This window comes from Podarcis bocagei, assembly GCF_964188305.1.
Source record: "Podarcis bocagei genome assembly, chromosome: 4".
Lineage (NCBI taxonomy): Eukaryota > Metazoa > Chordata > Lepidosauria > Squamata > Lacertidae > Podarcis > Podarcis bocagei.
The window spans coordinates 20,700,925-21,250,609 of record NC_138128.1 but is presented as its reverse complement, the minus strand read 5'-3'; the positions used below and the strand labels follow the sequence as shown (position 1 = coordinate 21,250,609).

General features: G+C 42.8%; 8 protein-coding genes and 4 long non-coding RNA genes across 28 annotated transcripts in view; 6 read left to right on the top strand and 6 right to left on the bottom strand.

The window, feature by feature from the left end:
- Positions 1–55,228: 55,228 nt before the first annotated feature.
- LOC308585105 (putative membrane protein C3orf80 homolog) lies at positions 55,229–108,057 on the top strand. 3 transcript variants are annotated; one of them, XM_081190682.1, is made up of 3 exons: positions 55,229–56,632; positions 70,512–70,548; positions 107,671–108,057. In XM_081190682.1, the coding sequence occupies exons 1-2, from the start codon at positions 56,102–56,104 to the stop codon at positions 70,542–70,544; spliced, it is 564 nt and encodes a 187-aa protein (XP_081046808.1). In that variant the 5' UTR covers positions 55,229–56,101; the 3' UTR covers positions 70,545–70,548; positions 107,671–108,057. The 3 variants fall into 3 exon arrangements, with proteins under 3 accessions (XP_081046808.1, XP_081046809.1, XP_081046807.1); XM_081190683.1 differs by lacking the exon at positions 70,512–70,548; XM_081190681.1 differs by lacking the exons at positions 70,512–70,548; positions 107,671–108,057 and having other exon boundaries at positions 55,229–58,576.
- On the bottom strand, positions 70,738–143,565 carry IFT80 (intraflagellar transport 80). 2 transcript variants are annotated; one of them, XM_081190174.1, is made up of 20 exons: positions 143,310–143,565; positions 141,670–141,772; positions 137,824–138,050; positions 127,406–127,516; positions 124,987–125,055; positions 116,027–116,136; positions 113,741–113,830; positions 112,724–112,861; positions 91,223–91,402; positions 88,792–88,910; positions 87,810–87,884; positions 86,546–86,709; positions 82,599–82,663; positions 80,309–80,444; positions 79,272–79,419; positions 77,937–78,108; positions 75,799–75,888; positions 75,522–75,694; positions 74,173–74,296; positions 70,738–72,126 (listed from the first exon to the last, which is right to left on the bottom strand). In XM_081190174.1, the coding sequence occupies exons 2-20, from the start codon at positions 141,699–141,701 to the stop codon at positions 72,013–72,015; spliced, it is 2,337 nt and encodes a 778-aa protein (XP_081046300.1). In that variant the 5' UTR covers positions 141,702–141,772; positions 143,310–143,565; the 3' UTR covers positions 70,738–72,012. The 2 variants fall into 2 exon arrangements, with proteins under 2 accessions (XP_081046300.1, XP_081046301.1); XM_081190175.1 differs by having other exon boundaries at positions 143,353–143,565.
- A 440-nt stretch (positions 143,566–144,005) lies between these two features.
- SMC4 (structural maintenance of chromosomes 4) lies at positions 144,006–185,835 on the top strand. 3 transcript variants are annotated; one of them, XM_081189978.1, is made up of 24 exons: positions 144,006–144,297; positions 146,111–146,323; positions 147,308–147,483; positions 148,040–148,231; positions 150,136–150,312; positions 161,213–161,377; positions 162,481–162,608; positions 164,309–164,449; positions 165,626–165,776; positions 167,915–168,079; positions 169,239–169,472; positions 170,218–170,403; positions 173,147–173,308; positions 175,231–175,456; positions 175,544–175,623; positions 176,139–176,291; positions 177,012–177,138; positions 177,693–177,882; positions 178,977–179,121; positions 179,850–180,023; positions 180,745–180,927; positions 182,080–182,312; positions 182,734–182,917; positions 185,376–185,835. In XM_081189978.1, the coding sequence occupies exons 2-24, from the start codon at positions 146,194–146,196 to the stop codon at positions 185,550–185,552; spliced, it is 3,879 nt and encodes a 1,292-aa protein (XP_081046104.1). In that variant the 5' UTR covers positions 144,006–144,297; positions 146,111–146,193; the 3' UTR covers positions 185,553–185,835. The 3 variants fall into 3 exon arrangements, with proteins under 3 accessions (XP_081046104.1, XP_081046103.1, XP_081046102.1); XM_081189977.1 differs by having other exon boundaries at positions 144,009–144,297; positions 146,144–146,323; positions 147,305–147,483; XM_081189976.1 differs by having other exon boundaries at positions 144,009–144,297; positions 147,305–147,483.
- A 3,915-nt stretch (positions 185,836–189,750) lies between these two features.
- On the bottom strand, positions 189,751–201,783 carry TRIM59 (tripartite motif containing 59). Of its 11 annotated transcripts, XM_081190508.1 has the most exons (6): positions 199,343–199,526; positions 199,009–199,166; positions 196,501–196,574; positions 194,062–194,500; positions 192,328–192,500; positions 189,751–191,234 (listed from the first exon to the last, which is right to left on the bottom strand). In XM_081190508.1, the coding sequence occupies exon 6, from the start codon at positions 191,229–191,231 to the stop codon at positions 190,008–190,010; it is 1,224 nt and encodes a 407-aa protein (XP_081046634.1). In that variant the 5' UTR covers positions 191,232–191,234; positions 192,328–192,500; positions 194,062–194,500; positions 196,501–196,574; positions 199,009–199,166; positions 199,343–199,526; the 3' UTR covers positions 189,751–190,007. The 11 variants fall into 11 exon arrangements, with proteins under 11 accessions (XP_081046634.1, XP_081046635.1, XP_081046633.1 ...); XM_081190509.1 differs by lacking the exon at positions 192,328–192,500; XM_081190507.1 differs by lacking the exon at positions 194,062–194,500.
- Positions 199,574–204,077, top strand: LOC308585159. Its single transcript, XR_014007093.1, has 2 exons — positions 199,574–199,926; positions 202,339–204,077. It is a non-coding gene; the product is annotated as an uncharacterized lncRNA (long non-coding RNA).
- Positions 204,078–208,967: 4,890 nt separating this feature from the next.
- KPNA4 (karyopherin subunit alpha 4) lies at positions 208,968–238,283 on the bottom strand. The gene is made up of 17 exons (XM_081190355.1): positions 237,867–238,283; positions 229,216–229,260; positions 226,655–226,744; positions 226,546–226,575; positions 226,413–226,465; positions 223,950–224,045; positions 223,770–223,855; positions 222,134–222,220; positions 220,060–220,229; positions 219,934–219,978; positions 218,836–218,967; positions 217,651–217,779; positions 215,362–215,466; positions 214,530–214,601; positions 213,022–213,184; positions 212,694–212,788; positions 208,968–210,901 (listed from the first exon to the last, which is right to left on the bottom strand). Exons 1-17 carry the CDS (start codon positions 237,933–237,935, stop codon positions 210,803–210,805), a joined length of 1,566 nt encoding a protein of 521 aa, XP_081046481.1. The 5' UTR covers positions 237,936–238,283; the 3' UTR covers positions 208,968–210,802.
- Positions 238,284–254,245: 15,962 nt separating this feature from the next.
- Positions 254,246–255,028, bottom strand: ARL14 (ARF like GTPase 14; the record flags this gene model as incomplete). The annotated part of the gene is made up of 1 exon (XM_081190698.1): positions 254,246–255,028. One exon carries the CDS (start codon positions 255,026–255,028, stop codon positions 254,456–254,458), a length of 573 nt encoding a protein of 190 aa, XP_081046824.1. The 3' UTR covers positions 254,246–254,455.
- An 892-nt stretch (positions 255,029–255,920) lies between these two features.
- LOC308585186 lies at positions 255,921–298,869 on the top strand. The gene is made up of 2 exons (XR_014007129.1): positions 255,921–256,959; positions 298,625–298,869. It is a non-coding gene; the product is annotated as an uncharacterized lncRNA (long non-coding RNA).
- On the top strand, positions 268,652–282,546 carry B3GALNT1 (beta-1,3-N-acetylgalactosaminyltransferase 1 (Globoside blood group); the record flags this gene model as incomplete). The annotated part of the gene is made up of 2 exons (XM_081190530.1): positions 268,652–268,815; positions 279,379–282,546. The coding sequence occupies 2 exons, from the start codon at positions 268,652–268,654 to the stop codon at positions 280,403–280,405; spliced, it is 1,191 nt and encodes a 396-aa protein (XP_081046656.1). The 3' UTR covers positions 280,406–282,546.
- PPM1L (protein phosphatase, Mg2+/Mn2+ dependent 1L) lies at positions 293,727–474,339 on the bottom strand. Of its 2 annotated transcripts, none has more exons than XM_081190575.1 (5): positions 474,256–474,339; positions 472,055–472,809; positions 337,499–337,669; positions 299,092–299,253; positions 293,727–294,088 (listed from the first exon to the last, which is right to left on the bottom strand). In XM_081190575.1, the coding sequence occupies exons 2-5, from the start codon at positions 472,455–472,457 to the stop codon at positions 293,742–293,744; spliced, it is 1,083 nt and encodes a 360-aa protein (XP_081046701.1). In that variant the 5' UTR covers positions 472,458–472,809; positions 474,256–474,339; the 3' UTR covers positions 293,727–293,741. The 2 variants fall into 2 exon arrangements, with proteins under 2 accessions (XP_081046701.1, XP_081046702.1); XM_081190576.1 differs by lacking the exon at positions 474,256–474,339 and adding an exon at positions 473,449–473,620.
- A 45,363-nt stretch (positions 474,340–519,702) lies between these two features.
- On the top strand, positions 519,703–533,477 carry LOC308585156. The gene is made up of 3 exons (XR_014007088.1): positions 519,703–519,907; positions 523,923–524,039; positions 532,789–533,477. It is a non-coding gene; the product is annotated as an uncharacterized lncRNA (long non-coding RNA).
- A 4,093-nt stretch (positions 533,478–537,570) lies between these two features.
- The window catches only part of LOC308585162, a 13,387-nt gene continuing 1,272 nt past the window's right edge, over positions 537,571–549,685 (bottom strand). Inside the window, exon 2 of the long non-coding RNA XR_014007096.1 lies at positions 537,571–537,877. This is a non-coding gene — a long non-coding RNA (uncharacterized lncRNA). The remainder of the gene's footprint in view (positions 537,878–549,685) is intronic.

Below are 549,685 nucleotides of genomic sequence, written 5' to 3'. Positions count from 1 at the left end.
AGGCCCTCTTGTGCACATCACCATAAAACCTGAGTTGGCCAGCAGCAGCAGCAGCAGCAGCCTGGACTTGGAAGTTTCTCCTTAAGCACCCAGGTGTTGGGGCAAAGGGATAAGCCTTTGCGGAAATCAGGAAGCCAACCTTCCAAAGTCATTGTGCTATCTTGTCTGAAGGAAGCTTTGAATGCTATGAGGAATCATTGGCCACAGTGAGAGCCACATGGCAAAATGGGCTTTGAAGCATTTACAATTACAGTGGTACCTCGGGCTAAGTACTTAATTTGTTCCGGAGGTCCGTTCTTAACCTGAAACTGTTCTTAACCTGAAGCACCACTTTAGCTAATGGGGCCTCCTGCTGCTGCCGCGCCACCAGAACACCATTTCTGTTCTCATCCTGAAGCAAAGTTCTTAACCCAAGGTACTATTTCTGGGTTAGCGGAGTCTGTAACCTGAAGCGTATGTAACCTGAAGCGTATGTAACCCGAGGTACCCCTGTAGAGGGGACTCACTGACATCATGAGTTGCCACTGCTATGCAGGTCACATGCTTTTAACTCTCCCAAGGGCCACAAAGAGAGGCTTGGAGGGCCACAGTCCACCATCACCCTCACCTGAAGTTCTTTAACCTGACTCATTACAGCAGCCAGCTTTTCAAAACTGGATTTAAAATTACGTCCTTTCTTATATAATTTTTTAAAGGTAGCAGATTTGGGAATATCGTATTTATTCATTATTTTTCATATCATCCAGAGAGCTTCCTGGGGCTTTAAGCTTTAGAGTAAAAGCCTAACTTAATAACTCTGCACTCTGCTTTTTTATTTTACTACTTATTTCAGACTTTTTTTAAAAAAAAAACCTCTTCTTTCATTCTGTCTTGGCTTTCATCCTTTCTGTCCTTCCCTCTCTTCAAAGTTTCTTGATCTTTTATTTATTTATTTTTTATTTTTCTGCCGTACAATGCAAATTCTCAGGAAAGCTCTAATCTCCTCTCCCTTTGAGAATATCACAGAACGGCAGAAACTGCTGAGTGTGTTATATAGAGTAAAGTGTTGCAGACAATGGAAAGGTCACAGAGAGAGCTGAGCTAATGAGACTGCTAGGTTACCATTTGCTTATACATATAACAAGGGTGTGAGCTGAAATACTGCTGTAGCAGAGGACAGGTTGTCTGCAGAGGGGCATTCTGTAGCAGGATGGCACCCAAATTCAACCCACCTGTACTTCAAGCATGAATGCTGGGGGCGAAACACTCCTGATACAGAAAAATTAACTGAACTTTCTTTTTCTCCTGTTTTCTTTCTAGTTTTCCATTCTATAGTGTCCTGAACTAGGTGGACAGTAAGTTCCCCTGAAACCACCGCTTTGGGTGGAACTATACACCTGCATGAAAGCTATACATTTAAGGTATTATCATACCAACAGTCATGGCTTCCCCCAGTCCTAGGGACCGTAGTCTCTTAAGGGTGCTGAGAGTTGTTAGAAGACCAGTTTGATTTCCCTCCCAGAGCTACAGTTCCCAGAGTGGTTTAGCAATCAAGTCCTCCTCACAAGGGAATTCTGGGAATTGTAGCTCTGTGAGGGGAACAGGGCCTCTGAACAAGTCTCAACACCCTTAACAAACTACACTTCCCAGAATTCTTTGGGGGAAGCCATGACTGTTTAAAGCGGTACAACACCAAATAAATAAATAAAAATCCAGAGTATTTTCCACAAAATACACACTTCAGCCTTTAGAGCATTCTTTCTCACCCTTGGATTTCCCAAAGTTGCTAGACTACAGTTCCCATCATCCCTAGCTAGCAGTGATCAGGTATGATGGGAGTTGTAGTCCAACCACATCTGGTGACCCAAGGTGGAGAAAGGATGTTTCAGAGTGCAAATATTTCTAGTTGAAGGGTGGCGAACTGGTGGCCTGCAAGCCTAAACTAGCCCTCCAAGCCTTCCCCAATACCCTGCCACTGCCTGCTCCCCACAAACTGAGGTGTGTGTGAAAAATGTGCAGAGCACCTGCAGAGATGGAGCAATGTTCATCCTCACTGTTGTCATTCTCATCATCTGCACTGCCCAGCCTGGTGATAGGAATGGCCATTATTCCTCGCTCCCACTCATTGGATGATTGATCTAAATTAATCGAGACAAACACATTCTTTTATTAAATATTTTTATTTTGCTTCATGAGAAAAAAGTGGTGGCAATGTACAATGCAAAACATATTGCATCAATTAATCACAACAGTTTTATTGTCGTTTTGCGGCTGTGTTACATCATCAAAGTCATTAAAACCAAAGAAGTACAGCTCCCAACTTTGGAGATATCTTCACCCTTGTAATAATCACTATTCCCACATAATAGTGGCAGGCATTCATATAAATGAGGGGCAGTTATCATGAAATCCATATATTAGTGCAAACCCCAGGGACGGGCCTTCGACTTTCTAGAGTATTTGTAAAGGAAATAAAGTTCCACCACTCTCCAGCAAAATGCCCTTGGGTTTTGCTGCTCTCGCCAGGCGTAATTGGTGTGTTAGCTTTCCAGTAAGGGCTACGCGCCACACTATTCTATAAAAAGATTTTAAAGTGGCCCCTTGAAGGCCTCTCCAGAAGTGGGCAATGACCACATGTGCTGTCACCAGAAGGAATCCAATGAAAGGTTTGTCAGTCAAGCTCTGATTTTCATTTGTAAGTAAGTTTAACAGTGCCAGCTCTGGGGTTTTCATAACTTGCTGACACGTGATTTTGCCAATTTCCTAATTTTTCCAATCCCAGAATGTTGATGCTTTCGCTACATATGGCTATAACTACCCCTATCATTACAGTCTTGCTGGCATAATAATGCCAAAATGTTTTTGTGAATGTACGGAAGTTTTTGCCTTATCTCTTTAATGTCAGCTGACATGAGAATTTCTCCAAATCCAAATCCATTCTCTCCTCACCCAGCCCCCAATTTCAATTCCCCAGTCTATTTCCTGCAGGTGTTTTAGGCCCTTGGCTTTACTCATATCCTGTTGTATTAGCAGCTTATACACTTTTTAAAACAATACTTTTCTTCCCTACACTTTGTTTCCAGTATCATAACTCCGAAGCAAGTAAGCCCTCTACTGTATTAGTTTGTTGTTTAATGTGTGGTAATCTTAAGAAGTTACCTTCTTTTTATCTTTAAACTGTGATCGCCACAGACTCCTCTGCAGGGACTGACCATCTTTTTTAAAAACAAAAACAAAAAACACATTTTAACCTAAAAAGGTGAAGTTGTTCATAAGGTATACAATCAGACTGTCTATCTGGATTATAATATTCTGCATAGGAATTAATAACAACATTAGCAGGATCAGGGCGAAGCAGTGCTATTTTTCCTAGAAAAAGAGGTGCCAGAAATGACCATGAACGCCTCCCTTGTTCCCTTATAATGGCAATGGCACCCACCTGAGAGGTATTGGAACTGAGTTCTGGCTGGGGGAAAAGCCCTGGGTAACAAGGGGCATCTATTTTCCTCCACACCCAAGGTTCTGTGGTGGTGTTTATCATATGTCAAGGCTTCAGGGAATCCTATCCCTCTCACGGTGGGATGCCTAGAAGCAAAAAAGCCAAAAAGAGTTCTTACCAAGTAGTTTATTCAATATGCACAGAGAGAAGAAGGCACGTGGTCTCTCTTAGATAATGGTGCTGCTCCAAGTAAAGTCCCACCCCCTTAACCCCTACTATTCTATGTCACCCCTGTGCCAGCTGATCTGTGCTTTCTGCCTTTGAGTTTTCTGATCTACTACTCTCAAGGCAACCTAGACAGCATCTTAAAAAGCAGAGACACCACCTTGCCGACAAAGGTCCATATAGTTAAAGCTATGGTTTTCCCAGTAGTGATGTATGGAAGTGAGAGCTGGAACATAAAGAAGGCTGATCGCCGAAGAATGGGTGCTTTTGAATTATGGTGCTGAAGGAGACTCTTGAGAGTCCCATGGACTGCAAGAAGATCAAACCTATCCATTCTGAAGGAAATCAACCCTGAGTGCTCACTGGAAGGACAGATCCTGAAGCTGAGGCTCCAATACTTTGGCCACCTCATGAGAAGAGAAGACTCCCTGGAAAAGATCCTGATGTTGGGAAAGATGGAGGGCACAAGGAGAAGGGGACGACAGAGGATGAAATGGTTGGACAGTGTTCTCAAAGCTACCAGCATGAGTTTGACCAAACTGTGGGAGGCAGTAGAAGACAGGAGTGCCTGGCATGCTCTGGTCCATGGGGTCAGAAAGAGTCGGACACAACTAAATGACTAAACAACAACAACAACACTCTCAAGGCACGCCTGGTTCTGGGAGGGGGGGATCAGGAATGCTTTCAAGAGACACTGAGTCTGTTAGCTGTCTCTCCACTGGTGCTTCTTCTCCCTCCTGCTCCTCTCCTAATATTTTCCAGCTTCTCCCCTCTGCAGCCTCTGAACTATGACCTTCTGCAAACCACTGTTCTAAATCTATACTGTCCTCCTCTTCTCGGGAAGGTGCAGGAAAGGCGGGTGGGTTCCCACCATTCCTCCTCAGTCCAGCCCCTAACATCATATTAGCTTAGTCATAAGTCCAGGGTTCCAAATAGGTGAGGAGGGGTTCAAGTGTGGTTCTTTAATGTTCACTAGAGTAAGCTTGTCCAGGATGGATGGACTGTGGCCTTTCAGATACTGCTGGATTCCAGCTCTCACAAGTCCCAGCCAGCATGGCCAACGGTCAGGAAGGGTGTCCAACAACATCTGGAGGAACCCAGGTTCATCACCCCTGACTTTGGCCCCATGCATTAAGTAACTTTTGGTTGCCTGGAAGCGCCATTAGTCTTCAGGGCAAGATGTTCTGGAAGCTCCAACAAAACAAAACACGGGGGAAACTGAGACTTTATCACTCCCAGCCTTTTGGGAAAAGAGAGTGCAGTGTGGCCATGCTCTAGTCATCCTGACTGGCAGGCTCGCTTAATCACTTCTCTCCCATGGAGGTGGCAGTAGTTTATTGGCTGTCTGGTCAACAGACACACAGAACAAGAGAGGCTGCAAAGTTCAACTGAGTCACCATGTGAAGATCAAGGGACTGCAAATGAAGCCTTATGAGGAACAGTTGAAGGAGCTGGGTATGTTTAGAGCAGAGTGAGAGGAGATATGATAGCCATCTTCAAATATAAGGGCTGTCACAAGGAAGAAGGAACAAGCTTGTTTTTCCTGCTCTGGAGGGTAGCACTCGAACCAATGCCTTCAAGTTACAAGAAAGAAGATTCCTACTAACCATCAGGAAGAAGTTTCTGACAGTGAGAGCTGTTCGACAGTGGAACGGTCTCCCACGAGAGGTGGTGGACTCTCCTTCCTTGGAGGTTTGTCAAAGCAGAGGTTGGATGGCCATCTGTCATGGATGCTTTAGCTGAGATTCCTGCATTGCAGGGGCTTGGACTAGATGACACTTGGGGTCACTTCCAACGGTACGATTCTGTGACTCTATGAAGCACCACCCAAGTAAGCAATGAGCTTTCTGCGAGCAAACATAATAATTCCTGTACCAGTTGGCAAGTAGACAGAGAGCCATGTTGGCAAGACCCACTCCTGGGAGAGGAAGAAAGAAACAGTAGTAGAGAAGAAGAAGAGCCCGCCCATCTAGTCCAGCATCCTGTTCTTACAGTGGCCGACCAGATGCTGGTGGGAAACTAGCAAGCAAGGCTCAATCACAAGAGCAAATCTCCCCTCCTGTGGCTCCCAGCCACCATGTCTGCTTCCAGTGGTGTAGGCAGACCATAGCCATCAGAAGGTCATCATTGTTGGGATATAGTTCCATTTCACCTTTAGAACAGACGTGTGGATAGTTGTATGTCACATAGAATCATAGAATCCTAGAGTTGGAAGAGACCACAAGGGCCATCGAGTCCAACCCCCTGCCAAGCAGGAAACACCATCAGAGCACTCCTGACATATGGTTGTCAAGCCTCTGCTTAAAGACCTCCAAAGAAGGAGACTCCACCACACTCCTTGGCAGCAAATTCCACTGTCGAACAGCTCTTACTGTCAGGAAGTTCTTCCTAATGTTTAGGTGGAATTTTCTTTCTTGTAGTTTGGATCCATTGCTCCGTGTCCGCTTCTCTGGAGCAGCAGAAAACAACCTTTCTCCCTCCTCTATATGACATCCTTTTATATATTTGAACATGGCTATCATATCACCCCTTAACCTCCTCTTCTCCAGGCTAAACATGCCCAGCTCCCTTAGCCGTTCCTCATAAGGCATCGTTTCCAGGCCTTTGACCATTTTGGTTGCCCTCCTCTGGACACGTTCCAGTTTGTCAGTGTCCTTCTTGAATTGTGGTGCCCAGAACTGGACACAGTACTCCAGGTGTGGTCTGACCAGAGCAGAATACAGTGGCACTATTACTTCCCTTGATCTAGATGCTATACTCCTATTGATGCAATCCAGAATTGCATTGGCTTTTTTAGCTGCCGCGTCACACACATGCCTGTTTACATTCCAGCACAGCTTGCTGGGAACTTCCCTTTGTATATTGCTTTTGCTATACTGCTGTTCTACTTGGACACGAAGGGAAGCAGACATGTTTTTCCTTTGTTTCCTGATGCTGTAAATAACGCTTACGCATGTTTCTGTCTGCCACTTCCATTGTGAGAATTTATTCACTCTGCTGATTAGAGCGTGCCAGGTCTCGAAAGGTCTCTGAGGCTTGTGTCGCTGATTGATCCTGTTCCGAGAACCGGAGTTCGCCCGGCTGCCGGCCGGTGGCTGGAGCCAGCTGGGGGCCTGCCAAATGCCCCCATCCCCCTGGACACATCCCAACAATCATGTCATTGAGTAAGCTGGCAGCTGGTAGAGCCTTGCCACTGGACAAGTAGGGAGGGTGGATAAGATGCTCCTCCTCCTTCACAGGGTTGCCTTGCTGGTCAATGCACCAACAGGCAAATGTGTAGGGCATTACTTTAAAATTGAGCAGGGACAGAATCAGCATCTGGCACCACTGAGCAGAGGCCAGGAGCTCAGTTCCCAGGCTGGGACTGCTGCTGCTGCTGCTTGGCCTATGAGTAGTGCCAAACCACTGGATCCAACCACCCTCTTAAACTTCTCATGATGCTCCTGATTCTGCATCATCCTGGGACATTGTGGGAAGTTACACAGTGTGGCTTGACCCAGAACTGCTTGGATTGCTGCCACCACAGCTACAGAAGCCCACTATGGCTGACTGTCACACCAGAGAACGCCTAAGCCCAGAGCAGGACCTGAAAAGTGCAAGGTTCTAGTGCAACCACAGAATAATCATAGCTTTTGTGTGATGAAGAACTCTCCCAAGTTGTGCCTTGGGGATTGAGAACCTCTGGCCTATATACTTGTAAACTGCGACCTGCTTGGTTTGATGCTACATAAATATTTCTCTTTTTTTTTTAGGGGAGTGAACAGTATCATTTGAAAGCCCCAGTGCGAAGATAATACTTTAGGCAGCATATATCTTATCTTGAAGTTTGAACTAAATAAATCCAATAGGTTCCTTCCAGTTCCAAATGTTGAGATTCGTTGCTAGCATAAGTTAAATAAATGCAAAGGACTTCTGTTGCAGACGGCCTGAGATACAATTTCTAACTATGTCCAGCAGATGGAGCTCTCTCATAGCTACTTGAAATGTTGGTTGATAAAACTCTTGCAATTAAGTTATGGTATCTGTTCAGTAAAGTGAAAGAGTTCAACCAAAAGGGGGGAAAGGATGTTGGGTTTTATGCTAATCCATCATTTCTGGATCCTCTCCAAGCCACCCAATTACTCATAGACATCATAGGTAGCCTGAAACACACACAGCTGCGAAACGTCCAGGTGTGCAATGCTTACTTGGGAGAGTATTTTGCTGACAGACAGGTTGTGCAGGGATGGAGGTACAACTTAAGCACCCCAACAGACTGCCAAAGTCCACTTCCCCATCAGATCTTCAGGGAGAGACAGCAGTGGTGTAGCGTGGGTTGTCAGCACCCGGGGCAAGGCAAGTAATTTGCGCCCCCTAACCCGTGGATTTGCGCCCCCTAACCCGTGGATTTGTGCCCCCTAACCCGTGGATTTGCTCCCCCTAACCCTAACCCCCAGATGTTGCGGCCGGTGCGGCCGGCCCCCCCTGCACCCCCCCACGCTACGCCACTGAGAGACAGTCACCCCCCTAAGATGCTTATGAAGCCTAATCTGAGCTCTCTGTCTCAAACTGCTCAGACACCATGGCTCTGCCCCCTGGTTAGAAGGGTCTGAGTATATGGATGAATCTCTTGTGACCATCACTGAGCCTTCTGAACTGCCATGGGAACACTGAAGACTATCAACACTCCTTTGTCAAGTCCAGATATTGCATGGGGGCAATCCACGCTGTTAGCTCTGCTCATAGAAATCTAACAGGAAACCCATATGTCAGGGGTTCAGGAGCAGAGGCAAGGGCAAGGGAGGAAACAGAGAGCGAGGGGGAGGAGGCAGAAGAAAAGATGAGTGATGACGACGGCCCGAGATCTCCGAGCCTTTCCAGTGAATCAGAAGATTCACAGAAAGGGGCACCAGTGGTCAGGGCAAGGGGGGAGCCTAGGGGGACACCCCAGGAAGATAGAGCCAGAGGGGACTCCGAGGGGAGCAGTTGGAAATCGGGACCAGCGTCACAGCCAGAGAGCAGGGAAGAGGAAGAGCGCCAGAGATCAAGCGCTGGCAGCTCGCAACAGGGGGGAGGGCACGAGTCAGGAGTGGCCACACCTCCATCGGGGAGCGAAGAAACGGTCAGACGGAAAGTGGAAGGTTGGGCGCGCGCGCCAAGTTCAAATGCACAGGAAAGTGACGCAGTAGGCAGCCAGGAGAGGGAGCCAGGTCCTAAAGCCCGGCGCAAGGAGACAGGGAGTTCCGGGGGGTCGGCGTCAGAGGAATCCCGGAGGGAGGAGACCCCGGGGGGCAGAGGGACCCAGAGGAGAGCAGTCAGGCGGAAAAGGTGGAGCAGGGCTAGGATATTAAGTTGGTGCACAAGGGGCGGAGACTCAGACGGAGCTTCGCCGATCTAGCCATTAGACGTAGAGTTGCACGTAGCAGCTTGAGAATGGAAACTGTAACTCAATAAAGACTTTTACTTAATGACCGCTGGCTAGCGTGATCCTCTGTGAGCTAGGATCTTGAAGCAGCTTTGACAGTAAGCTCCGTCTCCAAAAATTGTGGGCATCTACAGCCTCAAGGAGAGGAGAGAAGCAGGTGCCTACTAGCTAGCTCACAAACGGCAGACAACATGACGGCTGAGCAGCAGATAGAGGAACTCAGAAAAGCAGTGTCACAACTGACTGCCGAGGCTCTTGCATCCAGGAAGAGAGAGGAGGAGGCAGCTGCCGCCTGCAGGGATCTCCAGGTCAGGTTGGACATGCTTACGAAGCACGGGCAACTGACACCCAAACAGGAGGGAATTGGGTTGGCGAGACGAACAGGCGGGCTGGTCTCTCACTTCGATGGGAATTTGCAACAGTACCCCAATTTTAGAGCAGATGTAATGTGTGCACTGCAACTGCTGGACAAAGACTTTAGAGATGAGCAAGAGAAAGTGGGGTTCATCATGTCCCATTTGCATGGGGAAGCTAAAGCATGGCTACGCAATTTGTGGAGGGATAAGGATCCGGCGCTCCAAAATGCGGATGCCTTTATTAAAGCGATGGATGGGTGTTTCTTATCAAGCATTGACGTGGATCTTGCTCGGCAGCGGATACATGGACTTAAACAAGGAAGGGCCAGTGTAAGGCAGTATCATGCCCGCTTTTTCGCTTTGGTCAGTGCTCTGGAATGGGACAGGGATTCGGCTCCTGTAAGAGACCTGTTTTGGGAGGGATTGCACGGCTCTGTGAAAGATGAAATTGCGAGGGGGGAGAGACCCCGGACCACGCAGGAGATCGTTCAGAGGGCGCTAGCCGTGGGGGTGCGGCTGGAAGAACGTCCGTGGAGCAGGGACGAAGGGCGTGGAGGGCGCGAACCAGCCAGGGGCTCCTCCTTCCTTCCCAGAGAAGCAGCGCGTGCGCAATCCACGCCTCCACAAGGAGGAGGTGGGGAACCTATGGAGGTTGGAAGTGCAAGGGCTCAATCAGCAGCCAGAGCCCTAGCACCGACAACAGTGAAAGCGAAGCCTCCTAGAGGGAACAGGAAGTGTTACATCTGCGAGGAGCCAGGGCATATGGCGAAAGAGTGTCCCCAGAGGCTCCACAAGCACACTGCAGCCTCAGCAATGGTAACTGCAGCAACGCAACAAGGAGGACCACAGCAGGGAAACGACGATGTCTGGCTGGAGGAAGAGGCAATGGGGCCCAGCCAGACGTGTCACTAAAGAAGTCCCCGGAGATTTCACAGCCCATGGACCCCCTCCCGCCCAAACCGGTAGTGCGGCTCACCGCATCGATCCAGCTGCCCAATGGAATCACCATGGACGTGCCGCTCACCATTGACTCCGGAAGCAATGCGGACTTTATAGGGCAGGACTTTGTAGACCGGCACGCTATACAGTTGCTGCCGGCCACGCTGCCCCTGCAGGTGGTCACGGTGGATGGCAGGGAGCTGCTAGGGGGGCAAGTGGTGAAGCAGACGCCACCAATGGTGATGCGCCTTGGGAATCACAAGGAAATCATCAGCTTCAACGTCACTCGACTGTCGGACACGCCCATTGTATTGGGCATGAGTTGGCTGGACAAGCACAGCCCAACGCTGGCTTGGTACCAGAGGCAGCTGACCTTCGGCTCTTCCTTTTGTGCTGAACACTGCATCGTCCCCCGGCAGGACGGGGAGGAAGAGGAGTCACAGCTGCTGCTAGGCACGCTGCAAGCGATTCCCCACAAGTACGCAGAATTTTTGGAGGTTTTCTGCGAGAAGGAGGCGGACAGGCTACCCCCCCACAGACCATATGACTGCAAAATTGACCTGCTGCCGGGGGCGGCGCTACCTAAAGGGAAGCTGTATTCCATGTCTGAGGACGAACTACAGGAACTCAAAGAGTTCATAGATCATAATTTGGAGCGCGGTTTCATCAGGGAGTCCAAGGCAGCGGGGGGCAGTCCGGTATTCTTTGTTAAGAAGCGGGACACGCCCCAAAAAAGACTGGTGGTGGACTATCGCATCTTAAACAGTGTGACCAAGCCATCGGACTTCCCCATGCCCCGGATCGACGACCTCCTCGCAAAGGTACGGAAGGGCAGCGTGTTCACCAAGTTAGACCTGCGAGGGGCGTACAACCTCATTCGCATGCGGGAAGGAGATGAGTGGAAGACGGCCATGTTCACGCCTCTGGGCACCTACGAATATAGAGTTATGCCTTTTGGATTGCAAAATGGCTCCCACGTTTTTCAAGCGTTCATGCATCACGTGTTGGCGGGGCTCCTCTACAAGACGTGCGTCTGTTTCTTAGATGACATCCTGATCTTTTCGGAATCGCAGCAGGAGCATGACAGACACGTCAGAGAAGTGCTAAGCAGGCTACAGCAGCATAGGCTCTACGCCAAGCTGGAGAAGTGCCAATTCGACGTGACGGAGGTGGATTTTCTGGGCTACAAGTTGTCTGACAAGGGGCTCGCCATGGACAGCGCCAAGGTTCGAGCGGTGTTGGACTGGAAGAGCCCACGCAACCGGAAGGAGGTCCAACGGTTTGTCGGCTTCGCGAACTTCTATCGCAAGTTTATCAAAGGCTTCGCTATGCAGACAGCGGCCATCACGGACACGCTTAGCTCCAAGAAAAAGAAATTCATCTGGACAGAGCAGGCGGAGCAGTCCTTTCAGGCACTCAAGCGTCTCTTCGCGTCGGAAGAGCAGCTGCTGCATGTCGACCCCAGCAGGCCGATGAGGGTGGAGACAGATGCCTCGGACAGAGCCGTGGGAGCAGTCCTGCTGCAGAAAGACCCGCAGGGGGTTTGGCGACCGGGAGCGTTTTACTCCAGGAAGCTCAGCAAGTCCGAACAGAATTACACCATCTGGGACAGGGAGTTGCTGGCCATTCATGCAGCATTCAAAGCATGGAGGCACTTCCTGATCGGCGCCAAGCACGCAGTGCAGGTCTGCACGGACCACAAGAATCTGGAGCACTGGCGCACGGCACAGTTCCTGAACCAAAGGCAGATACGTTGGGCTGAGTTCTTTGCGAACTTTAACTTCCGAATAGAGTATGTCCCGGGGGACACCAACATCATGGCGGACGCTCTCTCTCGTAAGCCACAATATCTGGAGGACGCCAAGCCAGCGGCCGCCATGCACATCTTCGCACCAACAGTGTGGGCGTGCGCTGCGGCAACAGTGGACCTGGAGGCGGTGCGGCGAGCGTTGCAGGATGACTCCTTCGCGCAAGCGAAGATGGCAGAGGTGCACAGGGGCACGGCAGCGACCAACGAGTTCCAGCTGAGAGATGGATTGCTCATTCGTAAAGGGGCCATCTACGTGCCGGGAGACGAACTTCGCGCCAAGGTACTGCAGCAGCTGCACGACGCGCCCACTGCCGGGCACTTTGGCAAGGAGAAGACGGTGGAATTAGTCGCCAGGGACTTCTGGTGGCCCGGAATGAGAGGGGAGGTCGCGGACTACGTGGCGCGGTGTGACACCTGCCAGAGGGCCAAACCGGTGCACAAACCGCCGGCCGGACTGTTGGAACCGCTGCAAACTCCGGTCGAACCATGGGAGAGAGTGGCCCTGGACTTTGTCACGGATCTGCCCAGCTCGAGGGGCAAGACGGCCGTGCTGGTGGTGGTGGACTTGTTCTCCAAGATGGCACATTTCATTCCGTGTGCCAAGGTGGCCACGGCGGAGCAAACCGCCAAACTGTTCATAGACCACGTGTTCAAGGTTCACGGTCTGCCACGGTCTATTCTGTCCGACCGGGGGCGGCAGTTCATCTCGAGTTTCTGGCAGAAGCTAATGGGCTTCCTGAACGTCAAGATCAACCTGGCGTCGGCGAGACACCCGCAGACCAACGGGCAAGCGGAGCGGGTCAATGCCATCATGCAGCAGTACCTGAGATGTTATGCGAATCAACAGCCTGCGACGTGGGTGGATTACCTGCCGCTCGCCGAGTTCGCCTACAACAACACGAAGCACGTGTCCACGGGGGTCACGCCGTTCTTCGCCAACAACGGGAGGCACCCCAGAACCTTCCCGGGACTGGAAAGAGTGGGGGAGGGGGAGCCGCAGACAGCAGATGCGTTCGCGTCGGAGTTGCAGGAAGTCCACGATCAGCTGCGGCGACACCTGGAGCTGGCCAAACATGCATACAAGGTGCAAGCGGACAAACACAGAAGGGTTGGCGAAGAGATCCATGTGGGAGACTGGGTCTGGTTAGCAGCCCACGCAGTGCCGGCCAGGTCGTTGGCCAAGAAGAAGCTGGGGCATAAGCAACTGGGGCCCTACCAAGTCGAAGAGCAGGTCAACCCGGTAGCTTTCAGGCTGGCGCTTCCGGAGGGTTCCAGAATGCATCCGGTGTTCCACAGATCGGTGCTCACTCCCTACAAGGCACCGCACAGGTTTCAGGAACCCGGAACGGCACCGAGTCCGCTCAGAGAAGGAACCGGGCACGCGGGAGTGGCACAGAAGGAACGCATCAACGAAGTCACGGAGATTTTGGACTCCAGATGGGGGGAAGAAGGGGTAGAATACCTTCTCGCCAAGGAGGGCACCCCGGCCAGTGCGAACAGCTGGGTGCCGGGCTACGCCTTGGACGAACCTCTGCTCAAAGACGAGTTTCATGCCCTCTTCCCACATAGACCAATGCCAGCAGACTTTTTCGACGACTGGCTTTTCACGCCAACGCTTTCTGCCAGCACGTTCCGGGGGTTCGACTCGGACGAAGACCCGATACGAGACGCCCGTTCCACGGAGGGATCACCCTCGGGATCTGCCTCAGAACCCTCGTATTGGTGGGACGATAGACCAGAGGAGCAGTGGCGCAGGAAGTGGCAGGAAGGTCCAGGACGAGCAACGCCGCCAGGAGGAAGTGAGGGAGAGACGGACATGGACGTTTTCGGGGACGACCCTGGTTTCGAGCACGGCGGCACAGAGATGGAAGCGGAGGTGACCGTCGTCGACGAGAGCAGGGAGGCAGAACCGGGAGACTTCAGATGGAGGCCCGCCACGGGAAGCGAACTGTATCCGACATTCGTCCCTCTGACACAGCAGCACCCAGTTCCCGCACCGGAAGGAGGGGAGGGGGGAACGGGGGGCTTCGAGGGGGGGATGGATGTCAGGGGTTCAGGAGCAGAGGCAAGGGCAAGGGAGGAAACAGAGAGCGAGGGGGAGGAGGCAGAAGAAAAGATGAGTGATGACGACGGCCCGAGATCTCCGAGCCTTTCCAGTGAATCAGAAGATTCACAGAAAGGGGCACCAGTGGTCAGGGCAAGGGGGGAGCCTAGGGGGACACCCCAGGAAGATAGAGCCAGAGGGGACTCCGAGGGGAGCAGTTGGAAATCGGGACCAGCGTCACAGCCAGAGAGCAGGGAAGAGGAAGAGCGCCAGAGATCAAGCGCTGGCAGCTCGCAACAGGGGGGAGGGCACGAGTCAGGAGTGGCCACACCTCCATCGGGGAGCGAAGAAACGGTCAGACGGAAAGTGGAAGGTTGGGCGCGCGCGCCAAGTTCAAATGCACAGGAAAGTGACGCAGTAGGCAGCCAGGAGAGGGAGCCAGGTCCTAAAGCCCGGCGCAAGGAGACAGGGAGTTCCGGGGGGTCGGCGTCAGAGGAATCCCGGAGGGAGGAGACCCCGGGGGGCAGAGGGACCCAGAGGAGAGCAGTCAGGCGGAAAAGGTGGAGCAGGGCTAGGATATTAAGTTGGTGCACAAGGGGCGGAGACTCAGACGGAGCTTCGCCGATCTAGCCATTAGACGTAGAGTTGCACGTAGCAGCTTGAGAATGGAAACTGTAACTCAATAAAGACTTTTACTTAATGACCGCTGGCTAGCGTGATCCTCTGTGAGCTAGGATCTTGAAGCAGCTTTGACACCATAACATACATCCAAATGTATGGACAACAGAGTCGCAGGGGGAAACATGCAGGCAGATATTCCTTTCCCCTCCTCTATTAAAGGATGTTCTCACAAGCCATCCTAGGAATTGCATTTGAATTTACAGGTTTGCCAGATGAAAGGGCCCCATATTAAGCAGGAGGTACACTTGTTTTAAAGATGGTTCTTTTAAAGATGGTTCTTTACACATAAACAAACCGGCTTGACTGCTATGGTCTCTCCATGGTTAACCCTACACCCACTTACATCCATGCAAAGCATTCCGTCCACAGGGTTCTTCTGATGGTATTCTACTTAGTATCTCCCAACTCTGTGAGAGGGATGCCACTTGCATGTGTGTTAGGAGCTGGGTTCGAATTACTGTACTTTTCCATGTATAAGACTAGGGTGTTTTTTTTTACTAAAAAATAATGTTAAAAAGGGGGGTAGTCTTATACACGGGGGCAATCTCCCCCCACTTTCTTAATTTTAAGTCCCCCAAAATAGGGGGTGTCTTATACATGGGGGCATCTTATACATGGAAAAATATGGTACGCTTGCATTTAAAGGTAAACATACCAAATTGATCACACTTAAGAACATAGGAAGAGGTTGTGGGGAAACCATCAAGTGGAATACTTCCAAAAACAGTTCACAAACTGAAACATAGCCCTCCTTCAAAATTTGCACTTTTCCAAATGTCGCAAAGAAGTCCTCCGGCCCAGTAATGTGTACAAAAATGCCTTATATCAGGGGGAATTGCTTTTCAGCAATGTGTATATTAGGCAGAAAGTCATGCGGAAATGTGCATTTTAGAAGTTGCACTAAAATGGTGGTGAATATATAAACTTCTAAAATGCACATTTTCACATGCGTTTCTGACACACACACACACACACACACACACACATAGTATCTCCAGGGCTACATTTGCTTTTTTTTTAAAAAAAAAAAGAAGAAGTTCTGCACCAGGCTAGAAAAACAGAACTATATACATTATGCAGGTTTGCTTGATTTTTTAAAAATCTGAATAATTCTGCTAGACCTGAAAATCATAATCAGCAGCTCTTCTAGCTTTTGATAGCTGAATGTGAAATTTCATTACAGATGCTTTTGATTGCATATCCTTGTAATAAAAAAAATTCAAAAGGCTGACTTCACCAAGTGCAACATCCTGTCTCAATGTGAACAGGCAACGCTGAGCAGGGTAGAAACAATGAAGAGGTGTGGGGACTGGGGCTGGGATGCTTTATAGGGACAAAGCTAAGACATACTTCTGAGTTTCAGTCTTGGTGTGGCAAAAGATATCTCTATCACAACCTGATCTGGAAATATGGAGACCTGAACTTAATGTTGGAGAAATGAGAAAGGGAGAGAACCCAAAACTCACAAATTCTCCCATCCCTACTTGCATGGGAAGCTAAACATGCCATCTGACGAACTATGTAGATGCAAGCCTTTCCACGGTCCCAGGCTGGCATGAGATTAATCAGAACACCACAGCAACCACACTGTTCAAGTGGGGCTTTAGAAAGGAAGCTGTCTTGTGCTGAGTCAACACTGACTTGCAGTCTCTTCCCAGGGGTTCAGCCTGGTCTTTCCCAGTCCTACCTAAAGATGCCAAGAACTGAAACTTTCATCTTCTGAATTCGAAGCAGATGCTCTACCGTCTGAGCTATAGCCATCTTTCTTTTTTAAGAAAAGAGACATGCAGGCTTCCATCTACCTCCAGCAGGCTTTAAACCCAGAGCCTTGGCCATATTAGCACTTTTGTTGTGTAACTAGCCAACAGTTATATAGTTTCCTACATGACTTCTCTTCCGGATTTTGGATGATGTTACTGTGCAAATATTATTCCCACTGTTCATGGAGAAGATGCAATCTAAGGGCTGATTTACACAACATGTCTCCTCGTTAAGCGGTTGATTTTCAATCAGTTTAATTTAAATATGCAATCATCAAACAACTCAGTACGGGTGCATTTTTAGGTGCTATAATTTCATCACTGGATGGATTCTGCTTATTAAATTCTAAGTTACAATTCATTGCTCGGGGCGAGGGTAAGGACATCCTGTGAGCAATTGCTATCAATGGTGAGCTAATAATTGATTTCACTTCCATCAGAACGGGCAACAAGGTCAACGCTGTTATTATGCACCACTTTTCTCTCCATCAGGAGATCAGAACGGGCTGCAGCTCCACTAAAGTGACTCTCAAAAACATTTAGTGAGCTTCACTTTCATATTTGTATGATCTGGCTGAAACGGAACCACATTTAGACGGGAGGGAAATAGAGAAGAGAAACACCCCATTTTGTTGGCACATCATAAATTATTAACATGTTCTGTTTATTTGTGAGGAAATAGAGATTTTACTTTAAGCAGGGTGGCATTTAAACTTACCTTTTAACAAGGAACACAGTGGAGTGTTGCTTTGGTGCGTTTTGATGTCAAAATCAATGTTCTGGTTTTTTGTTACAAACCAAAGTTCTATTAAAACTAGTTTTGTTTAGTCGTTTAGTCGTGTCCAACTCTTCGTGACCCCATGGACCAGAGCACACCAGGCACTTCTGTCTTCCACTGCCTCCCGCAGTTTGGTCAAACTCATGCCGGTAGCTTCGAGAACACTGTCCAACCATCTTGTCCTCTGTCGTCCCCTTCTCCTTGTGCCTTCCATCTTTCCCAACATCAGGGTCTTTTCCAGGGAGTCTTCTCTTCTCATGAGGTGGCCAAAGTATTGGAGCCTCAACTTCAGGATCTGTCCTTCCAGTGAGCACTCAGGGCTGATTTCCTTCAGAATGGATACGTTTGATCTTCTTGCAGTCCATGGGACTCTCAAGAGTCTCCTCCAGCACCATAATTCAAAAGCATCAATTCTTTGGCGATTAGCCTTCTTTATGGTCCAGCTCTCACTTCCATACATCACTACTGGGAAAACCATAGCTTTAACTATACGGACCTTTGTTGGCAAGGTGATGTCTCTGCTTTTTAAGATGCTGTCCATACTTGACTGTAAACTAGACTCTATCTTATCTCTTAGTTGATGATGCTGCCGACATTTAATTCCCCATTTTTACGTAGTGAAAATATTGGCCACAATCCCACACACTGTTACAAAGGCACACGAGTCCCATATAAACCAACAGGGATTTAAAACACACATATGTGCTAGTTTGTGGCAATTACATTAAAAGAAATAATGTGTAGGCACATGATTTCTCAACGAGCTACTGGGAAAACCAACACATGCTGACCCAGAGATGTCATAAAATACAGACAGCCCCCACAGTAAGTGAGTAGCATTTAAATGCCATGTTCAGTTGCTTAAAACTCTTACATTTGTTTGTTTTTAAAATAAAAAATGGACAGATAATCCCTGGATCTATCTGCTATGAAAACAAAGAGGCACCCAATAACATTCTGAAAATAGAAATTGAAGTGGGGGAGTTATACGGGGAAAAGTCAAGAAGAAAACTGACAGTGGTTAGTAGATACAGAGGGAAAGAAACAGACCAAAAAAATTAGTTTGACCTGTAGGAATGGCAGCTTTAAGCAACCACAAACAGGAAGTGTTGCTTTCAGGAACCAGGAAATGGCAAGAATGATAGCAAAGGCCAAATTCACCTGACCTGAAAATAAAATGCAGAGGAGAGGGAGTGCGTCAAATTCAGAAGAGATTGTATTACTGTAAATAAAATGTTCCCTGCTGGTCAGAGAAGTTGTTGTTGTTGTTATTTTAAAACTGATTGTCTAGTATTAGTTATATCAAACAATTAAGTGAGATCTACTGCTTTAAAAAATATTCTGACAGCACTCGCCATTTTCTTTACATGGGTCAAAAAACTCTGAAGACCGGGAACACTGCTGCAGTTCAGTCTTACTTCTTTCTGCCCCAGTTCCTACTTGTGGGACTGCACAGCATCATAGATTTGAATTAGATGCAGCCCCTTCTTCATATCAGCACATCTGTCTGGAGTGTTTGAATGAATGGAATTAGGCACCTCAAACATTTACCACGAACACCGATGACTGTACAATCTGCAATCTCTAGTCAGAACATACTTTTTACATAAAGCACTCTCACTTTTAATGATCGCACTGGCATAGATTCAAAGCATAAACAGCAGAATAATTATGCTTTCCCCTATGAGTTGTCGGTACTTGTTTGTAGCAACGATCAAGTACGATTGCTGTACAATGATTAATCAATGCGCCCACTCTCATTTGCTGGAGAATGATAGTAGAATTCTTAGAATGGGTTGGCTCCAAACTATTCACAATGAAAAAAGGGGGACAACTTAGTAGCCATGATTCACTTCTCATTTATTTCAATGGAACCAAAGTATGACTAAGGGTGCAATCTAAGCTCTGGCTTGTTGCTTTAGCCCTGCTGCTGGTCATCCAGTGAAGGCGAATGTTTGGAGACCCAGGACTGATAAAAGAAGGTATGTGTTTATGCAATGCATAGTTCAAAGTATGGAACCCGCTCCCACAATGATGGCTTCCTACATGGATGGCTTTAAAAGAGGACTCATGGAGGGCAAGGCACTACCACAAGCCATAATCAGGACGCGGGTGGCACTGTGGGTTAAACCACAGAGCCTAGGACTTGCTGATCAGAAGGTTGGCGGTTCGAATCCCCACAACGGGGTGAGCTCCCGTTGCTCGGTCCCTGCTCCTGCCAACCTAGCAGTTCAAAAGCACGTCAAAGTGCAAGTAGATAAATAGGTACCGCTCTGGTGGGAAGGTAAACGGCATTTCCGTGCACTGCTCTGGTTTGCCAGAAGCGGCTTAGTCATGACTTCCGGAGGCGGCGCGTTCAGCAATGGCGGTCCTCTTCAGTTGCTGAAGAGGGGCTCCGCGGAAAAGGGTCGTGCGCTGCGGCACAGCGACGACCCACTTAGAGAAACCACGGGTAGAGTGAGCCCGTGGCCGTGGGGTTCGGCGGGCACCAGAAGCGACCTCGGAAACGCAGAAGAGACCCCGTAAGGGGTATCGGAACGTGGAGGGGGTAGCGGTGCTGTGAATCCATCGCTCTTTCCGCGGAAGCGAAGCCGCGCGGCTGCTGCTGATCAGCGCTGACCTTTCTTCCTTGAACAACTGAACTGAAACAACTTACTCGTGAGTAAGAAACCTGAGGCTTTATTTGAACCTAATCTGGCGAAATTTGGCTGAAAGCGGGAGGCGCTAAAAAGGAAGTCAGTCTTCCGGCTCTGTTTAAAGTATCGAGCAAAGACTCTTTTAAAGCGGAAGCTTTGAAAGGAGGTTAAAAGAAGTTGGAGTTTACTTCGCAAATTCGGTTTGGATTGTCTAAAACCTAAAGAAAAGTGATAACAGTTTTACAAGTGGACAAAGACTGTGGTCCCTCTTTCTATTTTCCTGTGGATTATAAAGTTATGAAACCTGGCTCCCGGTCTGCCTGGATACAAGTAACATCGGACTGCGGTAATTGTATACAAAATATAAAGTTATATTGGGCTACTTTGTAGTTGCAAAAAAAAGGAACTGTTGCATGCACCTTTGCTAAGAACTTTTATTCTCTGCAGTTAAAATTGAATGTGGAGGGTTCCCCCCCCTGTTCTGGACTTTATTTGACTCTTTCTTTGGGAACTTAATGGTAGAAGTTTTTCATCCTCCCTTCCTAACTTTTTGGGAGCTCCCCCTACTGGATTGCAGAATTATTAGTCTCTGAGAACTGCTGGTTGACTTGGAATTTTTTATATCTGGATGTTTACTTTTTTGTGGATTGTTTCCCATGGGATTTACAATTTGACCTTGACTCAGGGACAGCTGTGGAATGAGTGGCGCAGCAAAAACAAGGGCTGGAAAGAAAGCAAAACAAACTGAACTTTTACAAACAACTTTGCCTGTGCAGCTACGTAGATCGTCTGTTCCAATTGTGACAGGTCTGCAAGAAGGACAATCTATACAGCCACCTCTTGGGGAGATGGCTGCTGGAGGGTTAGATCCTGTCTCCAAAGAAATATTGGACCAACTGGCAGCATTGAATAAGAAAGCTGATGAACAAGCAGCTAGATTTGATGAACAATCTGCTAAATTTGACCAGGTGACAGCTTCAATTAATAAATTGACAGACCAAGTCACGAAGAATACACAGGCAATAGACAACATTGAAAAGACTACAACAGAAAATCGAAAATTAGTCGAGGAAGTTAATACAAAAACAGACGAAAATAAAAAGAGGATAGAGGAATTAAGAGGGGAGGTAAGACCACTGAGTAGACAGGTTACTGAACAGCAAGCGTACCTGTCCCTGGCAGAACTGAAAAACAGGGAAAGCAATCTGAGGCTTAGAAATATCCCAGAATCAGAAAAAGAGGACTTGATTAGCTTTTTGACAACAGAAATATCCAAGTTCTGGGGATTGGCAGAAGAGAAGGATTTTAAAATTGTCACCGCTTTCAGATTAGGAAGAGTGGCCAAGAAGGATAAACCAAGAGATTGCCTGATCATTTTGAGATCCAAGCAAGAAAAGGATAACATACTCGGCCTGCATTTTAAAAATTCATTGGTGATACAGGGAAAGACGGCAGAAATCTTCAGAGACATACCAAAACAGCTACTAGATTTAAGAGCTACATATAAAGACCTAGCAAGCTTATTGAGAAACAATACAATCCCTTATAGGTGGGAATTCCCTCAAGGACTATCCTTTACCTTGAAAGGAAGGAAGGTAAGAATTAGAACAGCAGAAGAGCAAGAAAAGTTCCTAAACGACCACGGGGAGGACCTTCGAAAAGGAGTAGCAGGAGCCTGGCCGCCTCCTTCGTTTGGCCTCAATCCGGTTCCACCTCCAGATAAAGAAGACAAAGGAGACACCCCTACTGACAAATAAATTGATCCAGGATGTCTCTGCAGCTTCTTAGTTGGAATATTCATGGCGCAAACTCTCCCGAGAAAAGGAAAAAAATCTTTCATATATTGAGAAAAGAACAATTGGACGTTATTTGCCTTCAAGAAACACATGTGACTAGGCTCCACAGGAGAGTGCTAATTAATAAGAGACTAGGCCAAGAATTTATTTCATCAGACAAGGTAAAAAAAAGAGGAGTAGTGATCTATGCAAAGGAGAGCCTAGCACCAAAATTGGCGTTTAAGGATGAACAAGGAAGAATTTTGGCGATTGAAATACAATCGCAAGGAGAAAAATTTTTGATAGTTGGAATATACGCACCAAACGATGGGAAATCGGAATTCTATAAGAGGCTGCATGAGATAATGCTGGATCACATTGACTATACCAACATCATCTTGATGGGAGATATGAATGGGGTAGTCTCCACTTATATGGATAAGTCACAAAACCAAAATTTGAACAAGGACGGCAGACTTCCAAAGACTTTTTTTGAACTGACAGACAATATGGATTTGATTGATATTTGGAGGACAAAAAACCCTCTAGGTAAGGAGGGAACATTCTTTTCTGAGGCCCATCTATCTTGGACAAGAATCGACCAAATCTGGACATCTAGAGGACTGGCTCCTAAGACAAAAAAAGTAGAGATCTGCCCTAAAACTTGCTCCGACCATAACGCTTTGAAAATGGACTTGAGACTCACACCAGCTGGATCCTTCAGATGGAGAATGAATGACCACTTGTTTAGAGATCAGGAGATTGTGAAGAAGGCCCAAAAAACGCTGAAAGACTATTTTGAAATAAATTTGAATACTTCGGTGGAAAAGAAAATAATCTGGGACGCGAGCAAAGCTGTTATGAGAGGGTTCCTGATACAACAGAACACTATTAAGAAGAAACTCTGGAATGGTAAAAAGGACAAGATTTTGGACAAAATAAGAGATGGAGAGAAAAAGCTGAGACTAAATCCAAAATCAAAAGAAGTTTTAAGAGAAATAAAATTCTATCAAGCACAATATACGAAATTGATAAACCAAGAAATTGAATGGAAAATTAAACAGATGAAACAAAGATCATTTGAATCGGCAAATAAATGTGGAAAGCTGCTGGCATGGCAGCTGAAAAAGAGACAAAAATTGAACTTTGTTACCAATCTGGAGGTCAAAGGAGAATGTATTCAGAAACCAGAAGAAATTAGAAAGTGTTTCCAGAGATATTTTAAAAAACTTTATACCCAAGGACCCCAAGCAGAGACTGAAATAAATAATTTCTTAAAAAGTCACGGCCTGCAAAAGTTAACACAAGACAAACAAACAGCCCTGAACTACAAAATAACACAACAGGAAATTGAAAGTGCCATTCAGAACATGCAAACAGGCAAATCCCCAGGCCCAGACGGACTTACCTCCAAATATTATAAGACACTGAAGGAATATCTGATACAGCCACTAATGGAGGTATGCAATCAGATTTTGGAAGGGAAGGGGGCACCAGAATCGTGGAAAGAGGCATTCATTACTTTGATACCAAAATTGGAATCTGAAAAGACTCAACTTAAGAATTATCGTCCCATCTCACTCCTAAATGTGGATTACAAAATTTTTGCTGATATTTTAGCAAACAGACTGAAAAAAGTTTTGAATGAAGTAATTCATAAGGACCAAGCAGGCTTTCTCCCTGGTAGGCATTTGTCTGATAACACTAGGAATATTATTGACGTTTTGGAGCTACTACAGACAAATATGAATACGAAAGCAGCCTTGATTTTTATAGACGCGGAGAAGGCCTTTGACAATATATCTTGGAAATTTATGAAGAAAAACTTGGAAGGGATGGGAGTGGGAAGGGCGTTTCAAAATGGTATCGAAGCAATTTATTCAGAACAAAAGGCAAAATTGATAGTAAACAGTGTGGTGACAGAGGAGTTCAAAATTGAAAAAGGGACACGACAGGGGTGCCCCCTATCACCCTTGTTATTTATTTCTGTCCTGGAGGTGTTGCTGAACTTGATCAGGAAGGATCAGCTGGTGGAAGGAATACAGGTCGGAGAAAAACAATACAAACTGAAGGCCTTTGCAGATGATTTGGTTTTGACATTACAGGAGCCAGTAACCAGTACAAAAAGAGCTTTAGAACTAATTTCTGAGTTTGGTCGGGTGGCGGGATTCAAGTTGAACAAACAAAAAACTAAGGTTTTGGCAAAAAACTTGACACCTTCAGAAATAGATGGGTTCCAGAAGGAAACAGAATTAAATGTGGCTACAAAAGTGAAATACCTGGGGGTTAACTTGACTGGGAGAAATTTGAATTTATTTAAGGATAATTATGAAAAATGCTGGTCGGAAATTAAAAAGGACTTAGAAACTTGGTCAAGATTGAAACTTTCCTTGTCGGGAAGAATTGCAGCAGTTAAAATGAATGTACTGCCAAGAATGCTGTTTTTGTTTCAAACCCTCCAGATCGTGGACAGAGTGGAATGTTTTGGAAAGTGGCAGAGGGATATCACGAAGTTTGTCTGGCAGGGCAAAAAGCCCTGAATAAAATTTAAGATACTAACAGATGCAAAGGAAAGAGGGGGGTTTGCCCTGCCGGACTTAAGATTGTATTATGAAGCTGCATCCTTCTGCTGGATGAAGGATTGGTTTCTGTTAGAAAACACTGATGTCCTAGATCTGGAAGGGCATAGTAATGCTTTTGGGTGGCATGCATATTTGTGGTATGACAAGGTAAAGTTTCATAGACTGTTTAAAAACCATATTGTCAGGAAAGCTCTATTCATTGTCTGGACTAAATATAAGGACTTACTTGAAAGTAAGACTCCGAGGTGGTTATCACCGATGGAGGCTAAGGCCATAAAACTACGGAATATGGAGAGTGGCTGGGTAAAATATTGTGAGATAATAGAAAGAGATGGTGATACTTGGAGGTTGCAGAGTTTTGAAAAATTGAAAGGAAAGGTGCGAGACTGGTTTCATTATGCCCAAATTTTAGAGATTTTTTAAAAGGACAAAAAAATTGGTTTCCAGGTGGAAAAATCAAAATTAGAGACAGAACTACTTGAACCTAAGACGAAAGTGCTTTCAAGAATGTATAACTTGCTGCTTAAATGGAACACTCAAGAGGAGACAGTTAAATCAGCTATGATAAAATGGGCACAAGACATTGGGTACAACATCATGTCTGAAGACTGGGAAAGGTTGTGGACCACCGGTATGAAATTCACGGCATGTAGTGCCTTAAAAGAAAACATTATGAAAATGGTATACAGGTGGTACATGACCCCAGTCAAACTTGCAAAGATATATCATTTGTCTGATAATAAATGTTGGAAATGTAAGGAGGCTGAAGGAACATTTTTTCACCTCTGGTGGACATGCCCGAGGGTGAAGGCTTTTTGGGAAATGATTTACAATGAGTTGAAAAAGGTGTTTAAGTATACCTTTTATAAGAAACCAGAGGCCTTCCTCCTGGGCATTGTGGGCCAGAGAGTGTCAAAGAAAGATAGAACTTTCTTCTTATATGCAACTACAGCAGCAAGAATTCTTATAGCCAAATATTGGAAGGCACAGGAGTTACCCACGCTGGAAGAATGGCATTCGCAGCTGATGGACTACATGGAACTAGCCGAAATGACAGGCAGAATCCGAGATCTGGGAGAAGAGGCAGTGGAAGAGGACTGGAAAAAATTCAAGGACTATTTACAAAAACACTATAAGTTATATGAATGTTGAGAATTTGCTAAGGCTTTTGGGAAAAACATGCTTCAGTATTGAAATTGGTAAATGATGGAAACTAAGTTATGATTTAGAAAAGTATAAACTGCAGACTATATAACTAAATGAAAACACAAAAACATATGAAATAAGGTATTAATTTGCTGTTTATTTTTATTGTAAAGAAAGCAGGGGATGGAGGACGTGGGGAAGTCCGGTTGATCATGAAAATTGATTTGAAAAAGTGAATTTTTTTTCTATAATTTCTTCTTTTTTCTGTAAAACCGCTTTTGTTGTGTTATTGACGATGTATTCTGACCTTGGAAAAAAAGCAATAAAAAATTATTATAAAAAAAAAAGAAGCGGCTTAGTCATGCTGGCCACATGACCCAGAAGCTGTATGCCGGCTCCCTCGGCCAGTAAAGCAAGATGAGCGCCGCATCCCCAGAGTCGGCCACGACTGGGCCTAATGGTCATTATGGCTTTTTGCAAGTCATAATGGCAACATTCTACCTCCACTGCCTCGCGGCACCAGCTGCTAAAATCATAGGTGCGCAGCGTGACAAACCTAGACAGTATATTAAAAAGCAGAGACATCACCTTGCCAACAGAGTTCTGTATAGTAAAAGCTATGGTTTTCCCAGTAGTGATGTAGAAGGTTGGGGAGTAGGCCTGCAAATTTCTGCGCCAGCCTGTAAATATACTGTACACCGGTGAAAGCATCACAACAGTAGCCACAGCATTATTAAGTTAAAAACTAGCAAGCTTAATGCAGGTGTTGGCAGGATGTGAAAGAAGGCCTTTCCAGGAGATTAACATTCATGTAGATTTCAGTATCCCTATCCTAAGCTGTGTTTGCTATGATAGTAAAGTCATTTTAATAGTATATGGGAGAGAAAAGCCATTTAAAAAAAAATCTTATAAAAATGTTTTAAAATGTCTAAGATTTTTCTCACAGACAAAATATTTATTAGAGGGTGGTCAGTTCATTACTTTTGTCATAATTGCTTCCAGAAAACTCCCACATACTTAAATGTGAGCCAAATATTTCCAAGAGGTCTAGATATGTCCAACATTACTCACCCTCCTTACAGAATCTATTGGTTTGTGTTACTTTCACACACATACACACCACATTGAAGCATCTGAGCATTGGAATAGCTAAAAATACTCCAAACATCCCATTTCTCTTCAAATAGGATTCCATATGCCAAAGTCTTACTAGTGTAGGAAACTGAAATCATTAACAATAATTTTTCAAGAACCTTGTCATGTCTTGAGCAACCATAGCCTGGCTCAACCCTTTGATAGGTACAGATGTCCCAGTTCTTCACAGGTATTTAGCCTAGAGGTCAGGTTATGGTGTCGCTGCTGCCACCCAAATAGTTCTTTATGCAAAGCTTGAGGCCAAAAACTGTGTAGTAAAGACAACTTTTATGATATTGTAAATATAGACAAAGTGATAGCTTTGCGTACCCCCCAGAGAAGATAGGCTGCAAACATTATTGCAGATTTGTGCTTGAGAAGTACAACTGTTTGTGAACATTCAGTGATAGCATACCAACTCGGCCAATCAAATTCAGCTGTTCATCACCATTTTGGAGTTTAGAAGGCAACCCAGACGCCTAAAAACCGCAGGCAGTAGTTTTCTATCTTCTGACAAGCCACAACAATTGCCCATTGTCTCAAGCATCACTAACTGGAAATCCAGGACCGTCCCTGGAAAATAGGGACACTTGGAAGGTCTGGGATACCAGGAAATTCAAGTTGCACAATTAAAGCAGATTCAGTGCTCTTCTGCAACAAACACACCCCCAGAAAACCTGGGCTTTTGCTGTAAGGAAAGTGACAGGAAAATGCATTAGAAAGTGTGGGATAATAATTGTTTGAAATGGCATTGTATGCCAGAATCAGAATTAATGCTCAATAAGTAGATTGTGAGAGCTACATGTTACAGTACAATTCTAAACGTAAAGGTATCTATTCTGCCTTGGTCAGACCACACCTGGTATACTGTGTCCAATTTTGGGCACCACACTTTAGGAAGGATGTTGACAACCTGGAATGTGTGCAAAGGAGGGAAACGAAGATGATCAAGCTTCTAGAAGCCAAGCCTTATGCGGAATGGTTGAAGGAGTTGGGTATGTTTAGCTTGGAAAAGAGGAGACAGAGAGGATATGATATGATAGCTATCTTCAAATATCTCAAGGGCTGTCACACGGAAGATGGAGCAAGCTTGTTCTCTCCTGCTCTGGAAGCAAGGATCTGAACCAATGGCTTCAAGTTACAAGAAAGGAGATTTCAGCTAAACATCAGGAAGAACTTTCTGACAGTAAGAGCTGTTCGACAGTGGAACTGTCTCCTTTGGGAAGTTGCGGACTCTCCATATTGTCCCCTCTCAAAACTGCTTTTCAGTACAAGAAGCAGTACTATAAAGTTCCACACTGGGCTACATTTTGTTGCTCATCACCCTGCATTATTCAGTTTGCTATGTATATAGACCCACTTCTGAATACCAGATTCATTTCAGCCCTCTTATAATATCACTTTATTCTTCGTGCTGTTGCTAAATTCCCCCCCCCCCCCGGACTTTCTCTGAACTCATCAGCGATCTATTTATATATTCACAATGTGTAATAAATTAGATCCTGAAGTGAGTTAAGGAGTCATTTTTCCCAGGAAAATTGACCATTCAAACCACAGTTATCCTAGATAACTGACTGACTATGTAAACACGTTGCAACCTGAGAGAGAGAGAGAGAGAGAGAGAGAGAGAGAGAGACCCATTAGAAATCAGATATTTGCCCACCTTCACTTATGTTGCTGAATATATTCTGACACTGAGATTCAAATTCTCTTACAATTTGTATTTTGCTTTCTTAAAGTAAATTGGACCGCCAAGGCTACAATCCTACATGACTGATCATTGCTGCTAGAGTGACTACTTCTTCTTTGGCGATCACTCGTAGCCGGGAAAGATTGTCATCCATAAACACAGTTTTAGCAATGAGTCTGTAAGTGACTGTGGAGGCCAATTCTGGATCCACAAATCCTTCCACAGTGGGGACATTGGTTTCCGAGTGGGAGTCGAACTCAATAGAGTGACTTAGGATGTAGAGCGCATGCTTATCCACTGGCCTCCACCACCACAGATCAAATACTACTACATGGTCATAGGACCATGACATGGGATATTACAGAGGTGTGAACAGAACGAAAGCAGCCATGGGCGCCCTGGATCCTAAGCCAGTCCATTCCGCAGAGATCCTGGAGCAGGTGCAGCAAAAAGTGATGGAGAAACTGCCCACCCCTGTTCTCCCACAGTGGACAAAAGCCAGGAGGATTACAGACACTGTAACCAAAATCCTGCTCTGCCCCTGACCAGGTTTTAGGATTCCTCAGCCCAGCTGCATTCCTAGACTCACTTACCACAGAGTATGCATCATTGAACTTAATGAGGGTTAAAGCTAAAGGTAAAGGGACCCCTGACCATTAGGTCCAGTCGTGACCGACTCTGCGGTTGCAGCGCTCATCTCACTTTATTGGCCAAGGGAGCCGGCGTACAGCTTCCAGGTCATGTGGCCATCATGACTAAGCCGCTTCTGGCGAACCAGAGCAGCACACGGAAACGCCGTTTACCATCCCGCCAGAGCGGTACCTATTTATCTACTTGCACTTTGACATGCTTTCAAACTGCTAGGTTGGCAGGAGCAGGGACCGAGCAACGGGAGCTCACCCCGTCGCGGGGATTCGAACCGCCAACCTTCTGATCGGCAAGTCCTAGGCTCTGTGGTTTAAACTTGCATAAAATAGTGCAAGTAAAGATCATGGAGAACCAAGAATGAACTGTGTCAGTTGTGTGAGTGCCTGTTTTGGTGTGGCAACCCTTATTGGGAAGCCACAATGTACCAAAACAGACCTTAATTGAATATGAAAGCATGATTCTTTACATGCACTCTTTTCCCACCTCCAACATTAAGTTATTACAGCTCAGCCCTAAAAATTTACAGACCAATTCATTCAGACGCAAGTCCACTGAGTTCAGTGGAGCTCATACCCAGGTTAGCGTACCTAAATATGCAGCTTCCGAATGTGAGTCTGTACTCATCATCAGAATTAAGCTCTCTACTATATAGCTATGTGTATATAGAGTAGCACTTAGAACACTGGATTATAGTTTCTAAATCCCAGAAACCCTTCACAGACATCTGAGTAGCTTTGTGCTTTTGTTTCTATGTAGGTGATTGGTGGAAATTCAGCTGCAGTGCCTTGCATTAGATGCTACTAAAGCGACCTTGTGTATTGCAATTAAGCACAGCACAGTGTACCTATGAGTAGCGGAAAAGCTCACAGGAAAATAGATCCTGACCTGAAGTATGTTTGCAGATCAATTTTAAAGCAATTAAATCATAGGTTTAAAATGCAATGAGTTAATTATGAAATGAATGGAATAGCAGGATGAGCATGATGCATAATCCATTAAAATGCTATTCCATTTGAAAAAATATTGCTTATATTGATGACTGTCAAGTCTTGTAATAGCTATCATATCGTAGATGATACAAACCCATTGCTTCTCCAATCCTCTACTATAAATGTGCAGCTAGCAAAACATTCGCAGGGTGTATATAATCGACACTTGAATAGCCTGCTGAAACTCAGAGTGCTTAATTGAACATCAATTAACAAAGAATAAGGTGAATGTTAAAAACAAATCTGTCGGTTCATAAAGACAGACAGCAATTTTCTTAGCATGTACCAAAGTACACAGGGGGATTTTCTCTCACTCCACACATCTTTCATTATGCACTTAAGACCGATAGATTGATCTGTGTTTCCTCATGTAGTATCACACCAGCGCAGGAAGTCTATTTACATGAACTGTTAAATGTGTCCATGTGTCTGTATTTTATAAATCTGGTTAGCCACATTGCGCATCATCATCATTACCTACGGGACCGCCTCTCCCGGTATGCCCCACGGAGAGCCTCAAGGTCCATAAATAGCAACACCCTAGTGGTCCCAGGCCCTAAGGAAGTTAGATTAGCCTCAATCAGAGCCAGGGCCTTTTCAACACTGGCTCCGGCCTGGTGGAACACTCTGTCTTATGAGACCAGGGCCCTGCAGGATCTGATTTCCTTCCGCAGGGCCTGTAAGACAGAGTTGTTCCACCTGGCCTTTGGCTTGGAGCCAATTTGATTCCCTTCCCCTCCTTCTTTTTTCTTTTCCTTTCTCCTCCTGCGATGAGGCTACATTTTAATATTTTAATGTTTCAGTATTTTAATGTTGTATTTTAATTTTGTTTTTAAGTTGTATTCATTCAACTTATTTTTATTATTGCTTGTTAGCCGCCCTGAACCCGGCCTTGGCTGGGGAGAGCGGGGTATAAATAAAAATTATTATTATTATTATTATTATTATTATTATTATTATTATTATTATTATTATTATTTTAGTGGAATGGCAGGGTGATGCTACGACATATTCATACATCAGGAGTGAAACAGAAGGTATTCCGGATGAGAGACTTCAGGCTTGGCAACCCTTCTTCTGAAAGTTAAGCAATGTCTTCCCCAAATGAACCGCTCAGGCAGCTTCTCATGAGGGTCCTGTGCAAAGATGTCAGCCGCCGCCAAACCACAACAATGTTTTCCTCTTGCAAGCATTGGCACTGGACTGAGGAAAGGAAGGCGGCTGCTGTGCACGTCACACGTGTTTGGCCTAGGTGCACGTATTTGCACAGGTGTGACTAATCCTGGGAATACTTAATGAAACCCAGACAATGTTGAGCAATTTGTTTTGACCGGCTGAGGTGATAAAGCATTGAGACAAAGCAAGAAGCTTGTTATTGCGAGCATAACTGGAGAGCGCTTCCTGTTTACGAGGTTACAACCATGTCAGGGGCTGAATAAACTCCAAGGCCGGGGGCTTGGGTCTATTTTGAGCAAATAGACGCTGAGACGAAAATAGAACTTTTGAAACCTTCTCTCCCTTCCGGTCCTCTCAATTTTCTTCATGCCCTAGAATTCTCTCACCCTTAATTTTCCCCCAATGTGTTTTTTTACAGGGCGTTTGACTCCTACACCAACATGTGGTTATTGGGACCTGCTTTGAAAATGGCCTGATAAGGTGTAATTGCTTCCACAGGCTCCCCTTTTTATTTTATTCTGTTCTAAACTTAGCTGTCCGCTTTAAGCGGGTTTACTCAGACACAATCCCCTAGTGACTTCAATAGGATTTATGCTTGAGAAAGTTCACACAGGGTTAAGTTCACGTAGGGTTACAGTATTAGTTGCTTTTATAAGAAAGAAATTTTTACACCTTAAGGGCAGACAAGATGCAGATAGAATGAACATTTATTCTTTATTTCCAGTTACTTTTAACCTTCCTTTTTCCAGTTTGGGGTGGGGAGCTGCTCACAGTAGAGAGAAGATTTTATGAAATGCAAAGAAAAGATAAAAAAGATCATTACAGCAAGAAACATGCACAGAACAACTCAAAGGGTAAAATGCAATACAATCGGCCGAAATGTATTGCGAAAACACACTTGAAAAACAGGGCAATCCTAGCCCTGCCTGGGGAGCAGCAGAGAAGAACAGAAGATTGAGCAGGACATTCTTAAGTCCTGCCAGACCACACAGGCCAAGGCAGAAGGTAGTGACCAGGGATGTTAGGATCTGTCAGTTTTGGTTCTCTCGTTTTCCAGTCTTAAATTCCATCCTCCACGCTGCTGCTGCTGCAATTTGCAATCTATCTATCTATCTATCTATCTATCTATCTATCTATCTAAATACTCAGCAAACTTCATCAGTGTTCTAGCGCAAATTTCATTTTGCAAGCAAATGTGTAAAAATGTTGCAAGCAATTCCCCCCCCCCCCAATTTTTGTGGATATTGTTTGACTAGATAACTGTGTTGCAGGATTTGGATACGTATGGATCCTGTAGTGTGACTGTGTTTTGGTTCTCATTCTGTTTCGGAAAGTGCAACTGGTCTAAATCCAGACACACGGTCTAGGTTTTTCAGACCACAACTGTGCTGCATCCCAGATTTTGCTGACTCTTGTACTTTGATAGAAAGACATATGGTGAGGCCTATAATTCACAGAGTCACAGGGACTCCTTCGAGGGGAAGGGGCATGGCTCAGTGGTAGAGCAGTTGCTTCGCCTGTAGAATATTTAGAACGCTGCTGGGTTTTTAGTCTATTGTTGTTTTTTAAAATCTTTTAAATTTTTTAATTGTTTTTGCTGCGATTGCCTTGTTCGTTACCCTCATTCTTGAAAGTGTGCATGCTATAGCTTTGAGTCATGACTGATTAATTTTACTTTTTATTGTTTTATATCCAGGTGAATGAAGTTGAAAGAAAGACGGCGTAGAAAATTATATATCTCTTTCATTTCTCCAAACTTGCCTAAAATGGTTTTCTTTCAAACCTCTCTCTTTTTGAGTTCCAGGGCTAAAGTTTACCTATGAATAAATTGAAGCCAATGGTCCTGTAAGCCAGCCTTGACTTGCCAAATGATTTTTTTCCCAAACGTTTACCCAGACTGCATTTCCACTGTGGGCTCATGAGTAAATATCCAATTTCCTCTCCTTTCATTTCTCAGCACTTTTATGGTTCACACACAGAATTCCCAATGAAATCAATCAGATTTTCATATCTGACAGGTGAAACCTGTGTCTCTTGGCTAAAGCAAAGGATCGGTGAAAAGGGGTGTGTGTGTAAATAAATTAGACTGGGAAGGGGCAGCAAAATAGCCCTTGTAAAGTCAATGTACAATCCAGGCAAAGTTAAGAATTTTTCAACCCTGCTTATTTCAGTGGCAAAGGCTTCCGACAGTACACAGCTTTGAAATGAATGGCAGTGCTAGGATTTCAGTACACCCCCCTCCTTCTCAGCTGCTCAAAAATATTGGTAGAATAAGAATTTTTATTGATTGATTTATTAAATTTTTATACTGCCCTTCATCCAAAGATCACAGGGTGGTGTGCAATATAGAAACACAAAATACATGCCATAACAACAAACTAAAACAATACCCACACCACACACACATACACAAATTATAAAGCCGTAGATTGTTTAATTAGCTGAAGGACTGGGAGAAGAGGAATGTTTTTACCTGGTGCCATTTATTATTACTATTATTACTATTGCTATTACTATTAATAATAATAATAATAATAATAATAATAATAATAATAATAATAATAATAATAATAATATCCCACCCATCTGGCTGAGTTTCCCCAGCCACTCTGGGCGGCTTCCAACAAAATATTAAAACACGTAGTCCATCAAGAAGAAGGCTGATCGCTGAAGAATTGATGCTTTTGAATTATGGTGCTGGAGGAGACTCTTAAGAGTCCCATGGACTGCGAGAAGATCAAACCTATCCATTCTGAAGGAAATCAGCCCTGAGTGCTCACTGGAAGGACAGATCCTGAAGCTGAGGCTCCAATACTTTGGCCACCTCACGAGAAGAGAAGACTCCCTGGAAAAGACCCTGATGTTGGGAAAGATGGAGGGCACAAGGAGAAGGGGATGACAGAGGACGAGATGGTTGGACAGTGTTCTCAAAGCTACCAGCATGAGTTTGACCAAACTGCAGGAGGCAGTGGAAGACAGAAGTGCCTGGCGTGCTCTGGTCCATGGGGTCACCAAGAGTCGGACACAACTAAACGACTAAACAACAAGTCCATCAAACATTAAAAGCTTCCCTAAACAGGGCTGCCTTCAGATGTCTTCTAAAAGTCTGGTAGTTGTTTTTCTCTTTGACATCTGGGGGGAGGGCATTCTACAGGGTGGGTGCCACTACCGAGAAGGCCATCTCCCTGGTTCCCTGTAACTTGGTTTCTCGCAGTGAGGGAACCGCCAGAAGGCCCTCGGAGCTGGACCTCAGTGTCCGGGCAGAACGATGGGGGTGGAGATGCTAATGAAGGCTAATGTAATGAAGGCGCAAGCAAACCTCCCTGGGCAGAGCACTCCACAAGTGAGAAGCCACCACAGAAAAGGCCTGTTCCTGCGTTGCTGCCCTCTGGGCCTCTCAGGGAGGAGTCACATAAAGAAAAGCCTCAGTTGATGATCTTGGGCAGCTCATAGCGGCTGCTGGAGAGCGGGCAAGGCTGCCGCTGCCAAGGCCCTGCCCCACATGATGTGCCAGCTTTGAGGGTCAGGCAGGGAGCAGGGCCACCCTGGTCAGGAAGAAAGGCAGAGCGGAGGGCAAGGAGTCTTGATTATTTATTTTTTAGGCAAGCTTTGTGTGTCCGTTTTTAATCTTGCCGCTTTCTATAATTTATTTATCCGTGTGTGTTTTTCTTTTCATAAATCTACCAAAGACAGGGTTGCCATATTGCCAAAAGTGAAAATCCAGACAAAGTTATTGGGGGAGGGGGGCAAAGTTGTTGAGCTTTGGGAACATCTCCTCCCCCCTCAAAAAAACCAAAAACAAGTCTTTGGGCTTTTTTTGGATTTTTTACAGCATTTTTCTTAAAATACCACCGTAGTTGCCATATGTCTGGGTTTCCCCGGGCATTTTGCTGATTCGGCGAAAATCCGCCCAGACGCTATTTTGACAGTCCAATTCCTGGATGTGCCTGGGGAAACCCAGACGTATGGCAGCCCTACCAAAGAAGAAAATAAATATGGGATTAAGGGGTTTTCTCAGAATAGTGGGGGAGTGAGAAATGTCCCTGTTTTCATCTGAGGAATGTTGGAGGGTATGCCAGGTTCAATCTTCAGTATCCCCTAAATAGCTCAGAAACGACTCCTAGCTGCAACCGTATTGTCGGAGTAAATGATACTGAGCTAGATGTTTTCTAATATTAGTTAAAGCAGCTACCGATGTTCCCATTTAAACAAGGCAGTTAGCAGCCCTGTGCATTTCCATGCGCTATCATCTGGGGGCTATCGGACATAACACTTGAGCCTAACATGTAATGCTTGCTCACGGGTATCTAATCTTCAGATAAATCTCAGGAACGCTGACCTCACCTGCGATCAGATCCAACTGCTGATATAAATTGCTGGCACACATGCATTTGACCATGAACAACTCCATCATTCAGTGACTCATAATCTACACAATCTGAATACAGATTAGGAAGAGCGGGCTGGTGCTGAAACATTGTGTCTGAATCAGTTCTGAGCAAAATGAATGAATGTGAGGTTTGAAAGAAAAGTCATGTGGGGTTGGGGGAAAATACCGTATTTTTCGCTCTATAAGATGCACCAGACCACAAGACGCACCTAGTTTTTGGAGGAGGAAAACAAGAAAAAGAATATTCTGAATCTCAGAAGCCAGAACAGCAAGAGGGATCGCTGCGCAGTGAAAGCAGCAATCCCTCTTGCTATTCTGGCTTCTGGGATAGCTGCGCAGCCTGCATTCGCTGCATAAGATGCACACACATCTCCCCTTACTTTTTAGGAGGGGAAAAGTGAGTCTTATAGAGCAAAAAATACGGTACTTGTCGACATGTGCCCAGCATTGCCTTCTTGTCTTATGTGCGTGGAGAAGGACACACATATATATCACTAAAACTGAGATTCTGGCACAAAACTGATTTTTTCCCCCCAGACAGACATTATTTCACCTCCTTATGTTTGAGGTGACCTTGAGGAGTGTGAATACAATCAGCAAAGTCAACAGAGCTGCCAGGGAACAGCTCTGGCCAGATGGGAGCCACTCATTCTTACAGCTTCTGACTCATGTGTGTTGCGTGGGTGTGCGGCGGGGGGGGGGGAGAGAGAAGTAGAGAAAAGGGAATGGGAAAGAATCTCTTGCTATATTTAACCACGGATAATAGGAAGAGGTTCGGCTATTGAGTTAAGTTGTAAATAACAGTAAAATGAAATCACTTTTTAGACATTCATGACTCTATCATTATAGCCTGCTGAGAAAATGCATGAGTAATGAAGATTGTGGCTTGGAAAAAGTCTGACCCCCCCCCCCACACACACATATGCAGCACAGCTTCTACATTACGCAAGACCATGGCAATGGCCTTTATAAATGGAAGTGTATGTTCTTTTTCTGCTCGATGTAGTTCTGCAACGGTACTTCAAGTCTTCTGGCTTGCTAAACCACATTTAAGCCCACTGCATTCTCTTCCCTCGTACTTTCGCCGTTGCAGTGAAAGTGGCTTCCAGGCTGTCGCTATTTTGGGATGGGCTTAAATCACAAACCGGTACGTTCAGGTTGTGTAATTATAGCTGATTTGGCTCTCTTTGGCAACAGACCCACTCCTCCCCCCCCCCACCAAAAAAGAAACGGACCTTTTGTGATAAGGGAAGTGTCAGGAAAATCAGCTTGAAAGAGTTGGCCAACAAGCACTTGACACAACATCATATAACCTCCCTGCAGATAAATCAGATGCCCAAATAGTCCGTGTTGTCCAAGCTCTCTGCAGACTTCGCGCAAACAAATCCGGATGAATGCTCAGCAAACAGGTCCTTTGGAAGCGACCCTAAATGGCTTTTAAAAATCAAAATCCAACTCTTTCTGCCCTGTGATGCTGCAAGACTATGCCCACTGACTGAAAGAATAAAAAAATTCTTTCCAGTAGCACCTTAAAGACCAGCTAAGTTAGTTCTTGGTATGAGCTTTCGTGTGCATGCACACTTCTTCAGATACACTGAAAGAATCCAATGTCTTTGTTCAGACCAGGTCTCTCCATGGTTTTAAGTTTGGTAATGAGATCTCAAAGTAGCTGTTTTACTACAAAGGAATTTCAGAAATAGACTGGAAAGAGAAGCTGCTGAATTGCAACTCATTACCAAACTTAAAACCATGGAGAGACCTGGTCTGAACAAAGACATTGGATTCTTATCTCATTATACATGACTAAGCCATTTTTCACCTTCTCACCCCTTGCCTTTTCCTGTAAGACCTATTGCAGTCGTTAAGAGTTGTCAACAGGCTCATCTCAGCTATCTGCCAATCTCCCATTCCCACCACCCTTCTGAGTAATACTCCTCCCCACCTTCTCACTATATAGAAGGATCTGGCAACTTCTGTTTCAGTGTATCTGAAGAAGTGTGCATGCACACGAAAGCTCATACCAAGAACTAACTTAGTTGGTCTTTAAGGTGCTACTGGAAGGAATTTTTTTATTTTGACTATGGCAGACCAACACGGCTACCTATCTGTGACTGAAAGAATGAATGCATAGTAGTGGTGGCTGGTTCCCATTGAACTGGAAGGCAGGCAGATGAACAGTAAGTGGAGCCAGAACCAATGGCTGGCAGAACCAACTCATTCTAATTTTGCCCCCATCCTCCTCCCTGTTCCATTCTACAGACTGAGGCTGGTTGGGCAGTGTCCCATTTACCCTAATGAACCAGCCTCCACTGATGCACCCTCTTAGTGGTGGAGCAATAGAACTACAAGCGTATTTGCAAAGCTAAGCAAGGTCCAATATAGTTTCAGATTGGATGGGGGGGGACCTTGTGCTGTGATACCTGAATTGCAGGGGGTTGGACTAGCTGACCCTCAGAGTCCCTCCCAACTCAACAATTCTGTGATTTGATTATTTAGGTCATGGGTAGGCAAACTAAGGCCCGGGGGCCGGATCCGGCCCAATCGCCTTCTAATTCTGCCTTCTAAATCAGCGTGTTTTTACATGAGTAGAATGTGTCCTTTTATTTAAAATGCATCTCTGGGTTATTTGTGGGTCATAGGAATTCATTCATTATTTTTTTCTTCAAAATATAGTCCGGCCCCCCACAAGGTCTGAGGGACAGTGGACCGGCCCCCTGCTGAAAAAGTTTGCTAACCCCTGATTTAGGCTGTGATTCTGGAAATTTAGGCTGGACTCTAAGCCCTTTCAGCTCATTCACATGACCTGCCTACACACTGAACGTTTATCTTAAAGGCTTGCTTTCCCCTTTGCCAAACTTAGGCAGAGTAACAGCAGCAGGGTTTGGATCTGATTATTGGCTTAATTTGCACTGGTTTGTTTTACAACAGCTTCTTAGGCATGGGGTTGCTCCCTGAGCCTAACACTTTTTGCCTTCCTTCCAAATGAAAGCAAAGAAGATCTGTGCTCAATTTTTCTAGGGAAAGAGTTCTGTTATCAGGGTGTCACAAAGAGAAGCCCCAACACTGAACTCCAGTCTGATTTCACAAGCCAATGAAGTCTAGAGCAGGTCCCCTTCTGAGGATATTAGAAAGTGTGTGTGAGTAACAGCTGTGGGGTTTGTGAGGGTTCTGCCCCAAGTGAATTGCTAATTGTCCGATTATTTGGGTTCACCTGAAAGATCATCATGACTAAAGGAAAACTGATTCAAGTTTTTCAGATTATTATAAATGAGCAAGAGCAGAGGGGGGCAAGGGCGTCTGGCTTGCTGGAATGCTGAAAACTCTAACAATGTGCTCAGCAGCCTTGACAAATATTTGTAAAATTATTTCCACTTTTACTTTATTTGACTAAAAAAAGCATTATGTTTCTGGAGAGCGCCCAAATATGTTAAGCAAAAGGAATGACCTACTGTGGAAAGGAATCACAGTCACAGAGGAACATTTTCGAGTCCTCCTTATTTTTATAGGCTTCATGAATGTAGTTATTGGAACTGGAGATTTTTGCACGATGAGCAAATTGACTTTTTGCATGTGCAGAGTCGTTGTCTTGTTTCCTCATTCGTTTTCCAGTTACAGATGACTCTGGAGGTGTACTTGAAAAAGTGTTGAGGAAACAACTAGTTCCTTAGCAATTTCAAACACTAGGAATGATTCCTTAAATGGAACAGCATCCTGTTGGCAACCCAGGGACAATTTGTGGGCTGTTTTAGGTATTTCCATATAACCAGTCAACACATGACTGCAAATGCTTTTTAGTTATTGTGTAATACAGTGGTACCTCAGTTTAAGAACAGCCCTGTTTACGAACTATTTGGTTTATGAACTCCGCAAAACCGGAAGTAGTGTCCCGGTTTGTGAACTTTACTTTGGTCTAAGAACGGAATTCCATTGTACTCCAAATCCCATTTTGGGGGGACAAGAAATTCTCTCTGCATATAATCGACATACGAGTAGGGAGCGTAACCTTACTGAAGAGACAACTTTGCGAAGAGTGTCAGCCATGCCGTTGCTTGCTCCGCTTTTTAAAAAAGTATCATTATTATTTATTAAATTTGTATGCCTCCCTTCATCCAGAAGCCCCAGGGTGGTTCACCAGCACAGGAAAAGGGGAACAGCTATTGGAGCAGAGCCCCAGCTTTATAGCCAAGCAAATGCTCTGCATATAGAAAATCTCAGGTTCAATTCCTGGTATCTCTCAGGTAGGGATGGGGAAAACGTCTGTCTGAGATCATGAAGAACTACAGCCAGCTATCATAACACTGGGCTAGATGGGCAGGCTTCTTTTTCTTCTTCTCAGACTGAAATATTGTAATTGGTTGTAATTGTAATGCACCGTAATGCGCACTCAGCACATGGGAAATGGCATTATGTTTTACCAATAGAATTGGGAAGCAAAAGCCCTCACAAAATCTGCATATGATCATTAAGTAGATTCTCCATGAATCTAGCAAGGCAGTATTATTGTTTATAGGACTTGTAGCAAGTCAAAATGCTGACTTATAAAGTTAAGTGCCTTTACACTGCTTCTGAAACAGATTTTGGTTGATAAACTATTTCCCCTACTAGCATGAAAAAGTACAAATCTCTTATAATAGCAACAAAAATCACAAAGTGCCCCCATCTGCTTTAGAAGGATTATGATTAAAGGGCCCAAAGTTTTTAACCATATTTTTAGCAGCATCTTTCTGAGTGTTGTAGCATTTAATGCTTCACTGCAAAATTCGGAGCAATATAAAACAAACAGAAAGTTTTCTGCCAAATGAAACCATGGTAAAAAGTCTGAAAGTCAAGTATCTAACGATTTTGTGCTTCAGAAGAATCAATGTATTTCTTTAGTGTTTGCTTTCAGTATTGATTATTGCACATCACCTATAGAAGTCTGGACTACTAAAAATACATTCCCGTAAAGCACTCATCAAGGCCTCAGAGTTTATAAATGAAAGTTTTTTAGTGGTCACAAAAATGACTTCTTTTTAAAAAAAACACACAATAATCTCTAAACAGGAGATTTTGTGGTGAAAGATGTTAAGGTGGAGTGACTAATATTAATTCATTTATGCTGATGCACTGTCTGAGAATTTTTGGCACAGTCATTTACTACAGTTGCTCTCTGGAATGGACATCCTTGCTGCTGCTGCTGCTGCTGCTGTTTTTTGTGTGTGTACTTATAATGGCACACAGAGTGGTTTGTCTGTACCAACATAGCTTCAGCAACGTTCTGTGCGTAGCATATGGGGGCTCAGTTGTCCCTGTTGTAGTGCCTGCCAGTTTTGCAGTGCAATGCAAAAGTCTAATAAGGAAAGCAAAAGACTGTATCGTTAGCACTGTGGAAGCCAAAATAGCTTGTAGGTAGAATTTAGGAAGCTGCCTTATAGTGGTTCATGTATCCCACAATTGTCAACACTAGCTGGCCGTGGCTCCCCAAGGATTCAGGAAGAGGTCTCTCCCCTACCTGGAGATGCTGAGGACTGAACCTGGAACCTGATGCACACAATGCATGTGCCTTACCCCAGTGAGATTGCTGTAGTCCCATCTTCACTTTCTATCACATTAAGGGATAGAGAACCCGTGGCCCAACAGTTGCTGGATTCCACCTCCTATTCGCCATAGTCAACATGGTCAATAGTAAGGGGTGATTTGAAGTGCATTGTGTGGGTGTGCATATGTGTATGCATGTGTGTTACTTCAAACCACAGATTTGCACTGCAATACATTACATGTCTATACAGAAGCCCCTTTGAGTTCAATAGGATCTTTTTACAGTAAGTGTTTATACGATTATTGCAGCCCAAGCGGAATGGCTTGAGCACTCCAGTTGAGTCAAATGATAGCAAATTTTGGGGAGGGGGGGAAATAATGAGCCCTAATAATTTGTTCCTTTCCCATGCCATTTTTTGTTTCGTACATCCAAATCCAGACACAGAAGAAGAAGAAGAAGAAGAAGAAGAAGAAGAAGAAGAAGAAGAAGAAGAAGAAGAAGAAGAAGAAGAAGGGAAAAAAGAAGAGTTTGGATTTGATATCCTGCTTTATCACTACCCTAAGGAGTCTCAAAGCGGCTAACAATCTCCTTTCCCTTCCTTCCCCACAACAAACACTCTGGGAGGTGAGTGAGGCTGAGAGACTTCAGAGAAGTGTGACTGGCCCAAGGTCACCCAGCAGCTGCATGTGGAGGAGCAGGGAAGCGAACCTGGTTCACCAGATTACGAGTGTACCGCTCTTAACCACTACACCACACTGGTTATAGATCTTCAACACGCATGCTGTTGCAGACTAAAAACATGTGGTTGTTATCACTCATTTTATTTTGTAAGCACATTTTTTTTGAACAAATATTTTTTTCTTTAATAATGGATAGATAGTAATGTTTATTGTGGCTTTGCAGGTTCTTGATAACTGCCCTTTTAAAAAAACTTTACAGTTCCAGGCAGGCAGTGCAGGTATCAACACCCTAATGAACTGACATGGCTGATGGGCAAGTCATACAGACCTGGTCTAACCTTTACAATGCCGTCCAGTCTTATCTTTATCAAACATTACCAAAGCAGAATGTTTTTGCAGCCAGCAAAAAAGAAGGTTGCTACAAATAACTGTTTCCTTCACCGTCTTATTAGCGCACCTGTCAAAAGTACCTGAAGGAGTTATCTGAGTGCAAATGCTTATGACATCCTGTTTAAAAAAGAAATTGAAGTAGATTGGAGGGGGTGGGGTTGTTCTTAAGAACACAATGTAACTGGAGCCTTCATAGAGCATACTATGGATATTACTGTATGTCAGACCTAGTTAGCCTCTTCAATCAATTTGCAAAAAGCTTTCAGTTTTATTGATGCTCATTTATGTAGGCAGAAATGGCTGGATTCAATTTGGACTTTGATGTACTTGTAATTAATGAGTGTTAATCAGGGTCAATTGCATGTTGTTATGCAGAAGATACACAACTGGATCTTCCATGTCTCTCTCTGTGTGTGTACTGCAGGGCCCATGGGCACATTTGAAAACTAGAGAAACTGTTGTGGGCATCCAGCCCACACCATGACATATTCTATAGGCTACAACAGAATGCTTATTTAAAGCCTATTTTCAGTGTGGGAAGGGAACCCAGTGCTGGCTTGTGCTCATTGGGACTGGTAGGTACAGAGTGGGCAGGCAAACAAAGCCAAGTGCCATCAGATTCAAGCACAATCTGTAGACATATCAAAGAACCCTATAGCACACAAAGAAAAATGAATCCAAATGATAACTTTTTTGAAGCCATGGGTAAAGGTAAAGGTAAAGGGACCCCTGATCATTAGGTCCAGTCGTGGCCGACTCTGGGGTTGCGGCGCTCATCTCACTTTATTGGCCAAAGGAGCCGGCATACAGCTTCCAGGTCATGTGGCCAGCATGACTAAGCCGCTTCTGGCGAACCAGAGCAGCGCACAGAAACGCCGTTTACCTTCCCGCCGGAGCGGTACCTATTTATCTACTTGCACTTTGAGGTGCTTTCGAACTGCTAGGTTGGCAGGAGCAGGGACTGAGCAATGGGAACTCACCCCGTCGCAGGGATTTGAACCGCCAACCTTCTGATCAGCAAGTCCTAGGCTCTGTGGTTTAACCCACAACGCCACCCGCGTCCCTTGAAGCCATGGGTAGTGGTTCCCAAATGCCATAATCCCTTGAAAGCACAGGCGCTTCAATACACACAGGCATAACTTCTTGTGATATTGAAGTGTTGAAGCCAGTTACTTGTGTATAGAGGTGGGTGGAGCTGTCAATTTTGGTGCCTTCATTGTCTCATTTTCCAATCTTAAATTCAGTTCACCACACATCTGCACCAATTTGTGAGTTAAAAAATAATAATTTGTGAACATCCAGTAATGTTTTAGTGCATATTTTCCCCTAATAAACAAATTTTTATGTACGCAATTTCCCCTAATGTACACATTTTTGCAAATCAATTCCCCCTAATATAATGCATCTCTGTATGTCGTTTTTACTAATAAATGCACTTCTGTGCACACTTTACCTCAGTAGCTGTGCTTTTGTACACAGTAATTGGCTGGAGAACTGTTTTGCAAAATTCAGAGAAGTGTGACTTTCAAAGGGAGGCTGTGCTTCAGTTTACATACTGTTTCAGAAAGTGTAGATTTGGTAGGTTCATCCTTAAATATGAGTTTCATAGAATTTCTCCCTCATCCTTATTTGCGGATGTATTTCCATGGGTGGAAATTGCACTGTTTTGGAATATCTATGAGACAAGTTGATTCAATAGGCATCCCCCCCCCACAGTTGCCTCAATCTGCCCAATGGTGCAGCTGGTTCTGGAAGCAGTTCATGGAATCCCGGAGAATGGGAAATCTGCAAGGTACCAGGGATTTCTAACAGAGAACTGTTAGCGCACACCATCACAGACCACAATTGCTAGGATTCTTTGGAGTGGAAGGACAACTGGTATAAAACCAAAACAAATTTGTAATGTGGATAAGGTACCTTGAGTCATCTTTGGAGAGAGGAGAGATCAGTAGGAGACGGACAAAACACATTCTCTTGGCTTCCTTAGCTTATTCATTAGGCAACAGATTGCAACGTATATATTTTCAAAAAGAGTTAGCTGCTCGGTTGTTAAAATACATTCTGCCGTCACAAACTTTTGCAATTGGAAACCTTCTTCTTGTTTCTAGAATATGTTAACTGGCATTTCTACACAATATCAGTGTGCTTGTGTGTCACCAGTTTCATTCAGCCTCAGACTCCATACTCTGTGTCCCTCTAAGAGACCTGCTGGGACCTCCAGTAAATACAAATGGAGTAATATGATACTTGCTACACTGACTCAGTAAAAATCACAACATTGTGTATTCTGTTTCCTGAGGAAATGCCTAAGAACATTGCTCCCGGAGGACTCAGAAAGTATCAATTCTTCTCATTATAAGAGATAATTCTACGCACCCCCCTACTGTAGGAGTCAAGCTGACTGCCATACACACTTCAAGCTGCAAACATAGCATCCGGACAGCAATTTAATATACGGCTGGCTCAGGCAGGCATATGACCCGTGAAATCAAAAGCTGCGCACCAGCTTTGCTTTGCGGCTCTTGCAGGTGTTATGACAACCCCAACCATCTTTGCAGTCCTGCAGGTGGCAATAATAGAAAGCTTACTAAGCCTCTAGCAGGCCTCTGAACATGGCTGCGCTCAACTTGGTGAGTCATGAGTTGTTCAAGCCTGTGCTACTCTATTCGTTTTAACAGGCAGCAAACCAACAAGACATTTTGCTGACTGAGGTAGACTAGCAAATGGACCCCATCTCCCCATGTAAAGGCATGTAATAGCAACTTGACTAGCCGGTTTATTTTGGCGCCCAAGACAGAAAATCACACAAGGATATTTTTTTGTTTGCACAACAATAATAAACGAACAACTAACAATTTACTGCCCTTTCATGATTGCCTAAAATCAGCCACCTGAGGCAGCTGCCTCTGTCTGCCTAATGGTAGGGCTGGCTCTGGTCAGCAAACCACTCTGCCTTGGTCAGACACAAGAATAGAACAATTATAAGAAAATTGGACTCCACTCAGCAAACATCTTAAATCAGGCCAGTGTCACCCACTGAAGTAAACAATATGCAAAGATTGTTCACAATGCACTTATTGTTTCTCTGCTAGCATTGTTGATTTGTAGTACAGTCATACCTCGGGTTGAAGTAGCTTCGGGTTAAGCATTTTCGGCTTGCGCTCTGCGGCGACCCGGAAGTAACGGAGCACGTTACTTCCGGGTTTCACTGCTTGCACATGCGCAGACACTCAAAATGATGTCACGCGCATGCGCGAAAGTGGCGAATTGCAACTAGCGCATGCACAGATGCGCAGGCGCGGGTTGCGTTCGCTTCAGGATGCGAAGGGGGCTCCGGAACGGATCCTGTTCGCATCCAGAGGTACCACTGTATCTCTGTGTAATGGGAAACCTGTAGTACTCCAGATGTTGTTGGACAACTCCAGTCATCTCTGACCATTGGCAATGCTGGTTGGGGCTGATGGGAGTTGGAGTCCAGCAACATCTGAAGGCCCACAGGTTCCCACTCCTGCTTTAGAGAACAATGGTACATATTGCAACACGGCGCCCACTCAAAAGATTCGTAATGAGCTCATTTAAATGACAATAATGAATGCTTATGATGGATACGCTGATGTCTTGACAGAACAGTTTATTGCTTGCATGTGTGTTGAATTTAAGACTCCAAAGATGCCGACATGACTTATCAATTATTTTCTACTTAAAATGCAGAAAGAATGACTTTTTAAAAATATACTTACAAACACATCTTACAATTTGATTTGTGATTAAAACTCCATGTTCCCCTGGACTGACACTGTATAATGAATAACATACTGGTACTCTCTTGTGTGCTACACTCAGTAAGAATAATCAGCTACTACGATGCATTTTGGAAAATGACCCTCCTTGCAAGGCATGCTCACCATGAGGTATGAGTAACTTCCGATCACCCATTAGCTTTCTAACATTCCCAACATGTCAAGTGACATGGATTAACTACTTTTGCTAAATTATGAGCCCAATCTATGCATGCATTTTCAGAAGGAAACCCACTGAACTCAGTAACTGTGCATAAAATTGCTTTGCAATTGGTGGGTCATATGAGGCCATTAAACGAGTTGAGCGCCGCAACCCCAGAGTCGTTCGTGACTGGACTTAACTGTCAGGGATCCTTTACCTTTACCTTTATGAGGAGGGTTGCAACTCAGTGGTAGCAGACATTCTCTGCATGCAAATAGTTCACTCCCTGACGTTTCCAGGGCTGAGAAAGACTCCTTCGTTTGTTTCTAACAAGTAGTCAATATTCTGGAAAAAATCATTCTTGATATAATTCATTTTAACACCACAATTAACACTTTGGCCCAAACCCATTTAAAAGTCAGTTGTGACACACTTTCTTGAGAGTAAATCCCTTGCTTTGGACCTTACCTCTGGATAAATCTCCATAGAATCGGGCTCTGCTGCAGCTGAGAACTCTAATGCATTATTTGGATTTACTGGCACATTTTGCAAACACTTAGGCACTTGGTTCCGATACATTTGCCTGTGATTAACTTTGCCACACTAAAGAGGTTTCTTCCACATCTTCAACTGTATGAATTATTAACATTGGCTAATAGGTCAATGATACTAACAGATTGCCAAGCCTGCCAAATGTGGCTTTCTTTACAGAAAAAATGGCGGCACCAGAGTTTCCTTGCTTTTTCAAGGAGGGTCCAGGGCAGGTATCTGTTTTGGGTTTCAAGGCACTGGCAGCTGCTGGAGGAAATTGGGTGCTGGCGCTGGCTCGGGGTGGCATGTGGGAGTCTGATCAGCAATGAACTATAAATCCAGCAAAGGAGTGATATGAGTGAGAAACATTTTTCTTTGCTCTTCACTGTATGCCCCATAAAACTATAATGTGTGTGTGTCACAGAGACACACAAATACACACACACAGAGAGAGAGAGAGAGAGAGAGAGAGAGAGAGAGAGAGAGAGAGGTTTTAGCCATTCTAAATAAGCACTGCTGATAAAAATGATTATTTATGTTGCCAGTAATGGAGCATAAACAGCGCCCTTATTAGTAGGCAATTTCACGGTATCTGCTCAGTACTTCTGCAATTCCTGATTTTAAATGGACACGTCCATTAATCGCCTCTCCACCCCCTCAATGTGAAAGCCTGATTTAGTTCAAAAACAGTCAGGATGAAAACACAGTCCTAGCTTAGGGATGGCATTTACATGCAGGTCTTTTTGCCGTTGTGCCACAGGTCCATTACATGCTGTGTGAGTCATCACAATGTGCATTGTAGCAATTGGCTGAAAATGAGAATGTATTCAATGTGTGAAAGTTAATCCAAATATGGAAATTGCCCTGTTTTGTATTAACTACTGATGAAACAGCATAATCCCCGGGGGCGGGGGTTATTTTCTAGATGCTTATTCCTTGAAACTTGTGTGTGTGTGTGTGTGTGTGTGTGTGTGTGTGTGTGTCAAACTGGCCATATATTTCCCCACAATGAAGAAAGCTTTTTAATTCCCTTGGCATATTAAGAAACCAGTCTCTGATGTGGCGTACAGCAAACGTATAGAATGTAAGCACATTATTCAAGGTATCCAGATCAGGTGAGAGTCTGACATGACATCAGAACACAGCATCCTCCAGCAGCTCAGGGTCACAGGACACAGGGAACTACTATTGATCCATCAAGTTCAGTACTGTCTGCACTGACTGGCAGCAGCCTTGTCTCTCAGTCCTCCCTAGAGGTTCAAGGGATTGAACCTGGGACACTGTGCATGCAAAGCAGGTGCTTGGCCACTGAGCTATGGACCTTCCCTGCTGTTGGAGGCCCAGTGTCAGAGACCAGGCTGAGGAGAGCTACTCTGATGAGGAATTGGGGGGGGGCTCCCCCTGACCAGGATCCTGAAGCTGCCCAGGAGCAGTGGAGTATAGCCTTGGAGCAGTGGTTTGCAGAGGGACATAGTTCGGAAAACAACAGCTGGGAAGAACTGAGTGGGGAACAGCTAGGAGAAGAACAGGGAGTGGGGGAGAGAGAATTAACAGACTCCCTTTCGCTGGAAAGTGTCCAACTGATCAGTCCAAGGTCAAGGAGAGCAGATAAGGTAGAAGGCCAAATGGTTTCGAGATCAGGTTGCCAGACGAGGAAGTGACAGGGTGGCTCGGGGGGAAGTGGGTGGAAACCTTAATTGGAAGCGCCTTTCCTCTGAGAATGGAGTCTTTGTTCTTTCGCTGTGAACATTAAAAATTTCTTTAACTGGTAGGAGACTATTTTTGCTTTGTTCTGTTTATCCACAGCCAAAGGAAGGGAGGAAGGACCCAAGATGCAGATATGGCAATCTGTTTGCTCATTTGGAAGTTCCATGATACACCTGGCCGCCACTATTTTGTCTCCATCCTTTTAGGAAGCCATCTAAATTAGTGGCCACCCCTCCTTCTCCTTCGTTATAGTGAACTTCATGAGTTTAGTTACGTGCTGTGTGAAGGCATACTTTCTTCTGTCTGTCTTGGCCTGAACTTACTAACTAGATCAGTGTGCACATGAACAAAACATACATGCATACATATATATGTGGCGCTTCGCAACATGGCTTCAAATTTAATTTTGGTCTCCGAGATTCAAAGAAAGCAAAATGAAGAAATGTCATACGCTGGTTCTCCTAACAACAGGAATATCGGTTACAGAAAATTTACATTCAAGTTTTCAGTGCAGGCCAAGCAAGCAGAATGCAAATGACAGTAACAAATGCAGTTTAGTTGCTTGGTATCAGATTTGGCACGTTCAGAACAATGAAACCAGACATGGAGATATTCCTTATTTTGCCATCTTTCATGAATAACCTTTTCCATGATCCACACAGTCCAGATTTTAATAAAACCTTTATTGATTTGCCTACAGAGGTTCTTCTTTTCTTGCAGGATGTTCTGTGGCCAATTTAGTCATGCAATAAACAAGGGTAATCTGTTCCACACTCACACAGTTCAAGGTTATGAATATGGTGTGATACACAAAGAAGGAAACATAAATAGACATCCTTTCCCATAGCCTGAGACCCCTAACTAAGAAGGAAGAGTGATGTTTCTAAAGGTTTGCTCTCAAGACATCCTTCCAGAAAACAAATCATCCCAATTTTACTCAGAATCACAGACGATCTGTAACAATATTTATGAAACTGCCTTATCCTGATTGAGAGCATTGGTCTATCTAGCCTGATGCTGCCTGCTCTGACTCATAGAAGCATTCCAAGGTCTTTCCCAACCCTGGAACTCTTTTAACTTGAGGAGTCAAACCTGAATCTTGAAGGGTAGCTCTACCATTGAGGTACTGCAGGTAACAGTTAGCACTTTACAGTTAGTACTTTACATTAGAGAACATTTTCCATCCCAGGGACCACGTCCCCTCAAGGAGAACCTTCATACCATTATGCTTCCTGGAAATTCACTTCCTCCCAGAAGCCTTAGGCACAACCCATTTGCCCTACGGAAGTAATGGGAAACCTTTGGCCCTCCAGATTTTGCTGAACTACAACTCCTAGCAAGCATGGACAATGGTAAAGGATGATGGGAGCTGTAGTTCAGCAACATCTGGAGAGCCAAATGTTCCCCACCCCTGTTCTACCGTAACAAAACCTAAGTATGTGCAACAGAAATGAACATTTTTGCATTGGTTAACTGCTTCCATTCCCTTCACTTTGTTTCCAGTGTCGAATTTTAGGTGGTAAGCTCACTGGGGCAGGGACCACACACACAGGGATAGAAGACAGTCACATCCATTGCCCCCATCCATATTTGCCTCTTCACCCATCTCAGGCAGGAGGTCCCTGGCCAGTTGTCCAAAGGGGAATGTAAAAGTTCGAATTAAGCAAGCTTTGATCAAACTGCGGCAAACAGAAATTCCTGGGCTCAGTTTATGCAAATGAACCTGGTTGGCTTGGCAGGGCCACCTGAGTGCAAGCCATGAAGGAATAAAACAGAGTAAATGGCTCATCAATGGAAACTGTCACCAAGGGCAGAAGACTTGACAGCAGAGGGAGGTTTCCAATGCAGCAGAGGGGTCCTTCTTTGCTGGGCCCTAGTGGGCAGAGACAAAGGCACAGTTTAGGGTTTCAACTTTGAATGACGTAGGCTCGGGGGAGTTCCTTGGAGTCAGTTAGCAGCCAGGAGGAGGAGGAAGGGGAAAACCTCCATGTAAGCTGAGAATGGCAAGCTGAAACGAAGAGACACAGAGGATGACTTTCTGCTGAGACTGGGTACCTCATGGGTAGTCAATGCTCTGCAATCCCTCCATCTAGGTGCAGGTTGTATGTACGTGTCAATAAAACCATATATCATAAAGACATCACAGTCTCTGCTGTGCCCAATTTCTGGAGGAAATTCTTTGAGTAAGTGCCTGGAACCTCAGGCCGCTCAGAGATGGGGTGGCATGTAGCAATATATAAAGGGGCCAGCTTTGTGCTTAACTTCATATTTATTCCATATAAGAGGCAACTTGCCTAGCTTTGTTTGAAAGTAGCAACTGCCATGTTATATAAGCAATGGCACAAGCAATTCCAAATAATCAACAAGACCCAAGATAAGATCAGGAGAGTATATAATACTGGATACAGTTGCGCCAAAAGCAACCTCTTTGGCATAGTGAGCGATTTCTACAGTTAAGAGTGAATTTGGCCCTGTAGGTCTGGTATAAATTTCAACACCAGATAATAATTTTGGCGCGACTTCAAGCCTATTGAAGGAGGACTTGTAAGATGATCTCCCACCCACCCTTTTTTTTTTACTTTCCTTTTCTTTTCAAATCAGACTAGCTAGAGTATGCATAACAAAATGTATATATTAAATTCAACTATCCTGAATGTATTCCGCCAGGGAAATCGTTATTGGCATAGTAATACGAGCTAGATATAATCCTGGAAGCTCTTCAGGTTTTGTGCATAAGTAAAGTCCTCCTTTCCTGGAGCAAGAAGTCAAGTATTCCCTTGGGTCTGGGAAAAGAGCAATTCCATCAAGGATAACAAAAGCCAAGAAAGCTTGATTATCTGTAACATCTGCATAGCTGAGATTGACGGCTGGTTACTGTGAAAGGAATATGAGCAGGTTTGGGTTTTTATCTGCTGCCTCTACCATTTTATGATCTGCTCTTGAACTGTTACGTGTTTTTAATGAGGTGGGTTTATTGACAACAGCAACATTATTTTGATATTTTTGTTCTCTTAGGCACCTTGGCCAGGGACCAAAACTAATACAGGCATACCTAAACCCATGGAAATCATTGGGCATAAGCAGATTAAGCTGCATGTTGGATTTTGACCTTTGACTTGAGTGTAAGAAAGGCAAGATGTAAAAATAAATAAATGCACCATGTATTAATGCTGTAAATGTGTTGGACACAATCCAGCAAAAGCTTATTGTGCTTCATGCCACTTTCTTATGTTGCTGTACATATCATCATCATCATCGTCATTTTTTTCAGCTACAGGTGAAACTCGGAAAATTAGAATATCATGAAAAAGTTCATTTATTTCAGTAATTCAACTTAAAAGGTGAAACTAATATATGAGATAGACTCGTGACATGCAAAGCGAGATATGTCAAGCCTTTATTTGTTATAATTGTGAGGATCATGGCGTACAGCTGATGAAAACCCCAAATTAACAATCTCAGAAAATTAGAATATTAAATGAAATCAGCAAAACAAGGGCTGCAAATAGAGCAATATTGGACCTTTGAGAAGCAGAAGCATGCATATGTACTCATTACTTGGATTGGGCCTTTTGCATCAATTACTGCCTCAGCCTGTGGCACTGCTGAGGTATTATGGAAGACCAGGAAACTTCAATAGCAACCTTCAGCTCTTCTGCATTGCTCGTACTCATGTCTCTCATGTTTCTCTTGGCAATGCCCCCTAGATTCTCTATGGGGTTCAGGTCAGGCAAGTTTGCTGGCCAATCAAGCACAGTAATCCCACAGGCATTGAACCAGGTTTTGGTACTTTTGGCAGTGTGGGCAGGTGCCAAAGTCCTGCTGGAAAATGAGGTCAGCATCTCCATAAAGCTCGTCTGCGGAAGGAAGCATGAAGTGCTCCAAAAATCTCCTGGTAGACGGCTGCGTTGACCCTGGACTTAATGAAGAACAGTGGACCAACACCAGCTGATGACATGGCTCCCCAAATCAACAAAGACTGTAGAAACTTCACACTGGACTTCAAGCATCTGGCATTGTGTGCCTCCCCATTCTTCCTCCAGACTCTGGGTCCTTGGTTTCCAAATGAGATACAAAAGCTGCTCTCATCAAAAAAGAGATTTGCATGTCATGAGTCTATGTCATATATTAGTTTCACCTTTTAAGTTGAATTACTGAAATAAATGTACTTTTTCACGATATTCTAATTTTCCGAGTTTCACCTGTAAACTGCAGCTTGTTTTCAAATTGGATGGAAGCTGGTTTGAGGGGAAACCGCATTATCTCAAGAAACTACAGGATACAGATGGATTGTGGCTAACATCATGCATACTCAGCTTCAAACACCAGCAGTGGAAGCAAGCTAGAGCCTGAGTAACCTGTAATGTGAACATATCCGAAGCCCTGATGTTTTAACATCTTGGTCCTGTACATGTTTGTTCAGAAGAAAGTCCCACAGATTTCAGCCTGTCTTAAATCATAGAAAGCGTGTGCTACTCCTACTTGCAGTGGCAGCACGAGCGATTATGCTAACTGCATTCCTCCCATTGTAATTTTATCTTCACACCCGGGGACATCTTCAAAGTGTAAGCTTTTTGTTGTTAGTCAGGCACTTCAAAAGAATCACTCCTTCTTCAAAGGGTTTTCTTCCCCGTTAATGGAGGAGTTCGGACTGATTGGGGTTGGGCTTAGTCATCAACAAGCTTGCTATTCACTCACCACTTAGAGGCACACAGCCTAGTGACAGTCTCTGCCAAATTTTAATCGGAACAGACTATGGTCTGGGACACCCAAACACACAGTATGTTTTAGAGGTTCAGGACATGCTTAGTCCTATTGATTCCAATTTTGGGGTGGGGGACGTGGAATCAGGTAGAGCATTGGTTTCTAAGATTCTATGAGCAGAAGACCATGATCGTTAAACAGATCTGCAATCCAATGCACAGTCAGTTGGGAATAAGCTGAACTAAACACATCTATTTCTGGGCAGATATGTATAGGATGGCACTGTAAGAAACTCAGCACCCTGGTTTCAGGGACAGGGCAGAATGTTTCAGTGCTTCTGAATTCTTCTGTCCTAATGTCAAAGCTGTGCTGGCCAAGAACCAGATTTGGTCTAATAAGAAATCATTGCCATACGGTGCAGGGTGGAATCCAAACACAGCAGTGGGATATTATCTTTATAAGGACCAAACAAAATGCCACAAAGCCATGAGAAGTTTTTTTGCATTCTCCAAAACTCTCCTTTAAGCTAGATGCTAGCGAAAACAAGCAAGGAAAACAGTAGGATATTATATTAAAGCCCCAAAATCTTCAGTTTGTGGCTATCTTAAGGTGTCAGGTGCATGTAATTATAGTGTCAGACTAGAAGTGGAAAGAACTGGGTTTAAATGTTTTCTCCACCATGCAGCTCACTGTTGTCAATCACCTGGCCTACCTCATAGTGTTGTTGTTAGGAGATAAAATGGGCAGGGGGACGCTATACACCACCCTGGGCTTAAAAAAAATGCTACTTGCCTGTCTTATTTCCCAAAGAAATTCAAGGAAGCGAACAGATTAATAAGTAGCATTATTCCAAACTAAACCCAATACAATGAAAAACAGATTAACAAATCTGGTCACCATGAAAATAAACACAACTTAAGCAAGTAGAAAAGTTATTTAATGAGCCAAAGGCTTTATTAAAAAACCAAGTCTTCATGAGGTGCATGAAATAATACATTGAATGAGCCTGTGCTCCTTCGATAATGAATAATAACGATAAAAGGTAATGAATAAAATGGGCCCGGGGTGTGACTAGAGATTTGTGCAGATTCTTTTCTCCTGTGAACACAGGTCAGTTCTTCTAAAATTTGTCTTACAAAGAGTACAGGAAGCTTGGATGCTGTAACCATCTGAATGTTCATCAGCATTTTCCAAGACAAAATGCATCACGGAAGTAAATAAAATCCAAATCACCTCTGCTGCTAATAACTGGGAGGTGATTTCTACATTGGTTAATTTTTGTTCAGTCTTTTGTAGCTGCCATAAATTTGTGCTTATCTCAGTTTGCTATTGTGATTGTGATACAACAAGCGATTGGCAAAGTGCATTGATTTTTTCTTACAAATATCCCCTTACATTCAAGGTTATTACTGTTTTGGGTTTTTTTTGCCTGAAATGCCATTTAACTCACCCTGGGGATCTTGTGAGGACTGGTGCAGAATGCAAACATTTTAAGGGCTTGTGCACTCATTAAAGTTTGCCCATTGGTTCTTTTGCTACTAAGAGACAACTATAAGGCCTAATAAGTTGAAAGTAAGCAAGAATCTGTTATGGAAAGGGAGGAAATTTCCTCCTCTCTGAATTCATCCATCCCCATTCTACCCCTGCCTGTGATTGCTTGGGCTGTGTTTAATGGTGTTACTTATGTTTCTGTTTTGTAAGCCTGTGTTTGATTTTATTGTAGAAAGATGGGGGTTAAATGTATGAAAAAATGCAATAAAATAAACTTCTCCAACTGCAAGGTGCCTCTACAAGACTTCTTCTTGTTTTTTCCTGCAACAGATGGACATGGCTACCCTTTTGGAAATAAATTCTGATTGTACACTTCTCCAGGCAGGGACCTGTCCTGTGGTTATCTGTTTCTGTCTTCTTCTTTTTTAAAGTTCCTTTTCCACAATTAAAGCGTTCAGCAAGGCATTACTTCTTTTTGTGAATATCACGGCCACTGTATGTGACCAAAAGGAAACATCAGGAAGAACTTTCTGACAGCAAAAGCTGTTTTGACAGTGGAATGGACTCTCTCAGGAGGTTGCGGACTCTGCTTCCTTGGAGGTTTTTAAGCAGAGGTTGAAAGGCCATCAGTCAGAGTTGAGCTTCTTGCATGGCCCTGGGGGGGGGGGTCCCTCCCAACTATGGAAAGGTAATTCTGCCCACATGTCTCAAGACGTTTAACACCCTCCTTGCTAGACAGCCTTCTGGGTCCTCCTCCACCTTCTCCAGGGAAAGGAAGACACCGACCTTTCTCCCTGGCTGGGAAGCGTAAGGGAGGCACCCGGCCAGGAAAATCGCAGCCTCCCCACTCCCTAATGGAAGAGGAGCTGCATTAAGCCCATTAACATCCGCCAAATGGTTATCATCAATTTTTAATCAGAAATAAGACCAGAAATATGGTAAGCAGCAGCTCCCAGCAGCAAGTAAATTTAAATAACGCCAATAGGGGAATCCAATCACTTAAGCGCAGGAACTCGAGCAGCAATGGGGGAGCAGAGGGGTGTGCGCCGCTACTCCAAAGGAGAAGGCGGCAGGCAGCTATGTTAATGTAGATCGAAGCGCTGCAAAAAAGAAAAAAAGCCAGCCGATCCCTCGGACCCATTAACCCCTTCCCGGCTCGCCCTCTCTCTTTGGCGCCCCGAGCGCGCAACCAAACACACACACACCAGCACACAGCCGGTGCCAGATTTTCCCGCCTCTCGCCTGCAGGACCCAGCCGCGCGGGCAGCTTTTGCAAAAAGCAAGATCTTGCACGGCATCTCCGCACTCCGCAGCTGGTCCAATGGGCTAAAGGGAGATCCATCCCGCGGCTCTGCGGGGCCGCCTTCCAGCAGCCTTGGAGAGAGGCTCCTTCGGCGGCAGCTCCCTGGCCCCGTCGCCAGAGTTTGCAGAGCGCATGCTGGACGGGGCGAGGGTGGAGGGGCCAGCGAGGTCCCCGTCCCCTCTGCCTCCTCCTCCTCCCCTCGAGTGATCCGGTGCCCGACGGTGGAAGGAGGGCGAGAGGGGGTCAGGAGGAGGATGGGGGCCGGCCTCCCCCCGGGGCTGCTGGCGCTGGGGGCGGCTTTGCTGTGCCCGCCGCCCTGCCAGGGCAGCTGCGCGGAGCTGAAGTGCGGCGAGCAGGAGAGCTGCTGCAGCTACGGCAACGCCACCTACCCGGAGGTCAAGTGCTGCCGGCTGCCCTTTCACACGTTCCTGGACAACGTGGGCTGGTTCGTGAGGAAGCTCTCGGGGCTGCTCATCTTGCTGGTGCTCTTCGCCATCGGCTACTTCCTGCAGCGCGTCATCTGCCCGAGTCCGCGCAGGAACAGCCGTCGGCGCCCGGGACGCCGCCGCCGCGACGAGGACGACGACGACGGCGATTGCGACGGCGACGAGGGCGACGGGGACTCGCTGGCCCGGGGAGGCACCCCGCTCAACGCCACGGCCGCCACGTCGCAGGACTCGCTGCTCGACAGCGGCCGGAGCAGCCAGGCGCCGCCGCCGCCGCCGCCGCCCCCCCTCCTGCCCGTCGTGTCGCCCGTCTTCTTGCAGCTGCCCAGCTACGAGGAGGTGAAGTATTTGCCCACGTACGAGGAGTCCATGCGCCTCCAGCAGCAGCCCCTCGTCCTCCCCGTCACCAGCCTGGCCACGGGCGCGGGGAGAGGCCTCGCGAGGGCGGGCAGCTGAGGACCCGCTTTCCCATAGGGCCCCCCTCCCCACCACAAGGAGCTGCAGCTCCCCGAGGGGGCGGCGGCGCGCGTGGCCCGACGGAGCTGCCCCTTTCCGCGGAGACGCCGTGGCGGGTGGAGGGGGCGGGCGGGGAGGCAGGCAGGCAGGGGGTCGCCCCGAGGGGGGTCCCGCGCTCCAGGAGCGAAAACGGTGTTGGCAACGGAGGGCAACCGACCCGCCGTGAGGGACACAAAACGCCTTTGCCTCCTTCTGCCCGCCCGACGGCCCTGACGGCCTTCCACGTCTGGGATTTCGGAGATACATCGATTACATTTTTTTCGTTAAGATGTTCATTAAGTGCCTGTGACATGCATTCGAGTTGGACACGTTCGGAACTAGGAGAAAGCAAGATTTTATTATTATTATTTTCCTCCTCTCTTTTTCTTCTTGCCTCGCGGAGATGCCTTCCATTGTGTTAGCGAACCCCTCTTCTCGCCGCAGATTAAAATCCTGGAAGGGGTCGATGGATGTGATTTTTGTTTTTTTGTTTTAATATGCGGCAAATGCAGCTCAAGTTGTTTTGGATTTTTATTTCTGTCTCCCTACGGGAATTTTCCTCCGGCTGCAACCCTGAGCCCAGTTACCGTACCTAGAATTAAACGCCCTGAAAGGCAGTGCTGTTTACTTCCGAGTAGACACGCATAGGATTGCAGTCTTAAAAAAGCAAAAGGGGGACGACGACGACCTCCAGCTGATTTAGAGTCAGTGTCTTGCAAAGCTTCCTTTGAAGTCTGGGGGGGGTGTCAAAAGACATAGTCACCGTTTTGGGACTTTCATTCATTGCTTCTTTGGTTTCCCTGAATTTAAGGAGTTTGCCACAATTCACTTCCGAAAGATTGGGGGGGTCTTTATTTTTGCAGGCGCAAAACTAGGCTTTATTTCACCCAGATCAAAGACCCAGTTTGGCACACACACACACACACATTTGCGTATACATACACACACACAGGGTGGTGGGGGCCTCAATGACACCCCTTTGGAGGCTTCACTGGGCAAAAACCCCCAGCTAGCCTTCTCCCCCCCCCCCCAGCTACGGATCTGATTTTTTGATGGTGGTTGGGAAACTCACCGAAAAACTTTCTTCGAGGCAGAGTATAAACTGCTGTTGATCCTTCCACTGATTGCTACAGGGATGGAAGTGATAAATAGTCACAGTTTTACGGCTTTTCTGATAATTTGGATTTTATCATTAGTGTTGGCACTGACTGAGTACTGGTGGCGTGCAATCTCATCCCCATACAATGTAGACATGGGTGGGAGTGCAGGTGCAGGCAGACTTGCTGCAAGAGCAGAGAAAGCACCCCACTTCTTTAGGGGGGAGTCTCTGTTGGGGAGATGTGTGCTCCAGTGATGCAGCTCCCACTTCTGGCTAGGGCTTGCTAAAGATTCGTGCCCGCCCGTTGTACCTGCACACTTCCCCCCCCCTTTTATAACAGATGGGTTACAGATTAGTATACCGTATGTTAAGATTACATATAGCCTAACCTCTGCCTTAATATTTTAAGACTGCAATCCTGTACATTCTTAACCTGAGAGTGAACTCCATTTAAAATTAAGAGGGCATTTCTGAGTATTATTATCATCCTAATCATTTATGAATCACTTCCCGTGGGGCATCCAAAAGCTGTTTACAACATAGACACGCATAAGAGGATTGCACTGCCAGACAATTGCAAACTTCTCCACCTTGCAACATCTTTATCTCTTATCTCCACCCACTTCTTGTTTGGTTTGTGGTTTTTGTCATTGGGCAGGGCTGATAAAAGATTTTTTATGAACTCAGAAGCTTTGTTCACTTCTGTTAGTTGGGACCCTCAACTGTTCCGTATGCAGTTAATGTAGCACAGTTAAGGAGAGACACCAGTTCAAACAATGCCCAGGAGGCCTTGCTGGACCCCCACCCCAACCAAGCTTCAACGTAAGGATGATACAGTGGTACCTCAGGTTACAGACGCTTCAGGTTACAGACTCCGCTAACCCAGAAATAGTACCTCGGGTTAAGAACTTTGCTTCAGGATGAGAACAGAAATCGTGCTCCGGCAGCGCGGCAGCAGCGGGAGACCCCATTAGCTAAAGTGGTGCTTCAGGTTAAGAACAGTTTCAGGTAAAGAACAGACCTCCGGAACGAATTAAGTACTTAACCCAAGGTACCACTGTATTTCCTTGGAAGGCTGTTAGCAACATGGCTGAAATAATGTTTGCGAAGCATGTACCACACCTGAAACACTCAGCATAAGTGCAAAGTATGAAGATTAGGTAAATGACCTTAGATTAATAAACCATTTGCTCTTTCCCCCACTACTTCATATTTTGCTCTGATCAACACAAACATTTAAGATCATTGCACATGCTGGGTCCCCACCTGGGGCCTGGGAGTCATGCAATGTTGCAGGCAATAAAATTCCATTTTGTATCATTGATGGTGCCATGGAACATATATAAACCTTGGTTTTGATGGCTATCTGTGACCAGTTGGTTGGAGGCAAGAAGTGAGCGTTCGGCAACCTTTGTAATCCCATTGGTTGCCAGAACTGCACAGTCCCATTTACATCAGTTGAACTAACTTTTGATTCACTACACTTAAGTGTTGCGTTTACTACCCTGCGGCTGAAACACCTACATAAGAGTAAGTCCCAGAGAGCTATATGTGGCTTATTTCCAAGTAAACATGCATAGGGCTGGGCAGGCTTGGTGCTACTGCACAGTAAGATCAGGTAAATGCTGTGGCACGTGTAGCTGATAATGCCTGCCAGGAATCCATCATTGCCTGAGCCACCCAGGCAGCTTTTTAAAACAAACAAACACATTAGATTCTTAGAGGAAGTGTATTGGATAGTTTAATCATTTATTATTGTATGTCACCATGAGGTTCTGGCATAATGGTGATAAACAATCAAACAAATAAAATAATAAAGGTAAAATCAAATTTGCAGCCAGCCACAGAGTTTCCTTGTAAGTTGGGACACTATTCAACTAACTGTGGAAATGTAGAGAACTGAACTTACGCATGGAAAAAAGAGAAACTGGGGGAAACAAAAATTGACAGATTCACCCATCCCACCTGCATCTGCAGAGGTCTTCCCTGGAGTCCACAGGGTTCCATTTCCCTGACAAAATTAGGCTCAAAAGCATTCTATGGTAGCCAGTAGATTAGGTTGTGGTTTGTTCTTGGTTGCTGTGTGTGTTGCACACAACGGTTTCTCCAGTTGGCAAATGTACCCACAAGCCCTCAAAGGCTGGCAACACTTTTAATAGATTAACAGGCTCACATGGAAATAGATGGTCCATTAGGTGTCATGCTGGTCCTAAGGCAGGGAAGGATTTTCAGGTACAAAGCAGCAATGGAAACATAGCCAAAAGTGAACAAAAACCAGATAAGGTGATGTAAGATGGGTACCACTGGCTCCCAAGCATCAGCACCAGTCACAACCCTAGCGGCTGTATTGTGGACCAGCCGCAGTAAAACTTAAAAGTCACTTCTAAGCACTTGTGGAGCTAAGTTTGCCTTGTCAGTTAAAGTGCAAAGGGTTCAGGCACCAATTCAGTTACTGGTTTTACATAGTCTGTACAAGTCTGTTGCTCCTGCAAGCTCTGGGTAGTTTATTAATGTACAGTACACTTTTTACCTCTATGTATGCATCCCATGTTCCTCAACAGTCCAACTGCAGCTTAGAACATTAGGTGAGTGTAAAGAAGTGCGCTTAACACCAAGACTATAGAAAGTGTTTCGTGTGTGCATGTGTTTACTGACCCTTAGCATGTGCACCGTATGTAAACAGGGAATTCAGTCAGTCAGATGTGCATTATAGGTGCCTCAAATCAGCATGGACCCACTTTTCTGAAAAGAAGAAGCTAATACTGGCAATGCCCAAGTCGTTAAAACTAAGGCCTCTGTGCCAGGAACTCACCTTGAGACTCCCTATCCCTCTTGAAGACAGATATATTACATGAGGAGGTGAGGACAACAGCTTTTACTCAGTGCCTAAAGATTTCCTTTGTCCTGTCTAAAGATGAAGACAATCACAGCCTTTTTTAAGTGGCAAAAGTGGTTGAAAGTGCTGTCAGTGCCTTTTAAACAAATGTGCATGTTTCTGTCCAAAAGGATGTGTGGTTATTGGGAGGGGGCAGAATTTGCAGGTTTTCAGCTTACTTCAGTTTGAAGCTAGACACTGATGGGCACCTATTGACCAGTACCTATGTCGTCACCAATATATAGACACACAGCCTCTAGAACAGTCTTGCAACTGCTTTTAAAATATTTGTAAACTTTATTTTTGTAAGGTGAAGAATAAATTTATATTTTTGAAGTGCAGGCCCTCAAGGAGAGTTCAGAAATGCAGGCAGCTGCATGATGTATACAGTGGTACCTCGGGTTAAGTACTTAATTCGTTCCGGAGGTCCGTACTTAACCTGAAACTGTTCTTAACCTGAAGCACCACTTTAGCTAATGGGGCCTCCTGCTGCTGCTGCGCTGCCAGAGCACGATTTCCGTTCTCATCCTGAAGCAAAGTTCTTAACCTGAAGCACTATTTCTGGGTTAGCGGAGTGTGTAACCTGAAGCGTATGTAACCTGAAGCATATGTAACCCGAGGTACCACTGTATACAGACTGACAGGCATGAACACAGATGAAAGAGCAACACTAGATAACAAATACCTAATTCATTAGGATCAGGATGATTGCAAGCCTTGGCTTAGTTACCTAGGAGTAAGCTGCAGGTGAATAACCTGTAGTTTGACTGCACTTTAAAAGCTACATGGTCCCTCTAGCTCAGTCTCTTAGGGTTTCAAGCCCCACGTTGAGCAAAAGATTCCTGTATTGCAGGAGGCTGAAGTTGATGGCCCTTGTGGTCCCTTCCAATCCCACAATTCTATTATGTGTAGTAATCCTCATACACCCTTCCCCAACCTAGTGCCCTTTAGGAGCCATTATTCCCAGCTGGGTGGTGGAGGGCACCAGATTGGGGAAGGTTTGTCCTATTTCTGTAGCGTGAATATGATCAATATTTTATGGGCTTTTTTTTTAGATTACGGTTGACCTTTAGCTTCCATTCCATCTGCTGCAGTACTGTTGTTTCGGATGTAAGCGTTGCAGGTGTCTCCTACAGCTTGTGGTTAAGAGGCAGCGATACATTTGATACATTTTCGTATCTTAAGCAGCAGCAGCAGCAGCATATTTTGTGTGCTAATTGTTGTGTTTATTAGATGGAAGTGTTTTAGGAGAGCTATGCACTTTGAAAATGAAAATCTGTGGCATCCGAAACAAACTAATGTACGGCTGTGGGGGGGGGGGGAGAGAGCACAACAAATAAACCTTAAATGGCCTCCATTATTAGTCACTTTCCTGCACCAGAGGTGGAGCCAATGACTTGATCTTTGCAAAAGGAATATTCTTCTGATCATCTATGAAAATATGGGGATGCGAACCAGGAAAAGAAACCTTGCCACCCTGCCCCTTTTCACCCAGTTCTTCCCCAAGATGCAGATTAAGTAACACCAAACCAGTGAAACAGCGGTACTGTTTCTCCAACTTAATTTTTGCCTCATAATGCTAGTGTGAGATTTAAGGAAGCATTCACAGGAAAGTCAGCAGGCAGGAGGAAAGGTGAATGTCTACAGAGCACAGTCCTCTATTTGAAAGCAATCTCTATTTGTTCAGTTGTCCAGTCAAAGCCCAGTTTAAAGTAAAAGAACCATATGAGTGGAACGCAGAGTCATGGAAGTTGCCCATCAAATGTTCACACCTGCACGGCAGGCATACAGGTCACCTGGTTGCAACCATCCACTCTGGTGAGCTGCATTGCATTTCTGTTTAAAGTATAGCAAAAATTTCCAAATTTGCACCAATCAGCATATGCAAATTGGCCCTCTTTTTTTGGCAACGGGTAACTGCCCACCTTAGCAGAAGGCAGTGGTGGCTGGTACCTTTGGGATTGGTAAGGCAGAAGGGAAAGAGGACAACAGCTGGTGGGTGGGTGGTCAGAGACAATGACAGGTTAGCACCAACCTCTTCTAGTTTCATCCCCATCCTCCTTCCTACAAATTCTAAAATTTAATCCAAGACTAAGCCTAGTGGGACTAAGGAGGAGGCAGCTGACAGCCAGTGGCACTGAAAGAAGGCAAGCAATTGAGGGCTGGCTGGAGGCAGGTGCCTCTACTGGTAGGCAGGGGTTCTTAACCATTAATGCAGCTGCCAGTTCTCCCCAGGTAGTTCTCTTCCCCCCAGGAGGGTTTATAAAATTGAAAGTGAGCTTGGGTGGAGGGAAAGCAGTGTGGTGGTTGTGTTATGTGTGCATGAGATTATTAGGTGTAGGAGGAGCTCCTGCTACTCAGTCTTCTGTCAAGCTCCCCCTCCCCATATTTCAGTTTTCAAATTCCTCCTGAAAGTTAGTAATGATGGGGACAGATCCAGCTTACGAGAAAGGGCATTATATGAGTGGGGAACCAATACTGGAAACATCCTTGAATGGATGCAACGCCAGCCCCTTTTGGTAGCACCACCAACAATGCATCACCTGCAGATTGTAGGGTCCAAGATGGTTAATACTAGGGAAGCCTTTTCCCTCCTTTTTTTTAGCTACTTGGGTCGCAAGCTATTTAGCACTTTATATTATGGTGTATATAGGGCCTGGTAGCTCACTGGCAGCCAGTGCAGTGAAAGGACCGGTTCCACCAGGCTGTCCTACTTACCCATCTAGCAGCTGTGTTCTGCAGCCTCCATACCAACTTCAAGGGCAGCTCCACATAAAGTGCATTACAGTAGTCCAAGTGGGAGGTCCCTGAAGCATGGTCAGCTAAGGTCATGCTAACCTGATCAAGGGATGGCTGCAGCTGGCAGAGCAGCCTAAGCTGGGCATAAGCGCTCTTAACCACAGAAGCAACTTGAGACGTCATCATAGCTGTCAACCTTTCCTTTTTTTTGAGGGAAATTCCCTTATTCCAGTGCCGCTTCCCGCTGCTTCCCACTGCTATCCCGGATTGTTAGATATCCTGTAGATGGTCCCCGGGACAGGTGAGGCTGCTGATCCCTTATTTTCAAGGCTGCTGATCCCTTATTTTCAAATCTGAAAGTTGACAGCTATGGACTTCATTGACAAGTTGAAATCCAGGAATATGAACCTGTTCCTTCAGGAGGGGTACATGTCCCCTCCCAGAACAGGTCATCTATCTAATTCCTGGACACAGGAACTAGCCACTTACAGCTTCAGATTATTGGTCCCCATCAAGTCCATCACTGCCTGTAGTCCATGACCTTCATAGTGTCCCCTGGTTCTAATGGAATGGAGAGATAGCACTGTGCACAAACTGATGACACAATGCTCCAAATCCCCAGATGATCGCTTGTAACAGATTTCATATAGCATATAGGTAACAGGACAGATGCTTGTGGGATCCCACACAGCCCCAAAGCCATGAAGCTGAGCAACAGTCTCTTGGTTCTACTTTTTGGCAGCAACCCTGCAAGTTAGGAGCAGAGCCACTGCAATAACATAAGAGCCCTGCTGGATCAGGCCAACGGTTCATCTAGTAGTCTAGCATCCTGTTCTCACAGCATCCAACCAGATGCCTACGGAAAGCAAAAAAAATAAGGATCTGAGTGCAACAGCAGTCTCCCTGCACTTCTACTGTGGAGGTTGATGCACAAAAATCATCCAGCTATTCTGTAATCACTTTTTCCTCCTTTAGCACACCTTTGACATCCTTGTCATCCAAAAGTCAAACACTCTCCTTAGCTAGTTTCCTGCTTCTAATGACAGTGGTACCTCGGGTTACAAACACTTCGGGTTACAGACCCTGCTAACCCGGAAGTAGTACCTCAGGTTAAGAACTTTATCTCAGGATGAGAACAGAAATTGTGTGCTGGCGGCACAGCGGCAGCGGAAGGCCCCATTGGCTAAAGTGGTACCTCAGGTTAAGAACGGTTTCAGGTTAAGAACGGACCTCCAGAACGAATTAAGTTCATAACCAGAGGAACCACTCTATTTCTTTGGTGATTGTAGTCTTTGCTGTTAGCAATGTGCTACTTTAGTTCTTTTTCTGCATTCCTTGCATTTCTTTCCCCCAAAGTTTGTGTTGCTTTATGTTCTCATTTAGACAAGACTTTCATTTTCCGAAAGAAGGCTCCTTGTCTCTGATAGCTTCCTTCATTCTGTTAAGCATGCTGGTATTGTCTGTTGGTACCTTTTGATTGATAGTATACATTGCAGGTGAGCTTCTATTATAGCAGTTTTACACAACCTCCAAGCATTCATTTTACCTTTCATTCTCCTCCTTTTTGATAAGTTTCTTCTTTTGAAGCCACATGTGATCGTTGGACTTACTTGGAAATTCTCAACTTACATACACACTCAATTTGATAGTACTATGGTCCCTGTTACCAGCTGGTTTAACAAAGTTAAAATCATGCTTTGTAGTTGGTGCTGTGACCAACCTACCTATTTAGATCACCATCACAGGTTATTTAGAGACTGTGCCACATTGTTTGACTGGAACACAAATGTATTCAAGTCTATGTGAGGCCACCTGAAGTCATGAATCAGTGCAACAGTTCCTCCTGTGGATGTCTCCTTGATTTCATTCTGCATCTGCATCTTTGGCATTTTTCTTTGGTCTCCCTCCTTCCTTTCAGAGTGGTAGCATTGGCTGTAATGCTAAACACGGTTTGACAACCTCAAACGGAGCACATTGTGTAATTAACTTGAGTGCCTGCAGCACAATGGCTCCATCTGAGCTTCTGCCAATATTTCAAAAGCTGTTTTGGTTTTGAGGCTTGAACTGATATTCATTTTGCCATTGGTATGCTGCATGCACATGAAATCTACATTAAGGCAGGGATGGGGGACAAAATGTGGCCCTCCAGGCAGTGCAGATTTATGGTCTGTGAGGCCCTGTGTGCAGCCTTTTGGGGAAGTGGGGGGCAGCATTTGTTCACCTAGAGCCAGTGTGGTGTAGTGGTTAAGAGCAGTGGACTCGTAATCTGGTGAACTGGGTTTGATTCCCTGCTCCTCCACATGCAGCTGCTGGGTGACCTTGGGCTAGTCACGCTTCTCTGAAGTCTCTCAGCCTCACTCACCTCACAGAGTGTTTGTTGTGGGGGAGGAAGGGAAAAGGAGATTGTTAGCTGCTTTGAGACTCCTTAGGGTAGTGATAAAGTGGGATATCAAATCCAATCTTCTCTTCTAATGTGACTATGTCAAAATTAGGCGTGTATGAGGAGATAATAATAATGTTTCTTCCTTTGCACTGCACTCATCTTTCTCAACAGAACTTGGGAAGAATCACTGCTGTGGGTCAGGCAGGAAGAAAAGGTGATAATGATGCCTCTGAAATGCCCCTCTCCAAAACAAAACAAAACCCTTGGGAACAATCAGGAAAGATGTGACAATAATGATGATAATGAGTGTGTGCCAGCATTGCCCCTCCCCCAAAACAAATTGGGAACAATCTGGGGGAAGCTGACCTAAAAGTTTCTGACCAAAAGGTCCCAGCCCTTACGATGAAAATATGGCCAAACCAAGTTGTGGCTGAGATCATTTTTCAAATTATGGGATTTTGCTTTTAGTAGGGAATTTGATTGCTTCTACAGAATGCTCTATTTTGATGTGTTTAGCTTATGAGGGCAAGGGGAACTGAATATGGACTAAAAAGAAGCTGGGGAGTGGGTGGATTGCAGGTTTCGCTGAGAAGCAAATCAGGTTTTGTGAGGGATGGGTAAAATTCACGCGGCACAATATGAAAGCTTCCTTTTCCACTATATTCAGAATTAAACTGCAAAAATAAAAAATGAATGCCTTTTATGAGTCTTTGTTGCAGTTATTTTCACATCTCATAATAAGCAGAAATAATTGGGAAATCTTCATACATCGTTCAAAATACAAACATGGACGAAGGCTGGGGGTACCAGCAAGGTTTTAAGGGACCCAGTATACTGAATGTAGATTAAGCCTCTGCTGCATTTTCCAAAGATGACAAATTTGCATCAAATTTGCATATACCTTAATTCACATGCACATTTGTATCCTCTTTTGCAGATGGAGGTGGGGCTTAAAAATGAACCGCAAGTCCTGGGAAAACTGCAGTCCTTTCCAAATCAACCTGTCTTCTGCTTCATCTTGTAGCACACACTCTTAAGAAAAACCCACCATCCTTATCACTTTCTGATTTGTAGAGAGGGTTTACATTTAATGGTAGGAACTGAATGTGTGGGACTTCCAACCCTTTTCAAGTTTCTGTGATCCTCGCTTCAACTTCCAATAGTCCAGCCACAGGTTCTCCACCTCTGCCATGCGCTATGTTAGCCATTCAGAGCTACAAATGCACATTAATAGGTTTTCAGCTTCTCAATTCTTCAGTTATGCAGGGGAAATAGGACCACCAAACCATCAGGTTGTTGTTGTCTAACCAGTTAAATGGAGTTTGGGCAAATCATGATACAGATGTAACTATGCTTTTAATTAAACAACTGGATAGAGCCACTGTGCCAACAGGGTATGATCCAACTAAGTCATACTCAGAGGATATGCTCTGAAATTAATGGACATGACTAACTATCCATGCAGAACTTTAATCACAGGCAAGTGTATGTCAGGCTGCGAGACATTCCTTGCCTGAAACCATGGAGAGCTTCTGCCAGTTATTGTAGATGGCACTGAGCTAGATAGACTAGCGATCTGATTCAGTACAAGGCAGCTTGCTACATTCATATGCTATGTTCATTGGGTCTACTCAGAGTATAGCCTAGTTGGATCGTACCCTGTGGGGTTCTTACACAGCACGTAATAAATTTACAGTCCAATCCTATGCATGTTTAAATACTTAGTGTACATAGGACTACTGCCCTAATCACTGGTACCACATAGGATGATTCCCACTGCCATGGGAGGGGGGCTTTAAATGTATCAAGACAAATTTATCCATCTATCCACCAGTGGCTAAAAGGGGAGCCTGTATATCCAGAAGCATTATCTTTGGCTACCAGATGCAGTGAATGAACAACAGGGAATGGTTTTCAGCTTCATGCCCTACTCAGGAGCTTCTCGGGAGCATGTGGCTGGTTGCTCTCAGAGCGCAGGACTGGATGTGCCTTTGGTGTGACCCAGCAGGGCACTCCTTGTGTTCTTCCCCTTGGAGCATTTGAAGATGAAGATCCAAGTGCTTTTAATTTGCCCACAAAATCCTCACAGGAGAGAAAGGGAGGTGCATTGTTCCAGCCTATCTCAAATTTTGATAAAAATGGTACATTTCTCATTTATATTTAATACAAGCCCAAATTACTCCAGTACTGCAAATTATATTATGGGAATCATTTAACATTTCTGTGAGGCAAGCCAAAGCAAATATGCCAGGATCCTATTACTTTTCAGATTTGTCTTATGCTTTGAAAAAGCATTTTAACTTGGCATGAGTCCCATTTGAAACCGGGCCTGGAGTGTTTTAGTACTTTAAAAACCTTACTGGGGTGTGTAATAGCTTGGCATATCCTTGAGGCTCTTGTCAGTGGGACGTACATTTTTGGTTCAGATTTTGCTTCTTCTGGATTTATAAAAAAATGCAAGCAGTGCAATTTTTATTGCTTATGTTTAATCACAGAATTGCTTCTCTCTATCAGTTACGAACATGCTACAATTACTTTTTTCCAGGAGTATCACAGAATAAAAACAACAGAAGAAATTAAAGAAAAGTTGTATTGCAAAGTTATGCATTTCCGCTGTGGCTAAAAAGTATGCCATAGCAGCAACTGCTAGCTAGTGCAACCAGAGCATTTATAAATGTATTAAGTGCACAAGTACAAGCCCTGCATGTCCACAACCTGGGGACGTGTGTCCACTGGGAGACGTTCATTCCCTTGTGGAATGTTTCTTAAATGTGTTGGAATGTTAACTAGGGGTTCTGTCATCAACTCAACATACCGAACTTGAGCTCTATAATAACTAATTGGATGAAATAAAGTATGAAGTTAAAACAGCATTTGAGAGGGTCTGTTTTGAGAAATTCACTCTTGCTCACATCATTTGCTAGCACAGCTACAGTGAGAATTCTCATGATGCCAGTGCAGATATAACACTACTGAATGATTAGACATGGCCATCAACTGGTTTGCTCAAATCGTGCCACCTCTTTTTTGGAGTGCAGATGTCTCTTGCTGAGACTAATCACAGACAATTTTAATATTGGCATTTATGTTAACCATTTTTGGAGGTTCTCAGGGTTCCTGTTTGATTCAGTATCTGAAACAACGGTTTAAAGCTGGCTGTTGATGTTGGAAGCAGGAACCCTTAATACTCCTAACTGTAGTTAACATCAGTGCTGACATGGTTAGGGCCTGCTCAATGGATTTGCACTCCAAAAGAGGGTTGCTATCTCCCTCCCAAAATTGTGAGAGATGACCGCTGCAATGCGGATGTGTGACACACACACAGGCCTGTTGTGGTGGCCAGTGGTGGCAGCTCCTCTTCCTTCTCCTTTCCGCAGCTAGCGAGGCACCCTTTTCCGCAGGGAGGGGCTTGGACGCAGAGCTGGAGCTCAGGCCACACTGAAAAGAAAAAATTGGTCACCTGAAATTATAGCCACTAGGTGGGCCTAGCCATCCGGTAAAATGGCCCACCGAGGGTGGGGGACCTCAAGATCTGGCAGAAAATGTTCCCCACTATTTTCAAACCTGCAGTTTCCAATCTAAATGATTCTGTATTTCAATTACTAACTTATTAAGTGGACTGATATCAGGCTTCTGTGAATTTTAAGTAAAGATATACAAATGTCTAACAAAACACCAGGGATTAATTTTGCTCTCCCCCCCACCCACTTACTGTATATTAAAGCCTACAGCTTAGAAAATGATGGACCCTAATAAATTGTAAGTCTAATAAACCATTATAACTGCCTGATCCATAATAAATCAATATTTTCAGTAACCTCTTTCACTATAGGTTGCTCTTTCATCATTGGCAAAGACAGATTTTCCTGAAAGTCATTCGGAAGATAAACCAGTTAAGCTAAGGTTGCCAGGAATGCAAAAAAAAAAAAAAAAGCATCCTAGTACTTTTTTCCACATTGCTAGAACTCTCTGTTTCAAAGAAACCCATAAAACATTTTCAATAGATGACGCAAATGACATCATTTCTGATTATTGCCATCTATCCTGGCAAAAACATTAGATTTATTTTCATTGTTCCGTTGACCTGACCACGTAAAGGTGACTTCTCTGCAATTAAGAGGGGTAGATATTGTTGCTCAGTGAATAAATACAGCAGCTTCCTTGATCAATTTGGAATAATGTTCAGAAATGACACATGTTCCAGACCAAAAGGCATTGTATTGCATAAACACCCTTCATTCTGACAATGCTTCAAGATTAGGGTTCATTTGTCTGAACAGTCACCTTAAAACCCCATAGCCCTCTGGGAATCATGTGAGTATAGCTCCCTCCTCAGCAACAGAAACCCTGGCCTGAAGAGGGCTTTCTTGTTAATATGTTTTAAATGAATTTTAAAGTTTTATAAATGAACGTGAAATCTACATTTTCTCTCTCTTCAGCTTCATATTCGTATTATATTTATATAGTTGTTATGGATAATATTGTTTACAATGGATAACGGCTTCTACGTAATATAATTTATTAGAGATCAATTGACTCCAGTTAGGCCATAATGACAAACAAGACAAAGACTTGTGCTTCAAAAATCCTCAGAGATTCAAGGTAAAACTCTCACATTTCATTGAAGGGCTCAGTGATCCAACTTCGGACATTATGGTAAAAATGTGAGTCCCTTGCCATTTGGCTGCCCATGCTTCTTATGTACGTTTGACACGGCACTAAGTGATACGTAAGGCTGCTTTCCTGGCTAACAGGAACAAAGCCTGTGGTGGATTTGTAATATTTCAAAGTATTGCAAATGCTTAAGGAGAGAATGGTTTCATTTAGCACGTTCATTAACAAACCGAAACACGTAATAATTTATGCATTTATTATGAAAGGCACAGCATTTCCATTAACACCGGTTACAAAATGATTTATGATTCCAAGTAATGATTTATTGTACAAAAATATTTTACTACTGATATCACCATAAAATACTGTGTTTTGCCTATTAAACAATCGGGACATTAGTGCTGTATTCTTGAAATCATTGGCAATGGGGATACTTTGGACAAGTAATGAGGCTACACCAATAAAGTGGCTTGAGGTTTTTCTAAATCCCCAGTGCACTGGTGAAATACCATATATAAATAGGGGACATGGGACAGCTTACCATCACAAAATGCTTTTAAAGGACGGGGATATCTGAACCTTTTCAAAAATAGAAAGGCCTTATCACCTAGCATTAACTATTTCTAGAAAAAATAAGTGTCATTTTAAACAAATACATTTTACAACATATGCACAGTGTTAGATGGATTACTTGCTATGTTGAACTTGGGAGAAAATAAGTTTTTAAAAAGTATCTCCAGTTTGGTGCTTGCATATGCTGGTATTCATTGTACAGAGTTTATGTTTTGTATACTTCAGTGTCAACAGAAGTTAGTTCAATTAAGGACTACCCATTACATCAACCATCTTGTATGCCACTGTCTAGATCAACAAAATTTGTTTCATGCTAGCAGGGTTCATTATGCTGCTTCTGCTAAAGTTAACCCTGCAATCTCAAAATCATTTACAAAAGAAAAACAAATTAGAAACTTTATTAAATTCCTTGGAAATATTCATTATCCAGCAGTTTCAGGACTTCAGTCTGTGCTCATGGTATAATGCTTCCTCAGTTTTCAGGCAGATTATACCTCTGACCCATAAACTTGTATACAAAAAGAGCTTCCTTAGGCATAAATATGTTTAGGTAAGCGGTCTGCTTTGAAAATAAATTCCAAGCTTGTCTATTGGTAATCTTAATAGCTGGCCATTTATTTATGTGATAGTTTCCACTGCCTCAGCTCTGCTACCAAGACCAACATTTTTCTTTTGAGAAACCAAGTCAGAGAACCTGATTCTGGTAACATATGCCATACTCACTCCAAACTTTTCATATTACCATAACCAGAATAGGATTGTCGTTCGTAGCATAAGATGACATACATACAAATTCATTTGCATTAACAATAAAGCAATAGGTATAGAAAGTCCAGGATATGGGAGTCAGGCACTACTGTCCATCCCAAAATACCAAGGCTTACCAGTATGCTGAAGTAGCGGAGTGATAAAACCACTACTTAATATAATCAACATGCCACTTAGCGCTGTATGGTTACGCTTGCTCTGACTGCTGGTGTAGCTGCAGCTCGTTCTCTCTCTTTAGCAATTTCCAATTCTATTTTGGCTTTGATTTTATCCCAGTTGACTTCAAGCTGCAGAAGCCAGGGGGCGAGGGGGAGAGAAAGTATCCATTAATCATAATTATAGTAGATGCATATAAATTAACCTGACAAGTCTTTACTTTATACGTTACATCTGCTACAGATTTCTTCATAACTTTCTGCTTGTTGGCCTTTTGTGGCTGGGCAGCTTTCTGCAATGTGTTAGCAAGATTAAGAAACTAAATCTTGGTACTATGGCAGCGATCCAGACAAGCCCATGTGGGTGCAGCAAATGCTTCTGCATGCAAACGGATTGCCAATTTTTCCTTCTGTTGGCAGCCCCTTGCAGCTCATGGGTTGTCACTCTGGAAAGGCCTCTGACTTTAGAGGCAAACTTGATTGCAGGGTGGGGTTTGCTGCTGCTGGAGGGGAACTGAAAAGGCCCTTGTATGCTCAAAAGTTGTACTTCAGATCCTCACCCAAAATATTAAAATACAGCACCCAAACATCTAGAGGCATTGTGCATCTCAGTTATGACTTTAACCTTTTCACTGATTTTGATATCTCTTTTAATGGATCTAGCATTGCTTGTTTTCTCTAAACCTGTTGACTGGCTGCTGAATGTGTGAACTGACCACTTAAAAGTACTGTTTGAGGTGATGCGGGTATATATAAAAGCCCTAGCTAAGGTTTTGTATCTGTAATGGCACATTCATAGAGGCAAATCAACACTTAATGTTGCAGCTGCGAAATCAACATGTATGTGTACTGTAATCCTACATATAAGAAATGGAATTTGTGCGTATTTCAGAACCTTTAGAAAGCAATGACTCCTAAATATTTTCAAGGAAAACTCTCTCCCTCTCTGTGTATGTATGTGTGCAAGAGAATGATATCCATCTTTTGCCATATTCACTGCAGTTTGTACCACAGCTTCACAGCAAATACAAAAAACAAAAAAACCTGTTAATTTTATTAGAATTAATAAATGTCTAGGATCTAAAGAAGTAAGAAATATGTTCTCTAGACCCCAAGAGTTATGCTTGCTTTTATCAAACATGACCCCATGTCACATAGAAACAGATTTTGAAATTGATGGGAGTTTCAAAAGCAGCTTGTGATCTGTTAAAGAACTCAGCTGTTAAAATTAAAAAGGCAACTGGCCCCTTGCAGAAGCCCCTTGCATTAGCTGTTTGGATTTCAGCCTGTATTCCCCCTTATTGTATATTATGTCTCCACTTCCATCAAAGATGGCACAAATAACAGTGGTGACTTAAGAGCCAAATGAGGCCTCCCTTTACCACAACTATTTTATGTTGTTTCAGAAGGCTGCTACTGAGATCTGTTATAGTTCAATCAAAACTTGCCAAATATTGCTGGCCAAGTTAAGTCCCACATGCTGCTTCGCTAAATCTCTATCCCTCTCTTACACAGGAGGAGCATGAAGGCTATGATGCAGATTGCCAAAAGCTGCATATGATTTTCAGATAATATTTATTATACATTACTAAAAGCTATGCTAAGCAAAACAGCACTGGGGCTTTTGCTGTAGTGGCCCCACAGGATGTCAACCCAAGAATAGGTTATGACCGCATCTGTTACTGAACCAGCTTGCACTGGTGAAACCTCAAAACTGAAAGCTTCAGAAACAGAATCAGCCCCTCCAACCTTAATGTTTCTAAGGTAAAGGTAAAGGGACCCCTGACCATTAGGTCCAGTTGTGGCCGACTGGGGTTGTGGCGCTCATCTCGCTTTATTGGCCGAGGGAGCCGGCGTACAGCTTCCGGGTCATGTGGCCAGCATGACTAAGTTCCACCTATATTACACAGCTGTGTAATATTTACACAGCGTGACTGTCAAAATTGTCATAGGACATCCCCTAACATACTTTGGGCCCAGCTCTGTAGACATTAAAAATTAAGCCACAAAATGCAGATCCTGAAAACTAAAGATAATAAACAGTTAGTTTTATCTGCTACTGTAAAAACACGAGCACAAAGTATTACTAATCTCATATTAAACTATGATTTCAAATTGTTTCACAGCTATAATGCTGACTTTCTGACAATGTATAGCACAGCTTCCACAAATACTTGCCCCTTCTGCATACTGCAAAAACCTCTGATTTGTTTCTTTTTTACCAAAGTCATCCAAGAACTTTTGTCGGTAAGCCAGAACCGTGTCAACGTGTGTCTTGTGTTTCACTGCAAGTTCTAGTGCCCTAGAAGAAAACAATAATGAGCTCATCAGGCTGAACTCAGAAACTGGCCTAATTACAAATGCTTTGGTTTTTATAAAAAATACATGCTGTACAGTGACTACACTGGTGGAAAGTTTTCTTGACATAAAGCAAGAAGAAACCTAGCATTAGTGCTGGCAATGATGTCTAGGAACTGGACGAATTTTATGAAGTATGTTATGAGAAGCAGTCATATTTCTATTGTCCTTACAGTGCTATTAGGAAATTGAAACGTATCTTCCCCATATAATATACTTTACTCAAAAAGTTTATGATGTTTTAAAAGCAACATTGCTGCTTTCAAGCGTAAACAATGATTCATATAACTATTGGAGAGACTCTAAACACAAATAATGCCACTCTGTGGTCCCTGTATTGCTGGAGTTAAAAAGCTGTGACTCCAGGGATTTCCACAAGAGACTTTTGGGGTTTATCAACGGGAGAAGCCCCTGGCTCACCTAAAATAGGCTTCACGGATCCCAGCTACTATACTTAAAGAAAATCATAAATATTATACGTAAGTAAGGAGCAAAGAGACCCAGTTTGGTCTTTCATAGAATCGAAGAACTTTAGATTTGGAAGGGACCCCAAGGGTCATCTAGTCCAACCCCCTGCAAGGCTGGAATCTCAACTAAACAATCCATGACTAGAAATATCTCAACTAAAGCATGTTTAAAGTAGAATGGAAGAGCAAGCACACAAGTTCTACATTGGTGACTCAATTCTACAATTAAAAAGAACCACCACCAACAAAAGCAGGTTCTCTTAAATATTATGGGTTCTCTTAAATATTATGGGAGATTGCTCTGTCAGCGCTTGCCTGATGGAACAATCTTCCCACACATGATGATTTTTTTTTGGGGGGGAGTCTCCTGCCCCCCCTCCAAACCAATTTGAGGGCAAATAGGGTGAGGGGAGGAAGAAAGCCCCATTGTGCTACTACACATATTCATGCAGGCTTCAGCTAGTGGGACCTGTTAGCTGAATCCGGTCCTTCTTTTACATTCATAAGAAAATATATTGCCTTTGGGGCAGAATAATGGGATTAAGTATTCTTTTTTCTCCCAAATATTTAGTGTTCAAAACAATTTTAGTTAAATGTCAGAGAACAATGACTAATAAAATAATGGAATTGACTTACAAGTATCTCACAATAGTATTAGTTGAATCTGTAATGCATATGCTACATCCATAAGAAACATATTACCTTTCCCAGTTGTAAAGGTTAATGTTGACTTGAATAGCTTGATAAATAAGGCCAGCTTGAAGAAGTAGTGTTTCAGCATCCTGTACATTTCCACTGAAAAGCAGGATATGAGCCAATCTTGATTCTTTTGATGGAAGATCTTTAATAGAACTGATATACTGAACTTTGTCAATCTGTTTTTTTATTTAAAAAATGCAACAGTTATAATAAAATTAGCGCATTTAAAGTTACATTGCAAGAAACTAAGAAGCCAAACTATTAAGGCGAATCTACTTACTTCACCTATTGATGCATAGGCTACTTCTGCTGTATTCATATCTTTACTGGCTACTGCCATAGCAGCTAAACATGCCCACAATGTTTGATCCTTAAAGTGAAAGAGAAGAAGCTTAAGACAATCATTTGTTTTCAACCAAAGAAAAATGAGCAGAAGTCAAAGTCTATATCAAGCTGTTAAAGCGTCACTGTGGTCCTTCATCACTCAACCCCACATTTATTCATTTCTACTATTAGATGTCAAGGAAATAAACAACTATCTGACTTTCAGAAGACATCTGAAGGCAGCCCTGTTTAGGGAAGTTTTTAATGTTTGAAGTGTTATTCTGTTTTTAGTGTTCTGTTGGAAGCAGCCCAGAGTGGCTGGGGAAACCCAGCCAGATAGGCGGGGTACAAATAATAAAATTTATTATTATTATTATTATTATTATTATTAGTAGTAGTAGTAGTAGTAGTATTAAATATGGGCTGCAAACAGATTTGCCAGTAGATATTCTTTCTCCATGAAGGGGGATACTCTACAATTAAATTTTCTATTTGAATAAGAACATTTGTTCACTACTGACACTGAAATGTAAGCAGAAGCCAGAGGTAACAGAAAAGAACCAAAATGATGGACAATAAAAATGTCAGATTCTGCTTTTAAACTATGCTACAAGAGACAACTGATATATTTATTTTATCATGACAATTTCAAATGCATGTGAATAAATCAGAAAGTTACAAATTCCATACATATTATAGGAAAATTACTTGATGAAACTTCATTGTTAATTATAGAAAATATATTCCGATCTAGGTAAAACTGTTTGTAACCATATTGTTAAAGCTACCAGATATGAATGACACAGTGTACCTCGGGTTACATACACTTCAGGTTACATACACTTCAGGTTACAGACTCCGCTAACCCAGAAATAGTACCTTGGGTTAAGAACTTTGCTTCAGGATGAGAACAGAAATCGCGCAGCGGCGGTGCGGCGGCAGTGGGAGGCCCCATTAGCTAAAGTGGTGCTTCAGGTTAAGAACAGTTTCAGGTTAAGAACGGACTTCCGGAATGAATTAAGTTCTTAACCCGAGGTACCACTGAATTTCTATTTGCAGGCTCTTAAGAGGGGCAAATGCATTATATAAAAATTAGTGTAGAAACCAAAGCTATCTGATAGTGCAATCTTAACCAAGTCTACTCAGAAGTAACTACTACCGTATTCAATGAGGCATTTCCCCAGGTAAATGGGGTTAGGGTTTTTGTAAATGACTGCATAACCCTGCCATGTAAACAAATAGAAGTGAGTTAGCAGCTTATGTATCTGCTTGCCTTGCTGCCATATGCTTCCATTCCCACCTGCGGCAAGGGTATCTGTTGCCAGGAGAGACAGCCACCATAGCAGTGAACTATACTAATGAGCCTGTTCTTGTTTCAGAAGACAGAAAAGATGTCAGAACACAGTGTTGCATGTTCCCTTTTCTCTTCTGCCCTTAAAAGGCTACTAACCCTTACGCGTATGTGCAAAAAACATAGAATGTAAACACTGTAATGGTGGCTGCCAATGCCTACATTTAAACAGCCTGGACAGGCACATGTGACAGCACTCTGGAAGCAGGTGTGAGCAGAAAGGCAGCCAGTCAGAAGGAAGGATGAGCAGTTTGCTACTCAGCTCAAGCAAATGACCAGCTGCATCAATGAGAATCAACTGCGTTTTAAAAAGCATTTTTGGATTTTGGGGGGAATTCAATCCTACAAACCTGCATGCTCTATTTCAATTTTTATGGCAGATAAAATGCCACAGTTATAACTTATGATAATTTGAATTAAAAAGAGAGATAAGAACATGTCTACAACTTCATAATAAAGAAAAGAAATATGGCTTTACCAGAATGTAAATAATTTTAGAATTCTCACTGGCTCTGAAGCAGAGCAGTGTGGAACTATTTAGTGCATCATAAGCTAGTTTTTAAAAACTAGGGGAGTTTCAAAAACACTTTATGATGGGACATAGAGAGAACTCTTTGCATGGCTGAGGGCAGACCCAAAAACCTGACAAAGTTCATATTTCAAAGTCCATTTTTCAAAAGTTGAAGTAGTAATGGGTACAAAAGCTACAAAAAACTTACTCTGCTGCAGAATTTTATATTTACCTTAACAAAGCGACATAATCTGACAGCATCTTCCCATTTTGAATTGTTGACATATTCATGGAGTATGGCTGGATAAGGTGAAATACTTATGTGAATAAGTGAGCCATCGGCTCTCCTGACCGTTACTTGACTTCCAGCAAAACTCACAATCTGGGGATTTTTACTAAATTCGCTGTTGAGAAAAAAAATATCATAAACTTATTTGAATGTTGAATAGTTTTGTCTAAAGCAGGGATTTCAAACTTTCTGGGCCGGTGGGCACATCAGAAATTTTGAGAAGCTGATGTGGGTGTCACTCACAAAATGGCTGCCACGAAGGTGTGAAATAACACAAAATGGCTGCCACATCTAAAAAATCCAAGAAAAGATATAAGACTATATAGTAGTGTAAGCAAGCATCAATTGCTCCCATCAATGGTGGAAAGGCACTTACATAAACCACTTAGAGAGAAGCTCTTTGCACCTCTCCATAATGAAAAGGACTATGGCTGTGCAATCCTGCCATCCAATTAAATGTGGGCATGTTTAAGGGTCTGTGCTCAATGTAGGAGAGACTTAGGAAGCACTCAGAATAGCATTCTCTTAGTATTCATTGCCTATCAATGGAAATATAACAATATTCTTCACATCTATATACCCCAATTTCTCTTCTGGGCTTTTGTGTCATCACATTATTTTTCTTTTTTGTATCAGTGACACCTCATAAAATAATTTATCTAGGCGATACACAGAAAACAGAGTAAAAAAACAAGTTAAAAGAAAAACACATTAAAATGAATTAAACACTGAATTCAAACAGCATCAAAGCAAAATGTCAACCATAGAAAACAAGAGATTGAACTCAGCCAAAGAGGTAAACACACCTCATAGGAGCTAAAAATCAATCATCAAGTGGCAATAACTACGGTTAAATATATACAAAATGATGTTTAAAAAGCACGAGAGAATAAACAGTACATTAATGTCAGTGCCAGATGAGCCTCTCTAGGGAGAGTGCTCAATAGCTGGGGGCCCACAATCAATGGCAGTGTGCCACCATTAACTATACAGGGGAGCTTACAGATTAGCACATAGCAGCTAAAATGAAAGTAAATAACCAGAACAGATAGATTCTTCAGGTGGAGAGATGGAAACTGATAATTTGAAACTGCAAACTTAGTAGCTCAAATTTAGCCCCTGATCCAAATTAAACAATGGCAACTCACACTTGTTTTCGCCTGTAATTGCACCCATGTTTTTCACACTGTGGAATCTTACTCCCAATGGTTCTAATGGAAAGTATTTTATTGATGGGGGTACTATTAATTAAACACTAGACATAAAAGTATATAATACCTTGCATCCCTTTCATAAAGGGTTTTTGGTAAGAGATCTTTGTCTACGTATACCACATTGGGATAGTACCAGACTGTGAAGCGTGTATCTTGAAGTCCACAGAGTATGTTGCATGTGTCATTCCACGCCAAAGTATGCACCATTGTTCCTTAACAGAAAGTAAGCAGAATCAAGTATCTGCTCAAGCACATGACACTACAGTATAAACATCAGTATCTTCAACTCTTCTCTGCCAGTAAATATGACTCTAAGTAACAGTTTTGTCTTCTGTGTAAAATAATGTTTATGTTTTACTTCCCATAAATTAGAATTTGTACCCTGAAAGATTAAAGCAGAACAAACAAGCACAAGCCTGCGAGAATTCATGGGTAGTTTTTTTTAACCCCTTTTCTTGGTGTTCCTTGTGTGTGCTCTGAAACTTCCTCTCACTGTAGAATAGCAGGCATGGGTGTCTTGTTTTTCCCCTTGCAGCACACAGGGTTATGGCTCAGTCCTCCTACTGGGGTTTTATGCCTCAGTGTCTGCAATATGCCCTCTCCAACATCAGCTAGGCTTCCCCCACCCCTCAAAAAGGAAGTGAACACGTGTTGGTCTACTTAGGTGCAGAACCTGTATGTATGACTGCACTGAGAACACAAAGAAGTAGAATCATAGAATCATAGAATCATAGAGTACTGAGCATATAATTTTTAATATCACAAAATACTGTTGATTGCTTCATGTACAGTATTTTAGCTTACTTACTGGACATCGTAAAATTATGTGCAGATATCAGAAACTGAAAATACATACCATTGGCTTGACTTAATCCATGGTTGCAAGCCAATTATGGGAATTAACTCCTGGAATATTGTCCACCCACCCCTAAGGGATGCTTCTATTTAGAAATATCATTTCCATAAATTTTGATTCCATGGGAAAGAACCATTTGGGTGGGGTGGGGTGGAGGGCTTCAGGAAAAAGGAGGGCTTTCAAGAAAAAAGAAGAAGGGCTAGAAAGAAGGGGATAAAAATCTGTTGCATAAAGTTAATTCTTACCTATTTTGATAACTTTCTGTTCTTTACCAAATCTCTTCACTGATGTTATATAAAGGTCTCTATTTTTGTCAATAAAAGCAATTTTCCTTTCATTTGTATGTCCTTTCTGGTCTAAGGCAATTTCCATGATTTCTGTCTATATTATAAATCAGTAATATATCATGGAGTTAGGAATTAAATGCTTTATTTAAAAAACAAATATGAATGAATAATTATAGGAATAAACATTTTGCACATTGATCTTGTACACTGAAGGACAGTGAGTTGGTCCAAGAAGAAAACAGGAACGTGAGTGTTCCACTTTCAGATCCTGCTCTTTTATCTACTATACCGCACAAGCTTACACTATGCAAAGTCAAAGGTATAACTTATACCAGGTCTTGAATCCTCTTGTAATAAATAGGTTGAATAATTTTTTAATCAGAGTAGTGTGAAGTCTAAAGGTGGGCAATATTACATTAATATCTTAAGTCCCAGCCATGTTTAGGCTGGGACACATCAGTAGGCCATGGGTCACTTTCAGGTGATCCCTTTAAATTGCCTGCTGCAGTCCCTAGCCATGCCAAAGCCTTTTGGTTGGACCAATCCCAGCACTAAGAACTGTGAGTAAAATTGGCCAGGAGACAAAGAGTTGGGAGGGGAGGTCTCCCTCATTTGAGGGGAAAGGGCCAAAGGAAGTGTTGAAGGAGACTGAGAGATAAAAAATTAGTATTTCTTATTATTAGATTCAGGTAGGTAGCTGTGTTGGTCTGGCGCAGTCGAAATAAAAATTAAAAAAATGTCCAGTAGCACCTTAGAGACCAACTAAGTTTGTTCTGGGTATAAGCTTTTGTGTGCATTTCGTGGTATCTAAAGAGGTCAGCGGTTTGAATCCCCATGACGGGGTGAGCTCCCATTGCTCGGTCCCAGCTCCTGCCAACCTAGCAGTTCAAAAGCACTTCAAAGTGCAACTAGATAAATAGGTACTGCTCCGGTGGGAAGGTAAATGGCATTTCCGGGCACTGCTCTGGTTTCGCCAGAAGCGGCTTAGTCATGCTGGCCACATGACCCGGAAGCTGTACGCCGGCACCCTTGGCCAATAAAGCGAGATGAGCGCCATAACCCCAGAGTCGTTCGCAACTGGACTTAACTGTCAGGGGTCCTTTACCTTTTTTAAGGTGCTATGGTCATGTATGTATGTATGTATGTATGTATGTTATTATTATTAACAACAACAAAGAAACAGTGAATACAAGAGGAAAGCTGTTTTAGGAGGAAGAAGTTAAGTGAATGTAAAAGAACCAGGAAGTAGGGATGAAAGAAATGAGCAGCTGGGGGTAGTGCTAAGGTAGAGGTTGAATATGAAAGGAGAATGAAACAATAAATGAAAGGAGACAGGTCAAAAAGCATGTGGGAATGGGAATAAGAAAATGTAGGAAAAAGACATTTGCTATTTAGTGCAGAGGTCATGGACCCAGTGCCCATGAAGACGTTCACTGGCACCCTGAGGCCCAGACTTTGAGTTTCATTCATTAAAAAAAGTAAGTCTCTAGCTCTCCAATAAGGAAAGTTATGAACAAAATGTGTATGGCCTATTAAATCTGGGGGTGCGGAGGGGAATGTTAATATGATTATTTTATCATTGTGCTGTCTATTATTGTGTTCTGTATGATGTTTCGTTATTATGCTCTGTGAATTATGTTCTTAATGTTGTACACCAACCTCAGATCTTTGGATACAGGGTGGTATATAAACAACAAAACAACAATAAATGTTCATTTATAATTCATTCAATTATAATTCAATTCTACAAATGAATTATCTTACTCTGACATATATCTTATTGCTTCAAAAAACAAAGCCAAGCACAGTTCTTTAAAAAACACCCAAATATATCAAACATCTGGCCAAACTGGCAAAATATTTTTTCTGACTTTAAAAATTGAAACCTGTATTTCATTAATTAAATGTGCGTAACTTCTAAACTCCCATTAGCTAACTGCTGAAACAGCTATATTAATCTCAATGATCACAGAATTAAGATTTCTCTCAGTTTCAATCAACACTGGCTGATTTCTAACTGATAACATGCTGGGATACTTGGAACTCGAAACTGGGAACATAGCCAAGCTACAAAGCAGAAAGTTATTCATGCAACGTCTCTTTCAACAATCTGAGCTCACCGAGGTTTTCAGCAACATTACACCTGCCTCTCCAACCTAAATTACAGAGGATGATTTCCAGTGTTGGTCTGCTCTGATAATGACTATTAATATTACCCCAAAATATTAAATGATACTATGTACATTACCTTATGAGTAAGGGGCTTCCCATCTCCTAAGGGCTTTCCAGCTAAAGGCTCAAACAGGTAAATAACTTGAGAGAGAGAGAGAGAGAGAGAGAGAAAGATTATCAATAAATAATTTGACTGTTATACTCTATTTTTGTAATGAGGGTAGAAGGATGGCATGGGAACACTGGTGTATTTTATTCTTCATTTACTATAGTTCAAATTTTGTGCCATGCATCTATTAGCTGGTCCTTTGTTTTTCAGGGTACAAAGTAGTTCACAACCTTTACTTCATTTACCTTTTCCATAAGCTTGATAACATAAGACTGAAAAAATTCATGGTAGAGCTGGGGTTTGAACCAGGGTTTCACATGTCTAGATGTAACACACTGCAAAGGCCACTCTGAATCTCAGTTCTTGTTATTTCTGACCATTTTAACAATATAACCACAAAGCAAATAATAGCTGCTTGATTACTGCAAATGTAAAATCTATACTTTACACTCTTGTCATATGACTGTAAGGAGGAAAAACCCCAGGAACTTTTCATCGTAATGCTTTGAACTGTTATTATTGTTAGTGATTTGCTTGAGAGCTTGATTTGTGCTAGAAACCTGAAAGACTTATAACTGAAATTTAACAACTGGACAAAGTTGTGTCCTTTTGCAAGTTGCTGACTTTTTGGGCCAAAATAGTAAGTTTTGTAAACAAAAACCTATACATGACAGAAAAATTAAAATGTGGTTATTTTTATCCCTGCTCACTACCTTTTGTCATAAAATGATTAAATCTTTCAATTAGACTTACAGGAATATAACATGAAATATTGAAAAATAAAGGATATTAGCAATACAATGCAGGATCTACTATGTTTTTTATAGTTGATATGGTAAAGTGCTACTGTTAAAAAAAAGATGAAAAGGTTAAGTAGGTGCACATAGCTAGCTTCATAAAACAGAGTTTTATCCTATATACACCATTACAGGGGAGTAAATCCCATTGAACTCAGTGGCACTTACTTCTGAGTAGACAAGCTTGAGATTTGTGAGTTAATATATTAATCTACTTTATACAAAGTCACATTTTATACAGGGATTAACCCCATGTTCACTGTTCTCAAGATAGGAAGGTTAGAAAAACTAGCACATGTACAGTCTGAAATAAATGTTGCATAATTCAGCAAATACATGGAAGGGAGTGATTAATTCCAAACAGATTTTAAGCATTGACATCACATGCCAAATCCAGCTGATAATATGTCATCTATATTCCATGTGGCATGCACGTTTAACTTTAAAAGACTCTTCCATTTGCATTTTAGCATAGTGTCATGAGTTTCTTTTAGAAGGATACAGGATATTGGTTTGCGGTCACTGGTTATATTGGCAGGAAAAAACGATGTTATGAGAACAGGTGCTGTTCTGATGTTGTTGGTTGCATATGAAAAGGAAAAAGAAGGGTTACATCCAGTGCTGGTTTGAGCCAGCTGTGTAAACACAGGAAAATAACTTGTGACTTGAGACAGTGCTGTGCTCTTTTTGATGTAAGGTTTCCCTTGTCATAGACACTGTTTGTGTTTTTATCAAAACCAAAAGTTTTACTAACTATCACGATGTTCTTTTTTATATATGAAGTGTATATATTACAAACCCCATAATTTCTCAAAAAAGGAAGAGGAAGACCAGAAAATAGGTGGAAAACACAAAATATTGCCATCTTTTGGATTCAATAATTACTGAAGTGGATAAAGGTGGGAAAGGGATAGTTAAGAAAAGGCAAAGGACATGACCTATCAACTCCCATGTCACACTCACAATAGCCGATTCCCAGCAGAGTATATAAATATTGTTTAGTGCTTTTTTTAAAAAGTGAAATTAAACCCATCTGTTAGGTTTTAGAAATTGTCTATGTCACCGGCAATTGGGAAACACTGGCCTGCAAGCGCTCCAGTTGGAGAACAGCCTTTACCAAAGCTGTCATGGACTTTGAAGGCACTCGAACTCGGGACGAAAGGGATAAACAAGCTAAGAGGAAGGCACATTTGGCAAACCCTCACCATGATCAACTACTGCCCAGAAACCTATGTCCCCACTGTGAAACAACGTGTGGATCCAGAATTGGCCTCCAGAGTCACCTATGGACACACCACTAAGACCGTGTTTATGGAAGACAATCTTACTCGGCTATAAGTGATCACCAAAGAAGAAGAATGTCAACTACATGCTATTTTGTACAGAGGTTACAGATGGAAACAAGCCCTAAGACATCCAGTTTTCCTGGATAAACTTCTTTAGATATAGTACAAGGAAATGCCTCTTGTTCATTGAAAAAGTATTTCACCCTTCAACATCAGTGGGCAACTAGAGGCCCTTAGAAAACAAGAAGCAATGAAATACGCAACCTCTTGCAAGGGAAATTATGTATTCTGATGTCTTAGTTTTGGAAGGAAAGTGGAATACAGTGGTACCTCGGGTTACATACGATTCAGGTCACATACGCTTCAGGTTACAGACTCCGCTAACTCAGAAATAGTGCTTCAGGTTAAGAACTTTGCTCCAGGATAAGAACAGAAATCATGCTCCGGTGGCAGGAGGCCCCATTAGCTAAAGTGATGCTTCAGGTTAAGAACAGTTTCAGGTTAAGTACAGATCTCCGGAACGAATTAATTACTTAACCCGAGGTACCACTGTACACCTCATATTTTACTGAGATGATTTAATAACTTCTGGGATTTTGATTAAATCTATGTGTGCTAACAAATAGCAAATTATTTCCCACCAATTATGGGATTTTCTTGACTAGTTACTGAAACATATTCCCCCTCTGGTGTCATTTATTCCTGCTATCTCTCCTGGAGAACTATTGACTGTTTACTTGACAAACCTCAACAAGCCAAAGATAAGCATAAATCCAGAACTATTAATAAGCCTGCAAAAAAGAAATGCACCCAAAAAGAAACTCTTGTTGCTGCACACATAACAGAAATACATTGGCTATAACCAAATTTATGTTAGTAAAAGTTTGCTTATACAATGGGGTTCCCCCTTATCCCCACTTTAGCCCATCAAAAACCTCTACTAAAAGTCAGGAGATCCTCAGGAAAGGCCTTGGATATAGCACAGGGGGATAAGGAAGAAGATGAAATCTCCATGTGATTTTCAGTTATGCTTCCTTCAATGGAGGGCTGGCTAAAGACATTTTAGCACCTGAGGCGAACCCCCAAACAACACCCCCCTCCCCACCAAGGAATAAAGGGTGAGGGAAGCAGGAATAAGGCATGAAGAAAGATCAGCAGTGGGATCCACTGCCCCTGTGGATCCTGCAGCCTGAGGTGGTCACTTCACCTTTCCTCATGGGTGGGTCAGCACTGATTCATTAAGAATAAATGAGGAAAAGTTACTCTAATTTCAAATACATGTTTGTTTGTTTGTTTATCTAAGAAATTTATATACTGCTTTCCAAGAAGACCTCACTATTGTAACAATAAACATCATTTTCAAAAAGGAGACATTGACATGGAGCAAGGACAATTTTGAACTGCAACCAAGGAAAGAAGGGTTAACCCTTCCATCTGTGATATGCCCACAAAAAATGCCACTCCCTATTGAAATTAGGCTTGAAAAATGACTTATTTTGGCTACAGCAGAGGAATTCTTTCAAATCTAATTGCGGTGGGGGGGCATTTGGGAGGTGGATTAATTAGTTTGGGGAGGGAAGAGCTAAGCTGTGACCTATTGAACCCTCACTCCATTTCACATTTAGGTTTGAAAGAAACCTTCTATGTGCTGCAATAGATTATTTGAAGCCTGATTTAAGTAGGAGAGAGAGGATGCTGAAGACATCAAGAAAAGGCTTGGTAGGTGCAAGTGCACCCATAAGTGATACATTGACAACCCCATATTTACTTCTATTTGCTCAGAAGAAACGTTTTATGCAAAAATAACAATTTTAATGTCTGTACAACATACCTTTTTCATCAGATTTATCTCTTAATGCTAGGGTATCATTACTCAAAGAAATGGTCTGAACATTTAGTATATCTGTTCTCATTCCTGGAACCTTCGGAGAGGAAATTAAACGTCCTTCATAAGAATATAAATATAGCCCTCCACCATCTACAAGAAGAAAATGCCTATAAATAAGAAGCAGAGGAGAAAACACTGATTAACTATTTTCACACAATACTATTAACGTAATTGTCTATATACTGTATTATTATTTCTTGCATAATTTAAAAATGCATTGATTCAAGTAAGTATTTTCAAATAATATATCAATGCACAGGAATTTGTAATCAAATGTCTTTCCTTTAAAGTTCTCTAATTTCTCCTCTGCTTAGGACATCTAATATTACATCAATCTGATACTAAAATGACTTGGCACACATTCATGGTAATATTTGCATAATGGTACATACACTTTATTTGGAAAGTGAGGTTTTTTTGGCTAACTGGTTTAAAAGGCAAGTGTTAAAGATAGAAATTCAAAACCTACAAACACTTACTTGGAGGGGAAATTATTATCAAGTCCAAAGCAAGTTTAACCACACAGAGGTACTACTGTACACAGATTTACTCACAGAGTCAAGATTGCTGGGTGTCACATTCATGAGCATATAACAAGGCAAGCAGAGCATATAGCTCTAGATTATTCAAACAAGGTCAAGAGTCAGATCTAGCTGGGAAACTGCTTCCCAAACAGTATCATCGAAGTCAACACATATATTTCTTCCAAATATGATCCCACTAGTAAAGGTAAAGGGACCCCTGACCATTAGGTCCAGTCATGACCAACTCTGGGGTTGTGGCGCTCATCTTGCTTTATTGGCCGAGGGAGCCAGCGTACAGCTTCCGAGTCATGTGGCCAGCATGACTAAGCCGCTTCTGGCGAACCAGAGCAGCGCACGGAAACGCCGTTTACCTTCCCACCAGAGCGGTACCTATTTATCTACTTGCACTTTTGATGTGCTTTCGAACTGCTAGGTTGGCAGGAGCAGGGACCGAGCAACAGGAGCTCACCCCGTTGCGGGGATTCAAACTGTCGACCTTCTGGTCGGCATGTCCTAGGCTCTGTGGTTTAACCCACAGCACCACCTGTGTCCCGATTATTGCTTGTGGTAGTGTTTATAGCCTTGCCCTCCATGAGTCCACAGTGCTACCCGCGTCCCTATGATCCCACCATCTCACCCTATTTAAGTAAACATGGTTTTAAGTCATGCAATCAGAAAGTTACCTTTCTGCCTGTAAAATTAAACTGACAGTTCCTTCTTTAAGGTCAAAGATTAATGGTGTATTCCAGTTTTTAGTCCTAAAGCAAAGAGCAAGACAATATACATTAAGAAACAACAAAAAAAGAGATAGTGTACATACTTTAGTTATATAGTAGGATTTTCACAGATATATCAGCTTGAAAACATTGTGGTAAGATTTCAAAAGAATCAGAGGACACATAAGTATTTATCATTCCGTTTATATAACAAGAACCTATTTCACATTTTTCCAATATCATTTTAAACTAGGGCCAGACTAAGACATTTTGGCAACTGAGGAGAACCACAAAATGGAGCCTCCCTCCCCACCAGGGAATAATGATAATAATAATTTTAATAATAACTTTATTATTTATACCCTGCCCATCTGGCTGGGTTTCGCAGGAGGGGTGAGTGAAGATCTACGCCAGGAGCAAGGGAGATAAAAAGATCTATATTGGGGTTTGCTGCCTGAGGCAGTCGTCTCACCTTGCCCTATGGGTGGGCCAGCTTTGTTTTAAACATTAGTTACAGCTTTTATGCACCAGTAGAATGTACATGGACATCAGCTAAATGCCCACTAGAGCTTTGCCATATTCCCTTGAAACAGAACTTCCAACTGTACCCCTAAACTTTGTTAGAGGTCTTCAAACTTTAAAAAGTAATTTAGAAAGTTGGCATGAGTAGTGATTAAAAGGTTACAGACCAAAATAGTGCACAGTTTGCACTGGGAAACAGGATGCCAATAAGCAGTAACATGTGGCTTCACTGGGAAGGTCCCACTCATGGGAAAATGAACATAGCTAATTCCATTCACAGATATGAGAAGTTTATGTCATTTAGCTTAGGTTTATGGGAGATCTCCATAAAACAATGGATGCTTCCCAAATCAAATCATGTAGCTGTGAAAAATTCAAGGTTTTTAATTGATCAGATGGCTGTGTCTCATTAATTCAGGCTGCTTACGAGAATATGTAACACTGAAGAGATGTTGAAACTACTAAATGCCCATAGTTCAAAGAGGCTTTAATGACTCTGTCTCGAAATTCCAGTAAATCCACTGCGTCATTAAGTACATTACGAACCTAGTGGGAACAGAAGCCAATGGTTAAATAAAATTTAAATAATTTTGAAAGCAAAAGCAAAGAAGTAGCCTTATTCTTAGCTCTAAGGACAGTACAGAATGTCAGGAAATGAAGATGAATAATGAATATTCAAGTATTTATATTCCTCAAATTCAAGCTTTAAAACTCCCATTTTTGTATTTATTTTAAAGAATCTAGGGCCCATAATTTAGAAACTATTGAGCTGAAGATTGTTAATGTATTGAGTGAGACCTAGCAATATGCAGTGTGCTCCTATGTATCTTTATTCAGATCAGTAGTGTAGGGCTGCAGCCTTCTTTGAGGTCAAAGACTGAACACATGACTCCTAATAAATAAGACTCATTTTCCTTGTCCATGGGGTAGTACTAATAGTGCTTTCCCAGATTATTGCAGCAACAGACTTGGGACATAAAGAGAAGGGCACCCTGTGCCTAAGTTGTTCAGGGCTTTGTTCATAACATACTGGTATCATTAGATACTGGTATCTGAGAAGGCCTCACAGAAAGTTGACATTTGGAAAGTGAAAGTTATTAAAAGGGAATAGCTCCTCCCATCCTGAACATGGAAATGCAATGATAATTCACAATTAATGTCACTTAACTATTTATAAGCAGTAAACCAGGGCAGGACCAGTGGAGATCTAGTCAGTTCTGGTTTCCAGAATCTTATAACAAAAGTGAACTAAAGCTTTTATATAAGATTGAGAATGATATGTTAATTGTGCATTTATTCTTATTTCTAAACAACATGGTAGAAGCTGGGCTGGAAACTTTTCTTGAGACAACCCCAAAACAAGAATTTAAATTATGTGCAAGTCATTTGCATACACTGGTAGCGAAGACTCCTTTGTATACCTTTCCCACGAAGCTGTACAAGCTAAATATAACTAAAGCTTCAGGGATTACTAGACAGAGTCATTCATTACGATTCGCTGTCTAGGAATGAATACCAAAAATATGATTTTTACCTGCCAATTTGTCTTCAATATTCCCAGACACTGACTCATAACATCCCACCCAGTGGACAGATGGGTAATATAGAATTTCTGTTGTTGCAAGTTTTCCCAATTATATATTCAGCATCAAAGACAACTTCACTTCAGGCCAAAAGATATTTAGGTGCCTAATTATAGATTTGGGAGCCTAACACTGGGCACCCAGGGCTGAAAAGCTTGGCCTGAACTCTAATACCGAATGTGTAATTGAGAAAACTTGTAACAACAGAAATTGTATATTATCTCCCTGTCCTCTGGGTGGGATGTTATGAGTCAGTGTCTGGTCACCGAGGACAGAACATTTAGCAGGTAAAAAATTAATACATTTGCTTTCAGATACTCAGACTCACATTTTAAATTTAGGACCATGTGTTTTTAAAAGAACCTACATTCATAATTCTTTTAGGCTTCAGTTATAATAAGGTAACCATAAAATAGAAAGTTGCCTGAAAATCTTTAATTGGGTCTAATAAAAGGCTCTTTAAAGTATTCTGTAAGCAATCAGATTTTAGGTATGAAAAGCTTATGGTTTCTCTAGGCTGGACAACTAGTAGTAAAAATAAGTCATAGTAGATGTTTTACCTAGCTGAAAACTATTTTAACCTGGGGCTGAAATATTCTGGGCAAAGTTTCATCAAGAAGCACTATTAGGTTGGGGGGGTAGTGCTTGGCTAATGTACTGATGTTGTGATCAAAGAAAACAGACACATTTAGTGCTATCCCTGCTCTTAGCAGAAAAACCTGCACTATAGTAAAAAAAAGAAAAAACCAACAATGCTGCAGCTGCTATAATGGTAAACCACAGCTGTGTACATGTACAGGTTTTTTTTTCCAAAGCCAGTAAACCAAGGCTACCTGTGCATGGACCATTATGCTATTGCTTCTGCAGCTGTGACTTTGTTGCCAGCTGCAAAATAATTTCTAGCATAAATGTGGGTTTTTTAATTCTGAATTTCCAGCCACTGCAGTAACCAGAGGTATACTCCACAGTCAATTTACTCCAGAGTAGCCTTCCTAACATCAAGATAATTGGGTTGTGAGAATTGACCTCAGTTCGTAAACATATTGGTCAACATGCTATTATCACCAGGAGTATCCTGAAAGCTGCTCAATCCAGCAGACTGATGAACAGATCTCCTGGGGATAGTTAGCTGGCCATAGAGACGGATGTCACTCATTCACTCAGTTCATCTACAACTGAAAAGGATATTCAAAAAGTACCTGTCATTTTCTGCCAACATTTTGTGCTCACCACATTTGTGAGCCACTCACAAAGCTTGAAACATCCAACACATACCTCCATCGTTCTTCTTTTAGTTAGTGTTATTCCAAAGTTTTTCCACACCCAGTGCTGTTCCACAACATGAGCAAAAATCACATGTCCATTTCCACAAGCCCCCGCTATTTGCGTGCCATCAGTAGACCAAGCAATATTAAATATGCTGCCGGTGTTTGGTTTCTCTAAGGCATAGGACCACTGCAAATTTTAAAAAAAAGAAAAGTGCATACTTCCACTTGTAATTACTTCTACAGTACACAACGCATATATTACAACAATGCAGTAATAATGCTCTGTGTATGTGTACGCATACAACATCTTTGTCTATCACTCTTAAATTATTTGTCTTTGGGACAGTGATAGGATTACTTAGTTTTCTGTTCAGCATCCAGGACAGTGAGGACACTAAATAAATGTTAAATGGTTTCTGAAGCAAATGCATGAACCTAATTAGCTAACAGTAAGGCAATGCTATTCCAGCTTTTTATTAGATGAACTGAGTGCAAAATAAAAGGAAAAAAGTTGGTATCTCTGGGATAATTTCACATAAAAGTCTAAATCGCTAAACAACAGTGAACACTTGTTATGTGGAGCAGACGATTTTTGTGAAACAGTTTTAATAGGTATCTGTGGGTGGGGAAGTATAGAGGGGAAGAGCTCTCTTTGTGGTTCCCTTGCAGGTGCCTCCATCTAGAGAATGCTACAAAACAACTAAAACAGCACATATACAGACTCAAAATGGGACAGGTTGATTCAAACTTCATAAATCTTATTTGAACAAAGGGCAAAGAAAGTAGCACTTTATCTACTGTAGATGCTGCTTTGTTGTTGTTGTTGAAAGCTCCTCCTTCCAACATCAAAGGAGCAGCTGTATTAAGTCTTGCAGCAAAGAGATATAACATGATGAGACATTTTAGGGACCAATCGATTTACTGTGGCATGAGCTTCCATGCAACCTACACAATTGCCCCTCAAGTCATATTCTGGCTACATTAGAAGACAAATGCAGAATAGTATGCAAAGTGTTGGACTTGAGTCAGGGAGATTCAGGTTTAAAACCTTGCTCAGCCATTAAGCTTACTAGGGTTTGGGGTGATTACTACCTTTTACTCTAATATATTACGCAGCAGTGTTATGAACAGAAAAGAATGATACAGTAAACTTTTGGTTTGTCCTGTTGCTACTATGCCTTATCAAGGCCCATTGTGTTTGCTAAACAGTTCCATATCATGGTGTACTTTGCAATCAGTTGTGTCCATTATTATTACAACAAGGCCAATCTACCCTAATGTCCAACGGTAGCATCCTCACTGCTTTGTGGTTAACTGGTTCCATTGTTAAACTTTCTTTTAATGTTAACAAGTTTTTCCTAATGTTCAATCCAAATCTACTATCCTGTACCTAAAGACCATTAGATGTAGTCCTGCCTTCCAAGGCAGCAGATATAAAGTATCTGCTTCTTCTACTGTAATATCCCTTCAAGTATTTGAATAATGCTATTATGGCCATCCCGACCCTGCCACGGCTTCTTTTCTCCAGGCTAAATGTACTTCAACCTTTTGTCATAGAACTTGTCTTCTATACTCTTGACCATCTTCACTGACCTCATCTGAACCCATTCCAGTTTGTCTACATCCTTTTGAAAGCACAGCACCCAGAGCTATGACGAAGAGCTCCAACAAAAGTCTGACTAATGCAGAAAGAGCACTTCTCATGACTTGAAACCTATTCATCCACCAAAAGTTAACACTGCAATATACATTATTTAAATAAGCTGTGGTCTGTCAAAAGCAGAGAAGAAGAGAAGAAAAGTTTGGATTTGATATCCTGCTTTATCACTACTCTAGGGAGTCTCAAAGTGGCTAACATTCTCCTTTCCCTTCCTCCCCCACAACAAACACTCTGTGAGGTGAGTGAGGCTGAGAGACTTCAGAGAAGTGTGACTACCCCAAGGTCACCCAGCAGCTGCATGTGGAGGAGCGGGGACGCGAACACAGTTCATCAGATTACAAGTCTACCGCTCTTAACCACTACACCATATTGGCTCTTGTAAATTGCTACAAAAGCACTTGTAAATTGTTATACAGTAGAAATTAAATCAGAAAAATGACACTGTTTTTGAGGATATGCTTTCCTCACAGTGGTTTCTTCAGATGAGAATGACTTTGTGGTTGCTTTCCAGAGCAATGAATTAGTATGGTAAATGATGGAAAAATCTTCAACGATATTATGATGGTGGCATATTTTCTTGCATCTCATTTTGTGTCTATTTCAGGCTTAATAATCAGTTTTTGTAATATGGGCCTGAACAATCAGGGGAAAGCAGGAAGCTCTTAACATTCTTTTCTAATGAAAATGATCTAAGGTATGCAATACAATGCATGAAAATAATAAAGGTAAAGGTAAAGGTACCCCTGCCCGAACGGGCCAGTCTTGACAGACTCTGGGGTTTGTGCGCCCATCTCACATCTATTGGCCGGGGGCCAGCGCTGTCCGGAGACACTTCCGGGTCACGTGGCCAGCGTGACAAAGCTGCATCTGGCGAGCCAGCGCAGCACACGGAACGCCGTTTACCTTCCTGCTGGTAAGCGGTCCCTATTTATCTACTTGCACCCGAAGATGCTTTCGAACTGCTAGGTTGGCAGGCGCTGGGACCGAGCAGCGGGAGCGCACCCCGCCGCGGGGATTCGAACCGCCGACCTTTCGATCGGCAAGCCCTAGGCGCTGAGGCTTTAACCCACAGCGCCACCCGCGTCCCTTATAAGAAAATAATACTGAGGGCCAAATGCTCATTAAAGTGTCCTACCAAAGAATCTGATATAAATACTAAGCAGATGTACTTCCAGGCCATAGTGCAAAAAGTAATAACATTTGAAATAAGTTACAACTTCACAAAATCTATTTCACCTAAAAGATGACAGAGCAATGCAGATACCTTAGTAGTACAAGGTGACCTGAATATTCTCCACGTATGCCTTCATGTATTTGTGATTTTCTCAGTCTGCATATGATGCAGAAGGTGACACACCTGAGGGAGGGGAGTCACGTATGAGTTCCTGATCTAATAATTAAGCAACTGTGAGGCCACAGAACCTTGGCAGGTCTACCTGTGGAAACAATTGTATTTCCAGTAACGTTAACTGTGGCTATAACTATCAATGGCTCCTGTATATCCATGCCTAAAAATGACTTCAATTTATGGTTTTAGTATGGGTGAAGTGGGAACCCTGGATAGCACTAATTGTAATTAATGGTCCAGTATGGACCATCTCAGGAATTAGTGTTGGGTTGGGATCTCCTCCCTAGTCCCTCCCTCCCCTGATGTACTACTTTGGAGCTTTGTTGTTGTTGCTTGTATTAAGCCAGAGTTCCGTTTTACATCTGAACCAGGTTAACTAGTTGTCAAGTCATGAAAATAAGCATTCTCCTGAATGTTTAACCATAGTTTAGAAATTGGGAATGTCGCATCTGCATTCATTGTATACCGTACAATGCATATTATTAACATAAATAAGCTTTTAGGACTTATTGTAGCATAATAAGGCAGCAAGTTCCAAGACCTGTGTTTTGAAGACTATAAGACAGCTCTGCTCAAACTGAAGATTTTGAAGACACCAAGGCAACCTTTCCTATTTAGAAATTTGGTTTTCACTACAAAAGAAAAATAAATTCAAGTTTCTGAAACTCAGAACAGTCAAACCTAAACAGAAGAACAATACAGAGTAAAAGTTTTAAAAGTAAAAATAGCACATATTGAGAGATCTGGATACATGTGTCAAATGGAAAAGTTTAACATGATATTAAGCCTGGCACAAGGTTACTCTTACTTCTCTTGAAGAAAGATTGTTTCATCCTAGACTGTTTAAAAAGCCCCACTTCATTTTCAAGGGAAAGGAAGCCAAAAATCAGATCTTATTACAAGAGTTCTAAATCAGTATATATGAATTCACCAACCTAAGTTTGGTTTTGGGATATGTGCAAAACATTAAAGTGTACACTTGATTTCTCAGGAGCATATAAAAACACCAACGATAAAATTACGACTGTGTTAAAATTAAGTATAAACACACTTCTACAAAAATCTGTGTTTGGGTCTTTGGGTTTCTCTCTAGAGATTCAAAAGTTTTGTGAGAACCAAAAGCAGCAGCATACATATTTCTTGTAATTAGAAGATGCTGTCAGCGCCTCTGTAACTGATGGGAAACAATGCTCTATAATAGGTTATTTAAAAGATATGGGGGGAAATAAATACATTTTAAAATGGGTAACCTGTAGAATATTATTACAGCCAAACGTCAGTGACATTTGAGAAGCTTTGCACATTTTTTTCTGTGTGTTCCACCTTATGGCTGCAAAAAAGGATCCATAAAAAGGTATTCCATAAACACATAAAATGTAGAATATATTTTATTCCCACAAACAAATACAGTGGAAATTGCATCACTAACGAGAGGCTCACTGGATGATGGGAACATGTATGTATACATGGCTAGAAATGTAACCTGTAGTCAAGTGGACAGGCAAGTACCAGACCCAGTATCCTTTGTGTTCCTAGCTGGCTTTGCTCCATACTGGTATTGCTTTTTCCTCCAGTGGTTTTTGCTTAGATTATTTGTTTCCGCCAAATGGCTATAACTTGAACTTCTTTCTTTATCCACTGTTGCCTTTCTTTGCTGCTATCCCCTTTTCAATCCCATGTTTTGAGCTGCTTTCCTTCGTTAGCCCAGCCACAGCTTCCCTTCGCTTGGCCCATCTTTCTCTGTTAGATTGTCTGGTTTGACCACTCACATTTGGTTGTACAAGGTTGTACTTTTACATCAGGGGTGAAGAACTGGATCAGGCTGGTGGGCCAGATCCTTATCTACCCTAACTCTTGCCAGCCAAATTTGACAGGTGAGCATGGCTGCCTATCTGTCAATCACCTGATACCATAAAGACATAATGTGATGCAGTGCTTTGAAGCCCTGACAATCAGCTGACTGTTGTAATTTCAAAGTGCCATGCAGGACTCTTTAAAGCACCAATGATATGCTGATAATTGGGAATTGAAAGCTCTTTGAAACCCTGACAGTCACTCATCTTTAGCCAAATAGATGGGGAAGGTGCAGAAATACCTGGAATGTAGGAAACAACCCAGTCAATGAATTGCTAAGCCACCTATTTGCCCCCTACAAAAGCATATGCAGCAGCTTTTGCTCTCTCCAAGCCATTTGAATACCTCAGACTGGCATCCCAAAGTGGTGGTCCAGTTTGCTTCTTCAGTTGGGCCAGCCCTATTTGTTTGATGTGTAAACTCTCCAAAGTTGCTTGCTCGTGTATATAATTAACAAACCAGAAGCACAGTGCCATAAGCATTACTTGCATGTGCATCTGCACAAAATTAACATTAAATCAACTTTAGTATTTGCTTCTGGGCAGAAACAGCTGTAATACAAAGGTTTTGTATTACCCATGAAACCACGGTTTATAGTCACTGTTGTATACAAAGCTAATAGACTAATAGGGAACTAATGTACAGTGGTACCTCGGGTTAAGAACTTAATTCATTCTGGAGGTCCGTTCTTAACCTGAAACTGTTCTTAACCTGAGGTACCACATTAGCTAATGGGGCCTCCCGCTGCCACCGTGCCGCCACCATGCAATTTCTGTTCTCATCCTGAAGCAAAGTTCTTAACCTGAGGTACTATTTCTGAGTTAGCATAGTCTGTAACCTGAAGCGTCTGTAACCCGAGGTACCACTGTACTACAACGGTGATTAAGAACTGAAACCACTGCTACCTTTTAAAATAATTTCAGTCCTCCTCTCATTCTTAATCTTGGAATTTAGTCAATGATTTGGCTCTTTACTAATCTAAGATATGGATTAAATGAATAACCTACTTTCAAATATTTGGATCATTATCTCATCTAGTGAATTGTATCATATCAAAATGTGCTGTTCTGGAAAAGAATTGCTGCCAAAAACCTATTTTTAAATTCTGGTTACAGTGCACTGTCAAATTTTAGTAGAATTCTACTCAATCATTTCCAGTATATTCCAAGGAAATCAATGGGAGGCCACAAGGGAAACCATGACATTCCAGTGTAATTTATTTAAAGAACTGAATTTGGTAAAAAAAATTTTTTTTTAATAAAATTTTTTATTGCGTTTCTTTCCATAGGTTAACAGATTAATTTACATAGCAACATACAAGAAACATTTTTTTTTTTATATATGAAGAAAAGTAGAAAAAAGAAGACAAAAGTTAAATATCATCAAATTCACTTTCTTTTGGACCTCCTCACATCCTCTCAACATTGCTTTCATTATTCTAACCAGTTCAGCAATTTATTATCTTGTTTCACATCTTATAATACTTTTGAATTTATTATGTTACCAATTTCGAAAATTTATAATTTGTTTTCAAGATTTTTAATAAACATAATATTTTGTTTCTAATTTGTCTCGTTATTTCATCATTACTTACTTTACCATTTACTTAGATAAATTGCAGAAGCGTGACGTTTCTTAATCGTGCACAGTCTTAACATTCAAACAACTTATAGTATTTTTGCAAATAGTCCTTAAATTTTTTCCAGTCTTCCTCCATTGTTTCTTCGCTCAGATCTCGGATTCTGCCAGTCATTTCTGCCAACTCCATGTAGTCCATCAGCTGCGTCTGCCAGTCCTCCAGTGTGGGTAAATCTGGTGTCTTCCAGAACTTTGCAATAAGGATCCTTGCTGCTGTGGTTGCATACATAAACAAGGTTCTATCCTTCTTTGGCACCTTCCGGTCCACCATGCCCAGTAGAAAGGCCTCTGGTTTCTTAGAAAAGGTATATTTAAATACCTTTTTCAACTCATTATGTATCATTTCCCAAAAGGCCTTTACTTTCGGGCAGGTCCACCAGAGGTGAAAGAATGTCCCTTCTGCCTCTTTGCATTTCCAACACTTATTATCAGAAAGATGATATACTTTAGCCAACTTGACTGGGGTCATGTACCACCGGTATACCATTTTCATAATGTTCTCTTTCAAGGCACTACATGCCGTGAATTTCATACCGGTGTTCCATAACCTTTCCCAGTCCTCAGACATAATGTTGTGTCCTACATCCTGTGCCCATTTTATCATAGCAGATTTGACTGTCTCATCCTGTGTATTCCATTTAAGCAGCAAGTCATACATCCTCGAAAGTACCTTAGTCTTTGGTTCTAGTAACTCCGTCTCCAGTTTCGATTTCTCCAACTGAAAACCCACTTTTTTATCCATTTTAAATACCTCTTGAATTTGAGCATAATGTAACCAATCTCGCACCTTACTTTTTAGTTTGTCCTGGCTTTGGAGCTTCCAATTATCTCCAACTCTTTCAATCAATTCCCAATATTTTGGCCAGTAGGCCTCCATATTGGGCCTTTTTTTAGAAACCTTGGCTTCCACTGGTGATAACCACCTCGGGGTCTTACTTTCTAATAAGTCCTTGTACTTCATCCAGACGGCAAAAATTGATTTTCTGACAATATGGTTTTTAAACAGTTTGTGAACCTTCGCCTTGTCATACCACAGGTATGCATGCCAACCATACACATTATCAAACCCTTCCAGATCTAGGACATCGGTGTTTTCCAACAGAAACCAATCCTTCAACCAGCAGAAGGCTGCAGCTTCGTAGTACAACCTTAAGTCCGGCAGGGCAAACCCCCCTCTTTCTTTTGAGTCAGTTAATATTTTAAATTTTATTCGGGGCTTTTTGCCCTGCCAGACAAACTTAGAGATATCCTTCTGCCATTTTCCAAAACATTCCATTCTGTCCACGACCTGAAGGGTTTGAAACAAGAATAACATTTTTGGCAAAACACACATCTTTATAGCTGCAATTCGGCCTGACAAGGTAAGTTTCAATCTTGACCAAATATCCAAGTCTTTTTTAATTTCCAACCAACATTTTTCATAATTATCTTTGAAAAGGTTTAAATTTTTAGTGGACAAGGATACCCCCAGGTATTTCACTTTTTTAACCACACTTAGCTCTGTCTCTTTCTGGTACCCCTCTATCTCTGTAGGTGTCAGATTTTTGACCAAAACCTTTGTTTTTTGTTTGTTTAGCTTAAATCCCGCCACCCGACCAAACTCCAAGATAAGTTCCAGAACTCTTTTTGTACTAGATTCTGGCTCCTGTACTGTCAAGACTAAGTCATCTGCGAAAGCTTTCAGTTTGTATTGTTTCGCTCCGACCACTATACCCTGCACCAACTGGTCCTCCCTGATCATATTCAGCAATACCTCCAGAACAGAAATAAATAACAGAGGGGATAGAGGGCACCCCTGTCGTGTCCCTTTTTCAATTTGGAGTTCCTCCGATACCACATTGTTCACTATCAGCTTGGCTTTTTGCTCTGAATAAATTGCTTCTAGTCCATTTTCAAACCCCCGTCCCACTCCCATCCCTTTCAAGTTTTTCTTCATAAACATCCAAGAAATGTTGTCAAATGCTTTCTCCGCATCAATGAAGATTAAGGCTGCCCTTGTGTTTCTAATTCGCAACAGCTCCAATATATCAATAATGTTCCTAGTGTTGTCAGACATGTGTCTACCAGGGAGAAAGCCTGCTTGGTCCTTATGGATTACTTCATTTAACACATTTTTAAGTCTATTCGCTAAAATGTCTGCAAATATTTTGTAATCCACATTCAGGAGTGAGATGGGACGGTAATTCTTAAGCTGAGTCTTTTCCCTTTCTGATTTGGGTATCAATGTGATAAATGCTTCTTTCCACGTTTCCGGTGCCCTCCTCCCCTCCATAATCTGGTTACAGACCTCCAACAACGGTTGTATCAAGAAGTCCCTCAAAGTCTTATAATATTTGGAGGTGAGTCCATCCGGGCCTGGAGATTTGCCAAGTTGCATATTTTGAATGGCACCTTCAATTTCCTGTTGAGTTATTTTGCTGTTGAGAATTGATCTTTTGTCTTGACTTATTTTAGATAGTCCATTTGTCCTCAAAAATTGGTCTATTTCCGATTCTTTCTGAGGCCCCTGTGCATAAAGCTCTTTGAAGTATCTGTGGAAGCACTTTCTTATTTCTTCTGGTTTCTGAACTATTTTTCCTTGGATCTCCAAATTTGTAACCGTGTTTAACTTTTGTCTTTTTTTCAACTGCCAAGCTAGCAACTTTCCACATTTGTTTGCTGATTCAAACGATCTCTGCTTCATTTGTTTAATTTTCCATTCAATCTCTTGATTGATCAATTTCGAATATTGTGCTTGATGGAATTTGATCTCTCTTAGCACCTCTTTTGACTTTGGTTTGGTTCTCAGCTTTTTCTCTCCTTCACTTATTTTCTCTAGAATTTTTTCCTTTTTTCCATTCCAAAATTTTCTCTTTATTGTATTCTGTTGTATCAGAAACCCTCTCATTACAGCTTTACTTGCGTCCCAGATTATTCTTTTCTCCACCGTAGTGTTCAAATTTATTTCAAAATAGTCCTTTAGGGTTTTTTGGGCCTTCTTAACAATCTCTTGATCTCTCAACAAGGTGTCATTCATTCTCCATCTGAAGGATCCGGTTGGGATAAGTCTCAATTCCATTTTCAAGGCGTTATGGTCGGAGCAGGTTTTTGGGCAGATTTCCACTTTTCTTGTTTTCGGTGCCATCCCTCTAGATATCCAAATTTGGTCGATTCGTGTCCATGACAGGTGGGCCTCAGAAAAGAAGGTTCCTTCTTTACCCAAGGGGTTCCTTGTCCTCCAAATGTCAATCAAGTCCATATTGTCTGTCATTTCAAAAAAGGTTTTAGGAAGTCTGCCGTCTGTTGTTAAGTTTTGATTTTGGGATTTGTCCATATTTGTTGACACCACCCCATTCATATCTCCCATCACAATAATGTTAGAATAATCCAGATAGTCCATCATTGTCTCATGCAGCTTCTTATAGAATTCTGATTTTCCATCATTTGGCGCATAAATTCCTAATATCAAAATCTTCTCTCCTTGTGTTTGAATTTCAATTGCGAGAATTCTTCCATGATCATCTTTAAATAGAAATTTTGGTGACAGGTTCTCCTTTGCATAAATTACAACGCCTCTTTTTTTAACTTTGTCAGATGAGATAAATTCTTGGCCAAGTCTTTTATTGATTAATACTTTCCTGTGGAGCCTAGTCACATGTGTTTCTTGGAGGCATATTACATCCAATTGTTCTTTTTTTAGGATATGAAATATCCTCCTTCTTTTTTCCGGAGAATTCCCGCCATTTATATTCCAACTAAGTAGCTGCAGAGACATCCTGTTCTAATTAAAATGTTCTTAGGGTGAGGTGCCTTCCTTTTGCTCAGATCCCGAGGGTGCAGGCGTTGGCCCGCCTCCAGGCAGTATTGGTGTTGGTAGGGTTGGAAGCCAATCTGTTCCTTTTTGGAGATCTTCTCCGTGGTCGTGAAGGAACTTTTGGTTATCTTCAGGTGTTCTAATTTTGACCTTCCTTTCTTTGTAGGTGAAGGATAATCCTTGTGGAAACTCCCACCTATAGGGAATTGCGTTGTGTCTCAGCAATTTTGCTAGTTCTGTATAGGTGGCTCTGAGGTCCAACAACTGTCTCGGAATATCTCTGTAAATTTCCACCCTTTTATCTTGAATTTCAATTGCTTTTTTAAAGTGAAGACCTAGGATCTTATCTCTCTCTTCCTTTGATCTTAAAATTATCAAGCAGTCCCTGGATCTGTCTTTCCTTACCAATCTTCCCAGTCTATATGCCGAGACAATCCTGAAATCTGTATCCTCCTTTAAACCCCAGAACTTCGTGAATTCCTGCGTCAAGTATCCAATCAGGTCACCTTGCTCGAGTTCCGGGATGCCTCTCAATTTGATGTTGCTCTCGCGATTTTTCAGTTCCACCATTGACAGATAAGTTTGTTGTTCACCCACCTGTTTGTGCAGGGGCTTGACTTCTCCTTTAATTTCTTCAACTTCTTTTTGTAAAGCTCCCACTTTCTGAATTGCTTCTCCAGCTAATTCCCGGTTTTCCGCTGTTGCTCCTTGCAAATTCTCTATAGCTTGCGTGTGCTGGGAAACTTGTTCAGTCAATTTTTGAATCGAAGAGGTCGCTTTATCTATTTTCAAAGACTGGTCGTCCACTTTCTGGTTTAAACTTGATAGTTGCTCCAATATTTGTTTTAATAATGTATCTGACCCACCTGCTGCCATATCTTCTTCAGTGGACTTCTCGGTTATTTCCCCTTCCCTCTGAGACACCAGTACAGCTGGAACCGACGATCGGCGTCCTTGGGTCAGTGTTGTTTGTACAAATTGTGTTGGTTTTCTTTCTTTTTCTTTTTCCTTAGCCTCTTTAGATTCCTTAACTTTGGATGCTCTTGTTCTCCCTGCACCACTCATTACACATCTGTCAGTGTTCAAGGTCAGATTGTCTGTTGTTCCATGGGAGAGACAAATTCAGAAGTAAACAACCAGTGAAGTGGAATTCAAAACAAAAGTCAGTTCCCAGGATTTTATAATCCGAAAGCCCTGTAGGGGGAGTGCCACCAGGCTTCAAAGACAAAGAAGGAAGTAATCCGCCATTAAAGTTCCAATTTATTTCAAGACAGTAAATCCAATAGTCCAACAGTCCCTTCAGAAACTCAAAGTTTCCCAAAGCACCTTTTATAGTTCAACAAAGTTTCACAAGAGGTGCTTGCAACAGTATCCCATCCAATCTTTTCTGCTCAAATGTAACAGTTACGTTCCAGCAAAGTTTTTACAACTGTTTCCGCAGTTTGACACAGTCTCCCTCTCTGGCAGCCCGACGATCTGGCTCCTTAAAAATACAGCCCAAAGAAGAAAAAAGACAGGAGGAAAGTCCCCATTTACTACTTCTTTTAGTCAATGTCCATTTCCACCTTCAGTTTAAAAAAAACAAGCAGATCTAATAGCACGAAGAAGTTAAAGCTTCCCACAGTCCCGTTTCAAGCGCTTTCCGCTTTTTAAAGCTTTGCTTTGATCTTGTCAGCAATGTCGGAAGACGGACTTCCCTTTTCTCGTCTCCCGCTTTCAGCCGAATTTACGAAATTCTTTGCCAAATTTTAAACCCCTTTACTCACGGGTATGTTACTTGCAGTTTGGTGTTGATTTTAGGAAGAAGGATCAGCGCTCATCTGCAACAGCCGCGCGGCTTCACTTCCGCGGAAAGAGCGATGAACTCACAGCACCGCTACCCCTCCTTCACTCCGGGTCTCCTTACGGGGTCCCTTCTGTGTTTTCAGAGCAGCTTCTGGTGCCCGCCGAGTCCCACGGCCACGGGCTCACTCTACCCGTGGTTTATCTTGATGGGTCGTCGCTATGCCGCAGCGAACGACCCTTTTCCGCGGAGCCCCTCTTCAGAGAACGAAGAGGACCGCCATTGCAGTTTCGCGCCGCCCCCGGAAGTCTATCTGAATTTGGTAAAATTAAATACATTCAAATATATAGGTCATACTAGGGAAAACTGGGATGCAATCCCTGAACAGCATTAAAGGAAACAAATTTGCTAGGTCTACAGTTATGGAATGGAAATATAATCTTCAATGCAGTAATGCATTTATTCCATGCATAGTAGCTACTTTTGAAAGAGTAGCCTATCAATTACATATTTTTTTTTACAGAATCAAAAACAACAGTTTTAATTATGAGATAAAATAATTCATGGTGCTTTTTTCATTTCGAATTGATACTGATCATGGAGTTTAATCTCAATAGAAAACTTTAAAAATATATCTACAAATATTTGCTGACAAACACATATTACAAATACAGAATACAAATACATATTTGCAGATGCAGCCTTCGGGAGGAAGGTACTGCAAAGAGTAGTACAGACTTCCCTCCTGGATACCTCAATTGGTTAGAGCATGGTGCTAGTGGCACCAAAGTTGCAGGTTCAATCCCTGTATGGGACAGCTGCAGATTCCTGCACTGCAGGGGGTTGGACTAGATGATCCTCAGGGTCTCTTCCAGATCTATGATTCTATATTATAAAGGAAATCTTAAGACTGCTTTTTTTTCTGAGAACAAAGTATCATGCAGGTATGAAGAACAAATACGTATCATACGTATTTTATATTCTAGTCCAATGCCACAGTACAACAATCTTAAGAAGTAGTCCTTTTAACTGCTTTGTTATGATGAGAGAAGTGGCAGTAAAAGTAAGTAACCAAATGTGACTGAAAATAAAATGGCTTTCATGCACTTTACAGAGTTTAACTGTTACGTACTGAAGTTCTCACCCTGGGCCAGCAGGGGGATACTGTAGATAGTTTTCACTCAGGTCCACGTCAGTCATTTTAGGCGGGAAACCCTGGGTTGTTGTTGCTACAATGTTGACAGCCGGCTGCCTATAAAAGCAGGCCGGCTGAGCTGTTTGCTGTTCAGTTCTGTCCAGCTTACAAATAAAGAGCTGCTCTGGAGAAATCGCTGTGTCATCTGCTATGTTCGTCCACAACTTAACACTAAAAACCCTTCACCATGCAGTTTAAATCATCTAGAAAATATCTCAACACATTCTGAAGTGAAGAAACAAAATGCCATTGTAGTCTTTGTCTACTGGTTCTCTTTAATATCATTACTACCTACCTTCATTTACAGGAGGGCAAAGAAAACAGTAAGGAGATTATAGAAACTTGAAAATAATGCTTTTTACACAATTCTTGTTTCAGATTTATATAATGTTGTCAAGTTTTATAAAAACCCATTCCCATCAATCTGTTCTGAAATGTGACCAGGAAACAACACAGAGTGTAAACTCTTCCTCTAGATCCCTGAGGCCAGGGCAAGATACAGGTTTAAATTCCATCCCATTATTGTGCCAAAGTTTCATTACCTTCACAGTCAAGGAAATGGTGGTACAGTCTCTACTACCAAAAATCCCTCTGAAGGTAAAAATATTTTCTGACCACCGCTCCACCTCAACCACATCTTCAAGAAAGGGCACAGCTACTATAATGACTACTGATTTTAGAAAGCTGTGCTCATGCATTAGAATGATGAGACATATGGGTGATGTCCTACTGCATAGAGATCAATAATATAATTAAAAGTTAGTATGCAGAGGCATTCACAATATAACAAGATATTCAGTAGGAAAATATGTTGCCCGCAAGTCTAAAAAATACAGGTGGTGTTCCAAGACTTAGACTAAACTAAACAACTGTAGTAGAGTTTTATTTTTGTACAGTAGTGCACAGGTTAAAAAAAATCCCTTAAAATCTGCAAAAGAATTCAGAACTATAATAAAAATGGCACTAACAATTGTCTAATGGGGCTCAATTAACCTCTGGTAAAGAAAGCAGAAAAGTAACATTCCTTTATATGAAGGCCCAGATTGACTAAATGATTCTAACAACAAAAATCATGTATATGTGTGTGTGCACTCGTACTGACTGTGGCTTATAATGTTCTTTATGCTTTATATAAATGTTTCTTTCATTCTCTGGGGCACTGAGAAAGGGGTCCTCTCTTGTGATTCATTTTCTGTAACTGCGGGGGTGGGGGAATATTAGAAGGCCTCAGTCCTTCCTGATTTCTATTTCTGTGTAAGAGTAATGCAACATGACCAACAGTGTCAAAGCAGGCATACAAACCCACAGGAAGTCACCCACAAGGTATGTATGAATAGTCACAGGCGTCAGGCACTGGTCGTTTCTTCAGACACTTAGCATTTTAAAAATCAGGGACAAAGAAAATGCAACTGTTTTTTGTATTATATGTAGAAGTGTGTTCGGCTTTGAACATAATCTATGCCTGGCACAAATGTTAAGAGCACCTACCAAAGTTAATTCTAATACTGGGTGTTGTTGCTTTTCATGAAATTGCATGACATTTTAACCGAAGTCTGTTTCTAAGCAATACTACTGTAAAAGTGGCACACGCGCGCACACACACACATATAAAGGAACAGATGAAAAGCAAAAAAGAGATGGAAGCAAAAGAGTATTTGTTAGCGTATTTAATTAAATTATGCTTTGTAACTAGTTGCATATGCTGTAGAAGGGTTAATGATATGTATATCTCCTGATGGCTCTCGAGGGAGCAATTCGCTGATTCAGCTCCATTACATCAGACACAATAAAAATGTCTGTGTTGACCAGAAAGCCAGGTCTGGTTCTCTTCAAACACTATCACACTGGTTATGTGACTCATTCTCTCTTCTCTCTCAGCACCAGCATGGCTAATTCTTTAGGAGCTATTTATATTTAAGTCAAGGGAAAAAATTGCATGAAGCAGCAAAAACGAAGGAGGCAAGCCTCATAAATTATTCCTGCCAGCTGTAAAGGAATAGATAGTATCTGGCTTTAGCTACTGTTAATCCCCTCCCCATTCCTCTGTAGGAAGAAAGTCCCATTTTAAAGTATTTTTCTGTAAACAGACTTAACTTCAATATTTTATGTTGTGTGTTCTGTAATAGATGAACTTACAAATGATAAAGTCTCTGTAAAGTTTGTGTTTCTTCTCTCATTCTTCTTATGCTTCGAAACAAATACACCACCTATATATTTTTTGTTTATAAATCAAAAATAATTCATACCGATGCCAGACTCATAAACAATACCATGGATTTGAATTCTCACTTTGCCTATAATTGTTGAAAGAGTGGAGTAGGGGATTTTTTCCATTAATAGCTTGAATGTATGACACAGTGGCTGAAAAATGTTTGGGAGTAACTAACATCAGGGTTTGCAACAAGTGATGCTTTTACTTAGTCTGCAGTCTCCTCCTCAGAGTCTATCTGAAGGCTATGACTAAATGCAGAACTTGGGGTTTCACCATTAAGGTAGCAAAATGGGAGCGGAGTGGAGGAAAGCTGAATATGCAGCCTAATTGATTAATGAACAGCTCTGGGAACCTGAAAGCTTGCTTATTGTTTTGAACTATTTTGGTGGATCTGTATGAAGGCAATGACCAACAATGGATTTTGAAATCCTTCAAGTGGACCAGATTCAGCTTCCTTTCAATCCAGAATCAACACCCGACATTATGAAACATTTGCCAGCACCCATAAACTCCAACAGGGTCCACCAGTGCTGCTATTTCCAAATGCCCTCCTCCAAGCACCCTCTACCACATGCCCATGCTCCAACTGGTAGCACAGCTGCAACGACCAGCCTCTGCCCCTTCCAAGCTAATCCAGTTGTTGTTATTCATCAGTCTCAAAAGACTACAAAAGAGTGTGCCACTGAGGTCAAACTGTTGGAGTTACAGCGCCTGTTGTGGCTGTAGAGACCAATATGGGATTGTTGCAGCTGGGGCAGATGAAGGCAACTGGTTTCGCTGTTACAGATGCACCATGGTGTTTCTTCTCTCTGCGCTCCCTCCCAGTGGTCATTCCTCCTCTGGTCACTGTTGTGAATACACAACCTGACTGTCTCCAAGCACTGAGGTCGTCTGCAAGGGGCTCCCGCACAGCAGGAGTCTTCATGCCACGTTTGCAGACATCTTTGTAATGCAGAGTTGGTTTGCCAACAGGTCTGATGCCTGAAGCCAGCTCCCTGTAGAGCACATCCTTGCGGATCCTGCCATCTTCCATTCTGTGGACATGACTAAGCCAACGTAGATGTCGCTGAGACAAAAGTTCCAACATATTGGGAATGTGGGTATGATAGAGTACTTTTTTTAAAAAAAAACTCTGCCCTGCCACGTGATGCCCAAAATCTTCCGGACACAGCACATATGGATTTAGATGTCATTCCTGGCAGGTATAACATTATCCCATACCCTTTTGGAGAGAGTTATTGCTATAGCTGCCTTACCTACACCAGCTCAGTGTCAATGGAAAGTATGCTGGTTATGGTGGAGCCCAGGTAGACAGAATAGTCCACCACCTCAAGCATGTGGCCACCAATGCTGATGCGTGGAGTGAATTCTAAGAAGTGTAACTGAATTCAGCAGGCCACAACTTGAGTTGCAAATAATTTACAATTTAAAAATTTAGTAATTTGAAATCCTATTAAGCTCTACTAGAAGTAAATGCTGCTATTTTCAATATGGCTCACTCCCAAGTAAATATGAATATGCAGTCTGAAATTAGTAAGCCTACGAATGCGAACAATGCATATAGAGAAGTTATTCAGATTATGGCTTTGTTATGACAGATTTTGGGGAAAAGTTTCAGACTCATTTGCCATGTTCTCACATACCACTAAACCACTATTTAGCACTACCTGCATGAGCTGGAATGAGCCCAAACAAAGCCTTGGGCTCACACACTCCCCCTACCTTCTCCACCTCCTGCACAGACTGGAGAAGGATTTTGCCAGCATTTAGCTTCACTTTCCCCTAATCTTGACTTGTTGTTGCATATAAACCAGAGATTGTGGTTTATCAGAAACTCTGGTTAGTTAAACAAGCCAGCTTCATAACTCATGGTTTGAAGTTTGCTTATTTTGAAACTGACTAGTTTGAAATAAACCATGATCCCTGGTTCCTATGCAACAAGTCAAGATTAGGGGAACATGAAACTAAACACTGGCAAAGTCCTTCTCACAGCTGCATGGGAGGAGAGGATTAGAGATGTGAAAGCCCAGGAAAAAGCAGGAAAAATGGGGGGGGGTACCCAAACTCCCCCCATTTTCCTATTCTTTCAATTGGGTGGGTTGATTTTTCCAGTTTCTTTCCAGGCCTTCACATCTCTGGGAATGATTTATTTTAAAGCTTTGCTCATGTTCATTCCTTGTCACTGATGTTGTGTGAACCATGGTTTAGCATCATGTTCTAACTGGGCTAGTGTTACTTTCAAACATATTCTTCAATTATCTATTGCATTATCAACAATGTATGTGTTACAAGTATACCTCCCACCCTTCCTTCAAGGAGCTCAATGTGGTATATATGGATTCCCCCTCTTATCTCACACGAATCTTATGAAGTAGGTTAGGAAAAGAGACACTGAGAGTCTCCTACCCTAAGCTCTTCATCTTATTCTACAATTGTCATTATTATTTCTAAGTGATTGATGAATCATGGATTCCAATATTCATAATCTGAGTCAGGCTAGGTAATAGGTGGGGGCACACTGCTTTGTCAAGGAAAATTAAGGCACCACTCGAAATATTACAGCTGTGCAACAGGTGCCAATATGATAACAGTTGTTTGAGGAAGGACTAGAAGTCACAAGCTGTTGTGAAATGAAAGTCAACTTCTGGACTGTAAAATACTAGTGCAACGTGATTTATTGTCTGGTAATAATGTTCATAATTGAGATGTAAAGCACCTATATTGTCTTTCTTTTGTGGCTGTGAATCCTCGCCATGAATAGTGTATGCAGAACAGAGAAGTAGGAGACAAAGACTGAGAGGAAGCAGGAGAGGAAGGAAGTATTAAAGGACAAGTGAGTGTGGAATGGAGTGAGAGAGGACAAGAGAGAAATGTATGAAACCAGGAGATGTGAATCCTATCAAAAATGTTATGTATTAGAAAGTTTTCTTTTTTAAAGCCAACATAAAAAATTATGTAGCATTTTTAATATTTCAGTATAAAACACTTTAATACCAGACTATTGCATACTAAAGTTACACTAGCATAAGACCCTTTCATGGAGTCGTAAGGTGTTGAAAGGGATGGTAACTCTACTGTTACAAACTTAGCTCGCTCTCATGCCGGTACCTGGAGGAAACTCTATTTCACTCTTTATAATTATATTTAACTATGATCAAGTAGAATATACTATGGCAGATGTGAATCACTATAACAAGAACTAGTCTTCATGACTGATTAGCAATTTGCCTACTTTAATGCTTCAGCTGCAAACACTGTCTTTGGAAAATCAACTATTCTGGCACAAAATCACAGCTTATTTTATGAACAGCATACTTTCTGGTCTGAAAAGATTATGATTGAAAAGCTCCAAACAATGCTATTTTGCCAGATAACCTTAGTCAACCTAAATCAGAAATAGTCATTTATCCTTTTTTTCTAGCCAGAAATAAAGCAAAAACAACTATTAAATGAGATGAAAGTTTAAAAATGTAAAACTAAATATCCCACCTTCTTAGTTGACTAAGAAGTATTTTAGAAGTAAAAATAAATTAGTGATGAATAGACCTTGAAGCTATGATTTATAATAGATTTTCAGATTCAGAGGAAAATGATAATTTCTGAACTTCCTTATTAACTACATTTAATATCTGTTTTGCTATATATGTGAAGCGATGTGAATGATCATTTGCAGCACATTTTTTCCTTTTGATTTAAATGTCAACTTGGACACATTTTGAGCTCTTGGCCATGAGTAGCAAGAGGAAAGAGAGTAACATTGTTCAAAACAGTTCTAGAAACGTGAGTGAAACATGCATACATGAATAGAAATCCGAAGCCTACCGTATTTTTCGCCCTATAAGACACACTTTTTCCCCTCCAAAAATGAAGGGGAAATGTGGGTGCGTCTTATGGGGCGAATGCAGACTTTCGCTGAAGCCTGGAGAGCGAGGGGGGTCGGTACGCACCGACCCCTCTCGCTCTCCAGGCTTCAGGAAGCTATCCGCTAGCTGTGGGAGACCCAGCTCTCCCAGGGCTAGCGGAGAGCTTGCCTGCACCCAGAAGCTTGGGGCGCGCTGAGCTCCGCACGCCCCAAGCTTCGGGATTAGTGCAGCGCTCCGCTAGCCATGGGAGAGCCGCGCGGATCTCCCACGGCTAGCGGACTGCTTGCGCGCACCCAGAAGCTTGGGGCGCGCTGACCTCAGCACGCCCCAAGCTTCTGGATTAGCGCAGCGGTCCGCTAGCCCTGGGAGAGCCCCGCGGCTCTCCCAGGGCTAGCGGACTGCTTGCCGGCACCCAGAAGCTTGGGGCGCGCTGACCTCAGCACGCCCCAAGCTTCTGGATTAGCGCAGCGGTCCACTAGCACTGGGAGAGCCGCGCGGCTCTCCCAGGGCTAGCGGACTGCTTGTGCGCACCCAGAAGCTTGGGGCGCGCTGAGCTCCGCACGCCCCAAGCTTCGGGATTAGCGCAGCTGTCCGCTAGCCCTGGGAGAGCCGCGCGGCTCTCTCAGTGCTAGCGGACTGCTTGCCGGCACCCAGAAGCTTGGGGCGCGCTGAGCTCCGCACGCCCCAAGCTTCAGGATTAGCGCAGCTGTCCGCTAGCCCTGGGAGAGGCGCCCGGCTCTCCCACGGCTAGCGGAGACCTTGCCAGCACCCAGAAGCTTGGGGCGTGCTGAGCTCCGCACGCCCCAAGCTTCGGGATTAGCGCAGCGCACCTGGGGGGGAAATAAATTTTTTTTCCTTTATTTCCCCCCCAAAAAACTATGTGCGTCTTATGGGCCGGTGCGTCTTATGGGGTGAAAAATAGGGTAATTCAGCACTTTTGCGCAGAGTCAAGGAGCACGTGTGTGCAATTACACCTCAGACCCATGTCATTCACGGCCCACAGGGAGGGTGGCAATCCTAGTGGAGTAATCAGATTACCAGAGGCTGAAAAGAAGCTGGTAGCAGTTTATGTAGTGCTATGAAGTGATCCCTGCCGGCAAGGAATTCAAATTCCTTTCAATGCTATATTAGCCTCTGGGATATGACAACCCCATGAAGAACGGAAGCTTGCTCCCACCTCGCAACATGGGCGATCACTACCAGCATATTCCCGCTTATCAGCAGGAATCCTGAATAGGCACATTTCATTTGTGGGCATTTCATCCACTACTCAGTCTAATAGGTATTTTGATCAGTTCCTTGTTTCTGCTTGAAAAGAGGTGTCCTTCTCCATCACAAAGCACACTCAAAACCTGCCCTGAAATGATCCATCAACTTTAAGAGATAAATATACAACAAAACATTAAAATCATAACTTAAAAGCAGCTATTAAAATATTCAAATGATTATTAAAATCAACAGTATCTAAAAAGAAATAGCACACTTATAACTTCTACATGCCTGGATAGACTTGCCTAAATAAATTTGTTCTAAGTAGGCACCAGAAAGAGTACAGTGAAGGCACCTGCCTGATGTCAATAGGAAGGGACCTTTTAATTGTAATTTCTGCCACACTAAAATACTGATTTCTTCGAAGTGCAGAATGGGTATTATGTGACACCTGAAACAGGGCCAGTTGCACATACTGAAGCAGTCAAGTGGGCACAGATGGGGTAAAGTGATGCCTCAAGTAAACTGATTCCAAGTGGCTAAGGCTTTATATACCAATAGTAATACCTTAAACATGGCCCAGTAGCAAATAAGTAACCAGTGCAGTTCTCTTGGAAGTGTTGTATGTTGACAGGGGAATAAGGCTGCTTATTAATCACATAGCATAATGAAAAGATGAAAACCCTTTGACTGTAAAACTTTAAATTGAAAATGTAAGATGTACCAGTGATATTTCTTTACTATTCTTCTTTACTACTAAGTAAACAAATATATAGTATATACATTAAAAATTCTAAGTTATGGTCCAATTTTATAAAGTTTAGATTTTTAATGTATACAGCCTTCTTTTCTAAAAGTGAATCCACTAAGCACACCAGGAAATAATTTATAAAGATATCCCACTGGACAGACATCCCAAAACAAGTGTTATTCTCAAATCATCGGTTACTTACCCCAGTTTTATCGCAAAGTCGTAAGGTATGAAAGGACCCCACAGCAAATAACTCTCCATCCAGAGCCCAAGCAACAGAAGTGATAGGATACTCATGCGACTGTGAACTATACATTAGACGACCATAGCTATCCCACACCTATAAACCATTAAAAGATAGTTGTTAATGACATCATATTTCAAAGGAGTCTTATTTGTTTTCCAAATACAAATCATGTTTCAGAACTACATAACATTTCTTGTATATTACCCAAAGTGGGAGCAATGGCTATTTCCAGTCCTATCTCCACTCTCACCCTTTATATCCACTCTCCAAGTGGAGGATCTGTCCTGATCTTTCCCTTTGCTCTACATGCTACAATGGATTAAGGTTCATAAATAATGGGATAGCTTGGATATGTGTGGCTGGGGGTACTACTGAAGTAATTGACATGGGGAAAACCAAGAGTAGTACCAGGTCTGCTCAGATGTTTTATGTATCTCATCATCAGTATTCCGTGCCCCCAGTTTGATATTCTGAAGTTCATTCCTTCAAATAGTCACCTTACCCCACACCTTATTTAAAGTATGTGCACAGGCATTTCCTTCTTTGGACCAGTTACACAGCATGAGATCCTTGGAACACTATGTGATCCAAGTAAAAAGGTCATTTGGCTTGCTCAGTATGGGCAGACTGAGGTAATATGGGTTATATCCAACTAAGTTCTACTCATAATAGACTGATTAGAATTAATGGATCTAATTTAGTAATATCTATATCTATATTACAGTTTTGATTTACCAATCTATTTAGTTTTTTATGATGCAATCACTCTTACCTCGCTGTTCTTCTATGAAAATAATTTTTGTTCTAGCACACTAGTGTGGGCAGGCATAAGCAGTACTTTAAAAATATTTAGCCATAAATAAGGTTGGCTGATATATTTATTCTGAAGAATAAAAGACATTTAAAGGAATGTGTTCTGAATAAGAAACTCTTTTACTTCACTGCATTTTTGTTGTTGAAAATAATACATACCTTGTATTTGCAATCTTCACCAGCTGATAGAATAAGATCATTGACAGAGTTCCAATCAACTTTTAGAATAATTCCATCATGAGCTTTCCACTGTAGAAGAAAATAGAATTGAAATAAACTTTTTAAAAAACAAATCAGGAGGATGTTATTATTATTTGTATATTACAAACAGCTACAATTCCAAGATGTCAATTCCATTTTCATTCACAAAATTTGTATACTGCCCTTCATCTGAAGATCAAAATACAAAAATACAAAATGAGAACACAAAATACATAATAGAAACAAGAACAAACCAATAACCCCCACTCCCACATTTAAAAGCCTATAAAAAGTTAATCACCTTAGGCAAGGTTAAAGAGAAAAATTTTCCCCTTGTGCCTAAAGATATGTAATGAAAGCACCAGGCACACCTCTCTGGGAAGAGCATTCCAAAGCAGTTCCTTTGCCAAAACCAGGCCTAAACCCCAATTGAAATGGATCTAGAAAACCTAATACTGGCCCAACAACATATCAAGTGTTTTCTGTCTGCTAGCACAAGGGCTCTTGTGCTGGAGGACAGGTGAGTTTTAATACAGTGCAACAAGGGAATCCAATGCAACCATTGCTCTATCGGAAAATCAATGTACAATGATTACATAATCTATTGTACAACAAAGCAACCTGTTTATGCATTCTCTTTCACAACAACTTTCTGCTGGTGTAAAACATTTTGCCAGAAGAACAAGCAGACCACTAAGTGACCTAATGTAACACTATACTGCATACAATTCTAAATATTAACAGGTTGCAGTTTCAGGCTGGCAAGCCATTTCAACCATATTTGGGGGGGGGGGGGAAACAGCAGCATAATTGATAAGTTGTTTTAAAAACAAAGCTTTTAAAGGTCATGTCATTTGAGGACAGCTAAGATTAAATAAACTAACTATATATACAATAAACTGATATAGTCATATATTACTTTTGCAACAGAGCTCTCTCTAAATTAGGTTGCACAATCCATATAAAAACATTGGGACTGATAAAAGTTAAATGTTCACCCACTGTGTACTTTTTGGATAATTTTTTTTAAAAAAGTGGCCTAGGTTCTGCAATGTAGGGTGAATAGTTATCAATCCACATGTGTCCCAATGTTTAGGACTATATGCACTTTTAGGTGTCAGTCCTGTTAAAATGCTGTGCTGGTGCACACTTAACATTCATGACTGATTAACTGTGCTTAAACAATCAGGACTGGGTTGCAAGATTTTGTGCTCTTTCTTCCCAGTGGTTCCCTACTTGAGTGAGTGCAAATCCCTTTCTCCCCAGCCTCCTCAATCATGATTAAGCATTACATCAGCACCACTTTTAACCACAGTTTCCAAACTTATTTCAAATTCTGGCTAAGTCTGGTTAGCCTGAATTGCAGTTAACATTGATCCCCTGTAATGCTTAACTGTGGTTATAATGAGTGATTGTGCAACCTCTGTTAAGGAAAGTAGAAGTGTTATGTGTACATACAAACAGTTGCATTACCTTTTAAGAAGCCAGGTATCTGAAGAAGTGTGCATGCACACGAAAGCTTATACCAAGAACTAACTTAGTTGGTCTTTAAGGTGCTACAGGAAGGAATTTTTTTATTTTGACTATGGCAGACCAACACGGCTACCTATCTGTAACTTTTAAGAAGCGTAATTAGAATTATAGCACCATGTGAAGAGAATGCCCATTTATTTCACAGGATTACAACAACTGCCTTGAACTATCTGGTGCCAGGCAAAAACATTCCTCTTTACCCTGGCCTATGGCTATTAAATAATCTATGGCCTGTGGGGGAATGGACAGTTATTATGATGACTATGTCATTATTACGCTGTCTGTCAGTATGTTTTTATTATGTTTTTATCTTCTGTAATGTGCTTTTTATATTGTATAAAGCCCTGGGATCTTCTGATAAAGGGTGGTATGTAAACTGAATAAATAATAATCCTAATAATAGTTGTAATGTGGATACTGAGGCTCTGTTCCACACATAAACTTGCATATATGAAAGTACTGTATTCTCTATACCAACACTGGTGAGTTAGTCCTTAACACTGTTGTGAATGACAATGTTCCTGCCAAAATAACAACATAATAATAATTTTATTATTTATACCCCAACCATCCGTCTGGGGTTACCCAGCCACTTTTGATGCACACACAGTTTTTTTATTATATAAATATTTTATATAAATATATATAAATATAAATATCCTGAAACAGTATGAAAGACTAAATCCCATTTCACATTACAGTAATGGTTACCTGCAGAACTTTAGCATTTGGTTGAAGTGGTTTGATAATCAACTGCTTTCCTGATGTATAAAGAATCTTTTCAGAATCAGGACCCCATGCTACTGAATATATTGGTGTGCCTGTAGAAAAGCCCGAGAAAGGGAAAGAGAAAAGAAGTAAGGATATATTAGCAGTGCTTTTTTCTGGGGGTACGCAGGGGTACACATACCCCTAAATATTTTGTGAATCTACTTTTGGCCTCATTGAGGGACAGTATTTGAATATGAGTAGGTAAATCCCCTTCATGGATCACTGCCTTGTCGTGGTGAAGGGGCTTGAAGCTATGAGCTATGCCGTGCAGTGCCACCCAAGATGGACAGGTCATAGCCAAGAGTTTAGACTAAATGTGATCCACCTGGAGAAGGAACTGGCAAACCACTCCAGCATTTTGCCAAGAAAACTCCATGGACATAAAAAGGAGAAGCTTTGAGAAGAAAGTGAGAGTTTCCAAGACGTGCTCTGGTTCCTGGGGTCACGGAGAGTTGAACACGACTAAGACGACTAAACAACAACAAGGTAAATGAGAGTACCCCTAAACAAAAAAATTTTAAGGAAAAAACACTGTATATTAGTAGGAAATCCTGCTAACTTGCCGAATAAGGCCCAATATTTTCTAGCACTGATATCTGATCTGTTTTAAAAGGGCAAATTTACAGAGGCTGTACTGTTAAAAATGGATGGCAGTTGTAACCAAGGTCAGCTACTGTGGCATGCAACTATTATTTATTTATTTATTAAACGTCTGGGAGGTTCACAGAATAAAAATACAAGATTAAAACACAAAATACATAATAAAAACAAGAACATAACAAACCAATAATCCCAACTGTTGTTGTAAATTTACAAACCACTACCTAGGAGCGACAGGCCCATGGGCACTGACTAGTGAGATGCGTTCCTGCTTGCCCAAATGCACTTGGAGGTTCGTAGGCCAATAGGTTAAGAAAGCAATGACACACAGAGAATTCTCTTTTCCTGAAGACTTTACAAAGCATAAGCCTCTATTGGAAGGTGTTTCTATTTGAGCTGGCTTCTTGTGGAAATGGTTAGGGTTTTCAATGGAATATTAAAGAGAAATCCAATATTGTGCTAGCAGATTTCCCTTTTCTCTCCTCCCCCTTGCACTCCTCCGCATGTGCAGAAGGAGGGGAACAGAGGAAGTCATGTTGTGTGAGTAGAAGTCCTTTCTGAATGCAGATGAGCAGAATTAGATATTGTCTTTAGATTTTAGGACTTTAGTTATTGTTACGTATTTATCACCAGTGGGCTAATGAGTTCAAACATAAAGAGTCCAACTGGCTCCAGCTGGCAGCAATTTCAGTCCTTAAAAAGACAGCACATCAGACTAATCCAGAGTACCTGGAGGGGAATAACCAAACTCAGTGTTGATGTATGTCAAAGTTTATGTCTGTACAGGATCGAAGCAGAGCAGGAAGGGCAGGAAGGAGGAGCTGAGCAAATAGCAGGGATTAGCAGCAGGCTGTTTCTTGTTCCTCATATCAAAGAACCAGATCAGAATTGATAGTTCTGACAGAGGATCAGGGTTATTGCACGACCTGCATCACTCCATCTGGAGTTTGTTTAGATCCTGCAAGTTGGCATTAGATCTATCAACAGCAAGAAACATAAGAATCTACTGAAAGAGCACCATGGCTTTAGACTATAGCAATGCTAGTGCCACCCTTATTGGATAGCTGTAACAAAGTAGGCTACAGAGACGCAAGCAAGGGTATAAGAAATGGCCTCATTGCAGGGACTGTGAGGTGACCGATTTCGAAGTGGTATATAAATTTAGTCTCTGTTTGATATCTACAAGGTCCCAGCTTTTCTCTGATATGGCTTTATAGCACTGTTATCCCCAAATCCTTATAATCCCATCCTGCTCTAGTTTTAGGACTGCAACACAAGTTATATTTTATGGAATAAAGTCAAACTTTCTCAATGCCAACATTTTCTGAGAATCTCTCATTGCTATACCACCACTAGCAAAGCTATAAAGCAGCAAAGTTCTAGCAGAAGACTGCTCTAAAAAACATGATTCAAACAACAGCCAAGGATGTTGAAGATTAAGAGAGGTACAGTAGAGGTTGCTGCTGCCACTGAGAGAGAGACAGGAAAAGATAAAGAATGGAGATTGGCTATATGAGTTAACATAGCTGCATTCCACATGCTTAGAAGGTCTGTGCTTGACATATACAGTATTAGCTATCATTACAGATTTGGATTAAAAGGTCTGTTGGTATGCCTAGGTCTAATTAAACTAATTAAATTACTTAATTAAAAATATATAAGCAAAAGCAGGGAATTATCCTTTTGATGTAATGGGGTTTTAATGTGCACTGCAGATGCTACCCGTGAAACTTTGCTTCCTTTCACACGCATTAAAAACAGATAGCACTGACATATTTTTCAATACTGTGAGACTTGCCTGATTAAAAGTAAAAGATACTAGCATGTGCCTTATCTGCATTCCAACAGTAAAATCTGCACTGCTTGAAAGCTACATGTATATTTACAGATATATAGGGTTTTATAACAATGGAGTGCAGATTTCAGATATCATTACCACCTCAATCAATAAATTAAGATGCCAATGAATATTAGATTGCTTTGCTTTATTTTATTTTTATTGGCAAAGGTGCTTTGGTTGCTATGGCTAGTTCCCATGAACCCATATTCAAACAGTATTTTCTGAATTAGGCCCTAGTAAATAAGTGAAAGGTTGAGTTTTGAAAACGAAATGTAAAATACCGGTAAGTTTTCTTGCCCTTTTTTACCTTCCTTTGTTATCTAAGCTTCGACTTCTTCGCTTTTGTAATATGTGATATATATTCTACACAAGCTTCTATTACAGTGGTTTTAAAGAACCTCCAAATGTGCTGATGAGATTTTGACTATGATTCTCCCTTTCTGCTGTCTTTTAACTTATCCTCTCACAGCTCTTTCCAGCCTGAGGAACAAATACAGAACGCTGTTCTGCAGACTTGAAGGGGGTAACATACATTTCAGGGCTGAACAAGGAAGCTGGAGTAGCCCCACAATGATCTGTCTAGTACAGTGGTACCTCGGGTTACATAAGCTTCAGGTTACAGACGCCGCTAACCCAGAAATAGTACCTCGGGTTAAGAACTTTGCTTCAGGATGAGAACAGAAATCATTCTCCAGCAGCGCGGCAGCAGCAGGAGGCCCCATTAGCTAAAGTGGTGCTTCAACTTAATAACAGTTTCAGGTTAAGAACCCGAGGTACCACTGTAGCAGAAACAGGACTGTGGTAGCAGGCAGAAGACGCAGGTGGGGAGGACAAGGCAACTGGAAGAGAGGCAGTGGAGAAATGGCAAGAAGGCGGGATATAAGGAAATTGTACATTTCTATAAGTGGGAGTCTGGACCAAATAATTTTTTAAAAAAAACATCAGTACAAATTCTACTAAAAATAGAAGTAGCAAATTAACAATAAGGCAAGAAAAAAAATGAATTTTAAAAGCAGAGATGATAGTACTGCATCTGTGTGGGAGGAATTTTGAGTGGGAAAAATTGGGAGCCCCTTTTTCACTATATTCCAACAAGATACCCAATAAGAGAAACCGATGAAGCAGCCAGAAACACAGTATTTGGGAGGCAATGGTAGGGGCAAATTCGAATGTTATGGTCCTCACACAGAAGCTGGAAAGAAACATCTTCAGCATGATGGAGCATTGGGGACGTGTAATGAGTGACAGCATTTTGACTGGCCACAAATTTATGTACAATGGTACCTTGGGTTACATACGCTTCAGGTTACACATGCTTCAGGTTACAGACTCCACTAACCCAGAAATAGTACCTTCGGTTAAGAACTTTGCTTCAGGATGAGAACAGAAATCATGCAGCGGCAGCACGGCAGCAGCAAGAGGCCCCATTAGCTAAAGTGGTGCTTCAGGTTAAGAACAGTTTCAGGTTAAGAACGGACCTCCGGAACGAATTAAGTACGTAACCAGAGGTACCACTGTATTGGGATGAGAGCATGCAAAGGCTGTGAGGAGTCAGAAGACAAGAATCAGGACTCAAGCTAGATTTAATATTCTCAACTGACTTTCGTTATCCTTTAGATTTAAGAGTTGGGCAAATAGATTACTAAAACAGCATAATGTGTTATTATCTGAAAGGTAAACTAATTTATTAGTTTTTGCTAGCTTACCTTCTAGTATGCCAGGGGAGCGGGCAGACAAATCTGCTTCATTACCTGGGGCAATTCTAAATTGTGCTAACCCTGTGTATATGATCCAGTCAACATGAAGTGCTCTGAAGAGTGACTGAATAAATTAGTGAGCACAAGCCTAATTCTCCAGTTGGAATTTATGAGCCTTCAAAGTGCTTTAAGTTTGGATAGTTCATGCTCTAATATATTAAATCTAATATATTAATATATTAAATATACAGTGGTACCTCGCAAGACGAATGCCTCGCAAGACGAAAAACGCGCAAGACGAAAGAGTTTTCTGTTTTTTGAGTCGTTCCGCAAGACAAATTTCCCTATGGGCTTGCTTCACAAGATGAAACGTCTTGCGAGTTCTTGCGAGTTTGTTTCCTTTTTCTTAAAGCCGCTAAGCCGTTAATAGCCACTAAGCCGTTAATAGCCGCTAATAGCCGTGCTTCGCAAGACGAAAAAACCGCAAGATGAAGAGACTCGCGGAACGGATTAATTTCATCTTGCGAGGCACCATTGTATTAAAACTGCAAGCATCTTCTGTAACTGTAGTTTATTTTCCTCTCCTTTGGTCTTCTTGAATACATAAAAATGTACCTTAATATTGTACTATTAACACCACTATGCACTATAATTATTCATAGTAACATAATTAATTTTTGTCACAAGCACTTTTTAAAAAGTGCTTATCTATTACAGGCTGTACAGGAAACAGAATATATATACAGTGGTGCCCCGCAAGACGAATGCCTCGCAAGACGAAAAACCCGCTAGACGAAAGGGTTTTCTGTTTTTCGATGCACTTCGCAAGACGAATTTCCCTATGGGCTTGCTTCGCAAGACGAAAACGTCTTGCAAGTCTTGCGATTTTTTTCGATCCCCCCCTTTTTCTAAGCTGCTAAGCCACTAATAGCCTTTTAGCCGCTAAACCGCTAAACCGCTAATAGCGCTAATCCGCTAATAGGGTTGCTTCGCAAGACGAAAAAACCGCTAGACGAAGAGACTCGCGGAACGGATTATTTTTGTCTTGCGAGGCACCACTGCATATTTAATTCAATTCCCGACCTCCCCCCCCCAAAAAAAACAGTTATAGAAGTACATTGATGAAGAATATTATTGAATTCACTCTACAATAAAAAGAAAGTCTTTAGATGAATGTATCTGTACATAATCTACCATGTGTTATAGGTCAAAATCCATGTTACTTTGTATAAGCCTATGAAATAAAATAAAACCTTTTTAAAAAAGTTGCCTTTCCTTCCGTTCTTGCCTATCCTATCCTTCTTTGGTCTCTCAGTCCATTTGTCCATTTGGCCTAAGTCTCATATTTAAGTGATGAGCATTTTAATAAGAAATCAGAAATACTGTGTATGAAATTAAAATACTTCTGAATACATTCACTAACTTCTGCTAAAATTATTTTTATAATGCATTTCAAAAATACACAAATACATCTAAAATGTAAAAATATCAGGTAAGAATAATATCCAGTATTGCTAGCTTGCTTGAACACATGAGACTTTTGTGTAATTTCAGAAGAAAGCAAGACCCTGCCAAGAATAAGGCACAAACATTCTATTAACTGTGTTGATAGAAAACTAAATGTCAACATGTACTGTTTGCTCATCTTGGGGGTTTTTCACAGCAAATGAGAAAACACGCTGCATTTGTGATAGAAACTTCCTTCAAACAGTTGAAATCTCTTTGTCTTTTATTTTTGTGGTTAGAAATGTCTTTCATAGGCTAAGAGAATTTAGAGATTTTGTTTGAGAAAGGAAGAGATAAAGGTCTGACATTTCACCAAACCCAGCTGCATGTGACTTCTTAATGTCAAGAGAGTGCAAGATCTAAATGTACAAAGGTAAAGAAGAGTTGGGTGTTTTCAATGAAACAGAAAATGAACACAAAATATTTCGCTGAAAAGTACTGAAAAGTGCATATTTAAAATACATTAGCTCCAAATCACAATGAAATATCCTCAGTTATGTTTTATTCTATTTGTTTGTAAAAATAATAAAACTGCCTTTCAGAGTACACTGCACTCACAAGTTGGTGTACAAAATTACAGTGGTGCCCCGCAAGACGAAATTAATTCGTTCCGCAATTTTTGCCGTCTAGCGAATTTTCCGTCTTGCGAAGCACGGTTTAAACGGCTTAACAAAGTCGCAAGACGTTTTCGTCTTGCGAAGCAAGCCCATAGGGAAATTCGTCTTGCGAGGCAAATCGCGGACAAAAAAACCTTTCGTCTAGCGAGTTTTTTGTCTTGCGAGGCATTCGTCTTGCGAGGTACCACTGTACATTAACAAAATAGACTATATAAATCACAGATTAAACCATGCTACAGACCTTTTATAAACAGCAGAAACAATGAATGAAAACACAACAGTTAAGTAAATACAGATCAAAATAAAAACAGCTAAAGAGTTTTCTTAAACGTTCTAAGCTCAGTATAACTCTTGTGCATAACAAAAAGAGAGAGGTATGAACAGATGTGCTGGAATGTGGATGAGAATGCACATTCTAGTGAGAGTAATGCTCCACACTCAGATACGCATATTCCAATGCATATATGGATGCACATCTGATTTGTGGGTATCCTTTTAAATTCATGCAAGTGATTCATGCATGAAAGCCTTCTTAATTGGTTCATCTACTAAGAGGCAGATGATTAATCAATAAATGTTCCCTTTACGTAAGAATATAGTAGGAATCCCGTTGGATCAGACCAAAGGCCCATTTAGTCCAGTGGTCAACTTGATGTGTGCAACAGCAGTCTCCCCACTTGTAATTCCCAGCAACTGATATACAGTGGTGCCCCGCAAGACGAACGCCTCGCGAGACGAAAAACTCGCAAGACGAAAGGTTTTTTCGTTTTCGAGTTGCTTCACAAGACGAATTTCCCTATGGGCTTGCTTCGCAAAACGAAGCTTGCCCCCGCACCCCAGACCTCTTTTGAAGCAAGGGGCGGCAGGGAGAAGATCGCTTCTCCCCGTTGCCAGCCCTGCAATCTCCGGGGACAGAGGGGAAAGCGCGCGTGCGCCTTCCCCTCTGTCCCCGGACCCCTTTTGAACCAAGGGGTGGCAACGGGGAGAAGCGATTCTCCCCGCTGCCCCTTCCCTTGCTTTAAAACAGGTTCGGGGACAGAGGGGAAGGCCCGCGGCGCTTCCCCTCTGTCCCCGACGGTCTCCATAGGAACGCATTGATTGATTTTCAATGCATTCCTATGGGAAACGGTGCTTCGCAAGACGAAAAACTCGCAAGAAGAAAAAACTTGCGGAACAAATTAATTTTGTCTTGCGAGGCACCACTGTACAGAGGCATACTGCCTCCGACAGTAGTGGTGGAACATAGCCATCGGGGCTAGAAGCCAGTGCAGTCTTACACTCCATGGATTTGTCTGGCTGGGAAGCTACCACTGTAGTGTTCCTACAAGTGGTAGCCAGCATAGGAACACCTCTTATTGGGCATGGGGAATGGGGAGAGGCAGCAAGGGGTGCAGTAATTTGCCATGTCCTGGGTATGGAGAGTTAAGGCACTGGAAAATGGAGTCTATAACCATCATTAAAGGAGGGACAGGCAGATGATACTTGTCACCCTCTCCCATTCCAACTTCCAGGAGTGCCAGCTTGGCCCTGTGACCGTGGGTGCCTGGGGTTGTGGGTGCCATGCAGCGTGCATGCCCCTGGCACCAAAATTTGTGGGTGCCCGGCCCCTTCATGGGGAATTTTGTGGGTGCTTGGGCACCCAGGGCCCCAGGGAATCATAGAATCATAGAGTTGGAAGAGACCACAAGGGCCATCGAGTCCAACCCCCTGCCAAGCAGGAAACACCATCAGAGCACTCCTGACATATGGTTGTCAAGCCTCTGCTTAAAGACCTCCAAAGTAGGAGACTCCACCACACTCCTTGGCAGCAAATTCCACTGTCAAACAGCTCTTACTGTCAGGAAGTTCTTCCTAATGTTTAGGTGGAATCTTCTATCTTGTAGTTTGGATCCATTGCTCCGTGTCCGCTTCTCTGGAACAGCAGAAAACAACCTTCCTCCCTCCTCTATGTGACATCCTTTTATATATTTGAACATGGCTATCATATCACCCCTTAACCTCCTCTTCTCCAGGCTAAACATGCCCAGCTCCCTTAGCCGTTCCTCATAAGGCATCGTTTCCAGGCCTTTGACCATTTTGGTTGCCCTCCTCTGGACACGTTCCAGTTTGTCAATGTCCTTCTTGAACTGTGGTGCCCAGAACTGGACACAGTACTCCAGGTGAGGTCTGACCAGAGCAGAATACAGTGGCACTATTACTTCCCTTGATCTAGATGCTATACTCCTATTGATGCAGCCCAGAATTGCATTGGCTTTTTTAGCTGCCGCGTCACACTGTTGGCTCATGTCAAGTTTGTGGTCTTATGCCACTAAATCCTAATGGGACCTGGGTAGCCATGCTCATTAGTCCTCCCACATGTCAGTCAAATAAAAAGTCACGTCAGTCCATAATAAAACTTGGCTCATCCACAACTTGACATCTTGTGTGTATTACCAAGATCTGGGTGGGCAAGCAGGGTGGTCCTGACCTTACAATTTCACATCACCCTCAAAGACACACTCCTCCATTGTCTTGTGAGACAGACAGATGCGAACAACAATTTGTGGTACAGGGCTATTGAAGAACCAACTAATTCTTCTGGGAATGTAGGAATATATATATATATATTGCAGTTACATAGAAGGATATAAAACACCTTACCTTGTTGTGCTAAAGTTGATCTCAGCATTCCACTCTTAGACCATATTTTGACTTGTCCATCTTCACCAACTAGAACAAAGGAACATTTAGCAATGACCTTGCAAATGACTGAATTAAAATTCTCAATTTTAACACTCAGAATTTTTAACATTGTATTAAGTTAACTACACTGAAAAAACAAATTTAGCATACAGTACAATAAAAATTTCCTAACATTTTTTGAGGAATCACATGCCACATCATCTCATTCATCTGGAATTCCTATGCCACTCCAAAATAACCATAATAAATCATGCTCCAAAGCAGTATGTCAGTGGTTGGGGGTGGGTCATAACAGGAGGCTTCAACTGACTGTAAGAAGTGATGTAATAGCCAGTGATTTTCATGTAGGAGGTGATAGAATGAGCATGACCCTGTTTGTCCCCGAGAACTTGGAAATATATAGAATGGGAACAGATGCACACACTACGTTATAAAACTATGCTTCCTCGGAGGGTGGCTATTTCAGGGCACTGAGATTAAATGACACAGGTGGTGCGGGCCCAAAGGTTTTCTAAATCTGCTAACATTGCAATAAGTAAGGCTGGGGAATAGGGAGGTTAGCCTGTTCTACCTCTTCCTCCAAGTGAGGGCAGAACATGCAAAATAGGAGGGGATGTAACAAGACATCCAGATGCATAAAGAAATGGAAGCATCAGGTAAGAATTTATACTGAGATAAACATTGATCATTAATTAATTAATTTTTTTGGTTGGACCTAAGAAAGATATTACTCTACTGCTACTTTTGGGTTGTTTTTCTAATGGACTAACAAGACTACCTGCTATTACTGCATATTGGCTTTAAAGTATTTCATTGTTATAGGCAAATATTTGACAGTGAACAGACAACAGCTATTCATGGCTGGCCCAAAGTGTTTTGTTACACCATAAAAATTATAATTTTGCCTATATGCTTCTTTGTGTCTTATTGTCTACACAATAAATGACCAAGAATAGAGCAGGATACTATTCCTTATTTTTTCTAAAATGTCTGTCACAGTGTTGTGCTACATATTAGTTCATCTATACTAAATACTATCCTGATTCCTGGGTCACATCATTAACAAATTAGAATCTTTATTGCACCTATTTGCAAGCATTCAGAAGTGATTAAAGCCAAACATGTAAATGTTAACCATTTGCAAATATAACATCCTAAGAAGGGTCTGCAATGCAGGAATCTCAACTAAAGCATCCAAGACAGATGGCCATCCAACCTCTGCTTAAAACCTCCAAGGAAGGAAAGTCTACAACCTCCCATTCCAATGTCAAAGAGTAGGAGATAACACCCCAAAAATAAGCTCCTAAACTGTTGATATGTGCCTTCCTCTTTGCACAGTTATGGTGCATCTCCTTTCCACAGGAGTGTGGGGTGGCCCCCTCTTTGCTTTCACTAGCAAGCAGAGATTATTGTGTTCTGTGTGTTGCATTGTGACAGGGTCTTCGAACAGCAGGTGTCCTTTTATGTGTGTGCTTTCAAATGTGTTTAATTGTTTTTGGTGTTATTTTTAATAGGGTAACATATTTGGGGTTTTTTGATACGTATATTTATTGTGTTTTTAGTTGTATCTATTTTAATTCATGCTGCGAGCTGCCTTGAGTCCTGCACTGGGCGAAAGGTGGGATACAATACAAAAGTAAATGATCCTGGAATTTTGTCACTCTGTGCAATTGCTTCTGTTGTTGGTATGCTTGGGCCAGCCCTATAGCTACTTACTGTTTTTACCAGCCTCAACAATTTAGTATCAGCAAACTTGACTATCTCTTTCCTTACTCCTAACTCTGCCTTATTTTCACTTATATAAACATACGAATTAAATGACAAGCAGTTGCTGTGCATTTATCATGGTGTTGCTTCAAAAGGTTGCTTAACAACTTATTGAACTTTATAGGAGTTGAAACTATTCACATGTGATGCATTGGCTAGTTGAACAGTGGGTACTGACCCTTGGCCAGGAGATATTGATTAACAATCATTTATTACTTTTGCAATCTTAGGACTGTGGATGGAGAGGACAATGTGCCTCTGAATAACAGTTGCTGGGAATCTAAAGTGGGGAGAGTGATGTTGTGCTTGCTGGCTTTCTATAGTCATTTGGTTGATCACTGTGAGACCAGGATGCTGAACAAGATGGTCATTTGGTCTGATCTAGAAATGCTTTAATCTTCTTGTGTTCAATAAGAGAAAATCTCAATCTAACCCCTCTCAATATTCAGTAGACATCAAGTATGTTTTCAGTCATGTTAATTTTGTCACTACATTTCAGGAAAGTACATGTTCTTTTCTATTAATGTTATACTTCACTTTTTAAGACATACTTTGAAGACAGTTCTCCTTCATCACATTTTTACAAAAAATAAAATAAAAATCCTCTTACCTGTAACAAGTGCTGTTCCCTCATAATTCCATTTCCCTGCAAGTACAGCTCCACAGTGGGCTTCTACACTTTTTTCAACTCTTCCAGTCTTGGAAATCAAATGGAACTTGCCTATACAAATTTGATGTTGTAATGTTAGAAATCAAATATATACAAGAAGGTTATTATCATAGAGTTGTGACATTGGTTAAAATAAACAATTATCTGACAAATGTCACTTGATTCTTCTAAACCTTTTTCTAATTCCGTCACTAGCCAATTAGTGATCATCCCATAGCCCAGGGGTCTGCAACCCGCGGCTCCGGAGCCGCATTGTGCGCCCCGACACTCCCCACTGTACAGCAGGCGCTGTACTGGCTGTGACGTCACATGGGGGCGGTGCGTGCGTTAGTCACGCACCGTCTCGACGTCACCTTCCCGCCTGCTGTCAGATCGCGGCTCCGGAGATATATTTGTTTTAAATGTCGCAATGGTTTTGCGGCTCCCCGTTTGTTTTTTTTCGAAAACGGGTCCAAGTGGCTCTTTTTGTCTTAAAGGTTGCAGACCCCTGCCATAGCCCAACCAATAAGCAAATTCTTCAGTTAATAACCCCTCCTATAATCTCATATATACCAGAAGTGAAAACTTATTCTAGAATCAGAAATTTACATCTCATTGAAGTCAATGGGACAACAACTTAAGTCCCACTAACAACAGTTAACTTTAGCTGGATTAGGACCTCTATATTGGTAAACAGTTATGTATCTTCCTATACATTACCCAACTTCAAGGAACCCTTCCCCCATTATTTCTTCACCCTTCTATAGGCTAATTTTTCTTAGTTTTGCAAAAGCAGATATAATCCTGAATGCAATGATAGGCCTGTGAGAATTCGAACCTAACAAGAACGTATTTTTAAAAAATTAAAACATTAGATGTTTTAAGAAAATCCTGCAGTGCTGGCCTCTCCCTGATCAAATTGATCAGGTCACAGCTACCATCTGTGATGTCATGGCACTCACTCCCAGTTTTGCTGGAGAGTCTTGCCCCTCAAGCTAAAGAACAGATCACCTCTCATCTCATCAATAAAGCCTCTCCTCCTCCCAGAGGGGAGGAGTTGTGAGCAGGAGCCATTTCCCACGTTTAGCAGGAGGGTAATGCCCCCTGCTTTGCTGTCCCTGCGCCGCACCTCCTGGCAGCCATCCAATCGGGGGGAGGCTTGGGGGCAGGGTTTACCCGCTCAAAATGCAGCCACACCAACGCTTCCACCTCATTGTGATATGTGAGTTTCTGGGAAAACCTCTCATCTCCCACTGAGAGCAGCACTTTTCAGCCAAACTAAAGATGAAATATGCTCACATGCTAACATCATCATCATCATCATCACCACCACCTACATCTATAGCAGCTTTCTCCAATCTGTCTCCCATCAGATGTTTTGGACTACAACTTTCATCAGTCCCAGCCACCATGGACTACAGTCCCAGATGATGGGAATTATAGTCCAAAACATACAGGGTATCAGGTTGTGGAAGCCAGATCTAGAGAAAGATTAGTTGTGGCACATTTGAATGACATCTTATAGTCATTCTGAATTCCAGTAGAGTAGGGATAGAGATAAGATGGTCAATTCATTAATTGTTGGTTGTGGCAAATATCAGATACAGAAATCTATACTGGTGGAAAATGTTCGTACAAGAAAAACTTTCTATCATGAACCAGAAAGACTGAAGTTACAGCATTCTATTATGGAACAGTGCCTTAAGATTTGAAGGTAAAAACGTGTTGGGCAAGTGACCAAGACTGAAAAGATGGATTCAGAGCAGACACATTCAAACTGTGAAAGACAGCTAACTGATCTTCTCACAAATCCACTGTCAGCGAAGAGATCATAAGCAGAGAGTTATCTTGCAGCCTCATACAGTTTAGGAGTCACTTGATGGGTGACACTGGCCATGAAGACAATTTTAAAATAAAATAAAATCAGATGCTCAAAAACTCATTTGGTGTCTGTTGGCATGAGTGGACATATCAAGATTTTTTGAAAAACTTTACTGTTATAGACTGCATAGAAAAGTGAAAGCTTTGACCATATGCTTTATTCATAATATAGTTTGGAACAGAATGTGAAGGGACTCAGTTTCAGCCTTACATTAATTCTCAGTTTTATAAAATACTGCTCCTTTCTTCCTGTTTTTATTATTTAATGAAACCATAAACTGTTCTCAAAGTTGAAGCTGTTTTGCAGTTCTGGAAGGCATTCAAATAAGAGATTAGAGGCCTATTCAAGTACAGCATGTACAGAACCATGTCTGTTATATTCATTTGCTACCACAGACCTCTTAAATATTCTGCTCTGATTTTAATGATTAGTCATCAGTATAACGAAAACTAGTAGAAAAAGAGCCAACATAATTTTTAAGGAACCATTACAGATTGTATTAGATGAATAATTAAAGTGGTAACATAAACATATTTCATATGGGAAGGCAGATTGTAATTCCACCAAATAGATCTTTACATACAAACTAAACAAAGTAAAAGTTATTAATCAGGAAGAAAACATGCTATAAACAAAAAGGAGAAAGGTTATTGTGTATAGCAGATAACTGAAGCTCGGTTTTTAACGTATGGTGTTATATGTACTAGAATATGTAAGTGCTGGATTCTAGATAGAGACCATAGTTCTAAACAGAATTTTACAAAGCTGAAGAATTATAAAGATGCTAGCAGATACCTGTTATGAATGTCAGTTCTTATAATCCTGCCTATCAGGCATTTCTTGTTGGCAGCAGTTCCCTTTGAGGGCATAGTAGTCCTGTGTAATAAGGGCATCATGACCCTTCTGACTACCTTTGGCTTAGCTCCTGGGATTTTTGAATCTGAACTCCAAGTTCTACGGGCATTCTTATAAACTAACCAAAGGGGTTTTCATAGCAATTTGGTTGAGTGGTAGAAGATTCTTTCATATAAAATGGTGGACAACATCTGCTGCTCAAAATATAGCTATTGAGACTTGCTGAACCAGCTAAAAGGAGCACAATGACATTTTAAAAAACTACACTGCTCAAGTATCCTTGAATATGCTGCTGGCATATTCAAGGATAGAGAAGCACTGAGCCCACCTTACCTGGGATCCAGTTTGCACCCTTATGAAGGAGCAAAAGAGAGAAAGCTTCAGGACTATCCCATATTTATAATAGCCTGTTTAAAAGGGCTTTTCACTTTCACTACCTCACCTATGTGTCACTGAACCCCCTTCATGGAATGATGCCAACAGCAGTGTTGACTTTGAAAAAAGAGATCTGGGAACATACTAAAATGGAAAATCTGCTATTCTGGCTCATCTTACAGGCATACACAAGGAGGCACAATCATCAGGGGGGCATTCAAAGTTCAGGTCTCACACACTCCCATTGCAAAAATGATTTGCCAATGCTTATGTATAAATACTAATTTTAGATTCTGAATGTTATGAACTAAGACTAGTTGCTAGTTGGCAGAGTAAAAAGGGAGCTTTTATTGTAATCCATAAAGATTTAAGAGTCTTTCTTTTGGTTTTGGTTTAACCTTACTTAGTACAATCTTGCATGCGTCAAATCTTGGAACCTTGTTCCTTTATTGTCACAACTAGTGTTTTGTCAATGGGCAGTGACTCTGACAAAATTAGGGAATGGTCTGGACCAGAAACCTAAAGTCCCATTAAGAAACCTGAGTGACCTTTGATAATAAAAACTGGAGAAAACCTTTTGGACTTTTTGTGTAGAAGGGGAAATTATCACTATTCTCTCATACCCCCTTAAGAAATGAATACTAGCATATGTCAGAGAACTAATGCTAATTAGTCCTCCTTCTCCTCCTAGTGAAAATAGTGCCAAGTACGTAAAAGTGTTTCAGTAACTTGCATTGAGCCATTTGTATATGCATTCCCAGACACCCAACATAGCACTAAGGCAATCCTTCAATCAGTGCAAGGATTTCTGATTGTGCAATGCAGCATTCTCCCTATCTCCTTTGTCCTAAATCTGCTCTACAGGTTATTACAACCCTACATATTTGGGCATGTGGTGAGAGGAGAGCAAGTCCCATTGTGCAAGTGGAAATATTTGCACTGACGAGTGCCCTCTGTATGTGAAGTTAGTTGTAGAGAAGCATCATGAGCCAAATCTACTTTGAAGCAGCCCATTCAGTATTTGTTTTCATGTTTACCATATTCTTATCTTATAAATGATAATGAAACTCCCATGTAATGCTGACTATGGCTTACTGCAAATGAGCAAACACATGGACTGCTAGAGAGGAGATTGTGGCTACAGTACTTTGCTCCTCCCATTTTTCTTTTGCTACTGCTCTGTGCTTGAGTTAAACTGCAGTTTGGCTCAGCTAACTGTCTGAAGCAGGGCTCAGGGTTTATCTCTCCCAGACAATCCACAAATTGTAAACCATAGGATAAACCTTGGTTCCAGCTTGTGGTTTGTCTGGAGAGAGCTAAACTACAAGCTCGGGTCTGGACAATAAGCCAAACCACAGCTCAGCTCAGTGTAGTAGAAAACACACAGGGAGGAGCAAAGTGCTACAATCTCCTCTTTGGAACCCCACGTTTGTAGTAAGTCACGGTTTGGCTTAACATTATGTGGGAGCTGGGCAACTGTAAACATTTCAGCAAGGAAACAGCTTTTTTTCTCTTTAATGAAAAACCAGAGGGAAAATGTAACCCACACTGAGCCTCTGAGATAGACCGGGATAAAGTGAAGATCCTCACTTAGTTTTGTTTTGTGTTTACATTTTTATGCTTGTTATTTTATCACCTGTCTCCTCAAAATATAATGGGATAAAAAATAAATATGGATATTTCCCATTTTGTAGCAATGTTTTCCAAGAATAGTTCACATATGTGAGATATTGGGCTGTTATGGTGCCAAGCACCATAAAAGCCTTTCTATGAAATCCTATATCATGTATAGGCTACCAGTGTGGTTGGTCTTAAATGTGACAATCACAGATGATTAACTCAGCAAATCTAGGAATTCTATACTACAGCTTTGTTTTTCAGAAGATGTGTTACTCCTGTTAATCTATGAATTATAGCAGCTGTCTAGCTAGATATACTTCAAGACATAATGGTCCCTCTATTACATATGTGGTAAAATAAAGGTCTCAGTGGGCACTTTCTACTTTTTACACTGCTATTAAAAAATCTAAGATGCATTCATAAAACACAGGGAACTCAGGGGAATTCTGGTTTGCAATATTAATACCATAAATAAGATTAAAATTGGTGTACTATCATGTAAGAGGGATTCTCTTGGTTACATTCATACAGAACCAATTTGTAGGATTTTGATTGATGGCATAGGAATGCTCTGAGAAACACATTAGTGGACTATAATGTCTATATATACATAACAGTTGTATTGTTCTCTTTTCAGTGGACATAATAGAATAGAATAGAATAGAATAGATTCTTTATTGTCATTACACAAGTGCAACATTGTACAAAGTGCAACGAAATTGGATGCCATCCCTTAAAACATCAAAAGCAAAACAACAACAACAACCAAACAAACCACATTCCAGCCACACCCACACCACACCCATCAAACTCCCAGGTCACACTATCGAGTTACAGCATTCAAAAAGGCCACAGCTCTTGGATAGAAACTGTTTTTCAGTCTATTTGTCTTTGACTTGATGTTTCTATATCTCCTGCCAGAAGGCAGTAGTGCAAACAGACCGTGTCCCGGGTGAGATGAATCCTGCAGGATGTTATTTGCCTTCCTAAGACAACGGGAACCGTACAGTTCTTCCAAAGATGGGAGAGGATGACCAATAATCCTTTGGGCTGTGGTTATGACCTTCTGGAGCACCTTCCTCTCCCTAGCTGTACAACCGGAGAACCAAGCACAAATACAGTATGTAAGAATGCTCTCTATGGAGCCTCGGTAGAAGCACACCAGCAGTCTCTCACTCAGATTGTTCTTCTTTAAAAGTCTGAGGAAATAAATTCTCTGCTGGGCCTTCTTCACCAGAGCAGTGGTATGTGCGCTCCAAGTCATGCCCTGATCGATAGCTACTCCCAAAAACCTGAATTCCGCCACCGTCTCTACCCGTTCCCCGTTGATATACAAGGGCTGAATGTCCGCCTTTTTTTTCCTGTAATCCACCACCAATTCCTTGGTCTTAGCCGTATTAAGAGCCAGATTGTTCTCTCCACACCAAACACAGAGCCGCTCCACCTCGTCCCGATAGGCGGACTCATCCCCTCCTGAAATGAGCCCCACCACCGTAGTGTCATCAGCAAACTTGATGATTTTGTTGCTGGAATAGAAGGCTGTACAGTCATACGTATAGAGAGTGTAGAGCAGGGGACTCAACACACAACCCTGTGGTGAGCCGGTGTTAAGGCTAAGGGCTGTGGACATGTGTGACCCTACTCTAACCCTCTGAGAACGTTCTGACAAAAAATCCAAAACCCAGAGACAGGTGGAGTTGGAGAGTCCAATCGCCTCTAGCTTGGACACCAGTCTATGGGGGAGGATAGTGTTAAAAGCAGAGCTAAAATCCACAAACAGCAGCCACATAATATGTTTCCTTAAAAATGTCTTTATCAATCTTCATGTTGTAGATGCAAAAGAACATGAAAAAAGCACAGTCCTGTCAGTGTAATAACTTAAAACAACTTAGGCTCAGGATGACAACAATGGTAGCTTGTTCATTTGCTGTCTAAATATGGGTGGGTGGGTGTGTATGTTAGGATAACAAAATAAAACTATTTGGTTTTAAAGAGATGTTTTATCTTTTGAGTTTTGCAAGTTGAGTACATTTCCCCCTTATGCCTTTGATATTGTGTCAGGGATTTTTTAAAAATACTATAAGTGTGCATTTTTAAATCTTCAGCCATAATTATATCAAACAGATTGTTGTATGTACAATACATTCTATTTTAAAGTATACACAAACATATACAGCTACTTACAATAGGTAAAAACTTGTTGCCATTTGCCATAAACAACAACCTCCATTGTTTGCTTGGAAATAAGTCAATTTACTTCAATAAATGTCCACATGAATGCATCCTCTACCTCTCATTTACATCAGAACCAGTGAAGGCAGTGAAGGTCCTCCATCTAGAGGCAAATGGAGGACGGATGGCAGCTTACAGATTGAGGCTGAATCCTGACAAGATAGAAGTACTGGTTTTGGGCGGGCAGGTGTGGTGGACGCCCTGGTCCTGAATGGGGTAACTGTGCCCCTGAACGACCAGGTGTACAACCTGGGAGTCATTTTGGACTCTCAGCTGTCTATGGAGGTGCAGGTCAATTCTATGTCCAGGGCAGCTGTCTACCAGCTCCAACTGGTATGCCGGCTGAGACCATACCTGCCTGCAGACTGTCTCCCACTTGGACTACTGCATTGTGCTCTGTGTGGGGCTGCCTTTGAAAGGTGACTCAGAAACAACAACTAATTCAGAATGCAGCAGCTAGACTGGTGACCGGGAGTGGCCACCGGGACCATATAACACTGGTTCTAAAGGATCTTCATTGGCCTCAGCCCAGACACTGAGGTCCTCCTCAGAGGGTCTTCTGATGGTTCCCTCACTGTGAGAAGCGAAGTTACAGGGAACCAGGCAGAGGGCTTTCTCAGTAGTGACGCCGTCCCTATGGAACACTCTCCCTTCAGATGTAAAGGAAATAAACAACTATCAGACACCTGAAGACACTCCTGTATAGGGAAGTTTTTAATGTTTGATGCTTTATTATGTTTGATATATTCTGTAAGCCACCCAGAATGGCTGGGGAAACCCAGCCAGATGGGTCGGGTGGTATTATTATTATTATTATTATTATCATTATTATTATTATTATTATGTAGGTGCAATGAGATATGAGACAGTGCAGGGCCCATTTTTTTAATGCATTATAAAGTATGGGCGGGCAGATGATTTAAAGTGCAACATATGTCAGTGGGAGGGAACAGCTGGACCTCCAACATACCTGCACATTTGATCTTTCTCTTGGGGTGCTTCCTGCTAGCCTTGAGGAGAAATATCATTAGGGTAAAACATGTGAAGACAGGCTCTGGATTGAGAGGATGTGACCAATAGTAAGTCCAATGGCGGTCAAGAAGGCGGTTTCTGCACATGCAGTAGGGGGAAGTGAGGGGCAGATGGGGATCATGAGCCTGGGATGGTAGCCCATCTAGGAGAAGGAAAACTCTCGATTCTAAAGAAAGGGCTAAGGAGTAAACTCTACACATATCTGGAGTGGAGTCCCTAAGACAGTTAGATGGCAACTACAGCAGCCAAGTTGGTTCCAAACAGATTGCTTTGCTTTCCCTTGGACCACATCAGCAAGGCCAAGAGGAGGGTCTTCTTGTCTGGGCTGCCCAGGATTTCCATAAACACTGTCCAGGCTTGCGTCCCAGAGAAGTCACTTTGGTACTGCTAACACAGCAATTTGACTTCACCCCCAGAGGCCCACTCCATTGTCTTTCAAGACAGATGGATGCCAACAAAACAGCGGCAGGTATCAAGCAGCTGGTCTGCTGTCATTATGTCCATTTTCAGCCAAATGTCTTAAAGCATTCACTTTTTCTACTATGCAAAAGTAGCTTGCTGTTGTGCACTTCTCCAAAGCCTACAGATAGAAAATTATTGCTTATTTTCCAAGGGTTGTATCCAGCTTATGGTCAAAGTAGACCTACTGAAATCAATGAACTGGGCATTGTGCATTGATTTCAATGGATCTATACTGAGTATAAGTTAGTTGGATACAACTCTTCTGAATTACCCATTTGGCAGTCTTATTAATGTCAAAATGGATGCAAAATCAAGAAAAAATTGCTAATAGGTTTGCTGACTATAAATGCTTTCTCCTTAGAAAAGATCCCCTTGAGGAAAAAGTAAACAAATATGGATTAATTGGATTAAAGTGTCAAACTAATCAGTTACATTAATGCAAAGTAAAAGAAGGAAATTAAACTGAAGTTGGGGGTACAAAATAAGCTATGTTCTAGTACAACACACTATGTGGGGCGACCGCAAAGCATGTTCCAAAAAGAAAGCCAGATTGCTTTCTGGCATGCAGTTTGTTGACCATATTACACTAGGTTTTGTAACAACTGCACTGGTTTACAATTTGTTTCTGGGCACCATTCAAGGTGCTGGTTCTTAACTCTAAAGACCAAAATGGTTTGTTGCCAGAGTATCTGAAAGGCCACCTATCTTTTTTAATTTAAGATCACCTTTGGCGGCTTCGCTATTTGTTGTACCAGCAAGAAAGCTAGATTGGTGGAAACATAGGACAGGGTTGTAGCTGTGGTAGTACATTGTCTATGGGATTTTTTGCTCTGCATGACTTTGGCTGGTTTTAAGTGAAATTACTTCCACATTTTTAAAAAGTTAAATCATACTAATCTGCCATGGTATTGTTTCAAAGTTTTGAAGCTAACTTTTTTTCAAATTGTGGATAGTCTCAGGGGTTCTTTGGGGCCAAAAGGCAACTCAGTATTATAAATAAAATAAATTGCTTATCAAGACAGATACCTGATTTACAGTTAGAATAGATACCAGAAGAAAAAAATCTCTTCTACTAGTCTTGACATCAAAGTCTCTGATATAGACAGTTGTCCATGAGTGTCACAAGGAAAACTGTGTGCAGTATTCAATATAGCTCATGTTTGCAATTATTCTTATTTGCACTAAAAGCAAGTGGAAAGGAACCATTTAATACAAACCACACCAGGACAACAGGGATTGCATGTAACATAGTATGTATGTGCATCTAGGCAGAGCTGATTCAGCTTACCAGAGCTACTCTGCATGTAGATCTAAATTTACCCTTTTCCCCACATCCATGCTACTGCTGACCTACACCTATGGTGTGCTCAAAGCAATTTCTGGATTGGACCAGATAAGATTTTGTTCTCAAAAGATACCCCAGTTACAAAGCTGTAGCATTCTTACTTGAATTGCTTGCAACATCCCAACACTTTGATATGTTCTTTCAACTGCTATTGTAATTAAACTACTGTTTTCCTCTAGAGTGAAAACAAATCATCCCAAATACATGCTTATGTCTGGCCAGTGTATTTACAGCATAAAGTTAGAGCCCAATGTTTCAATGCAAGGGAAAGCATGCACCCAGAGTACAAAATACTGTAAAGTTGTACAAAATCAAGGATCAGAGAAGGTGACACTTGAAAGGAGTCATAAAGTTAGTGATTAAAGATGGTGCATCATATTGCATGATAATCTCAGCAGAAACTGTAGACTCAAGAGCAGTGCAATTTAAATGACTGGACATTACTAATTTAGGCTCATTAATTTCAAAGGAACTTCTCTAACTCATTTGACTACAACTTTGCATACTGACAAAATGAAATACTTTCAAAAGCATTGTACTCTAAAATAAGCTATATACATCTCCATGATGACTTACCATCAGAACTTGTAAGTACAAAGTTCTCAGCGTGAGTTTGTCTCTTTCCACCAAAACTTTTGGGAAACCAGTGAAGATCGATGGGATAGATATCATCAGGAAGCTTCGCTACTTGTGTTGTCTCACCATTTAACAAGTTCCATTTAATAATTTGGTGATCATCACTGCATGAATAAAGATCGTCTGCTGTTGTCCAGCCTACACAACTAACCAATTCCTTATGTTTTAACAGAATTAAGGAATTTAAGAATATTGGTACACTTAAATCTTCGTACATATTGGCAAAGACATATATTATTTTTTCTTCATTAAACTTTTTTGAAAACATGAATTACCATAAAAAGTTTTAAACAAAAAAGATGCAAGGGGTTGGTAGAGAGCTCAACAATTATACATACCGATAATACTTTATTTCTTACTTATATTTTCTTTACAGTATTTTTCTTTAAAGGGCTTTGAGATGAAGGGAGAACTCAAAACGTCTATAGAAGTGTTTCTGAAAATTGGGTCTCCAGCTGTTGTTGGACTACAACTCCCATCATCTCCAGCTAGCAGCAGCAGTTTGAGAAACACTGGTCTATAGTGTGCACTTATAGGTTTAACTGGTTTTGCAAGGCCTCTTTAGTTATTATACTATTAGACTTATACAAATCATGAAAATGATAAAGGCTTTTTGAGCACCAAGCTTTAACATCTCCTACAGAAAATCTTCCTAAAAAGGAAGGATAGTATGCTAATAGCAATAGGAGAGGTGTACCTTGTTGCTCGCCCCGGTGGACGCCTCTCAATGACACCTGCTACTCGTCTGTCGTGGATTCATTCCAACAGTACCTGGCCTTAATACACCTGTCCAAGACTTTCAGGTATGAAATATGCAAAGGGATAGATTTTGACCTTCTTTACAAGTGCTCTTAAAAAACAACTGGACCAAGTTCATAAAGGACTAGAAAAGTTGCATCTGCTGGTTGTCTAAGCACTAAGAAACCTGGAATACCTTTGTGGTCCATATAAAGCTGGCTTAAAAATATGATGCTGGCTCTTAGGACTTAGAAATACAGTGGTACCTCTGGTTACGAACTTAATTAGTTCCGGAGATCCATTCTTAACCTGAAACTGTTCTTAACCTGAGGTACCACTTTAGCTAATGGGGTCTCCCGCTGCCACTTTCCTCTGTTTTCCCTTAGTTTGAAAAGGCCCATTATGATTAGCACTAACCAGGAATTACATGCAAACCATTATTTGAAACTATGTTTTTTAGGTAATCCAATTTAGTGCTTATTGGTTTGCCCAACTCAAGACACAACAAACAATATTTTTTATTTTACAAGATTTATAGACTGCTTAATTAAAAAAGGAATTAAATAGTTTACATAAAGTAGTATACAGTGGAACCTCAGGTTGTGAACGTGATCCGTGCGGGAGGCACGTTCGCAACCAGCAGCGCCGCGTCTGCGCACGCGTGGGTTGCAATTCAGCGCTTCTGCGCATGCGCCAAGCACCATTTAGTGCTTCTGTGCATGCGCCGAAAACTGGAAGTAACCCGTTCCAGTACTTCTGGGTTCGGCGGGCAACCCGAAATTGCGTAACCTGAAGCGTCTGTAACCCGAGGTACCACTGTACTAATTAACCAGAAAAGAGAGCAGTGAATATGTGAGCCCATTGTATGTTCTGGGTGGTTTGGAGGCTTAAAATATATTTTAATTCAACCTTTGATGTCTAGTGCAAAGCTTTCTGTGCTTTGTGAGCCAATGGTGTGCCACTCTTGTGCTGCATTGATCATATGTGTAGTACAAGGAACCTGAATATGGGGATACTGTACAGAAGTAAAATTAAATAGCTAGCACTGAAACTGTTTACAATAACTTATCAACCAATAACCTTTTGCATGTCTGAGCATTAGTGACTTTTCCTCACAGATTTAAAAGTTCCATGATAACATCAGTGCATGAACAGGAACTAGATTCTATATGGGCACTTCCTTTTCTTCCACACTTCAATGCAACAGATGCTGTTAAACTTTGCATAATTTTCCTAACTCAAGCAGAAGCAAATACATGGGCAGAAGGATTATTGCCCCTCCTCAAAAACTGTGCTATTTTCTCAGGGAATGTAAGAGTTCTGTTGGATAAGACCAAAACCCTATCTAGTCAACCATCCTGTTTCACAAAGTGGCCAACCAGATGCATCTGGGAAGGCAACAAGAAGATTAGACTGACCATTTGAGAGCATTCACTTTAGTTGTGAACATGTTAATAGTAATTTGTATTTTACAAGTGGGGTGCCACAGTTCCTGATTTATTTATTTTTTAAATTCTCTTACACAGATGGGATTATTCTAATAGCCCTTAAGATGCTGTTCAATGATAAGTCTTCTATCTTCCCTGGCTGCACAACAATATCAATATCCATTTGCTCAAAAACAGTAGGTCTGATGTTACTGCCTGAAACTGGACCGGTTTTCATGTCACAGTAAATGACAGTTAATGGGTTTTTGAGAATGTGCAAACCCTGTTTAACTCTTCTCCTAGGACAAGCAAGAGCAACACAGTGTTGCCTAGCCAAGTGTTATCTGAATCAGGTATCATAGTTTGCTTTCCTTACAACCCTTGGCTGACCATCACTGTTAGTTTGGAACTAACGTGAAGTCGGTGAAGGTCCTGTGTGTCTTGAGGCGGTTGGAGGTTGGATGGCGGCTAACAGATTGAAATTGAATCCTGACAAGACAGAAGCACTGTTTTTGGGGGACAGGAGGCAGGCAGGTGTGGGGGACTCCCTGGTCCTGAATGGGGTAACTGTGCCCCTGAAGGACTAGGTGCGCAGCCTGGGAGTCATTTTGGACTCACAGCTGTCCATGGAGGCACAGGTCAATTCTGTGTCCAGGGCAGCTATCTACCAGCTCCATCTGGTACGCAGGCTGAGAACCTACCTGCCCGTGGACTGTCTCGCCAGAGTGGTGCATGCTCTGGTTATCTCTTGCTTGGACTACTGAAATGTGCTCTATGTGGGGGTACCTTTGAAGGTGACCCAGAAACTAATCCAGAATGCGGCAGGTAGACTGGTGACTGGGAGCGGCTGCCGAGACCACATAACACCAGTCTTGAAAGACCTACATTGGCTCCCAGTACGTTTCTGAGCACAATTCAAAGTGTTGGTGCTGACCTTTAAAGCCCTAAACGGCCTTGGTCCGGTATACCTGAAGGAGCGTCTCCACCCCCATCGTTCTGTCTGGACACTGAGGTCTAGTGCCAAGGGCCCTCTGGTGGTTCCCTCGCTGCGAGAAGCCATGTTACAGGGAACCAGGCAGAGGGCCTTCTCAGTGGTGGCACCTGCCCTGTGGAACGCCCTCCCAGCAGATGTCAAAGAGAAAAACAAGTACCAGACTTTTAAAAGACATCTGAAGGCAGCCTTGTTTAGGGAAACTTTTAAGGCTTAATAGACTATTATATTTTAATATTCTGTTGGAAGCCGCCCAGAGTGGCTAGGGAAACCCAGCCAGATGGGCGGGGTATACATAATAAATTATTATTATATTATTATAAACAAATCACACTGATACCAGGTTTAGACATAACACTAAGCCAGGGATTGTGGTTTGTTGCTCGCATTCACACTAAGGGATCAAATGCAGTTTACCACAATATGTAAACTGGACCATTGTAGGACAAAGTGTATTGTCAAAAATTTTGTGTCTTTCTTACAGGGTTTGAGCTCTGAGAGATACAAAATTTTATTTTGATACATTTGTGATTTTTTTAAAAAACCACATTGTTACAAGCACTGAGAAATATCAGAACATTGTCAGCTATGCCTATGACATAGGTTTGAGATGAACAAAGGATATGTTTTGGTTCCTTCAACAGAGATGTCTTTAATCTCATTATGATTTCTGTTTTTGATCATCCAGTTGCTACATTGATAGAAAAAATCTTCTTGGTTGCACAGTTAATACCTGTAAAACACATACAAAAAAGTAACCTGTACTAAAATATTAATACTCACATTTTAATCAATCATTACCTTCTCTGGCCCAAAGTGGTAATGCAATGTGCTACAGATTTATGCATAAAGATGAGGGAGTGTTTGTATTAACTTTTCAATATAGTCAGATACTTTGGGAAAGCTCTGGACCCATTCCTGGCAATAAAATGCCAAGTTACAAACAACTGTTGGAAGAAAAAATGTTTACAAAAGGTTCTGCAGAAATAATGGACTTTAGAGAACTTCTTCAATTGCCATAACTCCCATTAATGTAAATTAATGGACACTTTCTTATTCACAAGAGAATATGCCATTATGCACAACATATGCCCTCTAACCTCTTGGGATTCCAGCAACATAGATACTACAACCCACCAAGGAGTTACTATGCAAGGATTTAGCAACAGAAGCAGGCCTTGCAATGATTTGCAGTCTTTTGGTTCCTGGCAGTTGACTACACAATATTTGTTTTGAGCCTATTGTGCTTTATTGTTACTGATTTTGTTCTCAATCATTGGCAAAGTTTTAACTGATATTAACTGACCAGACAAAGTAACACCTAGGCAACACAATCCAATGCTTGTTTACTTAGAAATAAGGCCTATTGACTTTAATGTGGCTTACTCTGATATAAGTGTGCAATGAATTGTAGCCTCAGAGTGAAATATAGGTTTCAAATTATAATGAACACATGGATTTTTTTTCCTTGGGGATTTGAAAAGAATGGGAAAAACAGTTCTTTTGTGACATTTTTAGTGCAGAAATAACCTAAAAGTACCTTCCATAATCACAAAGCACCAATGTAGAATAAAATCCTCATTCCTTTTTTCTAAAAAAAGCATGTGCTGAAACAGGGGGACAACCTGTTTTAATTAACATCTTCCATTGGCTTCTATGAAATACTTTACTTTCTCTTACTGATGCTCCACATGTGAGCAGAAATGGCCATGCATAAAGATGGCTTTGCCTATGATTCTAGGACCATTTCATCGACAACGTAACCTCTGCAATCAATCAATCAATCAATCAATCACTGCAGTATGGGAACCAGAAGATTTTGTTTCAAAGGCTACATCTGTACAACAGCAACAACAGCAGCAGCAGCATCTTCCGAACCCCTTTTATTTTCAGGGCTTTGAAAGCAGCTCCCAGTAAAACGGGATTAAAATGAAGGGGAAAGCTTGTCAGGCTTGTAGGCAGGCCTCCCTTCACCCCCCCCCTCCCCGTAAAGTCCACTGTTGCTTTCTATCCCCAGGTTAATAACTCCCGAGAGCTTCAGTGGGGTCACCTCCAAGAAAGCGAGAGAGAGGACTGCAACATTGGAGCCTGGAAAGTAATACGAGAAAGAAAGGCACCGTTGCGTACCTGGCTATAACACATTTTTGCAAAACCTGCGCATACTAAAGACCCCGGAGGTTTCGGCGGCCAGTCACTTGCTGAGTTCTCTGGACCTGACCATTTCCCATTCCCTCGCCCGCCCGCCTCACACCTGCTCCTTCCTTTTTTACCTGTGCAAGGTGAGCACCTGGTCCAAGCGCACAGCGCGCGTACCTCTGAGAGGAACTCGGAGCGCTGAGGCCTCTGCTCCTTGTCTCCGTGCCCGCTTGCCAGTCAGGTATTCCCGCTCCAAGAGCCCTCAGAAGTTCGCCTTTCTGGCCAAAAGCACTCCCTCCCTCCTCAGCGTTGTTGATGCCAACCGTGAGCGGGAAGCCGTTCGGTCTCTATAGCGACTTCCCGCGAGATTTTTCACTCCCCCCACCCCCCGCCCGCGAGGTTTCGTTACACTCCCCTTCCCACCTCAGACCCTCCCAGAGCGTGTGACGCCAGCCGTGACGTCAGGGGGCTGACCTGTCAAATTTGTATTAAATGTATCAATATTTTAATATAGCTATATCTATATACGTATACGTATAAAAATCAGTTTCTCGTTATTCCTCCGCTGTTACTGTATGTTCTATTGGATCTTGTTGCTAGGTGACCGATTCCGCCTGTCCGATTATCCGCGGGAGGGGCTCGGCTCCTTTCCCCTTTTCGTTACATTTGGATATTTTATATTTTAATCCTATGTTCAAAAGCATTCTATACGCACGCACACATATACGGTATACTGTATATTTTTTTGGAGGAATGCTGAGGAAAGCATGACGTGACAACATTCAACCCCCCTTTCCGCTAACTAACGGAAAACAAGATGGCGGCGCGAGAGGGTTTCCCCCCCTCCTTTTTCCTCTCTTCGTTTTTTTCCCCTCCTTTCAAACCTTTGGGAAGCCGGCCCCTTTTTTCATTCCCCAGCGTGCTTTGCGCGTTTCTAACGAATTTCGTTACGAGTTTGCCGTTTGGGCGCCATTTTCGAGTGTAGAAGCCGCCAAGGCTGCAGGCAGGAAAAGGGAGCTTTCTGCAGCTCGCGCCGCTGCTACGTTGGGAGCGCCGTCGGCCCTCGCTCCAGGTTGCCTGTTCTGGGCCGTGGATGGGGACGAAGTACTCTGACTCTGCCTGGTAAGAAGACCTTTTTTGGGGGAAGAACTGTTCTTGCTTTTAGGTTTTTGGAGGAAGAGAGTTTTAAGAAGCTTCCCTCCCTGCGGTTAGAATGGAGGGTGAAACTTCCAGTAAGGTTCATGGACTTGGCTGGTGCTTACTGGTACTTGGGAAACTTGTTCGCTTTAAAAAAATTTTTTTTCTTCAATATTAAAAATAAAACTCCCACAAACTATTCTATGAGGAAAAAGGCGGCAGCCTTCTCTCTCCCCCTCCCCTCCCCAAACCGGCCGCTTTTTCCTTCTCCCCCGCTTTTCCCCCTACCCGCCTCCGTGGGGGTGGGGAGAAAAGCTATATTTGCTGGCGATTTCCGTTGCTATCGGTAAAAGCAAGTTAGTCTCCTTCCATTCGCTCCTTGCACATTTTTTAATTTTTTTATTTTTTTGCTGATTTTGGTATAGGCTGTCAGAGACGATTTATAATCACATTTTTCTTTTAAAAATAGATTCTTTTCCCCCACCGTGATTTTTATAGTCGCCTGAAGGATTTAATTCTTAGCCGTTGGAGCGGTGAAATAGATATTTCCCCTTCCCCCCTCCCGCGAAAAAAATTGACTTCAACTGGTTGCTCTCGGTAAAAAGGCACGTACGCATCGGAGTCTAAGGGGAGGGAGGGCTGGATGATTCCAATGCATTCTTAAAGATCATGCATGCCAAACTACTTATTTTTAAAACTTCTGCGTTCGGTTCACAGCAAAGTTTTTTTTTTAAATTTTCATTTCGCGGCGCTGACCTGATGAGTGATATTTGGCAGTAGTAGGTCTGTAAGTGCTTTTAGTAAAGCACCACTAATTAGACCCCCTTGATTGGAAGCAAGCTACGAAGGGGTGGGGTGCGGGGAGGAGGTGATGGATTTATGAAGGGTAAAAAGCCCGATTCATTTATTAGGGCGCTTAATTTCCCACAATACTTGTGAGATAACGTGCATAAATTAAAACAGCCGTTGCTTTGCAAACCTATTAACGTTTGAAAGCCAACGTCACTTCTTTCAGTCAGATTCCTTTGGACTCCTGGAGGCTATAAATGTCAGTGAAGTATAACTATTACAGTATCTTTCCTGAGTATGCTATTGGCTTAAAGAGAACATTAATAAGCCTATTTAATTATTGGGTGTGGGTAAAATTAATACAAAACAGTCCGCATCCTATATGCATGGGCTGAGATTTTTTATTTGATGTCAGTTATTTGAAGAGGTCTTTTGAACATGATTTTAATAAACCTTGATTATGAGAAGCAAATTAACATCTCCCCTTTCAGTCCCCCCCCCTACGTTATATACTTAAATATGAGCTTTCTTGAATTACTCTCTAGTCAGGTACCAGTAAAAAAAGGTTGTCCTCATTTCAAGTTTTACAGTTATCTTCATTGGAATAAAAAAATGAGAACACATCTTGTTAAGGACTCTATTAAATTATTTAAGCAATACTAGACTAATTCTTGAGTCTTGAACCTGAAGAGAATCCTTTAAAAATAATTCAAATAAAGGGCTGGAGATTACATTTCTTTATTGTAAAGTGATTTCTGCATTTAAGGAGATTACACCTGTTAATTCTGGTTAATAAAATAGGCAATATTTTTGTTTTCTATTAAATTAGTTAACTTTATAATATATTGAGTTAATATGACAGTTGTAAATTGTCACTTACAGTGGAGAATGGGAGGAGAGGTACTACATACTTGTCATAATAGCTTGCCAAATTGCAAAATTAACCCACATTTTAGATTAATATTAGGCACTGGACACACAACTTTATCATTTTTAATGTAATATTTAGGTCATTGGGATTTTTTCATTTGCATTAACAAAGACGATAACAGGGCTTCTGTAGTTTGGTTGTTTGGAATCGGAACTGAAATCATGCCAAGAAAAAGAGCTAAAATATCTACAGCAGCCCATCACAAAGGCAATGAACCCTTGGATGACTCCTTCAGTGATGGGGAACCTGAAAAAGAAGCCAATATGCACACCCCTGAAGTACCTCAGCAAGGTCAGTTTCTCTTCATCTTTATATATTTGGCTCATAAACTTGGACGTGGAGGTGTCCTGCTTAGAAGCTAGGATAAGTCCAATTTTGCCTTTAACTCTGTGATGTTTTCCACATTAGTTATAAATGTTTCAGGTTAATGTGGTGTTAGAGGCAGTATCTGTCTTATTCCTAGTGTTTAGCCTGTACTCCTTATATTGTGCCAGAAAAGCAAGAAATGATTTAAACAGATATAATTTTGAGGTGGTGTGAGAGTAGTTGTTTGCATCTTGTGTGTCCTTAGGCAAGTACTGTGTATATTTTAAACATGTTTGAGCTTTGCATCTTGTACTGAGAACGTCTGCATTGAAACGAAGCAGTAGGCCACATAATACAGTACATTGGTCATCAGACATTTAGGATTTTATTGGTGAATGGGTTAATAACTGAAAAGTGACACCAACAAATTATTCAAAGAAAACGTTGCCTCAATGAGTTAAAAAATTGTTCTACGTCTTCTTGAAATCTAAGTGGCCAGTTTTCTCTGTGTGTGACAAACTTCCTGTCTTTGAGGAATAGTGCTGTTGCTGTCATTACAGCTTGCAGGGCATTGTGCGGAGATCCTCAGACCACCTCCTTTACAGTGTACGTAAGCTCTGAGCATGCCTGAAAATGCAAGTCTGTAGAAAAAGTTGTTTTCTTTGGATTTGTATGGATGAAAGACTCTTAGTGCCAGCATATTACTTTGAAAATGTTGTGGCTTTAAAGTACAGTTCTAGTGGTAGAATAAGTTTGCTTGTAAATGGAAGCAACGTTCTAGATCCTTTTCCTAGTAATTCAGCCTGTGGATAGAAATGTGTTGATTCTTGTATAGTAACGGTGTTACTGGAAGGGGGGATTCTTCTGTTTTTACTACAGAGTTGAAATATTTGTAGGTGTATGTAGTCATTAAGTTCGCGTGTCTTTCTGCTTTTGTTTGGAAATTTCTAGCAGTCTCAGACGGAGCAGTCTCAGACGGAGTAGTTGACAATCGCAGTTTAGAAGAGATTTTGAGTAGCATCTCTCCTCCCCCACCTCCAGCAATGACCAATGAAGCTGGAGCTCCTCGTCTCATGATAACTCACATTGTAAACCAGAACTTCAAATCTTATGCTGGGGAGAAAATTCTAGGACCGTTTCATAAGGTATCTTTCTTTTTTAAGTGACTTCTAAGTTGAGGCAAGACTCTCTTTTGACTTAGCTGCTCTTAGTAAAGTGAAAATTACAGATTGCTAAGTAACATGGGGGCGCTTTAAATAAAAGAATGTGAATTACTATTGACTGTACTTCTGTTTTCAAGATCTTGCTTTCTGTGGAATTCAAGCAGCTAGAAAAGGATGCATCTTTTTCTATTATGAATAATTATCAATAATTCACTTATACAATACGAGTCTATGTTAATTTGAAAACATATTGATACCCTTCAAGTAGCTAATTATAAACATGTTTCTTTGTAACATTTTGCTTGCTGAGTGCAGCTCATTTTGCAGAGTTCACAGGATAAAACTTCAGAAATTTGAGCTAATAGGAGGTGTCTTTGAATAGGTTGTACTTTTTACCGTTGGCTGTAAAAACTAATCTTTCCAGTAGTTCACAATTTCCTGCACTAGGTGTAATGATATTTTAAACTGTCTACAACGCAAAGAAGCATAATTGCTAGTGGTTATTAAAGTGGAGTGCTTTCTTTTTTCTATTATGCAGCGTTTTTCTTGCATTATTGGACCAAATGGCAGTGGAAAGTCCAATGTGATCGATTCTATGCTCTTTGTTTTTGGTTATCGAGCACAAAAAATAAGATCCAAAAAACTTTCAGTTCTGATCCATAATTCTGATGAGCATAGTGATATTCAAAGTTGCACAGTAGAAGTTCATTTTCAAAAGATCATTGACAAGGTATGTTTTACTTTTGTTAAAGTTGGGGAAAGTTTATCATATAATGTCCTATTTCATTTTATTGAAACATTGTGCCTTTCTAGTTCTCTGTGTTAGAGTTCTGAAAGGTATTTGATATACTTAAAATCCAATTCTGTGCATGTTTACTCAGAAGTAGGTGCCACTGTTTATTGGGGCTTAGTCCCAAATAAGTGTGCATAGGACTGCAGCAGTGGAGTTCCATTTCTGCTTCATAAGTATATTTAACTTCAAAAGTATTCTTGTCTGCACATATTACTTACGGCAATGTAAAGCTTATTCTGGTTTCAGTTTAAAGTATATTTATGCTAGATATGCATATTACAGGAACTGCTGTAGAACTGAAAAGGTTTCAGGCTAGCTACAGGGTTGTGTGTGGTGTATATGTAAACTATAAATGTGCTCTGAAAGACCACCTTAAAGTCATCATCCTTCCAATATCAACATACACTGACTTAAAATAAATTTTTAAACTAATTTTTGGTATGGTTTATTATAAATTACAAACCTGTAGACATATCTTTAAACATATCTGTTCAAAATTACATGATTTGCAAATTTTTTATATTTCCCCTTTCACAAGGGAAATAAATTAAAAAATTGTTCAGTAGCACCTTAGAGAACCAACTAAGTTTGTTCTGGGTATAAGCTTTCGTGTGCATGCACACTTCTTCATATACACTGAAACAGAAGTCACTAGACCCTTATACAAGGGTTAGTGTTAAACTAAAATCAAATCATTTTTCTTGCTTTTCAAATTTGTGTGTGGGTAATATGTTAAAATTGGACAAAAATGCACATCCGTGTGCATTTTTAAAAATAACCCCAATTAGCTCAATAAAACATTACCAGGTTAACTGTCCAAATAGTAAAACCAGGAGGGGGATTCTTCGTACACAACTGGGGATGCTGTTGTGGCTGTGTGTGGTGTTTTTTTTAATTGTCAGCATTGGTGGTGTAATGAGCTGAAAAATAATATTTTAAAATATATATTGAAACACTATCCTTCTAAATTAATATTCATCTAAAATAGAAATAATATTTCATTAAAGCCAGCCACATACAGTCATATCTAATCTTCCATTTATGCTTTTTTAAACAATAAAGCACTTTTCCATAAGTAATTTTTCTGTGGAATTTCATTGGAACAAATTTAAGCTCTCAAGGAATTAGGCTAACAATTAGGAGGACAAACAATTTAAAAATATATTTTGTGGGATAACATTTCATAGAAAAATATTTTTGCATTTTTTGAATATGGATTAAAACATTGTATGTGTGGCTTGTCAAGGATCTGCTTAAGTCCATGCTTAATAATTTGTCTATATTTTTAGGATTTTTTTAATAAAAAAGATGCTGTATTCCCAGTGTTTTAAAACTGCCTCTTTAAAATGGTTAACCTTGGGTACTGAAGGTTTTGTTTGTTGAAAACTGGGAGTAACTTCTTTGAACTGATAGGAAACTGCTTTGCAAGTTGACAGGAAGAAGATAGGAGAAGGGTATCTGTTCTACAATATGGTGGTAGGCAAAAGACTAAGGCTACAATTCTATTCACAGATATTTTGGAGTATCCTACTGAACTGTGTTGTGATTGCATGTTTTCTCAGAAGTAAATATTAGTCTGCACATTAAGTTGTTGAAATCATATCCTACTAAATTTAGAAAAAATGGAGAGGTTCTGTGTTTCCAAGACATTATCTGACAGCAAAAATGCTGGCATGACTAATAAAGTGCATATGTTAAAAGATTTATTATGAGTTTTAATGTCAGAGTTAACTAGGATATAACAGATTTTTGAAAATAAATTATTTAATTTTGAAATCTTGGGTAGACCTGTGGCTTAAAAGTAACAATTGTTTTTCTGGGTTTGTTTTCCTTCAAAACAGGAAGGGGACGATTATGAAGTCATTCCCAACAGCAATTTCTATGTCTCCAGAACAGCCTACAAAGACAATTCTTCTGTGTACCATATCAGTGGGAAGAAATCAACATTTAAAGATGTTGGGTTTCTACTTCGAAGTCATGGAATTGACCTAGATCATAATAGGTTCTTGATTTTACAGGTAATTCTTTGAATAATATTGTTACTAAATTATTATTTTTCTAACCGCATTAGTTTAGGTATATCGGAGTAAGTCTTGTGTTCCAGAAACCTTACAGTACTCTAGCAGCACATCATGATTTGTATGTCATAGTAAATATGCAAGTCATTATATGCTGCTTTAGAATTTTAAGGAAAATAATCTTTTCTGGTATTTGGGGTTTTTTTGTGTTGTAGGCAGACAAGTGAGTAGAACAATTGTTATACTTGTTCCGCCCTAGCAGCACGTAAATATTGGTGTAGTGAAGATGATCTTAACCCCAATATTATTGTGCTGCTTAAGCGTAGCAGGGATTGAGCAACATTGTTGTTTCTTTCTGTCCTACATGCCATGTTAATTCAGTACTGAAATGTATAGATATTAACTACAGTACATGGTTGAAATGAACATTGCCATTTTCCTTTGACATCTTTCTAGCCTCAGAAGCATGAATAGATACAAAATTAACCAAATCATGCACTCTGAAAGATCGAATTTCATCATTTACAAATAGTTCAAATTTTCACGATATTGTATGATGGGACCATTTATAACTGGATTTAACAACAAATATTCACTACTCATGCTAGTTAAATAAAAGTTTCATATGTGACACAAACAATTCCTCTTCTGGGAGAAAATTGGTGTAACTTGATATTTGCTAATTTCCACTTTCTGTTTCATGATTATGGCTGAATCCCCACACTAATCACCAGGGAAAGACTTTTGTAAGAAACCTAGCTTTTTGTTACAATTATATATATAGTAATATAAAGTACAAGTAAAATTTAAGTTCAGTTAAATGTACAAGTACTGACATACTCAAAACCTTTTTCTTCAATGATAACTTATTGTGATAGCATGGAATCTTAAGAACAAGTACAAAGTACAGATTTTATTTGGAATTCATTCAGAAAATGTCGGGATACTATAGAAGGGCAAGCACTGGAAGTTATAAAGGTTGTGGAAGGGTTGGTCTTCTGTACAATACCAGCAAGCTTTGGGAATGTTCTTTGACATATATGTTGGCGGCACTTGTGTGGCCTGGGTGCCGTTTGAAGCATGGGCTATAGCTCTGCCTACAAGCACTCTGATGTAAACATGTACTGTATGCTTAAAGGGTATGGTCTCATATATGTATGGATACATGCAGTGTTAAAAACTCATATACAGTGGTGCCTCGCAAGACGAAATTAATCCGTTCCGCGAGTTTCTTCGTATAGCGGTTTTTTTCGTCTTGCGAAGCAACCCTTTTAGCGGATTAGCAGCTAAAAGGCTATTAGCGGCTTAGAAAAAGGGGGGGAGAAGCAAAAAAAAATCGGAACACTCGCAAGACGTTTTCGTCTTGCAAAGCAAGCCCATAGGGGAAATCGTCTTGCGAAGTAGCTAAATAACGGAAAACCCTTTCGTCTAGCGGGTTTTCCGTCTTGCGAGGCATTTGTCTTGCGGGGCACCACTGTAAGCTAATTGACAGATGGCACCTTAAACCTTGGTTACGATTGCCACAACAGAACGTCTAGGTGCCATTCTCCACCCCACCAGTGAAGTTTGTTGTTATTAATTTCATTTCTTAACTTCTTTCTCTTCTAAAGAAAATTTCTCAGTGCGGCTTACAGCACATTAGAAAATCAAATAAAACAACCCAGAATAAAACAAATTCAAGGTTGGGTTGAAGGAAAATATTTCAGATCCTTTTCTAAGGGACCTTTTGCTTTCCTTGTATTTATTCACCTGTTTAATATATATATATCTGCCCCATAGCAGAAGTACTGTAGAAAGCCAGTGTGGTATAGTGGTTAGAGTGTTTGACTAGGACCTGAGAGATCAGGGTTCAAATTCCCACTCTGTCATGAAGCTCACTGGGTGACCTTGGGCCAGTCACAACCTCTTAGCCTACCTCCTAGGGTCGTTGTAGGGATTAATTTTAGAGGAGGGTGAACCATGTACTGCTTGAAGAAAAAGGTGGGATATAAATGCAGTAAATAAGCTCTTCTGCTTAAGAAAGCTGAAGAGGCCAGCCAGAAGGTAATGTCAGTTGCCAACCTGGCATCCAGAGATCTTTATGTGGTTGTAATTGGATTTGCGCCAGTCACAAACACACCTGGCACCTGGGGGATTTCTAGCACTGGATACAAGAATTTGTTTAGATTTGTTTGTTGCTTCCTTTTTTACCATATTCAGACAGGATCAGATTTTAATTTCATTGAACTTTGAAGAAATCAGACTGGTTTTATAGTTAAGAATAAGAAACCGTAACCTTGTGTGGAATTATAGTAGCTGGATAAATGAATGCTCATTCCTCCAATATTTGCACAACTTTCATTTAGCATTTTTTAAAAATGTACTTCATTTAATTGGTTACTTATTCATTGTGTCATAATGGGAATGCATCATAATGGGAAGGTATGCTTCTCAGAATTGTTGAAATCAATGAATGAGTGTCATCAGCATGCACATTTTATAAGATTAATAATAGTTACTTCCTTCCCTTCAAAAAATAATAAATACTGTTTTCACAATTAGTTGTGTTATATGCTAAAAGACCCTATTTTTAATGCCCCAGGTTAAATAATGTACAGATTTATTACCATATTCCAGCTCTTTGAATTATTTGTATTATATAAAGAGGCCTTATTTTCTAAGCACCCATACCTTTATAACTTAAGATAACCTGTATGATTGGTTGGCAAGCTACATCCTTGAATGGTATTATTGTTTTCATTGGACAACTGAGTAATTGAAATGTTGCTTATATCTGATTTTGTAAGTGATAATATGTACTATTTCTGTGCTAGTTTCTTTCCTTCTATTTCTCAAGTTCAAAAATGGGATATAACTAAATGTAAAACTAAACTAAGTTGATTTTCTGAAGCTTTTTGTATAGTAATTTCTAGAACATTTGAAGGCAAGTGGTTTGAATTTAAATTTAGACAATTTAATTAAGAAAATTCCTAATCTTAAATCAAGTTTTGATTTGTAGTTTAGATACTTCTTAGACCAATCTACACACTAAGGACCTAACTATAGGCTAACTTATTTTAACCTCTATGTAGAACTAATATATTTATCTGAAAGATACAGTGGTGCCTCGCAAGACGAAAAGAATCCGTTCTGTGATTCTCTTCGTCTAGCGGTTTTTTTGTCTTGCGAAGCAAGCCCATTGAAGGATTAGCGGCTTATCTGCTGATCGGATCAGCTGACAAGCGGCTTAGAAAAAGGGGGGGGAGGAGAAAAAAACCCAGCAGGAACTCGCAAGACATTTTTTCGTCTTGCGAAGCAAGCCCATAGGAAATTCGTTTTGCGAAGCACCTCCAAAACGGAAAACCCTTTCGTCTAGTGAGTTTTCCGTCTTGCGAGGCATTCGTCTTGCGGGGCACCACTGTAGTACCATCATTAATAAATATTTAGGTAGTGGTTTGGCAGAACGGAAGGCAGTCAAGCTTGTTTACCCAATACCCTGCTCACCCTCTCAGGTTTCACACTGTCAGGGCAGAAGTAAGAGCAGAGCAGTGCTCTTGTGTTCATACATCTTCAGTTTTGTGTTGGATTTTGGCTTTTTTACAGTTTTCTTCTACAGTGGTACCACGGGTTACATACGCTTCAGCTTACAGACTCCGCTAACCCAGAAATAGTACCTCGGGTTAAGAACTTTGCTTCAGGATGAGAACAGAAATCGCGCGGTGGCGGCGCGGCAGCAGTGGGAGGCCCCATTAGCTAAAGTGGTACTTCAGGTTAAGAACAGTTCTAGGTTAAGAACGGACCTCCGGAACGAATTCAGTACATAACCAGAGGTACCACTGTATTGGAAACAGTTGAAACAAAATTGACAACACTAACTCTAGGTCTAGTGTAGCTTGCTTCCTGATTTGGGGGCATGTCAGGGACTAGGAAGACTTTAGATCCATGCCTTCCCTTGCTCTATCTCTGGCACTCCCCCTTTTCGGCCTTACTGATGTTGGAGCTCTAACATTGGTAGGGCAAGGCCACAAGTTTCCAGTCAGAGCTCCCTCTCTGAGGTTGTACCTCTCACTTAGAGTAGGAGTTTTAATGGTTCTTATAGTCCAGGCATGTCCAAAGTCCATTTTCAGTGGCTCAACAATCCAAAAAAAGGTCAACAACTGTGGTTGGCCCTTTGGTCTGCCCTCACGACCCTTCACTTCATCAAATCTGGCCCTCTTTGAAAAAAGTTTGGACACCACTGCTATAGTCCCTGGGACTCTTCTTCAGGGACCATAGGATTGCAGGGCCTATCTCTTAGAAAAAAGTTATATGAAGTTATATGTTTATTTAACTAATAACTTACCCTTTTCTCAAAATTTTGTGCCACACTGTAGTAATAGTGTGTAACTAGAAGTTAGTGATGCACAATATACTAAAGAATTGGTTATTATTTTTTATTTTAAACTATTCCCCCCCCCCTTTCAGGGCCATTCTGTATACCTTCAAAGAAACTGAGCAAGAACATTTACTTGCAGGTTAAATGGTACTAAATGGCAATGTGGCTCAGAAGGATGGGTTTATAGTTGAATAGTATTTGTCCATCTCATGCAAAACTAATTTTCATGTGTGGTTGGTAGGTAGAGACATAAAAAGGGGATGTTTTTAATGTGTTGGCCTATCAGGATGCTTAGCCCATTTGGACTCCACTTCAGGCAGCAAACTATATTGGGCTGGCTCTACATGAACATTCATTGCAGATGACAGAACCCAAGAGAGTTCAAAGGAGGTCTCTGTTCCTGCATGTGGGGTGGGTATCACTAACTTTACTTTCTAGCTAACATGCTTTCCCAGCTGTGGACTGATGCACTAGAGCAGTGTTCCCCAACCTTGGGCCTCCAGCTGTTTTTGGACTACAACTCCCATCATCTCTCGCTAGCAAGACCAGCGGTCAAGGATGATGGGAATTGTAGTCCAAAAACAGCTGGAAGCCCAAGGTTGGGGAACACTGCTCTAGAGGACCCCATGGGACTTTTTTGTATGGGGCAGTAAAGGGCGGAGGCTGACCATGTTGCACAAGTGGTGAGCCACAGAAATGACTATGAATACCTGTTCTTAAACAAGCAGCATAAGTTTAATGCACAAGATGACCCCTGTGGGTATGGCATCTGCTATGACTTGCTAGCCTTTGGCTACCAGTTTTGGACTCATAAGAAATTTTAGCTGGAATCCAGAGATCCCCATGCATAAGTGGAAAGGGCTTCCACTGGGAGAAGGATTGCCTATTCTACCATGTGCAGCTCTTCACTTAATGTTGAAGCTCACTGTTAACTGCCCCCTCCATGTTCAGCGGGTGTGAAGTATATCAGAGTTTAGGTGTGCCTGAAAAAAAATCTGCAAGCAATCCTTTGGATCCCAGCCAAAATATGTGAATGTAAAGATGTAATTATAGTTCTTGACCTCAGCAGCTAGTTGTTTTTTCTCATGGTTCTTCCTTCACATAGAATAGCAGTTTTATACACAAACTGTTTGATACTGTGTCACATGATCTATATGGAGAGGGTTCTGGATTCTAGCTTATAGCTAACTTGGTTCCATTTACTTCAGTGAGTCTTGGATGCAACTGTCAGTTTTATTATAATTTTAGGTTTGTCTTATATTCATCTTTTCTTTCCCAGTTTATATAAAAAGATAAGTTATATTTTATTTGTCTACTATCCATGATACTTGAAGGAAAAATGTTGTTAGCAGTTAATCTGCAGCATCCTTGCTCAGCTAAAAATAATCAATTTTAAAATACGTAGTAAATTTTACAAATAATTTTAATAATATTTTGATTACATTTTAAATGCATTTTTTTCTTGAAAATCATCATAGGTTTGAAAACTTTGAAAATATTTTTAATTGTCTGCATTTTAAAAGAAAGAACAACTTTACAGTTGCATGATTCAGCCAAATTCATCATTTTAATTCCCTGGTTCTTATAGTTAGTTAAACTTTCCCCCTTAGAAATTAGTGACACCTAAAAAATGCTTAACATTTAACTGGATGAGGCTCAAATGTATTTGCTAAACACCACCACACTATTTTATAAGTTTAGCTTCAATGTATAACTTATACCAGTTATTTGTAGTATTACTCTGCTATGATTTTTTGGGGGGGGAAATGCCATTATTCTTGCTTTAAAATCACACAAGTTCCTAAATCTGCACATCACAAATTGAATTTACTTTGTACACAATGCAGCTTTTAACAACAACCTAATTTCTTAAAACTGGTAAAAGACAAAACTCTGAAGTATGTCAGGGTGTACTCAGATCAATTTCCAAAATATTGCATGTTTATGGTATAATTTAAAAGTAGAGGATTTATGGTTTTGCATGTGGTCAGTTTTTAAATTTTGTATGATGTATGCTAACATCTATTACTGAAACCAAACAAAACTTATGAAAAATCTGCCACAGTTGAATAATTGCAGCAACAACAAAAACTTGAGTTTTCCTGACAATTATTTGTAGCTTGTATGCCTGATTTTAAAAAATTACACAAGCAGTAAAATATTGTTCCTATCGACTATTACACTTTCATTTATTTTTTGAACATATAGTACAGAGACTGTAATGGATAGCTCTTACAAGTCTATCAACAGATCTCTTAATCATTTATGTGGGATAGTGGTTGCTTTCATTGTTTCCTTCTCAAAATTACTATAAAGGCATATTGGAGCTTGTGCAGTTTAAGCATAGTCAAGTCATACTAACATGCTTTATTTCAATGAAAGTATTGAGCACTTTCTTAAGTCTCTCCCAGTGAAAGCAAATATATTTTTAACGGTGCAATTCTATACATGGCTACTCAAAAGCAAGTCCTACTTAATTCAGTTGAGGCTTATTCTGAGGAAACTGGGTATAGGTTTGCAGCCTAAAATACTGCACTGTGGAGTGTCTACACATTTTAAAATATATTGTAACTGGTTTTAGTATTTTTATTGTATCTGTAAGTTTCTTTGAATCATTTGAGTAAAGTGACTAATAAAATAGCAAAAATAATGATTTTAAAACAACCTGTTTGATTTGCATTTCATAGAACATAATATCCAGAATGTTAAAAAACAGTATTCAGTAATATTTCAGTAAAACTTATTTGGTGTGTATTGGTTACCCAGAGAAGTGTTTTGCTGTTGAATCTGAAGGTTGTGTCATGGTTCCCCCCTCCCTTTTTTCTGTATTTTAAAAATAGTGAAAATGAGTATTAAGGATTTCTTTGCGCATGCGCTCTCTTTGTGTGTGTGTGTGTGTACACACACATACATACATACACCAAATCAAAATAAAATATAGAAGTTGAATAAAATTCATGCAAAAATACAGTCATGTATGGTTTATTAAATTATTCTTTAGTCATTGTTTCCTTTTTTAATAAAACATAACTTTATTTTTTTAAAAACTAGAAGTAGTATCCATATTAGTAAAATCCATTGTGTAAATGGTAGCTCTTTATTTTAATGATTATATTGATGTTTGAGGTGATTATAACAGTGTTATGCATGCAATAGTTTGTTTTTATAATACAAAAATGCAAATAGCTTTGCCAGCTGAAATCAACAAGTCCCTGTCAGAAGAGTAGTGAAAAAGGCTATTTAACACTTAATGAAATATTAAAATAATGTCAGGTGAAAGTCCCCAGTGTGGATAATTTTTATGAGGGTTTTCTTTTTGCACTTCTAATATAACATATCTAAAGTCCATACTGATTTCTTTATATAATAATTAAAATACTGATTTTCAGCTAAGTTGGGTCCACATTTATGTATTGCATAAATAATAGTGTATTTATTATTTTAGAAAATTGTACATCATATGTTTTAATAAATAAATTACTGTTTGTGTATGACTTGAGCTGCACTGAGAGAGTGGCTGGAAATCAATTGCATACGTAAGTGTATTTTATTTTAAAATCTGGATCTTTTCTTTGTCTATACTTTGTATTCAAGTGCCCAGAATTTTATTTTAAAAAGTGCTGGATTCAGTGTCTTTCAATTTCTATGAGTTGGATATAAAATTTGTTGGTTGGTATTAGCTAATACTCATGGTTTCAGTAGAGAACAGGTTGTAGAGCTCAGGTAGTTTTGTCATTTCCCAGGTGGACTCTTGATTCTGATGAGTTATTAGATGATTTTTCCTGAAGCTTAGTGCCTCAGTTCAACCCCACAATAATAAACGTAAGTGTGCTGTTGGGCTATATTTAGAATACTTTTCCTTTTTAAAAAGGTGGCTATTCTACCATTTTTATTTTTATGTAAGAGAACCTCTGTTTGATACAAGCTCAATATATTGTAAGTGTAGTTCACATGTTCATGCTATGTTCAGATGGTCTTTTTAAAAAAATAAAGCTCCGAGTTCAAAACTCTATGTTACAATGAATTTTTAAAACTAAAAGACTTTATCCACCCATCCTTGGCACGTGAATGAAGCTGATGGAGAAATGATGTCCATTGCTATTTTGCTGTTCTCTGAGGATTCTGAACTACAGTTCCTAGATGGGTTGACTGATTTTCAGTACTAAAAGGTTATAGAACAGAATCTTCTCTCCTGGAATTTTACTAGCCTTTGGACAGACTAAAATATGCAACTTGGTTCAACTTGCACTTCACTTCCTTTTTCTTTCTTTTTTGTCCCACTTTCGTTGCATATGCCCAGTTTCATTGCTGAAATTACTTACCCAATTATTTTAAACTAACCATTGTAATAGTTACTAATTCTAATCTAACATCAGACTGAACTAGAGTAATATCAAATTGCAAACTGTTACTGTTGTGTAAGGAGTGGCTGTTATGTGTGGCCTGACCAGTCATGATAAAGGTTTAGCATGGCCTTAGGCATTAAACAGTTTGCCCACTTTATCTTTGTTAGCCAGATATTTTCAGGCTTCCATCTTCAAACAATCAAACAATTCAAACGACTGGAAGGAAAATATATTTATTCGGGTTAATAGTAATATAGGCTCAACAGCAAGCACAAGAGCCAGAAGTCATTATTTTGTGGTACATAAGAAAGGTGAAAAGTTCATAACTGAACAAAAACTACAAAGATGTCCCAACAGTTGGCACATCTCTCCTGCCAAGCTGTTAAAGACAAGACAGTAGGAGATTGGCTGTGAGACACTCACTCTCAGAATCTGTTGTGCATAACATGCATGCTTCAACTAGGCAGGTGCATCTGATCCCACCCAGAAAGGGATGGTGACAAGACCACCTTATTTCTCCAGATCCAGTGCTCCTCCTGTTAAGCCCACACCCTCTGGCTGGTTGAAGTCTTTCCCCTTGACATGAGGTTCTGCACTCCACATTAGGAGAGGGGGTTGGCAGATATGCTTTCTTCTGTCTGACATCTAGAAAGAGAAGGAAAGGACCTCTTTCCATTAATCCTTGTGGGGCCCTTTCCAGTCCCCATTTGCTGCAGCTTCCTCCTCTTGAGTCTGGGGCTGCCTATTCATGCCAGGTCCTGCTTGGAGCCAAGGGGCCCATGACAGATAACTGGCTCAGGTTCTAAAGTAGTTGGCATTATTTTATGTATATAATCAATCAATATGCAATCTTTCCTTAAACCTTATAGTATCAAAAACTTACTTGGCGTGAGTCTTCCTGTTTGGTGCCTATCACTGAAAAGTACATACCTTGTTGACATTGCCCTCCATAACCTAAATGTAATTGCAGTAATTCAGATTATTACTGCCTTTTTTAAAAGGCAGATTATAAACTATTGCATAATATCTTACAAATATTATATGTACTTGATAATATTTTCTTAACACGTAGATAGTCGTGAATATAGGTGTGCATGCTCAGCGTTTCCCTCATGTTGGCAAGATATTATGGTTTCCAAGAGTGATTAAATATTTGTATTAAAGAAAACACTCTTTCTGATCCATAGGCTAGACAATAAAGTATATTCTCCAAAGCCATAGATTGAACTTATTTATTTATTTATTTATTTATTTATTTATTTATTTCTCACCACCTTTGTACTAATTTGACCTACAGTAGTCCATTGTGAGCCTGTCTTTGAGAGATGTGTACAGGTACGGGTCTTAACATTACTACCCCTGTGTGGGGTACTGGTTACACAAATTGGCTGTATTTGCATGCAAAGCTGAAACATGGTTTAGTGCTGTGTAGACAAGCCTAAGCAAAGAGTCCCAGTTATTCCCCTCTCCAAACTTCTCACATGGGCCGGAGAAAAGGCTAAATTTCATTTTTTGTGAATCTTTCCTTATAATTTATGTTTGAAGTAGGGGTTCTGCCCTAAAACAAATTTCAGTAAGTTTAACAAGTCAGTTTCATAACACACAACATTATAAAATTAACCAGTTTGCTTTAAACCATTACCCCTGGTTTAAACATAATGGTAAGTCCTGATATTTCTTTAAAGTGAAACTAAATTCTGTCAAAGGCCTCAGCCATAGGAGTACATGTGAAAGCTAAATGGTTTGGTCCACTTTGTTAAAGCTCAGCTGTGCAGTCTACTTCACTTCTAGTGTTTTGTGCAAATGAGTGGCAAATGGAAAGGCCTGGTCAGTTGTCCACCCTTGTAGAAGAAATTCAGTTTATGTGAAATCTAAAACAGTTGTATGGGTTGCCGCCTCATAATTTATTATACCTCTGTTATGATACTGTAATTATAGGTATATATTGTTTGCTGCCTGAGGCGCCTGTGTGTGGGATAAAAATAAATAGGGATCTTGGCCTGCAGGGGAAAAAATCACATATGCTTCAGTGAAAATGCCATTAACTCAGAGTTTTGTGAATTTTCCCTTTTTAAGATCTCAAATTACAAACATATTAATTGTACGCATTCCTTATTGTTGTCACACTTATAGCTAGGAGCAACTACATTTGTGGTTTTGAATAGAGGTCTTACAAAATTGTTACCAAATCATCTTTTAGGGGGAAGTTGAACAAATAGCGATGATGAAACCAAAAGGGCAGAATGTACATGATGAAGGCATGCTTGAATATTTAGAAGACATAATAGGATCAGAACGATTAAAAGAACCCATTCAAATATTATGTCGAAAAGTTGAAATATTAAATGAACAGAGGGGTGAGAAGGTAAGACTACTAGTTGTTGTTTTTAAAGTATAGAATAAAATAAGTATTGTGTGGAGTGCTACTCTTCAGGATTCCAGCCATTTCATTTTATTCCCCTCTTCAGCTCTTACCAGCATTCAGTATTCTGTGGCCACTGAATGTGCTCAGTCCTCATTAGGCTGTGTTTTTTTTTTGGGGGGGGGGGAGAACAAGAGACACAATTCAAGCTACCTTAAAATTCTGGATTGCCCATTGATTCCTATAGCCTAGCCAGTCTTCCATCCTTGGGGTCATTTAAAAATACAGCTTTTCCTACAGTGGAGGAAAGTGTCCTTGCATGAGCCTTCTTGCATGAGCGAAAACCAATTTCTAGTCCTGACTGTGTCCTAGAGTCTGTGCTGGCAGAGCACTGTCAGTTTTTTCTTGGGACTTACCTATCTATTCCCTGTTTTCTCCCCCTCCCCTTTGGGGTATTGAGTCAGAAAAGGCCGCACAAATGACTTCTCAATGTGAACCCAAGAAGTGGCCAGTTGAGACAATGACATGGTTCTTTCTATGTATTTTATATATATATATATCTAGGTGTGTCTTCCCAGATACTCCACTCCTCCTTACCTCTAGTTTCCCGTTTGTGCATTTTAAAGTTGGATTTCTAGGGCCACTGAGCATGTTTGATTGTCATGGGGCTTTTGGGAGAGTTGGGTGTTTACTCTAAATATATTGTGTACTTTTGCAAACCTTGTTAAGGTTCCTCTCAAATCTCCTAACACCCACCCTCTTGTATGTGGTTGGTACTGCTTCCACTATGTAAGCAATAATGCTTTCTCTGAGGATTTGAATTAATATATATAGGATAGTATTTAGCATTATCTTTTTGATAAGCCTTTGCAAGTTTCAGGATTACATTTTGCATATACTGTGGGAGGGAGGGAACTGATACTTCCTGGACCAGAGTGAGCTGGGTGATTGCAGTAGAAAAACACAATTCCTGTCATTCTACTGGTTTGTGCCCATAGTGTGTTATGTGCTGTAAAGCTCTCTTCTTTCCTGTTTCATATAAAGTGTTTTATGGTGTGCATATCCGAGCATTAAACCAACCATTATTTATGAAATATTCTGTCTAGTTGAACAGAGTTAAAATGGTGGAAAAAGAGAAAGATGCCTTGGAAGGAGAACGGAACAAAGCACTTGAATTTCTTTCTTTGGAAAACAAAATGTTCAGAGAAAAGAATAAGATTTGTCAGTACTACATGTAAGTAGCATCATTTGATATGATTTAATGTGTGTTCTTTACACCCTCTAATTAGATCAGAGGGAAGTTGAAGATTTGGGCTAGTTGTGCTGCTGTTTCTCCACAGCAGGGGTAGTCAACCTTTTTATACCTACCACCCACTAATGCATCTTTCTTGATGGTCAAATTTCCTTACCGCCCACCAGTGCTCAATGGAAGGAGGATTCAGCTTGTGCCGTAGAACCCCCTACCGCCCACCTAGAATCCTGAAACGCCCACTAGTGGGCGGTAGGGACCAGGCTGACAACCCCTGCTCTACATCATAGTAAATACAATTTGTTGGCTCTAAAGGTAGTTGCATTTAGTCCCCACTGAAATAAGTGCAACATAACTGTACCTAACTTAGTCTTGATTTAACACATTGCTTTTTGATTCAAGTGGTATGCTGCTACTTCTCTTAAATACATTTTACTTGAGGGGAATAGTATGGCATAGACATCCCAAAGTGATTTATTTACTGGGGACATGACATGAAAGATATAAAATGTATGTTGCCAGGTCATCTCTTCAGCGAATTAATTTAGAAGGATTGGTGGTAGTTGTTACTTTGGAGAACTGGGGTGAGGCTTTTATTATTTAATTAAAATGTATATTTGAATACCTTTAGCATTGAGAACCTGTGCATGGCAACCAGCGTTGTGGCACTGCTAATGCCAGAGCAGCTGAAGCACAAACAAGTTGGGTGGAATACTGACTTTGCTCCATCTTCCTCTTAAATACCTATTCTACCACCTTGGTACACTTTTTGGCTAGCACTTGGGTGTGATGGGTCTTCATTCAAGGCTCTATCTAGGTCTCACAAGTTCTAATATTTAGTCTGGAATTTCTTTGTAGAAAACTCTGGCACTACATGGGAGCTTTCCACAATATGAGTAGCCACTGTATTGTGGGCAAAATACTCTTTTAAAGATTCACCTTGACTAACTTCAGTTGCTCTAAATTTTGGGGAAATAAATCATCCTCCTTAATATTGCTAATTTTTTGGTTGATAAATGCAAATGGGTGATGCGGTGCTTGCCTAGCAAACTTTTTGCTGTCATGAGTCCTGTGAATGTCCTGGAGTGGTTGGTCAGTTCTAGTTAGAACTAGAGGACCCTGGGGAGGGTCCTAGCAGAACGATGGAGGTGGAATTAGGACCCCAAAAAATGTCTGATCCTGGGGAGGTATTCTGCAGCTTGTGTGGTGGAGATCTGCATCAAGGGGAATGACCAAGCGAGTTGTTGGAGGAGTGGCCCACCCCAACTACATCAACACCCTCTGCTCTGCCAGCACAAACAAACTGTGCAGAGCCAACCCACTCAGGTGCAGAGGGAGTGTCACTTGTTGCATCAGTGTCTTAGCTCATGCTTTGCCATGTAGTTAACTTCTCATGTACTCGCTGATTTCTGTACCCTGTAACTTTCCTTATGTATGAATTGATCTAAAAATTAAAGCCTTTGGCAGAAGTGGAGTTGTGCGTTGAAGTTCTTCATCCAACATGGAGGGCCAAGACAAAATCTGCCTTGGAAGGGATTTTCAATGGGTGAAGAGGACAAAGAAGTTGCTGTCTGTGCTGGCACAATGTTGGATCTCTCCCAACTATTTTAGTATCTTTTTATTATGATGGGAACAATTGTCTGCATTATCAGACGTGTGAAACCTTTCTTTTTCTTTTTTTAAAGTTATGAGTTGCAGAAGCAGATAACTGGACTGGAGACCCAGAAAGAAGAAATACATGAAGATACTAAAGAAGTTAATGAGAAAAGCAGTAAACTGTCAGATGAAAAGAAAGATAAGAATAAAGCTCTGAAAGAAATTGAAAAGTAAACATTATTAATTCTATTACTTTGCAGGCGTTAACAATATTTGAAAGATGACTCATTTTGCTGTTAAAGCAGCGGTGCATTTTGTGCAATGAGCATGACACTTTGCTTCCTTTGTTGTTGTCATCCATCTGTCTCGGGAGACAGTGGAGTGTACCTCCAGGAGTGAAGTCAGACCACTGAGGTGACCTCCCCAAGGCACAAGCCTGGGAAGTGTGTATGGAGGTTGTGGGCTTCCCAGACGACAAGATCCCCCTTGGCAATATGTTGGCACCAGCTTGGCTGCAGCAGTTGCCAGAAGGAGACGTACAAGGCACCATCCAACTGTCTTAGGGAGTCCACTCTGGATTTATGTATAGTTTACTCCTTAGCCTTTTCTTCCCCCAAAGTATATCCCACAAGGCAGCAGAGGTTTACAATTAGTTTTCTCTCTCCTTGATGAGTTACCTTCCCAGGTTGACAAGCCCCATCTGCCCTTCATTTCCCTCTACACCACGTGCAGAAACCGCCCTTTTGACCACTGGACCCAATATTGGTCTTGTCTGCCCAATCTGCCAGAGTCTGTGTTTGAATGCAGGGAATGTCCCTAACTCACTAAGGATTTGAGATCCATCAGCTACCCTCGCCTGGTTTAGCCAGCCAGTAAAACTGCTACCTGGGGTGGGGCTGCTGTTGTATTCTGACAGCTTCTAGGAGCCAAATGTGAATGCTGAGTGCAAGGTAGGTACCTAAGGTGGACAAGCTACTCCAGAAAGAGCACAATGTGTCCACCAGAGATACCACCCCTCCCCTAACACCCCATACAGTGGTACCTCAGGTTACATGCACTTCAGGTTACAGACTGCGCTAACCCAGAAATAGTACCTCGGGTTAAGAACTTTGCTTCAGGATGAGAACAGAAATCATGCTCCGGCGGCGCGGCAGCAGCAGGAGGCTCCATTAGCTAAAGTGGTGCTTCAGGTTAAGAACAGTTTCAGGTTAAGAACGGACCTCCGGAACGAATTAAGTACTTAACCCGAGGTACCAGTGTGTGTGTGTGTGTGTGTGTGTGTGTGTGTGTGTGTACACGTACACACACACTTTATAAAAGTTTTTTTTAAAAAAAAACTAGCTTAGTTTGGTCATACCGTCTTTAACTGATTGAAAAGGTAATTGGTATGTTTCCCCTTTTTCTAGAAAACTCAATAAAATCACAGCATTCATAGAAGAAAATAAAAATACATTTAAGCAGCTCGATTTGGAGGATGTTCAAGTAAGGGAAAAACTAAAACATGCAAAAAGCAAGTCAAAAAAACTAGAGAAGCAGCTTCAGAAGGATAAAGAAAAGGTACACCTGTAAACTTCATTCTGATATGTTTAGGCAAAATAGTATTGAAAATTGACTTCAAAAGGTCAGTGTTTGCTTCATTATGCTATCTATCTGAAAGCGTTTTCTCAATGTGCTATTAAAAATTTAAGAATAAAATCTGGAGCCCAAGCCTAAAATATTTTATACTCTGAAGTAAGACTTTTATATTTCAGTGGGATGCTTCCTAGTAGAAGAGGCCCGGTGGAGTGCAGCAGCAGCAACCTTTCTGCAGTGGAATTACTGCTGCTTACTGGGAGGGGTGCAGCAGGGAGATTGGGGGTGCACAAAGCACACTGGTGGGAGTGCTGGATTGACTCCACCAGTTCATTCACACAGCTCCAACAGCAACTGCACTGCCAAGTGAGGTAGCACAGTGCCAAGTGAGGTAGTGCAGCAGCCGCTTTCCCTCGTGTCCTCCAGCCAGCCCCAGAGCATGAACTCTATATTTTGGTCTGGATTGGAGAGAGAATTGGGATAGGGGGAGCTGGAGAGCAGTGGAAAATAGGCATTGAGAGAGTGTTCCCCACTTTACACAATTTCACTTATGGGCACAGGGCCCTGGAATGTAACCCTTGTGTAAGTGGAGGGATTCCTGTATAATCTCTTGTGCAATAAAATCATTTTTAACTTTATTTATTGAAAAGTTTATATCTGCCTTGCTTGTATATAACACCCAAAACAGATTAAACATGAAACCCATTTAACAACCATTATCGTAGAACAGAAAGTTGACAGGTGCACATTACCAATCCAAAAATGACACACCTTGTCATCTAGCCAACTATAATGTCTGCCTAACCAATAAGGTCTTAAGGCAAAAACAAAATAAAACAACACACTAAAGGAGGGGGGGAGGACGAACAGCCAGGTGGATCTCCTAGGATGAGGAATTCCACAATCTGGGTTTCCTCTATAAGGAAGCCACTTTCCCACATTCTTTGCCTCATAGCAGGGTAATACTGGCCAGTTATTCCAGAATGGCTGTGCCTACCCAATGCAGTTTTCTTCATATGGGGTCAGTGTGCCCCCACATTTTTGAACCACAGCAGCTTACGATGATTGCTACCTCTGTAGCCTGTACTTTTCTACTTAGACAGGCGTATTTAGCAATAGACATGGGCTACCACATAAGTGCAGGTGCTTTGCAAAAGGTTATACAATTCTGGCAGCTCTCTTGTTGGTATCTGACTAATGTGTTCTGCCAGCACAAGGATTTTTGCATGTGTAATGGAACTTTCCTTCCCTGCCCCCTTAAATTGTTCCAGGGGTTCCACCAAGCCTCCAGAGCAGATTTGGGGGATGGTGAAGGGTGTGTGCAGGAAGGGGGGTGGAGATCCTTCACACAAGCAGAAATTATTGTGCAGATGGAATGTGTTAGTTGGATAACTCCCAAAGTAGCTGAAATTGGTCTCTAGTGAACCAGTTATTGGTAAGTGATCTTTTCCTGAGTAAGAAAGGAAATGAATTCGTCATGAGCAAATGTGTCAAGGAAAAAATTGCAAAAGAGGCTTTAGTGTGTATCTTATTGCCTGAATATTCCTGAAAAATAATAGGATACTTTTCATGTTACACCTTCATGTTGTTATTGTCAATCTAAATTTATAAAGTGTAACAAATATATTTAACTAGTGCTACTACAAGGTGCTATGTAATACCTATTCTGCATTTGTAAGAACCCAATTGTTCAGTGTGGCAGCACCTATACTTTGAAACTCGCTGCCTATAGATATCAAGTAGACACCTTCACTGTATTTTTGGTGCCTGATAATAACATAATTGTTTAGACAAGCCTACCCAGATACTTAGAAATGCTGATACGAATTTTAATCTGTTATACTATTTTAACTCCTGTAGCTCTTATCTGTTTTAATATGTTGTGATTTCCCCCCTGATTTTATAGTTTTATCTTTTTGTAAACAGCTTTGAGTTTTTATGATCAAGCAGTGTATAAATTTTATGAAATAAATAAATATGAAATAATTCTTCTAAGCCCCCTGTGCTATGAACAATTGTGCTTAATAGATCTGCCAGTGAAGTGCAGTTTGTTTGGTGAAACTGGTTTCCCAGTTGGAGAGACTGTTCCCCTAGTTGAAAAAATAACATTACCTTTTTCATAGGTTGAAGACTTGAGAAGTGTTCCTGCCCGTAGTGAATCTGCTATTGGTGAAGCAACTGCTAAGAGAGAGGTTCTAGAAAAAGAAAAGAAAAGGGTAGAGGAAAAACTAAAAGAAGTTATGGACAGTCTTAAGCAGGAAACTCAAGGATTGCAGAATGAAAAAGAGGTACACTTGATGCATTCAGCTATCTCCCCTGGAGTCTAGAAGCAAATCAGCATAATTAACCAAGTAATAGGCTCTCTTTATCTCTTCTCGGTCAGAACAGAAGTTAAAGTATATTGCAGAATAAACTAAGCAGCCAGCCGAGTAGCAATTACTTCCCTGCAAGCAGCTGACACCTGCTTACACTTGTGGCATTGCCATTGCACTGTACTAAACATCCTGGAAATACATATGAGCATTATTACTGTCTTATAGCATTTCCCCTTTTGAAGGCCAGTGTTTCTTACTAAGGACATTCATTGGCTGCACTATGCCAAGTGGATTCAACACTGCTTTTATCTCTTGCTTAACTAATACGGAGCATATGAGGTTGATTTTCGCTTTCCTGTATTAACACCAGAATGCAAAGGAAAATAGCAGTTGACATAATCTGGCTGGCTCTCTGGTTGGTTTTTCAGATAACCAGATCTGCTTGTGTGTCTTTGTGCATAATGCTATTTTTATTCTCCAGTAAGGGAAATGTAGTGCTTGTTAGCAAAAGGAAGAACAGTATTGATTATGGGTGAGCAAAGCAAAGGCTGCATGACAATTTATTTGAATGGCTGGATTAAATCCCTTGCTACGTATCTATAAACTGAAACTATCTGAGTTAATCTGTGTCGTTTATGCAGTGTATTTTATATTTTGCATTTTTGTCAAAGTGGTTTACAGTTTAAAATAATGCCTTCCAATCTAGACCAGGTGCAAAAGGGATGAAACAATGAGGTGTGAGTGAAAAAGAAAGCAAATTCTGATATAGACTTTCAGACTGTTATCCAAAATGCCTATTGGAGGAGATGGTTTTGGGATGAAAGGAGCCAAACAGTCCCAGCTAAACCAATGGAGAGGGCTTCTTACCGTATTTTTCGCTCCATAGGGCGCACTGGACCATGGGGCGCACCTAGTTTTTAGGGGAGGGAATAAAGAAAAAAAAATTATTCCCCAAGCCCCAAAGAGCAAAGAATACAATCAGCATTTCACTGAAGATGATTTTTTTTTTGGGGGGGGTCGCTGGCTTATCTCTACTTTTCAGGAGTGGCATTGCAGCTGAGAAAAACCACTTGAATTGTGAGCAAAGGTTTTGGTTTTTTTAATACGACCTTTACAAATTTCATTTTCATAGGACAAAGAAAAAGAACTCATGGAATTCAGCAAAACGGTTAATGAAGCACGTTCAAATTTGGAGGTGGCACAGTCAGAACTTGATCTCTACCTTAGTCACCATAATACTGCAGTATCTCAGTTTAAAGCAGCAGAAGAAGCTCTTCAGACTGCTTCAGGAACACTTAAAGAAAGGTTAGCCACTATCAAAGAACTGGAGTCAAAACTGCCTCAAGCTGAGCATGATCTAAAGAAGGTTAGACGTTACTGAAGATTTATTTATATTCCTGAAATGCTTAACTTCTAATTGCAATTTAAGTGTTACTACTTTTCCCAGAAATGCTTGGTGTTAAGACTGTCAGAACTATTACTATCAATAGTATTAAAACCTGTAAAGACACCCCGCATAGTTCCTCTACAATTACTTTCTTAGATGGCGCCTCCACCCCCCCTTCTGCTGTTGCTCCTCTAGGAAGGAAACAAGCCAGAGGGTAGTTTTGCATTCTGTGCAAACCAGCACACATGGTTTGTTAGGGGAAAACAAACTACAAGTACTGTTTCACACGTAACATGAAGCCAGCTTCTGGCTTATTCCCCCACCCCAATGCAGTAAACAACACAAGTGAAGGAATTGGGGACTGTTGAGCAGCATGGTGGAAAAGAGGTGCTATTGAACTGTTAAAATATTCATACAGGCCAAAAACGTGGAAACAGATACTGAGTGTGAAAAAAGTTTTATTTAATGATATATTTCATGATCTAGCTGAATAAGGGAACTTCTGCACCAGGACATCTAGAAGTGATAATTGTGGTGTCATCTCCTAGACATTAAAAGTTCAAATGCGCCTGTTAACCCAGAAAGTCTGGGAACCCCAGCTTAGTTCATCTATAGTGGAGTTTGTTACTAGAGGAATACTATTTCTTTAGAAAATCTCAATTCTGTAATGAACTACTTCTGGAATTTTCAAAAACAAAATAATTTAATGCCTTTTTCGTTTAAGAAAGAGAATGATCTTAATAAACTTGTAAAAGATGAAGCAAACATCAAGAATTATGTTCAAGATCTGCGTCAGAAAGTAGAAGAAGCAAGAAGCTCATTGGCAATAAATAAAAGTCGAGGAAGAGTTCTTGAAGTTTTACTTCAACAGATGAAGTCTGGGAAAATCCCTGGAATTTATGGAAGACTAGTAAGTTCTTGTTTTTCTGGCCATTTCTGTATTGTTCTTTTTCCCATTGCCAGTGAAAGGTCAGATTGGGTAATGTCTCCACTTTGTGGTTGAAGGTAGGAATAGAACTAGAGGGAAGTAAGCAGCTCCCATAATTTAGTTTGCATTCTGCCTTGCTTGAGTCACATCATTCTCAAGCTCCCATTCTTCTCAGGCCAGCTTTAGTTGTGCGTTTTATTGTATTTCTCATTCACCTGTTGCAGCATATGTGTTGTTCGCAGACATCCCCTCTTCCCTTTAGTACAGCTTAGCAATTTGTCTCCTTCAGGTGTTTTATTGCATGGTGTTCTTCTAATGGAATTGTATGGTGATCTAATGGGATCAATTTCTAGATAGCAAAAGTTAGGGACATTCTCTTCCTCCAGGAAGATCTTTGTAAACACTCTCAAAAGAAACATACGTAGCAATTAATATCTTCTATCCCTTTTTAGTTGGCCTCTTCTACAATTTCATATCTGTCGCTGAAACATTTCCTTCATAGAGCTATGCTGAAATGCAGAGCTGTACAGTGGTACCTTGGCTCTCAAACGCTGAAAACCTGGAAGTGTTCCGGTTTTCAAACGTTTTTTGGAAGCTGAACATCAGATGTGGCTGTCGGCTATTGTTTCCAGGGCGCCTGAAGCAATCAGAAGCTGCGCCTTGGTTTTCGAACATTTCAGAAGTCAAATGGACTTCCGGAATGGGTTAAGTTTGGTGCTTTTGTTTTTGCTATTTATTTTGTGTTTTTGTTTTTGAGGCTTTTTCGGTTGATTTGTTTTTGTGACTGTGTGGAACCCAGTTCAGCTATTGATTGATTGATTGATTGATTGATTGTGTGACTGTGGAAATGGATAAAAGCCCCCCATCCAAACAATGACTATCATCAGCGCAGGTAAGGGAAAAAAGTAATTTTAATTTTTATCGTCTACAATACTGTCTTATTTATTTTATAGTACAGTACATTGATTATTGCTTTCATTTTATGGCTCAGTGGTCTCGTTGGATAGTAAAATTCATGTTAAATTGCTGTTTTAGAGATTGTTTTTAAAAGTCTGGAACAGATGAATTCGTTTTGCATTGCTTTCTATGGTAAAGCGCGCCTTAGTTTTGGAACGGACTTCCGGAATGGATTAAGTTTGAGAACCAAGGTACCACTGTACAGGGTTTTCTCAGCTCTCCAGAGACCGCCTTTGAATCATTTATGACAGTGCCCCTAAGAGTGTTTAAAATCTATTTCCAAGTAGCTATCACCTCTTCCTGCAGGGTATCTGAGCTGAATGCTTTCTCCAGTCTCCTCTCCACTGTAAAACATTTGTGTGTTTTTCATAAGGATAGGGTAGTGTTGAGGGCAGACCCAGCTTTCATGCCGAGTCCTATCAAGGTTCCATAGACAACAATAATTAGTTGTCGCAACCAGCTGTCCAGATCCTTGCCACCCTTTGGAGCAGGCCTAGCACTCTTTAGCTGCCTGAAGGGGCATGAAGGTTTACATAAATAAGACCAAAGTTTTCTGGCAGTTTGTCATTCCACCAAGCTTCTCTTAGATCTATAGTTAGGGAAGTAGGAGTTTTTTCTCTTCAGTCACCTTATATATGAATAATGTATGGCCTGTTTGAGCTTGGTGAATATGTAACTTAATTATGGGAAGTACCTGCTTCCCCCAAGATCTGTTTCTGCTTAGGGCTACAAGGTTTACCCAACCTGATCTTGCACTGGCAATGTAAAGCTAACCTTCAGATAGATACACAGTGGTACTTCTTCTCTTTATCTGAGTAGGCTAACTTGGTTAGTGAGAATATTTAGCAGGGGAAGTTGTCGTACTTGGTAAACCCAAGACGCTGAGGCAGCTTTTGAGAGGACTGCATGCACAATCATCTCTCCAAGACAAAAGTTGGTTTCCAAATTAAAGTAAAGGTTACTCAGCCTCTCTGAGTCTTCAAGGAAACATGCAAAAAATACTGGCAGCAGCATTGTCCAGCATCTCTGGATGTAACCAAGCTACCTTTTTTCTGCATTCACCTACATTACAGTATTGGCCCGAATATAAGCCACACCTGCAAATAAGCTGCACCTTTAAAATGTTAGAGGGGTTTTTTTCCTCTGGTGGCAGATGACAGAAACTATGACACCACCAGACCGGTGTAAAACCAAACAAATAAAGGTTTTATTACAAAACAACAAAGCTTGTGGGTGTTTTTCCTTGCAGGCAAAGTTCAAACTGCAACTTTTCCTCCTTTTGTAGTCATGACCAGCTGTACCCAATTTGCCCAAAGCTCACAGAAACAGTTCTTAAAGGTACAAACATCTTTACTGTTTCTTTGCAGAATGACTCCCAACATAAAATTCATTCATAATAGGTTCAAAGTGCCCTGTGAAACAATTATGCATTCTGCCCAAGTGTAGCTACTTTAAGAAGAGATTAGCCAGAACAGTATGCAAATTTGAGCCACTGCCTTTTGAGATACTACCCCACCACATTTGTTCTGAGCCATCATTTCTTAGTTAACATCTTTTCCCCCATAGCTTTCAGGAGAGAGTTCTGCTTAAATTCTACCCTAAATCGTGGGAGCAGTGTGAAAGGACATTAAAACAACAACGTGAGAAGCTCTTTTATGTTAAGGGATGAGATCCATTAAAACCAATGGGACTTACATGCAGTTATGCTTAGGACTGGATGTCTGGTACTCATATTACTAACCTAAGTGCTTTCTTTTCTTGCTACTAGGGTGACTTGGGAGCCATAGATGAGAAGTATGATGTTGCAATTTCATCATCATGTGGAGCATTAGATCACATTGTAGTCGACACCATGGATACCGCTCAAGAATGTGTTAAATTTTTGAAGAAGGAAAACATTGGAGTGGCAACATTTATAGGGCTTGACAAGGTTTGTAATACGTTTTTTTAATAGATAACTTTTAAGTTGAATAAGTCGAAGTTGCATATAGATTTGTTTTTACATTACTATTGTCAGAGCTGCTTGAAGATCCTAGCTCACAGAGGATCACGCTAGCCAGCGGTCATTAAGTAAAAGTCTTTATTGAGTTACAGTTTCCATTCCCAAGCTGCTGCGTGCAACTCTACGTCTAATGGCTAGATCGGCGAAGCTCCGTCTGAGTCTCCGCCCCTTGTGCACCAACTTAATATCCTAGCCCTGCTCCACCTTTTCCGCCTGACTGCTCTCCTCTGGGTCCCTCTGCCCCCCGGGGTCTCTTCCTTCCGGGATTCTTCTGACGCCGACCCCCCGGAACTCCCTGTCTCCTTGCGCCGGGCTTTAGGACCTGGCTCCCTTTCCTGGCTGCCTACTGCGTCACTTTCCTGTGCATTTGAACTTGGCGCGCGCGCCCAACCTTCCACTTTCCGTCTGACCGTTTCTTCGCTCCCCGATGGAGGTGTGGCCACTCCTGACTCGTGCCCTCCCCCCTGTTGCGAGCTGCCAGCGCTTGATCTCTGGCGCTCTTCCTCTTCCCTGCTCTCTGGCTGTGACGCTGGTCCCGATTTCCAACTGCTCTCCTCGGAGTCCCCTCTGGCCCTATCTTCCTGGGGTGTCCCCCTAGGCTCCCCCCTTGCCCTGACCACTGGTGCTCCTTTCTGTGAATCTTCTGATTCACTGGAAAGACTCGGAGATCTCGGGTCGTCATCACTCATCTTTTCTTCTGCCTCCTCCCCCTCGCTCTCTGTTTCCTCCCTTGCCCTTGCCTCTGCTCCTGAACCCCTGACAACTATGTTCAGCTGGTTTTTACAGTGTCATTTTTTAGATTTTAAAATGGCTTATAATAGTAAAACTGTTTTATATATGATGGGCACAAATACTGTAAGGTATATTCGTATAGATAGTATATTATTACAGCCTGTTAAAATAGTCTTACTAGTGACAGCTCATGTTTGTAATAAACATCACAAAGTCTCAGTTTTTAATATAAGAGTAAATACATACTAGGAGTTACCGTATTTTTCACCCTATTGGACGCACCTTTTCCCCTCCAAAAATGAAGGGGAAATGTGTGTGCGTCCTATGAGGGGAATGCAGGCTTTCGTTGAAGCCTGGAGAGCGAGAGGGGTCAGTGCGCACCGACCCCTCTCTCTCTCTCTCTCTCTCTCTCTCTCTCTCTCTCTCTCTCTCTCCAGGCTTCAGGAAGCTCTGCACAACCCTCGGGAGACCGGTGCGACTTCACGGCGGTCTCCCGAGGGTTGTACAGAGCTGCCTGCAGTCCCGGGCTCTGCGCAGCCCTAGGGAGCCCAGTGCAACTTCGCGCCGGTCTCCCGAGGGTTGCGCAGAGCTGCCTGCATTTTGAAGCCTGGGGCACGCTGAAGAGCGCGCCCGGGCTGCGCGCAGCTCTCCGCAAGCCTGGGGAGACTGGCGTGACTTCCCGCCGGGCTCCCTAGGCTTGCGGGTAGCAGGCTGTTCTTGGGGCTGGGGTCGGGGGAAGCTTGGGCTTCCCCCCGCCTGGGGGGAAATATTTTTTCCCCCTTTATTTCCCCCCCCCCCAAAAAAAAAAACTAGGTGCGTCCTATGGGGCGGTGCGTCCTATGGGTCGAAACATACTGTATATATCTGCATGACATAGATTTATGTAAGGGGAAAATGGTGCTTCAGGTTCAAACACGTATTAAGAGAGTAAATCCTATGGAGTTCAGGGAGCTTTATTTGAATAAGCCTGTATATGATAGCACTGTTGTCATAAAGTATTTGAAAACAATTAAAATATGAACAAAGATCTATGAAAGTAAACTAAAGAGGTATATCAAGGACCTGTGCAGTTCTTTATGGTTAGTTTACTGGTTTTGTGGTGATTTTAATCCTTCCAGATGACAGTATGGGAGAAAAGCATGGGAAAAATCCAGACTCCTGAAAACATTCCTCGTTTGTTTGATATGGTAAAAGTTAAAGATGAGAAGGTTCGCAATGCTTTTTATTTTGCATTACGTGACACTTTGGTAGCTAATAACCTGGACCAGGCTACAAGGGTTGCATTCCAGAAAAACAAGAGATGGAGAGTTGTAACTTTACAAGGACAAATCATAGAACAATCAGGTATTAAATTTTTTTTTAAAGTTGTGGTTAAAGTTTTATTTGAATGGGAAATAAAGAATTGCTAATTTGTTCTTGGTCCTTCCATAGGTACAATGACTGGTGGTGGAGGGAAAGTAATGAAGGGTAGAATGGGGTCCTCTGTTGTAGTTGAAACATCAGAAGATGAGGTTAGTATGCTTTCTCTAACACCTGAATTCCTAATGAGGAGCGGGGAAAATAACTATCTAGTGCCAGGGTGGCTGTGGTCAGGGGCACAATCTGTGGATATGATGGGGAATGAAGGAACTTTTCAATCTGGCAGATCGAACGTCACTCATGGAATGCCCTATTTTGGCCCCTGTGACGTCTGGGACTGGTGTTCTTGCTTGGTAGCAGAGATGCTATAGTAACACCCCCAGCCAACCTTTAGCAGGGGCTATGTTGGTTCTGAAAGCTCTTTCTTATATTAAGTCTAGACATATAAACACTGAAATATATTTTGATGAATTGGGGGCTTTTTTTGGTCTGATATTGAGAACAGTTGGCTCTCCAGATGTTGAAACACAACCCTCTCATCATTCACTAGCTGAGGCTGTTGACAGCTGAAGTCCAATAACATCTGGAGGGGCACAGGTTCCCCATCCCTGGTTTATTTGCATGTTATATACATTACTTTTTTTTACATTTTATAACTTGCCCCTAGGTAAATAAAATGGAATCTCAGCTGCAAAAGGATCTCCAAAAAGCAACACAGTTTCAGGAACAAAAAGTGCAACTTGAAGAAGCAATATCAAAATTGCACCAGAGCATTAGAGAAATGAGGAACACGTTAGGAAAGTACAGTGCAAACATTCAGGTAATCATAAGTTCGGCTAAAGATACCTTACTGCTTTTTTTCTTAGCTCTGGATACACCAGTCATGTCTTCTGATGGAGATTATCCTTTAAATATACTATCTTATATGAAGGATTTCAGGTATTTTAAAACTTGTTCAAAGCACAGGCAGTAGGAAAGTGGGTTGTTTAGCTTTGGCTGTTGATACTTGTTCCTGCATTGTATGGAAGAATCTTAAGAGCAGTAATTTTGAAAAGAGTGTTTGAGCCAGAGAGAATGTTAACCCCCCCCCAACAGATTTTAGAAAAGGCAAGCCAGACAAACTAGTTTAAGATAGGGAAGGGTAATTGTCTCCAAAAAGAAAAGGCAAAAGGCAAGTTGTACACCCTATTAAAATGTTCTTAAAAACTTATAATGCACCTAATGTTTTCTGGTTAGCCTGTGGGCAGCAATTATCTTGGGGGTCTTTCGCCTATATTCTGAGCCAGCACAGGCTCTCATCTAAGAGTTATTTGTTAAGGTCTGTCTCCCAAGTCCAAGGTTAGGATCTTTCATGGAGTTAGTCCTTCAGCTTAAAAACCCTCCTGAAATAATTATGTTAGTTGGTGTGGGCTGTTTTAGCTATTTTTATGTATGCAAATGTTTTATATATGTTTTTATTGTGTTGTAAATCACTGCTAGATGCCTCATAGGAATAGTGTCACAAATGAAATTAATAGTAATTAATAATTGTGTTCTTTAGAGTTTGTCAGAGCAAGAGGCTCACTTAAAAATCCAGATTAAAGAACTTGAAAGAAATGTAATTGCTGCAGCTCCAGACAAAATCAAGCAGAAAGAAATGGAGAGAAAATGTCATTGTTTCAAAGAAGGTATGTCAACATTGCAGTAAATTATAATTGAGGGTGAATCATAATTGATGTGTTTTAGGGGTCACCCACTTTTTTGGCCCATGGGCACATTTGGGGGTGGGACCTGTACACACAGATCCAGCTTTTAGTCTGCTCACTATATAAAACTTCACTTTTCTGAACCTACCTCTCTGTGCCTCTCACTCCTATCTCCTAGAAATCAAATAAGAGAGTCAATAATTTGGAGTCTATTGTATTTCTATTCAGTAAAGCTATCCTTTCCAGTTAGTCAACAAGCCTGATGCTAGTAGTTATAGATAATTTTCCTTGTAAGAAAACTATTCAATCTACAAAGCAAATAATTTAACAAATGCTGTTTAGGAAATTACAATTGAAGTAATGCACACACTGTATTATAGCTAAGTAAATGCGGATATACATTTATTTTGCACAATAATAAATCTTGTAAACATATAAACATTTGAACACGTAGTTTGCTGATACCATACTGTTTATATATTTAGCACTAGAAGTATTCATCAAGTTCTTTTTTTGTCTTTTTTTTTGTCTTACAGATTATGACAAAGTTGCTGCAAAGGCTGGTAAATTGGAAACAGAAATAAAGAGATTGCATAATCTCATAATTGACATAAATAATAATAAGCTTAAAGGTCATCAAGACAATCTTGATAAGATAAACAAGGAAATAGATCAATGTTCTTCTGCTATTACTAAAGCTCAGGTGGCAATCAAGACAGCAGATAGGTATGGAAATGATTTTATATCCTTTGGAACCAACATAAAAAAATAAACAGGACACTCATTTCATTACAGTGTTTAAAGAAAACAAGCAGCAAAATTATCAAGTAATGGATTTGCAACATAGTAGCTGGATATTTTTAAAATAAAGGCTCCTATTCTTAAAATGTTAGTTTGTGTGCTAATAGATTCTGTGCTTGTGTTGTGTGTTATCATACACAGTGGTACCTCAGGTTACAGACGCTTCAGGTTACAGACTACGCTAACCCAGAAATAGTACCTCAGGTTAAGAACTTTGCTTCAGGATGAGAACAGAAATTGTTCTCTGGCGGCAGCGGGAGGCCCCAATAGCTAAAGTGGTACCTCAGGTTAAGAACGGACCTCCAGAATGAATTAAGTTCTTAACCTGAGGTCCCATTATATTTAGCCACTGAAATAGTGTGTCAGGAAATCCATGGACAATGGGGTAGGAAATAGGTATCACAGGAAATGATAAAAAAGTGGGAAAACGTAGGTGAGTAGTCTCCAGAAATTGCATATAGTCAGAGCAACTTTGGAACCAGCCCCACCTGACCACCCCTACTTTTCTGAAGCAGGCACACTGAGCAGGCCTTGCACCCCACGCAAGGCAGCGAGCTTTTAAGTTCTCTGCCTTGCTTACCAGGCTTTGAGAAGCTCTTTCCCAGAGCCTGATAAGCAAGTCTGAGAGCTGTAAAGCTCTGCCATGAGAACCCTATGCAGAAAGAGCTTTTAAGACCTTCCATGTGTTCAGTTTGTACAATTTCAGCTGACCAGCTGCCAAGCACGTAACGCTGCAATTGCACTAGTTAAATGCACAGAACTTGCAAGTTAGTTATATTTCCAGTCTTTTCGCTCTATAGAAATTTAAAATCTGTGGTGTGTTTTTCATAATGAAAACAGATTTTCGAAATGGAAATGTTACATCCCTTTGAATAATTAAAGATGGCCATCATATCACAGTCTTCTAATGTCAATATTTTGTTTTATATTCCATTTTTAAATTTGATTTCTACTCAAGGTTTTAATGTCAGTAGAGTAGAGGCTTCTTACCTACTTTATTATTGTATTGTATTTGATAGAAACCTGAATAAATCAGAAGATGCTGTTCTCCACACTGAGAAGGAAATTGAAGAGAATAAAAAAGCCCTCCAAGACTTAACAGAACAGCTGAATACACTAGAAGAAAAAGCTGCTAAAGTTATGAATGACAGCAAAGAAGCTGAAGTATGTATGATACTAACTTGATTTCTTTAAATAGGGTGTGTTTTAAAAGATGCAAAACAGTGTATTAACACTAAAAATGTATATGATGTACAAGTAGAGTTTTAATGCATGTGGTAATAAAATCCACTACAAGTCTTCAACACCAGCAAAAATTGTATTTAAGAGAAAATATGATTCAATTGCTCAATTTATTTATATCATTTTAAAGGTACGCTCATATTGCACAAAAATGAGGCGCTGTTCACGCCAGAGAATTTACTATTAACACTTAAAATCATTACTCTTCCTGTTCCCGGTAATAATTCTATATGCATCACTTCGGAGTAGAAAAATGTGTGTTTGTAAGGGGTGTGTACAAAAAAGCTGACTTTTCCGTCATTCTCCAGGCATTAGTGTACTACCAGTCCTTTGCATCTCAGAGGTGGTGAGAAAAGCTGGTGTTCCACATGTCACTGAGTTGATGCTACTCAACACAAGGCTGCACAGAGAGGCCCCCTCCCTCCCTGCCCCTTTGTTAATACCTGCTGCCACTATGCTAAACCATTCCCTGCAGCATTTGACCTTCCAAGCAGTTATGTTGCACAGTTATTTTGATGATGGGTATTACCTGTGTTTTTTCACATTTTAAAGAGACATTAGCATCTAGAACAAATTGGAGCTCTAGAAATGTAAACCTTTCCGGTAACTGAATAATAAAAAATAAACTTCCACCTATGATCTTTACTTAGGAGTCTTTGCCAGAGATTCAAGCGGAATACCATTCTGTGCTTCAGAAAATTAAAGCTATCCAAGATGAAGAGCATTTGCTTCAAAAAGAGGCTCTTAATATTAGGCTTAAAATTGAACAGCTAGACAGTCATATTGCAGAGCATCAATCAAAGACTAAATATTGGCAAAAAGAGGTAAACACTTTATAATACCTTACTATTTTAAGAAAAACTATAATATTATGTTTTGGGGGGAAACTTTTTTTTATTGCTTTCCCCAATCCTGTCATATAGCAGGATTGGGTTCTTTGTTTTTTGTTTTTTAATATTGCATGTTATCTATCATACAGCAAACTACCAAGATCCTGAAAAAACTATAAAAGTCACAGACTATGCCTCATTGGAGAGTATACTATTTTCATATCCCACCCAGTCTCTTTATTATCTAGAGCCACTTTGCTGTCCACAAAGCCTGGTTTACTTTTTTAAAGAAACAATTTAATTTCTGCAGTGTCCTGTAAAATAGGGAGCACATGCCTTGCATTGCTACAATGTCTGTTTGATATAGTTAAAACTCCATACTATCCAAGTTTTTTTTGTCTTGTTTTCTGGCTTGAAATGGATCATTATTCTTATTTGGATCACACTCAAATAGTGCCTAAATCAAGTTTGTTAAATCATAAAGTTGTTTAGTTATTTCTTACCAATAGGCTGCTTTTTCATCAGAAGACCTTTAAAGTGACTACATATATAAATCTTAAAATATCTAAAAATGCACAATTTCTAGATGAGTGTGTGACTAAGACTGCAAACTTGTTCTATTAACATACAGTTAAGGTACAAGAAAGTTCCTTGAAAGTGTAGCTGTAGAAATGTGAATATGACTTGTTCATTAATTACTTAAAATGTATTTTAGATATCAAAAATATCACTGCATTCTCTGGAAGATGAACAAGTAGAAGAACTTGCAGTGCTCAGCCAGGAAGAACTTGAGGCTATAAGAAACCCGGATATTGTAACCAATCAGATAGCTCTTTTAGAAGCACAATGTAATGAAATGAAACCAAACTTGGGTGCCATTGCTGAATATAACAAAAAGGTAATCATACTTTTTTAAAACTAGTATCTTGAATTCGTACAAGCAATTACAGATCTGTGGCAAGACTGTTACCTGAAATGCTTGTTCGACTAGTATTTCTTGTTTGTCATTGAGAGAACCTCTCCTTATAAAGAGCTAAGTAGCATTACTTCCTAAAGAAATTATAGATTCCTTACAAGTGCTCACTTAAGCTTGCATGCTTTAGGAGGAAGAGTTGGATAAATCCCATACCAGAAATATTTCCAAAGGAAATTGTGGGCTTGTTATGTGAATGCTTGCCTACAATTTCCAAGAGAGTGCATTGTGTTTGGTAAGCAGGACCTGTGTGCATAGGCAAACTCGGCCCTCCAGGTGTTTTTTGGCCTACAACTCCCATGATTCCTAGCTAACAGGACCAGTGGCCAGGGATGATGGGAATTGTAGTCCCAAAACATCTGGAGGGCTGAGTTTGCCTATGCCTGGTATAGCCCAACTTCTAGATACCTTCTCAGAAAGTCTTCTTTCGCACTTTTTGTATGGAGCATTAATTGATGGAAGGGGAATGCTAGGACAACCTGCTTATGTCCTTCCTTTGCACAGGTGCCAAACATAAAAGTCAGTTACTTCATAATCAATGTTCAAAATTCCCATTGTTCTAGACACATTTGTGACAGGGAATTTCATTAGCATGAGCAGTGTCTGAGTTCTGGGTGCAGTACTGCGCCTGAGATTTCAGATTAAAACTGCAGAGTGGAAGGAAAGGAGGACCTTTTTCTGCCTCCCCGCTTCCAGCTACAATCTGAAGACTGGACCCTCTGAAGAGACCCTGTTAAGAATATTAGGGGGTGGGGTGGGGTGGGCTAGAGAAGGACTAGACCATGTGAAAAATGAACTTAATATTTCAACCTCAGTTCATTTTCAGCTTTGTATTCTTGTTCTTAAAAAAGTGAGCCTAGACCTTTCGTTATTGCACCCATAACCTATGTTTAAGGTGTCATTTAGCTCCTAGCTTTCATATCTCAGTTTCTAACACTGTTCACAATGGCAACAGAAACTTAGAATTTCTTTTGTATATTAAAATTCTGGACAAATAGATTTTTGCACTTAAATCTATCTGATCCTTAACAGAAACACTTAGGAGTCATATCAAATATGCACATTTTCAATTTTTAGGAGGAACTCTACTTGAAACGTGTGGCAGAGTTGGATGAAATAACCAATATGAGAGACAAATTTAGGGAAGCTGAAGATGATCTTAGAAAACAAAGGCTTCATGAATTTATGGCAGGATTTAATGTAATAACAAATAAACTAAAGGAAAACTACCAAATGCTTACATTGGGAGGAGATGCTGAACTGGAGCTTGTAGATAGTCTGGATCCTTTCTCTGAAGGAATCATGTTCAGGTAGGTATTTTCTGTAAATATCTTGAAGGTATTTTGATGGTCCTTTTACCACCTATATGTGGTATATTTATGCTCATTAAATGTTGACTGCAGAATTAACCAAACTTGGCTGAATCACATGCAATGCTAAATTATAGTTTAGTAGCATTAGAAGGATTGTAGCCCCCTCCACTGGTCTACATAGTTGTTAAGATTGTGAGCTAAGACAAAATTCACTAAACTTGTTTTTTGTATATAGAGCAGCCATCAGATCCTAATTCGAAATACTTAAGTGGCATAATAGTGCTCTACCAAACAGCACTGTTGTAAAATTACTGAGATAATGTATAGCATATACTTCTAACCTGCTTAGCACTGCTTAAAAGCTTGGTTGTGGAGATTGTAAATTGTAAGCCCATAAATATATTCCTCTTTCTTTCAGTGTTCGTCCACCAAAGAAAAGCTGGAAGAAGATTTTCAACTTGTCAGGTGGCGAGAAGACACTTAGCTCGCTGGCTTTGGTGTTTGCTTTACATCATTACAAACCAACTCCTCTTTACTTCATGGATGAAATTGATGCAGCCCTTGATTTTAAAAATGTATCCATCGTAGCATTTTACATATACGTAAGTAGTACAGAAGCCAATATCCAAGTTTTACATTTTTAGTAGTATCAAATTAATGCTAGTTTTGTTTAAAATAATTAGAAAAGGTCTTGGGTATGTCTGCTTCTGGGGCATGTCAGTGAAGAGCAGTGTTTCTCTGACTGAAGTGAAGTTACCCAAAAGGAAAGGGTTAAGTCCCAGTACTGATAACAAAAATAAGGAAAATGTCATTAAGTCTTTGAAATTTACATCTTAGTTGCTTGGAGCCTTCCCCAGTTTGTGCTTGCCTTGACTCCAGGACAGCTTTTTTCACAAGCTCTTTGCTTCAGTGTTTGACAATACTTGCATGTTACTCTTTGGCTGCCTCTCTCTAAAGAATTCACTTCCTCAGCTTTCTGCATTCCAGAAAAAAAATCTTCAGCATCTTCCTTTCTCTATGGCACCACATTGAAAAGACAGCACCTTAGGGTGATCAAATAAGCAAACCTAAAGAAGATTGCTGTGGAGCCTAATCCTAGGACTCTCCAATTCCTCCTATCAGTCATTTAATGCAACTGTTGTCTGCTGCCATTTTCAATCCTCCACACAGCAACAACGCAGATTGCAATCAAAACTTGACTATTCAATCACTATAAAGAGAACCACACATGGCAAATCTTTTGTCCCCTCTACTCATCCCAGGTCAGAGATTCAACAGGGGCCCTACTCAAAAAGTCTGACTCCGTAACTTATCAGACCAACAACACATTAGATGAATCAGATCTCTGGAACCACTCTGTCTGCTGTCAGTAGCCTCAACACAGGCTCCAAACTCTAGGTCATTTATCCATAATTCTGCTTCTGAATTAACTCCTTAATGCCATCAGTTCTTTGACAACCTAGAAAAACAGGAAGGAGAATATTCTGGCAGCATCACTGAAGAGCAGTCAATCACTTGACATGTTCATAAAATTGTAGAGTTATAAGGGACTCTGAGACTCATCTAGTCCAACCCCCTGCAATGCAGGAATATGCAACTGTCCCATATAGGGATTGAAGCTGCTACCTTGGTGTTATCAGCACCATGCTCTAACCAGCTGGGTTATCCTTTAATCATCATAGTGATTCTTTTGTAGCTTTACTCTCAAAAACTATTTCTTGCTACCCATGAATCAGTTCAGCTGATTTTCCAGGGATTCAGATAGGAGTCTCTTCTAGTCTTACCTGGAGATGCCTGAGACCTCCATACAAACCAGATGTTCTACCTCTGAGCTAGGGCTCTTTCCCCAACCTGTATTTCCAGAATCCAGGTCAGCTCCTAAAGAGGTTTCCTTCCCATCCCAACAGGAAAGGCAGAATTGTTTATTCACATCAGAATAAGAAATCTTCACAGTTAGCACAAAGGGTTTACATATTCCCCTCTCGACCAGTGGAGGATCTCAAAGACCTAGTGGTAGACGTCCCAGTAGAAACCTTCCTTTCTGGTGCAGTTCAGTCTAAAGATCATGCCTCCCTAAAGAGAACCCAATGAGAAAAAGGAGGTTCTTTCATTAATAAAGTCTCAAAGCTTCTGTCCTCAACCTTAGGACCCTGCTTCCACTTTCTTTCCTTCCTATGTCTAGAGGATTTACTTTTTAACAAAGACCTAGATGACATAACGCATCATAGAATATTGTCCAGACTTTCTAAAGCTTCTGTCTTTATTCCTGATGCCAATCCTCAAAATTGCTGCTGAACCCAACGAATCTTGGCTAGGGCACTGCTCTCTAGGAATTTGTCAAGCTGATAGTCATCTCAAACAATGGAAGAGATTCAGGCAGGTAGCTGTGTTGGTCTGCAGCAGAAGAATATATATATATAAATCTACGAAAGCATATATATATATATATATATATATATATATATATATATATATATATATATAAATATTGTCCAGTAGCACCTTAGAGACCAACTAAGTTTGTTCTTGGTATGAGCTTTCATGTGCACGCACACTTCTTCAGATACACTGAAACAGAAGTCAGCAGACCTTTCATCTATAGTGAGAGGGTGGGGAGGGGTATTACTCAGAAGCGTGGTGGGAATGGGTGATTGGCTGATAGGTGTGGTAAACCTGTTGACGACTGTTAACGACTGCAGTTGGTCTTTGAGATCTTGTATAGAATGTCCTAGGAGATTGAAGTGTTCTACTGGACATAAATCTGACATCAGGAATCACAAGACAGAGAAACCAGTAGAACACTTCAATCTCCCTCAGCCAATAAAGTGAGATGAGCGCCGCAACCCCAGAGTCGGTCATGTCTGGACTTAATGGTCATGGGTCCCTTTACCTAAGGTGCTACTGGACAGTTTTTAAATTATATTTCTAATGGAAGAAATTGTACTAGTCTTGGTGGTTGTTAATTACTATCACTACTGCTTGAAAAAAACTGGGAAACTATTGTGGTTTTTTTGCCAGGCTCATTACAAATCCTAATTGAAAATATGTTTCAATTTCTAGGAACAAACAAAAAATGCACAATTCATCATCATCTCTCTGAGAAACAACATGTTTGAAATTGCGGATAGACTAATTGGGATTTACAAGACTTACAATACCACAAAAAGTGTTGCAACAAATCCCAAAGTGATTGCATTGAAGGGACTTGCTGAACTTGGTTCTGTAGGGTGCTCCTGAATACAGAAATGACTTCTATTTAACCAGTAGACTTTTCTAATGAACATTTCCTAATACACATTTTCCCCCAGTTTGTGTTTTTAAATGCGTTAGCAACTTTTTCAAAGCTACTAGCATTTTGAAAGAAAGAAAAGGAAGTTCTAAACTGCAACTAGATATACATTGCTCTGTGGTGCTTAGCAATCACCATTCCATGCCAGTACACTTTATTTTTGAGGTAAAGCCTATAATTGTTTTTAAAGCATTTAATGTTTTTATTTGTTAAAATAAAATCATAAATTGACTGAGGTGTGATTTCCTTGTATTCCTACATATATACCAACTTCTAAAGAAAACTGAAATGTGTGGAAACTATAGGTTCATATTACATATACAGTTGCAGAATCCCTCACCTCCTTACCATTGTAAGGTCGCCATGTTGCAAAGTTGCTTGTATTCTCCAGCGTTTCTTGTGCTGCGGCAGTCTGCTTCTGGAGAATTGCTGGCCTTGGTTTTTAGGAGGGCTTCCAGCAACACTGTAGGTGTATTTCTCAAATTGAAAGTTAAAATGCCGTTTAAATTTTACTTCAGCTTATTTCTCTTATGGGACAGAGGCAACATTTCAAGCCTCATTTTTGTTGTAAGACAGAAAGAGCATTCCTGAGGATGGCCTCTTTCTGCCAAAGCAAAATAAATGTGTAGCCCTTTTGCACTACCCAAACCATTTGCTCCTGGAGCAACTGAAGGTTTGTCTTGGTACAGAGGCTACATCTGAAACATGAAAATGAGATTTCTAATTTCTTGTTTGTTTGTTTGTTTGTTTGTTTTTAATAAAAATGTTAACTGAAGGTATGCAAGCACAGTTCAAAATTCTTGGTCCTCCGCTATAACCATGCTGGTCAATGAGCAGGCCGGAAACAAAGACTTTTGCTAATGACACCCTGAAGGTCCACAAGATGTATTTACTTGCAGGCTTCAATCTCAATGAGAATCCATTGTTGAGGTGCTGGAGGATATCTTAACACCACCACCCTTTCCCTCTGGTTGGGAATGGGATGAACTCCACAGGTCCCATAAAAAGATATTTTGTTTTGAACAATTGATGTTTTCTTCCCTGGTCTTGTGCAGTATGGGTGAGGCTCAAGAAAGCAGATGTGATTCTCTTGAAAGAAGGCAGATGCAGCAAACCACATGTAGTGCAAGATTCTAGCTAGGTGGTGCAGTTCTCCTAGTTGACACTGAATAGTTGACAACCTTCCACCTCCTGGGAGATGTATTAATTACATTTAAGTCTCTGCTGAATGTATTTTTTTTCTTTTGACCTAATGACTAGATACCTTAAAAGATCTGAGGTACAGGCCCATATGGCACAATTAAGTGCTACTGATTTCAATGAGATTTATTCCTAAAGTAACCAATATATGTCCAGTGGCAAGAACATTTATAGATTCCTACTTGTTCATTTTACTCTAAGTATACTCTTTGCAACCCAATGATAAGGATATGATCATTGGTCTATGGGAACCTGAAATTTACAGGCCTCTCTGTCTCCCAAGTGGAATGTTTCCTGACTACATTAGATGTGCACAACTGATTTTGAAAAGACTGAATCCTCCTTTCTGGAAAATTTAATCCTTAACCCCCCCCCCCCAATAATGTGAATGGTACACAAGGGCAGCAAAGTTACGTTTTTCAAGTTTTATTTAAAATACCTTCAGAAGTAGGTTTGTGATAGAGATGTGACAATTGTCAGCAAAAGTTGTTCGCTGTAATGAAGATTAAGATATTAGTACATGGAAAAATACAAATTCTGCAATCCAAAAAACTGGAAAAATAACTTCAATACATTTTCATTTATTTTTTTTACATTTTAAAAGCATGAAGCTGAATACGTAATAAAAAGCCCCACAATTCTTAGGAAATAAATTACAGGTGCAAGTTACATAAGGCTGTGGTGGGTGAACAACCAAAATATAAATCCCATAGGGACTGCTCCACTAGGCAAGATATCAGTGTGTAGCTGCCCACCATCCAAGTCCTAAACATGGTAAGTGGTAAGATTGGCAAATGATGTACTAAACTACTAAGTAGTTTAGTTTTCAGTTCCCATCTGGCTCTTGTGATGTGGTCCAAAGGAAAGTAGAGCAATACATTTGACACCAACGTGGATGCAGGAGTTGCCAGAAAGAGACGTACAGTGGTACCTCGCAAGACGAATGCCTCGCAAGACAAAAAACTCGCTAGACGAAAGGTTTTTCCGTTTTCGATTTGCCTCGCAAGACGAAATTTCCCTATGGGCTTGCTTCGCAAGACGAAAACGTCTCGCGGCTTTGTTTCCTTTGTCTAAAAACAAAGACATGTTTTGTTTATAAAGTTAATTTATTTTCCCTTCAATTTTTGAACTGCTCTTTACAGTATGTGTGACTTTAAAGAGCAGTTAATAAACTGTTGTTGTACCAAATTTGGCTTTGTTTCGACTTTTTTTGACCATAGGAACGCATTAATTGATTTTCAATGCATTCCTATGGGATTTCGTGATTCGCAAGACGAAAAATTCGCTAGACAACAAAAATTGCGGAACGAATTAATTTCGTCTTGCGGGGCACCACTGTACAAGGCGCCACCTTCTCCCACAGATACCGTATTGGCCTGAATATAAGCTGCACCCAAATATAAGCTGCACCTTTAAAATTCAAGGTGGGGGGGGGGAGAGAGACAATACCTGAATATAATTCTATCATAAAAGCCAGTTTTTGTAAGGCTGTGAATTTAAGCCACACTTTAACTTTTCATGGTTGAAATTTGGGGGGAAAGTGAGGCTTATATTCAGGCCAATACAGTATTCTGCAAGGCAGGGGTTTAGTAGTTTTCCTTCTCCCAGGTGGGCTGCCTTCCCAGGTTGAGGAGCCACATTTGCCCCTCAATTCTCCCTCTCCAGCAACATGCAAAAACCCTTCTTGACCGTTGGACCCACTATTGGTCTCATCCGCTCAATCCACTGCAGGCTGTCTTTGCATGCAGGGATAGTGCAGATAGTGCCCATGAGTGGGCAAACTACCCCAGGAGCATGACGTCCCCCACCAGAAGTACTACCCCTTGCCTAACACCCCATAGATATGGAATAGCTTATTACCAAATGCAGCAGTGCCTATTTAAACATACAATCCACATCCAGGTCTGTGCTGAAAATTTCAGATGATCACTGCAGGACACATATTCACCAGAACAGTGATGCACTTGTCCAAAGGAACATTCATTTCCTGTAACTTACACATTTAGAGTGACATGACATCTTGGAACTTAGATAGGGCTGTCGCCTGTAGGGGTTATGTCTACTCTTGAATCTCTCCAGGAGGCACTTCTAAGGTATTTATAAGAAAAATATTCCAGCGCCCTTCTTAGAACTGACTCAAGTTCAAACCTCTGTTGAGCCATAAAGGTAGAAATCCTGTGAGATTTCTAATAGATCCTTACCCCACTCTGAAGTAAGCTTCATAAAAAGTAAGAGACCTATTTCTGAGTAGAAGTATTATGAATTGTGGTGTATTATGAGATAAGCAACGTAGTCTGTTGAAAAGTGTAAGTCTACATCTCCAATTTGATAAAACGTGTAATTCATTTATACAAAAATATACAGTGAACATACAGAAACATTGAATCCACCAAGTCTTATGCCAGCAGAAAAACTAGTTTCAATTACGGCATACTATTGCCTTCTGCGTATATCCCTAACATAATCACCAAACTACATATACAGGTACAGTTCTGGTTTGTAGGGTTTTGTGATTTCCTACAACAGCTGTAAAGCAAACACCTTCTAATGTTCCCAGACATGCTGTTTTGTCACTGGGAATTACTGGCAGTTATTTTTCATACTAGTTAACGATTAACTTTGTTTTCCGGAAAAAATGCATTTTGAAATCTTTGGTACTTAAAACATTAAACACTGTTGGGGCAACTAAGAAAATTAGTGGAAGGTTATAGGGTACTTAAGATTAATGTGTCACTAAAATACTATGACATTCATTCCAGCTCTCTTTGCACTAAATAATACTTTGGAAATAGCGTTTATAAAATATGTAAAAGTGTAAGTAAAGACAAACAAGGATTGAAGGTCACAAAGATGTGATAGCAGAGGATGCTAATTCAAGGGAAAGTCTACTATAGCTCCCAAACTACCTTTACAGGACCGTTTAATCTTTACTTCTTTTTTAACACTTTATTTACACTTTAATCTTTACTTATATCAGTTTGTGAACATATTCTGAGACCAGAAATTCCCATGTATTGGTTTCATTTTAATAAAATTTCCATCCCCTTACTATAAATTGTTGCTGGTAAATCGGCCAATAGGCTCAATCATCTGATCTTAATGGCTACCATTCTAAGTTTAACAACAGGCTATAAGAATCTGTTTTTAAAAATTAAAATAATCCATGAGGTCCTTAATATAGCACAGGTTGCTACTTGAAATATTCACATGGAACTAGGGAATATTCTGTATAGGCATTCAAGTAGAAAATTAGAGGTATACCACAGGGTTCCCACCACCATCTGAAACCTCTTACTAAAATCTTGATAGAATGTTTCCAAGGACTCCATAACAAAGGGAAATGTTACTTCCTTTACAAATGGAAAGGGATGTTGGCTAAAGATAATAGTAGCCACAACTAAGAAAGTGAGTATAACTGCCAGATGCTTTAAGGACCTGAAGAATTCTTTACGTGGTTTCTTCTCCTTTTCACAGCCATGGCTACATATTTTTTCTTTTGAAATTAGCTTTATTTTGGGAATGACAATCTTGTTGACCTGACTAATTTCACTTTTGGACCACACATCTTTCAGCACCTGCCCTATTCGTGGGTAGATTTCTACAGGCTTTATATTTGGTAACGGCTTTTCCTTCAAAGCTTTAACACGCTGGCGAATATCATCAACCTTCTCCAGAAATAAGAGGGGAGATTCCTCCTCCTGAATGGCTGTATTCAGTGACATCAATTCAAGTTGTTCTTCCCGTATGCCTTTCATATTTTCAATTAGAGGTTCATATTCTGTCTCAATTTGCATGTTCACTTCTTCCAAAGCTGCAAGCAAAGCTTGTTTTTTATGATCAAGTAAATCACTGAGTCTCTTGAAATATTGCAACACAGTTTTTTTATCCTCCTGGACAATGCTCTCACATTGAGCTTTATGTTCTTCCAGGTTTTCAATAAGTAAACACACTTCACTCCAGTGTTTATCTGTCAGCTGTTCAAGGAGTTTGCCAGGAGTTTCCTTTTCTTTCATGTAGGCACTTTGAAGGTCGTCTATAGGATGGCCATGGTGTTTTCCTATTGTAAGACAATGGCCACATACTAGCTTTTTGTCTTGAAGACAGTAAACATTTAGAGGTTGTCTATAATGTTCACTACACGTAGCGACATCTGGATGGTCCTCTTGCTGATACTTTTCAATTATAGCCTTTAATACAAAGTTGACAGGCAAAGATTCTGTGCCCGTCGGTGGAATTTCAACAATGCTTCTACAGTTGGGACACTTCAGTGGAAGTCTTAAGGGTCTCCATATGGAAAAGTTGCCTGATAACTGAAGAACACTTTCCAAACAGTTTCTACAAAAAGTATGTGAACATGGCAGTACACGAGGGTCATCAAATATACTGTAGCAAATGGAACAAGTTAGTTCCTCTTCAAAATGATGCATTTCCTAAAAATAAAGAGGGAAACGTTTTTAAAGTTATATATATGTAAAGTCTAATAGAATCAAGTCATTCTAAGTTGGTTTAATTAAGCTATAGTATTTATTGCATGTTTTTCAACATAGTTTAAGAAATTAATATAGAAATTGTTTTTTCTTTTTTTAAAAATGTGGAATGGGCCAAAAACTAATCAGTTATATATTACGGATTCCCACTTACTCTATAAAATGATGTGTTGCCAAGCTATAACTAGCACAACCCTCTAATGAAGAAAGGGGTTTCTGTCAAACCATCATACATGGACCATATGATCAGAGAAATCAATGCTGCTTATGACTTATAAAGTATATATCTAAATTATGCCACCACTCGTTTAGTCATCTTAGTCATGTTCAACTCTCCGTGACCCCATGAGCCAGAGCGTGCCTTGGAAACTCACTTTCTTCTCAAAGCTTCTCCTTATTTATGTTCATTGAGTTTTGTTGGCAAAATACTGGAGTGGTTTGCCAGTTCCTTCTCCAATCACCACTCATACATACAGTTTATATGGGGCTAATGTCATAGGTTTTCTATATATTTTTTATTCAAGTACATTTCTGTTCTTAAATAAAAGTATACATTAGCTATGCAAAAAGACACTTAGAAAACATTTCCTCTTAAGCAATGGATGTATTATCACAGGTAAACTAAAGAGTGTATTGAGGTTCATTTATATCATCAGCAACATTAAGCCATAAATGCACTTGTTCATTGCAGGACTTTTCTTGTCAGACCAGGGCTGCCTACTCATGTTCAAATCCTTACTCAGCCATGAAGCTGAGTGGGTGGCCTTGTGCTGGTCACCAATTCTCAGCCTAACCTACCTAGCTCAATTATAAGGATAAAATGAAGATGATATGCTGTATGCACAACTAAACTGATTAGAAGGGACGGATAATAAAAAGGTGATAAGCTGCAAGCTTTAAAGGAAACAACATGTTTTAAATAACGTTCCTACACATGATCTGTATTAAAACTGAAGACATAGGTCACCCAGACCGAAATAAGGCTTACTTTTAGAGAATGTTAGGATAAAGATTGCTCACTCTTAGAGGAGCCCACCTCTTGTATCTCTGCAGGAGCTACTGACCAGTATATGCCACCAATTTGGAAGGAGGCAAACCTAGAGCAGTGACTCAAGAGATGCAACAGTACCCTCCTTCAAGTGCAAGTAGTTCTGCTGTCTTTCTGAAACAAGAGTGATGGACTGGTCCAAGTGTACTCAGTGCAGCAGACTGAATAATAGGAAACAAAACAGTAAATCATTCAGAGTCAAGGGAGGTATCTATTCCTTGTAGCATACCAGCAGGGACAGCACACACTTTGGTGATGACTTCTTCAAAAAGCTATATAGAACTTTTTTGGGAAGGAGTGCTTAAAGAAAAAAAATAAAACAAATGTCATAAGGTAGCCAAATGTTTCTTTTCCACTCAGAGAATTTATGTGAAACTTAAATGCATTAGATAAAGTTAATTAACCCAATAAAAATCACTGTTCACTTTAAAATAGGATTGTGTCTCCTTCAGTGGGCAAAGGGAGAGGAAGTGGGACCGGCAAGACAAAGCAGACAACATTTGCCATAGCTCACCCATCCAGTCAGTCAGCCAGTGTTGTGTAGTGGTTAGAGCAGGGGTGCACAAACTCTGGCCCGCCAAATGTTTCTGGACTACAACTCCCATCATCCCCAGCCAGCATAGTCAGTGATGAGGGATGATGGGAGGTGCAGTCCAACATTCATCTGGAGCGGCTGCAGGTTGTGCCCCCCCCCCCCCGGGGATAGTGTTGGACTAGGGCCTAGGAGACCAGGGCTGAAATCCTCGCTTGGCCATGAAGCTCACTGAGTGATCTTGGGCCAGTTGCTGCCTCTCAGCTTGACCTACCTCGCAGGGTGGCTGTGGGGATTCAAAGAGGAAGTGGAGAACCATGTACACCACCTTGAGCTCCTTTGAGAAAAAGGTGGGATACAAAAGCAATAGTAATAACAAGCGGGCCACTGACACTGATGACAAGGCCCTCGAGGCACTGCCAGTCTAAAGGTGCTGCAAAGGTCTTTGGGATGAGAGGCTGGAGCTGCACAAATGGCTATCTATTCTGTCATGAAGTAAGACATGATTGCACAACACTTCAGCTTCAACCATGATTAACTATGCTTTAGCTTTTTCTATTTTACCTGTAAACTGCCTTCAGTCCCACTCTGGGGGAAAGGCAGTACAGTGGTACCTCGCAAGACGAATGCCTCGCAAGACAAAATACGCGCAAGACGAAAGAGTTTTCCGTTTTTTGAGTCGTTCCGCAAGACGAATTTCCCTATGGGCTTGCTTCGCAAGACGAAACGTCTTGCGAGTTTGTTTCCTTTTTCTTAAAGCCGCTAAGCCGTTAATAGCCGCTAATAGCCGTGCTTCGCAAGACGGAAAAACCGCAAGACGAAGAGACTCGCGGAACGGATTAATTTCGTCTTGCGAGGCACCACTGTATAAATGTAAGAACAACAACTACGGTTACCACCAAACATTGCTTAGTGCTAAATGTTGGCAAAGCCTTTGAAATGTACCTTGCCAGGAAAAATCAGTATTGAAAATGACATGTTCATTGTCATTGATTGTTTAGAAAGGGGGAATCCTTCAAAGGCAGTGCCATGTTAAGTGTCAGCTTCAGCATCCTGCAAGCTTGAAGTTTGTTTTTTATCACAAGGTTTTTAAAAAAATAGAGCAAGATCACCTATTTTTGGTCAGTCGTGATTTGTGAACATTCCTTTGACCTCTGCTCCATCCAGAGAACAGCAGGTTGATAAATTACCTTCTCTTAACTGTGTTTCCTTCAGGCAAGGAACGGAGCTCCAGAGTTAAGCAGACATTCCCTTTTCAATGGCCACACCCCTTCTCCAAAGAGTCTTTTGGTCTTGCAAACAGTCTAGTTGTCCTGTGATTGAAGTCTGGAACTTACTTAATCCACAAAGCATTGAGTCTGTCTTCTTTCCTGGTGTTCTAGAGGAAATGCTTAATCCTCACTGCTGAGAAACTCCATAGCACATTTACCATTGTCATCTGAGCGGTGATCAAGAATCTTGGCAATGAGATAATTTGCTGCAATGTTGTCTCCAGCTTGCTCTCTGAAAGCTTGTGCAGGAATGTAAACACAGTTTTGTGACTGCGGAATTCTTGCCTCTTGCACAAGATAGAAAGCCCAGCCTTCATCCCACAGTAATGGTCCAGGCTTCAATAGCTTCATTAAGTGCCTGTTGCAGGAAACTCAAGTTATGTACTAGAAACAACACCCTTGTACAGGTGTTGCACCAAATGATCAGTAAATACAGATATTATTTTGCTTGTGCAATGATGTCCAAGGTGTCTTGATCCAGATTCTCCTTTGTTTAGCTTCTGGGAAGCTGCGATTGCCAGAATTAACTCAGAGAACAAGCTTTTAATGGAATCTTTTGACTTGACATGATGATGCTCATAAAATCTGACAAAGTCAAGCTGTTCTCTGGAGTTAACTGAAGTGGATATCCACATGAGTCATCATTCTGGAAAAAAACAGGTACAAAAGGTACAGGAACTTGCACCTATCTGATTGTGCTGTTATCAAAATGTTTCTTCCAAAAATATTAAATTAGTGTCAGTCTCTTCCCAAATACTACATTCATTGTTAAGAAGTTAAAGTTCCAGCATGTCCAATATAATCTGGGGATTCTTCTTCTTGCAACACCCTCCAAAACTGCATTCCTTTTTGTGCTGCTGGCAAAGGATGCCAGGAAACCAAAAAAAGGTCTGAAAATCATTTATTTGATTTGTAAAGCTGTTGGTTTTATCACCAAGTTCACCTGAAGGGTACAGCTATGAACATACTGGGCAGTAGGATATAAGTCCTGGATCCTCTTCTGCATTCCTATGTGCTCCCCACAAATTCTGATTGCCCCATTGTAGCTCTGAACAAAGAGTTGCTGCTTGTTACGTCTCCTCCTAGTACATCTCTTTCAGCTGCTAACGCACAACTATAACAATAGTATTCCTTCAGTGTGAATCCACTGAACTATTCCACTGGTGAGCAGTCACCATATGGGTGAACACATTGGTCGCATCCTCAGTTTCAATAGTCAGAAAATGACTTTAAACAGTCACAAAAAGCTTTTTGACTTCTGTTTAATATGATGCTTCACCGGCATCTATATGCAGTCAAGCATATTGTTTCTTTCACAGACCTTAGAACACCCTGGAACTATGTACGTGAAGTTCCATGGATGAGTCAACAGACTTCAAAAGAGTAAACATTAGTTGAATACAACCATGGATTTTCTGAATCCGGCAGGCAGAATTCCACACTGCACTCTTCCAATTGTTCCATATGCTGCACAAATACCCCACTTCCACCTGAGCACTGTTCTGAAGGTTCTCCCAAACCTCCTCCTGGAGGCAAATTTCAGGGGACATGAAGTGGGGGAAGAGAGCTGGGTAGAGCTCCATGGTACAAGTGGAAGTCCTTGCACAGGACTTCCACCAGTGGGGCTGGTTAGGTAAGTTCTGCCCATTTTCCCACATGTCATGACCACTCAGCATCAGTTATAAAGCACCCCAGAAAGGCTATTTCTGTTGTTCTTTTCATGATTGCGCTCTCTTACACACAGTTGCCTTTGTCCACCAAAGAACATAAGAAGTGTCACACTGTAGTCTTTGGCCATCTGTCATGGGTGCTTTAGTTGAGATTCCTGCATCGCAGGGGGTTGGACTAGATGACCCTCTATGTCTCTTCCAACTCTACAGTTCTATGATTTACATCTCCCCAATAATTTGGCTTAAGGTTTGTTTGTTGCTGGCTTGCAAATGATGGCTTGTTAGGGAGCCACAAACTAGAGTCCCTGCATTGCATATCCCACATATGCAAGGGGAAGAGCAAAACAGGAGTAATCAGGCAGAGCGTACCAACATGCTGCTCATTCACAATAAGCCACGGGTCATAAAGTTTGGTTTGTCATTCATGTGAACACAGCTATTGTTTAGGAAATATATGATGTAGTATCGGTGAGACACATCGGCTTTAACTTTGCATTTTTTTCTGATTTAAGTAATTGACTTGATATGACTCAATTTTAATCAATCTACACTGGCTGCATGGCTAAGGAAACAGTAGTAATGTACCTTAAAAATGTAAACAAAACCCAGAGTATTTGGAGAAAATTCCATTAGATGCTACAGAAAAATATAATAAAACAAACAGCAAAGTACAATTTTCAATACTCACCAAGAAGATATAGTGAAGTCGTATTTGTCAGCCCTGGGATTGGTATATTCTAGAAATAACAGTTCTCTATTTATCTGGAATAAAAAGTGAAGAATTTGGCGATTATGTTTTCCAAGCTGGACATTCAGGGGTGATAACAAGCAGTAAGGCATATTTTCTGAGCTGAAGTAGTGATACAAAAATCCTACAATTATAATTTATTCACAATGGGCTGAACCTGTCTAAGAATAAGGCAAAAAAGTTTGTTCTCAGCAGGGAAACCTTTACCTCCATTCCTTAGTTCTCTACTACTCTGATGACTAGTAATTATATGAAAGGAAAAATGCACTCCTGCTTACAAAATTTTATTGCCTCATCACTGTTTCTCAGCAAATAAAACAAAGAACTTCTTTCACAATGACCTATAACTCCAGCATCAGTGAAACTTGTTTTAAAAAGAAAATGCTATGTACTGCATGGATATTTTGTTGCACATCACACAAAATAATACATAAGTAGTCTTCCAATGACTATAGTACAATTTCTTCATAAATTAGGAAAGGGGCGTGGCTCAGTGGTGAAGCACATTTATTCCAAGCAAAAGGTCCCAGGTTTGTACAGCAAAAGCCTCGTTTGAAATCCTGACAAGGTACTGCCAGTCAGTGTAGACAATACTAAACCACTTAGCCTCTTGGGCTTTCCGATCACAGTTTGAACGTGTGCGATGGGGTGAACTCCCATTGCTTTGTCCAGCTCCTGCCAAACTAGCAGTTCAAAAGCATACCGGCACAAGTAGATAAATAGGTACTGCTGCTGCAGGAAGGTAAATGGTGTTTCTGTGCGTTCTGGTACTCGTCATGGTGTCCCATTGCACCAGAAGAGGTTTAGTCATGCCGACCACGACCCAGAAAGCTGCGGACAAATGCCAGCTCTCTCGACCTGAAAGCGCAGATGAGCACCGCACCCCTTAGTCAAATTCGACTGGTTGTCCAGGGGTCCTTCACCTTTACCAGTGGACTAATGCTCTAGCATGGTATAAGGTAGTTTCCAAAGTTCTTATTATACTGACACTGAGATTGGAGCCAATCTTTTTTCCAGCAGATTTTTCTTTGTCCTGTTTTATGTTTCTAAACCCGGAAGTGTCTGCGGACAGCGCTGGCTCCCGGCCTCTAGAGATGAGAGCACAACCCTAGAGTCTGTCAAGACTGGCCCGTACGGGCAGGGGTACCTTTACCTTTACCTATGTTTCTAAAAAATCTAATATTGTGCCTATTGTAGGTGTAAAAAAATACCTAGTTAATTGTTACTATGGTCATTTGAATTTAAAAGTATAAAAATTATAGTTTCCTTAGCAGATACCCATCTAGGAAATGATGCCAGTTTACCAAGAAATGTGACTATAAACCAAACACAATATAGCTGGAAAGTTCAGCTGGTTGCATGGGGCTGACAGTGCCAAGGTTGCAGGTTTAATGCCTGTAAGGGACAGCTGGATATTCTTGAATTGCAGGGGAATGGAATCCTCGGGGTCCTTTCCAACTCTTATGATTCTATAAAATAACTACAAAACTTTTAGAAGACATCTGAAGGCAGCCCTGTTTAGGGAAGCTTTTAATGTTTAATAGGTTATTGTATTTTAGTATTTTATTGGAAGCCACCCAGACTTCCAGATGGGCGGGGTATAAATAACAAATTATTATTATTATTATTAATTATTATTATTATTATTATGAGATACAGTGGTACCTCGGGTCAAGTACTTAATTCGTTCCAGAGGTCCGTTCTTAACCTGAAACTGTTCTTAGCCTGAAGCACCACTTTAGCTATTGGGGCCTCCCGCTGCCGCCGTGCTGCCGGAGCATGATTTCTGTTCTCATCCTGAAGCAAAGTTCTTAACCCGAGGTACTATTTCTGGGTTAGCAGAGTCTGTAACCTGAAGTGTATGTAACCTGAAGCATATGTAACCCAAGGTACCACTGTATCTGCTTTAAATGGTTTAAGTCACTGAAAGAACAAGCAAGCTTATTTAACTCCAAGCTTTTATTATTCTGGCATGTGTCAAGCATCCACAAGTTCAAAGGTAGGAAAGTATGTAGGCGAACAGAAGTGAAATACTTTATGGAAGAAATACAAAATCGAATCTGAACTGAGCTTAAGATGGAAACGAAAGATCAGTTCCCTGATACTTGTTTCTTTTTAAACGCAAGTTTGCAAACAAAGCCTGAGAGTTTCTCAATATTTATTAACGCAAGTCACTGTGAAACACTAACATTTTATACTGTATTCTTAAGCACAAATTAATATAAAGGGATTTAAATTTAAGGAAGTTTAAATAAGGGCAAGCTGTATATGCTTTAGATCTGGACCCCTCCAGTCATTTATTTGCCAAGTAGCCCCACTCTTGAGTAATGGTATTGTTTAGATACAAATACCTGGAGGATCGTGACCCAAGAACAGTCACCAGAAGGGGCATTTACAACTTAAGGGATAAATCAGTATAGCAAGAAGTTGACTACAAACGATACTTGCCTTTGAGTTTTCTGGGTCTTAGGGCAGCTGTATTGTTCCGATATGCATCCAAATGCCAGAGCAGAGTGGTACTAACGAAAATGCCACGAAGTTCTTGGTGGTCACACTGTTTTCCCCCTCCCAAAAGGAGTTATCTTTACTGTTGCTCTTCTTTCTACCTACAGAAACAGGAGCACTTTTCAAGGCTCTCTCCGCCACTCCCTTAATTTCTCCCCAAACACTTCGGGGACGGGGAAGTCACGATGGCAACGACCTAGTACGCCCATAAAAGCCTACCCCCCCCCATTTTTATTCTTCCTCAAAATAATACACGTATCCAGCATTACAGGCTCACCTCCACCTGCGGCAGCAGATCCCTCGCTCCCCGCAAATTCCTCTCAGCTTCCCCTGAATGGATCCCAGCCGGGGGCTGCTAAACCCTTCTTCCCTTCCTCCTCCAATCAGAATCGCCGGAAAGGAGGAAAGGGAAGCAGCCGCGGCAGCTCGCTGCTGCGCACGCGCCTGGGCAAGCCGGTCGTCTCGAGCCAATCAACCGCTTCGGAAGGATCAGTTCAAAAGTAAACGGCCGGACGAGGGAGGAGAATTTTATGAACGCGGTACAACAGTTCCCTCAGGTCAGCCGTTAACGGCTGCTGGAGCGGGCTGCGCCTTAGAACATATTCTGTGTATTTTTGCCCCTTTCTATTTCTTTCTTATCCCCACCCCCGCTAAGAAACTTTGGATTTCTCTTCCATAAAAGGTGGATTTATTTTTTTTAAAGAGAGAAATTAAAAGTTAAAACCTTACCAGTCAGGCATACTTTTCAAAATGATGTGATTTTAAGAGGGGGGAAAGTCAACAGAATATCGGCAACCTAAGCATGCAGGCTCAAGCCACCCCAAATTAAACTGGGCTAGGCCCCATTGATTCCAGTAGTAGGTATGTGCCAATAACTATGAATTATTGCACTGAGATTTTAAAATAGCTAACTTTGTCTGGGTTGTGCCTAAAAGCAAAAGCTCCTGATTAGGGGAAAAGAAGCACTTGTGCCATCTATCTAAAAATACAGAAATTCACATATGCAACCAGTTGTCTGTAGAATCTCAGTCGTCCAGAATTGTCTGACATAACCAAGAAATGAGCCCTATGCTTTTATAGGCTTAGCTCACTAATTCACAACTAATTCGTTAGCAAGTTCACAGGCTCTGCGTTCGCTCATAATGCTAAGTCAGACTAAGACCAAACTTACTTGGTCTCAAAGGTGCTACTGGAAGGAATTTTATTATTTTGTTTTGACTACGGCAGACCAACACGGCTACCTACTTTTAAGCTTACCTGTGGGTTACCAAAGCATAGATTTCAGCCACTGTTCCACACTACCAGATGCTAAGCCATGGATTGGTTTACCACTACACCTGGACCCAGGCTTGTGGTTTATCTCCCCTAGATAAGTGACGTAGGAAAGTAAGGACAAACTCTTAAGCAAGTGAGCACTCTTCAACATTTGCACTAAAACTGTGCTCACTAACAGTTTCTCGCCATCCTGGAAGAAAGTGACAAGTGGGGTGCTGTAGGGTTCTGTCCTGGATCCACTACTGTTCAATGTCTTATAAACAATTTGGATGACGGAATTAAGGAAATGCTCATCCAGTCTGCTGATGACACCAAAACTAGGAGGGATAGCTAATGCCGCAGAAGACAGAATCGAGATTCAGGATTACCTTAACAGATTGGAGAACTAGGCCCAAACTAACAAAATGAATTTCATTACAGAGAAATGTAAGGTTCGGCACTTAGGAAGAACCAGTTGCACAACCATAAGATGGGGAACACCTGGATCACCAGTACTACATGTGAAAAGGATCTAGAGGTCTAGGCAGACCACAACTTTAACATGAGTCGACAGTGTGATGCAGCAGCAAAAAAAGCTAATGCTATTCTAGACTGCATCAACAGAAGTTTAGTGTCCAGATCAAGGGAAGACAAAGCACCTCTCTATTCTACCTTGGCCAGATCACACCTGGAGTACTGTGTCCAGTTCTGGTTGCCACAATTTAAGAAGGATATTGACAAGCAGGAACATGTGCAGATGAGGGCAACCAAGATGATGGTCTGGAAACCAAGCCTTATGAGGAATGGTTGAGGAAGCTGGGTTTGTTTAGCCTGGAAATGAGGAGACTGAGAGGAGATATGATAGAAATCTTCAAATATCTGAAAGGCTGTCATGCTGAGGATGGAGCATGCTTATTTCCTCCTGCTCTGGAGGGTGGGGCATGAACCAATGGATTCAAGTTACAAGAAAAGAGATTCCAACTGAACATCAGAAAGAACTTTCTGACAGTAAGAGCTGTTTGACAGTGGAACAGACTTCCACAAGAAGTCTTCCTTGGAGGTTTTTAAGCAGAGGCTGGAAAGCCATCAGTCATGAATTATCTAGTTGAGATTCCTGCATTGCAGGAGGTTGGACTAAATGACCCTTGGGGTCCTTTCCAACTACAATTCTATGATTTATGATTCTAAGTTTCCAAGCACCTTGTTAAAGATATGTTAACTGAGCATTGACAGCATACTGATGTCATATGCTTCCAAAGATACAGATGACTTTTGTTATCTTCAAATAGATATTAGACAGCATCAGTAACACAATCTCTGATTATGGCTTATCAAAGTCAAACCCTGACCTGGGCTAATCTAATATAGATATTGGACTGGCTGGTTTATAATCCAATCTCATACATTTTCAAAATGTACATTTGTCAATAGAAAATGCTTACCTACTTCTCCAACACAAAGTGTCAGAAGTCATACTTTGGCCACTGTTAAGAGAGGACAATCCTGCAGCCAAACTGTGTCAGGGACTAATGCCTGCAAGGAAAGTGCATCAAATGACCACTGGCAGATAGTGATATCATTACACGTAAAACAAAGAAATATTATGTCCTATGGGCTATATAACATGATTTGGTCTTACTATTTTAAAGCTAACTAGTTCAATTTCCCATTAGCTTTTACTGAGAATGATTCACACCTTTCTAGAGGTATGGAGGTAGCATAGAGTTGGTTTCAAAAGTGGCATTTTTCTCAGACAGTACTGAATTAAATCCCGAATTACTAACCAGGACCTTAAACTTTAAGGCCCTGGTTAGTAAACTGACATTAAAACACAGCTCCCCATTTTGGATGTAATGGGTAACTGTGGTTTAATTAAACCACGAGTTAAGTCCCGAGAAAGAAAAGGAGGGGGAGCATGTGGTCGTCTTGCTTGTCCTGTCTGCTAAATTAGCAAGTCTGGAAAGGAATGCCTGAACCAGGTCAGTACCATACTCTCACCACTTTTTCACTCTTCTTCAGGTGGTAGTGGAGATTCTCTGATTTCTAAACAAGCAACCCTGTTCAACATCTGCACTAGACTGTCCTGGATAGAAAACCAAAGAAAAGAATGCAAAGCACTCCCTCTTTTGGACACTAGAAAAAATTGATCTCAACAATGAAGTGGATATGTTATAAAGCACTGAGTGATTGACATTGTGATCTACCATCTGTTCCACAGATAATCCTCAAGACTTCATAAGTGAAAGAGCTCATGTATATTTTCTCTATGAACTAGAGTATTTATAATTTATTGAGTCATGCTGAAGTAAAAATGCAAACATACTGAGATATGTCTGGTAAAGTAAGCTTGAAAAAGCAAATAATGATATACCGTAAATTTGCCACTGTGTCATAAATAATGTTATGCTTATCTTTCCAGAAGACGTAAACACCTGTCTATCCTGATAAAATTAAATTTATATTTTACAGCCTCTCGTGTAAACATCTGGGAAATGTCTGGAATTGTGTCTGGAAAGATAAAATCCCATTCCCTGCCTCCCTAAATTAAATAGGCAAGCTTTGACAATACAAGCCTTCCCTCCCTCTAATCAGTGTTGCTTCCAACAGTTTTTTTTCCTTAGATGACTTTATATGAAACCAAATGCATTAAATTTGTTTTCTGTGAGCAGACTCATCATCACCATAGTTCCACTTAAGCCAAGCAGAATGAAAGTGAATGTATTTCACAGAAAATCAGGAATGGAGCCATTCTTATTAATTTTTAGACATGTATGTACACCCACGTTACATAAATTCCTTAAATGAATAATCTAGTCACAGGTGCCAAGTTTCCATTATCATGGTGGCATTTTTTAAAGCCACTGCAATCATTGGAATCAGTAGTTTCACGTTTTGTTATCCATATGAATCATGGATAATCCAGGGGCAGATAGCTTGTGTGCAGAAAACATGTGTAACCCTTGCTTTTTGTTTTGTTTAAATACTTTAGATCATGGTATGAGGGTCTTATTGTGCTGGAATCCAAACTGGCATTTGTAAAAAGGTGCCAACCTGGATCCCAGCAATACTGGTGAAAATAATACGAGCCTTAAGCACACTTCTTTGAAAGTTAGTAACAGTTTGAGTGCAAAGGTCTGGAGCAGATTTTTGCTTTGCAGGGAAGTAGACCTGACCAAAATGCAATGGCACAAGTTACTACTTGTAGCATTAGCCACTTGGCCTATCAACGGTATCGAAGAATGTTACATTAACTGCTCCCTCAACATTTTGTAATAAACCTTAACAAGAGAGAACACAGTAGATTAAACTTTTTATTACTGTTTTCCACATTCCATTTTATGTCATACTAAATATGGTAGTCATGTGCTGTTATATTTTTCCATATATACACTTTTAATGTGTAAAGTATTCAATATCAGGCTCACCTTGGAGCAGTATGATAGCAATGCTACCAATAAAAACAAAAGTAAAACCATGTCATGGCTGGAAGTATATTATCATTTTATAGTTCAGCAAATATAGAATTAGCCTTGTATTGGCTATTATCATTTGCTGTGGACTAGTTACTGCACAGCATAGTTATCAAACTGAGCTGCTTGCAAAGTTCAGGCCAGCTAAAAGTGCTCTGCTTGTATTATTTTTTTTAATTAAATGTCTATAGCACCCTTCATCTGAGTAACAGGGTGATTTACAACATGCAATGTCTCTAGTTACAACAGAACTACTGTGCGATCTTTAATAAAGCCTTACCTTGTATAGTTCAGTGTCTGCTGAAGAATGATCACAAGTTTGAATCTCTTTCTGCTGAAGGGGTGTGGGTTTAATTGATTTTAAACAAAGTACATTTGAGACTGCCAAGAACCAGCTAAGACAAACAGACACAGAAAACATAGTGTGATGTAAGCTGAGAATCAAAAACTTGAATGATACATTGTCAGCGAAAGAAAGCATTTTATTTAATCCATTTTTTGGGGGGGGAGTGTTAAGATAGTCTTGAATAAGCACCATTGTCCACATTGCACAGGACTCCCAATACCGTTAGAGTGCACTTACTAATGTGTGACAAAATCTGTAACTTAATACATCTGCTTTTGTAAATTTACCATAGGACACTACACTACTCATTTTCTGAGTGTTTGACACTGGTGCCCTTAATGGAATTTAAGGAGTTTCCCCTTCTAATTAACTCCGGTAGTTGTCAGTACATTGCCTCATCTTTAATAGAGGCTCTCATGGTTTATTGTTTTTAAAACTCTAACTTGCATAAAAGAACAAAAAATTCTAAAATGTATTTAATTACTAAAAGGCAGGATGCCAAATCAGATGTCTGACAAGAAATCACACTCTGTCCCTAGAAAGCAGTTAAGTTTTTCATCCTATATGTGTGAGCTACCATTAGTCAAGGATGGTAGGACAATCTGCACATGTGTGTTGGAACATGTTCTCAACATGTTCCTGATTGAACTCTGGCAGTGTAAAAAGGTTCTGGATGAAAGAGAGTCCTGGAAAACCGAGTTTGCTCATTTCCTCCTCCCTCCCAATCCGTTTTTGTTTTGCATGGTGTCTTTTCAGATTTGAAATTTGAGGGCAGGCCCGAGTTTGTTTTTAGTTATAAACTGCCCTGGGAGCTTTTTTAGGCCGAAAAATTGGATTTTAAGAAGAAGAAAACCCCCAAACACTGCCTCTGGCACTGGAGGCAACACATAGTCGTGATGACTACTACTAGCTATTGACAGCCTTATCTTTAATGAATTTGGCCCTTTGGAAGCTGGTGGCCTTCACCACAGCTTTTGAGCACAAATTCTATAGCTTTAACTATGCGCTGTGTGAAGAACTACCGGTACTTCATTTCTTCTAACGGGATGACTCCGGATTCCGACACGACGTTGAGGGGGAAAAGTTATCTCATATATACACAGCGCCTAATTTTACACACCTCCGCGGCGTGCGTTTTGCCTTTTAACGAAACGCTCGAGCCCTCAGAAAAATCAGGCGGGAAAAGCGGGGCGCCATTTTTGCGCCTCGCGCCCCCTCTCCCTCCCCAACTGCCAACGACCCTCCTGACGAGACGAACGGGTCTCGGTTCCCTCAGAGGCAAGCGAGGGCAGGAGCCGCCCCTGAGGGACACGCAGCTCCCGAAGTTTGTCTCCTCGGCGCGGTTTCTTAAGTTTGCCGCCATGGAGAAGGCGACCGGCAGCCTCGGGGAGTCGAAGATCGTCCGCCTCATGCTGCTGAGGCGAAACCGGCTCCGGCGCAAAGGGAGCCTGGCGGCGGCGCTGGCTCAGAGCATGGCGCTGGCGGTGCTGGGCACGGCAGCCGCCTACCCCATCTGGGTGCTGGTGGAAGACAAGAAGCGGAGGGCGATTGTGCTGGGGGCGTCCTGGGCGATACGGCAGGACAACCCGGCTCCGGGCACGCCGCTGCTGGGCCCGTCGGGGGGCCCGATCATGCTGGCCATCGCCTGCTGCTGCTTCTTCAGCGTGGTGACGGGCTCGCTGGCTCTGGCGCTGGACTTCGTCGGTGCGCGCCTGTGCCGCTCGCTGGCGCCCCTCTTGCACTGCGTCACCGCCATGTTGATCGCATGCACGGCGGCGCTGGGCTCGTGCCTCTTGGCGCTGATCCGCGAGCGGCTGCTAACCCAGCCGGAGCTGCAAGGCTTGTCGGCCAGCCCCGGGCAGAGCCTCTTCTTGGCTTTCCTGTCGTGCACTTTGGCTTCTACCGCCACCGGGTTCAGCTGCGTGTCGCCGGCCCGGCTGGAGCCGATGCACTCGTCGTGGGACGTCGGCGGGGCCAAGTCCTCCTTCCACGGCACGTCCGCCACTTCCCTGCCGCAGCCGCAGCCGCCGCCGGCGCCGCTGCACGACGAATTCCTCCCCTCGGTTCCGAAGCGCGGCCACGCGGGCAAAGTGCAGTGGCGCGAGTACGTCAACCAGCTGCCGCCCATCTTCCGGGAGGAGCTGAGGAGGCGGCAGCAGCAGCAAGCTGAGCATGGACACAGCTCAGGGGAGCAGAAGGGCAATGTGGAAGAGGGAGAGCCCTTGTCCGGCGCGCGGGGCGCAACACGCCAGGAGACCGTGAAGGACGACGAATCGCATGCAGACCCTCTGTTTCTAGGGTGAACGGCCTCAAGCATCCAAGCCCCGTTTATACCACCACATACCCACATACCACCACAGCGGGAGAAGGAACGCCAGCGGGAAAGGGCGACAAGAAAACCAGTTGCAAACCACCTCTCGATTTCCTTGAGAAAGATGGAAGCAGATGCGAATAAAGGAGCATTTAAAGATGACGAGTGATACTAAAACGGGGCTGGTTGGTTAAGAGAGTGGCGGCCTTATTTCTTTCGAAGCTGTCATCCCCCTTCCTCTCACTAAAGGAATATCCTTAGTTTAACCTAGGAAAAACCTGCATAAAACATTTATTTTCGTATAGGAATCAAACTGTAACCCCAGAAATGAATGATAAAATAACATTGCTTTTTATTTGCCCCTTACTGTACACTGAAAGGTCCACCACTTCACCTTGCTACTAGGATTCCTTAATGTTTCAGCACAATCTGTTCGCAAACCTGAAACGTGTATGTAAGGGGGAAACAATATTCAGGACCTCCATATTAGAAACAATCTTCAAAAGCAGGGGATAAGGAACCTATGGGCCACTAGATGTTGCACAGGTAGCATAACCACTGGTCAAGGATGATAGCTGTACTCAGACATGTGGAAAACCACACATTCACCCATGCCTTAAAACAAGTGTGGTGGTGGATGAGGAAAATCTCTAGTGAAAATTACAAAGGACAACTGAATGCAAAATTCCCCAAATAAGCCTGTTTTATAAAATGCTGAAAAAGTTTGGACATTTTAAAATGTTTTGTTTATATTAAGTTTAGTACAGTTGCTTCAGCTGAACAAGTCTAGATGTGCAAGGGCATAGCCATTTAAAATGGCAGCCAAACTCTAGATATGCACATGCCAGTTTAACATGCAAATTATATTTTTAGATTAGATTGTGGCTACTGTGCATAATTCCACAGAACCATGTGTAAATTCCATGATGAAGCAATATTACTGTATAGTTTAAAACAAAAAAATTGCTAGTTCTTTCCTAACCCTTAATAAAAATCCTTACTTCTCAAATATTATTATAGCTTGTATGTAAAATTTAGAATAGGAACAATTGACTGGTCTACAACTTCTTCTAGATAACTACACATTCCAAAGCTTCACTAGTGTAGAGCATTTCCAAGCCATAATAGGAATATATCAAGCTACTCTTGATGTCCTTTTAGGCCAAGTTGTTTTCAACCTCTGTATTTCTTGCGATACATTATCCATGGCTGCTTTTGTGCTCAAGCCTTCAATCAATATTCCCAAATGAAGTTTGTTGCTATCTTTTACTTTCTTCACATTTGCTCCTGGCTATTTTAGCATCCTTGCACACTTTCAACCATAATTGCTCCTTTAATAGAACACTAAGATGAACAGGATGCTCCACAATTTGCAGTGGAAACAATTCTCTGCAATTCAGTATCTTAAAATCCAGAACTCGTGACATGTAGCTTCAATGCATTCAGGACGGTACTGCTCATGCCCAACTTCAGAACTGTACTGGTTTTTGAAATGGGTATTTTGAGGAACAATGTTATTTGTGCTTATCTGTGTATAACTAGAAACATTTATAAAAAAAGGGTGGCGGTATTTCCCCCCACCCCCTCAAACCCTTTTTTCTCTGCTTTCAGAAATTGCTTGTGCCTGAAACTAACTTAGCAGTGTTTCCCAGCTTTTCTTAAGTTACCCAGTACCCAAGGAGTTTGTACATGAAGATTAGCAGGACTCATGCACTTCCCCTCTGCTCCTGTCCCAATTCCCCTCCCTCTTTTCCTGACTTAAAAAACCATAGCTCGCCACCCAAAGTGACTGTGATTTACCTAAAACTGAAAAAAGGAGAGGAATTGCCATGCACAGGCACATGTGTTGGCATTATGTTTGAACAATGTCAATAAATTATTTCTGGAACCTGCCTACTATGCATTAAACACAAGCAGCAGCAGCAGCAATGTATACAATTTCACACCTGGTCATTCCACAAAGAATAGTTTTAAGAAAAACTGAAGCTTAGAGAAAGACATGTCAAATGAGAATTACTATTTGTTATCTTCTGGTAGAAATAACACTTTGAAACCCATACAATTTTAGTAGTTTCTTATTAATAGGAAAAGTAGATTACAGTATATTGAATTCTGTGGGAAGGGATAGTTGTGAAAGTTCTAGGACAACGGCTATGTATGTAACAATGCATTTTTACAATTGATTCAGTAATAAAGGAGTAGAAAGGAGGTTATTTCATTGCAGATGTTTTTCCCTTGTTTAAAATAATTTGTGGAAGGCATGGTCTCAGGCCTAAAGAGCAAAAGAACATATTGAAACTATGCTGCTGAGTGAATGGGACAGAGGATCTACATTCAAATGTAGTCAATTTGTGTGTGGCAACCTACAGTTGGTGAAGGCTAAGAGGCATGATTTCAGAAAGGGTAAAAGGGATTATCAAAATATAAGCATTATAATTTTGTTCTACTTGCTTAATCAAATAATGGCACACAAAAGCAGGTTCTGTAAATATTTGTATAGACAAAAATGCATACACCAATGTAACATTGTTGTAAGTTTTAATGTTTATTTTCCCCAAGACAGCCTAGCCTGCATTCTACTTGGATAAATTTCACAAGCTAGTTTTCTGCTGCATCTAGTTTTTAAACTTTTAACCATGTTTCTGATGACAAGGAATGCTGCAAAAATACTCTAGTCCAACAAAGAGTTATGATCACAAAATAATCTTTATCCATTCTACTGCGTTTCAGAATTACCAGCTGATTTAAAAAAAACAACCACAAGGTAGATATAGATGCTAATGGTGGCTAACCTGGTATGTTTTCTTATAGCAAACTGTTGTTCATGCAACACTTGTGCTCAAAGGGGAAGGCACAGCATTTCCTACAATGAGCCACCTTATAAAGAGTTCTCCTTTTGTACATATTTGCAATGTCACTTTTAATTTAGTGTGCAGAACCTCAAAACTGAGGTATTATTCCAATTATAAAAACCACTTGCATTTTGTATGCAAGTTAAGAATACAAAGTTCTCTCTAAAGTGGCTCAAAATAGATTGTTCATGGCTGCCTACATCTAAAGATAAAAAGTCTAGAACAATTGGACAGATTAGGTGGTATTATTAACGGTGTTCAAACCATGACTTGATTTGTACATCTATTCACATCTCCAATCTTTTCAGCAGTACATATGCACCAAATTTTATTTTGAGGTTTCCATATCATTTTCATAGAAAACAAAGTTTGAAAACAAATAACATTGAAACACAGCACGGTATCCTACCACAACAGAAACAGCTGGTTACAGGACTCAATAAAATCTAAAAATGAGCTATGCTGTAAATTACCACATGCAAAAATAGCTTTATGTCGTCTCTGAAAATGAAAAGGATGGTGTTAAACTTGTTTTTTTATTGTTTTCTAGTATTATATGGCAATTTGTGTACTGCAACACAATAGTTGGAAGAGGGAAACGTTTGTATGAGTTTCATGCAAAAAATCTACACAAATTAGTTTTGATGATATGGAAAGCTTATTTTTGTAAACAATGAACAGTCATCTGGTGCAAATGCACAGGGAAGCCTTCCTCAAAGTTTTCTGACTTTACAAGCAACTAGTAATAAGCCATACAGGAAAGGAAATAACTAAAATAAAAGGGGTCGGGAATAAAACAAAACACAGGCTGCAGGAGTAAAACCATAGTCTGCTGCTAAACCGGTCTCCGTTTTTGTGTCCAGTGTTAACACTTATACACTCCTTTTGATGATTGACTAGGGTTATTATCAGCCCCCTGAAGGCAAATCAAGCTTGCATGCGTTCACATACAGCATCACAACCATACTCTCGTACACACCCCACTCCAAGACTAGGAGTCTGCTTCATGAGCAAAGAGCCCCAGATTTGAAACACACACGTGGCCCCACAGCACTGAGTCCAGACATTCACTCAATGTTGTCCATTCACACGGTGCTTCATTAGCAAGACCTGGGCTCATTCTCCTTGGACTTATATGGGCATCCTATTCTCCTTTATGCTTACATGGCTTGATGATGGAATAGTACTGCATTTTCCCCCCACAATTGCGCTAATTAAGTCAATGTTCCTCCTCAGGCACTGAAGATCTTTGACCTGTAGCCCTTTTCCTTTGAACAACCTATATAAGCATTCAGTGTGAAGTTTTTCATTACATTTTGCCACTCACTCTCACTCGCACCCACTCGCCATCTTGACTTCATTCGGGCTTTTCTGTGATTCCAAATGAAATCTTCACCATTTTCTTCCCCGATTTAATGCAGCAGCGGATCCCATGAGCCAAGCTTGATGGATCAAACCTTATTTTATTCAGTGCTGCATTGTACCTAACTTCCAAAATACCACTCTAGAACTGGAACCCTTCTGCAGGTACATTGGCAGATGAATTGAAACCAAATGTTCCACCTTGTATTGCCTCTGGAACAAGGCTTGGATCTTCATCTATCTGTAAATGAACCACAAAGACCAGAAATAAGAATCTTCCAGGCTTCCAGTCCCACCTGCCTTAATGGAGGCAGCCCCCACGATAGCAAGTGATCATCACCAAATGAAAAACAAGAATGACAGAGGGCAAATCATCATTGCAAATTCACCCCAGGGATGGGGGGAACGGGCTTCACTTGCAGTTCGTCTCGGTACTTGGCTCTTGCTCTGGCATGGAATGCGCTGAGTGCAAAAGCACTTTGCCTGGCGAAAACCCTCCTACGCCGCCATTAAGAAGAGGAGGTTCTCCATTGAATTGGATCCTTAATTGGCTTTAAAGTACTGGCATGTGATGGAAAAGGGTTGCAACAACATACTGTGGAATATACCAGCTACATGGGTCAAAGGTTTGAACTGAGATAAGATTTTCTTCGGTGTGGGAGCTGGTTGGGGAGAGGGAACCCCACAGTTTGTTTATTCTAAGCTTTTATATATTTATGATTCAGCAACCCTCTCGGGAATATAAGATAAAAAGATATTTACAAGTGAGGAAGGGACGTTGGAGTAATAGTGATATTAACAAGCAAAAATGGAAACAGATTGATCTGAAATGAACGGAGGGGGGAGGGGAAGCTCAAGTATGACTATGTTGGAATTATTAAGACCAGGGGTCAGCAAATGTTTTCAGCAGGGGGGTGGTGCACTGTCCCTCAGACCTTGTGGAGGGCCGAACTATATTTTTTTTTTGGGGGGGGGGAGGAATTCCTATGCCCCACAAATAACCCAGAGATGCGTTTTAAATAAAATGGTACATTCAACTCATGTAAAAACACGCTGATTCCCGGACCGTCCGCAGGTCAGATTTAAAGGCGATTGGGCTGGATCTGGCCCCCCGGCCTTAGTTTGCCTACCCATGATTAAGACAGATTAATTCCCCTCAACTCCGTTTAAAAACGACAGACAAGGAAAAAGACTGAGATTTTTGCGTGCTACTGATGGAATGTAATCTAAGATAAAGTTTAAATGGGCCATAAATCTCTTGCTGGAAGGAAAAGAATTTGGGGGTTGTGATAAGAACATTGCAGGGATTCTGGGAGTTGGAAAGGAGTATTAAATCTTCAGCACGTTCGAAAACTGCCCACCTTTTCCTACGCTGAGGGGAAATGGCGAAGATCTGCAACATGTTTTACTAGTGAGACAGAATGGTTTCCAGCAGACTGTCGCCAGTTCCAAGACATTGAAGCAAGGGACGGAGAGCTAAGACCTTTGAGAAACTTTGAGATTCAGTTCCGCCCCAAGCCACAATGGGAAAAAACAACAGCTGGGAAGTGAAAGAGACAACACCATATACAGACAGAAGGAATCTCCATGGACATAATAGTTTTCACATGCAGGGCAGAATAAATATAAAGTGTGAGTTCCTCACTTGAAGTTTTATATATTTATATATTGTAACATCACAAATGGAAATCATTAATTATGTATCTGTTGACTGAGGGATTATTATTATAACCAAAATATAACTGACATTGATTAAGATTATGGTATGCAGTGATACAAGATCGGAAATGCATCCAAACCACCATGCGGGGAGCCACTTTAACTAAAATGTATTAATTGGAAGTTGATTGGCATTTTCATAATTGTATAATTTGGGAATTAATTGTTATTGTTTTAATTTGGCTATTATTGGGGGTATATTGGAAAACTAACAACAACAACAAAAAAATTCCAATCCAACCAAAGTCCACTACCAGGTTTTTAACATTCGGCACTTTACTTCAAAATACTCAGTTTCAGAATTATGTACTTACATCATCTGAAGAGAAGAACTGATCAATGATCTCATAAGCCAGTTTGTAGATGTCTTCATTTTCATGATTTTGTAGTTGTTCAATTTTCTCCAGCCCTGTAAAGTTTAACACAAAAAAGTTGAAGGAATTTTTACAGGACTAGCTGTAAAAATGAAAACAAATGGTTTTTCAAAACACACTGGTAACCAGAATGTCCACAAATCATATTTCTCCATAGAAACTATGAAAATATTTCCAGATCTGTGCCCAAAATACAAAAACAAAAAACTGAAGGATCACTTTATCAAATCTTAGACCTTGGTATACAAAGGCAAATTGTTAATCGTACCTCCACATTCTTCAATAAGGTTGGCTATGGTTTCTGCCTCCTCTTCAGCCATTTTTAATATATTACTTAGCCCATCCAACACTACTTGTACAACCTGAGCATCTTTTACTGTTAACAAGTTGCAAAAGGGAGGAATTACATTTTGTTGAATTAGGTACGCCACCTAAAAAAAGGAATAGAAACAGACATTAAGCCAATTAGGATCAATACAACTTACATAAACTGCTTGGAGGTTTATATGATTAAGCCATAAACAAATTATGAAATAATAATAAATATACTAAGTTAAGAGTATGGAGAAAAAGGAGAGTTAATTAAAACATTTTCAAAACTACAGAAATTCAAGTAAAAGGATTCTCACTGTGCTCAATAAGCATTATGTCATCTAATAACTCATAACTGGTTTTGACTTTAAAACCAAACAAATATATTTTTGTTAACTCATATTAAATATGTATTTGATGAATTTGGACATAATCAACTATTGTAAGTTGGTGGATTCTAGCTCCAGATATCGAGGGGGCTTGGCTTTTAGAACAGAGTATTATGCAAGACTCACCTGTGAGGCTACTGATTTACGTTTTTAAATCTGCAAGGAACACCGAGTGATAGCAAAAGAAACCAAACCAAACCTTGGATCCAAAGGTGCATTACAGAAGCAAAACTCGACTTCGCTTCATTTTTGCTGCACTCTCCCCTATTTCTCCAGATTCCACATCCCATACTATTCTGGAAGGTCTCTGTCCCTCAAAAACATCTTTCAGAGGGGTGCAAAGGACTTTAGTGAGAAGGGCAGGCAAACCCTATCGCAGGAGCATCTACTGTGAAACAAGCTTCTCTTGAGCATTGAAATGCTTATGAAATATTTTATTTCTTCCTCTCCCCACCCTCCACCAGTTGAGAAAGAACAGCATTGCTAGCCCTACTTTCAAAGCTTACAATGCAGCTCTCCCGTCTGGGACATTTTATATGCATGTGCGCACTCAAGAGAAATCCAAAGGATAGCCCCCATATCAATGGCTTCAGGTTACAAGAAAGGAGATTCCAACTAAACATCAGGAATAACATTCTGGTGGTAAGAGCTGTTCGACAGTGCAATGGACTCTTTTGGAAGGTGGTGGACTCTCCTTCACTGGAGGTTTTTAAGTAGAGGTTGCAAAAAGAAAAGTTCTACACTGGTCTGCGTGAAATTGATCAGAACTGGTTCTAAGTGGATGAACTGATATTTTAAAGGCATATTTTAAAGGCAAATAATGAGCACAATGTGGTATAAGGTGGTTCTTGCAAGAGGACCCATCTGTGGCTTTGATCTAGTATAATCCAGTGAAAGTTATACACTTTAAAGTCCCATTGAGGTCAAGGGAAGAATTAAGTGTTTCTTAAAAACTCTCCCACTGAAATCAGTAACACTTCTAAATGCTATTATTTGGTTGAACTGTGCTTCCTGTTTTGTACGTTCCTTTACTGTTTTAAAACAACAAGTCAGTTCGTCAAACTACGTTACTTACTTGATCTTTTCTTCCACTGATTGTCAGGTTGCTTATAGCCCAAGCAGCTTCTTTCTGTGTACCAAAGTCACCCTAAAGAGAAGACAGTTGGAGGAATATCTTTATTGTCTACACAGGAGGTACACTCAGGCAAGTAACATGAGCTGATTCAGGCATCAGTCTTGTGACCACAGAAGAAAAACAGTGGATGAGCAGAGCCTCTGTATCCCAAAGCTAAGACATATCCCAAAGCTAAGACAACTGGTTTTAGGACGCCAGCATCTGAGGTGTAAGTCAGCCACAGCAGGAAGAGCTGGGACCCTTCAGATGTTTTTGAACTGCAGCTTCCAAAATCCCTGATGGTTGGGCCATGCTGGCTGTTGCTGATGAAGTTGGGTGTACGCACCAAGGACTGAAGAGATGTTACCTGACCTAACATCTGAAACAAGGACCTAGGCACAGCTTACCTGCTGCCTATCAAATGGGAGTACAGGGAGAAGAGGAAAGTACTGAAGAAAATCTCTATGACTGGAAAAAGCCCAGCAGAGGAAAAAGTGATGGATGGGTGGAGATCTTCAGGAGAGGATTGGTGGGCATAGGAATAAAGTTGAGCACCTCCTATCCAACCTGGAGGCCTCTGCTGCTTTAATTCCTTTGAATTACTCAGACTGTGGGTCTCTTGGGGACAGGCACCTGTCTAGCTGGAAAAGCCAGCTTACTGGGAAGAGTGGCCTAGAACCCTTCATCAGGCATACGTACCCAACCAGCACATTTTATGTTCCACGGCTGTTTCAGTACAACACACACACACAGAACAATACAAAAGCTTAGCAAAAGATTGGTTTTGTCTAACCTTATCTAAAAGGTGTATTATCATTGGCACAAGGTTAGCATCTATCACCGCCTGGACTTGCTGCTGATTTCCTGCAGTGATGTTAGATAGGAACCAAACCGCTTCCTGCAACAACAACAAAACTGTGATTTTAAGAATATCGACAAGAAATACTTTGAATAACGAGAGTATTAATCCATCTCTGTAGAGCTAGACTTATTTTAAAGGCGCAATGCAAGCACAACTGAGAACTATTTAAATTTGATTAACAACACTCAGGCAGTGGAATTCTTCATCAGCTACAGCTACTGGGCTGTCTTCAAAAGCAGCATGATGCAGCCTGCATTGCAATAGTTTATACAGAAGTTTATTAGAGCATGGATAATGGAGGACAAGTTGTTTCACTCCAGGAATAGCTGTAGCTAGAAAACTAGTTGGAGTAGGGCATAGTGGCTTCTTGGCACTGAAGCTACCTGGTCCAACAGTGACAGCTTGGAATTGAAGAGCCCTCTCAAACTATGAACCTGCTCCTTCAGAGGGAGTGTCTCTTACCGGGATTCAGTTTCAAGTAACAATACCCAAGGATAGTATGTCTTTTTAAAAAATTGGCTTTAACACTACTGCAGTTTAGAAGAAAGATCAGTATTAAATGGAACAGTTTGTAGTATAACAGGTGCCAGCTGTAGCAGTATGTTTATCTATATGTTGACAATTTTATCTATACTTGTTTAACAGTTTGGTGGATTTTACCTGCATTTTATTCAGAATTTTATTATGTACTTTATATATTAGAGAGTTCTGTGGTTAAGTGGTCTATAAATCTTACCATTTTTTAAAAAAAACTACCTATAGAAGCATAAATGAAGTTGCTACTAGTGCAAATATTTTTTGATAAATGTAGAACCCAAAGAATGTGCAATTTTTGTTTCCTATTTAAATCTGGCTTATTCTCGAGTATGGGAAAAATGATGATTTCCTAATCTAAATCATATGTTTTAGGTGTCATTAAACTGAACTCTTGGATCAGATCACATTCCTTTTGCCTAACAAAAGGAACCTGTTAGAGGTTTAAAATGTCTAGATGCAAACTGCGAGCTTATTTTGGGCTCTAATCACTGGCAATGTTGCAGTAAACCCAGATGATTTAGCAACAAGGCCTCAGATGCACTGCGAAATCAACAGCTTCTTTATCAGTGCCCACAGTTTACATCACTATATAACTTTTACACAACCAACCCCTTTTACCTCAGACTAAAATTTGCCCCCCTTCCCTAATGTACACACCCCTTACTATTCCCTATTCCCTATTACCTCCATTTCATCATTTCCAAGAGTCAGTTTATAATTCAGGTGTAGGCAAAAGACAGACTGGAGAAACACTGACCAATTTTTGATGAGCTACCTTATATTTAAAGGCCACCAATTGCTAGGATATTATTTGTAATATTTATTTTAGGTCCTGCTCTTCATTATAACTGATCTTAGGCCAGGGTACAATAAAAATCCCATTAAAAAAAAATAACCATAACCAAGAACAATGCTGTACTAGAAAGGGTTATATCTGATGCACCACGATACATTTTATGTTTTATGCTTTCATATGAAAGCAGGATTCTGCATGTTAAACAGGAAAAAAAAACATTATTCAGTGCCACTGTGAGACGGGAAAGCAAAAATAATGGACTGAATGACCACCTCAAACTGTCCAGTTATAGGAGTTTGCTACATTATTCAGAAAGTTTTCTTGAAATTTAGAAAACTACTTGTGGGATTGCCTTACCTTGTAAGTGCCCACTTGAATGCTTTGATCTGTGAAACTGACACTGTTACATAATACTTCCTACACAGCTGTAATAAATCAATCTTTCAGTGTTGCAGCACTTTGGAACTCCCTGTCTATACTCCTCAGGCAGACATTTCCGTTGTACTCTTTCCAATGACCATTTAAAGCTTTTTTGTTTAGGCAAACCTATCCAGACTTGTAGATACTGATGTGTTGCATTCTTTTTTACTGTTGATTTTAATTATCTTTAGAAAATTTAAACTGCTTTTATTTATAATTTTGTATTACCTGTAAATTGCTTACAGAGATTTTACTACAATCAAGCAGTATAATTTTTGTGAAACAAACAAACAAATAAATAAATATGCTCCTTGCAAAGGAATTACTACATTACAATTTCTTCAAAAGTCAGAACAACCTTTCAAGTAAAGAGATTGACGATTATCCTGTACTTTTGTTTGAGAGATATGTCACACAGTCCCCTGGTATCAATTCTCATGCATTCAGCGTCATGCCCATTTTCATACCTTATTAATTTTTTCTTTGGGGTGAGTCAATAGGGCAGGGAAGTGTGAAAGAGCTTCACAATTCAGAACTACCTGGGTCTGTTCATCAGTACCAGTAACAATATTTCCTACAGCTCTGAGTGCCGCAGTCTGAAAGAAAACATTTCAAAAGTTAAAACCTGATGGCTTGAGCAGCATGTTTTAAAATCAAGCATTATAGTATTAAGACTACATGATTTGACTGAGGCTGAAATCCTATTCACATTTACTTCTGAGTAAGTATGTACAGGATTGCACAACACAGCTTTAATAGATCAACTGTACCACTTAAATCAGGTAGAAGACATGGTTCTCCCCCACCCTCCGGCAAAAATTAAAAACTTGCAACTTTACAAATCTGACAATGAAAGATTTGAGAAATTAGGATTTCTGAAACAGCTACTGTGTTGAGCAGCAGATTCATCTTTTTCATGAGCCAAATTTGATGGTGAAAATGGTAATGGGTTGAGCTGGTATTACACAAATAAACCTTAGGGTCACACACTTAGTAACTTCCTGGCTTTCAGCAAATCAGTTGGCCATTGCATCTGAATTGAGAAACAATGGTTTGTGCAAAGCCTGATTTGTTTTGTCAGATTGAATGACAAGCAATGGCTTGCTAAAAGGCAGGTTACAAATCAGAGTGCAAAAAAGAACTTAGTCCCACCTCTCCAGATACTTCATTATATCTGAACCAATCTACAATGACTTGCGGTTTGTATCCAGAGCTGGAAAATTGAAGTGGAAGGACCAAGCACTCATTTTCAACCATTTTGACTCTAATTTGATAGCATATCCCATATTCCTAAGTCTGATAAAATGAAATATTAAATAATACATCTCTTTTACAATGAGCATTAAACTTGCTAGTTAATAAAAGCTTTCACTCAACAGAAACTAAAGAAAGCTACTGTCCTTTTTTTTTTGAATCTATTTTGTCCTATGGGGACAGCAGCTTTAAAAATGTTTATTCAAGGCAAAAACCCAATTCCACATTCCACAAAATTTGAGAAACATTCAAGTCAGAATTTTTTTTTTACATTTCTGAGCTTGACAAACACAGTGACTGAACACAGTAAGAATACAATGTGCTTCATACTGTAAATTTCTAATGCAATGCTGTCAGCAAAAATGCTTCAAATAAAGGAGAAATGGTACAAGACTCACTTGCACTTTAACTTCCTGATGGCTGAGAAGAGGAACCAAATGAGGAACTATCCCCGAGTCTATCACCATCTGAATCTGTTCATTGCCTGAATCTGTTAAGTAGGAGAGGGCCCACACTGTATCTACCAATATCTGTTCAAAAATCAACAAGACACATTAGAGTAATACAAAGGAAGTTCTGCAAGGCACAATGAGTCATATATAAACAGAAGCATTTCCCATTGAAAACAGTGATGTTCTCAGCCTACTTAGTATTTTAAGTTTCTGCAACATACCACAAAATAAATCACGGACGGTATCTGACAAAATCCCTTGCAAATTTTTGTTTCATACTTGCATTCAAAAACATTTCCTGCTGAATCTTAAAACACATTATGCTGCTAACTCCTCAGCTATGACACTTGTCTAATTTCCACCGGCAAGTATATACATTATATCAAAAGGCCTCTGGCCTCTCCTGTGTATTGGCAGAGTGGATTCTGATTTTGTTGCAGGTTAAGTCCCAACCCAGCTAAGAACAGAACGTACAGAGAAGCATGTTCTGCAGATTTATTCCAGAACTGAATGGGTGCTTCATAGAGAGCACGGCTGTCCAACAGGTAAGTGCCTCAAACGCTAAGCCCTTCCAAAAAGGATAGAATTGTCCCACTCAGATGATCCAGAATGACAGTTCTGGTAGGTATTCTTATTTTAAGGGAATGATCCCATCCACCACCAACTTAGTGCTTGCCTATGGATATATGTTAAGTAGAGAACCAGTGGGAAGTCTATGCAAGTCTCACCAACCCCTGTGGGAGATGAAATTTGTGCCAGTGCACATAACTGTTCTGCAGTTACCGGGACCATAGCCCCCATGTAAACTGCAAGTTGTCTGTATTTGTGAACCGTCCCTCAGTTTTGTGGGAGCACTGACTTCTGAAATATGTTTTACTCCTTTGAGAGACTTTTGCTTCGTTAATAAGACTGACAAGTATCCACCAATATAGCCAAAGAGGCACAAATTGCTTTCAGGGGTAACCTGGCGAGGCTGTGATTTGTTTTTTCAATATGTGCTTATAATTAATCAGTAAACAGGCCGTGCAATATTGAGATACTCACATTTACATCTGTGTGATGAATTAAAACACAGAGTGCTGGGAGGATCTAGGAGAAAGAGAAAAAGGTAATTCAAAATTCTGCAGGAAAGCTCACAGTGATAAAATTTCAACAAAGAAGTAGTTTTACCTCCTGGATCGTTTCCATAGGTGGAGGCGGGTCTTTGTGGCGACACAAGTTGACCATTACCCAAGTAACATTTCTTAAGAAAGTTATGGGAATAGATGGGCTGATGAATGACAGCAGAGGCTTCACCACTCCAAGACTAATGACATAATCTCTACACTGGGGTCCATCACCTGTATAAACATGGAGGAGCTTGTGGGTAGAAGAAATATCAACACTGGTCTATCAAAATTGCTTTTCCCCATTAGGATAGCTCTCTCTGTATGTGAACAGTTTGAAATAAGCAACTTCCAGGTATAGACTCAGTTTGTTAGAATGGTTGATTTGTAGAATTAAGAGTTGGAATGGGTGCTTGCAAGTCATCTAAGTCCAACCTCCTCCTTGATGCAGAAAATCTACAAAGGATGGCTGTCCAGCATCTGTTTGAAGACCTCTGGACAGAGAGACGCCACTCCCAAAACCCCTTTTGGGAAAGCAGAAAACAAGCCCTTGCCTTTTTCTGTAACAGCCCTTCAGGCATTTGAATAGTGTTGTTGGGGCAGCATTTGAAATAATGAGAATGCTTCTACATTTCAGTATTTTTAGTCAATGTGTAAAGTCAGAGTTATGACTGACAAGTGCTATGGAGAAATTTAGAGTAATACACATTTTAGAGAAGACCCCTAAATAACCCAGGAAGTCCTTTCTCCAAAAAATTGTAGAAGAAATTGATTGTTCATTTTCAAACTTTCTTCTTCTTACCTAGTAGAAGCAGAACAGTTGCTGCTGAGAGAAAATAACTAAGAAAACCAGTACTTTAGTGTAGCTGTAAATCAGATTTTGGGGGGGGGAATTCCGCACTCCACCCCTAAGCATGAACATTATAAATCCCTTTTTGTTACAAAAAAGAGAAAAGGGTGCTTATCAATGTTCTGTTAACATGGCTGTAGCTATTATGAGACAGAAATAACTACAACAAATGCTCTTAGAATACACTGCCTCCTTTTTAACAATTTAATCTTGAATTTTTCCAAGTATGGGCATCTTGGCTGCCATAAATCTTATGCCTCATCTGAACTCTCCCCTCCACATACTCCAAATACCATGCTAGGTTGTTCACTGAAATGTAGTATTTCCAATCTATGAAAAACCAACAGTAAATTCAGGAAACTTGAATACTTTGCATGGTTTGGCGGGGACTATTTTTTGTCACTAACAGCTATGTTGTAAGTAGACATTCAAGAGGTTAAGCCTTTTGAAACATAGAAATGCAATTGTGGAAAATGTTTCACCAGTGAGGCCCCTGATTTATTTGTGAGTTCTCCAAAATAGAATACAAATTGGTGTATGACATAAAAGGTATGCAAATATATGCCCTCTTTTGCATGTGGCTGCAGAGGGCCCAATCCATATATAATGCACTAGGTCTAGAAAATCATGTTGGCACCTATGCACAGGATACACTACCATGACTAGATATATTAAGCTGGCATAATAGCTTCTTCAACCTGCCCTGCCCATTTTTGGACATGCATAAAGTCAAGTATGAAGTCATAACCTTCTTGGCTGAGTGTCCTAGAAGACCTGCCCCCTGTCTTGAAGGCCTTTACCCACCTGGCCTGGGGGAGGGGATGACTGACTCCAGCCAAAAAACCAGAGGCTGCTGAACAGTCTCTTGGGCTAGAGTTTTGTTTTGTGGGCTTTGTTGGGGGGAGGGGATTGCTGCTGCTCAGCAGCAGAAAAGCTATAAACTTCTGATTCTTAACTGTAGTAGTTTAAAGAATGTAATTTGATACAGAGAACTAGAAATGCATATGCTATGCATAGGTATCAGATATTCCACCAACTTGGGAGCTTTGCTTGCTGTGTGATGAATACCGAGAATAAGTGCACCATGACCTGAATAACTCATGTAACGTCCTTCCATGTGATTTACTTGTCTGAACTTTCATGTGCCTAACTAAAATATGCTTTGGGAAAACACTCCCTAGCACAATTGTGTACATCGCTGGAGAAAAATAGCTTTCATTCAGTAGTAAAATTCTAAGCAGTTCTCATTGTCATAGTAGTGGAGTTTCTACACAGAAATGCAACAAACCTATGATATTGCCTAAAGCCCATACTGCCTGCTCACAAACATTTTGATGGGGTGAATGCAGCAACCTCAAAAAAAGTGGGACAGCATCTGCAAAATAAAGAAAAATATCATTATGACTTTTTTTTTAGATTCCATATCCCCTTGGCTAAGATCTAAGATTTAAACTTTAAATCATGGAATATATAAACAGCCATTCCTCATTCAAAGATATTCAGATTGCAAATCATGCATAGTCGCAATTTGTCTAGTTATCACTCAACTGATACATAATTTCAGGGGCTTAGTGCATGGAACTGAACCTCTTGAGAAAAAAGAAGCGCCTTTCTGAACCTCCAGTTCTTCCTCCAAAGCATTATAATGTTCAAAATACATCTTTCAAATTTTTTCCAACAGGCGAGATGCACAACTGTGTCTGGAACTTAACATATCTCCCCAATGAGATGTAGCACACTCAGTATGCAGACAGAACAATGATGTGTAAAAGTGGAATTACCACACACTTATTTATGTTCCTTTTGCATTATGGTTGAAGGTAGCATAAAGCCTCTGTCATTGCCACTTCAGTTTTGCAAAGCTCTACAAACAGTATCCTTCTCCTGTGGTATACTTCTAAGCATGTATGGCACTAAATCCCACTGACAGCACATTTTCAATTTACTATATTTTTTATCTTTAAACAGCCATTGGGTTGGATCCAGACCTCCTGCAAACACTGCTGACAATCTCTCCTACTTCCTGCAGCCTCTTGAACAGATATGAAGGGTTGGGAGAGCTTGTGGAATAGCATGAGAGGTGTCACTGGGATTTGCCGAGGCGGCAGGGAAATTGGTGAAAACCACCTTTCCAGCAGGAAACCCACATTGGTTCTTCATCCCCTCTGAGAACTGAAGAAGTCCTTTCACTCTGGTAAGGGCAAGTCTGGATCCAACCCATTATAAAAGAAAACTAGAGAAGTAACTATTTTTAAAAAATATAAAAAGTCTTTTATACCGATCAAGAAACACTGAAAACAGTCATATATCAGCAGTGGATAGTTACAGAGATATTCTTCAGATTATATATATTTTAAAGGCAATTCCACATATTCAAAACGATGTCCAAATACTAAACAGCAGTTAATCTTAGCTACGATTAGTGAAAGTAAGTCAGTTTAAAACCTTGGCTGGCTTGTTTCCCACTAATCACAGTTTGTCTAGGTTCAGATGTCACAAGCTGAAGTTGTTCTAAAAAGGAAGAGAAAGTTTATGGATGTCTCTTCATAGTGGTGCCAGAAGGAAGGCGGGAACTAGGCTTGTTATTGTAATGCTAAACTATGGTTTAGTGTTACATGCAAATTTGGCCACAAGCTCCAAATCAATTCGTTACTTACTAAATCCCATATTTCTGATCACAAAGCGGGAACACCTTCAGTGCTATCCAAATTTAATTTCAGTTTAGTGAGAGATTTTGTACACATCTTCCTTTTCAGCGTATGATTCATTGATTAGCATTTAGAATTCAATCATCCTGGCTACAGCATCAAAGAACCAACTCATTGGCACATGTGAATGAATACCCAAAGAAGAAATATATCGTGTGCATAGTTCTACTCAATCAGCAAGGCATTTTTGCAGGAGTTAAGTACTGGTTAACTTACTGGATTGAACGACAGCTTGCGTTTGTTCAGAAGTTCCGGATGCAATATTTGTCAGTGCCCATGCTGCTTCAAACTGTAAAGATGGACTAAGAATATAATAAGAAACAAACAATAGTTTATTACAATACTTTTGATCAGCTGCTTGAGAAAACAACTGTTCCTTTAAAGGCACATACTCACTTGTCATCTCTTTCAAGGCAGTGCACTAATATGGGTAATATTCCAGATTTTATTAAGTCATCAATAGGCGGGTTGCGATCACTGGAGAGTAGTTTTCTATTCAGAAATATTTGGAAAGTAAAATATCAAACTTTCAGGCAAAGTTCAAATGGCTCCAATTGATTATTACAGCTAAAAACATGAAGAGCAGCTAACAGGGATTTCACAGCATACTCCATTTCCTATCTTAACATAAAAATTAAAAAATATGGTAGTAATTATTCTGATATTTCATAAGTAACAATCAAATACAATTTCAATTTAAACCAGTAATTCTGAATGCATTATCTTATCCCCCCCTTCTTGACATTTGTAAAATATATTTTAAAGTCCAAAATGTCTTAAATTAAATCAAAATTAAACTGAAAGGAGATCAAAGGCAAGCAAATGTGCCCATTTGCCTCTTTTTAAAAGAGAAGACACAAGATAGCTACCTGGGCCAGAGTGCTAGACAGTACAAAAATATGTTCATTATCCTGCTACAGAACATCATATACAGAGATTTTGGGTGATTGAAAGAATTGAATAAGACTGCTTCTCTCTTTTTTTAGTGGGTAAAGTTCTTGTCAGGATGGAGAGAATGGATGGCTGCAGAAATGTGGAATGTTCTCCCCCAGGGAGGTTTCCCTGGTACCTTTGTTACAAATTTTTAGGCGCCAGGCAAAATCATTTCTCTTCTCCAAGGCCTTTGGCTAACTAAACAATCTATGACCTTTAAACTGGGGGAGGGGTGTGGGTTATTGTTTTCATTTGTTATTGCATTGTGCATTCTTGTGTTTTTATATTGTAAACCACCCTGTGAATGATTGTATATAAATTTTATAAATAAAATAAAGAGGTACATGTGTGAGCGAAAGTGTGAGGTGCCAAGCATCTTGAGCAAAGGGGTATAGGGTGGCTCTAGTCCTGAAGCAGCACCCCTGCTTTAAACAGAACAAAGGTTTCTTGTATACCTTGGAGAGAAGAGTTTAGAGCTGGACAACTGGCTAGTCAAGTATTTCATGAGGCCAAAGAATGACACTACACATGTTTCTTTCTGCTGTTTATTTCATTATCACGCCATGTGTTAGCAAGAGGAGTGAGAACTGCTTTTCCCCTAATCTTGAAGCAGTCAGGTTCATACCCATGATACATTAGATATTGCATGAAGATAGAACAGGTCAAGCTGTTGCCACTGATATATGGGAGAGCTGCCTTTAAAAACTGACATTAAATATTTTAATATATTAATGAAATATTTATAGACCACACTTTATCTATCCAGGTACTAGGTCTGAGTCCAGAATATAAATCAAAAAAGGCCAAAAAAATTTGAAGGCAGTTAAAACTATGACATCAAAATATCAAAACCATGGGTAGCCAACATGGTGCCATCCAGATATTGCTGGACTATAATTCCCATCAACTCCATCCAGCCTAGTCAATGATCAGAGATGATGGGTGTTGGGAATTCAAGAACATCTGAAGGAAACCAAACTATGAATAAATATAACCCTGGGATAATCACTCACTTAGAAATCCTTAAAATACCCCATCAAATAAATCAGTCTTGATCTGATACCATCATGATAGCAATGTTGGCACCAGCAGCACTTTTAAATGAAGGGTATTTTACATATCAGGTGCAGATTAGTTCACTGACAATGGAACAAGGAGAAGAGCCCCTCTGGCAACTACTTCTTCAGGTATGTCACCCAATACCTTGAACTGAGCTCAAAAGCAGATAAGCAGCCAATATAACCTTGAAAATTGGCATCAAGCAACTCTATCTGGCCGTACCCATTAAAATTCTGGCAGCTGCATTCTACACTTATTGAAGCTTCCAGTTTGTCTTCAAGGCAGTTTTGTAACTTCATGGAAGTTACAAGAGCACGGACTGCTGTGGCAAAATGGTCCCTGTCCAGCCAAAGCTGGTTCCTTTCTTTGGCTCTTTTTAATTTCTCTCTTAATTTAACTGTTAAGGTAGCCCTGGCATTCCAGGATAAAAGTTAAAGAGAGAGAACACTTATTTCATGAATCATTCACAATTACATGTTATATAACCTTCTTGAAAGTTCTATTTGGCAAACTAACAAAACATCTGACCAACCATCCAACTTTTATCATCTATCAAAAGTGCACTATTTTTTTTTTAAAAAAACCCTCAGACAATTTCCCTTAAAATATATGTCATTTTATGTCCAGTTACTTGTGGCATTTTGTGAAATATTGATTTCATTAATATTTGCATGCGAAAAATGGAATTCAATTGTTGATCAACTTGTGCTCCAAACCAATTTAGAATATGTCAAATACAGATTAGTGTTCACATTAAGAGCAGCTGAAGACCCAACATTTCCAGTCATAACACAGTACAGCTACCGATTCCACTAACAAACTGTACTACCATAGAAGAAAGCATATCTGAGTAAATTATTCTCTTACCTTGCAGCTTGCACTGCACTTAACTGGATACCTTGGTTGTCACTTGAAGCATTCTAAGAAATAAATATATTTAAAAATCAGGACTTTCACAATATAAGTGAATTTTAAAAACAGAAGTGGTTAAGATACTTACCTGCACTATTGCCTCTAGAGATGTGTTTTGCTGAAACAAATATCAAAGCATTAGAAATGCATTCAAAAAGACAAACGTATATAATATTTAATCACCAATTAGTTCTTACCACTCTGAAGTCACCATCTATATCAGAATCTTCACAGATATCTTCATGAGGTACGTTTCGTCTCTTTAACAGATGCTCATCTCTTTTGTTCTTTTAAATACAAAATACAAATTACATTCAGACAAGGGGCATCTGCTTTCCCCAATGCTTCAAAAGTGTATTATAAATATTTGTAAAATTTAAAAAATGCAAATATGTAATGTAAGAAAAATGCAGTGTACAAAGCAATAAAAAATATTAAGGGTAGAAAATACAATAAGAGGCTTTTAATTCGTATTACAGTATAGAAAAAGTTACATGATTTACATAACCTGACACAGTACACATTTATATTCACTAGTTATAATTTGCCAATCAAATTTTATGTTCATATAGGTAACAGTTTTGTGTAATTCTAAAGCTTGCATGTTCCAAAGTTTTAAATGATCAAGTACATAAACCTTTTGGGGAGGAACAGAGTAATGGAACTAAAGAGTAGTCTATTCATGGAGTTTTACATGGAGCAGTTGAGGAATGGCAGCCATGGATGAAAAAGAACTATGCAGTTGAAAGGTTACTGTAAGTCACTTTAGAAATATCTAGAATTCTGAAAAGCAGCATAAAAGCTAACTTAGAACAGTACCCAACAATGTAGTTCCATTAGTGAAAGGTCTGGTTGCATAAAGGAACTTCTCCCTCACATCTCCCAGCACATAACTAAATCTTTTGAGAAGATCTGGAGAGGGCACGGTGCGGTGGGTAGTTTTATTGTGTTAAAGGAAATCCTGACACTAATGCAAGCACTTTGTTGGGTACCAACCTAAATAAAAAAAATGCCTAATACCAATCAATTTTTTTTGCCAATTATAAAGATAGGTGCCAACCTATTTACTCTCAAACAAAATTCTTATAGATATGCCAAGGAAACTGGCATTCTACTATTGGATTATGGATCATACATTAATACGTATATATGCATTTACTTGATATTGTTCTTTTCCCACTCCAAAGTTTCAGACTTTTTGGGAGGAGCAGAGTGATGCAAGCAAAAAGCAAGTTGTCTGTGCAGAAATGTGCCTTACATGGCAATAGTCAAGGAACAGCAGCAATGAGAGAGAAAGGAGTATGCAGAGCAAATAGCTATCCCCGAACATTGGAAGCTCTGTAGACCGCCTCTAAATTCTGAGCACGTATCATCACACACATATTTTAAAACTTTTTCTGCAGTCAAAGGGAGAGCCAAAATTCTCCTAATACATTTAATACAAATAACCTCAATTATTTTTGAAAAGGATTTTCCTTGCTACACATGCCCAATTAAACTTAAGTGCAATTTGTATCTACATAAGGAAAAGAAGCATTATCAGTGATGTACACCAAAACAAAAAAGTCAATTATAAAGCAAGGAAATAACTTGGGTAAATAATCACTTTATAATGTGCAAAGCTTAAAGAAATCCATCATTATACATAGAAAACAATAACACATATTTAAACAGCAGTATTAGTAGAGCTCAATGCTTCAAGTGAAATCAAACAGAGGTGAGACGAATCAAATTTAAGCAGTTTAGTATTGCAGCTAGTTACCAATTAAAACATTGACCATGGCTGGGAAACTTCTAATGACAGGGAAAAGTAGTATTTCAGGACTGAAGCATCTGGAGTTTTCCATCAACAAATAAGAAACATAAGTTTGTAAATTTATGAACTTTGTATGTTCGTCATACTCAGCAAAGAACCATTAAAACTTAAGTCAATTGATTTCAATGGGAATCTGCAAGTGTGACTGGGGTGATTTGGGTATACGAGTTTTTTCATATATGTGCCATCCCCGGAACATAATCTTCATGCAAGATGCTTTTGTACGAGAAACTGAAGTCACCAAACAAAATTGACTGGCATTAGATTTAGGGCAATTAAAAAATAGTGCTTCACACTGTTCATAATTAGCCAATGGAATTCACTAAAAGATGCAGTAATGGGCATTAGTTTAGGCAGCTTTTAGAATGATTAGAAAGTTTCATGTTCTCCTCTATAGATAGGCATACTATAGGATGCAATTCAGGAGATAATTGCTAGAAATTATGGGTTTGATCCAGTCTAAAATGGCAGAGCTTCTGTGGCTCATGTTCCTTGACTGATGAGAGGTGGCAGAGGATTCTTTAACATGGGGAAAGGGAAAGGGAACAGAGCACATCTCTTTATTCTTTATGACAGTGGTTCACAAAGGGTATGGCGCGCCACACTGGTGTGGCAGATGAGGATGGCAAGTGTGGTGGGAAGATTCAAGGACAGTCAAAGGAACATTTAAATAGCATAGCATAGTATAGTAATTTTTTTTATTTGCAGAATATGGATAGGTATTTTTTTGAAAATCAATCACTGCTCAGAGTTGTTTCTTTTTGTTCTCCAATGTATTTATTATCAATAATTTTTTTTGGTGTGGCACGAACCAATTTTTATTCTAAAAGTCTGGCCCTGAGAAAAGAGTTTGGGAACCACTGCTTTATGGGGACTGCTGCACCTGCAGTGGATTGGATTAAGCCCACACTAAATTAAGTGATAAATAGCATTAAATCTTACCTTTCTTAATTCCACAACGACTTCATTTCGTTGTCTTCTCATAGTCTGTAAAGTTACACAAGAAAGTTACATCTAGTTTCCACTATTTATTAAGGCACAAACTACAGTGTCTTGAGACCTAAATGTCAATGTTGGGTTCAAACAATTCCCCACATGAAATTATAGGTTAACTATTCGAAGCATGAAAACTGCATACCCTTTGTTGTGGCTGTCTGAATTGGCTGCCTCAAGCCTTAAAAATGAATATTTAGCATTAGAAATTTGATGAAAGAAAAGTAGGTACAATATTCAACTACTGAAACCAATGTTAAGGGGAAGCCTGGGGTCATATTTTAATACATGGTGTTACTTTTATAGTTCTCATGTTTATTTTTCTTATTTACATCTTACTTTTCTTCCATCATAGAACCCAAAGCAGAGATCACCCATCTAGACACTGACCAGACCCAGACCTGCTTAGCTTCAGCCAAGGAGATGGGTGATGCTTTTAGATCATACCCTCATCCACTATGGCAAAATGAAGTAACCTAGCCATTGCCGAATCTCATACTCTCATGAAAGTAAGTCTCATACAGAAGATACAGATTTAGTCTCTCTATCTGAATACTACCTAATGTTAGCAGTGCTTTTCTTCTAGGGAAAAAAGGTACTGTTACTATGTATCCTTGAGTATTTGAAGAAAAGAAACACTAACTGTTAGGCAGTTGACATGTTTACTAATTGTATACAGACCAGTGAAACCTGCTACAAAATGAATAACAGTAGCCCACCTGGCCTGAAAAAAAGGATAGCATGATCAGGTCATGGGTGTGAGCAGAAGGGAAGAAAAGAAAAATCAATATTTTTTTTTGTTTTCTAAGCCTCCTGGACCTTCTTCTGCTGTGCTACATAAAAACACCAGAAGGATCAGTTCTCGTGCTGGGTGTCAGACCTGAGCCATTTGGGAGGCCAAAACAAGAAAGGAAAACCGCTCTTTTCCTTTCCTTCCTTAAACATCCCTGTACGTTACAGGAAGTGGGGGTGATTTCTAAAACATTAGGAGACATATCATCTCAAACCTAATCACAAACACCCTTATTTTCTTCAGCTGGCATCTACATCTATATTCACTAGGAAAGCCAAACTCAGCCAGTTCCCTGAGCAGCCGCAGTATACATGCATCCCATAATCCTCCAAGTTAAGAGAATTGTGGAATGTGTTCTGCTGGTGCTACTTAGCTCAGGGAACTTGCCTACACTGTTCCTTGTCTATCATCACTGTGGTACTTTAAAGAACGGGGTGAAACAGGTAAGGAAGCTGTATCACCCCATCCCAATATTTTTAGGAAAACTTTCAGTTGATCTAAATAGAAGATTGACAACTGCTTTAAAGAAGCATATTTTCATACCAATACTATGGCTTTCAAAAATTAGTATAGATCTGCGCCAAATTTAAAAGCAGTGACAAAAATAAGCAATGCATAGAAAGATTATAGAGAAGGAAAACATCTAAAAATACAACCCTATCCAACACCTAACCAACAGTACTGTTGCTCAGTATTTAAAGTAAGTATTTCAGGCATGACCATTCATGTTCTATTGTCCAAAACTGACATTGACAGCCAGAGGTTTCACACCAAGGATTTCCTATAGGAAGGCGTTTCTAATACACACCCATTGGCATACATACAGGCAACAAAATAATATCTGATTAAACTCAGACAGGGTCAATAGTTCAAGCATGAATCAAAATGTGGCTTATAAAATCTGAGAATATGTTGAGAAGCCACCGCACAAGCAAAATTAATAAGGACACCAGAAAATCACTAAAGCATCCCCTGTAGCACTGGTTCTTAAGGTTTTGTACTCATTATACATACTTGGAAACTACAATTAATTCAGAATGCGACAGCTAGGCTGGTGACTGGGAGTGGAGACCATATAACACTGGTACTGAAAAACCAACATTGGCTCCAAGTACGTTTCCAAGCACTATTTGAAGTGTTGGTGCTGAACTTTCAAGGCCCTAAACTGCCTAGGCCCTGTATTCTTTGACATTTCCACTGCAGCAGAGACAAGTTAATTCTTTGTTTAAATTTAAAACGAAGTGAATTGCCTCTTCAGCAGGTGGCATGAATCTTAAAAGATACCACAGCCCTTCAATTTTCTCCTATATTATCTTGGTCTCAGAGATCACTTAAAACAATACAGTGGTGCCTCGCAAGACGAAAATAATTCGTTCCGCGAGTCTTTTCGTCTTGCGATGTTTTTCGTCTTGCGAAGCACGGTCCGTCGCAACTGTGCCTCTTCAAGCGGCTTTAAGAAAAAAGCGCAAGACGTTTTAGTCTTGCGAAGCAAGCCCATAGGGAAATTCGTCTAGCGAAGCAACGCAAAACCGAAAAACCCTTTCGTCTAGCGAGTTTTTCGTCTTGTGAGGCATTCGTCTTGCGGGGCACCACTGTACCATGGTCCATTGAATTGCTAGAGACTCTGGCCAGCACTGCTCATCTCACATCTTGCCTCACATCCATAAAGATTGGCAATATGGCTTTGAGTTGCTCCTGCCACCTTCTCCAGTTTGTACTTATATTTCTGAAAATCCAGTTTAAAAAACTGGAGCTGCTAGACCAAAGGCAATCTTAATATCACAAAGCCAATATGTATCCCCTGAAGTACAAAATCTGATTTTAATGCAGAAGTGACTCCACTTCCAGGATCAAGAACGAATTTCTGCTATCTGCACAGATCTAGGAACCCTCTGATCAGGTCTCACCAACTGCACAAGTAAACCAAGAGATTGCTTTAGGTCGGTGTTTCCCAACTGGGGGCCATATGGGAACGCCAGGATATTCCAAGGGGGCCACAGGTGAAAATCGCGTAAATGGGACACCACAGCACAAGGCTAAGGGGCCACAGAGGGAAGTGAGAAGTGAAGAAAAGAAATCAGTAAAAAAAAAAAATCCTGATTGGTTGGCTATCCACTTGGCCAATTGCAAGCGGATGGGGCTGAACGCTTCTTTTTGGCATGTGTGTTTTCTTAGAGCAGTCCCGGTTTGTTTCCTGTGGGAGAGGGCGATCGTTGAGGCTCTCGTTTTGATCAGCAGAGCCCATGATCCAGAACCTCCAGGTCAGGTAAGTGCGGGGGTGGGGTGGCAATGGGTAGGCAGTGCGAGTCGGAGCTGCTTGTTGCTACCACCAGTCTGGACCAAGTGGCAGCCTGGGCCTGGCTCTGCATGGCGCAGGGTGCAATCCACCCCAGCACCTAGCTGAACGGGGTTGTCTGGTGCTGCTGACTTGCATCTAGTAAATAACTAAGTGTCTACACAAAAGAAAGCCACACTGAGTTCAGTGAGCCTTACTCCCAGGTAAGGGTTTGTGGGGCTATAGTGTTTTATCTGGGCAGCCAGGGCTCCTCTGGACAACAATATCTTTTTGCACCAGGTCAGTGAGGACCACTTGCTTTTTAAAATTCTCCCATTTTCACATAACTCCCTGTGCGCCTTTTGGACTGTATCTGTAGGTTTCCCCCTCTGTGCCAAATAAGTGTTGTTTACTTTTTATAATACACAGAACATGGATCTCCCTCAGGAGCTTCTGGACTCTCCTTCCTTGCAGGTTTCTAAGCAGAGGTTGGATGGCCATCTGTCATGGATGCTTTAGCCAAGTTTCCTACACTGCAGGGGGTTGCAGTAGAAATATGACCCTTGAGGTCCCTTCCAGCTCCACAATTCTGTTTTTCTGCTTCAACAATATTTCATTATCATTTTATGTAACTGTATTTTGTATAATTTATAAAAATTATAAATAAAACATGTTCTATTTACAAACAAATTATTTAAATAACTACTTTTCTACCAGTAGGATGGGGGAGGCATCGGTGTAGCCAATATTTTTGTTAGGGGGGCAGAACCTCAAATTTGTATTGATTTTTACTTATTGGGGGGGAGCTGCCCCCCAGGCTATGCTCTTGGGGGTCCACAGGTCGGGAAACATTGCTTTGGGTGACTATATTTTTAGATGTAGCAATAAGAACAGTGCATGATCTGAGATTATGTCCCAGGATCTCTTGCAATGACGGCATGTAATTAGAAATGTGGGTCAGCATCCTCTGAAATATTGTAGAGGATCCTGTGATACATCTCACTCAATATGCACTCAAACTATGTAGCAAAGTATTTCAGGAAGGTCCTAAATCTTCCCACACTCCAACTACAAACCAGCAGAGATTTCAGAGGTGTAACATTCAGAATGTAATGTCCCCAAGCTTCAGCATCAATACAGAATTGCAACATTATAAAAGTAGGATTTGCTGATGACAGCAGGACAGAACAACTTCTGAAGGAACTGTTGAGCATAATGACACTTGAAAAAATTCAAATCACACTACATAATGCATCTACGACAAGCATTAGGAGAGCACTATAGCAAAGGTTTGCTATAGGTCAATGTCAGAGAAACACCGATTTGTAGAGTTGTACCCCAAGGGTCATCTAGCCCAACCACCTGCAATGCAGGAATCTCAGCTAAAGCATCAGTGACATAAGGCCATTCAACCTCTGCTTAAAAACCTCCATGGGAGAAGCATTCACAGGCTCCTGAGGAAGTTCCACTGTCCATACCACTGTCAAACAGCTCTTACTGTCAGTGTTCTTCCTAATGTTTAGTCAGAAATTCCTTTCTTGGAACTTGAAGCCATTGGTGCGGGTCCTACCCTCCAGAGCAAGAGAAAAAAGGTTGCTCCATCGTCCATGTGACAGCCTTTAGTTATCTTAAGATGGCTATCATATCTCCTCTCAGTCTCTTCTTTTCCAGGCCAAATATAACCAATTCCTTCAAACCATTCCTCATAAAGCATGGTTTCCAGACCCTTGATCATCTTGGTTGCCCTCCTCTGCACATCACCTTCCAGTTTGTCAATATCCTTAAGTTGTGGTGCCCAGAACGGGAAACGGTACTCCAGGTGTGGTCTGATCAAGACAGATTAAAGCAGAACTTTCCTTGATAAGGATATTATACTTCTGTTGATGCAGTCTAGAATAGCATTAGCTAAGCATGTGGTCTAGTAAGACCGGTCTTTTTCACATGTACTACCGGTAAGCCAGATGTCCCCATCTTATATTTATGCAGCTGGTTCTTCCTGCTTAAGTGTAGAACCTTACATTCATCCCAACTGAAATTCATTTTGTTAGTTTGGGCCCAGTTCTCCAATCTGTTATGGTCATCTTGAATCCATATTCTGTCTTCTACCACATTAGGTACCCATTCCAGTTTGGTACCATCAGCTAACTTAATTGGACCTGCCTCCATTAACCCCAAACCCCACTACTCCAATAGTTTAAAAAAAAGACAGCAAGCTGGTTGTTCAACTCCATAACACATCTTTGTGTTTAAAACACAAAGCTAGTTTAAAAGCCTGTGTTTGGACTTTACAAAATAGGTTTATTCATAGTCCACTAACTGTTAAGTAGTGTGGAACTGTGTTATTGATTTGCTCCCCTGATATATGTTATCTTGTATAACCTAATGGGCTTATTACTGTGACATAACTCTATGTGTGCTCAATTACCCCAAGAAATCCAGAGAATGTAGATCTGAGCATCCTAGGCTTTTTCAAGGAAGATATGCAGTTTTTTGAAGGGGGACTCTAAATGCACATCAAATATCCTGCACCCACAGCAAATAATTGGATCAGAGTGCATGAATACTTTGGCAATCAGAGCCTCAGAGACACTAATTTCAAAATGACAGGTCTCTCGTACACTGGCATAAATCATGTTTCCCCCTGTCCTTTTCATTACTTTATCTCACAACGATCAAATGTTATCTGTAAAAATACTGCTTCAAAATTTATCTCTGCAAAAAATAGGTGCTTTACAAACTCCTGAAAATTAAATCATACGTTGGATTTTCCAACTGCACCTTGGAAACTAGGATTGCAGTTCTAAACATATTTATTGGAGATCAAGCCCAGCACAATACAATGAAAATTAATTCTAAGTAATAAACACACGTGGGATTGAACTGTAAAGCTTATTAGAATTAAAAGTGATCCAGTGTAAAATACAGTGTTATAAAGGCTTATGTTAAATATGCCTATTCAGAAACAGAAGAACAGTAAGTAAATCCAGATCATGGTCACAAAGACAGAAGGATTTTGGATGACTAAGGAATTTGATTCAATACTGGGGATCCCTTTGTCCTGGGAGCATAGGACTCAGGCAGAAGGTCTGTTTTCAGGAGAGCAGGGAACTGGAACCTAGGGCTACCATGAAATATTCAGTTCCACACCCCACAGAGTGCTGTACAATCCTACTCTACAGAAAAGCAAAGTGGGAAAGCCCTCTTTTTAAAAAGCTGTATAGTTACCATGTCAACAGCTGACAGACTAATTCCAGTATTTTTCATGTTTTGAATGAAAGCTTTAAATAAGCATATCACAGAACAGATGCAAAATGTTCAGCAGTTGCTGCCTAGAATACATGACATTTATGAAGAATTCAAAAGTTATGCTAGCTGCTGGCAAGTATGCAGGTAAATTAGTGAAGGGCAAAAATTCAGGATATTTTCCCAACTGATTATTCAGAAATACACAATATTTCTATGAAAAAATGAAAAGCAGAGGGCAGCAGTATACAAGTCATGGATTCTTCTGGGAACTCTTGAAACTACAGTTTTTTTCAGAGAGATAAAGGCTCTTGAAAAAAATCCATCAACCTCACACAATTAACCACTTTCACTTAAGGAAAAATTGTGATTTTTAGGCCTCTCTAAATGAAACAGGAAGTGCCATCTTATCTACATTTACTCAGAAGTCCCACTGAATTCAATGGGATTTACTCCAGACAAGTGTATATATAGGATTGTAGTTTCAAGTTAGAATAATAGCTATACTGTGACTATTTTCTCAATTTAATGATGAGGTCCAGGCTAAAGGACTGTTTACCTGCCAGCAATTCTGGGGGCGAGATATATATAAACTGGGACATCTTGCTTTCATGCACTTAACAAATGCATGTTAAGTGCCATGGGTGGCCAATCTGTGACACAGACAATGTAATTGGCGGGTATCTGCTCACCAGAACTGTGTGACTGTATGTTCCATAGCTCAGCATTTAGGGGCACAAACTATCTCATGGCACACCAGGGGGTGGGGGTACATATGTATTCATTTGGCTCTAGATTGGCACATGCTCAGAAGAGGAGGAGTTTGGATTTGATATCCCGCTTTATCACTACCCTAAGGAGTCTCAAAGCCGCTAACTATCTCCTTTCCCTTCCATTCCCACAACAAACTGTGAGGTGAGTGAGGCTGAGAGACTACACCACGCTGGCTCTCAGACATGCCTTGTGGAATCAGCTAGCAAAGAAGCCTGACCACCATTGTTATACACTGTGGTGTATAACTTGGGACAGAATCCTGAGCTGCTCCAACCTGTATTGATATTCTACACTGCTGAAAAGAGGGGTAATTATGTTTACATGCTTTTGCTCTCCACAGCTGACTATATCCAAAGCCAGATCTTTGACGAGACACTTGAAGTCATACTCTTATTTTATTTTTAAACACAGGGAAGACACAGACTGTCAACTTGGTGAAAAATACTTGGAAATATTTCCCATTTAACTGCTTTAAGTTTAAACTAGCATTTAAATAAAATGCATGTGAACATGTTTCTGCTGAACACAGGCGAATGGTTCTGGGAGCAGTCGCTACCTTTGAAGAAATGCTAATTAAAATTTGGTTTTAATATGGTCAACTTGGGGCTGGGTTTTACATATTTTAAAACGCTGCATGCGTATTCTGCCTGTTTGCACCGTAACAGTGTGGCTAAGGAGGCTAACTACATCAAGTACTGCCAGGTAACACGGTAGTTTGTGAATGTGTGTGTGTGTGTACACACACACACACACACACACACACGTTACCTGGCAGTACTCGATGTAATTAGCCTCCTTAACCACACTATATGTGTGTGTGTGTATACATGTAGCGCCCTAAAAGCTATTTTTGCCGTGGTGTGTAGCTCACAAAGTCTAGTTCCTACGGAGAAAACGCGTGTCACGGGAAGCAGAGAGAGAAAACAGAAGAGACAACATGTCATCTGACAGGCAGTTTCCATGTCAGGCAGCTGAGTGGGTGGGTAGAGAGGGGCGCCTCCATCCGCTCCAGCAGGGCTGCTGCCCCCTCCCATTTCCCGCTCTGCTAACCCTGGCCCCAGCTACTGCCCCTTCCCACCCGCCTGCCGGGAAAGTCCGAGGCCCAGGACGGAAAAGGAGAGGCAGAAAAAGCCTGCCCCGCTCTCTCCTCCAACGCCCCCCCCTCGCGAAGCATCCTCGCCACGGCGAGCAGAAGCGGCCAGGCCTGGGCCCTCCCAAAGCCCGCGGGTGCGGAGTGGCGACGCGTCCCCTCGTGAGGAAAAGCCAGCCAACCCCACCCACCCGCCGGCCGGCCTGCCCTGTCTCTCCGCTGACGGAGCGGCCGACTCGGGCTCAGGCCTCGCCTCGAGGTAGGTAGGCCCCGCCACGGGAGATTAGCAGAGACGCCACAGCCAACCGCCTCTGCGGCGGAGGCCTTGTCCGAACTGATCCCCGACCTCTCTTGCCGGCCCACCCGGCCCCTCCCTTCGCGCGAAGCGGGCTGCTAGGCCCGGGCTAAGGAGGGAGAAGAGCTACCTCCAGGTCTCGGCCTTTGTTCTTAAAGTTCTTCAGCCGTTGGTTGTCCAGCTTCTCGTTGTCGGCCATGGCGGGAGGTAGGGAGCGCGGCCTCTCCTCTTGCCTCTCCTCCCTCCTCTTTCTCCGTCGACACCCAGGCCGGACCCAGCCGGGCCCCTTCTTCCCGGCGCCGCTTCCGCCCCTTCGCCTCGCTCGCTCGCCTTCCCTTCTGCGCCGCGGCGGGTCTCCCTGGCTGGCCTGGCTTGGTGGCGGGCTGGCGGGCCAAACCGGGCGGCCTCCTCCTCCTCCTCCTCTCGCCTGCTCAAGTCGCTCCCCGCTGGCTTAGGCCTTCCCAGGGCGGCGGAATGTGCCGGTAGCGAAGGGAAGAGAGAGCGAGAGAGAGATAGGGGGGAGGGAGGGGAGGGGACGGGCATGGGGCAGGGGAGGAGGCAACAGCCTCGCTCTCAGACGGACGGCAACGGCCACGCCCACCTCGCGCGCGCTCGCTCTCCCTCTCCACCCCTCCTCCCGGCACCATCCCCCTCCGACAAGCGCTGGCCTGATTGGCTGGCTCTCCTTGATGGGCAAAGGGGAGGCTCGCCGGCACACTGGAAAGAGTGGAGGTGGGTGGGAGGAAAATACGCATTCGAGGGGGAGGGGGAAGGAGGAGAGGAGGAGAAGGCGGGGCCGTGAGGGGAGCGAACTGCGCGAGCTCGGGTTTCGCAGCGTATTTCCTTCCCCAACCGCCAGGGGGGAAGCGGCTCTTTCCCCGCCCCCTCACGCGCGCACACGCCCAGGCGCGAGGCCCTGGCAGCCATTTTGGGGGCTGTGAGGCGGCTTCGGGAGCGCCGTCCCCGGAGTAGGGCAGGAGGAGCTCTTAGGCTGGCCGCTTTTGGCAGGGGAATAAAAGGCACGACCGGGTTGTTTTCGGCAGATTTATCCCTTCCTTCCTTCATTTATTTCTTCCCCCGCCCACCATCGTATCGAAGAAGAGCCGGAGAAGCTCGCGGAAAGCCCTGGTTCAGTAGTTGCGCACTAAAGTCGCGTTGAGTTCAGTGGTGCGAGGTTAACCCTCAGGAAAACGGGGCGTAGGGTCGCAGCCTATGTGTGTGTGTCTTTTTTTGGAAACTGAGTCGCCAAAGTCAGCAGGTAAGCCGCAGGGGTCAGGCATCTTCCGGGGGGAGGCACGGTAACGCTCCTTCCCATCTCCGGCGGCTCCTGCCAGAAAAGTCCCTTGCGGAGCAGAGGCGGACTCAGCCTCGCACACTGCCAAGAAAGAAGAGCGCTAATCGAGGACGTGAAATCGGGCGCGTCCTCATCTGAATGTTTGAAAAGACGAAACGGCGCGGTTTTATTGCGCCTGCTGGGAGAACCGAATACAGAAGCGACGCGGGCGCCGTCCCCGTTTTGCTGTCCTCTGTGCGGTTCCTTTGGCAGTTGCCAGGGTTGTAATAAACTTATGAACTCTTGTTACAGTTGTGATAATTGTATTATTCTTGACTTGGGTTTTTTCTGAGGGCACGGGGCCTTCCTATGCAGAAATTGTGCACTTGATAAAATTATCTTAAGACTATGGTTCCCAGTTACTGGGGGTCTGCGGAATTCACTCGGGGGTCCGCAGCTCCATCCCTTTCCTCCCTCCCCCCCAAAACTTATTTTTTTTTGTCATTTTGCATGGTGATATCGTAGGTGTTATGGTCTGTTTTAGTGCTGTGTACTTTTTCCACATGTTGGCCAAAATCGGTTTTGAAGTCATACCGCAATAACGATTCTGACCAGCAATACGCAGCAATATATATCGCTCCTCGCATGAGGAAGAGCAGGGCAGCTGATTTCAAGGTCCCACGGATATCGCACAACGTTTCTGAGCTGAGGGCGACCAGGGCAGCTAACCTCACTTCAAGGCACCGAATTCACTTCAAGGTACCGTGGCACAACCTTCATCTTGGCACCAAGGCTGAGCAGCTTCTCACAGTCAACAGGAAAGCAGCAGCAGCCACAGTGGGAGTACATCATCGCTAGCTGTACCCCCCATCCCCTCCCACTCAAACCATGTAGGAGAGGTGACTCCGCTTCCTCTCTTCCCTCCACTCATCCGATCTTTGACTCCTTCTTCCCTCATCCCTACATCGTGATATATCGGAATATTGTGATGTTTAGCTGCTGATATATCATGATTTTGAAAACCTATATTGCTCAGCCCTAGCCTGTTTTTTTAATATACCTAAAATCCTTTGCTGATTAGGGGCTACCCCATATTTTGTTCAAAAAATTGCTTTGTAGAGGTAACTACCATTGAGTTATCAAAACTTTCAAAAGTAGAGGGGGCTGTGCCTTGGCTTTTAAAAAATGGGGGGTCCATAATTAGCTAATTGGGAACCACTGATCTAGGGCAAGAACTTTACTAATTTTGCACAAGCAAAACAGGAGATGCAATCTTTTCTACTTTGTTTTTTTGAATATTGGTGGGAACTCTCTCCTGCTGAAAATTCTTAAGTATCTAGTGTGACATTCATACTGTCTCCCCACCTGCTGCTCTTGCATAATTGTTAACTGCATGTAAAACCATAGCATGTGTTCCATTCCATTCAATGCTCTGCTTTTGGAACGAATCGGGAAATGAGCATTGGGAAGAGAAAATACATCTTGGTGGTGGAATGAGTGCTAGCCAGTTGGTGCCAGTCAGAATTAGCTTCTGTTGCTAACTTACAAAACTAGATTATTTTTTCAACAAAAATAGCAGGTAGCTGTGCTTGTTCATTAAAAAAACAACACCCAAAACCAACAGTTCCTGTAGTAGAAAGTCTGGACTCCAGTTCCCATTGGCTTAAGACAGGAAAAAGCTTATGATGGGAGAGTGAAGGGAAGCAAGGGTTAGTAGGTCACTCTGATCCCTGCATGGTGCAGTGCCTGAGCCAGCAAACTGGGTTCTTCTTGAACCTTTTCAAAATGGTGAAAGCAGAACAAATACAGGCACCCTCTGATTCTGGTTGTTTTCCATGTTATGGCGCATGATGGTGGAACACGCATACGCCTGTTCTGTCCCCTTTCTGGCCACTTTTGTGTGCCTCTGATGTGTACATGAGCAGTCACCATCACACGCATATCAAACACATGTAAATTGGTCATTGCCTGTACCTGAAAGAGAGAACACAAGGCGTTAATGTTCTTTTTTGGGTCCTGAGTAGTTCCAATGGAATAATAAACCTGTGGAGAAGGCATGGGCTGGAGAATCCCACAGAGACCAAACAGACTTAAAAGGTTTTGTTTTCTGAGGGGAAGGGTTACATAAAACAAGGGAATGAAATTGTGAACCTGGCTAGATGAGGGGTTTGTATACTAGAGTGGAAGTTTCGAGCTATGAGGCATTTAGGGTCTGACTTACAGGACAAAGTTGAATTTTATGTCCAAAATTGAATACTGATTCTAAGATTGATATTTACCATAAGCATCAGTGTAAAAGTACTGAATGCAAAAAAGATTTTGTATGTAGCCTTGGATAAAATATCCTAACCTTAAAAAAATGCAAGCGACTCATCACTTTACTGGTAGAGATAATGTTAGTTGAAAAGAAAGGTGCTTTAGTTCTTGTCAGCTAATGAACAGCCAGAAGTGTGTATCTGTGTTGGTCATGTACAAAAGGCATCTGCTGCTAAATAAGATTGATTTGTATCCAACCAGAGCTTTTAGTCCTCATGGAAGAGAGAACAAATTTCCCTCTTGTTAGGGAAGGTAACTAGTATATACCATTGTATACTTCCTCTATCATGATTGCAAAGAAAACACCATGCCTTGATTGCACTGTCACTTGTAGCAGAAAACTCAAAGAGCCAGGGGCGCATCCTGTATGACAGCAAGACGAAACATCACAGAAACAATCACTAGAAGAAGAAAAACAATATTTTGCAACCAGTGAAGCTTCTGCACTGCTTTAATGAAGACCTCAGCACATTTCAGCATGGTCGAAAAATGCTTCTTGGATCTGAGTGTTCTATATTGTTTACATACATCATATGCAGGAATTATCATCCCCATATGTTTTAGCTTCTCTTATATAAAATTCCACATGCTACACAGTTTGAACAGGCATCTTTTCAACGTTTCACCAAATTTTAAAGTTTTCTATTGCATTAATTTGGGGTGAGGGTTGTTCCTTTGAAAAAACAAGGATAACTTTTTCCTGCATTTAATTCTGGACCTTCACATCTTTTTATTAAGAGTAAGTTAAAACATTTTCATTTTAACTGATAAAAGCTGATCTTTATGCGAGGAATTCAAAGATGTTTTTTACTTAGAGTAGACCCACAAAAATTAATGAACATGACTAAGTCCATTCATTTCAATGCAACTACTCTGATTATTATTATTATTGGCCTTTATTTGCATAAGTTTAAACAATAAAATCCTACAAAGTCATCCAAATACATTGATAATCCAAACACATACACCATATAAAAGACTAGATAGCCACCGTTGAATAAATCAGGCAACTTTCAATTTAGTTTTAAAGATCTCTGCTAAATACCCTGAAACAATCTTGGTAGTTTACTCTGAGTAAAACACTGAGTAAAACTTAGTTGAATACCACCCTATGTCCCCATATTATTATATATTTGTATTGTTATTTACTGATAATATATTATGTATAGTCACTATCTTACAACGTTTGGTAAAGTTTGTTAAAATATGTTCCTGTTGCTTGCCTGTTACCTGGGAATATCAGTGCAGACCATAATGGGAATATTGCTAAGGACTTTGTGCTGGGTCCAAGATCTCATATTTCCCAGTTCTGTAATGATCAGAAGCTTATATCACCTACCTATGTTCCATAGAAATGATTGTTGAAGCCATTGCTAAATTAAGAAATAATTTAGGTTGTAATTCTGTGCATACCTGCTTTGGAATAAGCTTAATTCAAAACACGCCCACACTCACTTCTGTAAACATGCATGTATAGAGTCCCTGTAGTTTGAAGACAAGCTTAGAATATTCACATGGGAAAATGGGAAATGGAAGCCAATTAGTTTGAACATATTCTTGTCATTTAACATTAAAGGAGGAAAATTTACAATATTCATAATTTAGTATGTGCCCCCCAGACACATCATCCCAGGAAGTTTTCCAATCAGTTGCTTGCCTGTGAATCTGGCTCAGCAGAAATTTTTCTAATTGCTTAGACCAGTGAATAGCTAGCTCCAGAAACTTTCATGGGAGACGGAGACCTGCTCTGGTAAAAGGTGAAAAGAAGCCTCTTTGTTGACTTTCCTTTGACCAGAGCTGGCTGGTGACACCCAGTCTTACTCACTGCCAGGCATCTCTGAGATTAACATGCACACCCAGTTCAGAGTTGAGAAGCAGGCTTAAATCCTGACAGCCAAGCTCAGTAAAGGACCTGTGCTTGGGATTTTTATTCAAGTATCTTCTTATGCTTGGTTGTGTTTGTTTTTTATTTTAATTGACTTAAAGGCTTGTTACTCAGTGCAGTCCCCAAGTGGCACAACTAGGCAGTACCTGATTGACAGAATAAAATAATAGAAATTCTGCAATGGTTTTTCCAATAAACAATTCCACTTTTCTATATTGTGCAGCTTGTTTGGAACTTGATATGCAACAAGAAGTCATTTCTTTGGCCACAGGCTGCCATGGCACAGATAAGATGAGAATTTTGCTGCCAATGCAAGCTGAGACAGAGAAGAATTGATAAGGAGACAGCCTGTTTGCTGTGCACATGTAATTTCAGCAATAGTAACCAGAGTAGGCAAAAACTAATGGTTTGTGTAAATACTGTTCTTTTCAAGTTTGCCCTAGTTAAGGAAGTCTCTTTCAAAGTTAGGAACAATTGCTGAGAATTTATGGGAGTTCTTTTATCTCACAATTTTTTCTGGAACTCCCCCAATGTTACAGCAATGTTCAGCTCAGTGATTAATGGTCCCCCCCCCCCCCAGAACTTAAGAATGATTTGCTGGTACACTGTGCCTGCTTATTGCTTCCTACATCCCCTGCTGCCTCCTTTCATTCTTACACTGCAAGCTCTGTGGGGCACAAACCGCAGCCCTGCCTGGGGGAGTTTCATGGGGCACTGCTTCTAAGCTGGGCTCTATCTACTCCTCCTGCTTCTTTCCTTTATACTCTCCTGTCCATTTCTGGTTCCATCCTACAACAGATTGTGTAGGCGTATTTTTCGGGGGGGGGGGAGTGTATTTTCACAACAGCTCTGCAGGAAGAGAGCCTCTTCTACACCACCGAGGAGCCACAAATTGATTCAATTTGCTTTTTTTTATTGCCGCCACCCTATCTTTCAAGCCATAAAGATTCCCAAGTGAGCTTGCTTTATTTATTTAACAAAAACTATATACTGCTTGATAGTAAGAAACCTCTAAGCAGTTTGCTTATTTATGTAAGGTTTACTTATGTAAAAAAAATAAATGACTGCTATCTCAGGGATGGAGCCGCTGGAGCAGCTCACGGTCGCCATAAAAATCTATCGCAATAAAACAGTGTAAAATCTCCATAAATATAATATGCATGTTGTAAACAATATAAAACAGCATGGAAGAAAATGCAGCCGTGCAAACGCCCATTAACAATTTGCTGGAGCTTGATCAACAGCCTGGGAGAACAGTTGCATTTCACCTTCCTGTAAAAGGAGGCATTTCAGCTGTTGGCAGCTGTGTGGTCTGCTGCCGGGCTACATGCTCCTTTCTTCCCCATGGAACTGCAGGTCTTTTCACTGTCCAAAGGCAGAAAGAGAGAAAAGTTGGCAGCCTGGGTATAGCCAGGACTTGGGGGGGGGGAGGCCTTTTTTGGGGGGGAGGGCAAAACCTCAGCTCTCTATTTATATTGATTTGAAATACACCCATGGTTGGCAGATAATTAGTTGCCTGGCTGCACACTTCACATATCTGGGATTGAGGGCAATGAAAACACATGGTAGACTTAGCCAGTGTCTGAGATGCCACTAAAAACAGCCTTCCTTTAGCGGTTGTGTTTATAACAATTGGGACTACTTGCTGGAGGAGACTCTTAAAAGTCCCATGGACTGCAAGAAGATCAAACCTATCCATTCTTAAGGAAATCAGCCCTGAGTGCTCACTGGAAGGACAGATCCTGAAGCTCAGGCTCCAATACTTTGGCCACCTCATGAGAAGAGAAGACTCCCTGGAAAAGACCCTGATGTTGGGAAAGACTGAGGGCACAAGGAGAAGGGGACGACAGAGGGCGAGATGGTTGGACAGTGTTGTTGAAGCTACTAACATGAGTTTGAAAAAACTGCGAGAGGCAGTGGAAGACAGGAGTGCCTGGCGTGCTCTGGTCAATGGGGTCACGAAGAGTCGGACACGACTAAACAACAACACACGGATCACTCCAAATTCACTCTGCGGACCACATGGTGAATTGTCTGCGTGGCATGGAGGTTGCAGGTGTCACCTAAATAGCTTGGTAGATAGTGCTGGAGAGGAGTCAGTTGTCATGGTGCATGCTGGCACCAATGGCAGATGTGAGGTAATCGGAGCAAAATTTAGGTTGCCAGGTAGAATACTGAAAGCCAGGACCTCCAAGCCAGCGTTCCCTGAAATGCTACCGGTTTCACGCAAAGGGCCAGCTAGACAGGCACAGCTCTGTAGTCTCAATGAGCCAATGTGAGGATGGCTTTGGATTAGTTAAGCTCCACTTAAACTGGGATGAAACCAGACAGTTGGTCCTTAAATTTAGAAGAAGAAAGGTGTCTGAAGAAAGCTGAGAAGGGTCCAGTTCAGAACAATCCCCATAGGGGACAAAACATTGTAGGTCAAACAAGCTGTTCTGAGAGTCTTTTTGGCTAAAGGGCTGGGTATAAAATGCTGTAAGTAAATACGCGACAGCCCTCAAATAACTGAATCAGAATTGGAATCTATGATTATCTACATATATTTAAAATTGAAGGTTTAAGTGGTATGTATCAATGCTACATAAGAAGAAAATGCAAAATGTTCAAACTAGAACCTACAAAAAGGCTTTCCTAAATAACCAATGAACTTCGCTGTTTGTTTTGAAAGAATCAAGCCTGTCTGGATTAAGAGAGACAATTTCTCAGTGTTTGTTTTGCAAGATCCTAGCTAAATCTTAATTTTACATGAAGTTACAGCATTTCACACTGGCTCCTTCTGTACTTCTAATTGCAATGAGTGTAACAAACCAACAGATGGCTCACTTTTGAAAAGCTCTTAACTACAGGTACAACAGAGTGCCTCCTTGTGGTATCCTATGCTAATAAGGAACTCATTCCTTGAATGAGGATCCTTGTGTAGCCAAAATGGCACCATCCATGCCCAAGAGGTTTGGGAAAACCCCAAGGTTTGCAGTACATAAAAATCTTCAGGAACATAAATATTAAAGGGTGCTGGGGGTGGGGAGTGGAGACAGACCCAAAAGAGCCTAGGAAGGGTTATGCATGATCAGCTGGCCAGGGAATTCTGACTGCTGGGTGGGCGGGGAGGAAATGGAAAAGGGCAAGGCTGGTTGGAACACTCTCTACTGGAACATTTTGTTGCCGGTCCCACTTGTGTCAGCTTTTTTCAAATGCAGCTTTGCAATGCCTGTTTCTTTGGAGTCAGGTGAGGATCCCAAGGAGGCCTTACTTAACTTGAGAGAAGGCTGCCTTCCCCCACGGATTTTGATTTTTTTAAAGGATGGACCTTTTGAATTGACTTTCACTTATCTTAACTCTTTTCCACTTTCAGTTACAGTGCTGATTGCACTGTCTAAGGATAAATACCATTTTTAAAATTTATTCTCTGGCTGTATATTTTAACCTTAACTGGCCTTGTGAAAACATAGCTCATTTGAATAATTTAATCTGACTTGTAATGCATTAGGCTGATTAGAAAACAAGAACAATTAGAGTCATGTTAACGATAGGATCTAGAGAAGTAGGAGCATTGATAATAGCAAGATGGAGGTTCAAAAATTCATGTGTTCTAGTTCCTAATTGCGCCACTTCTGTCTAAGTCTCAGGAGCAACTTATGCCTATTCACAAGGATCACAGACTGACATTACCTGAAGTCATTTGTATGATCAGGCGCTTCCACACAGCGTTTTATCAGCAACTGCCCCAGTTCCCATTCTGGCCATGACATTTTTTGAAAGGTCCTGCATAAAGATGGTCCCTGCAGAGGTGCCGATTCATACAACCTGCTTCCATGAAGTCCTGGCCAGGTTGTGAAGCTGGCGATAATAGCTTTGTGTGCTCCCAGAGACAATTATACAGTGCCTACTACATGCAGGAACCCCTTAAGCCCTATGTGATATCTTAAGCTTTTACTGTACATTTTCAGACATTTTTAATAAAAATATATCAGGAAGCTAGATGATATGTATTTGTCTTAAAACACAAAAATGTCCATGCTATTTTTTATTTTATTTTTTAGGAGATAACACATATAGGATTAAGGAACCAGGTATCTATGAGGCATTTGCAGCCCACGATTTTGATTTCAGTACTGTACTGGACCTGTGCTCGTATTCCCTTTCATAGGAAGATCTACTCCAGGTTTTCCTCAAAGCTACCTGTGCTGGTCCTGGGGGGTTACAGTGCGGCAAGGTCCGAGTCCAGTCCGAGGTCGAGGGTGCGGTATGAGGGGCTGTCCGTCAAAGCTGAAGAGGGGTCCAAGACAGGGAGTCAGGCGAGGTCAGGAACTCTGACAGAAGAGCAGGACAGGGTACAGACAGGTACCAGTTACCAACAGGGCAGGCTGACTTTTATCTGCCCCGAGGCATAGGGCAGTCCCGGTCCACAGGTGACTTGCCTCTCCTAGCCTGGAGGCGAGCACTCCTCCTGCGAGAACTTAGTTCCCTCCACCTCTCTGCCCTGAGCCTCTGCAGCTCAGGAGAGGCTGGAGGGTTACCAGACCCAGAGGCAACCTCACCTTCCCCTGACGGGGCTAAGAGTGGAGCACTTGCAGGCAATGGGTCCTCCATCCCCTCAGGAGTCAGAGCAGACTCAGCTGGTGTCTGCTCCTGAGGATCCAGCACAGGTGAGGACCCTTCAGGCTCAAGCCCCAGCCCCGGCTCAGCTGGTCCTGGAGGCAGGGACTCCTGTGCAGGCTAGGATTCCTCAGGTTCAGCCTCTGAATCTGATTTCCAGGCCATCACACTACCTTTGTTTCAGCAGTGTAACGTAGGATGTAAAAAGTATTTTAGCTGTCACGATTAAACAACGAAGAGTTAGAAACTTTTGCTGATTTACTGTGTATCCAGAGACCTGCCAGCGTATCAAGCTCTACCATCGGTTATGGTTGCGGATGATGGGAGTTGCAGTCTTAATGTCGAATGAAGAGCACCATATTGCGCTGGAGATGGGAGTGTTCAGTACCCTTTTATGTGCTCCTTTTCCTAGGATGTGCACGAACTGCTCAGCAAACATTGGCATTGTATTCCAGAGCTTGCTGCTACAGGACAGATGTGACTCATTCCACAAAGATGTTTCCAAGCAAGCCACTGTGTTACTGTGCACCAGTTGGAGCGACAGGGCGGGGCGGAGGTACCTAGGTTTTGGGAATCAAGGAACAATGGCCTTTTAACTTCAACAACAGTATAGAGTTGTTGTCTTTAATAAGCTATGGACAAAATGAATGTAACAAAGGAAGTTGGTTTTGTTCTGTTTCGATGAAACGAAATGAAGTTTTGTGCTAAAATGCGAGGTCCTCCTTGCTTCAACAGAACTCTGCTATTGCCCTCTCTGGGCAGGGTTTTTTGTTTCAGGGTTGGGGAGGTGCTGTGTGTGGTAGGAATTTTGAGGTCTTAGAAATATGTTAAATGTTCATAAGTGTACCAACCAAGCACGTACATAGATCAGCACAGGAAGACCGACCTGAAACCATTTTTGATTCCCAAACTGACCAAATGTTTTCTCTGCAAGGTCAAAGGAAAATGGAAAAGCCTCCACATTGTCTTTTCCTTCACAAATCCTGCCTTAAGGGCACATTTAAGATATGAATAGGGTGTGAGCCTGTGACCTGGCTCAGGAACTAAGTTTTTATCATTACAAAAGACTGGCCAGGCTCCCCAGGCAATTCAATCAAGTGACCATTAAACAGGTAACCTGTCAGAGGAGATAAACAACATTCAAATTTCTGTTTTAGACCACCTTTTCTGTGATGTAGGTATGATGTATGGAGGGGTGGTCTTGAGCTCCAGGGCAGGGAATTTAAAATGTCTATATAAGGGCAGGCACACCTTGGTTCTGGTTTCCTCCTCCCTCCTGCATGTGGTGAGTGAGGACCCTGTTGCAACAGATCAGTAAAGATCAGGCTTACTAGCTGCTTTGCTTCTCAATATTCTCTGGTTGGCCTCTGTAATTTTCTCCTACCAATAGAGAACCTATGTAAGGACTCTATATGGGCTCTTGGATACCCCATAAGGGAAAAAAGGCAGATTTTTGTTTACAACATGTGTCACATCAGAATTCCTTTCACCCCTCTGCCTTGGCTTCCCACCAAGAGTTAAAATTCCTGAGCTCTCAGTTAATCTCTTCCTCCTAGCATCTGCTGGCAGCTTTCCCGGTCCAGTATGAGAAGAGAGGGATTGGCCCCCTTGAATGAGGAATTCCAACTCTGCCTCTCTCTGGGCCCAACCTTCTGTGTACTTCCCAGATTTATTCTCTTGGCAGGAGTGTGGGGCAGGTTCCCTGTGGGGAACCTTCTGTGTAAGAATACCAAATCTACGGCGGACTGGATTGAGCCCAGTGTGATTAACTCAAGGACCTGAAACAAAAGCTTCCAACAAACCATTTCATGACTCTCCAAGTAATAAAACTGGTCTAACGGGATGTGCAAATATTCCCAATCCATTTAAGAGAACAAACATATATACATGATGCAAATTACACAAGAGTTTGAAAATCGACTCTCAAAATCTAGTTTCTGTGGACTGCTTTCTTAAGCAAGAAATGTTTCTCCCCCAGTCTTCGAAAGTCTGCTTCTTGGAATGGATCCCTTCTTCTAAATATGGATGCAGCAGATTCGTCAGTTTGGAAGAGGGTTCAGTTGCAAACAAGCAGGATTTATCCCAGCCAAGGGAACTGATAATCCGTGAAATGACCTGTTTATTCACCCTCATTTGTTTGCACAAAGTTTGTGTGGAGATTATAAGATGTTGACTTTTTACTTGGCATCATTTCAGATTTGTTTCTTAACACAATTCTTATTTGGGGCTAGAGGGCAGGGAAATGGGTTTGTTGCACAACAGTGCTGAAATTGCATTAATTGTGCACTCTTGAATCCCACCCACAAACTTGCGGCAGTCTGGAAGTGCCTGCAGCTAAAAGTGAGCTCCTCTTTAATAAATAATAATAATAATAATAATAATAATAATAATAATAATAATAATAATAATAATACATTTTTATTTATACCCCGCCCTTCCCGGTTCAAAAACCGGGCTCAGGGCGGCTAACAACAAATTTAAAACACTTTAAAACAATTATAAAATTTAACAAGCCACTTACGTTGCATGGAACAAACCTGAAAGTGGAGCAAGCTGCTAGATGTCATTGGTTTGACCATGTTAGCTGCCCCCCTTTTTCTGCAGAATATTGTCATATAAAATCACAGGGTTTAAGGGGATCCCCCCTCAAATAATTTAGTCTAACCCCAAACCATTATAGAAATATAATTCAGCTAGAAATATAATTCAGCTCCTTTTACCCACTTGTCAAATCTTTGTTTCCAATCAGATGCCACAAAAGGTAAACTCATAGTGAAAGGCCAAATTCACAACAATAATTGTAATTCAGTTTTTATGAGCTTGTGATAAAAAGCCCATGATTGTATGTTTTCAAAGAGCAAGCAAAAAAACCAATTAAATTGTTTTCATCAGAAGCCGTTTATTTTATAGCTTCAGGAAGGCTTCAGTTACTCTTAATTGTGCTCCAAATCAGAAAATGACTAAAGTTAAGTCTTGCTTAATTGCTTTGTTCATTTGGGGATTTAGGCCTCAGTGGTTGTTGTTTTTTTAAATGTTTATTATGTGCATGTTGTCTCAAAGGATGGCAATCAACAAAGGATGAAATCAATAGGCGTACATGCACAGAATATGTCTATAAATATGTAGGTAATCTAGAATCCAATTTAAAATTAAGTAAATGGGGGAATTTCTATAGTTCTAGGCAATGCGTATTGCTTTCTCAACCTGTCTCGATAACATTTATTTTTTTTTAAATCTGTTGTGATTTACCTTCACCCATCCAGCATCCTTGCTTTTGTTATATTCATCCATAATGCCTTAAAACGTGGCTGTATTCCATAATCTTAGAGGGGGAAATATGAAGCAGCGAGTTAAGATTTCAACCTTAAAGGCACAGCCTAGAACTGTTGACATCAGTGGGAAACTTGAAATACAGATTGTTAATAAGATGCATTGAAGCCATACATATGTTTCGTAAAGATAAATATAATTTTAAGACAGAGCAGGCTTTTTTCCAGCGATACAAATCAAGGAGCGTGAGTAATTAATATACTTCAATATTTCTCTCCATCTCTAATAACAGGTGAATGGGGCATTCTTACAACTGTCAATGAGGCAACGTTTTTGTAAGCCCTTTTGAACATTATCTAGATTCATATATGAGGTGGGATGGGCAAGGCGGAGGCTGCTAGAGACCCAAATCTATTGTCCTTCACTCCCAGTTCACTGTGACTGGGAGTGATAGGTCTAGTAGGCAAATAATGTATACAGTGGTACCTTGGGTTAAGAACTTAATTTGTTCTGGAGGTCCGTTCTTAACCTGAAACTGTTCTTAACCTGAGGTACCACTTTAGCTAATGAGGCCTCCTGCCGCCGTTGTGTGATTTCTGTTCTCAACCCGAGGTACTATTTCTGGGTTAGCGGAGTCTGTAACCTGAAGCATCTGTAACCTGAAGCGTCTGTAACCCGAGGTACCACTGTACTCTTCATTAGTGATGTTAAATTCTCAAGAATAATGAGAATATTAGAGAATTTTCATTTAAAATAGGAGAATATTCATTTTAATGCATTGAAAATTATATAATTTTAATGCATTGAAAATTATATAATTAGTTAATATACATGTTTATTCATGGGTAAACTTGTTCAGATGGCAACCAAAAATTGTACAGATACAATGGGGTAATGCAGTGAATTCACATTCTTTGATATTTTTTTGCACCAAACTTGAAATTGACTCACATTAATCACTAAGCCTGCCACTAACCATATCTTTACCATCAACTTTGAATTCTAATGATGTTGTGCATGTATGAAATGTAGCTTTTAAAGTAAAAGGAATATTAAAAAACCCTCAAGTCTGCTACATGAGTACGTTCTTTAATAAGCATATCTACATGGTACAATATTTTCAGTGCAACACTAATAAAATCAATATAAAGTTTAAAATAAATGCTATTTCCATAAAATAAAACACAATCAGTAATGATAAGTTACATAACATCAGAAATGCAAATCACTATCTACTTAAGTAAGGCAACACACAACATATTTAAATTATAATTATAACAACTGATAAATTGTCACAAGAAAGAAATTTATTTTAAAAATAGGCATTAAGTAACAAGTCTCAAATGTTTATAAATTTATATTGACTCCTCAAACATCTTAAGAGGATAAGTCACCATCTTCGTCTCCACTGGTAACAGAGCTTTCAGTTTCACACTGATCATCTGTCAATCTCTGGAAAATGGCACCTTGTACTATTTAATGGCACTGCAAAAAACAGTTACTGGCACTAAATAAAAATATAGAAACATCAACTGTTTAAATCAAGGCTACCTCACATGCTGTTACACATAATTGTATAGGCCTAGGTACTTTAAGTATACAAAGCATTAAAGCTACTTTCTGTATTAAAAAAAAAATCACACTGTATGGCCAAGGGTATAAAATTGCTAAGAATAAGGTCACACTAAATTAGAAAAAAGGCTATTACATATAGCTGAAATACATATGAATTCAAATGTTCATCAAATTAAATGAATGGTGGTTTTAAAACTATATTAAAAAAATGTTTTCTGTAGCTCACATTTCAGAACTGCCAATGGTGAATGACACAATACCCAGTAATTTAACTAGGTTTTAAAAAATCATTACTCGTTACACTGGCAATATCACAGCTTGACTTATTATTTACTAGATTTTTTAAAATGTGGGTTGTAAAACTGGTTCTTACATTAGAATTTAGTTTGTGGAGAACATTCTCTGGAGAATATTCTCACCTCACATCACTACTCTTCATCCACCCTTCACACTTGAAGGCTATCCCTTCCCAATATAACCCTTTCATATATATGAAAGTGAATATATTAAGGATTTATTTAAGGGAAGAGTTTGACTGGGAAGCAGACTAGGTTAACTATATACACTTTGAAACAAGGCTAAAAACATGCAGGTACAGGAACTCGGACCGCACTCAAACTTTCTCCAGTCAACTGTTGCATAGTTTTCTTTGGCAGTTTACCCTCTGTATCTGCCAGGGCCCACTTAAGATTCCTACGATTTTACATCAACCTTGCAAATACTTCAAACACCTTATTGGCCAAACAAGCCTTTGTATCTTTTCAAAAGAACACCACTTGGCACCAAAACTTATCTGAGATCCTGGTTAGATACACCCTACCGGAGTTTAATATCCTTAAACTGTGGAGCCCGGACAAAGTCCGGAAATGGATCCTGGAGAGAGACGCTTTGTTAGATATCACAAAAATACAGATCCTAGGGTCCTCCCACTGGTTTCCCCGACTGAAAGCAGTCAAAATCTGCGCCAATTATTTGGCGAATATCATCAATCCCACTCTTCGGAGAGCCTTTACTATGGCCCGTTTTCAAACCATTCCTACGGCCTATCTGTCAGGCAGATACGCAAAAATCCCAGTAGAGCAGCGTATATGTCCTTGTTATATGGGAACCAAAGAGGATCTCATACATTACATGTTGTATTGTCCCATCTATTCGGCTTTCAGGGATGCGATGTTACAAACTATTCCCAAATCAATAGTCAACTCTGAGGACCAAGTAAAGTTTTTATTGGTGGACGCTGATCCACGGATTTCTCACGTGGTAGCGGTCTTTGTGGTGAAGGCTATGAAAACTAGGGTATGGTTCCTGGATGAAACGGTGAGGTCCCTCCCATTGCTCTCCTAACCTGTTGCTGTATCTTTTTCCCTGAATGGTGGGGTCTATTGTGTAGTTTCCTTGCTGGGACAGCATGGCATGAATTTTAGCCTACTTTTATAATTTTATTGTTTATCTTTTAATAATGTTTTATGGTATTTTGTGTAAAGGCATGGACCTCACAAATTTAATAAACTTGAGCAACTTTGGCAGTTATACCACTTTTGTTATTGATACCAAATATTTAAAATTTCAAGAACATTCCAGTCCACTTTTATGCAGTTTCATAAGAAATGAAGTTGGGAATTGCATTTATTCATTAAAATGCAGCAAAACAGTATCTCTGAAAACAGTAAACTGGCTTGGGATAAATATGTTCTGTCTTAGAAAAGTCCGAAAAGCAGCACCAGATATTCCATTAAATGACTGACTTTCTGTCCCAGTCAGCTTTGCATGGCTGTTCTCCCTCGCATCACAATAGAGTATGTTAATCTTGCTTGAAAAGAGCAAAAGCTTCTTGTTTAGATTTCATGCAGGATTTTGCAAAGGACGTCACTTTTCGAAACCCTTCTGATAAGCCCTCACCTGTAATTGCACAACAGGGTTGTACGTACCAGTTTCGGTCGTGGCAGTGCTTTTTCATGTTCAGCCTCCTGGTTATTTCCTCAGCACTTAGAGCTCCAGGAAGATCCTGTTTGTTTGCTAGCACAACCACAGGCACGTTCTTAATCCTCTCATTCCTCAAAAGAAGCTCCAATTCTTTCTTTGACTCTTCCAACCGCTGGTTGTCTGTGCTGTCCACAACATAGACCAGGCTATCCACGTTCTCCAAGTAGTTGCTCCAAGCAGGCCTCATTTGGTGTTGGCCCCCAACATCCCAGATGGTTAAGGCAATGTCTTTCCCTGTTTCAAGCATCTCCACGTTGAAACCGATGGTTGGCAAAGTTTGGAAGACATCATTAAATTTCAGCTTATACAAGAGGGTGGATTTCCCTGCTGAATCAAGCCCAAGCATTAGAATCTGGGCTTGTTTAAACTGCTTAGAGTTTGCAAGGCCCATTCTCTCTACAGTACCTTGTTGCTTCTTCTTTCTCAAAAGTTGTTTCGTTCAGTTGACGATTATCATTTTTGCCGCGTCTGCCTTTCTTTGTTTCTCCAGTGAGCAAAGGAAGAAGAAACAGAAGGCCAGGCTTGCGCTATGTGAAAAGAATAAGAGCATTTATGCATTTGTTCTCAGACTTTATCGCTGTTGCACTGTGCAAACAGAATGTGATTAAAATATAACCTAGGCTGCCTAGCTGGAGGGTGGAGTTTAATTGAACAGTCACATAAGCCAAAGGTTGACCAGTGTCACAGCTCAGGTGCACATAATGACCACATTCTTGTGTTCTGGGGTATTCGTCTCTCTTACTGTGTAGGTGGGTGTAGTTTTGTAATGCATGCTCTTAATCAGCCACTAACCCTGTAACTTTCTTAGACTTTGCTCATGCCACTCAAACCAGGGATGGTGAACCTGAGGCCCGGAGGCCAAAGGTTCTCTCTTTGGGACAGAGGTAACTTGGCTGCTGTATTCCATTCACTGGTAACCTCCAGATTGGATTATTGCGATGTGCTCTACACGTGGGGTGTGATGGAAAAGTTTGGTTTTGCTGGGCAGGTTGAGTCCCCAAGTGTTTTCTTTTTCCCTGCCAGCAAATGGTTAATGTAATAATAATATTATAATAATTTATTATTTATACCCCACCCATCTGGCTGGGTTTCCCCAGCCACTTTGGGCGGCTTCCAACCTAATTAAAAAAGAACATAGTGTCAGACATTAAAAACTTTCCTAAACAGGGCCGCCTTCAGTTGTCTTTTAAAACTAAAATAATTCTTTATTGCCTTGACATCTGCTGGGAGGGCGTTCCACAGGGCAGGCGCCACTACCGAGAATTGGCCAAGGTTCCAGAGGAGAGAGAGTTGGTTCTGGGTCGAAACATCCACTATGAGGAAAATATCACAAGCTAGAGAAAGGAGTCTCTGAGCTTAGTGTGAAGGACAGTGTGTGGTGTCCTGTAAGAGTAATTAGGCCGGGAATTAACTGGGAGGCTAAGCCTGAGCCAGGAGAAGTAGAAGCTTTAAAGAGACAGTCTACTTAGGTCTCATTCCGGTCAGGAGGGGAGAGATTCTGCTACAAAAAGAGAAGACTCCCAAACCAGTTAAGAGGGGTGTGGTGATCCCTTGGGTCTGTTACTTGGAGTACCTCAGGAGTAGGGTTGTCTAAGGGGTGTGTAACTGACAGAAAATACCACTGTGTTTAAGAACCAAAGTATTGTTTAAGAACCAAAGTATTAAGCGGCAACAGCTGTGCAACATCTGAGAAAGCATTGAAGTGAAATAACATCATAATCTGAAGTACCCTGTTTCACCCACTTGTGTCATAAACTTCCTTTGTTAAATAAATTCTTTATTGGTATTTTTGAACAAATCCTGCCTGAGACTCCAAATTATTAAGTTTTCCCTCACGTAAGTCCCCCAAAAGATAATATGAGGTAGTTTGTGGGAATTCGTGGAGGAGGTGGGTGCACTATATTTCAGTGAAGTAAGGGCCCAATGGCGCCATTGAGTCGTCCCATGGGGCTCCCCGGAAAATGACTCAGAAGCTGCAACTGGTCTGAAACACAGCAGCCAGATTACTGATCTTCCTCAGCACTAACATGTGGCCCCCAGAAGAGAATGTGGCCCTCGAGTTGAAAAAGCCGGACCCCCCCACCTTAAACAGCTGCAGTTATCAGGCATGTTTAAACAGTTAAACAGAATAACCTATCACTGCCCTTTGCCCCTTGTTCTCCAAGAGATCTGCGAGAGATGAGGACTGATACCCAAGTGGTCATAGGTCAGGAAGCTATCGGAAAGCAGGGTGAAGCAAGACAGCGGCAAATAACCAAAACAAGATAGTTCACTTGGAAGAGCTGGAGGGCTTTGCTGAGGATCTGTCACCTCTATCAAGGGGTAAGCAAACCAAGAGCTTCCTGACTTTTGCAGACCAGCTTAGAATTACCCAGTTTTAAAACTATTCCTACAACATCTGTTTTTAGAGATGTAAGGACTAAAAGCTAAAACTGGCAGACTTCAGCCTGCAGGTGCAAAATCTGTAGAAGCACCGCCACCAGGTTTTACTTAAAGTTACTTATTGTTTCCCAGCTTGAGCTCAAGGTAACCATTCCTGCGAATTTGTAGTTGGTTGTGCACAGCTCTGACTGGCTAGAACCAGTATCGTCATTAAGCCAGCTCCCCAGATGCATTTCCCCACTATTTTAGAATCTGTTATAGTTTACTATCAATAAGCTAGACTATTATAATAATTGTACACTTAGCCTCTAAAAATACAGGGGATACAGGACAGTGGTTAGAGGGTTGGGCTAGGACCTGGAAGACCAGGGTTCGAATCCCCATTGGGCCATGAAGCTCACTGGGTGACTTTGGGTCAGTCACTCCCTTTCAGCCTCACCTACCTCAAAGGGTTGTTGTCGGGATTAAATGAGGAGGAGAGAGCACCCTGAGCTCCCGGGGGTGAGGATATTAAATAAATACATACATACATATGCACATACTTAGAACACCTGAAGTATGGAGGGAGGGGGGAAACAACTGATTGGTTCTGCATTCAGTTCACTCATTAGTACTTCTGTCACTTGTATTCCAAACTCAGGAGGAAACCATGGTGGGGGTGGAAAGTAGGGATCCATTGTGACTACTTTTCTTGTTCTTCAAATATTTCTATGTGCCCTTAAGAGGCCAGACTGTCTCCACAGTCTCGTTGCTGAGCAACAAAGTGCAGAACTCAATGGAGTGGGAAGCCAGCCAAACTAGAAGAGACTTTGAGATCTACTTGCCTGGGTACATCTGAAGTCAGATATAATAATAATAATTTATTATTTATACCCCGCCCATCTGGCTGGGTTTCCCCAGCCACTCTGGGCGGCTTCCAATTTTTTTAAAAAATACTGTAATACATCAAACATTAAAAACTTCCCAAAACAGGGCTGCCTTCAGATGTCTTCTAAAAGTCTGGTAGTTTTCTTTGACATCTGGTGGGAGGGCATTCTACAGGGAGGGCGCCACTACCGAGAAGGCCCTCTGCGTGGTTCCCTGTAACTTGGCTTCTCGCAGTGAGGGAACCGCCAGAAGGCCCTCGGTGCTGGACCGCAGTGTCCGGGTAGAACGATGGGGGTAGAGACACTCCTTCAGATATACTGGACCGAGGCCGTTTAGGGCTTTAAAGGTCAGCACCAACACTTTGAATTGTGCTCGGAAGCGTACTGGGAGCCAATGTAGGTCTTTCAAGACCGGTGTTATATGGTCTCGGCGGCTGCTCCCAGTCACCAGTCTAGCTGCCGCATTCTGAATTAGTTGTAGTTTCCGGGTCACCTTCAAAGGTAGCCCCACGTAGAGCGCATTGCAGTAGTCCAAGCGGGAGATAACCAAAGCATGCACCACTCTGGCGAGGCAGTCCGCAGGCAGATAGGGTCTCAGCCTATGTACCAGATGGAGCTGGTAAACAGCTGCCCTGGACACAGATTTAACCTGTGCCTCCATGGACAGGTGGGAGTCCAAAATGACTCCCAGGCTGCGCACCTGGTCCTTCAGGGGCACAGTTGCCCCATTCAGGACCAGGGAATCCTCCACACCTGCCCGCCTCCTGTCCCCCAAAAACAGTACTTCAGTCTTGTCAGGATTCAACCTCAATCTGTTAGTCGCCATCCATCCTCCAACTGCCTCCAGACACTCACACAAGACCTTCACCGCCTTCACTGGTTCTGATTTGAAAGAGAGGTAGAGCTGGGTATCATCCACATACTGATGAACACCCAGCCCAACCCCCCTGATGATCTCTCCCAGCGGCTGCATGTAGATGTTGAAAAGCATGGGGGAGAGGACAGAACCCTGAGGCACCCCACAAGTGAGAGCCCAGGGGTCTGAACACTCATCCCCCCCACCACTTTCTGAACACGGCCCAGGAGGAAGGAGCGGAACCACTGTTTGACAGTGCCCCCAGCTCCCAAGACGGTCCAGAAGGATGTTATGGTCGATGGTATCAAATGCCGCTGAGAGATCCAGCAGAACTAGGAAACAGCTCTCACCTTTGTCCCTAGCCCGCCGGAGATCATCAACCAGTGCGACCAAGGCAGTTTCAGTCCCATGATGAGGCCTGAATCCCGACTGGAAGGGATCCAAATGGTCCGCTTCTTCCAGGCGTGCCTGGAGTTGTTCAGCAACCACTCGCTCAATCACCTTGCCCAAGAATGGAAGATTTGAGACTGGGCAATAGTTGGCCATCGTGGCCGCATCTAAAGATTTTTTTTAAGAAGCGGTTTAATAACCACCTCTTTCAGCGGGTCTGGGAAGGCTCCCTCCTGGAGGGAAGCATTCACCACCCCACGAAGCCCATCGCCCAGCCCTTCCCGGCTAGCTTTTATAAGCCAGGATGGGCAAGGATCCAGGAGACAGGTGGTTGGTTTCACTCGTCCAAGCAGCCTGTCCACATCCTCGGAGGTAACAGATTTGAATTGATCCCACACAACTTGACTAGACCGCACTCTAGCACTCTCCCGCCCCAGCCCTGCTCCCACGGTGGAGTCTACCTCTTCCCGAATCTGAGCGACTTTATCTGCAAAAAACTTTGCAAAATCATTGCAGGAGATCATGTGGCCAGTACTGGGCTCCGATGTAGCAGGTGGTTCCGCTAAATTGCGAACCACCTCAAAAAGTCTCCTGCTGCTGTTTTCTGCAGATGCAACAGAGGCGGTGAAGAAAGTCTTCTTCACCGTCGCTACCGCCACTTGGTAGGCTCGACATTGAGCTCTAACCCGTGTCCGGTCAGCTTCAGAATGAGTTATCCGCCACCGGCGCTCTAGCTGTCTCAACGATTGTTTCATTGCCCTCAGATCCGTGGAAAACCACGGGGCTGTCCTGGGGTTGGGCGAACAGCAATCTGCGTGGTCAGATGGTCCAGGGGGTCAGGGAATCTGATGATCAGGGGGTCAAGACCAGCAGGAAGCAGAAAGGTATGGCCAGGAACTACAAGCGTTGTCACCTGCGTCTGACTGCTGCTGGAAGCTCTGCTTAAGAAGGTTGATGCCGGCTGGTTATCATCAGAGCCTTCTCCTCCGTATCCCTGAAGGCTGATCAGTTGCAGGTGGAGTCACTCCCCCCTCAGGCTGTTGTGCACAGGTGAAGCTGATTCCTGGCCTACAACAAAAACTCTGAATCAACATCTTAGCTGGGCACAGTATTACCCATAACTAAACTGCATGCCCATGCCCAAGAGTCCCATGGACTGCAAGAAGATCAAACCTCTCCATTCTGAAGGAAATCAGCCCTGAGCGCTCACTGGAAGGACAGATCGTGAAGCTGAGGCTCCAATACTTTGGCCACCTCATGAGAAGAGAAGACTCCCTGGAAAAGACCCTGATGTTGGGAAAGATGGAGGGCACAAGGAGAAGGGGACGACAGAGAATGAGATGGTTGGATGGTGTTCTTGAAGCTACCAGCATGAGTTTGATCAAACTGCGGGAGGCAGTGGAGGACAGAAGTGCCTGGCGTGCTCTGGTCCATGGGGTCACGAAGAGTCGGACACGACTAAACGACTAAACAACAACAAACTGCATGCCTGCATCCATCTAGCTCTAAACCAGACAGGAGATTTGCTGAGGCAGCTTTGAAAATAAGAAAGAAGGACCTAATGGTTAGGAGGAGCCACTGCTAAGTTGCTAAGCTCTGGACTAGAAGTTCGGCTATACAGTGGTACCTTGGTTTAAGAACATTCTTGTTGAAGAACGATTCGGTTTACAAACCTCACAAAACCGGAAATAGTGTCCCGGTTTGAGAACTTTACCTCGGTCTAAGAACAGAATCTGAATGGTAGAAGGGCACCGCCAGCGGGAGGCCTCATTAGAGAAAGCGCACCTTGGTTTAAGAACAGTTTTGGTTTAAGAACGGACTTCCAGAATGGATTAAGTTCATAAACCAAGGTACAACTGTAATATTATTTCTAAAGTTGACACGCAACCATACATACATACAAGTGATTTGGTAAACCAACAATAAAGCGCCTCCATAATCAAATGGAAGAAAGGTAAAACAGCTAGTAAAGAAGAATAGCTGCAAGTAATAGTGCTATTTCTTAACACTGAGGCTCAAGAAGGGTAATAACACTTCCTAATCTCAATATCCTGTGAAGCCTCAACCGGCATTCCTCTATGGACTGTTCCAGATGACCAGTTTACTGAGCATTCATCCTGATTTGCTTGTACAAATCTATGCAGTGGTTAGACTATGTCTGATCTTGAGAATTTTCCTTCCTGATTTGTTTATGAGGCAATTAAATGACAATGAGCATCGATACCGATCCGTTCCGGTACTCCTCCTAAAAGTCCTATTTCAGATAAAGAAAACTTTATAGGCTGAAGTATTTGTTCAAGGCCATCTTGGCAAGCAAGCTACCAACTGAATCATGTTTTTATGTAGTTTTTCAATTTCATTGTTCTGCATGGGACAATGACAATAAAGATATTGTATGTCTCTCAGATCAAAGTCCAAAATTACATTTTGTGATCTGTCGCTTACAAACTCTGCTACTTGTATTCTCCTTGAACAAACCTGTGGCACGAGGTGATCTTGTAAAATTATAAATGCAACTTGTCCCATCAGGCCAGAATTATGATGAGACATAGGCCCCCAACAAATGAAAATAAGGCATTAAGATTTAAAATTCGGCTACACAATAATCTAATCAAGTTTGCAACATGCACCGTGCCTGACTTTTAAATATCTGAATGAATACAACTCCCATTAAGTCAATAACCACTGCAGACCTGATAAACGTAATTTTTAATACTGTAGCCCACTCTTTGCCCGATAAAGGTTCCCAGAATTTATTATTGTTTTAATTTTATTTTAGACTACCTCTGTACTGCTGAATATACAAAATACCGTATTTTTCGCCCCATAAGACGCACCGGCCCATAAGACGCACCTAGATTTTAGGGGGGGAAATAAAGGAAAAAATTTTTATTTCCCCCCCAGGTGCGCTGCGCTACACCAGGAGCTTGGGGCGTGCGGAGCTCAGCGCGCGCCAAGCTTCTGCGTGCCGGCAAGCAGTCCGCTGCCGCCCCAAGCCTCCCGCACCCGGCAGGAGGTCCCGCTGGGTGCGCAAGGCTTGGGGCGGCAGCGGACTGCTTGCGTGCCCCTAGAAGCTTGGGGCGTGCTGAGCTCAGCGCGCGCCAAGCTTCTGCATCCCGGCAAGCAGTCCGCTGCCGCCCCAAGCCTCCCGCACCCGGCAGGAGGTCCCGCCGGGTGCGCAAGGCTTGGGGCGGCAGCGGACTGCTTGCGCGCCCCTAGAAGCTTGGGGCGTGCTGAGCTCAGCGCGCGCCAAGCTTCTGCATCCCGGCAAGCAGTCCGCTGCCGCCCCAAGCCTCCCGCACCCGGCAGGAGGTCCCGCCGGGTGCGCGAGGCTTGGGGCGGCAGCGGACTGCTTGCACGCCCCAAGAAGCTTGGGGCGTGCTGAGCTCAGCGCGCGCCAAGCTTCTGCATCCCGGCAAGCAGTCCGCTGCCGCCCCAAGCCTCCCGCACCCGGCAGGAGGTCCCGCCGGGTGCGCAAGGCTTGGGGCGGCAGCGGACTGCTTGCGCGCCCCTAGAAGCTTGGGGCGTGCTGAGCTCAGCGCGCGCCAAGCTTCTGCATCCCGGCAAGCAGTCCGCTGCCGCCCCAAGCCTCCCGCACCCGGCAGGAGGTCCCGCCGGGTGCGCAAGGCTTGGGGCGGCAGCGGACTGCTTGCGCGCCCCTAGAAGCTTGGGGCGTGCTGAGCTCAGCGCGCGCCAAGCTTCTGCATCCCGGCAAGCAGTCCGCTGCCGCCCCAAGCCTCCCGCACCCGGCAGGAGCTCCCGCCGGGTGCGCAAGGCTTGGGGCGGCAGCGGACTGCTTGCGCGCCCCTAGAAGCTTGGGGCGTGCTGAGCTCAGCGTGCGCCAAGCTTCTGCATCCCGGCAAGCAGTCCGCTGCCGCCCCAAGCCTCCCGCACCCGGCAGGAGGTCCCGCTGGGTGCGCAAGGCTTGGGGCGGCAGCGGACTGCTTGCGCGCCCCTAGAAGCTTGGGGCGTGCTGAGCTCAGCGCGCGCCAAGCTTCTGCATCCCGGCAAGCAGTCCGCTGCCGCCCCAAGCCTCCCGCACCCGGCAGGAGGTCCCGCCGGGTGCGCAAGGCTTGGGGCGGCAGCGGACTGCTTGCGCGCCCCTAGAAGCTTGGGGCGTGCTGAGCTCAGCGCGCGCCAAGCTTCTGCATCCCGGCAAGCAGTCCGCTGCCGCCCCAAGCCTCCCGCACCCGGCAGGAGGTCCCGCCGGGTGCGCGAGGCTTGGGGCGGCAGCGGACTGCTTGCACGCCCCTAGAAGCTTGGGGCGTGCTGAGCTCAGCGCGCGCCAAGCTTCTGCATCCCGGCAAGCAGTCCGCTGCCGCCCCAAGCCTCCCGCACCCGGCAGGAGGTCCCGCCGGGTGCGCAAGGCTTGGGGCGGCAGCGGACTGCTTGCGCGCCCCTAGAAGCTTGGGGCGTGCTGAGCTCAGCGCGCGCCAAGCTTCTGCATCCCGGCAAGCAGTCCGCTGTGCGGGCAAGCAGTCCGCTGCCGCCCCAAGCCTCGCGCACCCGGTGGGACATCCTGCCGGGTGCGCGAGGCTTGCAGACACTCGCCGGAAGCAGGGGGAGCCCTCCAGAGGGCTCCCCGTGCTTCGGGCGACAGGCTGCCGCCCCAAGCCTCGCGCACCCGATGGGACCTCCTGCCGGGCGCGCGAGGCTTGCAGGCATTCGCCCCATAAGACGCACCCCGATTTCCCCTTCATTTTTGGAGGGGAAAAAGTGCGTCTTATGGGGCGAAAAATACGGTAAATCTTAAGCAGTGTACAGCAAATTTTAAAAAACAAGTACTACAGAAATATACAAAAAATGAGTAGAAATCAATACAAGGGTAATAAATACAAACTGATTTGATTAAGTTGGCAAAATATTTTGGTGAAAATATCCAACTATCAGCATGGGAAAGATTATGGAATAAAGAATGGAAATTTACGGCCTGTTATACACTAAAAGAAAATCTTTTGAAGATGTTTTACAGGTGGTATATAACTCCCAGCAAACTATCCAAAATGTATAAAATGAGATGTAATATGTGCTGGAGGTGTAAACAGGCAGAGGGGACACTGTTCATATGTGGTGGGGTTGCAAAAAAATTAAGAATTTTTGGGATGTTATATATGAGGAATTGAAAAAAATGTTTAAGCAAACTTTCAGAAAAGAAACAAGAAGCCTTCCTCTTAGGCATTTTAGATTCAGATATTCCAAATGAAAAAAGAGAATATTCTTATATGCTACAACAGCAGCAAGAATAGTAATTGCCAGAAATTGGAATGGAGAATTAGTACCAACAAAAGAGGAATGGCAGGATAAATTATTTGAATATCTTGAACTGGCAAAAATGATGGAGACAATTAGGAGACAACCAAACCTAAAGTTCAAAAAGGAGCGGGAAATTTATAAATAATATTTTAAAAAACAGTGCCCTCAAGTTAAAACCTGGACATGCTTTGATTAATCTTTGCAAACCACAATATGGATAATAAGTATAGTATTCAGATAACAGAATGACGAAATGATTAAAGAAGCAGTTTATTGAACAGATAAGACAGACCTGCTTTGAGGAAGATGGAAGTCTATTGGGGAAGCTAAAGAATTGGGAATTAAGAACATGGTGGCATTAAGTTCTTTTGTAAGAACGTATGGATTTATGGATGCATGGATGTTTTTGTTGTTATTATTTTATCATTTTTGTTAATTTCTTCTGTGTGTTTGTTAACTAAGAAAACTAATAAAAAGCATATTTTTAAAAAGAACATGAAAAAATACATACATACATACTGATATCAATACCGTAATAGGGTATGGATGCTACTATCTTCTAGCTCTCCTTCCCACTCAATATCTCGCTCATCCTCCTGGCTTTTACTCAGGAATCTACCAAACCATCCTGGCTCCAACACAGGGCTCAAAAGCTCACAGGTCACCCCAAAATATGTCACACTTACAAAATTCAGTAATAAGACAGTCCCTGCCCCATGGCAGACCCAGTACGTTTTGTCATTTGAGGCAAAACAATAAACCACACACACCCTGCCACCATCGCCTCCTCCTTCAGAGACCTACCCTGTGTGCTGAAGGAGGAAAGGGAACAAAAAGAGCTCAAATCTGCAGCCAGAGTTGCTTGCCTCACCATGTCTCATAAGCAGGCAGGCCCTGCCATGCCCTTTGACTTACAACCTACAACAGATGATGTACAGGAAAAAGGGATTGAGAGGGAAGAGCACACTGGAATATAACTGGACTTAGAATGCCAGTCCAAGGGCCCGTTTGGATGTTCCCTAAAGGTCTCTTCCCTATTCATAGGTTGTGCTTCTTCTTACACAGTGAGAATACCCTCCAATATTTTGCTCATGAAAACAGGGACATCATATTCAATAATATTAATAATAATATTTATACATTGCACATCTGACTGAGTTGCCCCAGCCACTCTGGGCAGCTTCCGACATATATAAAAACATAATAAAACATTTTAAAAACTTCCCTATACAGAGCTGCCTCCAGATGTCTTCTGAAAGTTGCTTAGTTACTTATCTCCTTGGCTTGGGGATTGCATAACTCCATACCCTCCAACATTTCTCTGATGAAACTAGGGAAATTCTAAGGAAAAGATGACACAACTTTGATAATAATAATAAGAAGAAGAAGAAGAGTTTGGATTTGATATCCTGCTTTTCACTTCCTTTTAAGGAGTCTCGAAGCAGCTAACATTCTCCTTTCCCTTCCTCCCCCACAACAAACACTCTGGGCGGCTCCCAATAAAGTATTAAAAACAATACAGCATTAAATATTAAAAACTTCCCTGAACAGGGCTGCCTACAGATGTCTTTTAAAGATAGGAGAGCTACTTATTTCCTTCACATCTTGGCAGAAAGTGAGGAGGAAGTAAAGAACCTCTTAATGAGGGTGAAAGAGGAGAGTGCAAAATATGGTTTGAAGCTCAACATAAAAAAAACACAAACTAAGATCATGGCCACTTGTCCCATCACCTCCTGGCAAATAGAAGGGGAAGAAATGGAGGCAGTGATATATTTTACTTTCTTGGGCTCCATGATCACTGCAGATGGTGACAGCAGTCACGAAATTAAAAGACGCCTGCCTCTTGGGAGAAAAGCAATGACAAACCTAGACAGCATCTTAAAAAGCAGAGACATCACCTTGTCAACAAAGGTCCGTATAGTTAAAGTAGTGATGTATGGAAGTGAGAGCTGGACCATAAAGAAGTCTGATCACTGAAGAACTGATGCTTTTGAATTATGGTGCTGGAGGAGACTCTCGAGAGTCGCATGGACTGCAAGAAGATCAAACCTATCCATTCTTTAGGAAATCAGCCCTGAGTGCTCACTGGAAGGACAGATCCTGAAGCTCAGGCTCCAATACTTTGGCCACCTCATGAAAAGAGAAGACTCCCTGGAAAAGACCTTGATGTTGGGAAAGATTGAGGGCACAAGGAGAAGGGCACGACAGAGGACGAGATGGTTGGACAATGTTCTTGAAGCTACTAACATGAGTTTGACCAAACTGCGGGAGGCAGTGGAAGACAGGAGTGCCTGGCGTGCTCTGGTCCATAGGGTCACGAAGAGTCAGACACGACTAAACAACAACAAGGAAAAGAGGGACATTCTGTGATCACATCAGAAACCGTGACGGTTTGTTCCATGGCCTGATGATTATCAGTGTGTAACACAGAGGTGGCACCAGTTAGGAGGACAAAACCACAGTTTAGATTTGACTTGCAGCGATGTGGGCCAGAAGTAAAGCAGCAAGTTGGGGAGCGATTACTGATTTCTAATTAAATCCAAGGCTGAGGCTATGGGAGAAACAAGACCCCTTTGGCAGGTCAGTACTGTGAACCCTCTATTGCAGGCTCAGGCTGTATATATGTGTAAATAAACCCTATATCATACAGACACCAGAGACTCTGCTGTGCCACATTCCAAAAGGAAACATAAACCCTGGGTCTGCGTCTGAAACCCCTGGAATCTTGCACCGCTTGGAGAGGCATGCAACAGTATGTTCTGATTAAAGGATGTTTAAATGTTCCTGTTCAAATTCTTACTGTGTTATCTTATAGCTGCAAATGGCTTAGAAGCCGTTTTGGCACATTAGTGGTACATATAAAAATAAATACAATCTGATAGGGTGCAGCAGAAGGAGAGGAAAAAAAACAGCTCCCTGGAAAAAGGGGGGTGGGAAGTCGACAAAAATAAGAGAAAAGACGAAATTGTGTTAATAGGAACGGAGAGTTGGAAGGGACCCAAGGGTCATCTAGTCCAGGCTTCCTCAACCTCGGCCTTTCAGATGTTTTTGGCCTACAACTCCCATGATCCCTAGCTAGCAGGACCAGTGGTCAGGGATGATGGGAATTGTAGTCTCAAAACATCTGGAGGGCCGAGTCGAGGAACCTTGATCTAGTCCAACACCCTGCAATGCAGGAATCTCAGTTAAAGCATCCATGGCAGATCGAACCTGGATGTTGTAAATACAGTACAGTGTTTTGGCTGTATATGTTAAAAACATTGAAACATAATTGAAAAATAAATACACAAAACCTAATATTTAGGAATCAGTTATATGCTAAACTGTCCTCCTACTCTTACTGAGTCCGTCTTCATCCTATACAGTGGTACCTCAGGTTACATACGCTTCAGATTACATACACTTCAGGTTACAGACTCCGCTAACCCAGAAATAGTGCTTCAGGTTAAGAACTTTGCTTCAGGATGAGAACAGAAATCGGGCCCCAGCGGCGTGGCAGCAGCAGGAGGCCCCATTAGCTAAAGTGGTGCTTTAGGTTAAGAACAGTTTCAGGTTAAGTACAGACCTCCGGAACGAATTGAGTACTTAACCTGAGGTACCACTGTATTCTGATTCAGTTCTCTTGAGTGCTGTTGCTTATGTAGCCACAATGACGCCAGCCAAAGGGAGGCACTGAGATGCATTGCCAGAACTGGAGTAACCAACTCGTTAAAGTACAAAAAAAAACCCCAACCCCAACCTAAAAGTTCTAAATAAAACATGGCACACCTTGCACTTTCTAACAAGCCTAGATAAGGAATTAGCATGTTCTGTATCCACGCAAAGAATGCTGACAGGAAGAGACCCGTAAATTAAGTGGGAGGGATAAAAAATGGAGTAGCCGGGAGAGAAACACCCAGTTATATAAAAGGCTGCCGGGAAGGACTTTGCTTTCCTTGCTAGCTTCTGGTACGACTTGAGCCTCGCGGTTATTTCTCCCCTCCTAGCGCAAGAAGCATTTGAAGCGCAATTTTTTAAAGAGTCGCACAGCGATTGCATTTGATTCCGCCACCCCACCCCCACCCCGTCTTCACTTTCCATTGCCTACGAAAGAAAGCACGAGTTTGAACGATCACGAACTTCTGCCTTTCCCCTTTAAAAAACAACCCAAACAAAGAAACTTTCCCCGATTCACTTGCCGAGAAACTGCGGCTGCTACGTGAAGCAGCGCAAAGCGATCAGGAAATCCGGCCTGCAAGCACAGGGGTCGCTCGCCGGGAACTTGTACATGTCTGACTCGCTTGCGTCTCTTTCTTCTTTCTCCGGGAAGCCATCGCCGGCCGGAAAGCAGGCGCGATTGCCATCTGGGTTTTGCTGCAGACCGGCTGGAGTGAGCGGGATCCGGGCCCGGAAAGCAGAAGCGAGCCGGCGGAACTTTCGGAGAGGTTGGCGGTAAGAAAGGAGACGTGGGTGGGGGAAAGATGGGGGAGGGCGTTTTATGCTGCTTTCAATCGTCTTTAGGAGTGGGGGTAGGGTAGCTCATGAAATCCGCATTTTTCTGTTATGCCGAGCGATTGGAAACAAGGACAAGGCTCCTTGCCTTTGGCTCCCGCTCTCTGAAACCTAAACAAGCATCGAAACAACAGGGGGAGTCTTGCGGCAGCGCCTTAAAGACATAACGGGATTTTGTGTACGCACCGTCGGATGCCTGGGTGAGCGGCAGCCTACCAGTCAGATTTATAGACAGGGAAACATCGAATGGCACTGGGAGGCAAGGTGATGGATTTCCAGAGCATAAGAAGTTGATTAAACAAGCATTTGCAGGAGTGGGTTGGTGATCCGCGGTCACCAAAGCTCAACCACGCCCTACGATCTGCCCTGCGGAGATAAGAGGAAAAATCGGGACAAGGAGAGCCCCCGGAGGATGGACGGGGCTGCGCTGCAGTCTGTGGGATTGTAATTTGTAGGGCGACCGTCCAACCACGTGCAATGCAGGATTCTCAACGGACGCCTCCATGACAGATGGCCACGTGGAGGGAGATAAGGAAGGGATGGCTCATCAGTGGAAGATGGGAAGTGGCTCAAAATGGTTAAGGGTCGGGATGAGTATGCAAATAGAGTTTGAAACTGAAAGTGTGTACAGTATATAGTACTGAGGTCAAGCTGCCTCTTAAAATGGTAAACAAACAAACAAACAGTACAACATCCACACAAAACCTTTGGCAATATTTCACAATATGGGGCTCTCTGAGTGGCAAAATGGATCTTCTCAATAATGGGCCTTCTCTATTTTGCACCCCCTCCGCTCGATTGGCACCCTGTGTGGGAAAACCGCCTACACCAACCTAAGTCAGAACAAAACGTTCCCCATCTTGGAAAGCATATGCAGATACTGTACTGTATTAGATTTCAGGATCTGAACTGTGGTGCAATGCTCCAGATAGACTAGCTGTGCTGGCTCCAGTGGCGTAGCGTGGGTTGTCAGCACCCGGGGCAAGGCAAGTAATTTGTGCCCCTAACCAGTGGATTTGCGCCCCTAACCCGTGGATTTGCGCCCCCTAACCCTAACCCCCAGATGTTGCGCCCGGTGTGGCCGGGCCCCCCTGCACCCCCCACGCTACGCCACTGGCTGGCTCTATTTCTGCAGGAATAGTGTAGTGCAGGAATGGGGATCTGTTGGCCTCCAGATGGTGGACTGCAACTCTCCTCAGCCCCAGCCAGCACGCCCAAGGGTCAGGGATGATGGGAGTAGTCCAATTACTTCTTGATGGACTCCAATGTCATCAGTCCCATCCAGAAGGAAGTCACTGTGCTGTCTACTTTTTCTTAGTTTGATGAGAAACACCCACCTATTTTAAGGTGTGCTGTCCTGCCTTCAGTTATTTCATGAGTCATTCCAGCACTTTAACTTGGCAGGGATGAAATCTTAGATGGTGTGGTGTGGAAAACATTGCAAAGCTTTTGCTGTTGTCTAGTTTCCTCCATGCCCAAGGATCACATTTCCTCTCATGCCAGGGACAGATAATAGATTCAGATGTCATTCAGTATAGTCCTAACAATGCAGTTGGTTCAGGTTCTATAGCCTGTGCTTTGGGAAAAAGCTTAGCGTAACTCATTCTAAATTAACCACTTTGGATGCATGTGATGAAGCAAAGATTTGTTGCGGTTCATATCCAAGTTTTACGGTTTGCCCCAGCTTGGCTTCACTTGTATCTTCAAGTTAAAACATTATTGCTTTCTGTCCTCCATTATCTGCAGGCATTTCTACACAGACTTGGAAGAAACTCATCTCTTTCTTTCTCTCAACCAAATTCACCCCACCCCATTTCCTTTAATATCTCCTTCTGTTCAATGCACCAAACAGAATTTTCTGCATATGACATACTTTGGTAGCAAGCATTAGCCCTTTCCCTGTGCTTTTATGAGCATCTTGTTCTTGCAGAGGTTACCAGGTCTTAGGGTTTGTCTGCATGCCACAAACTTGCAGATTTTTGCAGATCAAGTTGCTATTACAGGCACAGGAACAGGCAATGCTGACGTTTCTCTAGACACCTGGTAACCTATTACCTAAATTAATCAATCTCCTTTTATTTGTTTGAGAACAGGAACTCCATGCTCTTCTCTAGCTTACTAACAATAGGCTTCCTGAACCAGAAGTCCCATAATATTCAACTTTTTATGTCATTTATTGCATTTGTATACAGTGGTACCTTGGTTTACAACCATAATCCGCTCCGGAGGTCCATTTGTAAACCAAAACAGGTTGTAGCCCAAGGCGCGCTTTCGCCAATGGGGCCTCCAAAAGAATTTTGTTTGTAATCCAAAAAAAATGGGTTGTAATCCAAAAAAAGGTTGCAAACCCGGACACGCACTTCCGGGTTTGACGTGTTTGTAATCTAACACGTATGCAAACCAAGACATATGCAAATCAAGGTACCACTGTACTGCCTTTCTACCAAGGCACCCAAGGCAGTTAACAATTTATAAATACTAAAACAAATAAATTATATAAAGTATAGAGTGACAGAGTCCTCTCAGACTGGCTGGGGCCAATGGGGCATGCTCCCTGGCCTGGTCTCCCTCACATCTGAAGGTGGGAAAGGGCTGCTCTGAAAGTTCTCTTAGGATATTGGTTCTTATTAGCAGACAATGTTCTTTGCTTCCTGGCCTGGACTTCCTGATTCCTCCTCTCCCCCACCTGCACCCCCAATCACAGACTCACTTTGAGGGCAGAACTGGATAGTGAACCTCAAACAACAGCCTTTTCGTGTGTGTGAAAGTTGATCAGGCCTGAAATACACAGGGCAGGATCTATCCTTTGCAAAAGGGAATGCGTAGATACCAGGGTAAAAAACTATGCCACATATGAAAATTAAAAACTTAATTTGCTAAACTAATGTTACTGCAAGGGCATATTCAACTTAATGAAGAGTCACTCTGGAAATGGGGAGTAGAAATTGGAGTGAAATAATTAGCCTGCCTTGGCAGACTAGTCGTTAATTCACACCCACACACCAAGGACTCAGGCTAAGGATTCTGTAACAAGCACAAATAGAAAAAAGGTGAGTGCTGGAGACACATGTTGCTTCTTTAGATTTTGCTCTTCTGCCAGTTGAAATCCTTTTTTCAGACTTCAGTGAATCTTCTTGGTCTTCTCTTTGTGGGATAACCAGCCTCATATAACCTGTTGGTTGAGTCTCATTATTGCATGAAGGGGTTAATGCCATAGAGCAGGCATAGGCAAACTCTGGCCCTCCGGAAATTTGGGACTACAATTCCCACCATCCCTAGCTAATAGGACTAGTGGTCAGGGATGATGGGAATTGTAGTCCTAAACATCTGGAGGGCTGGAGTTTGCCTATGCCTGCCATAGAGTAAGCTGTCCTACCAGGCACTCTCCTTATCTTGGGAGGAAATAGGTAATCAAGCCTATGTTCCCCCGCAGTCTACCTAAGAAGTTCAATGTGTGAAGAGGTTTGAACTGGTTGCTCCAGCTTAGACCACATGGCTCCCGCCAGCCTCTCTTGAGTTCCTATACCAATAATTTAGGAACCTACCCTGCTTTGTAGCTAAGCCAAGGTTTACTGCCTGTGCAATTTTGTGAAGCACATGAATATGACATTTGAAGCATTGGTAAGTAAACAATTTTTAAATTTACCAAACGTGTGGTATTTTTCGTACGCTGAGGGAAGAGGGAAACTTTAGAAAGAAACTTACCATATTTTCGAAACTAGGCATCTGCTGTGCATCTTTTTCCAGGGGTTTCATCACTTGAAAAGAAAGCACTGGGTCATTTTCCATTTTGGAAAATGTTCCACTTTACATCACAGCTTGAAAGGGGGTGGGGTGGGGAAGCATTTCTGTGATATTTATTCTGTCCTATCAGTGCGCATCACATGTTCAGAGTAATATAAGAAAAGAAAAAGAGGTCCTATGCCCAGGGAGCTTACAGTCTAACGTCTAACTGTGGGAGACAGCAGGAGAAGGGAATGGAGAGGAAAGAATAAAGTGCAGTTATGAAGATTCAAGTTTTATTAAGGAATGTATATGCTGCCTTGGGGGGGGGGGAGCTCTCTAAAGGCAGCTTACAAAACATAATGAAAACAATATAAAACAACTTTTAAAAAATGCATATTAAAAAATCAATTAGGAAGCTAAAACAGCTGCAGTTTAAAAACTAGCACAACACTTTTTAGTAAAATGCAAATTGAAACCAAAACAGTTTAAAAGTCCTTTTTAAGAGCTAGCGAAAGTGGGCGGCCACCATGCACATTTCCTTCAATAGAGAGTTCCAGAGATACGGGGCCAGAACTGAAAAAGTTCTTTCCAGTCTGCTGGAACTTGATGGGAGGCCTCTGAGGATGCTGCTCCTAAGGCAAATAGATTCAACCAGCAAAGAGAACTACAAACAAGTCTCCAACAATGAGGAGGATAAATAAACAGAAGCAAAAGCTAACATTTTGTTGCCGCCCTCCAGACTTCTTGTCGAAGAAGCACATGAAGAAGGGCCTCAGATGATGATCGCAGGGTCTGGGTCGGTTCATATTCAGCGAGAAATGATCCTTGAGTTATTGCGGTCCTGAGCCATTTAAGGCTTTATAGGGTCAAAACCAGCACTTTGAATTGGGCCCATAAATTAATTGGCAGCCAAGCAGTCAGGCCAAGGTTGGCATTATATGCTCAAAGAGCTTCTTGCCCTAGTGAGTGTTGTAAATAAAAATATGCCCTTTTCCCTTATGGGGTATCCAAGAGCCCATATAGAGTCCTTACATAGGTTCCCTATTGGTAGGAGAAAATAACAGAGGCCAACCAGAGAATATTGAGAAGCAAAGCAGCTAGTAAGCCTGATCTTTATTGATCTGTTGCAATAGGGTGCTCCCCTCACACGCAGGAGAGGAAGAGGACCCCCCAAAATTGCTGTGCAAGGGCTTTTAAAGACTTTTGAAATTCCCATCCTCTAGATCAAGACCACCCCCAGAAATATTATGCATACATCACAGAAGGGGTGTAACCTAAGACCACCCCTCAGATACATCCCACCTACATCACAGAAATTTAAATGTTGTTTTTCTCCTGTCACAGTTTATCTCCTGTCTGGCAAGTTACTTGATTGGATTGCCTGGGGAGCCTGGCCATTCTTTTGTAGTGGTAAAATACTTATTTCCTGGGCCAGGTCACAGGCTCACGCCTTATTCAAACAGACATATCCTTGAGACAGGATTTGTGAGGAAAGAGACAATGGGGAGGCTTTTCCAGTTTAACATTGCAGAGAAAGGATTTGGTCAGTTTAGGAATCAAAATGGTTCCAGGTTGGTCTTCCTGTGTTGATCTATGTATGTGCAGTTATGAACATTACCATATATCTAAGACCATAAAATTCCTATCACATGAGCAACTTGGCCACTGAATTCTGCACCAGCTGAAGTTTCCAAACTGTCTTCAGAGGCAGCCCCACATGTAATGCATTGTAGTAATCTAACATAGAGATTACCAGAGTGTAGATTATAGAAGTTAGGCTATCCATGTCCAGATAGGGGCGTGGCTGGACCACCAGCCAAAGCTGATGGAAGGCATTCTGTGCCACTGAGGACACCTGAGCCTCAACCAACAGCATTGGATCCAAATAAATAAACCCCCAAGCTGTGTACCCATCAAGGGCAGGAAGAACTACTGCAAATAAAAAAATTCTGTGATTTCCCCCCCTGCATCAAGAGTGCTCCCACCACGGGTTTGTTAAGCCATGCGCACACGATATTAGCCACAGTCTACAACTATCCTGTATTTTCTTGAGAAATACTGCTTTTTGAGGTATTTCTCCTCAAAACAGCTTTGCTCTGATTTGAGAAGAGAAGCCACATGTGAATTGAAACACAGCGGGGGAGAACTACCTTACCGTGTTTTAAGTTGGTAATGTGTACGCAGCCGTAGTTAAAAACAAGTTGAATCGGCAACAAAATGTTGCAGTGTGAAGTGCTTCACTCCCTGTACGCCATTCCTCCCATATCTAGTTGTGCATTCCCCGCCCCCATACACCTGCAAAAAGCAGTGTTTTGTGACCCTCAGCATGCTCAGTCCTCAGTGGGGCATTTTTGGGGTTTCCCCTTAAAGGGTTTTTGTTTTGGTCACCCTAACTCTTCTTTGTACAGTGGTACCCCAGGTTACATACGCTTCAAGTTACATACACTTCAGGTTACAGACTCTGCTAACCCGGTAGTACCTTGGGTTAAGAACTTTACCTCAGGATGAGAACAAAAATCGTGCGGTGGCGGCGGGAGGCCCCATTAGCTAAAGTGGTACCTCAGGTTAAGAACATACATCCAGAACGAATTAAGTTCTTAACCCGAGGTACCACTACTCCCCAACCCTTCTTTTGCATCGCCTAACCCTTCTTTTGTACCGCCTAACCCTTCTTTTGCACTCCCTAACCCTTCTTTTGCACTCCCTAACCCTTCTCCTACAAACCTGCTGTTTCCCTCAGGGGATGTTCATTTGCCTATGTAAGCACTAGCACTGAAAGCCTGAACATCAGGGAGGGAATGGTTGACTCAAGAACCTTGTAAAACAACTCTCTGATTTTAGAACTGCGGCTGCTTCCCTACAGTTTAGTGTAACTTCAGCAGAGGGCAGCAAATTCCTTCTTCTGAAAGTAGGCAGTGCTGGTGGTTGTTTTACTTTCTGAGAGAGGCATAGGATGTGAAGCGTGAATGCCTGCAAACTGATTGCCAAATAATATTCATGTTTTTCAAAAAAGAGAGAGTAGAAAGTGGGGGTTGTAGATGGTTGATGGAGAACCCTGGGTGAGAGACAGAGAAATGTCATTCTCCCAGAGTGAGAAGCTGTGAGGAGAAAGGTGAGCGTTGGGATGAGTGACTTTAGTCTGTGGGTGTTAAGGGCTAAGAATTATTTTTTAAGAGAGGACTCCATATCCTACTTATTCTGTTCATATTTTTGTAGCTGCTATTTTATTGTACAGTGGTACCTCGGGTTACATACGCTTCAGGTTACATACTCTTCAGGTTACAGTCTCCGCTAACCCAGAAATAGTACCTCGGGTTAAGAACTTTGCTTCAGGATGAGAACAGAAATTGTGCTCCGGCGGCGCGGCAGCAGCAGCAGCAGGAGGCACCATTAGCTAAAGTGGTGCTTCAGGTTAAGAACAGTTTCAAGTTAAAAACGGACCTCCGGAACGAATTAAGCACTTAACCCGAGGTACCACTGTACAGTGGTGCCTCGCAAGACGAAATTAATCCGTTCCGCGAGTCTCTTCGTCTTGCGGTTTTTTCGTCTTGCGAAGCACGGCTATTAGCGGCTTAGCGGCTATTAACGGCTTAGCGGTTATTAACTGCTTAGCGGCTTTAAGAAAAAGGAAACAAACTCGCAAGAACTCGCAAGACGTTTCATCTTGCGAAGCAAGCCCATAGGGAAATTCGTCTTGCGGAACGACTCAAAAAACGGAAAACTCTTTCGTCTAGCGAGTTTTTCGTCTTGCGAGGCATTCGTCTTGCGGCGCACCACTGTGTTCTGAAAAACTTTAATAAAAACCTCATACCTGAAAGAGAGAGGTGAAAATTTTGATTAAGAGCTGAAAATTTTGAATTGGAGTTTGGGGGAGAGACACAAAACATTCCACTAAAACAACTGTAAATTTGCTCTCTGCTTGACTTTGTCCCATCTTTGATTTGTACACCACATTGTGAATTTAAAATGCCACTGTATTCATTTACTTCAGATTTCCCCCTGCTAAATGCCTTTAATGCCTGGTATGGAATTCAGTGGGGTTATAACCATTTTAAGATTGTAGACGTGGAAGGTTCCCCCCCCCCCCCGATGAATTTTCATCGCTCATCATTCCCTTGTTCTTCAAGTATGATTGTACATGACTGGAACAAAGGACCAGTGAAACATTGATCCCAGCGCAGTATTGCAACCAGCCACAAAGACTGTTCACATGTTCCATTCGCCAGCAGTAGCATCTGTTCACTTTGTAATGTTTGTGTAGTAATCCCACAGCTCTGTAAGGCAGATTATACACAGGAACATAGGAGGCTGCTTTTAATGAGAGTCAGGCAGTTTGCCCATCTAGATCAGTGTTTCCCAGACTTGGGTCTTCAGCTGTTTTTGGACTACAGTTCCCATCATCCCTGGTCCTGCTAGCTAGAGATGTTGGGAGTTGTAGTCCAAAAAAAGCAGCTGGAGACCCAAGGCTGCTTGCACCAGGGATGAGGAACATGGGGCCCTCCAGACGTTGCCATACCACAACTCCTATCCCCCCTGCCATTTATTATTATTATTATAATATAAACCCTATACCCGGAGGTCTCAGGGCAGTTCACAGAATAAAATCAAAATATAAAACCACAAAATACACAATCAAAATAAAAACAACAACCCAATACCCCCTCCCAACCCCCACATTTTAAAAGGGCATAGGATGTCAGGAAGAACTTCAGTTTCTTAGGGCAAGACTAGCTCAGTTAGTTAGAGCACGATGCTAATAATGCCAAGGTTGCTGGTTCGGTCCTTGTATGTGACAGCTGCATATTCCTGCATTGCAGGGTTTTGTTTTGTTTTTACTAGCTAATCCTCCCAGTTCTACAAATCTTTGATCCTATGACTAGATGTTACGGAGTTGTTGCAGCTCTGTAGTTTTCATCTCTTCCCCTTGTTGTTTCGCATTGCTAGATTACAGCACATTGTGTCATGAAGCCGTACCAACGCTGCCTCCTGTTACTGGCTGCTGGTGGTTGGACAGATAAATACACAGTGTATAATGATGCCATGTTGCGCCTTGTGCATGAAACTAGGCATTCAGAGAAAAGAAGGGAAGAGAGAGAGAGAGAGATAGTGGAGTTGTAGTCTGTTAAGGCGGTGAGAGTTTTAGGAGACTCCTGTTCCCTTCACACAGCTACACTTTCCCTCTTCTTGGAGCCAAGGCACTAACTCCTTGGTAGAGGTTGAGCAACCAGTGAGTGCCCCTCTTCAGTTTCTCAAGACATCCCTAAATATATTGAAATCTTGAATTTGCAAGAAATCCTTTTCATCCCTGCTCCACTGCACATGCTAAGCAGTGAACAACATATTTAGTTCTGCTTTCTGCATTTATTTGTCTCTGTGGTGTACCTCAGCTAATAAGAGTTCCCTCTAGTGGCCAAAGGAGGGGGGCGAGGAATCTTCTTGCTCTCACAGACTTTAGAGCTAATTATCTCACGTAAAAATTGTTTGTGTGTTTTTATGGAAAAGCATTTGAACTACTGTGTGTGTTTTTTTTAAATTTTTGAAAAAGGAATTCACACTTTTGTCCCAATAAGCATCAGCTCCAATGAGTTAACACTTTTGAAATGGAAAATAAAGCATGCAGACCCAGGCAAAAAGCCATATTGTGCAAAATGAGCTGAAGAGGAGCTTTATTTCACAAGGGCTGTCACACTGAAGACAGAACAAGCTTGTTTTCTCCTGCTCTGGAGGGTAGGACTCGAACCAGTGACTTCAAGTTACAAGAAAGGAGATTCTGACTAAACATACAGGAAAAAACTTTCTGACAGTAAGAGCTGTTCGACAGTGGGTTGTGGACTCTTCTTCCTTGGAGGTTTTTAAGCAGAGGTTGGATGGTCATCTGTCATGGATGCTTTAGCTGAGATTTCTGCATTGCAGGGGGTTGGACTAGATGACCCTTGCTATCCCTTCCAACTCTTAAGATTCTATTTTGATCTGCAGGGCAGCAAACATCAAAGTTTTAAAACAATACAATTTAAAATGAATTAAAAGCATATCTCAAACATTTAAAGACAATTAGAAGTGTTTAGCATATCTAAAAACCATCATGCACTCTCACTAATTCCAAGGCTGCTGTGGCCAGTACAGTGGTACCTTGGGTTAAGAACTTAATTCGTTCCGGAGGTATGTTCTTAACCTGAAACTGTTCTTAACCTGAGATACCACGTTAGCTAATGGGGCCGCCGCACGATTTCTGTTCTCATCCTGAGGTAAAGTTCTTAACCCGAGGTACTACATCAGGTTAACAGAGTCTGTAACCTGAAGCGTCTGTAACCTTAAGCGTCTGTAGCCCGAGGTACCACTGTATATTTCAGCCATCAAAGGCCTGGGTATTTAAATTTTAAAACAGGAATGTTTTAACATTTCTCCTGAAAGTCGATAAAGACGGAGACATCATATGCTCAGTCACTGTAGATACATTTATAGTCCCAGAATTTTATTATTGAATCTTGAGATGATGTATGCATTTGTTTTATGTGCAGCAGAATAAATGTGCTTATGCCGGGCCTCACCACTTACATGGACCACGCTCATCAAAAGACATGTGAACTTGCCCAAGTTGCACTTTTTGTGCATTCCTAATAAGCCATAAAACAAATGGAGAGCAACTGTTTTCCTTTGATAGCATCACTTCTGGTATGACGGTTCAGGTATACAGAATGCGGACGCCTGTGTTCTCCACGTAGTAATTTTCTTCTCACTGGTTTTTCTTTTTTTATTGCCCAGCTCTTCTCTCCATAGCTCAACAATCCTTTGGAAACGCAGTCAAAAACTCCCGCTTCTCTTTCTTCAGATTCAAGGACCGATGCCTTTGCTATCCTTGAGAAAAGTTTTTTTTGGTCTGTCCCTTGCCTCAGTCATATTCACAGCATGGTACATGGTCGTCCCCTCCAACAATGTGGTGGAATATAACAACTGGATGTATTTCTATGACTACGAGCCCATCCATAAGCAGGACTTCCTCTTTACGCTACGCGAGCGATCGAAATGTGAAGACAACAACCCGTTCCTCGTCATCTTGGTGACGTCACGGCCTACGGATGTGCGGGTAAGGCAGGCCATTCGAGTAACCTGGGGGTCTCAAAGATCCTGGTGGGGGAACCAGGTGTTGACACTGTTTCTGTTGGGCAAAGGAGCAGAAAGCGACGACTTCGCAAGCTTATCTATAGAAGATGAAAGCATTCTTTATGGTGACATCATCCAACAAGACTTCCTTGACACTTACAACAACCTTTCCTTGAAAACCATCATGGCTTTCAGATGGGTGACTGAGTTTTGTTCCAGTGCTAAATACGTTATGAAGGCAGATTCAGACGTTTTCATCAACACGGGCAACTTAGTGAAATTCCTTCTGAATTTGAATGCCTCGGAAAACTTCATTACCGGCTACCCTTTAGTGAATAGCTTCTCTTACAGAGGATTTTATAAGAAAACCTATATTTCTTACACGGAATATCCCTTTAGGAGGTATCCTCCATACCTCAGTGGACTTGGTTATGTCTTCGACACCAGACTGGCTGCAAAGGTTTATGAAATGATGGGTCATGTTAAGCCTATTAAGTTTGAAGATGTCTATGTTGGGATCTGTTTAAATATACTTGGTGTGAACATCTCCATTGCAGAAGATAAAGAACTCTTCTACTTGTACAAAATTGGCTTTGATGTTTGCAAGTTCAAGCACTTGATTGCCATACATGGTGTATCGCCCCAGGAAATGGTTTCCTTCTGGCAGGAAATAACAAGAGAGACTTCACTTCTGTGCCAGTGATTCCATCCTGTTTTAAAACCCTGTTACTTTAAGCCTGTTTGCTCCCCAGCAGAGCAGGGGTGGGCAGATTTTAGGCTGTGTGTCCCCCCCCCCCGAACCAAGAACTACTGTCAAGAGCCAGGAACAAAATCTGTAAGCACCTTCCAAGTCTACAAAATGTCTTTTCCCAAATGTGGTTCTCCAGCTGTTTGTTGGACTACAACTCCCATAATCCCCAGTCACTGGTCCTTGCTAGCTAGGTATGATGGGAGTTGTAGTCCAACAACAGCTGGAGACCCAAGTTTGGGAAACGCTGCTTTTAGAGGTTGAGGTGTTTGATGTTCTCGCAGCTTCTGCAGTTTATACGACAATAAATTTGTGAGGACTTTTGTGAAGCTAAGAAATGATTATAAGGAAAGTCTTATCCACCAGTGGACATGCACATATCGGACACTCAGCGGGGCCCATTATAGTTGCAATGTTCTGACCTTCTGCTTCTGCTTCTAGCCACCGTTAGAAGGGGGAGGCAAGACATTTGGGTGATTCAGCAGGAATGTCCTTTGCACAGCCTCTCCCAACCTGGTGCGCTCTAGAGGTTGTTGCGCTCATAGCTCGAACCATCTGTGCCCACCGGCCATGCTGGCTATGGCTGATGGGAGTCCATAACATTTGAAGGTCACTTTCAGAAATGTAAATATTAGTTGAGTAGTTGTGCTTAGTGCAATACTGACAGAGGCCTGCTTTGTGCACCACAGAAAGCCAGAGCAGGGCATACCATGACTCCATGAACATTCTGGTTGCCAGTGAGGAAGTCACACTCGTTTTCCTCCTCCCTGGACTTCTTAGCTCACCGCAGGACGTGCTTTGGCTCAGCGTGTCATCCAAACCAGGGATCATGGTTAAGGTCTTTCAGTCGTGACCTGTAACCATAGATGGTTGTTAAGGAGGGAGGAACCTAACCAGGTTCAGGCAACATGCTAAACCAATCCATGGCTCCACTGCCATTTTGTGCTGTCCTAAAAAGCACAGGGAGGAACAAAAATGCCTATGGCCTCCTCCTCGCGAGCCATTGTTTTGGTGCTAAACCATGGTTTGAACTGGGTGCGTGGTGTGCAAACGTGGTCAGTGTGATAGCCTGTTACCACATAATGAAAGATACGCTTTCTGCAAATGGGTTTGTGCATTCTGTTCCTCCTTTAAATAAATTTAGGGGAGGTATGTATTACAGCTCCAGAGAAGCGAAAAGCACTGAAATATAACAGTGGCTAGATAGTTATCCACTGCCGGTCATATCTTGACATATCTAAACCTCTTGTTTAGGTTTACTGCAGTACTTTTTTATTTTAATAAGTTTTTACTGGTGGTCTGATAGCTTTCAAATCACGGAACTTCCATCCATGGGAAACTCACTTGATTCCCTCATTAAAGGGAACCTCAGACAATAGGTCAAACACTCAGAGGCGTACCTAGGCATTGGAGAGACTGACTCTCGCTGGTGAAACTTCCTGTCCTTCTCACATTACAGTACAAAGGTGTGCGTCCCCCCCCCCTTACCCTTATTCCAGATGCTTATTGAGACAAGTAGAATGGAGCGATTTCTAATGTGGCAATTGTGGTAACGTGATTGGGGGCGCATGCCGATACAGCTTCTTGCCAAGGGATCCTAGGAATGCCATTGTCGACGCTTCACTGCTTCAAGGCACATTTGGGATAAGATTCATTTATTTCTATAATTTACACACTGCCTTTCTGCTCTTAATCTGCACAAGCATCTAAAATGCAAAACAGCACAGTAGCCGAACCACTGCCATTCCTTTGAGAGCAGCAGCGATTTAAAAATGCACTGAGAGCCAGAACTAAATAAGTAAATGCCCACTGAACCATTCCGGAATCCTCTGCTCAATCTGGAAAAAGTTGTTCCTCCTGTGTGTTTTGGTAAAACACTTATAGATATCCAACTACGGCGTGGTTCAAAACTCTTCCCAAGCTGCAAACCAGTGGCTTCAAATGTCATGTGATAGGTCATTTAGCTGTTGTTCTTAGGGTTATGTTTTGTTTTCTATAGTTCTTATAATGTTGCTGCTGTATTGTTTTTATATTATATCACTACTTTGTGGATTTTGAATAACGGGAAAGTGAAATAAAAATGAATGTTGGCTCTGCCCTTGCCTCCGGTCATGGGGGGTGGGTCGTCTTCAGAACTCCAACTGGCCTTACATTCTCAGGAGATCCCAATGGGCGGGATCATACACAAAGAGGTAGGTTAATCGCCTTTCATTACTGGACTCCAGTATGTTTTGGTTTTGCATACAATTTTCTCTCCTGTCTTTTCTCCCCTCTTACTCTTTCCCAGTCACTTGTGTGTCTCCCTGCTCCCCAGTGGCTTCCTCTCGTCTCCCTTTCTATAGATCCCTCCCCTTCCTGCCTTTTCATCTCTCTCCCGCTTTCCTGCTCACTTCTAGGACTAACAGCTCCCGCTCCTGCTATCCCATTGCACCCTTTCTGACACAGCACCCACTCCCTTTGTAGCTTGCTTCATCTCTCGACTTCCATCTCTCTTCTTGCGCCCAAACCATCCCGGTTCCTTTGCCTCCTCTGTGTTATTCCTCTGCCACTCCTGTCCTCCCACAACCCACCGCCTTGCAAGGACCTGACTCAGACACTTTTAACCACTGCATTCTTTGGCTGCTAGCTGTTCCCACCCTCCAGGATCCCCTCAAAATCTGTATTCAAATAAACACATTAATTAAGATGTTCTTGATTTTATTTTTACCTTTGGAGCGATATTTATTAGTGTTAGGACTTGGTATAAACTTACGTGGCTCGTGACCTCTCCTGGAAAGTTTCCCCAGGAAGAATGCAGTCCTTCGAACTGAAAAAAGTTCCTCATCGTTGCCCCAGCAATTCCACTTACGACTCTTAAAACCAATTGTCTGTCCTTAGCGACATTAGCTTAGGATGCTGTTCCTTTTTTTGAAGGGACAGGGAACTTCTCCAACTTAATGTCATTTCAGAAAAAAATCACATGGCCGTAGCTCATGACTAGTGGGAACTGCAACATAATCTTGCAGTGGATTAGCTGGAGGAAGTTCTCCACCGCACACCCCAAGTTTGTGCATGTGTGTCTCCTTGGACCTTTCCGCCGATTCCCTTGGTTATGTGCTGGCTCATTCGCCAACTGCCTTTTTCTCCTGCGCACCCCATCCTTTGTGTGGGGGCAGTGCATACCAATTGTTGCTTTCCCTATTTCCCTCCTCACCTTCCTGTATCCCACCATCCCTGGGCGGTGTGAGGATAATCCACACGCACCTTTCAGAGCTGTTACCTAGCTAAGGCTGAGGTAACTTCCCTTCTGTTTTCTGTGTGTGTGTTCATGTGTGTTATTTGTGTGTTTCCTTGCTCTCCCCACCCTCTGAGGCAAATGTGTATGCTGTGTCTTGTGTTTCTTGGAAGAGATAGCTCATTCCACTTTGTGAAGCCACGTTGTAGAAGTGTATTCTCCATGGGGTGCTCAGTTTTGCTGACAAACTGGAATGGCCAGGGTAGGAGATCAATCCAGTTTGCTGCTGGAGGGAATTACCATTTCTGGTGTGGGCTGTTTGCTTTCCTGATGCAGAACTCAAGCAGGGATCATAATCGTTTATTCCTGCATAGGACGAGGCCGTGTGTGTATCAAAAGAAACAGCAAGACACCATAACCCAAAAGAGAAAAGAGGCTTGTTATTTATTTAAATATGCTCCTTTTATAGCCTTTATTTTTTATTTTAACCATACAACCAAAGCCTTCCCCCACCCCCAAATCAGTAGTTTACACTTCCTGTAGACATTAACATAGAATCTGCAGTTGCATGAAACATATATTCCTCACACATTTAAAAGGAAGGGGGGGGAAAGCTACTTCTAACGCACACACTGAAAGATACAATGGTTGCCCACATCTAGAAGTGACAGAGCACCGCCACTTTTAGGTTATACTACAGCTAATGTTATATTTACATTTCGTTTGACCGTGTTTCAGATTGTCTCTTAGAGACAGATGTAGATTAAGTACAAAAGAAACCTACTAGTACCAAGAATTATGAGGTTTCACCAGTTCCTTCCTTTCTTGCGCATTATGGTCAAAAGTGCTGGGTTTGGATAGGTTAAAATGAGTTCAAATCATGATTTCAGTGTGCAGTTGTAGGTGCCGCACTGGGTTCGTTTTTAAAACCAGCAAGAATTGCTTCCAGAATTCTTTCTGAAGTCTACCTTAAGATGTGCACAAATGTGATGTGACAACAGCATCTATGTGCCGAGAAAGGTGTCTGTTCTCTGGCTTGGCTTACAACTCTTCAGCCTCATCTGGAAGAACCGATGGGCAAAGTGTGCTTTCCTACATTAACATCTGCATACATCTCATGATGCAGTTATGCGCCTGTGTTTTTAAAATAACCGATGCCGAAAGATTAGCAAAGTAGAAAGCAGCTCTGTAGCTCTTCCAGATTTGGCTCCCTTATTTCACATTAAAAAGGCCTTGAGCGCCTATTGATTGGCTTTGGTGAAAATGGCATCAGACACCCTTGTGCTCTCAATTCAGCAATGTAAGAAACGTGTTCCGATAGGGTGCCTTGCAGAGAGAGAGAGAGAGAGAGAAGCATTGCTGTTAAACCAGAGTAAGTGGTCTCTTAGGTCCTACTGCATGGAGAATGAGTTGGTACACCAGGACTGTAGCTCACTGGTCAAACATCTACCTTACATGTGGAAGGTCTCAGGTTTGATTCCCAGACTCTCCAAACAGGGCTAGGAAAATACTTTGCTGGAAACCCCGCAGAAGCTGCGGCCAGCCAGTGTAGACAATATGGGCCAATGGCTTGACTCAGTAGAAGGTAGCTTCCTATGTTTCTGTGTAGTGGCTGAGACTCTTTCACCCGTTCCATTTGCTTCTGAGTCACCTCAGTGGCTCTGAGAATCTAGTGGTGCATTATTCACCAACCCTTTCCTGAGTCCACTTAGTGTAGACCCATTATTATTATTTTCCAGAAGAAGGGAGTAGGGACTGTGACTTAAACTGCAGCCGTAGTAAATAATTTAAGACTGCAGCAGTGCTAGGTTTTATGAAGTGCCAGGGCAAAGAGGTTTACTTTTGGCCTGGGTATCTTTTAAGTATTAATTGTTCTGATTGTGGATAAGTGCCAGACTTTTTGCTGAAAACCTGCCAGAACCTTTTACTTACTTAAAGAGTGACTGGGTCATACGTAACCCTAGGACTACGGAGAGAGGCTTGGCAGCAGCTAATGTTGCTTTTAAACAATACTCTGCAATTAGGGGCAATTTCTTCTGAGAAATTATTTAAGGCAGACACATTTATGGCTGGGAAAATTAAGATATGGCCACAACGTTAAGAGAAACAGCTCCAGCAAAAGCCACTTTCCCCAGCCATGATACTCATTTTTTAATGAAGTGTTGCGTTCTGGAAACTAAAAACATGTTGGGCTGATGCCCCTGTTTAGTAACACTGAAATTAAAGTGACAGTATTGCTTTACTGAATATTAAGAACAAGTTTAAATTCTAGAAAATCAGCTGTGTGAAGAAATCAAGAGTATGATGTTTTCAACAATTCTACATGATGAATACACCTGTCTACCTTCGCAGATGCCTTTTGTTCTACATGAAAGAACATGCTTCTTCTAAGGGTGCCTTGGTGGTGGCTGTTTTTTAAAATCATCTTTTGAATCGACTAGAAGGTTTTCAACTGAATAATCTAAAAAGTAGCTAAACTTTACAGTCTTGTCCTATCTAGATCCTACTTTCTTGCTGCATTTCTATATTGTCTTAAATGTTCTACTCCACATGTTTATCTCGAATGGAAGAACAATTACTCTACAGCAATTGCAATGTCACATTAATAGCAATCTGCTGGGGCAGATGCATATGGACTCTGCTACTTAAAATAAATTATAGGGTGTGTGGGTGTGTGTAGATATATGCACATATGTATGTTTTTGTGAAATCATTTTCAATATCTCGTTCCACAATTTAAACACACCTGCCTTTCAAAAGACAAATCCACTTATAGTACCGGAGCAAATGTTTGTCATTAAAAAAAAAGCATCCACAAAAATGCATCGGAACCACAAGTTATGATTAGCTGAGCTTTCAGAACAGGGCACAGATGATGGTTTACATTCCAGAGCTGCAGCAGGGGTGCCAACATGAATAAAATATTGTGGGGGCCCAGATATGCCCCACCCCACATAAACGATCACAGGGAATGATGTGCACACACCATTTGAATGGCAATGCCCATCAACTTGGGGGGGGTCCTACTCAAATGTTTTACTGCGGGGGCTGAAGCCCCCACAGCCCCTGGGAGTTGGTTCCTATGAACCCCTAAGAATTTTGGTTGGATCATGTAAGTTATGTGAGGGGGACTATAGGAACTCATTAGGTCAGCTTTGCACCCTAAATGTTGGAAGCCCATTGTCTATGCTGAATGTGCATCCATGTGCTCATGTCTAGGGGAATCATAGAATTGGAAGGTACCCCAGGAGTAATCTACTCCAACCCCCTGCAATACCCAGGACTGCGTGGAGTATGCACAGGGTAAACAGGAAGTACACCATGCACTGGTACATGCAATTGCCACAAAGAGAGATCCAAAATTTATAGCCATAATTATATGTACCACTGTACTTTACATCTTGCACTATGCCCTTTCTAGGTGCACACGGAACCAATAACTGAAGCAACTATGTACAGTGGTACCCCGGGTTACAGACGCTTCAGGTTACAGACTCTGCCAACCCAGAAATAGTACCTTGGGTTAAAGATGAGAACAGACATTGCGCAGTGGCGGCACGGCGGCAGCGGGAGGTCCCATTAGCTAAAGTGGTGCTTCAGGTTAAGAACAGTTTCAGGTTAAGAACGGCCCTCCAGAACGAATTAAGTTCTTAACCCGAGGTACCACTGTACTACCATGTGAGCCACCCTGATTTTAACCTTGTAAATCCCAGTCAAAGTGAACACTTTAATAGCCCATTGATTTCAATAGGAGAAATGAAACATGTTCAACTCTATTAAAATCAATGTGGCTAATAAAAAAAAAAGTTTCATTTTGGCTGATCATGACCATAGATTTCAATGGGGCTGAATCACATCTGTGTTTCTATAGGTTGTGCACCCAAAGTATCGTCTTCTACATATTGTGCCACCACTTTTAAGAACATTTCCGGATCTAGATGCTTTCAGTGACTACACAATAAATGCTGATGGACTATCCCTACAATCCAGGGAATGATGTGCACATTATATATACCATAATGCTCTAAATCAAGGCTGGGGAACCTGTGGTCCTCTAGACGTTGGGACGTCCATCAGTCCCAATCAGCATGGCCAACCGTCTGAGTTGACAGGAGCTGCAGTCCAACATACGGAGGGCCAGAGCTTCCCCACCCATTTTCCAAACCATGTCATTCCCAGGGAAATGCATGCCCAACAGGCTTAGATACACATAGCTGCATTCCTCTTTCCTAATAAACTAGATTGGTTAAATACCTTGCATGATTCCAGTCTACAATTGGATGCACTTCTCTTTACAGAATACTTGTAGTTTCCTAGATCTCACCCCTGTGCAAACCCACTATTTAAATCCATTTTCACATCAAACACATTTATTATTTTCACATCAACTGTAAATGGTCATATTTCCTACCGTTTCTTAATTCAGTATGAAAACATTGTTCGCTTTCTCAGGTCCCACATAGCCATAAAGCTAAACTATATTTGTCCCTACACATTGATTCTTTAACTCCATGGTTAAAGACTGATGAAGAATAAGGAAGTGGAACCATAAACTGAAGAGGATTTACAAGTCATTGTTGGCACTAATCATGGTTATATATTAACATGTGCAGTGGGCATAGCATGGTTAGGCTTGTGTTATACTAATTCCACTAATCTTTCCAAACAAGACCCATTGTTTGGGTCCCAATATGCCTGCTCCCCTAGAAGTCGTTACCATGGTTAAGGCAACTTATTTGCCTCTTCAGCCTTTCTGCTTGCAAGATAACAAGGTTATCCTTGCTGGTTTCAATACTGCCTCCTTAGATCTCATCTTACAACAGAGCTTCATTCAGCAAACTAAACCATGGTTTCACTGTATGATTGTGATCTTCACTAGGGTTAAGGCAACGATCCATGGTTGATTATTATGTTTGTACTGCGCTAAAATGGAATTAGAAAATCACTGAGATAGCTCTCAATAAGTCAATGCAGCGAATTCCTGACACATGTAACAGGTATGAGTTGTAAACTTGGGTCTAAAAGCACCATTTAGTAATCTGGTATAACTCTTTGAATTCATGTCCCATTTCCCCTCTTTTCTTTGTTAAAACTAAGAAGGCATTTTTCCTATTATTGAGTGTGTGGCAATGAACTATCTCAAAACGTCCTTGCATATATGATAGGAATTAGTTTCAAATTCTCCAGATGTGGTTATGCAAGTCATGTTTCTGTAGAAGTATTATTTCTCAAGTCAAGCAATTTCTGCTCTTCCATTAAGGCATGCTTGTTGGGTGCTTATTTCCTTATGTAGGAGCCTTTCCTACAAGAAGAAAACTGTAAACAAGTCTATAAATATTCGTTTGAAGCCATTAATTCCTAATATACGGTGTGAGACAATTTTTCTTTATGCCTAGCTGGCTGGGCAAACGAGGCCTTTTTAAACACTTGACTGAATCTAACCTGTGTTCTGTAATTGTTTGCAGACTATTGCCTTTTCACAATGAGCTTTCCCCTCCTTAGATGTTTAAAAAATGGCTTTGAACAGAATGCAAATTAACAAACATGCAGGTTTCCGTGATAACCCAATTATCTTACACACTGATGATAAATCACCATTTCCTCTCGCTCATTTTGATCTATGCTATGTATAATATCTTCTGGACTTGTAACAAAAATTAATACCTGCTAGTTATCAAGTTTTGTAAAGATCCCACATACTTCAATTTTCTGATCAATAATCAAGATGGGGATGAGAAATACATTTCAGTTACAGTGGTGCCTCACAAGACGAAAAGAATCCGTTCTGAGAGTCTCTTCGTCTAGCGGTTTTTTCGTCTTGCGAAGCAAGCCCATTGACGGATTAGCGGATTAGTGCTATTAGCGGCTTTTAGCGGCTTATCGGATCAGCTGATAAGCGGTTTAGCGTCTTAGAAAAAGGGGGGGAGGGGAAAAAACCCGCAGGAATTCGCAAGACATTTTCGTCTTGCGAAGCAAGCCCATAGGAGATTCGTTTTGCGAAGCACCTCCAAAACGGAAAACTTTCGTCTAGCGAGTTTTCCGTCTTGTGAGGCATTCGTCTTGCGGGGCACCACTGTATTTCTTCCTCTAATACATTTAATGGTTTGTAAAGCTCGTATCAATGACCTAAATTTCCTACATTTTTAAAATGTCACAGTTCCAAGAATTCAGCTGCACCTAAAGTAGTAGGCTACTGACTAGTTTTGTTTCTTACTAATGTTTTTTCCACTTTTATTATATATTTTTTCTTGAATTGTACCCCCCTCCCTCCCTACTTTCATTGCACCTTTATCCTGCTTATGAATGGAAGTCTTACTGGACTCACATCAAGGCTGCTGAGCAAATCTGCACCTACTTGGGTTTTCCATAGCAATACACTGCCAGCTGCTTCCACACCACTAAACTGGGCCCCCTCTTCCTATTTCAAAGCAACAAGTGAGTATCACATATCAGAGTTTTTACTCACCTTACCTCACACAGCAACTAAGTGAAAACCAGCATTACAGGAGCCTAAAAGATTTAAGCGCCTCTTGAAAATAAAACTAAGTAGTGAAATTACTGGGAACCTGGCACGGGGCCTGCTCGGCAGTGGCACCCACCCTGTGGAATGCCTTTCCGTCAGACGTCAAGGAGACAAACAATGATACAACTTTTAAAAGGCATCTGAATGTATGATGTTTTATTATGTTTTTATATGTGTTGGAAGCTGACCAGAGTGGCTGGGGCAACCCTATAAGATGTGTGGGGTATAAATAGTAAAAATATTATTATTAGGAAGGCAGGCCTTGGAAAGCTGTTTTCAATGCCATGGTCAGTTGTGCTTGTGAAAAGCAATGGATCACAAAAGCCAATGTGATCTCCAGTTAGGGAAGGGGCAGGTAGGGGATGCCAGCAGATATTGGCAGAGGGAGAGAACACCCATGAAGTATGCCATGCATCAAAGGATTACAACAAAGGAAGAATTGGCCAAGGCTGAAAAAGATGCAAAGTGTGACAATGGGAAGGTTAAAAAGGCCATTAAAAGAGTGAGGTTATGGATGGTCCCTCGCCAACATCTATCAATCTTTTACAACAGCATCTCGTTCTTTTGCCACTGCATAGAATAAGGATTAGCCCAAGGTTAAGTGAGATTATTAAAAACAGTTCTTTGCAGGAAGTGAATAGCACTTCCAGTTTTGATTCTGCTCCCACAGAAATGTGAGACCAATCCTTTCAATGACCTCCACTGAATCTGGTTGCTTATATCCTTTATCTACTCTTACAACAAATGTGCCAGCCCAATTAATCCTCCAAAACAATCTGGCCTGATCACCATGTGGACTGGCACCCTGAACTCAAGCTCAGTGGTAGAGCAATGGCTTTTCACGCAGAACATCAGATCCAATTCCCTGCATCTCCAGGAACAGCAGGGAAAAAAGCCCTGGAGAGCAGCTGCTGATTAGTGCAGACAGTGCTGAGCTACATGGACTGATGGTCTGACGCAAGTCTAAGGCAGCTCCTATGTTCCAATCTAAAAGATCCTGGGCAGAGCTGGTATCCTTGGGCACTGATTTGATGCATGCTGTTAACCCCCAGAGCCCTCTGCCTCTATCTCTTATTGCAAGGAGAATGCATTAAGAGTCAATTGTACTTTGCTAAAAGCACTGGAGCCATTCATTAAGTCATTCAGTTAAAGGAGCTATTATTCCACATTAATATAGGAGGGCAGCAAAATAGGGGCAGGGATAAGGACTTTGTTTGTATTTACCTGACCAAGTGGTCTGACACCGGAGTTCATTTGTTTTGAGAGTGCACACAATATACCATAATTGAAGACAAGGGCAAGAAATAAGAGACCAGAAGGGTGAAATACACACTTTGCGTATCTTAATCCCTTGGTGTGTTATTTGCAAGACACTCCTATGTTTCAGGGAAAGTAAAGGACACCTTCCTTGCTGCCATTGAGGGGCATGTGTGTCCTATGTATACCTCCGGGAGGGATGAGGAAGAACACCTTCCAGGTGTTACTACTTTCCAGCTCCCATCATCTGGCCAGCATGGTCATGATGGGCATTTGAGTTCAACAACACCTGGACAGCTACAGGCTCTCCAGATCTACAGCAAATGAAGAGAGAGAGACTGCGCAAATGGCACTTCCAGAAGTGCTAAAGTCTAGCAACAGCCCACCTACTAATGCACATTCACTAGAACCTCGTGGCCATGCTCTAGTATGTGAATGGAGGCCTTCTCCTTCACTTCCATCAGAAGCGAAATGGCTCCTAACATGGCGTTCTCCACTATATGTACTCAAGTTTCCCTCTTCATAGAAGAGAATGGGAATCCCTTGCATGCATATGGCTTTGAATTATAGCTTACTAACCAGACCCAGCAGCCCACATGTCTATGGTCCATCCTTCCTTCCTTCCTTCCTTTTTTTTAGAGGGCAGCAACGCTACACAGGTGAACCAGGGTAGCACCCACCCACCTTTCTTCAGCTCACGGAAACATAGAGTTTGCTCTGCACATGCACATGCACATCAGAGCCAGCAGAAACAGGCAGGAGTTCATTGACCGCCAAGTGCGTTTAAAGCAGTTCAATGGGTAGCCCGGAATCAAAACCCTGCTGAACAACAAAGTGTCTCTTGTTAAGCTATGGTATAAAATTGTGCAGCCTCTGCAAGTGATGTTTATGAAGGCAGCACCGCTCCACTGGCCCACCTGCCCATTTCCTCGACCATGGAGCTATCAGGTGATGAGCATTATGGGGGATTAAGTAGCCAGGTCACACCTACATTATTAATCAATACTGGGATTGGAAAGGTCCATTTTCTATGGCAAAGCATATGATATTCAGAGGCTCCAAAATACAGCTATACATAATCAACACTTTTGATTCCTTAGGCTGGCTTTTGATTATTTACATAATTAAATACCCAGGCCACCGGAATTATTTTACCCTTGTCCATCTTTTTTCTTTCTTTTTTTGAATTAAGCTTCCATTCTACTGAAAAGCTGCTGGTGGTGCGTGTGTGTGCACGTATGTGTGTGAACTAGGCAGCAAGTTCACATTTCAGCTTGTTCGCTTCATCAACAACCCTGCCTTGTATCTGAACACACGTTGATAACAGAATGAAAATAATATTCTGTGCTAAACACTCAGCTGACTTCCACAGGATCTTCATACCCCCAGCCCTTACAACAATCTGTGATATATATATATAATAATAATTTCTGCAGGCATAGCCTAGTCCTGATATCCACCATGTCTAGAAGGAAGAGTCAATGAATGCTGTTTGTGCAATTTTTCCCAAGGAGCATGGACCTCAAAAGCTACCTGCTGGATGGAATTGAAAACAAGGCAAAGCACCATTAAAGCCATGCACACAGACAGAAGAAACAGACAGCTGGAGAAGCTCCAGAGCTCCTCCTTACTTATGTGGCAGGAAGGATGTTTACCTATGAAATGAGGGAGAAGGGTGGCCTGTTGTGTGCCCAGCAGGCTCCCTCCTTCACCTCCTCCTATGAAAAGACAGATCAACAGTTACAAATTTGTTTGCTACCCACCCTCCTACTTCTGCAGTTTAGCAGGGCTTGGGGACAGAGAGCAATAGCATTAAAACAGAGCGCATGCCGGGGTGGAGATAGTTACAATGGTGAAAGTCCTGTGTCACTTCCATCAATTGCTCACAAGCCATTCTTGTCTTGCCCCGGCCGTGCCACTCCCAAGTTGAGCTCCTGGGCCGATGACTAAGAAATCACAGCTGTTCAAAATAGCCGAAGCAGGAGTTGATTAGCCTTTGAGAATGGGAGAATTTATCCTTAAAAGAGCTGGAGAAAAGAAAGCAAGCATGAGCTTTTTTTTTTTTTAAACCCCCACACAATGGTTTTAAATGCGTTTGCCACATAGCTCTGCTTTTAAAAAAAGAAAGAAAGAAAAGGAAAAAATGTGATTTCTTTTTCCTCTTTTCTTTTTGGATGTACAGTCTTAATGCTAATATACTTGCTACAGCTGTCTACCATGTTGAAGTGTAAAGGTTTGATGAAGGAGTTCGCCGAGAGAGAGAGAGGCAGAAAGATAGGAGAATTATTATTATTTTTTTACTGGTCTTCTGTTTTACTGCTACTCTTGAACTTCACCACCATGACTGTTATGTTGTCAGGACAGCCTCTGTAAAATGACTGCAGGACTATACTCTTGGCTCCAAAGTGTGGCTCATCCAAGCGTTCTTTGATGAACCGTACGGCCTCCTCGTTGCTGAAAGCATCCCACAGCCCATCAGATGCTAAGATCATGAATTCTGGCTGAAGTTTGTCCAGGTCAAAGGTTAGGATATCTGGGTCAGGGATGACAACGTTCAGATTTTTCAGTGGGTAATCTCCAAGGGAGCGGGACATGGCCAGGATCCCCTGAACCCGCCAGGAACCATTAAAACTGATGAAGCCACCTGGAGGGAAGAAAAACAAACAAACAAACACACATATTGTATTAAATTGCTTCTGCATGAGGTTGTTCTCAGATGCTTCTGTGCCTCTGGGCTGTAAAACTAGTTAGAAAACAGAGAAATTGTTTTGCTTTGCATTTCTTATTGCGATTTTTCTTTCCCAAGCACTCCTCACATTTCAATGCCCCCTTCCTTCCTTCCTTCCATTCCCCATAATACACCAGTGTCTCTGCTGCTAAGACGTAAGGAAGGAAAAACTCCTCAGGGAAACCATTTAGGAAACGTGAAGCTAAGAGCGAAGTTTCCTTCTTTGGAGAACCATTCCATTATAACTATACTTCCTGTGCTTCGATTCAATGAAAACTTTAAAGAAAGGAAAACACGCCACCATTGCAAGGTACTATTATAGGATGTGTGTATGTGTGTGTTAGCTTGAATGTGATATTTGAAATCACCCCTAAGCTTGTCGTTTTGTATCCACAAGATGGGATTCTGCTAAAGTGGTAAAGCCAGTCTTTCCGTCAAGTTATTGGCTGTAGGCTGTTGTGTTATCTCTTTGCATGACTAAAGAGTACAAGTGACTGGTTGCCATAGAAATTAATAGCTGGAGATGTTTTCAGAAGATGGGCTAAAGAGGGCAGGCCTTCTTCCTGTTCCCTGGCTGGTCTTGTCCATCTATGCTGAATGCAAAGTTATGACTTTATCAACCCCAAGAAAGAAAAGAAGGAAGGAAGGAAGGAAGGAAGGAAGGAAGGAAGGAAGGAAGGAAGGACCCTAATTGTGGGACAAGATTTGTTGGGATGTAAACAGATCCTAACCATCTTATGTTCAGCCTGTATATATGTTTATATAAAGACTTTATATTACAAAGACGCCACAGTCTCTAGTGACTCTCATTCTAAAGAAACCAAATGCAAGGTATGTGTTGGCACCCTGAACTGTGCATGTTGGGTGTGCATAACAATGCCTGTAAGTTCGAAATTACAGCTTCCTGCTGATTTGAAGATGCTCTCAGAAATGAAACTCATGAGTTGAAGTTCTCTCTCGCTTCCAGCTCATGATGTCACTACATGGCATTTCTGCTCTTCCTCACTTGATTTCACTGGCTGCTGCTGCTGGCAAGGTAACACACCTGCTGGTGCTGCAAATATTCCTAAATATCAGTAGGAGGGGAAGACAGGGAGGAGGAGGAGAACTTAACATCTGCATCATTGCTGCTACCATTGTCTCATGGGTAACACCCCAAGGCTGGACTCCTATGCACATTGTTTCTTAGATCCATTGGATTAGTCCATTAAAAAAGAAAGGAAGATGTACTGTGAGAAGAAAAACATATATATATTGAGTAGCATGGTTAACAGAACCTGCATGAATGGACTGTGAAGATGATCTCCTTGGAGTTATTTCCTCCATTTTATGCTATGTATTTTGAAATCCATTTTGCAATACCTAAACATTGCTACAAGGAGTTGGGTTGTGTCAGTATCCAAGCCAACGCTATTGAAATGGTTGTCACATAAATTCCTGGAGGCAAGTACATCCTTACATGTTTTGTATTTTTTTTTTTTTGTTCGCCAAATAGATATGACAAATTGCTGAACAGCAAGAAAATATCAGCCTTTGTTTCTGACGTTTGCCATACAGTGATGTGCTCAGGCAGCCTGCCTCCTAGCTCTAACCAAGCCCTCTTTCTCCCTTCGGTACAATTCAAGAAGAGGTTCGCACTCATTTAAAAAGATTTATGAAGGCGGTGCCACATCAGATACACACTTGTAAAGACCAAAATCTCACCCTGGGGCAAAAAGGAAAGGAAATAACACAAATGAAGTTGATCCTCCTTCTCCTCAAGGGTCCTTGGTGGAGCTGTAATGCAATGATCCAGAAAAGTCTTTTGAAAATAATCACCTCACACTTCGGAGTTCTAGGAAGAAAAAGGGGGGAACGTTCTGGGTACAAACAGCAGGCGTCTTCCTTGAAGCATAGGATATGGCAGGGGAGGGGAGTAGAAGGAAGCAGAGGGGAAGGACTCCAGCCATTTGCAAAATTCCACTACCGTATTTTTCGCTCTATAAGACGCACCAGACCACCAGACACACCTAGTTTTTGGAGGAGGAAAACAAGAAAAAAAAATATTCTGAATCTCAGAAGCCAGAACAGCAAGAGGGATCGCTGCGCAGTGAAAGCAGCAATCCCTCTTGCTGTTCTGGCTTCTGGGATAGCTGTGCAGCCTGCATTCGCTCCATAAGATGCACACACATTTCCCCTTACTTTTTAGGATAGAAAAAGTGAGTCTTATAGAGCAAAAAATACGGTACATTCTGTGACTGCCTTCAAACAGGATCCACAGGATTCCCATGGCTCTGCATGTGTTTAAGACAAAACTTTTTTTGTTTGTTAACTTTGCTGCATTAAATGTTGACTCTGTAGCTGGCCTCCTTTTGCAATGTCTTGTTTTGAAATCTTCAGATAATATTTTAGTTTCCTGTTGCTTTGAATTGTATACTTTATATTTGACTTCCTTCTCTAATGTTTTATTCTGGATTGTTTTATTTGACGTTTTAATGTAGGTTGTAAACTGCTTTGAGATTCCCCCCCCTTAAAAATTTAAAGCGGAATAGAAATGAAATTAACAACAATGCATGTAGCTCCCTTTGCCCGCAGCAAACAGTTGATATTCATTGGTTTCCCCTCCTCCCTGACCCATCTTTGCAGGATTGCTTTTGCTTTTCCAAGCCTCAACAGCCACCTCTTATGCACGGAAAGTGGCTTTCTGCTGCCTCTGTGAAGCAAAGGCTGAAATCTCAACAAAAAACATGTGGTGTTTGCCTGCGGCTGGATGAGAAGCATTTCCTTTTAGAAAAAAAGTTCAGGTTTCTGCCTTTGAAAGAGCACTTCGAAATCCTCATTACAAAACCAAACATTGTGCACTTCAAGCTTCTGCTTAAGAGGGAGGTTTTTTAAAAAAGGTTTTTGGCACTGCTGCATGTTGAGCTCACGTCAAAACGACCCGAAAATTCAACATGAATAAAAAGTATATTCATATCAGGAATATTCAGTTTTTGCAAACTGGAGCTCCACACCTCAGCACACCTTTTACAGCTCCATGTGGCCTGCGTGCATGGCATCAGTCTACATGGATTCCCAAAGGAAACAAAAAACCAGCTCCCTTGTATATGCGCGATCACAAAGTACTACCCCCTATTCTAATTACATAAAACTTAAATTGGTACAGGAAGCCCTTTGTTCTTCTGGTCCAGCAGAATCCAGTGGCCAAGCTGTGGAAGATGAGCAGCCAAACCTAACAAATGAATATTTTTGCTAGTGAGCATGAGAAGGAGCTAACACCAGAGAGCTGTATTGCTAATAGGCAGATACTCAAACCATAGAAATACAATTGATAGAGAGGGCTCTGTGTGATGTCATTTCCCCTCCTTTCCTGGAGAAAGAGCATATAGTACTTCCTGTTCCTCCTTCTCCCTTTGACCAGTACTTTGACATACTTCTGCTTGCCCCAGTTTTAGGCACATGCCTGAAGCTGGTTATACTGTAAATACAGTGGTGCCTCGCAAGACGAAATTAATTCGTTCCGCGAGTTTTTTCGTCTAGCTAATTTTTCGTCTTGCGAAGCACGGTGTTGGAAAAGTTTTGGAAAAGCTTCAAAAATTGCCAAAAACCTCAAAAAAGGCTACCACACTGCGTTCTATGAGTTGCTCCTCGAAGTCAAGTCGCAACTGTATTAAGGGTGTTAAGAAAAAGGAAACAAACTTGCAAAAAACGCAAGACGCTTTCGTCTTGCGAAGCAAGCCCATAGGGAAATTCGTCTTGCGAAGCAGCTCAAAAACCGCAAAACCCTTTCGTCTAGCGAGTTTTTCGTCTTGCGAGGCATTCGTCTTGCGGGGCACCACTGTATAAGAATTTTGCCTGCATAGATTTGCTGCTGTCTTTTCTGTAAATAAATCTTGTTTTTAAACTTACTTCACAAGTTGTTAAGCTGGGTTAGAAGGGGGAAGCCCACTTACTTCATTAGCTGGACTTGAGCAAAACAAGGTTTTACAGTCTAATTCCTATACCTGTTACTGCTTGCGCATACAGGAAGGCACTGCTCAAAGCAGGCAAATAAGCAGTAGCTGTTAAGGAAAAACAAGGGCAGGGCCAAGGGGCACCGTGGATTGACAGTGAGGACCCTGTCAAGCTATTGATCTCAGCAGCTGCCTGGTGATGTCTGGCACCATTGCTGCCCATAAAAATAAATTTAAAAAGGAACAACTCCCTCACCTACCCCGCCTTCCCAAACAAGGCCAATACAGCATACAGAGAGAAAAATAACATAAAAGTTGCATTTCCAAAGCAGCAGGAGTTCTTTCAGCTGATTATTTAAGTGAAAATTTTAGAATATTCATCTCTTTAATGAAGCCTCCTCTTCTGGATTACAATAATCAGGTTCAAATGTTAATTGCTAATAGGTGCTCTGCTGTTAAAAGACTACTTTGTGCTCTCTCACCAGTGTATGGAATCTACATTTTCTTCTCTTTCCCACAGAGAACTATTGCCTGCTCTGAATGAATTGTTATTACAGGACATAACGCAGCATTAGCCAGAAGAGGGACTGGTTTTTATCCATTCTGAACTGGAAGCTTCAAGTTGTTTTTCTCTCTCCAATCAAGCTACCAGAGTTTTGTGTGTGCATCTTTCTATGTTGTGTGAATTTCTATGTTGTGTACCACCCTGTGATCTTTGGATGAAAGGCGGTATACAAATTTAATAAAGAATAAAAGAATAAGCAATCTCTGGTCCTGGCTTCTCCAACCTAGACTATTGCTAGACTACAAGTCCCATTAGCTACAGGCCATACTGGCTGGCTCCAGCCTCTCCACTCCCTGAGGAGAAGCTCCATACAGCCATATTTCCAAAAATGCAAACAACATCTTCCCGCCAAGTTTATTACAGTATATAAACCCACAGTATATAAGGCCCACAGAAGTAAACACCAAACTTTATAAGCTTACCGGCTCTTTTAATCCTCTTCCTCTCCTTGAGCTGGTAGGGCTTGTGATCGTGCGACAAAGGGATAGCATTGCCATCCTTATCGCACAAGACGCCCCTCGAATCCCCAACGTTGGCTACTGTGAGCTCCTTATCTGACAGCAACGCAATCAAACACGTTGTACCTGAAAGGGGCAGAGGAGCAGGGACGGAGAGAGATGAAGAGAGCATCAAGACAATGGAGCGGAAATCACTACTGCTCACGTCAACACTTTCTCCCCCCCGCAAAAAAACCTGTGTTATCTGCATTCAGCAGCCATCAGAAACAGCAGCTGTGTTTTTATCTGAACGAAACATCTAGTACTCCGATGACAGCCTATTTAATGACACTGATCAAATCTGACAGTCAATTTCTTCCCTGCACAATATTTCTAGTATATCTGATTTTGGGTTGGCATTACAGGGGTCAGTCCTCCGGCACAGCACTTCTCACCTGGCTTATCATTCAGGTGTAATTTTAAATGGCAGGAAATCACATTATATATATATATATACACACACACACACCTTTTCACGGTATATAAAGACTGCCCCTTGTTTTTGGGGGACACAAATGCATGGGAGACTTGCAAAAACGCGAATGGCACCTTGCTGTGTGTGGTAAAGGACACGAGGAAACAGCCTCTAAATTACGAAAGGCAGAGGGTAATATATTCCCAGTGATAACCTGACAGGTGTCTTCTCTCACTGGGCAAGGAGAGTAATAAGAGAGAAAATTCCTATTGACATATCAGCCTGCTTGTTGCCGTTCATGACTGACAGCGACTTACATTTACAAGATGTAGGAATCAAGTATATCTAGGGCAGCTGCAACCTCCTTGACCCCCCCTGTCAAATTGAGTGCCGTCAGCAAAGGCAACTTCTGGGCATGTGACCACGAGAAGCCTCATTATCCAGAAAAGGTCGTTTTTACATCCTCAGAGCATATGCTGCTGCCTCATACCTGCCCGGACCATCTAGCCCAATTCAGTTGTCCAATGCAACGGCAAACCTGCAATCTCCTACATGCAATGCACTTGCTTTTAGCTGAGGGTTTAGGCGCTGGTCACTCCTCCTGCAAAGACACCATGAATGTGCCCTTCTGGAGGAGGAGGTTTGAGTCGCAAAATCATCTAGCATGAATCGATTCAGAAGAGTTCATCAAGAAAAGCTACCCAATCTCTTTAAAACCCCGTAGTTGTTTTTTGGGGGGGGGTATGTATGATGCACTTCCTATAAAGATACAACTTCCTTGTAGAAAACTGAAAACAAGGAGAGCCCTGTGGATCAGGCCAAGGTAAGGCAGGTAAAGGTCAAGGACCCCTGGACAGTTAAGTCCTGTCAAAGGTGTCTATGGGGTGTGGCGCTCATCTTGCTTTCAGGCCGAGGGAGCTGGCGTTTGTCCACAGACAGCTTTCCATGTCATGTGGCCAGCATGACTAAACTGCTTCTGGTGCAACGGAACACCGTGACAGAAACCACAGCACACGGAAACGCCGTTTACCTTCCCTACTTGCACTGGTGTGCTTTCGAACTGCTAGGTTGGCAGGAGCTGGGACAATGGCAATGGGAGCTCACTCCGTCACAGGGATTCGAACTGCCAACATTCCGACTGGCAAACCCAAGAGGCTCAGTGTTTTAGACCACAGTGCCACCCGCGTCCCTATCAGGTCAAAGGCCCATCCAGTCCAGCATTCTGGTGGCAAAGCAGATGCCTGTGGGAAGCTTGAAAGAAGAACATGAGTGCAAAAGCACCCTTCCCACTTGTGATTCTCAGCAACTGTTATTCAGAGGCATATGCTTCCTCCAAAAATGGAAGTAGGCCATAGCCACCATATCTAGCAATCTGATTACCGCCATGTGTAGTGATACACACTTAATGTCTCATTTTCTATACGTAGTTGCTACCAAAAAGGGTCCAACAGCGATTGAGTTTCAGCTGTCCTTAACAGGCAAGCCTATCCATATACTGCCGCAGACATCAAAAAGCTGCCCCCCCCACCGCCAAGCAGAACTAAGTCTTTCTGAACAAGATGGGATCTAGTTTTGCACATACTTTTTGTGTGCTAAGACCAGCCCCATGGTTTTGGAACATTTGACTTAATTGCCAAGAAACCCCTGCATATCTGCCACAGAATCCCTACGCACCGCGTGGAATTCTGGATTGTGTTTAGGGAACATGTTTTTCGTGGCACATTGGCCAGGCCTGCTGGGCCTCACCACCACGCTTAAGGGACAGCCTAGAAGAAATGCAACACTCCAGGGTGTTGATCTGCCACTGATGGAAGCTTTCTGCCCTTTGCTGGTCTTCTCACTGAAAAACTAGCTAACAACCATCAGGGGCACAACAGAGCTTCCTAGGCCATTACCTGGATTTTAAAAGGGGTTGAATGCTAAATTCAAGTTCACAAGTATTTTCAGAAAGATTCCTGATGGCTCAAAGGGGGAACAGCATCCATGGAGGGGTTAATTAAGGAACTTAAGAACATACATGTTAAATAAATGATAATGAAATGCAACAGCCGTTTTTTGTCCTTCATCCCTCACTCCCTTCCATCCATCCATTCCAGTATTAAAGGTAAAGGGACCCCTGACCATTAGTTCCAGTTGTGGCCGACTCTGGGGTTGCATGCTCATCTCGCTCTATATGCCGAGGGAGCCGGCGTTTGTCTGCAGACAGCTTCTGGGTCATGTGGCCAGCATGACTAAGCCGCTTCTGGCGAACCAGAGCAGCGCACGGAAACGCCGTTTACCTTCCTGCCGGAGCGGTACCTATTTATCTACTTGCACTTTGACGTGCTTTTGAACTGCTAGGTTGACAGGAGCTGGGACCGAGCAATGGGAGCTCACCCCATCGCGGGGATTCGAACCGCCAACCTTCTGATCGGCAAGTCCTAGGCTCTGTGGTTTAACCCACAGCGCCACCCATGTCCCTTCCATTCCAGTATTGCATCTGAACAAACTAGATGGGTCTGCACAGTTAGAAATCTTGAAGGACTGGAATCTGACTTATGCTAACTCTGGGTTTCCTTCATGAAGTTGCAAGGAAAATCAGCTATTAAATATTTCTGGGGTACACACCTGACATTTAACTTGACTTACTTGAAGACTGCTGAAATTAATTTATTTTCGCATCATCACAATTCATGTTCTGGTTTATCATTTACCGGTAAATAAAATTAATTTCATGCTTGCTTTCTTTTTCCTTTTATGTGGGCCAGAGGAGTGCGAGGTGAATTTTCACCTCAGTTAGTTAATCTACATCTGATTATTCATAAGACTGAGACATCTGTCTCTGCATATAATGGAGACCTGGAAGATGGTGTGTGGTTGTGTGGGAATTATCAGCTATGCAGGAGAAGGAGGAAGTTATGAAAACCCATTGTTAATGTATGCATGAGAAGGAAAGAAGCATAAAGCAGCAACATAGGCACACATTTTGGAATCCTGATCCTGAAAAACTGTGATGCTGTTGCAGCCCAGAACACAGAAGTGATGTCGTTACAAGTTGGTGCAACAAGATGATTTCTGTAATGTTGCAACTGTGCTAGTTTTACCCCTTCTAAACAGTCACCTGCTGTTGGCTCAAATCAAAGGACTGGGCTGTGAAGGTTGTGTTGTACCTTCAAACGACTGGTTTACACCAGGTGGATTCAGTAGTTTTATAGGGAAGTTATGCATCACAGTTTCCAGTAATGCAGGAAAGTGGGAAGGGAGCCAGGAATAATGATCCCACCTCCAGTGTCACTTTTCAGACAGGCTACACCCCCAAACATTTGCATGTTGAGTGGGAAAGGCCTGAAGGAGGAGTCAATGCATGTGCAGCTGAATACACACACCGTCCTCCATGCAACCCTGTGTAATCTGGGTTCCCAACAGCATGGAAAAGCCTGCACATGTTCAGCTGAATGCACATGGGTTTCCCTTTCAGACTTCCGCTCAATGTACAAAGATCTGAGGATTGAGCCAGCAGGGACTGGGATGTTGGAGTGTGCATGCAGTGTGCATGTCTCATTTGTGTAAAGATCTTGGGCATGACCTCTCCTTTCTACTTTCTCTGGGGGTGGCTAAAGGAGGAAAGGCGAAAAAAATCACACAAACAGAGCATGTGCAGAGCACTGTGCATGCCATGGAACAGATTGTATATGTCCACTTCTCCATCCTAGAATTGCTGGCTGATTAGACTTCTCACATGTGAGTCAGCCCAAAGAGGTAGATGTAACTCTTTAGTACATTACAGAAAAAGCCATTACGGCATAAGGCAAATGCTGAACAGCTTCACAGTGGTACCTTGGTTCTCAAATGCCTTGATACTCAAACAACTTGGAACCCAAACACTGCAAACCCGGAAGTAAGTGTTTCGGTTTGCAAACCTTTTTCGGAAGCTGAACATGAGTGTTACGCTGACAGTTTGAATGCCACATTTCCGATTTGTTACGCTGACTATCTGAGTGTTACACTGAGGTCTGTCTGTTTTTGCTATTTGTTTTGCGTTTTTGTTTTTGCAACTATTTTTGTTTTGTTTTTGTGACTGTGTGGAACCCAGTTCAGCTACTGATTGATTGTGTGACTGCAGTACATTGTTTATTGCTTTCATTTTATGGATCAATGGTCTCGTTAGATAGTAAAACTCATGTTAAATTGCTGTTTTAGAGGTTGTTTTTAAAAGTCTGGAATGGATTAATCCATTTTGCATTACTTTCTATGGTTTTGGAACAGACTTCCGGAACGGATTAAGTTTGAGAACCAAGGTACCGCTGTACTCTACCACTGTTCTGATTCTGTTCATTGGCTTTGGCAGACAATATAGACACAGTTGGAGTTTTTAGGACAAAAAGTTATACATCTGAAAACAGCAACTCTTAAGAACACCATCTCAGATACTTGTCTGCAGCACCTGACTTTGACTTGACATTTTCAACTTCTGCACTAATTCCCATGTGACTGGAGAAGGAATAGATGCAAGCAATTGGGGGGATGGGCGGACGGACAGGTAACTGCATTAAATACCAGGCCATTGTCTGTCCCACAGCTTTGGGAATAGGGAGATTTTGATCAGCCGAGCTGTATGGAAGGAGGCAGGATTAAACAATGCTTTCTTGCAGAAAATTCAAGTACTTTACCCCATAGCCTTTAAGTTTGTTTTTAAAAATAAAGATAAAAATTGGGAGATCCAGTTACAGATTGCTTGCATCTCATCTGTTTTGGCCCTGAGAGATGTCAGCTAGTATGTGTCCGTCTCCTGGGTTTATGACAAATGTGATATCTAATCCTGCTTTACTCTCACGATGCTGCAGCAACACTGCAATCCTATCCGTTTATTTAGGAGTAAATCCCACTGAGTTAAATGGGGGACAGTCTAGGATAACTGTGACCAGGACTGCTGTTTAACCCTCTTATATGAACTATTTCTCAGCCTCTCTCTCCTTTCTGAAGCGATACATTTGCATGAGCAGCTGCAAGACAATGTCACCGGACAACAGGAAACCATTGTAGGCAATGATGTCTTCAAAATGTATCATGAGAAACATTTAATGTGGTTTTCATTTCATGCTTTATTTTGGGGCAGAATGAGTTTCTTATTGTTTCTAACACGTGTGTGCAAAAGAAGAAGAACCCCCCCTACACGTACGAGGAGCAGGACGATAATTTCCAGTGTGATTTATGAAACCTCACTTTTCATCTTTTGCTGCAAGAGTCAACTGACAGCGGGGTTAGCATTAAGTCCCTGACCCCATGTGGGCAGCCTGCCATCACGGGAGAAGAAATCCTATTTGAACTTTGTTTTCCTTTCCAGCTATTGTTATTTCATTCGTGTAACCTTGCATTGTGTGTGTGTGTTCTTGCCGGGGTGAAGGTGCACTTCTCAGGCGCCTCCAAATTTAACGTAATTGCACAGTGGAAAATTCCTAACATAAAAGGCCCAAAATTGAGAACACATGTTGTGTCTTGGTCCCCAGACAGCCCACTGAACACCAACCTGCTGTGCGGTTTGAAAAGAAGTCACCAGAAAACATGAAGGCCCCTGTACGCTAACTGGAAGAGAAAGGCTGTGCTTTTCCCCGCATAACCAACAAGCTAGAAACAGAAAATTAAAATGAAACAAGGTATGGTTTGCCGTATTTTTCGCTCCATAAGGCGCACCAGACCATAAGGCGCACCTAGTTTTTAGAGGGAGAAATCAAGAAAAAAAAACTTATTCCCCCCCCCAGCCCCAAAGAGCTTCTGGGGCTGCCGGGGGAAGCCTGGGTCCCCCCCCCCCAGCCCCAAAGAGCAAAGAAGCCAAGACATAGCCGCGCGCAGCCTCTCCCGGCCAGAGGGGCTGCACGCGGCTATGGCAATACCCCCGCAAAAGCCCACAGGAGCCGCACACCCTTTAAGGAGCACGCGGCTCCTGCGGGCTTTTCTACGAGGAAGGAGAAGGGACTGACTGGCCATGTCAGTCCCTTCTCCCTCCTGGGGAAAAGCCCGCAAGAGCCGTGCGGAGCTTGTGTGTGGCTCTTGGGGGCTTTTCCTACCTGCCTCCAGCCTGCATTCGCGCCATAAGACGCACACACATTTCCGCTTACTTTTTAGGAGGGAAAAAGTGCGCCTTATGGAGCGAAAAATACGGTAGATCTCTTGGAGTTTTGGATTTACAAAGCACACAATCATACACAAACTTCCTATCCCAACATTAGGGACATTGGAGAATTCTGCTGGAAATGGGAAAGGAAACTGCCACCATCTGCATGTTCTTCTGAGGTCAGATACAGACATCACGCAAGTGTGTAAAAGCAGTATTTGTGGTGATTCTTTTTTGGTCCTCAAATGTTATGTAAATAAGTTAAGTAGTTTTCTGCATTGTTGCAGGCATTTCCCTTCCACTGAAATGCACTGAAATGGATTACGTCGTTGATTGCTTAATTGATTACATTAGTTAAAGCCACAAAGGAAAGAATGTAGTAACGTAAGAAAAGCCTGGTGGATCAGGCCCATCGCCCAACCCAATGCCTGTGGGAAACTGGCAAGCGGGATCTGTGCACAAGAGCAGTTCCCAGCAAATGTATTCAGAAGCATTAAATGCCTCTGACTCTGGAGGCAAAACATAGCCATTGTGACTAGCAGCCATTGGTAACCTTGTCCTCCACAAGAGACAAATAATATTGGTTTCAGTGGAAGCCGAACCGTAACAGAAGAGAAACAGTGCTGAATCCAACGATCCCAGTTATAGGATAGAAATCACTGCCTCTTTACATCCCTAGTATCATCTGATGCTCATCCCCACCCCCAAGAGTTGTCATTCACATCCTATCACTTTTTGACCATGATTAGATAGACGGTTACAGACTGCCAAGTTCATTTTTGGCAAGACGGCAGATAGCATGAGAGCGCTAGGAGGTGTCATGTAATTCCTGCGATTAAGCCAAGCCCTACAGTTTGCAGAGATTACGCTGCTGTTTTTCCCCTGCCTCCCTCCTCTCACTAGAAGCTAAATTCACCTTACAAAGGAAAATACTGACACCCTAAAAGCTGTTTTTGGTTGTTATGGCAACTAATGCTCCATAAATTACTATGATCAAGAAAATGCCACTGGCCTTGAATTAAGAGGAGGGTTCTTCCACTGCGGGTTCTATTTTCTATATCACTGCTCTGAACTCTCTTTTAAATTAAGAAGAGGAGGAAAGGTGCTGCAGTGTTGCTCAGTAGAAGCGAAGAGAAAAAACAGGGACAAAGAGTTGCCATCAAATGATGGCGTGTGTTCAGCCCAGCATTTGTTTGGGGTTGTTGTTTTGCATCCTGTGCGAGCTGTCCCTGATTCTGAAACCAAATGAGTATGCAAAGCTAGAAGGCATACACCGCCAAAGAGTGTGAGCTTGGAAATGCCACTTTCAAATTTCATCTCAGCTACATATTCTGGGCCTTTTCAGATGCCAGACTAAACTGTGATTTAGTGCTATATCTATGAGCACCTCAGGCCTATATTCTCCCCACTTCCTTTTCCTCAGATACCAGGAAGACTAAAGAAGTTTCTGCAATGAAGAACTTAGGGACTTCTAGTTAGTTTAAACTAGTGTTGGTTCAAATAAAGCAGGAACAAACCATGGTTTATGTTCCTGACCTGCTCATTAACCAGAGTTCCAGTCAACTTACAGGTTGATGCCAGAAAGGCATGATGACATCATCTAAAATCAGACTCCTGCCCCTTATGCCAACAGAAATGCTCAGACCAACACCAACAGGTAAAGGGGAAAGCAACAAGGAGAAGGGGCCCTTGAAGTAGCTTATCAGCAGTTAGAATATGGACAGCAGGTGGAACAACCTCCCAGGTCATCTGAGCTCAGTCAATCTTGCTATGGTGTAATGCACTGATTTCTAATCATCATAATCATTTCTAAAAATTACATACATATATACATACAACTTAGCATTTGTGAATTTTAAGCCCGACTGTTGTTTGTTGTTGTCTTTTTAGGTATTGTATTTCTCTCTCTTTTTGGCAATACAGAAATAGCCACTCTATCTGTGAGTTCTGCGGTATTTAGTATATAAAAAAATCTGCTCTGATAATCGGACTCTGAACAGTCATGCATCATGTGTGTCAAGATCCAAATGTGTTTAAAAGAACAAGCCCTTAGTTCTCCTGGCCTTATTCATTCTGAGATCTGTTTGTTAAATATTATTTTAGATACTACTTTTCTGCTCATATGCCCTTTACTGCCCCTCTTATTCCCGCAGGCTGGGAGAGATAATATGGTAATTACTTTCATTCCATTGGTTGCTAAATGTGAGAATTAATTATATCTGTTAACGATAGCGATACCTCTAGCTATGCTGCCACTTCATATCCTTATACCACGGTGCAGCCAAACACCCAAGGTGATATTTCATAATTCATTCCCCCACCTTCTCATTTGACTACCCCAAAACCCTGCAAATTAGAAGCTAATAAAGAAAAATTAAATCTGTATGGCGCTGCAGGAAGGGAGAATTGCTTGACTTTGTAATTCTGCTCCTTTGAAGATATCATCATGGACATTTTAATATTTGCAGTGGAATGCTAATTGGGCTTGATGTTTCCGGCTCAGAGATGATCAAAAAGGCCAGACTGGAAGCCCTGGCACAGCCTGTAGGGTCTTCCCTGCTGGGCTTGCCACAGGTCACAGTGGATCTCCAGAAGGCAAAGGAGTTTGGGTTGAGGCCCGTCCAAACAGAAGACAAGAGAGGATTCATCTTGCAATGCTAATCTGAAGATTAGAAAGAGACCATTGGAGATCAAGAGGACAGTACAGGTTGTAAGAGCAAAAACATGATGGTTAGCATTCTATTTGGTGGCCTAACCAAGACACATCCTGGGAAGCAATTGTGAAGGAGGGCCTGACAGAGGCAAAGATTCACAAGACCATCAAGGCTAGATGGATCCTTCTGAGCAGCTCACAACCAGGCCATAAAAGCAATAGCCCTTCGCTGTTGTTTATCCCTCAGTAACTAGAATTCAGAAAAATACAGCTTCTGGACCTAGAGATCCCCTTTAGAAATAGCTATCAACATACCTACCCACCCCCTGAATGGGCCTGGACAATCAGGCAGAGACAGACTTGTTAAAAATTGAGGCCCTTGGGTTGTGGGCAGAGAAGCAACTGAACAGAGACGGCAGGGAATTTGTTTGAGGGCAATCCCTGAAACAGAAGACGGGGGAGAGACCCCGCAAAATCTCTAAAGAACTGGTTTAAGAGACTAAACATGGGAATTGCTGTCACTGCTGAGGGTACTAAAAGAGCACACAGAGTAGCAGGCCCACGATCTTGCAATGAAGAAGTGGCTAGAGATATCACTGTGTGCTTTGAACTGTACTGCAAAGAAAGAGCAGGTGTAAAAAGCATTGCAAAACAATGATGAACAAAAAGAGATATTTCAAGACATATACATCCTGAGATGTTAAAGTGATTCTGAGCTTTCAAGCCCTTTACAGCAGCACTCAGAATCTTCTCTGTTAAATTGGTAGTGCAGCACAAGGGGAAATTGCTAAACCCTGGGGATGAAAGGCCAAGCTATTTCTGAAAGATCTCAAAATATCTCCTGTTGAACCTGGCCGAGGAGTGAAGCCAAGATGACCCAAAGTGGTTTGGGATGTCGCCCTATCAGAGCATTGAACACACCACAGGGTAGTCAAGGGAATGTTCAAGCAAAATCATTTTGATGTAATATGTTTTCCATTTCTTTGCTTTGTCAACGTGCAACGTTATGGCATGGATATCTCTATACAATAGACTTTTGCATTATTGTAACATTCCTAACTTACCTGGCACTAGACCAAAACTGCTATGATTGTTTATGATTTGTTTTGTATTCTGGGAAATTAATAAAACATTTCTAAAGAAGGGTGAATATAGTGTTTTGATACTTTTAAATTCTATGGTTCCATGATTTCTAGCATTTTTTAATTAAAATATACAGTACCTGCCATAATGCAATTAATACATTTTTTTCTTAACAATATAGCGTGAATAGTATCCTTCAAACAATGAGGGTCAATAGTATATCATTTTGCCCCAATTATTAATAAAGTGCTGTTTACTAACTCAACAATTCTGGAATCAAAATGATCTCCTTAAATCAGTTTGAAATATTGTAAAATCTGAACTTGTACATGGCACAAGATCTCTATTAATTTATGAAACTCTTCTTACACAGGCCATGGGCTTGTGCAATATTGGATAACCCCATGCCTGGCTTTCTCATTTTAAAACTGGCAATAGATTTGAAGCTGGAAATGGTTTCAGTGCCAGATTAAGCAGCATGGAGAAAAACAGATGCCTACCTGAACAATGAAGAGTGTACCAAGGCAAAGAGATTATGACAACTCATGCAGACTAAACCAGAGATTATTAGAAACTGTGGTGGGAGGTGGGGGAGGAGAGAGGCCTGCTGGCAGACAGTGAGGAAGTTGTTTGTGCAATCACAAAACAATGGAGGCAAAGCAATCTAGGTAGCAAATCTGCTAAAGATGGATTAGGACGAGGGAAACAGGAACAAAATGCACACCTGTGCCAGCTCAAATGATGTATTGCTGTGGGGGGAAATGCAGTATGCTTTGGCAAAGACTAGGCTTGCTACCTCCATCAGAAAGAGAGAGGGGGGAAACTCCACAAATACACAGCTGCATACACTTAAATATACGCACATCTGATGACTGCTTATTGACCAATATATAGGAGGGGAAGTGGCAGAACTATGGGTTGAATGCACACCAGATGTGGAATTGCACTGCAAACAGGTACAACTTTAGTATAATACTAAATATTTCAGTGAGGAATACTCTTATCCAGTTTTTCAATTTGTTGTGTTCTGTTGGCAGGCTATTCCATTACGCACTCCTGTTTCCATCCCTCCCCCTTTAAGCAGGGACATGAGAGAGCAGCAATTTCCATTCTGGCCTATATTGATCATAATCAGCCCGTTTCTGTTCTACTGCAGTTCAGCTTCTGCCAAATACTATGTTATTTATCTCGCTTTCTGCTATTTAACTGAAGTTATGTAACTTACATTCATTTCAGTGTAAATACTGAAAGTATGTTCTTTTTAAAAAACAACAACAAATCCTACCACTAATTATTATTCGTAAATGATACAAATAAATACTGATTGCATTCTCTTTTGATCCTTGCCACAGATGAACACACAAACTGCAGCAATTTCTACTTCCTTTTCCAGTTTCATTAGAATTTTCTGACATCCATACCTTGGAGCCAGGATTACTTCTCTTAAAACCTGCACATTCTGGAATAGGGCAGTACATTCTGAAAAACTATCATGGCTGCAGGCACCAGCCACATCACTAAGAAACCTGGACATTTACAGGTTACAACTCTAATCGGCATAACTAAAAAACTAGGTTTGATTCTTCCATATTCTCCACCCAGTGACGGAACATTTAGAAAGGAACAATGTGGCTTGAGTTACCCTGTTATAGATGCTGCTCCTGACGTGTTATGCACCCAGGCAACATCTTTGCATTTTCTGCACTTTTCTGAAGTTTAGCTCAGTAAGTGTGGTGTAGTAGAGAGACCCAGTTGGGTGTAATGGTTAGAGAGTGTTGATCCACGCACTTGGCTCCAAAGCTCACTTGGTGACCTTGGGCCAATCACTGCCTCTCATGCTAACTTACTTTACAGCAGCTGCACCAACTCCTAGGGGCTAAGGAAGCCCCCCCCCCATATTTTCTGAGGGGACCTAGTCCCCTCAATATTCAGGGGGCGTTTGCCCCCTGCCATTGGGCATGTGATGTCAGGGCGTTGAGCAGCACCACACACAGGCCCCCTCAATCCCCTTGAGAAGATGGGGCCTCTCGCCTCACAGGGTTGTTATGAAGTTTAAATGATGAGGCTAACCATGTACGTCCCCTTGAGTTCCTTGGAGAGAACGGTGGAATAGAAATTATATATTTCCTCCTATTTCCTCTCAGTTCCAGGTTATTCCGACAAACAACCATTTGCCTTTACAGTTGAATTTTGAAGGCGGTGATTTATTTTGAAGGGTGGTGATAACAGCACAAGATATTATGGGCTGTCCCGTGAATCCACTGGATGCCATTGTGGAAGAACGTAGCCTCAGGTGAGTGAGGAAAATTCTCAGGGATGATTCACACCCTGGCCTACACTTTTTTGATCTCCTGCCCTTGGGCAGAAGATATAGAAGCATGATTAGTCGCACCAACAGGGTAAAGAACAGCTTCTATCCGTGGGCTGTTAGGCTGCTGAATTAAAAGATAACAACAGGGCAACTGACTTTTGGGTTTGGTGTGTGTGTGTGAGTAAACGAGGGGAATTAAGACTAAGAGAGCTGAGTGAGAGGTGCTTGTGTAATCTCACTGTATACAGTTGTACAAGTGACAATAAAGTATTTCATTTATTTAAGCCATACCTTGCTCACAACTCAGAATGGGAAACTACAGTTAGAAACCAGTTTCCATGTCAGGCTTGGAGGTTTGCCCCATGTGGTTGTAATGCAAGCACAGTTTGCTGGAATTAGGAAGTGAGGGAGGGATGACAGTGTACAACAGGAAGCGGAAGTATGTGAGCCTGAGGGCCAAAGTAAAACTCATGTGGCTATTAAGTTCAGCTGAGCCAGAGTACTGGAGCTGGGCCAGGAAGTCCAGGTACAAGTCCCTGATGTGCACAGGTAGGGCAGCCATGGGCAAGTCATGGGACATAGATAATAGAAATTTGCCTTATTATACCATGTGAGACCACTGGTCCACCTAGCTTGGTACTGTCTATGCTGACTGGAAGCAGGTCTTCCAGATTTCAGAACTTTTCCATGCACAGCAAATGAACTACTACTGAGCCAAGACCCTCTCTCAAATCTCTCTCAGTCAAATCCCCCTCAAGAGTTGTGGTGATGATTAGATGCAGAAACATACACTGCAGTCATATGTACTCTTTGAAGTAAGAGTGGGGCACAAATGTAATACTTAAAAAGCAGGCAAAGGCAAGGGCATCTATAATAATACCAACATAAATAAGCATGTTACAATGACTAGCCAAAATCCCTTCAGCCAAAATAAAAATGTGTAGCTCGTAATTATGGGAAGGAATATTACCACTACTAAGACTAATAAATACTAATAAATCTGCCTCCCTCTCCTCCCTGTTCTCTTGGGTTGTTGTGAATAATTGCATGATCTTTAGATTACTGAAGCTTGCAAATATTGGGTCTTGCTTAATTATGGTGTGAATTCAAGCTTGAACACCAGTATGTGTATATATGTGTGTGTACATAATAGTCAAGTCTGCTTTAATAAATAACCACCACATCTCACGTTTCCAACTTTAAGTTGCATTTACTCCCTCATACTATAGTGGGTTTCCATTATGAAAGGGCCAAGAACTGCAAATGGGGTAAAAATACAAACCCATGGGTTTATCAGCATGTGATGCCCACTTCTGGAAAAATGGTTTTTGGTTTTTAGCAGGGCTTTTATTTCCTTCCAACAGTGGGCCAGATCTATAGATGAGCTACTACAGAGAATGGGCTGTAGCTCAGGGGCATGTGGAAGCTACTGTATTCAGTCCCCCCATTTCCAATTCTTTCTCTACAAAGGAAGTCACTGCTGCTTACTGGGACCATGACGGAATGGGAAGGTCAGTGTGGTGCTAATCTAGGGGTCCTGCTGTTGTGTGGCAATTCCCGCCCCCTCCCACAGATGGAGTAAATAAAGACACCGGACACCAGAATTTAGGTTAATGGGCGAAAAATGGCCACAACTTTATTGATTACAGGTAAGAGCGGTATTGGCTTTAGGCATTGGCCCTAACAGACTATCCGGTCTAACCGGGAAGGGTTAAGCACCAACAGGGGGAGCCCCTGAGATGCACATCCCTAGGCGCTCCCCAAGGGGTTACCGCTCGGGAGCACGCTTTAGGCCCTAGCCTCCGTAGGTTTCGGACGAGGTGGCGGCCCCCGGAGTCCTTTAACGAACTACCCTTCAAGATTTGGGGGAGGTGATGGCGTTCCTCCCCCCCCCGACTTCATTTGCATAACAATACCCCTGCCAATGCCTAACCGCCAAAACCGAGGAGTTGTGACATTTTGCTATGAGGTAGGCGAAAAAACCAAGTGGCTTCTAAAATACAGCCAATTAGCCAAATGGAAAAACTCCTACCAGGCCCCTTGCGGCGACCAGCCGAAGCCCATAGCAAAGTCCGAATGCCCACCCAGAGGGCGGGTGGGTGGGAAACTGCAGCTGCTGCAAAGAAGGAAAAGGGGCGAGCTAGGGCTGCCCCGACCTTAAGTGCCCCTTAGTAAGCCCGCCCCTACCGCCAGCCGATTGGCTGTCGCTATAGGTGATGAATATTAATGAGACTGGGAATCCCTGAGTCCTGCGGGGCTGGCGCCAGCCCCGCGAGAATGTAGACGGGGCGTGAGCCCGCAAACCCCCCCCCTTTAGGTCGGGAGTGGCTTTGTGTTTGCACCTCATCAACCTTCCTGCGGTCTGGCCTCGTTTCGCTTTCTAGTGTTCTGGGAATCTTCAGATTATAAAATATATACGTGGGAATCTGTGGCCCTCCAGATTCTCCTGAACTACATATCCCTGGGCATCGGCCATGCTGCCTGAGGCTCATGGGAGTTGTAGTCCCCAACAGCACCTAGAGAGCCACAAGTTCCCCACCTTGATTAATACGCTGACAGAAAATACTTCAGTAGCTGCGCACTTGGTAAAACAGTTATGGATAGGAGCTCCTTCTTCTCCCTGCCTAACCCAAGACAAGTAGAAAAGAATAGCTGGCGACTAACAAATCTTTCGGGTGACATTACATTTTATGTATCAAAGCACGGAAAGTTAATCACTGAGAAATGGAACCGCTATTGGGCAGCCTCTCCATCTTCTGGACTGCCTCATGAATATCATGCTGGCCTCTGCACAATAATGGTTGGCGACACAGCACCAATGTCTTCACACAAGACAAAAGGAGGGTGATTAATTACTCTTCCTTTTGCTTTCTTTATTTTTTATTTTTTTAGTAAAAAATAATACAAGAGAGAAACTGTAATCTCAAAGCTGCTGCTCTGTGCACTGCTCATGACACACAGAAAATCTCCCATTAAATACCACATAGATGAGAGCTTTCTAAACTTCGCATGTTGTTGACACACTTTTTAGACATGCATCATTTCACGACACACTAATTCAGTTTTACTTGCAAACCGGCATTCAGGCATTTATTCTAACTGTGGGTGTTTCCCATTGAGCTTTCATCTTGATTCGTTTGCAAGGAGATCCCACAATGTTGGCTATTTAATGAAGGTTCCTTCTGATTTGTTTGAAGCAGGGTTAGGTGGTGGTGTGTCAAAGCATCTGTGACTCCCCAGATTCCTGCGCATTTTTCTGTCACTTTCCTAACTGCAAAAAGCCCGAACTTTTGGGGAAGAGGGACTGTTGCACAAGACCTCCTGCTCAGCTAGAATTGCACAACTTGAATTTGTCAGTACATGGCTGAATCTCAACCAGACCCCTCCTGCCTGCCTTCTTACTTACAATGAGTCCAACAGGTTGCTCTGGCTGCGAGTTTCCTCCTCATTATTCTCAGTTTTGCCCCTGTAGAACTCAGCAGGGAGGAGGATGGGGAGAACAGTACAATTAGCTGGCTCTGTCTGCCATTGGCACTGACTCCAACTGCTGTTGGGCTCCTTGCCTTCCCAATGGGCACAAGGAACCACTGCTCTCAATCTGTCCCTCACAGATTGCTCTTGCTCACCTACCTAGCATATGGTCCCAGACTCATAAGGAATAGGGAAGATCATGATTCAGTTATTAGGCAATGTCTTTACATCCTACCCCCCCACCCCCCAGTCGTTCTCCCCTATTATTTGAAGAAGCAGAAATGTTGGCCTTGGCCTTGTTTCATTAAGAGAAAAGCAGTAGCAAGAGCAGCTTAGGCGTTGGGTGTTGATGGTAAACATATATTGAGGGTGGTCATTTTTTATTCAGTCTGTCCCCCTTAGGTACTTCCTGTCTGCAACAATCTGCACATTGTTTAAATTATTCCAATTCATTTTTTTGCTCCATAATGTTCAAATTATTCCAATTAATTTTGTTTTCAGAATCACCGACTACAAGGATGGCTGCAGGCAATATGGCAAAGTACTGATTGCTTTCCGTACTGTGAATACGCCTCATTTCCGCTTAGAAGTTCATGCTCATAATGATCTGCAGTTGATTGTTACAATAAACCCAGTCTCGAAGAATGGAAAAGTGCCTCCAACTAATTTTATAACTAAGGCGATATTCTGACTCCTGATATATCAAAAAGCAAACCTTCCATCAGCTGGTAAGCAAGGAGGTTCTTTCCCCGAGGACGTACAATTCTCAACCTAAATTAATTTAGCCAAATTGGGGAAAGCTTCTTCACTGTTCCAGCTTCTACTTTTACTCTCATTTGTTTAATCACCCCCCCCCAATTTCTATACAAGCAAATATAAAACAGCAAACTTAGATCTAAAGCCAACAATTTAACTGGCCTACAAATAGCCTAGGAGCAACAATACAAGAATATACCAATAGCAAACTTGGGTGCTAAGCTGCCTCCAGAAGCCAGCTTTATTAGCATTATCTATCTATCTATCTATCTATCTATCTATCTATCTATCTATCTATCTATCTATCTATCTATCTATCTGTCTGTCTATCTGTCTATCTATCCATCCATCCATCCATACCCCGCCCATCTGGCTGGGTTTCCCCAGCCACTCTGGGCGGCTTCCAACAGAATACTAAAAATATGATAAAACATCAAACATTAAAAACTTTCCTAAACAGCATTGCCTTCAGATGTGTTCTAAAAGTCAGATAGTTGTTTATTTCCTTGACATCTGATGGGAGGGTGTTCCACAGGTCAGACACCACTGCTGAGAAGGCCCTCTGCCTGGTTCCCTGTAACCTCACTTCTCGCAGTGAGGGAATCGCCAGAAGGCCCTCAGAGCTGGACTTCAGTGTCTGGGCTTAATGATGGAGGTGGAGACGCTCCTTCAGGTCTACTGGGCCAAAGCCATTTAGGGCTTTGCACTGTGCTTGGAAACGTACTGGGGCAGGGCTGGGCAGCAGAGAAGTTGGGGCTGTGTGATACACCAGTGGTGCCAATCTGGCATTCCCACTAGTGCATCTGGGCAGTCTTGACCTTGACAGCACCATGGTCATCTCAGTCAGGTAAAGTGTAGCGTTGTTGGTGCTGGGACGATGGCTCTGCCCTACCACACCGGTTTCTACTGGAGGCAAGCATGTTTTCTTGTGGGCTTCCTCCCACATAGCCTTTACGGAAAAGATGATGGGAGCATACTAGTGGGTCAGAGGGCACTTTCATTCAATTGAGGATAAGACGGGAGTTTGGGCTAGGGTGGGGATGAAAACTGAAGGGCTATCTGTTGCAAGTCCAACTTATAGATAAAGAATTTTAAGAAGAGGCTTTGCAACAGCAGACTTCTTGATCAGCAAGAAGAAACTCTGGGCACATCAAGAACAGAGTGTGGGAAACCAATTTTTAGGCAAAATTAAATTTGCTTTAATTTGTGGCTGATTTGGAAAATGAATAAGAAAGATTTGGCAAAAAAGAAGAGAGAATTCTTCACTCTGATGAGATGTATTTAGAGTAGAATGTTTATTTCTAATTTCACATCTGTAATGTATAAGTAAGCATATATCTATATCCCCTCCTGTCCTTTTGTGTATGGAGGGGGGGGGGGAATCAGTGGCCTTCCTCCAGATGTTGCTAGGAATCAAACTTCCACCATGAGCCTCAGACAGCACAGCCAGTGGTAAGGTATGTTGGGAGTTGTAGTCCGGCACCACTCAGTGGACCACAGATTCCCCACCCTTGATGAAGGAGTTATAAAAGACGCTGCAATGATTCGCCTGTTTATGTTTATGTTGACGTAGAACCAACCCACTGTAATACTGGTTGAAATTAATTGGGCTGGGAATGGCAGCCAACATACTGGGACACCGCTGTAAACCCTGAAAAACACACCAACTTTGCCTTTTAAGGTATCGTACAAACAGATGAATTGAGCAATTGAGAAAACAGGTTCCAGGTTTTCTTAACCACGAAATAATTTGGGATTCTTCAATTACTTAAATGCTGAACAGGAGTCAGGCACTGGAGACTGGCTGAGAAAATTAGGAACATATAACTGGAAAGTTTTGTCTTGGGTAGTTGGCAGCAGGCTTGGGAATAGGGTCCAGGAGTCTGTCACTAGTCCTGTATATAGCAGCAATATGAAATGCTTGCAGAGATAATGGATTAAGGGTGGGATGCGAACCTAAACCAGTAAATCGGCTTACAATAAAATCTGCAGAGTGCCATGCAATTCATGCAAAGCCGTAGAGAGCAAGGAAGCTTGGAAAGAGGGTCTCCATTTAAAGCATAGCTTTTTATTAGCCATACCACATCGTGTTGCTTCTGTTGGCATAAGAGTAAGATGACAACAAAAGGGTGAAATTACGTTACAGGTGTATATCAGTTTTAGATCATTTGAACTGTTAGCACCCTCAAAGGATTCTGGGAATTGCAGTCTGAGGGTCCTGAGAATTTTGTTAAAGAACTGGAGACCGTTCGCAGAACTGCAGTTTCTAGGATTCCCTGGGATGAGAGAGCAATATTATATGAGTTTAACAAATACTACCAAGACATTCATGGCCAAATGCCTGTTGTAGACCACATCATGTACATATTTCTGCATTTCTGGCCATGTGAACTTGCTCTCAGATTGCCAAATAAGCACCCCATGTACACTGTAGGTTCTTTCCCAAGTTATATTCATTTTCTCCACCACCCAGGAGGCAAATTTATGTCTAGTTTGTTTTGTTGAGTGGCTAAAGTATTGTACTTGCAGACTTGGCAGGAAAGGAGATCTAGGCTTAGACTTTTGTATTTCCACTGACACTTTTGCAAGACAGGATTATTATGAATCATAAGAATGATACCATAAAAAGTAACTTTCTGCATTACAATCATGTGCAGAGGAGGTTTCAAAACACAACATCAACATAAAGTATTCTTAGTTTATGACAGTGCACCTCCTTAGTCTGTCATATATATTTTTTTAAAGTGCGGGAACCAAATTAATATTTATTGTTTTAAAGAACACAAACACGTAGCAAATGAACTCCTCCTTAACTCAGATGTTTCAGTCGTAAACATCAAGCATAAATGCTATGAAGAGCTACAGGTGCTACAAGCAGCATGAGTTGAGTGACAGATTGATGAACATTTATCACAAATTGTTGTTCCTCAAGCACTTCAGCTTTTGAAGCCAAAATATCCCCAACCATCTAAAGTGACTTGTAGCAATGCTTTTATCTTTTAAAAATCTGATTTAATAAAATCCATATGTCTTGATTACTGGTGTTGATTACTTAAAAACACCTGTCTAAAAATATAGCTGCAAAGAAATTAATGCAACAATAAACAAATATGAATCATATTTTATATAGGCTTCTATGGATTCAAAGCCAAAGCTCATACCAACCTCCCAAAAACAGAAAGTAGAGATCAACATCTTGTTGCATTATATAGCAGGGATAGACAACATAGTGCCCTCCAAATGTTGCTGAACTACAACTCCCATCATCCCAAATGGCTATGTTGGCTGGGGATGATGGGAGATGTACAGTGGTGCCTCACAAGACGAAATTAATTCGTTCCGCGAGTTTTTTCGTCTTGCGATTTTTTTCGTCTTGCGAAGCACGGTGTCGGGAAAGTTTTGGAAAAGCTTCAAAAATCACCTAAGTCTTCAAAAACCTCAAAAAAGGGGGGTGCTTGGGAGGGAGGGAGAGGCGGGCGTGGGGGGAGGCGGGGCGGAGGTTGCTGCCTGAGCCCCTGGGATCGGTTCGGCTCGCCTTGCTCCGACCCTTTGCACTACAGTTGGCGCCGTCTTGCTGCTGCTGCTGTCGCCACGGTAGTCAAAACTCCTACCGGCCTAAAAGTTGTCTGGTGCAAAATCCCTTCTGCAGCAGCAGCCCGAAAGAAAGCGAGAGCGCCAGCCAGCCAGCCGCCCGCCGCGGGCAGGAGGGAGGGAGGGAGCGTCGGCGATGGTGGATGCCTATTGCCCCTGTTGCTGCTGCAGCCGGCCAGCCAGCCAGAAGCACGCGAGCGGAGAGGGGTGCATCCAGCCCGTTGAAGAGGAGCGCGGGGGCGCGTCCCCGGTGGCTCCCGAGCTGACCTTGCCTGGCCCGGCGCCTTCCGCGCTGCCAAAGGGCGACTCACCTGCTGCCTGCGCTGCGCCGGGACTAACTCGAGCGGGGCGAGGAGAACACACACTCGCGCGCACACACACCGAGAGGCAAACTTGCCGCAGCTGTCGATGTCGCGGGGTTAGAAAGCGCGGAGATGCAGATAGGGGGCGCCCCTCGCAGGGCGAGCGCCGGAGGGCCCGGGCAGGCGCTCTGGTCACCGCCGGGGCGCTGGGGGGGGAGAAGGAAGGAGCCCCGTCCGAAGAGCCCCGGAGCCTGGCCTCCCTAACTGGGAGTTGTGGGGAGGGAAGTGTGCGCGCCTTGCTATTTTTCGCCGAAACAAAGCTCCCTCTCCCTCAGAACCCGCCTTCACGCGTTCTTGCCCCTACGGAGACGCACACCGCGTGCTATGAGTTGCTCCTCGAAGTCAAGTCGCAACTGTATTAATGGTTTTAAGAAAAAGGAAACAAACTTGCAAGATGTTTCCGTCTTGCGAAGCAAGCCCATAGGGAAAATCATCTTGCGAAGCAACTCAAAAACGGAAAACCCTTTCGTCTTGCGAGTTTTCCGTCTTGCGAGGCATTCGTCTTGCGAGGTACCACTGTAGTCAACATCTAGAGGATACCATATCAGAGACCTCTGTGTTACAGCTTCAAAAAATGCACATTCCCATGTCTGTAATGCAACACACCTATTCTGCAACAAGCTATTCTGTCCTGATATTGTGTTTGTGCTAATTCGGCTAAACTCAAACTCTAGGAGAAATTTAGGTTGTACTATACTCACTGGGGAATGAGCCCCTCTGAGCCAGTGGGACTTCTTGGAAGACATGCATTCCCAGGATTGTGCTGTTAGTGTCATTATCCTAGTGTCATTATCCTATTTTGCAATCTGAAACATTCTTAAAAATGTATCAGCTGGATTTTAAGTGTCAATAGGATATACCGGTATATGCTTCTTAGATTATTCATTAAAGCTGCCAGTTTTAAATTTTGCATCCTGATGTTGCATTTCAAGTCCATCAAAACCAGATGTGGAATTGGAATTACAATAGCAATAACTCTTTTCCGCCCAGGGAAAAACTTCCATGATTCAAATAGCACTGATTATGACTGAGAAGAACCTTCTGCCCCCCAAATATGCATTTAAATCCCACAGAAATCACCCACTCAAAATATGAGGAGGAGGAAATGTTCCAGATGTATATACAAATGTTGAAATGTAAGTACCCAACATTTCCATAGAAAGCTCCTATGCACCGTATTGATGATTTGGCATGTGCATTAAGAATGACAAAAATGCAGCCTGTGCATCAGATTCACAGCAGCAGTGTGAACAGGTAGAGCTCCTGAAAAAAATGGGTTATTTATACCAACTTGCTAAAGGTGAGTAAAACAAGGGTCAAAGTAAATGGATCTGCCTTTTTAAGTGACTTGCAACCAAATCCCACCTTGCATCTGTAGTTAGAATCATAGAATCATAGAATCATAGAGTTGGAAGAGACCACAAGGGCCATCGAGTCCAACCCCCTGCCAAGCAGGAACCACCATCAGAGCACTCCTGACATATGGTTGTCAAGCCTCTGCTTAAAGACCTCCAAAGAAGGAGACTCCACCACACTCCTTGGCAGCAAATTCCACTGTCGAACAGCTCTTACTGTCAGGAAGTTCTTCCTAATGTTTAGGTGGAATCTTCTTTCTTGTAGTTTGGATCCATTGCTCCGTGTCCGCTTCTCTGGAGCAGCAGAAAACAACCTTTCTCCCTCCTCTATGTGACATCCTTTTATATATTTGAACATGGCTATCATATCACCCCTTAACCTCCTCTTCTCCAGGCTAAACATGCCCAGCTCCCTTAGCCGTTCCTCATAAGGCATCGTTTCCAGGCCTTTGACCATTTTGGTTGCCCTCCTCTGGACACGTTCCAGTTTGTCAGTGTCAGCGTTAAAAGGAGAGGTTATCTTTCTTCCAAATTACTTACCGTCTCCTCTACTACAGAAATAGGATGGTCCCAGTTTTGTGAAAAGAAATCAAGTCAACGCACATCACAGCAACAACTCAATGAAGCAACATTAATTTCTACACCAAGTTGCAAAGGTACTGGGCGAATATGGTACATAAAGATGGCAGTTCATAAAGAGGAGAGGAGAGGCTAGATAGCAAGGCTGGAAGCAATGCTTTGTTTATAAATTACAGAAACATAAGAAGCTGACTTGCATACCAAATCAGGCCACGGGTCCATCTAGCTCAACTGTTGGCACTGACTGGCAATGACTCTCTGCTGTTTTCAGGCAGCAGACATTCCCAGTCTTACCTGAAGATTCTGGAAATGAAACCTGAGACCTTCTGCATGAAAAGCAGACGCTCTACCATTGAGATACTATTCATCCCCATATCAGTAAGTTAGTGTGAGAAAAGCACTATCCCCTTTTCCAGTTATGGGCAGCTTTTTTTTTTTACAGTGATAGCACAATCCAAATCACTGGTGCAGCCCTAGTTACTTCTGATCCACCAAATCAGCCTGCAAATTACTAATAACAATGAGTTAAACTAAGTCATTGTTTCTCAGTAAAAGGTAAAAAGGTAAAGGACCCCTGGACAGCTAAGGCCAGTCAAAGGCGACTATGGGGTTGCGGCACTCATCTCGCTTTCAGGCTGAGGAAGCCGGCGTTTGTCCACAGACAGCTTTCCGGGTCATGTGGCTAGCATGACCAAACTGCTTCTGGTGCAACGGAACACCATGACAGAAGCCAGAGTGCATAGAAATGCTGTTTACCTTCCCGCCACAGTGGTACCTATTTATCTACTGGCACTGGTGTGCTTTTGAACTGCTAGGTGGGCAGGAGCTGGGACAGAGTAACGGGAGCTCACTCCGTCATGGGGATCTGAACTACCGACCTCCCAATTGGCAAGCCCAAGAGGCTCAGTGATTTAGACCACAGTGCCACCTGTGTTTCTCAGTAAGTCGGTCCATTCCACAGACCGTTTAAGCATTAGGCTAATTGCTACCACTTTTCTGTATAATAACACAGACGCCATCACATTCATAAGATTCCTGATGAAGAATATTCCAAAGCAACAGATTAAACTCTTAATATCTTGTGAAATAAAGCAGCCATGTATTATGGTAATCATTAAAATAAAAAAAATAAATAGATCACAGATTTGGGTAGAAAAATTGACATTAACTCCCCCGCCCCCAAAAATTCTTCTTAGGAATCTCGGTAGGCAGCCAACTATGGAACCACCCCAGACTTAGGAAAGGAGGACTGCCTGAGGTTATAGTTATCCATTGGAATTTCCATTATCTTACTGTTTTCAGACAAATAACAGATCCCCTAACCCCCAGTGCCAAGAACATTTCAGGGTTTGTATCTACAGTACTCCTTTGCTTTGAAGACGCCAGCAAAACAATCATCTAAAGGAAAACATGTTTGTGTTTCGGCAGCACTAATAAATGCCAGAGATAGAGAACCAACACCTTACTTATTCTGGACACTGATGCAAAGGCCTACGATTTCCAAGGTAGAGGAAAAGGTGGGTTCATGAGAATCTTTATTACACTATGTGCCTTTCCCCCTTAAAACACAGGGGTTTGATGCCCTCTCTCTTTATGGCTATAAGACTAAAGAAGAAATAGTTGACATGGTGCCCTACAGATGTTTTGGGACCTACATTTTTTAGAAAGGGAAGTACCAGACACTCTAGATTTTGGAAACAACACTGAGGACCAAACAACGTATTATAAGCGAATCTATGTAACTATGTAACTATAGCCCAACATGTGTTTGTTTGAAAAGATGCTGGTGACTCTCTGTCACTTCTCTGCTCTCAATTACTCTGTCCTAAAGTGACCTTCCAAGCAAAAAAACCAGGAGTCTATGGACCAGAGTCACGTTATTTGATGTATAAGATATACTTTGTCCCGGTTGCTTTCTAAAACTAGAGACTATGTGGATCTAACCACCTCTCCAAAACTACAAAAGTAGACCAACACAAACAAACAGCCTTTGTGTTTCTTGAAGAGCTGTCTTCTCCATACCACATGGTATCTTTCTTAAACTAGCATTTCTTAAACTGGAGGGAATTTCAAAATACGTTTTGCCACGTGTCATGGGAGAGGACTCAAAAAGACCAATTGGGTTTACATAAGCATCACAGTGATTCTAAGGTCAATCTTTATTAATTAAATCCATGTGAGGAATCTATCAGATTACATTTCAAGATAGCAGCAGAGTTCAATGTGGTTCAGTACAGAAGAGAGAGAAATGGGGAATTCAAATAAGGTCCTGACATTACTAATAAGAAGTGCACGATAATCTCCTTCTTCTAAAGCTCATAGTACTTTATAAGTGGAGACCAATCTCTAACTTTCATGCTTGGTCTCAATTTAATAGAGAAGGTTGTCTTCATTTTGATATTCTCCCTAGTTGTTAATTGAGAGAATTACGGTTCCTCAACATCAGCTGGCTATGGTTGTGTTTGCAGCAATAGAGTCTTTTTCCCCAGATTGTTTGAAAAGATGCCATCCTGAAGCACTTGGAGATGTGTTCCATAATACAATATACATATAAGTGGAGAAGTTCTTTCCCCCTAGAGAGGGGGAGCGAGGGAAAGAGAGAGATTTGGGCACATCCACCACCTATGGAAGAGCTCTTAGCATCCTACAGTTTCACCAGCAGATGGTGTCCATACCTGGACAAATTCAGTACCATCTAGCCAATAATTTACGGCCACACTAGATGTAATGTCAGAGTTCCATCATTGGAGCTCTTGGAAATCTTGATAAAGCCAAATTCTTGACTGTGGAAGTGTCTAACAGGCTTTGATTGAATGTGTTAAATATGCGTCCTCTAAACCTTCACACCCAATGCACAAAGGTCTGAAAGAAACACAAAATGTGCACACCAGGGGACAGGATACTGGGAGTAGGGCTTGTGTGCATCAAGCTGGCATCCCTAATATACACATTGTATTCTCTCAACATAAATTACGTTGCTAATTTGAATGCAGAATGGTTGATTTCCCCCACATTTACAGATGGGAAGGGGAAGCTAAAGCTCAGCTATATGAAACAATTTCATATATGGTTGCAGCCAGTTATTTAAGCAAAGTATTGGAGATGGGCAGATTTACAAGAATGTAGGAATATGCTGCAACGGCTGACTTGACTAATTATGTACGTGTAAAGGAAGAAAGGCAGAGAACACATGTATCTGTGGAAAACTGGACCCTCTACTGAAGGTTTTGGAAGAACTGCTTTTAATGTATTCAAGATGTGACAGTGTGTCGGATTCGAAGTAGTGCAAGTGTTTTTTCCCAAAGCACACAAAATGGGCTTCCTTTGCATTTTATACAGAGGGAGCCACGCTGTCTAGCCCATGTGAACTGCCCCTTAACCCAGAGATCTGGGGATAAGCTGTGGCTATTCAAGGGTAAGGAAATGGCACCAGCCAAGATTCAGAAGCAGCCGCCTCTGCATTCCTTTGTATATTCCTGGATTAATTCCTGGCACTGGGAAGAGGTCGCAGGCGGAAAGCCACTGAACTCTTGGCTCAATTTTTTTGCTGTAACCAAGTGGTGGGGACAAGATTGAAAAGGGGGGCAGCTCTCCTGAGAATACTGCAGATCCCCTTTCTGAATTCCAGGTCTCTACCTGAATTTGCATGGAATTTTTAGTAGCCCCTTTATTACTACAGGGTATAAAGAAAATCATATATTCCATCTATAAGCCAGCTCTCACCGACCTGCTGAAGATGTTTAGGACTACAGCTGCCACCATCCTCAGCCAGCATGACTTGTGACCTAGTCCAATACTCTGACCACTGCAATCATGCTGGCCAGAAACTGAATTCTGGCTGTTCTGCAATGATTTCCCACATCCTTATGTCTATTTACCACAATTCTAGCTGTAAAAGGTAAAGGACCCCTGACACTTAAGTCCAGTTGCAAACGACTCTGGGGTTGCGGTGCTCATCTTGCTTTACTGGCCGAGGGAGCTGATGTTTGTCCGCAGACAGTTTTTCCAGGTCATGTGGCCAGAACGAAACACGGAAACGCCGTTTACCTTCCCACCAGATCAGTACCTATTTATCTACTTGCACTTTGCCATGCTTTCAAACTGCTAGGTTGGCATGAGCTGCGACCAAGCAACACTGGGAGCTCACCCCGTCGCGGGGATTTGAACCGCCGACCTTCCGATCGGCAAGCCCTAGGCTAAGTGGTTTAGACCACAGCGCCACCCATGTCCCTATATTCTGGCTGTAGGCTTCCTCAAATTAAGCTCTGCAATGTTTGAAGGAAAACACACAAACACACATGCACACACAAATGTTAGATGGACCAGGACACGGCAAACACATCTTCTCCCCCAGCTTCCAACAAGCATCAGTCTTAAGCAAAGTCCCATCTGGTAAGTTCTTGAGTCACCTCAAGGGATTTAATTAGCAGATCCATCGCAAGCGGTATAAATAATGACTAGTTTGTAGATGCTGCAGACATCTCTTGATCGCTTAGTGAGCAGAAGCATTAACAGGGCCCATCTGCTAGAAAAGCCCCTTCAGGATTGGATATTGTATTTGACAAATTGTTTCAACCACAGCCATATTATCCCTAGGCTCCAGCAATCAGGTTTTATGAAGGACTAACACACATCAGTAGCAAAGCCATATATCAGATAAGCAGCTAATTTCATCAGGGTAGCCATAAATAACTGTCCACTCTCCTGCTGGCTGCAGGGCACCTCAATATAAAGATTGCTTACATTAAGTCCTTTAACGTGTAGGAGAATACAAGAGGCAGCTTTTTAAAACGTCGCTTTCTGAGCTTCCAAAGTTATGTTTAAGGAGCAAAGGAAAACAATCTGGATTGCGTAATTTAATTTAGAGGAACAGTAGACCTGGACACGGGTGTCAACGAAAGCAGTGACACCCCTTTGTGCTTTATATTTTATTTTTAGGCTGTGTCTACACTGGGGATTTTGCTTTGGTTGGTTCAATAATGGTTTTGTGCCACGTCACAACTGGTCAGTGTTCAAATGTTAGTTTTGACCAATAATTGTGATTTTTAACCATGTTTCTGCCTTTTTAAAGTACTGTATTTTAACGCTGTATTTTAATGTACTCCTACTATTATTTTGACTTGTAAGTAAACAAGACCATGCATGTAGTGTTCTTCAGGCATCCTATATGTATTGAATAGGGACAGCTCATTAAACTGGAGGAGAAATCAGGCAGGTATTGCCCTACCCAAAAGCCTAATTTCATTGGGTTGTAACCAATGGTGGCTTTGGTTTGAGGGGGGAACCTATTTCACCCCCCAAAATCAGGGTGCTTGAGGTCTGCCAATTCCCATTATGTACTGCAGTTCTCAGTGCTGTAGCCCATTCTGTTTTGGAGAGTCTCCCTACCTCCAGATCAGCTTTCTGTCATGGCCCTGGAGTCAATTTCCCCTTCTTCCAGGGGATGAGGGGAAGGACTTGAGTCAGAAGGAGAACTGCATGAAGGGCCAGCTCAAGACATTTTGCCGCCTGAGGCGAAGGACAAGGCGGTGCCCTCCCCCAAGGCACATACAGAAGCCTATTGGTAGTTGAATCTCTCTCCAATACTGTTGAAAGGACAGCATATTCCACTGCACTTAAGGGCAGCAGGTGAGCACAGAGAGTACAGGGCAGGCCGCATGGCACTCACAGCTCTGGCCATTCCCTGCATCTTCAGCATCAGCCACCTGAGGCAGTTGTCTCACTCTGCCTCATCACTGACTGCATGCAAGGCCACACCCAGCAGCACTTCTGCAAGGTGAGACTCTGGTGCCAGTGCCCTAGGACTGCCATATCTCAGACTCAAAGGACCCCATCCCAGAAGCCCCAGAGGCACCTTTCAATGAAGGTGAAGCTTGCAACTGAGATCCTGCTGCTGCTCCTATACTGGGCTCAACTTTGTCCGTTTCTGAAGCAACAGTGGATCTCTTGCTCTCTGTTGGTATTCAGCCTGAACCCTGCACGGAGCAGCCTAGCTGCAGGTGACCTCTCATGGAGGGCATAAAAGATTAATTGAATTGGTGGGACTGGTGAGAACCGAGTGCCCTAACTTGTGGAAGCAAAAGCGATTCCCGCTAACCACCATTAGATAAGAACTGTTGATTTGAATTTCTGGATGCTGATCAGCGCAGCTCTGAACAAACAAAGTCACAGTGACATCTTGTGTTTTGACAGTGAAGTAAGACTGTCCTATGCACTCTACGTGTCACAATCTCACCCTTGGACGTCACTGTCTAATATTAGGCATGTCGATTTGGGTTGGCATAGCTGGGTGCTCTGGCAAACAAAATGTCATGTCAGTGACTCATAACCTCTCCTGAGCTATTATCAAGCATCACTGGCTGCCAAGCGGGGTCAGCACACACCACCAATGAAATTCCACAGGTCGTGACATCACAGTCAGTATGTTCCAACCCAAAAATACTTCCTTTTCCAGGGTAGCAGCTCACAGGATTGAATCACAAGGCTACAGGTTACGGCGTCTATCCTTCAAAGATCAAAACGAACTTGCCGGGAACAAGAGGAACATAATGCAACACAGCTGGTTGTCTTGTGATGTACTTTAACGCAAAGGAACAACATTTCACAATGCAATAAGTGTTAGGTGCATTCATTTGTTAGCTTGAAAATCACAAATTAAAGCTGTCATCAGATATGACCCGATTAAAACAGTCATACTTGATAATATTTTTGCTTCTAATTTCTACATGAATACTTTCATTTTGGGGCTCATCTGCAACTGTTAAATCATCATCTTTTTTGGTCCTGCAAACATACATCATAGAATAATTCCTTTATGCGCATGAATGCTCAGAACACCTAAACAGAATTCATACATTTTCCTCCGTTATTCAATAGAAATATATATTCCTGATTCAGGATTTTTGAGAAAGTTGCAAACGGTCTGTAAGAGGAATAGAGCTTTTTTTGGATTCTAAATGTTGGTAATAATATACTGGATAACACTTTATTGCACCGTTATATTTCTTAGTAAGAGACCACCCCCAACAGTGTTAATTGCGAAAGCCAATTGCAAACCAATGATTTGATGCTTGGATACAATTTTTAAAAAGTGATCTCCTTGGTACATTGTTAATTGTTTAATGGTTCAGTGCTATGGCTAAAATCAAAAAGATTTGTGCAACTAGTTCTGTGTCCAAGGGGCTCCTTCTATAGCAAGCAGTTCCACACTTATGAAACTGAATGAGGGTACTTCCCAAGGCAGATTTTGAAATTGCATGAGAAAAACGGAAAACTCCACTGGGCATGCCTAAGACCTTTTCTAGAGATGTTTCCTTGAGCAGAATCCAAAACCAATATTGCATCTGATTCAAAATGTTACACTAAAACGAGTGAGGCTGCAGGATCAGATGATGTTCATTATTAAGCAGACTGATTGAGATTTGTGTGCAAGTGGCCTCTTGAAATTCTCTACCCTGTTTGTAGGCAGAGAAACTAGGAGGAGCATTTCACTAAATTTCTCCAGGTGAGGGACAAATTCTCCAACAGTTTCTCAGTGGCTGGCGCTCATCATTAGTGGTAATCGTAACAAAGACCCCACCACCACCCCCTCTAAGGTTTTGTTTTATTTTATGTTAGCACCTTTGCTGACAGCCTGGATCTATATCTGGATGTGGCATTGTTCTGGGACATCAGTAGTGGGAAATGGTGGTTGCTCCAAAAAGATGGTGGATGATATTCAAAGTCACCTTACTGTATTTCCTTGTGGCAGCAGCAATTGTGTTCGAAACCACGCCTGCCACTTGCAGCCTCCACAAACCTAGCATCTTTCTGTGGGAAGAAAATGGGGGCCAGCACAAAACCAAACAAACAAACAAAATGATGAGGAATATTCAGAGGAATACTTCCCTAAGGTGACTAAGAAAAATGAAAAATCACATCCATTTTCTCCGGGGGGGGGGGAATTCTTCTGAGAAATTTCAACTCAGGTCTACATTGATTAAGTCATCACAAGGATATATGTATATGCGGCTACAAAGCAGACTTTGTTTTGATGCATGCAAATATTTACTTGTAGTTTCCATCTAGAGAGGAATAGGAACTGGTGGTGAGGTAGCTGACCAGGAGGTAAATTTAGCAGGGATAAATAGCAGCAGAGGGCATCTTTCAGCAGCTGCAATAGTCCAGCAGAAAAAGATCAGGACTTTGAAGAGGGAAATCTGATTTCAATTCCCACTTACAAAGCCACACGGATAGTGTTCAGCTCAGTTACTATCTAATGGTTTTTTGTGAGACGAATAACATGAAAATTACATACCCCAAATATGTTCATAAACCTCAACAATTAATTTAAAGTATGCTCATTAAAGAATTATTGAAAGTTGATTATTGATGTACGCATTTCATTACAATGAACCTAAGAACCCCATTGCTAAGTGATGCACAAGCCAATCAGAGTGTGGCTTTGGCTGCAAATACACAAACACCGATGCAAAGCAGACCTATCCAAATCATGGCACAGGCTGAGTGCAGATGCCTTGCGCACCAAACACACAAAAGGTCTGTGGGGACCAATGACAGGCCAGACGAAGGGCTTGTGTAGTTGCTCTACCGATCCGCACAACTTTTGGAAAGGTGGCCAAATGAAAATTTATATGTGATTTATTATCGTGTTTTTCATACCACTGCCACCCTGTTTCAGGTTTCTTCCAGTTTGGGATATTTATTATGGTTGGTTTGCCCAAGTGACATCTCAATGAGCTGGTCTCAACGCAGCTGTTTCAACAAAAGAAAGCCAGATGTACTGCCTCATCCCTTGCTGATAGAAAAAGCTCATTTTCCCTCAGTGACCCCATTCCCAATGTCCCTTCTTGAAAGGGTGAGGGAGGGAGAGAGAGAGAGAGAGGAAGGGAGGGAGGGGGAAGATGAATTTATTGACCTACAAGGCTGACATTTAATCTTGCTTGTTTTCTTCTCATGTTATTTTAGCCACAGTCTTGTAGTGGCTTCATAAATACCCAAGGGAATGGCTCCAGTCACGTTGCCATCAATCTCTAAGGCTACAGCCAGTAAAATTCTGTCATTCTAAATTTGGGCTTGAAACTGGTTTAGTAGCTGGAGATATGGGGGAAAGGAGGAATCAATTTTTGGAGTATAAAAACCAGAACATCCAACTTGCTTTCCCATTCTCCACAAAAAATAAATAAATATCACTGATGATCTAGAATAGCAATCTGAAGCCTTGCTGGACCTAGAGTCTGATAGCCAGAAACGATAACAAACTTTTCATCGGTTTATGAACTTTGTAGCATAATTACACATTTCTCTTTCTCTCTCTGGGGTGACCACACATAAAAGGGCAAAACAAAAGGATGAGTACAAGTAATTCCCCCACAAACCCAAAAGATTCCTAAAATAGAGGAATCACCTCAACTGAAAAACACACAGAGAATAATTTTAGTGCATTAGGTTATGTTATAAATGCATCTTATGTTTCACAGTGATACAAGAGATACCAGAGATATAAAATGTTGGAAGTGACTTAGTCAGAGAGCTGGTTAAATGAATCAAGTGAGATCATGTGGCTTACAAAATATGTTATGATTGCATAAAACAATTATAAAAAAGACAGGGTCTGCATTTATTATTTTAATGAAGGCTTTGGTTGATCTAATAAAGGTACCAACAATCATATTAGGAAACACTTCCTTTTTTTCTTCAAAACTCGTTTGTCAAATATAAATGGCTGCAGATATAATTGATTAATGAATGAACCAACACCCATTTTCTTTACTTGACTAAGAATTGTTTGCTTGGGTATCAGCCCTAAATAAAAGCATGAAGCTATGTTGTTATGCTGTTAATATATTTTGCATCATTATGCAGTCCACAATTTGATCCATTTGGCTGGCCTGTATGCATGGTCTCTCCCCCCCCCCCAATGGCCCACTCGCCTTTCGGGGGCCCTGTTGTCCGATGTGACTGGAAATGGAAAGATGACTTACAACCTAGTTTATTTGTTTTTTTCCCTTGGGTGAAGAAGGATTTCCCCGACATCTTGTTGAAAATGATTTTTCCCCATTGCTTTGTCCCTGGGGATTGTGCCATCTTTTATCAAGACCAGACAGTTTCTATTTCAACACTTGTTTAAACACTTTTTTTTTTTGGGGGGGGTGTCTCTTGTCCTAAACAGCTCTTTGCAACCAGCCAGCCAAGATGCCTTCCATTTTCCAACTGGAAGAGAAGCATTCTTAGTGTACATGTTATGCCAGTTTGGGTATCCTTCCCCCCAGCTCTCTTGGCTGAGCTGACATTTTGCCAGCCTCTGCCGGCAGAGTGGGGCAGTACGATGCAGCTTCCACCTGCCAAACACTGGAGGAAGCCAGCAGAAAGTCCTCAAATGGAGTATTCCAAGGGTGGGGAGCGGGCAAGGTTGAGCCAGTCCAAGATCGACTGGATCCCAAGCTAACCTCACTGGGTTCGATTGTTTCTCTCTTCCAGCTTCCACTGTGTCAGCCATGGCTAACAGGACAGAGGAAGCTGAAGAGACCCACCAGCGGGGTGGCAGTGAGTATTTGGATTGCACCTCAATCTCCTTCTTGATTGTTACCCTCTCTTCTGACACCACTAAACCAAAATATCCCACGTGCATTGACACATACATACAGGACAGAAAAATAATGTTATGATTACAGAGTCCACCTATTACATTTCGCAGGGCTTCTTTTTGGAATGCTTCCTTAGTTAAAACTTCACTGGAAATCTTGTCAACTCACATGAAGAAGCTGAGCTCATCTTGTTTGGTGGCTTTGATGTGCTGACTTACTAATGAGAAAGATTTACACACAGAGAGGATATTAAGAATGCAGAGTCCGCTGATGACATGGTACAGTTGGAAGGACAGATTAACATATACAATTGCATCAAAGATGGAGAAACAGAGTACAGTGGTACCTCGGGTTAAGAACTTAATTCGTTCTGGAGGTCTGTTCTTAACCTGAAACTGTACTTAACCTGAAGAACCACTTTAGCTAATGGGGCTTCCTGCTACCGCCGTGCCGCCGCTGCACGATTTCTGTTCTCATCCTGAAGCAAAGTTCTTAACCCGAGGTAATATTTCTGGGTTAGCAGAGCCTGTAACCTGAAGTGTATGCAACCTGAAGCGTATGTAACCCGAGGTACCACTGTACCTGACTTGAAACTCCTTATTGTGCAAGTTCTAAATTTAAATTAAATTATTTAATTTGGTCTTTTTTATTTCAGTTTTTTATTTTAATTGGATTATGATTGGATATATTAATTGGATGTTTTGTATTCTGCCTGAAGGTTCCATAAAATGGGCGGAACCTGATATTAAAAATTTGGAACTTGACTATGTGCTATGGGCAGGGAAAGGAGGGGTCAGCCCTATGAGGCAGAGTGAGCAAGATCATGAATGTCATGGGGGGGGGGTGTCATGAGAGGGCAGAAAATGGTTAGGTTACTTAAATTGTTGTTTTTTATTGTTCTTTTATTCCCAGAGAGAGACATTTCTGGAGATTCTCTGTTTCAGGTGCCAAAAAAACTTGGCCAGCATTGCACATTTTGCACACTGACTTGTGAGGGAGGAGGAAACCATTTGCCATTTCGCCTCAGGTGGCAAAATGTACTGGGACTGCCCTGTGGAAACAACCCCTCCTCATTATTCTCTGAAGCATCTGGACCTTTGGGTCAAAAAAGTTAGTCATACCTTTCTTGCTACTTGAGTATATAAATATACCCTGTAGATAAAAACAACTTGTTGACACTGGCTATCAACCATCTAATTTTGACCTTCTAGAAAATTACAAAAATGAATACCTGTAGGTGAAATAGTATAAATGGTGAGAAAGCCTGATCAATCTTCAATCTAGCCTGATCCACATACACAAAGGTGGTCAGTTGGGCTATTAAAACAATTTAGCAGTCATAGTTTGGCCATAGTTTGAAATCTAAGCTAAGTAAATGGATATCTAGTGGGGGGTGGGTAGTTAATTCCTGCAGATAAGCAACCCTTTATGGTGTTTAACGCACATGAAGTCGTAAGTATTTTGAGGCATGAGGCAAGTAAAAATAGAGTCTTAAAACTTAAGGCCTTGGTTTTAAATGGCTTGCTTTAGGTGCAAGTTGGGCATACCTAGTGGGAATTTTGAGTAGCAGATTCATATGCTACATAATATCTGAAAATCACCTCAGGTTCAAAAGCAGTTTGCCATATGATAGAGGGGGATAACTAAATCCCAAAGCACCTTGAACATACCAGACAACATACCAATGTTTCCTCAGTAAAAATTGGCAATATGAGGTATGCCAATTTAGATTGCCTCATGATGAGGTTGGCCCTATACTGTCAAAAACCCATGCAACCTTTCCTTAATTAAACTTATTTAAGCAGAAAGGCCACATGACCCGGAAAAACTGTCTGTGGACAAATGTCGGCTCCCTCGGCCAGTAAAGCGAGATGAGCGCTGCAACCCCAGAGTCGTTCACGACTGTAGTGATCAGGTGGGATTGCTATGAGGAATTATAGCAAATATAGACTAAGCCATCTGTCAGCAATGAAAGCATTGCGTTGACTGGGTTTAAACTATTTTTATATGATTCTTGATCAATCTACACCCCTGCATCCCCGTTCCATTCCTCTCTTCCCCACATGTCACGTACGCAGCAGTTGCTTTGCCAGGCAGGCATCCTGTGCCATAAAGATAGTGGGCAGGTTCTTTGATGTAGTTTCTTATATATAATCTTAGATGTTAATCTTGGAGCCAGGAAACAGATTTCACATTAAGGTGATAATGGTCACTGTCCTCCTGGCCATCCTTCTTATCATGTGTACTGATTTTTTATGACCTCCGGGGTTGCTGTATTCGCTCCTTTGTAGTATTCATTCATTTACCCCAAAAGTATGCATGGATAACTAGTGTTTATAGTTGAACTTTGTCCCCACTTGAGGTTTGTTTGAATGCTCAGAAGAAATCTGATTGGTTCTTACGAACACTCTGTAAAAAGCTTTTTTGTGAATAAAAACGGCCTGGGCCAGGGGGCTGCAGACATGGACAAGCACAGAGAGACACGATTATATGTACCCTTCCCAGAGTCTTGCTGGTTCAAGCCTCTGTGTGTATTCTTATTAATCAGAGTTCAATCCTTCCTTTACTTTGCAAATGCAACACACGACTGGACTTAACTGTCAGGGGTCCTTTACCTTTACCTTTTTTAAGCAGAAAGGCCACAGCTCAGTGGTAGAGTATTTGGCTTTACTTGCAGAAGCTCTCGGGTTCAATACCCAGTATATCCTGGCATGGCTGGGAACATCCCCAGTCTGAAACCCTGGAGAGTTTCTGCCAGTCAGTGTAGACAATACTGCATTAGCTGGGCTGGTGGTCTGACTGAGAATAAGGCCACTTCCTATGTTCCTTGTAGTAACACAGACAAGAAGCTGAAGGAAGTGTGAAACGTTTTCAAAACTTTGCAACCAGGAGGGCTAAACCTTCCTTTGATTTAGAATTAAACTGGCATTTTCAAGTCTTCACTATCGCTCACACATTACTTTTCTGTTGTGAGCCTAAGAAGTCTTAAGTGTGCATGAATGTGACAACACATGCATCATAGACACAGCAACTGGCCCGTGAGAACTGGGCTGCAGCTCCCCACAGGAACCTGGGTTGCATCACTGAGCCAGCCTCTTTAAACCATAGTTAAGGTAATTTATGGTTTAACGGTGAAATTGCGACATGCTTCTGCATAATGCTGAAATCAGAGGTGTTTTCTTCCTGCTGTGCTGCCAGACGTTAAGCTGCGGTTCCCGCTTATCACTACATCTGAACCTGGGCTTGTGATGGTGCAGCAGGATCAAGGGAGGAGGGAGGTCCCTGCGACTTCAGTGGCATGAACCAGGAAGCCACACCGTGTCACCTTTAAACCATAGTTTAGTTTAACTATGGTTTAAAATGGAATGCCGACATATGACCCAAGGCTATGCCAAAGAAGCTTGCAGGCTGAACTCAAGAACTAAGTGAACTAGTACAATGCCTAACCCTTCTGCTGTTGCACAACTTCAGCTCAATCGTGAGGCAGGCCCTGCGATCGGCTGTGTCTACGGCAGAAGTTTCAGGATGCCAGATGCCTCAAAGATTTAATTCCACGTTAGATTTCCGACTGGCACTTAGGAGAACTCCAGCTGCTTCCTATTATAGATGTTAAGCACTTGAGAGGCAGCCAGAGGATATGTTCTGATGCCATCCTGCTGATGTATATGAAGACAGTTATACTTTCACCTGAAGTGCTTATAATTTCCTCACTTTAAAACTACTGCCTCTCTTCTTCCATTTTGCAAACCCAGCCTCCGCCAGCACTCCACCTATTGCACGCCATGTAGAGCTGAGAAGCAGTTTGACCTTCTCATTAAAATGAAAGAAGTTTGACAAAGCACTGAAGTCTATCGTTGCAGGAGGAAACGTTATGCTTAGAATTGTCATGCAGCTGAAAGGCTGAAGGATTTGGAATTGCGAACATCTGCTTCGAGTATTATTATTTTGTGGGCTTTTCTTTTCCTTTTTTTTCTTCAAAAAAAGGAAAACCACACATATTTCACAGAGCAGTCATAATCAGGCTTCGCTTCAGAACAGGTAGCACCATTACTCCTCTTGTACCAAACAAGAGACTTGATTAGAATACTAAAGCAGCCTATCTTCCTCATTATGGGCATAAATACAGGACTCATATTTGCAGTGTGTGCCATTCGGAGGGTACATATATTTAAAAAATCGCTTTTCACAAAAGACTTTTATTCCAGACTTGCTTATGCAGCTCTTAAATCTGACATGATTGCCTCATTTCAGCATTAAAAACCCCAATTTAAAAAGGAAAAACAAATGGGGGAGATGCTTCACACTTCTTTCCTATTGTTCAAACATATTTTCCAATGGGGATAAAAAGTTGTGTTTTCCCTCCCTTTTTAGATGCATTTATAATTTTCTGCCATCTACTTTTCCTCCCTATGCCTAAAGTTGAAAAGAGATGGGTGGATCATCTGACGAGCACGCAATATAAAAAACATATATCTTTCTCACTTTACAATCACAAAAAGATATGAAATATACATGCATCTGAAGTGTTTGCCAAGTCACTGATTTCTGCTTTGCTCTACAGATTATATAAAACTGAATTACTGTCCTTTATTGTGTTGTGTATATAAACCAGATGGGTTTTTAAAAAAGTGGTGATTAAAGGAACAGATGCAGTAGGATTGATGGTAAGAAAAACAACAGGGTTCAGCCATATAAGTCAAGCAAAACAAGAGACAAATTGTGGTATAAAATCTAGAGATTTGTGCAATCAGGGACAGGGATGTTTTAACCCTTACTGTGTGATGTGATGTGGATAGTTATTCATCTTTAAAAATTCTTTGTAGTGGAAAATTTCTTTATTTCATCATTCTGTCTACCAGATGAACAGAGCAAGCAATTTTCTTTTCAGATCGTAGTCTGGAGGATGCCAAACAAAAAAAATGAAATATACTGCTGTCCATAGTATGTGTGTAAGAAGTGAGAGTTCTGCAGAAGCGAATGTGCTGTAACAAATCATGTCACTAGGATGGCTGCAGTTTCAAAGATCCTCCACCACGCGAAAGACCACAGGTGGACATTCCACCTGAATTGTCAACATACCTGCTTCATCATAAGAGACAGTCAACTTTTCCAGCATTTCTCGGTCAATGGACAGAATTTGTTGTTCCAGGATGGTCTGGTAAGACAAAACACTATTCTCTTTGTCCTTTTCATAGTCTTGAAGGTGCTGTTTTAAGACTTCAGGTAAGCGGGATTTCACATATTCTGCTGCTGACTATAGAAACAAAGAAAGAAAGAGAAAACCCAGTTAGTTTTGTTTGGGTAAAGCTTAGTTACTTGATTTATCTGTTTTGTCACATTTCTCCTTGTACAGGCGTATTTAAACACATGCAAAAATATTAACGTTTTCAAAAAATGCAGTAACATCAGAATTGTGAAATAATAAATAAATAAATAAAAGGATGTACTTCTTCGCATGGCACACAGTTAAATTCCAAAATCCATGACCACAGAATGAAGATGTACATCCATTCTAGATGGCTAGAATGGGAGGGCTTTAAAATGGATTTAGACAAATTCATGGAGGATAGGATATCAATGGCAACTAGCCATAATGGCTATATATTGCTTCCAATATCAGAAGGGGTATGTCTCTGAATACCAGCTGCTGGGAACAACAAACGCAAAGAGTGCTATCGTACTCAGGTCCCGCCTGCAGACTTATTGCAAGACATCTGATTAGAACAGGGTGGACTATTATGTTCTTACCCAAGGCTAGTCAAGTTATTTTGGCGCCTGAGGCAGAATATTCCACAAGTGCCTCTCCCACTCCCTGGCAGTATAAACACACACACACAAATAAAAATTAAAGAGGAAAATATTTGCTGCCCTTTATGACTCCCAAAGTCAGCCACTCAGGCGGTTGTCCCCCATGCCTAATGGGAGGTCTGGCCCTGTTCTTCGTATGGTTCTTGATTTCTGAATTAGCTTCCCCTCCCCTTGAAAAATCACGTTGCAGTAATAAGGTGTTGTGAGCATTTGCCTCCCCTGAGACATAACGACAACAACAACCACCACTTAGTATTTATACCCCACCCATCTGGCTGGGTTTCCCCAGCCACTCTGGGCGGCATCCAACAAAATATTAAAATACAATTTTAATTTCTGGATTTCATTGGATCTGGTTATCACAGATCTCTACCCTATTTACTTCTGGTTTCATGGTAACCACGTCTGTGGGCTCCACATCATATTTTAAAAAGAAATATTATCTTCTAGATGACTACAAGAAACTAGATATGAATTCCCCAATATATCACTGGAGTAATATTTACTGTTGCAATCTTTGTAAAGTGATATCACAAGGGACTAAGTGAGGAATGAACTAACCTTACTTAACACTGTGAGATTCTTAAAACGTATATAAATATGGCTATTGCCTTAGGTACCCCCCTCCCCAGGTACCAACTCATAGAACACTTTGGTTCCTACTATCATTTCAGCTGGTATTCAAGAATGGAGAATACATTCTCTGACGTTACAAAGGAATTAATATACTGAGGAAATTTTTTTTTTGACAAATCCGCTTATTGCCATCTCAATATTATATGAGACACTGGGCACTTTATGTGGCAGCTATTATTTGCCACTTATATGTGCAAACGTGCTTAACAGAGATGCATGGCTCCAAGCAAACTGTGGACAAAGAGCAGGGAGTTGTGGCCAGTTGTGGCTTTTCTAACATGTCCATGCTTCAAGAAATGCATCTCCTCTCCACTGATATGGTTGCTATATGTCCTCTTTTTCCAGGACATGTCCTCTTTTTCAAGGTTATGTAAAATGAGAATAGTCATAGCGATCCATAGTTAAATATAGAAGTTGGAAAATGTGCCCTCTTTTTCACTCTTCAAAAAAAATAAAAATGCAACTGTCACGTAAAATGTGAATTGTTCATCAAGGAAAGCCTGAATTACAGTGAATGAATGGAAGGTGCAAATGGAAGCCCAATGGCTAGGATGTAAACAATGGCTGTGGTGTAAACAATCATATGTTCGTTGTTTACATTGCTAGATTCTTGCTGCTGAACAGCCACCATATGCCCAACTTGTTAAAGATGCTTGGCAAATCACCAATATACTGGGCTGACTCAAAGTTTTTCTAGCTGAAGGATCATTTAACGCCTCAGCAGGATGGCTGAAGAGCAATGCTTGCTTTTGGTAATTTAAGTACAGTTCCCTCAATTAGTCATTGTTTGATTAAATTATTCAGAACATTTAGCTATAGCTAAATTTGGCACTCAACCACCAATGAACTGTTGTTAAATAGCACAGATTGCCAATAAACAATATAACGCATCATTATTTGAGCCAATGGCCTGGAAGATATCCAAAATATGCAGAGTTGTTCAGCAGGAGAGCAAAGTACACAATGTTGAATTTGCATTTTAAAGAATACACAACATCTTGGCAACATTAAGCCAAATATATGGCAATGCATAAACTGATAGTAGTAAGCTTCTAACCCGAATAGTAAAAGGTAAAAAATGGTTAGCAAAGGTAAACAACAACAATAACCCACCAATAATGAGCTAAGAGGCCCTGGATAGTCAACATGGTGCCCTAAAGATGCTGCTAAACTACAATTCCCATCATTCTTGGCCATTGCCTTTGCTGGCTGAGGCTGAATGGATTTGGAGTCCCACACCTTCTGGAGATTAATGACTTATAAATTATTTTATAAAGAGCATTCTAAGACAAGAAAACAACTCTTGAATTTTGTCCCATTGTAACCAATATAAGATGAAAAGTTAACCAATAATTTGCTACCCTTTTAACCTTTACCCTTTTATGGTACTCAAAAGCTGCTGCCTGAAGCTGCCACCTCACTTTGCCTAATGATAGAGCCAGCTCTGATAATGCCACGATGCCTCAAGGTTGAAGTAAATGTTAACAAGTGGTGCACTTCTTTAATACTGGACAAAACTTATAAACGTTGCCACCTGGAATGTATTCCTGAGATCACTTTTGCTACTGAACTGAAGAACTACATCCAGTGAAATTTTGCCCAGATGTGTGTGTAAATACCGACAATGCAAACTCATTCCCAGATCAACCCAGAATGTCCTTTGACCTCTTGTGACCAAGCACAGTCCACATGTTTGGTGGAAGCTGAAATGGCTCTACTTGAGCACACTTGGGGAGATGCAACCTTGGAAAACATGTGCTGCTGCCCCAGTTATATGCAAGTCGTCAGCCACAGTGCAGGCAGAACATAACCAACATGGCTAGCAGTCACTGATAGTCTTCTCCTTCATGAACTTGTCTAATCCCAAAGGCTTCCAAGTTGGTGGCTGGGAGCAAGTTCCATAGCTTAAGTACTTTCTTTTGCCTGTCCTGAAACTTTCAAAACTTAACTGCATTGTCCATGAGTTTGAGAGTTGCGAAAGAGGGATAAAAACTTTTCTCTATCCCCATTCTCTGTGCCCTTTTCATAAACTTCCCAGCCTTAGCAATCTGAGTGCAGAGGAAGAAATGGGGGGGGGGGCGCGAGTCCTGTTTTCATCTACTGAATATATCTAAAGCTTTTTCTATACCGCCCTCCAATTCTATACTTCCCAGGCGTTCACAATAAACACACAAAAAGGCACTGTTAAAAACCCTAACAATTCTTTGTATCTTCCCTGTCCCTATCAAGAAAGCGGTTTGTGTTCCTGAAGCAGAAAAAGTTCATGCATCACTCCATGACCCCCATTTTGGATGTCAGAAACAAGCAGGACTTGATATGCTTTTTGTTCCCTCTGGGAGTTCAAGCATCTGAGTCTGCTCTAAGTCTTAAGGCGGCAAAGGCAGAGCCTGCTGATAAAATATGTTGAGGTTATGTCTAGAGACGCCGCCCTTTCCACTTTTAGGAGGAAGCCTCGCTGAGTCTTTGTGCTGTGATTAAAAATAGGGCAGAGTGACAAGTCACAAAACAATGTAGGGTCTTCCATTTTACTCTCTTTTGGGTGAAGAGATGCAAGATGAAACTTTGTCCACCACTGATTCCGGCTTTCCTGTCTATGACACTAAACTACAAACAGAGAAGGAGGGAAAAAATCCCTCCGATCTCCTTCTCTTGGCTGCAACCAAAGTACAATCAAAGACGACATGCAATGGGAAAGGACCCAGTGAAACTTTTGTGCTTCCTTTCCAGTTTCCAAGGAAAATGGGCTCCGGCACAGGAAATGCTAGATTCTGCTTGTGAGATTTGGCTATAAATTGTCCCCTGCAATCCAAGTCTCGTTTGTTTCTGCAGGTTTATATTTAGTCTCCCTAACTCTACAGCTAATTGTGTTAGGAAGCCCTCACGTATCACTGAAGTTATATTCAATTTGTCTAGAAGCCAGGCAGTGCAGAACGAATGAAATTATTCCATCAAATGCAAATTAACTTGCAACATGAGCACAAGATATTTAATGCTAGGTTTTAAATAGTCATTTGCTTCCAGCACTAGGAAGCGAAAAGAAGACACGCCATACAGTAATTGTTTTAGTTCATCGGCACACTGGTGTCAAGCTCAGCAAGTGCCTGAGATGTGCATGTGCATTTTTGAATGGCTCACATCGTATAGCATTCTGATCTAAACACATTTGCAACCATGTGGGTTAGAAAATACGTTGCACTTTTCCTGATTTTCAGTTATCACAGCATAGGCAATTAGCCCTGGGGCCACTGTGGAATTGTGAAAGAGCAGCATAGGAATGTATGAAGCTGCTGTCCTTGCTAACTAGAAGCAGCTGGTCTATTCTGCTACCGTCAAACAGGGATGCAGGACAACTTTAGACAATAGACACCTTCAGACAACTTAAGTTTACACTGACTTGACTCAGGGTGATGCGAAAGTAGTAAATATTTGCAAAGCACTTGGGATTACTTTAGTACGTGCAACAGAAATACAAGTTGGATCCAGATGAGGTTCCAACTCAACTGTTGAAGGAAGAGCCTCTGCGTTCAACCCAGTGTGTGCAATATTTCTTTTCAGTGAATCAATGTAATTTGTCTTAATGCTGGACTTCAGAATGTTGCAAAGGGCCTCTGCACATCTGGAAATCTCCAGTCCTCTTTGTATCAGTTCAACACAGTTCAAGGATTTGGGGGGGGGGCAAATCAGCATTTTCTCTAAAGCAAATGGTGGCGCGCGCGCACACACACACACACACAAACGAAGCCGCTGCAACAGGAAATGCTTTTGAAAAATGGAAAAATTAGAAACATCTCAAAGTTGTTCTAAAATGCATCTAAGTATTTCCTACGAGGGAGATTTATGGTGCTCTCATATACTCTCTCCACCTCCTCCAACTTTCCCATTGCATGACGAGATATTACAGAGATTTCATATTCCATCATCCTTTGGGGACAGACAAGGTCCTGCTGCCCTTGAAGGATGCTTAGGCACACATGTATTTGGCAGCAATGATATAAACAGTTTTTGCAGCACACATTTCAACTTTCTTAGGTCTACCTTTAAATTCATCTTGCTTCCAGTTAACTTCTGACATCTGGTTTTTTTGTTTTGTGAAAAACAACAGCAGAATGGATATACTGACCCAGCAGAGAGGGATGGTAAAGTATTTGAATGTGGAGCATTAAGACTTCTACTAGGCTTGTTGTTCATCATCATTGGGATGAAAAATCTTTTGGGGATTTTTATTATTATTTAATGGGTGTGTGTGTTATTTTATAGTTTAATAACAACATTTTTATAGTCCATATATCTTCAAATTCCATGGTAACCAAAAAATGCTCCAAAAGAAACATGGAATTTTTACAAGCTTTTTTCCTTTTTTTGGCAGAAGGACTTGGTTGACACATGGTGTTTGCGTGTTTGCAACTGGCAATTGAGCCTTATTAAAAGAAAGATAGGTCGTTTTATTTTATTTTTTCTTCTTGGGACTTTTAAAAAGAAACATTTGTGAAATTGATGAGAAACAGAGGGGATATGAATATTGTCTGGAACTCATTGAAATGCCATAATATGGTTCTGCAAACATGCTGAGCTTTAAACTGTGGAAATCAAAGTAACAGGTTAAACTTTTAAAAAGCCATTGACAATATCGAAATACCTTGGAGAGTTATTATCTAGTCACCTTATGCAATTTAACTGTAAATGGCTACATTTTATCACTCCAATCAATAATAATAATAAAAATTTCTGAGTATAATTTCTTTCAGGTAAGGCATGAGTTTATTCTCTAGTTAGAAAGATCTTCTTTAGATTCAGAGGAGAACTGTATGCACTTGAAAATATTCTTTATCCAAAATGGCAGTAAGGGATTAGTCAGGTATTTATGAATCATAGAATCATAGAATCATAGAATCATAGAATCATAGAGTTGGAAGAGACCACAAGGGCCATCGAGTCCAACCCCCTGCCAAGCAGGAAACACCATCAGAGCACTCCTGACATATGGTTGTCAAGCCTCTGCTTAAAGACCTCCAAAGTAGGAGACTCCACCACACTCCTTGGCAGCAAATTCCACTGTCGAACAGCTCTTACTGTCAGGAAGTTCTTCCTAATGTTTAGGTGGAATCTTCTTTCTTGTAGTTTGGATCCATTGCTCCGTGTCCGCTTCTCTGGAGCAGCAGAAAACAACCTTTCTCCCTCCTCTATGTGACATCCTTTTATATATTTGAACATGGCTATCATATCACCCCTTAACCTCCTCTTCTCCAGGCTAAACATGCCCAGCTCCCTTAGCCGTTCCTCATAAGGCATCGTTTCCAGGCCTTTGACCATTTTGGTTGCCCTCCTCTGGACACGTTCCAGTTGTCAGTGTCCTTCTTGAATTGTGGTGCCCAGAACTGGACACAGTACTCCAGGTGTGGTCTGACCAGAGCAGAATACAGTGGCACTATTACTTCCCTTGATCTAGATGCTATACTCCTATTGATGCAGCCCAGAATTGCATTGGCTTTTTTAGCTGCCGCGTCACACTGTTGGCTCATGTCAAGTTTGTGGTCAACCAAGACTCCTAGATCCTTTTCACATGTACTGCTCTCAAGCCAGGTGTCACCCATCTTGTATTTGTGCCTCTCATTTTTTTTGCCCAAGTGCAATACTTTACATTTCTCCCTGTTAAAATTCATTTTGTTTGTTTTTGCCCAGTTCTCTAATCTGTCAAGGTCGTTTTGAAGTGTGATCCTGTCCTCTGGGGTGTTAGCCACCCCTCCCAGTTTGGTGTCATCTGCAAATTTGATCAGGATGCCCTTGAGTCCATCATCCAAGTCGTTGATAAAGATGTTAAATAAGACCGGGCCCAAGACAGAACCCTGTGGCACCCCACTAGTCACTCTTCTCCAGGATGAAGAGGAACCATTGATGAGCACCCTTTGGGTTCGGTCAGTCAGCCAGTTACAAATCCACTGAGTGGTAGCAGAGTCAAGACCGCATTTTACCAGCTTCTTTACAAGAATATCATGGGGCACCTTGTCAAATGCCTTACTGAAATCAAGGTAGGTTATATCCACTGAGTTCCCTTCATCTACCAGGCTTGTAATTCTGTCAAAAAATGAGATCAGGTTAGTCTGACATGACTTATTTTTCAGAAATCCATGCTGACTATTGGTGATCACAGCATTCCTTTCTAGGTGCTCACAGACTGTTTGCTTAATGATCTGCTCCAGAATCTTCCCTGCTATTGATGTCAGACTGACTGGGCGGTAATTATTTGGGTCCTCTCTTTTCCCCTTTTTGAAAATAGGGACAACATTTGCCCTCCTCCAGTCTGCCGGGACTTCGCCTGTTCTCCAGGATTTCTCGAAGATGACTGCCAGTGGTTCTGAGATCACATCTGCCAGTTCTTTTAATACTCTTGGATGCAGTTCATCTGGCCCTGGAGACTTGAATACATCTAAACTAGCCAAATATTCTTGTACTGTCTCCTTAGTTATTCTGGGCTGTGTTTCCTTTGCTGAATCATTTGCTCCAAATTCTTCAGGTCGGGCATTGTTTTCTTTATCGGAGAAGACTGAGGCAAAGAAGGCATTGAGGAGTTCAGCCCTTTCTGTGTCCCCTGTTTGCATTTCACCATCTTCTCCTCTGAGTGACCCCACTGTTTCTTTGTTCTTCCTTTTGCTACGAACATACCCATAAAAGCCTTTTTTGTTGCTTTTAACCTCTCTAGCGAGCCTGAGTTCATTCTGTGCTTTAGCTTTTCTGACTTTGTGTCTACACGTGCTGGCTATTTGTTTGAATTCCTCTTTGGTGGTTTCCCCCCTTTTCCATTTTTTGTACACATCCTTTTTTAATCTTAATTCAGTTAAAAGTTCTTTAGATAGCCACCCTGGCTTCTTTAGGCACCTTCCATGTTTCCGTCTCATTGGTATTGCCTGACGTTGTGCTTTTACTATCTCCCTCTTAACAAACTCCCAGCCATCATGAACTCCCTTTCCTTTTAGTATTACTGTCCATGGGATCTCACCCAGCACTTCCCTAAGTTTTATGAAGTCGGCTTTCTTAAAGTCAAGAAATTGAGTCCTAGTATGCTTGGCTGCTCCTTTCCGCTGTATAGTAAACTTCAGAAGAGCATGATCACTCGCGCCTAATGATCCTTCCACTTCTACCCCACTAACCAGGTCATCAACATTGGTTAGGACCAGATCTAAAATGGCTGTTCCTCTTGTTGCTTCTCCCACTTTCTGGACAATGAAGTTGTCTGCAAGGCCAGTGAGGAATCTGTTTGACCTTATGCTCTTGGCTGAGTTTGACATCCAACAAATATCCGGGTAATTGAAGTCCCCCATTACTACTATCTCCCTTCCTTTTGCATGCTTGGCCATCTGTTCCAGGAAGGCATCATCTATGTCCTCCGTTTGGCTTGGGGATCTATAGTAAACTCCCACAATGAGGTCTCTGTTATTCTTCTCTCCCTTAATTTTGACCCAAATGCTCTCACATTGGCTTTGAGGTTCTAAATCTTGGATCTCTTCACAGGTATACACATCCCTGACATATAACGCCACTCCTCCTCCTTTCTTGTCTGGTCTGTTTCTCTGAAATAGATTGTATCCCCCCATTATTACATTCCAATCGTGGGACTTATCCCACCAGGTTTCAGTGATGCCTATTATGTCATATTTAGTTTGCTGTACCAAGAGCTCAAGTTCATCTTGTTTATTTCCCATGCTTTGCGCATTAGTGTACAGACATTGAAGTCCATTAATCATTCCCCCGTGTCTCTTATTTAAGGATTTTTTCCTCCCACCACTAGGTCCGCGTGCTGTTTGCTCCATTTGGTCTATGACATTTGGATGATCATCTTCATTAATTGATAGACTCCTACCTTCAGGAGCACTGTCTCCCTCCCCCACATTAGTCAGTTTAAAGCCCTCCTGATGAGGTTTCTGAGATTTTTGGCAAAAACATTCCTCCCAACCGTTGTGAGGTGCAGCCCATCACTTGCCAGAAGTCCATCTTCAAGAAACTGCAGTCCGTGATCTAAGAATCCAAACCGTTCCTGTTTACACCATTTGCGAAGCCAGCTGTTCACTTCCACTATTTTCCCCTCTCTCCCTGGGCCACGTCGTTCAACTGGGAGGACAGACGAGATGACAATTTGTGCATTTAGTTGCTTCAATTTCCTGCCGAGAGCCTCGTAGTCTCTTTTGATCTTCTGGAGGCTATTGCTTGCAGTGTCATTGGTTCCCACATGAACCAAGAGGAAGGGGTATTTGTCAGTGGGTTTTATGATTCCTTGCAGTCGTTCAGTTACATCTTGGATCTTAGCCCCGGGGAGACAGCACACTTCCCGAGACATCTTGTCAGGCCCACAGATCACTGCTTCTGTTCCCCTCAGTAGGGAATCCCCTATCACCACTACACGCCTCCTCTTGGGTTTGGTCGGGGTTCTTCCGTGAGCTGTCCGTTCCAAGGTCGCCTGCACATTCCCTGAGGACTGACTTTGCTGCTCGTCTTCATATACCTGATCGACTGTAATGAGGGAGAGATCCTCAAATGGAGTCTGCTCTTCGTCTTCCATGCTAGGGGAGAGGACCTCAAAGCGATTGTGTATTTCTAAACAATCAGAGTGAACCCTGGGCCTCCTACTTCTTTGAGTCACGTTTCTCCATATATCTGGCTCCTGTGTTGATGAACTAGCCTCCTTCTCAGGGGAGTCCCCTGTCTCCTCCTTGGTGGGGACGGTGTGCTCTGTTGCTTCCAAGAAGAGCTCCAGCTCTCTAATTCTTTGGAGCGTAGCTACACGTTCCTCCAGTTGCTGGACTTTGTCTTTTAAAAGGGCAATCAACATGCAATTGCTGCAGGTGAAGCTGCCTGCAACCTTTGGCAAGATGGCAAACATTGCGCAGGAATCGCAGGCGACTGCAGCTGTTCCCTCCCCTTCCATCTTGAGATCGTGTTGTTGGGGGTGGCTACAGAGGTCCTCCATCATAAAAAGCTTGAAGACAGGACAAATAACTTCGCCCACAAAAAAAAAAAACCTAGGTCTCCCCCTCCCCCAACAAACGTTTCAGACTAGCTCCCCTAAATCTAAAAGATTGATACAACTGCGCGCGCCGCTAGGCGCTCGCCGCTGCCCTACAAACTCTGATAAGCTCCTCCCACAGCTAATCCCCTGCCTCAACAGAAACCCTGCCCCCTCTGACCTTTACACAGGGAAAACAGCTAATCAGCCACAAGAAACACACACACACAAGAAAACCCTTTTTGCTCCTTCTTCAACTGCTGCCCTACAAACTCTAATCTCTAATCTAATCTCTACTGAAATATCAGCTTTCCTTAAAAAAAAAAGTAGGAAGATCCAGACCTTCTGATTATCTGGAAAAATGAATCATAACAATTAATCCGTTAATTTAATAGATTAATTGCAAAAATCAAATAGCAATTGTACATAGCTCCATTTGGATGAAGCAGGTGCATAATTTAAATCACATTGCATGTTAGAGGGGAGGGGAAAGTCACGCTGGCTTTTTACTTGCATTTTCCAAGTTCAAAATGGTTACGACCATTTGGAACATAATACTGAAACAGGCAAGTGCCTATCAATTCCAGCTGACATTTTAATAGGTTATCTCAAAAGCAATGTGGAAGAAGACAGATTTGCTATCCACAGCTAAAATGGCAATTTTAATTTCTGGAAGAAAAATATTCCTCATCAAGTATCTCAATGATTTTATTGGATATGGGACATAGCATTCCGTGAAAACTCAGGAAGGGCAGGTCAACTGAGACTTGTAATGAAGTTCAGTGATGCTCTGGAATGACACATTCAGCAGCACTGCATGACTGCTCACTCTGTTTGCATTGATTTGACTCAAGACACTCCTTTAAGTTTGCTGTAATTGTTTCCCCATCTCCAACATTATTGGATCTACATTGATGCCTACCTTGTTTCTGAGCTCAATCAGCTTTAAAGGCCTACATGTTTTGAGGTCAGAGTACATAAAGAACCCCTCACTTGCTCCCACATAATCCCTCCCTCCCACTGAGATCTTTGAGGAAATATCTGCTATGTGTCTCACCACTGTTGGAAGTAAGGGCTGGTGGGGACATGGGCAGTGGCATAGTGTGGGGGGTGCAGGGGGGCCGGCTGCACTGGGCGCAACATCTGGGGGCGCGCGCTCGCACTCGCAGCTCTCTGCCCCCTGCTAAAATCCACGGGTTAGGGGGCGGAAATTACTTGCCTTGCCCCGGGTGCTGACAACCCACGCTACGCCACTGGACATGGGACAGAGACTTCTTGATTGCAGCACCATGGAACTCTTTCTCATGGAAGAGTTGTACAACTCATTGCTAACCTTCAGAAAGCTGGTGAAGAACATCTTGTTCCAATGATGCTTCAGTGGTGACCTGCCGTTCTGATTAGATTCACATCTGTTCTGTAGTTGATGGTGCTTTTCTTTTTCTATGGTGCTGCTGTGCTTTTTAAAAATTAGGCTGAGTGGTGTATGAAATTTTATGGTTGATGTATGCCCCATAAAACATAGGGAACCCTGCTTGAAACATGGGGTGGGTTTGGAGGGCAAGACCGATGGCTAATCTTGCCATTTGATTTTGAATTGATTTTAGAATATTGATTTTAGAATGCTTTGTTACTTTTATTGCTGTTAGCCGCTCTGAGCCCGGCTTCAGCTGGGGAGGGCAGGATATAAATACAATTATTATTATTATTATTATTATTATTATTATTATTATTATTATTATTATTAATCTGCCATGCAAATTGTTACATCTGGAGGAAGTTAAGGCATTTGGCTGGCTACTGTGAGAACTGGCTATGGGACTAGATGAGCCTCTGGTTTGATCCAGCAGGTCTTTTCTTAAGATAGGCTCATATGTCAGGTGAAGAACGTATTGTGACCTCTTTCCAACATTATGTCTGCCATCACCCTCAGTCTCCTCATGTTCTATGTCCTGTACAGTGGTACCTCAGGTTACATACGCTTCAGGTTACAGACTCCGCTAACCCAGAAATATTACCTCGGGTTAAGAACTTTGCTTCAGAATAAGAACAGAAATCGTGCAGCAGCGGCGCATATAACCACATATAAACATTTATCCCTCTTAGGCAAGATCATAATTAACCAAACATTTTGAATTCCCTCAGGCCATTAAATTAATGAGGCCTTACTGTGGATATTTAGAAGTTGAGGCATTCCTTGCCAATCATAGGTAAGAAATAAGAAATAATTCATCAAATATTGTTTCTAGTCGCACCTGTGGTCTATCCTTGAATGAACCTTCCACTCTTTTAAAAATGTTTTCTTTTAATCTGATTATATGTCCGATTACGTGCCTGTAATTTGTCGAGCAAAGATTTACACCACCTATTACTACAACTGCACTTTTAAACTAGGTGCTATTGCAACAGTAAATGTGTGCATCCCAGAACTCAAATGTGGAGTGACATGGAATATACAATATAATCACTACTTCAAATGCAGTAATTCTGGTTTTTAAAGAGAAACATTTTATGTATCTAATTTGCCTTTGGCCACAGGAGTATTTTCACTAAAAGCAAACACTTCTCTCCTCATCCCGTTTCAATTCATACTACAGTGGTGCCCCGCAAAGACGAATGCCTCGCAAGACGGAAAACTCGCTAGACGAAAGAGTTTTCCGTTTTGGAGGTGCTTCGCAAAACGAATCTCCTATGGGCTTGCTTCGCAAGACGACAATGTCTTGCGAGTTCCTGCTGGGTTTTTTCCCCTCCCCCCTTTTTCTAAGCCGCTAAGCCGCTTATCAGCTGATCCGATCAGCAGATAAGCCGCCAAAAGCCGCTAATAGCGCTAATAGCGCTAAGCCGCTTATCAGCTGATCCGATCAGCAGATAAGCCGCTAAAAGCCTCTAAAAGCCTCTAATAGCGCTAATAGTGCTAATCCGCTAATCCTTCAATGGGTTTGCTTCGCAAGACGAAAAAACCCGCTAGACGAAGAGAATCACAGAACGGATTCTTTTCGTCTTGCGAGGCACCACTGTATTACAGTTGAGAAATGTAGCAGGTGAAATTATACATGAACAGCAATTTTATACATGGGGGCTCCCTCCAGGTATTCAGTGGTCTGGTTTGCAAATTCTTAACAACAACACTTTGGAACTATGGCTTGTTTAGTTTGTTTGGATGTCTGAAACCAGCCCAGCAGGCTAACCATGGTTTGCTTTTTCAAACAAACTATGAGATGAAGACATAGTTTGTTTGGCCACTCTACCCCAGAAATGCACCAAGTTTCAAAGGCAAGAGCAACTGGAAAACAAGTCAAGCTTTGGAGAAGCAAACCATGGCATGTTTGCTTGCATGGGAGATTACTCATGATTTGTTGAGCAAACCATGGTCAAAATCAAATATGATTGATTCTTATATGCAAACACAGGCAACGAATACATGTGGAGAGGAGCCTGCTCATCTCCCATGTAAATTTGTTGCATATTCTCCCAACAAACACTCCCAATGTGACATCAGATAAGACATGCACAAGGCATGACTTCTCAATGGACTAACCACTAGCTTAAAGGTAAAGGTAAAGGGACCCCTGACCATTAGGTCCAGTTGTGACCGACTCTGGGGTTGCAGCACTCATCTCACTTTACTGGCTGAGGGAGCCGGCGTACAGCTTCCAGGTCACATGGCCAGCATGACTAAGCGACTTCTGGTGAACCAGAGCAGTACATGGAAACGCCGTTTACCTTCCCGCCGGAGCAGTACCTATTTATCTACTTGCACTTTGACAAGCTTTCGAACTGCTAGGTTGGCAGGGACCGAACAACAGGAGCTCACCCCGTCGCGGGGATTCGAACCGCCGACCTTCCGATCAGCAATTCCTAGGCTCTGTGGTTTAACCCACAGCGCCACCCACATCCCTAACCACTAGCTTAGGTGTGCTTTAAAAAATTATTATTAGTAGCAGTAGTTTATTAAATCTGTATACTGTCCTTCATCTGGAGATCTTAGAGAAATTAACAGCATTAAATACAAAATAAAACCACAAAGTACATAATAAAAACATTAACAATAGCAAAACAAACCAATGACCCTGAGCATGAGACTCTTAATCCCAGGATTGTGGGTTCAAGCCCCACGTTGGGCAAAAGATTCCTGCATTGCAGGGGATTGGACAAGAATGACCCCTCTACAGGTTGGGGACCTTCCAACTCTACAGTTCTATGATTCTGGGACTAGATAGATCATTGGTTTAACAATGTAGAAGTCTGGTGGATCACGCCACTGGCGCATCTAGTCCAGCATCTTCTTCTCACATTGCCCAACCATAGGTTTATGAAGCCCGCTAGCAAGACCTGAGTGCAACAGCCCTTCCCCCACTATGGTTTCCAGCCAACCAGTATTCAGAAATCTGACAGCCAGGTGGTGAAGTTTGACCCAACAGGGCAAATCTTAGATTTTTATTAAAAACTACCATTAAATATCACCATGGAAAAACCCAAAACTGACCAATACAGATTTCCACATAAATAGATATGTATAGGATGTACATATTTTTCAGAGACATCTTTCTATATACTCTGAGATATGATCTACTGGAATACGTTACTATATTAAGAGCAAAACTGAGGAACTGTTATCTGAAATAGGTTATGTCTTGGGAAATATCTGAGGCATGCGAGACATATAATACTGGGCGTTCTCTGCTCCACTACTGCCTGTAAAACACTGATTTTTCAACTGAAGCTGGAAGCCATTAAGACTTTTATAAATGTGTACAATGAAGTGTGAAGAATGTGGACTTCTCCTTTTTCATTCCGTTTCCAACTGTACAACGATCCAAGCTGAGCTTTAATGAAGTTCTGGAAAAATTGGAAGCATCGTGGCTTAGACTGATTATCAAAAGAAGCAATTCTGTTCGGCCTTGATGAAACTCACACCCTGCTTTAAGACAGTTCAAGGAAATGTGCCTGTAGCTCAAAAGCTCTCCACCAGCTAGACAAAATGCACTTCGTATTTTGAACACCTACGTCTTAATTCTTTGGGTTGATCTAATGTTATTCAGACAATTAAGGTTATTGCTTCTGTAGCCTTATAGACACACTTATGAAGGTCTCACTGCTTGCCATTTGACAACTGAAGAGTTCTAGTAATCTCAATTTGTTCCAGAACAGATGTTCCCAAACTGTGGCTCGTGAGCTTCATTCGAGTGCAGTGGTTGAAGAAGGGAGACAGCACATCCATCGCATTAAATACTATTGCTTTTTAATTTCTTACATTTCTTATTTGCTGTCTATGGAATTTGAAAGGAATTCCTGGAAGGATCAAGTCCATAATGCAGGGATGCTAAACCAAACAGAGGCACCAAGTGGGTGGGAGACTTAGATATGACTCCACTTGGACAAAGACAACCTTGCATCTGTTATACATGCCTTCACAGAATCACAGAGTTGGATCCTGGGAGTAACCCAGTCCAACCCCATGTGATGCAGGAATCTCAGCTAAAGCATCCATGTCAGATGGCCATCCAATCTCTGTATTATGTGTGCCGGCATGGTTGCTCGAGAGCAAACAGGCAAGACCCCCACTGGTCTTTTCAAAGGCTTTATTATCGGTGCAAAAACATTCACAGCGCAGAACGTCTCAATTCCATGTCTTGCTCAGTCACTAGCAGAATTTGGGAGTGGTCAGTCCTTAAACTTTGCGCAGCAGAGTACAGTGGTGCCCCGCAAGATGAATGCCTCGCAAGACGGAAAACTCGCTAGACAAAAGAGTTTTCCGTTTTGGAGGTGCTTCGCAAAACGAATCTCCTATGGGCTTGCTTCACAAGACGACAATGTCTTGCGAGTTCCTGCTGGTTTTTTTTCCTCCCCCCCTTTTTCTAAGCCGCTAAGCCGCTCATCAGCTGATCCGATCAGCAGATAAGCCGCTAAAAGCCGCTAATAGCACTAATAGCGCTAATCCTTCAATGGGCTTGCTTCGCAAGACGAAAAAAACCGCTAGACGAAGAGAATCACAGAACGGATTCTTTTCGTCTTGCGAGGCACCACTGTAGTCTCTTGACCCCCATCCTACCGACTGAGAGGGCATGGGCAAAGGGGGACCTGCTTCCTCCCCGCTTTGTTCATGCTCGGTGCTGTGGCTCTCCCTTGCATCCTCCGAGCCCTGCATCCCTTCCCCATTGGAGGCGTGGCTTCCCTCCTCTGCGGAGGAAGTGCTGCTTCTCACAATCTTTGGAGGCTCCCTGTAATCCAACTGCCCTTCCACCTCTCACCTCTGAGCTGATGGCAGTTCCCTGACACTCTGCTTCATAGTCTCCTGTCTGGAATAGTACAGTGAATCGTATGCAGTGCCAGAAACGTCAGTTTAGTTCAGAATGTGGCTGCCAGTATGAACACATTATGCCAGTGATATATAATCTTCCCTGGTTCCCACTCCATTTATGGGACCAATTCAAACAACTGTTTTTGATATTTAAGGCCCTTCATAGCTTGGGATCCACATATACGAAGACAGTTTCCTTTTACATGTACCTATGCAGACTCTGAGATCTTTTAGAGGCAAATGCCCCTGCCAGGTGAGGTATGACTATCAATAAAAGGGCATTTTCAGTGGTAGCACCTCAGTTGTAGAATCCACTTCCCAGACCGTGTTGCCTGGCACTTACTCTGCTGACAGGCAAAAGCCTTGTTATTTTCCCAGGCCTCCAAAATCTGTTTTGGTCTATGATGTTTTATTCTGCTCCCTTGAGTCTTATTTAAGCTTTATACTACATCTTTTGAAGATTTTTAGCCTCATAATATATGTTAATTAGTTTACCAATGCCACGTTTTCTGTGTGATCAAGAACTCTGGGCAATTACCACAGTTAGTTCATTAAATATCACTGTCTGTCACTTTCTTCATTTCATTTCCCTCTAACCTCACCGTTTACAATCCCCCTCTTCCAAAACACACTCCTGTAACTCAGGATAACACTTTATGCACCTGGTAAAGCAGATGATAGCCCGCACAAGCGCATGCCGTAATAAATGTGTTAGTATTTTCAGTTGCATGTACATGATCCCAACTTGATGCAGGCATAAGGAAACTAGAAAGAAATCGCAATTTAAGATTGTTTTGGTAAGCAAAGTATCTTCCTCTGCTGTTCAGGATCCCCTATATTTCAATCAGCCAAGATAAATAATAAATCCTTGCTGGCTCTAGTGAGAGGCTGAAAAGCTCATGCCATGTAATCTTCCGTTAGTCAAAGAGAGTATTAATGGCTATGGTGAAAGTACCCAGTTGAACTAACAGATGTCAGTTGCTTCCTCAGGGATGAACAAGGTAAAAAAGAAGCAATGCTCACCAAATTACATATTTCCTCTTAGTCATTTCAAATGAACCTGTTTAAAAAAACCCCTCACAGGGACAACCTGCAGTATGTGCACTGTGTAACGGCCTCAGTCTGAAAGGTAATTAAGTGTCCTTCAGCTACAGTCTATTTTCCTACATCATGTCTTTTTTGCTTAATGAAAAATCTATAGTCAAACTAAAGGAGTTTTAAAAATCCATACTAATTCATTGCTGAAGACTGCTATGTTCTGCACAGGGAAAAGCAAAGGCGAGTCTGAAAGCGAATCACACTTCCCCCATAAATCTATTCAAGAAGACTAATGGGGGTGAGGGATAGTTGCACACCCTTGTTAATGATGTGTGTTTTTGGAGCTTTCAATGTGGGCAGCATGGATTTAAAGAGCAGTATTTTTTTAAAAAATTAAAAATAAATAAATATTAGTAATAATTTATATAGCCATCAGCATGTGCAAAGTGCTTTATGGCCTTTAAGAACACATTGAAAGATTATTAAAAAACCGTGGAGATTTCGCCAGACGATCCAGTGGCTGCATAGCCCATGTAATGCCAAGCTACACACCCAAACGGGCTCCCCCAGCCACCATCTTTCTCTTCCTCCTGCCTCCATGGCCAAGAGGCGAACGCTTGCATTCACTTTTCATTTCGCACTGGCTCCTGTCTTAGCATTGCTTACGGTAACACAAACTCTGGTTAGTTAAAGAAGCCAGATTCATAACCTATGATTTGAAGTCAGCTTGTTTAGAAACTGTCAGGGAACTGCCATCGGCTCAGAGGCGAGAAATAGAAGGGCAGTTGTGTTACAGGGAGCCTCTGAAAATCTTGCGAAGCAGTTCCTCTTCCGGGGAGGAGGAAAGCCCCACCTCCAGTGGAGAAGAGGTGCAAGGACCAGAGGATGCCAGGAAGAGTCTTAACACCGAGCCTGAGCATGCCCTTGCCATCGCCCATCCTGCGCAGTAGCCTGAGGCGCAAAGAGGGGAGGAGAAGGTTGGGGGTAACGAAACTTTTATGTTGGGGGAGGTCCAAAAAAAAGACCACTCCCAGATTTTGCTAGCAATTGAGCCAGACATGAGCTTTGGGGCTGTAAATAGTTTGCACCAAAATAACGCCTGTAAAACACAAGGTTGGAGTCCTGCCTGGTTACTCTCGAGCAACCGCAACAGGCACCTGACAGAAACTGACCAGAGTTTTGTTTTGAGGCACAATCTGACCTGGAAACAGCAGGGTACAAACAGCCACGCTCCGGCTGAACTGATGTGTGTTGCATAGAACGCTCAGAGTGCTTCTGACCAGCGTAACACAACCACAAGAGTGGCTAGAGGTGTCCTTATCATTTAAGAGCAAGCACAACACAACACAACACAACACAAAGTTTTTCTTTACTTTTCCCTTTTATGCAACTGAAGAGATTTGCTTACGGGGGACTCTGCATTACCAAAAACGAGTGGAGGGGGTCCCTTGTCAAGGACTCTTAAGGCAACAGTATCATGGCTGGAGCGGGTGTCTTTACATTTTTAACTCTTTCCCACTAGCAGTTTTTTGGGGGTGCTACCTTCTTCCTCCACACCCCATACAATCAATGGAGACACCACTGTTTCTTTCAATGGAGGGGTGGGGGGAGAATGAACAGCTGCATTCCCCCCAAAAAGTGGCTAGGGGTGGAGAAAGCCCACCCCCTCCAAGGAACCCTGTGGCAGCAATGGGGTTCCTTGCTGGGAGGAAAGGGAGTGGCTTTTTAGGGACTCGACAGCAGAAGCAGAAAGGGGAGGGGGAGGAAACAAAATGTAAATACTGTATAAAATTATTCTCTACAGCAAAACCTTTTGGGGTTTTCATCATGGAAAATGGAAGCGCATCTCCTTTTTGCTGATTTTGTTGCCATGAAATGGCTGTTAAGAAAACACCAAAACAAGATTATAGGCATTTTTCAGATATTGGAATTTTGGGAAACACTTGTTTGAAATTACATATGCTCTGATAGAATCTGGCTTGCCTTAAACAACCATTAACTGCACACAATATAGGGATCCATAACACAAAAAACAAACAAACTCATTCTTAATTGCTCCACATTTTTACTGGGTAACAACAGCAGCTGGTGAGTAACACTGAAGCCTGAAAACTGAAAACTAATGCTAAGTAATTAGAAAGGAGGGAGTGTATCATTAATGTCACCTACAAAAATGTTCTGTGTGTGGTTGAGAAGTATCCCCATCGAAATATCCTGGCTTTCCTCAGATATGAAAAGCAGAAAAAATAGATATGCCTGTAAGAAATATTTTATGGGCATACTTCTAAATGGCCTTATTCCCTCCACAACCCTGCCCCCCCCCGCAAAAAAATGCATTAAGGCTACATAGAAATAAGCAGGTCTACTAAGACCTTGAAAAATATGCACAGAGTTTTCATTTTAAAAAAAACAACGCAAAAGAAAACCTTTATGGTAAGATAAGCATGGTCTTACATAATGCCGCTGAAGAAACTAATTAGCTGGAAGGTAGGTTATCATTTATAAAACAGATTTTCCTGCATCAGAAACTGGCAGTATGAAGGCTCCCTTCCCCACAGCCTTCACCAGAAATTTATGGCCGCTATTGTTAAAGGGGTTTACAACTCACCCTGCCTGCCCAGCAACTGTGTCCCGCTACCAAGTAAATTAATTACACATGGTTAATCCTGTTGCTAAAAATAAATCAGGTTTTCCTGTGCTGAAAGCCACTTTTCCTTCCCATCTGCTTCATTCCCAACCCCCTTTCCCGTCTTTTTTGGAAGATGTTTCTTGCAGTTGATTCCGACACCTGCTCAATAGGACATCAGCCTGCTTCATGACTTGCCTCTTACCTGAGTGAGCCCTTGTTGGAACCACTGCTCTCCTGGAATTGCACCGTGGATTGGCCCTGAATGTTGCTGTTGTCTGTGCCTGTAACAGCCTTGGTGGAAGGTTTGCTGCAACCTGGGACCCAGCTAGGGCAAGAAAGTGTGTTCAGGGCCAGTGAAGGAGAAGCCTCGTTTTGCACAGACAGAGCATGTGGCCCAAAGCAGGTATTCCTGAGGGCACAACTCTGGCAACCGTGGCCTTAAAAAAACAAGACTGGCCATTTTTAGAATGTTCACATTTGACCACCCTTGGACTTCTCCCATGTATCACTGGAGTTTGCTTGGTTACGTAACGCACAGTATCTTGGGGTGTTAATAGACCACATGCTTAATATGAGTCAACACTGTGATGCGGTAGCAAAAAAACCCCCCTAATGTAGCATCAAGAGAAGATTCATGTCCTGATCAAGGGAAGTAATAGTCTATTCTGCAATGGTCAGACCACACCTGGAGTACTGTGTCCAGTTCTGGGCACCACAATTTAAGAAGGATATCAACAAGCTGGAATGCGTGAAGAGGAAGGCAACCAAGATGATCAAGGGTCTGGAAACGAAGCCTTATGAGGAGGTTGGGTATGCTTAGCCTGGAAAAGAGGAGGCCGAGGAGATATGATGGCCATTTTCAAGTATCTCAAGGGCTGTCACATGGAGGATGGAGCAAGCTTATTTTCTCCTGCTCTTGAGGCTAAGACTCAAACCAATGGCTTCAAGTTACAAGAAAGGAGATTCCAACTCAAAATCTGGAAGAACTTTCTGGTGATAAGAGCTGACAATGGAACAGACTCCCTCAGGAGGTTGTGTAGAGGGTTTTAAACCTTGGAGGGTTTTAAACCGAGGTTGGATGGTCATCTGTCATGGACGATCTAATTGTGATTTCTGCACTGCAGGTGGTTGGACTAGATGACCCTCGGGATCCCTTCCAACTCCACAATTCAATGAATTCCCACTTATGACACACTTAAACCCAGGAAATATCTGAAAAGAAATGTGTCTCAACTTCAGAAATATGTATGCAACTTGAAATGCTTTCTGAGAAAGCTGAACATAAAGATTCGCAGTCAGAATATGTCTTGAGATGTTTAGGGACTCCTTCTGATCCCTCAACAGGAATAAGTCAAGTGATGTTAATGGAATCACACTGGGGCAAACCTCATGTGCATTCAAAAGAATAGCAGCCTCTTGGTAATAATTCTGAAGTCAAAACCTAGAATATTAAAAGCAGCACAGACTGTGGAAGATAATAAGCACGCTTGGGAAGTGCAAGAAACATTTACTCTTCAAAGGAAAGGAATAGGTTTAAAAATAGTTATGGGGGACTCAGAAATAGCACTCCCTTGGTGCAACACATTTTTAGAATATTTGGTACACTGCTACGGTTCAGCAAGAAAGAAGTCATTTCCATGTGGATCTCTTGCATTTTTCTATGAAAGTATCACCATAAACCTGCTGGTTGAGACGTCTTTTCCTACCAGTCTCCAGAACTTAAAACAAAAACCAGAACCTATGACCTAGAAGCCAAAGGCGGCAGAAATGATCTCTCCAGATTCTCCAAAGACACAACAACAACAACAGCACAAAGTCAATGCGACCATTTCTGAAAAACACTGATTTTGTAGGAGCCAAAAATCACTGCACCCTCAAAGTCCTTTTTCAAATCAGAAATCATATAGCCATGAGAAAATTAATCTGGTAGTTCCAAGGAGATGTGCTAAGTTTGAATTAGTATTCACACTGAGGTGTCAAGGATATATTAAATCCATAATTACAGTAATCCACAGCTGCTTCAGTTGTAGAAAATAATGAATTGCCCAGTGAGAACTGGTGTCCATGAAATGGAAAGAAAAGGCCATCTGCTGTAGGACATGGCTCCAGCTTAATGCTTTGAACACAAGAGGGCTTGATCCTCCTTGACATCATCCATTTATGGATTTATGGCTATTAGTATTTCCAGATAACAGCATGGCAAAATTGAAAGACAGTCGAAATAAAGGAGGAAATGGAGGTTTTCAAATACTTATGGTATGTTCAAAATACACTTGTCAATCTTTTTCCTTTTAATGCTTGTTTGTTTAAAAGAAGGGATCTGTATAATTGGGTCTACCAACATTAGCTACTCTGCTTAATGCTATGTGTTAGTTATACGGAAGCCCGTTTAGATAATGAAGTTTATAGCACAGAATGTACATGCTTATTTGTGAGGACAATGTGTGCATCTGCTTCAGGAAGATTAAATAGAACTGGCATTTGAAAATATAACACGAGAAATGTTGAACTGGACTTCCGACAGCATAATTCATCTGAAGACCTTAGAGTATAGTAATAGAAGACACAAAACCCACACAGAGCAGTTGATATTATTAAAATGATATAACACTTGGCAGAAGGGAAGGGAAGAGATTTAGGAGCCATGCCAAGGTCTCTGCAAATTGGCAGCATGATCAGGTCCTACAATTCTGGTTTGCGTGTTTCAGCATTTATGCTCTGCTTTCCCATTCAACAAATCGCAACATCAACAGTTAAATGAGAAACAAGCACAACAACAAAAACCATAGCAAAGATTGAACAGAGAAAGTAGATTATTAAAATTCCGAGGTGTAAATAAATCAATAACCATTGGCTTGACATACCAGATTCCTGCTGAGGCAAAAAAACAGAGAGCGGATCTCTGTGACAAGGCAATTGATCCTGATTTTCAGGTCAAGTGAAAACCTGTTTTCTGGTTCTGATGAAGTACTGAATTACGGCTTGACTCAAACTTCGAAAGGAGGATGGAAACTGGCAAATGAGATGGGACTGAGGTAGGGGAGGAGGAATATGCAACAAGCCCAGGGCTCCTTGATGGTTCTTGTAGGGCAGGAGTAGGGAAAGTTACTTAGTCTGAGGGCCGCATTCTACTGTGAGCAAACTTATAGGATCCACAGGTTGGTGTGGGTGGGGCCAGAGGCAAAAGGAGAAATGCATGTGAGTCTTACTTTTGTACATAAGCCTGAATTACAGCTGTACAAAATTCAGAGTTACACACACACACACACACACACACACACACACACACACACACCCCTGCATGGATTACCAACAGTTCAGAGACACATTCCAGCCAGGCAAAGGCACTATGACAGAGCTGTATTGAAGGGTAGCCTGGGGAGAATCCTGAGGGCCTTATAGTGAGGGCTGGCAGGCCACTCCTGTCAGAGTGCCAAACCATAGTTTTACGTTTAATCTCAGGATGACTATTGCCTTTTCTAATTTGGAAGGACAGATTACCACTGGGCCACTGGCAAGACGCTGAAGGGCTCGACCCTCTCACCAACCTTCTTCATCCAAAGCCTTGAGAGGTTTTGGTGTGAACAATTTTTTATTTCACATTTCCTTGGCATGCTCAATGACAGGCAGGCAGAAGGAATGAAAGGATGTGGTACTCCAAGGACTGGAGCTGCTGCTATTATTACATCAGATGGCTACAGAAACAATGGCATGTTACTGCTCAAAAACTCACAGGAGAGTTCGTGATGGAAAGCTCTAATGTGCAGCTCTTATGTATGGTGATGCTATCAGAGGTCCATGTTTCTCACTTTACAGTTGACATCCCTCTTCTTTCAAGGGCTGTCAGAGGACAGTCCTGCATCTGAAGGTATGCCCATTCTAAGTCCAATTTAAAGGATCTTAAGAAGGGAGATAATGAGACCTTGAAGTTGCCCATCAACAGTTAGCTCCTAGATGCCAGACACAGGTCACTTGGACACGACCTTGCCTGCTATGGTGAGAAGTATTCCATTTCTATTTAAAATATAATAATCATTTTTAGTATTTTAAATTATAGTAATTATTGTGTAAATTTGTGTCCTCTTTTCTCTCCCTTGCTGATGTGCAAGTAGTTACCCTAGGATGCCAAAAGTTTCTATAATGCTTTAACTGTGTTTACAAATAAAACGCCAAGATGGAGACAAAAAATCCCCCACACATTGCAATTTAATAATTCCTTAATAGGAAGGCTAAAATATTAATTTAAGTTCACATCTCAGTTCACAAACCTAGTGAGAACTAAGTGTGCCAATTAATTGTTGTTTGCAATTCATAGGCTGTGGCGATCACACAGGCTCCCCGGACGTTTAACGGTCTATTGATCCCTGTACCACCACTGTGCTTGTTTCTCCGCTGCCACCAACCCGTTTCTCTTGGGTACACACTGAGTCCAGACAGTTGTTAAAATTAAACCAAATAAACAAGTTTATTTTATAAGCATTAACAAGTTTATGGTTTCTCAGATAATTTTCTTGTCAGTTTCTTAACCTTAGTTTCTTTACCGGCCTATACCTTCCTAATACCTTCTGACTGATTATCTCAACTGTTTGACTGACTCCTCTTAACAGATTCTCTCACTCTCTCACATCAGACTAGCCCAACCCACAGACTTATCCTCCCTCTCCCTTCTCTAACTCCAGACTGACTTCTTAACAACTCTAACTCTAACTCGGGTTCCCATTGGTTAGTCATTTTACACTTAGTTAACCCTTTCCTTATGAACCCAGTATGATGTCACACATCTAGGAGGGCAAACGCCACATAGGCACATATGTGATTTTTGGATCAGAAAATCTAAGGCTGGTTGTTCCAAATATTTATCAGAATGTAGCATGCCCTGAACTAGATCAGTTCATGAAGGAAATCAGGCAATACTGCTGGAGGAAATAAGAAAATGTGTGGCATTAAAATATATATATATCCCTGAAACATGTTATAATTAGGGTAATAACTGTCTTCCGAATCCCCACAATGGAACTGGGTGTGATATTTTTCCAACTACAAGCCTAACTGAACCATAACTAAAAACAGATGCTACTGAATGGTGATGAAATCAAACTGCTGGCCATTGATATATGTGTTCTACTTTGTTAACATGCGAATACAGGCTACTGCAGATTGAGTGGATGAGACCAATAGTGGGTCCAACAGTCAAGAAGAAATTTCTGCATGTGCTGCAGAGGAAAAATAGGGGCAGTTGGGGCTCATCAACCTAGGAAGGTAGCCCATCTGTAGGAGAAGGAAATCTCTGGTCCTAAACCTCTGTTGCCTTGTGGCTATAGTCATCTGTGAGACAGGCTTCAAGAGTAAACCCTGAGGAAAAATCCACACCCAGTGCCTTGTGGAGCATCTTTGGGAGAAGAAAAGCCTAAGGAGTAAGTCCTACACAAATCCCTAAGATGGTTGGATGGCGCCTTGTACACCTCCTTCTGGCAATTCCTGCAGCCAAGCTGGTGCCAAATCTATTGTTCTGCTTCCTTTTGGACCACATCAGCAAGAGCTATGCCATATGAGCAGCCCAGGACTTCCACACATAAAGTAACAAAAACAATGCAGAAGGCAGCAGTTACGAGTTACTGGTTTCTGCAGCCACAGCAGGCGCTGTGATTCTTAAGCGGTTTGAGTTCGCCCCTAGAGGTGCCCTCCATTGTCTTTTGAGACATACGGGTGTCAACAACAAACAGGAGATGATGCCATATTATTTTAGTAAGCGAAAGTAAAATGTGATGCTTCTACAACAGCCCCAAATGCTGTGGCCAACATGAACCACAGGAGGAACTAAAATAGGTCTACATACGGAAAACAGAATCAACTTAAAAACGTTGTAACTTGGGAGATTAGACGTTTTCACTAAATCTAAGGAAAGCTTACATTTTTATCACTTGGCAATGCAAAGAGCCTATTACTTTAGAAATTGTGACGATAATGCAGTCTCAAGGGCCTAGTATGACTCCCAACTCATTAACGGAAGTGATAAAAAAAAATCTTGTTTGCTGAGTCCCCACAATTTCTTCTGAAAAAGCTTGGTCAGGCAGAAAGAACAGAAAGAAAATTCATGATTGCTCAGCAGCTCACCTGAAGCACAGGTGCTGTGTCCGGCTCCTCCCTTTCTGCCATTACAGTAGTTGGAAGGTCTGCTGCCCTGGGTGGAAAGGAGCCAAGAAGGCACAAACCACCCTATTGCCAACACTCAACACTGTGATGGGGTTGAAGTTAAAGAAACAGCACAAAAATCTAATGAGAACTAGGTTTCGTGAACAGGTGGGGGAAGAGAGGGAAAATGTGAAAGCTCAAAGCAATGCCAACTGTTGGATGGATCAAAAGCAGCCCAAACATCATATGTATATTACTTTTTTAAAGTTTAAATCACATTGGAATTGAAATACGGGGTCAAATTCAAACAATTTTTTGTGTGTGCGCAAGCCTCAATGGAAACAAATGGAAGATAATGCCACCAATGGCTATTAGCCAGAATGGCTATGCTCCACCTCTGCTGCCTTAGAATGCCAGTCCCTGGGAATCACAGGCTTCCCATAAGCATCCCATCGAACACCTCAGGTGGTGCAATGGGTCAGTGTGTCTGGCTGTTAACCAGAAGACCGGTGGTGTGAACCCACCCAGTGTCAGGGGGCTGTCAATGATCCAGGTCATCCACAGGGCAGGCACACACACGGAAGGCACGGAATGCAATTAGCTTTCCATTAGTAGAAAAACAACAAGACAGCAACGTTTCTGGTAAGTCTTAACTCAATGAAGGCGTTGCTGAAACTAAGCTCTAGGCATGCTCTTCCCCTCTAGCCCCTCACTCTAGCCCCTCACTCTGGACGGGGACTGTCTGCGCGTATGCTGCGACTCTCAGCTTCTGATCCTGTCCTGGAAGGCCCTCCGTCTCCTGACACACACACACGAACACCCCCAAGACCCCTTAGCTTCTATGATATATTTGGCCACTCTGGACCAATAGGATGCTGGATTGGACAGACCATGGCCTGCCCCAGCAAGGCTTTTTCTGATGCTCTTGTGTTCTTAAATGGAATGTATGCAAAATGTGTTTGTGTGGACTGTGCGCCACTTAGGAGAGCAGCTGCATGTGGATTTTAGGAAGGGAGAATCAAACAGTACCCACAGTACCCACGTTATCACATACCTGCAAGCCGCATTTTCTCAGGACCTTAGCTCATGCTGGCTTTCTGTTTGTCCACACACAGGCAGGCTATGGCCAATAAATTACAGCATGCTGAAGGGTTTTTATTTAATTACTTCTTGTTGCTACCATCCTGCTATTTTCTTCTTTGGCAACACTTCAGCGGCCATATCTATAGCCGATAACTGCAGTGTATATAAAATGAATCATTGTACAAGGTTATCACCTGATACCTTACTATTTCTTCCAGTTTAGTGTATGAGCATCCAACTGTGAGCACAGAACACACCTAGCGGAAATACTATCGAACGCTCCAAATGTAGAGAAGAGGTACAAAAATGGCAGCATGGGAAAAGGCATCTTAAGGAATCAGTCCGGATTTTTTTTTAAAGCGTCTATAAAAGTTAGCTATGCATTTCCTTTTAGAATTCGTTATTACAGGTATTTTGATGGCTGCTGACATAAGGTGCTTTAAAATGGATTAGATAGATTCATGGAGAACAGCCTATTAGCAGCTTTTAGCTGTAATAGCTCCAAATGAAAATTCCATGTTAAGAGCAGTGCACCTCCAATTATCTGATGCGGAGAACAAACATCAGAGAGAAGCTGTTATACCTCTCTGCTTGCAAGGTTTGTAGGGTCATCCGAATGCTGGACTGGACGGACCTTGGGTTTCAACTGGCATGGCAATTATCAGGTGCTCATGTCGACAGCAAACTTTATAATAGTTGTGCATTGCTACCCTTGCACTTGAGGTCTATTCTAACCCACCCTAACAGAGCCAAATGTTTTCTTTACCTTTTATTTTTGTTAAGCATACAAAACAGAGGGAGAAAGTGGGGGTGGAGGGAGGCTAAAGAAACCAGGCCTGTGACAGAATTGCCATATTTTGCAACCTCTTCAAAAATGGTATCTGGTGTATCTGATATTCTCCTAACGCAGCATATATCAGCAGAGCTCCTTGAACAGCAGATGTTTTTAGCAATTAAGGCTCATTTGGATTTATCCAATATACAGAGGTAGGCACATTTTGGACACTGACACCTTTGCATTTAAAATGAGTGGGGTGGGGGTGGGGATATGTGACAGCTTAAAAAGAGGAAGCAATACAGATAGGTGACTTTTGATTTTGGTAACTTGGTGCAGGGGGAAGAATATTTAGCGTAAGAGGCAAGCAAGCAAGGAAGTTTAACTACCAAACCCACTATGCAATAGCTTTCTCTGTGAGTGCTTTATTAATTTGTTCTTTGGAAGTGTGTCAATTTTCCACCAAAGTCCGCAAGATATTTAGAGGGTATTCTGAGATATTAAAAAAAAAGATGTGGGTATTTCATGATCCAATAGCCTGGCTTCTTATTTTAAGACTTATTTTATGGACACATTTTCATTTTTTGTAGTGCTAGTAGAGATAATGTTTAATGCATTCCTCCTATCCCATTTCCCCAGTCAACATCATTTCCCAGAGCTACAATTGACACAACCTGGTGCTAAATTAAAAAAACAACAACAACTGGTAACTTTGAAGTTTGTTATTTGTTTGGGGGACAAACACATATGTTCTACTTTTCATAGTACAGTCCTAACTTGAAATGTATGGAAATCTATGGTTGAGAGACTACAGCTGTGCCATAATACCAGGCCTGCCCTCTCTACCCATAACCCCTAATACAATCCTAACCTTATATGGAAAACACTGATTGAAGCTAAGTGTTCAAAGCGAGTTGAGGAGTGTACCCAAATTGACTAGAGATGGCTATGATGACCTGCAATGGGGAGTTTCGCAGGACAGACCCTGTGGTTTGCAACGGACGCTTATCACTTGGTGGATTGTGCGTTAGCATTAAAACACCTATCAATAAATAAATTGTGAGATTGCATTGTGCATTACAATAAAAAAGAGAAGAAGCTCAGATGATGATGAATTAAATTTGTATACTACCTTATACCCGCAGGCCTCAGGGCAGTTTACAAAATAAAATCACAATATAAGAACACAAAATACATAATAAAAACAACAACAACAACAACCCAATAATCCCTCTCCCTAACACATTTAAAAGGGCATTGGATCAGGTCTGGTTAAAGAGGAACGTTTTTGCCTGGACTTAAAGGTATATAATGAAGGTGTCAGCCGAACCTCCCTGGGTATACATACCTCCACTTTTTTTTTTACACAGACACCAGCAATTGTATCTTGGCTCTATGATCATCTGAGCTGCCCCACTCATGGCTTTTGCTTTTCTAAACTGCCAGGTGGTTCTTAATTTAAGGCAATGCCTCTCCCTCTAGCGTTGTACAGCTCTGAAACAAAAGCAAATAAATAAACCCCCAAAGGTGATCTCTGCTTCTGTACTCTTCTTGTTCCCAACACCCAGCCTCTCAGCAATGGGACGTCAGGCAAGAATTCCTGGCTAATCCAAACAACACAACCGCCACCAGACCCACAGAATTGAAAAACAAAGTACTTGAGAAGCTCGTCATAATCCGTCCCTTTCCCGCATCAACTTCTGCAAGCCTGCAATTAAAAAGAAATCCTCCGGATAAAACATTGCAGGATTAAAAGAAAATCTGAGCCAAGGGGGAGGTGTGCTGGCGATGGGGAACCAGCCAGGCCAGCAGAATTTTGGATGGTTGGCTAACTTAAATCCAATTGGAGACTCGCAGAATCTGGTAGCTGTGACGAATACTTGCTGAGAACAGTTGAAGGTGAGGGGGAGTTAAAACAACGGCTCTTTGAAAGGAATTTAGCAGGAGGGCCAGATGACATTTCCCTTTAGCGGTGTACATGTAAATTAAATATTGTGCTGGTAATGACTTTTCTGATTCAGTGCACTCTGCTTAAACGTGATTATGGCTTCTTCTCCGATGCTCATTCTTCACTTCAGATTACTTTTGGGTTGGTTTTTTTAAGGCCAGTACATTGACCTGTGCTATCGGGAAGGGGAAGGCTCATTCAAAAAAGTGCTGCTTCAGTCTCTTTCTCCAAGGGCACGGGCAAATTGATCATGAACGACAACGTTCAAGCAAAGCATTCACAGCCATCAGCCCTGCCTGTCAGTCACATTCACAGCCAAAGAACTGCCACCCCTCAGCATGGATAATACATAACAGATAGTATAGGCAAGGTGGAACAAAACGTCAGCGGTGCAGGTGTGAGCAACGGCTTCTCTTTGAACAGGAACTGGCTCTTATAATCCCATTTCTTTCACCCCGCAATCATTGCCAAAGAACAAGAAATGAATAGAACCCAATATAGGTTGCTTTGTGTGTCTCTTCCTACAGAACACGAAACCTTTACCTTTTTACAGTAATTAAAGCACTAACCAAAATGCAAATGCATGGGATTCCCATTAGCAAATCTTCAAAAGAGAGTAACCAAGCTGGTGAAATCTATACACGGGGAAAGGAAGGGGGGGATTGCCCCAGCAATCTGATTATATTTGTGTAGATACCTCTGAAGTGCCGTCAATTTCTAATTTCCCCCACAACTTTGTGACCGACTGTATCTTGTCTGTTTGTTTTACTGCAAATGCAATAGGGCAACAGAAACTTCAGAAGAACATCCCCAAAACTTTAATGCTAATGAAAATCTTACTGGGGTTTTGAATGCTTTTCCGCAGCAACAACATCTTAGGGATAAAATCAGTATGCCGATCCTATCACCCTTCAAGGCCTCATGCCACAACAGCAACAATTAGTTTTATCTCTCATATATATATATATATATATGTGTGTGTGTGTGTGTGTGTGTGTGTGTGTGTGTGTCATAATCTGTTAGTAATGTCCAGTACAATTTTTAGCACAGGGGAGGAGGATATAGTTCTATGGCCTTGAGTGATGCTTCCACTGAATGGGTGTTCCAAGGGCATTGGAAGAGCCCTGCTGGATCTCGCCAATCAGTGGCCAATCAGGTGTTTATGGGAAACCTGAAAGCAGGACATATGTGCTCTCCCCACCTGTGATGATAGAGGGAATTGCATGCCCCTGCCTCCACTTTTAGTGGGCTTCCAGTTAGTTTACAGACACAATTCAAAAGGGTTGGTGCTGGCACCTGTATATGGCTTGGGACCAGAATACCTTAAAATGGCTGCCTTCTCCCCCCACGCCTTTGGCCCATCTCAAAATGTACCTACAGAAGGCTACCAGCACTTGGAGAGGTAAGAACCCTTTTTAATTTTTATCTCTTTCTGTGGTTCTTCATTCTTATTCACTTGACTGCTTTCCTTTTTTGGGATTTGGCACACACACACCCTTTGCCATTCCTATTCTCTGCCAACTCCTTTCCTCTTGAAACACTTTTGAAAGCTCAATTGCCACCTGCAATTTTACCTCTATATTCCCCCACTGGCAAGGAAACAGCAATGTAAAACCTGGACTACATGGAGACTGTTCATTTTAACCCAGATTATTCAGTTTATGGAAGGGAGATTGAACCCTATGGAGGTGTACATGTGTTTTTATGGGAGGTTAGTCTCTTGACTATTTTTGGGTTCAGTATAATCAGTTTGAAACAGATGTTCAGATGGAAAGAATCTTTGATGAACACACATGATTACCATTTTCTTCTTCTCTAAAGAGATGCAAGATGTATTTAAGATTTTATGGTCTAGGAGATGGAAAAGCAACTTACATTTGATTTTCTGTCGTGGGGTTTTGTTATTGTTATTCTTTTAAAAATTCTTTTAAAAAAACAAATACTGTGCAAAATACCGATTTGCGTATGAAATCACCAGAGGTAAAGGATCGCAGTTTAACTGGTGCTGAATTTTGAAAGCCATTTTCTTGCTAAGCCCTGTACTGATGATAAGTGGAGTGACATAGTCAATAATAATCAAGTTTACAAGAACCGTCAAATGGCGGTTGAGTGGCGGTCATGGCCCGGGGCAGCTGTGGACCAGCCTCTTTTGCCCTGTGTGACCATTAGAGGACATCACCCTCCTTTTCCAGTCACATGAGCTTCTAACTGCCTGCCCATTTCCTCAGAAGAAGATGCATGAAGGCAGAGAAGCAGGCCTGAGAAGAGGCCAAAGTACCCTGTGGCGGCGCATGGGCAGGAGGAGGATTGGTGGCCGCGAACGAAAGAGCCCAAAGCGCTTGGGCGGAAAAGCAGCTCAGGGGAGTGTGAGGCTCCTGGTGGTGTGGTGGCATCCAAGCCAAAGAGCAAGGAGGCAGATGAACTACATGTTGTGGTGAGTTGGGGGAGGTTGGGTTTGGCTCCCTCCCCCTCCCTCCTTTTCAACCGCAATGTCAAGGGAGCAACAAACAAAAGGCACTTTTCAGTGCCCCAGTTGAGGCAAACCTAATTGCTAGAAGTGGCTGGAGGAGGGGACCAATTTTGGGGAACTGGCAGCCATCTTGAGGGAGTGGCACGTTACTGTTGAGGGCTGTTCTTTAACACACACCCCTTAAGGGGCACCATGGGTGTGGGCATAGGAAGCACATTTTGAGCAGGGACTATGTAGAGCTGTTCACTCTCTTGCCCCCGGAGGGAACAAATAGGGGACAATAGGAAATGTGATGGTTCTAGGAAAGGGGGAAGGCTTAGGTTGAATGCTGTTTTAAACAGTGGTTGGGGGCTTTTTAAAAATCAATGTAGCATAACCAGAGAGGGGTTGGCTTTTGTCCAGATGCCCAAATGGGGAACAGCACCCTTCCAAATGGTGGCCCTGGCCCAGAATTGATTTACATCGAAGGCTGGCTCTTACTCCAGGGTTGACTTAGCCAAAATAAGTTGGTTGACTCAGCTGGGCTGGCCCACACCAAAGCCTACTTACACCTGCAATCAATAAACTTGTGGCCTATTAAAACCCAAGACCCTTGTCCTGTGTCTTTATTTGTCTTATTGGGCCCTGCCAGCTACAGGCATCCTGTACCTGGGCCTGCAAACAAGCCTTTGCATGGAGGGGAAAGCACAGCTGCGATGCTCCAGCTTCTCCCTTTTCTAGACTCATCCAGAGAAATCAGAAACAGCACAGATGGTTTGTTGTCTTTGGAAAAAGCAATCTTGGGAGTGGAAGCACTCTGTATGACCCAACAAAACCCATCACTTTCTCAAAAAATGAAAACTTGTAGCATGTTGCAGACTGTGTGACCTCTTCCAAGGTCTATCACAAACTTGCTACGACACTGAGTGCGATAATGGCCACACGCCGCGAACCTTTACAGTGTGAGTTGTAACCACCTCATTCCATAGCTCATATATCTTAGTGTATCTTAACAGCACAATATACAGAGTACTAACCCCTCCACCCGCAATTTCATCTTTATCAAGCTGGCAGCAATAAATGGGCATGACTGGATTTATTTCATGGCAGTGCCAAAGCACTCCGCACAAAATGTGAAACTGCCCATATATTCCAACCAACACCCTGAGCTTTTGCTTCAATTCAACTACTTCTGAGGCTAGCCATAATGAGCATTTAATGTCCATGATATCTCAACAGAGAACTTCAAAGACACAACGGGAAGTTATTCTGCCTTTTCCGGGAGAACCTCCTTGAAAGAGCTCCTGGTCGGACGAGATAACGGCACCACTTTGATTTCAAGCCTTTTGTATCACTCACTCTGTTTGTATATTTTAAACTGACACAGCCCCAACCTTTCATATTTCACAGCAAGTCTCGAGATTAACGGAACGTGTGTACCTTTATCGGGAACATGTAACAAGGCAACTTGTTGGCGAAGGAGCTTAACGTTTTGGAAAGTTCCCAAAGATATTTTAACTTTCTTCCCTGAAGAAAAATTTAAATAGGGTTGAGCCAGCAGTTCTAAACAATCTGTGGATGTCAGAGTTGCCATGAAACATAAAGCCTGCCTGGTTGAGTGCTTCAGTGGTGCACTTTCCAGTACAGGAACCTTGTACTGCTATGGAACATTTTCAAGCCATATTGAGTCTGGGCATGCAGGTCCCAAAATTAGTTTTACATCTGTTGGGGGGGGGGAGCACATTCTTACTACTAACTAATCAGATGTAGATGTACTCAAATGGGCTGGAGCACCAGGCTGCCCATCAAGCATGTGCCCCAAGGGCCCTGCCCTTTGGTTATCGACAGCTGTCAATTTCAATTCTACTTTAATTTGACACCAAGTCATCCATTCCACTTCAGTTAGACATAAACCAGGGGGTGGGTTATAAACTGTTGAACATATGAAGCTGTTTTATGCTGGACTCAAACCAGTGATGTGGCTCCCTCAGCATCCTCTACTCTTATTGACAACATCCCTTCAAAGTCTCAAGCGCCCCTGCTATGCAGAATCCCTTATTTGCTGGTGATGCAAGAGTCTGAATCTGGGATCTTCTACCCGTAAGCCATGAGCTACAGCATGGGGCTATTGGTTTCTGAAATAGTCAACCTATATGTTATTAAACATGGATTCATCATCATTTATCTATCTAGATCACTCTGATGAATTAGGGTAAGAACGCTAAGAGCATGTTAAGGCTCTTGGGATGTACTATTGTATTTTCTTACACCAATCAACATTACACTTCCTACTCAAAGGGGTTACATAGTATATCAAGACAGGTAAGATTGCCTAATCAAGACAGGTAAGATTGCCTAATGCAGCCTTTCTCAACCTGTGGGTCACCAGGTGTTGTTGAACTACAACTCCCATCACCCCTAGCTAGCAAGGCCAGAGCTCAGGGGTGATGGGAGTTGTAGTCCAACAACTTCTGGGGACCCACAGGTTGTGAACTGCTGGCCTAATTGAAGTATGGGAATTGAGGGGCTGGAAAATATGGAGCCAAGGTATACACAGCGAGTAGGGGATGAAGTGACAATGGAGAAGCTGCCAAGATGGGGCTCAGCTTAATAAATGGCAGGCTGTTCTTAGCAAATGGGATGTGAAGAAGAAAAAGGAAAACAGCTTGACAAATAAGAGGCTCAGACAGGAAGGCTGTTCCAGGGATATAGAACAGAACGGGAGTAGATAAGAAGAGAAGAATGGGAAGGAAAGAGAGGCCTGGCAGATGATGGAGTGCAATCACCATCTCAATAGATAAAAGGCAGAAGCTTTTATCATTATTGAATTACAAATGGAAAAAATCAAAGGAGCTTGCCCTGAATGCACAATGGATGAGCTGAAGTTTCAAGCCAGATTTCTTGCAGGCTAGCATTACGACCTTAGGCACAGAATTATACTTCTTCCCAGAATACTGCAAATGGATGCACAGAGGGCATATAGATGGCCTGGTGTGCACCTTGACTCCCGGTGCAAGACAAAAACATCATTGATTTCTCAACTTTGGTTGAAGAGTTGGGGCTCTTGGGCTCTCTCTCTCTCTTCCCCCTAACTTACCATGCAAATTCTTCACTTCATTCCCAGTCCTACCCATGGTTCAATGCAACATCTACATGATTAAAGGCAACATTAAAAAGGAATGCGCGCCAAAGAAGAAAGGAAAGGAGGTGGGGTGAGCTCATGTCCAAGACTGACAAGTTTTGTACCTGAAGCCAGGATTAAACCCTACCCAGACCTTTAACCTGAGATCTCCTCAGAGGAGGAGCAGGGGGAGAAGGATACTCCAGCAGATCTCTACACTGCCAGTAACCCTGAAGTGACATTAGATGCAGACATTCCTGTTCCAGAACTAGAGGTCACTGCAGCTGATGCCTCAGTTCCTGTCTGGCTCTTGACTCCACCCCACAAAAGAAGAGAGGATGGCAAGCCAGGCAGGCGAGCTCCACATGAGGCTACTTTGGAGAATGGGGGAGCACATGGAAGACTTGCCCAGAACGGGGCCTGGCTAATACCCAGTAAGGGGCAGAACCTCCAGTTCCTCTATATAAGCTCCAAGTCTGAGCTGTTTCATTGCTGAAGCAACAGCTGCCTTTGAAACTTCCGCCTTCTTGACTTGAGGAAACAAGCAACATTGGGCACAACTTCCTCCTCTTAAAAATAAATATTTGGCAGCTGATGATACTTTAAACAAAACGCACGTACCCTTCCATTTCCCACAGTCTATTGGAATCGAGAATAAAATAAACTCTTACCAAGTCCTTCCGGCCAACCGGTGTCCTGGTATTGTCATGCACCCTCTATTTTGAGGGGAATGCATAACCCTGCTCTTCTCGGCATTCTAGCACAGGCGCTCAAGTTGTGGAAGGAGAAACCCTGCCCAGAGCCCTACCAAAGGCTTCAGCAAAGTGCAGCAAGAGTCTTCCCTATGAGTCTTATTCATGAAAGTACCAAGTAGTTAAGAATACAGCTTCTTCTGTCTTCTGAAAGCTGACTGAAATCACAATCCCTTGGGTGGATGAATTAATGCGGTTTCTATGATCCTTCTAGCGCAAAACATTTTTTATTTAAATGCTAGCTTGAAAACTCTCAAACATGCAAGGCAATGACAAATCAAAAGTATTCCTTTTGAAAGAAAGTTTCCCCAGGCTGATTAGCACTCAGTTGTTTTCGCCCTGTTTTTCTGTTCAGCTTAAATAAGAATTCTTATGTTCATACATTTAATCTCCATTGGGACACCCCAGAGGAGCTAACCTCAATTTACATGAACCGAGAAATTGAGGCTTTAGTATATAGCGTTTTATACATTGTATAGTGTTGAAATGCTGTCATTCCTCCTGACCATGATAGGGACCTCTTTTTCACCTGAGTAACCAGAAACTTCCCATCCCCCCCCCGAAATAACATTAAAATCACATTAAATCACATGGATACAAGGTGAACATGTTTGTTTCTTCACAGGATCATGTCATCCAACCCTCAACCAGTCTAAGAGTAGCACACCCAGCACGTAAAGCATTACTTCTCTAGCATCAACTTCTGTGCCAGTAGATTGAGTAGATTGATCCCTGTGTAAGGGTACCATACTAACTGCAACAACAAAAATGGCAGCGTTCAGTCAGAGTCAGAAGTTGAAACCTATGATCCCCTTGGAGGAACAGCAGCAGGTTCCACTAGAAGCTCTCCAAACAGCCAGGGACCCAGAAGAGCCAAAGGGTTCCAGTCATCCCTGCTCAGAACTGGGGAGGGGGGTTGTCGCTATACCAGCTGCCTGAGTTCTGGGCTGGCTCCCAGACCATCCCCATCTCCTCCACAGCCACAGGAGCTGAACAGATGACAACCTACCTTAGTTAAGCTGCGACCAGCAGAAGCCCGACCCACTAGTTGAAGATCAACAATCTTCATAGGCTCAAACGTTCCACAAAGACAGGATTAAAACACAAGCGCTATGTAGGATCAGACTGAAGGAAGCTGGCTTAGTTGTCCTTACATGATCAACTAACCTTACATGATCAACCTTACATGATACAACTAGCTCGCTGACTGTAAGGGAGGCATTTTTTGCTTCCAGGGATGTAAAATCTGTCAATGAACACTGAACTAAAATGGAGTTAAAATTATGCATTCAGGCTTTGTTTCCTTTTCTTAAAATGTTTTCTGTTTACATGCTATAATGGGTATGGGGTTGCTCGTGCATAAGTTGCCGCCTCTCCTGGCTATGTTGCCTTGTTAAACCTTTCTGTCTGGACAGCCCTTCAATTCGTGGCTGCCTCAGTCGCTAGCAAAATCCATCAGTGGGCGTTTCTTAAACCTTTTCCAACATAAAAGTTGTTTGACACCCAGTCTCCTCCTACTCTCTCTGCGTGGAAGTCTTCTGCGCAGGGTGGGCGTGGGTAGCGGAGGACCCGTGCTCTCCCCGCTGGTGTCCGGTGAAGAGTCCTGGAGCCCTCTCGCCGATTCCCCCATCTGCCCCCCTTTATCCCTGGTGTTGCGCTGATTTGCTTCCCCATCTGCTGAGCTGCCTCTCTCCCTGCTGGGCCCTTCTCCAGCATCATTTGAGAGCCTTCCCTCCGCCTCTAGCTCCGATGTCAGTTCCCTGACACATGCCTATGGCACTTTCCTTTGTTTTATTTTATCAGAGTCCTAAACTCAAAATGCTGCTTTACAAAAGCCTGCATTGAAAAAAAGGCCTATTACTGTTTGAATTTGGGAGTTGTGACGGATTATGGCATAAGCAATAAAATTTAACAGAAGATAGCCAAGAACAAGGGCCAGTCTACACACTATAGCCTGATTTTACAGCAGACAGAGGAAGAGTGACACACTTAAACCTTTCCCTCCATACCGTTTCCCCAATTTAAATATCCAATTCACAAGGTCAATTTAGGGGAAATGGTAAAAGGGTTAACTGCCTCAAGCTCCGCTCCAATTTACACCTTCCTCTCTGTGGCTGCTTTTAAGTAATAAAACAGAGAGAACTGGCTGTGCATTTTCCATGCAACATGTTAAGGGTGAGTTTATACTGAAAGAAGGGAATATAGGAAAGTGTCAAATCATATGCAGCCATGGGACTGTGGAAAAACGTGGTGGCTCAAAGTAGACCAAGTGCCTAACAGCAGCAGGAATAACAACCACACCCACATATATGCACAAAACAAAGAGGGAGACAGAGTTAAATAAATCACATTAAATAAAGGGGAAACAGCACAACAACAAAAATTATAAAACACTGCACTTGGATAAATGATATTGTGTACAAATAGAATCTGAATTCTATTAACTGTATAGATTTTACAAATTACCGTATTTTTCGCCCTATAGGACGCACAGTCCCATAAGGCGAACCTAGTTTTTTGGGGGGAAATAAAGGAAAAAAAATTATTTCCCCCCCTCAGGCGTGGGGCTGGGGTGGGGGAAGCCCGAGCTTCCCCTGACCCCAGCCCTCAGAACAGGCAACTCTCCGCAAGCCGTAGGAGCCTGGCGCCGGGCTCCCATGCCTTGCGGAGAGCTGCGCGAAGCCTGGGCGCGCTGAGCTCAGTGCGCCCAGGCTTCAGCATGCAGGCAACTCTCCGCAAGCCGACCCCTCTCGCACCAACCCCTCTCGCTCTCCAGGCTTCAGCAAAAGCCTGCATTCGCCCCATAGGATGCACACACATTTCCCCTTCATTTTTCGAGGGGAAAAAGTGTGTCCTATAGGGCGAAAAATATGGTATTCCAAATATTTTTCCCCAGTGATGGCAATAATGCAGGCTACTGAAGTCTTATATCTAGCCACTAGAAATCTCATTCAACCAACCTTGAGATTTCAGCAGCACACATTCAAAACTATTTTCTCAGTCATAAGGGCTAGAAACATGCATTCAAAAGAAAAGGAAAGAAAGTTGAGATTATTAGGAAGCTGGATTCTGTGCTTTTTTGTTTTTTCTGGCATAATTAAATTCTATCTTCCTGTGGAATCATGGCATATGTACAAAGTCCCATCTCAGAGAGAACTATAGGCTGTTGTTCAGTCTTTTTGAAAAATCTATCTATACAGCTGCTTTACAACCAAGCATGCATATTAATGAAACATTTTTGAATGCAAGTTCCACAAATGGTCCCAGGTTAAATCGCCAGGTGGAACCGAGAACAATCCTAACCAGAAGCCACAAAGTCTGTGTAGTCACATGGAAGACGGTGCAAAGCTTGTTTTCTCCTGCTCTGGAGGGTAAGCCTCGAACGAATGGCTTCAAGTTAGAAGAAAGGAGATTCCGACTAAACATCAGGAAGAATTTTATGACAGTAAGAGCTGTTCAACGGTGGAAGAGACTCCCTTGGAGGTGGTGGACTCTCCTTCTTTGGGAGATTTCTAAACTGAAGTTTGATGGCCATCTGCTATGGATGCTTTAGTAGGGATTCTTGCACGGCAAGAGGCTGGAGTAGTCTGTGTATACAATACTGAGCTAGATAGATCAATGTTCCAGTTCAATATAAGATAGCTTCCTATGTCCTGATGTTTAAAGAAAAACAAGAAAAATATACTGGCAGCACAATGTCCTGGAAGTTGGGTTCATTTTTCAGGGTGCTGTGTGGAAAAACATGGTCATTGCAGGCATGGGCGTAGCCAGGATTTTTGTTGGGAGGGGAACAGAAACTCAGTTTGCTTTGTATTTCTATTGATTTAGGGGGGCAGCTGATCCCTCCTGCCCCACGGCTACACCCATGATTGCAGGCAGCAAGGCAATCAAGGCCAGCCCCGGATCCCATGAACCCTGGAGGGAACACCCAACCATTACCACAAATGGCCCCACTGGGAAGCACTGCAAAGGGATCCCTCCACCACGGAGCTGACCCTGTTGACTGCTAATACGTCAGAAATTATTCACTGGCGAGAAAGGGGTTGAAAAGAAAGCAGATGGTATTTTGAATCTGGGCAAGCACAGAGTTTGCATTTGCAAGTGTAGTTGGACAGGAGGCAGCCTAAAGGGCTGCAGGAATCTACGCGGTAATCTGGTGTAGAATCAGCAGTTTTGCTGGCAGCTGAAGGCTTCCTATTTGCCTCCATGGTGCTCTGTTTGCATCTTTCTTAATAGAAAACAAATAGTATGAAAGCGCTGTGAACTCTCCCATGCTCTCTCACTCAAAGGAAACGAAAGCCTCCAGCACTACCCCTAGACTTTTCATTACTCAGGGGAGTGACTAATCCATCCTCTCCATCTGCAACGAGTCTGAAGATCATGGATCAGTAGCTAATACTGCTAAGAGCGTCATTAACTTCCAAGTGGTTTTCCGCAGGCAAATCCATGGATTTCTGGTATTATTCAGCATCCTGATCCACATTAGGGCACAGCAGAAACCTAAGAGCTTATTGACTCCTTTATAGAAGAGAGATTAACCCATTTATTGGGGGACCCAATTTTTTGGGCAATTGGTTTTTTGTTGGTTATGAGCACCTAGGCTTTTGGAAGTAGCAACCTGGTACTATCTAACAATGGGAACTAAAATTACAATCACTTATACTTGCTCACAAACATATCAATGCATCTAATGTATGTACAGGGTCAGGTTCCCCTCTCCGTTTCTCAGAGTACTAGAACTGGGGGAAATCCAATGGAACTGAATGTTGGAAGATTCATGACAGCAGAATAAAGTACTTCCAGTGCACAGCCCAACAAGTGAAGTCACTATCACATGATCGGCTCTGGATCCATTCCAGTCCGGCTTCCGCGCTGGTCATGGGACCGAGACGGCTCTGGTCACCCTAACAGATGATCTCCACAGGCAGCTGGATCGAGGCGGGTCGGGACTGCTGATTCTTCTAGACCTGTCAGCAGCCTTTGACATGGTCGATCACGAACTCCTGGACCACCGCCTTGCCGATATGGGGATCCAGGGCACAGTCCTTCAATGGCTGCGCTCGTTTCTCTCTGGTCGGGGACAGAGGGTGGCGCTTGGGGGGGAACTGTCATCCCGCCACTCCTTGGTGTGTGGAGTGCCCCAGGGTGCGATACTCTCCCCGATGCTTTTTAACATCTTTATGCGCCCCCTCGCCCAGCTTGTCCGGAGTTTTGGGCTGGGCTGCCATCAGTATGCTGATGACACCCAACTCTATCTGTTGATGGATGGCCATCCTGACTCGGCCCCAGACACACTGATCAGATGCTTGGAAGCTGTGTCTGGATGGTTACGTGGGAGCCGGTTGAAGTTAAATCCTTTGAAGACAGAGGTCCTCTGGCTGGGACGGAACGATATGGGATTGAGGGGGCAACTCCCATCTCTTGTGGGGGTGCAATTAGTGCCAGCACCGTCCGTTAAGAGTTTGGGTGTAATCTTCGATACCTCCCTCTCCATGGAGGCGCAGATTGCAGCTATAACAAAGGCGGCATTTTTTCATCTCCGCCAAGCTAAGCAGTTGGCTCCTTACCTCTCTCGCCCTGACCTAGCCACTGTGATCCACGCGACGGTCACCTCCAGACTGGATTATTGTAACTCGCTCTACGTGGGGCTGCCCCTGAGACTGACCCAGAAACTCCAGTGGGTGCAGAATGCCGCAGCGAGACTCCTTATGGGGTCTTCGCTGCGGGATCACATTCATCCGGTGCTATACCAGCTGCACTGGCTCCCGGTGGAGTACAGGATCAGGTTTAAGGTGCTGGTTTTAACCTTCAAAGCCCTACACGGCCTAGGACCCTCGTATCTACGGGACCGCCTCTCCTGGTATGCCCCACAGAGGAACTTACGGTCCTCAAATAAAAACATCTTGAAGGTCCCAGGCCACAGAGAGGTTAGGCTGGCCTCAACTAGAGCCAGGGCTTTTTCGGCTGCGGCTCCAACCTGGTGGAACGCTCTGTCACAAGAGACAAGGGCCCTGCAGGACTTGACATCTTTCCGCAGGGCCTGCAAGACGGAGCTGTTCCACCAGGCCTTTGGTCAGGGCGCAGCCTGACTCCCTCCTTTGGCAATCTTTACAATATTTTAGTTTATGGTTGCCATCAATTTTGATTTTAATTAATTCTTATGATGTTTTTATAATGTTGCACTATTTTAGTGTTGTTAGCCGCCCTGAGCCCGGCTTTGGCTGGGGAGGGCGGGATATAAATAAAATTTATTATTATTATTATTATGTCATGACGTCCCTGCAACTTGGATGGCTTCAGGAGAATAGACAACTTCATGGAGGATGAAGCTGTCAACGACAGCCATGACACCTAAGTTCCCATGACAGCTAAGTTCTACCACCACCAATATGCTTCAATACCAGTTGCTGGGAATCACAAGTTGGGAGAGTGCTGTTGCACTCTGATACTGTCTATGGGCTTTCCATAGGCATCCGGTTGGCTCCTGTGAAAACAGGATGCTGGACTATGTTGGGCCCTCGGTCTGATCCAAGAAAGTTCTTCTTATGTTAGCTCAGGGCAGCAAATCTAGGTTTGTCTGCTAGCTTTACCCTTTCAACCATCTGAAGAAGTGTGCATGCACACGAAAGCTTATACCAAGAACTAACTTAGTTGGTCTTTAAGGTGCTACAGGAAGGAATTTTTTTATCCTTTCAACCAAGTCTTCATTTGGATCACTGTAACTTGCGGGTGGCGCTGTGGGTTAAACCACAGAGCCTAGGACTTGCCGTTCAGAAGGTCGGCGGTTCGAATCCCCGCAATGGGGTGAGCTCCCGTTGCTCGGTCCCTGCTCCTGCCAACCTAGCAGTTCGAAAGCACATCAAAGTGCAAGTAGCTAAATAGGTAAATTCTGGTAGGAAGGTAAACAGCGTTTCCGTGCGCTGCTCTGGTTTGCCAGAAGCAGCTTAGTCATGCTGGCCACATGACCCGGAAGCTGTACGCCGGCTCCCTCGGCCAATAAAGCGAGATGAGCACCACAACCCCGGAGTCGGTCATGACTGGACCTAATGGTCAGGGGTCCCTTTGCCTTTACCTTTTACCTTGCTGTAACCTGTGGACGCGGGTGGCGTTGTGGAGGGACGCGGGTGGCACTGTGGGTAAAACCTCAGCGCCTAGGACTTGCCGATCGCATGGTCGGCGGTTCGAATCCCCGCGGCGGGGTGCGCTCTCATCATTTGGTCCCAACGCCTGCCAACCTAGCAGTTTGAAAGCACCCCCAGGTGCAAGTAGATAAATAGGGACCGCTTACCAGCGGGAAGGTAAATGGCGTTCCGTGTGCTGCGCTGGCTCGCCAGATGCAGCTTGTCACACTGGCCACGTGACCCGGAAGTGTCTGTGGACAGCGCTGGCTTCCAGCCTATAGAGATGAGCGCACAACCCTAGAGTCTGGCAAGACTGGCCTGAACGGGCAGGGGTACCTTTACCTTTACCTTTAACCTGTGGCTGCCTTCGGAAAGGGCTCAGAAACTTCCACTAGAGCTGCAGCCAAACTGTTGGCAAAGGCTGGTTACAGAGTGCACATGTCACCCTTGTTACAACAGCTCTACTGTCTACTGGTCTGTTTTCAGACACAATGCTAAGTGCTGGTTATGACCTATAAAGCCCTATATGGCTTAGACTCCAGCCAGATGGGTGGGGTATAAATAATAAAATTATTAATATTATTATTATCTGAAGGACTGTATTCTCCCATACCAACCTGCCTGGGCTCTGAGATCTTTGGGGGAGGCACTTTTCTCTATCCAGCCACCCGCACAGGAAAGTTTGTTGGGAAAGGGTAGAGGGCCTTTTCGGTTATTTTAACTAATATATGCATTTTCATGCTCTTAGTAAATGCACTTTTGCACATGTTTATTGGCTGGAGAAGTGCACTGCAAAATTCCAAGAAGTGTGGGTTCGCAAGGGTGTTTCTGTATTTCCCAGTTGATATAATCTCTCGTCCCTACACACGTGACATCCCACCAGATAAATTACATGATTTTCATCTGCAGAGCTAAAAAAGCATTGAAACAAAAAAAACAACAAAGCAAGACAACAGAGAGAAAACGGAAGAAAATCTTATTAACTAAGAACAAATTAGTGTGACAGACCAAGTTTAATTCAAGCATTGTTTTCCGCCTTTCAAAGGTATTTTTTTTAAAAAAAGCAAAATTTAATTTCATTTCCCATTTAACATGCTCTGCAACATGTCATACAAAACAAATAAGCAGAAAAGCTTGGAATTTTTTTAATCAACTCCCTGCTTCTGAACTTCTAATTTCACTGCATGTAATCTGCAGAGACCACTTTTAACTCGCGGTGATGCAACAACGGAGAACACAGAATTTCTGTAAGCTGAGAAAATCAAATTTACCGAACAGTTGCTGCAGAATGTGTGTGTGTGTGTGTGTGTGTATCTCACAAAGGTTTTGATGGCAGAAACTCTCATTGCTTTTACAAGAATTTGTATTAGGTTGAAATTGCCTGAACATATGCTATAAATCATAGACAATATTTAAAACGACATAGATTTCCGGGGGTGGAGAGGAGGGGGAGAGAACAATGTAAAAGAGGAAGTGCAAACACGACCACAGATCTAATTTTGCTCTACCAGACAAGATATCATAAACTGTCAAGGCTTCATCATCTTCTTTTTTTACCTCCCATCAAGGCCAGATTTGTTCCTTTAAAAGGGTCATTATTTCCATTGCTTAAAGCTTCACTCCCACTTACAGCTGATAAACCAAGACAGTATCAATTTTCTTGCTACATAAGAATCTTCCTATTTATACTGTTATCTCTTAACATCACCATTCAACCTTTAGCCTTATTCTTTGGATGAGGGGGTGAGAATTTAATAGTAATAATAATAATAATAATAATAATAATAATAATAATAATAATCCAGAGAGACCTGAAAGATTATGAGGAAGGTAGAGTATATAGTTTGGTGTGGGAGGGGGTGAATAAAGCATTTCATGCCAAAAAATCAGTATCTTTTGATTCACAGACTGATACCAGCAAAGCTGATACAGATTGTATCAGGTTTTCCATTAGGGGGGCAGGTTCCTCTAACAGCTCCTCTTTCAGGACTAAGCAGAAACACTGGAAATGGGGAAAAAAGCAAGTTTCCAAACACAGGACTACAGACAATAGACTAACACACAAGAAAAAGATCCAAAAAGCCAATTGGTAGTATACCTATCTAACAGAAGCTCCATTAAGTGCAAACTTAAAGAGCATTAGAAAAAGGACCATCCATCATTTGTGCCAATAATAATAATAATAATAATAATAATAATAATAATAATAATAATTTTTAGCCCACACATCTGACTGTGTTACTCGTGAGTAGGCAAAGTAAGCCCCGGGGGCCGGATGCGGCCCAATTGCCTTCTAAATCCGGCCCATGGATGGCCCGGGAATCAGCGTGTTTTTACATGAGTAGAATGTGTCCTTTTACACATTTGTGCCTATGAGAGGCACAAATACAAGATGGGTGACACCTGGCTTGAGAGCAGTACATGTGAAAAGGATCTAGGAGTCTTGGTTGACCACAAACTTGACATGAGCCAACAGTGTGACGCGGCAGCTAAAAAAGCCAATGCAATTCTGGGCTGCATCAATAGGAGTATAACATCTAGATCAAGGGAAGTAATAGTGCCACTGTATTCTGCTCTGGTCAGACCACACCTGGAGTACTGTGTCCAGTTCTGGGCACCACAATTCAAGAAGGACACTGACAAACTGGAACGTGTCCAGAGGAGGGCAACCAAAATGGTCAAAGGCCTGGAAACGATGCCTTATGAGGAACGGCTAAGGGAGCTGGGCATGTTTAGCCTGGAGAAGAGGAGGTTAAGGGGTGATATGATAGCCATGTTCAAATATATAAAAGGATGTCACATAGAGGAGGGAGAAAGGTTGTTTTCTGCTGCTCCAGAGAAGCGGACACGGAGCAATGGATCCAAACTACAAGAAAGAAGATTCCACCTAAACATTAGGAAGAACTTCCTGACAGTAAGAGCTGTTTGACAGTGGAATTTGCTGCCAAGGAGTGTGGTGGAGTCTCCTACTTTGGAGGTCTTTAAGCAGAGGCTTGACAACCATATGTCAGGAGTGCTCTGGTGGTGTTTCCTGCTTGGCAGGGGGCTGGACTCGATGGCACTTGTGGTCTATTCCAACTCTATGATTCTATGATTCTATGATTCTATGATTTTATTTAAAATGCATCTCTGGGTTATTTGTGGGGCATAGGAATTCATTCATTCATCCCCCCCAAAAAAAAATCGTTCGGCCCCCCACAAGGTCTGAGGGACAATGGACTGGCCCCCTGCTGAAAAAGGTTGCTGACCCCTGGCTGTTACCCCAGCCACCCTGGCTGGCTATACACAATTCATATAACTCTATGGCTGAATTACGATCTCTGCTTACAAAGAGAAAAATTGCAGCTTCTTTTTTAAAAGGGGAAAGTGTGCGAACTCCAAAACAGATCTGTGTTATTTGAACCTAAATCCACATGTGATTCATTTGCAACACTCCCACACCCGCAAGATTTAGGACTTTGAGGACCTAGTCAGAAAACGTAACAAAATCCAAGATTACTATATGAACCTCATGACTGAACAGAGATTTGAACCTAGGGCTCCCCAGTTCGAATTCGACATATTTTTCCATTTTGCCACACTGGTTCCCTGTTGCACCAGTACAACCACCATGTTTTGAATGGGATGCTGTGTTGAGGAAGAAAGGACTATCTTGCAACTCTTTCCAAGTTGTTGTTGTTTTAAAAAACAACATTCAGTAATAATCCTTGGAGGGGGAAATACAGCAATTCACATTTCTAACATCCACCAATTAATTTTTTCTTATTATCCGTAGCAGTAGTATCATCATAATCTTCTTCTTCATCATCTAACAAGTATGTGCATAGGTAAAGGGTAAAGGGACCCCTGACCATTAGGTCCAGTTGTGGGCAACTCTGGGGTTGCGGCACTCATCTCGCTTTATTGGCCGAGGGAGCTGGTGTACAGCTTCCGGGTCATGTGGCCAGCATGACTAAGCCACTTCTGGCGAACCAGAGCAGCGCACGGAAACGCCGTTTACCTTCCCGCCAGAGCGGTACCTATTTATCTACTTGCACTTCGACATGCTTTCGAACTGCTAGGTTGGCAGGAGAAGGGACCGAGCAACGGGAGCTCACCCCGTCACGGGGATTTCAACCGCCGACCTTCTTATCAGCAAGTCCTAGGCTCTGTGGTTTAACCCACAGCACCACCTGCGTCCCTATATACGCGTATGTGCATAGTTTTATACAAATAAGAGGAATGATATGTCCCCACCCCAAGTGGACTACAATCTAAAGTAGATGGACAGGACAGAGTAAAGGTAATTGGGACAGAGGAATGAAAACATGGGGAGAATATGTGATTATTTCAATTACACTAAATAATAGTTTAGTTGCTTCCCCAACCTGGTGCCCTCCAGGCAATATAGCAGGCTGTTCTTATCTCCCATCAACAACAGTCAGCATGGCCAAAGTCAAAAACCTCTAGAGCAGTGTTTCCCAAACTTTTTTGGGCAACGGCACACCTGTTTACTGAAAAAAAATCTCGCGGCACACCACCATTAAAGCCCCGCCCCGTGACGTCAGCGCGCAGCGTCACGCCGGGAGGGACGCACAAAAGTGAAAGTTTTTCCCCTCCCCTTGCCGGGGAAACTCCAAGCTTTGGGGGTGGGAGGAGGCAGCAGAGCGAGGGCAGCTGAGGCGGCGGCGGCTGTTGTGGTGGTGGCGGCGATAGCGGGCGGAGGAGGGGGCGGCGGCGGGAGTTGCTGCTGCTGTTGTTGCTGCTGCTGCCCGGACATGCCGGCCTCCTCCTCCTCCGCTGTCTCGCGCTCCTTCCTTTTGCACGCGCTGCCCCGCCGCTCGGCACCACCACCGCGGAGCCGCCCCCGGCTCGACGCGGATCCTCGCCGCCGCCGCCGCCTCTCACCGCCCGACTCGCCCGCCTCCCTCCCACGGCACACCAGCCGATGTCTCACGGCACACTAGTGTGCCGCGGAACACCGGTTGGGAAACACTGCTCTAGAGGACACCAGATTGGGGAAGACTGCAATAAGATATTAAGGGCAAATGGGATGACCCAAAAGACACCTACAGATTGCAGACCTCGCCAATCAACTTTGTCCAAAGAGAAAATTGCTAATTAATATATGCAGAAACTCTTCCAGGCGGGACAAGGTATTCCAGAGCTGGAGAACAACACTAAAGACTCTCAGATATAATGAATAGAAATAGTAGTACTGAATGAATCAACCCTTAGGAATTATAATGAGACGCTTTCCTCCTGACTCCAGGCAGCAAGAACTAAATAATTCTACCACTATTAGAACAATGAAAAAAAATTCTATAATTTGATTTATAGAAGCAAAGTTGTATACCAAGTAGGTGATTAGTCTGCAGTATTGACTTGCCATTTAATTAAAAAGCAATCCTGAGCTGTTTGATTCCCCCCCCCCCCCCGAAAGGACAAGCAAAGGTCTAACTATTCAGAGTTGTTTCTAACTATTGGTGCGGTTGTCTTTATGGGGTCCCTCATGGCTCATTCTTCTCAGCAAAAAGAGAGAGCCTGGAAAAGTCTTCTTGCATGGAGACCTGGAACACTGAAAGGAAATTTGCTCTTTGCCTCACTTGACATGCAGCTCAGTTTTTCCTAGCCAGATATAAGACTGAAAAGAATATTCATGTGTCAGGGGTGGAGGAAAAATAAATGTTTAAGCAAAGAGCTTTCCATTTATTCCACAGCAGAAGTTAAGTCATGCAAGTAAGATACATTTGTGGCCAGAGAAAAACAATGCAGATCCACCATCAAAATCTGACTGGCTATACCCTATGATCCTATCGGTATCCTATTACGAAGTTGATGCCTTATTGCAACACTTGCCGGGCTCTGATCCATTTGTTTGAAAGTTCTTTCTTTCACAGATGTGCAAAAAACCCCAAACCAAACCAAAATTGGAACTCCTACTCAATGAATACCCAGTCCCTCTGCCAAAGGGCCTCCTGACCCCTGGCAGTGCCTGAGGAGAGTCAAAGGAGGTGGCACTGTTAAATCCAGAAAGTTTCCTGGCATTGTGTACGTCTCTTGGTCACTGGGGACTTCCATTATGATGAGATGAAAGTCAAGCTCAAAATCTCAGGAGGCACGGGATCTCAAAGCCTGTCAAGATTTGAGGGTGAGATTTGGGAGAGGCCTATATAAACCCTCATCTCTTGTGTTACATCAGGCTATAGTTGGTCACACGATTGGGGACCAAGTAATATTCTTTTCACCATATCATCCAGATTGGCCAAGGATGTGCATTTTTTCTTCTTTGTTGAGAAGAAACAAAGGGCAGGGAGAGCCAACCAGGTATCCTACAGATGCTGTTGGACTACAACTCCCATTATCCCTTAAAAAAAACACCTCACAGTGATGAGGGGTGTCTTCCCAGGGATGAGAAGGCACAATAAGCAACAGCAGGTTGGGGACCGCCCAACAGACTTTGAGCATCTGCTAGAAATGGGACCAGCTGTTAGCTAAATTGCATGCCCAAACATAGGGTTTCACCACTGGAAGTCTGAGCAGACCACCTGAGTGGAACTGAGTGGGATGGGAGAGGAATCAATGAGGTATTTTCTCTTTTTAATTTGAGAAGGAGGGATAGAACAGAGCCGCCCAAGTTAATCTGATAACATCTCAGTTCCCAAACTTTGAGCTCTACAGTTGAAGCCTTCAGCTCCTTTCCCATGAAAGGATATATTCCTTATCCCGGGACTCAATCTGGGCAAACTGCTTGCTTTTTAATGAATTTGTACCAAATGTTACTGTGTCTCAGTAACACTGCATACGAATTGGCAACAGAAAGTTTTGATTTAAAAAATATACAGGGTACTTCACCCTCAATAAGATCAATTATCTTTCCAAAGGACAGCAGAAATATTTAAAGCAACATCTGGCTGTAGAAGGAAGTCAGGATCACTAAAAGAAAAGTGTAAGTGTGTGTGTTGTTGTTGTGACTGTGATTTAGGAAGCTCTCATTAGGATGAAAAATCAGCCTATCCTATTGGTTAGTTACAGGCTTGCTGCTGATGGAGAAAAATTAGCACTAACGAAGACAGACCTAGGATAAATGCACATTAATAGTGTTCACCAAAGACCACTTCATTACTGCATGGCCCAAAGGGCAAGAAATAAATAATGGTTCAGAGGAAAAGTCTCATTTGGAAGACTAGTGAGACCAAACATAGCACTTTGCAATTCAAGGAGCATATATTTGACTACCTCATTTATTTAAAGGATGCCACAAAAAATGGAATCAATTTCAAGCTTACTACATAAATAAGACATTTACAGTCCAAACCTTTGCATGCTTTACTCAGAAGGAAGTGGGACTTCTATTACATTTACTCCCAAGTAAATAGGCATAGGGATTGCGATTTTAATGTGATTGGTTTTTTTATTATTATAAAAAATAACTTTTGGTATTTAAACCCAGATGCCATTTCATTTACAATGAAAGATCTGATTAAATTCAAACTGTCAGGCTTACTAATGTCATATGTTCTGGAAATGGTATGTTATATTTTAAGAAACCAGGTCAGGAGTCTGCACAATTTGCCTGCTCAGAAGCAGGCAAACTCTTAAGTGCACCTGTTATGTTCGCTTTGCCAACACTGCAATATGGGGTTTATATATAAAAATTGAGCTAGAATCCAATTATTTACAGTGAAAGCACCAGATCATACTATCTGAAAAACAGTAGGGATACTCAAGTGATCTTCTTCACTACCATTGTTGAAAAATGTGCATGGGTCAACAGTCAACAAATTTTACTCATATTTCTGTTTTAATGCTTGTGCATTGGAGTTGCCAGGAGTGGGTGGACTACAGTTCCCCATCCCTGATTATTGGCCATGATGGTTGGAGTTGATGGGGTTGCAATCCAGTAACATCTGGAGGCACTACACTGGCTACTCCTAAATCAGGAGTGATGAACTGGATCCAACTGGCACCACCTCCCGATCAGACTTGTTTGAAATCCATTTGCAAATGCAGTTTGGATTTAATCTTTATGCAAACGGTCATGTTTCCTTTGCAGACCATCAAGCTTTCTGTAGAGGAAAAACGTCTGTTTGCAGGCATGGTTTGAATCCAGCCCCGTCTGCAAATGGACAAAGTAGGGCATGCAATGAACCCCTTTGTAGGCGCACAGTCAGTACCAATAAGCTGATCAGACTCTCAGGCAGAGAGGTTCCCCACCTGCACCCCTAGGTCTTTCCAAGTATCTCATTTTGCATTTTAAGCATCTCTTAAACAACCCCTCAAATCAGGAATCATCCTCTAGCAGCAGGAATCTTTCTTCTGAACTTTTAATCAAGGGACCAGTCTATTTACAGCACAGTTTCAGCCTGTGGTATTTGGACCGTCAATGATGACTAAATAACAAAACCAGCAAGAGCACACAGTATTTGAGCTGGCTCAAATATATTAGTAAATACTCAAATAAACTGACAACGGAAGAGCATTCAGGGTCACAGATCTGTTTCTTCATTCACAAAGCACAACGCTACTGACATAATCTTCGTCACAGTGCTTTTGTAGGAATAGGACAGGGCCAACAGAAATTATTTATGTTTCTGTTGAAGCTGCAGTCAGATCCACACTTACCAGGGAGCAAGTCCCACTGAATTAAGCGGGGCTTACTTCTGAGTAGACACGCACAGGCTTGCTGTGAAGACCATAAGCTAAAAGGGGAGAGGGAGGAGATAGAGGCTTGTTTACAAGATCAGTACAGACCCACTGCGGATAAGAAAATGTTCTAACAGTGGACATCCTGTGATGAAAAGAGATTAAAGGAAGGGGGGAAAATAATAAGAGAGCATTTATAATTCATGGTCAGCCGGCATTGCAACACCACTCATGGAAACTAGAAAAGAGGCACTTCCTGTATTTCACTAGGATTTAAAATATCTATTGGCAGCCTTTTAAAACAAACACTCCTGGACAGTAGACCTCTGAAGGGAAATTCTGAGTCTCTTCCAAGACAATGTTCATAGAGCCTCCAACATTTAAGATTGATCTTCCATGAGAGCCTTTCTAGCCTATTAGCAATATTACAGCAAACCATTTCTATTACACAAAGTGGTTTCTCTCCTTGCTCGATGCCAGAAAATGGGCCATTAGATTGTCCCAAAGATCTGCAAGGATAGTTATACCTACTATGTGATTCATCGTGGGAGAGCTGGAAGCAGTTTGGTTTAGCCTGGCATAAACAGGTTTTGGGACGTCGATATTGCTTTGAGACTAGTATAGCCTGCTCGAATGATTGCTTCCACAACCTTGCAATACCTGCTCAAACTGTGTATTTGAAAGGAGAGAGAGTCAGAGACTCTCTAGGTCTCCAGTCCTTGCTTTCTCCCCAAACTGATCAGACGTGAGTTTCCATTGCTTGCATAATATGCAACAACCCATGTAGCTTTAATTTCATTTCTGTGTTCATTTCCATGATCTGAACTTTGACTTAATCAAAGTATTTTATTATCATGCACCTCTTATTACAGCACTTCAGCCTCTACTCATTAAATGCAATTTCTGCAACTCAGGAGCTTCATTTCCTCTTTTGTCCCTGGATAAAAAAAATGCAATAAAGAGCTCCTTCTAATAAAGTTAATATATACAAGTTAGTTTCATGCCAAATTTTCGAAAAAGTGCTTGGCTTATGCCTGACAGTCATGTGCTTTATCACAGGTTAAACCTTTTCACAACTGTGTTATCATCATTCACCAATCCCAGGAAGTGTGTATTTTTCTTTACAGTGGCTGGCTTCAGATGTCATGGTAGACTATGGCTTATCATAATGGAAAAAGCTTCTGTTTCCATATTTGATTAACCACAGCTTGACGTTTTGCCCAAACCTGTCAAACTGTGATTAATCTTAAATATTGCTACTGTTTAATTGTTTGACAGTTTACTGTTTGAGCCCAACACTAAACTGGATAATCAAAATAAAAGTGAGAGTTGACCACCTTCTCAGAGGGATAAGAGGGAAGGGGAGAGTGTGCTTTAGCCACAGGTTTATTATGTCTTCCTAACACAGCCAATCCCCCTTTAGACGAAGGAAACCAGTTCGATTTTTAAGCACCATTCCACGTTATCTTTTTCATCATAACTCAATTTTCAGAGATATGCTTTCCAACCTGCCCAGAATCTTTTAAGTATCAAGAACTGTGGTGCACATAGAATCCGTTTGTTTAAAAGATTAGCGAAACTAGACATTCCTTAACAACCCGCTATCTCTGTCCTGTCTGCGCTGAGACCTAGGCCTCTCTCACCTGCAAAGATTCTTCTGCAAAGATCCCTGGTTGTTCTTGACCTTTGTGGCTCAGTGTTTCATGAGAATTGCTTAAGTGGCGTTAGAATTTGGAGACTCTTTCAACCTTACTTAGTTACCAATAGGTAAGTATTTACCGTATTTTTTGCTCTATAAGATTCACTTTTTCCCTCCTAAAAAGTAAGGGGAAATGTGTATGCATCTTATGGAGCGAATGCAGGCTGTGCAGCTATCCCAGAAGCCAGAACAGCAAGAGGGATTGCTGCTTTCACTGCACAGCGACCCCTCTTGCTGTTCTGGCTTCTGAGATTCTGGCTTCTGAGATTCTGATTTTCTTGTTTTCCTCCTCCAAAAACTAGGTGCGTCTTGTGGTCTGGTGCGTCTTATAGAGTGAAAAATACGGTATTATGTTTTCTTCCTAACCGCCCCCCCCCCCCGGTTATTTTTTGCCATTGGTCACATATGTAAGCATTTGACAATATGTAAAACAGATGATCCAATCACAGGTCTTCAACCATTCATCTAGTTTGGTCCTGTATCACTTGCTTCTGTCTTTCTGCAGGATGCTCCCCCCTCCCCCCAGGTGTCTGCTACTTATTCCTGCCGACAACCATCAGGTACCACCATCTGCTGCCACCTGTCACCTGAATTCCTGCCCAGGCAAGCCTTGGTGGAGCAAATCCAGGACCCACAGCCAAAACAAGACACTAACAGTGCAATCTTATGTTTGGTTATTCAAAAGTAAGTCCCATGATGCGGCCAACGAAACCTGCTTCCTAGCAAATGTATATAGGATAGCAGTCAAAGCATTTTTTTATTCATCTTGGCCTTAGGAGAGAACTGGGAATTCAGGATCCAAGAGCCAAACTGTAGATGCCCAAATTATCTTACCATGCCTTAAGAAGGGACTCCTACAGTATACAGTGGTACCCCGCAAGACGAATGCCTCGCAAGACGGAAAACCCGCAAGACGAAAGGGTTTTCTGTTTTGGAGGCGCTTCGCAAGACGAATTTCCCTATGGGCTTGCATCGCAAGACGAAAGCCCATAGGGAAATGCTGGCGGTCGGGAGCAAAGACTTTCGCCCACAGCCGGCCTTCAGAAGAGGACCTCTTCTGAAGGCCGGCGGGGGGGCAAAAGTCTTTGCTCCCCCCGCCTGCCTTCCCCCCCGCCTGCCCCGGGCAATCTTAAAATGCTGGCGGGCGGGAGCAAAGCGTTCGCTGCCGACCCCCAGCATTTTAAAATCTCCAAGGGACAGCAGAGAAGTCTCTGTCCCGGGGAGATTTTAAAATGCCGGGGGGCGGGAGTGTTCGCTGCCGACCCCCAGCATTTTAAAACGCTGTTCCGAAGCGGGGGGCGGGAACATCTGCCCCAGCCGCCCCACTTCGGAACGATGTTCCGAAGGGGGGAGGTGGGGCGGGAACAGCTGCCCCATCCGCCCCACTTCGGAACGATGTTCCGAAGTGGGGAGGTGGGGCGGGAACAGCTGCCCCAGCCGCCCCACTTCGGAACGATGTTCCGAAGGGGGGAGGTGGGGCGGGAACAGCTGCCCCATCCGCCCCACTTCGGAACGATGTTCCGAAGGGGGGAGGGGGGCGGGAACAGCTGCCCCAGCCGCCCCACTTCGGAACGATGTTCCGAAGGGGGGAGGTGGGGCGGGAACAGCTGCCCCAGCCGCCCCACTTCGGAACGATGTTCCGAAGGGGGGAGGGGGGGCGGGAACATCTGCCCCATCCGCCCCACTTCGGAACGATGTTCCGAAGGGGGGAGGGGGGCGGGAACAGCTGCCCCATCCGCCCCACTTCGGAACGATGTTCCGAAGAGGGGAGGTGGGGCGGGAACAGCTGCCCCATCCGCCCCACTTCGGAACGATGTTCCGAAGGGGGGAGGGGGGCGGGAACAGCTGCCCCAGCCGCCCCACTTCGGAACGATGTTCCGAAGGGGGGAGGTGGGGCGGGAACAGCTGCCCCAGCCGCCCCACTTCGGAACGATGTTCCGAAGGGGGGAGGGGGGGCGGGAACATCTGCCCCAGCCGCCCCACTTCGGAACGATGTTCCGAAGGGGGGAGGGGGGCGGGAACAGCTGCCCCATCCGCCCCACTTCGGAACGATGTTCCGAAGAGGGGAGGTGGGGCGGGAACAGCTGCCCCATCCGCCCCACTTCGGAACGCTGTTCCGAAGTGGGGAGGTGGGGCGGGAACAGCTGCCCCAGCCGCCCCACTTCGGAACGATGTTCCGAAGGGGGGAGGGGGGCGGGAACAGCTGCCCCAGCTGCCGGGCTTCGTAGCGCTGCTGCGAAGCCGGGCGGGGGGGTGGGAACACCTTCTGAAGGCGGGCAGGGGGCAAAAGTCTTTGCTCCCCCCTGCCTGCCTTCCCAGGGGCTTTTAAATCGCCCCGGACAGCGGAGAAGTCCTCCGCTGTCCGGGGCGATTTTAAAATGCCGCCCGCCAGCATTTTAAGATCGCCCGGACAGCGGAGAAGTCCTCCGCTGTCCCAAGGTTTTTTAAAATGCTGGGGGTGGTAAGAAAAGCCCTTGTCCCCCCCCCCCAGCCTTCAGAAGAGGTCCGGGGACAGACTGTCCCCGGACCTGGTCTGAAGGTGGTTTCCCTAGGAACGCATTAATTGATTTTCAATGCATTCCTATGGGAAACCGTGCATCGCAAGACGAAAAACCCGCAAGACGAAGAGAATTGCGGAACGAATTAATTTCGTCTTGCGAGGCACCACTGTACCAATGTCTGAATTAAAACCAGCCATTTCCCCCCCAAGTAAGCTTTAGCTCCACCGTTATTTTCAAACGCAGATTCAAGAACATGAGTTTGACAGACTAGAAGCGCATTGGTGCTTATAGCGATACAAAATGGCAGCCTGTTCCACAGCTGACGCAAGGGGTACACAAGACAACTTCAAGACAGCATTCAAAACGGTGAAAACATCCAGTTTCACTTAGGGAAAGTTGGAAACCTAACATTACAGAAAGCACCGGACAGGAAAACTGGCGGCTTCTATGCTAAAATTGTGAAAATATGTTCTGCGGCATTTAAATTTTATGTATCTATGTCAGAGAACATAAAAATGCAACTGAGATGGAGCCACAACTGTTCGTTCCAGATGATCCAATTAAAAATGAAGTGGCTTTACTGTACTCGGAATCTGCTCAGAATATTAGCCAACGATTTGTGATTAGCTTCCATATGCTGAAAAGCTCGTTTTGACAGAAATCCCAAGTGGCTAGTAGGACTGCCCAAAGTGTCAGGATTACATATTAAAAACAGCCAGAAATCTAACCAGCCACTGTGCCTCCCCCCCCCCCATTCATCTTTCCAAAAGTTGCAGGAGTTATGGAGGTGGTGTGATGGGACACCGTGAAGTGCCAGAGCGCACGGAAATGCCGTTTACCTTCCCCCCGCAGAGGCACCTATTTATCTACTTGCACTGGTACCCTTTTGAACTCCTAGGTTGGCAGGAAACTGGGACAGAGCAATGGGAGCTCACCCCGTTGCGGGGATTCGAACTGCTGACTTCCGATCAACAAACCCAAGATGCTCAGTGGTTCAGACCACAGCGCCACCCACTCCCTCATATAGCTAATGGTCAAGGGTGATGGTAGTTGTGGTCCAACAACATCTGGAGAGCCATAGGTTCTCTGGCCTTGGCCTATAAAGGCTGCAGGCTATTCCTGTTCCTGTTTGCAGCATGCTATGCAGACATTAAAAGAATGTCTTCTTTCTATATCTCCACCTTATCATAAACTAGGTCAGTACAGAAGTACAGTCTATTTGGGTATCTGAATTTAAAGGCTTGCTAACAAATGGCCTGATTGTATCTTGAACTTGGCAGAGGAGGTTATTTCATGCTGACGAGCCTCCATAAAAGGAAATATACGGTAATGCTGTTGTTTGGGTGACAACAGTACAGATCTTGTTTATGAGACTATAATCACTGTGTCTCTATTGGAGCTCCAAAATTGAACACAGGCTTTTCTATATCATTTTTGGGGGGCCGCTGTCAAGGACAAGCATTGTTATAAAGTTGACTGCAGAGGGGCCTTTCTCGGGGAAAACAATAGGAGGAAAGAAAACCCAAAATGATTGTTGCAGGCACTTAATTTCCAAGCAACTGCCAGAAGAAAACATAGACCTCTTTCGTAGAACAAAGCTCTACTGCATACAGGCTTAACTCATCATGTGAGTAAGAGATGAGGGAAAAGACCATCTGCTGCCTATTCCCCACCAGGGGACCAAAAGCTTCTGGAACATTCTACTCCACCAATGCACACATACACGAACTAGAATAGCAGCAGCCTCTGGTGATCAGAAGGCCAGCAACAACTTGGAGACAAGCTACCTTCTCCTTCCAGGAATAACTGTTTCCGAAATGATGAAGGACAAGATGGTCAGCCAGATGAAAAAAAGGTGATGGGAGGTTCGCACACCATCCCTCCAAACAGCAGTTGCAACTTGCTCCCATCCCATATTTACTGAGGGCCATAGCTCTTTTGGACAAGTTCACCAAATTTTGAAGCAAAGTCTCTCTCCTTCTTTGTTTTATAAAAATAAACACACACACACACACACACAAAACCCTGCAATAAAAATAGAACGAGAACACAACCATGATAATAAATTGTGCAAAAATGTGGTATATACTACCACAGATGCAAATAAAATCGAGGCCTATTACTGCACTTCCAGCAAAACTCAGTAGTGTTGTTATAAATCAGAGAGAGAGAGAGAGAGAGAGAGAGAGAGAGAGAGAGAGAGAGAGAGAGAGAGAGAGAGAGAATCATCAGGGCATTCACTTTATACCAATTTTCCTTTAGAGTGGGAGCTAAAGCAAGGGAACATCAAAGAACTTCATCATGGAAGGTATTTCATGGATCCTCAATCATCACAACTTGTAAATCCTCCATGCATTTGTAGTTCAGCAGCTCTGTATCAAATATTGTTCCCTTTCTAATAGAAAGCTTCCAATATTTGTGTAAACTGACTTTGAAACAGAGTAGGCTTTAAACCAAATCTCAAAGCATCAAGAAAAAAGAAGGAAACCTGACGGCAATAAACCATATTAGTCATCTGAGAATATCCTTTGTCCTAAATCTGGGCCCTGGCATCCTCAGGCAGTTGTCAGCTGGTCCCTACTGCTGGCGTTTACCATGGGCACTCCTTTAAAATGATTTTTCTTCAGGCCAAATACTTTGGATAGCATTGGACAGCCTACCTGCAATTTTAGTGCCCGGGGTGGCACAGCTGTGGCAGAACACCAGTCATTACAACCATAAACGCTCTTTTATTTCAACCCAGTCATACCCTTAGAATGTCATCTAGTAAATACTAAGAGGGTGTGGTCTTTAAAGTCATAGGACAGATCATTCCTTTCCTGGTCCCTAAAAGCTATTCTTGGGGAGGGTGCTGAGCCACAAGGGATCCTGAGTCAGTCTTATGGGCTCCTTTCCAATCTGCTGCTTCCAGATGCTCTGTAGCTATTTCTGCAGTCGACATATACCCCCAGCAGAAGGGATCTTTATATAGCATTCGGAACAGTGCCCTTGATGAGTGAAAAAGGTGCATTGGCCACTTTTTCCCGAGGCTTGGGAAATTAGGTTCCAGAATTGCTTTGGTTTAGAAGAGTGTTTTGGTTCAGAGTATTGCTTCCCATGGGCGACGGCTGTACCAATACTGCCAATTTAGGTACCGTATTTTTCGCTCTATAGGACGCAGGAAATGTGTATAGGAAATGTGTGTGCTTCCTACAGAGCTAATGCAGGCTCCTTGGCTTCAGCGATAGCAACGCGAAGTCTCCGAAGCGCAGAGGGAGCGCTCCCTCCGCGCTCCAAAGGCTACGCGTTGCTTTCGCTGAAGCCTGGAGAGCGAGAGGGGTTGGTGCCCATCAAAAGTCTTACCTCTCACTGTCATGAAATCTAAGAACACTCCCCACATGGATCGCAGCATTGCAAATTTCCTCACCTCTGTCATTGGCTGTTGCTAGCAAGTACCTACTGGAAATATCACAAAATGAGATGGGCCCATGTGGAGAGTTATGGCTCAGAGAGAGATGATTTGTCATGTGGACGCCAATTGCAGCAGTACACCTGTCAGAAACATGGCATATATTCTGGCTCAGTGAAAGACTATAATCTTTAGTCATCTTGATTAATAGCCATTAACGGCTCAGCTAGTAGCCAATATTTTCTTCTCATGATTTTTCTGGAACAACGTTTCCGTTTTTCGGTTCCATTCGTCTTCATTTTTATCCAGTTTCCCTTCACAATATGCCCACAATATTCAGGTTATTTACTGTTTAATAGTTGCATGTGAACCATAGGCCTTTGGGTGCTGGGATACAGCCTTTGCCATGAAACAGGAATGTTTCCTTAAACCGGAATGGCATGAACCCATCTTAAATCAAAATACGTCCTATCTGAAATGGGATTTCAGCAATGAAATGCAGTTAGCTTCCAGCTGTGCGATAGGTCTGTGTTTGCTTTTGTCTACTGGAGTCCCATCTGTAGGGAGCAACAAGGAGATATCCGAGAAACGTACAAGGAATGTGCTAAAGCCTCTTGATTTGTGTCCTTGGGAAGACTTGCACTGGCTAGCTTACTATATATTTCAGCTCAGGCCCCTCATTGTCCTGCTGTCTGGCCTTTCAGAAGCCATCAATTCCTTTAGATTACATGTCAAGAGAGAGTCTGTTTTACAAGTAACAAATAGGCCCAGCAGGAAAAGGAATGAGTAGTAGATACTGCCCCTGCCTGGTATCACTGGAGGCCTTACATACAGAGAGATAACTATGGGGAAACACTGATAGTTAAAGAACGACACAACAAACAATTCAATGTTGAATCAACAGGTATCCCCTTCCTTAGTGATATGGAAGTTACTACAGACTCACCAAAAGCAAACACCACAGATATTTTTCTATCTACACCACAGTCTAAAACTCCTTTACATCAATTCTCTTCCCATTGAGGTAATAATTGAGAATCTTCACTATTTTCTTCATACTGTAAATTAATTGTGAACTCATTCCTCAAGTGTGGATCCTTGTGTAGTCAGAAATACAGCATCCACACATACAAGGAAGAAGCAGGCTCTCTCTCTCTCTCTCTTTAAGTGATATATCCATATACCCTTCCAATGCTACAATTCTAAAGGTAAGGTAAAAGGTAAAGGACTCCTGGATGGTTAAGTCCAGTCCAAGGTGACTATGGGGTTGTGGCGCTCATCTTGCTTTTAGGCTAAGGGAGCCGGCGTTTGTCCACAGACAGCTTTCCAGGTCATGTGGCCAGCAGGATTAAACCACTTCTGGTGCAATGAGACACCGTAACGGAAACCAGAGCGCACAGAAATGCCGTTTACCTTCCCGTCACAGCAGTACCTATTTATCTACTTGCCCTGGTGTGCTTTCGAATTGCTAGGTTAGTAGGAGCTGGAACAGAGCAACGGAGGCTCACTCTGTTGCGGAGATTTGAACCGCTGACCTTCTGATCGGCAAGTCCAAGAGGCTTAGTGGTTTAGATCACAGTGCAACCCACATCAATTCTACGATCCCTTGTGAACTACACAAAAAAAGCCTGGTTCTGTCAAGTCATTTCTGGAAGAGTATGATTACATCTTACTAAGATTAAATCACTGAAGAAGACCTGAATTGTCAAAACACACTTGGCAAACTGACATTTTCAGCCCATGTTGTTTATACTTTTGGACACTAAGGTGTTGCATGTTTGCTAGTGAAATAATTTGTTAAGCATTTATAAGCTTTGGGACTTTTTCCTAGGCTGGACTGTTTTATGACTAATAGTTGCTTTGACTAGGATTTAAAAATACCTTTTCCATTATATGTGCAGGTGTTTTTTTAAGCCGGAACTCGCTGGAAATCCATTCTGGCACCTCTCAGGTGGGCACCATTGCTATGATAAGAGAACAAGGGAGGCATTCATGGTGAGTTCCAGCACCTCTTTTCTAGATTGATTATATGATTTGAATAAATCTTTATATTATTTATGCTTATGGACTGATCATTTATTGTATTTTAATGTTCTGTTGGAAGCCGCCCAGAGTGGCTGGGGAAACCCAGCCAGATGGGCGGGGTATAAATAAATTACAGTGGTACCTCGGGTTAAGTCCTTAATTCGTTCTGGAGGTCCATTCTTAACCTGAAACTGTTCTTAACCTGAAGCACCACTTTAGCTAATGGGGCCTCCTGCTGCCGCCGGAGCACAATTTCTGTTCTCATCCTGAAGCAAAGTTCTTAACCTGAAGCACTATTTCTAGGTTAGCGGAGTCTGTAATCTGAAGCGTATGTAACCTGAAGTGTATGTAACCTGAGGTACCACTGTATTATTATTATTATTATTATTATTATTATTATTATTATTATTAGGTGGTTAGGCCAAATGTCAGTTTTCTGCTTGTAGCTACCCTGATTCTCAGAAGTACTAGGTATCCCCAGAAGTACTGGGGATATTTTTCACAAATTGCAAACATCCCTCTAACCTAAACAGAACAAAATTTACACAACATGGATCTTAATAATTCTGCTTGTTAACCCCTTGCACAAACATATACTGAACCCTTTTTTCTTTGTCTTTGTCTCATAACGAGACTGCTACCGGAGAACAAATAGGAATATAATTTATTTACAGTTCATGCACCATCAATAAAAAGTTGCAAAAGGAGACGTATAAACGATTCTTAAAAGAGGGCAGGTATCGGAAAGAAATCATAGTCTAAGGAACACTGAAACACTTAGAAATTTTGCAACTTGCCTAGTACTTTAAAAAAATTGATCCCCTCCAATAAAACACATCAGGAGAAACTCTAAAGAGCATCTCGGGAAGAACTGTGTAGTGGAATATATTTCTCTAGCCTCTTGATAAAAACTGCATTTAAAAAGAAACACCAACTTCTTCTTTTTATTATTATGAGGACACTATTTGTTATTTACAGGAAGTGTGTTAGATCTGCCCTCTACGACGCCCTCTCCCAGGAAAACCTAGACTGTCCTCTCATTAAATTACTTTTTGTATCATTCTACTGCACTGAAGGTTTTAATTTTATTAATGATGCAATTATCCTCAGACTGGAACTGTCATCATATTAGGCGGCTGCTGAAAGAATTGCACTGGCTGCTGTCTTGAGCCATGTGGCGACAGTCTTGGCAGGGTTATTATTTATTATTATTTATTAAATTTGTACACTGCCCTTGATCCGTAGATCTCAGGGCTGGTCTGAGGGGGAAGAGGAATGGGATGAGATTGTGGAACTCGATCTTCCGTAGCCTGGGAGGTGCTGATCTGGACACTCGGGAGGGACCAAGCAGGTTGTCAAGAGAAAACCTGACCTCAGTGAGAGCAGATGTTCTGAATGAGGAGAAGGAGAGGTCTGGTTTGGCTTTGGACCCACCTCTTGTTAGCAAAGTAATACCCAATGCCAATGAGGCACTTAAGCCTAGGTCAGATAGTGAGCTGGCCATATCAAATCTGCAGGATGCAATTGGGTAAGCAGGGGATGAGGAGGTCTTTTCTGTCATCCATCTCTAGCCATTAAGACAGACTAAGCTATGGCTATGACTCAAAGAGTCCCTGTGAATCACAGAGTCACAGATTTGTAGAGTTGGAAGGGATCCCAAGGGAACATCTAAATCCAACCCCCTACAATGCAGGAATATCAACTAAAGCATTCAACAACTTCTTGTTCTGCATTGGGTCATGTTTTGGAAGCAACTCCAAGGCTGTGGACAAGTTCTGAAGCTCTCTGGATTAGGATCTATAAACCTGAATTAACTAACAGCTGAAAATATTAAACTGGATAAACCATTGACTGATTTCTGATTCCGTGCCTAAGTGTTTCTGAGCAATCCACAGGGCATTTAATTCAGAGTAATCCCACAGGCTTCCAATCCATAGATTTTCAGCGAGACAACTCTGGAATAAAGGGTTTATAGTTTTATGCCATTTAGAAGTAACACTTTTGCAATCATGGGCTCCCTCTGGAATATGACATTTAACGACCTCCCCAGTGAATTTGGAGCACAAGTCATAATTAAGATTCCCTTGCATATCTGGGTAATGTTAACCATGAGGGGGCAATTTTGGGAGGGAAATAGCAAAGATCTCAGTAAATGGCAAGCAATGATAACAACACGGATATAAAGAGAGACACAAAAATTTAGTGTTGCAACCCTATCACAATAGCTTGTCAGTATGCATTTCCTTTCACATGCTTATTAAAAGTCATATATTGCTTGTCACTGCAGGGACATCAGAAAAATAATTACAGAAAATGAAAAATGGAAGGCATTGCACCCAACGCACACCCAAACGTTAAAAAACAACCGCTTATTTGTGTCTAACATTATTTTTAAAAAAACAACAACCAGGAAGGTTAGAAGTTAATCCAATAAGCACACAAGAATTTGCAAGCTTTAGAAACCATGCAACATTTCCCTTAAATAAACTGCAAGCCCACATCATCTACAGAGAAATGTAATTTATATTAATGAAGGGGGCAAGCACGCCCGGGGCTTTTCAAGAGATTGCTCTGGTACCAATTTTAATGATCTGGCTTGCATGAAGAGGATTTTGAACATTTTAGTGGTTCAGGATGCTTAAATGAAATAGCTTTTTAATTGTAAAGAATCAACTTAGAATCATACAGTAGATTTACATCTTAAAGCCAGAATGCAGCTTGTTCTGGAGCTTATAAGTAGGACTCTACTACAGATGCTTCAACACAAACAGTAATATCTCAGGCTGCATAGACACTACATATGTCTGAGGCACATTATCCCCCTTAAAGAATTCTGTTTGTTTGTTAAAGGTAGCTGGGAACTGTAACTCTGTGATGTGACCTACAGTACCCAGAATTCTTTGCAGGGGCGAATGTGCTTTGAATGTGTTTTAAAGGTAAAAAGTGGGTACGCAGCTTCACTGTGTCATCTGATGATATTTTGACTCAAAAAGGTGTCCTACCAATTCCCCCTCCAAGCCTAGTAGGAAATAGGCACAGTTCCACCTAAGAACCACCACACCCCAGTCTTTCCCTTTATTGCTGGCACACACAAAATGGCTGACAACTGAAAGCGATTTTGAATGGTGTCGCTCTCCATGGTGACTGTCTCTATGCCGCAAGCTTGCTAGTTTACAGCACCTTAACATGTGACTTGGGGCTTTTCTCTAAACTATCACCACCTTTCACAATTTGTATGGAATTAAATAAGCCTGACAGCGGCAATTTCATGTGTGCCCCCTTCCGAACGAGACTTAAGTTATAGAAAAAGTTTTCGCTTCTACGAAAGTCTGTTCTGTGTGATCTTTTTCTTGTCTTTAAAAATGAATCCATTTGGTTCAGGATTTAGTAGGACCTTTCAGATAAATTTCATTATATGCTGTTCTGGAGTCCTGATACTCTGGCAAATCAATCATAGCCTTTAGGCCAGAATTCAAATTCCACCTCCACCATGAACATGCTACATTGGCAAATTATGTTTAAGACTCTTGCATATCTTGGCTTATTAAGACAAATATGTAGGTATATTCAAACGGGGCTACCAAACTGTGATCCCAGATGTTCATGGTTCAAAACACACGTCTGCCAAAAAGGTAAGAGAGATCTTTTTATACGCCATGATTGCAGCAAGAGTTCTCATTGCGGCAAACTGGAAGAATGACAAAGTTCCATGAAGATCAGAATGGATTAAAAACTGGTTGAATATGAGGAACTAGATACCATGTCAGAAAAAATAAAAAATAAATCAAAACAGGTATTTATTTCAAAATGGGAAGTCTTTAAAATCTATTTGAAAAATAACAATTGTAGTTTAAGGTCAGTTGCAGGATTTGAATAATTTCAGCAGCAGTCTCAAGTACGATGCAAAGTCTAAGATAGATCTAAGGTTATTAAACTCTAACAAAACAAATAATGAGAATATGAAGCAAGGAGTAGATGGGAAGTCTGGTTGACAGAAAAAGACCATTTTTATTTCAAGGTTTGGAGATTACTAGTTGATGTATCACTTCTTTTTTGCTTTGTGGCGATGGATATTCGTTTTCTTTTTCTGTTTAGTGTGTTGAAGTGAATGATAACAAACAACAACAACAACAACCACACTTCTGCCATCAATTCAGTATGCAACTTACTTTTATCTCATCCCATCTGCAATATGGGGGTGTTAATAAAGAATGAAAGGTACTTTGAACACTCCAAAACACTACAGCCTATGCAGTGGATTCCTGTTTATCTGTTTACGTACACAGGGACTCAGGTGGGCTTTGCAGAGGCCGCGTAACCAGTGACTCTTGAGTATGTTGAATGAATGCTCAAAGATCTGGCAAGAACCCTCAGTGTGGAAGAATTCTAAAATCAATGTGTACTGGTTGGCCAAATCAACGTAAGAACAGATAGAAGCCATGAGATAATGAGGATGTTTGAGGAACTGGATCTTTGCAAATTCTGGTAAAAACTGACTGCAACTCCTGCACTAACATGTGGGTTGGGACTTGAGTTATGCAGCAGTTTCTGCTGTTCCCAAACATTTCAAGCAAGTTATTGGCTCAGAATGGAAGACCTGAAAATGTATGTTTCTAAAGGTTTTTTCCTCTTATTCAAGATATGCATTTTAAAATGTATTTTTAGAGAGAACTCATTTAGAAATCATATTTTTTCATGGGAATTAAAAGAAAAAGAAACTGCAGGTTAAAATCAGACAGAATGAACGCATGTGAAAGTTACGTGAAAACAGATTGCTTGTTCAACCCGACTCCAACGTGCTAAATTTCTCTTCTTTAAGAGAAACAAACAGCAGCAAAAAAAAAAAAAAAACCATCATCAAATATAAATCCTAAAAACTGCAGATGATTAAAAGAAACACTTAACAAACGCTTCACCATTGACTGATCCAATGCAACAGCGATAAGTAAATAAAACATCACCTCCCAAGCAATTACCCTGGATTCAAAATCCATTAATTTCCTGTCCTTCTCCCCTTATGGCAAAATACACTTCACTGACATTTACACAGTGCTAGAGGAAATAAACCTGGTATGTGCCACACACTTTCCCTTCTTTATTTTTTGCAAGCACTCAATAAGGGCCATGTATTTAAAATCCCTGTCATGCATCCTGCAGAAAACTTAAAGCCAACACCCTGCTCTGTATATTTTAGAAGGCACAAAATCAGATGACCTTGAATATACAAAAAAGCAAAGCGTAGAAGAGAGAGAGAGAAATGGAAGCTCAGAAAGGTAATTCAAGGTAACACAAATACTGCAGGCAGCTGCCTTAATGCTTCACTTTAAGGGTTTCTGCTGTAGTTGTGGATGGTTTCCAAAAACGTCCGGTGTATTATTTGGCAATATCTTCTCTGAAACAGGAAGCTTAGCCTGAATAACAACATACACCAGAGGTGTGTGGCCATCAAAATATTTAGCCCACAACATGTATGCAGCTGAATTTTTTGTTTGGGGAAAAAAAAAGAAATTAAAAACCATTTGCTTCTGCTTTTGAAATTCTTCATGCCAAAGAATTCCAATTACTTCACAATCACAAGGTCACCCTTTGTTAGTTCCAGTTAAATTGATTTCAACATCAGAGTAGAGGGTAAAATTGTGGGTTAGCTCTTCGAAGCTCATTTTAGAAAGGTTTCAAGTACAGCAAGTACGTATTCTCACAAATGCATATTGGATCTGGAAATAAAAATAGACAGAGGTGTGTGCATATGAATGGCGACCACAGTGCGTCTTGCAAGTCACAGATGTTCACCGAACTGAGATGGTCTCCTATCAGCATCCACCCATATCCCTTACTCCCATAAGCTGAAGAAATGCTCACCCCAGGTCATTATGCCATCTGGTTGTGATAATGCTATTCTAGGCTGCACCGACAGACGTCTAATGTCCAGATCAAGGGAATTAATAGTCCCACTCTATTATGCCTTGACCAGAGCACACCTGAAGTACAGTGGTACCTCTGGTTGCGAACGGGATCTGTTCCGGAGGCCCATTTGCAACACGAAAAGAACACAACTCGCATCTGCACACGCGCAGGTTGTGATTTGACGCTTCTGCGCATGCACGTGATGTCATTTTGCGCATCTGCGCATGCGCGAGCGGCAAACCCTTTCCGGTACTTCCGGGTCACCGCGGGATGTGTCCTGAAAGAATGTTAGCATGAAGTGGACGTAACATGAGGAATGACTGTACTGGGTCCATTCTGGGCATCAAAATTTAAGGAAGATATTGACAAGCTGGAAGGTGTGCAGAGGAGGGTAACCAAGATGATCAAGGGTCTAGAAACCAAGCCTTATGAGGAACGGTTGAGGGAGTTGTGTATGCTTAACCTGGAAAAGTGGATAGCCATCTTCATGTTACTGGACATCTCAATTCGGCTTCCTAAGGATCTGTGCTTTGGGGCGGGTGAATCCTTTTCCTTCCCAGTCTAGTGTGCCTTAGCACAATGCCTGGTGAAGAAGCTTTACTGGAGCAAATGTCCAACTCTCCTTTATCTTAGCTGCATTCCCATAGAATACAAGCTTGGGTTTTGGGTTTTTTGCTACGGTTCTTAAAAGGAAGCAACCTACATCACCACGAGAAGGAAGCTTGCACAATGTGTATTTCTGGCCACAGCACGATTCTTTCAATTAGAGAGTTTCTACATTGCATAGAAGGTCTCCACGTCAGTGGGTAAATGCCACATGGTCACTGGAGCTAAATGTTAACAGAGGTGAGGGGAAAAACAATATAAGATAGCTATTTCTAGCTTGTTTCCCTATGATAAAGGTTGGCCCTAAATCTCTAGCTGTGAAAAAGGGCTGGCATTAGCACATGGCATCCTTAGGCAGCTGCCAGCACCTGGGCAGAGCCCACTATTGATGGCTACCTGGGATCCTTAATCCGCCCCCCCTTCAGGTCCAGCATTCTGAGCATCGGCCAGGCAACATGATCTAGCCATCCTTTTCATTTTCCGCACAGCCTCTGACTTAACATTGATCTGAGGCACTGTGGGAACCTAGCAGTTTGAAAGCACACCAGTGCAAGTAGATAAATAGGTACCACTGTGGTGGGAAGGTAAACGGCATTTCTGTGCGCTCTGGCACTTGTCACTGTGTCCCGTTGCAGCAGAAGCAGTTTATTCATGCTGGCCACATGACCCAGAAAGCTGTCTGTGGACAAATGCCGGCTCCCTTGGCCTGAAAAGCAAGATGAGCGCCACATAGTTGCCTTTGACTGGACTTAACTGTACAGGGGTCCTTTACCTTTTATCTTTTTTTTACCTTTACTGTTAGAAATTTTAAGGGTGGCTACTGCAGATTGTGACAGCAGTCACGAAATTAAAAGATGCCTGCTTCTTGGGAGAAAAGCAATGACAAATCTAGACAGCATCTTAAAAAGCAGAGACATCACCTTGCCAACAAAGGTCCGTATAGTTAAAGCTATGGTTTTCCCAGTAGTGATGTATGGAAGTGAGAGCTGGACCATAAAGAAGACTGATCGCCGAAGAATTGATGCTTTTGAATTATGGTGCTGGAGGAGACTCTTGAGAGTCTCATGGACTGCAAGAAGATCAAACCTATCCATTCTTAAGGAAATCAGCCCTGAGTGCTCACTGGAAGGACAGATCCTGAAGTTGAGGCTCCAATACTTTGGCCACCTCATGAGAACTGAAGACTCCCTGGAAAAGACCCTGATGTTGGGAAAGATGGAGCGCACAAGGAGAAGGGGACAACAGAGGACGAGATGGTTGGATAGTGTTCTCGAAGCTGCCAGCATGAGTTTCACCAAACTGCGGGAGGCAATGGAAGACAGGAGTGCCTGGCGTGCTCTGGTCCATGGGGTCACGAAGAGTCGGACACGACTAAACAACAAGACATAGCTGCCCAGTGCTGCCATGCCAGCCAAGTAAGCCTGCCAGATACAGTGCTACTTCGCAGAGGGCATCTGAAGAGCTGTCATAGAGCAGTCCTGTGTTTGATGGCATCCTCTGTTTGAAGGGCAATCTACTCGGTTGAAAAAATAAAGAGCCATTAGAAGAGAGAACAAGGGGTCTTGAATTTAGCACCTGGTCAGCACTAGAACCTAGAAACCCATTTTATACAGAGTCAAACCATTGGCCCATCTAGCTCGGCACTGTCTCTACACTGATTGGCAACAGTTGTCTGGGACGGATCCATATCATACATTTGAATCACACAACTTTCCCAAACTAATCACAGGAAGTGTAGTTTTCCCATCGGGGAGGTTCAATTCCCAGCACCCATAAGAAACTACAGTTCCCAGAATTCTTGGGGTGTGTCATGTGCATCTGATGTGCTGTCAATGTTTGATGTGGTTCTGACCAGGGTGTCTCCCAACCCTGAAGTCCTACATAGCCAGACTATGAATCTCTGGTCTTAGTTTGCCTTCTTGGTAGTGGCCCCCGCCCTGTGGAACTTCCTCCCACCAGATGTCAAGGAAATAAACAACTATCTGACTTTTACAAGACATCTGAAGGCAACCCTGTTTAGGGAAGATTTTAATGTCTAATGTTTTATTGTATTTTTAATATTTTGTTGGAAGCCACCCAGAGTGGCTGGGGAAACCCAGCCAGATGGCCGGGGTATACATAATAAATTACTACTACTACTACTACTACTGCTACTACTACTACTACTACAGTGAGGTGCAATATATTTCTATTAACTTACCATAATAACGTGCATATATACATATCAATCAACACAAGCAAATTTGCACCTGTTTTTTGGGAGGCTATGTATTTCCTAATTTGGGGGGATATGTAGCACATTGATCCCAATGACGGAGACAGAGACCTCACCCCCCCAAAAAAGGACACTTTGTCCACGTCCCCCAAATCTGGAACAAGCTCCAAAGGATGTGGAGCAAAGCTGCTGGAAACCTTGAGCTTTGGGGGCTGAATCCACGTGACCACACTGGTCAGATAAGAAGGAGTGAGGAGTAGGAGTCCTGTTTGTTGTTCACTTAACTGAGGATGAAAACATGAAAGCAGAAGTGTGGGGTGTGTGTGTGTGTGTGTGTGTGTGTGTGTGTGTTTTCCCAGCAGGAAAGGCTGGCAAAGTTCTTCTTCAGTCATGCATTTCATGGATTAGAGATGAAGGCATTTTTTAGCCATCAAAAGACCACTAGGCCTTAAAAGGACAGCCTGCAACTCTTGCATTTCTGCTGAACTGCTAAATGCTATTTTTATGCTGTTGCTTTTTGTTACTTGATGGGTGTCACCTGAAGGTGAAATGCACATCTCTTCTGCGAAGCTAGAAGGAGAGAGTGCAGGATGGTCAGCAAAAAGGCAGGGGTTGCACGGTAGGCCTACAGTAAGACTGTTCTACAGAGACGTTGCCCCAACCCCTTCAGGGTGGGTTGCTGAGAATTCTGGGTAAAACACTGAATTTTCAGTGTTCCTTCTTGTATGGAGTACATCTGTGCTATTATTTTTCCCATGCTCCCCAAAATGGAACTCTATCCAGAGTTGGCTCAGCACGAGGCTCCAAAATTTACTTCAAGGGATTTAATTTCTAAAATGCGAAGTAAACGATGCAGTCATCAAACAATTTTCTGGGATTGTTTGTGAAAATTATTGATACACATGCAGAAAATCTAATTACCACTGAACATGCAATTGGCAACCAGTATTTCCAGTTCCAGATATTATTATTATTATTATTATTATTATTATTATTATTATTATTATTATTATTATTATTACTCTTCTTCTTACCTTTCTTCCCCAAAGGGTGTCCAGGGCGACTCACAGTAATAACATCGCATAAAAACAATTTTAAACAGCACTGAAGCATATAAACTAACAGTCTGGGTAAGATATAAAGACTTATTGGAAAATAAAACCCCAAGGTGGTTGTCACCAATGGAAGCAAAAGCTCAGAAAAGGCTCAATATGGAGGCCAAATGGCCGACATATTGGGAAATTTTGGAACAAGAAGGAGACAAATTGAAATTGCAGAGTTTCGAAAAATTAAAAAACAAAGTGAGAGACTGGCTTCATTATTATCAGATAATTGAGGCATAAAATTTGGACAAGAAAATCGGCTTCCAGGTGGAAAAGTCAAAATTAGAAACAGAACTGTTAGAACCCAAAACTAAGAATCTGTCAAGAATGTATAACTTGCTGTTGAAATGGAATACTCAGGATGAAACGGTGAAATCTGCTATGATTAAATGGGCACAAGATGTTGGACATAATATTATGTTTGCTGACTGGGAACAGTTATGGACCACAGGTATGAAGTTTACGGCATGTAATGCCTTAAGAGAGAATATTATGAAAATGATATACAGGTGGTACATGACCCCAGTCAAGCTTGCAAAAATCTATCATTCTTTCACCTTTGGTGGACGTGCTCAAAGATTAAGGCTTTCTGGGAAATGATATATAATGAACTGAAAAAGGTATTTAAATATACCTTCCTGAAGAAACCAGAGGCCTTTCTCCTGGGCATTGTCGGCCAATTGGTGTCAAAGAAGGACAGAACTTTTTTTATGTATGCTACAACAGCAGCAAGAATACTCATTGCAAAGTATTGGAAGACGCAAGATTTACCCACTCTGGAAGAATGGCAGATGAAGGTGATCGACTACATGGAATTGGCAGAAATGACTGGCAGAATCCGAGACCAGGGAGAAGAGATGGTGAAAGAAGACTGGAAGAAATTTAAAGACTATTTACAGAAATATTGTAAAATTAATGAATGCTAGAAAGATGTTGGATAGAAACTAAGGGGTTTCCAGCTGTAAGGCTTTAGGAGATACGAAAAAAAAGGTTTACAAATGGGTAAAAGCTTAATGGTAAGGATTTGCTGAACTAACAAATTGAAGTGGAATACAAAGAAGGGAGGTATGAGGAGGTCTGGGGAAATAAGTGTAAGGAATATATGTTATGGAAAATTATATTTTTTTAAACTGTTTTTATGCTGTATTTTGTATTTTGTATTTTATTTTCATTGTTATATTTTAAAAACTTTAATAAATATCTTTTTTTAAAAAATGAAGCATATAAACTAACAGTGGCTCTTATGACTATAAATACATTTTCAAACTTGTGATTGTGGTGGCATTTATACTTAACTTTTTAGGTATGAACCTAAAACGTAACATGAAAGGAGGTTCCAAATACAATCTGCTACACCCCTCCCCACCTTCTCACTATATAGAAGGATCTGGCAACTTCTGTTTCAGTGTATCTGAAGAAGTGTGCATGCACACGAAAGCTCATACCAAGAACTAACTTAGTTGGTCTTTAAGGTGCTACTGGAAGGAATTTTTTAATCTGCTACAGTGTTAGTTTTGCCAAGCTGCATTTATGTCATGCAGTTCTCTCTGGTTCTCCCTCCTGAAATGTCCTTTGGGGAATTACCTGTGATTAATATATAAAATTAAAATATGGCCACAACATGCATTTGGTGGTTATAAATTCCCTTACTTCTAAGTGCCTGGTCGGTCAACATAGCACTGTGAAACCTTTAAGTCATTCCTGAAGTAGTCCTATGGGCTTCTGTGAAGTGACTGCAGAGTAAGTAGTTGGACAACAACACCTCAATTATCTTGAGAATGACAGCATTCATTTGCTGGACCCAAATTTTGCATATAATGAAAGGGAGAAGGAGGGTTGAATTTCAGGAAAAGCAAAAGACTTTTGAAGAAACATTAATTTGCTTTTTCTTGCTTCTTGTGCTTTTCAAAATGTGGAATAAATAAAATTAGCAAACTAAACACAGTGGTGGGGTAGGGGGTCCTGATGTTTTGCATTTCATGTGCTGGTTGGGGCTGATAGAAGTGTCAAATACCAGTGTCACCTGTAACACCACATTATGTTGATCAACAGAGGTTCAACATGACATTTCTTCAAGACGCTCCTTGGTTTCCTTGCAATTTTATTAAGGGACCAATTTATGGGGGGAAAGCCTTACAACCATCTGTTATGAGGCAGAAATGGGGCAGAGCCACTATGATAGCTTTCCCAGAGATGGGTTGCTATTGCTTACAGGGAGGAAGAAGGATGAGGTGGCAGAAAGGTTGGCATGGTAAAATGCATCAGTCTGATGCTTCTGCTAGAGTGTCTGCAGCCTGCCAACCTCAGCTCCCTCCACAACTCACCTGCTGAGAAGGTAGAGTAGCATCTCTGCCCCACCCAGCAACCATAGATGGAAGCAATCAGAAAGCATGCGCTGGTTTTGAGAAGCACTGCTTTTCCTTGCCAGTAAATGCAGCGAGGGAAAGCATAGGGAAAGCATAGGTAAATCTGGCTGGGGCGGAGGTTTAGGTCATTTTGCTTGAGGCAAAAGCTTTTTAGAGATTAGAGGCTGGTGTCTCTTGAGCCTTTAAAAACTGCTGTCAACCAAATTTAAAACATCAAAATAAATATTAGTGTTCGCTTATGTACAAAATATCATTTTAATAAACTTTTTTATTTATTATAATATATTATAAATATATTATCCCTTCCAATCGGGATTCAGGCCTCACCATGGGACTGAAACTGCCTTGGTCGTGCTGGTTGATGATCTCCGGCGGGCCAGTGGCGTAGCGTGGGTTGTCAGCACCCGGGGCAAGGCAAGTAATTTGCGCCCCCTAACCCGTGGATTTTAGCAGGGGACAGAGAGCTGCGAGTGTAAGCGCCCCCCCAGATGTTGCACCCAGTGCAGCCGGCCCCCCCCTGCACCCCCCACGCTACGCCACTGCGGCGGGCTAGGGACAAAGGTGAGAGCTGTTTCCTAGTTCTGCTGGATCTCTCAGCGGCCTTTGACGCCATCGACCATAACATCCTTCTGGACCGTCTAGAGGGGCTGGGAGCTGGGGGCACTGTCATACAGTGGTTCCGCTCCTTCCTCCTGGGCCGTGTCCAGAAAGTGGTGGTGGGGGATGAGTGTTCAGACCCCTGGGCTCTCACTTGTGGGGTGCCTCAGGGTTCTGTCCTCTCCCCCATGCTTTTTAATATCTATATGAAGCCGCTGGGAGAGATCATCAGGGGGTTTGGACTGGGTGTTCATCAGTATGCAGATGACACCCAGCTCTACCTCTCCTTTAAATCAGAACCAGTGAAGGCAGTGAAGGTCCTGTGTGAGTGTCTGGAGGCGGTATTATTATTATTATTATTATTATTATTATTATTATTATTATTATTATTTATTATAATAAACAATTTAATAAGTTCATTCTTGGGTGGGACATATTCATTGCTTTGCCCACTTCTACCTACAGCCCTGCCCACTGCTAGCATTACCACTGACCTCTGACCCTGCCCATCGCTCACTTAATGCATTTTGGACAAACCTGTGCTAGGAGACACAAGTCTGCTGCCATTGTGACTAGTATGGACCTCTGCCCCCCCCCCCATTTTAAGTCTACGTGGCTCCAACTCTCCCAGGTAAACCTCTCCTCCTTTTTTAAGGATTTAGTACTCTAACAGCTCTGAAGTTGTTTTATCCTATATGGAATCTTTGAATGTTCTAGTCATTCAAGGGTAACTATAGCCAGGTCAGTAAAATGGAAGGCTGAGTGAAGCCGCTGCAATTTCATTTACAAAAGTGGCCCATCTCAGGAGTCCTATATCACACTGTTTGCTAGGGCTCCCTGAAGACTGCAGGTTAATGCTCCTTACAGCAAAGGTTCATTGCAGAAGGACTCGAGAGAGGTATGCACCATACCTATAAATAACAAGTTCAACAAGGCATGAAACTTGGGTCAATCCAGACTTAAAAGTTGATGAGTTTTCCTAGGATGCTGTATGCAGTGAAAACTGATATATATACCTGTACACTAATGTGTGAATACAATAACGTCTTTCATGCCAGACCAGACTATTTGTCTATTTAGCCCAGCAGCAGCTCATCAGGGTCTGAGAAAAAGACCCAGGGTTGCAGCCAATGTAGGTTAAGGTTTTGTGCCAGGGGAATGTTGTTGAGCAACAGAAACAGGATGCTGGTAACTTTGTTGTACAATAGATTGTGCAATCTGTTGGACAACAAATTCCAACTAGCACAACTGTTGTGCTGGATTTCACCCTTGCCGTAGATGACAGCAAACGTCGGCTACAGCCCCAAATCAACAAAATGTAAAAACAAGCATTACATGACTGGATTATGACTAGATTATCAAAATCCCTGCCCTTTTAGTTTCTAAACCTGCAATCCTATGCCCATCTCTACTGAACTCAGTGGGAGTTGCTTCTAAGAAGATGCACTGTAAAATTCCTAAATGTTCATTCTTATGGAAAATATAGCAGAAATATAGTAGAAATATAAAAGGCATACCACTTGGGAAAACATTTTGGTTGAATCCACACAGTTATTTCAGAATCAGCTCTAATGGAACAAAAATTCAGGTAAAGGATTATTATAAAGGAAAAGTGAATCATGGTGAAACATGTTAGTTATGCATCGTAGGCATTCTAATTGTCTATGTCCCTAATTTTGGATGTGAGATGCAAGCATGAATACATCCACATTAATTATTTCTGCATCACTGTAGAAAGGTTAACCAGGCCAGTAGAGATGGCAGCTTTTCTAGCCTCTTCAATGCTCAATATTTCAGCCATTAGCAAGGAACTTAAGGATCATCTTATGAAATATTAAAGATGGCTAGATGTTTATGAAACAGATGCATTTTTTAAGAGAAAGAGACTCTAACCATAATTTAGCTACTCTGTAATTTAGACTGGAATAATGACAGTCTTGAAATCTTGCTTTTCCTTTGTTCGTGCCCAGTTCCTGAAAGCCACAAACACGCAACCATCTACCACCCCTATTTGTTCGAGAAAAGCTTAAAATGTTGCTTATCAAGTCAGGCAAATTAAAACAGATGTGCTTTTGCAAAGAAGAAGAAGAAGAAGAAGAACTGTAGTCTTGTGCAATTTAGTAAATGGGAGAGAAGACATGAGATTAAACCCAAAACTGAACAACAGCTCAAATTTTTGTGTTTCTCCCATATCCTATTTTATTGTTTTTTCCTGTTTGGTATGATTTCATATTTGGTAAGCCTAATATTCAGCATTTCCACGCATTCAACCATGTGTGAAAGCTGCTTATTTATTTTCATGGCTATTTCCACTTTATTTCGTAACAACACTGGAAAAGCAGATAAATAATTTTTGTGAATTATTATTGCAGGTGTGCTGATATCCCCAAAGCTGCATATCAAGATTTTCATCTAAAAGAACTGATAGTAATTCAGGTTAGTATCATGGTGGCCCATAGCTACAGCAACCAGCTTAAGAGAGGGGCGGCTTGAGCAATATTGCTAGTCTATACATGTCTACTAAAAAGTAAGATCCATTGAGTTCAATGGGATTTAAGGCTAAGACTGCAATCCTATCCTCTTACTTGGCAATTAAGTACTATTGAACTCAACAGGGTTTGCTTCTGAGCAGATATAGTTATACTGCTAGTCATGATTTTTTCCCCACAGAACCTAGGGCTTGCTAATCAGAAGGTCGGCAGTTCGAATCCCCGTGACGGGGTGAGCTCCCATTGCTCAGTCCCTGCTCCTGCCAACCTAGCAGTTCAAAAGCACGTCAAAGTGCAAGTAGATAAATAGGTACCGCTCTGGCGGGAAGGTAAACAGCATTTCCATGCACTGTTCTGGTTCGCCAGAAGCGGCTTAGTCATGCTGGCTCCCTCGGCCAATAAAGTGAGATGAGCGCCGCAACCCCAGAGTCGTCCGTGACTGGACCTAATAGTCAGGGGTCCCTTTACCTTTACCTCACTTGGGGAACAGGAAAAAAAAATATAATCATGTTTTTCCTGCATCAGGGGCTGATAAGTAATGTTCAAGAGGAATCCCATCAATCTTATTCATTTAGTTAATGTAAAAGAATGCCATGCTACTTTCTACATTAGCTACTGCAATTATTCCCCTTGCCCCAAGATGGAAAGAGTTTGAGCCCCGGAAAACGCCAATGCATTGTTATCACATCAATGCCACCTGGTGCTTTTCCTTGCCAGTAAATGCAGCGAGGGAAAGCATAGGCAGTCATTGCACCTCAGTGAGCACTCAGTCCTGGAATCAGAAGCTGCTCTGGAGACCTTATTGCAACCCTCTCTATTAGCTCTTCATGGCTGGATATTGTCCTTACCCATCATCATCTATAGAATACCTACATTTCTCTAAGCACTGTACAAGGATTAAAAACAAGGCAGTCATAAGAACAAGACACAAGCAAAGCCTGCCATATCGGACCAAACACATCTAGCTCAGTACTGTAGCATCACCAGTTCCCTAACCTTTGGGAACAAAAAACTAGATGGGGAAAATACGGCACAATTTATTGAGCTTTTAGGGGAACTTGCATTAAAACAAAACTAAGCAAAATCTATTTCAATTCAGTTTCTGCAGGAAAGCCAAAGCCAACTGAAATGCACTTTATTAGATCTAAACAGTGTAATTATGATGCCAAAGATTTCTCTCTCTCTCTCTCAGCACTCTAGTTGCAACATTTCCTATATGAATAACAGAATCATATAACTGTAGAGTTGGAAGGGACCCCTGAGGGTCATCTAGTCCAACCCGTTGCAATGTAAGAATCTTTTGGGACATTGGGCACAGCCAGTGGCGTAGCATGGGGGTGCAGGGGGGCCAGCTGCACCGGGCGCAACATCTGGGGGGGCACGCTCGCACTCTCAGCTCTCTGCCCCTACCTGGCTCACTCACTCTCACTGCAGTGCTGGCTGTGCGAATCGGATCCGCTGGGTTGCCGCCCACTATGGGGGGGGTGCCAGGCGTGCGGTGCGGAGAGAGAGTGAGGGACTATCTGGGGGAGGGACAGTGCAGCGGCCGCCCAGCGCAGCGCTGAGCGCGGGAGAGAACCACACCAGACCAGACCAGGCAGCAGCAAGAAGAAGCTGGCAGCGGCGGCAGGTTAGGGGTTAGGGGGCGCAAATTACTTGTCTTGCCCCGGGTGCTTACAACCCACGCTACGCCACTGGGCACAGCAATGTAGAGTAGACTAGGTCCTTTGCATTCACACAGGCCTCTCTATCCTCCATTCCGGTCAGCAAAGCAGCATTGCACATGTTCAAGGCCACTTTCTAGTGAAGCAAAAGTGCTCCAGGATTAAAGTGAGGGGTGTGAGACCAGGGGCTAGAGAGAAGGTTGCACCTGGCCCTTGGACTAAAAATTCCAGGCTCATGGTCTAACATTGATCCAAAAGGAAGCACGCCTCCAAAATGTTTCTACAGTGGTACCTTGAGCTACAAACGCTTCAGGTTACAGACTCCGCTAACCCAGAAATAGTACCTCGGGTTAAGAACTTTGCTTCAGGATGAGAACAGAAATTGCGTGGTGGCCGTGCGGCAGGCCCCATTAGCTAAAGTGGTGCTTCAGGTTAAGAACAGTTTCAGGTTAAGAACGGACCTCCGGAACGAATTAAGTTCTTAACCTGAGGTACCACTGTATTTGACAGCAGATTTTCATTTACGTGGTGCAAACTTGTATATACAGTGGTACCTCGGGTTACATACGCTTCAGATTACAGACTCCGCTAACCCAGAAATAGTGCTTCAGGTTAAGAACTATGCTTCAGGATGAGAACAGAAATTGTGCTCTGGCAGCGCAGCGGCAGCAGGAGGCCCCATTAGCTAAAGTGGTGCTTCAGGTTAAGAACAGTTTCAGGTTAAGAACGGACCTCCGGAACAAATTAAGTACTTAACCCGAGGTACCACTGTATATACTTTTTTCATTACCCTTCCTCTGGGGAACTGGAGAGCTGTTTTCATATTAAGCCTGAGGTGGTCTCCCACCCAACAAATAAGCCAGACCAGTTTCAGCTTCATCAGCGGAGCTGCACTATACACCTTAAGAGCATTCACTGGGCCGTTTCTTTTGCAGCTCGAGATACAATCTGGGGTCAAAAATAGAAAGAAAATGGCTTACATCCACTTGAGCCCTCTTGCAATCAATCAATCTAAACAAGTTTAATCCAAATACTTCATCTCCACTAGGCTGCGGACTGGGCTGTTCGCTTTAAATAATGTTGGGAGATTGTGAAGCTGAATTCTTCCCTCGGATTACATTTTTATTTATAGCCTGTGTTTAGCAACGGACAAGTGTTCCCGTTAAATATCCCAGCACTTTCAAGTTCAAGTTGTTTTGCAAGCATAATGACCACTCCTCCCAGTGCTCCAAGGCAATATGTCAAGACCATAAAGTGAATTCCTGTCTCAGCCCAGGCATTACTGGGTTATTTGGAGGAATGAGATGATGACCTCGGAGGAACCACATTTCACAGAAAGCACAAATTTCTCAAATAAAACTTTTATTCCCTTTTAAATCAGGAGCGTACATGCAAGAGCAATCCTCCCCGAGGAAGGCTGGCTCGCAGTTTTACATCGTGTTTAAATCTGAAAGTCCGACCTTACAATTGAACAGCTGACCTGGTAACTTCAGCCAGGCAGGAAAGAACTCCAGGCAGGCAAATGAGCTGGTAGAAGGAGGGCTGATTTTTCCATCCCTGCTCTGCCATTCCAATTGGCAGAAAGTATATATAGACTTTTAACAATTCTGCTACGATATGAATATTCCCCTCTTCTGCGCCAGCATGGAAACACAGAGTGATTTTCAACATCTACATGCAGCCGCTGGGAGAGATCATCAGGGGGTTTGGGCTGGGTGTTCATCAGTATGCGGATGATACCCAGCTCTACCTCTCTTTCAAATCAGAACCAGTGAAGGCGGTGAAGGTCCTGTGTGAGTGTCTGGTTGGAGGATGGATGGCGGCCAACAGATTGAGGTTGAATCCTGACAAGACAGAAGTACTGTTTTGGGGGGACAGGAGGCGGGCAGGTGTGGAGGACTCCCTGGTCCTGAATGGGGTAACTGTGCCCCTGAAGGACCAGGTGCGCAGCCTGGGAGTCATTCTGGACTCACAGCTGTCCATGGAGGCACAGGTCAATTCTGTGTCCAGGGCAGCTGTTTATCAGCTCCATTTGGTACGCAGGCTGAGACCCTACCTGCCCGCAGACTGTCTCGCCAGAGTGGTACATGCTCTGGTTATCTCTCGCTTGGACTACTGCAATGCGCTCTATGTGGGGCTACCTTTGAAGGTGACCCGGAAACTACAACTAATCCAGAATGCGGCAGCTAGACTGGTGACTGGGAGCGTCTCCACCTCCATCGTTCTGCCCGGACACTGAGGTCCAGCGCCGAGGGCCTTCTGGCGGTTCCCTCGCTGCGAGAAGCCAAGTTACAGGGAACCAGGCAGAGGGCATTCTCGGTAGTGGCACCCGCCCTGCGGAACACCCTCCCACCGTCAAAGAGAAAAATAACTACCAAACTTTTAGAAGACATCTAAAGGCAGCCCTGTTTAGGGAACCTTTTAATGTTTAATAGGTTATTGTATTTTAGTGTTTTGTTGGAAGTCGCCCAGAGTGGCTGGGGAAACCCAGCCAGATGGGCGGGGTATAAATAAATTATTATTATTATTAGCCTCCTAGAAGGCTAGAAAAATAAAGCACTGCAGACAAGAAACATTGTCCACTTCTATATAATAATTCTGCATCTATTAGAAAATACTTTCAAATGAAGAACAGAAGATGAACCCTGCTGGATCAGGCCCATCTAGACCATCATCCTGTTCTCACAGTAGCCAACCAGAGGACTATGGGATGCCCATGAGCATGGCCTGAGCTTAGCAGCTCTCTCCCCTCCTGCTGTTTCCAACAACTAGTACTCCTTGCCTCCAGCAACACTGATGGAACGCAGCCCAGGGTTAGTTTCTAAACTAAAGGAAGTTATGAGCATTTACATCAATTGCCTGTTCCGTTAAACTTTGAATACTGTAAACATTTTATTATATCTTTGGAAGCAAGCCACAGGGTTTTTGGTAGAACTTCCAAATACATGTGTGCCTACATTTGTCATTAGATTTTCAGAGAACCAAAAAAGAAAAGAAAAATGTTATCTTGATGAGGAATCTCACCAGAAAAGGACAATAAACACAACATTCCCACCCTGACTTCTTTTTCTCAAAAGCTTGGAACAAAAGGCTGCCCACTGGTGGAATCAATTCGCAAGTCTCTTTCTTAACAGGCAGTTCTCCGTTAGACCATATTTATCCATCCACTTCTGAAACCCCATTCTTTCAGTAGGGTAAAGCAAGTTCTCAAACCTTTCCCATTAAAATAAATGGAACTTTAAAATGCTTGCCCCTGGCCCATAATCAAATTAAGGAGTATGTGCTGGCCTTTCGGCCAATTCAAGTATACCATCAAATGCCCTCAACTCATTTTCAAGCTCCTTTGCAATGTCTCTATCACCAGTGATGACCCAACTCAGGATTCCATTCCCGTGTGTGTGTGTGTGTGTGTGTATGTATATGTATATGTATATGTATATGTATAAAGAAAGAAGCAGAGGCCAGAATCCATCACTTACTACTACAGAACTATACTTAGGTCTAAGTTAGTTTAGACTAATCTATTTCTATTCAACCACTTTGGGGATTTGGACCTAGAACTGGTAGCAATACCCCTAGAAAAGCCCCCATGCTCTCGCTTTGAACCAAGGTCTACAATTGTTGTGCATGCCAGAAAACTGGGGCTGATGGGAGTTGGAGACCAATCATACCCAGAGGTTTTGCACCACTAACATAGATCACCAGGAGGTGCCTTTCTCTGCAGCCTGCCACCACCCAAGCCCCTCATTTCTCCTTCTTTACTATGAAATCTGTCACATTCCTTATTTGGCTTAAACAACCACCACCACCACCACCACCAGCAGCAGCAGCAGCAGCAGCAGCAGCTATGTTTTGTTTTGTTTTTTTTAAAGCTGTAAGGTAAAAGGTAAGGGACCCCTGGACGGTTAAGTCCAGTCCAAGACGACTATGGGGTTGTGGCGCTCATCTCGCTTTCAGGCCGAGGGAGCCGGCAGTTGTCCACAGACAGATTTCTGGGTCATTTGGCCAGCATGACTAAACCGCTTCTGGTGCAATAGAACAACATGACGGAAACCAGAGCGCACAGAAACACCGTTTACCTTCCCGCCGCAGCGGCACCTATTTATCTACTTGCACTGGCATGCTTCCGAACTGCTAGGTTGGCAAGAGTTGGGACAGAGCAATGGGAGCTCACCCCGTTGCGGGGATTCAAACTGCCAACCTTCTGATCAGCAAGTCCAAGAAGCTCAGTGGTTTAGAGTGCAGCGCCACCCAGAAGGTGTAATCTGCTTTGGATAGCTCACGTGAGCTAAAAAACCAAGTTATACAGATCATAGATGGGGAACCTGTGACCTTACAAGATGTTGTTAGACTCCAAAATACCATCAGCTCCAATCTGTAAGGCAAAGGGACTGGGGCAATGGGATTAGAAGTCTCAAAATGCCTGGAGGCCACAGCTTGCCCATTCCTAGTGGCAGGCCTTTAAAAGGATGACTAAATGGATGGCTGGATGAAGATGAAGAAGGGCAGGAGCTGACCAAAGATGCATGAGGCACAACCTTCCTTTGCCCTGGTGGGAAACATCTCAAATGCATTATGGAAGCAGGCACAGTGCATTTATCAATTCTTTCAGTTTATGTATTCATAGAGGTGTATAAAGCAACCGAAACATTTCAGATGCAGGGACCGATCTATATTAAATATGAATCAACTGTAGCGAAGAAGATAAGAGTGAAACCTTTGGAAATGAATTCAGAGGGATTTGGGGGACACAGGAAGTGCTGCAGTATTTTGAGAAGTATTAACTTCTGAAAATTGCTTGAGGAGGAAATGAAAGCAACACTTACAATAGTTGTAATGGGGGGGGGGGAGAGAACATACATTATTACTCAGAAAGATGCCCCCCACCCCGCCTCTTTGTAATCCCTCATTCTCAGAGGCTGAAGTATTTTACAAGAAATAAGCTTGGCAATGTTTTTTTCCATCCGGAAAGCGCCCATTAAGGAAGCATGGATTTCAAAAGGACTGCTAAACCATACTAGAACTCTGCACTCCCAATATTTCCAGGCACATTGACCTGCACACTGAGCCTCTGACCTTCGCAGTGGGGGGGGGACCTTAAGTGGGGAAGATCTGCAAGTGAGGTAGTTATTTGCATTTACAGTGGTACCTCAGGTTACATACGCTTCAGGTTAAAGACTCCGCCAACCCAGAAATAGTGCTTCAGGTTAAGAACTTTGCTTCAGGATGAGAACAGAAATCATGCTCCGGTGGCGCGGCAGCAGCAGGAGGCCCCATTAGCTTAAGTGGTGCTTCAGGTTAAGAACAGTTTCAGGTTAAGTACGGACCTCCGGAACGAATTAAGTACTTAACCCGAGGTACCACTTTATTTGAACACAAAGTTGACTTCCTGCATGATTGTGGACCTTAATCAAGTGAATGCAATTAAAAGTTGCATGAAGAACTTTCCTGTGCTAAATAGGGAAGGCCAAGCATGCATACGGAAGTGAGCACTTGAAAGGCACTCTCTCGTAGTGATGCTGCGTTGACCAGAAACGTAGGAAACTGCCTCATACCAAGTTGGACCATTGGTCCATCCATCTCAGTAGTGTCTACACCAGGGGTACCCAAACTTTTTTCAAAGAGGGCCAGATTTGATGACGTGAACATGCATGAGGGCCAACCAAAGTTGTTGCAGTTATTTAGCTTTTTTAATGTTTTTACCCCACAATTGTTGAGTTTTTTTTAGGACTGAATAACTTGGCTGGATAAAACTGGCTGGATTAGACTTTGGACATGCCTGGTCTACAGTGATCGGCAGCAGTTCCCCAAGGTTTTGCGTCAGAGCCCTTCCCAGCCATACTGGGAGATGTGGAAGACTGAATCTGGGACCTTCTGCATGCAAAGTTTCAGCTACAGCTCTTCCCCAAAGCTTGACCCTCACGCCTCCACAGCACCAGGAGATGTTTTCTATCCAGTACATTTAGGTTTTTGTTTTTTGCTTTAAGTTAAAGGCTGATTTAAATACAATCACAGCGAAGTAAGGTAAAATGCAGGCATCTTGTGAAGACAAATTGCTACAAAGTGCTAAGCATATAACAGACAATCATCCTGCCATTTTTTAATACGAGGATGTTAAGTTTAACTTCTTTCTAACTCCCACTGTTTCATTCGCGGCCCACACACCTCCCTTAAGGGCCCAGTACTGTTTTCTGCTGAATTGTCTGATTGTTCCAGGGAAGGAGCGTCCTCCGAGCCACTAGGAAGTCAGAACAAATTAATTTCACTCGAACCTTGCGTGCCGCAATTGAAGCCAAGTTTGCAAAGGTGCAAATCAAGAGTGCACATCAGCCTTTTTTCAGCAACAAAGGACATGTGCCTTCAAATTTGTGTTCCCATTAATTTTCATTATATTCTAAATACATTGATTTTTCTAAAATGCATGACAGAAAAGCAAGCAGGAGTGGGGAACAAAACGAGGCAGGGGAAGTAACAAGCTGTTATCAAGCTGGCAAGCATTCAGGTCTCCCAAGATATTTTCATGCTCACTGAAGGAAAAGCAGTAGGCACTGAAAGTGGATTTCTGCTCTTTTTACAGCAAATGTAACATGACTTGTATATCCAAAGGGCTACTGAACCAACGGGGGCAAAGAAATCTCATTCTCTTCTCTCTTTAAACACATGCACACCAGATTTCCTTCAGTAATTTTTTGCAGTAGCTCAGGGTGAAGCCTTATTCTTTTAAAAGTTGTTTACGACATTTAAGCTAGCTCACGGCAACTTGTTCTCTTGACATTTTTGTAAAAAAAGCTTGATGCATAAACAGAGAAAAGGGATGGTTTGCACCCAAATGCAGATGTTTTACGTTACAGCTTGTGCCTTCCAACACTCTACTCTTACTCATAACTAATTTCAGAATTATTTTTTTGAATTTTTGCATCCGAAATACAGTTAGGCCTTCAAAAGGTCAAAGGCAGCACTTTGAATGGTGCCTGGAAACAAACTGGGAGCCAACCAAGAACTCTTCATTATCTAAATACAAATTTCTAATTCTAAGCAGGCATCGGCCAACAACCCAGCTGCCGTATATAGAATGGGTAATCAAGTCTTGTTGTTGTTGTTCAGTCGTTTAGTCGTGTCCGACTCTTCATGACCCCATGGACCAGAGCACGCCAGGAACTTCTGTCTTCCACTGCCTCCCGCAGTTTCGTCAGTCTAGGTGTTACCAAAGCATGAGAAAGTATGGCAGAGGAGAAGATTCACATCCCACGATCTGCACCATGTACCTAAAGCACTTTGATGCTCCTTTAAACAGCCATGGCTTCTCATGAAAATCTTTGTTTAGGGTGTTGTTCCCTATTCCCTTTGAAGCTATGACTCCCAGAGTGGTTTAGTAATCAATCCCTCTTCCAAGGGAACTCTGGGAATTGTAGCTCTTTGAGGGTCTCCTAATAGCTCTCAGCACCCTTATCATACTGCAGCTCCCAGGATTCTTTGGGGGGAAGCCATGACTGTTTAAAGTGGTATAAAACTGCTTTAAATGTACAGTGAAGAGGTGGGCAAAAGGTGATTCAAGCTATAGGTGGCACTTAAGCATCCAATGCTGGATCCAAGGGTACCTCCAAGCTGCAAACTTGTTATTTAAAAGGGAGTGTAACCCAACTCTACCACTGGTTCAATACTGCCTCCACAGTCAGGACAACAGTACCTCCATCTTAACTGTTTCAGCTTCAATTTATTACTTCCCCCCCCATCCCATTACTGACACCACACATCTGTTCCGAGCACCATAAATATTTGCATAGTTGGCTGCTTCCCAATCCCTGTTACTTATCACAGAGTAAAGTCTGCTGAGGGGCTGGCTGAATGCAGAGGAATCAGGTCAGAGCCAAAGGTCACTTTACCTAAAAAGGTAAAGGTAAAGGACCCCTGACAGTTAAGTCCAGTTGCAGACGACTCTGGGGTTGTGGCGCTCATCTTGCTTTACATGCCGAGGAAGCCGGCGTTTGTCCACAGAAAGTTTTTCTGGGTCATGTGGCCTGCATGACCAAGCCGCTTCTGGCGCAACGGAACACTGAAACCAGAGCAGCGCACGGAAACGCCATTTACCTTCCCACTGGAACGGTACCTATTTATCTACTTGCACTTTTGGCGTGCTTTTGAACTGCTAGGTGGGCAGGAGCTGGGACCAAGTAACGGGAGCTCACCCCATCGCAGGGATTCGAACCGCCAACCTTCTGATCGGCAAGCTCAGGAGGCTCAGTGATTTAGACCACAGTGCCACCCACGTCCCCTCACTTTCCCTAGGGGTGCTTAAATCATTTTTTGAAACTTCCCTAGCAGCTCTCTAACATTGCACAACTCGTATTCTGCATGTTCACATCCTGCCCATCTGGTTTCTTTTTTTTAAAAAAAAGATATGGAAGGTCACAGCTCCAGGAGGAGAGATTAGGTGCTCGATCAACAGATCAATGCACAGCCTTATTTAAGTCAATCTGTGTTTGCCTCCAGACCCTGTGAACATCCTGCTTACTCCTCCTGTTTCAAATTTCTTCTTTCTCACTCTCCTCTAAACTTTTGGAAGGTGGAATCAGGGCAGGGTTCAAATATAGCACTAGGCTAGGTAGATCTGGTACATGGTAGAAACGAAGAAATTAGATTGCGTTGTGTGGCTAGATAAATTTAGAAATTTTAAATCTGGCCCATGTTTTCCAACATTTTGGCAAGGCAAGTTCCAAAACACTAACTTTTAATTTTGAAAACTAATGGTTTGTCATACTCTAGAAGAAACAGTGGGAAACCAAAGCACGTAGTGATATGAAGTGTATTACAAACCAATCTAGGTGGCCAAAAGCAAAGACACGGATGGAGGGAAGGCCATTCCTAGGTGTTGAGTAAATAAGAGGAAAGGCTTAAGTGGCAATGCACAGGACTGCAAACAAGCTAGGTTCTGGGATAATAAAGACACAGAGCAGCAGAACAGATTTGAGAGTCACTGTCCCCTGCAGCTGATCTGCTTATTTTACCACTCATTTTTGTGGGCTGCTAGCAGGTTCTGGCTCATCGGGGCTCCTAAGCCTATGAAGGGAGACATGCTTCTTTCCACATTTACAATGACTGCATCTATCATTTTGTCAGAATAATATAGAAATATATATACTGGATGGGTGGGGCCCATTATCCAGCATTAATTTATGGGCACAATGCGTCTCAGAATTCTAGAACCATTTCTTGCATGCAGGCTCATCCATTCCAGAGCTGTCAAGAGAAGCAGCATAAATATAGCCCAGAGCTAGGCAACTTGTTTTGTGCATATCCTTCCATGCGTTGGGAACATAGAAGATCCAAGAGCAATTCCATACATACAGTTAATCTGCTAGCCAGATTCATGATTATCCAAAAGGTCTCAAGAGGGTAGAAGCAATACAACCCCCAAGGGAACAGGAAGTTGCCTGTACTATACAGTGGTACCTCAGGTTACAGACGCTTCAGGTTACAGACTCTGCTAACCCAGAAATATTACCTCGGGTTAAGAACTTTGCTTTAGGGTGAGAACAGAAATCGGGCTCCGGCGGCGCAGCGACAGCAGGAGGCCCCATTAGCTAAAGTGGTGCTTCAGGTAAAGAACAGTTTCAGGTTAAGAACAGACCTCCGGAACAAATTAAGTAGTTAACCTGAGGTACCACTGTAGTTCTGTGTGGATTTCTGGTCACCTCATCTCAAAAGAGGATACTGTTGAGTTAGAAAAGGTTCAGAAAAGAGCAACCAATACGATTAATGGGGTGGAACGACCCTCCTATGAAGATAGGTTGCAGTGTTTAAGACTTTTTACTTTAGAGAAAAGGCGAGGAAGAGGCAACATGATAGAAGTGTGTGAAATTATGCAAGGTGAATAAAGTTTCCCTCCCTTTTTCGTAACATGAGAACTTGGCATCAAAATGAAGCTGAATGTTGGAACATTCAGGACAGACAAAAGAAAGCTCTTCACATGTTGTGTGCTCCCAAACTACACTGGTGCAATGTTGTTGCTGTTTAGTTGTTTAGTCATGTCCGACTCTTCGTGACCCCATGGAGCATGCCAGGCACTCCTGTCTTCCACTGCCTGACGCAGTTTGGTCAAACTCATGCTGGTAGCTTTGAGAACACTGTCCAACCATCTCGTCCTCTGTTGTCCCCTTCTCCTTGTGCCCTCCATCTTTCCCAACATCAGGATCTTTTCCAGGGAGTCTTCTCTTCTCATGAGGTGACCAAGCTGTCTCCAACATACCTAAAAGACCACCTTCTGCCACGGTCACTTGGAAGCCAAGGAATGCCCCCTGTCGTTTGCTACCTATGGATCATCAAGACTGCAGGAGTGTAAAGAGGCATTCTGGGTGGCAGACACCCCTCCCTGCCTCTCGGCAACATGCAAAATCCCAAAAATGTGAATTGTTTTTATCCATGTTGGTTTTGGCTAGCCACAAATAGGAAGAGATGAAGTTGGGTGACTACCATGTAATTGGGATTTTGTTAGTTTACCAGGCTAGAACCCTTGGGATGGAGCAGGCTATAAATTAGCTATTTTCTGCGGTTCCCAAAATCCCTAGATGATGGGGCAAACATGCGTAGCAGTGCCTAGGGCCAAGCTCCTGCTGAAGCTCCTGTGTATGAATGTGCATGGATGAGTAAGAGAGGCAGAATAAGTCACATGCTCTTTAGAATTAAAAACCAAGGTCGAGAGAGTGTTCCTCTAACAAAAAAAGCATCTGTGAAAACAAGAATAATTGCGTGCCCTTTATACAGAAGCTTACAAAATGGGCATCACCATTCTACAAAAGAATGTCAATGAGAGGGAAAAATTCCTGAACGGAACAATTGCCTTCTGCAATGGAAGCCTTGCTAAGTGGGTTGATTTAATTTTTTCTGTTGCTGGACTGTACACAAAATCCATCATTGTTGCTTTAGGGTTCTCTTCTCTCCCACTACCCACAACTCTTGTCTCCAGAGTTTAGAAAAGCAGGAGGAGGCTAGTCCTGCTTTTGGGAACAGTGATGCATTTGTTCAATTATCTACATACCTACAACCTCTTCATCAAATTAGCAGATCTCTATTTATAGCTGATTATACTGTAGGGGTGATCTAATGAGAAACCCACAGAGTGATAAAGCACTGTCAGGGTCTTTCTACTTTCTTCCCTCTGAGGATTTGCTGCGCATTAAAGCAGCTATGCGCCTGGTACAAGGGGTGCATGCATAGTGTTCAGTTTAACAGGCTGTAAACAAGGAATTTTTAAGAAAGGCAAGCCATTCAGCATTGCAGCTGACAAATTTAACTACACTTCCCCTTCCAAGGACTGTGTTGTGCATTTGCATTGCTTAAGTGATGAAGCAATACTGTAAATCTAATTAGGCACTGAGTAATTACTCCAGCGGAAAAGAAATAAATCAGGAGTTGATAAGCAGTGTCATGTAAAGGGCGTTGCTATAGTTGTGTGTTGATTTTATGCAAATGTAGGCAGAGAATTCAGGGCGCTTGGAAATATTTTTTGATGTAGGTTGGGAGGGTTGTTGTTTTTTAAAAGCACCTGCCAGGAACTGGCTTCATCTATCGTGCTTTTGCAATTGATGAACTGAGCGGCTTATAATGGCCAAATTCTGTCTCTCTGTGGCACCATAACCTCCCCCACAGTTCTGTAGGTTTGAATAATGCACACTTCCTTTCAAAGGCAGCTGCACAATAGCCATATTAAAGAGTTCTCATGAACATGTGCTTAGAAAAATATGCAATGTCGTTTAATAACTTTCCTGTTTTCAGTGCAAAAAAAATTTTTTTTACTAAGCAAAGTACATACTCCTGCCCCTGAAACTATTTACTTCAGTCCGGCCTGGCCCCTCATTTCCCTGAACAGCTACTGCAAGGAGGGAAATGCATCTTCAAGTATAAGCCAAGATTCAGGTAATGAAAGATGAAAATGATTTGCCTAGGGCAGGTTTAGGCAATTAACAGAGCATTCCTAAGCACATTCCTATTCCACACTCGGTTCAAGGAGCTGGGCTGGCAGAGAGCAAACAAGCCTTTAAAGTAGAGTTACTGCACCCTTTTTTGCTGACGTTCTACGATGGGGTTGCCAGGTCATGTAACTGAGCTGCAAGAGGTTTGGACTAGGTCCCCACAAACAATTTCCTCCAGAATGACTCTCTTATCAAGCGACTTTTGTAAATTTGAATGGCGAGGGCACGAAACCTCATAAGAATGTGTTAAACTAGCAGTGGCAGGTTTAGATGCCAGCAGAAGATCTCTGCGTTCCACTGGAGATCACATGGAAAAGTCCCTCCTTTCAAAGAGTTGGAAACCTTAACAGTTCCTGGGGATAGGTACCCAAAAGCAGGCGTCACAGAGATGAGCAACACAGTGCTCTCCTGATGTCATTGGGCTTGAACTCCCATCACCCCTGACCTGACCATTAACCAAACTGACCAGAGCTGATGGGAGTTGGGACCCCGAATAACATCTGGAGGCACCATGTTGACTTCTGCCATATTGCTTTCAATATAGCAAGCATTCAGAAGCCCAGCCCAGCTCAAGTAGGGCCGGATCAGGGCCAACACATGAAGTATGGCATTAAAAAATATTTTATTTTCTGGCAAACAAGTGTAAGATAGAGGTACTTTCCTCTTCTGGAATTGGAATGTAGCCTAAAGCAACCATTTTTACTGGCACAACAGTGCATCGTATTGTATTTTTACTGGTAGTGCTTTTCAGTTAAACTGTTCAAATAGTTTGGAAGGCAGACAAGGCTTGCTGCAACATAGACTCTATTTAAGCATCCATTAAAAATAGATGATGTAAAAGGGCAGATTAGTTTTCCAGCAATCACAGCTAACACAGGAAACAGTCATCGGCTATGAAAAAGGAAAGCCCAGTATTAACATCAAAACTGTTTCATGACTTAAAAGATGGAAATATTTTATCAGCTAATAGATTTTTTAAAAAAGAAAAAACAGGCCCCACGGGGGAGGGAAGCATTTATGAAATTAGCGTGTCATTATCTCACCGGTTATACCATCTATATAATTTTATATGCATACTGAGAAAAGAGCTGACCCAGATAAAACTATAACTAACAGCATATTTATCTGAAAAAGCTATCTTTTTAAGAGTGTTTTAACATTTCAAAACGCAGGTGGCGCTGTGGATTAAACCACAGAGCCTAGGACTTGCCGATCAGAAGGTCGACGGTTCGAATCCCTGCGACGGGGTGAGCTCCCGTTGCTCAGTCCCTGCTCCTGCCAACCTAGCAGTTCGAAAGCACGTCAAAGTGCAAGTAGATTCATCTGGGAACTTCTCAGTTTGTTATGTGAGGGGTAGCCAATGTGATCTCTCCAAATGTTGTTGGCCTGCAGCTCTCATTGTCCCTCATCATTGCCCAAGCAATGCTGCAGATGGGCTGAGAGGAACATAGACATTACAGTGGTACCTCGGGTTAAGAACTTAATTCATTCTGGAGGTCTGTTCTTAACCTGAAACTGTTCTTAACCTGAAGCCCCGCCACCGCTGCATGATTTCTGTTCTCATCCTGAAGCAAAGTTCTTAACCCGAGGTAATATTTCTGGGTTAGCGGAGTCTGTAACCTGAAGCGTATGTAACCTGAGGTACCACTGTACAAGTAACTGGGCCCAATTCAGGGGTACTGTTGGGTATTTAAAGGATTCCGGGCACAGACCCATGACCCAAATGTGCAAATGCTCATTTGTATGTATAGATGTAAAGTTTGGGTCTCTGGACGAAATAAAAGGCAAGTAGCTGCAGCCTCACCGACACTGTATTGCCTCTCGATAGCAGTTGAGGGACTCACAAGTGGGAAGTGTGGTCTGCAGTCTGCAGGCTTCCCATAAGCATCTGACTGGCCACTGTGAGAACAGAAAGCTGGGCTTTGGCCCATCCAGCAGAGTTCTTCTTAAGTTTTTATGCAGCATGTCTGAAGTTTTGCAAATGGGGGGAAAGGAACAGATCTGATGTTGAGAGCGCATGTCAGGGGCTCAGACACCCTTAACAACATCCCTGGCCCAATTTATGCATCTTTAAACTCGATGGAAAGACATTGTTTTCTCCACCCAAAATGTTGCAGTCCACTGACCCAAGACTCACTGGCAACTGTTCATGCCCAGTGAAGGACAAATATTTATTTTCTCTTGCTTAAATTAATCATTTATTTGCTAGGAGTGGCTGCAACCTTATTGAATCTGGAAGACTGCTGCCTGACCCAAGCTGCTTGCCGATTCAGTATACAAACTGCATGGTAACATTTTTATTTTATTTTAAAAAGGTTTTTAAAGACACCACTAGGCTACAAAATGTTATGTGGTCCTCCCAGGCTGTGTGTTCCAAGGAGGAAGCTGAAAGCAGCATATTAATTATGCCATCTGTTCATTCACTTAGAAGATTCTTAACTTGTCAAGATTACGTCTCAGAGCTGTTTAAACGGCCTTCAAGCCTTAACTCCCTCTCTCTTTCTTAAAAGTGCAGCACCATTTTAAAGCTGAAACCAATTTGTTTCCAATCCGTAAGTTTTTAAAATTAAATTGTCAGGTTCGATGACATGACTTTGCTTATCTCCCTGCCTAGATTTCTGTGAGGGTAAAGCTGGACTCATCCATGCATTTAATATAAAATGAGCCCTGCTTGACTGGACCAAAAAAAACCCCCAGGTACATCTAGTAGGGAACTTTTTTCAGCCTGAGAGACAGGCCAGAGGCTGACATGGATGGGATATTATGCTTGCCTCTTGCCCTTGTACAGTGAAATTCAGAGGTTTCTACACACAGCCACAATCCTCTCACCACACAGCTCTTGATTCTGGATAGCTCAGATGGTTAGAGCAAGGTGCTGGCAATGCCAAGGTTGCAGGTTTGATCCCCATATGGGACAATTGCAAATTTCTGCATTTCAAGGGGTTGGATCAGATGATCCTCAGGGTCTCTTCCAACTCTACGATCGTCCATCCATGGCAAGCAAGAGGCCTTATTGCAGTTCAAGGACACATTCCAGCCAGGCGAAAAATGCCTAGGGAAGGTGCAGGGTCTTTGAAGGGTACGGCCTGGGAAAGAGGGTGTGAACTGCAAAGTCCAAAGAGCCATGTTGGCAGCGGTCCCTGGCCTGAGATTTCCCAGTACAATATTCTGTTCCCCTCCCCCCAGTAGCCAAGCAGGTATCTTACAGAAGCCCCCAAGCAGGGATTTAATCATGACTTGGAATAAGCGCTGTAGCAAATGTGCACCGCCACTGTTCACAAGTCCTGCTTTATCTCCTTTTTAGGTATCATCACACATAGCACAGGAGAGGGGCCTCTGAGATGCTGAGCATAGTGCTCTGCATCAGCATCTGAACCCAATCCCATGATTTCACTTCCATGGCGTTTTGTCGGTTTCGATTTACAGTGCTACCTCGGATTAAGAACTTAATTCGTTCTGGAGGTCCGTTCTTAACCTGACACTGTTCTTAACCTGAAGCACCACTTTAGCTAATGGAGCCTCCTGCTGCTGCCACACCGCCGGAGCACGATTTCTGTTCTCATCCTGAAGCAAAGTTCTTAAGCCAGTGTGGTGTAGTGGTTAAGAGCGGTAGACTCGTAATCTGGGGAACCGGGTTCGCGTCTCCGCTCCTCCACATGCAGCTGCTGGGTGACCTTGGGCCAGTCACACTTCTCTGAAGTCTCTCAGCCCCACTCACCTCACAGTGTTTGTTGTGGGGGAGGAAGGGAAAGGAGAATGTTAGCCGCTTTGAGACTCCTTAGGGTAGTGATAAAGCGGGATATCAAATCCAAACTCTTCTCCTTCTTCTTAACCTGAGGTGCTATTCCTGAGTTAGTGGAATCTGTAACCTGAAGCGCCTGTAACCTGAAGCGCATGTAACCTGAGGTACCACTGTACTGGGTACATCAGTGCTTGTGAAGACACAAGGCCCTTTTAAACAAAGCACAGCCAACATGTACACATGTGGAGTTTGGGAACGTAGGAGGGAGGAAGACTCAGCCAGAAAATTAGGGAGTTTCGATAGAGGTTTTCATGGGCACTGAAGAAAACAAGCTGATGATTTGCTGTCACTGCATACACTTTGGGGGGGGGGTTGGGGGGTATGTATTGCAGAGGTGGGGAACCTGTGCCTCTTCAGGTGTGGCTGCACTACAGCTGCAGTCCAGCAAAATCTGGGAGGCCACGGACTTTACATCCCAAGTATAAAAGACAGCCTCAAGAGAGCCAAAGACTTGAATAACAGGAGTGTTGTTATGGCTACAGTTCAGCCTTTTTAATAGGCTAACTTTGCAAAAGTTTCTCTCCTCATCCCATCCAGTCCTGCTCAGCAAATCAGAAACGTTACGGTGGAACTCAGGTGTTCTGGAGAAAAAACCTGCGACAGCAATAATCTTCTGACTTCTAACAAATTGCACCCATTAATAGTGACCCAACAGCCACTGACCATGCAGAGTGGAGAGGTTAAAACATATTTTTAAAGGGACACTGTCAGACACAGACAGCCCCTACAAGAAGAAAGAAAATGTAGGGGGAAATATGGAGCTGCAGGTAGAAAACCTGTCACAGAAATGGCAAGAGGATCGAGATCTGCCCACTGTGAATCCACTTTTCCTGCCGGGTCATCAGTTGACAATTAATTGATTTTAAAAGCTAATATGTAGGAGGAATCTGGAGGTGCCTTTCCATGTTCCACCATATGTATACAAGCCACAGGGAAGAGGCTCAAAAGGGTTTCAAGCGACATACATGAAATTGCTTCAACGATACACAACTTAAACCTGCAATTCTCACAGCATTATCCCCACCCAGGGCTGTTTTCAAACAGCACTAATAGTGCCCAAGGATCAACCTTTTTATTTTATTAAAAATTAGCCAGAAGGGTGAAATAGGGCAATCTGGATCAGAACTGCACAGTGCGCAAAGTAGTGTTAACTCTTCCCTTGCTAGTTTCCTGCTCTAAGTTATCCCCTCCCTGCAGCTGCTTTTTGCTCCTAGTGGTTTCAAAACAAAACAAAACCTTACATCCGTGATGGTCCTACTCCCCACTCAATGACTAAGATTACTGGCAAATCTCATCCCATTGCATGAGCTCAGTCTAGCCTATCTCAAAGGGTTTAGAGAGGGGTAGGAAGCTGCACACCAGAGCTTTCCAAACTTTTCATGTTGGTGACACACTTTTTGGACAAGCATCATTTCGCGACACAGTGATTCGGTTTTACTAGCAAGCCAGAGGTTCAACTAACCCCCTTCCAGCCCCAAGAAGAGCACGGGAAGCATTTGCATGAGACACAGCCACACTGCAGTCGACACACTAATGTGTCGCAACACACAGTTTGGAAAGCTCTGCCATGCACAATGCCAAACTCCTTAAGAGAAAGGACAGATATACCAATTGGTAATTTAAGATTCCCAGCCAACAACGTGGTTTTTTATGAAATTGGATTGGTTCCACTGACCATCTACTTTAAAAGCATAGGGTTGTAGCCAGTGCTAACCCTAGGCAGAGTAGACCCACTGGAAATAATGGACATAGTTAACTTAAGTTCACTAATTGCAGTGGGTCTACTCTAACTTAGCTGGATTCGACCAACAACAGGCACCACCCCATCAACTTCCGCACATGGTTCATTATTTAGTTCATTTCGAGAAGGCAGCCCATTCCAGGGTCACATGTGAGTGAAGTTCATGTGCACTCCTGAATGAGCAGGCTTCCTGATCAAGCTGAATAAATCGAATTGGCACAGGTGCTGTGCTCGCGTCAAAGCTGCAAAACCAGAGTCATTTGCCTTTAAGCATGTGCTGTGATGAAATCTCTAACGACAACATGAAAAACTTCCTTTGAAAGAAAGTTGGGTTTCTCCTCCAGGTTAACAGGTGATTAGATAATTAACTTGCTACCAGCACTATGCAATAGCTATAAAAGTGTCAGGGAATATAAAGAGCCAAAGAATTATGTGGCAAGAGACTAGACGGATGAAGGTTGTCTAATCATCTGGAAAACCCCGAGGCCTGAGCCAAAGCGCTATTGTCCCACTTAAGAAAGGGAATTGTACCAACTGGCACTGTCCACATTCATTCATCCTTTACTACATTAAAAAAGAGAACAAAAATAAACGATAGAGGTATTTTAAATGACTGCTCAGAAATATACACAAGTGAAACCTCCAACCCAATGTACTATAGTCGCACCCAGAAAAGAATAGAAGGGCACCTGAATTTCCCAACAGTCAAAAATTGGGGTTTGTGCATTAGGGCTCCAATAAATATGAAAATTAACCTAATCCTTTGCTCAGAATGAAATAGGCAGTGTTTTGTTTTCCAAACAGACAAAGGTTTGTGGGGGGTGGGATTCCCCCTCCAACTAGTAAAATGCCTTATTGCTATTTCCATGGTTAGGAAGAGACAGGCACTAGCTGCACCAAAATGACCTCCTTGGGGTGCAAGCCTGGGCAGTGTGTATGGGGGTCCTGGGCTGCCCAGATGACAAGACCCCCCCCCCTTGGCCTTGCTGATGTGGTCCAAAGGAAAGAGGAGCAATACGTTTTGCACCAGCTTGGCTGCCGGAGCTGCCGGAAGGAGGCACATAAAGTATCGTGCAACTTTTAAAACTAAGGAAGAAAATTTAGAAAGGAAGGCTAGAATATTCTTGATAAGCTCTCTCTCTCTCCATCTCACTACTCATCATGGCTATAGCCCTCTCGAGTCCACATTTAAACAACAAATAGTGTACATGCATTAGAACCACACAAGACAATATATTTGGCACCCTCCGAAAAGGATACACAATTCCTACAGGTCTTGCTAGGTTTATTTGGGTGGGTGTGTTTGTTTTCAACCTGGTAGTCACCACTTATTTGAGGGGCTTCAGCCACAACCCTGAGGTAATACGAGTCTTGCACACTTGTCTAGTGTGTTTCCTGGTGTGTTGGGAAACAGCAGAAGGAGAGGGGAGCACTGAGATAGATGGGCTCATGACCAATAAAAGGCAGCTTCCTGTGTTTCCATGATAATCTAGCTGGCTGCTAGGGAAACAGAATACTACACTACATGAGGCTTTGGTGTGATCCAGCAGGGGTCTTCTTATGTACTGCTGAGCCCACTTGCTCCTCGACAGCCTCTTCCAGGTGATCATTTTGGAAAAAAAAACATTCATGGAGAGAGAGAGAGAGAGAGAGAGAGAGAGAGAGAGAGAGAGAATTTGCCACACACTGTGCTAAGAAGTACCAGCAAGCACAAGTGTTTTGCAGACTTTCTGTCCTCCTGTATTTTGCTCTCTCACGTCTAAAACAGAATCTGGAGATGCTTCAGCTGATCCAGCATCACAAAAATCTGCAGCCGCTTGGCTCCCAGCAGTGGCGTAGCGTGGGGGGTGCAGGGGGGGGCGGCCGCACCGGGCGCAACATCTGGGGGGGGAGCTCGCACTCGCAGCTCTCTGCCCCTACCTGGCTCACTCACTCTCTCTCACTGCAGTGCTGGCTGTGCAAATCCGATCCGAGCCGCCGGGTCGCCGCCCACTGTGGAGGGGGTGGGTGCCAGGCGTGCGGTGCGGAGAGAGAGCGAGGGACTATCTGGGGGAGGGACAGTGCAGCGGCTGCCCAGTGCAGCGCTGAGCGCGGGAGAGAACCACACCAGACCAGCCCAGGCAGCAGCAAGAAGAAGCTGGCAGCGGCGGCAGGTTAGGGGGCGCAAATTACTTGCCTTGCCCCGGGTTAGGGGGCGCAAATTACTTGCCTTGCCCCGGGTTAGGGGACGCAAATTACTTGCCTTGCCCCGGGTTAGGGGGCGCAAATTACTTGCCTTGCCCCGGGTTAGGGGACGCAAATTACTTGCCTTGCCCCGGGTTAGGGGGCGCAAATTACTTGCCTTGCCCAGGGTGCTGACAACCCATGCTACGCTGCTGGCTCCCAGCCCATTCCTCCAAAGCCACCCAGTCATTTATATCCCAAACTTTACCACTAGCCATAGCATCCTCCTAGTTTGCTTATCTAGATCGGTCATGGGAAGAGTGCTTTTCAAGGAGGTCCAGTCTTTTTGGAAGAATGGTTGTAAAAGGTGATGCTGGAGCATTTCTGTTGTGCCCATTAGCAACGAGCTTGTGGCAAGGTTGGGAACCTCTGGCCCAGGGGCCCTTCAGATCTTTCTACCTGGCCTTCAGAACTCTCCCCAGGCCACACACTTTGCACCCAGAGTCTTTTTGCCTAGATGGAACATGTCCTTGAATTCTGATAATGTCTCTTGTCTGTCTGGATGGAGGAGAGATGGTGTAGAAACTGACCTATTCTACAAAGATTTTGTCCCCACCCTCATGCTGCAAAGGTCAGCAGCTGCAGAATCAGACAATGGACCTTTAAGAAACAGACAGGTGCAAGCCGGCCAGCCTTAACCTAGACAGCTGCTGTGACAACCATCTCTCAATGGATGAGGAGTACCATCCAGCACCTGCCATAGTGACCTGTCCATGGTCCTGACAGACCCCTCTCTACACTCTGCTCTATTGGATCAGACTCTGCTCTTCTGGTTGTGATTATTCCCTTCCAATGTGTGCCACTGATTTAACCCAGCCTGCCCTGGGAGGTTTAAGCCAAGCAAGGACAGGACACTATCCCCCAGAAAGACCAAAGGCAAAGTTGAGGGACTTTGCACCTCAACTGGGGGAGCTCAGGTAGGTCTCTCTCGCCTTACTTTTCCATGCCCAGACAGGACCACTGCAAAGCACTCTTTATAGGGCTGCCATCAAAGATGGTTCAGAAGGTTCCACTGATCTAGAACGAGGCCACCCAAGTTGTGTTGGGAGCTGGACTTGATGCCATTACTGTACCAGCTGCACTGGCTATCTGGATTTCCAAGTGCTGGTTATGATATTTGAAGTATTCAATGATTTGATTTATGTGACTGTTCCACCATATTTTATTTGTTTATTGCATTTCTATCCCACCTTTTTCTCCAAGGAGCTCAAGATGGCATACATGGTTCTGCCCCTCCTCATTTCATCACCATGACAACCCTGTGATGTAGGTTAGGTTGAGGCAGTGATGGCTGGGTGAGGAGTGGAGCCTCGGCTTCCCAGGTATTAGTCTGATACTCTAAGCACTTCTTTTAAAAAAGTATTTATACGCAGTAACTGTGTTTTATTGTGCACTGGCTTGAGGATTGCCCTCAAGGGCAGGAGATATTTTTAAAATAATAATTTAAAAGCCCCTTCTGATACTGCATATTCATGCAACACACCATTTGCTTGAAAACTAGAATGAACACTGTGTTGTTACACTCAGAGGAGGATGCAAAGGTCTTTCAGCTTGGGGAGGCTGGGCTTGCCCCTTCATCTTCATCCAAAAGATTTTTCATTCCCTCTTGTGCAACACCTCCCAGCAACCTCTATTCCTCTCTCTATTAAATTCCTCCTTATTACTCTCAGACCACTTTTCCAATCCATCAAAGTCACCCTGATTTCCAATCCTATCCTCCAACCCTGCCTATCACCTCAGAGAGCTGCAGGTCTTACATTTTTATAGTGAAGAAATGTGTTATCACAGGTCTTTTTTTATATAATTATTGGTGTTGAGATAGCCCCGTCTGAAGTTATGGCATGTTTACAGTGTCATCAAACACATTCATAGCACCGGTGTGCTAGACTTCACATTACAAATAATAAAACACACTGGAAACCTGTGCTAAGGTTTGGTATTTTCATAGTGAAAAAAAGTGGGGTCTGGACTGTACCAGGTCCCCAAAAGTGGCAAAAGATTAAGAACTCACAAAAGTTGACTGAAGGAACCTGACAAACGGATTTCTGTTAAAATTAGTGAACATTTAATCAGTGCATCTAGTTAGAATCTCTTTCCTTGGTCTATAGTTCTAACTTACAGGTCCAATTTTAGGAATGAAAATACCACTGCTTCTGGCACATTTAATTTACAGCAAACCAAGCTGGGATGGAAATATTTGTGCCTATTAGTGGTGAAAGAATTGGACATTTTCAAAGGTGTGTGTGTGGGGGGGGGGGGGAAACAAGCCCTTTTATCCAGGCAGACAGAAAGTCTTAAAATTAGATTTTTCTCCCCACAGATTATACCATTTTGAGGGCACACAAACATGTGTCAAAGGAGACAAAGATATTTTTCATGCTTTTACAACCAATGCAATTATAGAACTGAAAACAAGCAACTTCCCTTTTCTTGATTGAAAAGCAATTGCAGGTGAGGAACACTTTTAACCTCAGCAGTATAAACAATAAGATCACAATAACATCTCTGAAGAGGCTCCTTTCCTATAACGTCTCACCATAAAGTTGCCTCAAGATAATAGTCTGAGCAAAGGAAGTTCGTCCCTAAACATAAACAGGAATGGACTGCCGGGGAAGAGGGGGAGGTGGGATCTGTGAAAAAACATAAACAGCGAGTCAGTGGGTATAACCTCATAAATTGTATTTATCTTTTGAAGCACTGTAGGGTAAAATACTTTGTGCTGCAGGTGGCTAGGATCCAAACAGCTCAATGTGCCAGCGTAAGGAACAACCAGTCATTCTAAAGGTGCTGTTCCTTATTTCTACCCAATCGCTCCTCCAGTTACAGTTCATCCTCCCCCCCCTTGTAACCAGCACCATTCTAGAGGTTTCCTTGAAACATGAAAATAGGCCTCTGTGGCAAAAATCTAAAGATGCCCCTATGGTGGTGAAAAAGAAAGAAGGAAGGAAAGAAAGAAAGAAAGAATAAATACAGTGGTACCCCTGGATGCGAATGGGATCCGTTCTGGAGCCCCGTTTGCATCCTAAAGTGAACGCAAACCGCGTCTGCGTGTGCACGGGTCGCGACTCGCCGCTTCCGTGCAAGCGCATGACATCATTTTGAGTGGCAAAACCCGGACGTAATGCGCTCCGTTACTTCCGGGTCGCTGCGGAGCGCAACCCGAAAATACTCATCCTGAAGCTACTTCAACCCGAGGTATGACTGTAGTAGTAAATAGCACTCTCTCTCTATCTATATATATAGTGTGCTCTCTCTCTCTCTCTCTCTCTCTCTCTCTCTCTCTCTCTCTCTCTGTGTGTGTGTATAATGTACAGCTTTCATGGCACCCCCAAATTTACACAAAGCCCCCTCCCCGCCTAATCCTAGAGTCAGCTCTTGGTTAACATCAAATAAAAGAGAGTTGGGCTCTAGTCAGGGTCTCTGGGTGGATCCTACAGAGAGGCCTTGCACCTAAACAACCTGATTCACAGGGAAACAAGAAAAAAGGAAGACTGGGCTCCCTGGTAATATAAATGAAATTAAAACTATTGTGGAGCTTTGTGATAGCAGAAAGCACTTCTACTCACACAAGGTGAGGTACCCAATTTTGGCCAAATCTCCCTTACCTACTGCAACCCTCCAGGGTTTTTTGGGGGGGGGGCAGCAGCTGCAGTGGGAGGGGAGGGGAAGATTTGCAAAAAAGCAAGTGCCCTACTTCGCAGAAACAGAAGTGGTCTCGGTTAGCACAAAAGCCCCTGTTAGAATCCACCTGTTATATCTGGCAAAGAGAAAACTGGAAAAGTATAAATCCCTCAGTTCGCTTTGCGCTACTCTGCAAACTGCAGGCAGCTCCCCCCATCCTGCAAGCCTTTCGGCCAAACTCCTTCCCTAGAGCCAAGGTTATCAGTAACCCAAATGCTTCACAACCGTAACACCATCTTTAATCCAATTTTTCTCTTGCCAAGGTTTGCGAAGAATCTCGGCTTTCCTCCCTTGTCCCTTGAGGTCAGCAGCAGCCATTCTCTAATAAAATCCAAAGTGGAAGCGGATTGCAGGGAAGCTGTTGCGACAGAAGGGCTCCCTGTGACGGCCCCTCTGCTTCTCAATGCCAGCCGTTTCATTCAAAAGGCAGCGCAAGGAATATATGGCTCCAAGGGGAGCTGCAAGGATCCAGGTAAAAGGGGGAGGGGGCTGTGACAGGGCCGTCTTTACCTGGGGGTGCAAGGGGTGCGGGGCACCGAGGCGCCGATTTCTGGGGGGGGGGGCGCCGGGCGCCTGTCGCTGAAGCCACCTAAGCTCTTAACTATCTACCTGTTATGAAATAATAAATAATTTTGATCAAGCTAGAAAAACAAAATACATATATATCTAGGTGTTACCAAAATGTATACCTACTGGACTTTCGACTTTGTGCGCTCATTTAACAAAGACGCGCTGCGCCAGCGGCGGCACTTGTCATTCACAACGGGGTCGCTGGACAGATCTTTGCACCCTGGCAGTGCATATGCTAAAGACAGTGCTGGGCTGTGATTCCCCCCACCCCGAAATGAAGTATTTTTCATCTCTTCCCCCAAGATGAATTGCTCAGCTAAAATGCTTCTGCGTGCTTGCCTGAGGTTCATAATGGTTCTTCTTGTAAAGTACACAGTTAAAACATATTCCAAACAAGCTAAAGGAGAAAATGGCCAGGTGCAATTTATTTCTGCACACTGAATATTTGTTGATGGGCTTTCATTTTTAGGATGCCGAGATTTGGGGGGGGGAGGTTCCCCAATTAATGATTTTTATGATGTATATTTAATCTTGATTAAGGTCGTGCACTGACACAAGACCCAAAATAAGGAGGGTCTCTCACTGTCACTTCCACGTGTCGAATGATTAACTCCCCGCAAACTTTCAGTGTGTTGCCAGGATCTTGCCAATGCTTCTACACATGTCCAGATGACAATTGCCTCTCGAAAACGTGCAGAAATGAGATGAAATCTGAATATGCCCTGACATTCATAAGCCTCCTTGGAAGTGCCAACTGGTCACCGAATGCATTTAAGAAATAAGTAAGATTGATTCGTTGCACTCCAGCAGCTCAGTGTACGTTGACAACATTACGCCCCCCCCCATGCTTATATAGATAAAGCACTTACAACCTACTTGGGTAACTGAATATATGAACAATCTGGAGGAAATAATTGTAACGGAGTGGAAAATAATCTCAGCTGTCATAAGTGGGGGAATCGAAGTTGTCTCCTTGAGAGATTTACTCACCAACAATATCCATATGATCACCAGCTTTATTTACTTGTTATGCCGTTTGACGTAGAGCAAAAGCCGTTTCTCATCTGCATTACATTTAAAGTGGTAAGCTTCGTGGCTAAAAGGATGAACCAGGGGCTTCCATGTCTCTAAACACACAGGGTGACTTTAAGCAAGTGTATCTCTTATCTCTCCAACCAAGTCTCTTGTAGCATGAAGGCAACAACACCTACAGAATTGCTGTAGGATTACCAAGATAACATATGTGACATGCTGTGAACACAGAAATAATCTAGGCACTATGAGGTTTCACTGGAGGACTAAGTAGGAGGAATCTGCCTCTCTGTGTGTGGATGTTTACAGGGGCTCTATGGGCTAGTTCCTCCACCTGATGGTGCCCAGCTGCCCAGCACCCACATTTTCAGCAAGCATGAAAAGCCCCTACACCCGGAGTGAAGGGAAATCAACCCAAAAATTATGGTTCAAAAATTGGTTTATGATGTTATTTTCTTTTTTCTTTTTGTTATTTTTGGAAAATTAAAAAAAATGTTATCAAAAAGAAGAATTCCTGCATTGCAGGGGGCTGGACTAGATGACCCTTGCGGTCCCTTCCAACTCTACAATTCAATGAGTAAAGAAGAAGCCCCTACACACAAAGTGTCAGGGTCTCAACCCATGGTTTCTGCAAGTGGGATCCACACACCTTACTCTGTGTACCAACAGGTCAGAAGAGGGATCTGATGGATTCTTTTCCAACGTGCCGGAGTGCCACCATTGCGGGCAGCGAAAGGTGGCAGTGGAGCTGGCAACTCAGCAGGAAGCAGGCGGCCCAAGAAGATCCACCAGGTTCCATCTGGTCCTTTAAAGCTACTGGCTTTAACTGTTCTCTTCACCGTGTGCCTCACCACTCAGCTACAAACATTTTTGGACCATCTATTGCAACAAGGTAGAGGGGACTATCCACTGTCCAGATATAATCCTGTTCCATCAGTGGGCATTTCCAGACATATTCTGTGCAGCTAAGAACAGAAGGTATGTGTGTATTCACAAGGGACTTGAAGCCAAATGTCGGCTTCTGTTCACATTCCAGCCATGCACTGCTGCCTGCCGCGAACTTGATAAACCCCTGGGTTTTCCGAGGATTGCTTGGAGCCATAAAAACAGGAGGGTAATCAAGTAGTTGGCAGGATGCAACACATGGCTGGCAAACTGGGTATGGCCACCAGCCACATGCTTGATAGGTTAACAGATTCTGAATGATTAGAATGGCAGAGAGCTTTTGACAGAAGGGGGGACGGGACAGGAGCCTGCATTCAGAGCACATAAAAAAATAAAATAAAAAGGTCTGCAACTATTTCCCAAGGCTCTCTCAACCATCCCAGAAGCCTCTCAGGGTATTAACAAGTTCCTGCACCATTGATCCAAGGTTGCTCATGTAGGATGCTCAAGCAAAGACACAGAACACAAGCCACAGGTCATACAAGCTATAAGTAAACTGCAATCTGCATTACATTCCAAATCAGATTAGATCTCAGGTTTCACAACTCTGCTCTACTGAAAGCCTTACAATTCAGACACAGGCAACAATTTCTCCAAATACATAGTAGGAATCATTTCCATTAAGGGGGGGGGGGAATAACCTCTGCCTTGCAATACACTGCAATTGGAATTCTAATTCCCAGCAAACCCTGATTTGAAAGTTGGGAGTCAGTCCATACTGGGCTCATGCGTGAAGTCCCCCATCCTTTACCAGAGATTAGTAGTACATCAGCACCAAACACATATCATGGTTAGTGTTTGCCGGGATTCCCATCTTGACCACCATTTTGGGCCAACTCAGATGAAACTGATCCAATCTCATCTTCAGTCAACAGCACCTTTGCCAACCATACGGCGATGGCCTGTCTAAATGCAGCCTCCACGGGTAAAATCCTATGTGCAGGTACTAAAATTACATAGTGAATTCCCCTGTTCTTATCTAGCAGTTAATCATGGGAGACTGGTGTAAGTTCATGGACTGCATTTAGAAAGGCCGTTTTCCAGATGGATGAGACAGGACTTCTTTGCTGGCTCCAGATATGCAATGGACCCGATCAGACCATTTGAGTATCATCCAAACCATCCTACTGAGATGGCCCCAAAGAGCTTTGGCAAACCCGGATTAGTTTAGTGTTAACCACAGTGAGCACTGGCACAAATGTAATCCTAAACCATGGTTAAGGAAAATGTAATAGGAGCCCTGCTGAATCAGAACAGAGGCCCATCTAGCATTCAGTACACACAGTGGCAATCAGATGCCTATGAGAAGCCCACAGCAAGACATGAATTCAGGCACACTCACGCTACTTAAGGGAGTGGGAATAAAGTGGAAGAAGGGTACAATTGTGTGCACTCCCAAGGCTACTTCCATACCACCAGCTCTGACCACCAGCACTGAGAACATACAGCCCCAAACTTAGAAACCTTTTAGTAAAACCAAAGCAAAAAGGGTTGTGCTGGGTTTTTGAACTGCTGCTATTTTGAGTTCATTCTGCATGCATTTAAAATTGGTTTTTAATAGTATTTTAGTTATGCTTACAAGTGTCCTTGGGAGGTCTTTCCTCTGAAACGGTAGTATACATAAATGAACAAACAATGATTCTTTAGAAAAATCTTCCTTAGGATTTTCAGGGTTATATCTGCACCAGGCCAAAAGCATGCATGTCTATTTTTGCTATGTGTATCTTGGGAGTGGACTCATCGCCAGTTACAGCTTCCCACTGGGCAAACAGAAATGTGTACAACAACCAGGGAGAAGAGTCGGTGGAAGAAGATTGGAAGAAATTTAAAGACTATTTACAGAAATATTGCAAAATTAATGAATGTTAGAATGATGTCAGAATGAAGTTAAGTGGTTTAAGCAGCAATGTTATAAAGGTGTATGTAAAAATGGATTGTTAACAGGTGAGAATCTAAAGTTATAATATATTATGTTAAAGGACTAAGATAAAAACAAGGAGGGAAAGAAATTGCTGAATTAACTAACTTAATCGGAATACAAAAAAGGGAGGCGTGAGGAGGTCAGGGAAACAAGGAAATGAATGTAAGGTATGGAAAGACTGATGGTTTTTTTAAGGGTTTTTTATCTTTTTTGTATTCTGTATTTTTTCTTCTATTTTTATTTTTGTTTTTCTTTTTCTTCTTTTTTTAATTCATGTAATTCTTTTCTTTGAAACCTTAATAAATATCATTTAAAAAACCCACAGAAATGTGTACAATGATGGCCATATACAGAGAAGTAATGTCTGTGCATGAAATTACCTTGCGGGAAATATCACTCAGATAAGTCTAAAATCAAAACTGTAAAACTATAGCAGGCTTTAAATGGGGGGGATTACACATATTATTCAAACAGTGTTATAAATATGTGGATTTGTTTTTCAGAGCAGAGGAGGTTTAAAATATGTATAAGTTGCACTTCAGAGGGCAGCTCTAAGCACCTTTCCTAGCATGGGATCAAGAGATTATTCCAATGCTGCGTCAGTATTTCTCTCTTTGTCAAGGAAAATCTATACAGATGAGGGAAAATGAATTTTAGATTACTTCTAAAAGTCTAAGTATAGTGCATTGACTATACAGAAATGAATGATGCTGCACTTCCATTGATTTAATACCAGACTGTAAGCAACAGCAAAGCTGATGCCACACACAGACATCTAGGTTAATCTTCAATGAAATATTTAGTAAATATACTTCTAGATATAAAACATACTTATAGGTTATGAGTTTATCTTGCGGCAAAACCATCCATTATTTCTACATCTTGGATTCACATCATTTATATGTATGTATCTCAGAGCACCATTTACCCCTAATTTAATACAAAGCAGGTGCAAGTTCAAAAGGACCAGAGGACAAATCTGTCCACTTCTGTTTCTTTCAGTTCTCATTTTTCCAACGATAAATTTAGTTTGCATTTAAAATAAAGGCCTCGTGGAAATTCAGCGTTTTAGTGTGCATCTCTTCTAATATACGTGTGTACATACAATTTGCCTAACATACACATTTTTGCAAAGCAATTTGCCCTAACGTAACACATTTTTGCATGCTACTGTCACTACTATATGCATTTTTATTGCAGCATCGTTTTTGTACACGTTGCTCATCTGGAGAACTGCTTTTCAAAATTCAGAGAAGTTCAAATTTCAAAGGATGGTTGTGGTTCAGTTCCCGTACTTGTTTCACACAAGTGCAAATCAGACCGGCTCACCTTTAACTGCAAAATGAAATGAATTTCTTTTTTTTTATAAAAATTTTTATTGCGTTTCTTTCCATAGGTTAACAGATTAGTTTACATAGCAACATGCAAGGAACATTTTTTATATATGAAGAAAAATAAGAAAAAAAAGGAAAAAATTAAATATCTTTCACAACGTCCTTCAACGCTTTCTTTTGGACCTCCTCACATCCTCTCAACATTGCATTCATTATTCTAGCCAGTTCAGCAATTTGTTATCTTGTTTCACATCTTATTGTATCTTTGAATTTATTATGTTACCAATTTCGGAAGTTTGTAATTTAGTTTTAACACTTTTAATAAACATAATATTTTGTTTCTAATTTATCTCGTTTTTTCATCATTACTTACTTTATCATTTACTTAACTAAATTGCAGAAGCATAACGTTTCTTAATCGTGCACAATCTTAGCATTCAAACAACTTGTAGTATTTTTGCAAATAGTCCTTAAATTTTTTCCAGTCCTCCTCCATTGTTTCTTCGCTCAGATCTCGAATTCTGCCGGTCATTTCTGCCAACTCCATGTAGTCCATCAGCTGCGTCTGCCAGTCCTCCAGTGTGGGTAAATCTGGTGTCTTCCAGAACTTTGCAATAAGAATCCTTGCTGCTGTAGTTGCATACATAAACAAGGTTCTATCCTTCTTTGGCACCTTCCGGTCCACCATGCCCAGGAGAAAGGCCTCTGGTTTCTTGGGAAAGGTATATTTAAATACCTTTTTCAACTCATTATGTATCATTTCCCAGAAGGCCTTTACTTTCGGGCAGGTCCACCAGAGGTGAAAGAATGTCCCTTCTGCCTCCTTGCATTTCCAACACTTATTATCAGACAGATGATATATTTTAGCCAACTTGACTGGGGTCATGTACCACCGGTATACCATTTTCATAATATTCTCTTTCAAGGCACTACATGCCGTGAATTTCATACCGGTGTTCCATAACCTTTCCCAGTCCTCAGACATAATATTGTGTCCTACATCCTGTGCCCATTTTATCATAGCAGATTTAACTGTCTCATCCTGTGTATTCCATTTAAGCAGCAAGTCATACATTCTCGAAAGTACCTTTGTCTTTGGTTCTAGTAACTCCATCTCCAGTTTCGATTTCTCCGTCTGGAAACCCACTTTTTTATCCATTTTAAATACCTCTTGAATTTGAGCGTAATGTAACCAATCTCGCACCTTACTTTTTAATTTGTCCAGGCTTTGGAGCTTCCAATTGTCTCCAACTCTTTCTATTAATTCCCAATATTTTGGCCAGTAGGCCTCCATATTGGGCCTTTTTTTAGAAATCTTGGCTTCCACTGGTGATAACCACCTCGGGGTCTTACTTTCTAATAAGTCCTTATACTTCATCCAGACGGCAAAAATTGATTTTCTGACAATATGGTTTTTGAACAGTTTGTGAGCCTTCGCCTTGTCATACCACAAGTATGCATGCCAACCATAAACATTGTCAAACCCTTCCAGATCTAGGACATCGGTGTTTTCCAAAAAAAACCAGTCCTTCAGCCAGCAGAAGGCTGCAGCTTCGTAGTATAACCTTAAATCCGGCAGGGCAAACCCCCCTCTTTCTTTTGAGTCAGTTAGTATTTTGAATTTTATTCGGGGCTTTTTGCCCTGCCAGACAAACTTAGAGATGTCCTTCTGCCATTTTCCAAAACATTCCGTTCTGTCCATGACCTGAAGGGTTTGAAATAAGAATAACATTTTTGGCAAAACACACATCTTTATAGCTGCGATTCGGCCTGACAAGGTAAGTTTCAATCTTGACCAAATATCCAAGTCTTTTTTAATTTCCAACCAACATTTTTCATAATTATCTTTGAATAGGTTTAAGTTTTTGGTGGACAAAGATACCCCCAGGTATTTCACTTTTTTAACCACACTTAGCTCTGTCTCTTTCTGGTACCCCTCTATCTCTGTAGGTGTCAAATTTTGACCAAGACCTTAGTTTTTTGTTTGTTTAGCTTGAATCCCGCCACCCGACCAAACTCCAAGATAAGTTCAAGTACTCTTTTTGTGCTAGATTCTGGCTCCTGTACTGTCAAGACTAGGTCATCTGCAAAAGCTTTCAGTTTGTATTGTTTCGCTCCGACCACTATACCCTGCACCAACTGGTCCTCCCTGATCATGTTCAGCAATACCTCCAGAACAGAAATAAATAAATAACAGAGGGGATAGAGGGCACCCCTGTCGTGTCCCTTTTTCAATTTGGAGTTCCTCCGATACCACATTGTTCACTATCAGTTTGGCTTTTTGTTCTGAGTAAATTGCTTCCAATCCATTTTCAAACCCCCGTCCCACTCCCATCCCTTTCAAGTTTTTCTTCATAAACATCCAAGAAATGTTGTCAAATGCTTTCTCCGCATCAATAAAGATTAAAGCCGCCCTTGTGTTTCTGATTCGCAACAGCTCCAATATATCAATAATGTTCCTAGTGTTGTCAGACATGTGTCTACCAGGGAGAAAGCCTGCTTGGTCCTTATGAATTACTTCATTTAGTACCTTTTTAAGTCTATTCGCTAAAATGTCTGTAAATATTTTGTAATCCACATTCAGGAGTGAGATGGGACGGTAGTTCTTAAGCTGGGTCTTTTCCCTTTCTAACTTGGGTATCAATGTGATGAATGCTTCTTTCCACGTTTCCGGTGCCCTCCTCCCCTCCATGATCTGGTTACAAACCTCCGACAACGGTTGTATCAAGAAGTCCTTCAAAGTCTTATAATATTTGGAGGTGAGTCCATCCGGGCCTGGAGATTTGCCAAGTTGCATATTTTGGATGGCACCTTCAATTTCCTGTTGAGTTATTTTACTGTTAAGAATTGATCTTTTGTCTTGACTTATTTTAGATAATCCATTTGTCCTCAAAAATTGGTCTATTTCCGATTCTTTCTGAGGCCCCTGTGCATAAAGCTCTTTGAAGTATCTGTGGAAGCACTTTCTTATTTCTTCTGGTTTCTGAACTATTTTTCCTTGAATCTCCAGGTTTGTAACCGTATTTAACTTTTGTCTTTTTTTCAACTGCCAAGCTAACAACTTTCCACATTTGTTTGCTGATTCAAATGATCTCTGCTTCATTTGTTTGATTTTCCATTCAATCTCTTGATTGATCAATTTCGAATATTGTGCTTGATGGAATTTGATCTCTCTTAACACCTCTTTTGACTTTGGTTTGGTTCTCAGCTTTTTCTCTCCTTCACTTATTTTCTCTAAGTGCTGATTGCTGATTGCGGTTGCTGATGTGAGGGGACACCAGTGGCTCACCCTCTACTCTGTCCCTAATACAGTGGTATCTCTGGTTAAGAACTTAATTCGTTCCGTTCTTAACCTGAAACTGTTCTTAACATGAAGCACCACTTTAGCTAGTGGGGCCTCCCGCTGCCGCTGCGCCGCCAGAGCACGATTTCTGTTCTCATCTTGAAGCAAAGTTCTTAACCCGAGGTACTATTTCTGGATTAGCAGAGTCTGTAACCTGAAGCGTCTGTAACCTGAAGCGTATGTAACCCGAGGTACCACTGTACCTCATTAAAGCAAAGGGTAAACTACTAACAGAACAATAGGAATGCGGGTGGTGCTGTGGTCTAAACCACTGAGCTTCTTGGGTTTGCCGATCAGAAGGTCGGCAGTTCGAATCCCCATGACGGGGTGAGCTCCCATTGCTCTATCCCAGCTCCTGCCAGCCTAGCAGTTAGAAAGCACATCAAAATGCAAGTAGATAAATAGGTAGGTGATGGTTTCTCGTGTGGTACAGAGGATAAAGCTTTGTGCACTCCAATTCTAGGTGCTCCAGAACTAGATCACTAAATGTTGGGATAAGTCATAAGGATGAAGTCCGAAACACCTTTGTTGAAATAAGTGGGGTTGATTCCAGATAAAATTATTTCAGGCTAAGGCACAAACTGTTCCTAGAAATGACCTATTGAAGAGGCAGGGAAGATTCCAGGGTTGCAGTTGTATTAATCAGCAGAACACACAGAATGATGCCGTGGCACCCCGGGGACCAATTTGATTGCAGCACCAAGCTTTCATTGGGCCAAGAAAGGCCTAAACAAACATTGGGTTTGAAGGTCTCTGGGGGCAAAATAAGTGAGCGGTCTATGGGGAGGTTGGGAAATGCATTAAAATCAAGATTCTGGGCAAACTGAAGTAACAAACTGTCCAACAAACAAATAAACAAAGGGGGGGATTAATTTGAGAGCACTACAGGGAGAAAGATAAATAGATGAGTAAAGGTTAGCAATAAGCCCTGAAAAACTCCACTCAGCTTTTCAACAATGCAGACTTCCACAAATAAGAAGAATGTGATCTCCTGAAAAGTTAATTGGAATAGAGAGAGGGGGGCGGGGAGTGCTAGCAGTTTTTGCTACTCTCTAGATCAGGGCAGAGCCCGCATGGCACAATGGTTAGAGTGTTGGGCTATGACCTGGGAGACCAGGGTTCGAATCCCCTCTCAACCATGAAGCTCACTGGGTGATCTTGGGCCAATCATAATCTCTTAGTCTAACCTACTTCACAGGGTTGTTGTGAGGGTGAAAGGGGGGGGGGAGGAGGACCTTGAGCTCCTTGGAAGAAAAAGGTGGTATATATATGACATGAATGAATGAATGAATGAATTTCCAGCCCAAGGGCCACATTCTCTTCTGGGCATCTTTACCAGGGCCATATGGCAGTGGTGGGGCGGAGCCAGAGAAAAAAAGTGGTGGGGCAATGGCTTCAAATTATATCTTTGTACAGTGGGCTAGTTGCTACATGCACCCCTCTCTGTATCCTCCATCCATGCAAACAAGGGGCATTGTTAAGAGTTCAAAGTTCACATTCAAAGTTCAAAGACACATTCAAGTCAGTGAATGTTCATGGCTTGCAAAGCAGGGTCAGTGAAAGGTACAGCATGGGGAGAGTCTTGAGGGCCACTCCAAAAGGACTTGAGGGCCACATTTGACACCCAGGCCTGAGATTCCTCTCTCCTGCTCAAGATACAGAATTCTTTTCTTTTTTTATTATTTATTCAATTTATATACTGCCCTTTATTCAAAGTCCCCAGGGAGATGTACGACATTAAAAACATATTTTACACAGCATTCTAATAAAAGACACTGAAACAATCACAGAAAAATAATAACAGTCCCTCCCCCATTTAAAAGGTCAAAGATTGTTTAATGGCCGGATGCCTGGATAAAGAGGAATGTTTTTGCCTTGTGCCTAAAAACATGTAGTGATGGCACCTGGCAAGCCTCTCTGGGGAGAGCATTCCACAAATGGGGAGCCACTACAGAAAAGGCCCTTTTAAAAATTGCTGTTGTCAAGGCATCTCTTCCTCCACAGAAAAGTCGCGAACACTGTTCAAAGGGAACTTTCCCCTCTCATGCCGACTACATCCCAAAATGACTGGCAAAAATGGCACCCTATAGTCTCTAACACCTGTAGCCAAAAGCATGCCTGCCCTGTCAGCTAATCTGCAAGCAGCAAGAGTAAGGGATGATGAATCTGCAGAGGATCTGGAATAATGGCCAGGCTTGGGAAGATGCAAGATCCAAGCCATCATCCACATGAGGCTAAGCAACAGGAGCAAGATGAGAGATTAAGCAAGCTGCAGACAGCCCAGATCTAGCCTGTTGCACAGGCAACCAGCCAAGATTTCATCTGATCAAGAAATAAATAGAATGACTTGTTGAAGCTCAGGTTGTATTTGGCCAGCCACCGCTGTTAAACAGGGTCACAGGAGGCCATATTAGCTAGCAAGCCAAGGCACAATCATGTCTCCCTGGAGTCTAGAGCACCCTGTACCAAGCTTGTGAGGGAAGTGTGACACACACATTCCTCACCACCGAGCCTCAGAGAGCTGAAGCTTCAGTGATGGAGAAATCTTCCTCAATCAAAGTCAGACTGTAAGTCCTTTTAGCTCTACACTGAAACCTTGGAGAGATGCCGAGAATCAGACATGAGAGCGTTTCCCAGGAAAACTCAGGGATTGAATCCTGGAATCTCTTGCATGCAAAGCATGCACCCTACCACCGAGTGACATCCGTTCCATCCATCGCTGGAGAGCCGTGACCCTTCTTCACTCACAAGGTTGAACTTTTACAGCACGCGAGAATAAGAACCAGCTAGCCTCAGGATGAGTCCACCCTTCCTTTCTGCATGTTGCTAATCTGGATGCAGGCCGCCTGACTGAAAAGACTGAAGCCAGGAAAGTGACTCATGCACAACAGGCAAGTTCTTCAGAGGATGGTGTATTTCTTTCATGTCTTCGCAGCAGGAGCAAATGAATGACCATGGGAGAACGAGCTGTAGACTTCCCGAGTGCAGATAGCCAAGGGGCATCCTGTAGCATTCAGCCAAGCAGGATCCAATGCCCTTCTGGTGTTGGCCTGGCTTCTCCACCTAAGCCAGATGGCTAGGAACTGACGACCGCCAGACTGAACCTCTACCAAGCTACACACTTGCTTGCCTCCAAAGCTTGGCAGGGGGTTGGACTCGATGGCCCTTGTGGTCTCTTCCAACTCTATGATTCTATGATTCTATGATTCTATGATTCTATGATTCTATGATTCTATGATTCTATGATTCTATGATTCTATGATTCAAAGCGCCAGCCCTGACAACGTGTGCATGTTCCTCAACCAGATACCTCCAGATATTTTGCAATACAACCCCATCACCACTGACCACCAGCCATGCTGGCTGGGGCTGAGAGGAGATACAGGCCACAACATCTAAAGGGCACCTGGTTGAGGAAGACTCTAATCTAATATCGCTTAGGACCTCAAGGCCTTAAGGATCACCTCTCCCTGTATGAATCAACCCGGACCCTGCACTTGTCATCGGAGAGCCTTCTCTATGCCCCTCATCCAGGAGAGGTTCGGAGGGTGGCAGCACAAGAACGGGCCTTTTCTGTGGTGGCTCCCAGATTGTGGAATGCTCTCCCCAGAGAGACTCACTTGGCACCGTCACATGTCTTTAGACACCAGGCAAAAGCATTCCTCTTTACCTAGGCCTATTGCTATGAAAGTGCAGGGAGGTATGCTGTTATTAAGATGATTATTTTACTATGAAGGCCATTCTGTCATTTATTTATTTTTTAACTCACTGATGCTCTGCGATGTGTTTTTAATGTTGTACTCTGCCCTCGCATCTTCTGATAAAAGGGCAGTATAAACACTGAATGCATAAATAAATGAAAATGCAACTAACATTTGCAGTCTTCACTACTGGTTTCTTCCAGGAAAGGACTGAACATTATTGGCCATTATTGGCCAGGGAGAACATAATCAGGTGCAACTAGATGTCATCTGCATCCCACACTGAGAATTGTAGAGGAAGGGAATCTTTTTCAGACAGGGGACCACGTTCCCTTCTGGGTAACCTCCTGAATACCACATGCCAGTGGTGGGAGGAGCCAGAAGCAAAAGTGGGTGGGTTAAATTTTGTCTTTGTTCAGTAGGCTAGTTTCTACACACAGAGAGACACAGAGGATTTTCTATCCTCCATCCAGACAAGCAAGAGTCATTATCAGGCAAATGTGTCCATTAAGGGTGTGTTGTAGGGTCAGCAAGGGCTGTGACCTGGGGCAAATCTCAAGGGCTGAATAGGAGGGCTACACTTGACCCCTAGGCATGAGGTTCTCCACCCATGTTGCACTGCTTGGTCCAGTGCAATGCTCTAAAGCTCACAGACACCTTCTGCCTTTTGTTTCAAGCCGTACCCTAAAGCACCCTCCCGCGACTGTTTTGAGGACAACGCCTTTTGTCATTTCCTTAAGTGGAACATGCTTATGCATTCAGCAAGCATCCCGGTCGCCCCACGATAACCATTTCATTATGTAAATGTGCCCAGAGGCTCAGGCAAAAGGTTGCAAGCTTTTTTTTCAATAAATAAAAGTAATAGGTGCATTACTTGATTACCATTCTCTCTGAAGAGGCACACTTGTGGCAGGTATAAATTATAACAAAAAGGATCGGAAAAGTGAAAGTCGAGGAGGGCAGAAATTGCTCAGGGGTCCAGTGATACAGGTTTGGGGGGAGTATATATTGATGGTCTTTAAAAAGAGACCCCTTGCATGCATTAGAGGAAGCAAGAGAGCAACAGATCCACAATGTGTGAATTTATAACAGCAAACCTATGGAAATGTGATCAGGACCACAAACAAAACGGTTAGCAAGCCACAAGAGGTAGCATTACATCAAAACCTGAACATTTCTTTGCTTTTCAAAGCACATGCCTCCTTTGATTTCTCTCATTGTTGTATGATAGTGACATTACAAATCCATTTGGAATCACTGGCAGCCATCTCCTGCAGACGTAGCAATCACAGACTTTGCTTATCCTTCTCTCAACAGCGATGGGGCTTCAGATGATCACAGCAGACGCTTGAACCCAACATATCTTTCATTTCCACTAGTGAAAAGGTATCTGCTAGTTTGTGGGTGGCGAGCTATCATCGTTAAATTGAAAGGTTGTATGCTGTTGCTAGCAACTACGAAAAATGTGTCGACAGAAGAACTGGCGTGCTGCTAAACCCTATTCTGGCATTCAAAAGAATACACAAGGTTGAAAACTGCCTAGGGGCAGTGTGTACCACCCCCAGCCTAACTGATCCCATGTGCACTACCCTGCACTGAGGATTCTATATGCATTAAGCCGAGGGCCCTTAGAATTCCTGATCCCATGGGATTCCCTGTAGCAGGGAAGATTGGAATATCCCTTTGGTCCGACCAGCTCAATTTGGAAAGGTCAGAGGTGAGGCAGATAAGACCACCGCAGCACATCAAAGTTAGAAGTGGGAAGGGGTAGGGCCAGCACACAGACCCCTGGTCCCATCTGAAACTGTGTTTCCTGGGTTGTTTTGACACCTCTATAGGATTAGTTAAGAGGGTCCAAGATCCCACACTATCAGATTTCTGTTCTGCATATTACGCAGACTTAATATGCTAATGCTAACATCTCATCAGTGGTTTACTGAACACTGATTTTTGTGCTCAGGTATGAGAATGGGGAAAAGCTACCCTTCCAAATGATGACATGTACACACCATATTCTTATGGGATTTCCTCTCGGATGATCTTTCTCTCTCTCCTGTACTAGGAGTAGGTCAAAGCTACTCCTTGGCACATTCATTTTTACCTTAGAGCAGAAGTGAGCAAAACCATGCCCTCCACATGTTGATGAACTACAGCTCCCATCATCTCTGACCATTAGCCATGACAGCTGAGGCTGATGGGAGATGGAGTCCAACATCTGGAGGGCACCATGTTGACTACGCCTGACTTACACGTTTGCTTCGCTACCAAAGGGTAATATTATGTAATGCATGCACAAATCCTCAGCTAGCTGTGGAATGTTGGCTACATAGATCTTTCTTTATAACTTAACTCTTATGCCATTACAAGGATGTAATGGAAAAAAGCAGCTAACTTCCCAAGCCTTCGAAACCTGACCCTATTGTGCAAAGATTTGTTCTTGTAAGACCTACTTAAGTAAATGGTAGCCAATAGCCATTTAAGCTTCAAGGTTCTATACAAAGCAGTCATCTCATGATTAAGTATTCATACAGTAGAAAGTGGTTGGGCTCTCTACCAACATTAAATGCACTATCAATGTCAAGGTGAATTGCAATTAGCATGCAACTGATTCGGTGCCGATAAAAGTTTTATATTATTGAAACTGGGATACACTTCTTGACAACACTAATTAACACTGTCCGGCTCTAGTCTTGATTTTTGCTACTTACCTGATGGCTCTAAAACTGTATCTGATTACATAACGGAGAATGATGCACCATGAGACATTTGCAAGAGCCCAAAACACATGCTGGTGGCAAGAGAGTTAGCCTGTGATCTTACTGACTTCTCACTAACAGGCTGCAAAATACTGACAATTACATAACTAGCTTGACATTCAGCAGCGGTTCATAGGCAATTGACCGAAGGAATCTGAAAACCTTGCGAAGCCTATGCATTCGTTGATCTAAGGCACCACATTCCAGACATTTTTAGCAATGACTACTTCTACTGATAAATTGTGGATATGCAAAAACACTTACACCTGAACCATCCTTGCGTGACCATCCTTAGCTTCCAAGCAAGGCGTAGCGCTTTTAAGCTCCCAGACCTGCTTACTGAGCTCTAGGAGGTTCTCATGAGATCTCATGGAGTTCCTGTGAGAACATCCCAGAGGCCAGTGAGCAAGTCTGAAAGCGAAAAAGATCTTCCCACACTGGGAAAACCCAGTTCGAAAAGAGCTTTTAAGACCTTGCGTGCAAGTGGTCCAAGCTAGTTCAACTCCCCGAAACAGATGCTCAAGCAACCATCTAACTACTAGTATTTCTTTGCACACAAGTTGCCTTCCCCAACCTGGTGCCCTCCAGGTGTTTTGGAGTACAATTTTCATCCTCCCTGATCATTGGTCATGCTGCATGGGGCTAATGGGAGTCATAGATCCAACATCATTTGTTTGGCCCCAGGTTGGGGAAAGGCTGATTTAAGGCATTACACTGGAGCCTTCACTTCTGTTTTGCCACCGGAGATCTCAGCTTGCTTTTGTTTTGTGATACTTACCGTATTGGCCCGAATATAAGCCCCAAATTCTGACAGTGAAAAGTTAAAGTGTGGTTTGTATTCGTGACCTTATGCCACCGGCAAAGTGGTGTCGTTCCTCCCCCCAGGAAACAGCCCAGAGCACGGGGCAGTGGCGCGCAGCCTGCCCACCACTCCCAAGCCTCCCCCGGCACCAGCTTGGGGAGGCAGTGCTAGGAGTGCCGGGAGGCGGTATTGTCAGGAGGAGGGTGCGCAGTGCGCTCGGAACTGAGCACCAGCTGCCTCCGCCCCCCTTTCAGGGTGGTGGTGCCAGGAGGCAGGCCACACACACAAATAATTTTAAAGGTGTGGCTTATTTTCAGGTGCGTCTTATATTCGGGCCAATACGGTACTTCTCTGTTTCCCCTTTCTTTGGGAAAATTTCCCTGTCCTCTGCTGGGATGATCACAGCAAGCTCTCCCACGTCCCTGAACAGGGATGTCACATAAGCCTGCAACCTGAGCCACTGAAACCGAGGACAACTATACCAATTAGATTGTCTAAGGATCATTAGCTCCTCTTGGCCACTCACTTAGCAAGGGGAAGAGCACACAGCTCAGATTACAGCCTTTGGTGACATTTCAGATTTAGGCTCATCAGAAAGAGAAACCATATTTCTGCTAGACCTATCATTCAGTTTATAAAAGAGAATTAGAATCAACCTCCCAATGCTTTAATCACAAAGGAACTAAAAGTGTCCTGTTTCTCTCTCTCTCTCTCTCACACACACACACTTATTTTCCAAGTGATAGAATACTTCTGGTAGCAAGTGGCTGTAGGTCGTGCTGAATTTTTCAGCTTTCATATTCCAAAAACGAGGGGTGCTAAAAAGTTCTAACATGACTTGGGAATTCAAAAGATAATTGTGAATATCTTTGTTGCTTTCTTTCTTGCCAATTGTTACACATCTCAGTACTTAAACAAACATTAAAAAAACGACAAGCCTCTGGAACAGAATTCTGGTGACCACAGTCCTCTGCTACTACCGGTAAGGGCTCTCAAAGCCTCTCTTGGTTTTAAGTAAGGCTGAGGGCTGTTTTTTTAGTTTGCCAAGATCCTAAAACAAAGCGAATGGGAAACGCCCAAGGTGTCCAGGGAAAGTACTGCAGCTCAACAGGGGAGCACCTGCTTTGAACGCAGAAAGCCCTGGGTTCAACTCCTGGTGTCTCCAGGTAGGGAGGGCTCTTTGCAGGAGCTATGGAACCAGAAGACAGCAAAGCAGGGAGGAGGGAGGGGGAGACAGAGTCCCCAAACACTACAAGACGGATCATATCTTAGCAAAACAGCATATATAGATGGCCCTGCTTGCTGGCTTCCCAGAGGCATCTGGCTGGCCCCTGTGAAAACATGACGCCAAACTGGATGGAGCCTTCGGTCTGACTCTGCAGGGCTATTCTTATGTTCTTATCCAAGGCCGGTCAACTCATTTTGGCACATGAGGCAGAAAATTCCGCAAGTGCCTCTCCTACTTGCAAAGCTTCTGTTCTTACACCCCATATTTAATCCATGGGCCTCTCTAATTAAAGGATCTTAGGTAACCAGGGTGGAAAAATATCTCTCTCCCCCGTGGCAATGCACCTTATCAGGAGCTGGAGGGCCTAGAGGCAGAAACATTTGATTCTGTGTGTAGCTGTGGTATGGAAATGGAGGCATGGAAAATCTTCCACCTGCCAGGATTGCCACAGGGTCCTCCTGGACGGGACAAGCTGTAAGAGGCCTCCTCTGTTTGGGCAGGCTGTAGCTTTGCCTGAGCAACAAGATCTTCCTGGCTCTCGTGTGCGTTTCTGAGTGTTCCTCGCCTCCGGTTCCTGGCGTGGTCTCTTGGCTCTGACTCCCTGGCTCACCTCTGACAGCCGTCTGTACCTCAACCTCAACACAGTGCCAGCCAAGAGGAGAAAACCCTGAGCTAGGGTAGACTAACGGCCTGGTCCCAGGCAAACCCTCATAAGCTTAAAAGCAGGCCTGCGTTAGCTCACAAAAGACAAAGCGGTTGCTTGCCCAGAGCACTGGCCCAGCGGAAGAGGCAGATGGACAACCAACAAACACGAAACGATAGAGCCAAACTCCTAGTCGAGATGTGCACAGGCCCATGCCAGCAGCCCCGTCCGTCAGCTGCACGGAGCAACTGTGAAATCCTTCAAATTAGGCAGCTCTTGGGGGGAAGCTGGAGAAGGTACTCCCAAGTTCCCTTCAAGGCAGAAGCTGCACAGAGAGATTGGCAGCAGAAATACAGGCCCAGCACAGCTGCAAGTGGAGAGGCAGGCCTGGTGAGGGAGAAAACTTGCCCCTCTCTTATAAGCAATGAAAGGTTATTTAACAAGGAGGAGCAAGGCACTAATAAGTTCTACAGAATATATTTTACATTAAAATAAAAAATAAAAAGGGCAGAATGAGCTAAGCTGTATTCCCGACAGTTTTAAGGAACTTAAAGGTTCCTTAGCCCTCAAATAGCCCCTTTTAAGCGCAAATTTCAACGTAAGCCTAGAAACGAAGAAGATAATGGTAAGATTTGTAGAGGTCATTTTTCAAGCTTGTCTCAGGGCAGAGATTGCCCCTCAGCGCCCTGTGAACCTTACTATGCACATTCAGGAATGCAACTTTTGGCCTAAGGGAGTTCCAGGATGCAGTTCAGTTTGTTATGGCAAAAACAAGGACTATGTACATCATCCTACCCAGAAAATCTCCACAGAAGTGCCTGTAGCCATCAAGATTAGACAGACAAGCCAATCCATGAGTTCAGCCACTTTCTTCAAGAACTTTGGCCCATTCAGAGGTGTCTCTCTGTACAAACGGGGCGGGGAACCAAAGGTAGGGGTGGGGGCAGGGAATGTGGCCTACCAGGCCTATCTATCTGGGCCTCAGAACTCTCCCTAGGCCACAGCCCTCATCGGTATGGATCACACCCCAAGTGTTTTTGCCTGGCTGGAAGGTGTCCTTGAACTCTGACAATGCCTCTTGCTTGTTTCGATGGGGGGTGGATGACAGAGAGGGATGAGTGCATGTAGCAATTTGCCGACTGTGCAAAGGTGAAGTTTTAATTCGTTGCTCTGCTCACCTTTGCTTGTGGCCATGCCCACATCTGGGATGTGGCCCTCACAGGTTTTCCCAGAAGGCAATGCAGCCCTTACACTAACTAACTGCCTCTGGTGTAGTGCCTTTTTCAGCCATTCTGGGAACATGACTTGAGGGGTGAGGTAAAAATACCTTAAATAAGCAAATACAGGAGCCAATTCCCATATTTGGGGCCTGACACAGAACACCCTTTCACTCGTCACACAAAGGTAAATTTGGCTCTGCCACATTGTGTACATTTAGCAGGGAGCTTCACCCAACTGCATATCCCCAACAAGTGAAGCTTTATGAAACGCATTTGGAAACACAAGTCTGCTGCATCCAACCTTAAGATGTTTAGGTTTGTGGCATGTGAAAGAGACTCATTTGCCTCTAACCCATGCTCAGTTTATCTGTGGCTGAAGACACTTCTTTTAGGATCAGGTTTTTGCCACCAATACACAGAAGCCTTTGTTAATGTTTTAAGACCAAGCCACTACCTCTGGAAAGTATTGGTGGTGGTGGGGAAAGGAAACATATTTCAGATTCAAATTATCTAGCTGGACGACCTGCACATGGCAAAATACTCATTTTAAATGTTTATCTTCTCCCCCTTAACGCAAGAGCTGCAGCGGTCCTGAGAAATACGTTGTAAGGTTTGCACTTCCCCTTATCAGAAGAAATGCTAGGTGCCCTGGAGCACTTTTATAACTACCAGGGAATGGGAAAAGTAAAGATTTACTAGAGGATATTTTATTGGCTGAAAGAACCCAGTCTCCACGCCAGTCCCCGCTATTAAAAATGGAAGCATAATATAATTAATGTTTACCCCCAAAGGCGATTGCCGAAAAAGGGTGGGGAGAGTGGGGTAGGGAAGAAAGGATTTGCCAATATTTGTGATGACTCGAAAATGTGCAAAGGATGAGGGGCGGGGGGGGGGGAGAGAACCCTGCAAGGCTGGAATAAATGAAAATAAATGTGCATTTCTCCCAGGGAGCCTTGAGGTTTCCTGTATGATGTGCAGAGGATAATTGTGCTGTGGCTTAGCAGTTAAAACACGTAGTTTGATTGTCTGGTTGAAGATCGTCAGCTGCTCACACAGCTGTGAATCAGACAAGGTCGGAGATGATGAGAGCCAGCAACGTTTCAGCATCATAATCAATTTGTAGCATCAGCGGCCTGATGGGTGCTCTATGCTGCCACCCACTTCTCTTCCCAAAGTTCATTAAAAGTTCCCACCAAGAAGAGTGATGCACCCTGCTCCTCTCTTCCCCGCCCCATCTTATCTCATCATCCAATCAGCCTTGAGTCCCACTACTCAAAAGTTGACAGCTTTGTCCCACCTCGCCACTCTCCATATCCTTGAGCTGTCTTTCTTGGAATGAATTTTCAGTGAAACAATGCATTTACAATTAGAGTATTTTATGGCTTGTATAACAGTCCAGGCCCTAAGCGCCCATTACTAAAATCTGCTGCGCTGGCCTGTGCATGAAAAGAAAAGGGAAGAAACTCATCCAGTGACTATGCATTTTTTTTGCCAGGTGACCAAGATGCTTATTAGAATCATGAGAAGCATCTTGTTCTAATATATGCAAGAATTACTTTAGTCCTCCCACAGAACTGCTTTATACCAAGTCTAGTCCATTCAGAAGATCCCCTGAATGATCAGACCAAGCATCGATCTAGTCCGGCATCCCATTTCCCACGCCAGCCAACTAGAAACCTCTAGGAAGCCCACAAATAGGGCATGAAAAATCAGTAATCTGAAACCGGAGATTGCATATAACCATAATGGCTAATCATCGCTGATATTTTCCTCCAGTAATTTACCTAATTTGCAGTTTTGCAAAGCAATTTCCCCTAATGTAGTGCACAACTACATCCTATGACAGCAGATTCTATCAATTACGTGCGCGTGCGCGCTCTCTCTGTATGTGTGTGTGTGTGTGTGTGTGTGTGTATATATATATATATATATATATGCAGGTTTTGGTGTCTTCGGGTGTCTTCCCGTGTAAGAGTTGGGGTGTCTAGGCGACGTTTCGACGAGGTCTCACTCGTCATCTTCAGGCTGGTGCTTTCGGCTTCTTGTTACTGGAACAGAGCAGGATCTCAGTGTATGAGTTCCTATAAATACTGTTGAGGGGGTGTGGTGTATAGCCTCCAACGTTCTGGGCAGAGAGGAAGTTCCCAGGTTAGTGTGCCTTTTCTTCTTTTGTTCATTAATTACTTGAGGGATATCTTGAGTGATTTCTTGAGTGATATTCTGAGTACCACTTAGGAGGGTCATTAGGTGTGGATTAGTTGCTAAAGCTTTCGTGTCTTGACCTCTTGACCTTGTGAAGAGTTTTTTCTGAGAAGATGGCTGTACTGCACTTAGTTGTGCTCTGGCTTGGCTTCGTGTATAGGGGCGAGCTGTGGTTTTGTGCCCTGTGCCAGCCAGATCTGTGTAGGGATTGCAGGGGGGTGCAGCATCCGGAGGTGCCACTATGGTTTGGCTACTGGATGGTGTCTGTAATTTATCTGTGGAGAGGGTCTGGGTTTGGGTCTGGTGTGGTTGATTGGAGATGGCGTTCTGTGTGCCTCTGGTTCTGGTGTCGGTTTTTGTGGGGAGGGCTATTTTCCAGATGTCTGGCAGGCGGGACGTATCGTCACGCTTGTTCATGTTGTGAGGGTGTTTCTCTATCTCGATGGCTTCCATGATTATTCTCTTGTGGTGGTGTTCCATGTTAAAGAGCAATTTGGAATCTGAAAAATTAATTTCGTGTCCTGTTTCTTTCATGTGTTGGTAAAGAGAGGAAGTTTTTTCTTCTTTTTTGACGGCATTCTTGTGTTCTGCGATACGTGCATTTATTCGCAGAACACAAGAATGCCGTCAAAAAAGAAGAAAAAAACTTCCTCTCTTTACCAACACATGAAAGAAACAGGACACGAAATTAATTTTTCAGATTCCAAATTGCTCTTTAACATGGAACACCACCACAAGAGAATAATCATGGAAGCCATCGAGATAGAGAAACACCCTCACAACATGAACAAGCGTGACGATACGTCCCGCCTGCCAGACATCTGGAAAATAGCCCTCCCCACAAAAACCGACACCAGAACCAGAGGCACACAGAACGCCATCTCCAATCAACCACACCAGACCCAAACCCAGACCCTCTCCACAGATAAATTACAGACACCATCCAGTAGCCAAACCATAGTGGCACCTCCGGATGCTGCACCCCCCTGCAATCCCTACACAGATCTGGCTGGCACAGGGCACAAAACCACAGCTCGCCCCTATACACGAAGCCAAGCCAGAGCACAACTAAGTGCAGTACAGCCATCTTCTCAGAAAAAAACTCTTCACAAGGTCAAGAGGTCAAGACACGAAAGCTTTAGCAACTAATCCACACCTAATGACCCTCCTAAGTGGTACTCAGAATATCACTCAAGAAATCACTCAAGATATCCCTCAAGTAATTAATGAACAAAAGAAGAAAAGACACACTAACCTGGGAACTTCCTCTCTGCCCAGAACGTTGGAGGCTATACACCACACCCCCTCAACAGTATTTATAGGAACTCAAACACTGAGATCCTGCTCTGTTCCAGTAACAAGAAGCCGAAAGCACCAGCCTGAAGATGACGAGTGAGACCTCGTCGAAACGTCGCCTAGACACCCCAACTCTTACACGGGAAGACACCCGAAGACACCAAAACCTGCATTCCTGTACCCGTGAAAATCTACGAAAGCATATATATATATATATATATATATATATATATATATATATATATATATAGTGCTTCCTGTTGCTTGTCCTGCATCTCCTGACAATCAGTTTCATTAGATGGTCCCAGGATTTAATTTTACAAGACTATTTTGATGGAAGCGCTAATCTCAGCAGAGGTGAGGCAAGATGAAGCTACCTTGGACAGCTCCAATCAGGCATCAGGTTGAATACTGTACTGCAGGGGTTGGCAAGGTTTACCTCGCCTGGGGCGGTTCACTCCCGCGGAGATCGCTTCATGGGCTGGATCACGTCTGCGCAGACCCTATTTCTGGCTTTGGTGTCTGTGCAGACGCAATTTCCGGTGTCTGCACATGTGCAGACACGATTTCCGGCATCACAGAAGCGTGTCCCAGCTTAGCACAGCATGCGGGGCGTTGCCGAGCAGGCAGCTTGGTTCGGGGGCCGTTTAAACGACCCCCGTGGGCCGCTTGTGGCCCATGGGCTGCAGGTTGCCGACCCCTGCTGTACTGCATGAGAACAGAGCTCAGATGTTGCTTTAGCAGGAGTTAACTATTGGACTGAGTCTCATATAGGAAGCTGCAGCTCTGCCTTACTAGCAAGCTATACTCTGCCTTTATGGTTGGAGGCAGCATTATTTCTGAAGACCAGCTGCTGGAAACCACAGGAGGAGAGAGATCACTGCTGTACTCAGGCTTCCCACTGGCATCTGGTTGGCCACAGTGAGAACAGGATGTTGGACCAGATAAGCCACAGGACTGATCCAATAGGCTCTTCTTATGTTCCTATCTATGTGCAGGACTAGTCTTTTTTTTAAAGTCCCTAAATTATACCTGGTCTGATTTACACTGTGCAGGGGATAGGGAATGTACACTCAAATTCTGATTTGTAATTCAACCTTTAAACATTGGGTTCATCAATTAAAATGACCCATGTTTGCTTTCCAGCCCCTAGCGTAGATGTCAGCAACTGAGACAGAGATTTTTTTTTTTATAAAAGCATGATATTAACAGCATAAATATTTACTCCAGTCCTAATGCAAATGCAAGCATTTCCCATCAAGGCTGGAGGAAAGTTCTATATATGGGAAACATCACTAACGTCCATGAAATCTTGTTTGAATTTGAGGTTTGGCTGTTTATTTTAAAGGTTATCAGGCAAAAACAAAGCCTTTCACTATTTCAGTGCAGTACATAGCAAACTCCTTCCTCCAGCCACAACTTATTCTGCCTGAAACCTACTGTCAGTCCGTCTAGCTCAGCATTGTCTGTTCTGACTGCCAGGCAGGAAAAATTCCCAATTCAACCTAGGCTGTGTACACAATATACCTTCAAAGCACATTTGAAGCACACTCATATGAAGTTAGACCAAGGGCCACACTTACTCATCCCTGATTTATGGCAACCACACACAGTAGAATATACCTTTTCAACAGGTATGTAGAAGGGATGAGAAAGGTAGAATGGGGGGGGGGTTGATGGGTGCAGCAGTCATTGGAACATGTTAACACCAAAGCACTGGAGAAGATAACAATAATTTTATTATTTGCATGCCACCCATCTGACTGGGTTGCCCCAGGTTATGTTGGAGGCTTCCTACATAACAAAAACAAAGCAAACATCCAACATTAAAAACCTTCTCAATACAGGGATGCCTTCAGAGGTCTTTGGAAAGTTGTGTAGTTGTTTATATGATTGTCATCTGACAGGAGGGCATTCCACCGGGGGGGGGGGGAGAGAAGCAACTGCTGGGAAGGCCCTCCACCTGGTTCCCTGTAACTTTACTTCTCACAATGAGGGAACTGCCAGGAGGCCCTTGGAGCTTCATACTGCGCCAAGGGCCATCTGGCAGTTCCCTCACTGCGAGAAGCCAAGTTACAGGGAACCAGGCAGAGGGCCTTCTTGGTAGTGGCGCCTGCCCTGTGGAACGCCCTCCCACCAGATGTCAAAGGGAAAAACAACTACCAGACTTTTAGAAGACATCTGAAGGCAGCCCTGTTTAGGGAAGCTTTTAATATCTGAAGGACTACTGTATTTTAATAATTTGTTGGAAGCCACCCAAGGGGCAGGGTATAAATAATAAATTATTATTAAAAAGGTATAAAGGTAAAGGACCCCTGACAGTTAAGTCCAGTTGCATACGACTCTGGGGTTGCGGTGCTCATCTTGCTTTACAGGCCGAGGGAGCCAGCGTTTGTCCGCAGACAGTTTTTTCCGGGTCATGTGGCCAGCATGACTAAGCCGCTTCTGGTGCAACAGAACATCGAAACCACAGCAGCACATGGAAACGCTGTTTACCTTCCCGCCAGAGTGGTACCTATTTCTCTACTTGCATTTTGATGTGCTTTCAAACTGCTAGGTTGGCAGGAACTGGGACCAAGCAAGGGGAGCTCACCCCGTTGCAGGGATTCAAACCACCGACCTTCTGATCTGCAAGCCCAAGAGGCTCAGTGGTTTAGACCACAGTGCCACCCGGGTCCCTAAATTATTATTATTATATAATTATTGGAGCTGCATCTCAGAGTCCAGGCTGAGCGACGGGGGTAGAGACGTTCCTTTATGTATACAGGGCTCAGGTCATTTAGGGCTTTGAAACACTCTGAATTGTGCTTGGAAACATACTGGGAGCCAATGTTAATCTTTTAGGACTGGTGTTATATGGTTCCGGCAGCCGCTCCCAGTCACCGTTCTACCAGCCACATTCTGGATTAGTTGTAGTTTCCGGGTCACCTTAAATGTAGCCCCATGTAGAGCACATTGCAGTAGTCCAAGTGGGAGATAACCAGAGCATGAGCCACTCTGGCGAGGCACTGCACAGACAGGTAGGGTCTCAGGCGGCATATCAGATGGAGCTGGCAGACAGCTGCTCTGGACACAGAATTAACCTGGCCCCAGGCTGAGAACCTAGACCTTTAGGGGAACAGTTACCCCATTCAGGACCGACAACTCAATGCAGAAATTGCTGATCTAGATGGACCAAAGTTCTAACTATGTGTAAGACCGGTTCCTATGTTCCATCTCCCCACCAATACTATATTTAACATTGAGTACCAGCAAGTACTCTTAATTGGTTGGTAACTTTCTGTCCTGGGGGCCTAAAACTGTACAAGCTGGGCTAATCAGCAAGGCAGACGTGATCAAGGCACTTCCAGCATCAAAGAACTCCCCCCCCCCATGAGCAAATTTGTCTTTCCAAACAAATCTTTACACAAGTAAATCAGAGACCCACACTGTCATTACTTGTCCTTTGAAGTCAAGGAAAAACTAGCAAGAGTAGCCACTTACAAGGACCTAAGAAAATACAGTTCTGAGTGTCTATTAAGCTATGCTACTTGAATAGTTATTAAGTCCCATTTCATGCATTTTTCTATTCAGGCATTCAGAAGGTACACAAAAATGCCATTGAAAAAAAATGAGGGAAAAGACAACTAAAAATATTCCCTCTTTTGTAAAAGAATGCATTATGCTGTTTCTTTCCCAGACCATTCGAATAAAGAAAGCTTGTGTTGATAAAAGTAACTCTCACACAAATTGAACGATTAAAAATGTCAGTCACATGTAGCAGGTACATCCTGCTCCAATAACACCACTTATTTGCTTTTATGCAAAATTTGTTTCCTTTGTGGGTGGGAACCCAAGACAGGAAAACCACTTACGTCTACCTCACTTACAAAGAAGAGCAGACACTTTGTTCATATAAGAATGATGAGCTATTTAACTTTTTTTTATATTTGAAAAGAGGGACTCTAGTTACGTATTTAGCAAAATTACTTTAAAAGAGACCGAGAGGGGCTTCACAGACGGCTCCAAAAATAAAAAACTTTTGTTATCAAAATCCTACTTTACTCTGTAATAAAATGGTTTTAGAAGGTAGCAGATTAAAAAAACAACAACAGAAAGAGGATACAATATAAATATATAGTTCATCCCCTTGTTATAGGAATTCTGAGGCATATATATACATCATATGTTCATAAAGCTACAAGGCAAACGGTGTTCTCGAAGCTACCAGCATGAGTTTGACCAAACTGTGGGAGGCAGGGGAAGACAGGAGTGCCTGGTGTGCTCTGGTCCATGGGGTCATGAAGAGTCGGACACAACTAAACGACTAAACAACAAAGAGCACAGGACAGAGCCAAATGGCATTTACTGCTACTATACTGTTAAAGGCAGTGGCGTAGCGTGGGAGGTGCAGGGGGGGCCGGCCGCATCGGGCGCAACATCTGGGGGTTAGGGTTAGGGGGCGCAAATCCACGGGTTAGGGGCGCAAATTACTTGCCTTGCCCAGGGTGCTGACAACCCACGCTACGCCACTGGTTAAAGGCAAAACTGAAAGGGTCCCACAGAGGTTTGACAACCATCTGCTGGGTGTACACTTATTTATTTATTTATTTATTTATTTATTTATTTATTTATTTATTTATTTATTATAGCATTTAGATCCCACCTTTTCCTCCAAGGAGCTCAAGGTGGTGTACAAAGTTTACCTTCCCCCAATTTTATCCTCACAACAATGCTTTGAGGTGAGCTAGGCTGAAAAATGGCAAGGGGCCCGAGGTGAGCTGTGAGCTTCATGGCTGAATGGGATTTGAACCCTTTGGGCTCCCGGGGTCATAGTCCAACACTCTAACCACTATACCACACTGGCTTTATCTCAATTTCCTGCATCAGGCACAATGTGGTACACCTAAAAAGCCCCTGCTACAATTCTGTGCTTCATTCAAATCGGCATGCAGCAAAAGTTTTTAACACAGCAACAAGCCTGTGTACACATAGCAGAAAAAATGCAAAGACCAGAACACCTTTTCTAACCCTTTTTTAACAACAACAACAACAACAACAACAACAACAACAACAACAAAAAATTATTTATACCCCGCCCATCTGGCTGGGTTCCCCAGCCACTCTGGGCGGCTTCCAACAAAATATTAAAATACAATAGTGTGTCAAACATTAAAAGTTTCCCTAAACAGGGCTACCTTCAGATGTCTTCTAAAAGTCAGGTAGTTGTTTTTCTCTTTGACATCTGGTGGGAGGGCGTTCCACAGGGCAGGCGCCACTACCGAGAAGGCCCTCTGCCTGGTTCCCTGTAACTTGGCTTCTCGCAGCAAGGGAACCGCCAGAAGGCCCTCGGCGCTGGACCTCAGTGTCCGGGCAGAATAATGGGGGTGGAGACGCTCCTTCAGGTATACAGGACCAAGGCCGTTTAGGGCTTTAAAGGTCAGCACCAACACTTTGAATTGTGCTCGGAAACATACTGGGAGCTGCTTTTTTAATGGCTGCTTCAAATGTTATGACCCTCACAGTGAGGCGGCCAAAATTTTGCACGGTAGTGATATGCACACTGGCTGTAAACAGCGAGTTAGGAAGTGGACTATCACCACCTGGCCACTTGTCTGTGATGAAATCAAGAGCAAATGGTTACCACACTTTTTTTAAAAAAAACAAAACCCCACAGCTGCCCCCTAGCTCAGCCATCCTATCAACTATTTATTTCCCCGGGTCCACCCATAAAAACACACATTGTCATTTTCAATGAGGCCTGTTAACAACAAGTGTGCAATACTATACAGAGGAAGAAGGCGAGGACAAACAAAGGACTGGGGGTGCTAAAAGATCGCAGAGAGCTTAAATGCATTCTGAGCAGATAACCAGCTGCTACAGAGTAACATCATCCACTCCTAACACTTCGCTGATTAAAAGGCAACTGTAACCTATCTTTCAACCAAGTTTCCAATGCAGCTAACAAGGCATATTAGACACAATATAAATTAATACAAAAACATACTAGAAATGCAGAAGTATGGAACAGAGCAGCAGAATCAAGAACAGGAGCTAATCAAGGCAACCCCCCCCAAAAGCCCCTCCTGAAGAGGACTGCTTTGGTTTCCTGCTGAAAAACCATGGAGGAAGCAAAATGGAACTTCCTTAGGGAGTTCCACAGCTATGATGCCATCACAGAATTCCACCAAATAGTTCCTCTGCAGATTAACTGTTATTACTGCAGTGGTACCTCGGGTTAAGTACTTAATTTCTTCCGGAGGTCCGTACATAACCTGAAACTGTTCTTAACCTGAAGCACCACTTTAGCAGCGCCGGAGCACGATTTCTGTTCTCATCCGGAAGGAACGTTCTTAACCTGAAGCACTATTTCTGGGTTAGCGGAGTCTGTAACCTGAAGCATATGTAACCTGAAACGTATGTAACCCGAGGTACCACTGTATTACCTAAAGACCCAGTGCTCCTCCAATTCTGGATATTTCATTTGCAAAACATTCTGCCTTATATCCGGGGGAATTGTTCATAGGTACCAACATTTTTGGCCATTTCATCTTTAGAGGGGCAGATTTGTGTAATGTGCACTGACATCTAGAAGACAGGAACCCAATACCTGATTGCATGAGCCAATCTCTCCATTTAGCCAGAATAAATTCAGACTGCCTGTTTTCCAGCTCTGTTACCTCCCCACAACATCACAGACAGTCAGCTGAAATACTCCCCAACATCTTCCCAGTCTTGAGCCTCCACCCTCCACCCACAAGGAGCTTACAGGTAACCCATTTCAAGAAATTCCAGTTCCGTGATTGCATCCTTTGACTAACAACTAAGCTCAAGCACTCCAGATTAGGAGACAATACGCTTTTGTCCAAAAGTACGTGTTAAAAGGATGGAAACTTCCATATGCTTTTTTGCTCTTGATTCCAAGTAGAATGGAGGAGTTAAGAAGCAGCAAAAGAACGTTAAGGAGAGTCTGGCTGGATCACAACAAAAAGTCTATCTAATGCAGTACCCTGTGTCCCACAATGGCTAAACAGATACCTATAGGTAACTCCCACCCCCAATGCAAGAGATAGCCCTCTCCTGCTGTGGTTCTCCAGCAACTGGTCTTCAGAGACAAGCTGCCTCAGCTCCTGGAGGTGGTACAGCCATCAGAGGTAGCAGTCACTGGTCCTCCACACTGTGTGACCTATAAGGGCAAAAAAGGGTTTTGTTCCGTATAATCAGCTTCCTGCAATAACAAACAAGGACTATGCACAACCCATATATTTTAACATCACTGCTCTTCATGCAGTCACAAACACCTAAATTTTAAAATAATGGCATCTGAGGTCAAATATACTAATGCAATTTACTCCTATAAGTGAAATACCATCTGATACAACAAAAGAAGACTCATTATTACACACTGAGCAAAAAGTTCAATGCTAGCATTCTGTTTTAAAAGCATGATGGAAAGCCTACTTGTAAACAGAACCCAGTGCACCAGACAGCGCTTAGGTAGAATTTTTTTTGCCGGGGTGGTGGAGGAGAGAAATAATATTCTAAACTGGGTAGGAAGAAAGGTTTTGCTAAGCTATATTTCTGCCACAAATCTGGATTTAACTAATGTACATAAAGCTACCAAATTTCAACACAAGGGGTTTCTGGGGGGATGTGTTGGGATAGAGAAGAGATGGTTTTCAAAGGGCTCTGGGCTATAAAAGTTTATATTTAGCTTGAAATGCTTCTACTTTTTAAAGAGTGACACAATCCACCAGGCATTTCTCCTGAGAAAAGAACCCATCAAAATGAGTGGGGAGCCACAGAAAAATGCTACCGTGTTCTTGCACAGCTCCTGATTTTTGTAAGGTGGCCTGGAGAAAAGAATTTGGGACTCCAGGCAGCATACAATCACACAAACACACAAGCATTTGCTTCCCTTCTTTGAAAAACAAAATAAAAATGTTTATCTTAACCAAACATCAACATCCATTACAAGGTATCAGTAATAGACTTCAACAAATAACGAATCTGAAATTTAGTTGATTCTTAAACCCACAGTGGTTGTTCCTAAAACAAAGTCCCAATCATAGGGATAGTCTGCATCCTGCTATCCCTGGAGATTTGGGCTGCAGATCTATGCCCACTTACTGGGTGCAAATGAGCCTTACTTCCGAGGAAGAACATAAGCTTAGGCTGGGGCTCTTAGAGCCCCCCCCTCCCCCAGTGTGGTGAGTGCACAGAAGGAGCGCAAGAGATGCAACCTATCAGGAGTTATGAGAACAGCTGCTACCCTTGGGGGCCTCGATTTGTGCCAGATCGCTGTCACAGCTTTCCCAGCAAGTCTGACTTGCCAGAACAGCTGTAGGAAACCCGAAGACCCTCGGATCATAGCACAACAGAGGCAGAATAAAAACGAACACAAGCAAAGCACTTCAGGTGGTGCACCAAGTATTTCATTTAACACACCAGCAAGATTCCTCCCCCAGCACCCTGTCACTTCCCCCAGCCACTCTTAGCATACAAGCAAAAGAAAAGGGAGGGAAACCTCCTTGTATTTCATCGCTGATTAACCCGACACAGATAATAGGTCTGCAGCTAGGGAGTCACTAGCCGATTCTGCCACTCCCCAAGCCCACCCGCGCACCCTGCAATGTAAAAAAGCTACAGCAACCTTTCCAGGCATCCCTTGCAAAGAGGAAGGGAGCGACACATGGTATTTGCACTGCTGTCCAAGACAAAACAGCCTGTCTCGGCAAGTAGAAAGGCTACAGAACGTGGCGTAAACCAAGAACAAACTTCTATGGCCAGAAATAATAATAATGATAAAGGCAGTGGCACGAAGTTAATTCCTTGGGTCGGCTAGAAGAAAGAAAGTTTTTCAGTTCCGTTCCCCAACTGGGGACATTAGGGATCTCCTGCTAGCTCCTTTCTTTCCTACAATAAAAAACACCCCCTCTTTCAATAAACTTTCCCTTTAAACCAACCATTACAGCATCTGCTGACTTTACTCAGCTGGCAGCAGCATGTGAAGCCTCATAGCTTAGTTAGAAGAGCTTTAACAGAGCAAGTTTGTGATCACAGTCATTACTGCCAAGATGCTCAAACTGCAAGGTATTTTTAAAAAGGAAAGAATGGAAGACTAGGCTTTTGTCCTGCTGTGCCCTTTAAATGGCTTCTACCCAAACCAGAGGTGCGAATGACCGTAAAACAACAACTTCGCTACTTGTTTAAGTCAAACAAGGGCAATAAATAGGAAATGGCAGCAAATCCCGAACCCCCAAAATGAACAGCCCGAGACTTGCCTCGCCTCCGTGCCCATCAAATATCCCAAATATGGAAGGATGGGTCTTGTTCACCAGGTCAGTGATTACTTCGAACCTGTCCTCCATGTGGTCTCTCCGGCCTTGGATGGAGTAAACGGCCACGTTGTGGTTCTTAAACTCCCAGGTCTTGGAGAACTCGGCATCCAGCACATCCAATCCGCCGAGCCGGTCATTCTGCATGATCTCCGCCACTTTGCCCTTCACCATCTTCACGGCGTCCCTGCTGGACTTGACGATGGTTTTCACTTCATCCGTATGGAAGAAGTAGCTCCACAGTGCCAGGCTGATGCATAGCAGGAAGAGGGTCTCTGGTCTCAGCAAGAAGTAACGCATGATCCGACCCAGCAGAGAGAGCAAAGTCATTGTATCCTCTATCATTTATTACGGAGACAGTGGATTTCCCCCTCCCTCCTGAGCATGCACCGCACACCCGCACAAACCCTGGCGATTGGGATGGGTCTAAAGACAAGGCAGCAAATCAGTGCATGCTCCGGTAATACAAACCCACTGAGGGCAGGGTTATCATCGGCTACTAAAGCTGCCTCCTCCTCCTCCTCCTCTCCCTGTACCACTGCTTCAGGCAGCTCGAGTCACAGATGGCTGGGAGTAGCTCTGGTGTCAAGTAGTACGAAATCAGCACACCACTTCTGTGCAACCAAGGGCAGGCTGATCTGCCTCCTCTTCTGGCTCCTGCTGTTTCCAACCAGCACGGGGCTCTGGAGAAGGTGAACTGCAAGAAAACAAGCATCCGCACATGAGCAAAAAGGGGGAAGGGGGGTGGAGAAACGAGCACTTAAAAAAAAAACACCAAAAAACAGCAGCAAGAAAGAGAGATCTGTCAGCCTCTGTGTGCTATTGCAAAGAACTCTTCCAGCCAGGATGGAGGAGAGGAGGAAACAGCCTATGTTCGAGGGAGGACACAAAAGGACCCCTTCTGCCTTCTCCCGCCTGCTCCTCCTCTTGCTGCTGTTTCCCGGGCGCTCGCTCCCAGCTGCCCAGAGATGCCTCCGAAGTAGGACAGTAAATCAATTCATGCTTTTGCCGTCTGCAAACTCCAGGCAGAGCACACTTTTATCCAGAGGCAGCCCGGAACAGTTGCTAGCAGAGGCTCCAGGGGAGCATAGAGAGAGAGAGAGAGAGAGATTGGAAGGTACCGAAGGAAAACAACAACAACCACAAAACGCCACAAGGAGAATGCGCATGGAAAAACCAGGAACAATGAAAAGGAAAAAATAACAAAGGGCCACGTGGGCTTTAGGAGGTGAGGACTGCATTGGAAAGCAAGACAGGATTACAGGGCAGCAGCATAGAGGAGCAGTAGTAGAAATCAAAAGGGAATGAATTATTATACTATTAATATTATTATCACCTTCAGTGGGTAGAGCTGGGTCCTATTAAAAAGAAGCAGGGGTGGTGTTTTGTTGTGTTTCTTGTAAAATAAACAAAACAAGGCAGAATGTCACAATCAGGAGGGCCCTTAAGGCGAGCCCCCAGAACTGCAGGGTCCTAAAAATAAGGAGCAGGGCTTTAAAACAAGGCCCGCTTGGTCACTCCTGGTAAGATAATGCAGCTCCCCAGGAAATCCCCGGCACGGGCGCTTGCACCAAGGCTCCCTCACCCAGCTGCCATGCAGCCTTTTCCTTTGCAATACCCAAAAGGCATCGACCACCCGCATCATGGGCTCTCTTTGCAGCCCGTCTGATGATGGTGAACTTCTGGGGGTGGTGTCTTGTTTTTGTGGAGGGGTTATTTCTGCTTCTGGCACGGGCTCCAGTTTGCAGGCCACGAGGGCGAAGGGGTGCGTGCCTGGGGAAGCGCGGACTCCCAAGGAGGAGGAGGGAGAGAGGGAGGGAAGCGCTTCCTTTCCCCCAGCCCTTACACCCACCGACTGTACCATCCCGGAGCTGCTGCAGAGATTTGCATGCTCAGGCGGCCGACCTCGCCGAGGGAGAAAGGCGGCGGCAGCAGCAGCCCGCCTCGCGCCTCTCCGCCCGCTTTGCTGCAAGAAGAGGGGAGCGAGCTGCCGGCTCCAATCCCCGGGCCGGCCAGCCAACCAACCAAGCAGGCAGCCAAGCGGCCGGCTCGCCCCTCGCCTCCCTCGGGCCTCCGCTGCGCTCCCGGATACCACTCGCCCCTCGCCTCGCTGCCCCGCCGCCCCTTCCCCGGCCGCCGTCACCTGCAGGGCCGCCCGCGAGACACCTGGCTCAGCCTCGCCGCCTCCGCCGCCGGTCCCTCCCACTGGGCTGGGCTAGTGGCCGCCGCTGCCTACGGATCCCAGGAGCCTTCGCGCAGGAGCGCTCTCGTACGATTGGCGGGAGGCCGCGCCGCGGGATTCTGGGGTTTGTAGTCCTCGAGGGCGGGCGGGCTCTCTTGCGCCCTCTACCAATGAAGTCATCATTATTATTTATTTATACACCTCTTGCCTACAAAAAAAGCAGCAGCAGCAACAACAACTAGTACTACTACCAGTAGTGGTTTACAGGAAGATAAAATAATAAAACGGAGGGGGGGGGGGAATACAACCCTACTTTAATACCTATATTAGTCTTCCTAGCTAGGACTGATGGGAACTGTAGTTCCACCACTGTGGTTCTCAACCTGTGGGTCCCCAGATGATGTTGGACTACAACTCCCATCATCCCTGAGCTCTAGCTAGGGGTGATGGGAGTTGTAGTCCAACAGCATCTGGGGACCCACAGGTTGAGAAAGGCTAGCAGCGCCGTGTTGGTTACCCACTGCTTTATACAGTTATAGATTTTTTTTGGGGGGGGTTCCCCAAAACCTAGAAATTAATGTGAGGGTTTTGATCAATTGGGATATGGATTAAAGTTCAGAACTGTGCCAAACAGGGAATTCCTGGGTTGGTTTATGCAACCCTGGCTGGCTGGGGGAAGAGCAAACCCATGAACATGACCACAGGTGTTGATGGGCCATTGGCGAGTGAGACGTTACCAAGGTGGCGGGGTGTATGTTTGAGGGCACGGGAAAAGGGTTTCTGAGAAGAAGAAGCAGGAGGAAGGGGGGAGATCCGTCTTGGGCAGGGAGGCGGAAGGTTGCCTGCACTGCTGTGGGCCATGCAGTAAGAACTGGGCTCCCTCCACGCAGACTGAAGGTGTAAGTAGGCGAATAGACCATATTTCTTAAAGTCACAACAGTCTCCACCATGTCTTCCGTTCTCCAAAGGAACCAGGCAAGGAGAGGGGCAGGCACCCGATTTTTGTAACAATACTATAAAGAAGAGAGCCACTGTTGTGGTCAGAGCGTTGGACTTTGGAAGTCCCTCCCTGGAGAAGTTAGACTGTCTCCCTCCTTGTTGTCTTTCTGCCGGCAGATGAAGACTTTCTTGTTTCAACAGGCTTTGGGGAATTGACTGCTTTTAATGACTGTCATGTTGTTTTAAACTGGAATTATGGATATGTTTTAACCAGATGTTATATATGTAAAAGTAAGGTAAAGGACCCCTGGATGGTTAAGTCCAGTCGAATTTTCAGGCTAAGGGAGCTGCCGTTTGTCCGCAGACAGCTTTTCTGGGTCATGTGGCCAGCATGACTAAAACGTTTCTGACCAAAACACAACGGGACACCGTGACGGAAGCCAGAGCACATGGAAATGCCGTTTTCCTTCCTGCCGCAACAGTACCTATTTATCTACTCATGCTGGTATGCTTTCGAACTGCTAGGTTGGCAGGAGCTTGGACAAAGCAACGGGAGCTCACCCAGTCGTGCAGATTTGAACTGCCAATCATACAACCAACAAGCCCAAGAGGCTCAGTGGTTTAGACCACAGCACCACCCTTGTCCCGTTATATGTGTATATAATTTCAATTCTAGTAATGTTCAATTGTGTTTAAATTATTGTTTTTTCTTTGTTTTTAGCAGTTCTTGTTTTTATCTATAAGCTGCCATGTGTCCCATAAGGGAAGAAGCCACAGTATAAATAAATGCAAAAATAATAATAATGGAGTTTGCTGATGCATCCGAGGCAATCAGCCAGGCTGCTGCCCACCCTCTCTCACTGGCAACCCACATAGTCTAAATATAGGCTTTCCTCAGTCTCGCCTGTTCAGCCAATTTAATGGTCTTGATCCTATTTAACTTTGACCGGATCATGCCCTGTGTATACGACAAGTAATATGAAGGAACTTCAAATTCATGTATACCCGACAGGAGAGTGCGGTAACTTCTCACGGTTTCCTGAACACTGCTTTTAAAAAACAAACAAACACATCCAGCTCTTTAGAGGGAAATGTCACGGATGATGACAGATTCGAGCAAACAACAGATATATAAAAATAACAACACTATTTTAAGGATACTTGGAAGTTCACTGGTTCAGATAATTATCTTCTGCTCAGTACTTCTCCCATCGTAATGTATCTCTTTTATTTGAGCAGGTCAGTCAGAGCAACACCATTATGTAGAGAAACCGACTCTGTTAACTGCACAGACGTTTTGTTTATGAGCAGGTCAGCCTCAGAAAGGGAATTTACTGTTTTATTTTTAAAACAGAGCGTGCTCTTTGATCGTGTCAAAGAAATAATTATGCCATGGTACTTTTTTCTAATATCCTTTTTAAAAAATTCATTTATATATGAGCAGGGCCAGTCTTACCATTCTACTTCGGCTGCTTACACATTATACCTTTAAAAAACATAATTTCCCTCAAAGAAGAAGAAGCAGAAGAAGAGTTTGGATTTGATATCCCGCTTTATCACTACCCGAAGGAGTCTCAAAGCGGCTAACATTCTCCTTTCCCTTCCTCCCCCACAACAAACACTCTGTGAGGTGAGTGGGGCTGAGAGACTTCAGAGAAGTGTGACTGGCCCAAGGTCACCCAGCAGCTGCATGTGGAGGAGCGGAGATGCGAACCCGGTTCACCAGATTACGAGACTACCGCTCTTAACCATTACAGCACACTGGCAGTATCCTGTTAAAAACTAAGAGGTAGGCTGGATCTTCCTCACCCTTGGTGTAGAGTGTTGGACTAGCACCAGCAAGATTCAAATTCATATCCTCCCGAGATGTTAAGCTCATTGGGTGACCTTACTCCTTCTCCTGACCTACCTCATAGGGTTGTTGTGAGAATTAAATGGTGGCAGTGAACCATGTATACCAAGTTCCTTGGAGAAACATGTAATAAATATATAAATGAACCACAATAAAATGTAAATTAAAGGATGAACATGGAATAGAACATAATGAACAATAAGAAATAATCATCTTTCCTGGGAACATCTGATTAAAAACTGGGATTGTATTGTATTAAAAGAAAGGAGAAAAGTTCAATCCTGGGAACAAAACAGCTCATTGTCTCTCCTTTGTTTTGTGGCGGATATTCTGTAGAGTAAATCTTATTTTAATTGTTTATTGCATTATTGCCCTATTTACTCATTATGAGTTAAGACTCACGCAAAGATGCCTGCATCTGCTCTGGCAAGATTTGCTCCAAAATGATTGTGTTTGGGGCTTTTTAAATAACTGCTGCATTTGCGGCTTCTCCTGGCAATATATAATTGAGTTAAATTCTATGTTTAATGAAAGCTTTAATAAAATACCTTCCAAAATGTGGAGCGTAATGTTCACGATGGCCAAGGAATTCATTGCTCGCATTATCTGCCTTGCAATGAAATATAAATGCATATGGTACCCTGAGGATGTCTCCCGCTTGTAGGAAAGTTTCGTTCATATTTTTCTCGATTCTAATTCATGCGGCACATCAGCCTGCAAAACACAGAGACAGCAGCATCCTCACTTCAAACCTTTCTGCCCGAAACATGGGAAGTGTGCCGCATGGGCGTAGCCAGGATTGTTTTTTTGGGGGGCAGGCTTTATGTTGATCAGTTAGTTAAGTATTTTTATTTATTTACTTGAGCTGCCCCCCTCTGCATCGCCAGCTACGCCCATTGGGTTGGGTGGCACTGAGGACATGAAGTCAGTGATTCTGAGAGCCAAAGTAAAGTCACTTCCAGATTACCAGTTTATCATGCATTCATCCTGTTTTGCTTGCATTCAGACTAGACCACAGCAGTTTGTTTCAGCATTCATTCAAATTTGTATGTGGGGGGAATACATGACATTGCAAGTGTCCTTCCATACTTCCCAGTGCATTGTCGCGCATGGGTGTAGCCAGGAGGGTTTGGGGGGCAGCTTGCCCCCCCAAAATCAAGTAAATAAATAGAAATACTTAACTGACCAATTGCATTGCACATATCTCAGTTCTGCCCCACTCCAACATAAAGCCTTCCCCCCCCCCCTAAAATAAATCCTGGCTATGCCCATGTTTTCACGCCACTTTCCATACTGCAAGAAGTCTGGTTTTGTGGCAGGTTTGTGGTATAAGAGCTCTCCACTCGACTTCAGTTGCACATCCTGAATTTGCCAGCAAGTATTTGGATACTATCACCTCCTGGCATATAGTAGGGGAAGAAATGGAGGCAGTGAGAGATTTTACTTTCTTTTTTTTAATAAAATTTTTTATTGGTTTTTCACATTTTATAAAGACATAACATACACACAAAAAAAGACAAAGACAAAAACATGCATAATTTCAAAAATCTTATTTTCTTAACCTTGTTTCTTGACTTCCCCCCACCCCCCTTCATGCATCCCAATTTCCATAATTATATCAGCAAGTTATTATGTCTGCTCTTTACCATCTTAATATAACACCTTTTAAAGAAAATTAGGTTCTTTCCTAAGTTGGACTCAAATTCCCTTCCATCGATTTCCCAATTTGTATTAGATAAAAATCATATTAACTAAACCCAAAAATCAAGAGTGTTTTTAAAGTTCTGTTTTCCCTCTCCCTCCCATCCCCGGTTTCCGTCCCTTCCCAAATACATGTCCATAATAACAGTTCTTAGCCTGGATTTCTCAAGTCCGAGGCCTTCAAATCTCTTTCAGTCCCTCTCCGCCGGTCTTGTTGGAAGTCCTTTATGTTGGTCATCGAATCTCGAAGGAGTTCTGTCCCAATCAAATCAGGTTTTCTTCCCACAGGAGCACTTAAAAACAACTGCTGCAAAAGTTCCACAAACTCTTCATCTTCAAAGTGGGGGCCCCAGTTATATTTCTTCTTTATTTTAAATTCCTGTAATCCAAGTATTCCAGGGGCCTCCTCCTTCATCTTTCGCATCTTTCGCAGATTTGTAATCCATGTGATCCAAAGGTCTTCTTGCTTATACTCCACTGATATAACCTTCTGGTTGGTACTTTCCATGTGTACTTTCTCCTTTCCTTGTTTAGTCTTCCTCAATTCTTGAGATATCTCTTCCAATTCAGCTGCAGGTTCTTTCCCATTCAAGTCCTCAGTACATTCAACAGAGCTGCTTATTCCAGAAGTCAAGGTCGTGAGTTGTTTATTCATAGCCAGACTCTGTTCTTGTAAAATTCCCACAAGATAGAACGTTCTTTCTATCTCAGCTAGTAACTTTCCATCTGCAGCCATTGTAATGTCTCAGAATTCCCCCTAGAGGGAATCTGGTTACTTAGTAATCTTTTTCCAACAGTCCTCAACCTCGTTGGTTTCTTTGTTATCAACAACTTTAATTCAATTGTATCACATTTAATCCAGAGAGATCTTAAGTAGCAAGCTTTTTCACTTTAAGTTGCCCGTTTGACAGCTTTGACAGCTTTGACAGCTGTCAAACTCCTTTCCTCTTCAACAGGCTCAGAGGCAGGACGCTCCCGGGCCCAGGAGGGGGGGGGGAGTTGCACACAACAAGAAAAAAGCTTCTGAAATTCCACTCTTACACTCCAGCTCAAAACTTCTTTTATCAAATCGTGAAAGTTAATGTCTTTTTAACTCACCCCAAAAGGGTAGGCTCTCCAACTTAGTTCTCCTGCTATTGCTTTAGATCTTCTGCAGGAGGGGGGGGGGGTGCGGACTTCCCTTTGACACATCCCCCGGTTGTATCAAATTCAAAAATAGATATTTTAGAGTCCAAATTCCCATCTACTCACGGGTTGCTTCTTTTCCGGTCCGAATTTGAGGAAAAAAGTCAGCGCTCATCAGCCATGGCACACGGCTTCGCTCCGCTGGGATAGCGGTCTACTCCCAGCACCACGCCGCTCTCCGTACCCTTTCCGAAGCCTTTAAAAAGGCTCTTCGTGGGTCGGGGAGGGCGCTTAAGGTGCCCACCGAGTCACCAGGTCCGCAGGCATCCACGCCTGTGGTTTTTGAGGGTCTCCGCGTCGCCGTCGCAGTAAGACCCGTCCCCAGCGGAGCCGATTCCCTCCGGAGCTCGGAGGGAATCCGCCATTAGCTGTTCGCGCCAACCCGGAAGTCCGAGAGATTTTACTTTCTTGGGCTCCATGATCACTGCAGATGGTGACAGCAGTCATGAAATTAAAAGACGCCTGCCTCTTGGGAGAAAAGCAGTGACAAACATAGACAGCATCTTAAAAAGCAGAGACATCACCTTGCCAACAAAGGTCCATATAGTTAAAGCTATAGTTTTCCCAGTAGTGATGTATAGAAGTGAGAGCTGGACCATCAAGAAGGCTGATTGCCGAAGAATGGATGCTTTTGAATTATGGTGCTGGAGGAGACTCTTGAGAGTCCCATGGACTGCAAGAAGATCCAACCTATCCATTCTTAAGGAAATCAGCCCTGAGTGCTCACTGGAGGGACAGATCCTGAAGCTGAAGCTCCAATACTTTGGCCACCTCATGAGAAGAGAAGACTCCCTGGAAAAGACCTTGATGTTGGGAAAGATTGAGGGCACAAGGAGAAGGGGACAACAGAGGATGAGATGGTTGGACAGTGTTCTCGAAGCTACTAACATGAGTTTGACCAAACTGCAGGAGGCAGTGGAAGACAGGAGTGCCTGGCGTGCTCTTGTCCATGGGGTCACAAAGAGTTGGACACGACTAAACAACAACAACAATTTGGATCCCAACTGAAAATAGCGAAAGTCTGGAAGTGCCCTAAAGGTGATGTGAGAGATTCAGGAACAGGATTCTTCTACCTATTTTAAAATAATAATAGGTGAACTTATTTGGATTGGGGTCATGGCACCAATTGTGGAGGTAAAAACAAAAAACAAACCTTTCCTCCAGTGCTGCTGTCTCAATGAAAACCAAGCCTTCCCCACTGCCATTTGATCCACAGGACAAAATATACAGGTGCCATATTGGTATTTACTTCACTCCTTCTATTTAGTCCCATGCCACTAGAGAAGATAGATAGATAGATAGATAGATAGATAGATAGATAGATAGATAGATAGTTTATTATGGCCATAGGCCCATATTCAATGCATCATACAGCAACACAGGTATAACAAGATAAAATTAATTAATTAAATTACGTTTAAATCAAGTACATCTCAGACCGTAAGTTTCTAAATTCCATTAAAATAAGAACAGTATAGCGCTTAAAATATCAAATTATCAGTATAAATCAATATTATTTAGGCAAAATCAATAATCATAGAGTAATCCATTTTTCCTTTTATAGGCTATACTGTTATCAGAAATCTGGCAACAGAAAGGGACCTACTCGGATCAGAATCTTGCAATAAATGAATTAGCTATGTTTCCAAGGAGTCACCTGAGATTTCCAATAATAAAGGGGACAAAAATCTGATCCGAGAAACTGAATGTAGTGAACAACAGAATAGTATATGTTGTAAAGATTCTATAGATCTATTATCGCATACACACACCGCTGAGATCCGACCATTGGAAAATCTATTATTCAAGACATTGGAAGGAAAGGCATTAAATCTTGCCTTAATAAAGGCATATCTGTGGGCCGCTACAGACAAAGAGGTCAAATAAGATGGTATCTGCTGTGAGGGCACTATGCCAAGATTTAACACCCAAAATGGTGTTTTGTTGTAAGTCAATCTCCTCAAGTTTTTGAGTGAGGTTTTTTTTTGCTGTGGCTAGGTCCAATTCCAATAATTCTGATGGAGACAATCCATAGGTCACTACTTTAGAATGGATCTCTTTTGCCCCTAGGACGGGAAAATTATCTCTCCAGAGGCATTGGATCAAATACAGATTCGGGAGCCACTAGAGAAGGCCTAGGGGTGAAATGCGGCGCTGCAGACCTTTTTACCTGACCCTCAGAACTCTCACCAGGCCATTCCTATCATTGATCCTCCAAATATTTTTGCCTGGTGTTCTTGAACTCTGACCATGACTCGTTTGCCAGGATGAAGGATACAGATGTGTGCACACATCTTTGTACTGCCCACTGTACAAAGGAAACTATTCTTCTTCTTCTTAATTATTCAACTTATACACTGCCCTTGTTGTTCCACCCACTTTTGCCTCTGGCCCCTCCCACCACTGGCATGTGGCCCTCAGAAGGTTGCCCAGAAGAGAATGTCGGCCCTTGGATGGAAAAGGTTTCCCTACCTCTGCACTAAAGTGCGACTATGCAATGCATAGTGCTCACCGCTGTAAGTTTAAGTGGGATTAAATTCTGAAATGTTCATAGCAAAATGATTGCAAGCCAGAGATAAATTCTCATTCAATTTCCTGTTCTGATAAAAAGAAGGAAAAATGGGTTAGAAAAAAAAGTTAGGCTGCATATTATGAGGAAGAATGCTATGCCTCTGCTTGATTTCACCCAAAAGATCAGCAAGACTCGCCATTCAGGCAGGTACTTTATTGCAATACTGTTTCTTCAACCCGGTGAAGATTGACTGGAGAAAAGAGAGTGTCAAAGGAATAGCAGGTGATTATCATCTAAAATTAGCTAATAGCTCTGCAATCCCCCCCCAGGTCAGTGCTGTCTGTTCTATAATGTTGTGAAACATTAGGCAAATATTTCTCATGCAAAAGCCCCTCCTACTGATTATATGCACAGAAAGCACTGAAGTTGTGGTTTCAATTAATTGTAGGTATTAATTTTTAACAGCAAACTGGGCATCATTATAAATTAGACATTTAGGTATTGCAGTGACTCATTAGGACGAAATCAACAAGTACAATATTTATTTCACAATGGGGGGGGGGAATTGAGATAAAACCTCTTTGGAAGATTTCACCTTTTATTTTTAACACATTTTGATTCCAGATAATTATCATTCACTGTTGACTTTGATGATCATTGGAATCTAATGACTGCCCTAAAAAACTATTTGGGGGGGATTTACATTATTATTAAACACACAACCAGCTATGTTCTCCTTTCCTATATGTTCTGCTGAGACATGGATTTCAGTTTCCTGAATACAAATTAAAATGCATGTGAAGCTAATTTAAATAATCAACATAATAAAAATGCAATTTCATTTCATTTACTCTGGGTATTCGTTGAGGATATCATTACTTCACCCTGGGGAAAGCTTGTAAAAGTGGAATCTATAATCTTTGTAAATTACAGTACAGCATTCAAGAGTGATGAAAATAATTTGGCAAGAGCCCGAGGGAAATTTTGGCTTATATGCAATTGTCATGACACCCTCTCTTCAAAGGGTGAAACCAGGGATTAATAGTGAGATAGGGAATTGTCCTTGGAGCCAACCCCAGGTGGACCAACTAATTCAAAACACTGGTATCCCAGGTGTGCCAGTACCTCTCCAGCCCAAAAAGGTTATGTTGCCCACCTCTGACTCAGGCTTATTCATCCTTCCCCTTGTGCCTCTGCTTTCCACCAGGGGAAACAACTCTTTAGAGCTCAGTTGGAGCAAATAGCAATTAGGTTTTCCACAGATTGCTCTTTGTTCCGGTTTAGCGCTAAAGAGCAGGTTTTCCCTTGGAAGGGAGTGGGACAAGAGGGAAACTGCCTAGCAAACACGGGTCCAGCAGAAAACCATTTGCCCCCATGCTTTCCAGGCACGGAACAAGCGGAAGTGTAGACGAGCACGCCAGGTCCTTTTAAATGAGAGGCTTCTCCCACTAAAGGCGGAACTTGCTCCTCAAACAAAAAGCTACAGCTCTCATTTAAGTCTCAGTCTGAGGTTGATTGGTGCTGAGCCCCCATCCATTTTTTGGAATTGCAATGGGTTCTCTTTTTTTGTACTGTTTTAAACTGTATTTTTACTTGTTGTAACCCACCCTGAGACCTTATGATGAAGGGTGGGTAATTAACAATAATTAATAGTAATTAAGAGCTGGCTAGGGTGCCCCGGAAAGCCAAGCCTAGCCTGAACCTAGACCTTGCCCTACTTTACTCTACTTGCTTGAATCTGATTGTTTTCCTGGGGTCAAACTCTCCCCCCATACATACGAGGCCATTGCTGAAAAAGAAATTGCAGTTATGCCAGTGCAGTTAATTACAAAGACAAGCCCCTGATGCAGATGGACAGGGTTGAAATGGGAATTGTGATTTAACTCAGGAAATATTTCTTTTGGCAACAAGATAAAAGCAAAGGATAGTGAGGCTGCCACTGGTTGCGATGGAAGGGGAAACCACTCTACTGTTGCCAGATGTTCTCATCTACACATTAACAGCATTACGTACATATACTTGTGTATGGCTTTTATTTTATGCTTATTTCATAATGTGGCCCCAACACTCTCCAATAGGGATCCTCCCACCCTGCTTCTCAACCAAGCAATGACAGATCAGCCATGTTCGAATGTTTTAAGAATTTATCCCTTCTTTGCAGGTTTTTAAGCAGAGATTGGATGTTTTAGCTGAGATTCCTGCATTTCAGGGAGTTGGGACTAGATGTCCGTTGGGGTGCCTTCCAACTCTACAATTCTATGATTCTGCGAAATAGCAGACAAAAGACCAAATAACACATGCAAAGGTTATCACTTGTCTTAAGACTAGATCCTCATTGCTTCTCTCCTGCTCTTACTCAGTTCTTTCATTTCAGATCACACTCATCTGTCTACTACTCCAACCATAATCTTATCTCCTTTCCCTATCTCCATCCAGCTTGGGGCGTCTCTTTCTGATTGCTTCTTCAGACAGAGCTACTGTCTGCTCAATTGGTGAGAGCCTCTCACCCAGATCCAGCCCAATCAAGAAATCTATACACCATGTAAAAGGTAAAGGTAAAGGACCCCTGGGCGGTTAAGTCCAGTCAAAGGCGACTATGGGGTTGTGGCGCTCATCTCGCTTTCATGCAGAGGGAGCCGGCGTTCATCCACAGACAGCTTTCTGGGTCATGTGGCCAGCATGAGTAAACCGCTAATGCCACAACGGAACACCGTGACGGAAACCAGAGCGCACAGAAACACCGTTTACCTTCCTGCCGCAGTGGTACCTATTTGTCTACTTGCACTGGCATGCTTTTAAACTGCTAGGTTGGCAGGAGCTGGGACAGAGCAACAGGAGCTCACCCCACTGCACAGATTTCAACTGCTGACCTTCTGATCAGCAAGCCCAAGAGGCGCAGTGGTTTAGACCACAGCGCCACCCGCGTCCTACTGTACACAGCGAACCATTTCTACATATCCTGCTCTTGGATTGCTTGTTTTGACACTTGTCATCCTAACCTTTCCAAAAACCTCATATTCATCAACTTTCAGCTTGCCCAAAGTTGCCTAAGCCTGCTCAAGGAGACTTGCTTTAGTTTTGCTTATGCTGTAAATTCCATGTCCCCATAATCTCCAGTGCCTCTCGATGAATCAGAACATGGTATATCTTACTGTAGAATAAAAATGTGAGTGTCATCATGCTGCAGTTCACTTGGCAACTGACAGGTGCCGCTATGAACTTCAATGTGACAAAAGGCAGTGCAGGCAAGCCCCAGTGGGACAGCTATAACAACTTATGGCACCAACACCACCCCCAGCTTTGCCTGCCAGTCTCAGGTCCCCTGCTCACAGGAGTTAGTCAGAGCCTAGCCAGGGAAGCCACATTCCTCCTCCACAGCTGGCCTCAGAATCTTCTGCTACTGCTGACCAGCATGGAAAACAGGAGGAACAGTGCAGGGAGGAAGAAACAGCAGAGCTCCCTGTGTGCTGTTTTTGGCATAGGAAGTTTCTGTGTTTGCAGACTTCCCCACTCACTTCAATGGAGGAGAGAACTCTCCACAAATAACATTAGTACACTAAGCTGCCTTTTATCATTTTCCTTTTAAGGGAATTAGAGAGTCGTTATGGACAGGAAAGATGAGGGTGTGTAAAGGCTCTTGCGAGCAATCTCAAGCTGGAACAGAAGACATTGGGTAGTAGCCAGCTAAGTCCTACTCAGAGTAGATACGCTGAAATGAATGGACTTAAGTTAGGGCACTTCCAGAGGGTTGCGATTTTCACATAGGAGTCCATCACATACTAGCAAATTCAGATTGTGTAATTATACTCGGTCGGGAGACATCTTGCATGACAAACCCACTTATAAGGTTTTTTAGCAATATGGTCTGCAATGGGAAAATCCTCTGTAAGGTAACACATGATGTGATGCAACTTTGTCTAACCTCCCCCGAATGAATGCTCATTAAATATCCAACATGGTCCAAACTCTCCAGAAACAAATCAGGAAGAGCACTCAATAACCAGGTTGCCTAAAAGCTCATCTGAATTTCTGCTTGTCCTGTCACTTTCCCCTGGGAAAACACACTCTTTACCGCTGAATCGGAGCAAACATCAATCAGGTTTTCTGTGGATTGGTGTTTGCTGCGATTCAACAGTAAAGAGTGTGTTTTCCCTGGGAAAGCAAGGGAGAAAACTGCTTGGACCCATGCCCAGAAAGCAAGAGGCAAGCAGAAAACCACTCAGACCCATGCTTTCTAGCACTGGGACAAACGAAGTGTGGACAAACCCTTCCTTAACGTTCTTCTGATTCTCATCTCAGCCTGAACTAATGCTGCCCTCTCTTTCAGTCTGAGAGGTGGTTCTCGCTGTCAAAGTACTGAAAGATTAAATCTGGTCCCAAATGTTGTTGTAACAAGTTAATTACTAGAAGCTGGCTTTGCTCCCACACGGTAGCAATTTGTTTTCTCTCACACAGATAAAAAATAAAAGGGTCTTATCACAGGAATGTAATATTAGAAAACATCTGAGAGCACTCAGGCCGTTCTCCGGCCGTGATGAAATGGATTTGGGGTGGGGGTGGGGGACTGAAACACACCAAAATATAAAATTGTCTTTCCCAACAGGGAACCCAAGCCCTGGGGGTGATTATCAGTATATTCTATCTTCTCTTATGGCCTCTGATTAAAAATCATTGAAGCTTTTATACTTTTCCTCTTCAATAGATATCAGTTTTTAATCTTATAGCCAACCCCAGGTACCTGATGCCAAAGGGTCTTTTGTACAAAATTAAATCCTTTCACAGCTTCAAAATGAAAAGTTAGCCTTCTGGCTAAAGAGGTCAGTATGATATACCCACTTCATACCTACTTTCCATTGGGGAGAAGAGGGGGGAAACTGGAATAACACTGCACAGTATATACTGTTGTGAGTTTGGAGAGTTGAATAGGTTGTATGCCTGTAAAGGTAAAGGTAAAGGGACCCCTGACCATTAGGTCCAGTCGTGGCCGACTCTGGGGTTGCAGCGCTCATCTTGCTTTATTGGCCGAGGGAGCCAGCGTACAGCTTCCGGGTCATGTGGCCAGCATGACTAAGCCGCTTCTGGCGAACAAGAGCAGCACACAGAAACGGCGTTTACCTTCCCGCCGGAGGGGTACCTATTTATCTACTTGCACTTTGACGTGCTTTCGAACTGCTAGGTTGGCAGGAGCAGGGACCGAGAAACGGGAGCTCACCCCGTCCCGGGGATTCGAACTGCCGACCTTCTGATCGGCAAGCCCTAGGCTCTGTGGTTTAACCCACAGCACCACCCACACCCCTCCTGTATGCCTGAGTCCCTGCTAATTCCTGGATCCAACATTATTCCATTGCTGAAATAGCCAGGCAAGTTGCTTTGTTATGGCCCGCTATGTATGGGCGGTTATGGTAACAAAGAAAACAGCTTTGTGTCAGAGGCCAAATAGATTGGAGCCCCTCCCTCAACTGTCTCTTAGGGTAGATCTACACACGGGAAAAAAACAAAGGAAAAAACACAGGGGTGGGGGAGAATCACAAATATTATTTTTGCTCTGCATCGCCATCTGGTGTTGCATGTGTTTTTTACTAGCTTAAGCTTCAGGGCCGCTAATCCCAGAGGGGCCCCAGAAGCGACTTTAGCCCACATTGCTTTTTTTTCTTTTCTTTTTAAAAGGATCTAGTAGACCCAATTTGAGTCATACAACTCAAATTGATTAATTTGTTTTAGCAAAAACTCTGAAACATTACAGTTGCCAACATGTTTGGCAAATGAACCAGAAGGGATGTTCAAAATGTGATGTACTGCTACCTTAAATTTAGTTATGTACTGTATTTTTCACTCTATAAGACGCACCAGACCACAAGACGCACCTAGCTTTTGGAGGAGGAAAACAAGAAAAAAAATATTCTGAATCTCAGAATCCAGAACAGCAAGAGGGATCGCTGCGCAGTGAAAGCAGCAATCCCTCTTGCTGTTCTGGCTTCTGGGATAGCTGCGCAGCCTGCATTCGCTCCATAAGACGCACACACATTTCCCCTTACTTTTTAGGAGGGAAAAAGTGAGTCTTATAGAGCAAAAAATACGGTATATGCAGCCTTGACATATTATTCTAGCCTACTTGTTCCTGGCCAGGAAGAAATAGCAAGCATGCCCATTTCCTCATGTTGGAGAGTATGATGAAAACTCTTGTTTCAGCAAGGAAGCAGTTCAGACTGGAAACTTATGTAGGATCCGGAGGCCACATCTATCTGGCTCTCAGTCAGGCTCTGATCCACAGAGTTATTTCCATGTGCTCAAGAAGCAGTTCTGAGGTTCCTGCATGGCATGCTGTTTCCAGTGTGGTGTAGTGGTTAAGAGCGGTGGACTCGTAATCTGGTGAACCAGGTTCAATTCCCTGCTCCTCCACATGCAGCTGCTGGGTGACCTTGGGCCAGTCACACTTCTTTGAAGTCTCTCAGCCCCACTCACCTCACAGAGTGTTTGTTGTGGGGGAGGAAGGGAAAGGAGAATGTTAGCCGCTTGGAGACTCCTTCGGGTAGTGATAAAGCGGGATATCAAATCCAAACTCTTCTTCTTCTGTGGGAGATGGGTAGTTGTGGCAGTCCAGGAAATGACCAGGAACCCAGGGAGCTCGTGTGGGGACCTCCAGTAGGGAACCTCCAGCCAGCGATGTCTGGATCCTACAAAACTCCAGGGTCACTGCTTGTATGGGTATCTGCTGGATGGTTGTCGTCCCCATAACTCATTATTCGTCAGAAGAACCCCCAGATTCAAGGCCTGCACAGGGCTGAAACTCTGACAGGGTAAGGCTAGGCCACAGGAAAGTTGCTTTTGCATTCATAAACTGAACTTTCATCCCTTTTCTTTCTTCTCTTCTGTTTGTCCACTCCTTTTCAATCAATAATTAAAAAAAAATTATGCTTTTCAGGTTTATACATTTCACTAATTTTATAATCATTTTAACATTTTAAAACTTGACTTCCTTCCTCCCCCTCTTTCTGCGATTCCTTAAATTTATTTTTAAATATTTTCTGCATATCCAAATTAACTTAATTTGCTCATTTATTCATCTACTTAAAATATACACTCTTATAAAACTGCAGGTTATTACAATAATCCTGCCAATGTTATTATCTGTTTACAATTTATCCGTAAATATTCAATAAACCATTTCCATTCTTTTATACAATCAATCATTTCTATTCTTTTATCAATCATTTTATTCGTATGCCACCTTTCCATGCTCAAGGCAGCTTACAGCATATAACTACAAAGATAGCAAAAGTAGTCATAAATGATAAACGAAACATCAGAAAGTAAACAACCAAAGGAACACTTTCCACATAATAGTAATTTTGTACCAGACACTCACACAGGACATTCACTGCCTTATCTGATTTAAAGGAGAAGTAGAGCTGGGTATCGTCCGTGTACTGGTTAACACTCAGCCCAAACCCTCTGATGATCTCTCCCAGAGGCTTCATATAGACGTTGAAAATCATGGGGGAAGAGGACAGAGCCCTGAGGCACCCCACAAGTGAATGTAAGGAAGGCAGCAAGTGGGGCAGCGCTCAATTTGCCCTAATAGACCAGTCATCCCTGGCACTAGGGTTCTGTTATCAGGGAAGGAATTAGTTTAATGCTGTAGTAGTTTAAAGCAAGTCCTGAGGATCTTAACCTTAAAACACTGTCCTTACTGTGTATAATCATAGAATCATAGAGTTGGAAGAGACCACAAGGGCCATCGAGTCCAACCCCCTGCCAAGCAGGAAACACCATCAGAGCACTCCTGACATATGGTTGTCAAGCCTCTGCTTAAAGACCTCCAAAGTAGGAGACTCCACCACACTCCTTGGCAGCAAATTCCACTGTCGAACAGCTCTTACTGTCAGGAAGTTCTTCCTAATGTTTAGGTGGAATCTTCTTTTTTGTAGTTTGGATCCATTGCTCCGTGTCCGCTTCTCTGGAGCAGCAGAAAACAACCATTCTCCCTCCTCTATGTGACATCCTTTTATATATTTGAACATGGCTATCATATCACCCCTTAACCTCCTCTTCTCCAGGCTAAACATGCCCAGCTCCCTTAGCCGTTCCTCATAAGGCATCGTTTCCAGGCCTTTAACCATTTTGGTTGCCCTCCTCTGGACACGTTCCAGTTTGTCAGTGTCCTTCTTGAACTGTGGTGCCCAGAACTGGACACAGTACTCCAGGTGAGGTCTGACCAGAGCAGAATACAGTGGCACTATTACTTCCCTTGATCTAGATGCTATACTCCTATTGATGCAGCCCAGAATTGCATTGGCTTTTTTAGCTGCCGCGTCACACTGTTGGCTCATGTCAAGTTTGTGGTCAACCAAGACTCCTACATAGGCGCCGACTCCATGGGGCTTGAGGGGGCTTGAGCCCCCTCAAAAAAAATTTTTGGGGGGCTCAGCCCCCCCAATAATCTCAGGCGAGCGCCCTTCCAGCAGAGCGCCGCCGCCGTCCCCCGCCTCCTCCTTCGCCAGCCAGCCAGCCGCGCGCCCTAATCGGAGAGCCCCGGCCGGAAATCCCGCGAGAACAGGGGAATCCCGACTGGCCACACCTCCCAGCCAGCCAATCGGCTGGGTGGGGGGGCGTGGCTTGCCCTATTTAGGGCCGGAGCCACTTTATTTGCATATTCATGAGCTTATTTATTATTCATGAGCTTTCCCGGGCCCCCCCAATATTTTTTCTAAGTCCGCGTCCCTGGACTCCTAGATCCTTTTCACATGTACTGCTCTCAAGCCAGGTGTCACCCATCTTATATTTGTGCCTCTCATTTTTTTTGCCCAAGTGCAATCTTTACATTTCTCCCTGTTAAGATTCATCTTGTTTGTTTTTGCCCAGTTCTCTAATCTGTCAAGGTCGTTTTGAAGTGTGATCCTGTCCTCTGCGGTGTTAGCCACCCCTCCCAGTTTGGTGTCATCTGCAAATTTGATCAGGATTAGTTTTAGGATAAGATTATGGTTTTTTGCTATAAAAAAATTAGGCCAAAATTGGGGGTCATCTTATACAGTACATGGATAGCGAACAACTCAAGAAATATTGATTTATTAATTTTGGGTTTTTTAAAATAGGGGTCGTCCTATACATGGGGGCCTCTTATACATGGAAAAATATGGTATATCTGTCCTTGTAGAGAGAATTAGCTCCAGAGCATGTAAAAAGATAAAATAGCATGGCTTTAAAAAAAATTATTCAGGCTGCATGTATAAAATACAGCACAGACCATTGAGCTGTTTATAGACGCATTGTTTAAAAATGTCATTTTATAGCTTATATGGTTTGTCATTTTTTAATATCACAACCGAGTCCAACCTGTAATGAAAAACAAAGATCTCTCGAGGAGGATCGTTCTGTGATCATGGCAGAAAATAACGTCTGCATTATCGATCCTTTGCTGTGTTTACCATTCTTTTGAGGCCTACAGGCATATATCAAAAGCACCAAGGAATTGAGTTGTGCTGGAAAGTGGGATTGTATTCAATATTACTAATTGATTGTTACGGGCATCTCTTTTCCAAAAGAAATTAGCGTGTTGCCCCTGTCAGGCTCAGTTCCCCCGCTGCGAAAATAAATAAATAAAGCCAAGCCCAATATTGTGTGAAATATAGATAATATGCAGCTGGGAATAAATCCTGAAAACATCATGGCATGAGGAGATGGAAGCAGGATTTATGGGCTGGCGGCAGGTAACCACATTTCCTCTAGGCATCCATCTTTCTTCAACAAAAGAACATCACAAGGTATTATCAAAAGAAAAGCCAGCTGGAACAAGCCAGTGGCCCAGAGAGCCAGTGTGGTGTAGTGGTTAAGAGTGGTAGTCTTGTAATCTGGTGAACCAGGTTCGCTTCCCCGCTCCTCCACATGCAGCTGCTGGGTGACCTTGGGCTAGTCACACTTCTTTGAAGTCTCTCAGCCCCACTCACCTCACAGAGTGTTTGTTGTGGGGGAGGAAGGGAAAGGAGAATGTTAGCCGCTTTGAGCTACCTTAGGGTAGTGATAAAGCGGGATATCAAATCCAAACTCCTCCATCTAACTCATCATCCTGTTCCCACAGCAGCCAACCAGATGCTCTGGGGAAGACCACAAGAGGGGTCAAGTACAACCGTGCTTCCCCTGAAAAGTATTAAGAAAAGGAGGCCACACAAAGGATGTATAACAGCAGCTCTTACTATACAACAGCATGAAGAAGCAGCGGTAATCCTATTGGCTTGCCATGCTCCATCTCGTGTCTTCCATACAAAGGCTGACCTGGGCATTCCCAGCAGCCTTTTCTAACTTGATGCCCTCCAGATGTTTCATACTACAACCCACACCATACCTTGGCCTTGCTTGCTCTGGCATCTAAAAGTTGTAGCAGATCTGGCGAGAACCGGCTTGGGCAGGACCAGGGAACCAGTGGACCTGTTGGACTCCCATCAGCCCCCAGAACTTATGGTTACCAGACATCCCCGTTTCCCAGGGACAGTCCCCGGATTCACAAATCTGTCCCCGGACAACATCCGTCCCCGGATTTCTTTTAATGTCCCCGGATTTATATTTTAAGTGTTGTAGATTTATTAGTAGGGAATGAATGTTGCGTGATTGGTTCAATGGCACAAGACACATCATATGGGTGAGGCAAAATGGCGGGCGCAACGGCAGCGAGCAGCTCCTGAGGCCAGCCAGAGCCAACTATGCTACCAGCCTGGCTCGGGGCTGCTGAGACAGCCGCTGCCGCTGCCACTACTGAGGGGGAACCGGGGATGCCCGGCGCGTCAACGGGGGGAACCGCTGACACCCCCCCCCGTGACCCAAATCGAGCCAGGAGTGAGAGCGCCCAGCCACCCAGCCAACTGCCCAGTGGCGCTCCAGGGCCAGGAAAACCCTGGAGCTGACACAGGGAGAAAGGGGAGAGGAGAAGGAGAAGGAAGAGTTAGAAAGAGGAAAGAGAAAAAAGAGGGGAGCCCCGACCTTGTCACGCTGCTGCTGCTGCCACCGCTGAGGAGAAGAGGTAGGAGAGCACCAGGAGGGCAAGGACACATGGCCAAGCCCAGGCCTGGCCCGAGCATACTCCATGGTGGCTAGCACTCCAAGAGAGCAGGCCGGGACCCAGAGGAAGGCCGTGCGACAAAGGAGACCACAGAAGAGAAGATATTACTTCTTCTTCTACTACTACTACTTCTTTTTCTTCTTAAAAAGAACTGTTTTTTAAAAAAACTGTTTTTTTCTTTAAAAAAAAAAGGGTTCCCGGATTCTTTGAAAAAAAAATCTGGTTACCTTAGCTTAACTGTGTATGTGTTGCCCCTGATTCGACAATAATTCGATTTTGAGAAAAACACATATAATGTGGGTGGGCTTTTTGTTTTCAATGCTCATACAGTGGTGCCTCGCAAGACGAAATTAATTCGTTCCATGAATTTTTTCGTCTAGCGAATTTTTCGTCTTGCGAAGCACGGTTTCCCATAGGAATGCATTGAAAATCAATTAATGCGTTCCTATGGTCAAAAAAAGTCCAAACAAAGCCAAATTTGGTACAACAAGAGTTTATTAAGTGCTCTTTAAAGTCACACATACTGTAAAGAGCATTTCAAAATTCAAACCCAGAATTTTTTTTAAAAAAACAGCAGAGTGGCCCAATGGTCACAGAAAATCATAAAAATGCAGAAAAAAACCCACAAGCTTCCAGATTCTTGCAAACCCCTCCCCAACTGTTCCCCCAGCACACAGAAATTCAAACCCAGAATTTTTTTAAAAAAACAGCAGAGTGGCCCAATGGTCACAGAAAATCATAAAAATGCAGAAAAAGAACACACAAGCTTCCAGATTCTTGCAAACCCCTTCCCAACACTAAGTCCTTGAATTCCAAACACTCCAACCCAAAATCCAACCCCCGCCCAAAAAGTTTTAAAAGTTTAACTTACCAAATGGCTGCAAAAGAAGTTTTGGAAAAGCTTCAAAAATCACCAAAGTCTTTAAAAACCTCAAAAAAGGCTACTATGTACACTGCGTTCTATGAGTTGCTCCTCAAAGTCAAGTTGCAACTGTATTAACGGTGTTAAGAAAAAGGAAACAAACTTGCAAGACGTTTTCGTCTTGCAAAGCAAGCCCATAGGGAAATTCGTCTTGTGAAGCAGCTCAAAAACGGAAAACCCTTTCGTCTAGCGAGTTTTCCGTCTTGCGAGGCATTCGTCTTGCGGGGCACCACTGTATAGTTATTTCAAATTACATGTGTGCAATCATTTGAGAATGGCTTTATGAGGATGCCCTTTCCCATGGGAAAATCTGCAGAAAGGACAGATCTAGCCACCTTTTCTCAATGTGGCAATACTTTGATGCCTATGGTATACAAATGGACCTTTTTATGAGAGCTTGGAACACTTCAATTAGACAAGTTTTGAAATGGCATCCAGTGATTCAGCCAACAAGAGAAGCATAGCGCTTATGCAGTGCAATCTGTTTCCCTACCATCCCAGAGTACACTCCCTCCACCTACATGATGCTATTGATTTTCCATTGGCTTGCAAGATCAAGCTCTCCACACAGTCATTAATATTTCAGTGCTGCAAGACTACCTGAAATTTATTTCTAGCTACTTATTCACTGGGAGTACAACCAAGACTGAACTATCATTAAGAAAAACTACTGGGTCAGTAATGGAATTGTGTTAATGGGTTCTGGTATACTTAAATACAAGGAGATTCTGGGCAGATTCGTAGTTCATGGAGTTGATGTTAAATGATTATATCAGGCTGACCCAAGTTTCAAGTAGTAGATAGGTAGCCGTGTTGGTCTGCCATAGTCAAAATAAAAAAATTCCTTCCAGTAGCACCTTAAAGACCAACTAAGTTAGTTCTTGGTATGAGCTTTCGTGTGCATGCACACTTCTTCAGATACCAATATTCGTGTGCATGCACTATCTGAAGAAGTGTGCATGCACACGAAAGCTCATACCAAGAACTAACTTAGTTGGTCTTTAAGGTGCTACTGGAAGGAATTTTTCCAAGTTTCAAGGTTTTCCCAACCAGCAGAGGAATGGGACTGGAGCTGAAGATCAACAGAAGGTGTGGATTTGCTACATGCAGAACTAAAGGCTCCCACCTTCAGCTCCTGAAGCTGGCTGGACAGCCTGTTTGCAGGTGAGACACAAGCCCCCTTCATGCGTTAATTGAGGATGTTTATCATATGAAGGGACGCGGGTGGCGCTGTGGGTTAAACCACAGAGCCTAGGACTTGCTGATCAGAAGGTCGGCGGTTCGAATCCCCGCGACGGGGCGAGCTCCCGTTGCTCGGTCCGTGCTCCTGCCAACCTAGCAGTTTGAAAAAGCACCTCAAAGTGCAAGTAGATAAATAGGTACTGCTCCGGCGGGAAGGTAAATGGCATTTCCATGCCCTGCTCTGGTTTGCCAGAAGCGGCTTAGTCATGCTGGCCACATGACCCGGAAGCTGTACGCCGGCTCCCTTGGCCAATAAAGCGAGATGAGCGACGCAACCCCAGAGTCAGTCACGACGGGACCTAATGGTCAGGGGTCCCGTAACCCGTAAATCATATGAAGTCACTTCGTGCACATCTAAAGAGGCTACAGGCATGCTGAGAATCTGGTCCATATGTATCAAGGTGGTGAACCTGCTTGGATCCAGGGGCCATAGGCTAACTTTGAGAGGTGGGCTGTCCCACCTCCCTGTCAAAATCCCTTGTGCAGGGTCCTCAAGTACCCAATAGCCAGTGGAAGAAGTCCCACTTGCCACTCATGTTTGCAAAAGGTAGCTGTCCTCCCCCACCACCAAGAAAGAAGCCTGCATTGGTAGGGCCAGCCCTATCATTAGGTGGTGGGGAGCCTGTTGTCCTCAGTTGGGGTTGGACTTCCAACCCCCAGTAGCCCCAAACAGCATGGCCAATGGCCAGGAATGTTGGGAGCTAGAGTCAAACAACATCGGAAGAATCACAGGTTGCCCAGAGGAGGGCAACCAAAATGGTCAAAGGCCTGGAAACGATGCCTTATGAGGAACGGCTAAGGGAGCTGGGCATGTTTAGCCTGGAGAAGAGGAGGTTAAGGGGTGATATGATAGCCATGTTCAAATATATAAAAGGATGTCATATAGAGGAGGGAGAAAGGTTGTTTTCTGATGCTCCAGATAAGCGGACACGGAGCAATGGATCCAAACTACAAGAAAGAAGATTCCACCTAAACATTAGGAAGAGCTTCCTGACAGTAAGAGCTGTTCGACAGTGGAATTTGCTGCCAAGGAGTGTGGTGGAGTCTCCTACTTTGGAGGTCTTTAAGCAGAGGCTTGACAACCATATGTCAGGAGTGCTCTGATGGTGTTTCCTGCTTGGCAGGGGGTTGGACTCGATGGCCCTTGTGGTCTATTCCAACTCTATGATTCTAGGTCCCCCTCCCCCATCCTGCATTCAACAGACAGAGGAAGCCACTTCAAGTAGCTGCTTTACTTCATTATTGAATTAAATATATTCTAGTCTGGTACACTCTGCTCCGTCAATTTATTATTTCAGTGCACTACCTCATTAAATACTTATGCCCCAGGTCGCTGGGTACAAATATTTGGGAAGAGATAAAAACAGTATGGGGTGGATTAACATATGAAATATGGCCCAATAACAGGAGGAAAGTAATCAAAGCGTAATGCAAAAGAAAGGAAGGAAATTGATTTACAAGCACTTTGGGTTGGCCACAAAACAGACAACTCTCTCGTTAAGCACAAAAGTATCTGAAAACAAGGAATCTTAATTTTCTTGTTCATTAAGTTTTATACGGCACAACATTTTTTGTGTGTGCACATGTGTGCGCATTGGGTTGTGAGACTTTTAAATTAGCACCATACCAGGTGTGCAACTTTGATCCCTTATCTCCTTTCATGGATTACATGAAGTACATCGAGTTGCTGTTGAATTGACACACTAAAGAAGGCACACTCATATATCAGAAATGCATGTGTGGTCGTCAAGCAATGTTTGTGAACCTGATTGCCACATCCATAGTGAAGCAAATTTTAGATTAGGTAGCAATACGAGAACAATGTTACTGGGTCAGATCAACGATCTTGATCCATCTAACACAGGATGCAAGTGCACGAGGAAATCTATGTGCAGCAAGAAATCTATGCCTGGATCTCCTCCATTTGGGTGGCCAGTGCATGGTAGATGAGTCTTGCAAAGCTTCTAGTGGTTTTACTACAATCCAGCAGTATAAAAAATGGATAAAATAAAAATGGTGCATGGGTCAGTTGTTCAAAGGGGGACGGGGATTCCAAAGTTCCACTGGGCCAATTAAGTCTGCTTACATCAAAGAACTCTTGCCCAAATGTGTACTTCACAGTGCTTACGCTCCACAAATATTGTACAGGCTAAGGGGAGAAGGGTGAGAAGCTTGAAACTGACAATACAGGAGCAATCCTATCAATATCTGAGTGAGTTAGCAGCCAGGTGATCTTAATTCCTCAGCTGGAGATGCACCAGCTTATCACCTGCATCCTGACTTAGGGCTTAGCCACCAGGGCTGTCTTCCCATAGGCACTAGGGGTGCGAGGCACCCAGGAGCCGGGCTCTCAGGGGTGCCAGGCTGAGAGTCCAGGGCCGAGATTTGGAGTCTGCAGATTGGGAAGAGCCGACAGCCACTGGCAAGCGGAGCAAAGCCCATCGGAGCGCTGCAGCTTTTCTGCTGCAGGTGAGAGAGGCACTGAGGCAGCTGGCTGGCTCCTTCCTCCTGTATGCCTGGGATGGGCAGGCCGCTCAGTTGCTGCCACTGCCTTGGGCTTGACTGTTGCTGCACTGCACTGTGTTTTGCCGCTGCCACCTCGCCAGCTTGGTGCCGTCCTAAAAAAAGGTCAACAACTTTGGGGTCCCCCCCTAAAAAAGATCGACAACTCAAGGCAACCTGGGGGGGGTGCTGGGTGGATCTTTGCACCCTGGCGCTGCATATACTTAAGACAGCACTGTTCGTCACACTTACTTTTCCTCCAGTCTTTCCAGTCTGCAAGTTAAAGTTCCATGGCCAAGCAGCCCACCCACCCCTCTTTTTGCTCCAGAGCTCTCCCATTGAAACCCCATTCCTTAAAGCTTAACTGACACAAATGTCAATCCGTTGAAAACCTGCTTTGATGTTTGTTCCAATTCAGCATTAGAAAGTGGGTTTTGTGCGGAAAAGTTCAGGGGAAGGAAGGATACTGCTCTGACACAGAGTGTTGAAAGTATGGACCTGGGGAGAGAGGTGCAAAAGGAAAGTGTGGATAAGCCCTTAGCCAGGACCCAGCTGACCAGTGGATCCTTAGCTGCCATAAGCTCTGGAAAAGGGTCATTTTGTAGTCACCCCATGTACCACTGCCAAGAAGAGAGAGGGAAGAAATTTAGTTCCTTGCTCAGTATTCCAAGCATGGGTCACACTGCAGATTTGTAGAAAGTCATTACAGTGGTACCTCAGGTTACAGTCGCTTCAGGTTACAGTTGCTTCAGATTACAGACTCCGCTAACCCAGAAATAGTACGTCGGGTTAAGAACTTTGCTTCAGAATGAGAACAGAAATCGCGTGGCGGCAGCAGCAGCAGGCCCCATTAGCTAAAGTGGTACCTCAGGTTAAGAAGAGTTTCAGGTTAAGAACGGACCTCCGGAACGAATTAAGTTCTTAACCCGAGGTACCACTATATGATATTGGCAGCTTTGTTTTCCATTCCTTTCCTAACGGAGGAGCAGAAAAGCTCAAAGGGAGGGCATGATATAACCGGGAGGAGAAACGGAAAGCTTTTAAAGTAATGCCTGGAAAGTTTAAGTCAATGCAGAACATAAATGGAGTCAGTTTAAGGATATAACCAGAGGCCGATCTGCTCATAGCAACAGAAGAGGCACAGCTTACAATGTGGTAGCATACAAAACTTTGGAGGCAGAGCACAGTCATCATGGCTAGTAGTTGCTGACAACTTTTCTCTTCCCTGACTTTGCCCAATCCTCTTTTATAGCGCTGCAATTTCCCCACTGTCAGCTCTTGCAGTTTGAGTGCTCCGAAAGTGCTTCTCTTGCTGTGTTTAACTCGGAATACATTAGAATTTCTTTCATTGGATTCATTGGCATTCATTTTTCATCCTGTCACAAAAAAAGGAGTGGCAACTGCATTTATTGCTGAAAACCCAGTATGATCAATCATCTGGAAGAAGACACTCTCATTCATCCAGAGGGGCTTGTGTCCTGTCCTTTGAACCATATGTGTGTTCTGTCAACGCACAGCTCTTCCCACTGTGAAAACTAATGAAACACGACAAAAAGCAAGCAAGAAAAACCACACCGATACACAGAGGTCACCTATGTACCAGAGAGAGCCAATACTTCACAGGCTGCTGTCAAATCTGATATTATCTCCTTCCACCAATCCACACTATGTCTTTCCAAACTGGATAGTCTTGAAACTTCCACTTGCCCTGCAACTTTTCCCTCTTTCCCAGCACTGAGCAGAACTGCTCGACAGAGACACAAATCCTGTTAATGTGGTCATATTTATTTATCGCCTTAGAAAAACTCTAAATGACACTCGTACAGGAAATGAGTCTCTTTGCTGGATGGAGGCTATGACTCTGTTCGCACGCAAATAAATAGAAACATAGGGACAATTCAACTAACTGATGCCACTAGCAGAAGCCCGTGAAAGGACATCATGGGGCTCCTTCCCCTCCATGCATTCCCTGTACCCCCAAATTGGCTTAGAATCATAGAGTTGGAAGGTACCCCCAAGGGTCATCAAGTCCAACCCCCTGCAATGCTGGAATCTCAACTAAAACATCCATGACAGATGGCCATCCAACCTCCGCTTAAAATCTCTCCAAGGAAGGAGAGCCCACCACCTCTTGTGGGAGTCTGTTCCACAGTTGAATAGCTCTTGCTGTCAGAAATTTCTTCCTGATGTCCAGTCTGAATCTCCTTTCTTGTAACTTGAAACCATTGGTTTGAGTTCTACCTTCCAGAGCAGGAGAAAACAAGCTTGCTCCATCTTCCATGTGACAGCCCTTGAGATAGCTGAAGATGGCTTGCTTTCATATCTCCTCTCAGTCTCCTCTTTTCCAGGCTTGCGTGTGTGTTTGTGTGTCAGGAGAAACTCCATATCAGCGAATGGCAGGTGGTGGGGAGAGAGGGCGATCATTATATTGGACAGGATGAAATAACTGCACTGGTGGAACGTTTGGAAAAGTACAACATTGAATTCATCTCCCTAGCAGCTGACTTGTAGAGCATCAAAACCACCGGTCCAGGTCCACCTAACTCAATATTGCCTGCACTGACTGGCAGTGGCTTTTTGGGGTTCTGGACTTCCCGAGCCCTACCTAGATAACCTGGCAGCTTCTGTGCATGGAAGCAGGTGCTTGATCACTGAGCTATGCCCCTTCCTGCTCTGGTGTGGTGATTAGACATGCATGGTCCCACCTCCTACATTCTGGTTCAAGCTGCTCTCATTCTTCGGCCTCTAATCTGCTTTGCATGATATTGAAACAAGAGGATATTTCTATTTCCTTGCAGTATTCCAGGTGGATCTGAATGTGACAGCCCAGATTTATTATGTGGAACGACCCCACTGCTTGAGCCACCTGTACAGTAATAAGCACGTTCCGGGTTTTAGACAATGCTGTGCGTTGTCTTGGCAATCTGGATGATACGAGGCAACTATCGGCGTTTAGAAATCATTTGGAAGGATCAGCTGGCACAGAGAGCAGCGGTCAAATTGCTAGCTAGATAGCTAGCTGGCTAGAAGCAGACATTCACAAACAGCCTGGGGTGCTTTCATACCATTGTTTTTTTGCAGGTGTGGTTCAATTGCACACCAGCAAATTTAGGTTGCACATTCAAAGCAGACTTGGCAACCCACCCACCTCCAAAAACCACCTGGACTTTATGCAGGAAAGGAAAATGATGGGGGAAAGCACCAGAATCATAGAACTGTAGAGACCCCGAGAGTCATCTAGTCCAATCCCCTGCAATGTGTCAAGAAAGTGTGCATGAACAATTGCTTGAACTGCTATTGTATAATCTCCCTGCAAACAAATTGGATCATGTTCATTCACATTTCACACCCGCACCATACATCTAAAGCACTCTTATACCACTTTAAATAGCCATGACTTCCCCTAAAGAATCCTGTTTGTTAAGGGTGCTGGGAACTGTAGCTCTGTGAAGGGTCTTCTAACCATTCTCAGCACTAAGTAAGAGGGTTAGGACAGCAGACAGGGAGAGAAACTGAGGGCTCATCCCCCGGGTAAACCTGCTCTTTTAGCCTTGAATCGTCAGGCCCAAGAGTTTTGTAAGCTCACCTTGTCCTGACTTTAAAAGCTTGGAAGGGGGCTGTCCCAGTTCTTTGAAACAACTCAGTTGCTTCTATGACAGGCATAGGCAAACTCGGCCCTCCAGATGTTTTGGGACTACAACTCCCATCATCCCTAGCTAACAGGACCAGTGGTCAGGGATGATGTAGTCCCAACTGTAGTCCCAAAACATCTGGAGGACCGAGTTTGCCTATGCCTATTCTATGGAATTCCTAACTCCATGTCCTGATCTTGCACTCCTTAAACTTGGGCCAGATGGCCTTTCCTTTCCTTTCCAAAAGGCCTCGGTCCAGTATATCTGAAGGAGCGTCTCCACCCCCATCGTTCTACCCGGACACTGAGGTCCAGCACCGAGGGCCTTCTGGCAATTCCCTCACTGCGAGAAGCCAAGTTACAGGGAACCAGGCAGAGGGCCTTCTCGGTAGTGGCACCCGCCCTGTGGAATGTCCTCCCACCAGATGTCAAAGAGAACAACAACTACCAGACTTTTAAAAGACATCTGAAGGCAGCCCTGTTTAGGGAAGCTTTTAATGTTTGATGTATTACAGTATTTTAATATTTTTTTGGAAGCCTCCCAGAGTGGCTGGGGAAGCCCAGCCAGATGGGCGGGGTATAAATAAATTGTTGTTGTTGTTGTTGTTGTTGTTGTTGTTGTTGTTGTTGTTGTTGTTGTTGTTGTTGTTATTCCTATGTCGCCTGAGTGTAGCAGCTGATGTGACTCATAACTCAACCTGTAAGTCTTCTTTGCTTCAATAAATATCTCTTCCTTACCGCTGCAGGTTAAGAGTCTCTGAGCTCGTACATACTTCTGCTTGTCCTGTGCCTAAAAAGCACGGGGCAGAGCAGTTTTCCATTTGCCCCACCACTTTCCCTGGGAAAACTCACTCCTTAGCACTGAATCAGAACAAACATCAATGCATGAAAAACCCAGTTGATATTTGCCCCGATCCAGCGGTAAAGACCAGGGGAAAGCAGTGGGGGCAAGCAGAAATCTGGATGAACCCTCTGTCTTCATGGTCTGGGAGGGAGCCAGGACAGTAGGTATATTCCAGTCACACATGCCATATTTTTTCCCCTCTACTCATGTCTAGCAAAGGTTGCCAGGCTTTAGGCCAGAGGTGGTTCCTTCTTCTTGTTGTGGATTTCAACTCCCAGGATGGCCAATGGTCAGAGACGATGAGAGTTTCAGTCGACAAAACCTGGAGGGCACCAGGTGAAATATCGAAATGTCCACTTCACCCAAACTCTGGAGTAGAACCCTTTTCCCTCTCTCTCTCGAAAATAAAAAAGGCACAGAAATAGAGACTGGGGGCAAGGAAAAGATGCTCCTCTAAAATGGCACTCCACTGTGGATTTAATACTGTTTCATGGGAAGAGCTGCTTGGATTTTATTTAGAGTTAACCTTTACAATTTGGTGAAGTGGGAGCATTTCTCAGCGAATACTCGCAGCACAACCTCAAGCCTCATGAATTTACGAGCCACTGTTCAATTAACTTTGAAATTCTTTTCCTCCATTCATTGCTCCATCATTTGTCAGCCTACCAAATGATCATAAAAGTGTTCTGGACGCAGACACTCCAAAGAGACCGATTGATTCAGGTGTGCAGCAGGCTCAGCATTACAGCTCATTTCATGTTTCATAAATTTTTAGATCAAACATTTGTCCCTGACATGCCTTCCAATGTGATTGACATACTAGACCTTCTTTCAAAGATGAGCGGAATCTCCTTACAGAGCTACACGTTGTTAATCAAGTAAAATGTTGCTCTAGGAAGTCTCCCTTCGTGCGACGCTTTTTGAAGGTGAATGGGGTTGTGTTCACACCTCTCTCTTTAAAGGAGAGCTGTTTTTGCCCACATTAATGTCTGCAATAAACTGCTCCACTTCTTCCTTGCTTGTACAATGACTCCACTGGGGATTAAACTACCGCTTATCCTTCTCTGCTTTGTCTCCATGCTGAGAAACTGGGAGGGAGGTTTGAGGCTATTCTACATTCCCATGCACTGAGCTAGGGAATATAGAAGGGACTCAGGCATCCTCCATTGATTTTAACCCTTGCTGGATCCAGAAACTAGAAGGGACTCAGCCTACCCCCAAAAAACAACAACATTGCAACACTATGTTACTACAAAGGCACAGATAAGTTCACCTGCCCTTTTGGGCAGAAATAGAACATGCAGCATTCTCGCTATTGTTGCATTGCTGTGCTGCAGTTCTTGTATTGATAAAGCAACATCACCTGAGGAACTAGGGCCCCTCCATACTCTTCCTATGGAGGTGAAGCAGCAACTGACCGCACACTGTGTTTCTGGTTCCCAGCCAGAGAACAGATTTCAAACTGGTAGCTGGGGCTTGAACCTGGGACCTTTGACTTTCTCCTTGCAGCCATGGAGTCACCTTTGAATGCCTAGCATTTTAAAACTTTGCTTTTTAAAGAAACATCTAGGAAGAGATCCACAGCATTACACCTAACGTATTCAAAACGTGGTGTGTGTGTTTGCAATCAATGCCTGATGGAAGGGAGCTTGAAAGTTAGCATGCTCTTTTGCAACACCAGGCTAAAAACAAAATATGCATTTTGGAACATGACATATAGTTTGGTCCTCAGCCTTCATCAAAGTTATGCAATAAATAAAAATATGAAACGCACTTGTCATTTAAAATGCTTCTCTTACTATTTTACCTCACCACCTTGCCACATCTTGCCTTGGCAAAGAGGCCTGAAGGTAAAATTATTATCAGATGTAAGTTCAAACAATAGCCTAAAAACACAGAAAGCAGCTTGGGTTTGAAGCTTTGCAACTTTTGCATCTTGACTGCAAACTTTAATTAATAATCAGTTGTCTGAGGCTTTTACTTGTCAAGTTTTAAAAGTTTGGTTCATTCTGTTTTCAAATTAAAATGCGATCTATATCTATATATACATCTCTCTCTCTATATATAACACAGTGCTGGTATTTCCATTCTAAAGCCTCAGAGAAACTAGGACAATGTAAAAGATGCAACTGGATATGAGGGTTGGGCTATTGTAGAAATGGGGTGGGGGGTGGGAGCTGCTAATTAATACCAGCTGAGATGAATGGGCTTAGGATCCAGCCTAGTCCCCCCTCTTTGTTCCTGCTCCAACCATGTCCTCAGAAGAAACACCCCTTTTGGGGGACTTAAACTAGCCTCTCGGCTAGCTAGATTTGGCTCATCTGGCTGAGCCCTGGCTGAATTGGGCAGTGCAAGGTAAAAGTAAAGACTGGACCATTAGGTCCAGTCGTGACCGACTCTGGGGTTGTGGCGCTCAGCTCGCTTTATTGGCCGAGGGAGCCGGCGTACAGGTCATGTGGCCAGCATGACTAAGCCACTTCTGGCGAACCAAAGCAGCGCACAGAAACGCCGTTTACCTTCCCGCCAGAGTGGTACCTATTTATCTACTTGCACTTTGAGGTGCTTTCAAACTGCTAGGTTGGCAGGAGCAGGGACCAAACAATGAGAGCTCACCCCGTCGTGGAGATTTGAACCACCAACCTTCTGATTGGCAAGTCCTAGGCTCTGTGGTTTAACCCACAGCGCCACCCGCGTCCCTAGTGCAAGGTTACACCAGTGTAATTTTGGCTGAGCCAGAGATGGGGAATTAATGCTGAGCTGGAGATCCACTGCATCCCAGGCTGGTCACCCCAGTGGTTCTTGCCATAGGATTGCCCCCTAATACTTGAACTGAATCAGAAAAACATGCTGATTCTCAAAGCTATTTGGAAATGGAACGCACATACTAGTACCCTTCCATTCAGGATTGGCAGCAGCCCCCCACCCTAGTCAGTTTATTCCAGAGGAGAACACTTTGCAGTTTCAAAAAAATGTTTTTATGGGATTGTGTTTATTTACAGATTTACAAATTAAAAAGGAATGGAAGGGCAGCAACAGCCAGCACAAGGCATTAGGGGGCGGAAATAAATCAACGTTCATTGAATAGCAATGAATGCACTTCAAACAGAGCATGTACCATAAGATTGGGTTTTGTGCATGGGGATAATCAGGGTTTCTGCTACCATTAGATACAAATTATGGGGATTTCATAACAGCTGATGCTGGTTCAAACTCTGAATAAATGAAGCGGCTTATTCACCAAGTAATGAGAATTTTCACTAGCAAGGGTTTTAACGCAGAACAATTCCTGTCAGACTGGCTGTTCCATCCTAACAACAACCACCTCACACATCCCCACAGGACTATTTAAGTATGTGTATTCTGATAAATATTTTTATATTGATGATTGTTCAATTGACACAGTCTTTTGGGTGAAAAATATCCAGTGTGGCTAACAATAAAATCTAAAATTGAAGCAACCACAGCCAAGTCCAGATAAAATAACACGGAACACAACAATAAGATAATATAACAATTCTATAAAACAGATATTAAAAAATAAAAGGCTGTTAGAAAAAAACCCCAACGGTTAGTAATGTTCTGGTGGGATCACCTCATTTGATCTGCATTATGTGCAGAAAGAGAACTTCCCTTCATCCCTGAACCCAGGATCGACCCTGAAGGAGAAATAAATCAGCTTATGGGTTGGTTGATTCAGGATATGTACCCAGTGCCTAGGCCAAAGCCTACTTACATCTGCAATCAGTAAAGGTATGGCCATTTTTAATTCCATATTGTTGGCTTGTCATAATTTCTGCTACTACAAGTCACCCACCAGCTCACCTGCACTTGCAATGAACTTTCCTCTGGTTAACATTAAAGTATGTGTGTAACAAAGAATGGGGGCGAGGGTAGTTTTGCTTGCTTTTTATGCTGCTCTGGCCGTAAGAACAAAGTCATGCAAAAATGTTCCAACACATGTAACTACAGACTGCCAATAAGGCAAAACAACTGCTAGACAAGCTGGTTTCAAACGTAAATTTAGTAACTTGCTGGAATATTCTTGTAACTTTTGCAATCTCCCAGTATATTTTCACAAGTCATGTTACCCAATCAAACATGTGCTTGTTGTGTGTCAACTAGTGCACCTATATTTTGCACTTTGTACAATGGTCTGAGCACCAATGGCACTGATGGGCAAGCATATCAGAAAAAAGTGTTGCCACTTGCAAAGGTTTCAAACAATTATCCGAATCCCACAGCACCTAGAAAAGCACAGTGTTTAAGAGGCTTCCCTCTTGGCTCTTTGGAAATCCATGTCAGCTGTTTTGGAAGCTACAGCTTACAAATGTATCTTGAATGTGCACAACCATTTACTTTGTGATATTTCAATCTCACAGGCACCTATTACAATGCAGTTTGCATTTTTTTTCCTTTGCAAATTGGGGTGGGTGGGTGAGGTGAGCAGGTGCACATATCAAAGAGGGAAGTGGATAATCACCATGTTGTGATTATCTTTTCTTGTGTCTTCTGTTCCACCCAACATAATGACATTTCATTGGGTTGCTTATTGCTGCTGTTTCAAGATGAAACGCAGTGTTGAGCCCTGAATAAATATATCAGATTTCATGAGGATTTCCTTATGATACAGAGATATCATGCAGTAAATAAATAATCTGATGCCTGGAGGGCTTGGCTAATTAGTTCCAGTTTAATTGAGGCATTTGAGGGCATCCATAGAGGTGTGTGTTGGGCTCATGAAACGGGGTTTGTGAGCTGGCTGAGGGGATCTGAACCCTTGCCTGTAAGAAAGTCTTTAGATGATGACATGTAGGACTTCCGCTTGAGGCGCCACGGAAGATGGCTGAAAATTCCATCGCTCTGGCTCCCACGGGGTAATTAGAGGCTGAGATGGGAGTAATCAGCCTCCCAAAATCTTCCCAGGGTACGGGAAGACACAGTCTCATCCGCGGATGCCCAAAAACCAGCCCCACTTTCGTAAGAAAAGAGGGGCTGGGGGCACTGGGTGGAAAGCCCCCAAGAGAGTCCGGCTCTCCTGGACGCTGTCTCATCTGATCTAATCCAATGAGCCTGACATGAACCTGGATACAGCGATACCTTGGTTTTCAAACTTAATCTTTTTCAGAATTCTGTTCCAAAACCAAAGCGTTCCAAAACCAAGGTGCACTTTCCCATAGAAAGTAACGCAAAATGGATTAATCCATTCCAGACTTTTAAAAACAACCCCTAAAACAGCAATTTAACATGAGTTTTGCTATCTAACGAGACCATTGATCCATAAATTGAAAGCAATAATCAAAGTACTGTACTATAAAATAAATAAAACAGTATTGTAGATGATAAAAATTAAAATTATTATTATTTTCTTACCTGCATTGATGATAGTCATTATTTGGATAGGGGGGGTTATCCATTTCCGCAGTCACACAATCAATCAATCAATCAATCAATAGCTGAACTGGGTTCCACACAGTCACAAAAACAAATTAACAGGAAAAAGCCTCAAAACAAAAAACGCAAAATAAATAGCAAAAACAAAAGCACCAAATGTAAGCTCCAAATGTCACCTCAGAACACTGCAATCAGAAACAGAAGGCTTGAATTACAATGGGGGGTGCAACTTAGCAGCGCAACAGGAAACACAGGGGGACTAAAAACGGAGCATGTTCGGCTTCTGGAAAAAAGTTTGAAAACCTGAACACTTACTTCCGGTTTTGCAGCATTCGTGTTCCAAGTTGTTCATGAACTAAGCTGTTCGAAAACCGAGGTACCACTGTATTAACAAAATGTCTGTCACTCTGCTGATTCTGTTTTATTTCTGTTTATTGGATGTTACTTCACGGGATAATTATAAACCACCGAGCGTGCCTGCTAAGTAGAAACAAATGAGTAGGTTGTTGCTGCTTAGGCTGCAACATTTAAATTATTAATCTATGCATTCTAATATTTTTCAGTAATTTTGCTGTCTTGTTCCCATCTGCCAGCAGCAGATGCCTTGAAGCACTTTTCCAAATTAAAGAAGTGGGGAAAAGAAAGAGAGAGCCTCCCTTACACAAATTCACTTAATGCAGAACATCAAAGTCACCGAAATGGGTGAAGCTCCCCTAATCCAAAAACAACATCCTGTATGAGTGAAGAAGTCCCACACCTTTCTTACGCTTCAGTGGCCACATCTATTTAAATCACCCTTATACCATTTTAAATAGTCATGGTTTCCCCTAGAGAATCTTGGTAATTGCAGCTCGTTGTGGGTGCTGATTATTGCTGAGGAGACCCTTCACAGAGCGACAATTCCCAGCATCCTCAAGTTATTCCCAGGATGCTTTGGTGGTGGTGGAGAAGCCATGACGGTTAAAGTGATATAAGGATGTCCCATCGGGCCTATCTGTGGCCATGGTGGACCTTGATGGGCCCCACTGGGTGTATCTGCAGTCCACAGGTCCTCCTGCAGCTATGATGGGCTCTGGCAGGTCTTCCCATGGTTTCAACGGGCCCCACTGGGCCTACCTTCAGCCACAGTGGGCCCCGTCAGGCCTTCCCATGGCTACGACGGGCCCCGCTGAGCTTCCTCCTGCCATGTGATGTCACACGTGTACGCTGGGCCTCCCAAATTTGGGTGGAACTTGTCGCCTGTTTCTGACACACTAAAAAACTTGGGCCCACTGATACAAGTGTTCAGATACAGGAGATGTGTTCTTTCATATATCGGGGCCCCAAGTAACTTAGGTAAACACCAGCAACTTAAATTCTTCCAGGAAGCAAATCAGCAAGCAATTTAGTTCTTTCAGGATCAGTGTTACACAGCCAGAGGCGTACCTATGCTCCTGTTGGCAAGGAGCTCTCTCCTGTCCCTTGCCCCCTTGCCAGAGGAGCTGAGTCAGAGTGGAGAGGCATGGTTTTTGTAACTCCCTGGGCCTGCACCCTTGGCGGGAGCCAACTTTGCCAACCCTAGGTACGCCCCTGTACACAATACCTGCTAGCAGATTCAGTCCTCATTTTGATAGCTGCATTCTGCTCGGCACAACTTTGATGCAGGTGAGCCACAGCTATAAAAACTGCAGGCTGAGTGAGAAGCAATGGTAACAAAACACCTTAGCTCTTATGGGAACACTCACATGGGCCAAATACTTGTAGTGTCTTCTTATTGCCTCCAGTGCCTAAAGGAAAATAACTAGCTGTTCTTTTTAAACGACATCTTAAGTTTCAAAACGAAGCTATCCATTTAATTGATGGACAGCAGTCAACGCTGGCCAAAAAGGAACTACAATGGTACCTCAGATTACATATGCTTCAGGTTACATATGCTTCAGCTTACACACTCCGCTAACCCAGAAATAGTGCTTCAGGTTAAGAACTTTGCTTCAGGATAAGAACAGAAATCGGGCTCTGGCGGCGCGGCAGAGGCCCCATTAGCTAAAGTGGTGCTTCAGGTTAAGAACAGTTTCAGGTTAAGAACGGACCTCCGGAACGAATTAAGTACTTAACCCGAGGTACCACTGTACAACTTTTAAGCTGTGCATCTTAAGTGATGTTTGGCCAAGTTGTTGCACTCCGTTGTGTTGTTTGTTGCACCATGAGCTTGAGAATTACAGAAAACATTGAAGGCTTCTCACTATTTTAAGCAGGATGCAGTTGTGCGGAAATGTCACAGGGGTGCCAATGGGGGCAGCATTCTGAAATTGCAGGTAGTTTTAGCTTCATACTGCAAATTTTGCAAAAAGAGAAATCAGCTGTCACTCGGTTAAATTACAATTAGAAATAGCAACATTTCACAATGGGTAATGTTACCAGGGAGCAGTGAAATGGATTGGTTTTTACCCACTGACGAGAAAACCAAAAACCAAACTCCCTCCCACAAAGAAAAGTGGAACACTAGAAGACTGACCGTTGCTGCGTTGTCATAAGCCAAGTCTCTTTCGAATTACCTGTTTACTGAGCGATCATTCTGGTTTATTTGTACCAAGTCTGCAAGGAGGTTGGAGGATAATGGCTATTTGTCAGGCAGCCATTATTATTAGTTTGTGGGAAGCTTATATATGATGTTGCATCAAGCAAGTGTTAATTCCGCACTTTCCAATGCAAGTTCCCCTATCATTTTCCTTATAGCAAGAATTCAGTGTTTGGAGGGAAATGGGTTTGTTGTGAAAGAGCACCAAATCAATTTATATTGTGCAACCTGAATTTGCTTGTATGTGATTGAATCCCATCCCAAAAGAGCTGTGTCGTCTTATATTAAGAAGCTGCCTTAGGGCTCAAGAGATGTATTTTATATGCTGCTGCATCATTAATTATTGTAGGAAATGATTGCTTATAGTCAGTAGTGGCTGTTGCCCAATGGCTTGGGTTGGGCAGCGATAAGAAAGTTTGAAACTAGATGGAGCTAAAGCCAAGAATAGTGGAGCCAGCTCTAATTGCAATGTGTTCCAGTGCGACTGAATAATACACAGGTAACGCCAAGGAAGAAGAAGCTTACAATCAGTGTCAGTCCTTGGACTGGCTGTAAATAAAGAAGGCAGAATCGGGATTCAAGATGACCGTAATAGAGTGGTGAACCTGGCCCAAACTAACAAAATTAATTCAAATGGGGACAAATGTAAGGCTTACCAATAGTACATGTGGAAAGGATCTAGGGGTCTTAGTAGACCACAAGCTTAACATGAGCCAATAGTGTGGTGCATCAGCAAAAAAGCTAATGGTATTCTAGGCTACACCAGCAGAAGTATAGTGTCCAGATCAAGGGAAGTAATAGTATCACTGTATTCTGCTGTAGTCAGACCACACTTGGAATAGTATGTCCAGTTCTGGGCTCCACAATTAGTATGTTGAGAAGCTGGAATTTGTGCAGAGGACAGCAACCAAGATGACCAAGGGCCTAGAAACCAAGGCTTTTGAGGAGCACTTGAAGAAGCTGGGTATGTTTAGCCTGGAAAAGAGGAAACTGAGAGGAGATAGGATAGCCATCTTCAAATATCTTAAGGGAAGAGGGAGCATGCTTGTTTTCTCCTGATCTGGAGGGTAGGACTAGAACCAATGTCTTCAAGTTACAAGAAAGGAGATTCCAACTAATCATCAGGAAGAACTTTCTGGTGGTAAGAGCTGTTCTAAGAGCTGTTCAACAGGAGCATGGTCTCCCTCAGGAGGTTGTGGACTCTCCTTCACTGGAGGTTTTTAAGCAGAGGTTGGATGGCCATCTGTCATGGGTGCTTTAAGTTGAGATTCCTGCATTGCAGGAGGTTGGGCTAGATGACCCTTACGGTCCCTTCCAACTCTACAATTCTATGCTTCTATAAGGAGGCAGGCAGGCTGAGGGCAGACTGATGGATTAGCCTTCATTTTTTCTAAAGCACTTTGATCATTTTATTATTTGTGTTACTGAATGCTGTGTTTTTATCAAAGTATTGTGTCAACCATTCCAGGATCCTACCAGATACACAATGATCTAAAAATGACATTGTAATGCATTGCAGGTGGTTGGATTAGATGACCCCTTGAGTTCGTTCCAACTCTACAGATTAATGATTCTATCATTATTAGCATTATTATTTTTAGCGTTTTATTATTTGTGTTAAATGGATGTATTTTATTGCTATATTGTGTAAATATGGGCTCCCTGGGCTCCCACCAGATACAGGGTGATCTAAAAAGGATGTTGTTGTCTATCACACCCAAAGTTGTCTATTTTGATTGTAGCAGCTCTCTAGGTCAAGAGAGCTCGAACTGCTAGCCTTGACCATTAGCCACGCTGGCAAGGATCGAAGGGTGTAGGAGTCTAACAACATCTGGAAGGCTACAGGCCCCCCATCCCTGTTTTAGGGTCTCAAATGGAGACCTCTCTCATTACATTCTACCTGATCCTTCCAGGGGCAGATGGGGCTCAGCAACCTAGGAAGACTGTCTCACCAGAGTGGTGCACACTCTGGTTATCTCTCGCTTGGACTACAGCAATGAGCTGTATGTGGGGCTACCTTTGAAGGTGACCCGGAAACTACAACTAATCCAGAATGTGACAGCTAGACTGATGACTGGGAGCGGCCGCCAAGACCACATAACACCGGTCTTGAAAGACCTACATTGCCTCCCAGTACATTTCCGGGCACAATTCAAAGTGTTGTGCTGACCTTTAAGGCCCGAAACAGCCTCGGTCCAGTATACCTGAAGGAGCGTCTCCACTTCAATCGTTCTGCCCGGACACTGAGGTCCAGTGCCGAGGGCCTTCTGGCGGTTCCCTCGCTGCGAGAAGTGAAGTTACAGGGAACCAAACAGAAGACCTTCTCGGTAGTGGCACCCGCCCTGTGGAACGCCCTCCCACCAGATGTCAAAGAGAACAACAACTACCAGACTTCTAGAAGACATCTGAAGACAGCTCTGTTTAGGGAAGCTTTTAATGTTTGACAGTATTTTAATATTTTGTTAGAAGTCGCCCAGAGTGGCTGGGGAAACCCAGCCAGATGGGCGGGGTATAAATAACAACAACAACAACAACAACAACAACAACAACAACAACAACTATTATTATTATTATTAATTATTATTTAGGAGAAGGAAAACTCTGATTCCTAAACCTCTGCTGCCTTGCACATCTGCAAGGCCAAGAAGGAGGGAGTGTCTTTTCACCTGGGCAGTTCAAAACCTCCATACACGCTGCCCAGGCTAGTGCCCCAGACAGGTCACTTTGGTGGCGCCAACACTGCGGTTTGACTTCACCCCTGGGGAGGCACACTCCATTGTCTCTTAAGATAGACAAATGCCAACAACCTGATCCTTTTAATTAAGGATGGAGGGACTGAATTTTCTGGATTACATCCAGCTAGGTCATATTCAGGCAGACCCATTGAAATCAATGGGCACGACTAACTTAAGTCCATTGATTTCAGTGGAACTGCTCTGAGTATGACTTAGTTTGAGACCACCAATTGTATGCAGAGCATATGCTCCGCTAGTCGGGCATGAGCTCGAACCTTGCTGTTTGGGTAGGTGTTTAAAAGTGAGCTCTTTATTGCCTTTGCAACGTAATTCATTGGCTATCACATTGTGAATGGTGAAACACCAAAGAGGTGGAGCCTCTGCAAAGCAAGCTATATTAAACGTGCAGGATGAGGGCTAAAAGCTCTCAGTGCAAGTAAGAAGCTAAACCAGCTGATCAGCACCAAGGTAGGAACAATAATAACTGCTTACCTAGGCAGACATGCAGAAAGAGAAGCGAGGGCTTTTTGATACTGGATGGAGCATATGCAGCCTTTTCCAATGCAGTCTGGACTTTTTCTGTTTTTCTTTTCAATGCCAAATTAATGCGTGTTTTAAAAACGTTTTTATTGTAAGGTGCAATGAATGAATAGTACCAAAGGTGATGTTATAGAATGCATTTTTTGAAGAAAAAACGAAAATAAGAAGGGCAAGCTTATGCATATCTGCTCAGAAGTTACTATTCAGTTAAGTGGGGATTATGGCCAATTAAGTTCACATTCAGGGCATTTGAAATACTGTATTTTTCGCTCTATAGGATGCACCGGACCATAGGACGCACCAGACCATAGGAGGGGGGGAACAGGAAAAAAAAATTTTTTTCTTGTTCTCCCCCTCTAAAACAAGGTGCGTTCTGTGCGTTGAAGGTGCGTTCACCCAAAGCCTCCGGAGCCCAGCGGGAGTTCCCACTGGGCTCCGGAGGCTTTGGGTTCCTTTCAACCTGCTCTTTGGGGCTGGCGGGGGGAAGCGCTGCTTTCCCCCACTGCCAGTCCCAAAGACCAGGTCGAGGAGCAGCGCAAAGGCGGCAGGCTGCCTTCCCGCTGCCCCCCGAGCTTGTGGGGCTGGCGGTGGAGGGAAGCATTGCAGCCTTTCCCCCACCTTCGTACAGCCTTCATAGCCTCCGCAGGGCAGGGGGGTGAAGGCACCCTGCTGCTCTGCGGAGGCTTTGTGCAGCCGTCTGCAAGCTAGAACAGCTAGACGGAGTGCTCCGCAGCGCTCCGTCTCGCTGTTCTGGCTGCGGGGACTGACTTTGTAGCCTCCGCAGGGCAAGCGAGATGAAGGCACAAAGAAGGCTTTGCGCAGCTAACCCCAAGCAAGAACAGCCAGACGGAGCGCTGCGCAGCGCTCCGTCTCCCTGTTCTGGCTTTGGGCTTAGCCGCACAGCCTGCATTCGCTCTATAGGATGCACACACATTTCCCCTTAAATTTTGGAGGGGGAAAAGTGCGTCCTATAGAGCGAAAAATACGGTACATTGTCCCCATCCTCGCCCCCACCCCCAAATAATGGGAACTGCTGTTTACACACAGAGCTACAATTCTGAGCTCCTTTAACAAACAACAGTTTCTAGGATTATATTGGGGGGGGGGCGAGCCATGAGCTTTAAATGTATACTGTGGATGGGACCAAATTAACCTACAGGTTGTTGGTGTTTAGTCGTTTAGCTGTGTCCGACTCTTTGTGACGCCATGGACCAGAGCACGCCAGGCACTCATGTCTTCCACTGCCTCCCGCAGTTTGGTCAAACTCATGCTGGTAGCTTCGAGAACACTGTCCAACCATCTCGTCCTCTGTCCTCCTCTTCTCCTTCTGCCCTCAATATTTCCCTACATCAGGGTCTTTTCCAGGGAGTCTTCTCTTCTCATGAGCTGGCCAAAGTACTGGAGCCTCACCAAGAACTAACTTAGTTGGTCTTTAAGGTGCTATTGGAAGGATTTTTTTTATTTTGACTATGGCAGACCAACACGGCTACCTATCTGTTCCTTAAGAATGGAGAGGTTTGATCTTCTTGCAGTCCATGGGACTCTCAAGAGTCTCCTCCAATAATTCAAAAACCTACAGGACCGCAGCCTTCATAGTGTGAATGTAAAAACTTTAACAGCATTTATCAGTTGATACAAAAACTGTGAGACAAACTCGAATGTACATCTTAGGGTCACATTTAGAAAATATCTTGCTTTCCTCTCTTGGGATAATGTATCCTCCCCCCCCCCTTTCTTTTAAAAAGGGATGTATTGGTGGTACTGCTGAGATGCTAGAAAAGAAAGTATAAAAAGAAAACAGGACTGCAAGCGTGTCCTTATAGTTCCAATGACACGGAAGAAATAAATGGTCAAGCACTTATGTGTTAAATAATATTTGGAGACCCGATTTGTATGCATTTTGAGCAAAATGGTGCGAAATAAGTTAGAAGATGAACACCATATAAGCAAGTGGCAAAGAAGTGTCATAGCTTAGTGGTACCTGCTGCACTGCAGGCAGCTGGTTCAAGGTTCAACCCCTGGCATCTCCAGGTAGGACTAGGGAAGATTCCCTGTCTGAAACCCAGGACAGCAGCTGACAGTCAGTGTTGACAATACTGAGCGAGATGGGCTTATAAGGTAGATTCCTGTTTCTAGCTCGCCTTGCAAATATAAAATAGAATCCCCACCTCGTGAGCTTAAAAAGCAAACATTGGAAATGTAAAAATGAGAGCAGGGGAGGCTATTAGTATGGTGCGAGGATCATTTTGTGAAAAAGCGATGGGGTGTGTGGAATAAAAATTAAATAATAAGAGGCAAAGATTATGAGATCTCACTAGACCCAGTGTTCTTTTCATTAAATGATATGGAAGGCTCAGTGAAATGGTAACGTAGGGAAGTAATTTTGCATGTCCTAACAGCCACATGATTATTAATTGAAAAATAAAATAAAACAAATGACGATTATTATCAATGCCACCAACAAATGACTGAACAGAAAAGGTTTAGCTCTCCTTATGCTCTTAATGTGCTCAAGACATGCTTTGGATTGGTCATTTTGGGATTTGCCAGTGTCATCCATAGCAGTTTTGGTTTGGCACAGCAGGATAACTGTGCTTGGTAAGTATGCACAGTATATAAGGAAGACGTGAAAGGTAGATAAGGAAGAATCTTAATGCAGAAAATTGGGAAGAGCCAGGGAAGAGCATCTGCAAACCCAGCTTTCTTACCCTTAAGTGATCTTTTCCCCCAAAGATGTGGCAGGCGTGTCTAACTGATGTTTATATGCTACATTAGTGGTATGTTTGCCTTTGTTGTTTGCCTTTAAGGTATAAAAATGAGAAAGAAGCAAGTACAGGTCTCCTCCTGTACTGCCACTTTGCCAGTGGAAGCAGAGTGAGACAAAAGAAGGTGCCAAATGGTTTTAAGTTTCTGTTGCTGCCCGAGATTCCTCTTCAAGTAGGGCAATTGCTGCAGACACTCAACAAAGACCAGTTCACAAAAGAAAGCTCCTTGCAGTTGCTCCAAGAAAGCCTCTCTTCACTTGGCAGAGAAACCGTGGCATAAACTTAACATTTGCAAAGATATGCAGGAAATGTTCCGGCCAAGCTGTTCTCCTTTTATTCCCATTAGTTTAGTTTTCCTTCTTTGTTTAGGCTGGCAAAAGCATAAGGGCTGACTGAGAAGTTGATTCACAAACTGTTTACTCTGAAGGAACATCTCACTTACCACTGTTTTATCTGTTTTAGTCTTACTGTATGTCTAGTTGCATTTCTTTGGCACTGAAGATAGTTCCACACTTTTTGCGGCGAATGCAACTGCTGGTTTGGGTTTGTTGTGCTTATGTCCATATAATAGCATCTCTTGATCATAGTGGCTCTGTTTTAACACACGTTTGAATAAATAAAATCTATAGAAAGCTGGACAAAACTGTCTCAGACCTGAATAAAAGGAAGCATGGAGAATGCTGAACATCACCTCATGCTTTTGAGGAGGAACGTGAGATGCTAGCAGCTCCCGTTTGCTGTAAGGTACAGCTAGGCTTCTCCTCTGGCTCCTCTAACACAGAAGAAGCTGTCTACCCAACCTTTCTTCCTCCATGGGATCTGAGACAGTGTACATGTGGGTCTCAGGCAGTCATCTACCCATGTACTGACCAGACTCAGGTTGGCTCAGCCATCAGTAAGGTTGGGACCTGAATTGAAAACCTGTGCTCTGACATTCAGTATTGTAATGCTTTCCCCACAAAACAGGCAGTTGTTTGGGGAAGGGTTGCAGATCAGTCGCAGAACCACTGCTTTAGATGCAGAAAAGGTCCCATTTTCAACACCCTGTGTGTTCAGGGAGGGCTTGGGGGGGGGACTTGAGCAGGAAATCCTGGGGAGAACCACTGCCAGTCAGTTTAGACATCATGTCCCACAAGTGTCCTGGAAAAACCGGGACATCCTGGGTTTTTTTCTTGCGAGAAGACGGCAACCATTTTGGGTGTGATCTTGCGCAATTTCCTCCCTGGAAAAGTGCCTTTGGGGGGCTGTGATCTCGCGCGGCACCTCAAAACACATATTTTTTGGTGCTGTGTTCAGAAAAGGTGTTTTTTTGGGGGAGAAAGATGGTGTCCCAGTTTTTGTCTTCAATGTGCTGGAAGATATGAGACAGGACTGAGCTTAGATGGGCCCAAGCGTCTTAACTGTATAAAGTAGTTTTCATGTACCCAGCTGAACTTCCAACAGCACCTGGAGGAAACAAGCTTCCCGCATTCCTGCTTTCCACTCAATTCACCTTTTTAATAATAATAATAATAATACTTCCTTATTTATATGCCACCCATCTGACTGGGTTGCCCCCAGTCACTCTGGGCTGCTTTCAACAAATTAAAACATCAAACGCGGTAAAACATCAAACATTAAAAACTTCCCTATACACTCCCTATGTTCCAAGCCCTGCACCTTCCACCAGAAGTATTGCCTCTCAACTGCCCCAGTGAACTCATTGCCCCTCATTATCCTCTACTCCCTCGTCTACTCCCACACTAGGGCGTACTGGATTTTCCAACTTTCAAATCCCCAAAATTAGGGGTGCTCAAAAGTTGCAACGTGCCCTGGGAGTTCAAGAGATATTTGGGTTAAATGAGTATAATTTAGTTTTGCTTGGTAAGTAAAGCGTGTGCAAAATTGCACATAGAAATAATTAAAAAAGGGATTGCCAAGTACTTGCAGTTAAATTATATGTTATTTCTCTTCCTTCTCCTTCCTCTTCTTTAGCATGACCAGACCTTATCGGAAGCTAAAATTCAAAACCCTTTGGTTTCCTGAAAGTACTGAATGTGCTTCTTCATCGAATGTAGACATCTCGAGCTGCCAAATCACAAAAAAACACACAACAGATTTGAATTCATCACACCTGAAAAACATATATTTAAGGCTCCTCACTGAATAACCTTGCAAAAAATTAAGTCCCCCATGCCCAACCTCCAGAGCTGGATTTAGGTTTGATGAGGCCCTAAGCTACTGAAGGTAATTGGGCCCTTTATATGTCCAGCTGCCCTTTGTCAACAACAAATTGTCACTGGTTTTTGTGTTGAATATATGCTATATGGTACCGTATTTTTCGCTCCATAAGACGCACCTTTTCCCTCCTAAAAAGTAAGGGGAAATGTGTGTGCGTCTTATGGAGCGAATGCAGGGGGGAGGCAGGCAGGAAAAGCCCCCAAGAGCCGCACACAAGCTCAGCGCGGCTCTTGCGGGCTTTTCCCCAGGAGGGAGAAGGGACTGACTGGCCGCACAAAAGCCGCACGCTCTTTAAAGGGTGTGCGGCTTCTGCTGGCTTTTCTACGAGGTGGGGGAATTCCGTCAGTGATGAGCTGCCCTTCTCCCTCCTCGGGGAAAAGCCCCCAAGAGCCACACACACACTCCACGCTGCTCGTGAAAGGGAGCGCTGAGCAGAGCCTGGGATGCATACAGGCTCTGCTCAGCGCTCCCTTTAAATAATATTTTCCCCCTTGAATTCCCTCTCTAAAAACTAGGTGCGCCTTATGGTCAGGTGCGCCTTATGGAGCGAAAAATACACTAATTTATGGACCTAATAGGTATCTAAAGCCATTTGCACATAACAAAATATGTATTTTCTCAAAGTAATTGTTGAACTGCAGTATATTAATAGTGTAATTTGGGGGGGGGCAAAAGAGTGGGGCCCTAAGCTATAGATTGTTTAGCTTGTACATAAATCCGGCACTGCCAACTTCCCACATGCTGCTAGCTTTTTCTGCACTGTGCTCAGAGGTAAAGCTTGTAGAATTGGGGAACTCTGGGACATGTAGTTCTCAAGCATAAAAGGGCCACAGACGACAAGTCCTAGAGTGCCAGGCCTGCCTCAGCGGGTCAAGCTCATAGGCTGCCATCTAGGCAGGGCTGTCCAATCAAAGCCAAGCTGTTCTGAGGCCTGGGCTGAATAAGGCCCAGTGTGCTGAAAGCGGCTTTTGGGGACCAGGAAGGCTGGCGCTGCAACCTATGAACCCCTAAGCTCAGGGTGACAAGTAAGGAGGGAGAGGGCCAGGGTTACTGGTGGTGGGTCATGCCTGAACCTAATAATAATAATAATAATAATAATAATAATAATAATAATAATAATTTATTTATTTATACCCCAGCCACTCTGGGCGGCTCCCAACAGAATATTAAGAAGACAATGAAACATCAAACATTAAAAACTTCCCTAAACAGGGTTGCCTTCAGACAGTGCTTTTATTCGGGGGGGGGGGCGCATACCCCTAAACATTTTGTGAATCTTTGTACTTTTGTCCATTTACTGTATTCCCCCCCATATGAACTATAAAATGGTGATTTTCCTGAGTCAGAATGAGAGTACCCCTAAACATTTTGTTTTATTTTTAAAAAGCACTGCCTTCAGATGTCTTCTAAAAGTCAGATAGTTGTTTATTTCCTTGACATTTTAAATACACTTCAGCCAGATTGCTGGGTTCGAGACACGCACGCCCAATTGAGCCCTGGTTTTGAAGCACACGCCCTCCTCTAGGGTCATAGAGTTTGCTGCCCAAGCACTCTCTGATTCTCTTGGAAATGATAGTTTCTTTGTTAAACAATAAAAAGTGCAAAATTACAAGTGCATAGAGTAAGATAAGACACACACGTAAAAAATGAAAAAACAATAAATAGTATTTCTTGGTTCTCTTGGAAACAGGTGAGTGAGGTCTAGGGTATTATTATTATTATTATTATTATTATTATTATTATTATTAATTATTACTATACCACTTTGTTTTTAAGAAAAACATCTTTTAAAAAGCAGTTTACAACACAAACCACCTAACCACAACAAGTCTTTTCTTATACCCTGCCCATCTGACTAGGTTACCCCAGCCGCTCTGGACCGCTTCCAGCAAAAAACAGAGGGGAAAGGGGACATCAGTCATTAAAAGCTTCCTTCAGATGTCTACTAAGTCATATAGTTGCTTATCTTTGACATCTGACAGGAGGGCGTTCCACAGGGTGGGTGTGACTACTGAGAAGGATTTCTTTCAGGATCCCTATAATTTCACTCCTTGCAATGAGGGAACCGCCAGAAGGTCTTCAGAGCTGGACCTCAGTGTTGGGGCTGAACAATGGGGTGGGGTGGAGATGCTGCTTCAGATATACACATAAAATAAAAACAATCCAAATTAAACATTACTGGAGAAAGTCGCATATTAAGTATGCCTTCCAAGCAACATTAATTAACAGGGAAGTAAAATATTAAAGAACCTTTTAATGAGGGTGAAAGAGGAGAGCACAAAATATGGTCTGAAGCTCAACATCAAAAAAACGAAGATCATGGCCACTGGGCCCATCACCTCCTGGCAAATAGAAGGGGAAGAAATGGAGGCAGTGAGAGATTTTACCTTCTTGGGCTCCATGATCAGTGCAGATGGTGACAGCAGTCACGAAATTAAAAGACGCCTGCTCCTTGGGAGAAAGGCGATGGCAAACCTAGACAACATCTTAAAAAGCAGAGACATCACCTTGCCAACAAAGGTCCGTATAGTAAAAGCCATGGTTTTCCCAGTAGTGATGTATGGAAGTGAGAGCTGGACCATAAAGAAGGCTGATCGCCGAAGAATTGATGCTTTTGAATTATGGTGCTGGAGGAGACTCTTGAGAGTCCCATGGACTGCAAGAAGATCAAACCTCTCCATTCTGAAGGAAATCAGCCCTGAGCGCTCACTGGAAGGACAGATCGTGAAGCTGAGGCTCCAATACTTTGGCCACCTCATGAGAAGAGAAGACTCCCTGGAAAAGACCCTGATGTTGGGAAAGATGGAGGGCACAAGGAGAAGGGGACGACAGAGAATGAGATGGTTGGATGGTGTTCTTGAAGCTACCAGCATGAATTTGATCAAACTGCGGGAGGCAGTGGAGGACAGAAGTGCCTGGCGTGCTCTGGTCCATGGGGTCACGAAGAGTCGGACACGACTAAACGACTAAACAACAACAACAAAAATTGCCTTAAAGATTTCAAAACAAAGCAGGTCAGCTACAGAATGTGCATTTAATACAACAGCAAAAATTATCTTTAAACATTTCAGAAGAAAACATTGCTAAAGGAAGTCAAATATAATATACACATTTAAAACAGCATAATTAACAAGAAAATAAAATTGACATCTGTAGACCATAATGCAGAGCTTTGAAGGGCCAAAGCTCAGCAGTGGAGCATCTGCTTTGCATGCAGAAGGTCCCAATCCCTGGCATCTCTAGCTAGGGCTGTGGGGAGACACCTGTCTGAAATCCTGGAGAGGCTCTGCCAGCCAACCAGTGTAGACAGTAGTGAGCCAGCTGGCCCAGTGGCCTGACTTGGTAGACGGCATCTTCCTCTGCTCCTGTGCCCCATCTCTGAGTAAATGCGCACAGACAGCAGTAAGAAGGACACTCAGGCACCTCTACATGGAAAGGGCCAAAGAATCCCTTGATGTACAGAAGGGGGGAAAACCTGAAGCAACGAGAAGGCACAGTAATAATATAAGGTGTAGAAATAGCGATCTGGAAGACTAAAATAAGAAATTTATACATTTAGCTAAAGGTCGCAGGTGGCGCTGTGGGTTAAACCACAGAGCCTAGGACTTGCTGATCAGAAGGTCGGCGGTTCAAAACCCCGTGATGGGGTGAGCTCCCGTTGCTCAGTCCCTGCTCCTGCCAACCTAGCAGTTCAAAAGCACGTCAAAGTGCAAGTAGATAAATAGGTACCGCTCCGGCGGGAAGGTAAACGGCGTTTCCGTGCGCTACTCTGGTTCGCCACATGACACGGAAGCTGTACGCTGGCTCCCTTGGCCAGTAAAGCGAGATGAGCGCCGCAACCCCAGAGTTGGCCACGACTGGACCTAATGGTCAGGGGTCCCTTTACCTTTACTAAAGGTCAAAACTGTTTAGGTATAATGGACAATGAAGATCTGGGGGGCTGGCTGCTCCAGATGTGTTCAGACAAGCCGCTTTGTCCCATCTCAGTTCAGGGTCGTGGCCAGTATTGTGTTTTCTGGTCACATGTTCAACATTTATGTGAAAGGTAGCGTGTCACATCCGTATGCAATCCATGTAAACTTTCACTCTGATTGGGGTTGCATGGCTGCCAGAGGCCGTAGTCAACAGGTTGGGAAGAAGAAGAAGATGATTGGTGTTGGGACATGTAGCCAGATCCTGTTTCCCTTTTTTTTAATTTTTTTTATTTTATCCTGTTTCCCTTTTGTGTGTTCTTATGCTTGCTGTTCTAGAGAAGGGAGAAAGGTGGGGACTACGACACATTGGTTGGAATACTTGTTCTCAGGGCTTTTTTTCAGCCGGGATTCACTGGAACTTAGAATGGCACCATTGCTATTCTAAGAGAACGAGGGAGGCATTTGTGATGAGTTCCGGCACCTCTTTTTCTAGAAAAATAGCACTGCTTGTTCTGTTCCAGCAGATGGAGTACAGCAAATCTTAAAAGTTCAGGACACCAAAGGTAAATGGAGGATTAATAAATTTGGACAGACATTCTTAAGCATAATTTACAATTTAGCCTCACTTTTTCCTTGTGGTAATGGGACAGCCAGCCTTGACTCAGTCCCTGCGCACCCCTTAGCCCCAGTAAAGTGTATGTATGCTCCTCCCAAACTGTTAATGGGAAAGGAGCCCTGTCCTCCTTTGAATCTGATCACCTTCACCGTTTCCCATATACTGCAATCTGCTTTCTATATCCATTCCACAGTGCCATTTCTTCTGCTTTCTAATTTTATTTATTTATTTCTATTTTGCTGAAAGTATTACAGAGAATTAAAGTAAATCAGAAGAAAAAGAAAAGAGAAAAGGGGGATTACATAAAAATGCATTAAAAAGCAGGGGAAAACATCAATAACAACAATAACAAAAAGTAACACTAAAATATAATTAAGGTTACAGAACCAAATAGCATATGTGTAAATAGATAAACTTATTATTTCCCTCATGTATGTATTGTTTCATGGGTTGCTATGGTTTTGATAATATAATATTATTAAATTTGGACAAATTTCTTCTGCTTTCTAGAGTTGCTAGAGTTCTCTGAATGGGCAGAAAGAGATGAGGACCAGATCACTGGTTGGTTACTACTGAGAAGAGGAGAAAGTTGCTGAGAAATTTTAGCAAATCCTAAGGAAGGAGCAGGTAGCTTTTACATTCATTTCCTTTAATGCTGAGAGTAATCACATCCACACCACAGAATTAAAATGATTTAACAGACTTTCCCTCTCTGGGAAACTTTGGGAACTGAAAGCTAGGGATCTCAAACAGAGACAGTATTCTCACCAAAATATCGTTCCCATGATTCTCTGGGAGCAGCTGTGACATTGCTATAAAATGGACATGTCTTCAGTGTAGATATGCCCAGAGGACTGATGAAATCTCTCTCTCTCCTTTGTCTCCTCTGCACTTTCCCTCATTTTTTCATTCTGATAAACTGACATTTGTTTCCAATTCCCCAAACTTTGGGAACAACCCAAACATAGAGAGAAACTCTGAGAACTAATCTTTTTCCCTCTGCAAAATATAAAATAGTCTTATGTTTTCTCTGGGATTTTTTTAAAAAGCACATTATCACTTTAAAGTGACAAGGGGAGAGAGCAGCTCTGAAGTTGTTGGCAGCTGCTTTTGCTGTGTTTATGTGTGTGCATAGATGTGAGGAATCATAGTTGTTCCTTAACTGTGACATCCACATATTCAGCATGTGTGCAAAGCAGCCTTTGTGCATAGATGTCAATGTGTTGTTGGAACCTTCGTGCGTTCGGAGTCTATGGGTGTAGGTATGTACAGTCAACTCGCAACTTACGTGCATTAAACATGTGGTCGCAGATTTATGTGCTTGGCTGAAAAAGTTTTTTAAAAATTAAAAGGGGGTGGGAGAGTGGGGGAAAACCTTTGGCAATCCCACCCCCCATTGCACACACCCTGGGAGAGCATTCAGAAGTGCAGAGAGAATCAACAGCAGTCTTGAGAGAGTGTGATATGTGCTGCTTCACTTTTTACGGTTTTTACAAGGTTGTTCTGATCATACAGTGGTACCTCAGGTTACATATGCTTCCGGTTACATACGCTTCAGGTTACAGACTCCGCTAACCCAGAAATAGTACCTCGGGTTAAGAACTTTGCTTCAGGATGAGAACAGAAATCGTGCTCCGGCGGCGCGGCAGCGGCAGGAGGCCCCATTAGCTAAAGTGGTGCTTCAGGTTAAGAACAGTTTCAGGTTAAGAACGGACCTCCGGAACAAATTAAGTACTTAACCCGAGGTACCACTGTATGTGGTTTTGGCTGTTACGTTGAGAGTCGACTATGCTTATATGCCATCCAGCACATGGGGTGCTATTCCATTAAGTTTTACTCAAAGCAGATGAACATGATGTAAGTTACGTCCATTAATTTCAGTGGGTCTACTCTGTCTAAAACGTAGTTGAATACCACCCCTGGATATCAGGTGTAGTAAGGGTCAGGAAGGCTAGCCGGAGGCTGTGTGATTGGAGGCGCCCCTGCCCTGCCCAATTCTGAACAGGACTTGAGTCTTCTCTCTGCTACAGCTTGGTCTTTGGTGCCCTCTAGAGACTGTTCTTACTCTTCCTGCTTGTTATTTCAACCTTGTTTTATATTACAACTGCACTCCAAGCCAGCTTTTTCCAACTTGTTGCTCTTCAGGTGTTTTGGACTGCAATGTTTGAGGCTGAAGTTCAAAATTTAGGAAAGGCACCAGGTTTCAGAAAGATTTTGGGGGGAAAGAGTATCACCATCCCACATGATCTTCACCCAATCTGAACTGGAAGTCTCCGGCTTAAGCCCCAAATTGAGGCGTTCCTAAAGCAAAGGAAGGATTGAACTCTGATTAATAAGACTACACACAGAGGCTTGAACCAGCAAGACTCTGGGAAGGGTGCATGTAATACTCTCTGCTTGTCTCTCCACCCCTTGGCCCAGGTCATTTTATTCACAAAAGAACTTTTACAGAGAGTTCGTAAGAACCAATCCGATTTCTTCTGAGCATTTCAACAAACCCCACGTGGGGACAAAGTTAAACTACCAAAACTAATTAAGCACAGTAGTAGATAGGTAGCCGTGTTGGTCTGCCATAGTCAAAATAAAAAAATTCCTTCCAGTGGCACCTTAAAGACCAACTAAGTTAGTTCTTGGTATAAGCTTTCGTGTGCATGCACACTTCTTCAGAATTTTTTTATATCAGAAAAGCTACATCAAAGAAACTTGCCCACTATCTTTATGGCCCAGGATGCCTTCCTGGCAAGCAACTGGAAGCAACTGGGCTGCATACCTCACTTGTCAAGAAAGACAAATGGGCAGGAGAGAAAATGGCCAGAGATGCACAGGGTTGTGGGATTTGATCAGAAATGAATTTCAATGAATCCATGAATTAAACCCAGTCAACACAATGCATTCATCGTGGACACAATGGCTTGATGCATATTTTATAATTCCTCATAGTAATCCCACCTGACCCCACACTCTGGATATTTGCACTCCTACACCAAACATTGGATGAATAATGTTTCAAAAACCCCAGCAAGCCTCATGAGAATGTCATAGCTCTACAGTTTATATTGTGAATCACCCTGAGATCTACCTGAGGGGTGGTGTACACATTTATTAAATACAGCCCCAAAACTCAAAACTGAAGCAAGTTGATCATTACCACTTAATCCAAGAAAGAAGATTCCACCTAAACATTAGGAAGAACTTCCTGACAGTAAGAGCTGTTCGACAGTGGAATTTGCTGCCAAGGAGTGTGGTGGAGTCTCCTACTTTGGAGGTCTTTAAGCAGAGGCTTGACAACCGTATGTCAGGAGTGCTCTGATGGTGTTTCCTGCTTGGCAGGGGGTTGGACTCGATGGCCCTTGTGGTCTCTTCCAACTCTATGATTCTATGATTCTATGATTCACTTAATCCTATAAAGCCTTCGGTGGCTCAGGACCACAATACCTCAAGGACCGCCTCTTCCCATATGAACCTACATCTTCTGAGGCCCTCCTTCTTGTGTCTCCTCCTCAAGAGGTCCGGAGGGTGCCTTGTCTGCAGTAGCTCCCCGTCTGTGGAATGCTCTCCCCAGGGAAGTTCGCCTGGTGCCTTCCTTACACACTTTTAGGCGCCAGGCAAAAATGTTCCTTTTTAACCAGGCCTTTGGTTGCTCTGTTGACAACCTATGCCCTTTTAAAATGTGGCTCTTTTCTGGGTGTGTGTGTGTGTGTTATTGGGTTGTTGTTTTTATTCTGATTATATATGTTGTGATCTTTTCTGTGAACTGCCCTGAGACCTCCGGGTATGGGGCGGTATGTAATCCTCATAGACCTGAAAATAACCAGCAGGACTTACTTTGTTCTGATCAGTGTGTGAGTCAACAAACATTGGGTGTGATCTCACTCTGCCCTAAGTGTTTTGAACAAGAATGCTTTTCACGGTGTTAATGAAGTAGCTTTCTGTGGAGCCTGGCTTAATTTGAAGTAGATCTGACCAAGTTTTAATCCCAGAACCTAATTTTTAGTGCTTCAAATGTGCAATATCTGAATAACCACGGATCTATGGAAGGACTCCGTGCACCTTTGGCATGTCATTGTTCATGTTCTTGTGATGTAGAAAGTGGGAGACAGACATTTTTCATACTTTATCAGCCAATAATCAGCATGCTATTATTTAAAAATGGGCTTTCCACTAGGAAACTCTATTTTAGATCACTATCTAGCAAGGTAGCTTATGGAAATCTTAACACAGCCTGCGTAGCTGGAAATGGCCTTATTTCTCTCCAATGACCAGAAGGTGTCACTCTCACGACACTGGGCTTGCCTACTAGATCTTTGAATCTCCTGCTGAGAGTGTTGAGTCAAAGCCTCTTTTTCTTCCATGTTCTGGCATTAGGTGTTTGATACAGCACTTTCTGAACTTCTGTGTCCACAAACCTCTTCGCACACATCTGCCTCACACACGATACACATTTTCTGTCGATTTTTTACCACTTTAACAGACATGGTCCCCCCCTAAAGAATATTGGGAAATGTAGCTTGTTAACTGCAGTTTCTAGAGTACCCTGGGAATAGGAATTAATCGTTAAATCAGTTTAAGGCTGTGTGCCTATTACCAGCTTAAAACAAAGCTAGCATAGCCTCCAGCATTTCTCCGATGAAAATAGCGACATCCTACCGCAGGGACGCGGGTGGCGCTGTGGGTAAAAGCCTCAGCGCCTAGGACTTGCTGATCGCATGGTCGGCGGTCCGAATCCCCGCGGCGGGGTGCGCTCCCGTTGCTCGGTCCCAGCGCCTGCCAACCTAGCAGTTCGAAAGCACCCTCGGGTGCAAGTAGATAAATAGGGACTGCTTACCAGCGGGAAGGTAAACGGCGTTCCGTGTGCTGCGCTGGCTCACCAGATGCAGCTTGTCACGCTGGCCACGTGACCAGGAAGTGTCTGCGGACAGCGCTGGCTCCCGGCCTATAGAGTGAGATGAGCGCACAACCCTAGAGTCTGGCAAGACTGGCCCGTACGGGCAGGGGTACCTTTACCTTTACTTTACCACAGGGACGCAGGTGGCGCTGTGGGTTAAAGCACAGAGCCTAGGACTTGCTGATCAGAAGGTCGGCGGTTCGAATCCCCGTGACGGGGTGAGCTCCCGTTGCTCGGTCCCTGCTCCTGCCCACCTAGCAGTTCGAAAGCACGTCAAAGTGCTAGTAGATAAATAGGAACCGCTTCGGCGGGAAGGTAAACGGCGTTTCCATGCGCTGCTCTGGTTCACCAGAAGCGGCTTAGTCATGCTGGCCACATGACCCGGAAGCTGTCTGCGGACAAACGCCGGCTCCCTCGGCCCATAGAGCGAGATGAGCGCCGCAACCCCAGAGTCAGTCATGACTGGACCTAATGGTCAGGGGTACTTTTACCTTTACCACACCCTCCAATATTTCTTCAATGAAAATAGGAACGTCCTAAAGAAATGTGGGACATTCCAGGATCAAATCAGAAACTGGGATGGCTTCTGTAAATCCGGGACTGGCCCTGGAAAATAGGGAAACTTGGAGGGTCTGATTCTCTTTCTCAGTTTGGACTGAAGTTGGTTTGAGAGAAATTATAGGCTACATGTCAGCCGGCAGAGGATCCAACCCGCACGGCAGGTTGCCAGGAATGGATAAGACAGGGAAAAGTCTTTACCAACTGCTTTTTATTCAGTTTTCACAGAGAGAGGCTTGGGAATGCAGCCTCTTGGAACAATGGCTTTGCCCTGAATGAGTCTCCACCCCCTCCCTCTCACTTGCACCATCGCTGTGGTTGCTGCTACCTGCCCTCTGCCTTTGAGCTCTTTACTCTCCTATTTTCAATGCTTATCAGGTTCTGGGAGAGGGGCGGTCTGGAATGCTTTCTAAAGACACTGTGTTTGTCATCTGTCCCTCTAATGCTTATTCTTCCTCCTCCTCCTCCTCTCCCATTATTTCACAGCTTTCCCCCTCATCTGCCTCTGAACTGTGATCTCCCTCAAACCCCTGTTGTAATTCCGAACTGTCTTCTTCTTTGGAAGGGTCAGGCTGGGGAGGCGGTCACCACCATTCCTCCTCTTCCCAGTCCCTGATCCTCCCAGTCACATGCATAAAGCATTGTGTAAGCCAGGAAACTGATGTGTAGGCCCTAGCATGCACACAGCTGATTTGTCATAATTTACATAATTTTCTAATGGGGAGATTAATATTTGGGCCGCCTTGCATATTGGCTTATTAATACAGTCGCCAGCTGATGAGTGTAAACCTGTTCTAAGATGCAACTTAAAATTCATGAGATGTTCCTGGCACACCCTGTCGCAGAAGTAACCTTGGTACCTCTGGCCTTTGGGGCTTTTACAGGTGAAGCATTTTTAGCTCAAAACATGCCCCAGAAACAAACTTCCCTTGCCTTTTACAGAAGCGTCACACGGTCATGCTTACTCCAGTGGTGAGAAATTCCATGGCCGTGGCACTTGCCTGAGTTGGGTTTCCTTTGGAAAGAAGTTAGTGGAGACTTGTGGTGTTTTGTTATGTTTACATTTATTTACAAATGTGCAGGCTGAGCCTAGGTGGAGACACAGTTTAACACTCACAGCAGGCAGACTAAACCACTGCCCCACACCAGATCCCCAGAGTGAGGCAGCTCCCCTCACTACAAAAAGGCACTTCCTGGAGCTTCCCCTCTATCTGAATCTCTCTTAAAACCTCTCGCTGCAGTCTGCTTCTCAAAATGTTTCTACAGTGGTACCTCGGGTTAAGTACTTAATTCATTCCGTGGGTTCATTCTTAACCTGAAACTGTTCTTAACCTGAAGCACCACTTTAGCTAATGGGGCCTCCCACTGCCACCGTGCCGCCGCCACACAATTTCTGTTCTCATCCTGAAGCAAAGTTCTTAACCCGAGGTACTATTTCTGGGTTAGTGGAGTCTGTAACCTGAAGCGTCTGTAACCTGAAGCGTCTGTAACCTGAGGTACCACTGTATTGATTTCCACCCTAGTTTGCCCCTTCTCTCTAGCTGGAGGCAGTGGGGAAGAATAAGGGTGAATCATCTTCCCCACCAGTCTCCTAGCCTTTTAGGATTACATTTCAAAGATTCATAGAATTGTGGAGTTGGAAAGGACTCCAAGGGCCATCTTGTCCAATCCCCTGCAGTGCAGGAAACTCAATTAGATCATGACAATTGGCCCCCCAACCTCTGCTTAAAAACCTCCAAGGAAGGCCGGTCCACAACCTCTAGAGGGAGTCTGTTTCACTGTCGAACAGCTTACTGTCAGAAGGTTCCTCCTGATGTTTAATCGGAATTTCCTTTCTTGTAACTTCAAGCCTTTGGTTCAAGGCCTACCCTCCAGACTCGAACCCTCCAGAAGATGAAACTTGCTCCATCTTCAATGTGACAGCCCTTTAGATATTTGAAGGTGGCTATCATATTTCCTCTCAGTTTGTGGTGCCCAGAACTGGACACAGAATTCCAGGTGTGGAAGGCAGAGTGGAGTAGCAGACCACACCTGTGTCCTGTTCTGGCCACCAGAACAATTTCCCCGGCAGATGATATGTCTGGAAGCTTTGCCATTCCTGTTACACAACATCTGCAGTCTTTTTTACACCATTAACTTTCTGCGATCCAAACTTCTGAAACTCACAATATAGTCACAACCCTGGATGTACCTTGGCTTGTACCCAATAGTGTGGGAACATAGGAAGCAGACTTATACTGGTTTGGTTCACACAACACACTAAGCCATAGTTTATCAGGCATTTCCAGCTCCTCTGCAAAGCAAGAACTTCAGCTGGGATGCTTAAAAGGGGGAGTACTGACCATCAGCAGTGTTACTTCACCTGTTCCTCACTCAGTAAGGTACTTCCAAGTAAAGATACTGAGAAATAAGCTCTTTCGGGCAGGGTGGGATGGAGCTTACAAATTGCTGACCCAGTATAATGTCACAAAACATGATGGCATGCTCCCATTGCAGGGGTGTTTATGCCATGAATCATAGGGGAAGAAGTTGAAGTATGGTGTTACTATGCAGGGAGTAGGTAAAGGCGGATGATTCAATCAAACAAAGCCAGGACCTGGCCGATTAACATAGCAAAGTATTTCATTCACCTAGAATAATGGCACGTTTTGAGTTAGAAGGGGCCTTGGAGTTCCGCCAGTCCAAAGTCATACTTGGTGTAGGAATTTTTGTGCATGTCTGAGAGGTTGCTTCTGCTGAAATAGCGCCACTGAAGGAGAGGCCATCTGTTCCTCTGTGAAACAGGTTGTCCTGTTAGCAGGTTTCATCTATTGTTAAACCGGAATATGTTTCTTTGAAATGCCCTCCCATTCATTCTGGAGCGACCGAGAACAAGTTTGCTCCATCTTCCATGTCAGTGTTTCGCATACTGTAGGCAGGGGACCAAAGTGGGTCTCAGGGTTGTTTCAGGTGGGCTGCGCTGTCTGCAGCTGTCTCCCACCAACCTCTCCTGGGAATCCAGATGGGTCTCATTCGGCTTTCTCCTCTTTTGCTGCCACCGCTGTACCAGGAAGAGGAGGGTGGAGCGAGCAGAAAGGAAAGAGGAGACTGAGGCAGAAGTGGAGGAAGTGAGCAGCCTGAGCTATGCTGTCTTCAAGCATCTAACTGACTATGGCATTTTATGATTGGCTCTGGCCCCATCGTCCGCCATTTTGTGACTGATAGGCCTCTCAAGTGGGCCCCAGGGGTAGAAAATGTGAGAGCCCCTGTTCTGTGTGACAGCCTTTTGGACTTTTGAAGACAGCAGTCATCCTGTCTTCCCTTAATCTTATCCAGGCTAAACATATGTTGCTGTTTCACAAGACCAGTTTTCTTCACCATTGATGTTGCCCTGCTCTGGACACGCTGTGCTTTGTGAAATCCAACATCAAATATGGCACCCAAACTGGGCACTAGTTTATTACATAAGCTGCCTTGGGTTAAAGGCTATAGACATAAAATAAAAAGATGGTAATTAATATTCAGTTTCATGTAATAAAAATAGATGAACATCCTGGCTTAGGCTGCAGTATTACAAGCATCAACAAGTCTGTGGCTTCCTGAGGAATATTAGTTGACCCTCTCAACCCCATATAGTTTGGTTACCAATCTTTATTGTAGAAGTTTTACTGGTTTTATTTGCATTTGAATTGTAATTATCTTATGTGTATTTGGTTTTTTAAATAAAAAAAAAAGGTTTATGCATTTTAGCTGTGTTTTTACCTGGTATACATATGTTTAACTACAGTGTGCTTTTTATTATTTTGTAAGTCACTTTGGGACCTAGGTGTGGTTGAAAAGCAGGGTATAATTTATTCAGAATTATAGCGGTAAATATTGTGTGCGTGTGTGTGCCTCCTCTCAAGACCTCTAGAGTTCTCATTAAACATTTGTTTGTTCACTTGTTTCTCTTAGGTGTGGCACCTGAGCGCTGTTAAGACGGCTATGGCTATTAAACGCAAGTTCAGCACTCTCTCCTGGTACTACTGGCAATACCAGCTGATCACGATGGCTTATCTCATGGATCCTTTTGAATGGTGGATCTTCCACAGTTTGCTGCTTGTTTGCATTATGGGGTCGGCCTACGTTTTTTATGCCATTGTTCCTCCTCAGATCCGCTTGGTTCTGAAGCTCGTTTATCATGTGTTTGGCTTGCAACCAGAAAGCACCATTCCAGCCATGATGTGAACTTACAATGCACAATAGTGACTGTTCCCCCCCCCCCCCTTTAAGCCATGTGCTTACAGAGACATTCTGGGATTTATAAAAGCAACTTTCTTCTTCTTATAGCAAAGAAGCCTCAGGGAAGTCACAATAGTTGCATCCTTATTCACCTTTAATCACCTATAGAGTCTCTGCATGTCTCAAGCAGATTGGTGGGTGAAATGTCATGTAAAAAAAATTTTTTTTTAACTTATCCAGAGAGGTTTGCTCCTGGGATTTTCTTCAGCTGTAATTGCTTCCCTTGATGTTCATTGTTTCTTACCAGAATTCAATCTCGCGACGTGCTTGTTTCCATTCAGATTTTATTCCAATTCATTATGTACCACTATTCTGTGAGAAACTATAAAATGCGAATAAAACACGGAAAATAGATAGGACAATGTCTGTACTGTGCCTGAATGTTGTGCTATTTTATGGACACGATCCAGGTTTAGGTTGTAATCCTGTACAGACTTGCTTGGAATTAGCCTCATTGAATCAGTGGAACTTACTTTGGAGGAGTAAACTTGTAGTAAAGAAGTGAGCAGTCAAGCTGTCCTTCCTTGCTGGCTTTCCTCTGTGCCTATCCATCTCAAATGCATCCAGCGCGTTCGACAGAGATACAACCAACAGTGCCAGTGTTGATCTGCAAGTGTGGAACTCACTGCCTGGATTTGGGTGTATAATATCAGGCCCAATATTTTCCAGCTTATCAATAAACTCTGCTGGATCAAAATGAAGGTCCATCTGGTCCCGCATCCTCCTTCCCAAATATGGCTTTGGGAGACCCACAAAGTGGGTATGAATGCCAGTGAATGGCATTCAGTGGCATGTGGCCTCTGAACATGGACAGTCTATAGCAGGAGTGGGTAATCACTGGTCCACGGGCCAAATGTGGCCTGCCAGGCCTCCTCACTTGGACCACGAGACATCAGGTTGTGGGTGGGTAAGGACAGGGCTTAAGAGGAACAATCGGAAGCATAAAATGAGCTCCCAGTGAATCGTCTCTTTGCTAGAGCAAAGCACCCTCCCACCTGTTCATCAGCTGACAGGTGGGTGGGAGTGTGTCTCGCTCAAGGAGGGGGAAGTGGTCTCCATTCAATGGAATCTGCTTCTCTTCCAGCACTGCTCTTGAAAGGAGCTTCACACTGCTTCTTTAAACCTCCTCGGACCTGCTCAAAAGCCCTCCGCAAGCTGATTTGCAGAGGAGCAGCACAAAAGCTGTTTGCAAAGGCCATAGTGAAGCCAGGTGACGGATAGGTGGGCGGCCCCACTCACCTGTTAAATTAGGCCCACCAAGGATGGGGCAAAACAATCTAGCCTGCAGGTCAGAAAAAGTCACCCACTCCTGATTTATAGGCCTCAATAAACTTGTCTGCCATAAATTCACCGAACCCAGCTTGTCAAGCCATTAAATTGGAGAACTGGGCCCAAGCCAACAAATTTAATTTCATGAGGGACAAATGTAACTTAGGCAGGAAGAAACAGATGCACAAATATAGGGTGGGGGGGGCACCTGGCTTACTAGCAGTACATGTGAAAGGGGTCTAGTAGTCTTAGTGGACCACAAGATGAACATGAGTCAACAATGTTATGCAGCAGCAAAAAAAGCTAGTGCTATTCTAGGCTGCATCAACAGAAGTATAGCGTCCAGATCAAGGGAAGTAATAGTACCACTCTATTCTGCCATAGTCAGACCACACCTGGAATACTGTGTCCAATTCTGGGCACCACAATTTAAGAAGGATGTTGACAAGCTGGAACGTGCGCAGAGGAAGGCAACCAAAGTGATCAGGGGTCTGGAAACTAAGCACTTGAAGGAGCTGGGTATGTTTAGCCTGGAAAAGAGGAGACTGAGAGGAGATACGATAGCCATTTTAAATATCTTAAGGGGTGACACATGGAAGAGGAAGCATGCTTGTTTTCTCCTGATCTGGAGGGTAGGACTCAAACCAATGACTTCAAGTTGCAAGAAAGGAGATTCCGACGAAACATTTGGAAAAACTTTCTGACAGTAAGAGCTGTTCAGCAGTGGAACAGACTCTGAGAGGTGGGAGAAGACTCTCCTCCCTTGGACGTTTTTAAACAGAGGTTGGGTGACCATCTGTCATGGATGCTTTAGCTGAGATTCCTGCATTGCAGGGGGTTGGACTAAATGACCCTTGGGGTCCCTTCCAGCTCTTAAGATTCTCTGATTCTGTGATTCTACATAGAGAAAGTTGTTGCTTAAATTCTCCCATCTTACTAATTTCTACTTCTTGGGCACATAGACAAAGTTGTTGCTTAAATTCTTACATCTTACCATAAATAAATTAAGCAACCACATGCCCCAGCATTTCATGGAACTTTGGTGTTGCAATCCAACCTACAGAGGTTGAAACAAATCGAATCTGATTTCTGTGGGATTGTCAGCCACACTGCACACCCAAAGACTGATGTAAGATGTGCAACAATTCCATGCACTAACTCCTAATACATCTCAGGAACTAGCAGAGGTTTACTGGTTCAGGTTGTCTTCCGCTCAGTCCTCACCCTTGCCATCTTGATTTAAGCACTTTTCAGTATACACAGTTCTGTCTGAGGACAGCTCTATGCTTTATATGGCAGACACAACCACTGTGTGAGCCCTGTGCGTTTCTCTGATGTTTCTTTCAGCAAGTATGTTAAGTTGGGGGTTTTTAGTTCAGAAAAATAAACCACCTCTCCCCATATAAACCATCCTGGACTCATCCTGAGGCCCTTCTTTGTGTGTCTCCTCCACATGACGTCCAGAGGGTGGCAACACAAGAAAGAGATTTTTCTGTAGTGGTTCCCTGTTTGTGGAAGGCTCACCTGGTGCCTTTATTATATCTTTTTAGGCGACAGGTGAAAATGTTCCTCTTCCACCATGCCTTCGGCTGATTAATATTCTACAGCCTCTTAAATGTGTTTGTGGGAAGCGTTTCCCAGGTCCTAGTCCGACATTCTGACCACTATACCGCACCAGATCTCAAGCTGATTTCACCCAGGTGACTTGGACTATGGCCAGTGGTCAGGGGTGGTGGGTGGGTACCAGGTTGCAGAAACCTCCATAATGTGCGGAGCTCCCATGACAAGTGCACAGGAGTTCTTCAGCAGAAAACTCAGTGTGGAATGTGGTCCATGAAGTCAGAAAGATCAGAAACCACTGTCATACTGGATCTGTTCCTGCACCCATAGCAAACAACTCGTGGTAGAACACAACGCCGAAGATCTTGTTTTTCTGCAAATCATATCAGGAAAAGGAAATCACCCAAGGTGTGGCTGGAAATTCTGTGGACATCTATCGACGGAAGGCATAACCATCTATTGTAAGTGGAATGCGATTTGATGGGAGCCTAGAGGTTGGGTTTAGCGTTTGATCATTCTCTTCACTTAAGAAAAACTTAAGGTTGTCAGGGAGCTTCCTCAAGCCTGAATGCCGAAAAGAAAAACCCATATTCTCTAGGATGGGGTAGCACAGATAACCAAGCACGAGATTGGCAGGGCAGGCATTTCTCTCCAAAGGCCTGTCGAGGCATGAGGGGAACAGGCCTGGCAAGGGAAGCAGCCAGATAATAACAGAATGCAGATGAAGTTGAATCAGCATGTTGCTCAAAGGGGTGTGTCTGAAATTATGCATAAGTTGTCCCAGTGTTCTGACTCTTTGAATTACCATTTATAGAAGATAACTCCATGCCTCTTAAAGCTGAGTGACAGGGAGAGATCAATGGATAAAGGCTTTCCCGTCAAAGCATCTCCATACACCTGCTTGGATATATTTCTGGCACACAGTTGTTAAATGACCAGGATCACTACTGCCCATAAAAAGGTGACAATTCTACATTAAGGCTTAGCAGGTCCAGGCCCTGAGAAGCTTCCCTGCCTTTCAAGCAAAGGCAGGGAATCTGCAGCCTTCCTTGACGTGTCCTGGGAGTCTAGCAGTGGGCAAGACACCAAATCAGAGGTTTCTCGGCTTCTGGCTGAGGAGCCGGGTCAGGGTCCTGGCTTTGAGCCTGATACTGGCGATCAGGGGCTCACTGAATCCAAGGCTAGGAGGCAGGAGCCCAATGAATGGGGTCCCAAAGTACCAGGGACTTTACAGGCCTGAGAAGCCAAGAATCTCCTATGCTATCTTGCCAGTCTAACGGTTCAGGGAGCCATAGCTGTCAACGTTTCCCTTTTCTTGCGAGGAATCCTATTCGGAATAAGGGAATTTCCCTTCAAAGAAGGGAAATGTTGACAGCTTTGCAGGGAGCATAAATAAGGGACAGTATGCTTTATATTTCTCAACCTCTCAAGGTCCTACGTGGAGAGAAACCACACAGGGACTCTTTGAAAGACAGATAATGCTTGAGGTATAGGATCCTTGAATCTCCAACTGCATGGGTGCTGAGCACCCATAATATTACATTGCCGGTTGCTCTCCTCGCTTCTGTATTGCAGTGTGCTTTGTTTTGTTTTGTGCAAGCTTGTAACTGAAATAATTCTGTGTGGTTATATTTGTCATTTGTCCTGTTTAATGGAAATAAAACAAAATTCCTCAAAAGGAAAAGGAACAAGCAGTTGGCAATGTCGAACCAAGGGTGACACTATCGTGGTAGCACTGATGAGTCTTCAGCATGCTCTTCATTCACTCTCCAGTCCTCCTTCATGAGCCCAGAAAATCCTTGAAGAACTACTTGAGAATGATTTACAGATGGTATTTAACTCTGAGTAGACTTGCTAAGATGTATAAGACTGAATCAGGTAAGTGCTGGAGATGCAGTGATGTCGAGGGTACATTCTTTCATATGTGGTGGACCTGTAAAAGAGTATTGGGAAGTAATTTATAATGAATTGAAAAAAAATGTTTAAAAGCACCTTTCCCCCCCAAAAAAAACACAGAGTCCTTTTTGTTGGGGATAATTCAGATGGAAATTCCCAGGTGTCAAAAAAGGTTATTTATGTATGCCATTAGTGTTTTGTTAGCCCAAAAATGGAAAATGAGCAAGGTCTCAACTAAAGAAGAATGGCAATTTAAACTGATGGAATATGCGCGGCTTGCAGATCTAACTTAAAGAGTAAGAGAACAAGAAGAACATTCATTTAAAGAAGATTGGAAAATGTTTATTGAATATATGGGGGGAAATTGGGTACACTTGAAAACGCTGGCAGCACTAAGATAAATTCAACAGTGTAAATAAGCCGTTATGAGAGGATTTTTGATACAATTAAGAAGAGAATGCAAAATGAGAAAAAAGATAAAATTTTGGAAAAAAATGAAGGAGAGAAGAAACTGAGGGTGAAACCAAAGTCTCAGGAGATTTTGAAAGAAATAAAACTATATCAAGTACAATATATGAAAATGATGAATCAGGAAATAGAATGGAAGATTAAACAGATGAGACAAAAGACATTTGAATCGGCAAATAAGTGTGGGAAATTGCTGGCTTGGCAATTGAAAAAAAGACAAAAATTAAATACCATTACGAATCTGGAAGTGGAAGGAAATAATATACAGAATCCAGTGGAAATCAGAAAGTGCTTCCAGAGGTATTTCAAACAACCATATACACAAGAAAAGCAGAATGAAATGGACATTGATAAATTCTTGAAAATAAATGGACTACAAAAAATTTCCCAAGAAAATAAATCAATGCTGGATTACAAAATAACGGAGCAGGAAGTAGAAGGGGCCATTCAGAACTTGCAATTGGGTAAATCTCCAGGACCGGATGGACTGACTTCTAGATACTACAGAACTTTGAAAGAATGGTTAATACAACCTTTAAAGGAAGTCTGTAATGAAATATTGGAAGGGAAAAGGGCACCAGAGTCGTGGAAGGAAGCTTACATCACACTTATACCAAAATCAGAGACTGAAAAGACGCAGCTTAAGAACTACCGCCCCATATCACTACTTAATGTGGATTATAATTTTTTTGCAGATATTTTGGCCAGAAGATTGAAAAAGGTGTTAGCAGAAGAAATTCATAAAGACCAAGCGGGTTTTCTCCCAGGCAGACATTTGTCTGACAATACGAGGAATATAATTAATATTTTAGAAAAGTTACAAGTGAAGATTAATACTAAAGCAGTTTTGATCTTTGTGGATGCGGAGAAAGCCTTTGACAATATTTCCTGGTGTTTTATGAAAAAGAATTTATTGGGGATGGGGATTGGTCAAGGTTTTGGGAATGGTATAGGTGCAATTTACTCAGAACAAAAGGCTAAATTAATTGTGAACAATGTAGTGACGGAAGAATTTAAGATTGAGAAAGGAACACGACAAGGTTGCCCAGTCTCTCCATTGCTGTTTATATCGGTCCTGGAGGTTTTGCTAAATATGATTAGAAGGGACCAATTGGTAAAAGGTATCCAAGTGGGAACCAAACAGTATAAATTAAAAGCATTTGCGGATGATTTGGTATTGACTTTACAGGAGCCAGAATCAAGCACTAAAAGAGTATTAGAACTGATCCAAGAATTTGGTCAGGTAGCAGGTTTTAAGTTGAATAAGATGAAAACTAAAGTTTTAGAGAAAAATCTAAATGAGTTTGAGAGAGATAAGTTCCAGAAGGAGACAGGATTGATATTGGTTAAGAAAGTGAAATATTTAGGGGTTAATATGACTGCTATGAATGTGAATTTATTTAAGGATAACTATGAAAAATGTTGGACGGAAGTGAAAAAGGATCTAGAAATATGGTCAAATTTGAAGTTATCGTTGCTAGGCCGAATCGCTGTGATAAAAATGAATGTATTGCCAAGAATGCTGTTTTTGTTCCAAACATTGCAAATTTTGGACAAAATGGATTGTTTCAAGAAGTGGCAGAGAAATATCTCTAGATTTGTCTGGCAGGGCAAGAAGCCTCGTATAAAATTTAAAATATTAACAGATGCCAAAGAAAGAGGTGGATTTGCCCTGCCAGACCTCAAACTTTATTATGAATCAGCCGCATTTTGTTGGCTGAGAGAATGGATGCTTCTTGAAAACACGGATGTGTTGGATTTGGAAGGTTTTAACAATGTATTTGGTTGGCACGCATATTTGTGGTATGACAAGGTTAAAGCACATAAAGCGTTTAAAAGCCACATTGTTAGAAAAGCACTGTTTAATGTTTGGGTAAGATGTAAGGATTTGCTAGAAAGTAAAACCCCAAGATGGTTGTCACCAATGGAAGCAAAGGCTCAGAAAAAACTCAATATGGAGGCCAAATGGCCGAAGTATTGTGAAATTTTGGAACAAGAGGGAGACAGACTAAAATTGCAAAGTTTTGAAAAACTAAAAAATAAAGTGCGAGACTGGCTCCATTATTATCAAATAATGGAAGTTTATAATGTGGATAAAAAAATAGGCTTTCAAGTGGAAAAATCAAAATTGGAAACAGAATTGTTAGACTCTAAAGTTAAGAATTTGTCAAGAATGTATCATTTGCTGTTGAAATGGAATACACAAGATGAAATGGTGAAATCTGCTATGATTAAATGGGCACAAGATGTTGGATATAACATTATGATGGCTGACTGGGAAAAGTTATGGACCACAGGTATGAAGTTTACGGCATGTAATGCCTTAAAAGAGAATTTAATGAAAATGATTTATAGGTGGTACATAACACCAGTCAAGCTTGCAAAAATCTATCATCTGCCTGATAATAAATGTTGGAAATGCAAGGAGACTGAAGGTACTTTCTTTCACCTTTGGTGGACATGCCCAAAGATTAAGGCATTCTGGGAAATGATCTATAATGAAATGAAAAAGGTATTTAAATATACCTTCTTGAAGAAACCAGATGCCTTTCTCCTGGGCATCGTCGGCCAATTGGTGCCAAAGAAGGATAGAACTTTTTTAATGTATGCTACGACAGCAGCAAGAATACTTATTGCAAAGCACTGGAAGACACAAGATCTACCTACCCGGGAAGAATGGCAGATGAAGCTGATGGACTACATGGAGTTGGCGGAAATGACTGGCAGAATCCGAGACCAGGGAGAAGAGTTGGTGGAAGAAGATTGGAAAAAATTTAAAGTATATTTACAGAAATATTGTAAAATTAATGAATGTTAGAAGGAAGCTGGAAAGAAGGTATATGGCTTTAGTAGAAAGGTTATTAAGAATTAAGTAAAAATAGATTGATTATGGGTAAAGGTGTAAAATTTAAGGCTAAATTGCGCTAAGATAAATTTCGGAACTAAATTTGAGAAAGAGGGAAAGGACTTGCTGAAACAACTAATTGAACTAGAATACAAAAAGGGAGGTGTGAGGAAGTCAAGGAAATAAGCAAATGAAAGATAAGGACATGAAAATATTGGTTTTTTCTCTTTTTTCTCTTCTTTTAATGTTTTTGCTTTTTAAAAGTTTTTGTTTTTTCTTTTTTTAATGTCTTGATGTATTGTAATTGTTGTTGGTTTTTTTTACTGTATTTTTTCTTCTTTATTTACTTTTGAAGTCTTGTAACTTTTTATTGTTTGTTTTTCTTTTATCTGTATTTGTTAAACCCTAATAAATATTTTGATGGAAATAATAATGGAATACTGAATGGTTTAGTTTATTTTAAATATGCAGGGATTTATGGTATGCAAAATGAACCATGGACAGAGAAGAAGGGAAGTCATTGATATTTTAAGTTTGTCTAAATTAATATTCTAAATTGTAGAACAGAAAATTTAATAAAAATTATATTTAAAGAAAATCCTGCTCCTGGTGTGCCAGATGGGCAGACATGGAAAGCTGACCAGGATTAAATAGGGGACCCTGTATTGATAGTATCCTGGCTATGTGTTCCCCACATTTACTAATTTCAGAAATTATGGGGAGAACCTGGCACCCAGGAATTTTAGGGGATCCTTGCCCCCAACAAACCCATAACTATATTCTGCCATTCCTCCCAAAGGATGGCAAGAGTTACTCAGTTAATGTATTTTTATTTTTTGTGGTTTTATATTGTAGGCGGATAGCTCAGTCAGCAGAGCGTGAGATTCTTAACCTCAGGGTTGTGTTTTCAAGCCCCCATGTTAGGCAAAAGATTCCTGCCTTGCAGGACCCTTGTGGTCCCTTCCAACTCTACAATTCTATGGTTCTGCGGTATCGGCCCTGTGATCCCCGGATGAAGGGCGGTATATAAATTTAATTAATTAATTTCAATTCTGGCAGGTGCAGCCAGCAGGACTGCATATAACTGCCCCAAACACCATCACAAAAAACCCCCACGATGAGTGTCTGGAAGGGCCCTGAGGCAACATCTCCTCAAAAGCTGGCCAGCCTGGCAGTTGAATTTTGCTTCAACAGTGGCAAGATGAAAATGTCCTCCCCTGCACCTGCGGGCAGCACACTTGAGCACAGCATGCAGGCCAGGCTGTGTGACATACAGCTCTCTCCCATTCCCTGTCCTTTTGGCATTTGCAGCCCGAGGCAGGGCCGGCCCTAGGTATTTCATTTCCCGCTAAATAAAACGTAGAAGCGGAGGTGGCATCACTCTGCATAAAACGAAGCGCAAAGGCGATCTTCTGTGTGTGGTGTTTGCCAGAGCCTGCGGTCCTCTTCCTCTGGAACTGCTAATTAGGATTACCCTAATGAGCTTTGTGGGTTGGAGCCAAGGAGAGAATTGATTTCACATTAAATCAGGGGTGGGAAACTACAACTCCCCTCACCCCAACCATTGGCCATTGTGGGGCTGTTGGGAGTTGGAGTCCAGTAAATCCAGAGGGCCACAGCTTCCCCATCATTTGGAAATGTGGTTTTAAGGAGCTTAAACTAGTCAGTTTGTAGCCTTTCCATATTCTCATTAGGAAAATCGTTTGGATTAGTGGAGCCATAGGACCCAAGTGATGTAATTCTGGTTTTACTGGCTCGGGAATCGAGCGGCTGCCCAACTATTTCCTTCGGTCACACCCTGCTGATGACACTTTAATAGGGGACTGGAATGTCACTGAGACACATTTGTTCCTTAAGGCACTCCAGTTGTGTGGTCATTTAAGGCAAGTCCCAGGAAGCATGTTGTTTCAGCCAGCTGTTGTCTGGCTCTCCCCATTTGGTCTGCAAGGCTGTTTTGTGGAAACCACGTTTCCTGCCCCACACCTATGTGATGTCAGGTATGGGGCAGGCAGTGGCATGGCTGCAGAAAGCAGGATTGAACCCCTCACATGTCACCTAATTCATGTGGGGAGTTTGATCCTGCTTGATTTGAGCACGCCACCCAAGAGAAACTAGCTGGCATGCCCAAACCTTGTGGGAAACAGGATCGGACTCCCCAGGTATCAGCTGATGTTCAAGGAATTCAATCCTGCTTGGATAGAATCTCCCCTGCCCATCCCCAAGGACCAACTGTGACAGGCAGACAAGGCAACCCACTTGTTAATCTCCCAACATCCATGTCACACCAGATAACTGGCATGCCCAAGTTGGCTCACCAGGATTGGTTGGGGGAAGATAAAGATTTGATCTCGCCAGGCCAAAAACATTCCCCACCTCTTACATAGAAGGAGATGACCAAGCCCTACTCTTGCCTCCTAAAGGTAAAGGTAAAGGACCCTTGGATGGTTAATTCCAGTCAAAGATGAATGGGGTACGGCACTCATCTTGCTCTACAAGCCGAGGAAGCCAGCGTTTGTCCACAGACAGCTTTCCAGGTCATATGGCCAGCATGACTAAACCACTTCAGGCGCGACGGGACACCATGACGAATGTCAGAGCACATGGAAACGCCATTTCCCTTCCTGCCACAGCAGTACATATTTATCTACTCACACTGGCATGTTTTCGAACTGCTAGGTTGGCAGAAGCTGGGACAGAGCAACGGGAGCTCACCCCGTCGTGTGGATTTGAACCGTTGACCTTCTGATCGGCAAGCCCAAGTGGCTCAGTGGTTTAGACCACAGCACCACCTGCATCCTCGCCTAAAATATCCTGCCAGCATTTCCCTTTGGCAAAGGCACCACGTTGCCCATACACCAGCACAAGTCAACTGGTATTCCTCATGCAGTCGGATTTGCTGATAATCACCCTGAGTCTGAAGCAGACCGGTATACTGGCTTCACTTTGTCCAGATCCAGAACCCAAAATACCCACTTATAACTTTGTTAAAGAATAATAATCCTAACATATTAGAGTTGCTGGCCAGCCATTCCCGTTTTTAGGCAGACTGATTGCTAATAGTCCAGACTGGTGACTAACATTTAGCTGAGGGTGGTGACTAACATTCCGTCAACGTAAAGTAATGACAGGAGATGATCTTCTGATAGCTGGGAATTTCACTCATGTGCTTGGAGAGACACGCTTCAGAGTTTTAACCTAGTGACACCCTTCCCATTGAAGAGGGTGTGGGCAGAGTTGGGGGCCCCCACAGCAACGCACAGTTTTAAAAGAAAGAGCAAAAGCAGTTTCTGGCTACTGCCAGGAGAGAAAAGAGCCGAAAGATGTCCTCTACCTTGGTCCAGATGGGATGTGTGCTAGGCCAGGAGTAGTCACTGTGGCACCCTCCAGAAGTTAGAATCATAGATTTGTACAGTTGGAAGAAGCCCCAGGGGTCATCTAGTCCAACCCCCTGCAGTGCAGGAATCTCAGCTAAAGCATCCATGACTCCAGCTCCCATCAGCCCCAGCCAGCATGGCCAAAGATCAGGGATGATGGGAGTTGAATGGCAAAACAGCTGGAGCCCACCATGTTATCTACCCCTGTACTATACAGTGCATTTGCTGGTGGTATGTGTTGCTATATTTTTGTATCACTACCAAAACAACAATCCAACCAACCAACAAACCACTGCAGATGCTGATGGTACCCCTTTTCAGGGGTCACCTCAGTGGTGCCCCTTGCCCTCACACTTTCCTTAAGAGGCTACATTCACTCCAGTGTCCAAGTATCATTTCTCTGGTTCCAGAACCAATGTGTGCAACCCTCCTTGCTTGTTCTCTAGTTTGAAAAATTGGAGGACTGATTTCCTTTTAGTTATTTCCTGTTCTTTGTTCTTTGTTGTTAGCTCTTGTTTTGTATTCTCTTTAAGCGCCAATAAAATAATACAGAACGTACATCCATAATATTAAAACACATAACAATATAAAAAGAGGCCTTGCCAGCTTCCTGAGCATTAAAACACAATTTCCCTTGTGCATCCCTGACAACTTCAATTCTAATATTATTTTGCCTTTCTAAAATCCAATTTGCCAACATCTGTGATGTAGGAAAGAGAAGTTACCAGAGACACCAGCAACTTCAAATCCAGCTTGATTTCAGATGAATTAGAGACCAAATTTATCCCTTACAGCAGGATCCTGAAAGGTTAGTTCGATACTGCCTCTCTGGTCACAATTATACAGGTATTTACAATGTAAACCATTTCCTAAATCCAGGGAAGCCCCTACAATAGCTTGAATTCCTTCCTGAGCTCTGATTCTGTTTTCATTATTCCGTTGGGTTTCTTCACTGGCCTGTAGAAAATCTGGGGACCTCTTTCATCATTGGAATTTGGACTCTTCCCCCTCATTCAGTACTTTCCCAAGATATGTTTATTAAACCATCGTTTGCTGCCTTTTCTTCCCATCTGTGCTGTAGAACAGGAAAAGTGGAGTGCTGACTTGAAGCCTCCAGAGTTCCATTGAAAGACTCCAGATTAGGGTTTCAACAATTTCAATTAGGTGACAGGCTGAGATCATTTCCCTGGCAGATAGCAAGTGGGTTATCAGCATACTCATCCACTACCAGCACCCTTGGATCTGAAGGGGTTGAATTGAGAAAGATAATTATTCCTGTAAGTCCATCTCTTTAGTATTCATACTGGTGTAAAAGCAGGTTTCTGAGTTCAAATTCTGATCTTGGTAAATGTCAGTAAATGGTTACTGAATCTGATGGGGACTTAGTAAACTCAGACCTATCCCTGTCTTGATGTACGTATCTTCAAACCATCACCACCGTCAGTTTCTTTGCTGGTAGGTCTTATTGGTGGGGCTACAGTCAGAATTCCTGTTTCTGCCAACCCAACCAGTGCAACAATTAAAGCATTCAAAGCCCAAGTTACATTTTACAATGTGTCGGTTCTGCTAAAGATCCTCTCTGTTGTTTGTTTAGCCGGGAGACGTTGGTCTCTTTAAAGTTTGTACAGCGAATCTCTATACAATCTCTGTTGTGACTGAATCTATTATGTTAATATTGTTATTATGCCTAATTGAGGTTTTTTAATATGGAGGAAGCTGAGGTAGCCTGGGAGCATATGCCTCAGCTCCTAACAAGTTCAGATCAATTGACCAGTTAACTAAGCTTTCATTAGAGGAATTCTAGCAAGTAAGACATAGTAATTTCTTCTTGCCACAGTTGCTTTGCAGTTACCTCTGAATCCCTTGATGATTCACAATAGTCCAGCATCAATTTCCAGACTAAATTTGGCAATGGAGTTCTGGACACTTTAACTGAAGCACTGTAGCTCTGTTGCTCATGCTATAACCATGTTAAAACTGGAAAGTATCCTTTGGGCAAGATGGTCTTCTAAGTGTTCCTTATCATAGAATCATAGAATCATAGAATCATAGAGTTGGAAGAGACCACAAGGGCCATCGAGTCCAACCCCCTGCCAAGCAGGAAACACCATCAGAGCACTCCTGACATATGGTTGTCAAGCCTCTGCTTAAAGACCTCCAAAGTAGGAGACTCCACCACACTCCTTGGCAGCAAATTCCACTGTCGAACAGCTCTTACTGTCAGGAAGTTCTTCCTAATGTTTAGGTGGAATCTTCTTTCTTGTAGTTTGGATCCATTGCTCCGTGTCCGCTTCTCTGGAGCAGCAGAAAACAACCTTTCTCCCTCCTCTATGTGACATCCTTTTATATATTTGAACATGGCTATCATATCACCCCTTAACCTCCTCTTCTCCAGGCTAAACATGCCCAGCTCCCTTAGCCGTTCCTCATAAGGCATCGTTTCCAGGCCTTTGACCATTTTGGTTGCCCTCCTCTGGACACGTTCCAGTTTGTCAGTGTCCTTCTTGAATTGTGGTGCCCAGTTTGTCAGTGTCCTTCTTGAATTGTGCCCTCAGTTAAACACTGAGCTAAAACAGCTGTTCTCCCAGTTCCTGTCCTCCAGTTAAAAGATACGGCTTTTAAGCCTACATAGAAGTATAACAGATATGCTCTTTGCCTGTATATACCAACTGACCTTAACTGCTGAGCCAACTGACTTTAAAACTTTAATACTATTCAGGATGAAACAAATTAAAGCTAGAACAGACTGCTGGGCTCAAGGGCAAGCTGCCTTATTCGTTGCCATCTTCACCTGAAGGCTAGCCAAAGGTATAAATTACAGACAAGTAACTAGCACCCTATAGACCAGTGGTTCCCAAACACTTTTGCCTCTTCCTGTCCTCTCTTTCCCAGAGGAGGCACTGGTCCAACAGTTTGCTATTCAGATTGTTACTTGTTAGGCTGCTACAAATATCACAATGCCTTCAAAGTGTTGGACAGCTAAGATGGATATCATACATCCATAAAATATGAAAATAATTGTGCCTAAAGATGGATGGGTTTAAAAGTGTATTGAGGAGATAAGGCCTTGTGGTTGGAGGTGGTAATAATTTTGAATACCCTTTGCTGGAAACGCAGAGGGTTTTCTCATGGTAATAGGCTTGTAGCTCAGGATGTTGTTGTTGTTGTTGTTGTTTAGTCGATTAGTTGTGTCCGGCTCTTCCATGGACCAGAGCACGCCAGGCACTCCTGTCTTCCACTGCCTCCCGCAGTTTGGTCAGACTCATGTTTGTAGCTTCAAGAACACTGTCCAACCATCTCATCCTCTGTTGTCCCCTTCTCCCAACATCAGGGTCTTTTCCAGAGAATCTTCTCTTCTCTTCTCATGAGGTGGCCAAAGTATTGGAGCCTCAGCTTCAGGATCTGTCCTTCCAGTGAGCACTCAGGGCTGATTTCCTTAAGAATGGATACATTTGATATGGATACGTAGCTCAGGATAGCCCCCTCCTTAACCTGTAGGCCCAGGTATGCACGATTTTATCCATGCCTATGGCCAGTGTTAGTCCGCACACGTATCTTTCAAACGGATTGCCCTCATTCATTGGGATTAACCGAGCAACCCCAAACCCCTGAATAAGCTGGAGATGTCCTTCCACCCAGCTCTGATGGGACCTGCCATCAGGTAGGCTCCACCACTGTTCTGTCTGCTGAAAGCACAGATGTGGGGAAGCTGCTGCTGGCGGGATCCCCACTTTTTGGAGCCAGCATCCCCCCCTGCCCCAAATTGGGGCGGGTGGGGAGGAGGCAGAGCAGAGCGGAGCTGGCAAAGGATCATCTGGGTCCCAAGCTAGTCCAGCCGCCAGCAACTTGCGGTGTGGGGCTTGAACATGCAGCCTTCTCCTGCTCCACCCTGCCTTCTTCTCTGGTCGACACAAGAAGCAGGGCTTCAGATCTGCCGCTCCTTGAAACCTGCTCCTGCCCATCAGATGTTATGATTGCATCCTATGTTGTTCTCTTATGTTCTGACCTGACTGTGCAGTACAGTGGTACCTCGGGTTACATATGCTTCAGGTTACATACACTTCAGGTTACAGACTCCGCTAACCCAGAAATAGTGCTTCAGGTTAAGAACTTTGCTTCAGCATGAGAACAGAAATCGTGCTCCGGCAGCGCAGCGGCAGCAGAAGGCCCCATTAGCTAAAGTGGTGCTTTCTGGGAAAGATTAAGGCTTTCTGGGAAATGATATATAATGAAATGAAAAAGGTACTTAAATGTACCTTCCCTAAGAAACCAGAGGCCTTTCTCTTGGGCATTGTCGGCCAATTGGTGTTGAAGAAAGATAGAACTTTTTCCCTGTATGCTACGACAGCAGCAAGAATACTCATCGCAAAGTATTGGAAGACACAAGAGCTACCCACCCTGGAAGAATGGCAGATGAAAGTGATGGACTACATGACATTGGCTGAGATGACTGGCAGAATCCGTGATCAGAGGAAAGAGACGGCGGAAGAAGATTGGAAGAAGTTTAAAATTTATCTTAAGAACTATTATAAAATTGATGAATGCTAAAATGTCGAGGTGTTGAGAAAGGAAAAGATTACAGTGACATAAGATTAAGTTGAAGAAAAAATTATAAGGACACATATTTGATAAAACTACTTAGAAGCCGCTGAAATAACTTTGGAAATTGGGATGCAGAAAGGGGAGGTAGGGGGAGTCCGAGAAACGAGGGTGATGAAAAAAAGGTTATGAAATTATACATGTTTGTTTGTCTTTTTATTTGTTTGTATTGTTTAAAAAGTGCTGTAAAACCAATAAATTTTTTTATAAAAAAAAAATAAAGTGGTGCTTCAGGTTAAGAACAGTTTCAGATTAAGTACAGAACTCTGGAACGAATTAAGTACTTAACCCGAGGTACCACTGTACTTTTATCAGATGTGCTTTATAATCCTACTTTGCAACTGTTGCTTGGACAAGTGCCATTTATTCCAGCCTTGGTGCTTGAAGATATGTGCTTTACCACCTGCCTGTTACACCTTTGCCAATCCTTGCTAATAACATAGGGCAAGGTGATGGCTCACCCAGCCACATCTCTGCTTGCTGCACACCTGAATTGACATATGAGGTCAGGTGTGGGATGGAGAGATGCAATTGGGAACAATCAGCAGGCCAATGGGGA

Bases quoted from the DNA above. Each gene is read 5' to 3' on its own strand.
- LOC308585105 (XM_081190681.1), top strand. From the start codon at position 56,102: ATGGGGGCCGGCCTCCCCCCGGGGCTGCTGGCGCTGGGGGCGGCTTTG.
- IFT80 (XM_081190174.1), bottom strand. From the start codon at position 141,701: ATGAGATTAAAGACATCTCTGTTGAAGGAACC. The intron at 127,517-137,823 runs GTAAGTCATCAT...AAATTTGTATAG, and splicing joins TGTACTTACAAGTTCTGATG to GCAAGTTCCATTTGATTTCC. The intron at 79,420-80,308 runs GTAAGAATTAAC...CTTTCTGTTAAG, and splicing joins ACAGAAAGTTATCAAAATAG to GAACAATGGTGCATACTTTG.
- SMC4 (XM_081189977.1), top strand. From the start codon at position 146,194: ATGCCAAGAAAAAGAGCTAAAATATCTACAGCAGCCCATCACAAAGGC. The intron at 169,473-170,217 runs GTTAGACGTTAC...TTTTCGTTTAAG, and splicing joins CTGAGCATGATCTAAAGAAG to AAAGAGAATGATCTTAATAA. The intron at 179,122-179,849 runs GTATGTATGATA...ATCTTTACTTAG, and splicing joins ATGACAGCAAAGAAGCTGAA to GAGTCTTTGCCAGAGATTCA.
- TRIM59 (XM_081190513.1), bottom strand. From the start codon at position 191,231: ATGCATCATTTTGAAGAGGAACTAACTTGTTCCATTTGCTACAGTATA.
- KPNA4 (XM_081190355.1), bottom strand. From the start codon at position 237,935: ATGGCCGACAACGAGAAGCTGGACAACCAACGGCTGAAGAACTTTAAG. The intron at 217,780-218,835 runs GTGAGTCTTGTA...GTTTTCTTTCAG, and splicing joins ATCAGGAAGTTAAAGTGCAA to ACTGCGGCACTCAGAGCTGT. The intron at 212,789-213,021 runs GTACGATTAACA...TAAACTTTACAG, and splicing joins CCTTATTGAAGAATGTGGAG to GGCTGGAGAAAATTGAACAA.
- PPM1L (XM_081190575.1), bottom strand. From the start codon at position 472,457: ATGATAGAGGATACAATGACTTTGCTCTCTCTGCTGGGTCGGATCATG. The intron at 337,670-472,054 runs GTCTCGGGCTGT...TTCTATAGTCAG, and splicing joins TGGGCACGGAGGCGAGGCAA to CAGCAGAATATGTGAAATCC. The intron at 294,089-299,091 runs GTAAGCTTATAA...TCTTCCCTCCAG, and splicing joins GAAGAGGATTAAAAGAGCCG to GTGGCTTCATCAGTTTTAAT.